The sequence below is a fragment of the Pelophylax lessonae genome (genome assembly GCF_965119305.1).
Source record: "Pelophylax lessonae genome assembly, chromosome: 3".
Taxonomy (NCBI): domain Eukaryota; kingdom Metazoa; phylum Chordata; class Amphibia; order Anura; family Ranidae; genus Pelophylax; species Pelophylax lessonae.
In genome coordinates, this window is record NC_138770.1 from 391452930 (window position 1) to 391931779 (window position 478850).

A 478850-nucleotide genomic window follows, 5' to 3' on the forward strand; every position below is an offset into this window, starting at 1 on the left:
AGGGTTTATTCCCACCAGTAACGTTACCTGGTGCAGTCCCAATGCAAGAACAAGGCCATTTACCTTATGCATTGGTGTGAACTGAGAAAAATTAGGACATGTTCCATTTTTGTGCAATGTGTTCCAACATGCTATAACGCATCACAATTCACTGTGGCACATAATAATAACATTATAGTTCAGACAAAAAAAAACCCACTGTATTGCATATTACCAAAGCATTGCAGTGCAGGGCACGTTAAACCGTGCACATTACAGCCCCTATCCTCCTTTTCAGAGGTGCTCCTGGCTCCTCCCCTGAGCTGAGTGCCCCCATAGGATGCCGCTTCCTATGGGGACGGGAGGCATTCGTTCATGCTCCATCCTGAGCCAGGCTGTTTGCACAGCTCGGCTCAGCCTTCCCTCTACCCCCCCCCCCCTGCTCCCTGCCCACAGGATTTGACTGACAGCAGCAGGAGACAATGGCTACTGTTGCGCTCAGCCAAGCCTGTGAGAGCTGCAAGAAAGGAAAAAGGAGCAGAATCTAGGCTCAGGTGTGTATTTAGGAGGGTCTGGGGGGGGGGGGGCTACTGTTAAAAGGTAATTAACTTTAAAGTGGTTGTAAAGGCTGAAGATTTTTTTTACCTTCATTCATTCTGTGCAGGAAGGTAAAAAACCTTCTGTGTGCAGCTCACCGTTCAACCTCCCTAATACTTACATAAGCCCAATCCCAGTGATGTGCATGAAACCCGAGGCTCCTGATTGACTGAGATGCCATTGGCTCCCACTGCTGTCAATCACAGCCAGTAAGGTGGGAGCAGGGGGGTGGGGCTAAACGTCTCTCTCTGTGTCTTATGAACACAAAGAGCCGGAGTCCTGCCGAAAACTCACACCTGCCGAAATCTCCAACCACGTTATTTCCGGTGAGTGTACACTGGGAATAATTGGAGATTTCGAGCACTTACAGCAGCCTATAGAGTACATGGTATGATTACTGCAGATTCTTATGGCCGCCTCATGGCCGCCTCCAAGGCGGCAACGACTACCGGACGGAGTAAGAATCTGCACTAATTATACCATGTACTCGGGTGTATAGGCTGCCGGTGTTGTGTGAAAACATCAGGTGCTCGAAATCTCCAATTGTTCCCAGTGTACACTCACTGGAAATAACGTGGTTGGAGATTTCGGCAGGTTGGAGTTTTCAGCAGCACACCGGCTCTGGAGTGAGCATGTATGAGTGCCCCCACAGCAAGCAGCTTCCTATGGGGCACTCAGCAAGGGGGAGGGGCCCAGAGTGCCAGCAGGAGACCTAAGAAGAGGAGGATCTGAACTGCTCTGTGCAAAACCACTGCACAGAGCAGGTAGGTTTAACATGTTTTGTTTTTGTTTTGTTTTTTAATACATTTTTTTTATTTAAAAATCAATTTAAAGCATAGAATGCATTGATAAAAAAACTTACCTTTACAACCACTTTAACCCATATGCACAACCAAATAAATCACTGGAAATGCACATCCGTGTATATTTTAATGTGCATGCCATTGACATATATTTTCATACATTTCTACTGATTTTAAAAAGCACATGCCTAAAAAGTGTAAATGTAGCCTAAGAACATATGAAGCACACCTTAAAAAACGAAATGGCTTGCCCTCAAATGTTCAATTCTCCAATTTACCCCTTCTCTGAATATGCTCTGGTTGGATTAGTGTAGCCAATCAGTGTGACAGCCAAGGCCCCAGTCTTTGTATAGGAAACACTGACAGTATCTCCTACAATTTATTGAATGATACGCATATTCATACAATGTAATCATTTTGTTACAAGCTGCAGTTGTCAGGACTCTGAGAAAGCAAATTACAATGTCACCACTTCATTACAGTACATCATAGTTAGTTGCAGCAAACCATGTAATTAAAATAAAGCTTTTTTTAAGTATTTCCACTTTAATTCCTACTGAACCTTACATACCCCAACACCCTTTTTTCCTTAAACATTTTATTTGTGCTCTTTTCTTATTATATGTTTACTTTTTTCTTTGTTTCCTTTCTCCTATTTGCAACATAATATATAAAAAAATACAAATTTAAACACATTTTTGTTTTATTTTTAAATAGCTTTGTATCAGAAACATAATTAATTTTATTTTAAAATAGCTTTGTATCAGAAACATAATTTTACTACTATGATAAAGAAGGCAAAACACTTTTCCTTACAGTATACTGATTGTTTTAAAACCATAATTTGTCACATTTACTTCTTTTTGCCTTGAAAACGTATAGAAAATTAGCAGAGGAGGCCATCAACACTCTTCTCAGGCTGCTCATTGCGGAGTTTGAGTTGCACAACTGAACTGCTGCTAAGGGTTTGTTTGCATTAGTCACATTGTCCAGCATTTTGTAATATGGGCAAAATGCAGGGTAACGTAAGAACAAAATAAATCAAAAAATGCATTGAATAAGAACATGTTCTCTCATATGCGAGCTGTATTGTGAAATATTTGTAGAAATATCTGAATTCACATTTGGATGTGTTAACCTTGAGATCCTATTCAAATCAATTAAATAGGGTCCTTTCAGAATGCAGATTAGCAAATTTGTACACATATGCAATGCAGACTAGTGTAATAAATCAATACTAATTCAATCTGTGCTGCCAAAACAAAAATTATTTAAAGTTGTAAACCTCTATGTTGCCAGCTATAACACTATATCACTATATTACCTCACCTCCAACCAAATTTTTATTATAATGCAATAAAATTTAGCACAACACTATAAAATTTAAACTCGTTCAAATACAATATGTATAAGTCCATATAAAATCGTGAACAACTATGAAAATAAAATATTCAAAATTAATAACACAGTCCTGCACCCAATAGTGCTCTATATGTGAATTATTCTTTCAAATCCTTCTTGTGAATAACACCAGTCTAGGCTTTAAAAGCGCTCTGGTGACTCGGCATCCGCCTACTGAGGAAGCCCAATTGGAGGACGCAACGTGTCTAGGAGGGAGGAGCCGAGACCGAGATGTCACGCAAATAAGTGTTTTTTTAAGTGGGGGAAAAATAAAGAAGTTTTATACGGAGAGCACTGTTGTTGCCCTTTTGTCCCATTTAATATATGGTGGATGCCAGGCAAGTGGAAGGAGAAGGTGTGTAATGTTCCGGTACCTTTGGTACCCTAAATTACACTTTCCACAAGTGTATGCGCCCCACCATTTACTTTTGGAAAGGTGCGCATACACCTTTAAGACTGGAGCTGTCATCACCCAGCGCCGGACTAGATGGCTATTTAAAGCGGCGGTTCTCACTCACATGTGTTCGTTCAAACACCCTTACCTGGATGCTAACCTTGCTTGAAGCTTCCATGCTTGCAAGCTAACTTCGCTGACGGAACCTCGCTGCGCTGATCCCTGTATCCCGCTACTGGATCATCCGCCTCTCCTGATCCACCCTTCGGCTGTATCGCTAATAGTGCTAAGTACCCCGCAGGGGAATTCTCTATAAACTTATACTAAGCTTACACTATCTAGCTCTGCATAGTAAAGACTGTTTATCACATCTGCATAACTAGATTGCTAGCTCTTGAGACTACTGCTACTTTTCTGCACTGGGTTGATCTCTTTTGTATGTCCACCTGCTATTCTATCATCTGCTATCATACAACATTGCTAAACCTTCCTGCATCCATCTGCTACTGTCTCACCTTCAAGTGTCTATCACCTACCACCTCCACTCAACCTATCCCTCAACCTTCATCATTGTGTTACCACATACATAAAGTCACTCTAGGAACCAGCTTGCTAATTGTGTGTATTTACTGGCTGAAATAAGACCTTCCACACATGATGAGTCATTGAGGTTGGGGATGGTATCTCAGCATATCTCTTACATGACTACTGACGTGAAACTATTTCTGCAGCTGAAAATCCACACCATATAAGAAACGCAGAAGCGTTACAGATTGAACGAACCAAAAAAATGGATTCAGCAGAAATAACCACTCAGGTGACACAATTAAAACAGCAAGTATCTGCGTTAATACACGCACTTGCTGAATTAAAAGAAGACAATCAGGCTCTGTCGCAGCAGGTAATTAGACTGACACAACTTACCTCTGCTCAGTCCCCTGAACCCAAGATAAATCCCCCTTTGGTATTTACAGGCGATCGCAAAAAATGTCACGAATTTAAAAACGCATGTGAGTTACTTTTTTTGCTAAAACCTCGTACCTACCTTACTGATCACATTAAGGTTTGTACTATTATTTCTTACCTATCAAGCGATCCTCGAGCCTGGGCAGATTCTCTTTTTGAGAAAAACGACCTATGCCTTGTTCCTGGCAGAGCTCACTAGCCTATATGATGACCCCAATAGGCAGAGTACTGCTGATCTTCAGTTAAGATCCTTGAAACAAGGAAGGAGGCCTGTAGAAGACTTTGTCGCAGAGTTCAAGAGATGGACCCTTGATTCAGAATGGAATGATGCATCTCTGAAAACCCAATTTAGGCTTGGCCTATCAGAAGCCGTTAAGGACGAGCTCGCCCGAGCGGATCTGCCAAAAACCCTGGATGCATTAATACAACTCAGTATTACCATAGATAGAAGACTACGAGAAAGAAAGGCTGAAAAGATGGGAATGCCATTATCCGTTTCCTCTCGGAGTCTGGCCGTTCCTATGGAGGTAGGAACCATACGCCCACCGCTATCAACTATGGAAAAAGCCAAAAGACGAAATGAAAATCTCTGCTTGAACTGTGCATCCCTGGATCACAAGATAAACGTCTGTCCCCTAGTCAACAAAAGGAAGGGTGAGTGTTCACATGTCTCCCTAGGAGGATTGACAACTTCATTCACTAACCCCTACATTTCTGTTTTTTTGACATTACAGTGGGACCAGAACAGGATTACTACTAAGGCCATGATTGACACAGGATCTTGTGGAAATTATATGGATATATGTTTTGCTGCTTTAAATAAAATTCCTATTATTTCTAAACTCAAACCTGTCTCAGTAAGTCTTATTACCGGTGTTCCGTTATCCTCTGGTCCGATCACCGATCAGACACAAGCACTTCTAGTCACTATTAACGAGTCTCATAGGGAGACTTCTACCTTCGATTTAATACCATCACCCCACTTTCCCATTGTGTTGGGACTTCCCTGGTTGCACACACACCAACCAACCATAGATTGGAAGAAACGGTCCTTGACCTTCCCTTCTTGTTATTGCGAGGAAACGTGTAACCTCCCGTTTTCCGGGAAGATTCTGTCTGTGGTGACAGATGAGATTGCACCACTATGTTATCAGGATCTTTCTGAGGTTTTTCTTGAGAAAAATGCTCAAGCATTACCTCCTCATCGAGACTATGATTGTAGCATTGATCTACTCCCAAATAGCAAATTGCCGTTCGGTCATGTTTATCCTCTTTCACAGGATGAACTTGCCCATCTCAAAACCTATTTGGATGAGAACTTGGAAAAAGGTTGTATTAGACCTTCCACTTCTTCTACAGCAGCAGGACTCTTTTTTGTTCGCAATAAAGATTCAACTCTCAGACCTATCATCGACTACAGGAAATTGAATGCTATCACAATAAAAGATCGTTATCCTCTACCGCTTATCCCTGAGCTCATTGAGCAGGTGCGTGGAGCTACCTATTTTTCAAAATTAGACCTGAAAGGAGCATACAATCTCATTCGAATCCGTGATGGACACGAGTGGAAGACTGCATTCAGAACTAGATACGGATTGTTCGAATATCTTGTGATGCCATTCGGCCTATGCAATGCCCCTGCAGTTTTCCAACGATTTATAAACGATATTTTTAAAGACTTACTAGATGTCTGTGTTGTGGTATATCTGGACGATATACTTATATATTCACGGACCCTGTCTGAACACATAAGACATGTAAGACTTGTATTATCGAGATTGCTTGCACATAATCTTTATGTGAAGCTGAAGAAATGCTTGTTCCATAAAGATGAGGTACTCTTTCTAGGCTACATCATATCCAAAACAGGAATCGAGATGGACATGAGTAAAATATCCTGCATTCAGGATTGGCCTACACCAACTACACGCAAGGCGCTACAGCGATTCTTGGGATTTTCAAATTTCTACAGGAAGTTCATAAAAAACTTTTCTGCTATTGTGAGACCCCTCACACAGCTCACTAGCATAAAAATACCATTTAAATGGTCAGAAGAAGCAAATAAGGCTTTCCACTTGTTAAAGACAAGGTTTACTTCCGCTCCCATATTACGCCATCCAGACCCATCCCTCCAATACATTCTGGAGGTAGATGCGTCAAACATGGCAGTAGGAGCAATACTCTCCCAACGACCTACCCACACTTCACCACTTCATCCAGTCGCTTTTTTTTCTAAATCCCTGAGCAGTCCCGAGATAAATTACCCCGTGGGTGAAAAGGAACTGCTTGCTATAAAATTGGCTCTGGAGAATTGGCGACATTTACTCGAAGGCACCCAACTACCAATAATTATATACACGGACCATAAAGACCTCCAATATCTTCAGACTAGCAAAACTCTCTCCCATCGACAGGTACGATGGTCACTATTCTTTCTAAGGTTTAACTTCCTAGTGACCTACACACCTGCAGATAAGAACAAAAAGGCGGATGCACTATCACGACTAACTGAAGAAAACTACTTTGAAATCCCTTCCGTTCCTATAATACCTCACAAACGCATTATTGGAGTTGTCCGTTCCTTGAAGGAAGAGGTTCTGCATGGTATAAGGTTGGATTCACCCCCACCACAACTAAATACCGATGCAGAAGGCTTCCTCTACTACAACGACAAACTTTACATACCACCTACCCTACGCACCAAGATCTTGGAATTATCGCATGATGTGCCTATGGCAGGACATATGGGTATGACAAAGACTTTCAATTTGATTTCTCGACAATTCTGGTGGCCTGACATGAAAACATCTATACAAAAATTTGTCTCTTCATGCAATGTCTGTGCCAGGTCCAAAATTGACACTACGAGACCATCCGGTCTACTATGCAGTCTACCAATACCCCAAACTCCATGGGAGGTTTTGTCATTGGACTTCATCGTAGAATTGCCTCCTTCCAAAGGATTTAATACCATCTTGGTGTCAGTGGACCATCTGACAAAGATGGCACATTTCATTGCTATTCGCAGACTACCTTCGTCCAAACAAACGGCAGAACTCCTGATGAAACATGTCTTCAGATTACATGGTATCCCAAAAACTCTTCTGTCTGACCGTGGATCCCAATTTATTTCTAAATTCTGGCAAGAACTATGTCACATACTACGGATTGAGCGGAAGCTCACTTCTCCTTACCATCCGCAGACCAACGGACAGACTGAAAGAGTCAACCAATGCATCGAGCAGTATTTACGTTGTTACACTTCTTACCAACAGGATGATTGGTTGGATCTTCTCCCCCTGGCAGAATTTGCCTACAACAACGCAACTCACAGTACAACCAAGCAGAGTCCGTTCTACTTGAACTATGGGTTCCATCCCTCTATTCTCCCTCCACGCATCCTTCCTTCAAATAACCCAGTAGCCTCAGACTATCTTACCCAAATAAAGGATTCTCTGGGTTTACTAAATACTACCATTGCACACGCTCACAGTCAACAAAAGAAGTACTATGATCTTCGTAGAAGACCTTCTCCACAGTATACTATCGGGGACCTCGTTTGGCTCTCAACAAAAAACTTGAGACTGAAGATCCCTAGCAAAAAGCTTGGACCTCTGTTCTTGGGACCTTTCCCAATCAAGAAACTTATTGGAAAAGCTGCAGTGCAGCTTACATTGCCAATGGACCTAAAAATCCATCCCATTTTCCATGTGTCGCTACTAAAACCCCATGTTCCGGACCAAGGAATAAGGCCTAATATTCCACCTCCCCCTCCTGTACAAGTTGAAGGTGGAGAAGAATACGAGATAAAAGAGATTCTGGATTCTCGTATCTACAGAAGAAGACTTCAGTACTTGGTTAGATGGAAGAACTATGGGCCCCAAGACGACACCTGGCTAAACACCTCTGACATACATGCCCCTAGATTAATCCGCAATTTTCATGCGAGATACCCAGACAAACCAGCTCCAGAGGCCTTCAGGAGCAGGCCTTAAGGGGGGGGGGTATTGTAATGTTCCGGTACCTTTGGTACCCTAAATTACACTTTCCACAAGTGTATGCGCCCCACCATTTACTTTTGGAAAGGTGCGCATACACCTTTAAGACTGGAGCTGTCATCACCCAGCGCCGGACTAGATGGTTATTTAAAGCGCCGGTTCTCACTCACATGTGTTCGTTCAAACACCCTTACCTGAATGCTAACCTTGCTTGAAGCTTCCATGCTTGCAAGCTTACTTCGCTGACGGAACCTCGCTGCGCTGATCCCTGTATCCCGCTACTGGATCATCCGCCTCTCCTGAACCACCCTTCGGCTGTATCGCTAATAGTGCTAAGTACCCCGCAGGGGAATTCTCTATAAACTTATACTAAGCTTACACTATCTAACTCTGCATAGTAAAGACTGATTATCACATCTGCATAACTAGATTGCTAGCTCTTGAGACTACTGCTACTTTTCTGCACTGGGTTGATCTCTTTTGTATGTCCACCTGCTATTCTATCATCTGCTATCATACAACATTGCTAAACCTTCCTGCATCCATCTGCTACTGTCTCACCTTCAAGTGTCTATCACCTACCACCTCCACTCAACCTATCCCTCAACCTTCATCATTGTGTTACCACATACATAAAGTCACTCTAGGAACCAGCTTGCTAATTGTGTGTATTTACTGGCTGAAATAAGACCTTCCACACATGATGAGTCATTGAGGTTGGGGATGGTATCTCAGCATATCTCTTACATGACTACTGACGTGGAACTATTTCTGCAGCTGAAAATCCACACCATATAAGAAACGCAGAAGCGTTACAAGGTGTTACCATTCAAAGTCTGAGGGGATCAAAGTGGAGGTCTATTATACTGGGTGATTAACAGCCAGTGGAGGACCCAGATGAGCCTATTATTTATTGTGTTGGAGGTGAGCAGGTTTTTCACCTGGTGGCGGATGAGCACTATTCACAAGAAGAATTTGAAAGAATAATTCACATCTAAAGCACTATTGGGTACAGGACTGTGTTATTAATTTTGAATATTTTATTTTTGTAGTTGTTCACTTTTTTATATGGACTTATACAGTACATAAAGTATTTGAGCTAGTTTAAAATTTGTAGTGTTGTGCCACACTTTATTGCATTATAATGCAGATTAGTGCAACATACATTAATGTATGTGGTAAATTGTGATTATACAGTATATGGGTTGGATTTGATCCATCTGTTGATAATCAGAAAGTGTATTTTGAATGATTGGTATTCTGACATTGTATTTTAAACCTGAGACCTCAGTTTACACCGGAGGTGTCTAACCATAACTATCTAGAGAAATGCTTTAGATCACTGGAGCTTTAACAGCACCTGAGCTTAAACCTGCTCCAGGCATGATTTCATAGAATTGGGAATAGGGAGTTTAAAGCTCCTTTTAAAAGGCACATGCTTAGAAATATAGAGTTAGGTTACCTACCATCTCTGTCACTGTTTCTCGGGGACAGTCCCAATTGTGGGAAATGGGCATTTCCTCACATTTCCTTCACACATTAGACTGCGCAAACGTAATTTAAAAATGGCGCCTGTAGAGTGCTCAACATGTGTTTGCCCATTCATGCTGCCACACATGCGCAGATCACTCTAGTAATGTTGTTTTGGACTGGTGCTTGCACACTATGATGAGTTAGAGCCTGTGGATTGTGAATCAGTCTACCTCGCTCCCTGGCTTGGTGCTGGGCCCTGGGAATGACAGACATAAGCTGTAATCTGTGAGTAACTCCATGATCCCCAAACTCCACAATCCTGACCACTGAAATCTCCCTAAAATTCAGTGGTCAGGATTAGGTAATGCACAGAGGTTAGGGATAATGATTGAGTAATGCAAAGAGATCAGGGCTTAGGATTAACGAACGCAGAGAGTTCCAGACCCCTGCACTGTATGCTTTACACTCTCTTGATGCATAGAAGCATAGGTTAAGTGTTTTTGTTTTCAGCATACTCTTTTTAGCTTTGCCCACTCCTAATGCAATGTGGTCACACCCACAATTCATTGCGGCATGCTACGCGCACCGCATAATTTCCCTTTTTGCGGTGCCCAAGGTATTTTGTTGGTATACCTCCAAAGAATGCCTCTTGCTCTGTGTTTCAGGGCTAGTTCAAAAATGGAAGGGGGGTGAATTGGTGGGTGTGGCTGCAAATGAAGGTGTTGTTTTGTGGGTGTGGTTAGTAGGGTGTCCCCAATTTCATTTTGACAAACTGGTAGCCCTAATACAGAGAATGTGATTGCTGATCAGCCTTTTTGGAAGTTCTAGCTGCTTGGCTGCCATGCTTTTCTAAGTTCTGACATAATTGTGACTTCACTGGCATAATACTTGCTCCAGGTCAGGGATTTAGAGAGGGAAATGCCATAGAGCATTACTCTGCTTGCTTTGGAGTCCCTACCTTTGTCAAGAACGTCCCAATTTTTCTGATATGTATAATGGTTATTTCATTTTGTGGCTGTCATACTTTGCAGAGCTCTGGATTGCCTTCCTCTTCACACAGTGACCTCAGTAAGTATAATACTTCGATTACTAACCTAATCACTGCCATCTATTAATTTCTTTAGTCTGTGGGTGTGGGAACAGAGGGACAAGCCATAGTCCTTCATCCTCTCTTGTTCATCAAGGCATGAAGAGGAGGTCAGGAACTTTAAACAGGCCAGGAAGGATCAGTGCTTATACGCTGTAGGTTCCTTGCCAGCCTGGTTTCCTCCCACACCAGGCTCTTCACCTAAAAGAACAGAAGGCATGTACTATACCCCTCCACAGAATGATACAAGTTGGCATTTTGTGAATTGAAAAGGGGAGAGGAGGGGTGAATAACATACACTAGAATGAGATGCAGCTCTCACAGCAACCGTAGGCTAGGAGAACAGTGATGTGTGTAATATCTGGCCTGAATGAAAGCATGAAGGGAACTCTTCAGAGCAACATTCTAGGATAAACATCAGCAGTGGTAACCTTTTTTTATTTACAAAGCAGATATGTTAAAAACATAGTTCTGCTTTAAAGCAAGCCATTGTGGCAATATTTTGTAGATAGCTTTTCCCCAAACTGTATAGTAGGCAGCCCCAGGTAGGTGTGCACAGAGCTTATGTTCATTTCTAAGGCTACTTAGGAGACTAAAACTGGCCATACAATATACATTTCTCTTGATCAGACCCTCAACCACCCCCAGCTTCCCCAGAAACTTTTCTTAAGAAGTGTGGAAACAAAGCCCTGAGTAAGTTCAAAGCCAACTTTTTGAATCTTCTACAGAGCTGAAAACTCCCTAGAACCTGAGCCTATTCCCTGTATACATTGCACACATATGCTGCAAGTAGCTAATCCCAAATGCACCTATGCTAGGATCCTGGAAACAATGATCAGCTGCTGTATGTTAACACAGAAAAGTATCTTAGCTCAATATATATATATATATATATATATATATATATATATATATATATATATATATATATATATATATATATATATATATATATACACATACAGTGCTATATGTTCAAACCATGTCATAAATCATGAATAACATTACAACTGTTAATACTAAAGTAACCATGCGTTTGTTACTCTAAAAAACAAAAACAAAAAAAACAGATACTGTTTCCTTAAAGCATGTTATACAGCACAGTACTTGTGCTGTGTCATTTGGCACCCCATATCACCTAAAAAACCTGGTTGATCCTGCCAGTTTCTATCCTCCTGTCTGTAAACTGACCACGGTATATCATGGCTGCTGGGCCCTAACCCCATGGTAAGTATACGTGTCTCCTTTTTCTGCAGCCCTGCTCCCTGTCTCCTGTGTCCTCCTCCCCCCTCCACTCCTGCTGCTCTCATATTTATTATAAAATTATCTCATCAACTCTGTAATATAACACTAAGTGCTCCTGTGCCTGTCTTATAGAAAAAATATGCGATCTGTACATATATCATAGCGTCTGCCAGTGTTCACGTGACCGCACGGCTCTCTCTCTCTCCTCTCTTCCCTTCCTCTCTGGCTGATGTCAGCTGCAGTGCTCGGCCTCACCCACTGGATCTGTCAGCCAGGCAGAGAAAAGAGCCAAGGGATCATCTGATCACTGGGAGCCAATCTGATGTAGATACAGATTGGCATATTTTTTCTATAACAGACACAGGGACACTTTGTGTTATATTACAGAGTGGATTTGATTATTTTATAGTAGTGGCTTAACAACCACTTTAATAAAAGTGTCCATGCTTAGTAAAAAGTCCATGCTTAAACGATATCCAGTACTCCTTAAAAAAAAGTGCTTGCTCTGTGCTATACAACTTCTTCAAACAATCACTGTTCTTGGTCTGTGCATTCCATACCCTTGTGATCATACACCTACACACTGGAAAATTCACTAGATTTCTATGACTCCCTAGCATCCAGTGAATCATTAAAAACTTGTTTCCCCCAGGGATTAAAATGCATCCAGGACCACCTCCACTTCATACCAGTTAGCTCATTCCAAAAGCACAATATGGAAGAAGAGAAAAGCCTCTATACTGTAAAACCTTTATTTAAAACGTATTTATTAAAACTATTTAAAATCACATAAGAAATACACCTCCTGAGGACATCATGATGACGAAACACATCAGGGCACAGCTACAGGAAGTGACATCATCCTGCACAGCACTCCTGGAAATTAGTGGTGTTGCTTGACTAAAGCAGGGTTTCTTAACTCCGGTCCTCAGGGCACACTAACAGGCCAGGTTTGCAAGATAACTGAAATACATCCCAGGTGATATCATTTGCTGCTCAGTGATTGCAGTATTCTAGTCTGCATCTCCCCAAGGTAATACTTAAAATCTGGCCTGTTAGTGTGCCCCGAGGACAGTGCACTAAAGAAATGGGCAGGAGCATACCTGAATCATGGGGGTTTTCTACCCCAAGGCTTCTGTTTAGTTTTTAATTTTGTATGAATGTGCAATTTGTGCATGGAGAGACTAAAGGTCCCATCTGCCACCATGGCAGAGAGATTTGTAGACCTCAATGGAGCACAAGGGCAACGACATCACTGTAAATACAGTCAGCTGTTTACTTCCTCTAACTACATAACTGAAGGTCTGTACCTCCGTATGCACCTGGGATAGAGGAAAAGTTTGATCCACTGATTGTAGTTGCAATGCTTTGCAGACTTCAATGTAAAAATGTAATAAATGTACATATTTGTTTTTTTTTATGTCAATATGGATCCATTTAATACATTTTTAGAAAAGGTGGAATTTGCCCTTAACTGCATAGGTAGTCCTACATAAAATTGCCCCAACACTGTCTACAGCACGTGGAAATAAATGTTAAAGGTGTAAAAATATGAATCAACAAAACAAACAAAAAAAGTTTAAATAATAATGGCTAATAAAATAGGAAAGAACAAAAAAAAAAAAATCAGCAGGAAAATAATAATTAAATGGAGATGGAGAATAAGGAGTTATTTAGCGCTCTTTAGTAAACTAAGGGTTAATAAGGAGCTAAACAGAGGAACATTTTATTGGAAAAAACTTTTTTACTTGTCAGGTTGCTTTAACTGACATCATCTGCAGATCTAAATTCATCACTTTGATCTGCAGATGAATGATACAAAAGTAACAATTTTTACATTGTATCTTTCTAAAGCGCCAAAAAAACATATGTGTTAACCAAGTCCATGCACAATAAAAATATTAAGAAAAAACATCAAACAGTGTCCAAACAAATTCCTCAAGAGTGAAATATATGGTATTGAAGAAAATTCCAGGAACCACAAGTCCCAGCAGGTGAGTTCAAATTTCCACAGCACCAGGAATATGGAAGAAGAAGACAGCACCCGTGCAAAAATCAGCAAGGAAGCAAAAATATAGCAGCTTACCAGAGCAAGTTGGTCACCCAAACTAATGGATAGACCACTGTAGGCTTAGCAGTATTGACCAAAAGGATCCACCAGATGTCACTTCACTAGTGACCAGCAACTCAAATCCGGTATCTGAGTTAGAATATAAAAAACGATAATGGGGACATAGTGTAACTCCATAAAAACAGCATATTTATTAAAAAAATAGTTATTACACTCACATTTCAGAAGACATCAATTCACTTAAAATGTGTGCAAGGATCCAGGATTAGCAGCGTCTTCATATGCACCATAAAAGTGGAAGCTGGCTGTTGGGGGCGTGGTCACGTCTGACTCCACCCGACCGGTTTCGTCATACGTTTGACGCCCCTGACGACGTTTTTAATAAATATGCTGTTTTTATGGAGTTACACTATGTCCCCATTATCGTTTTTTTATATGCTAAATCGAATACCGGATTTGAGTTGCTGGTCACTAGTGAAGTGACATCTGGTGGAACCTTTTGGTCAATACTGCTAAGCCTACAGTGGTCTATCCATTAGTTTGGGTGACCAACTTGCTCTGGTAAGCTGCTATATTTTTGCTTCCTTGCTGATTTTTGAAGGGACGCTGTCTTCTTCTTCCATATTCCTAGTGCTGTGGAAATTTGAACTCACCTGCTGGGACTTGTGGTTCCTGGAATTTTCTTCAATACCATATATTTCACTCTTGAGGAATTTGTTTGGACACTGATGTTTTTTCTTAATATTTTTATTGTGCATGGACTTGGTTCACACATGTTTTTTTGGCACTATATTCTGATCAATCTCTTCACGGATTAATTTCCGTTAATGATTATATCACCAATGTAATTAATTTTGTCAGATTATAAGTCATAATGTTTTGTTAGCGCTACACATATTGATATATTACTGTTTTTGGGGATTTTTTCTATGATTCCTTTGTGTGCTGCTTTCACTTTATTCAATCTACACATATATTTATGAGTTTAACCCACTAGCGCAGAAATTTTCCCTATTTATATATCTTTCTAAAGGGCCTGAGCAAGTGTTAAACTATAAATACTTTTTTTTTTTTTTTTTGACAGCAGAAGCTGCAGACCTTCTCTGTGTATACAACAATGCCGGCTTTAATTAATAAAAGCCGACAACTGTTGTTTGCTGGGAGAGGGGGGTCCTGGCAAACAGGGAGAGAGATTGGATGTGCTACAAAATGTACAATGATGACCTTTTTTGGGCTTTTATAACACGCCCAAAGTCTGCAACTAGTTAATTATTGTGTAATATTCAAAGCAAACTCACCTAGGCATCCATGTCTCCATGCTCTATCTTGTTGAGAAATCACTTTAAACCCTCACCCCCACCCCAGCATTTGTAGCCATGGCCATTTTGAGTGAAAGCGGAGGATTCATATAGCATTTACTTCCTGTAATCCATCTGTCCTTAGCTCATGCATGAGGGTGTGCATAGCTGAAAAAAAACCTCCTCTAGATGAAAGAAAAACAAAATACTCAAGAAGACTCATGAGATGTATGACATCATCCAAGGAGCAACTGCAGAAATGTAAAAAAAACAAAGTTCAAAAATATAATCTATCTGTTTACTAATGCTAATAATTAGCACGAGGGTTAAAAAAAATTTAATATTTTAGTTAATAATGTTGATTGAGAGAGTTTAGTTCCGCTTTAACCAGGATAGAATGTGTTTATCTTCAATTGTGAAAATAATGACATCTTCTCATGGTGCTTTGTTTTCAGAACCGTTGAAGGGAAATAACTGAGTTGAATAGATTGAATAGCAAATATGGATGGAAATCATCAGATAGAGCATACCTGAATAATTAATGTATGAAACAAACATGTTTAATAAATGCAGATTATCTACAGTCTTATTCTTTTACAACCTTTCTAAATTAAATACCCATGCAAACCCTTTTTTTTTTACTGTTAGGATAGATTATAAAAAGGGTTAGAACCTCTGTACGGTTTTTATGCTGTATTTGTCACTATAAGGGAGATGTCCTGTCTAAGAGACACAACAGAAAGTAAGAGGGAAATCTTCCCAAGTTTATGGGAAATTTCACCTTTGACAGGCCCCATCAGAACATTTCCTCTGTATTATTGGGGTTTTATGTATAAAACATTCACTGCGCAGATTGCTTAAAGCAAAACTAAACTCACTAATTTAGTTGTTTCCCAAAAACAGTTATATTCAAGGCATGTCTTCAGTGATAAATGTCACAGTTACTAGTTCGGTTCGCTGTCGCTCAACAGTCAAGCCATCAAATGGCTGGTGTCTTAGCTGAGCATATGTGCAGCACCATGGCAGCTGCGATCAAGCAATAGCAGCTACTTTGGCTGTAACGTTTATAAGGGTTCAGTTCTTCTTTAAGCATTCAGACAGGCACCAAGAATGTCTGCCGTATTGTTTGTAATTCAATTATCTTCTATGATCATCAGCTCTATCTAGTGGCCACAATGAGGTATCTTCCTGTGATACCTAACTTATAAAAAATGACCGCACTATGGCCACTAGATGGAGCTGACGATCATAGGTGATATTTATATTACAAAAAATATTGCAGACATTTGTAGTGCCCATACTAACAACATCTGCACAGAAAACATTTTATAAATAGACTCCTTTGAATATTCCATTGTTTTTTATTCCCAGGACAGCGGTCATTATGTTAAATGAGGATGGATGTCCTAACAAGTATGCAGAAAGCAATACAAACATGACAGAGGTTACATCTCTCCACCATTCTAATGAAAAGGTTTTGACTGGAAATACACTTCAACAGTAGTTTAACCTCAACTCCAGGCAAGCTGCTATATATACATATACAGTAATTGTTGTACCTGCTAAAAGGATATTGAATTCCGTGCAGTCAATTTTGTGATGCAGATATATACCCCCTACCAGGCAGCATTGACCAATGCTCAGCCTTCAATAAGCACACAGGGTCAAAGCAAATCCTCAGTTCTATGATTGAACAATGAAGCAATAGCAATGCACTAATGAGGGTAACCCTCTGCTCAGTCTGTTCTATTTTCTAGCAGCATGTACCCTATTATCACAGGTGTATACAGTCAATGTGGTACAGGCAACCACAGGAAACTGATTTTTTTTTTTTTTTAAATAATAATAATAATAATAATAATTCCCCAATTTTTATCAAGCTAAAATGTAAAAAGGTACATTTTCTGACTTGACTCATCCTTTATAAATAGGACTCTGCATCTACATGATCCCTCTAGTGCCTGCCACTGGCAGTCATTACAATGTTCATGGACACAATGGGTACTACCAATGGTACGTGTCCTGTACAGAATAGGAGCATTGAAAATTGACATCATATTACTGATATACAGGCATATATATTCTCTCTTGCAAAATCAGTCCTGACTAAGAACATGCAGACTTATCAGATTTTTATATCAATTCCATTTGATAACATGTTTTTCTGCTCATTTCTGCTATTTTCCCATGCCTTGCTACTCAGGTGACTGTAAAGACAGATCATAAAACTGCTGTTAACCCTGCAGGTATTTTATTCATTTTTATGCAAATGTAGACTGAACCATAGATAAGATACTTGTTTTCAAACAAATTCTCAATGTCGCCCAAAGCATATCTGATGCATCAAGAATATTTTAAAATATTAACTCACGTCAAAACTCTGTATATATTACAGTAATTAGTACCTTCAATAAAATCATTCTTTTAGCACCGTTCAAACAAAATTTCAAACAAATGTACTAATTTCAATGCAGATATGCTGTGATTATGAACAGTATCAGTACTACAGCCATGTGGAAAGTGACATTGGAACAATTCACATTTTGTGTGAATCATTTGTGGGCATTTTGATCTGAAATTAAAATGTATTCTGTAACTGAAAGTGATGTTACCTATTGTGAGGACCACCGCCGACACCCAATCACACAGCCTCTTACCATATATCATAGACCCTCACTACAAAGGTCTATAAAAGCGGGGCTATATTCAGGGCCGTCTTTAACGCAGGGCAAAAGGGGCAGCTGCCCCGAGCCCAGTCATTATGAGTGAGGCCCAAAGCAGCTGCCCCTTGAGCACACACTTCCCGCAAATAGCTGATAAGTGTATTTGGGGAGGGGGGGGGGCAAAAAAATGTTTTGCTCAGGGTCCAATAAGTATTAAAGACAGCCCTGGCTATATACATCAGTCAAAGGTGATGGAGGAATGCTCCAACACTTCTTTAGCGATCCTCCCCACAGGTATAACAAATCATGTGGAGATAAATGAAACACTCCTTGATTAGTGTGGTGATGCTTTCTCATTGACCAACAAGCATTCAGAGGGCAGGTCTGTGGCAAAGATGTGTTGCTTAACTGATCGCCGCTTAGTGCAGTCCTGAGCGGGAAATCAGTTAGGCAACACATCTCGGCCATAGACCTGCCCTCTGAATGCTTGTTGGTCAATGAGAAAGCATCACCACACTAATCAAGGAGTGTTTCATTTATCTCCACAGTCAAGTTCTTTCACCCCAAACTCGCTCATCCATGTCTTTATGGATCTTGCTTTGTGCACTGGTTCAAATCATTTGGTGGAGAGGGTTGTGGGGTTGTTTTTCAGGGGTTTGGCTTGACCCCTTAGTTCCAGTGATGAGAACTCCTAAGGATTCAGCATACCAAGACATTTTGGACAATTTCATGCTCCCAACTTTGTGGGAACAGTTTGGGGATGGCCCCTTCCTATTCCAACATGACTGCACACCACTGTACAATTCTAGGTCCATAAAGACATGGATGAGCGAGTTTGGGGTAGAAGAACTTGACTGGCCTGCACAGAGTCCTGAACTCAACCAGATAGCACACCTTTAGGATGAATTAGAGCAGAGACTGCAAGCCAGGCCTTTTCGCCCACATCAGTGCCTGACCTCACAAATGCGCTTCTAGAAGAATGGCCAATTATTCCCCATAGACACACCCCTAAACCTTGTGGACAGCTTTCACAGAAGAGGTAAAGGGGTGCTGAGTGGGCCAACTCAATATTGAACCCTACAGACTAAGACTTGGATGCCATTAAAGTTCATCTGCATGTAAAGGCAGGCATCCCAATACTTTTCGTAATATAGTGTATGTTTTTTTGTTTGTTTAGGGGTTAAAGTGGTATTAAACCCAAAAGCATATATTTATTATATTGCAGTCTACCAATTCTTTGAAATGATGGCTGCATTCATTTTTTTTTAGGCTTTCTTTCCTTTATCTTCATCTGATGATCCAGCCAGTAGTTCTGCTTTTCAACAGAACAAACTATCCTGCAGATGGAGCCATTACACTGTTAAGACAAACCATTTACCACAGACAGAGGTGCTTACTATGATCAGCTTTTATTTATTCATGTAAAACCTTTATCGCAAAAGAAAAAAAAAAAATGTTGCTGTAACTTCTTGTGTAACTGCAGTATGAGCTGGAGTTTAGCCTTAGTTTGATAAGTATATTTAAATCTGCTAGTACATCTAACACTCCCTTCACCCAAACTGGCAAAGCTGCTGTCCAAGGATGTCTCTGTGCTCCTTCATCCTGTATTACAGTGGGGACACTCTAATACAGGAGGTGTGCTACTGGACATATCAACAGGTGAAAACTAAAAGAAAAGCCTAAAAAAAGAAACCAATGCAGCCACCACATCTATTGATAGGTATGCTGCATATATATATATATATATATATATATATATATATATATATATATATATATATATACAGTGCCTTGTGAAAGTATTCGGCCCCCTTGAACTTTGTGACCTTTTGCCACATTTCAGGCTTCAAACATAAAGATATAAAACTGTAATTTTTTGTGAAGAATCAACAAGTGGGACACAATCATATTGGATATTTCAAACTTTTTTAACAAATAAAAAACTGAAAAATTGGGCGTGCAAAATTATTCAGCCCCCTTAAGTTAATACTTTGTAGCCCCACCTTTTGCTGTGATTACAGCTGTAAGTTGCTTGGGGTATGTCTCTATCAGTTTTGCACATCGAGAGACTGAAATTTTTGCCCATTCCTCCTTGCAAAACAGCTCGAGCTCAGTGAGGTTATATGGAGAGCGTTTGTGAACAGCAGTTTTCAGTTCTTTCCACAGATTCTCGATTGGATTCAGGTCTGGACTTTGACTTGGCCATTCTAACACCTAGATATGTTTATTTGTGAACCATTCCATTGTAGATTTTGCTTTATGTTTTGGATCATTGTCTTGTTGGAAGACAAATCTCCGTCCCAGTCTCAGGTCTTTTGCAGACTCCATCAGGTTTTCTTCCAGAATGGTCCTGTATTTGGCTCCATCCATCTTCCCATCAATTTTAACCATCTTCCCTGTCCCTGCTGCTTGTCCCCAGGCCCAAACCATGATGCTGCCACCACCATGTTTGACAGTGGGGATGGTGTGTTCAAGGTGATGAGCTGTGTTGCTTTTACGCCAAACATAACATTTTGCATTGTTGTCAAAAAGTTTGATTTTGGTTTCATCTGACCAGAGCACCTTCTTCCACGTGTTTGGTGTGTCTCCCAGGTGGCTTGTGGCAAACTTTAAACAACACTTTTTATGGATATCTTTAAGAAATGGCTTTCTTCTTGCCACTCTTCCATAAAGGCCAGATTTGTGCAGTATACGACTGATTGTTGTCCTATGGACGGAGTCTCCCACCTCAGCTGTAGATCTCTGCAGTTCATCCAGAGTGATCATGGGCCTCATCTCTGATCAGTATTCTCCTTGTATGAGCTGAAAGTTTAGAGGGACGGCCAGGTCTTGGTAGATTTGCAGTGGTCGGATACTCCTTCCATTTCAATATTATCGCTTGCACAGTGTTCCTTGGGATGTTTAAAGCTTGGGAAATCTTTTTGTATCCAAATCCGGCTTTAAACTTCTCCACAACAGTATCTCGGACCTGCCTGGTGTGTTCCTTGTTCTTCAGGATGCTCTCTGCGCTTTAAAACGGACCTCTGAGACTATCACAGTGCAGGTGCATTTATACGGAGACTTGATTTCACACAGGTGGATTCTATTTATCATCATAAGTCATTTAGGTCAACATTGGATCATTCAGAGATCCTCACTGAACTTCTGGAGAGAGTTTGCTGCACTGAAAGTAAAGGGGCTGAATAATTTTGCACGCCCAATTTTTCAGTTTTTTATTTGTTAAAAAAGTTTGAAATATCCAATAAATTTCGTTCCACTTCATGATTGTGTCCCACTTGTTGATTCTTCACAAAAAAATTACAGTTTTATATCTTTATGTTTGAAGCCTGAAATGTGGCAAAAGGTCGAAAAATTCAAGGGGGCCGAATACTTTCGCAAGGCACTGTATATATATATATATATATATATAATTTTTTTTCTTTAATTGGCATACATTAACACATTGTAATGTAAAAAAAAGAAAAAAAAAACAGACAAAAATGTAAGATACTTTTGTTTTTTATATGAACCAAGTTTAACATTGTATCTGTGCATAGTACATGGTAGAAGTCTCTGCTATCTGACCATGCTGATGTAAACATGCAGAGAGTGGAAATGGCTCTCTGTCAGGAATTTTCTGGTTCAGACAACAAGCCAGCACAAGTTGTGGCAATACTTCTTATAGTTCATGTTTTTGTCATTTTTGTACAGAGTGCCTATAGGGCACTATATTATTACTGTACACATTACTGAGTGACAAATCGCTTTTAAAAATTTTAAAATATGTTATTTTTTTTTACTTTAATGTCAATGATAAAGTATGGATGGATAATTGTTAACAAATTAAAAAGTGGAAAATGGTCTTATACCCTAAAATATATTTCCACTTTTGTAGCCAATTGAGTTTAACACTTACATTATATTGGTGACATAGTGAAACTTAAAGTGATTATAAAGGGAGAATTAAAAAAAAAAAAAAACATGTTATACTTACCTGCTCTGTGTTATGGTTTGGCACAGAGCAGCCCCAATCCTCTTCTTTTTGGGTCCCCTGATAATGGTCCTGCCCCCCCCCACCCTGCTGAATAACCCCAATAGCAAGCTTCTTGCTATGGGAGCACTCAAGCAGGCTGCCTCCCATGCCACTCTGTGTGTGTGCAGGGCCGGCGCTACCAGTAAGGCGACCTAGGCAGCCGCCTAGGGCGCAACTTAGCAGGGGGCACTGGCAGAGCCTGATTCAAGGTAAGTGACTTACCATAAGTCACTGAAGGGGTTTTAACCAGTGGCTACCAGCCCGTCCATTGGGGGTGCAGGGGCGTTGCCCCCCATCCATGCGTTTTGCCCCCTAATCTACAGGGCGCCGAATGCATTGATTCCAATTTTTGGGTTTTTTTTTTAAGCTAGAGGCTTTGAGGCTTTAATAGGCACTGCCCCCTGAGCTCACCCAGTTGTGTGACAATAGCAAATTCATATTTGCTATTGCCACACTGATTCTCCTCCCAGCCAATCAGGAAGCGGGTCCTGGGACCTGTTTCCCAATTGGCCAAATAAGAAGGCATCCTATTGGCGCAGGAGGAGGGAGGAGATGGCTTTTCGAGAGGGGACATGGGGGAGACTGAGGGGGAAGCCGTCGCCGTCCAAAGGAACAAGGTGAGTGAACTGGCGCCCGGGGGGATGGGGGGGATATGGTGTGGACTGGACTCTGGAGTGACGGGTGGGTCCGTGGCTAGGTCCATCTGCCACCACCCTGACCGATGGAGCACCAGCCACCACTGGTTTTAACCCCTTCAGCAACATGGGATGGGGGGTAGGAGAGCATATGGGGGGGGCGGCAATTTTTATTTTGCCTACGGTAGCAAAAATCCTTGCACCGGCACTGTGTGTGTGTCCATTCACACACACAGAGTGTGCTTCGGCCTCCACCCCTGCTCTCTACTCATTGACTGTGATTGACAGCAGCAGGAGCTAATGGCTCCTGCTGCTGTGCGAGCCAATGAGGAGAGAGAGACCTGGGAAAGCCGTCGGTAATGTGCACACTGCTGGATCAATATGGGGGGGGGGGCTGATGGGGGAGCTGCACCCAGAAGGTTTTTTTACCCTAATAAATAGAATGCATGAAGGTAAAAAGAGAAAAAAAAACCAGAGCCTTTATAACCACTTTAAATCCAAAATTAACTGTATCTGAGCACCACAAACTGATGTAGCCCTCTTTTGGGGGAGGTATGAGAAATGGCCCTCACCAAACAGGATACTGTGCTAAAACTGTATCCAGATAAGAGGACCAGAACCTTCAATAGGTGGAAGAGTGGGATTACTAATAAAGTTGTCAGTGCCCAAGACAGGGCCCCTGTGAACAGAGGGATTCCCTTCCTGGACCCTGCTATCACTATATCTGGTCTCCAACCATACACAGAACATGAAAATGCAATTATTTTAGTAAATATAAACTGCTAAATACCTTTTCTTACCAGCAGTATATAGCAGAATAACAAAAAAAGTAGGCATTTGGTTACTTGCTCATACCTCCCAACCGTCCCAGAATCCGCGGGACTGTCCCGCAATTTGGCGAGTCCAGCGGAGCCGGGCTGAAGTCCCGGAAAATCTGCCCGGCCATCTCTGCTCCTCCCTCCTCCTCCCAGCACCGCCCCCGTCTTCGGCTCCGGATCCTGCCTTTTCAGCGCCGGTTGTGTAGCATGAAGAAGGATTTGCCAGTAAGAGGTGGTTTGCCTGCCGCAAATGCGCATGCGCCAGATTTAGGCAGAACAAGCCGAGCGCCGATCCCGATACACCTGTGTAGCATTAACCCTTAGATGACGGACTCGGAGCTGCATGGATGGATGGCGGAGAGGAAGGAGAGCGAGCGGTGTGGAGTACGGGGAGATGATGGCTACAATAGAATTAACCCTTAGATGACGGAGCAGCATGGATGGATGGCTACAGCGGGTGGAGAGGAGTGGAATGTGAGCAGGTGTGGAGTACGGGGAGATGGACACTGGATCAGCATGCAGGGATATCTTACGGATACCACAAGACCCCCAACTCCCCAGACCCCCCCCATCAGTAATGAACCCCTGCCCTACTACTGACAGACCACCATCCAGCAACTAACTCCCACCCCACTACCAAACTGCCCCAATGCACACCCCACTGCAGCCCCCCCAACAGACCCCCAACTCCCCACTCATAGACCCCCCCCCACCAGTAATGAACCCCTGCCCCCTCCACTGACAGACCACCATCCAGCAACTAACTCCCACCCCACTACCAAAAAGCCCCAACGCACACCCCACTGCAGCCCCCCCCACAAGATCCCCAACTCCCCACTCATAGACCCCCCCACCAGTAATGAACCCCTGCCCCCTCCACTGACAGACCACCATCCAGCAACTAACTCCCACCCCACTACCAAACCGCCTCAACGCACACCCCACTGCAGCCCCCCCACGAGACCCCCAACTCCCCACTCCCAGACCCCCCACAAGACCCCCAACTCCCCACTCCCAGACCCCCCCCCCACCACCACCAGTAATAAACCCCTGCCCCACTACTGACAGAGCACCATCCAGCAACTAACTCCCATCCCACTATCAAACACCTGCTCACCTTCCTCTCCTCTCTGCCCTGCTGTAGCCATAAAGCTGTGTATCCCTGCATGCACCGGGATCGCTGCAGCGGGGAACAATCACAGGAACCTGTCAGGGAAAGATAACTCCGTGGCCACCTGACACAAACTATAGTTAAAAAGTGCTTTCAGCTGCTGGAGGGACATAGATACAGGGCATGGTTTTTGTAAGTGTTCCATGCTGCAGCAGGCTGTCCAATTCACTCCTGCACATTTTAACTACCGTCTGTGTCAGGCGGCCGCGGAGTTATCTTCCCCTGACATATTACATGAAGTGCCGAGAACAGGACCTGCAGCGGGACTCGGGAGTTGCCCTGGAAGAGCTGGATCTCCCTTTCCTCCTCCCAGGGAAAGTGTACTCCAGATTACCAATTCTCCTTCTGGCATTGGTGGGCTCTCTGAATCATCTTGCCCTCTTGCATGGGTCAGTGTACTTTTCAGATCTGCCTTCCCTCTTGAAGAGGTCTGTCTACTTTCTGGATCTCCCTTACTTCTTCCAGAGGTTAGTGTCCTTTTTGGAACTCCCTACCTCTTGCTGGGGTGTTAGCCGAGGGGGGGGGGTTTATGGAGCTGGGGTGGATTTAGCTGGGGGGGGGATGGATGGACCTGAGGGAGAGATTTAGCCGGGGGTTGTATGGAGCTGGGGTGGATGGACCTGGGGGGGATGGATGGACCTAGGGGATGGACCTGGGGGATGGATGGACCTGGGGGAGGGATTTAGCTGGGGGGGTGTATGGAGCTGGGGTGGATGTAGCTGGGGGGGTGTATGGAGCTGGGGGGGATGGATGGGCCTAGGGGATGGATGGACCTGGGGGAGGGATTTAGCCAGGGTGGTGTATGGAGCTTGGGTGGGCATTTGGGGTGGATGTAGCTGGGGGGGTGTTTGGAGCTGGGGGTGGATGGACCTGTGGGGGATGGATGGACCTGTGGGAGGGATTTAGCTGGGGGGTGTATGGAGCTGGGGTGAGCATTTGGGTTGGATGTAGCTGGGGGGTGGCTGGAGCTGGGGGAGAGGGTGTATGGAACTGGGGTGGGCATTTGGGGTGGATGGAGCTGGGGGTGTAGGGAGCTGGGGTGGGCATTTGGTGTGTATGGAGCTGGGGGGTAGATGGAGCTTTGTTGGGCATTTGGGGTATATGGAGCTGGGGTGGGTGTTTGGAATGGATAGAGCTGGGATGGGAGGCTGGGAAGGGGGTGAATGTAGCTGAGGGGGGGTGGAGCTGGGGGAGTGATGGAGCTAGGGGGGTGTATGGAGCTAGGGTGGGCATTTGGGGTGTATGGAGCTGGGGTGGGGGGTTATGGAGCTGGGGTGGGCATTTGGGGTATATAGAGCCGGTGAGGGGGTGGATGGAGCTGGGGTGGGCATTTGGGGTGTATAGAGCTGGGGGGTGGATGGAGCTGGGGTGGGCATTTGGGGTGCATAGAGCTGGTGGGGGGGGGTGAATGGAGCTGGGGTGAGCATTTGGGGTGAATAGAGCTGGCGGGGGGTGGATGGAGTTGGGATGGGCATTTGGGGTGTATAGAGCTGGGGGGGTGTATGGAGCTGGGATGGGCATTTGGGGTGTATAGAGCTGGGGGAGTGGATGGAGCTGGGATGGGCATTTGGGGTGTATAGAGCTGGGGGGGGTGGATGGAGCTGGGATGGCATTTGGGGTTTATAGAGCTGGGGGGGATGGATGGAGCTGGGGTGGGCATTTGGGGTGTATAGAGCTGGGGGGGTGGATGGAGCTGGGGTGGATAGAGCTGGGGGGTGGATGGTGCAGAGTCCGACCCCTGTATTCTGTACATTACACACTCCTGTCCCATGTACTCTGTACATTACATACTCCTGTCTCCTGCATTCTGTACATTACATACTCCTGTCTCCTGCATTCTGTACATTACATACTCCTGTCTCCTGCATTTTGTACATTACACTCTCCTGCACTATATACACAATACTGTACATTATATACTTCTAACCAAAGTCTTCATTGTCTCAACAGTTGCTGGTTGCTATGCAGTCTCTGACTATTTTAATGAAGTTCTTCTTTAAGGTAGGCTGAGCAATCAAAGCATATTTTATTAGTACTAGGAAGTCTGGGTTTTGTTTACCCTATCCCTTAAGCCCCTCCCACTGCTAAGCAATTGGCCACACCCACTGTTTGCCGCAGGTTTTGTTCCTCTTTCAGTGTCCCTCATTCGGAAGTTCAAATGTTGGGAGGTATGCAACTTGCTGTATATATTCAATGCCTCAATTTATACATCACCACAGAAGGAAAGAATTATAATCCTGTGCTCTTCAACCTAATTATCCATTAAATGGGTGAGGTTTACTAGGTACAGCTGCCTGGGCTGCAATCTGTAATGGAAGATAAGAAGGGAAGAAAACAAGGAAAGTGCTCCCTAGTGTAAAACCTCCTTTTATTTTTACACAATAAAAAAGATTATTTATAATGCACTCACGTGGTTTCCGGTGAAACAACATACCTGTCACAGTGTAAAAGAATGTCAAGTAGAAAAGCGAATCTCCTGCGCTCGAGGATGACGGAGGAAAAAGGGATACTTCAGACTCAAATAGGAAGAAGCCTGTGGTCTTGCTGCCCCCTCAGGATCAAGGGTGTCCAGAACAAACTGGGAAAAAGAAGACAAACGAAAAGGGGCGCACCGACCTAGTGCATCACCACTAAAACCATTTATTAAAATATTAAAAAGTATACAGTATACTCACAAGGCAGGTGTGATAATACACACATCAATATTGCACATAAAATCTCCAAGGTAGCCAAGGTCCCACACAAAGCTGAATGGCTTGCAGTGTGCTGCATGGGGCTGCTATGGCTAGGCTAACGCGTTTCAGGGGCGAGCCCCCTTCCTCAGAGCCAGAAAAGTTGCTGCTGCTGGGCAGAGACAGGACAGAGACACTCATGCACTGAAGTCTATGGCGGTGCAGTGAGGAACCCGGGGCCATTGTGCCAAGAAGGTCACAGGCGGGACGCAAGTCTGTGTACTCCAAATTGCTGTGGCATCCTAAAGTCTGAAGAAGGGGGCTACACCCTCAGAAACTAGTTGCAATATCCACAGCAATTGTGAGTACACGGACTTGTGTTCCGTGCAGGGCCGCTGATAGAGGGGGACCACCAGTCCTCCTGTAGGGGGTCCGGGCACACAGGGGGCCCCAACAACAAAGGCAATCGGTGCGGCTTGGCAGAGGGGCAATTACAGAAGGAAGCCCTGTGTGGCTATCTGCAGCAGCTGAAAGCCATTTTCTCCCCCCTCCTGCCAGCTTTCAGCTGCTGCAGGGAGAGATACAGACACAGGGCATAGTTCCTGTAATTACTTCTCTGACACCAATCCCCCCTCCCTGTTCTCCCTGCTTCTGATTCCCCCCCTCCCCCCATGTACCCCCCTTTCACTGTGCCAATCCCCCCCCCCCCCCCCACAGTGCTGCAGGCTTAGCAAATTGTAAAAAAAACATTATAATGAATAATTTAAAAAAAATGTAAAATAAAATAATTGTAAACATTTTTAACATTTAAAAAAAAAAAATTTTAAATGTAAAAAACAATTAAAAAGTGGTAATTCACACAGGTTCTCTGTTATGTTTGTGTCCACTAATAATGATTTTAGTGCATTTTTAGTAAAAATAATGTCTTCATATATTCGGGGGGGGGGGGCCTTGCGGCCCTCTAATTTCCAACAGCAGCCCTGGTTCCGTGACCCCCCGGGACATCAGTCCAGTGTTCACAGCCACCCCAGGTTCCTCACTGCCATAGACTTCAGTGACTGAGTGTCTCCTTCCCCACTCCTGCAGCAGCCATTGGCTCAGGCCCACAGGCTGCAGGCGAAAGCACATCATGGAGCAGCCATTCGGCTTGGTGGGTGGATTGGATCACTCTGGCTTTTTTTACACTGTGATAGTGTCACTGGAACCATGTGAGTGCATCCTAAATAATATTTTTTATTGTGTCAAAAGAAAGTTTTACACTAGGGGAGCACTTCCCTTGTTTTTTTCCCTTCTTATAATGCCTCGATTTATCACTATCCACAACCAATCAACACAATTTAGCTGTATTGCAACAAAGATTGGTCCATATATAAAGAAGCACTAAGGCTGGCCATACATTATATCATTTTCTCACAATTTTCTGTACAATTTTCTTTAGATTTACCTTCAACTATGTAGTACAAAGGCCTTACTTATAGGATACAATTGAAAGTGTTGTTTTGTTCTGACCTCATATTATATGGTTTTTGGTAAATCTAACAGAAAATTGTACAAGAAAATTGAACATGTATGGCAGCCTTAAGATGAAATGAAAAGTATGGAAAATTGCTAGAAGAAAGTCCCAATCCACCACTTAATCCACGGAGTGAGACTGTCTGTGATGACTATCTCTTCTTAGTAGGGTTAATAAGTGCTCTCTCCACACCCCGAGTGAAATGTGCACTTACCAGAAAAAATGTGGCTGACAAAGCAGCCTAAGCGCTGTATACAAAAATCCTCTATATTAGTCCGCTTTTCTCCAGCAAGATCCTCTAGTATCCCAGACTGGAAATCCCTGTCTCATACCCTCATGCCTGAAGTAAAAGAACCCAAGGAGTAGAGCTGAAAACGCGTTACACGCAAAATGCATAGAAGGTAAGCCGCAATGTCACACTTGGTTTAGCACCTGTCCAGCTTCCATCTATTTGGAATGCACGCTGGCTTGGTGGCCATAAGTGGCGGGGCAATTGCATTGGTTAAGCAGTGCTAAATGTGTTGGTGTCATCCACAGAATGTGAGTACATGATTTTATTATTACTTTGTCAACATTGTTTTATAAATTTACTACACAATGTTCTTCTCCTTGGGTTCTTTTACTTCACGCATGAATGTATGAGAGGTCGTATCACCAAGATTTCCAGTCTGGGATACTAGAGGATCTTGCTGGAGAATAGTGGACTAATATAAAGGATTTTTCTATACAGCGCTTAGGCTGCTTTGTCAGCCACTTATTTCTGGTAAGTGCACACTTTACCCAAGGTGTGGAGAGAGCACTTATTAACCTTGCTAAAAAGAGATAGTCATCACAGTCAAAAAGAGATAGTCATCACAGTCGAACACGGTGGTTTAGGTGGTGAATTGGGACTTTTTTCTGGTAATTTGCCATACTTTGCACGTCATCTTAGTGCTTCATTATACTGTATATAGACTGACCTTTATTGCAATACAGCACATCTAAATTGTGTTTATTGGTTATGGATAATGATAAATTGAGGCATTGCATATATACAGGGAGTAACCAAGCGCCTACTTTTTTGTTATTCTGGAATATAAGTGTCTGTACAATTTAAGGGAGCAGTTAGTTTTTCCACTTTTACATTTGATATTATTTAAAAGCATTCAAGGAAGCTTCCTTTTTTGTGTTTTGTCATAGCAGTATACAGCAGTCTTCTGACTTCTAACAGTGTCTGAGTAAAGCTTGTAGGAGGAGTTTTCATTCTACCGTGACTGTTCTATGAGGCTGCAGGACCCCTGACCCTCTGTGCCAATTGGCCCTGTGCTGATCACATGCATCCTCACAAGAAAAAAAAAAGAATCTCTGGCAATACACACCAAACTGAGCATGTGCAGAGTGACTCCAATGGCTCTGTTCTATCAGGAGATGGTTTGCAGACAGTGGAAGAAGGGGGGATCAGAAAAGACAGGAGCAAACAGCCTTTTTTTTACACAATGGGGATGATTAACCCCTTAGGTTCCACAATGAGTGTAACAAGCATTCTTTACTGCATATACAGACTGATTTTACTGTTTTGGGTTTAACAATGCTTTAATTAGTAATCTAGTTAGAGTAATTGGGAGCAGAGGAACTACTGCAACCAGCCTATAACATTAACTACACGTATACAATTTCACACCAATATGGAAATTATAAAAGTTTTATATAAGAAAAAATTAATACCAGGCACATATGTTCAATGTACAAACAGGCATTATCAGCAAGAGGCCCAATAGGAGTCCTGGTGGAATTGTGCACATATACTCTGGTATATACATAATAGCTATTATTAGAGATACCTCCATATAAATGTTGTAGTAAAGTTCAGTTCCAGGGGACTCGGAGGATGATCACAAAGCAGCATCCACCTTTGTGTTGGAGACCTGTAGACAAGATCAGCTGTGATGGAGAGATATTCCAACTGTTCTCTAACCAGTCTGGAACGCAGATTCTCACCAACAGGAACTGTGGTGTGGCACTGGAACTTAGAGTCAGCCTATCTACTCTACTGTGCTTTAATACCTAGTAATTTCTAATCTTTTATGCAACCAGACTTCTAACTACCAGAAGTAGCTGTCGGATGTCTAACCTGGTTCTAGCCTATGCTGGTTACTGAGCCCTATTCTAAAACTAGCTATAGAATTCCAGACCAGAAGGGAAAGGGTTAACTAAAATAGCAAGAGCTGCATTAAAACTCTATTACAGTAAACAGGTTCACCTACTAATAAACTGGAAGATGACCACAACATACAAACAGTAGCACAGACCTAGCTTTCTGTGCAAGTAAGATAATAATAAATAGGACAGAGATAAGTCCAGTCACAAGGATTTATATATACACTTAAGAAGCTATGGGCGGCTACAGTTAAAATATAATTAGAACATAGGAATATTTGCCTAATAGTCTCTGCTTCTGATCTGGGTAAAAACGCACAGTAGTAGCAACTCCTGTGTGTATAAGGCCATGTGGCTCAGTTCTTTGTCTGTTTTCACTTCCGCTTTCCTCAGTTTCAAAGCCAACCTTCCAGAGAGAGGAAGTGCTAATACAGGGCTCCAAATTAGCCAGGCCTTATCAATTACTCACCACCAGTTGCCCCACCCAATCCCTACCCTGCCCCACCTCTATATCCACCCCTAAACACGCCCTCATAATTTATCTCATGAAATGACACTGTTAAATGTTTTATGCAGAATATTAAATAAATATTAACAACAACAACTTTAACAATATTAACAAAAAGCATATTTCATTAATCTGACTGTGATAAATAAAATAAGAATATGATTAGCTACTATAGTTACTGAACACATCATTACTGCCTTGTTAAATAAAAAATGTAATGCTATAATAAATATAGCATTAAAAAAATGAAAACCAATGAATGGCACTTTCACTGATTTAGGATGCAGAGAGACTACAGTGGAGCACTGCACTGGACAGGTGAGCGGGAGTTGCCAAAGTTAACTTTTCCTATTAACAAGCTAATGATTGGTTGCTAGGCAGTCTGAGTAACCAATCAACAGCTTGTTAATAGGAAAAGAAAACTTTGGCAGCTCCCGTCAAAGTTTTTTTTACCTTCATGCATTCTATTTGTGCAGCTTCCCCCTCAGACCCTCAATAATTACCTGAGCCCCGAGCTTGATTCAGTGATGTTCACTGAGGTTCTCCCGGGTCTCTCCCTCTTCATTTGGGATAGATTTAGCAGCAGCAGCCATTTGCTCCCGCTGCTGTCAATCACAGCAAGTGAGGAGGGCAGGGCTCTTTGTGTTTTTTAGACACAGGGAGAGGGGCTCAAGAGCAAGCATGCACGAGTGCCCCCGTTTGACTTTGAGGCAATCTGCAAGGGGGAGGGGCCCACAGTGCTGGTGGGGGACCAGAGAAGAGGAGGATTGGGGCTTCACAGTTTAAGGCTACATTCACATGGGAGTTCGTGTGTGGATACTTTGCTGTTGTGGTGGGCTTGTACACATTGGTTCAGATCCAAGAACAAACATGCCCAAGCTCATCACTGCTAAATAAATAGTTGGCAAGAACTCCAACAGGTACATCTTAATGAAAAATGATTTCTTTAGTGTGGATTCAAGTTTTAAATTGTGGCCAGACATACATGTAAGACAGCAAATTCTTTAGTGGTGTCTTGTCTGACGCACAACTGTAAAGCTGGGAAGAAGCAACAATTTCTGGTGTGTCCCCAATATGTGCAGTGCACATAGACCTCAAGGAGGAGGGGGCCCAGTGTGCACTCCCTGCACATATATGCAGACCCACCCCATGTCCCAGAGCCAGGTGCTGGAACACTCTTTCTAGCATCCAGTGCCTGTAAAAGCCAGCTCTCTGACCACGTAAGGAATATACAGCAGACTTGGAAGTCTTCTAACCCTAATTCACATGACATTGTACTCACTTTCTCTGTCCAGCTGTCTGCAGTAGACCACCTGTACGCTGTGACTTTCTGTTTGGGGGGACATTCCCAGCCAGCAGGTCAGTTTCACCAAGTCCAGGTCAAAGCATATTTCAAAGGGTTCTAGCCAGAATTAACATACTGCTGTGTGTCTCTGCACTGGAAAATGTGTAGCGCCCTCCTCTAGTTTGGTTTTAAGAATAAATTTCGTTTTTTAGGACACCTCCAAGCTTCGCACTTCTTGATGGCAGGCTCTTGGCCTTCTATGCAGACTCTCATGAACCCATCAGGTACTTATAATTTGGACTTTTGGAGAGCTCTTCAACTACACTCCTTTCTCAGTTCACCCCCCCCCCCCCCTCCGAATAGCTTTCAACGTACATTAACCACCTTGGAAGACTACTGTTCAGACAAGGGTATGCTTCCTCGTGCGCTGTATATAATCTTTATTTATTTATATATTTATTTTTATTTCTGTCCTCCTGCTTTTTCTCATTTTCCATTTCTCTTCAATGTTCCCCCCCCCCTCCTCCCTGTTCCTCCCCTGTTCGCGTGTTTTCTATTCTTTTCTTTTCCTCCTCCTAGGCTACTCTCTACTGGGTTGGCCTTGCAGATATGTGAAAAAATGCTTAGTAGTTTCCCACATTACCTGTTGGATTTCAAAGGTCTTTCCTTAGCTGTCACTCCTTGAACTCCTGATCTTTGTGATGACCTAGTGTTACCACATTTATTCTATGTTCAATTCGTTATAAGTTGTAACCACCAGGAGGGTTCATTGTGTGCTTGATATTCTGCCATTATTGTATTTCCCTTACTGTTAAGTTCTACGTAAAAAAAAAAAATATTAGTTTTTGGCCACACTGTAGCCGGTGGAGCAGACATCTATTATGTTTATCTGGTGAGGGTTTTCTAGGCTGGGTGATTGATTTCTCCTACCTGCTTCCTTCCAGAATATAGGGCAGGGAGAGTCAGATATCAAGTAATGAATATTTATCATGCCTCAGCCAATTCCTGTAGGTATCAAGAAGGTGGCTGGGAAGATGATAAATATTTGAGAGGCTGTTCCAGAGTGTTCTTCCCCTGTTAGGAGGGTTCCAGTTTTCCTGGGGCTGCTGCTATACTAAGGCAAGAATTGCAGTTTGGGCCTCGGCAGGTGCTGAGCTGAGGCCCTGGAGAAGATTACTGATTGTTTTTTGCTTGAGGGCACTGTCCTGAAGTCCTGGTCTACAGAAGGTTTTTTTGTTTCTGTCACTGAGGATCTTCCTGTGGAAGCTGGGAGGTGGAACGCTCATAAGACATTGTGATGAAGACCTCTGCTTGGGATTTTCATGTGTGCCTGAAGCTATAAGGATTTGTGCTTCTAATGATCACTTTGGTGTATCCTGAACCTCTGAGCCCCTCTCCTGTTTCAAGTTACTTAGCAATAAATTCTAATAAGACATCCCCTGGACTGAGCCTATATTGTAAGTGTGCATAGAACTGTGCTTGTGACTGGCAGCTTCTGTACTAACAAGAGAGACCTGGGCATAACCTCAGCAGCCCCTTCTGGGGTGAGCACTACAAATGTGCTGCCCTTTTATGTCTGTTCAGAGTGGGTTGGCACATGCAGTACCCAATCACCTTGTCTGTACGTAGAGAAAATTTAATGAGTTGGGGGCCATAGAGAACTTTGCTAAGTAACCTCACGGATAAGCTTGTGTTGTACATGGGATATAGGTGGAGTTAATCCTATTTATGCTCTCACATGTTGTGCTTGCCTGAAAATGACAACACCAGTTAAGCCAGTTACCACCAGTAAAGCAGTTGGGCTTTACAGTATCAGACAGAGTTCAATTATACCCAGCAGTAAATTGGAAACAATTCTATAATTCTGACTGTGCAAATCTTGTGACAGATGCAGCCAGCTTGATTTGGGTTACTTTTTCTGCCTCATTTAAAGCAGTATTTAGACCAAAACAAAACAAAAATAGTATACTGCGGGTTACTGTAGGTTACCAATCATTAGATGAGGTGGTTGCATCAGTTTTCTTTTCTTTAGCCTTTTCTCCCATGTTTTCACCTGCTGATCAGGGCAGTAACACACCTCCTGTATTATTGGGACACAACTCAGGAGGAATGAGCAGAGGAAGCATAGCAGACAGTTGGCTAGATGTCACCGTACTACAAAACAATAATAACCTCATGCAGCTCAATACAACACAGAAAAATTACATGAAAGTAGGATAGAACAAATAGACAAAGCATTCCAATTTACAGCAACTTACCAGAAGTTATCTTTCATCCTGTAGATTCTCATCAAGCCCATCCCTACATTTATTTATAGGTGGAGAACTAAGGACTTTAGTCTTCAACTGTGGGTATATCAATGCCTACAAAAGGTTTGGACACTATCAAGTGGCCAATGGTTATACCAATGTAGTGGTGTGCCCCTTTATCCAGATTCAGGTGCAGGTCCCTTTAACTCAACTCCCCACAATCCTCTGGGCTCCCAGCATCCCCTGTGTTCCTGGACACGCCCAGAGAGTATAAATGCCAGCTCCGCCCAGCTTCCTTTGCTCAGAGAGATCCTGCCTGATGGGACAGCAGTGACTGGGCAAGTGAGCTGTCCCCAGGTGCTGGGTCCTCATTGGATCGGTCTGGTGTGTGGGCCACCAGCAGTGAGCACAAGAGCACGCAGCATCTATCCAAGCCCCAGTCACTGGAGAGGACTCTGTTACAGTCCATGTGGAGAAGTTGTCCAAGCAGTCGGTTGGTCCTATCTACGGCCCCCAGAGCCTCCTGACCAAAGTCAGCATCAGCAGTGCCTGTGTGAAGTCTGTGCCAGCAGGAAATTCCCTCAGATCACAGTCTGCTGAATGAACGATCAATCTCTGGGAACACGTGAGAATCTTCAGATCTTTATCCTATCTGTAAACTGAACTCAGAACACTCTGCTGCCATCTAGTGGCCATTACTAGAACTGCAATAGAATTGTTTTCACATGTTTTATGAATGTTTCTCCCTTCCTCATATTGCTGTTTTGTACTGCAAACCCCTGTTCACATGATCTCCTGTGTAATCTACGTTCCACATTGTTAAGTAAAGTAGAAATTGCACATCACCACTGGTCTGATCATTTGGCTGATACCGTTACATAACACTTGGCGTCACGAACAGGATCAGCCATGTCAGTCAGTGGTGAGGGAAGCAGCACAATGGCAGAGTCAGTCGGCAGCAGCACTGAGGGTGTCAAACAGTCTGCCATAGCTTCCCTATTGCTGGCAGGATTGCTACCACAACAACTGCCTAAGTACACAGGGCCAGATCAGGACTTGATTGGATTAGGAGGTTGCGGGGCTTGATCCGGTCATATGGGGTCCCACCTGCACAGCAGGCAGACCTGGCCATTAATGCCCTTGAAGGGGAAGCAAGAAAGTTAATTCTACACCTTCCAGCAGAGGACCAGGATTCCCTAGACAAGATAATCAGCCGCTTGGAAGCAGTGTACACCCAAACGGTTGCATTAGGGGATCTTAGGGCTCGCTTTATCAGTAGAAGACAGAGAGTGGGAGAATCCATTCCACAGTACGCTCTGGAACTGCAGGATATAGCAGCCGAGATCCGCCGCAATGAGAGGAGGCGAGCAGGACGTGCTGGCTGGAGTGATACAGACGGGTGGCTGACGGATCAGTTTGTGGATGGACTTCTATCTGACAAAGTCAGGGAAAAGTTACAGGAAAAGGACAGAAGTAACCCAAACTTAAAATTACACAAAATTTTAGAAGCAGCTGTCCTATATTCAGAGCCCAGACATGCCAGTGCGGACGTTCTCATGGCCAGCACAGGAGATAAACCATGTAAACCGCCACAAACTGAACAAACAGCTCCATGGGAAGTGGCCATCCGCAAGCTGACAGAAGGAATGGCCCAGCTCCAGACAGAACTTGCCACGCTAAGACGCGAGCAAGATAATCCAAGGGAGAACCCCCCTTCATGGAGAAACCAATCACCGCCCCGCAGACGACCAAGAAGGGAGAGGTCACCCTCCCCATGTAGGGGCTGTCGACAAAAGGGACATTGCTTGAGGGATTGTCCTGATCGAATACCGAGGGGGCCTTTAAACCCAGGGTGCCCAGCCGCTAGGAGTCAAGCAGTGGGGCGGCCCAGCAAAATGACTCCCCAGTCACACACTAAGGACGTGGTGGTTGATTGTCCTGTAGTACACGGGTACTTCGATGGCCAAGAGGTCGAGTGTCTTTTCGACACTGGGTCCCAAGTCACTATTCTACCAGAACCTTTGTTTCAGCGATACTTCCCAAAGAAGAAAATGAGTCAGGATACCCCATGGATTTCACTGACAGCTGCCAATGAACTTCCTATAGAAGTGGTCGGGATTACCTGGATGAAAGTAAAACTCTGGGGACAGGACCTTGGCCAAAAAGGTGTGGTGGTTACACGAGCATCCGGAAAAGGACAGCCGCAGGTGATATTGGGCATGAATATTATCCAGGGACTGAGGCCTGAGCTGTTGAAACAATGTCCTACACACCTGGGACCACCTAAAGAAGTCAGGAAACTGCTTCTTACCTTAGCAGCACTAAAGGACTCCGATGCAAGCATAGCAAACATTAAAGAAGAGGCTGGCATTGTGAGGGTTCCCTTTGGGACAGAAATTGTAATACCTCCCTGCAAAGAACTTGTACTTCCCATGAATGTCGGATCATGCCATCGACTGCAGGGCGTCCCAGTGCTAGTGGAACCCTTACCCTCAGATATGGCCCCATTTGTTGCAAGAACTCTCACAGTAGTTCGTCAAGGCACCGTACTAGTTAGGTTGCGGAACAGCAAGGCGATTCCACTTCACCTGCCTCCAGGGACACCAGTGGCAGAACTGGCCCTGATTACAGGTGTGGTTGCTCCTAAAGTGGACAACATTGAGCTCCAGAAATTTCATGGAAGACGCTATGTAGCTAAAGTGAATGTTGCCAAATGTTCAGCAGGAGCAGACCAAGCATGGGTAGGAGAACAGATACTTCCACTTCTACAGCTGTCCACTGAGGAACTTACACCCACTCAGGCAGAAGCAGTAACGCAATTAGTGGATAAGTGGTCAGAGGTGTTTTCACAGGGAGATTTCGGCCTGGGTTGTAGCAATGGAATTGAACATGAGATCTCAACAGGAGAAAATCCACCCATCCGGGATCGCTACCGAAGCATACCCCCTCACCTTTATCAGGAAGTCAAGCAGATGTTGGAACAGATGATGCAACAAGGCGTAATCGAAGACAGCAAGAGCCCATGGGCGGCTCCCATTGTATTAGTGCGGAAAAAGGACGGCACCCTCCGCTTCTGTGTAGATTATAGAAGATTGAATGCTGTCACTACAAGAGACGCCTATCCCCTACCACGGATTGAAGAGTCCCTTGCTGCCCTAGGGAAAGCCAAGTTCTTTTCCACACTTGATCTCGCCAGTGGGTATTGGCAGATCCCTGTTGCCAAAGCAGACCGTCCAAAAACTGCTTTCATCACCCCTATGGGGCTATGGCAGTTCAAGAGAATGCCTTTCGGGTTGAACAATGCACCTGCTACCTTCCAAAGGACAATGGAGCATTGTCTTGGAGATATGAACTTGGATAGCATCCTAATTTATCTTGATGATACAGTGGTGTTCTCTGCCACCTTTGAGGAACACCTCGCCCACCTAGATGCTGTTCTAGCCCGGCTACATCAGTATGGGCTGAAGCTTAAGCCAAAAAAAATGCCACCTGTTCAAACGTGAGATTGAATATTTGGGACATGTCATTTCAAAACAAGTTGTGCTCCCCAACCCAGAGAAAATCAAGGTAATACAAGAATGGAAGGTCCCATCGACCGTGACTGAGGTTAGAGCCTTCCTAGGATTAACAGGGCACTACCGACGGTTCATCAAGCACTATGCCCATCATGCTGCTCCAATCCAGAAACTACTACATGGAGCAGACCAGAAAGGAGGTCACAAGAGGGTGGAATGGGGACTGGAACAACAAGAGGCGTTTGATTTCTTGAAGCAAAAGTTAACGTCAGCCCCAGTATTGGCCTTTGCTGATTTCTCCCTTCCCTTCCGGTTACAAACTCATGCCAGTAACCAGGGCCTGGGGGCCGTGCTCTCACAAGTGCAAGATGGTGAGGAACGGGTTATTGCTTATGCCAGCCGCAGCCTTCATCCAACTGAGAGAAACCCTACAAATTACAGCTCCTTCAAGTTGGAACTGTTAGCGTTGGTGTGGGCTGTCACAGAACGTTTCGCAGAGTATCTCACAGGGTCTAAGTTCGAGGTCTGGACGGACAATATCCCCTTAGTACACCTCCAGACATCCAAACTTGGTGCTCTGGAACAAAGATGGGCAGCACGTCTGGCAAAGTTTGACTTCTCCCTGCATTACCACCCGGGAAAAGACAACCACGTGGCCGATGCCCTATCGCGGTACCCTTCAGTACAACCTCAGCGAGATGTGGATGAAGAGGCTGAAGAAAAAGAAATTCCATCCGTAATGGGGGCTAGACCTAAGAGTCGACCACGGCTGGACCTCATCCATGTATTGGAAGAGTATAACTGGGTGGAAACACAGAAGGATGACCCTGTGATTGCCCCAGTAATAGAGGCATTGCAGTTACGGCAATGGCCCAGTAGAAGAGAAAGATTGCAACTACTACCAGAAACACAAAAACTGTTCAGTGAATGGTCACGTCTCCTCTTGAGAGGGGGCATATTGTATCGCAGAATAATGTTCCCCCATGACTCTTCGGTAACCGAGCAGGTCGTACTGTCACGGGCCAGAGCCCGGCCAGTGGCAGAAAGGATCCATGTGGAAGGAGGACATTGGGATGTACACAAGACATTCGCCTGGTTCAAAAGGCAAGCCATGTTTGTAGGGCTGTTCCAGTTGATCGAACAGATATGTCGGCACTGTGTGGTATGTTCCGTGACAAAGGGGGCTGAGGCCCAGGTGCCTCCCATGACTTGGAACACGTCTGCCCCATTGGAAGTATTGACAGTTGATTTTCTCACCCTTGACATGTCGGAAGATGGATATCGCCATGTCCTTGTTATGGTGGACCACTTTACCAAGTTTGCAGTAACTGTGCCAACTCGTGACCAGACTGCAAAGACTGCAGCCCAAGCAGTGTGGAAGCATTTCTGTCTCCCTTATGGCTGCCCTCAGAAGATACATTCGGATCAAGGGCCCTGCTTTGAAAGTGAGTTCTTCCAGGAATGGTGTCGCTCCTTAGGTGTCAAAAAGACGCATACGACCCCATACCACCCACAGGGTAACGGAGCATGTGAGAGGTTTAATCGTACCCTGATACAACTGTTGAGAGGACTGGCCCGTGAGAAACAAACCAGATGGACCCTTTACTTGGCTGAAGTGGTTTGGAAGTATAACCATACTGTGCACTCAGCGACAGGTCGCTCTCCTTACCATGTGATGTTCGGCCGTACTCTTGGGGGACCCACAGATCTATGGGGTGTTGTCCCCACTGAAGAACTGGAGTATACTCCAGCATCCTGGATTCAAGAGTGGAGGCGACACCTGTCAGAAGTCCAACGGTTCGTAAAGGATCGAACCTGGGTGGAACAAGAAGAGTCAGGAGCGGAGGTCTATGACCTGAAACCTGGAGACAGGGTCCTGATCCGGCGCAAAGGTGCACATCAGCAGGGTAAGCTACAAACTCCATGGGAGGAAGTGCCTGGAATTGTGTTACGGCAACCCATCCCAGGAGTGCCAGTCTATGACATCCAGAAGCAAACTACTCAAGACAGGCCAAGACGGCTATACCGCAGGCTCCTTAAACCTATTGAAAGCTACAGGGAGATTCCTGGGAGCTCATGTAGAGAGCCGGAAGAACAGGTTTCAGAGCCACCAGTAGTAGCCCCAACAGAGAATCAGTGTTGGCTATTCCCTGTTCCCCCACTGCTACATCCAAGTCTCTCAAGAGAGATTATGGGTACAGACGATACTGTGCTGCTCAATGATTGCCCAGCTCAGATTCCTACTCCTGCTGTGGAGCCCTCTGACCCACTGTCTACGGAGAGGCCTGAAAGTGAGGATATACCTTTGCCTGCTCCTGGAGAAGAGCCCGAACCTCAACCCTTGAGATGCTCTCAAAGGCACAACTTTGGGAAACCACCTGAACGCTTTGCACAAGAGAACTTTGTATGGTCTGTGAACTCGCCTGGAATCGCAAGTTCTAGTGGGGTGGAGTGTAGTGGTGTGCCCCTTTATCCAGATTCAGGTGCAAGTCCCTTTAACTCAACTCCCCACAATCCTCTGGGCTCCCAGCATCCCCTGTGTTCCTGGACACGCCCAGAGAGTATAAATGCCAGCTCCTCCCAGCTTCCTGTGCTCAGAGAGATCCTGCCTGATGGGACAGCAGTGACTGGGCAAGTGAGCTGTCCCCAGGTGCTGTGTCCTCATTGGATCGGTCTGGTGTGTGGGCCACCAGCAGTGAGCACAAGAGCACGCAGCATCTATCCAAGCCCCAGTCACTGGAGAGGACTCTGTTACAGTCCATGTGGAGAAGTTGTCCAAGCAGTCGGTTGTTCCTATCTACGGCCCCCAGAGCCTCCTGACCAAAGTCAGCATCAGCAGTGCCTGTGTGAAGTCTGTGCCAGCAGGAAATTCCCTCAGATCACAGTCTGCTGAATGAACGATCAATCTCTGGGAACACGTGAGAATCTTCAGATCTTTATCCCATCTGTAAACTGAACTCAGAACACTCTGCTGCCATCTAGTGGCCATTACTAGAACTGCAATAGAATTGTTTTCACATGTTTTATGAATGTTTCTCCCTTCCTCATATTGCTGTTTTGTACTGCAAACCCCTGTTCACATGATCTCCTGTGTAATCTACGTTCCACATTGTTAAGTAAAGTAGAAATTGCACATCACCACTGGTCTGATCATTTGGCTGATACCGTTACATAACACCAATATATCTACTCCAGGGCTCAGTTTAGTGGAGTGTCCTAAAGGAGGTAGCACATCCCTCTTCAGTTCTGCTGGATACAGACTTAGTACTGAAGGATTCTAAGATACTGGGGAGTCTCTCCAGCCATCAACAGTCCGGGGGTCTTCCAAGATCTCCTCAAATTCAGTATTCCATTGCGATGCCCCTGCTTTACTGTCTAATTCTGTGGCCATTCCAGGTACTGTGATCAGCTTCATATAACTAACTGCATGTATGGTGTTGTGCTAGATACTGGGAATTCACCACAGTCAATATCTTCTGGTTCCAGGGCTAGACCAGGGTGTTGGATCAATCAGGCCTGAGATGGTTACAAGAAGCTCTTCTCACCTTTTATTTTTTTACATTCTGTGTTGATCCTTCGGACTTACTAGAAGCATTGCAAGAAGGAGTATAATTCCATGCCCAAGAGCCTTGGGTGTACCTGATATGCCCTGGTCTTTCTCCCCTACAATGGAATGGAAGATGTGTGAAAGCACCGGGATCATCTGTCTTTTTGACAGCCAGGTCAGTCTGTATTTTTCAGAAACACTGACAGTGTCCCTTGTTTTATAAAAGCCTGCGAACACAGGCCGATCAGCTCAAAGGCCGATCTATGCAATGACAAACCTCCCAGACCTAGTCTGTGCAAAAAGTATGGCCACTTGCTCACTTGGCAGAACTCACAGGTAGCTCATCCACCTCTGGCATTGCCTTGTACTGACCGACTTGTAACTGGTAAATACAGAAGCCAGTAGAGGACGTTTCTGCACTAATAGCCTCCTCCTTCCAGCTTCTGTGTTTACCAGTGACAGCGTGATTTTTCCACTAAAACTGTAACACATTAACACTAGTTGTTTTAAAACTAACACTAGTCAAAAGAAAATTCCTAAGCTGTAGGCCTATACAGTAGATGGAATATAAAAACGGCTATGGTCCATAAGGGTTATACAAGTGAAGGAGCTGAAGAGGTTATAGTTTTAAAGCCTGGCCCCTGCTAAATCTAACATCGGCCTAGCATGGGAATTGGGCCTTGTATGAACACAATATCTGGAGAATTACAGACTATTGCACACATTTTTTGCATTGCATTTGGAGAATACTTACTTCTGCAATTTAGACCGATCACTGTTTACACATTTGAAAGAATTTAAGTGTTCTGTACAATATGTTCAATACGGGATAATACAGGATTAGAAAGGGAATCTGGCTCCAGGTGTGGTTATATTTATGACAATCGGATTTTACAGTTATATTAGCGTGGTGTTTCTCATTTTCAATTAAAGTAGCTATCATATTTTAGAAGCCAATGTTTACTGAGTAATTCCTGGCGTGGCTATCATCTGTTAATTTCAAGTATCTGTTAATAATAGGCACATGTATTACCAGTACACCCTTTGCAGAAATTTTCCAAATAATCCATTATTTTTGTTTAAATAAATGAATGCTATTTATTTGAAAATTATTTATTATTTACTAAAATGCCAAATTTTTGTGATGAATTTAATTGAGGATACTTTGGGGCAGATTCACAAATGGTTATGGTCAGTGGTTGGTGCATGTAGCCAATATGTTATTTTGTTGCCATTTTGTATGTGTGTTCTTCTTTGTTCCTGTTGTCTTGTATTCTTCTATTTTTTTTTTAACTGTTTTATTGGGTTTTTCTTTGTAAAGAAAATGAAGAGGAACAAATTACATATTATACGCAATCCAGGATTATATAGTTAACACATTTTTGGTGTCTCTTATGTCTCCAAAGGGTCAATATATTGTACAAGAAAAAAGAAAAAAAAAAGAAAGAGGGATTTGCATATATTTTCCCAGCATATGAGAATCTCAGAAGTAGTACCGTTCTTAAAATAAGTAGACATAAAACAAGAAACAAACAAAATTCCGAAATTAGACACTGTTCATGTGTTTAAAAAAAAGGCAGGGTATACATTTTGGTGCATTAAGAATTCAGCACTATAGTCAGGTTCAAAACAAAGTCAAATGAACACTTCATCGAAAGATATCTTTAATTCTATCCTCTGTTGACATACCAATGCTATGTATTAAAGTTTTAGGCATTGCACGTGTCAAAGTGCTCTATCCATGATGCCCATTTTTTTTTCACATTTGTACATCACTATTGAATTTTATACGATTAAGCCCAACAGGGGTGAAATGCATCAGAGGGGGGTGTCCACAGGTGGGGACTTCCAGTAAGCCAGTCTGGTGGACTAAACATTAACAGAATGACGTCATCAGGTATCAGCCTTTATAGGATGAATGTAGTTTAGAATTGTAGAGTGTAGAGTGTATATTCTAAAGTAACATCTAATGAGCAAAACCGAGATGCTGGGCAACACAGCCATCACAGGACACCCACAGACCCCAAATTAAAGTGTAGTTTGGGCACATGGTGGGAGATTTACTCAAACTGGTGCACACAGAATCTGGTGCAGCTGTGCATTGCAACCAATCTGCTTCTAGCTTCAGCTTGTTCAATTGACAATAAAACCTGAAAGCTGATTGGTTACTTTTCACAGCTGAACCAGATTTTGTGTGTACCAGTTTTAGTTAATCTCCTCCAAGAAGCCCTGCTGCTCCCATTCATGTAAGTAACAAAGCTGTGCTGAGTATGCTGGAGCAATAATATTTATGTCCTGGCCTACCCTCCAATTAAGTATATCTACTTGCCACCTAATCATGTACCTGGTACATCATTTGATACCAACTTTTTTAAAAATGTGTTTTGAATGCTTTTAACGGCCCCGTCTCCGTGTGCTAGTGTGCAAAGGCGAATGCGTGCGTCGGTCCCGCACGCATGCAAACAGGGATCGATCGTTCCACACATGTGAGGTAATGCTGAGAAAGTTAAATCATTGGCAGTAAGTTTATTACCAGACCTCCTCTGTAAATCGAAATTGGTAATCTGTAAAGGCTTTTAAAGCGTCGCCTATGGCAGCCCTCAAACTTTCCACTCACCTGCTTGCATTTGGCGAGTGTAAAAAGATTGAGGGTGAGTGTGGGGCTACCTCGGAAGGGGGGGGGGCCCAGGCGGGGTTAAATGGCAGCTGTTCTCCCATTGATCAGCCAGGGTAAGAGAGAGGGCAGGAAGAGGACAGCCGGCCGGATCATCACACAAAGCGAATTGCCCTCTGTGACATGTTTGATTCAAATCGCCCGGTGTTCCTATCGCTTGCAGTCCCACAAAGTCCTGCCTCCTGGTTCGGCTCTAACGATAGACAGAGTACTGGTCCAATGCCGGGACGTGTGATGTCTTTCATAGAAGCTGATCCAGGAGGTGGGACTTTGTGTGACTGCAAGCGCCGGGAACATGGGTCGATTTAAATCAAACCTGTCACAGCAGGCAATCCCTGCTCTGTGTGATGACCTGGCAGGCTCTTCTCTTCCTGCCCTCTCTCTTCCCCTGCAATGGTGAGGCTGCGCTGATGGGCACTGGTGAGGCTGCATTGATGGGCATTTATGGGCACTAGTGAGGCTGCATTTATGGGTACTGATTAAACTGTGCTCATGGGCACTGGAGAGGCTGCATTGATGGGCACTGATCAGGCTTCATCGATGGGCATTTATGGGCACTGGTGAGGCTGCATTGATGGGCATTGATGGGCACTGGTGAGGCTGCATTGATGGGCACTGGTGAGTCTGTATTTATGGCAAGTAATCCTTAAGGCCTTGCTAGTAGCTCAGGACTTGAAATTTTGACCCTGGCCTATGGATAGTAAAATCTACATAGTTTGTCCTTGTTGCACGGGCATGTGCGATTTTAAATTGTGACATGCTTGGTATCTATTTCCTTGGCGTAACATCATTTTTTATACACAGCTCAAAAAAATGAAAGGAACACTTTGAAAACACATCAGATCTCGATGGGGAAAAATATTGTGATGAAAATCTATACTGATATGGACTGGGTAATGTGTTAGAAATGAAAGGATGCCATATCGTTTAGATGGAAATGAAAATTATCAACCTACAAAGGGCTGAATTCAAAGACTGAAAATCAAAGTTGAAAAATGATGCAGCAGGCTAGTCCCTTCTGCTGAAATTTAATTGCAGCAACTCAAAATAGTACTCAGTAGTTTGTATGGCCCCCACGTGCTTGTATGCAGGCCTGACAACTTCGGGACATGCTACTAATGAGAAAACAGATGGTGTCCTGGGGTATTTCCTCTCAGATGTGGACCAGGGCATCACTGAGCTCCTGAACACACTGAGGTGCAACCTGGCGGCGTCGGATGGACCGAAACATAATGTTCCAGAGGTGTTTTATTCAATTTAGGTCAGACGAGAGTGCAGGCCATTCAATGGTATCAATTCCTTCATCCTGCAGGAGCTGGCTGCATACTCTCACCACATGAGGCCAGTCATTGTCGTGCACCAGGAGGAACCCAGGACCCACTGCACCAGCAAAGGATCTGACCATAATTTTAAACGGTGCCTTGAGATTGTCCATAATTTTAAAGGGTGCCTCGACTGAAAAAAGGTTGAGAAACACTGGTGTAGTCCACCCTTTCCAACCCCAGAAAATAGGCAATACTGACCCCAGAAAATAGGCAATACTGACCCTAGGAAATAGGCAATACTGACCCTAGGAAATAGGCAATACTGACCCTAGGAAATAGGCAATACTGACCCCAGAAAATAGGCAATACTGACCCTAGGAAATAGGCAATACTGACCCTAGGAAATAGGCAATACTGACCCCAGAAAATAGGCAATACTGACCCCAGAAAATAGGCAATACTGACCCCAGAAAATAGGCAATACTGACCCCAGAAAATAGGCAATACTGACCCTAGGAAATAGGCAATACTGACCCTAGGAAATAGGCAATACTGACCCCAGAAAATAGGCAATACTGACCCCAGAAAATAGGCAATACTGACCCCAGAAAATAGGCAATACTGACCCTAGGAAATAGGCAATACTGACCCTAGGAAATAGGCAATACTGACCCCAGAAAATAGGCAATACTGACCCCAGAAAATAGGCAATACTGACCCTAGGAAATAGGCAATACTGAATGTGATTGCTGGCTATATTATTTGCTGACTGTGGCCCCTTACAGCAGTGTAGAGTAGTGAAAAGTGAGACCACGGTAAAAAGGAATGTAGAAAGGCAGCATATCTCTAGGAATCAGTAGGAAGATGTGGTACTACAATACCATATGTTAACAAGAATATGATATATGTACAGCCAGAATTCCCAGTGTCAGTTTTGAAGCTAGAAAGCCAGGACAATTGCCCCAAGCCCTGACAGTGTTCAGAGTAAAAATTGTTTGAACTTAAAAAAGAAAATGTGCTGAAACTTTTCACAGAATTGTTCCCCATATATTTTTTTTTTTTAGCAAAATGTGATACTTGACTTTCCCCACACACCCACACTGCCGTCTTCACCTGCTGGAGTGCTGGGTGCAGCCCCTGTGTTAGCTGCTCTATGTTTGCCTGTATTGAAGTTCCCATGTGGCTAATGACTGTTCCCTTCCTCCACATAACTGTGCTCAGGCATTGATATTGGCCACTCAGGCCTAATCAGTGCATCCACAGAGGAAGGGGAGAAGGTCGTGTTATTTTTAACAGACAATCGCATGTTCATACCTAAATAAAATTGATGTCCTTTTTTTTCCCACAATTAGAGCTTTCTTTGGGTGGTATTTGATCACCTGTGCGATTTTTGTTTTTTTGCGCTATAAACAAAAAAGAGCGACAATTCTGAAAAAAAACCCCAAAAACAATATTTTTCACATTCTGCTATATAACATTCCCAATAAAATAATAATTTTAAAATCAGATTTTTTCATCCTTCTAGGCCAATTTGTATATTTTTGGTTAAAAAAAAAAAAATTGCAATAGGCGTATTTTGATTGGTTTGCAAAATGTCATTTTTATTTTTCATTTTTTTTTTTTTACTAGTAATGGCGGCGATCTGCGATTTTTAGATCGGACCCCTAACTGACAATTTTGGACACTTTTGGGGGGGGCCAGTGACATTACTACAGTAATCAGTGCTAAAAATATTCACTGTTACAGTAATATTGACACTGGCAGCCAAGGGGTTAACCTAGGGGTGATTAAAAGGTTAAATGTGAGCCTAGGGGAGTGTTTTCTAACTGTGGGGGGGAGGGACTTGTGAAATAAACACAGAGACCTGTGATCCTATATAGGAGGAACACAGGAGCTCTGTGATTATTTCAGAGAGAACAACTGTCTGCTGTGTTTACAACAGCTAACCGATGTCAGCGATCGCGGGTGCCCGGCGGAAATCGCGCCCGCCAGTCCCGTAGATCAGCATCCCCGCTGTCTAGCGGCCCCCAGGATCGCTCCCGCGGATCGCCATACAGATATGGTGATTTGCGCAGCCGAGCCAGCCTGCCGCAGTATATATGCAGCGGGCGGTCGGCAAGTGGTTAAACCTCAATTAACTGAAAACAATTCTATTGCAGTTCTAGTCATGGCCACTAGATGGCAGCAGAGTGTTCTGAGTTCAGTTTACAGATAGGATAAAGATCTGAAGATTTCTCACGTGTTCCCAGAGATTGATCGTTCATTCAGCAGACTGGGAGCTGTGGGGATTTCTTGCTGGCACAGACTTCACACAGGCACTGCTGATGCTGACTTTGGTCAGGAGGCTCTGGGGGCCATAGATAGGACCAACCCACTGCTTGGACAGCTTCTCCACATGGACTGTAACAGAGTCCTCTCCAGTGACTGGGGCTTGGATAGATGCTGCATGCTCTTGTGCTCACTGCTGGTGGCCCACACACCAGACCGATCGAATGAGGACCCAGCACCTGGGGACAGCTGACTTGCCCAGTCACTACTGTCCCATCAGGCAGGATCTCTCTGAGCACAGGAAGCTGGGCGGAGCTGGCATTTATACTCCCTGGGCATGTCCTGGAACTCAGGGGATGCTGGGAGCCCAGAGGATTGTGGGGAATTGAGTTAAAGTGGAGTTCCACCCTATTTTTATACTTACCTCCATCTTCTCGCTCCGGGTCACCTGAAAAAGAAATGGATAATCGCATATTTTTTTTTTTTTTACTTACCTCGTAGCGAAGAAAATATACTTACCTTACTTCCTTCTTCCTCCTTCCTCGGCCGCGGCCCGTCGTCACTTCCTGGCTCTGCAATGATTCCTGGGAGCTGAACGTCATAGCTCCCAGGAATCATTGCGCCTGCACCGGCCCCGACGTCAGTTCCGGGTCGCGCGCGTCATCCCCTTCTAAACAGCTTCTGGGCATGCCCAGAAGCTGTAGAGGGATGACGCGCGCGACCCGGAAGTGACGTCGGGGCCGGCGCAGAGCATCGTGGGACCAAAGAAGGCGGAAGAAGACGCCGAAGGGGATCTCGCTGGCTTCAAGCTGCCCACATCTGAGATGGCGGCGCTGGACAAGACGTTTGCAAGGTAAGTATTTGTCCTAACAGGTAAGTGCAACCCGGGACAGATCAGAGGCTAGCCATTGTGGAATGCACTAGCCCTGACTGTCCCGGGGGTATTAAAAAAAAAAAAAAAAAATCCAGGGTGGAACTCCGCTTTAAAGGGACTTGCACCTGCATCTGGATAAAGGGGCACACCACTACAATACTATCTATATAAGAATAATATTAATAATATATAAATATATATATATATATATATACACACATATATACGTAACGCGTAGGGCTAGATTAGGGGCTGATGCAGACCGGAAGTGACGCGGTAGGACGCTCGGGAATTTTTCTTTCATTATCAATCTATGCATGATTTGAACTTTTTAAATGTGAGTGTATACTTATTAAATAAATGGATGCAAGTTTTTAACATACTACACTATGGGCGCTATGGCAGCCTGAATTCATGTGGAATTTAAAGGAGCCATACATACATCTTGCAGATCAAAGAAGAGTAATTTGGAGAGGGACACCTAAGGACAGGAGGAGAGAATGGCACCCATCCAAAAGGAAACATAAGGTGTACAAATTGATATAAGCGCTATTGACAGATTCTTGAGGTGAGAGTTCTGGGAGCCCACAAACAGCACGTGGTGTTCTGTATATACCTAATATGATTTAACTTATCGGTGGAGGGTGAAGAAACCAGGATGGGAATCACTACACAGAGCAGCGCACAGTCATTCATGTTAATGACAAATTGTACTCTGTCTGCACCTGGGCTGCGGCTTAAAAGACATCGGTGCAGGTTCATGCTTAGATGTCTATTGAAGTCGCCCCCGAAGTGGCCAAATGTAGTGCAGGGACTACTTTGGGAAATCGGTGTGGCGCCACAAAGTCAGCGTCGCACCGATTGGGACTCTCCCATTGCCGGCAATAGGCTGCAATTTGACATGCGATTTGACCTGTCAAATCGCATGTCAAATTGCGCACATGCGAATGGGGGCTGAAAACAAAACACAGGCAGGCAATTTGTATTACATGTGCTTAAAGTACTGTTCTTTGCTGCAGCAAATTTGGGTCCTCTGAGTTCTAGGCCACAGTCACAGTCTTCATAGACAGTGGTGGGATTCAGCCAGTTTGCACGGCTCCATAGAACCGGTTACTAAATTTCTGCAAGTTCGCAGAACCGGCTGTTCCCTCTAAGCTGCGCGCCTCTAAGCTACATATTTGGAACGCGCAGCCGCAGACGTGGCGGCCAGGGAGCAGAGCAGTGCCCCCCGAGCCCGCCCATTCTGTGACAATAGCGAATGAAAATTCGCTATTGTCACACGAATCCTCCTCCTGACCAATCAGGGAGCGGGTCCTCCCGCTTCCTGATTGGCCAAAAGGCAAACCCCGTGCCATTGGCCGAGGAGGCGGGAGGACTGAGGAGACGCGGGGAGCCGGGGACGGAAAAGAAGCTGCCGTGACCATCCCTGACATCCCCGCGCAAGTGACCGGCGGCTCCGATGTCCGCTGGCCACTCGCAATCTCCCGCTGGAGAGGGAGAAAGGCAGAAGGCTGATGTAAAAACAGCCGTCTGTCATTCTCTCTGATGTAACTGCAGAGACTATACGATCCTGCTATGTAGGGTCGTATGTCTCTGTGGTTACATCACAAGCCACGCCCCACCCCCCCCCCCCCACAGTTAGAATCACGCCCCTAGGGATACACTTAACCCACTGATCACCAATAAAGTTAACCCCTTCCCTGCCAGTGTCATTTTTACAGTAACAGTGCATATGTATAGCACTGATTACTGTAGTAATGTCACTGGTACCCCCAAAAGTGTCAAAAATGTCAGTCAAGAGTCTGATCTGTCCGCCGCAATGTCGCAATCCAGCAAAAAAAAAAAAAAAAAAATCGCAGATTGCCACCATTACTAGTAAAAAAAATGACATAAATCTTTCCCGTAGTTAGTAAACGCAATAACTTTTGCGCAAACCAATCAAAATACGCTTATTGCAATTTTTTTTACCAAAAATATGTAGCAGAAAACAAATTGGCCCAAAATGTTAAAAAATTTTGATTTTTACATTTTTTTGGTGGGAATTTCTTATAAAAAAATGTGAAAAATATTGTTATTTTTTCAAAATTGTCGCTTTTTTTGTTTATAGTGCAAAAAGTAAAAATCGCACAGGTGATCAAATACCACCAAAAGAAAGCTCTGTTTGTGGGAAAAAAAGAATGTCAATTTAATTTGGGTACAGCATCGAACGACCGTGCAATTGTCCGTTAAAGTCACGCAGTGCCGAATCGCAAAATAGGCCCTGGTCTTTGAGCAGCCAAATCCTCCGGGGCTTATGTGGTTAATGTCCGTTGCACCTAAAGTCCCATGAAGTTCTCTAGATGAATTTAAAGAAGAACTCCTGGGAAAGTTAATATCCCCTCTTGCAGTGAGGCCGCCTCTAGGTCTTGGGGAAAGAAAAAACTGTTTTACTCACCCGATCCTCCGCTCCCACGGGCTCCCTCCATGCTATAAGTACGTCCCAACAGCATCTTCTCCCCTATGCTCTGGTGGTTGCAGGCACTTTGACGTCATCAAACTTGGAAGACATATGTAATCTGTGAGAGTAGCACTTTGAAATTGTGCGACTTCCCCTGAAATCACACGATTTCAGAACTGCAGGTTAGTGTGACTTGGATGACATCTGTAATCTGTGAGAGTAGCACTTTGAAATTGTACGACTTGACCTGAAATCAAACGATTTCAAAGCCGCATATCAGTGCGACTTCGGCTGCAACTTGGAAGACATCTGTAATCTCTGAGAGTAGCACTTTGAAATTGTGCAACTTCCCCAGAGAGTAACATGTACTAGGGTACAAGAAAATTGTATAATGTGTAGCCAGCAAGCTAGTTTACACTGATGTGATGCGGTAAACGCATAAGATTCGCTGCATTTCCCCCCATTGCACTGCTCAGAAATTGCATGGTGTCCATAACACCTGCTGCGAGTGTCAAGGTTAAATTAACCACTTCAGCCCCGGAAGGTTTTACCCCTTTCCTGACCAGACCCTATTTTGCGATTCGGCACTGCGTTAATTTAAGGGACAATTGCGCGGTTGTGCGACGCTGTACCCAAACAAAATTGATGTCCTTTTTTTTTACCCCAAATAGAGCTTTCTTTTGATGGTATTTGATCACCTCTGCGATTTTAATTTTATAAAACAAAAAAAGAGTGACAATTGTGAAAAAAAAAAACATATTTTTCACATTCTGCTATATGACATTCCCCCCAAAAAATGTAAAAATCAAAATTTTTTTACATTTTAGTGCCGGTTCACATTTATGTGATGCGGGAATGCTGCGAATATACAGCGTGTTCTTGCATCGCATCCGCAGCACAAGCAGTTCACACTGCCATATGCGATACTTTGGGGTGTCAATTCAAAGTTAACAACACCCCCAGGTCAGATCGCATATCGCAGTGCGATCTGAGAGTCTGCACAGAATCAGATCGCACTAGTGTGAACCACCTTGCGATCCGATTCTGCTGCGAACCAAAAAAAGGATCCTGTGCATGTTTAGTGCGATTGCGTTGCAAATTCAGTCATACAAACTGTATGGCTGAATTTACACCGCACAGACATTGCATGTAATTTTAGGAGCAGTGCGCTCCGAATTACATGCGATCTCTGTGATCGCAGAAATGTGAACCGGCACTTAGGCCAATTTGTTTTCTGCTACTACATATTTTTGTTAAAAAAAATTGCAATAAGCGCATTTTGATTGGTTTGCGCAAAAGTTATTGCATCTACTAACTACGGGAAAGATTAATGTCATTTTTGTTTTTTATTTTTTACTAGTAATGGCGGCGATCTGCGATTTTTAGCGGGACTGCGGACAGATCGGACCCCTAACTGACATTTTTTTACACTTTTAGGGGGACCAGTGACATTACTACTGTAATCAGTGCTAAAAATATGCACTGTTAGTGCCGGTTCACATTAGGTCGCTCCGACTTAGGGGGGCGACCTGTTAAGTCGCGTGCAGCGCGACTTTGGCGCGACTTGCACGGACTTCATAAAATTAATGTCTATGCAAGTCGCCTCCAGGTCGCCCCGAAGTAGTACAGGACCCTTTTTCTAAGTCGGAGCGACTTGTGTCGCTCCTATTAGAACGGCTCCTGTACCGCGCAATGGGAGCGTGACGGGCCGCGACTTGTCAGGCTGGCCAAGTCGCGGTCCAAGTCGGACTAGTGTGAATGCGGTCTTACTGTAATAATGACACTGGCAGCAGGGAAGGGATTAACCCTGCGGTGATCAAAGGGGTTAATGTATGCCTAAAAGCTTGCTAAATGTGGGGGGGGGGGTTCTGACCGATCGCAGTTTCAGCTTTGCTGATCTGTCCCTGCCTGTCTCACAGAAGACCTTCTCTCCGTTTCCCGGATGATCGGGGGACGAAGGCGGCAATCGCAGCCTCTCCTCCCGCTGTCTAAACACAGCGGGAGTGCGCCGCGGCGCCGTGATCACATGCACTCCAGTCATGTAGTACTACGTGACTGGACGCAGCAGAGCCGCTCTGCCACAGTAATATCGCCGTGGGCAGTCGGCAAGCGGTTAATGATACCCAAAACAGATTGCAAAATGCAGTGCGATTGCTAAAATTGCATCGCATAGGTGATTCAAGTGCGCATACTTGCCAACTGTCCCTTTTTTCCTGGGACAGTCCCTGCAAATAGGAGCCTGTCCCAGGTAATTTATATTGTCCCTGGAAGCGCCTGTTAATCAGGCTGCCTATAAATGTTACGCAGAAGTAGTGCAACTGAATAGGAGAATTATTCCAACTCTGCTAATGTGGCCTTAAGTTTAAAATTCCCTTTTTAATTTCCTGTAATTCTCTCTATATTAGAGTAGACTCTATAATCTGATAAATAGGCGAGATAAATTATGCAGAGAGGGCGGAGCTTCAGGGAAGTGGGTGTGGTAATTGATAGCTGTGCTGCAAAGTGTCCCTGGAAATTTTTTTTAAATGTTGGCAACTATGGGGGGGGGGGGGGAGGGTCCTGCACCATTTTGGCACTGATGCAATGCGATTTGAGCCACACAAAATGTATGGTTCAAATCGCCCCGCACAGATGTCGCATGTGACATGCACAAGAATGCAGTGCGATTCCTATGCGAATCACATGCGGTGTTTTGCACGCATCAGTGTAAACCTGAGCTAAATGCCAAATGTGATGAGAAAACAAATAAAAGTTAATCACACTTTGTAAACATTAAGCCCCGGTTCACACTTCTGCGAGTGCCGGGTTCGCATGTAATGTCGGAGCGCACTGCTCCGACATTACATGCGATCAGCTGTGCGGTGCGAGTTTAGCCATACAGTTTGTATGGCTAAATTCGCATCGCACCCGGAGCAAACACGCACAGGAGGCATTTTTGCAGCCGCATCAGGATCGGATCGCACAGCGGTTCACACTTGTGCGATCCGATCCTGTGCGAACTGCACCATCGCACTGCGATATGCGATCAAACTGGGGGTGTCGTTAAGATTACATTGACACCCCCAGCGTATCGCATATGGCAGTGTGAACTGCCGGGGGTGCGTTTGCGATGCGGGAACAGGCTGCGGATTCGCAGCCTTCCCGCATCGCATAAATGTGAACCGAGCCTCAAGATTGATGCCGCCCCCCAAATCCTGCTGCTCTAGTGTCCCTGATAGGCGACCTCCAGAATGTGCAGAATAAATCCACCTGCACAATATTCAGTGTTGTGTCCCTCCTGAATGAGCTGTCCTTCAGTGTGCCTGCATCTATGTCATATCACCACTCAGGGGCTCTCTAAGCACAGTCACACACTTCCCAAATAAGTGCAAGTCATTCCTAAATTCCTGCATGGTGTCAGTGCCAATAATAGTGGTCCAGGCAGTGTGATCAGGAGATCCTCCTATCCCATTGTGGAGAAGGCAGGGAACCTGGGTAACCTGAGCCTGCTGGGTGACTCCTCCTCTGTTCTCAGCAGCTGATCACTCATGCTTTGTCTGTCTCCTCCAGCAGTCCCAGCATAAACACCTATGTATAGAAACATAACCTAGCAGAGCGGCTGCAGGCTTCAGCCTAGCACCCCCCTCATTTAGCTCCTGTCACCGGCTCCCAGGAATGGATCCTTAGAAGAGGTGGGGGGGTTGCACTTTATTTCACTTTCATTAAAGGGACAGCGGCTCAGGCATCTGGCACCTTCCTGACACTTTGACTGCAGCATCTGCACACATGTTGCTGGCTCTCTGTGGCTTGTTCTGAATTGGGACCATGTGTCACAGGTAAAGGTCTTTGCTTATGTCGCTTACTGGGTTAATGCCGGTGAACCAGCCAGCAGTTTCTTTCCTGTTTGCTACAGCCTCCTTTATTGCTTTGGAATAATTCCAGATCGGTTGTTTTTCCTTTAAAATTCTGCTGCCTGCTGGAGTACGTTGTTTTTTTGGATTAGAGAACCAAAGGAGTTTCTATGGAGAAGAAGGGCAACAGTTTTCGAAGGCTGGGGAGGTTCTTCAAGAGCCGTTCCAATGAGACGGAGAAAGGGGGCAATGAGGTACCACCACAAAATATAAGCCCACCTGGGGTGGAAAATGCTGGACCTGGTGATGGAGCCATTCCTAAGGAGCTTTCTGGATCTAAGGAGCAAGCATCACCAATGCAGACTCCCTCCGAGGTCAAGAAGAAACCATTTGGAAGTTGGAGAAACAGACGAAAAATTCTGAGCGACGCATCCATCTCCCCTCCTTCGTCCCCTGGTCCCAGTGACAAGTAAGTGGTCATTTTATTACGGGAAAAGGTATTTAACATGGTTATGTAATCCATATTAATGTATCAGAAATCACTGAGGTGCACCAATTAAAGTTGAGTAATGAGTGGTTGCTATGGGTTACCAATTGTTCTATGTCATCATTAAGTTTTGTACTTAATCCTGCTTGTGTGCCAGCGAACAACTTGTTCACACTTAGAACAACAACAGACCAGAAAGGACACCTAGGCCGTGACCTAGATGTAGAGTGACCAAAACTGGCCATACACTGTAAGATTTCACTCTTTCAGTCCTATTTATTTTATTTCAGGTACTTATATAGCGCTGTCAATTTACACAGTGCTTTTACATATACATTGCACATTCACATCAGTCCCTGCCCTCAAGGAGCTTTCAATCTAAGGTCCCTAACTCACATACATACACAGTAGGGCCGATTTTTTTTATACAGGATCAAATTAACCTACCAGCATGTCTTTGTAATGTGGGAGGAAACCGGAGTGCCCAGAGGAAGCCCACGCAGGCACAGGGAGAACATGCAAACTCCAGGCAGGTAGTGTTGTGGTTGGGATTTGAACCAGTGACCCTCTTGCTGCTAGATGAAAGTGCTAACCACTACACCACTGTGCCGCCCACATCAATTCCTCCATTAATTCCCCAAAATGGCGTGGGTGGAGGACTCTCCCCTCCTGGCTATTGTATTTTGACAGCCAGCACCCCTGGTTGACGGAATATCCCAACAGCGGCTGCATCTGATTGGATGCAAACACGTCTCAGCTGAAAATTTTCTGTCTGTCTCCTTTGATTATCGGATCAAAGGAGACAGGGGGGTGCCAAGAGTGCCATTGACCAGGAACCAGCCAAATTCCCTTTGAGTATGGAAATACTATTTATTTTAATACATTTAATTCATTTCATACTTAAAGAGGAGCTCCAGGCATCTTCAGAAAAAATTAAAAGTCAGCAGCTATAAATACTGTAGCTGCTGACTTTTAATATTAGGACACTTACCTGTCCAGGGATCCAGCAGTGTCTTCACCCCAGCCGATTTTTCAGTTCGCTATCGGGTGTTGCCACCCTCATTTCCACTAAGGCAGGGCTGTCAAACTCCATTTCATCGCGGGCTGCATCAGCATTATGGTTGCCCTCAAAGGGCCGGTTATATCTGTAGGATTAGATGTCCAGAGCACCCCATGTCCTGGGGGGGGGGCAAAGAGGAGCCTTTCTACAGCTGCACAGAGGAGTGCAGGATCTGGCAAAGGAGTTCTGTCCTCTCTGCTGTTGACTACAGAGACAAGGTGGGGGAAGAGACAAGGGGGGTGCCGCAGGTGCAGTAGAAGGCCTCGTGAAATGGCCTGGGGGGCCGCATTCGGCCCACGGGCCTTGTGTTTGACACCTGTGCACTAAGGGAAAGCGGCAGTGAAGCCTTGCGGTTCCCCTTACTGCGCTCTGTAAATGGGCCGGCTACGGGGGCGACCGAACCTCTGGCTGAGCTCGCCGTTGCAGACTCAGCCAGAAGAGGGAGCAGGTACCTGTCAAAACTAGGTACTGCCCCCCCCCCACCCCCCCGCTGACACATTTGGCACCTTTTTTTTGGGGGGGGGGGCAGTACCTAGTTTTGACAGGTACCTGCTCCCTCTTCTGGCGGATTTTGCCACGGCGAGCTCAGCCAGAGGTTCGGCCGCCCCCGAGGAGGAAGACAAGTGGAGCTTTCCCTTTTGGGCGGAGCGCTGCTTTTAGGGCCAGTTCACACCATAGAAAGGCAGTCAGGATGCTTTTCTGCATGCGTGTTTTCGATGCGTTCCAGTGCGCTTTTGATGAGTTTTTGGTACAGTTCAGTGCATTTTTTTCCATAACCTTAAATAAGGACATGAGTGTTTCAGTACAGTTCACTGCAGGAAAAATGCAGCATGTTCTACTTTTTTGTTGTGGAACTGGAACGCACTGGAACTGCAAGCACTGGTGTGAACTTTACCGTTGGAAACAATCTAACCTACTTTCCATGCATTTTTTGATGCAGAAAAAAAAAAAAAAAACGCACTGGACTGCATGTGGTGTGAACTGGCCTTTAAGCATGTTTTAGATTGTAAGCTGTAACGCACAAGGCCCTCTGGTTCCTCCTTTACTCTCACGCTGTAAAGCGTTGCACAAACTGTTGGTGCTATACAAATCCTGTATAATAGTAAACATGTATAAATAACAGGAACATTTCCTGTTTTATATCCACTATATACTGAATGGTGCAGATCACTTAGTATATTGCATGCTGTAGTTTTAGGCTTAAAGCGGTAGTATCCCGCTTTTTTACACTTTTACCTACAGGTAAGCCTATAATAAGGCTTACCTGTAGGTACAAATAATCTCTCCTAAACCGGCATGGTTTAGGAGATATTTACAGTGCATGCAGCCGCTCTCGCGAGCGGCGCATGCGCTCTGAAGGTCCGAGGGGACCTTCAATTAACTTGCCGGGAGCTTGCCGGAAAATCACTCCTGCGCGCATGCGCGGGAGTGACGTCATCGCGGCTCCGGCCAATCACCGCGCCGGAGCCGCCGAACCCGGAAGAGACGGCGAGGGATCATGGCAGCGCCCGCAGCGATGTCCGGGGGTCCGTGTCGGGGCTTCTTTCTAAGGTAAGTTACACATAATGGGCTAGTATGCGATGCATACTAGCCCATTATGCCTTTGTCTTGCAGGTTTTTTTTTTTTTTTCCCAAGGGTTTACAACCGCTTTAAGGCTTGAATCCTCCCCCTTTCTATCCACTCATCTTTCCTTTAGGCCCCTTTCACACATGGGAGTCCGGCGAACTCCATTTTTCTCAGCGGGGGATCAATCCGCCGATCCCCCACTGAGCAGGCGGATGGCAGCTCTGTCTCTGCGCTGTGTGCGGAGACGGAGCTGTCAGGTCCCCGCTGTTCTCTATGGGGGAATCGGATGAGAATGGACCGCCTGTCCGTTCTCATCCGATCCCATCCGCTGGGCGGATAGAAAATAGGGTTTCCATCTGTCCGGATTTGACGGACCGGATCAGATCGGATGTCAGCGGACATGTCTCCGCTGACATCCGATGCCCCATAGAGATGCATGGGGCATCCGTTCAGATCCGCCTGAAAAACTGACAGGTGGATCTGAACGGTCCGCTAGTGTGAAAGGGGCCTTACTCTCTTCTGCTCTGTTCAGCTGCTGGGAACAAGAAATGCCGTGTAATGCTGGCCATACACTATACGAAAAATCGTTCTAACTCATTTTCGAAAAAACGAACACTAGGCCGTGAGAGCAAACGATCGTGCCATCATGTAATGACCAAATTTTAATCGACAAATCATTCAATGGACATAATCTGTTTTTTGTTCATTTTGTCACATATGCCTAGTGCTAACAGTTCGGGCGAGAAACACAATTAACCTTTCAATTTATGGTTCATTCAGCAGAATTGTCGAAACTGTTCCTTCGATTTTTCAGCTCTGAAAAGTTTAAAACCGGATGAAAAACAAACGGACCAAATGACAGATTTCTGGCTATTGTATGGCCAGCTCTAAAATCAAACAAATGATGGGCTGAAGACTGCCCACTGTTCCCCATGGGGTTTATTAACTTTTGCTGGAAAATCAGGCTCACTTCTGCATAGAAACCAATCAGCTTCCAGGTTTTATTGCCAAAGATTAATTGAACAGATTAGAAGCTGATTGGTTTGTATGCAGAAGTGTGACCAATTTTGCACTCTCCAGCTTTAGTAAATAAACCCCCATGTGATGGCACTGGGCCAAGCACCAGCGCTGTTGCGTGAGAGTAAAGCTTGTGAGCCACATGTGCCTCCATACTTAAAAGTACGGGGTATTTTCTTCATTCCCAGTAGCTATTTCAGCACGATTCAAAGCTGCACATCAGTGCGTTTTGCACTGCCAATTTCATTGCGGCTTCATACAACATAAATCTTTGCAAGTCGCAATGAAATCGGCAGAAAATAGCACAGGAACCTATTTCAACGTGGCTGGGACATGGGTCACGGTAATTTGAATGGTTCCAATGGGGTGCGGCTTGTCAAGCGATTTGAAACCGTCAAATTGCACCAGCTTGAACGGGGCTAAAGAAGAGATGAGTATGTGTTGCTGAGGAAGATGGCAATAAAGTGAACCTGTCGCTTTGCCCTGCATTGGCAAAGCACATTTGATTTAATTTACCAGTCCAACTGACCTTAGCAGTGTTCATTTGAGTATATCAAAAGAATATCCAAAATGAACTGCAAACTGACATTCATTAACACGGTAAAAACATTACACTTTATGTAAATGTAGGCTTGCAGAAACAGATGACACACCCCCTTCAACTTATAACGATCACTTGAAATGTAATTAAGCAAGTTGATTGCTTAAGGTCACACTCAATCAGTTCACTTGTCTGTGCAGCTAGCACTCTACACCAAAATCATGTGCTCACATTTAGGCTTCTTTCACACGGTCCGCCTCCGCAGGCGGATCCGTGTTGCTCAGCGGGGATCGATCCGCGATCCCCGCTGAGCCTGGCGGATGACAGCTCCGTCTCCGCTTGCAGAGCGGAGAGGGAGGTGTCTCAGCACCCGCTGCCCTCTATGGGGGATCGGAGGAGAGCGGACCGCTTGTCCGCTCTCATCAGATCCGCTCCGCTCCGATTACTGAACGGATGGAAAAATAGGGTTTCCATCCGTCCAGATTTCAGCACAGGATCGGATGCGGATGGCAGCGGGTGTCAGCGGAGGTGACCTCCGCTGACACCCGCTGCCCCATAGAGCTGCATGGAGGATCCGATCAGATCCGCCTAAAAAACTGACAGGCGGATCTGATCGGACCGCCCATGTGAAAGAGCCCTTACAGGTGAATATTCATAGATTTGTGTCATTTTTGTTATGTTCTGTGAATACTGTTTTCAACAATATAAGCTTTGAACCCATTATGTAATCCATGTACGATTTGATAAAAACGATTGTATTGGCAAACAATTATTCAGGTATACCTTTCCTTCTAATCAACTTAGGCTGGCCATAGATGGGTCGAAATGTATTTAGTGCAGCAGGGACTAGCTGAATTTCAGTCCATCTATGGTTGTTCCAACTCGACAGACGTTGATCCAATGATTGACTACCATCGAGCGGGAGTGTTGGAAAAATTTCATTCGATCAGCATCTACATCTTTAGCCAGCATATTCTAACAGGAGAGGAGTCCGAATAGAATAGCACAATGGGGAGGATTCCACTAGTCACCTCACTGCTGTGGATGGGGGAATCTGTTCGTATTTTTCAATCAGCACGCTGGCTGATGGCAAAAAAAAATCATCCATGGCCAGCCTAGGGGTCCTTTCACACGGGTGTTCCGCCTGGCTGACTCCATTTTGCTCAGTGGGGGATCGATCCGCTGAGCAGGCAGATGACCGGTCCGTCTCCGCTCACTGTGCTGAGATGGACCTGTCAGAGTCCCGCTCTCCTCTATGGGAGATCGGATTAAAACAGACCACCTGTCCATTTTCATCCCATCTGATCCCCCAGATGGATGGAAAATAAGGTTATCATCCATCTGGATTTCATGGACAGGATTGGATTGGATAGCAATGGGTGTGAGCGGACATGTCACCACTGACATCCGCTGCCCCATAGGGGTGAATGGAGCGTCCAGTCAGGTTCACCAGAAAAACGGACAGGCAGACCTGATCGGGAAGCCCGTGTGAAAGGGGCCTTAAGCTCAATTGTGTCAAAAATGGTGGTGCACTAATTGGCAGCACTGAGTTTTGGTGATGAATTTGATCATATTTGTATCGATCTGATTATGAGACTGCATAGTGAAAACCAATGTGATTGATAACTCCCAAGCATATCTTCCAACTAACAATCGAAATCCATACGACTGTAGGTCAATGGGATGGATTGACCGGAAAGAAATTGATCAGTTGTTGAAGCGTATATGTATACAATAGGCACTGTATATTATGTATACATTATGTATACTTTAGGCACTGCTTAGACTTTATGTATTCCCTGCTGTCATTCACTGTGACATTGTCAAGCTTACAATTTATAGCAGCAAAGGGTTAACTCAGTAGTTCACTCCGCCATGACTCACAGTGCAAAATACACAAAAATGTGAATGAGCTGCCCTGCAAAACTGCTTTGTTGTTACCATCTACTAATTCACCTTAATTTCATATGACTAGCACTGTAACCTAAATCTACTGCGGCGCGGTGGTAAATATGTGTTCGGTGAGGTGTTATGTTATGGGTCAACACTCTGATGTGTTCTTTCTGCCTATTTCCCATGCTTGATCAGGGAGTGAGCATGAGATGTTTGTTTCCAAATGCCACCTCCCACTTGACACAATGCCACCATGGTAGGCAGGGGTGTCAGAAACCTTGTTTGATAAGGGCAGAGACTGGCAAAGGCAAACAGTGGTGGTTCAGAAGAAACAGCAGGTGAGGGAATGTGTATTCTGGAGGTGGTGTGACAGCTCTGCCTTCCATGGGTAACACAATCAGCCAGTAGCCCCTGGTACCAATTCTTGTATATATAGCAGCCTTGGCACTCGCCTTTGTTTCGGAAGTAAAGTTGCTTAGCTAACCTATTTAATTGGCATCCTATTAAAAGCATCTAGGTAAACACGGTGAGCCATGCGTTATATATGAAAATAGAGTTTGCTTTCTTAAAGCAGGCCCATTGTTTAGATTTTCTGATGAGCAGACAAAATGGCTTGTTGACCTTCTATTGTAAATTCCTTATACTGTAAAATAATTAATTAGATGAGTCAGTATTATTTTAGAATTAGTTGTCCATAATAATAACAGCTTCATGCAGTAGAACAGTCACGGTTGTTTGGGGTGGAACAAAAAAGGGGTTACAGTATGTAAGTGGCAGTACAAACCTGACCTACAGCATGTGTTGCCTGCCACTGGGGAAGATCTGAAGGACATGTTCAACGCCTTCAGATCTTCCCCAAAGGCAGGTAACACAGGCTGTAGGTCAGGCATGTTCAACGCCTTCAGATCTTCCCCAAAGGCAGGTAACACAGGCTGTAGGTCAGGCATGTTCAACGCCTTCAGATCTTCCCCATTGGCAGGCAATGTAGGCTGTAGGTCAGGCATGTTCAACGCCTTCAGATCTTCCCCATTGGCAGGCAACGCAGGCTGTAGGTCAGGCATGTTCAACGCCTTCAGATCTTCCCCAAAGGCAGGTAACACAGGCTGTAGGTCAGGTTCATACTGCCACTTACATGTTTTACTTCTTCTACTACATCAGGATATACTACACTGCTCAAAATATTTAAAGGAACACTTTTTAATCAGAGTATAGCATCAAGTCGATTAAACTCCTGGGATATTGATCTGGTCAGTTAAGTAGTGGAGAGGGTTGTTATTCAGTTTCAGCTGCTTTGGTGTTAATTAAATTAACAGGTGCACTAGATGGGCAACAATGAGATGACCCCCCAAAACAAGAATGGTTTTACAGGTGGAGGCCACTGACCTTTTTTCTCCCTACTCATTTTTTCTCACTGTTTTTCACTAGTTTGACTAGGGTCAGTGTCACTACTGATAGCATGAGGCTATACCTGGACCCTATAGAGGTTGCACAGGCAGTCTAACTACTCCAGGATGGCACATTAATACGTGCCTTTGCCAGAGAGCATGGAGGAGATTCCAGGAGACAGGCAGTTACTCTAAGAGAGCTGGACGGGGCCATAGAAGGTCCTTAACCCATTAGCAGGACTGGTATCTGCTCCTTTGTGCACGGAGGAACAGGGTGAGCACTGCCAGAGCCCTACAAAATGACCTCCAGCAGGTCACTGGTGTGAATGCCTCTGACCCAGCAATCAGAAACAGACTTCATGAGGGTGGCCTGAGGGCCCAACGTCCTCTAGTGGGCCTTGTGCTCACTACCCGGCACCTTGGAGCTTGATTGGCATTTGCCATTGAACACCAGAATTGGCAGGTCCGCTACTAGTGCCCTGTGCTTTTCACAGATGAGAGCAGGTTCACCCTGAGCACATGTCACAGACGTGAAAGGGTGTGGTGAAGCCGTGGAGAACCTTATGCTGCCTGTAACATCGTTCAGCGCGACTGGTTTGGTGGTGGGTCAGTGATGGTCTGTGGAGGCATATCCATGGAGGGACGCACAGACCTCTACAGGCAAGACAATAGCAGCTTGACTACCTTTTAGTAAGTGGGATAAAATCCTTGGACCTATTGTCAAACCCTACGCTGGTGCAGTCCTGGTCCTGGGTTCCTCGTGGTTCACAATGCCTGCTCTTATGTGGTGAGAGTATGCAGCCAGTTCCTGGAGAATGAAGGAATTGATACCATTGAATGGCCCTGCCGCTCACCTGACCTAAATCCAATAGAACACCTCTGGGACATTATGTTTCGGTGCAGCTGACGCCGCCAGGTTGCACTTCAGTCTGTGTAGCAGCTCAGTAATGCCCTGATCCAAATATGGGAGGAAATACCCCATCTGTCGTCTCATTTGTCAGGCATGCATACAAGCACGTTGGGGCCATACAAACTACTGAGTACCATTTTTAGTTGCTGCAATTACATTTCAGCAAAATGGACTAGCCTGCTGCATCATTTTTCATTACTTTGATTTTTGGGTGTCTTCGAATTTTCACACGGTTGTTCTGCCTGGCGGACTAATTTTTTATTTCCATCAAATGATGTGGCATCCTTTTTATTTCTAACACATTACCCAGTCCATATCAGTATAGATATCCAGCATGAAATCTGATGTGTTTTCAAAGTGTTCCTTTAATTTTTTTTTTGAGCAGTGTATATAAAGCCATCTCTTCGGGGTGTGCATTGTTGTCATTACACAGCAGCTGTTATTTGATGTACAACCCAGGCACGTGGCACTGAAGATAAGCCTGTGATAACTGTTATGGGTCCTAAACGTGATCAGATAACCATGCGAAAAAAATTGCTTTTGAATTGATCGCACGATAATCTGATCGTTGGTACACGGCTTTCGACAGCCAATCACAAAATCTTGTCCAACAAAATCCGAAGGGACAAACACGAAAACTTTTGTCGTACAATAGCCTAGCGAACGACAATCGTTTAATCAGTACAGTATGCGTTAGCTAAAAATCGATAGACAAAGACCACGCATGATCAGAAACATGAAAATAACCCGAAAAAGGCCTGGTTGCCATTGTTTTTGTAGCTACGTAACCAGGAACCTTTTCCAGAATCATACAAAAAAATCCTACATTTAGTACACATTGTTGAATTGGATACGAATGTCATGCAACAAAATGCGAACCATAAGTCGATTTTGTGATCGTGTGCACGAGGCATTAGGCTGGGTTCACACATGTGCGGTGCAGTATTTGTTCAGCGTTTCAGGTCACTTTATGATCAGCATCAGGTCAAGTTTACATCAGGATCAGGTCAGGATTTTATCCTATTCATAACTGAACGACATGTGCAATTCAGAAGTGTTCCTATAAAAATCAATGGGCCTGAATTCGCACTGCTCAGAAAACTGACTAACTTTTGCGCAAACCAATCAAAATATGCTTTTTGCAATTTTTTTTTTTTGTTAACCAAACCTATTAGCATAAAACAAATTGGCCGAAAATGTTAAAAAATTTTGATTTTTACTTTTTTTTTTTTTTTTTTTGGAAAATTTCATATAAAAAAAATGTGAAGAATATTGCTATTTTTGCAAAATTGACGCTCTTTTTTTTGTTTATAGCGCATGATCAAAAAATCCCACAGGTGATCAAATACCACCAAAAGAAAGCTCTGTTTGTGGGAAAAAAAGGACATCAAATTTGTTTAGGTACAGTGTCGCACGACCGCGCAATTGTCCGTTAAAGTCACGCAGTGCCGAATCGCAAAATAGGCCCTGGTCATGAAGGGGGTAAAATCTTCCGTGGCTTAAGTGGTTAAGAGGTTCTAAATGTTAGGAGGCGAAGGCGGGCTATCCAATCATGTGACTGCTGTGATTGGCAGTCACATGATCGGAAAGCTCCCGATTGCAAGTATGCATTGGGAGCTTTTTGGTACCTGCTGGTTATTGTGCTGGGTGAGTGCAGGGAGTGCGCATTTAGCACAGTAATGTGTTTACATAGGGCCTCATATATGCAAACTCTCTGTGTTAAAGTCCACCCGCCGGGAGGCTGCATATATGCAAGGTTTAAAAGTATTGGTAAAGTGTAATATATAAAATTTTTGTTTTTGAGGTTAATGCCACTTTAATAATATGGACTACAGAGGAGCAAACCTATTCATGAATTAGAAAAGTCTTGCAAATGAGGTGGATCTTATCTTTTTTAGAAAATCACACAAACCATATAGGCATAACTGTTTGGCCTATCTGTGTAAAATCTACTCGCCATTGGTTCAATGCTAAATGCAAAGTTCTATATTATAAATGTTTTCTCTACTTTCCTGATGCTCATCCTGTCTAAAGCAGAGATCACAAATATTGGTGCATATCAGCTCTAAGCCCCCACAAGAATCTGATTTTAGGATTTCTCTGGAACACCAATACATGTGCTTCCTAATCCAGACCTGGCAATCAAGAGCCACCAAATAAATCCAGTAAATTTAGAATCACAAATTTAGCACTTGAACTATAAATATATAGACTTGTTACTGACGTGTACTGTATTTGGACCAGAAAAGATAAATGCACCTGCTTGAATCATTTATCGTCATTGCCAGCAGTCTTAAAATGACAATTTCAATATAGCACATGCTTCTAGCTAGAGCGTGTCAGAGAAAAAATACATAAAAGGATCAACCATAGAGGACACCCTGAAAGTGATAATAAAGGCAGACTTTGTTTTCTTAAACAAAAAATAAAAATAACAAACATGCTATACTTACCTGCTCTGTGCAGTGGTTTTGCACAGAGCAACCCAGATCCTCCTCTTCTCTGTTAGAGTTGCCACCTCATCCTTTTAAACCCCAGCACATATGAAATACACAGGTTCTGGGGCTAATTTATTGCATATAAGGCAACCACAGATATTACCACCTTAATCAGACACAGAACTTGTGTAATGAATATGTGTTCGGTTTTAAAGGGATGAGGTGGCAACCCTATTCTCAGGTCCAGGGATCAGGTTCACAGCAAGTTGAAACCGAGGATGGAGCTAATGTATGAAAATTCTCATATGACAGGCTTTTTTTTTTATTTTTTTGTTCATTGCTTCTGATCATAAGATGTGTATTGCTTCTGATCATAAGATGTGTATTGCTTCTGATCATAAGATGTGTATTGCTTCTGATCATGAGCAGTCTTGTATCTGATTTTTCTCATTTGAAAACCATACACATTAGTTCTGTTCACGTACGAGAACAATTTTTGTTTGCAAGTCTGAACCGGTTGTCGAAAGTTGTGTACACAAATGAAAATCGTGTGCTCGTGCCTCGTACAGATTTTTTTTTTTCCTAATTTTCTTTTAGTGTGTACCCTACTTTAGGAAGCATGGACATCTAAAGAGATGCCTCATTTGCTGTATCTTCTTACACACATTTCCTGGAGATTCTGCTAAAGCCTTGTACACACGCAACGAATTTCCGCCGACCGGTCGTCCGTCTTTTGTCCAGAGTGGTGTCTGTTGGTTGGAATGTGCCTAGACTGCACACGAATTTTCCCGTACGACAGAATTCTACTTCAGAAGTGATGTCATGTGTTGGATTGCTTTCTATGTGTTCTTTCATATCAGAGCATGCCTAGTCTTGCTCATAAGATTTTTCCCCATCGAAATCTGTACTAATGAGACGAAAATCGGAAGTGTTTTGACGGAGGACAAAAATTTTAATGGCTGCACACCAGGATTTTGTCAGCCGAAAAGTCGGAGTCGGCTGTCGAAAGCACCATACTAACAAGCCAAAAATCGGCAGATCGGACGAATTTTCCCGGCAGAATTTCTTCTCGTGTGTACGGGGCTTAAGACACATACAGGCTTCAAGTAAGCAAAAGATAACCTATATTGGCTAAACCCTTGGTAATCCACTGCCACCATTGGCACTGGGATTGAAAGTGACAGAAGATCACAAAATGTTGAGTTGTCACCAGAACAGGAAAGATCTGGAAATCTTCCAATGGGGTACCTGTTCCAGTGAAAAGTATCTAAGGGGAAATTTTCATTCGCTTTGGAGAGCTTTCCACTTACTTCCTCCTGTGTCTACAGGATAGAAAGTGAAGGAAAATCTCCCAAATCTGACACAGATGACTAACAAAAGACTGGCAGGAGTTTTAACAATTCTATTTTCAAATAATGTTTTGGCCTTAGATATACATTATTTTTTTAAACCACCTACGTTGTTCTTTCTTCGTGGAAATAAAATCAAGTTAAAAATCTTAAGGCTAAATTCTCTCTAGAGAACAAAGCAGTTGTCTGGCTTGTCTCCAATTGTCCCTGCGCTGTACTTTGTGTCCATCAATCATCTGCCTGAAGCAACTACCTGTATTGAAAACACCTTTCAGCCTGCTTTGCTTTTCATGGCTATCACTCATAATGGTCTACAAAAATGATTTTCAACTTTTGAACCAACCTACTTTCATGCGAGAATAGGAGGTCAAATAATTATTTTTTTACAGAGGCACTTCTAAAGCTGCTAACGCCGCTTATTTTCCTTTATCATGTTGTTATTAAAAAAATGTTTGTATTGTTCCACAGCAGCCAATTTAATTCACACCTTAGTTGGTTAAATGCTGTGGGACAATAGATAAACACCAAGGAATTAACTAACCATTATAATGGTGCAGGAAGCTAGTGCAAGTAAAGCACGCCACAATAACCAAGCTGATAGACCTGTATCAGGTCTATTTGTGCCACCCATGCCAATTTCTATTTCAGTGTGAAATAGAAACTGGTGCGTGTTCTGCGCCTAATTAACTAAGTGATTGTGACACTTATTTTCAGCATAGAAAACTGCCACTGATCCCCACCAGGTCGCACCTGGAGTCTGCGTGTGTAGTGTTTACACTCATGCAGTGAATACACTACTCGAATGGGAAGGGGATGGGCAGAGGGATCCGAGCATGCAGCTTCAGCTGTACTGTTCTGCACTGTGTCTGTTGCAGACAAAGCATAGAACAGGTAGCAGATCAGCCCTTTTTAACAATTGAAGCTTTCTTCCCCTTTGTTAATAAGGAGCAGAAGCTAATAATGAGAGCGTGTGTTGTGCCTAATGCCCTTAGTGGTGTCAGTAAAAGAATTGCGTTGTAAGGTGCAAACAAAGTCAAAAGTCTTCCTCTTTAGTGCCGGTTCATGTTTCTGCGATCACAGAGATCGCATGTAATTCGGAGTGCACTGCTCCTAAAATTACATGCGATCTCTGTGCGGTGCAAATTCAGCCATACAGTTTGTATGGCTGAATTCACACCGCAGTCGCACCCAACACGCACAGGACCCTTTTTTTGATCCGCAGCAGAATCGGATCGCATGGTGGTTCCGATTCCGTGCGAACTTTCAGATCGCACTGCGATATGCGATCTGATCTGGGGGTGTCGTTAACTTTTAATTAACAACCCCAGTGTATCGCATATGGCAGTGTGAACTGCCAGGGGTGTGGATGCGATGTGGGAACACGCTGTATATTCGCAGTGTTCCCGCATCGCAGAAATGTGAACCGGGACTTTGGGTCTTTGGTAAATAGTAAGTGGGTCATATATAAAAAAATCGAAAAAAAAAAAAGAAGAAAAAAAAAAAAAGAAAAAAAAAAAAATCGATATCATAAAATCAAACACTAGTTCCTAGGTAAACTCTTATACAGTGATTATAAATGTGAAACACAAATGTGTACTGAAAAAAAAAAATAGCTTTGTTTAAGAGCCGGTTCACACTGAGGTGACACGACTCCTTACTACTTTGGGGGCGACTTGTGCATTACACCACGACTTCGGAGAGACTTGCAGGGACTTCACATAATGGAAGTCTATGTAAGTCGCTCCAAGGTCGCCCCGAAATAGTACAGGACCCTTTTTAAGTCGGAGCGACTTGTGTCGCTCCTATTAGAACAGGTCCTGTAGCGGTCAATGAACCGCGAGGGAGCACGACTTATCAGGCTGACAAGTCGCCTGACAAGCCGCGCTAATGTGAACTGGCTTTTTAAACTTAAATGTAAGTTACTACTTTTAAATAAACACCTACTTTGAAATGGCTAAACCATGAGGACCCCTTTTTTTGCATGAATGTTTAGTTTATATGGAGGAAAAGGGGAAAATGTGGTTCTAAAGGGCCACACGCCCCACTAGGTAAGGGTATCTGGATACACAGTGGAACAAATGAGGAGGAGGGGGGCGCAGGACACCGTGCATACCCCAGCACATGGGGAAGGCGGAATTTGACCAAGTAAGAGGGGTCAAACATAGAGGTAAGCGCATCAGTTGAGAAGTGGTGTGAATCACCGAAGCACCAGCACTTTTCTGATTACGGATTATTATGGACTCACTTATGAATTGTATATACATGTCGCACTTTTAAGGACTTTTTCAGTTTATGCGATTACACTGCGATATTGTGATTTTGATTTCAAACCAGCATTTGAATTCATGATATCTATTTATATTTGTTTATTCACCAATATTATTTATAAAGGACACTGAGGAAAGTTTCAGGCTTTGGTTGCACTTGTTTTTGGTAATATAATGCATTCACTTATAAATTGCATATACATGTTGCATTTTAAGGATTTATTTTGTTTATGGGATTATATTGCTGTATTGTGATTTTGCAATCACACCATTTGGTTGCGTTTTTTTTTTTTTTCAGTACATACAGTCAGGGCCGCTGATAGGGGGGGACCACCAGCCCTCTTGTAGGGGGCCCGAGCACACAGGGGGGCCCACACAGAGAGGGGGATTAGTGATGGACAACAAATACAGAAATCTTCCTCCAGCACCTGAATCTGATCTGTCCCTCTCCCTGCTATCAGATTTTATCTGCTGAGGAAGAGACAGTCGTCCCTCACTAATCCCCCTCCCTTGTGTGCCCCCCCTCCCAGCACTGGCTCTAATGTTAGCTCTGCTCCTGAGCATATCTGTAACTTTGTTTCTCTCTCTCTGTCTCTCTGATCACTGAGCTCCAACTGCCCAGCCTGTATATTTTTCTCATCTCATCTTCTTTTTTATTTATTAACATAGTTTTTTCTTTTAGATTTAGCAGGAATTATGCAAGTTGTGTTATATTTGGGTCTGATAATAGTGATTTTGTTGTAATTTTAGCTAAATATACCTTTAATATTTTCTTGGCGGGGCCCTGCCAGGTAGTCTGTACGGGGCCCCGCGATTTCTAACAGCAGCCCTGAATACAGTATTTGTGTTTCACATTTATAATCACTGTTAGGGCTCTTCCAGACGGCCGCTCCGCTGTTCTTGTCCGCTGCGGGACTTTTTTTTTTTTTTTCACGGAGCGGATGACACGTGTGTCATCCGCTCCGTATGCCCGCATATCATCCCATCCATTTGCGGATGATATGCGGACATAATGTAAGTCTATGGGCATTGCGGATGTCAGCGGATGACACCGCTGACATCCGATTTTCCTTCCTTTCCGTTTTTTGAACTGAACAAAAATAGGGTTCTGTTCCGTTCCAAAAAACGGAACAGAACTGAAAGGAAGAAAATCGGATGTCAGCGGATGGTATTCCGCTGACATCCGCAATGCCATAGACTTACATTATGTCCGCAAATCATCCGCAAAAAAATAGGATGATTTGCGGACAAGCGGAGCGGCCGTGTGAAAGAGCCCTTAGAGTTTACCTAGGAACCAGTGTTTGATTTTATGATATCAATGTTTATATATGACCCACTTACTATTTACCAAGGACCCTAAGAAGGAAGACTTTAGACTTTGCACCTTACAACACAATACTTTTACTGACACCACTAAGGGCATTAGGTGCAACGGCATACACTCTCATTATTTGATTCACATTGTGGGAACACAATTAGGTTGTATGCAGCCACACATTGTAAGACAAGCCATTTATCATTACCTATAAGGTAGCACAGAATATCCCTTATTTTTTTGTCACCAGGAGCAGAAGCTGCTTGATTTCCTAAGCTTAGAAGAGTGGTGGAAGAACACAGCCTGAACCACTCTCTGTTAATTCCCTCCACAATCTTTACCTAAAAAAAATCAAATAAATTAGGCAAGAACTGATCTCATAGAACTCAAGGCAAATTGCAATGTCTATGCCTTAGAACTGCATTGGGCAAGGCCACACAGTGTAGCCAGACACATATGGTGTGAATTGGCCTTAAATGTTTTCTTCTAGATATTCTTAGTTTGCTTATGCCTTATTTTTCTTTCAACTTCATTAATGCATTTGAGACAGACATACTGTATATCATATTACCAGAATTACAATGAGACATATGCAGCATGGTCCCAAATATGTTAGCAAGCAGAACTCCAGACAAAAGGATAAAAAATGAATAGCCCAATAAAAGATAAAATAACAAAACAAGCTTTTGCTGCAACATTTTGCTTCAGTATAGGGATCTCCCCAACATGACTTACTTGTGCTTCCAGGTGTCCTTAGTCTGCTGGCCAGCATCATTCAACCCATGTCCTCTGAGCCCAGGTTGACCCACCCCATCCACTGAACAGTGAGGCTACATTCACACCTGAGCGTAGCGTTTTCGCACGTTTTTACCGCGATTTTACCGCGATTTACAGGCGTTTTTTTGTGCAGGCGTTTTTAGATTGAATAGAAACCAATGGAAAACGCCTGTAATCTGCCAAAAAGAAGCTCATGTACTTTGTTGAGCGTTGGGCGTTTTGCTTATAGCGTCAAAATGCTCAGATGTGAACAGGGGCCATTGAAATGAATAGGATTTGTCTTGTTGGGCGTTTTGAGAGCTGATCCTAGAGCAGAAAAACTCCCCAAAAACGCCCCAAAACGCCTACATGTGAACGGAGCCTGAAAGAAGTACTACAGTGATGAGCTCATCTCTCTGTCACTCTGCATTTGTGTGTCTTTTATATGTTCTTATAGTTCCTCTTCAAAAATCAAATCATATTCTATACTTTTTTATTAAGGGGTTGAAGAGGTTTCAACTTCTTGTCAGGGTTATATTATTGTACATATCCACTTTGGGGTGATTTTCCCTCCCTTTGATAAGGACAGAACTAGCAACAAAAACACATTTATTGGGTGGAAAGGGGAAGAGATAATATTTATTTTATTGCTGTCTGTGTTTGTTTTCCTGTATCAGTAACACCCTCACTCTTTCATTTCTTGTCCTGGTATCATCAGGACGATACATAAAGGGAAATCTCCCTATTGAGGATGTAGACAGCAATAAAAAACTTTACAAGGAAGTATATGAAAAAGGTGCTTAAAAGCTAACACAGAAGTTACTTAAAAAGATACACTTTGTGTAATCATCTAAAAGGGTTTGCATAACACATCAATACCTCTACCTGATGATTATAAGCCACAATTAGTGGAAATATGTTTGCAACAGAAGCTTTAGCAATGATATGATATACAGTGCGCAGCATAAATTCCGAGTACACACCTTTTGGAAAGTAAGATTTTAATCAATCCATCTCAAACACAAGAACAATTTTAAAAATTTTGCCAAAACTTAATTTTATAGAACATTTGTTTAGCTCATTACATGAAAGTGAAAGGTTAATATTATAACTTATATTACAAAATTTTCAGTTTTACTCAAATTAGTTGATGTAAAAATGAATACACCCCACAACAAAAACTACTACATCTATTATTTTGTATGACCTCCATGATGTGTGAGGACAGATTTGTCCAAAAAACCTTTACTTTCCTTTCAGAATCAACACTTTCTATGGGACACTATACTACAAAATACTCCCACAAATGTGGGCCGTTGTCTCTTCAGAATTCCCCATAGGTGTTAGATTTGGTTCAATTTAGGAGACATACTTGGCCACTGAATCACTTTCACCTTGTTCTTCAGAAATGCAACAGTAGCCTTAGATGTGTGTTTTGGATCATTGTCCTGTTGGAAAAGTAAGCTGTAAGCACCATGCATTTTAATTTGTGCTCCTCACCTTTGCAACACCATACAATTTTGAGGCCATCAGTTCCAAAAAATGTATCTTGGTCTCATCATTCCAGAGTGCAGAGTCCCATTAGTCTTCTGCTTTTTCGGCATGGGCAAACTCTAGATGGGCTTTTTTGTACATGGGCTTTAGGAGAGGCTTGTTTCATGGACGACACCTATGCATTCCTTTCCTCTGCAGTGTATACAATCACTCCAGTTTGGATTTCTACTTCTTTAGCTACAGTAACTGCAATGAACTTGCGTGCCTATTTTCTTCAACCCTTCTGTTTGCAGTTCCATCTTTGTTAAATTTTTGTATCACTTTTGCTACAGTATGCTACAGTATTCTGACTGATAAGTAAAAGCTTTTTTGATCTTGTAATCTTCACCTTTCTTGTGTAAAGAAATTATTTTCTTTCTCAGGCCTTGTGACATTTCTCATCCATGTGGTGCCATTGACAGCATGAAATTGGAAGGGGTTTTCTTTAAGTAATGCTCTTTTATAACCCTCTGTCTGCTGGACACCTGTTTAATGAATAATTAGACTCGCCTGTTGTTAAATTCTTGTTAATTAGTATTTTGTTGTCTAAAATTTAGCTTTGCACTTAAGAATTTAGTTGGGGTATATTCATTTTTGCAACATTGTCTTAAATTAAATTTGTTAGGAAAAAATACTTTTTTGGTTTGTGCAAATTAACAAATCTTGGTTGCAATCAATGGCCCACATTTTTGGGAGTATTTTGTAGTATAGTGTCCAATAGAAAGTGTTGATTCTGAAAGGAAAATAAAGGGTTTTTGGACAAATCTGTTGGGGTGTACTCATTTATGCTGAGCACTGTACATCTGCATATAAGGTTCACGATCAGTGCAATAATTAGATGGATTTTGACCTGTATATGGTATATCCTCAGGTGATGCTGTCAAAAGGATTATTGTCAATTCTTCTTTCAAAGTAAGCATGCAATTAAGATGGCACAGTCATATTGTACTCCAACTTAACTTACATTCAAACGAAACTGGATTGATCAGCAACATGATGCTGATAATTATCAGTAAGGACATATTTCCACTAGTGGAGAAATACTCATACATAACTGACTCTTCCAAACAATGCTGGTGATCATTTACTTCCTAGAAGTAGTTGGCTCCCGAATGGCAGTAATTATAACATACATGAAAGATGCCATCTAAGCATTTATACATAGGTGTGTCTTTTCAAGCTTATTTCGATACACAAATCAAGATTTTAGTTAATATTTTATAAAAATTTTGCAAATAAATATATGAAAAAGGTGCTTGAAAGCTGTTGCCAACACAGAAAAGACTTAAATCTTGACACTCAATTTAACCATCTAAAAGGATCTAGTTATGTTTGAAAATATATGTAACAATGCACCCAGCATCTGTAGGGTGACCACGTGTTCCCGGATTGCCCACGACAGTCCCACATCTTGCAGGTCTGTTCCGGATCGCGGACATCTTCGTTCCGGGATGATACAGTTTCTCAGAATACAGTGGGTATCTGAGCTGTCACAGGAGATGAGGCCACCGCTGTGTGTCAGCCCACGGTGGAACTGTAACTGACACCGAACAGCCTCGCCCAGGACATGCCCTCTGCTCACACCCCCCCTCTCCAGCTGTAGCAGAGCCGCTGTACCACTGTATGGCACCAGTCAGAGCTCGCCGCTCTCATCCCCGACACGCCAGGCACTAGTGCTGTCCACCCTGGTGTGTAGTTGCAGCACAGCTGAGACCTCTGTTTTCACGGGGCTTTTTGGAACGGGCAGAGAATCCAAGGGGGCGGCTTCCATGTGCACATTGCAGGGGATGTAGGGCTCAGAAGTGAGTTTTACAGAGGGTGTAATGCTAAGGAGTGCATTTTGCAGGGAGTGTAGCACTCAGGAGTGCGTTTTGCAGGGGGTGTAGTGCTCAGCAGTGCATGTTGATCAGGGGTTCATGTCATTCAGGCTGTGGGACTGAGGCGTGCGCGTTGCACAGGGCTAAGAAATGCATATCGCATGGAGGATTGATATTATTCATATTTATAGCAGCATCACCTGATTATTTACAATCTGCTGTGTATTTCATGAATGTATCTAATTATTGTACTGATTGCAAACAATATTTGTAGATGTACAGTATACCTTATACTTCCACCTCCTTCTTTTTGTAGTAATAAAAACTTTTCAGAAGTTGCCACTCTGCCACCCTATCAAAGCCTAAAAATAATTTGTCTTTGTTTGGGCTTTGAAGATTTGCAGCCTGCTAACACCAGAACTATGGACATCTGAATGAGATGAGATTAAGGCCTCTTGCACTCTGCAGCTTGAAAAAGCTCAGTACAGCTTTTTTTTTTTTTTTTTACTGAACTAAAATACACCCCGTTAGTTGTAATGTGCCTATGCACACAGGCACGTAAACGCCTTGCATTCTTCAGTAAAAACAAAATAGAAAAATCTGCTTTTTTGGTCAGTAATTTACACGTCATACGCACCAATGGGAACAAATATGTGCGATTGCGCACATGTGTGCAAATGTCCATTTACATATAATGTGCTGAAACAGAACACGAGAAAAAGTTTTCGCGCATTTGCGTGGAAATATGCGCAAATACATACAACAAAAAACGTCTGAAAAAGTAGATGCTCAAACAGGCGTATTGTGTGCAAGAGGCCTAAGGCCTCATGCACACTGGACATTTTTACAGCTGAATTTTTAATGGCTATCTGGTAAGCGCATTTCCTAAAGAGACTGTGGAGTTACTCTTTGTTTCCAACGTCGTTCAACTTGATATTTGGGACACTCATTTGTTTGGACATTCATTTGTTTACCCACATCACGCAGCGCGACTTATTTTTCTATATACTATTTTTACAGCTGCTGTTTTTTGCCGCAGACATTTTTTTCCTGCAGCCAGTAAATTCCCCAGCATGTTATCCTATGTGTCCATGCACACATAGGCTGTTATCAGCAGTTTTTTGCAGGGGCGTTTTCTGGCTGTAAAACAAACACAGAATTAGTGGGTTTTGAGAAGAGTTTTTCAGCTGTAAAAATGCTATAACTCTGATAAAAGCTGAAAAACATGGCTATTCTGCATTTATCAATGTTTTTGAGCCATAATCTTTGTGGGAGTATAGTTTTGCTAAAAAAGAAAAAACTAAAAAACGCTACTGCAAAAAAGCTGAATAAGCCCCGGTTCACATTTGTGCAATTGCGGAGATCGCATGTAATTCAGAGCGCATTGCTCCTAAATTACATGCGATCTCATGTGCGGTGCGAATATCAGCCATACACTTTGTATGGCTGAATTCGCACCGCATCCGCACTAAACTCGCACGTGAGGCTTTTTTTTATTCGTAGCAGAATCGGATCGCATGGTGGTTCACACTAGTGCTATCCGATTCTGTGCGAACTTGCAGATCGCACTGCGAGGTGCGATCGCAACTGGGGGTGTTGTTAACTTTCAATTGACACCCCCTGCGTATTGCATATGGCAGTGTGAACTGCCAGAGGTGCGGATGCGATGCGGGATCACGCTGCATATTCGCAGCGTTCCCGCATTGCACAAATGTGAACCGGCACTTACTCTATAGCTACAGCTTTCTACTGGCGTTTTGATAACATCCAGTGTGCATGTGGTCTGTAGAACGAATGGTCAAACACCATGCTGAAAAAAACTCCCAGCACTACCCCTTTAAATCCTCAGTGTCAACACACAGAGGATTTAAAAGGGTAGCGCTTTTGAATTTTTTCAGCATACTATTTTGAAGCAATTATGCCTTTGTAACAGCAGCAAACCCATTTCAACATTTTTATTATTTTTTTATTTGCATTTACTATTTCTTATTTTCATTTGCATTTATTTTAGCACGTTTTCACCATTCAATTTTCATTTTTTTTTTTTTTTTTTATGCATTTTTTGGCTTGTAAATTTAGAGGACTTTGTTACGATCCTAGCACGGGTAACCAAAAATAGATTAAATGGTCAAACACTTTTTTTTTTATTCTTAGCGAGAGATTGCTTATTGTGCCTCTGCCATGACTTGTGTTCTAAATTCTTGATGATTTGTTTGTACATATACATGTGCTACATACCTATACAGTATATCAGAGTACTATTCTTATGATATATCTCCACCCACATTTTATTCTGTTGTTGCCTAAAGCAGTGTCTTCCGTTTTAAAGGTTATGTAGAACAATTACAATGACTCTTAACCAGTATTTATTTTAAATGATAGTTCTGAATGAGAAAGAATACAGATAATAAAGATAAATAACCTTAAAATTACGTTTTATGTTCTGTTTAATGCTGCCCAAACACTGTCCTGATAGAAATATGAGAGCTGCATTCATTTTTATGTCAGGCATTTTTCCTTTGTTTTTACTTGTTAATCCTGCAAGTAACACACTTTCTATAAAGTGTTATTAAAGCCTTGTTTTTTTTTTTTTCCAATTAAAACAACAGACATGTCTATGCTTAGCTGCTCTGTGCAGTGGTTTTGCACAGAGCAGCCCTGATCCTCTTCTTCTGCGGACCTCTGCAAGCGCTCCTAGCTGTCACGGGGCTTACCTTTGTTGGAGTCTGTAACGCAGAGATGTACGCTCACCCTTGCAGAGATCCACAGTCCAAGGTGACCAGGTAAGAAAGCCACCTGGGCTGTGAATCTGTGCACGGGGGCTTGGCGGGGAAGGTGCTCCAATATAAGCAGGACCGGCAGGAATACAATGGGAAGGGAAGTCCAGGAATAACAGTAGTCACTGGATGACACGAGTCCGGATAAGATCAGGAGATGGGAGGAAGACAAGGTCGCAGGAACAACAAGGAGCGAAGGTTAGGATGGAAGCCGGAGTCAGTCTGGAACACACGCTCAGGAAACAGGAACAAAGTCTGTCAAACAGGAACAAAGATCAGCAATGAACTGACACTGCTCTAAGCGAGAGGCATTGTTTTATAGCTTGCTTAATTGAGCAATCGGCTTCAGGTGGACAATGAGAGACAGGAGTATACTCAGGTGAAGTCCAGCCCCCTAGTGCTGCAGGCAATACCAGATAAACAAGAGTGGATCCATATGAGCTGGAGTGTGGCTCAGAGGTAGGATAACAGGACAGAATGTCAAAGTACACAGGTTCAAATCCCATGTCAGGTACTTAACGGCGGCCATGCCTGGCCGTCTGTAATACACGGCGAGAACCGTGACACTAGCCCCTCCTCTTCAGCGGGTACCCCAACGGAAAGCCATCTATGGGAACACCCATGCGTGCTTGCTCCCAAGTCCTGCTGCTGCATCCATTGACACAGACAGAGGACTCAGCCCCCCCCCCCCACTCCTGTGTCACAGTTTTTGATTGACAGCCAATGGCTCCCACTGCTATCATTCTGTCTAACAAGGTGGTAGACAGCGGTGGTAGCCTCTGCTCTCATGCATGTTGCTGGATCACGTCAGACTCTGGTCTATGGTGAGCTGCAGCACAAAAAAATTTTCACCTTAATGCAAATAATGCATTAAGGTAAAAAACTTAAAGGGCCAGTTCACACCATAGAAACACAATCTAGCGGTCACATCCCCAAAAAGTGAAGGACCACTAACCCCTCCTGCAGTTACCAGCTCCCTCATGATGACACTTTCAGGACATACTGTATCAATCTGGCCAGCGCTCAGCCTTACCTTTTACACATTAGTTAATTTCTTCCTTTAGAGCATGCTGGACAGTGGTGGAGAGCACTAGGCACGGAGGAGAAGGAAGGTAAATCCTCCTGTGCTTTGAATGCTGGGCAGAGATTCGCAGCCATGATGTCCCTGGTTGCTAGACACCAGGCCGCTTTAGTTCTAGCAGCCAGTGGCCAGCGGACTCTCAGGTGGAGGTGGAGGCAGAAACAGCGCTAATGCTGGTTTTTTGTAAGCTGTGCCACAGTGGCCTATTTTCGGGGCATTTTCCCCTTCCCTGTGCATTCTGGACTACTCGCCTATGTCCCTTCTGCCGCTAATGTCCCTTCCTCATGAAAGATATGCCCTTGGCTGTGGCAGTTTCATTTCAGAACACTATTGTCCCAGGAATAAAGGTGCCCAGGACCCTGGACAAACCTGCAAAATGAGGGACTGTCCGGGGCAATCCGGGACACGTGGTCACCCTGCTGTATAGCCATGTGAGAGCCGTGTTTGCCTGCATGGGAGGTACAGGTGTTCCGTGCAAGCAGTCCTATTCATCTCAGTTGGGATGCAGCGGTTGCACAGACGCAGCTGCTGCCCCAGATTTCACAGTTTTACATCTATGAGGGATGCGTGACCCTGAATGTGTGTTTGGGACACACACCCACATGCATGTCAAATTGAGAGCAGCGACTGTGTTCGTGCTGCCACTGCATCCCAACTGACATGAATCTGACTGCTTGCACGCAAATACATGGAACACCTGTGCATCCGGTGTATGCTTAAAGTGTTACTAAACCCACAACAGTACAAATTAATTCTGCGCATTGTGTAAAAAGGCTGTTTGATCCTGTCATCTCTGATCCTGATTTTTCTTCCCCACTGGATCCTATCAGGAGTTTGCATACGGACTTCTGCTTCTTATTGCTGGATGACTGTTATGGTGTCATGAGGGGTCTGGGTCAAGTAACAGGAAGGACGGGTATGTTTGCTAATTATACTGCAAGTCTGACATTGTATATCTACGAGTTCAATTTAGGCTGAAGACAAATGACTCCCTAAAGATTTTCTATGCTAACAGGAACATTTAACATTTACTTGTGCCTATGTACTGTTGTACACTGGAAATTTATCAGTGTACTTCTTGGTATTTGATGGTTCCTTGGCACTCCTGTACCTACAGCCTTATAACTGTATATCAGCAGCGTGAGATCCCAGGCACTGCAGCCTCTGAATGCTAGTCTCAGGAGATTTGATTATGAGATTTGATAATGTCATCTGGAGATTTAATGATGTTATTACATTGCTGCTCACTGTTTTCCTTGCTGGAGGCTCTTCCATGAGCAAGCATAGGGACTGTCAGGGATAGATCTCCTGCTGTTTAGGGTAGGGATAGTAGAATAAGTGTAGGGTCAGTTTCAGCTGCCTTCTCTGTCAGATGCTGTCAGGTGTTTACAGTGTGCACCGTTAATCCTTGCCTAAGTGTCCGGCCCTGTGTGGCCGTGTCTGCTGAGTTTTCTGCATCAACCAGTATCCATGTGAGTTCTCTTCCTCTGCGGGCAGTGAGCCTGGCCACATCTACATTTGGCATAAGTCAGCAGGTTTAATCAATTTAGCGGCTGGTATGGATGGGGGAGTAGTGGCCACCAAGGCACCAATGGGAAGAGCTTTGGCTCTAGTGCCCAAATTCAGCGAGTCTAACCTCTACCTATCAAACTGGGAGGAGAGGCTGGAGAGCGCACTGCTTCTCTGTCAACTACCCACCAGGCTGATTGCAGAACTGGCAATTAACTCCTTAGAGGATGATGCCCGCTAAGCAGTAATGGTAATACCGGAAGATAAATGCGCCAGCCTAGAGCTAATTGTGGCATGGCTAGAGGGCCTGTTTGGGTAAAACCCTAAATGAGTGGAGACCTAGGTTCTTCATCAGCAGACAAAAGGAGGATGAGAGCCTCACACACTTTGCTGTAGAAATTATGAAAGCAATTGGAGAAAAAAGACTTTCAAGGGTGTGTCCCGACATAGGTGACCCAAACAAACTTCTATGAGATCAGTTTATTGGAGGATTAAGTATAGGACTTATCTGGCATGCCCTGCAGGAATGGGTGATGTCTCAACTCTCTCACTTTTAATGATGCAGTAGTGGAGGCAGTGGCCTGGGGACAAGAGGACGTGGAAACCACTTTGGCCATGACAAAGAAAAGTGAACCTCGGTTTGTTAGATAGGAGGCCATGGCCCCTTTTCTATTGTTGGCCTTACAGACCACCATCGGAACGGTAAGCCACAATATGGCATTCATGCGGCAAGAAATTACTGCAATTAAACAGGAACTGACTCCTCTGTTTAAGGGTAAAAACCTGTTGCAGAAGGATCCAGATGAGGACCAGAGATGCTAGCGGTGTAGTAATTTTGAGCACCTGGCCAGGAGCTGTGGCCGCTCAGAGAATAAGGGTACCCCTCGCCAGCAGTTAAACTAGAGGTTCCCAGGGTAGAGGGATGACCTTTGGGAACTGCGCCCCAAGATTCCACAAGACAAGTGGTCATGGCGGGCCCAAGCCCTGTAGTGACTGCCTTAGTGTCAATGGAAAATTGGTCCCTTTTTTGATCGACACCGGATCTGAAGTCCCTATCATGAAATACGACTTTTACATACAGTGTTCTGGGACTCAAAACCAGCTAGACCCATCCTGGTTGTCCCTGAAAGCAGCTAACAACTTACCCATTAGGGTGGAAGGGATCACCTGGGTAAAGATCCAAGTGGTGGAGGGAGTTGGAGTAGTGGTCGTTCACAGCCTCATTGGCCTCCTTGTATAATGACCAGTATCAGCAGTTGCTGGACCCACTAGCCATCCCATTCCAGGACTATCCATTAACCCAGCAACATCTCCTCCTTGAACTGTTGGAGAAACACTTCTTAGTCAACCAGTCCTGAAGATTATCAGTGCATCAACACCATAGACCACCTGGTTTACACGGGAAGGACTGCTCCCATTCAGGAGAGGTATTGGCATATACCACCGACTTTGTCAAGAAGTCAAGGACTTGAACTGCAGTATGTTGCAAAGTGGGATGATCAAGGACAAACGTAGCCCTTGAGCCACCCCCATTACCCTGGTACTCAAAAAAAAATGTAAGTTTACAATTCTGTGTGGACTATCAAAAGCTCAATGCCTATACCCACTGGGATGTCTACCCACTGCCTCCAGTAGAGGAATTACTAATTGCATTGGGCCAGGCCTGTAATTTTCCACCTTGTTATTGGCAGGTCCCAGTGAGTGAGCAGGACCAGGAAAAGACAGCCTTCATCACCCCGCTAGAGCTGTACAAGTTCAATCTTTACTCCCTCTGTTGGATGCACCGTTACTCCTTTCCTGGTTTATTGTAAGTGTCCGTTACAATGTGGCCGTGTCTGCAGAGTTTACTGTTCTGTCAACATTACTGGTTTAATATAAAATGCTGCATCAACCAGTCTCCGTGTGAGTTCTCTTCCCCTGCGGGCTGTGAGCCCAGCCACACCTACATGCAGGTAACTCACTGATACCTATCTAAAATTGATTTCTTGTCCTAACAAAGGACCAGGTTTTTGTGCTTTTTTTTTTTCATGTTGAATTTTGGCAGACAGAATAGATCTCAAAATCCACAGAGGTGGGTAAGCTTTGTATTGGAATGTGAGTAAACAGGAAAATTGAAGTTCATACAAAATAACTGATCAGTTAAACAAAGCCACTTATCAAAGTAGTACTCACTTAGACAAGTAGTACTTAGAGAACAATGGGTGTAACAGTGTGAACACTTTATTGTTTGGTAAGGTAGATTTAGAGAAGACGTGTGGCAGTGGTGTTTTCCATGGAAACTTTTTTATATTCTTAAGGCATAACAAAGTGTAAATGGACTCAAAGATATACAGTGAACAAATCCAGTTAATTTAGTGTTTGTATGTGTATCTGTTGACTTAAGCCGGCCATCGATGGAGTGATTTTCTTTCCTGCAACTACAGCCAGGAAGCCATTGTGCAGGAGGGTGGTGGCAGCCGTCCTCGCCAGGAGGAGAGGTGATTACTGGAAGTGGCTATGCAGGTGCAGCTCATAAAATTAGAATATCATTAAAAAGTTAATTTATTTCAGTAATTTCAAAAAAAGCTTTCTTTTAGTTTTAAAGATTTCGGCTTACAGCTAGTGAAAAGCCAAAATATTGTATTTTAGAAAATTTGCATGAATTACTGCATCATTGCGGAGTGGCATGGAGGCGATCAGCCTGTGGCACTGCTGAGGTGTTATGGAAGCCCAGGTTTCTTTGATAATGGCCTTCAGCTTATTTGCATTGTTGGGTCTGGTGTCTCTCATCTTCCTCTTGACAATACCCCACAGATTATCTATGGGGTTTAGGTCAGGTGAGTTTGTTGGCCAATCAAGCACAGTGATACCACGGGTATTGGTACTTTTGGCAGTGTGTGCAGGTGCCAAGTCCTGCTGAAAAATTAAATCAGCATCTCCATAAAGCTGGTCAGCAGAGAGAAGCATGAAGCGCTCTAGAATTTCCTGGTAGAGGATGCGCTGACTTTGGACTTGATAAAACACAGTGGACCAACACCAGCAGATTACATCGCTCCCCAAATCATCACTGACTGTGGAAACTTCATACTGTACTGCATGCAACTTGGATTCTGTGCCTCTCCACTCTTCCTTCAGGCCCTGGGACCTTGATTTCCAAAGGAAATGCAACATTCTACACAGTCTGTGATGATTTGGGGAGCCATGTCATCTGCTGGTGTTGGTTCACTGTTTTATCAAGTCCAAAGTAAAATGTGACAAAAATACTTTTGGTGCTTGATCCACACAGTGCATATGGTGCCCCACATGAAATTGAACTCGCCAAACATTTTTGACCAGCTATCTCTAGTTTGGGCAAACTCGCTTGTGATGCATGTCCCCTACCCTTTAAGTATGCTGTTTAACCGCTTGCCGACCGCCGCAAGTAGATATACTGCGGCAGTCAGCCCCGTGCAGGAAAAGTGACGTACCCGTACGTCACTCGCCTGCGAGCCAATAGGGGGCTAGCGTGCGCCGACGGGGGCGCGCTACCGCCCCCGCTCGCTTACTGGGATCCCCGCGCGTGTGACGGTCACTAGCGATCGTCAGTTACAGAGGGAGAAAGGCAGGCGGCTAATGTAAACAAAGCCGCCTGTCATTCTCCCTTGTGTAACAGCAGAGATCATACGGTCCCGCTATGTAGGATCGTAGATCTCGGCTGTTACATGAAAAGCCACATCCCTGCACAGTAAGAATCACGCCCGTAGGGACACACTTAACCCTTCCTTCTCCAATAAAGTTAACCCCTTCCCTGCCAGTGTCATTTTTACAGTAACAGTGCATATGTATAGCACTGATTACTGTAGTAATGTCACTGGTAACCCCAAAAGTGTCAAAAATGTCAGTCAAGGGTCCGATCTGTCCGCCGCAATGTCACAGTCCCGCAAAAAAAATCGCAGATCGCTGCCATTACTCGTTAAAAAAACAATAAAAATGACAAAAATCTTTCCCTTAGTTAGTAAACGCAAAAACTTATGCGCAAACCAATCAAAATACGCTTATTGGGATTTTTTTTACCAAACATATGTAGCAGAAAACAAATTGCACTGTCTGCACAACACAGGCGGCCATTTCAAATGAAGCCATGAGGAGATGTGAAGGACATCTTTGAAAGACCTTCCTACAGAAGTCATCATCCCTGCATCGTGATTGTGGTGTTGGTTTTTAATGCATTATCCTTGATCGCCTAAACGTCTACTTTTGTGAAGATATAATCTCGAAGCTCCTCTTTCGCCAACAGGCCAATATGGTCTGATGGTGGATGTTGCTAATCCTATATGCTGGTATACTGTCTGAGCCTGGGAGGAATAGTGGAGAGCTGCCCCTGGAGCATCCATAGTGGTCTATGATTGATATCTTTTGGCTTGTACATATTTAGATCTGGTAAGCAGTACATACTACTGGTGGTGGTCACTGCACATATTGGTGGATATTGATACTCTTCATTCACGGCTCTTGGGAACTTCTGGATCAATTGAGAGACTCATTTTTCACTTTATGATTTATTATTTTGGACACTCATATTTACATATTTATTTTCACCTCTTTGGGTGATATTTTTGACACTTCTTTTTATAGCGCAGCTTGCTTACTTTATTTTTGATTTGGGTGTTGTCACACTTGAAGCTGCAGCTCGCATTGCACTTTGCGCGGTTATAATTTTTATGCAGCATGTTATATGCCCTGGTGGATTAGCCATTAGGCTTGTATACAGCTAAGGAAAACCTGTTGTGTGTGTATAACCAGGTAAATGAAAATGGCCAGCAGCTCAACCAGTATATAATAATAATAATAAAGAAAGTTGTGTGTTGTAGGGAGTTTTCAGAGGAAGTGCACGATAAAAGAAAATCCCCATCAGCCCTGCCCTATGAAACACAGAAAATTTAGAAAAAGACAGTTCTAAACCTGGTGTGGAGGACTAGTATCATTCAGCAGGGACGGTTGTATTTTAAAAAAGAAAACTGACAGGAAAAATCAACTTAAATTAGACCAGTAGAGTGGATGTTTAAAGCCTATGTCCAGGGTAAAGAGTTTCTCCTGTGCAGTGCTCATATAGGTTTAAGGCAGCCTTTTTCAACCAGGTTGCCCAGGCACCCTAGTGTGCCTTGAGGTTTCCTCAGGGGTGCCTCAGCAAAATGCCCTAAAAATTTCCTAAAAAATTGTATACAAGTCAGTGGGTGTATGAAGCCAGACTTTTTATTTACTTAAAGTCATAGGTTTTCATTGTGCACCATTATCACCCTCGTGCTGCCGACCTGCTAACGACGAATTACATCATCAGTTGATAAGGAGGATGTCAGTTGCCTGTGTAACATGCTTGTTTGACCCTCCCCTGCTTCTCTCCATAAGTTTTGGGGTCACATTAGCTGAGCGATAGAAAAAAACTGGGGGAAAATAGAAACATTGGAATACTAGTCAGTATCAACTTGTACCTCTAACATTGGGCGTCCAACATGTGTGTATGTTGCTGCATTATGTAACACTTTTAGAATATTTTTTACATTTTAGGATGGGGTGCCTCAAGACTGTCCATAATTTTAAAGGATGCCTCGAGACTGTCCATAATTTGGGGGTGTGCCTTGACTGAAAAAAGGTTGAGAAACACTGGTTTAGGTCCGGTTCACACTGATGCGATGCGGGAAGGCTGCGAACTCGCAGCCTGTTCCCGCATCGCACACGCACCCCCGGCAGTTCACACTGCTATATGCGATCCGCTGGGGGTGTCAATGTAATCTTAACGACACCCCCAGTTTGATCGCATATCGCAGTGCGATCGTGCAGTTCGCACAGGATCGGATCGCACAAGTGTGAACCGCTGTGCGATCCGATCCTGATGCGGCAGCAAAAATGCCTCCTGTGCGTGTTTGCTGCGGGTGCGATGCGAATTTAGCCATACAAACTGTATGGCTAAACTCGCACCGCACAGCTGATCGCATGCAATGTCGGAGCAGTGCGCTCCGACATTACATGCGAACCCCGCACACGCACAAGTGTGAACCGGGGCTAAGGGTACCAGAAAAAGCAGCTTGACTTACCTGAGTCCTTGGCAGCTGGCACTCTCCTTTATGCCCCTATGCTTTGGTGGTGGACTGACCTCCACGTCCAAACATCTAATGCAAGTCTATGGGCCCTGTATTGTACTGAATGACATCAAAGGACATGCCACCACTGGAGCATAGGGTAGAAGAGGCTGTGGAGTTTTTTTTTTTGTTTTGTTTTTTTTGTTACCCTAGACCTAAATGAGCATTTAGCCCCTGAGAATTTACACCCAAAACTTTTTTTTTTTTTTTTCTACTTTTGCATAGAATTGGGAAAGGGTTAGAATCCTTGTCAGATTTTATTGCTATCCAGGACTGTTGGAGTGATTTCCCCTCACTTTTTGTTCTGAGGACAAACCTTTACTTGACAGAAATGGAAATAAATTGTGCAATTGACAAAGCATTTTGCTTCTTTATGTGTAGTTAGAGAAATCACCCCTTATTTCCTTTCCTGGGGACAGCCTTAAAGTGGCACTTCACTCCCCCAATCAACATTGATTATTTTTAATCCTCATAATGCTTTCATTAGTAAATAGATAGGAAAGTATATCATATTTACTTGTTTTAGACTTTTTTTTTTTTACGTTTTGTTCCGATACTTCCTGTTTTTTTGCCTAGGCAAATTATGTCATACATCCCAGAAATATTCAGGAGAGTCAATAACTGAGTTACTTTTTAAGTAACCAAGGAGTCTTCGGGGGGGGGGGGGGGGGGGGGAAGAGGAGAAGCTGTTTTCTCAGCTAAGCACACTCTCCTGCATGCATGCTTGAACTATGGGCAGATGGATTTCAGGAAGTAAATGCTACAGAATCATTTGCCATTACTCAAGATGGCCAATGCCAGAAATGCTAGGGCAGGGTTTCTCAACCAGGGTTCCTCCTGAGGTTGCTAGGGGTTCCTTGAACAATAGACAATTTCTGCCTCTCCGATAAGTTCCCAATGACACCATTGCTTCTTTTAGCTATCTGCAAGGGGGTAATTCTTCCCAACGATGACAACTGTAAGGAGCATTCTTCCCACTGACTGTCACACTAATGTGTCATGAGTTGTTGTTTTTTTAATTTTTAGCAGGGGTTCCCCGAGACCAGAAATGTTTTTATTTCAAAGGTTCTTCTGTGTTGAAAATGTTGAGTAAGGCTGTGCTAGGGGGTTGTTTTTTAAAGTGATTTCTTAATAAAATAAAGCATAGAGACATGGATGGATGGATGGAGAAGATTGCTTTGAATATTAAAAATGACAGAAATTGTGTTTTTAGTTTGTGGTGCTCAGATGAAGATCCGCTTTAAGTTGCTTTTAAACATTTCTGCAGTGCTTTTTGCGTTTTTTTTTTACCGCAATATGCTTTTTTATGCTTTCTTTTGGCAAATTTGTTGTTAGGCAAATTAAAAAAACACAAAACACAAATTGTGGCAAAATCATGGTAAAAAAACGCACTACATGCTTTTCTGCAGCTTCTCCATTGAAGGCTATTGAACCAAAAAAACAATAAAAGCACTGTTTTGTCCCTGACCCTTTCCAAAAATGCAGAGGCACAAAAATGCATTAACATACATTTTTTTCCATAGGAACCCATGTCAAAAATAATGTCCTGTGTTTCTGCAAAAACCATGAAAAAATGCATTAATGTGAATGGAGCCTGATACCAGACAGGAAGTGAAGGAATTTTTCAAAACCTGACAGGAGTTCTAACCTTTCCCCTTTCTATCCAAAGCTAAACAAAAATAATTTTACTTAATTTTACTTTACCTAAATGCAGACTTTGTACAGCAAAGCTCAAACTGGGTGTAGGAGGAGCAGCACAAGCAGGGCTGCCGATTATGGGGTTACCACCTGTTTCCTTGTACCGGCTCAGGCAGCAGGGGGAATGGGATGTGGACAGGACAGGGAGTATGATCGGTATTGTGGCAATTATAGGGATGATGCCGTGTGTGGCTCTCTGCAGCAGCTGAAAGCCGGTTTGTCTCCCTCTCCCTCCCACTGGCTGTCAGCTGCTGAAGGGAGAGACACACACAGTGCTGTATCTTGGCCTAGGCCAACAAGGCCCAGGCCTAGGGCAGCACTTTGCAGGGGGGCAGCAAAAAAGCTGATGGGCTTCACTGATATGCTGCCCTGATGGGCACTGATATGTTGAACTGATGGGCACTAATAGACTACACTGATGGCCACTGATGAGGCAGGACTGATAAGCTGCACTGATAACTCAGCACTGAAGGGCAATGATATGATGCACTGATAGGCTGCCTTAATGGGCACTGAGAGGCTGCACTGGTGGCCACTGATGGGGCTGTACTGATGGCCACTGATGAGCCCGCACTGATATGCTGCACTGATGGGCAGTAATGAGGTTGCACTGATGAGCACTGATGGGCACTGAGAAAGCTGAACTTATGGGAACTACTGAGGCTGCACTGATGGGTACTGATAGACTGTGGTTTTGGTCTGTGGTTTACAGATGATAGGGCGGGTCATAAACAGGAAAGGTTGTGGCCTTTACAGGAAGGGGTGGGTCATATTTAAATTAGGGGTGCCCAAGTTTAGTCAGGCCTAGGGCAGCACAAAACCTAAATATACCACTGGACACACAGGGCATCATTTCTGTAATTCCCCCCGCAGTACCAAACTTTCTTCCTGTCCTGCCCACATCTGATTCCTCCTGCAGGCTATTTTTGTGGCCCCCTCCACAGCGCTTCCGGCTTTCCTCTCCTGACAGCTGCTGCGGGCACATGGGGATGTTCAGGATGGAGAGTGGGGGAAAGAGCCAGGAAGTGTGTCATTTACCAGGCCCTTTCTTTAGTGAATAAACAAAGTGAGCGATCAATCACTCACTGTGGTAATTCATGCCTGAAGCATAGTAAACTGTTTACTATGCTTTTGTTTATGAATGAACAGGAGCCTCTCTCCTGTTCATTCATCTGCATCTGCATTGCAGCTGAGGTGGCAGAGAAAGGAATTGAAGAACCTGCGATCCTTTCTCTGTCTCAAAAGTGAGATTTTAGATCCCAGATATTTCACCCAAGCCCCCTCCCCAAAAAAAATGTAAAAAATAATACATTTGTAAATAATAATTTTAAAAATTGTAAAGAAAAATCATTTTAAAAAAAATGGAAAAAAATATTTTTAAAAATTGGAAAACAATAATGTAAAAAATTAAGAGTATGAATGAGCAGTTTGTGCTAGTGGAGCCGCCTGTCAGGCTATGAGGATATAGCAGCTGTAAGAACACAGCCGCAGGTCCTAATTTGAGAAGTGTGCATTTGTGGGTGAATGGCCCTAAATACACACTCTGTGTTTGTGGCTGTACACCTGCACCCACACACCTGTCAAATTAGGTCCTGCGGCTCTATTCACACAGATACTGCATCCCCAGAGTGTAACATAGGCTGCCTGCACACAGCAATAGCCACATTAAAAAAAAAATGATTCACACTATACAGGCGACAGCAGAGCTTTATTTATTAACTCAATACAGTTTTATCTGTTAGATTTATCAGGAATTTTGTAAGTCAAGTTATGTTCGTGTCCATTAATAATGAATTTACTGTATTTGTAGTGAAAATATTGTTTTGATATTTCCAGGGGGGGGGGGGGGCCTGAGCACAAGGTGTCAGCTAATAGGAGGAGAGTACAGAGTGACATGATGAGCAGTGTACTGCTTTTACATTCACTGTCTAGTCACAAGTTAGGGAAGGGGCAAGACCTATAAGTGCTACTAAACTGCATCCGAGCAAAATCAGGTCTGCTTCCCTGCCAGACAGGGGTGGGGTTGTGTGGCAGACCTGTGTAAATCGCAGGACTGGATGGACAGATGTATAAATCCGTTGGCAGGAGAGCAGCTCTTGTATACTGAAAGTATTTATTTTAATTAAAATTCAATTTGACAAATTAGTCCAACAATGAGATGGTTACATCATTGTATAACGTAAGTGAAAGTCCAGATGAAGGGATGAATCAAGACTGTTGCATAGCTTCCAAATTCAGTATAACGTAATAACTAAAGTCCTTTAGTCCTTGGTGGAGAAAGCTTGAAGTTCCGGACTGTAGTGCGTGATGGACTAAAACAAAGACACCCAAGTAAGATATTGAAGAACACAAAGCATTTAAACTTCTAGACAGTGAATGTCTATATAGATGAGTATAGGTTATACCGGTAAGAGGATGCGATCCCTGCAACCATCCTCACCAAAACCACCCCCAGCAGTCTGATGGGCAATAAAAGTAATTATACATGAAAGGAAAAGAACTAGAGCGAATGCTGGTCAATAGAAGGAAAAGGGAGAGGAAAGGAGCCACAAAAAGAAGAGGAGTCCTATGGGGTGTGCAACAAAAAATCACTTAAGGTGATTGTAAAGTCTCGTTTTTTTTTTTTTTTTCTTTTTTTTTAAATAACAAACATGTATACTTGCCTCCTCTGTGCAGTGGTTTTGCACACATCAGCCTGGATCCTCCTCTTCTCAGGTCCCTCTTCACTGCTCCTGGTCCCTCCCTCCTGTCCAGTGCCCCCACAGCAAGCAGCTTGCTATGGGGGCACCTGAACTGAGCTGCAGCTCCCTGTGTCCATTCAGACATGGAGCTGCCGTTCAGCCCTGCCCCTCACTCTCCTGATTGGCTAATTGACTTTAATTGACAGCTGTGGGAGCCCATGGCGCTGCCGTTCGGCCTGTCCTGCTCTCTCTCCTGATTGGCTAATTATCGTAAATTGACAGCCGCGGGAGCCAGTGGTGCCACAGCTGTGTTTCAGCCAATCAGGAGAGAGAGAGTCCTGGACATCTGAGGGACTCGTGGACATCACTGGACGGAGAGAGGGCACAGGTAAGTATTGGGGGGGGGGGGGGGCTGCTATACACAGAAGGCTTTTTATCTTAATGCATAGAATTCATTAAGATGAAAAAAACCTTCTGCCTTTACAACCACTTAAATCTAGAAGGTGAGATATATGTTATCCACGGTTGCCAGACCCTGAGAAATGTATAAGTGTCCGAAGCAAAAGCCGTCAGTTTCTCATTTACCATGATATCTTTCATACGGTTCTTAACTGCTTCAAAGATAAGCACAGGGGTTTTCCAAGCCTTCGCACATACTGTATGTATTTCAAGTTCGCCATGATCATGCGTTAGACCAGGCATGTCCAACCTGCGGCCCGGAAACCCCAGGCAATGCGGCCCACTGGCCCCTGACAATTTATTTTTTGCTGGGGAGGAAGGAAGTGGGGTCGGGGCATGGCCACAGCGGCTTCCAACTAACGGTAGGCAGAGGCTGCCTCGGAGGGGAGGGGAGTGAGCACGCGCGGTGTTTCAAATCAATACAGTAGTCATGGTGGTTAGAGTGTTCCTTTAATATCTTTCAGAAGAAGTAAACCTCAATATACTGATTCCATTTCATTTCATCATCCACTAGTTGCGTTAAAGTAGTGCAGGGGGTGCGGCCGCGTGGGAAGGGCGCAGCGGCATCTTATTACTTATATACCTTAACTATAGTATATATTTTATATGCGGCCCGAGAAAATTTCTCTACACTCAATGTGGCCCAGAGAAGCCAAAAGGTTGGACACCCATGCGTTAGACTGACACTTGCTAGGGATGACCTCTCTAACTAGGTAAATGTGTGACAACGTCTAAATTCTGTAGAACAGGCTGGGCTCTACAGCCATCAAGTTTTCATTTTCTAGATACCTGTGCACACTAGCACTTTGAACAAATTCCTCACTTTCTACACATTCTTCACAAAGTGAAAAGCGACCTGCCAAGGATGCTTTGCATTCTCTGAATATACTCAAACTACCCCATGTAGTATTTGTCACTGCAGACCTGCACTTCCTATGAGGTGAGAGTGCATAGGAAATATGCTTGTATGAACTATCTTTTTTATAATGTTTATTTAGTTGTGTAACAGAATTGCACAAATGTGAATGTCCTGTCACTGGTTGCCCAATATGGATCGTCTATTTGCAGTGTTAAATAAAGCAATGTTCTACAACAACAAAAGTCAAAAGCAGAAACATAAAAAAGAAGCCGTTCTATGACATAGCCGCGTCTGTGCTTTATGTAAACAACTCTTCATTATAGTGTACACAGATACTGAGTACTGGTATTTAACCCTCATTGTAGGCGCTTCAAGGGGTCACATTAACCACTTCAATACTGGGCACTTTCACCCCCTTTACTGCCAAGGCCAATTTTCAGCTTTCAGCGCTGTCACACATTGAATGGCAGTTGCACGGTCATGCAATGCTGTACCCAAATTACATTTTTATCATCTTTTTTCACACAAATAGAGCTTTCTTTTGGGGGTATTTAACCACATACCACCGGAGGATTTTGCTGTCTTACGTCCAGGCCACTTTTTGCGATTCGGCACTGTGCGACTTTAACTGACAATTGCGCGGTCATGCAACGCCGTACCCAAACGAAATTTACATCCTTTCTTTTGGTGGTATTTGATCACCTCTGCGCTTTTTTTTTTTTTTGCGAGATTAATAATGAAATGCGAAAATTTTGAAAAAATAACAATATTTTTCTATTTTGACAGTTAAAAAATATCCAATATATTCAATTTTTGTCATATATTTAGGCCAAAATTTATTTAGCTACATGTCTTTGACAAAAAAATTCTCAATGAGCGTATTTTTAACCGCTTTAAGACCGGAAGATTTTACCCCATTCCTGACCAGGCTATATTTTGCGATTCGGCACTGCGTTACTTTAACGGGCAATTGCGCGGTCGTTGATGCTGTACCCAAATTAAATGTATGTCCTTTTTTTCCCCACAGATAGAGCTTTCTTTTGGTGGTATTTGATCACCTGTGTGATTTTTACTTTTTGCGCTATAAACAAAAAAAGAGCGACAATTTTGAAAAAATAAAAATGTTTTCACATTTTTTAATATGAAACCCCCCCCCCCCCCAAAAAAAAATGTAAAAATCAAAATTTTTTAACATTTTAGGCCACTTTGTTTTCTGCTACATATTTTTGGTAAAAAAAATTGCATTAAGCGTATTTTGATTGGTTTGCGCAAAAGTTATCGTAGCTACTAACTACGGGAAATTTATGTCATTATTATTGTTTTTTTTTTAACTATTAATGGCGGCGATCTGCGATTTTTTTTTTTTTTTTTTTTTTTTTTTTTTTTTTTTTGCGGGACTGCGACATTGCGGCGGACAGATCAGACCCCTGACTGACATTGACACTTTTGGGGGTACCAGTGACATTACTACAGTAATCAGTGCTATAAATATGCACCGTTACTGTAAAAATGACACTGGCAGGGAAGGGGTTAATTTTTATTTGAGAGGGAGGGGTTAATGTATGCCTGGTGCTTACTGACGTGTGTGGGGGGAGGTGACTGAGTGACACAGGGACAGATCGCAGGTTCAGCTATGCTGAATCCTGTAATCTGTCCCTGCCTGTCACTTATCAGATCCGCCCGCTTTGTTTACACAAGCGGGCGGATTTCCACACAAGATCCCCGACGATCGGGGAAGAGCGGCGGTGATCACCACCTCTCTTCCCCTGGCCCGACTCCCGCTGTGACTGAAAACAGCGGGAGCGAGCCTACGGCGGCGCGCGTGCACCGCCCAAAAGGGGAGGAGTCCAGCGACGTAGGTCTACGTCGCTGGACGATATCGAGCCACTTTGCCACAGTACGGTCAACGTGACCGGTCGGCAAGTGGTTAATCACTGCGGGGTTTTTTATTTTCTACAAAAAAAAAGAACAAAAAAAGAGAAAAGTTTGAAAAAATATATTGTTTTTAAATTTCTGTCAGTAAATTTTGTAAATAAGTAATTTTTCTCCTTCACTGATGTGCGCTTATGAGGCGCCACTGATGGGCATTGACAGGCTGCACTGATGAGGAGGCACTTATATCTTGCACTGATAGGTGGCACTGATGAGCGGCACTGAGGGGCCGCACTAATGGAAACTGACAGGCAGCAGTGATGGGTGGCACTGATGGGCAGCAGAGATGAGCAGGCACTGATGGGCACTGATTGGTGTCACTGGTGAGCACTGATTGGTGTCACTGGTGAGCACTGATTGGTTTCACTGGTGGGCACTGATTTGGTGTCACTGGTGGGCACTGATTTGGTGTCACTGATGGGCATTTATTGGTGTCCCTGATGTGCACTGTTTTTTCTTTGCTGTAATCAGGGCAGTGATGATCCCACTGATTACCTGTCCTGGACTCCTCCCTTGAGGAGGAGCGGCTGATCGGCTCTGTTTTTGCCACACACTCTGACAGTGTGAGGAGAGGAGCGCTGATAAACGGCACTTCCTCATTTACATGTGACTGGCTGTGATTGGAAACAGTCGATCACATGGGTAAAGAGCCACGTCCTTGGCTCTTTACCAAGATCGGGGTCACGCCGTGACCTTGGAAAATAGTGCGGCCTGCGATTGACGTACGCTTGTTCTGGGGCGCCGTCACAAGACGTTCTCCCAGAACGAGAGCCGCACCACTCCGCCGTCATTTGACGGTGGGCGGGCGGCATGTAGTTGAAAAAGTAATTACGTAGAAGATCGATTGAAAATCGCCTTTAATAATCTAGTTATGGATAGAATTCTGGGTTGAATTAATTTACTGTTGATCTACTGTTGTCACATCTTTCTCTAACGTGTACATTATGGAATTCTGCGTCCTTATTGTGATTGGGCTATTTTTCAGTCTTCGGTTTCCTCGTGTTGTGTATAAATGTCAGAAATTGTGGATCCACATTACTGACCCATATGTGTTGGCTGTACTTGTTGTATTCATTGGTAGAAAAATTCAATAAACTTGATTTCTGATTTAAAAAAAAAGAAAATCAACTTTAATAAAAGATAAGCGCACAACAAATATTTTTTGTGCAAGTAGGTTTGCAAATATTACTTCTATCTTTTCCTTCTTTTCATGCTCCTGTAAGATTTGTTATGAAGGGTCAGGCCAAATTGAGCCCTGGTTCACACTGCACATCACATATGATTCGCACAGGAATCACACCGCATCCCTGTGCAAATCCTATGCGATTCTGTGTGGTGCCATTTGAGCCATTCATTTTGAATGGCTCAAATCTTACAGCATCTGCATGAAAAACCCAGCTCACACTTTCTAAGCAGTTACGGTAACAATTTGTTCCTTTTGGGATGAAGGTTTTACACAAATAACTAAAAGCTGACCGCTGTAAGCACCCCTGTCAGTGTTAAATAGTTTTTCTCTACCCTCTAACTACTACATCTGCAGGACAGCTTGTTCTGTTGAAAAAACACAGATTTACTGGCTAAAAAAGAAAACGAATGCAGCCATCACATCTAAGAATTGGTAAGGTGCAATATAATGTTTGCTTTTGGGTTTAATACCATTTTAAGTTAACCGATGCATCCCAGCCCTGATAAACTAGGTCTAAGCTTCAAAAAAACAACAACACCAAAGGGTTAAAAAGCCTGTTTCATTTTATGCGCTACCTGTTGCTCTCCATCTTTCTCCCTGGGCTCATGCATATGGGTGTACAATATGCTGCATTAAGAGCTGTAATTTATTCAGTATTGAATGCTATGGGTCCGTTCACACAGCTCCGTTTTGGTCTGCAGTTTTTAGTCGCATAATTTAAAACAAGAAAAATTCTGCATCTACCGTCTGCTTTTGAATGTATTTTATTCTGTACATGCATAAACGTTTTTGCATACAGCCTAAATAGACCATATAAGCCATCACCGCTGCCATGGATGGAACAAACAATGTGTAGCCAGCGGCAGTGGCTGAAGGCTGAGGTCATCCTGCACATGTGCCACCGCTGCTGATTACCAATTGTTGATGTTTACATCTAGCCCTGAATGAGTAATTTATTAATCTGTGTATGCCATGCTGCTGCATGAGGGATTTATACAGGGCTAGATGTAAACATCAACCATATGTAGCACCCTTATCCTAAACAGGGCTGCTCATAAATTTAGCTGTGCTAGGTGGAAGCTAGCCTGGCTAATTTGTAGTCGTTGTGATCATTTGGGTTTTCTCTTAAGCCTGGTTTAGCTGTGGTTTCTCTCTTCTGTCAATAGGTGGCATTGTTACCTTTGGCAATAGTAGGATGACTTACAGTGAATCTAGGTTATGAATATGCATACTTCTCTCAGCCAATCAGTAGGAGGTTCTCTGGCCACTGAGGATGGTGGGAGAGAGTACATATTTGGAGGAAGTCAGGTGATCTGGGTCCCTCCACCCAGACTGCGGTCTGGTGAGGCTGAGTAAGGAGCAGTTGCTGCTGGGGAGGCCTGAAGCTTGAGGCCTAGCAATGTGCCAGGGGGCTCTGTCGGAGAGAGCCTGGTTGCTGCCTAGGAGGATGGGAGAAAATCTGCCAGAGAGCAAGAATCTCTTTTTGCTTAGGGGCATACTGAGAAGGATGAAGTTCTGAGATGAAGTACCAGAGGAGACGCGTCATAAGTTGGGGACTGTGAAGAGTCTAGGAAAACATCAAGGGGAACTAATCCAAGAAAATTCCTGCTATGGAAGACCGCTGTGGCTACGTAGATACAGAACATTGGGTGTAGGCCTAAGGCCCTGGTTCTGTATTGCTGCCTACCTGTGCGGTTATTTTTGGAGTCTGCTGATCTTTTCTGCATATGGGTCTGGAGTGTCCTGTGCCCTAACCCTCTCTCCCACATTTTTCCTCTGTTGTGAGTGTAGCACTGTTCCTGTAGGGCTGGCTTGCTGTGTGATGACTTCTTGGGTCTCCCTCTGATTACCTGCAGACAGTCACTAGAGGATCTTTCATACCTCCATCCTTACTCCCATTTTCTTGCTACTCAATAAACAGTCCAGAGTATTTGGTTTTTGTATTTATTTCTTAACTTGGATGTTCTTTGTATTTATTGTGGAACTTGGATGGGAGAAGGGAATAGTGGGATACTCCAACTAAACTATTCACAGTAGAGAAGGACAACTCTCACTTGGCCTCACCGGATTACTTGTGGAAGCAGACAGACCATACTGCCACTTGTATGGAGGAATTAGGTCTTCTTGCTCTCTATAGCAGCAGACTTGATGCAATTACTCTATCTTTATATCTTCAGGACACTCTCTAGCATCCCCTTGACTTGCACCCATCCACTGACTCTTCCACTGAAGAGATGGCCCTCACAGGACAGACCCCATGACACCAATCTGTACTCACTGTAGGCAGAATCCGATTCTTTCCAGTGTCTCCCTTCCAGTCAGCTCTGCAGGACATCTGGGCTCCACTCCTATCTGACTCATAGGACCTCAGGTCAACGACCCATGGCAGCTTCTACAGAGGAGGGGCAGCTGCCCCCTCCCTTCAGGACCTATCTGACTCTTAGGAGCTCAGGTCAACGACCCATGGCAGCTTCTACAGAGGAGGGGCAGCTGCCCCCTCCCTTCAGGACCCTGCTCTGCAGCCGAAGACCCCACGCACATGTGCCCTTGGTATTTATATAGTTCACTCCGCATGCACCGAGGCACTCTCCTCTGCCAATCACCAAGGCTGTAACAATGCCTGTACCCTCACCTGTCAGGTTTCCTCCAACTGTTCAATATGCCTCCCTATTGGACCAGTGTGAAACATTCGGACAAGCTAAGCTGCACCTGAGAACCATGAGCACACCCTATTAATGGCTCCTGCTCTCTGGTAGGTAGAGGGCCCCTTAAATTTCCTGGCAATCTTCCTGGTAAGCAGAAAGACCCAAAAACTATACTCTCTTCTAGCATCTACCTTGGAGGGTGCTACACGAGCGATAAACTCATTTTTGCATTCTTAAAGCAACTGGCACCTGTCTTTTCTACAACTGTCCACACCCACCATGTCTAAGAACCAGCACCCTGAGGGGAAATGTCAGCCCTCCCTGATGCCAGGGGTCAGTGGGGCACTACACCTATACAGGCTCCAGCAGTGCACATACAGAATGTAGTACACATCTCAACTTATCCCATCACAAGCGTGTGTATGTCCGAATGAACTGAAATGCAGTACAGACAACTTTTTAGGTGGAATGTTGCTGCCAGCAAGATCCTATGTAAATATAGTTTGTTGAGAGCTATGAACATAAGGCCTTTATCAAAATCAGTGGTCATATTACACTGGTGCCCCAAACAACATTCTAGTTGAATTTCATAACAGTAACTGATTCTAACCAGTGAAGACTATACTAACCCAGTTTATGAATTCTTTTTTTTTGCTAGAATGTGTGCCATAAAGCAGTGTTTCCTAAGGGACGATTCACACCAAGAATTGCAAAGGAATGTGCTGTGCATTCCTGTGCGATTCTCATGCAGTTCTGTGAAGTGCGATTTTGCACTGCACCAAAAGTAGTTGGAAATTCCCTGCAACCGAATCACATGGTACTTCTGTATCACGCTGCGTTTGTGACCTGCATTTACGGTACCATTAACTTTATATTTACACCTGCTGCAATGTGGGAAACGTGCATGGAATGTGGATTTCCTGCACCACATTCTGGTGTGAACTGGCCCTAAACCATTGTACCCTCATGAGTAAAATGCTGTCATCTGGTGTGCATTCCTGACACTTTCACTATCTGATGAATTAAGACAACATACAGTACATGGCTTTAAAGGAAATAAGTCATCAGAGAAACCTAGGGGCTACTATAATTGAGTTCTTCTGAAAATACTAATTGCCTGCCTGTCATATTGACCTTCATGCTTGCAAATTTAGATCTTACTCGCATGGGCACTGTAGCCTGTATGAGGCGCTCAATCATGCTGTACAAGACATACTCCCATGTGAATGAGCCTTTAGAGTCATCGACCTAAACCCATTATGCACTCAACGGTTTTATTCTGACCATCCTGATTTGAATGTTTTATTCTGAGTCGGTTGCTGAAACAATACAAACTAATAACTTAATAGCCAGGAAGCCCATTCTCTAAGGCAGTGGTCTCCAAAGTGGGGCCATTTCTTTCTTTTATCCAGCCCTTAAGGCATTATTCCTACCACTGACACCAACAATGGAGCATACTTCCTTCCACTAACACCAACAATGGGGCCCTATTCCTTCGACTGACACCAACAATGGGGCAGAATTCCTTCTACTAACAACAAAAATGGGGCACTATTCCCCCCACTGACACCAGCTTTTGCTCCCCCTAAAGATCAAGCATAGTTTACTCCCACTGGACACAGTCCAGCCTCCAGGGGCGTAACTACAGGGGTTGCAGGGGGTGCAATTGCAACCGGGCCCCATGCTCCAGGGGGCCTGCGCAGCTCCCCTGTACACCTGGATAGGAGGGGCAGCATGTAGAGAAATCACTGTCCTCCTTTTTCATCCTGTAGCTGCAGGAGGAAAATGAAGGAGAGTGGTTCTTCTGTATGCTGCCCCCACCACTCCTCCGATCCAGTTCACTTGTGTTCTGCTGTCTTTGCAGAACTTGTGAAAGGGTCCTGCTGCGGGACCGTAATAAAGGGCCCTGCAACGAGAGTAAAGGGTCCAAAGATCAGTGGGAAGAGCCCCAGGCTTGAAGGGAAGGGCCCCGGCCATGGGTCAAGGGGGGCCCTTCATGGTTTCTTGCACTGGGGCCCTGAAGGTTCTAGTTACGCCTCTGCCGGCCTCCCTAAAGTCTGAAGGACAGTAAACTGGCCCTTTCCTTAGAAGGTTTGGAGACCCCTGCTCTAAGGGAAGGCTTGCTTTAAGTACAGTTACTGTGCGCTGTGTATGCTGCATTGTATAACCACATATTACCACCAGCTGTCAAATCTCCAAGTCAGTTAGTTTAATGTCAAGGGGTGCCATTCTAAATAGTACTGAAGCAAACCTTATTGGAAACCAATTTTGGATCTTCTAGTGTTCACTACAGAGAACATTATCTGTGGCCCATGTTCAAAAATACAGGAAATTTAGAACATTTGACCAAAAGGAACAAAATAGGGAAATCTGAATCTAGTATTCACTATATTTGCATGGAAAAACAGATTTCCTAGAGAAATTTGATTTCTTTACTCCTCAAAATATCATGCAGCAGTGAAGGTAGATTACAGTGTTTCTGGGTTCACTTTTTTTTTTTTTTTGCTGTGGTCTCATAACTTCCCTAACTTTTTTTCAGTCTCTATTTTTGCTCAAAGATAATGGAAAGGGACAATGCTGTTGATTTACTAAAACTGGAGAGTGAAAAATCTGGTGCAACTGTGCACAGAAACCATTCAACTTCCAAGTGTTATTGTCCAAGCCTAATTCAGTGATGGTGAATCTTTGCACCCCAGATGTTATGGAACTATATTTCCCATGATGCTCAACTGCACTGCAGAGTGCATGAGCTTCATGTGAAATGTAGGTCCAAAACGTCTAGGGTGCCAACAAGGTTTGCCACAGCTGGCCTAATTGAACAAACTGATGTTAGAAGCACTCTCCAGTTTTAGTAAACCAACCTCAATGTATCATTGCTAGTTCTTGAATATCATATTGTCACCTGCGTTTCAAAGACCAGTACTTTTTTTTTTTGACAGCCTAACAGTTCTTAGTCGCAATACAGTGTCTGCAGTTGCGAGCAAAATGCTAGGCTCGCACACTGAACGCATTGGGGGTATCATTTTTCATGTGTAGAACCGCATCTGGCTGCCCTCAAAGCCCAAGAAAGGCAGTTGGGTGGTAAAACAGTTTATTTTTACTGCCCAAATTCCAAACCCTAAGCTGGGGCAGTAAGAAGTAAGGTTAAGTGGGATTGTAGGAGGGCAGGCTAAGTTAGACAGTTTCTGCCAAGAGGCGTTTGTCTTTATCCAAGTATAGGAAGCTAATCCAATAATGACAGGTCTTTCTATATTTGTCAGATTTACTTTTGAGGGAAAAGGTCATATTTTTTTTCCATCTGCTTTCTTCTACTTTGCTTATGCACATGTTGATGGATTGGGAGAGAAACTTCCTTCTAGTGCAAGAGAATACAGGAGATGTTTAGGAGGTGTTTAAAGTATAACTAAAGGCAAAACTTTTTTTTAATGCTGACTGTGTCCCAGTTAGGGAGATTCCCCCTCTCTATTTGTCTTGTTTACCATTGTCAATGAAAGTAAATGTAAAAGAAAATCCCAAATTTTGAGTTGTCCCCAGAAAAGTAATGGGGGGGGGGGGAATCTTCCAACCAGGATACTTGTTCCAGTAACCTGGGGGTCTCGCAGACATACCCTTACTTTGCAGGGATTTCCTCTCACTTCCTGTTTGGCTATGGGACAGACAATGAAGGCTAATCTCTTCAATGGGACACAGATTGTGAAAAAAAATCTGACAGGGGTTATAGCCCTCCTTTGCTCTATCCAAAATTGAAACTAAAAGTTTTGCCTATAGTTTTACTTTAAAGACACATTTTTGGTAAGTTTAGATGGGTATGGAGTTAATGTGTAGAAGAAAGAAAGCGGTGTCTGAAGAAATAGAGTAGTCTGTAAATTGTGATGAAATTCTTCAAACATTGAAACAAAAATCTTAAAAAAAGGGTAGGACCATAAAATATGTGAACTCTGCCCCGTCCTGCTCTTCCACCCCCCTCATTTCTTTTACTGCCTGCCAGTTTTGTAAAAAGTGTTGAAATATAAAGTGATCCTATATGTGTATTCAAAAGACGGAAACAGATATTTGTATTTTTCTGTTGGGTGATAAAAAGTGCAAAGCAAATGTGTAGAGTGCAGAAACCCATAGTAAGCAATCAGATTTTGGGTTATTGCAATTTTTTTTTTTTTTTTTTTTCACTTTGACTTATGAGTAATCCTGTAGGTGTGACACAGCCAATGTTCATTTATTTGTTTTATACATAATATATACATTTTTCATTACCTCTATACAGTATTGCTAGTTAAACAGCTTGGAAAAGTCTTCCGCAGTTTTCCCTTCTCTTGCATAGACATGTATAGCTTTCCCAGCTGCTTACGCCATTATTTACAATGTCAAGTGTGACATAGATAACAGATCATATTGCTTACCTTTTTTTTTTTCCCTGCAACTGCTCAACTAGGTTCTATATATATATATATATATATATATATATATATATATATATATATATATATATATATATATGTATATATATATATGGAAAGAATTCCAGCAAGGGCATAGGCCTGTCCCTATGGAAGGGTCAAGACTACGTCCCTACAAGAAGAAAAGGGGGGTTTAAATGTGCCTCTACAAACAGTCAAAGTATGCACATGTTCTTGTAACATAACAACGGTACACAGTTGTTTTTTTAAAAAATACATAAATCTTTATTAATACATAGTAAAACCAAAAAGTATATCACTCTAATAGATAGAACAGTCAATACATAGTGACAGGATTAATACAAATACAAATAGAAAATGCTGGAGCTACGCGTTTCGCATTATGCGCTTCCTCAGGGTCCAGCAAAGGAAAGTATGTAAACAGAGATTCAGTCTTTAATAATCTAAAGGTACATAAAACAGTTATTAGATTTGTGAATATACACATATGTCTCATAACATTTTTTTTTTTATTCTCAGTTTGTTATTTGCAGCTATCAATTGTATGTTACTTACACTATTATCTTAACCTTGAACACATCAATTTTACTCTAATTATTTAACAATTATATAAGTAGATCAAAAGATAGATTTTCCATAAATATAGCTGGTTAGTATATTGGTTCCTATATTATAGATTCCTTTAGATAGAAAGGAGGGAGAGAAAAACCATTTCTGTTTAACAAACTCTTTTATGCTTTGCTTATCAGAGGGACAAGAAACTAAATCCCACATACTGAACAGGAAGAGTAGAAAAGGGTGGGAAAGAGGAAAAAGAAAAAAGGGATGAATATGAGAGAACAATGATCGAAAAGGGGGGGAGGGGAATGCTGTAGAGTGTGAATTACCACGTAGCCCACAGGGGGGGCAGTGATAAGGATAGGCTAGTTCACCCGAGTATAGTGGCTCAGGGGACAGTCCATCCATAGAGGAGGTATGGAGGAGACCAAAAAAGATAAATGGTATATATAGAGAGGTATATTCACTTTATTATATACTAAAAATATGACATACTAAGGCATTAAATTGTCTTACCCCAATTTAGACGTCACAATGAATAGAGTTGAATATACTTGTTTAATTTAAAATCATGTTGTATGAAAGGGGGAGCCAGAAGCCCCTAAAATCAGCAGAAAGAAAAAAATGAATTTATATGTATGTATGGTTACTCCTTATTAGATTATTTTAATAAGGGGGATGGTGATTTGTAAGAATAGGTACTTACCAGGGACTCATTCTCTAAAATTTATGTGTTAGGTGGTGTAAACGTCAAGCAAGACGTGCATCTATTTAAGTAGAGAGGGGGTTAAACATTGGAATCCCCTACAAAGGTGTGCACCAGTATTAAGTGAGAAAGGGTTAAATAGAGAGTCCCCTTTAAAACTTGGGGATCAATGTGGTGCCAGAAAAAACTAAGTATGAGAGAGTAACTGGATGCTTTAGACAAATTGGATCCAGCCCCGAATCTGAAAAGATATATAAAAATAATGGACCGTTGGTAAAGTGCTGAGCCTGACAAAAAGGAAAAGTGAGGAGCTGAGTCTATAATTAGAACACTTACCATCTGAAGCAATTCAGAAAAACCCACGGGGAGTATGACACTCAGCCTAGGCAGCCTGTAAGTGTGAGCTTACTAAGCTGTCCGGTATATATACTAACCAATCTGTATCTGGTCTCCTCCTCCTCCCGGTCTCACGCCCCCCACATCCGCCCGCCATAGCGTCCACGTGTAGACGCCGCGGGAGGATGTTCCCGCATACCGGAAGTGAGCATCACTTCCGGTTCCGGGACCGGAAGTGACGATCTGCCGTAACGTAATCCACCATTCAGACAAATAAAAGCCAATAGAAGTTGATTGACACTGTCAAAAATGGTAATATTATACGTGCAGGAAAAGCAGGAAAATATCTTAACATTCAATATAGCATGTATGAAAAACATCTGAATATAACTATTTATTCCCTATTTGAATCAATTCAAACCTGCATTTAAGCCATATAAGGGGAGAAATTATCCATAAATGTACCAGCAAACAGTTTTACTCAGAAATGGCATTAGCAAATCTGCTTATATGGTCTGGTCATGTGGAGCAGTGAATAATTGAGATTTGTAAAAAGAAGAAGAAAAAGAATATATAATTTGGCAGCCGATATGTAGGACAATGGACCACGCGGTAAACAGACCTACAGCAATGAAAAAAAAAAAAAAAAAAAAAAAAAAAAAAAAAAAAGGGGGGGGGGAAAAAAGGATAAGGGGGGGAAAAAGAGAAAAAAAAAAAAAAAAAAATTTTTTTTTAAAATTATTTTTATTTAACTTGAAAATTATATAAAAAAGTAAATCTAAATGAGTTAATCTCTTCAATATCATATTGGAGAGTCTAAGAGGGTATTAGTCTGCCAAAAAGGGGGCAAAGCTCAGATGTTCATTCAGTCCTGGGAGGGTGCAGGCATTTAAAGAAAAAATCCAACGTGCTTCCCTTTGTAGAATTAAGTTGTCAAAAGGTCCCCCTCTGGGTCCAGGATGGATCCTATCTAGGGCGAAAAATTTGAATTTTGGACATTTATATCTATGCGTTTGAGCTATGTGTCTTGCTATGGGACTTTCTAAGTCTCCACCCCTTATGTATGATACATGGTCCTTGATTCTCTCCCAGAAATGTCGTTTGGTTTTGCCCACATAAAAAGCGGGACATTCACATTTCCAAATATAGACAATACCTATAGTTTGGCATGTCACAAAATGTTTGAGAACAAATGGGCGTCCATTTGGCAACGTTTGTTGAGGCTTGCTAGCAATGAATTTACAATAACCACATAGTCCACAGGGAAAAGTGCCTTGGGGTAGTTTGATACAGGGGTCTGCCCTTTTGTCTCTCTGGTAGTGACTGGCAGTCACCATATCTCGAATAGATTTATTTCTCCTAAAAATCACACTCGGTCTAGTATCCACAAAGTTACTGAGGATTTTATCCTCTGCCAAGAGATGCCAATGTTTGGCTATAATACTTTTTAGTTGGTTGGATTGAGAACAATATCTCGTGATCATTTTAGTTGAGTTTTGAGAGTTTTGACATTCTCCTTGAAAAAGGAGAAGGTCTCTAGGGCTGTCTTTTGCTTTTTTGTATGCTTTTTTAGTGCTTTTCCTACTATATCCCCTCTGTAGGAATCTTTTTTGTAATTCTAAAGCTTCTTTTTCAAATTCAGTCACTTCCGAACAGTTTCTACGAATCCTATAATACTGTCCTATTGGTATTCCTTGAATTATATGTCTTGGGTGACTACTATCTGCATGTAATAACGCATTTGTTGCAGTTGGTTTTCTATAGAGTGTGGTTGAAAGTGTATTATCCATGCTTCTATAGATCTCGAGATCTAAAAAAGGAATCCTAGATCTATCAAAAACATAGGTGAAATGCAAGTTGAAGTCATTTACATTCAGGATGTCTATGAATTCCTTTAGGGTGTCGAGAGGACCCGACCATAGGATGAATATGTCGTCGATATATCTTTTCCAGATCTCTATATATGCCAGATATACTGATATAGATTCTTGGGCAAAGAGCCATCGTTCCCACCCCCCCAGGTACAGGTTGGCATAAGATGGGGCACATTTGGTCCCCATCGCCACCCCCTGTACCTGGAGGTAGTGGGAACCATCAAACACAAAAACGTTATGTGTCAAGATAAAAAATAATAAGTCAGAAACAAACTTATTTAACCTTCTATGGTCAAGTCCTCTCTCATCCAAAAAGGATTCAATAACTTCCACACCTCGAGAGTGTGGAATATTTGAGTATAGGGACTCAACATCTATAGATACCAGATAGGTCTCCTCTTCGATCTGTATATTTTCAATCGTTAATAGCATATGCATAGTATCTTTTAGATACGAGGGTAACGACTCTACATGTGGGCGAAGGTATGCATCTACATACGAACTAGCATTCTGTGTAAGACTATTGATGCCCGAGACTATGGGACGGCCGGGGGGATTGGTGTGATTTTTATGCATTTTTGGAAGTGCATAAAATGTGGGCGTTGTGGGTTCTTTAATAATCAAAAATTCCATCAAATCCTTGGTTATAATTCCCCACTGATGGTATTGATCTAGAAGTTTTAGAAATTCTCTTTGATTTTTAAGTAACTGTAAACTGCTTACTCTTGAATACCAGGCTCTATTATCAAGAATATTGTTGCACATTTCTGTGTATTGTACTTGATTTAGAATAACAACATTTCCGCCTTTGTCCGCAGACTTAATCACAATATCTTTGCGTTCTTGTAAGTTACATAGAGCCTGGTATTCAATTTCGGACAGGTTACTAGAGTTTTTTCGTATGTTCATTTGTTTAATATCCTTTGTCACCATATGGATAAAAAGATCAACTTTAGGATTGGTTTGACTCGGGAAACGTTTAGACTTTTTTTTAAAAGTTTGTACTGATTGTTGTGTTGTTCCTACCGAGGTCGAGGGTGGGCTGGGTCCAGGTGTAGTCGGACCCGACTCATCCTCAAGCTCGGTCAGGATTTTAAGCATCTTATAATCCTTTTTGGACCAATCACGCCAGGTTTGAAGAAGACCACCCATGGGGGCTTCTTTTTGTTTGATTTTAGGGCCCTCAATTAGGGACCTAAAATTAAGCTTTCGTGCAAAAAGATTAACATCTTTTATAAATTCAAAACGATCTATGTCTTTTGCCGGACAGAAATTAAGCCCTAGACCAAGTATTTTAATTTCCTCTTCATTTAATTGAACACCAGAGATGTTAATAACTTGTAGAGAATTTGTTTCTTGGTTTAGTTTTTCTCTTCTGTTGTGGATATTTTTAGAGGACCTAGAAGTCCTAGTGTCATTTGTTCTAAAAAAGCATTGTCCTGAGTATTAGGGGAATTTCTTTTTGGGATAGTTCCACAGTGTGTTCCTTGGGCATTTGCTGATGATGTGCTGGATCCACTTGCCATTGGGTTTGATGGTGATTGATTTTGAGTTTTAGGTCCAAGTTTTAAAGCCTTGGCTGTTTGTGTAGTCTGAAAATTATGCTGTGTTCCCATAGGGGTATCCCTTTCATCATCTTTCCTTTTTTCCTGTCTAATTCTATTAGATCTCTCTTGGCGAGCATTCCAAAAGTTGGAAGATGTGGAGGATGCAGCTGATGAGTCAGACCAGTTGCCATCCTCTCTATTCTGTTCATTTTGTGGTCTAGACCTATATGTTTTATTAGTATTCCTTTCCCATTTATAGGCTCTTCCTGTCCTAAATGCCATTTGGTCACGATTCATTTTTTTGTCTTTTCTTTTAATAATTTCTCCACTAAATTTTTCCACTGCATGTTTAATTTCAAGATTTTTTTCCTTGAAAATGGGTTTATTTTGGAATGCCGCTAGTTGGTTTACAATTTCTACTATTTCTTTGTCTAAAATGAGTGCTTCTGCCTCGTAATAGCTTTTTAGAATCTTCATCATTTCAATTGAGCATTGTGTGAGATTATCTTCCCATTTATTTTTTAATTCTGTTGAAACTGAATGAATTGTTGGAAATATTTGTATACGTAACCCAATGGGTATAATTTTGGTGTCTATATATTGTTGGAAATAAGTGGCATGCCAGAAAAAAGTTGTCTTACGTATTAGAAGTTGTCTTAAACGAGTTGTGATTTGCGAGATTTCGGAGTCCTCCTTATTTGAGCCGCGAATTTCAGTCTGTATTTGTAACATGTAATTGGACCAGAGATTTCCCAGATAGTCAGCCATTTCAGTCACTGTCAAAGAGACAAAAGGACAGACCCAGACACACAAAAAAAAAAAAAAAAAAAAAAAAAAAAAAAAAAGGGGAAAAGGGGGGGAGGAAGGGAAAAGAGGGGGGAGGTTAGGGGATGTGAGATGGAGGGAGGAGAAGAAGTGTTGTGGGATTCAAATTCAGTAGATATTCTTTAACAAACACTATTGTAATATCTAGTTCAGTATATCATACATATTACTTTTATGCGAATTATATTCTCAAAAGTATTACATTAAACATATGCATAGATTTGGCTTGTTAATTATTAATTTAATATATTTAATTAAATAGAGCGACCCTTAAATAGATCCCCCTTCCAGAGGAGTTGGGGATTTGACTCCCCTCAAAGAACAACAGACAGTATGGATGGAAGGGGGAATTGGGGTCTTTTTAATCAGAGATTATAATGGCACCTGCCCCCATATGCAAGCAATGGAAAGAATTCACAAATCTAATAACTGTTTTATGTACCTTTAGATTATTAAAGACTGAATCTCTGTTTACATACTTTCCTTTGCTGGACCCTGAGGAAGCGCATAATGCGAAACGCGTAGCTCCAGCATTTTCTATTTGTATTTGTATTAATCCTGTCACTATGTATTGACTGTTCTATCTATTAGAGTGATATACTTTTTGGTTTTACTATGTATTAATAAAGATTTATGTATTTTTTAAAAAAACAACTGTGTACCGTTGTTATGTTACAAGAACATGTGCATACTTTGACTGTTTGTATAGGCACATTTAAACCCCCCTTTTCTTCTTGTAGGGACGTAGTCTTGACCCTTCCATAGGGACAGGCCTATGCCCTTGCTGGAATTCTTTCCATTGCTTGCATATGGGGGCAGGTGCCATTATAATCTCTGATTAAAAAGACCCCAATTCCCCCTTCCATCCATACTGTCTGTTGTTCTTTGAGGGGAGTCAAATCCCCAACTCCTCTGGAAGGGGGATCTATTTAAGGGTCGCTCTATTTAATTAAATATATTAAATTAATAATTAACAAGCCAAATCTATGCATATGTTTAATGTAATACTTTTGAGAATATAATTCGCATAAAAGTAATATGTATGATATACTGAACTAGATATTACAATAGTGTTTGTTAAAGAATATCTACTGAATTTGAATCCCACAACACTTCTTCTCCTCCCTCCATCTCACATCCCCTAACCTCCCCCCTCTTTTCCCTTCCTCCCCCCCTTTTCCCCTTTTTTTTTTTTTTTTTTTTTTTTTTTTTTTTATTATTTGTGTGTCTGGGTCTGTCCTTTTGTCTCTTTGACAGTGACTGAAATGGCTGACTATCTGGGAAATCTCTGGTCCAATTACATGTTACAAATACAGACTGAAATTCGCGGCTCAAATAAGGAGGACTCCGAAATCTCGCAAATCACAACTCGTTTAAGACAACTTCTAATACGTAAGACAACTTTTTTCTGGCATGCCACTTATTTCCAACAATATATAGACACCAAAATTATACCCATTGGGTTACGTATACAAATATTTCCAACAATTCATTCAGTTTCAACAGAATTAAAAAATAAATGGGAAGATAATCTCACACAATGCTCAATTGAAATGATGAAGATTCTAAAAAGCTATTACGAGGCAGAAGCACTCATTTTAGACAAAGAAATAGTAGAAATTGTAAACCAACTAGCGGCATTCCAAAATAAACCCATTTTCAAGGAAAAAAATCTTGAAATTAAACATGCAGTGGAAAAATTTAGTGGAGAAATTATTAAAAGAAAAGACAAAAAAATGAATCGTGACCAAATGGCATTTAGGACAGGAAGAGCCTATAAATGGGAAAGGAATACTAATAAAACATATAGGTCTAGACCACAAAATGAACAGAATAGAGAGGATGGCAACTGGTCTGACTCATCAGCTGCATCCTCCACATCTTCCAACTTTTGGAATGCTCGCCAAGAGAGATCTAATAGAATTAGACAGGAAAAAAGGAAAGATGATGAAAGGGATACCCCTATGGGAACACAGCATAATTTTCAGACTACACAAACAGCCAAGGCTTTAAAACTTGGACCTAAAACTCAAAATCAATCACCATCAAACCCAATGGCAAGTGGATCCAGCACATCATCAGCAAATGCCCAAGGAACACACTGTGGAACTATCCCAAAAAGAAATTCCCCTAATACTCAGGACAATGCTTTTTTAGAACAAATGACACTAGGACTTCTAGGTCCTCTAAAAATATCCACAACAGAAGAGAAAAACTAAACCAAGAAACAAATTCTCTACAAGTTATTAACATCTCTGGTGTTCAATTAAATGAAGAGGAAATTAAAATACTTGGTCTAGGGCTTAATTTCTGTCCGGCAAAAGACATAGATCGTTTTGAATTTATAAAAGATGTTAATCTTTTTGCACGAAAGCTTAATTTTAGGTCCCTAATTGAGGGCCCTAAAATCAAACAAAAAGAAGCCCCCATGGGTGGTCTTCTTCAAACCTGGCGTGATTGGTCCAAAAAGGATTATAAGATGCTTAAAATCCTGACCGAGCTTGAGGATGAGTCGGGTCCAACTACACCTGGACCCAGCCCACCCTCGACCTCGGTAGGAACAACACAACAATCAGTACAAACTTTTAAAAAAAAAGTCTAAACGTTTCCCGAGTCAAACCAATCCTAAAGTTGATCTTTTTATCCATATGGTGACAAAGGATATTAAACAAATGAACATACGAAAAAACTCTAGTAACCTGTCCGAAATTGAATACCAGGCTCTATGTAACTTACAAGAACGCAAAGATATTGTGATTAAGTCTGCGGACAAAGGCGGAAATGTTGTTATTCTAAATCAAGTACAATACACAGAAATGTGCAACAATATTCTTGATAATAGAGCCTGGTATTCAAGAGTAAGCAGTTTACAGTTACTTAAAAATCAAAGAGAATTTCTAAAACTTCTAGATCAATACCATCAGTGGGGAATTATAACCAAGGATTTGATGGAATTTTTGATTATTAAAGAACCCACAACGCCCACATTTTATGCACTTCCAAAAATGCATAAAAATCACACCAATCCCCCCGGCCGTCCCATAGTCTCGGGCATCAATAGTCTTACACAGAATGCTAGTTCGTATGTAGATGCATACCTTCGCCCACATGTAGAGTCGTTACCCTCGTATCTAAAAGATACTATGCATATGCTATTAACGATTGAAAATATACAGATCGAAGAGGAGACCTATCTGGTATCTATAGATGTTGAGTCCCTATACTCAAATATTCCACACTCTCGAGGTGTGGAAGTTATTGAATCCTTTTTGGATGAGAGAGGACTTGACCATAGAAGGTTAAATAAGTTTGTTTCTGACTTATTATTTTTTATCTTGACACATAACGTTTTTGTGTTTGATGGTTCCCACTACCTCCAGGTACAGGGGGTGGCGATGGGGACCAAATGTGCCCCATCTTATGCCAACCTGTACCTGGGGGGGTGGGAACGATGGCTCTTTGCCCAAGAATCTATATCAGTATATCTGGCATATATAGAGATCTGGAAAAGATATATCGACGACATATTCATCCTATGGTCGGGTCCTCTCGACACCCTAAAGGAATTCATAGACATCCTGAATGTAAATGACTTCAACTTGCATTTCACCTATGTTTTTGATAGATCTAGGATTCCTTTTTTAGATCTCGAGATCTATAGAAGCATGGATAATACACTTTCAACCACACTCTATAGAAAACCAACTGCAACAAATGCGTTATTACATGCAGATAGTAGTCACCCAAGACATATAATTCAAGGAATACCAATAGGACAGTATTATAGGATTCGTAGAAACTGTTCGGAAGTGACTGAATTTGAAAAAGAAGCTTTAGAATTACAAAAAAGATTCCTACAGAGGGGATATAGTAGGAAAAGCACTAAAAAAGCATACAAAAAAGCAAAAGACAGCCCTAGAGACCTTCTCCTTTTTCAAGGAGAATGTCAAAACTCTCAAAACTCAACTAAAATGATCACGAGATATTGTTCTCAATCCAACCAACTAAAAAGTATTATAGCCAAACATTGGCATCTCTTGGCAGAGGATAAAATCCTCAGTAACTTTGTGGATACTAGACCGAGTGTGATTTTTAGGAGAAATAAATCTATTCGAGATATGGTGACTGCCAGTCACTACCAGAGAGACAAAAGGGCAGACCCCTGTATCAAACTACCCCAAGGCACTTTTCCCTGTGGACTATGTGGTTATTGTAAATTCATTGCTAGCAAGCCTCAACAAACGTTGCCAAATGGACGCCCATTTGTTCTCAAACATTTTGTGACATGCCAAACTATAGGTATTGTCTATATTTGGAAATGTGAATGTCCCGCTTTTTATGTGGGCAAAACCAAACGACATTTCTGGGAGAGAATCAAGGACCATGTATCATACATAAGGGGTGGAGACTTAGAAAGTCCCATAGCAAGACACATAGCTCAAACGCATAGATATAAATGTCCAAAATTCAAATTTTTCGCCCTAGATAGGATCCATCCTGGACCCAGAGGGGGACCTTTTGACAACTTAATTCTACAAAGGGAAGCACGTTGGATTTTTTCTTTAAATGCCTGCACCCTCCCAGGACTGAATGAACATCTGAGCTTTGCCCCCTTTTTGGCAGACTAATACCCTCTTAGACTCTCCAATATGATATTGAAGAGATTAACTCATTTAGATTTACTTTTTTATATAATTTTCAAGTTAAATAAAAATAATTTAAAAAAAAATTTTTTTTTTTTTTTTTTTTTTTTCTCTTTTTTTCTCTTTTTCCCCCCCTTATCCTTTTTTCCCCCCCCCCTTTTTTTTTTTTTTTTTTTTTTTTTTTTTCATTGCTGTAGGTCTGTTTACCGCGTGGTCCATTGTCCTACATATCGGCTGCCAAATTATATATTCTTTTTCTTCTTCTTTTTACAAATCTCAATTATTCACTGCTCCACATGACCAGACCATATAAGCAGATTTGCTAATGCCATTTCTGAGTAAAACTGTTTGCTGGTACATTTATGGATAATTTCTCCCCTTATATGGCTTAAATGCAGGTTTGAATTGATTCAAATAGGGAATAAATAGTTATATTCAGATGTTTTTCATACATGCTATATTGAATGTTAAGATATTTTCCTGCTTTTCCTGCACGTATAATATTACCATTTTTGACAGTGTCAATCAACTTCTATTGGCTTTTATTTGTCTGAATGGTGGATTACGTTACGGCAGATCGTCACTTCCGGTCCCGGAACCGGAAGTGATGCTCACTTCCGGTATGCGGGAACATCCTCCCGCGGCGTCTACACGTGGACGCTATGGCGGGCGGATGTGGGGGGCGTGAGACCGGGAGGAGGAGGAGACCAGATACAGATTGGTTAGTATATATACCGGACAGCTTAGTAAGCTCACACTTACAGGCTGCCTAGGCTGAGTGTCATACTCCCCGTGGGTTTTTCTGAATTGCTTCAGATGGTAAGTGTTCTAATTATAGACTCAGCTCCTCACTTTTCCTTTTTGTCAGGCTCAGCACTTTACCAACGGTCCATTATTTTTATATATCTTTTCAGATTCGGGGCTGGATCCAATTTGTCTAAAGCATCCAGTTACTCTCTCATACTTAGTTTTTTCTGGCACCACATTGATCCCCAAGTTTTAAAGGGGACTCTCTATTTAACCCTTTCTCACTTAATACTGGTGCACACCTTTGTAGGGGATTCCAATGTTTAACCCCCTCTCTACTTAAATAGATGCACGTCTTGCTTGACGTTTACACCACCTAACACATAAATTTTAGAGAATGAGTCCCTGGTAAGTACCTATTCTTACAAATCACCATCCCCCTTATTAAAATAATCTAATAAGGAGTAACCATACATACATATAAATTCATTTTTTTCTTTCTGCTGATTTTAGGGGCTTCTGGCTCCCCCTTTCATACAACATGATTTTAAATTAAACAAGTATATTCAACTCTATTCATTGTGACGTCTAAATTGGGGTAAGACAATTTAATGCCTTAGTATGTCATATTTTTAGTATATAATAAAGTGAATATACCTCTCTATATATACCATTTATCTTTTTTGGTCTCCTCCATACCTCCTCTATGGATGGACTGTCCCCTGAGCCACTATACTCGGGTGAACTAGCCTATCCTTATCACTGCCCCCCCTGTGGGCTACGTGGTAATTCACACTCTACAGCATTCCCCTCCCCCCCTTTTCGATCATTGTTCTCTCATATTCATCCCTTTTTTCTTTTTCCTCTTTCCCACCCTTTTCTACTCTTCCTGTTCAGTATGTGGGATTTAGTTTCTTGTCCCTCTGATAAGCAAAGCATAAAAGAGTTTGTTAAACAGAAATGGTTTTTCTCTCCCTCCTTTCTATCTAAAGGAATCTATAATATAGGAACCAATATACTAACCAGCTATATTTATGGAAAATCTATCTTTTGATCTACTTATATAATTGTTAAATAATTAGAGTAAAATTGATGTGTTCAAGGTTAAGATAATAGTGTAAGTAACATACAATTGATAGCTGCAAATAACAAACTGAGAATAAAAAAAAAAAAAAAATGTTATGAGACATATGTGTATATTCACAAATCTAATAACTGTTTTATGTACCTTTAGATTATTAAAGACTGAATCTCTGTTTACATACTTTCCTTTGCTGGACCCTGAGGAAGCGCATAATGCGAAACGCGTAGCTCCAGCATTTTCTATTTGTATTTGTATTAATCCTGTCACTATGTATTGACTGTTCTATCTATTAGAGTGATATACTTTTTGGTTTTACTATGTATTAATAAAGATTTATGTATTTTTTAAAAAAACAACTGTGTACCGTTGTTATGTTACAAGAACATGTGCATACTTTGACTGTTTGTATAGGCACATTTAAACCCCCCTTTTCTTCTTGTAGGGACGTAGTCTTGACCCTTCCATAGGGACAGGCCTATGCCCTTGCTGGAATTCTTTCCATTGCTTGCATATGGGGGCAGGTGCCATTATAATCTCTGATTAAAAAGACCCCAATTCCCCCTTCCATCCATACTGTCTGTTATATATATATATATATATATATATACTGTGTGTGTGTATGTGTGTGTGTGTATATATATATATATATATATATATATATATATATACTGTTATACTGTATGTATGTATGTATATATATATATATATATATATATATATATATATACAGTAAAACCTTGGATTGCGAGCATAATTCGTTCCAGAAGCATGCTTGTAATCCAAAGCACTCTTATATCAAAGCAAATTTCCCCATAAGAAATAATGGAAACTCAGATGATTCGTTCCACAACCATTTATTCATAAGTCCTTCAGTTTATAGTCCATATAAAAAGATTATAGCATTGCGATAGGTTGCATAAAATGTCCATCCACAAATAGCCGCTTCCATAAGGGCATTAGAAGCAAAATCCAGCAGGAGCTACAGAGTATCAAATAGAAGAGAGGCGCCTCTAAGTGTAGCAATATGGTTCCATTTAATGAAGGTTCAACATTTAGCAACTCACATGGTTGATGAATAAAACAGGCACATCTAAGTATGCAGGCATCCGGGTTAAAGCTGCCATCTTCTGCACCGCCAGCTGCCAGTCTGTAATCCTGACCGGGAAGACCACCCTGCAGTAAAGCGATCTGAAAGTGAGGGGCAGCATGGAAGGGATGATGTAGATGGCGGTGCGGAGGATGGTCTATGTGGACAGCTTTACCTCAGATGCCTGCATCCTTAGATGTGCCTGTTCCAATCATCAACCATGTGAGTTGCTAAATGTTGTCCCTTTATTAAATTTAACCATATTGCTACACTTAGAAGCGCCTCTCTTCTCTTTTATACTTAGCTGTGACTTGAGGCTACTTGTATATCAAGACATCGCTTGTATATCAAGTCAAAATTTATTTGAAAATTTTGCTTGTCTTGCAAAGCGCTCTTAAACCAAGTTACTCTCAAACCAAGGTTTTACTGTATATATATATATATATATATATATATATATATATATATATATATATATATATATGTGTGTGTGTGTGTGTGTGTGTACTTTTAACCATCTTACTTGGATCTGAATTGCTCAAGAATTGTTATTATTACGATGAACTACTGCATGGAAAATGCGGGACTACAGTATATATCTATTAGTCATCTCAGTACCCAGAATCCTCAGCCGAGGAGCAGATGCCCTGAGCAGTGTATTTTTGTGGCAAAGCTGGTTTCAGAACCTGTTAGGTAAATGCAAATATGCAATAAATATTCCTTTTTGCCGGTGTCTTTTTCATTCAAACATTACTACATTTAGAGAACAGTTGCTCATTTAATTGGTGAACACCCAAAAATAAACTAAGGCAAGTATAGTTTTGCCTGAAAAAAACAGGCACATTAGTTCCAGCAGCTTCATGGTTATGGTAGAAGGATACACAAAGAAAACTCAAACAAGTACAATCTAGCCATTCAAGGACTGAAAAATAATATAAGTAAAAGCTGGAATACTTCAAAGTACTTTTTATATTGTCCCTAAGCTTTTATGAGAACGTTAATTACACAACACAACCCACTGTTTGAAATAAACCAGTCATTCTGTTTTTTATTTAAAGTAGTTTAATCTACTTTTGTATTTTGCCTACCCTGTTTTCCTTCTTTACCCCTTCATCAGCATGCTAGTGAAAATTTTAAAGCGTTAAAGTGTATCTAAAACCAAGAACAAGATTTTACTGCAACTTGCCAGTCCTTAGATGTGGTGGCTGCATTCGTTTTTTTTTTTTTTATGCTGCCAGTAATATACTTCCTGTTCTTGGATTCAATTACTGTACTGTATATGGAGGAGCAGTGTTGTCACTGTGGGACAGGCGTACAGAACACTTCTCTGTAGGCAGGTTTAGGCTGGGTTCACACTGATTTAAATGACCAGAAAACAAACAATGGTAATGGCGCCAAGGAAGAACAGTTGGAACCAACTGGTTCTGCTAAAAACAGTTAAAAAGGACACAATCTCTATATGCTATGTGAAGGGTCCATGAAAATGTCCATTAGAGAATGTCCATAATATAAGATAGGCCTGAAGAAGGAGCGCATGCTCCGCAAACGCGTTGCCTAGGGCATCCCATCACGTCCGTTTAGTGACGTCAGGAGGAGGCGTCTGTGCGTTCCATGGCCAGAGGAAGAGCCGACTACCACCGGCAGCGTCCCTAGGAGCCACAACCACAAGAGGCCATCCTGATCTCCCACTCCATGGACAGGGATGATTATTAACAGCGCTTATAATGTTTCTTTGCCCCTGATGCTTACATTGTTTGTGAGTACCTATACATGTATTTTTATCGAATAAAGCCCTATATGCTGCACTTAGTTTGCCTGTGCTCTCTTCCCACACTGATGCAAATTGGATGCAGGTTCCCCCGCATCCAATTCGCATCACAGGAAACTGTGACTGGCTCTCAATGGAGCCGGTTCACACATTTCCAAGGCGGCCATGAAGCGCATTTCACAAGGGTCCTGTGCCTCTTTGGCTCCATTTTAGGTCCAAATTTAAGTGAAAATCCTGGCCTGATTCATCCCTGGAAACAGGGACACACGGACCCCTGCTGTGAGCTGCATTCATACAGTGTGACACCTAGCCTCAAAGTTCCCCTGTAATGGTTGCTCCTCCTAGTGATGGAGTTGTGCCACAGGGTAAACTTTTATAAGGTGGAAGAAACTTGGGTTTTCTGGGTAAGATTCAAGCTAAGGAAAGGGGTCTTCAGAGGGTTGCATGTGCTCTCCCCTTTGAGGTAAGAGCGGTTCTTACCTTTAAGAGAGTACCAATTGAGGGAATGTTTGGAGCAGTATGTGCTGTACGAGTACCACTATTCTCTGGACAATTTCTTGATCTTGAACAAGTTTATTTGCCAAAATTTAAAAGCAATGTAGCCAGAGATTGGAATGCAACGTTTCCATTACTTAAAGCAAGGGACTGGGACTACTTGAACAGCAAAGAGCCTCTGAGTAATATTCTACAGGGGTGATGTGATAAGTACAGCCAAAGTCTGGGGAGACGAGTTGTTTTATTGGTACAAGCCTGGTTGGCCCTGGAATGGTTGGTGATGGAGGAAAAGAAGTCCCTCTCCTGACAGTGAGAGCGAACCCCCTCATGTTACATGCGTCAGATGACCTGGGCACTGTGTCTCATGGGCCACGGGTGCCTCGTTGGATTTCTGGAGCTTCTATCTAGACCACATGTCAAACGTAGGCCTGTGTTTGTGTACTCTAGGCAGAAAGGAGTTAAAGGTGAAGTAACCAGGAGGATGTGGATATGATTTCTTGGACTGACATCTGTGCATGTGACAGTAGTTGGTTTGGGCTGAACCCTAGTGTGACTCCTTGCAATGCTGTATGTACAGGTCCAGCCCAACTGCACATGTCAGCCACACAGAAGAAAGCTGGGCCCCCTATATCCCCATCTTCGCTTCTCCATAACCTAGGGGGAATGTATTCTGCAGTCCACAGAGAAGAACTGAGCATGGCTGAGAACACTGTTTGGAATTTCAATGCAGGACAAAAATTATAAACTAACTGGATATCTGGTAGGATCAGCAGGTATTATTCTAACTGTATAAATTAAGGACCAACAAAACAAATAATTTAATTTCCCAAGCGCTTAATACAACAATGATCATTTAAAAATATTTTTATTCATTTTTTTTTCTAAATATATTGCATTTCAGCATGTATGTGTACTAATTCGACTAATTTATTAAATAATTATATTTAACAAGCCTGCTTTTGTTTGATACAGCTAATCAGGTTCAACGTTAATATAAAGTGTTTGTGGATGCACAAGGTTTTTACCTTCATCCATTCTATGCATGAAGTTAAAAAACCTTCTGCATGCAGTAGCCTCCCCAGCCCTCCCTAATAATCATCTGAGCCTCATTTCGATCTAGCGATGTGCACGAGAGAAGCAGCTCACCGGGTCTCTTCCTTCTCATTAGCCGAGACAGCAGTGGGAGCCATTGGTTCACACTACTGTCAATCACAGCCAGTGAGCAAATAAGGAGAGAGCAGGGGCTGAGCCTGTGTAAATAGACAGGGCAGCGTCTCAGTAGTGAGCCTGCTTTGGTGCCCCCAAAACAAGCTGCTTCCTATGGGGGCACTTGGGAGGAGGAAGAGGCCAGGAGCACTGGCAGGGGACCTGAGAAGAGGAGGATCGGGGCTGCTGTGTGCAAAACCACTGCAACAGAGCAGGTAAGTATAATATCATTGTTATTTTTAAAAATCTGCCTTTTAATATCACTTTAAATAATTCTATCTATGAGAACTATATAGTCCATAGTCTATATAAAAAGATACAATTAACCACTTTAGGACCGGAGGATTTTCCTGCTTAATGACCAGGCCACTTTTTGCAACTTGACACTGCGCGACTTTAACTGACAATTGCGCGGTCAGGCAACTCAAATGAAATTTACGTCCTTTTTTTCCCACAAACAGAGCTTTTTTTGGTGGTATTTGATCACGTCTGCGCTTTTCATTTTTTGCGATATTAATAAAAAAGAGCGAAAATTAAAAGAAAATATCCAATATATTAAATTTTTGTCATATATTTAAGCCAAAATGTATTTAGCTACATGTCTTTGACAAAAGAAATTCTCAATGAGCATATTTTTAACCACTATAAGACCGGAAGATTTTACCCCATTCCTGACCAGGCTATATTTTGCGATTCGGCACTGTGTTATTTTAACGGACAATTGCGCGGTCGTGCGACACTGTACTGGACTGTAAATTAAATTTATGTCCTTTTTTTTCCCTCACAAATAGAGCTTTCTTTTGGTGGTATTTGATCACCTGTGCGATTTTTAATTTTTGAAAAAAAGAGCGACAGTTTTGAAAAAAACAATATTTTTTACATTCTGATATATAACATTCCCCAGAAAAAATGTATAAATCACATTTTTTTAACATTTTAGGCCAATTTGTTTTCTGCTACATATTTTTGGTAAAAAAAAAAAAATCACAATAAGCATATTTTGATTGGTTTGCGCAAAAGTTATTGCGTTTACTAACTACGGGAAAGATTTGTCATTTTTATTGTTTATATTGTTTATTTGTTTTTTACTAGTAATGGCGGGGATCTGCAATTTTTTTTTTTTTGCGGGACTGCGACATTGCGGCGGACAGATCTGACCCCTAACTGACATTTTTGACACTTTTGGGGGGACCAGTGACATTACTACAGTAATCAGTGCTATAAATATGCACTGTTACTGTAAAAATGCCATTGGCCGGGAAGGGGTTAACTTTATTGGTGATCAAGGGGTTAATGTGTGCCTCATGCTTACTGACGTGTGTGGGGAGAGGGGACTGTGTGACACAGACACAGATCGCAGGTTCAGCTATGCTGAATCCTGTAATCTGTCACAGAGGGGATCCACCCGCTTTGTTTACACAAGCGAGCGGATTTCCTCGGTCTGTCCCCAATGATCGGGGAAGAGCGGCGGTGATCGCCGCCTCTCCTCCCCTGGCCCGACTCTTGCTGTGTCTGGATACAGCGGGAGCGAGCCTCGGCGCCGCAGAGTGGGGGCGGTATCCAGCGACGTAGGTCTAAGTTGCTGGACCCAGGAGAGCCACTTTGCCGCAGTAGGTTCAATGTGAGCGGTCGGCAAGTGATTAAAGATTTAAAGGCAGTCCCCGCGTTACAAACAAGATAGCTGTTTTGTTCTTAAATCAAATTTGTTTGTAAGTCAGAACAGGTACATTTTTTAAGTGTAGCTCCAGACAAAATAATAATTTTTAAGTTTTTTGTATAGCATAGGGAAGGGTTAACACTTAACACCCCTGTATCATTTGTTCCCCTGTTCAGATTTCACCCCACTTTCTGTCCCTATGACAACTGGATTTTGAAAATTATGGGTTGTTGTGGAAACAAGGATTGGTGATAAAGCTTCAGTGGGGCACCATTTTCCCATGGGAACTCTTACAGGAGTGAATTTCCCTTCCTAGGGGTAGATTTGCTCTCACTTCCTGTTGTCTCCCTCCGTTTGTAAATAGGAGTCATTTTTAAGTCGGATGTTTGTAACCCAGGGACCACCTGTAGTTCAGTGAACAATTATTATTTGGAATAAAATATCAGAAAATATACTATGCATTTTAGGGGTTTAGAAATTCCCCCTTCAGTTTGTGCTCTATTCTATTCTCATTTTCTGATAAGGGTTTGACCCCTTTCATCAGCCCATGTCTTTGTATATGGCTGTAGAAAGAACAATAACGTATAGTGATAATGCTTTTTGATGATGGGGTATGCTTCATGGGGTGCAGTTCCTGTGATGGAGACTCTTGGCAGGAAATCTCCAGTAGTAGGCCCAATGCCTCCATGTTGATCTGTGAGATTAGGCGTATCTGAAGACAATTGATATTGTTCAATCCTGCAGTTATCCATTGAAACACAGTGCGGTATTCCAACACAAAATACAGTAAAAGACTACATTTGACTTGCTTTGCCTGCAATGCAAACACATCTAAATATGACCTGCTGCGTTCAAAGGAATGCAAAGCAAGTGAAATGCAGCCCCAGAACTGTCATCCTCACTACACCTTTGAAGTCAATGCTTCAAAAGCAGGAACAATATTAAACATGTTTTGGTTTAACTGGTTCTACAAATTTGTGGGAAATGTATGATGTATTTTTGATTTTACCCAATTTATGCAATTTTCCTGTAATAGAATCACTGCGTTTTACTTATAGCCAATATATACTATATACTGGTATCAATGGCAGTATAGAGATTGAAATATCTGTTATCTGCTCTGTAATTATTTATGAACTGTGCAAGGTCTTTAGACAAGTTAGAAAATGAAGGTCACCCATTAATATTTCAGTCCCTGCCTATCCCAGCTTATGTAAACATGTATTTTTTTGCTATTGTAGTCATCATATTAGAACTGCATTTATGATCCTCATTCATTACGGGGACATTTACAGTGGCATTCATACTAATTTGAGTCAAAATCTCAGCTTCTTGGTGCAGTAATTGTTTACAGCTTATACAAAACCATTAGATTCATTTTGGAGTTCTGTTAACAACTGCCTTTTTAAATTACGGTCATCAAATTTTCCAGCTCTGGGTATTTCTTTAACTAGCTTTGTTGTATTTAAAGCGGAGTTCCGGCCTCAAAATGAATTTGGGCCATCCGCTTGCTGACATTAACCTGATAAATAAATGGATAGTCCCGATTTTTTTTTTTTTTTTGTTTACTTACCTTGTTTTTGAAGAAAGTATACTTACGTTCCTTCTACTTCTTCCTCCCTCTGTCACTTCCTGCTTGCGATGACTCCTGGGAGCTGAACGTCATCGCTCCCAGGAGTCAATGCACCTGCATCGACCCCGCTCGTCGGTTCCGGTGCAGGCGCATCATTCCCTGCTAAACAGCTTCTGGGCATGTCCAGAAGCTGTGCAGGGATGACACGCCTGCCCCGGAAGTGACGGCGGGGCCGGTGCAGGGCATTCTGGGATGAAGAAGACATGGAAGAGGACACCGAAGAGGATGCCCTGGCTTCAGCTGCCCACACCTGAGATGGCAGTGCTGGACAAGAAATTTTCAAGGTAAGTATTTCTTCTAAAAGGTAAGTGCGTCCTGGGACAGTACAGAGGCTATCCATTGTGGAATGCACTAGCTCTGACTGTCCCGGGGGTATTTTTTTCTAAAAAACTTTTCCGAGGCCGTAATCCCGCTTTAAGAGGCAATCAGGTTCCAACCTTAAGGCATACATTCCTTGTCTCAGTGTGAGCACTGAGACAAGGAACAGTCCAGTATCTTTTGTTTTTTTTTGTATTTTTTTTTAACTTGGATGGGAGAAGGGATGAGTGGGATGCGCCTCTGGCTCAACTCTACACAATATGAGTGGGACAACTGAAAAACGCCCGTTGGCGCAGACTTGACACTGGCTAGATGCCGGTCAACGCCGGTTGATGCTGGTTAACACTGACTTGCTGTCTGTTAACGCTGAACTGACTTCTGACACTTTCATGTGGCACAAAGTCCTAATTAAAGTTTCCTTGACCCCTCTTCACTGAGGTAGTTACTTGTAAGACTGCTGCATTGCTTAACATTTCAGGGCCCGCACCGACACCCTCTTTCACACCCAATTATCTTCAGGTCTTTATCACAGGCACCCCCTTTCCAAGCCCTCTCTACTGGTTAGCTGGCTCCTGGATCCCTCTGACCTTCTGGAGTGGTCCCCTATCCTAGGCAGACCCCTGGGCAGTTTACAGTACTCATGACACTGCTTTCCTGGAAACTTCTGCCCCAGCAGCTCCACTCGGTCCTCAGCACACTGAATCCCTCGCTGCAGCTCAGCTCAACCTTCTGTCCTTCAGGCCGACCACCAAAGACCCCTTCTCTAGCGCTGACAGGAGAAGAGGCAGCCGTCACCCTCCTCCTGGGACTCTGCTTCCCACAAAAGACACCCTGTCATGTGCTCCCCTCACACTTATACCCCATCCCAGGATGCATTGCAGTAAATTCTGCCCTCTGGGATAGATACAAGCCCTGGTGTGCTATTGGTCAGGCTTCCTCCACTGCCCAATGCAAGCCTTCGTTGGACACAGTGGGGAGACTCCCCAAGCTCAACAGACACACCTAGGAACACATGACAGCCTAGCTGAATGATCGGATCCCCCTGATAAGCAGGCAGGGCCCCCCTTATGGATTTTCCTAGCACCTACCTAGGGTGCTACATACTGTTTGGTTTTAGTAGTTCCTTGGATGTTCCTTATTAAAATGTTAAAGTAGAGGGTTATAACCCCTGTCGGATTCTTTTTTTTTTTTTTTTTTTGTATTGCCATCTGTGTCCCATTGTGGAGATTTCCCTTCACTTCCTGTCCCATAGTCAAACAGGAAGTGAGAGGAAATCCCTGCAAATAAAGGGAATTCCTTGGGGACCCCTAAGTCACAAGAACTAGTGTTCCCATTAGAATATTTTCCTTCTATTACTTTTCTGAGGACAACCCAAATTTGGGGATTTTCTTTTATATTCACTTTCAATGATAATGGTAAACAAGACAGGCGGAGAGGGTGAATCTCCTCAATGGGGGTGCACAATGAAAACTGACAAGCGTTCTCTATCCAAAACTAAAAAAAAAAAAAAAAAAAAAAATGTTTTGCCTTTAGTTATACTTTAATATTAAAAAAGATACTGTCCTTTTTTTCTTTTTTTTTTTTTTTTTGATTGAGTATAAGCACATGGAACTGTTGTAACAACAATAAATTGGTAAACTTGTGTTTTTTTCCTATGCACAGTAAAGCACAGGTTCACTTTAAAGGGTAACTCCTTTCGTGGGGGGAAAAAAAGTAGCAAATAAAGAAAAAAACATTATAGCGTATACAATTGTGGCACAAATCATATTGTAATTGAATGTTATTAAAATTACATTTCCTTTTAATTCTGCAGCTGTTGTAATTTTCTTAAATTGCAATGCAATATGGCCACCAGAATGTGTACTGACTACACCCCAGAAACATAATTTCCTGCTTGTGTGATTGGCTCACCAATTTTCCCAGAAGTCTACACTAGGATACAAGTCCGATTTCAGGCATCCCCTGCAACAAAAATGTAATTTTTGGTGAAATATTACCAATAGGAACACGTCTAAAGGGATGCAGGCTCAGCAGATTTGCTCATTAGTGCCCTACAGCTGCAACAGCTGATAGATAATTATGAAACCACTCCCATTAGACCCACTCAGCACAGAGGAACAAACAGTGATTTCTTCAGAATAACAAAAGGTTAGGAATCTGCAAGAAGGTTTGTTAAAATCTTGGTAATGTACATTAATCACCCAGAGGGGACTGGTTTTTGCTCAACAAAAGTGGAGTTATGCTTTAATGTCCCCGTTCTTATCATTGCCCCAGTAGCACACACTGTACTCACTTTTATTTCACTCCCTCACTGTTTGATTTAGCTGCCAGAAGTGAGGAAAGGAAAAATCCAGGCCAGCCGTAGATGGAGCAATTTTCTTTCTTGCAGGAAAGAAATTTGCTTGATTTCCCCCATCAACACAGACCGTATTGACAGGGTAATCCCTCCCACTGAGCCATTGTGTTCTCCTGGAGGAGGGGTAGGAGAAGCCGTCCCTGCTGGGAGAACACAGTGATTATCGCTAGCGGCTATAACAGACACTAGCGATGATCACATTCGGCAGGTTGGTTGTACCCAAGTTGATTGATCGATCAAATTGGGTATATTCAGTCTGTCCATACACACCGTTCAAATTCTTGCTGAACTGGCTGAGATTGGAACAGTCTATGGCTGGCTTTATGGCTGTTACTCTAGTTGGAGCTTACACAGAGTAGAGGATTCTACCCTCACCCCACTTGGACAGTGTTGGGCCAATCACCAAGTATCAGTATTATAACATGGGAAGGAGGGTAGTAGGTTATATGCTCCTCCATGCCTGTTAGTACTGTTAGTATTATTTTTTTACCACTGATGGCTGAGCAGACTGGTAGGGAAATAAGAAAAAAATCTAGCATAAGTGTACCTAATTCCCTTCTGTTGGAAAAGCAGAACTAAATGACATGCTTACCTTTTGCCAAAAATTCCCCCAGCCCCTCCTAGACCACCAATACACACAGATGTGCACAGCATACTTGCATATTATGGCACACTTACCTGCCAAAGTGCCACACAATATCTGTGATCTGTGCTTTTGCCATATTTGCCTGATCTTCTGCTTTTGGTGTATTTGACCATCTTGATTGGCTGGCCCGGGATGATGTATAAATGGGCACTTGTGCACAGGAATTACCATGCCGAAAAACAATGCCGTGCAGTAATAACCTGTGCTCAAACCATTCTACAATGTATCCAAATCAATAAATTATTAATAACATGAAAAATGCAATGAAAAATATTTTATATTAAACTAATAAATGTTGTCACTATACCATATATCTGTGTCAAGTGTCCTTTTTATACACTATATTACCAAAAGTATTGTGACGCCTGCCTTGACACGCACAAGAACTTTATTAGCATCCCAATCTTAGTCCATAGGGTTCACTATTGGGTTTGCCCACCCTTTGCAGCTATAACAGCTTCAACTCTTCTGGGAAGGCTGTCCACAAGGTTTAGGAGTGTCTATGGGAATGTTTACCATTCTTCCAGAAGCGCATTTGTGGGGTCAGGCACTGATGTTGAACAAGAAGGCCTGGCTCACAGTCTCCACTCTAATTCATTTCAAAGGTGTTCTATCGGGTTGAGGTCAGGACTCTGTGCAGGCCAGTCAGGTTCCCCCACCCCAAACTCGCTCATCCATGTCTTTATGGACCTTGTTTGTGCACCTCACCCTGATAGAACACCTTTGTGATGAATTAGTGGAGACTGCGAGCCAGGCCTTCTCGTCCACCTTAGTGCCTGACCTCATAAATGCGCTCTTGGAACCATAGTCAAACATTCCCATAGACACACTCCTAAACCTTGTGGACACCCTTCCCAGAAGAGTTGAAGCTGTTATAGCTGAAAAGGGTGGGCCAACTCAATATTGAACCCTACGGACTAAAGGGCCATACACACTATAAGATTTTCTGAAGACTTTTTCCTTCAGATTTACCTTTTTCTATGTAGTGCAAGGGCCTGCCAGATTGCATACAAATTGAAAGTGTTTGGGTTTGACCTCATATTATATGGTTTTGGTAAGTCTAAAGGAAAAAGTCTTCAGAAAATCTTATAGTGTGTATGGCCCATAAGACTGGGATGCCATTAAAGTTTATATGCATGTAAAGGCAGGCATCCCAATACTTTTGATAATATAGTGTATATCCACACTCCTCTATGGTGTGAATCCCACAGTGTGTTATTATCTCTCCCAATTTTTATCATGCAGCCAATTTCACATATGGTGTTATCCCGAAACCAACTATCAAATGCCCTCACCTTCTTAATATGACCTAAGCATATAAGGTCTAATGGGCCTTCCCCTTTAATCCAGGGTCAGTATAGCCACGACTAGGATCCCCCTCTGTGGGTTTTCAGATTCTCAATCCACATACATCCTCATCACTCCTTAAAAGAAATGATGTGAGCCAAAGTGACTATCTTAGGAGCAGTGGCGGCTGGTGCTCAAAATTTTTGGGGGGGCGCAAAAAGAAAAATGTAATAGGTATTGCTTCGCGTCAAAAAACGCAGTAAAAAATTGCTTGACTTTGAAGTCATGGTACAGGCATGGCACAGGTGATGGTATAGGCATGGCATAGGTGATGGTACAGGCATGGCACAGGTGATGGTATAGGCATGGCATAGGTGATGGTACAGGCATGGCACAGGTGATGGTATAGGCATGGCATAGGTGATGGTACAGGCATGGCACAGGTGATGGTATAGGCATGGCACAGATATGGTATAGGCATGTCACAGGTCATGGTACAGGAGATGGTATATGCCCCCTTTCAATGCAGTGACCAGCGTACATGCCCCCTTTCAATGCAGAGACCAGTGTACATGCCCCCTTCAATGCAGAGTTCAGCGTGCGTGCCCCCTTCAATGCAATGAACATTGTGCTGTGCCCCCTTCAATGCAATAAACACTGTGCTATGCCCCCTTCAATGCAATAAACACTGTGCTGTGCCCCCACAATGCAGAGTTCAGCGTGCATGCCCCCTTCAATGCAACTGTGCTGTGCCCCCTTCAATGCAATGAACAATGTGCTGTGCCCCCTTCAATGCAATAAACACTGTGCTGTGCCCCCTTCAATGCAATAAACACTGTGCTATGCCCCCTTCAATGCAATGAACACTGTGCTGTGCCCCAACAATGCAGAGTTCAGCGTGCATGCCCCCTTCAATGCAACACTGTGCTGTGCCCCCTTCAATGCAATAAACACTGTGCTGTGCCCCCTTCAATGCAATAAACACTGTGCTGTGCCCCCTTCAATGCAATGAATACTGTGCTGTGCCCCCACAATGCAATGAACACTGTGCTGTGCCCCCTTCAATGCAATAAACACTGTGCTGTGCCCCCTTCAATGCAATAAACACTGTGCTGTACCCCCTTCAATGCAATAAACACTGTGCTGTGCCCCCTTCAATGCAATAAACACTGTGCCCCCTTCAATGCAATGAACTCTGTGCTGTGCCCCAACAATGCAGAGTTCAGCGTGCATGCCCCCTTCAATGCAACTGTGCTGTGCCCCCTTCAATGCAATGAACACTGTGCTGTGCCCCCACAATGCAGAGTTCAGCGTGCATGCCCCCTTCAATGCAACTGTGCTGTGCCCCCTTCAATGCAATAAACACTGTGCAGAGTTCAGCGTGCGTGCCCCCTTCAATGCAACTGTTCTGTGCCCCCATCAATGCAGAGTTCAGCGTGCGAGCCCCTTTCAATGCAGAGCGCCACAGCATTGTCCCCAATCACTGCAGAGAGCCACAGCATTGTCCCCAATGATTGCAGAGTGCCACAGCATTGTCCCCAATGATTGCAGAGTGCCACAGCATTGTACCCCAGTGATTGCAGAGCGCCACCGCATTGTACCCCGGTGATTGCAGAGCGCCACAGCATTGTCCCCCAATGATTGCAGAGCGCCACAGCATTGTCCCCCAATGATTGCAGAGCGCCACAGCATTGTCCCCCAATGATTGCAGAGCGCCACAGCATTGTCCCCCAATGATTGCAGAGCGCCACAGCATTGTCCCCCAATGATTGCAGAGTGCCAGCATTGTCCCCCAATGATTGCAGAGCGCCACAGCTTTGTCCCCCAATTATTGCAGAGTGCCACAGCATTGTCCCCCAATGATTGCAGAGTGCCACAGCATTGTCCCCCAATGATTGCAGAGTGGCCACAGCATTGTCCCCCAATGATTGCAGAGCGCCACAGCATTGTCCCCCAATGATTGCAGAGTGCCACAGCATTGTCCCCCAATGATTGCAGAGCGCCACAGCATTGTCCCCCAATGATTGCAGAGCGCCACAGCATTGTCCCCCAATGATTGCAGAGCGCCACAGCATTGTCCCCCAATGATTGCAGAGCGCCACAGCTTTGTCCCCCAATGATTGCAGAGTGCCAGCATTGCCCCCCAATGATTGCAGAGCGCCAGCATTGTCCCCCAATGATTGCAGAGCGCCACAGCATTGTCCCCCAATGATTGCAGAGCGCCAGCATTGTCCCCCAATGATTGCAGAGTGCCAGCATTGTCCCCCAATGATTGCAGAGTGCCAGCATTGTCCCCCAATGATTGCAGAGTGCCAGCATTGTCCCCCAATGATAGCAGAGTGCCAGCATTGTCCCCCAATGATAGCAGAGTGCCAGCATTGTCCCCCAATGATAGCAGAGTGCCAGCATTGTCCCCCAATGATAGCAGAGTGCCAGCATTGTCCCCCAATGATTGCAGAGTGCCAGCTTTGTCCCCCAATGATTGCAGAGCGCCACAGCATTGTCCCCCAATGATTGCAGAGCGCCACAGCATTGTCCCCCAATGATTGCAGAGCACCACAGCATTGTCCCCCAATGATTGCAGAGCGCCACAGCTTTGTCCCCCAATGATTGCAGAGTGCCAGCATTGCCCCCCAATGATTGCAGAGTGCCAGCATTGCCCCCCAATGATTGCAGAGCGCCACAGCATTGTCCCCCAATGATTGCAGAGCGCCACAGCATTGTCCCCCAATGATTGCAGAGTGCCAGCATTGTCCCCCAATGATTGCAGAGTGCCAGCATTGTCCCCCAATGATTGCAGAGTGCCAGCATTGTCCCCCAATGATTGCAGAGTGCCAGCTTTGTCCCCCAATGATTGCAGAGCGCCACAGCATTGTCCCCCAATGATTGCAGAGCGCCACAGCATTGTCCCCCAATGATTGCAGAGCGCCACAGCATTGTCCCCCAATGATTGCAGAGCGCCACAGCTTTGTCCCCCAATGATTGCAGAGTGCCAGCATTGCCCCCCAATGATTGCAGAGTGCCAGCATTGCCCCCCAATGATTGCAGAGCGCCACAGCATTGTCCCCCAATGATTGCAGAGTGCCAGCATTGTCCCCCAATGATTGCAGAGTGCCAGCATTGTCCCCCAATGATTGCAGAGTGCCAGCATTGTCCCCCAATGATTGCAGAGCGCCAGCATTGTCCCCCAATGATTGCAGAGCGCCAGCATTTTCCCCCAATGATTGCAGAGTGCCAGCATTGTCCCCCAATGATTGCAGAGCGCCAGCATTGTCCCCCAATGATTGCAGAGCGCCAGCATTGTCCCCCAATGATTGCAGAGCGCCAGCATTGTCCCCCAATGATTGCAGAGTGCCAGCATTTTCCCCCAATGATTGCAGAGTTCCAGCATTGTCCCCCAATGATTGCAGAGCGCCAGCATTGTCCCCCAATGATTGCAGAGTGCCAGCGTGCGTACTCCCTTCAAACTTACCTGGCGGCGGGGCGGCTCAGCTTCTTCCTCTTCTGCGGCGGGTCCTTCTCCCTCGTCTCGGCGGCGGGAACCGGCGGGCAGCCTGCTCCCTTCAAACTTACCTGGCGGCGGCGCGGCTCAGCTTCTTCCTCCTCTTCTGCGGCGGGTCCTTCTCCCTCGTCTCGGCGGCGGGAACCGGCGGGCGGCCTCTCCTTTTCTCTGAGCGGCGGTGACGGTGAGTGACTGACGCACGCACCGGCACCGCCCCCATTGCGACGTCAGCGATATCCTGGATGATGATTGGTCCAGGCTGTAGACTCAATCACAGCCAGGATATCAGAAAGTGGGGGTGTCCAACCGCAAAGACTTGCGCCCAGGATACCCCCCTACCCCCCAGAAGGCAGCCAATCGGCGCCTCTTCTGGGACGTAACCCCACCCCCCCCCCCCCAGCCACCAGTTCCTTCAGGCAAGGCCAACTTTATTTGTTCGTTTTTGTTTTTTTTTTTTTTCTTTTTTTTTAGGGGTAGGGGGGGCGGCGCCCTGGCGCCCCCTATGCACGGGCCGCCACTGCTTAGGAGGAAACAAAGGCTCTTTATTTGAAGTGCACTAGAACAGTGCACAATTCTATGTAAGTAGATTTCTAATTAGTTTAAATAAAATATTTGTGGGAAAATGGAGAGCACTATGGCTTTGTTTATTCTTTTTGAGCTTTTGGGGGTATTTTTCTTATAGAGTGATGAGGATGAATGTGGATTAAGAATCTGAAAGCCCACAGATGGGGAGACCAGTTGTGGCTATACTGACCCCTGTAAGGTACATATTAAGAAGCTGAGGGCATTTGATAGTTTGTGTCGGAATTTCACTATATGTGGTGAAGCTGGCTGCATGATTAAAGCCAGCCATAGATGGTTAGAATCACAGCTGTTTCAGCAGGGACCGGCCGATATAGGCTGATTGTACCCAAGTCGATCCATCAATCGACTTGGGTACAGCCAGCATGTCAGATTTTTCATGTGACTATTGCCAGCGGCAGTACACTTTAGGATGAAATAGGATCCTGCAGTACTGTATATATAATATATATTTGCAAGCAAGCAAAAAAAATAAAAGGAAAGAACTGGAATAGAAGTTGTGAAATAGGTAAATAACTTCTGTCTTTGCAGCGTATATTTATTCTTGTAATAGGATACTATGATAGGAAATAATGAAACTTATTACACATTCATACAGGTACATAAAAAAACAAGAAGTAAATAAATACACAGTGCAACTTATTTTTTACTGGGAGCAATAATCTTTTATTTCGCTTAGTGGAGCATGCCTCACCCTGCGGTGTAGCTTTGGTGTATATGTGGAAATATACAGAGTAATATTTACTGAAGCAATAAAACTGGTGCCCTTTCTGATCACAGCATATAGTGCCCATGTTTGCAGAGAGTTAAACATACAAGTACAGAAGTTCATGTCTGCTTTGAGGTTGTCTACACCCAGTTTTTGGTCCTTCCTTCATATGCTTTATTTCTACATTAAGGTGTGCCCTGGCTATAGTGCAAACTTGAACTGAAAACAATCAGCAACACATGTGGTGACTAAATTATTCAGTTCTAGTCAATTATTTATCCGATTGTAAGCTTATTTATGTAATATAACAGTATGTGCGACCGTCCTTACATTGCATATGTGCTTAGGAGATGATTAACTGAGCAAGATATTTATACATTGCCTTTTCAAATACCAATTCATCATCAGTGGAAATAGTTTTCTTCTACTTGATCTAATGGACATTTGACATGACATGATACCAGTGTAAAAATAACTTTCATAACTGAGAGAAAAACTTTTAGTCTTTGTGTCTTCTAAAATGGAACTCCAGCCAAAACTCTTTATTGCTCTTTGTGTTTCTGTTGAGCAGATCCCTATCCAATTTCTGTCTTGGTTATAACATAGGAAATTAGTGGACAAGTGTACTGGAAAAGTAAAAAAAAATGAAGGGCTCTTTCACACCAACGACCTGATCAGATGCGCCTGTCAGTTTTTTAGGCGGATCTGATCGGATCCCTGTGGGGCAGCGGATGTCAGCGGTGACATGTCTGCTGACACTCGCCATCCGCATCTGATCCTGTCCGTGAAATCCGGACGGATGGAAACCCTATTTTCCATCTGTCCAGGGGATCGGATCGGATGAGAGCGGACAGACGGTCCGCTCTCATCCGATTCACCCATAGAGAGCAGCGGGGCTCTGACACCTCCCTCTCCTCACACAGTGCGGAGACGGAGCTGTCATCCGCCTGCTTATCGGGGATTGAGCAGAGCACGGTAGAGAACGGTCCACACCGGACAGCGGACCATGTGAAAGGAGCCTTAGTGTGTTCAAAAAATAAATAATAAATAAATATATATATATATATATATATATATATATATGTATATATATATATAATATATATATACACACAACACAACAATATAAGTATTGAAGACGTCACCATTTTTCTAGGTAAATATTTTCTAATGGTGCTATTGACATTAATTTTCATCAAGTCAGTAACAACCCATGCAATCTTTAAATACAAAGAAACCAAACCAAATAAGTTCAGAAATTAGGTTGTGTGTAATAAAATAGAATGACACCAGAAAAAAAGTATTTTACACGTTAACTGAAATTTATTTAATGCTTCGTACAAAGTCCATTGTTGACCGCTTTAAGATGCCTTCTGTATGAAGAAACTAGTCGCATGCATTGCTCCGGTGTGATTTCGACCCATTCTTCCACACAAACAATCTTCAAATCTTGAAGGTTCAGTGAGCATCTGATATGAACTCTGATCTTTAGTTCTTTCCATAGATGTTCTATTGGATTCAAGTCAAGTGATTGGCTGGACCGTTCCAGCAGCTTTATTTTCTTTCTTTGCAACCAATTGAGAGTTTTCTTGGGTTTGTGTTTGGGATCATTGTCTTGCTGAAATATTCACCCTCGTTTCATCTTAATCATCCTGGTAGATGGCAGCAGAAATGTATCAAGAATGTCTTGGTACATGTTTTCATTCATCCTTCAATGAAATGAGGTTTGCCAGTACGGTATGCTGAAAAGCAGGCTCATGCCATGATGTTCCCACTTCCAAACTTTACTATTAGTATGGTGTTTTTGTGGTGATGTGCAGTGCCATTTGACCTCCAAACATGGTGTGTATTATGGCATTCAAAGACTTCAATTTTGGCCTCATCTGACCAGACTATATTCTCCCAGTATTTCACAGGCTTGTCTAAATGTTGTGCATCAAACTTTAAATGAGGTTCAACATGCTTTTTTTTTAACAATTGAATTTTGCATGATGAGCATGCATACAGGCCATGACAGTTGAGTGCATTACCTATTGTTTCTTTGAAACAATTGTACCTGCTAATTCCAGATCTTTCCGAAGCTCTCCACAAGTGGCCCTTGGCTCTTGGACAACTCTTCTGCTAATTAGTTTCACTCCTTACAAATCCTGTGAGGAGCATCTAGTCGTAGCCAGTTTATGGTGAAATGATGTTCTCTCCACTTCCAGATCATGGCCTCAACAGTGCTCACTGGAATAATCTTTTTTTTTTTTTTTTTAAAACATACTCTTTATTGAGCAGTTTGAGTTTAAGGTACACAACAAAGCCTATTGGGCATACCCAGGCTTAAGGTAAACTGAAAAAAAAATGACAAACTATCCTCCTGGCAACCAAGATGGCAGATTTGGGTAAAGCCCAATGGCAAAGTCATCACCAAAAATGATACTACCTAATCAGCCTCTACCCTGCAGATGCTCTCATTAAGTCAGTGGATCGAAATCAGGGAGAGGTAACAGATCCTATAAACATATCCCTAGAAGGGTTTGTTTCTACTGAGGTAGCCAGGATCTCCCATGTTTTGGTGAATTTGCCAGGACAACCCCTACACTTATAAGTGAATATATACAGCGGTATTGCGGAGTTGATCAAAGTTTTCCAAAAATCAAGTGTAGGTGCCATTGAAGACTTCCATTTAAGCAGTATGGCCTTGTGGGCATAAAATAATAAAAACCCTATCAGTGTTCTCATTGTTCTGGACATGGCTAATAAGTGGACCAGACCAAGTATACAAACATCCACTGTCAATAGTACAGGGATCAGGGTACACTTTCTAATACACTCAGTAACCTCCTTCCAAAAATACTGAACCATTGGAAACAGCCAGATTACATGCATAAACTGTGCTGGGTCTTCTGCGCGAATCGCCAGCATTTAGCAGAAATGTTTGTGTAAATCCTATGCAATTTTTGTGGGGTAATATATACCTTGTGAAGTATTTTTTTAAATTGGATCAATCTGTCTTTTGCTGAAACTAACTGTTGCATAGGATATTCCCAGACATCCCCCCAGTCCTCTGAACCCATATTCAGGGCCTCCACGCTCCATCTAGCCAGCAATTTATCAAGGCCAACATGAATAGATGGAAGGAGAGCTTTATATATTGTGGATAAAGGTTTTCTCAAAGCCTCATCCCGCAGCAAGCTCTCCAAGCCAACATTCAGAAATTTAGAAATCCTTCTGAAACCAATGTCATCAGTATGTTTTGCAACAATAAGGTTGCGGAGGTCTTGAGAGAGCTCTTTGCTTTTACCTATCAACTATCAGGCCATCAGTTGAGACTTAAGCAGCTGATATTAACTTGCACTGACAAGGGGCATTGATTGCTTAACTTATTGATAGATTTCAGGCTGATGTCTTGGCTTTCCATGCTCTTTTGAACCTCAAATAATTCCTTCAATAATTTTCCCCTGTGTCATTCCATTTTATTACACATAACTAGATTTCTGAAATTATTTGTTTTGGTTTATTTGTATGTATGGATTGCATGAGTTGTTCGACATGACGTGACATTTTCATGTCAATAGCACCTTTAGAAATATAGAAAAATGGTGATGTGTCTGTGTTCAACACCTATTTTACCCGCTGTATAAACAGTGTGTGTGTGTGTGTGTGTGTATATGTATATATATATATATATATATATATATATATATATATATATATATATATATATATAGAACACTTTTTAATCAGAGAATAGCATCAAGTCAATTAAATTCCTGGGATATTGGGATTGTGGATGATGGGGGATGGCGTGTGCTTGTGTGAATGTGTGTATGTCGGATGCGTGTGACTGGTAGGTTGTCTTTCGTCTTTTTCATCTTTGGAACCCTGTTGAAGCCCTGATAGACTTTATCCTATGGACTGCCATGTTGGGCTCTGGGGTGGGCCCCTCTGTAGAGGGGCCCCTCCCTCCCTTCTCCTGTTGGCCACGGTTGACCCAACACTGAGTTTGGTACTGTGTTAATTTGTTTTCTATTTCCTGCACTGTATTCACCTTGACAATGTTTGCTGTCTTGGTTGTGCTGTATTTGTTATGTGTTTTACTGCAAATTTCAAAAATAAACACCTTTCAAAAAAATTCCTGGGATGTTGATCTGGCCAGTTAGGTAGCAGAGGGGGTTTGTTAATCAGTTTCACCTGCTTTGGGTAATGAAATTAACAGGTACACTAGATAGGCAAAAATGAGACGACCTTCAAAACAGGGATTACTTTACAGGTGGAGGCCACTGACATTTTTTTCCCTACTCATCTTTTCTGACTGTTTTTCACTAGTTTTGCATTTAGTTAGGGTCCATGCCACTACTGGTAGCATGAGGCGATACCTGGACCCTATAGAGGTTGCACAGGCAGTCCAACTCCTCCAGGATGGAGAGACTGGTTTAGGCGCTCAGAGGTCAAAGGTCAAAGAGTTCATATAGATATAAGCTGAAACAATGGCAGTAAAAGTGTTGATGTACACAGGTGGGGCAAAAACAGGGGGGGATTAAGAGTCCATGTGCAAATTTATGACAGTTCTTAGAGGCAATCCATGGGTGATCCGCAGCTCAGGGTCAGCTCATTCAAACAGAGTGAAGTCAACTCTAAATGATAAAGGAGGAGGGAAGAGCGCCACTTGAGTGCAAGATTATGATTTATTATGACATAAATACGTAGTAACTTACATTAAAGTAAGGATAAAAGGGTCTGTCAGGTCCAAAACGGTTCCACGATGGTGAGAGGGGTCCACACAATCCAGGGTGCCTCAGGTACAGAGCGCCAGACCAGCTGGCTGTGTGCATCCGGGCGATCAGAAAGATGCGGCCGTGGAAGGAACCGGAAGGAGTCTGACGTCAGCAGCAGGAAACTGGCAAGATGGCGGAGGGAGCTTCAAGATGCGTTTCGGAGTCTGCACGAGGGCTCGGGCAGGGCATGCGCACTCCTTCTTCAGTTGAAGTGAATAACTTAGGGAGAGAGAGTGTCTTTTATATGCAAATGCTGGGGGCGTGTCCCGGACAATTAAACAGGGCAACAAGTACTTAAAAGGGCAACACTGTGGGCTGATTAATACAGACACTGGGAATGTTGTGAGGAAATAGAAGTAATAAGGGGTCACTTAGAAAAGGTCAATAGGCAGATATGGCCACAATGCATGGAAATATGTGACTAGACACACCATGGTAAATATATGAATTAAGCTAGTGCGACCCTATACAAAATGAATGTATAGTACAGTACAACATGTTCGAGGGTATACAGTACTGGTCATGGTGGATATAAACAGATCCTAACCATACCAGAAAGAACAACAAAAATAAACAAAAAAAAGGCATATATAACAAAAAAAGAACTGAAACGATAAATGGTAACATTAGAGGAGAAGTATACAAGGGATAAATAAGGCTGTTATATAATGGTATTGACGTCTAATTCTTCATTCAACCCATTAGAGCTAAGGGAATCTAAGGTGTAAATCCAAAATGTTTCCCGTTCACAAAGCAATGTGAAACGTTCAGCTGCAGGTAGGTTATTGGGTATAGATTCAAACACCCAGACCCGTAGGTCCGAGGTGGAACGTTGACAAAATTCTAAAAAATGGCGGGGCACACTATGCTTATCGCTGCCTGTCTCTATAAAATGTCTATGTCGATAGAAGCGTTGTCTCAAGGGGCAAATGGTTCGCCCTACATACAAAAGATGGCAGGGGCAGGTGAGACAGTAAATGACGTGGTCGGTGGAGCAGTTGTGGAAATTGTCGAACTGGTAAGTTTTCCCTTTATGTGTAAAGGACTTTTGTCCATGCTGGACAAATTTGCACGTTTTACAGCGAGGTTTTTTACACTGAAACATGCCTATGAGGGGTATGAGGCAGAGAGGGTTGGACTTGGGGGGCTTGAGTTGACTAGGAGTCCAACCCTCTCTGCCTCATACCCCTCATAGGCATGTTTCAATGTAAAAAACCTCGCTGGGTATCTTTGGGCGGGAAGCCAAGTCCCAGAAGTAGGGTGATGGCTGTCTCCTCTTCTGAAGCTGTGGAAGGTGGTCAGAGGCAGTTGGCCTAGTGAACCAGACAGTGTGGCTGAACCTAGAGGTCCAGTGGAAGCTGACTAGTGGAGTTGGAGGCAACGGTGGTTCTGGTAAAACAGTGTCCGTGACTGCAGAACAACTTGCCCAGGGGTCTGCCAGGAAGGGGACCACTCCAGAGGCTAGAGTCAGCGGACGGGTGTCAACACACAGGCAGTGAGAGTAAAGGGGGTGCCAAGTTAGAACCCTGAAGAGAATAACCAAGCAGGAACCTTTAAAGTATCTTCACTTCAGTGGCAAGGTGAAGCAGTGGCCTTGCCGCATTCTATAGTTAGCTGTCCTCAAGACTGTGAATAGTTAATAGTTGGAGTATCCCACTCATCCATTCTCCTATCAAAATTCCAAATAAAAACACAAAAACAACATCCCCTGGATTGATTGACTGAGCCAAGGACTTTCATTGCTGTTTATCTGCTATCAGTTGCTAAGGGTAACCCAGGGGAATCCAGAAAGTGTAATTCTCAGCAGTCCTCTAGGGGGCAATGCTACATTTACATAAAAAAATGTGGCATCCTTTCATTCCTAACACATTACCCAGTCCATATCAGTATAGATATCCAACATGATATTTTTCCCCATTGAGATCTAATGTGTTTTCAAAGTGTTCCTTTAATTTTTTTGAGCAGTGTATACACACACATACACTTTTCTAAGGACATTAATCCAATGAGCAGAATGAGCTTTAACCACTTGCCGACCGCTGCACGACTATTTACTGTGGCGGTCGGGCTACGTCGCTAGCCTGTGAGGCTCTGGGGAGCGAGCGTGTGCCGCCGGAGGCGGACCCGCGATCGTCGGTTACACCGGGAGAAAGGCAGGCGGCTAATGTAAACAAAGCCGCCTATCATTCTCCTCTGTGTAAGAATGGAGATCACACGGTACTGCTATGTAGGACCGTTGATCTCTGTTCTTACACCAGTAGCCACATCCAATCACAGTTAGAATCACGCCCCTAGGGACACACTTAACCCCTCCCTCTAAAAAAAGTTAACCCCTTCACTGCCAGTGTCATTTGTACAGTAACAGTGCATATGTATAGCACTGATTACTGTAGTAATGTCACTGGTAACCCCAAAAGTGTCAAAAATGTCAGTCAAGGGTCCGATCTGTCCGCCGCAATGTCGCAGTCCCGCAAAAAAAACGCAGATCGCCGCCATTACTCGTTAAAAAAAACAACAAAAATGACAAAAATTTAATATATAAAAATGTGAAAAATATTGTTATTTTTGCAAAATTGACGCTCTTTTTTTGTTTATAGCGCATGATCAAAAAATCGCACAGGTGATCAAATACCACCAAAAGAAAGCTCTGTTTTTGGGAAAAAAGGATGTTTAGGTACAGCGTCGCACGACCGCGCAATTGTTCGTTAAAGTCACGCAGTCCCGAATCGCAAAATAGGCCCTGGTCAGGAAGGGGGTAAAAATCTTCCGGGGCTTAAGTGGTTAAGCCTGGTACACATTATGAGTTTTTTTTTTTTGTTCAACCCGCCAAGGAGAGCAGCATCTTTAGGAATACCTTAACCATCAGACTGAGCGCTGAGGCTTGACTGTGTTTGGAGTATCTGCCCTATTCTCAGCCTCTCAGCTTGTCTGGTTCCTTCAGTCACCAGACTGGTCCCCCAGTCTGCTCACATACAGACTACCATTTACAGACCTTATTTGGCTAAGAAATGCCGATCTGTTCAGACAATGTCCAACTCCCAGATATCAGGATGGTTCTGCTTCCTCCCACTCACTCCCCACCATCACAATATATATAAAAACCCATAAATAACCACATTATAGTTATATTTTAGGAATCTGTAAAGATCAATGTAGAATATCATGCCAGACAATATTTGCTTTGGTCAATTTGATGCCTATAATTCCCAGATGGTATTTGTAATCCAACAAGAAAAGTTCAACTGACAACTGTACTTCTAATTTAACAAAGTTATGAAGAATAAGGAGCACCGAGAGAGCACAGTGAGACACAGTTGCACAGGACTTGACCTTCAGGACATTTATTGAGGATATTTGGAGCACAGTACAGTGGGAAGGACTGAATGAAGGAGGCAGATATAACAAGTAGTAGTTAAATGTCTTAACATCCTAAACAAACCTACAGTATTAGCCCATTTGTAACTATCGAGTACTCCCACACCAAAAGATATCCATTGATCCAAAATAAAAGCGTTTGGGGGGGCACCATCCAGTAACCAAACACCAGCAGATAATCAACTATTTAGCAACACAGACTATTGCAGGACTCTGCACACAGCACCCTTTTGGTGTAGCACTACAAGTCCAAGCTTTCTAATAGCATCACACAGCATGTACCGAGCTACAAGTCTCAGTTTTCCAATAGCAGCACACTGCAGGTATTAGGCAGCATTCTACTGGAGTCTTCCAGAGGTGACACAAGGTTTCAATGCTGTCAGAAGTATAGTTGATTCCAAAAGCTGTAGACACTAGCCTCCCTTAGCTCATCTCTGTCACTAAGCCTGTGTTTACACCCGTGTGATTTGTCATGCGATTTTATAGTTCCAAATCGCATAACAACAAGTTGCGACCAATTCTTGGCAATAGAACCATTCAAATTGCCACGACTCATGTCGAAGTGACTTTGAACAAGGTTCCTGCACTACTTTTTGCAGATTTCATTGCAACTTGACTTCTGTTAAACTAAGTCGCAAGCCGCAATGAAACGGAGGTGCGAATCGCACTGATCTGCAGCTTTGAAATCACGCTGAAGTAGCACGATTTCAAAGCGGCACCAATGTGAACCCAGGCTAACAGGCAAAAGTCTGCATTTAGTGAGACTCTGCCACAGTGCATTGTGCCCGCACACCACCACAATGCAGCTGTGTGAACCTGGTACACAGGAGACAAGGCATTTTGTCTTGTTGTGGTGGGTCTGCGCTGGAATAACTGCCCAGCACAGTCCCACTGCATCTGGTGTGAATGGACCCTTAGGCCCTATTCACACCTGAGCAATTTTCAGCTCTGAAAACGCTCCTCTCTGAAGTTCCAAAATACCCAACAAGCAAAATCCTATTCATTTCAATGCCCCCTGTTCACATGAGCGTTGTTTTCGCCTGAAGCAAAATGCGTCAACCTCAAAAAAGTACATGATCTTCTTTTTTGGTCAGATGTCAATGTCTGCCCCCAAACACCTGCAGAAAATGCCTAAAAAACGCCCGAATACGATACACTCAGGTGTGAATGAAGCCTTAAGGATTGGTAAACTGCAATATATTAAACTTTTTGTTTTAGTTTTTAATACTGCTTTAAATGAGATGTACAGCCAAAGCTTGTTTGAATGTACATCTCCTATGGATCACAGGAGTGCAATCCGTTCTGCACTTCTGTGACCCGTATTCAGCAGAGAGGGGGCTGAAGATGGCTGTTTGCTGAGGTCATAGGTGTCTGTCCAGGCACTGCGTCATCACAACCACGCAGTCGGGATCCCCCAGCTGTCAGAACCGAGCGATCGGCAGTGTTCGATGGCTTGGTGCTCAGTGTAGAGGCGCCAGGGGACAGATGCAGCATCGAACCGATGCTGCATCCACCTAGGTAAGTATATATGGAAGATAAAAAAGAATCCTTCACTTCTCTTTTAATTGAAGGTTTGCTACTGCTTAGTACAGTGTAACAAAACTGATACATTGTAATTGCTTAAAAATGTTTCCATCAGTGATCAGTGTAACAAGGTCATAGAAACCGTAGGCTGTAAGAGCCGGTTCACATACAGGCGACCCGACTTCCCGGGGCGACCTGTGAAGTCTGCGGAGCTGTGCACCGCGACCTCGGAGCGGCATGCACGGACTTCATATCATTGAAGTCAATGCAGGTCGCCCCAAAGTAGTACAGGACCCTTTTTCTAAGTTGGAGCGACTTGTGTCGCTCCTATTAGAACGGGTCCTGTGCTACTCTATGGCAGACGACCCACGGCGACTTGTCAGGTGACCAGGTCGCCTGACAAGTCGCTCCAGTGTGAACGGGGTCTAAAAGGTATGCCCTTTGGGTTAACTGTGCCTGAACACACAGACATAAAATTGTGGCCTAAGCTGGTTGAAAATGACCCTCTACAGTAGGTACAACACACTATGCTCCTCATCATTTTTCTTTCCGATTACACTCATCTGACATTTATTACCCAATAACACTATTGTGTTGCAATGAAATGTGCATTATAAAGTGCATTATTTTAATACATGATACCACAGCCGTATTTTAGTGCACCACAACACACAAATGTGAACACTTTGTGCATTGTGATTTACTGTTTTGCAAAAAAAAGCGTCGATGCTTGTTGCCGGTTTTGTGGTTCAATTCAAATACAATCAAAATAACTGCCTTAATGCAATGCTGCAAAACTGACAGGCGGATCTGATCGGAGCGCTCGTGTGAAAGGACACTTACTGGCCCTTCCTTTTCTGTATAACAGAGTCCTTCAGAATAAAATGAAGTAACATGTATGCCAGGAGCAATTAATGGAAATGCAGATCAACACAGAGCACACACCATGATGGATTGGGGGTTATCACAAGGCATAGGTGTGAAGTCAACCTCCAGATTTTTTAGTGTAAGTTGCTTGTTTACAGTTATGTGCATTTGGCTTGTCTCCATTTTGCAAAAAAAAAGGCACATTTTAAAATATACAAATAATTATTTATTACTTTAGAACAATTTTTAGTTTTATATTTAGTTGGATTTATGTAAATTATTCTGTGTTTGTGTGCACTAATAACAATTTTAGTGAATTTTTATAGAAAATATTGTTTTGATAAACATTTGCACAACTATCATAGGATGTAATAAATCAGCAACACCATTATTTTAATACGGGTCTAGTGCTTTCAGAAAATGTATGGTTAGGGGGATATTTTACAAACTATTAATGCTGTAAGCAAATAAGTACTAAAAAATAGCAAAAAATTGTAAAGAAAGGAAAAATAAAAACGCAGAAATGGTCTGGCTACTGGAGGTTAAAAGAAGAGACATGGCCTGGCAGTGAAAGGGTTAGTTGTATGGCTGAAAACTGCAGAGGACCTTGGATTGAGTGTTCTTTCTTACCAACCAGTTTCAAGACACCCAGGCAACAGTGGGATCTTATCCAAATATATCTTGGCCTCATCTCTTTTTGTGTTTCTGTTTACAGGGAAGTTAATCATTCTCATGGGCACCTATTGTTTACTTCCCATCTCTATTTCATTCAAGAAACAAACATACAAGTTTATTTAAAGCTTAACTCCAGGCAATGTAACAAAATGAAAAAAGATGTCCTTTATCATCTATTAACCACTTAAGCCCCGGAAGATTTTACCCCCTTCCTGACCAGGGCCTATTTTGCGATTCGGCACTGCGTGATTTTAACAGACAATTGCGCGGTCGTGCGACGCTGTACCTAAACAAATTTGGCATCCTTTTTTTCCCACAAACAGAACTTTCTTTTGGTGGTATTTGATCACCTGTGCGATTTTTTTTTTTTTTGATCATGCGCTATAAACAAAAAAAGAGCGTAAATTTTGCAAAAATAACAATATTTTTCACATTTTTTTAATATGAAATTCCCCCCAAAGAAAATGTAAAAATCAAAATTTTTTAACATTTTAGGCCAATTTTTTTTTTACCATATGTTTGGTAAAAAAAAATCGCAAAAAGCGTATTTTGATTGGTTTGCACAAAAGTTATTGCGTTTAATAACAAAGGTAAAGATTTCTGTCATTTTTGTTGTTTTTTTTTTAACGCGTAATGGCAGTGATCTGCAAATTTTTTTTTTTTGGCGGGACTGCGACATTGGGGCGGACAGATTAGACCCTTGACTGACATTTTTGACACTTTTGGGGTTACCAGTGACATTACTACAGTAATCAGTGCTATAAATATGCACTGTTACTGTAAAAATGACACTGGCAGTGAAGGAGTTAACTGTATTGGAGAGGGAGGGGTTAAGTGTGTCCTAGGGGCGTGTTTCTAACTGTGATTGGCTGTGGCTTGTTGTGTAAGAACAATGATCAACGGTCCTACATAGTAGAACCATTTGATCACCATTCTTACACAGGGAGAACTGACAGGCGGCTTTGTTTACACAAGCCTCCTTCCTTTCTCCCGCTGTCATGGACGATCGCGAGTGCCCAGCGGACATTGGGTCCGCCGGGCACACGCGCGGGGGGTTCCGTGACCGAGCAGGAGCGCGCATCCGGCGGCGCGCGCTCGCTCCCAAAACCCTTACAGGCTAGCGACATAGCCCTACGTCGCTCTGCCTGTGAGGGGCTGACTGCCGACGTAAATAGTCGTGAGGCAGTCGGCAAGTGGTTAAGAGACACAGTAATGTAACAATTCTCGCACCTTTAAATAATCTGCCTTCAGTAGGTTGGAACAATTGGGAAACAAAAAAAGTTAACTCAGCCTCCAACAATGACCCCACCTCCAACAACTATGCCTCCATTTTATGCTCGTGTCCTAGGAGGTTGGATGCTTTTTCCTCAGTTCTGATGAGAAAAACTCTGTTTTTTCCTGCCATTCAACCAAGAGTAGGGATCCTCAAGCTATGGCCCTCCAGCTGTTGCAGAACCACACATCCCATGAGGCATTGTAAAACTCTGACATTCACAGACCTGACTAGGCATGATGGGAATTCTAGTTTCTGAACAACTGGAGGCAGGGCCGGCCTTAGGTGTTCAGGCGCCCTGTGCGAGCTAATCCTGTGGCGCCCCACCCCACAGTGCCCTGCACAATTTCTTGCACTTTTTATGCACTTCATTTGACTTTTCTTTTTTATGATCACTTATAACTTAGCCCCTCTTACATTAGAGACCCCCCCCTTACATCAGAGACCCCCACGGAGCCCCCCCTTACACCATAGAGCCTCCTTACATCAGAGAACCTCACAGAGGCCCCCTTTACATCATAGACCCCCCACACAGAGCCCCCTTAGATCAGAGACCCCCCACACAGTGCCCCCTTTCATCAGAGTCCCCCCACACAGAGCCCCCTTACATCAAAGACCCCCCACACAGTGCCCCCTTACATCAAAGCCCCCCACACAGCGCCCCCTTACATCAGAGACCCCCCAAACAGAGCCCCCTTACATCAAAGACCCCCCACACAGCGCCCCCTTACATCAGAGACCCCCCACACAGAGCCCCCTTACATCAAAGACCCCCCACACAGCACCCCCTTACATCAAAGACCCCCCACACAGTGCCCCCTTACATCAGAGACCCCCCAAACAGAGCCCCCTTACATCAAAGACCCCCACACAAAGCCCCCTTACATCAAAGACCCCAAACACAGCGCCCCCTTACATCAGAGACTCCCCCACGGAGCCCCCCTACATCAGAAACCCCCCACAGAGGCCCCCCTTACATCAGAGACCCCCCACGGAGCCCCCCTTACATTTAAGACCCCCTTACATCAGAGACCCCCCACGGAGCCCCCCTTACATCAGAGACCCTCACAGAGGCCCCCTTATATCATAGACCCCCACACACAGAGCCCCCTTACATCAGAGACCCCCCACACAGAGCCCCCTTTACATCAAAGACCCCCCCACACAGCACCCCCTTACATCAGAGACCCCCCACACAGAGCCCCCTTACATCAGAGACCCCCACACAGCGCCCCCTTACATCAGAGACCCTCACAGAGGCCCCCTTATATCATAGACCCCCACACACAGAGCCCCTTACATCAGAGACCCCCCACACAGAGCCCCCTTTACATCAAAGACCCCCCACACAGCACCCCCTTACATCAGAGACCCCCCACACAGAGCCCCCTTACATCAGAGACCCCCACACAGCGCCCCCTTACATCAGAGACCCCCCCACACAGAGCCCCCTTACATCAAAGACCCCAAACACAGCGCCCCCTTACATCAGAGACCTCCACACAGAGACCCCCTTACATCAGAGACCTCCTTACATCAGAGACCCTCAAAGAGCCCCCTTACATCAGAGACCCCCCCCACAAAGTCCCCCTTACGTCAGAGACCCCCCACACACAAAGCCCCGCTTACATCAGAGACCCCCCACACAGAGCCCCTCTTACATCAGAGACCCCCCAGACAAAGCCCCCCTTACATAAGAGACCCCCCACACAGAGCCCCCCTTACATAAGAGACCCCTCACACAGAGCCCCCCCCCTTACATGAGAGACCCCCCACACAGAGCCCCCTTACATGAGACCCCCCTTCACAGAGCCCCCCTTACATAAGAGAGCCCCCCCTTACATGAGACCCCCCCACAGAGCCCCCCTTACATGAGAGACCCCCACACACAGAGCCCCCCTTACACGAGACCCCCCACACAGAGCCCCCCCCTTACATGAGACCCCCCACACAGAGCCCCCCGCCTTACATTTGATGCAGGAGAGATCTTACTTACCTTAGTATGGAGGCTCACCACGAGGAGAAGGGCGGGAGGAGGAGGAGGAGAAGGGGCGGGAGGAGGAGGAGCTGATGATCTCTCCTCTGGCGTCCCTGGAGAGGAGGAATCTGTCATGGGCGGTGGATCGGAGGGCAGATGAGCTGTGTGTTATACACAGCTCAGACTGCAGCTATAGAAGACACAGGCACAGCGGCACAGCCGCACACCCGCACAGCGGGAGGTAAGTGGTGGCTGCGGCCTGTGTTAACCCTCTCCAGGCCGCGGTCGCCGCTTACCTCCCGCTGTGCGGCCTGATCATGTGCGAGCTGTGATGGCCACACTGCGCCCCTGTTGCCCATGGCGCCCCGTGCGGCCGCACAGCTCGCACACCCCAAAGGCCGGCCCTGACTGGAGGACCATAGTTTGAAGACCCCTGACCAAGAAGAAGCACCATGCCTCTGCTGCGCCTACTTCTGAAGCACCGTATGGATCATCCAGTCTCCGGTCTAGTTACACTACCCACCTTGAGTCACTCAGATTTGAAACCCCATGTCACTGTGCATCAAATCCCCTAAGGGAGGCATTTCCATCTCATACTTTGTAAGCACTTGACTGATATTCAGTGTCCTCCAGTTGTTCTGGATGCTACCCTTAGTGACCTGTTGTACTGGCATCCCTATTGCAATACGCTCAGGAGACCTTCGCTAGAGAGAGGCAGTGCCCTAGTTACTTGCACTTCATGTAAAAATTAATTGTTTACACCTATTGTTCTTAATCTTCTAGGAATTTATAGAATTGTTCGGAAATTCCATTTTACATAATCCCTCTCCTTGAGTTATCCCTTGATTTCACCTTTTGAGTTAGAGAATCTGGAATTTAGACAGGCACCAATCTGATATTTCAAATCAAGAAGTCTCTTCTTGATCACATAGTTTATTTTTCCTGGAGTCAAGCTATTGGCTTCCAAATCCCCTCTTCTGATGTTTCCCACCTTGAATAGAGATTATTTTTGCAAGGAAATATCCATTGCTAATAAATCATGTACTTCCCCGAAGGGCCAGCAGCCAGGAAACTCCATTACTTTGCTGCAGAATTGCCCTAAGCGTGACTTTGTAGGTCTTGGCTACTGGAAAAATAGATAATTTTCTATAACTAATCGAAAGTTTTCTGGGACAGTCTTTTTACATTCCTTCCTGATTCTATTTTGTGTAAACTAGTGTTCCTAGTTTTTGTACTAGGATTTTTACCTCCAATTCCTCGAGGAGAGCTGTTGGATGTGTATATTTTATAGTTTGTTAACCAGGTTTACTTTGCAGATATCACACCCCCGAAACACCTACAGGTGTGATTTTGAAGGACCTTTTCTTATGCTTTCTATGCTTCTGTAACCTTGTATGCTAGTTTCATTGCTTTATATCTTCAGGTACAAAGTTCAAATTTTGTTCTGTGATGTGTCCCTTTTAGGCCTCATGCACACTGAGAACCGGTTCACATTTGTGCGATCACAGAGATCGCATGTAATTCGGAGTGCACTGCTCCTAAAATTACATGCGATCTCTGTGCGGTGCAAATTCAGCCATACAGTTTGTATGGCTGAATTCGCACTTAACTCGCACAGGACCCTTTTTTTGGTCCACAGCAGAATCACATTGCATGGTGGTTCACACTAGTGCAATCTGATTCTGTGCGAACTTTCAGATCGCACTGCGATATGCGATCTGATCTGGGGTATCGTTAACCTTTAATTGACACCCCCAGCGTATCGCATTTGGCAGTGTGAACTGCCAGGGGTGCGGATGCGATGCGGGAACACGCTGTATATTCGCAGCGTTCCCGCATCGCAGAAATGTGAACCGGCACTCACTGTTTTTTTTACATCCACTGTTTGTGGCATCAGACATTTTTTTCTGCAGCCAGTAAACTCCCCAGCATGTTATCCTGTGCCTCTATGCACACTTAAGCCCCGTACACACGCATCGATTATTGGCCGGGAATTTTCGGCCAACGCCCGATCTGCCGATTTTCGGCTTGTTAGTATGATGCTTCTGACAACCGAACTCCGACTTTTCTGGCGAAAAAAATCTGGTGTGCAGGCTATAAAATTTTTGTTGGCCGTCAACACAACGGCCGATTTTCCGTCAGTCAGTACAGATTTCGGCAGACAAAAATCTGATGAGCAAGACTGGGCATGCTCAGAGAAGAAAAAACACACGGAAAGTAAACCAGCACATGACATCACTTCTGAAGTAGATTTTTGTTTGCAGTCTAGGCACATTCCAACCAACAAAACACCACTCTGGACAAAAGTCGGACAATCGGCCGATAATTGTTGCGTGTGTACGAGGCATTAGACTGTTAGCAGTTTTTAGCAAGGGTGTTTTCTGGCTGGAAAAAAAAAAACATAACTAGTGGGTTTTTGAGTTTTTTAGCTGTAAAAACGCTCTAACTCTGATAAAAGCTGAAAAACGCCAAACATTTTTTTTTTTTTTGCAGGGTTCCTGGAAGAGTCATTTAGTACATCTGCATATAAAGGGAGAATCATAGTACTTTTGTAACAATACCATTACTACAGTTACAAATGATAGTGTTATTAATAAAGCCTGCAACCATTGTTTGCAGGATTCACTCATACAAGTGTTGGTGTTTAGCATTCCTTAGACATAAAGCAGGACCTACTGTAGATGTGAAGCCAAATGCTAAATCTGGTGATTTTAGTGAACAGCGTGGTTGTGATGGGAGAAGGAAGGCCTGGGCTTACGAAAGGTATACAATTGTTTCTTTAGGGTATCTCATATGCTTAAGGTCTTCAACTGGTTGATATAGTTAGGTATGCATTAGAAAGGTAACTAGTATAAGTACCTCCTAAATTTCTTGATATCAGCTTCCAGTAATCACTTGTACAGCATCAAACTGGGAGAGGAATAGCTAGCTGTAGGAACCAGTTACCATGTTGCCTGGAGAAGTGAGTAGAGGGATGAGCAGATGACCTATCCAAATATACCTTCCTAAGTAAAGGGATTACTAATTTCAATTTGTTTTATATAAAACCCAACTGCATTTTACAAAACTCACTATTGCAGTGGGCTCTATCACTCACCTGTCTTCCCACTCCAGCCTGCTCAGGGGCTCACCTCCTTTATCTAAAGCTACAGTCTGTGGTTAGAACCTTGGCATCATCAAATACAATACAAAGACATTTTTTATATATTGCGAAGGCTGGACCACAACCGTGGCCGGACCCAGCTTAAAGGACCAGGGGACCAGTCACAGCGCTGAAGGGCTTTTTTTTTTTTATTTTTACCAGGGAGCCATCATTTTGGTTATGGCAAGTCTGTAATAACATTTTTGTACATGTCAGGTCTAGGTCATGTATGTTCGCTTGCAAGTTCAGTGCAATCAAGGTACACTGATGTCCTATGGACAGATATAAAAGCAAGCATGAATGAGTGGTTGGAAAAGGAGAAAGTGTGTTTACATTTGGCCTCTTTCCTCTTAATTTTCTACAGACACTGCACATGTGCAATTTCCTTGTTCTGCCAGTAACTGTAATAGGACGTGCACTGGAAAATAATTGGCAAACACATAAGTGTTCACTTTCTAACTGCAGATGTGATCCTACCTGTACCATGTACCATCTATAATTATTGTATTAGGGATGCTGTTTAAGAAAGATATTCTCATTTTGTTGTATGGGCATGTCTAAATGATGTATACAGTGGCCTGATATGACTTCAGCTACATGTTGCTTTGGTAAACCACAAATGACAGTGTTTGTATACCACTTAATTAAAACGTATTAATGTACATGGATCTCTTTAACCGCTTCCATACCGGGCAAATTCCCGGCATTCCTCTCCTACATGTAAAAATCATAATTTTTTTGCTGAAAAATTACTCATAACATAATATTTGCACAGCAATTTTTCAAATGCAATTTTTATTTGGAAAGAAAACCCTTTCATGAATTAAAAAAAAAAGCCCAATTTTTTTGTATAATGTGAAGGATGATGTTACGCTGAGTAAATAGATACCTAACATGTAACACTTTAAAATTGCGCACACTCGTGGAATGGCGACAGACTTTAGTACCTAAAAATCTCAGTAGGCTACACTTTAAAATGTGTTACAGGTTACATGTTTACAGTTACAGACGAGGTCTCATGCTAGAATTATTTCTGTCACTCTAATGATCGCATGGATACCTCACATGTGTTGTTTGAATGTTGTTTACGTATGCGGTCGTGACCAATGTGTGTGTTCGCTTCTGCGTACGAGCACGAGGGGCCAGGGGTGCTTTTAATTTTTTTTTTTCATTGTTTGTTTATTTTAAGTTTTTTTTATTTTTACACTTAACCTTTTAATTTTTTTTTTAATCAATTTTTATTCCTATTCCAAGGAATGTAAAGATCCCTTGAAATAGTAATAGAGCATTACCGCTCCTCTTTATAAAGAGATCTGGGTTCTATATTCTCGTAGGCTGGAAAGTCTGAGATAAAAAAGCAAAAAAACGATCAAAGACCTTTCAGCCAAACACACGGCAGTGTTTACAACTGCCAGGGCTGGACATGACGTCATAACATCATGCCCAGCCTTTCAGTCATAGAGATGACCGGGGACCATCCATTGCTTTGTCAGCTCTATGGTAAAATTTAGCCGCTGGCAGAATCCTTTTCCGGTTTGCCAATCGCATAGGCGAGTCAGTAGAAGGACTGGAGGGCGGCAGGAGTGGGGGGACGGGGGGGGGACGTCCCCTCCTGCCGCTTGTAAAAACAATCAAGCGGCTGAACTGCTGGTATGATTGTTTTTACTGTGCAGGGGATCGCTGGCAGAAATAAAAGACATCTGAATGATGCCTGTAGCTGCAGGCATCATTAAGATATCTCCACTGAAAGCCCAGGACGTCATGTAGTGGTCAGCGGTGTGGAAGTGGTGTGAATCTGCCAGAATAGGAATATGGAATCTGTCACTGCAGACTTACTGTATGTCTAAAAGTTCAGGCTTTGAGGCTGCTACACTACTTGTCCAGTCAATGACTTGGAGCAATTATGTGCATATCCGTTATCCTGACACTTTATTGGCTGAATGATTGTTTAGTCATCCTCCAGGTACCGGAGCAAGGGTAAGGATGACAGCTATGGAGTTTTTAATTGCATTTGCAGTGCCATATTTCTTTCCTGCCAGGTTCATATTATAACATTTTCTTTCTTTCCTTACAGTCTAAATAATGGTCTTCACTTTCCTATAAATTAAGTCCTATAATTTACTATAAATTAAGTCCAATAAACTAATAAACTACAAGTCCAGAATAAAATGGTAACGAGAATCAAACAATTCTGAATTACATTACACTGTACTGTATAAGGGAACAGGACTATATATTAGATTTGCTTGTTTCTAATGATAAAATCCTACGAATGGGAGCTGATAAATTTCAGCAGGCCCTATTATATTGCATTGAATGGGAATATGCTTTCAAAGTCATCATATTTTTAAGAGTTATCATTCCAGTACTACTCGGTTTGACTTTAAATTGTCTGGTTAGTATAATGTCGTGTTTCCCAAATTTTGCTCAGTTGTATACCATTGTCAGAGACTTTGCAGTGTCATGTTCCTACCTGTACTAAAAAACTGATGTACTGTAATATTTGCAATGCAGTATGCAGGAGTAACACACAAGAGAAACAGTGCTACTACGCATACTCAAAAATGTCAGCAGAGCTTATGGGTGCTTGATCCACAGTCGTTTGTCTGGAAGAAGTAATCCATTAAGATGATCTGCACAACCAGTTGGTGCTCTTAAAAATCTTCATGTTTATTGAAATACCACTGTGTACAAATGCAGATAAAACCAGTTGACAAATTTTAGCCTACAAGGCCTTAGTCATTACATTTAGTTATGACTAAGGCCTTATAGGCTAAAACACGTCAACTGTTTTTTTATCTGCATTTGTACACTGTGGTTTTTCGAAAAACATGAATATTTTTAAGAGCAGAAACTTGTTGTGCGGATCATCTAAATGTAGTATCCAGGAGTAACCAGACTTTAGTTTGCTGTGGTCACAATGTACACAGTCATGGGCTCTTATTGTTGAATGGGCTTTGAATACTGGCTGGTTTACCTGTGCACAGAGAGAAGAAGGGTGAGGAACACAGCCAAGGCCAGTAGTGGTGAACCTTGGCACCCAAGATGTTTTGGAACTACAATTCCCACGATGTTCATTCACTCTGCAGTCTGGTTGAGAATCATGGGAAAGGTAGTTCCAAAACATCTGGGGTGCCAAGGTTCGCTATCACTGGCCTTAGTAATAGACTTTTCTCTTGTTCTGAGGTTATCAGCTTCAATAGTTTGTAACTTTATTTATTGTCAAACAAAGTGAAATGTTATCTGTCAAACTATTAGCCTTTAAGGCTGGTTATACATATACAAAATTAGGCCAGATTTGGTCATAGATACATTTAGTTAGGTTTTGGAACTTGCACCAAACCTGATTGGGCATGATTAAATCAAAGAAATCCTAGTAGCATAGCATGCGTGCACCTTTGGAGTCTTTGTATTACTACATCAACCATCCATTTGATAGCTGTGTGGATATCTTTTGGCCTTAAAAGTCAGCCATCCACATTACATGGCTGAGGTACCAATGGATTAAAGCTGAACTCCAGGAATTCGATTACATCTACCTTTGCAGTCAGCACCCCCACCCCCAGTGAAATTCAAGGCTAACATGTTCATTTAGTCCAGGGGCTCAAGGATAATGTTTAACACCTACCTTATTCCTGACTCTGATGGGCTCCCACCATCCTTGCAACTGCTCTGACACAACATCCTCTTTTTTTTTTCCAACGAAACGGAAGTGCTTTATTTTCAGATTAGCAAGACAGTATAACTAAATACAAACTTAAATCCAGTACAGTGTTAGATAAAGGAGCATATATGCATAGCATATTTATGACAAGCCAGCAAAGCCATCATGAAGTCAGTACACAACAGAACATAGTGCAGTATGGTAAACAGGACTACATTACACACCACAGTACAGAGAAGAAATGCCTCCTCCATTGAAAGAGAGGTCTTACAGTGCCCAGGAACACTACAAAATTGAGTTGGGGGGTTGTAAATAAGAAAAATGTAAAGGAGAGGGGGGGGATGGTTGATAAGTAGAAACATAAGATGGGAGGACAGCAGGGAGGGAGAAGGGAGTGGTAAAAGAAAATTGGCATACCTATCCAGCACCAGAAACCAGACACCTTACAATCATCATAATGGAAATTTCTCAGGTCAGGGTACTTTTTAAAATTTCCTGGGTCACCCCCCTATTTAAATAAGTCATTTTATATAGGGGGAGAGCTGCATTCCCCATAGCCTCCTAGGAGGTCACATCAGGATGGACCGAAGAGGACCATTTATCAGAATTTCTTTTTTGGCATAATAAAGGAGAGATGATATGAGAAGCTTGGAATGGTGAGCGCACTGCTCATTGTCTGGAATCCCCAATAGGGCTAGGAAGGAGTGGGCAACAAGGTAAGCTGTAACCTAAGGTGTATTTAATCAAAAATGGCCTTCCAGTAGGACACAACAGAAGGGCACTTCCAAAACATATGCAGGTGAGAGCCCAGGATGGAGTTTACGGGGACAGAGGGGGGTCTCGCTCAGGGAAAATTTATGAAGCCATGAGGGAGTATAATACACCCGGTGAAGAAATGTAACTTGAATTTATCTCTAGAGGAAATTACAAGCTTGGGGCCTTGCTCCAGACAGTCGTCTCAGGCCTACCTATCCAGAGAGGAAATGTCCTCCTTCCAATACTCCCATCATTTTTTGTCTTGGGTGAATCGACACAAAGGAGAGCCCTATAGAGCGTCAAGACGGAATCCTCTTTAAGGGCCTTCAGGCCCCATTCATAATAGCACCTCCTCATATAAAGTTCGATGCAGGTTGAGTAACCGTGCACTGAACATGATGAGGCTGAGTGACTGACCACGGCTTTAAGAATCAGACAAAAGAGAATAACACTGGAGCAAGCAGTAAGGTAAGTAATGCACCTTATTCCTGCAACCAAAGACTAAATGAGCGGCAAATGTTTGCAGTGCAAGGGTAGGGTGGCTGGAAACCTCAGACATGAAATCTGAGCAAAGCACATATTTCTATAGTGTTTACTTGCCTCTCTTCAGTGTGTCAGTTCTCTCTGCTGTCTCATTCCTCTATTATCTGCACAAGTTTTCTTCTGACAAATTTTCCTGACACCAAAAGAAAAAAGGTCCTGTGATTGACAGACTCTGCTCCTGTGTGTTACTTGAAGGAGTGTATGTCCCTTCCCTCCAATCTGCTCTCACAGCTCTTGTACAGTGTGTTACTGCAGCTTCCCGCACCAAAGATTTACAGGACAAATGACTGCAAATAAACAGGTACAACTTATGTAGGAGGATGTGTTTGATCTCTGTGTATCACCTGAGGATAGACACTTCACTGGTAATAGGTAAGAGCCCATTCACATTAGCACAGGACCCGTTCTAATAGGAGCGACACAAGTGGCTCCGATTTAGAAAAAGGGTCCTGTACTACTTTGGGGTGACCTCGGAGCGACTTGCATAGACTTCCATTATGTGAAGTCTCTGCAAGTTGCGCCAAAGTCGCGGTGCACGCGACTTCACAGGTCGCCCCCCCAAAGTCGTGTCGCGCTAGTCTGAATGGGCTCTAAAGGTTTACAACCACTTTAAGCTTGAACAACAATATCGGTTTTATAATCACCATATTTATGGGCAAGTATTTATAGTGTTTCACTTGCTTCCCGTAAACCATTAACTTCATTTTTTTTTTTTATCAAATTCTGCCTGTCAGATAAAATTGTGTGTGCATTTTTCCTGCACATGGTAAGGCTCCATGCACACTGAGCTTAAAAAAAGTTCCCTTGGCAGAAAAAAATGCTCATATATATATTTTTTTTGTACATAGTTTAGGATAGCTTTGCTTTTTTCTGCCAGAAAGCTCCAATCAGAAACGCAAACCAGAATGTTTTTTTTGCCCGCCTCTAAGCCCCCTGGCTCACATTGATGCTACTTTGAAATCGTGCTATCTTCACTTGAAGCAGGTTAGCGCGATTTCAGGTGCTAGTTGGCTGACATCTGTGCCACTTCATTCACAGATGTCCATGCCAGTTGCACCTGAAAAATAGTGTAGGAACCTTTTTTTCAAATTGGTGCGCACCGCAAAGTCGGAGTGTCACCGATTGGAACGGTTCCATTGTCTACAATAGGGTGCGACTTGTCATGCGATTTGGAACTGTCAAATCACATGACAAGTCGCATCGGTGTGAACGGGGGCCAAGACTCAGTTCATACCTATGCAGTTTGTGTTTGATTGTTTCTGCAGTGCTTTTTGCGCATTTGTAATAGTGATTTGCATTTTGTGTTTTTTTTTATGCTTCTTCTTTTTAAATTTGTTGGGCAGATTAAAAAACGCAAAATGCAAACCACGGCAAAATCGCTCTGAAAAAACCCACTGCATGCTTTTCTGCAACTTCTTTGTTGATGTCTATTGTACCAAAAAGGGGGAAAAAGCACTGTTTTGCATTTTAAAAAGTCCCCGACCCTTTCCAAAAATGCAGAGGCACAAAAATGTGATGTGAAATGGGTTCCATAGGGACCCATGTTAAAAAAATGTCCTGCGTTTCTGCAAAAAGCAAAGGCATTGGTGTGAATGGAGCCTAAACATTGAATTTAAAGCGTAACTCCGCTTTTGTTGAGAAAAAAACATTCCCCTCTGGGTGATCTCTGTACATTGCAGCGATTGTAACAAACTTTGTTGCAGATTCCTACCTTTTTGTTATTCTGAAGAAATCATTGTTCCTCTGTGCCCCTGTGCTGAGTGGGCCAAATGGGAGTGGTTTCATAATTATCTATCAGCTGTGCAGCTGCAGAGCTCTAATGACGAAAGCTGCTGGGCCTGCATCCCTTTAGACATGTTCCTATTGGGAGTATCTCACCAAAAATTAAATTTTTGTTGCAGGGGATGTCAGAAATCTGACTTGTATCTTAGTGCAGACTTCTGGGAAAATTGGTGAGCCAATCACACAAGCAGGAAATGATGTTTCTGGGGTGTGGTCAGTATATATTCTGTGTACAGAACAACTCCAGGCAGCCATATTGTATTGCATTTTCAGAAAATTACAACAGCTGCAGATTGAAAAGGAAAGGTCATTTTTAATAACATTCAATTACAATATGATTTGTGTCACAATTGCATACGCTATATTGTCATTTCTTTATTTTCTATTTTTTTTTCCTCCACGAATGCAGAGTTACCCTTTAAAGCTAAGTTCCACCCAAAAGTGGAACTTCTGCTTTAGGTGCTCCTGACCCGCTTACATGCCACATGTGTCATGTCATTCTTTTTTTTTTTTTTTGGGGGGGGGGGAGTGAATACCTAGTTTTGACAGGTACCCGCTCTCACTTTCACTCGGCCAGCCTAGGCAGCTTGAGCGGAAGTTCTCCTCTCCCCCTCCCATGGGACATGTCCCAGAAGATTGCCTGGCCACTTAGGAAGCGCAGTGCAACTTGCACATGAACAATGCGCACCCGGCTGTGAAGACTCAAGCTGGGTGCCCACACTTGTGACACCAGTGCCGCGGGGAGAAGAGGGAGAGAACTGAGGCTCCTGCCGGCTGCATCGCTGGACCGTGGGACAGGTGAGTGGCTGTTTATTAAAAGTTAGCTCCGGAAGGTTTTACCCCCTTAATGACCAGGCCATTTTTTGCGATTCGGCACTGCATTACTTTAAGGAAAAATGGCACGGTCGTGCCACGCTGTATCCAAATACAATTGATGTCCTTTTTTTCCCCACAAATAGAGCTTTCTTTTGGTGGTATTTGATCACCTCCTGTGTTTTTTAGATTTTGCGCTATAAACAAAAAAAAGAGCGACGATTTTGAAAAAAATGCCATATTTTCTACTTTCTGCTATAAAACATTCCCAATAAAAAAAAAAAAAAAAAAATCATCAGTTTAGGCCAATTTGTATTCTGCTACATATTTTTGGTAAAAAAAAAAAAAAAAAAAAAAAAAAGCGTATTTTAATTGGTTTCTGCAAAAGTTATAGCGTTAAACTACGGGATAGATTTTTGGATTTTTTTGTTATGTTTTGTTTTTATTAGTAATGGCGGTGATCAGCATTTTTTAGCGGGACTGCGACATTGCGGCAGACAGATCGGGCCTCTAACTGACATTTTTTAAACTTTTTGGGGACCAGTGACATTAATGCAGTAATCAGTGCTAAATATTATGCACTGTTACTGTATAAATGACACTGGCAGGGAAGGGGTTAACACTGGGGGTGATCAAAGGGGTTAATGTATGCCTAAATATGCTTGCTGACTGTGTGGGGGAAGGGTTCTGTGACAGGCACAGAGAGATCGGGGGTTTCAGCTTAGCTGAAACTCCTGATCTCTCTCTACCTGTGTGACAGAAGACTCGCTTGCTTTGTTTACATAAGCAGGCGGGTCTTCTGTCAGTTTATCTGACGATTGCGGGAGGCTGGCGGCGATCGCTGCCGCTCCTCCCGCAGCCTGACTCCCGCTGATTTTGCGCAGCCAAGCCGCCCTGCTGCAGTAATACTACGGTGGGCGATCGGCAAGAGGTTAATAAACACACAAACGGGTGGAACTCTGCTTTAAAAAGTGCTTGTAATCGTCCCAATGTGAATAGACACAAAGGATAACATTGAGCTGCTTCTACATGCAGAACACAAAACTCCTGTAGAAGCAGCGATTTGTAAACCAGTGTGCATGGATTATCCATGCTTATACAATATCTTGTATTTGTAAGTGTGCATGGCGTGTTCCATTGTGTGAGTTTGAGTACACAGAGATTAAAGAAAGGAAAAGACATCAATCACAACAAACTGACAACTGCTATCCACCACCTGCTATTTGTATAACCTGTCATCTTCCTTTTTGTGTCAGTTTACCCTTTGTGTCCCATCAGCAGCCTACTGAAGAATAGTATGTTTTTAAAGTCTTTAAAAATAACAAACTTTAGCACAATAGCAGTGTTAGATGTTACAGGTAAGTGAGAAGTCCTTTGCAGGATCTGCCAAAACTACACTACACTGCTAGCTGACTCATTGGGCATATTTACCAAATAAATCATTCCTTAGGCTCCATTCACACCTGTGCATTTTTGAGTGTTTTTCAGCTCCAAAAACGCTCAAAAAAATGTTCCAAAACGCCCAACAAATAAAACCCCATTCATTTGGGGCCCCTGTTCACATCTGAGCGTTTTGCAAAATGCCTGTAGCTGAAAAAAGTACATGAGCTTCTTTTTGGGCTGATTACCAGCGTTTTTGATAGATGTCAATGCCTGCCTCCAAAAACGCCTGAAAAAAACGCCTGAAAATCGCGGTAAAATCACGGTAAAAATGCGGTAAAACGCTATGCTCAAGTGTGAATGCAGCCTTAGATTTATAGGTCCAGGTTTTTATTTGTGCCATTAATTTAATCAAAATTCCCAAAAAATTGACAACAAATGTTGAATAATGATGCAAAATAAAGATTATATGCCAGCTACTGTTTCTAAAGGCTCCGCTCACTTCTAGGCGTTCCCCAGAATTGCCGCGATTCTGCCTGCGATCCCGAATCATGGCAAATCGTGGGACACCCCTGCGATCCCCATCACTTCCACCCTAATTGTAGCGCGATTTTGCCACGATTTTCGCCTGACGAATTGCGTTAAAATCACACAAACAGAATCACGGGACGCCTGTCGCCCAAAACGAAGTACAAGAACTTCTTTTGGGCGACAGGCGTACTGTGTATCTGTTTGCGCAGTTTTACTGCCATTAATTGTGGCAAAAGCTGCGATTCAGGATCATGGGCAGAATCGTGGTGATTTTGCCCACGATCCGGGATGCCTGGATGTGAACGGAGCCTTAGTGTTCACAACTTCACATCTTGATTCTGAGGCCGCTTTCACGCGGGCGTTGAGTCTAGATCCGTCTGTCAAATTTTCAGAGGGATCCAGACTGAACCACAATGTATGTCTATGGGTGGGGGAGGATGTAAACAGATGACCATCCGTTTACATCTGCCTAAATGTCCTTTCAAGTCCATTTTTTTAACGGAACAGCCAACATCCAGATCCGTTAAAACGGAACAGATGTGAACAGATGCCATCTGTTTACATCTGTTCTATATTTTTAGGCAAGAAACATTTTTTGTTTATACAATTGTCACCACAACATGTAAGAAAAAACAGATGTAGACTGATGTAAACTGAACTGTATATATAAAGTATCTCACAAAAGTGAGTACACCCCTCACATTTTTGTAAATATTTTATTATTTATTATATCACATGAAAATATATAATAAAATATTTACCACAATGTTTGGGGTGTACTCACTTTTGTGAGATACTGTACATGATCTTGCACTTCCAGGTATCAGGTGCAAGTGCACGCCACTGGCGGCTAGCTCCCTTTGTGATTCTACACAGAGGGAGTTGATCAGCAGGTCCCGCAGACCTGATGTCCACCGCCACCCGCTGATTGTTGTATGTAAACAAGGCAGATTGCCATACTGTCCGCACAGAAGGCATGGATCCTGTGATCATGTGAAGCAGAAACACCGATCCGTGCCTTCAACTAGTAAAAGCACCTACCCCAATACACTGAAACATTACTAGGCACACAGTTAACCCTTTGATCGTCCCTGATGTTAAACTCTTCCCAGTCAGTGTCATTAGTACAGTGACCGTGCATAATATTAGCACTAATCACTGTATTAGTGTCACTGGTTCCCAAAAAAGTGTCAATTAGTGTCCAATTTGTTCACCACAAAATTGCTGTCCAGCTATAAGTCGCTGATCACCGCCATTAAAAAAGAACAAATTCCATAAATACATCCCATAGTTTGTAGACGCTTTTGCGCAAACCAATCAGTATATGCTTATTGGGATTTTTTTTTACCAAAAATATGTAGCAGAATACAAAATTGGCCTAAATTGATGAAGAAATTTGATTTTTTTTTTTTTTTTTTTACAATTTTTTTATTGGATAGCTTTTATAGCAGAAAGTAAAAACTACTGTTTGTTTTTGTTTTTTTCTTTAAATTGTCATTTTTTTTTATAGCGCAAAGAATAAGAACCACAGAGGTAATCAAATACCACCAAAATAAATCTTTATTTGTGGGGAAAAAAGAGCATACATATTATTTGGATACAGCGTTGCACAACCGTGTAATTGTCATTTAAGGTATCGCAGTGCCGTATCGCAAACAATGGCCTGGTCAGGAAGGGGGGGGGGGGGGTAAATCTTCCGGTGGTTATAGTGACACCAAAAAGCTAAGGCCACCAAAAAGCTAAGTCAAAAACAATCCCTGTGTCCTGATTATCTATGTGAGCTGTGACAATCTCATATTGAACAGCTAAGATTATATGTGGAGTTGTGAGATTCATTGATCTTTCTATGTACCCCAGACTGTGACATTCATCTTGAATGGGCACATATTTAATGGACAAGGCCATGCACATTTACAAATTAACAATGTTGAGGAAGCTCTGCTTCTAAACCAAATGTCAGATTGTGTTGTTATAAAAAAAAATATATCAGATCACAACTAGCCTAATATACACAGCCATAATACAATATATACTGTATCTACTACGTTGTTCGGTCTACAAAGTAATTTTTAATCAATAGATAAATATTGACTTATTAGCTTTAAAGGTGTATGTAAACCCTAACACTTATCTTCTATTATTTGCGCCTATTTGGTCTGGTAATATAATTGAAAGCATTTTGTTATATCTGTTTGATGAGTGCAAAAATACCAATTAATTAGGTCAGAAATTCAGGACTGTCTTGTTCACATTTCCTGTGTTATCTCAAGAAGTCTAAAAGGCCCTTTCAGTTCTTATCTTGGTTGTACAGAATGATTCATGTCAATGAGGTGTAGAATAGTATAGGGGGACAATATCGTTAGTTTAGCAAAAGAAAATTGGGCAGGGCTAATAACACTCAGTCCACAAAAATGCTTTGTGTTGTCAGCTCAGGACTTAGTGGCTGAGTGCATCTTTGGCATATTAACAGCTATTTTTCTCTACCTGCAGAGTCTTTAAAAGATAAAGTATAGGAAATATGCTTAAGTTATCATGCACAAAACAGTATTAGCAACATAACCCCTGAGCCTAGTTCTTAACCTCAAGTTAACCCAGAATCTTAGCCAAAATGTAAAGCGAAATTAAACCCAACAACAAAAATGTATTATTTTGCTGCTTACCAATCCGTAGATGCAGTGGCTGTATTAGTTTTCTTTTTTAGGTTTTTTTTTTTGCTTTGTTTTAACCTGGTGATCAAGCCAATAGGTCTGTGATTTTTACACTTCCATTAACACACCAAGCTGTCTTTCAAAAGTGACAGTTGGGTTGAGAAAAAAACATTTAACACTGACAAAGGTGCTTACAATAATCATCTTTTATTAATTTATTTAAAAGCTTTATCCCGAAAGTAAAAAACTGTTGCTGTAACTGCTTAAAAGCTGTTAGCTGGCGTTCAGCTTTAATTTATTAGTCAATTCTATTTAAATCTGCTAGTCTGTGTAACACTATTCTCTCTCCAGACTGACAATACTGCTGTCCAAAGATGTCTCTGTTGTACTTCCATCCAGAGTGGAGATACCCTGTAACCGTGCATTGCTGGCTTGATCACTTGATAAAAATAAAGAAATAAAAATACAGAAAAAAAAAAAAAAATGCAGCCACCACATTTAAAGATGTATAACGCTTTTGAGTTTGATACTACTGAAAACTGAATTTCAGGTATGGCAAGTTTTTACATACACTATATTACCAAAAGTATTGGGACAGCTAAACAACCCAAGTGCTCACTCTATCGGGAATTGTAGGTGTGCTGCTCTCCCCAGATGGGGAAACTCCAAAAACTAAAAACACAAAAGAAAGGAGGCACAAACTCCTAGTGCATTACCCTTCAACATCTTCTGAAAATGTATATGTAATGCCAAAAACATACTCCCAAACATGAAGAGTAAAAATCGCATAAAACAAGTCCAGCTCAATGTGGAAAAGGACATGTCCCTGTGCTAGGACCGCTGACGTGTTTTGGGAAACACGCTCCCTTCTTCAGAGCCCTGAGCTCTGAGGAAGGGAGCGTGTCTCCAAAACACGTCAGCGGTCCTAGCACAGGGACATGTTCTTTCCACGTTTAGGTGGACTTGTTTTATGCAATTTTACTCTTCATGTTTGTGAGTATGTTTTTGGCATTACACATACATTTGCAGAAGGTGGCGAAGGGTAATGCACTAGGTGTTTGAGCCTCCTTTCTTTTTTTGTTAAAAGTATTGGGATGCCTGCCTTTTACACGCACATGAACTTTAATGGCATCCCAGTCTTAGTCCGTAGGGTTCAATATTGAGTTGGCCCACCCTTTGCAGCTATAACAGCTTCAACTTTTCTGGGAAGGCTGTCCACAAGGTTTATGAGTGTCTGTCACGATTGCTAGGTCAGGCTCAGAGTCCAGTCGCAGGAAGCAGCAGCACAACCGTGGTCAACAAGCAGGGTCTGGTACACAAGAGATCAGCCGGAGTGAGGGAGCAAGCAGAAGAGTAGTCTTAGTCTAGTCGAAGATCGGTACACAAGCAGTGAAGAGCAAAATGGCAGCAGGCAGAGACGTAGTCCAGGAACGTAGCTGGAGGTCGGTACACAAGTAGAAGATTCGGGAGGATGAAGCACACAAAGCTAGATTTTGGCAAAAGCACAATAATCTGGCATCAGGAAGTTCCCAGATCAGGCTTCAATAGGAAGTTCAAAGGAGTGGCCAAAGGTTCAGAGTTCACAGGAGGCTGGGCAAGGAACTAGGCAGGAAACTGGGACAAGGTCTAGATTACCATATAGATTTAGAATGCATAGATATTAGCTGCTGGATAGCTCAGCAAGAAGAAGCGCTGCTAGAAGCAACCACGGACCTGGGTTCGAATCTGGGCCCTGACAGTATGCCCCTCCTTCACTCATCCATGTCTTTATGGACCTTTTTTGTGCACTGGTGCACAGTCATTTTGGAACAGGAAGGGGACATCCGCAACCTGTTTCCACAAAGTTGGGAGCATGCAATTTTCCAAAATGTCTTGGTATGGTATTCTGATGCCTTACGAGTTCCTTTCACAGAGTTCCAAGCCCAACCCCTGAAAAACAACCCCACATTATAATCCCCCCTCACCATATGATTTGGACCAGTGTACAAAGCAAGGTCCATAAAGACATGGATGAGCGAATTTGGGGTGGAGGAACTTGTCTGGCCTGCACAAAGTCCTGACCTCAACCCCATAGAAAACCTTTAATTCTTGGCCTCAAAGTGACTGCAGCCACTGAGATGCAATCACTGTTTGAGTAGTCTGACAGCGTCTGTTAAAAAACAATAGCTGACAGATTCCTCCATCCACACTGTTCAGCGTGAATAGAGAAATACATTGATTGCTCTTATTTAGCCCAGCAGCTCTCTAACATGTACTGTATAGCTAGCCTTAAACAGACCATTCAAAATATTGGGCTACCTTAAGGCAACATACAGTCAGGTCCATAAATATTGGGACATTGACACAATTCTAATCTTTTTGGCTCTATACACCACCACAATGGATTTGACATGAAACAAACAAGATATGCTTTAACTGCAGACTTTCTACTTTAATTTGAGGGTACTTACATCCAAATCAGGTGAAAGGTGTAGGAATTACAACAGTTTGTATATGTGCCTCCCACTTTTTAAGGGACCAAAAGTAATGGGACAGATTAACAATCATAAATCAAACTTTCACTTTTTAATACGTGGTTGCAAATCCTTTGCAATCAATTACAGCCTGAAGTCTGGAACGCATAGATATCACCAGACGCTGGGTTTCATCCCTGGTGATGCTCTGCCAGGCCTCTACTGCAACTGTCTTCAGTTCCTGCTTGTTCTTGGGGCATTTTCATTTCAGTTTTGTCTTCAGCAAGTGAAATGCATGTAAAGATGGTACAGCGCCACTAAATGGAACAACTAACTAACTAAAGAAAAAAGAGGTGAACCAAAGTCCAAAAGTCCATGTAGAGGAAAGATTCAAATGCTGAAAAAGTGGCCACAAATCCAACAATAATCTTGAAAATTGAGTTTCTGGCAGAGATCACACAAACAATAAAGGGTGTACCCTTACCGGACAGTTGGACCCCCTGTTACAGAAGGTCAAACAGGCGTGCGAAGTCAGTCACCAGAGACAAGTAAACGTCCAAATTCCTCTCCGAACAGCCACAGAACATCCGGGTAGGACCATGGAACCGGCAGACCTCAATGGACCCCAGGTGTACATAAGGGATGACCTCATGTTAAAATAGTCAAGAAAGCTTTTAAGACATCCTCAAATAGCCGAGACTGAATCCAGGTAATGGGGGAGGACCGTCAGAAAGCCGTCTCTACCACACGGATCGTGTGTCCAGGGACCGCAACGTCACTTCTGGTGAGACGTCTAGCTTGTGTAATCCCTTTGCGTTGCCTACTACCTAACATGTTTTGTCATTGCGACTTGCTCATGGGATGAATGAATCTTTACATAATTTTTTGGTTTGATATACTTTGTACAAGCAGCCTTTTTAGCATACTGTTCTTTGTGCGCAGCTTTCTTCCCATCATTGTATCAAGTGAAATGCATGCTCATTCGGATTCAGGTCAGGGGATTGACTTGGCCATTGCATAACATTCCAAGTCTTTCCCTTAAATACTCTTTGGTTGCTTTCGCAGTATGCTTCGGGTCATTGTCCATCTGCACTGTGAAGCGCCATCCAATGATTTCTGAAGCATTTGGCTGAATATGAGCAGATAATATTGGCCGGAACACTTCTGAATTCATCCTGCTGCTTTTGTCAGCAATCACATCATCAATAAATACAAGAGAACCAGTTCCATTGGCAGCCATACATGCCCACGCCATGACACTACCACCACCATGCTTCACTGATGAGGTGGTATGCTTTGGATCATGAGCAATTCCTTTCCTTCTCCATACTCTTCTCTCCCCATCACTCTGGTACAAGTTGATCTTGGTTTCATCTGTCCATAGGATGTTTTTAGATGTTGTTTGGCAAACTCTAATCTGGCCTTCCTGTTTTTGAGGCTCACCAATGGTTTACATCTTGTGGTGAACCCTCTGTATTCACTCTGGTAAAGTCTTCTCTTGATTGTTGACTTTGACACACACACACACCTACCTCCTGGGGAGTGTTCTTGATCTGGCCATCTGTTGTGAAGGGTGTTTTCTTCACCAGGGAAAGAATTCTTCGGTCATCCACCACAGTTGTTTTCTGTGGTCTTCTGGGTATTTTGGTGTTGCTGAGCTCACCGGTGCGTTCTTTCTTTATAAGGATGTTCCAAAAAGTTGATTTGGCCACACCTAATGTTTTTGCTATCTCTCTGATGGGTTTGTTTTGCTTTTTTCAGCCTAATAATGGCTTGCTTCACTGATAGTGACAGCTCTTTGGATCTCAATTTGAGAGTTGACAGCAACAGATTCCAAATGCAAATAGCACACTTGAAATGAACTCTGGACCTTTTTATCTGCTCCTTGTACATGGTATAAAAAGGGAATAACACACACCTGGCCATGGAACAGCGGAGCAGCCAATTGTCCCATTACTTTTGGTCCCTTAAAAGGTGGGAGGCACATATACAAACTGCTGTAATTCCTACACCTTTCATCTAATTTGGATGTAAATACAGTCAAATTAAAGCTGAAAGTCAGTCTGCAGGTAAAGCACATCTTGTTTGTTTCATTTCAAATCCATTGTGGTGGTGTATAGAGCCAAAAAGATTAGAATTGTGTCGATGTTCCAATATTTATGGACCTGACTGTATAATTCATGTGCATTAAACACACTGCAGCAGGACTAATTAGAGTGAATGGGTCCTTGCTGTAGTCCTCAGACCAGCATTTCTCAACCTTTTCAACACAAAGGAACCCTTGAAATAAATTTCTGGTCTCGGCGAACCCCTGCTAAAAATCAAAAATCTACAACTCATGACACATAATGCCCCATACACACGTGCAGATTATCTGCAGACTTTTGTCTTCAGATTTACCTTTTCTATGTAGTGCAAGGGCCTGCCGGATTGCATACAAATTGAAAGTGTTTAGGTTTGACTTCATATTATATGGTTTTGGTAAGTCTGCAGACAAAAGTCTTCAGATAATCTGCACGTGTGTATGGGGCATTAGTGTGACAGTCAGTGGGAAGAATGCTCCTTACTCTTACTCTAATCATTGGGAAGAATTACCCCCTTACAAATAGCTAAAAGGAACAATGGTGTCATTGGAAACTTATCTGAAAATCTTAAAAACTGCCCATTGCTCATGGAACCCCTAGCAACCTCAGGAGGAACCCTAGGGTTCCACGGAACCCTGCCTCAGACAAAGGTATAGGATTACAGCAATGAGTACTCTGCTATCATTGAGATAAATACCAAATATCAAGGTGATACTGATAATAAAAAGAGCATCTCGTCAAAAATAAGTGGTAAAAGTTTTGACCGCTACTTAAAATATGCTAATTTATTACTCATGAAACTTAACCTAGTAGCAACACCACTATCGCATATTAAAATTGCTTTACGGACATCAGCGATGACCAGACTTGTGGCTGACTCCTCATCAGCACGTCATTTTGTAGCATCCACTACTGTTTTTATTCTTGTAAAATCAATTCCCAACTGTGAAATTGGTGGGCAGTATCCTACATCTTTGAAGAGCCTTATGCCTCGTACACATGATGAGATAATCGGACGACTTATCATTCGCATTTTGTTGCATGATACTAGTATCGAGATCAACAATGCGTACTAAACGTATGATTTTTTTTTTCCGTACGATTCTGGAAAAGCTTCCTGGTTACGTAGCTACGTATCGGATAGTGCAAAAAAAAAAAAACAATGGCAGCCAGGCGTTTTCCGGGTTATTTTCGGGTTTCTGATCATGCGTGGTCTTTGTCTATCGATTTTTAGCGAACGCATACTGTACTGATTAAACGATTGCCGTTCGCTAAACTATCGTATGACAAAAGTTTTCGTGTTTGTCCCTGTTGGATGAAATGTCCTGATCGGCTTTCAAAAGCTGTGTACTAACGACCAGATTATCGTGCGATCAATTCGAAAGCGATTTTTTTCATCCGATTATCTAATCCTGTGTACGAGGCATTAGACATTAATCATATGTTTGCAAAAATCTAATTACAATGCCAGAAGATTTAAAAAACAATTCAATGGCCTTGCATATTGTATGTAGTTGTGTAACTGTTATTGAAATTTACATTTTTTAGTTGAAAATGGTTAAAAATTCAAGTTCCAATCCATTTTTTTTTTTTTTTAATTTTGCTTTCTTGTAAAGATTGCTTTAACAAAAACAAGATGTTAACAAAACTAATTTCTTAAGAATGCTGTCATATATCTGGTGGTGGCTTAACACAACACATTAAAAACAACTTTCAATGTTAGGCCACACAAGCTCTATGTTTTATTTCTAAACAAGTGATTGCTTTTCCTAATATTTACTGTGTTACTATTATGTTATACACACGAGAGGAATTTGAAAAGGTTGAGGGTTTGAAATTTTTGTACAATGAAAGCTTTAGTAATAGCACTAAATCCTGAACTAACCTAGTAAGTACACCAAGCAAGAGCGAATGTATTCCTTAAAGGCCTGTACACACGATAGGATTGGAAGAAAAATTTAGTACGACGAACAATCGGCTGATTATCTGATCAATAGTATACTGCTTTCAACAACTGATTCTGACTTTTCGGCCGACAAAAAACTGAAGGTGCAGGCTACAAACTTTTTATTGTAAGTAAACACAACATTCGAACGCAATTTTCATTTAGATAGTAGAGCTTTCGTCTGAAAAAAATCAGAAGAGCAAGACTACGCATGCACAGAAACTAAAGAATACATTACAATACAATACAACACATTACATCACTTCTGAAGTTGTATTCTGTCATATGAGAATTTTCAGAAGTTTAGTAACCTCCTCATTTTCCATATGAGACTAGCATGCAACAAATAATCTATGATCATTTGTCCGATATTCTCCTTGCGTGTATGAGGCTTTAATGATAACACAATAATCTTTCCTTAAATGTGCTGATAAGACAAGGGTAGGGAGTATTCACTATGGCATAATAAACATATTCTAGGCACAAAAGGCAGAATATGTTGAGTGGAGTCTGCAGGGCTTAAACCCTGTCTGGTTTCCCCTGGTCACTAGAAGCTAAGATTGTAGATCTTCCTCCCACCATTCTACATCTGTGGCCATGTGGAGTTAGCAAACAACCTTCTGAGCTAGGTTCATAGCAAATCACAACTGCTCCTATGTGAGTAGGAAGCGCTAGATAGAACATCAATCTCTATTCCACTCCTATTAGTCTGTAAGACTTTGCAAGATAAATGTATTCCTAGAATCAGTGTTAATTTTGGCAGCAAATTTCAATTTAGTTTTAGTCTTAGTCTTAGGACTAAAATGGCATTTTAGTTTTAGTCCTATTTTAGTCTTCTGCAAGTGTTTTAGTTTTAGTCGTATTTAGTCGACTAAAACTCCAGTATATTTTAGTCGACTAAAACGCCCTACATTTTAGTCGACTAAAACTCATTTTAGTCATCTATAATCAAATGGGTGTAGTTCAATTGTAATTTGTAATGCATTATTTAAGCATTTCTCTACAATTTCCAAACTCATTATATACTACTGCTGGTCCTGGAGTGAAAAATCTAATATGTTATTATTTATGCTTTGAGCATGCACCAGTGTTAATTTTTGGCAGCAAATTTCGATTTAGTTTTAGTTATAGTCTTTTGACTAAAATGCCATTTTAGTTTTAGTCGTATTTTAGTCTTAAGACTAAAATGCCATTTTAGTTTTAGTCGTATTTTAGTCATCTGAATTGTGTTAGTCGACGAAAACGTTTTAGTCGGTTTTAGTCGACGAAATTAACACTGCCTAGAATGTCTAGTTGTAGTCCAGCATACCAAAACTACCTTGCAAATGATAATCTTGGGAGCAGTATCTCATTGCTAATTTAATAGTGTCAATGGCAGACTGGTGCACTTGACTTGTCATTTGCTGCAAAATGCCCAGTTTTTTAGCAAAATGTCCAGTGAGCAGCAGAGCTTCTTTTGAGGTAATTTTATTTATTAATGACCTGTGGTGAAGTATTCCTGATTCTGCCCAATCGCTTGGTACATTGCCATGAAACCTTCATCCTCCAAGATCCTGCGCTCTCCCCCTGATCTCTCCAGTGGCTTTCCCTTCAAGCACTCTCCATGGGTCCATTTTATCCACAGCTTCACCCCCTCCAAACACTTTATTACACGCTTAACTCTCCAAATGCCACCCCTCCATCCATTTTTTCCTTTGGACCCATTTTTCTGGTTGTACAGTCTCCTTAATGTTTGCTACAGGGGTGGACGAATTAATATGGAGTTCAATAACCAGTCTGTGCAATCCAGGGGCTAGCGAGATTATTTTTTTTTTTTCAGGAGCCAGCTCCCTTGGCTTTAAATGGGAAAACCTCAAAAGTTAAGCTGTACTTTTTAAGGAGTATTGGCCATCTGGCTCCTGAGATTTGTTCTGCTTTGGCTGCCTTATCTCCTCTGCTGTTGGTCAGGGGGCCTAGAATCTCCACTGTCACTGAGCTACAGGAGTGGAAATCCTGCCCATTAGCAATCCTCAGCAACAGCTGTTGGTTGAGGGTTTTAGAAACCAGGTAAAAGGTAAACTTAGATGACACTGACTTTAATACAGTATTACCTAAATGGAAAAAGTATGAAAATAACATTCTGTTTAAAGTGGATCTGAGCACCAAAAACACTATTTTAGGTAATTTTTAATATTCAAAGAAAACTTCCCCATTCATCCATGTCTCCACGCTTTATTTTGCTGAGAAATCACTTTGAAAAAACAGCCCCCAGCATTTCTGGCTGCGGCCATCTTGAGTAAGGGCAAATGATTTATGTAGCATTTTCTTCCTGGAATCTATCTGCACATGTATGCATGCAGGAGCGTGTGCTTAGCTGAGAAAACCCCTACTCCTCTCCTTACCTCCTGAAGACATTGACATTATTGTGTATAACATTATTTGCCTCGGCAAGAAACCAGGAATTAAGTGAAAAAATGTAAAAAACAAAAAATATTTAAAATATAAATATGATATATTTCTTATCTATTTATTAACCACTTTACGACCGGCGCACGACGATCTACGTCGGCACTCAGCCCCGGCCAGGCAAACTGACGTAGGCCTACGTCAGCACAATTTGCCGGCCCTGTGCGCGCTCCCGCGCGTCCCCGCCGCCGATGATGACTCGATTGGGTTCAGAACCGATCAGTCATCAGGTCCAGGCCAATCATTTTTGGTCTGGACCTGTTGATCGGTCCTGCCCAATCAGATCATCCTCTAAGCCTGTGAAATGTAAACACAGGCTTAGAGGAGATGTGCCCTCCCCCCACAACGGTCTTTTTGGATCCAGCGTGAGAGGAGAGCACATCTTACTGTGAGTACTGCACCAAGCACACCCACACACAGTTAGATAGGCACATTTCACCCCCGATCGCCCCCCCAATTAACCCCTACAGCACCTGACACAACACACACTATATACAGCATATAGCATATACCTATATACCTGTATAAGTGTGATTTGTGAACAGGTGTAGCCCTTGCGACCCCCCCTTTTCCACTCAAATTACCCCCCACCCCCCCCTAATAAAGATTTAACCCACTGATCTCCCCTGACCCCCCCCTGATCACCGCCGTTAACCCCTACACCCTCTGTCACATCAGCACTAATACAAACGCAATATACGGTGTTATTGTATTTTTGTATTAGTGTCATTGTGATCAGAATTAGCGCAGGCGACTAAGTTTCTGTCCCAAGAAGGTTTAGGGTCCCCGCCACCCGCCCAATAAAGATTTAAGCCCCTGACCCCCCCCTGATCACCCCTACACCCCCTGCCATAACACACACCGTATACAGTATATAGCATTTTGCTATATACCCGTATAAGTGTGATTTGTGGTCAGGTCTAGCGCTTGCGACCCCCCTTTTTCCACTTGAATTACCCGCCACCCCCCCCTAATAAAGATTTAAGCCCCTGATCCCACCTGATCACCGCTAGTTAACCCCTACACCCTCTGTCACATCAGCACTAATACAAACGTAATATACTGTGTTTTTGTATTTTTGTATTAGTGTGATTGTGATCAGAATTAGCGCAGGCGACTAAGTTTGTGTCCCAAGGAGGTTTAGGGTCCCCGCCACCCGCCCAATAAAGATTTAATCCCCTGATCCCCTCCTGATCACCCCTACACCCCCTGCCACAACGCACACTGTATACAGTATATAGCATTTTCTATATACCCGTATAAGTGTGACTTGTGACCAGGTTTAGCGCTTGCCACCGTTCCTTTTATCCTTAGGATACCCGCCAGTCCCTTCCAATAAAGATTTAAACCCCTGATCCCCCCCTGATCACATCCCGTTAACCCCTACACCCTCTGTCACATTAGCACTAATACACACATAATATACTGTTTTTACTGTATTTTGTATTGGTGTCATTGTGACTTGAGGTTGCGCTAGCTAGCTAGTTTCTTTCCCAAAGGAGGTTTAGGGTCCCCGCCACCCCCCCCAGATCCCCAGCGCATAGTTTAGAAGTAACCCCTTGATTGCCACACGCACGCAGGCACGCACGCACGCACGCACGCACCTACACTTCCATTTCTAGTATAGTGTTTGAACAGATCAATATCTGATCTGATCAGAACTATACTAGCGCCCCCATAGTTTAGGGTTCCCAAAACGCGGTGTTTGCACGATCAGTACTGATTCCGGCCAGCACCTGCGTTTAACCCTTTCACCCAGGCAAGTGTAGTAATCAATAGATTACTGTCACTTGCAAAAAAACACAAGACACAAAACCGCTGTGTTAGCAGAGTCAGGCCTGATCCCTGCTAGCATTAGCAGTTTTTTTTGTAGCGCTTGAAATAATCTTCGACAACCAGGTGCTTTTATTACCTGTGAGTCGCATCACTGTACGAGTAAATTTAGTTACCAAAATGACCAAACGTTCGTACAGGGATGAAGAGCTTCTCAGTTATATGCTGACCGAGTCATCTGATAGCGAAGGGGAAGCTACAATGACCGAATTAGTGTCAGTATATGAACCTGATGACGGCAGCGGCTCCCTGACAGATAGCTCCGACGACAGATGGGTCCCTGTTAGACCCAGGCGTACCCGACCCCATTCTGAAGTTGTTGTGATGCAGGAATCGCAGGGTGCTCGTATGGAGCAGAGTGTGGGTACTAGTGCCGCTCATCCTTCTGGCGACCTGGCAAGCGCCAGCGGCCTAGTACAACCTGGACCTAGTACAACCAGCACTGCAGTAAGACCTGGTGACGTGGCGAGTCCCCTAAGTGCAGTTGAAGCTGGTGCGGTGGCTAGCACAAGTAGTGGCCCGCGGCCACCGCGTATTCGAAGACAGGCCCGTAGAGCCCATAGTGCCCTCCCTGATGCGCTGGCATTTCCTAATTGGCAACCCACTGATACTACAGCGCCAGTACTTCCCCCATTCACTGCCCAACCTGGAATCCACGTGGAGACAGCTGGTTTTACGCCCCTGAACTTTTTTGAGCTGTTCTTCACGGAAGATCTTTACAGATCTATTGTGGATCAATCAAATTTATATGCACAACAGTTCATCGCCGCCAACCCAAATTCACACCTTGCCAGACAATTCGGCTGGAAACCTATAACGGTTTCCGAATTTAAGATCTTTCTGGGCCTTTCCCTTCACATGGGCATAACTAAACAGAGTGAATTGCGGCTATATTGGTCCACTAGCCCAGTTCACCATATGCGCATGTACTCTGCCTCTATGTCCAGGACGAGATACGAGCAAATTCTGCGATTTATGCATTTCAGCGACAATGAACTCTGTCGTCCTCGGGGAGACCCTGCATACGATCGGCTCCACAAAATTCGGCCCCTCATAGACCACTTCAATCAGCGGTTTGCAGCCTTGTTTACCCCCGAACAAGTTGTCTGCGTTGACGAGTACCTGATTAAATTTACTGGCCGCCTTGCTATGAAACAGTACCTCCCCAGCAAGCGTGCCAAGTACGGGGTCAAACTGTATAAATTGTGTGACAGGGCCACAGGCTATACAGTTAGTTTCCGGGTCTATGAGGGAAAAGATAGCTGTGTGGAGCCCCCCAACTGCCCAGACTACATAGGGAGCAGCGGTAAGATCGTTTGGGACTTGGTGTCACCCTTATCCGGAAAGGGGTACCATTTGTACGTGGACAACTTTTATACAAGCGTGCCACTATTTAGTCACCTTCTCGATTTACAAATTGGCGCATGTGGCACCGTGCGACCTAATCGCCGGGGCTTCCCCCAACGGCTTGTAGATTCCCGTCTTAGTCGGGGGGCGAGAGCCTGCTTGAAAACGGACAAATTACTTGCGGTGAAGTGGAAGGATACACGGGATGTTTATGTTCTGTCCTCCCTTCACCCAGACACGACGATCCAAATTCCTACGGCAACTGGCGTTATGGAGAAACCCCTCTGTGTCCACGAATATAACCTTAACATGGGAGGGGTGGACCTTAACGACCAGCTTTTGGCGCCGTATTTAGTTGCCCGGAAAGGCAGACGCTGGTACAAAAAAGTGTCTGTTTACCTATACCAATTGGCTATGCTGAACGCCTTTGTCCTATACAGGGCGTCAGGACGAACTGGATCTTTCCGGGAATTCCAGGAAGAGATCATCCTTGCCTACCTGTACCCAGGAGGCATGCCTGCCCAACTTCCCCTTCCAGATGCAGTGAGCCGGCTGCATGAGAGGCATTTTTCACATGTCCTCCCGAGTACCCCTACCCAAAGATGGCCCCAAAGAAGATGTCGTGTCTGTAGCAAGCGCGGATTTAGGCGTGACACCCGTTATTATTGTCCCAAATGTCCTGACCAACCTGGTCTCTGCATCGGGGAATGTTTCGAGCGCTACCATACACTAGTGGATTATTAGCGTAGGGTACAGCACGACACAGTGTAGGGCACATAAACACAGGGTCTCGAAGGATGTTGGATGTCCATCGACATTTTGAGAGACCCAAGCTGGAAGAGAAGATCGCAGATGATCGCAGTCCCTCCCAAATCAAGAAGTAAAGGAACAGTTAGAAAGAAAAATAAAAGGATCCAAAAACTGTTGTGGTGTCAGTAATTTTATATGTCCTTCTACTCCTTCCTACTATACTTTTTTTCAATGTCCTTTGTTTGTTTTTTCATTCTTTTGTGACCTGTTTCTCTTGCAGGTCCCTCGTCAGCTACCACGCATTGATTTTATATATTCTGACACAAACAGCGTTTGCGCTCAGCATATATGGATACCTTTGCTGATAGCAGCTGTGGTGATTTTCTGATTTCAGCACTGCAGTTAAAATCCTATTTTGGTATACGTGGATAGCGCCGTGTATACCCATCATTAAATTCAGTGGGTGGTTGTTTGGGCGGTTAATGATGAAGATCCAAAAACTGTTGTTGTCAGTCATTTTATATGTCCTTCTACTCCTTCCTACTATACTTTTTTTCAATGTCCTTTGTTTGTTTTTTCATTCTTTTGTGACCTGTTTCTCTTGCAGGTCCCTCGTCGGCTACCACGCATTGATTTTATATATTCTGACACAAACAGCGTTTGCGCTCAGCATATATGGATACCTTTGCTGATAGCAGCTGTGGTGATTTTCTGATTTCAGCACTGCAGTTAAAATCCTATTTTGGTATACGTGGATAGCGCCGTGTATACCCATCATTAAATTCAGTGGGTGGTTGTTTGGGCGGTTAATGATGAAGATCCAAAAACTGTTTTTGTCAGTCATTTTATATGTCCTTCTACTCCTTCCTACTATACTTTTTTTCAATGTCCTTTGTTTGTTTTTTCATTCTTTTGTGACCTGTTTCTCTTGCAGGTCCCTCGTCGGCTACCACGCATTGATTTTATATATTCTGACACAAACAGCGTTTGCGCTCAGCATATATGGATACCTTTGCTGATAGCAGCTGTGGTGATTTTCTGATTTCAGCACTGCAGTTAAAATCCTATTTTGGTATACGTGGATAGTGTCGTGTATACCCATCATTAAATTCAGTGGGTGGTTGTTTGGGCGGTTAATGATGAGTAATACTACGCATTATTCCTGTGCTGATTTCTGATAGGTTCTCTTTTTTTCCGTTCAGCCCACAGGCTGCATGAAGAAAAAAAAAACCTATATGCCAAACAAGGACCAGCAATGTACTGGTACGTTGCTGGACTTTGAGTGGTTATACCAGGATGATGCCTGCAGATTTAGGCATCATCTTGGTATCGTTTTTTACAGCCAGCGGTCGGCTTACATGTAAAAGCAATTCTAGCAGGTAATTGGCCGCTAGACTGCTTTTACATGCAGTGGGAGGGGCCTCCCCCCCCCCCCACCGCCGCCTTCCGCAGCCTTCCATGGTTTTTCTCGGGCTCTCCTGTCCCACCGGTTAACCCGAGAGTGCAGCCGGTGGTTCAATTATCTAACCATAGAGCTAATTGGAGATGAGAATGGCTCCAATCATCTCTATGGCCTAAGATGCCGGAGGCTACGAGCATTTTATGACTTCTGTTTCGCCAGAAATAAACAGGGCCATTGGGAAATTGGGAAAGTATTTTATCACACCAATTTTGGTGTGGTCAGATGCGTTAAGGTCAGAGGAGAGATCTAGAGTCTAAAAGACCCCAATTTTTTTAAAAAAGAGTACCTGTCACTACAGATTGCTATCATAGGGGATATTTAAATTCACTATGATAACAATAAAAATGATTTAAAAAAAAAAAATTAAAGGAAAGGTGTCAAAATAACATAAAAAAGCAAAAGAAAAAAGAAAAAAAAAAAAAAAAAAATTGAGCCCCCCCCCTTACCCCCGGTGCTTGCGCGCAATGGCGCACGCAAGCGGTGGTCTAGTGTCATATGTAAACCACAATTGCAGCATGCATGTGAGGTATCGCCGCGATCGCCAGATCGAGTGCAGTAATTCTTGCAGTAGACCTCCTCTGTAAGTCTAAAGTGGTAACCTGTAGAGACTTTTAAAGGTTTTCAAAATTGTACATACGTTTTTGTCGCTGCGCAGGCATGCGCAATTTTTAAAGCATGTCATGTTAGGTGTCTATGAACTCGGCATAAGATCATCTTTTAAATTTTACCAAAAAAATTGGAATTATATAGTGTATTTGTGCAATAAATTAAAAAAAAATGTATTTTTTTCGCAAAAATTGCGTTTGGAAAATCTGTGCGCAAATACCGTGTGACAAAAAAATTTGCAACATCCACCATTTTATTCTATAGGGCCTCTGCTTTAAAAAAATATATAATGTTTGGGGGTTCAAAGTAATTTTCTAGTAAAAAAAAAATATTTTTTCATGTAAACAAAAAGGCACAGAAAAGGCTTGGTTTTCAAGTGGTTAGAAGAGTGGGTGATGTGTGGATAAGATTGAGTATAAAATGCCGGAACTGTTCAAACACCCCCCTAATGACCCCTTTTTGAAAAGTAGACACCCAAAGCTTTTTTCTGAGAGGCATGGTGAGTCCATGGAGTATTTTATATTTTGCCACAAGTTTCGGGGAAAATTATTATTTTTTTTTTTTTTGTTGTTTTTTTACAGAAAGTTGTCACTAAATGATATATTGCTCATGCATGCCATGGGAATATGTGAAATGACACCCCAAAATACATTCTTTTGCTTCTCCTGAGTACAGGGATACCACATGTGTGAGACTTTTTGGGAGCCTAGCTGTGTACGCGCCCCCGAAAACCAATCCACATCTTCAGGTTTTCTAATGGCGTAAATTGCTGATTTTACCCCTGACTACCTGTCACAGTTTCAGAGGCCCTGAAATTTCAAGATGGCACAAAACCCCCCCAAATGACCCCATTTTGCAAAGTAGACACTCCAAGCTACTGGCTGAGAAGTATGGTGAGTCCATGGAATAGTTTATATTTTGCCACAAGTTTCGAGGAAAAAAATTTTTTTTATTTTTTTTTATTTTTTTACACAAAGTTGTCAGTAAATGATATATTGCTCACACAGGCCATGGGTATATGTGAAATGACACCCCAAAATACATTCTGCTGCTTCTCCTGAGTACAATGATACCCCATGTGTGAGACTTTTTGCCAGTCTAGCCGCGTACAGGACCCGGAAAACCAATGCGCACCTTTAGGCTTTCTAAGGGCGTAAATTGTTGATCTCACTCCTTACTACCTATCACAGTTTTGAAGTCCATAAAAAGCCAAGATTGCACAAACCCCCCCCAAATGACCCCATTTTGCAAAGTAGACACTCCAATCTATTTGCTGAGAGGCATGGTGAGTATTTTGCAGCTCTAATTTTTTTTGGAAAATGAAGAAAAAACAGGAAAATGCATTTTTTTTCCTCTTTTTTCAATTTCCAAAACTTTGTGACAAAAAGTGAGATCTGCAAAACACTCAACATGCCTCTCTGCAAATAGCTCAGGGTGTCTACTTTCCGAAAAGGGGTCATTTGGGGGGGGTTGTGCTGTCTTGGCATTTCATGGCCTCCAAAACTGTGATAGGTAGTCAGGAGTGAAATCAACAATTTACGCCCTTGGAAAGCCTGAAGGCGATGATTGGTTTTCGGGGTCCTGTACTCGGCTAGACTGCAAAAAAGTCTCACACATGGGGTATCCCTATACTCAGGAGAAGCAGCAGAATGTATTTTGGGGTGTCAGTTCACATATACCCATGGCATGTGTGAGCAATATATCATTTACTGACAACTTTGTGTAAAAAAAAAAAAATATATATATATATATATATATATATATTTCCCGGAACTTGTGGCAAAATATAAAATATTCCATGGACTCACCATGCCTCTCAGCAAATAGCTTGGGGTGTCTACTTTCCAAAATGGGGTCATTTGGGGGGGTTTTGTGCTATCTTGGAATTTTAGGGCCTCCGAAACTGTGATAGGTAGTCAGGAGTGAAATCAACAATTTACGCCCTTGGAAAGCCTGAAAGTGGGGACTGGTTTTCGGGGACCTGTACTCGGCTAGACTGCAAAAAAGTCTCACACATGGGGTATCCCTGTACTCAGGAGAAGCAGCAGAATGTATTTTGGGGTGTCATTTCACATATACCCATGGCATGTGTGAGCAATATTTCATTTACTGACAACTTTGTGAAAAAAAAAAAAAATATATATATATATATATATTTCCCGGAACTTGTGGCAAAATATAAAATATTCCATGGACTCGCCATGCCTCTCAGCAAATAGCTTGGGGTGTCTACTTTCCAAAATGGGGTCATTTGGGGGGGTTTTGTGCTATCTTGGAATTTTAGGGCCTCTGAAACTGTGATAGGTAGTCAGGAGTGAAATCAACAATTTACGCCCTTGGAAAGCCTGAAAGCGGGGACTGGTTTTCGGGGACCTGTACTCGGCTAGACTGCAAAAAAGTCTCACACATGGGGTATCCCTGTACTCAGGAGAAGCAGCAGAATGTATTTTGGGGTGTCATTTCACATATACCCATGGCATGTGTGAGCAATATTTCATTTACTGACAACTTTGTGAAAAAAAAAAAAAATATATATATATATATATGTATTTCCCGGAACTTGTGGCAGAATATAAAATATTCCATGGACTCACCATGCCTCTCAGCAAATAGCTTGGGGTGTCTACTTTCCAAAATGGGGTCATTTGGGGGGGGTTTGTGCTATCTTGGAATTTTAGGGCCTCCGAAACTGTGACAGGTAGTGCAGAGGTGACATGCACAATTTACGCCATTAGAAAACCTGGGAGTGTTGATTGGTTTTCGCGGTCCTGTACACAGCTAGGCTCCCAAAAAGTCTCACACATGGGGCATCCCCATACTCAGGAGAAGTGGCAGAATGTATTTTGGGGTGTAATTCCACATATACCCATGTCATGTGTGAGAATTTTATCTTTTAGTGACAACGTTGTGTAAAAAAAAAAAAAAAATAGTAATATTCCCAAAACTTGTGGTAAAATATAAAATATTCCATGGACTCACCATGCCTCTTAGCAAACAGCTTGGGGTGTCTACTTTCCAAAATGGGGTCATTTGGGGGGGTTTTGTGGTATCTTGACATTTCAGGGCCTCCTAAACCGTTAGAGGTAGTGAGAAAATGCAATGAAAAATGTACGCCCTTTGAAATTCTGATGGTGGGGATTTGTTTTTGTGGTCCCGTACACAGCTAGGCTCCCAAAAAGTCCCACATATGTGGTATCCCTGTACTCAGGAGAAGCAGCAGAATATATTTTGGGGTGTAATTACACATATACCCATGGCATGTGTGAGCAATATATCATTTCAATGACAACTTTGTGTAAAAAAAAAAAAAAAAAAAAAATTTTTAGTCATTTTTCAAACACCTGTGACAAAAAAATGAAATATTCAATGAGCTCAACATGCCTCTCAGAACATTCCTTAGGATGTCTACTTTCCAAAAAGTGGTAGTTTGGGGGGGTTTTGTACTGCCCTGCCATTTTAGCACTTCATGAAATGAGATAGGCAGTCAAAAATTAAAGCTGCGTAAATTTCTGTATTTACACCATAGTTTGTAGACGCTATAACTTTTGCGCAAACCAATAAAAATACGCTCATTGAATTTTTTTTTGTCAAAGACATGTAGCTAAATATATTTTGGCCAAAAAAAAAATACATAAATTGAGTATATTGGATATTTTTTAAAAGACAAAGTTGAAAATGTCATTTTTTTGCAAAATTTTCGCTCTTTTTTTATTAATATCGCAAAAAATAAAAAGCGCAGAGGTGATCAAATACCACCAAAAGAAAGCTCTGTTTGTGGGAAAAAAAGGACGTAAATTTCGTTTGGGTACCACATTGCATGACCGCACAATTGTCAGTTAAAGTCACGCAGTGCCGAGTCGTAAAATACCCCCTGGTCGGAATGGGGGTAAAATCTTCCGGGGCTTAAGTGGTTAATGCTAGCAGCATGAGAATTAAAAAAAATCAATGTTGATTGGGAGAGTGAAGCTCTACTGTAACATACAGTAGTACTTTTATATAGGAATTTGTACTTTCAGAGTGAAAATGGGAAACCCCCTCCTACAACAGAGGAAGACTATATATATAGGACATTTGAATTCAAGACTTGGCCTTTATTTTCTTTTAGGAGAAAGCTAACACAGCACTTGGAACAGAAACCCATTGTTCTTTTTTATGGCAGATTCCATGTCAGTGTTCATTTGTCACTGAGAAAGTCAACCAGAGCTGATTGTTCTGCCTGAAATGCTATTTATTTATTACAAGAGCGAGAGTGACCTCCCTCCCATCCAGCTAAGGGGCAAAAGTTTTTTTCACTCCGTGAAATGCCTTTTTTTAATATTGACCAATGAGTAAAACAAAGCAAGCTAGTTGTAGGGTTTATTGCAATACGTTCTAGCTGTTGGATTATATCAGAATGGCAAGGGAAGCTATACTTTTACAGCTTTGACTTCTAATCCCTTTCCACCCAAAACTCTTGAGTGGGTTAATTACAGGTTAACATTTAAGACCAGTAGCAGCAAGAATTATTCAACCATATTTACATACCTGTGATGTGAATCAGTCATTTTGTAAAACTCTGGCTTTCCAGATTGAATAGTGATAAACCAGTCACCCAGTTCATATACAGGTCAAGGCTTATTTGAGATTAAAAAAAGATAATTATGTGATTACTTGTTCATCGCACTTTCTCATAACTTTATATTTAGATGCTTTGAATAAGTACTTTTGCTTGTACTGATTGTTGAGATAAATGTCAGGTGTTTTAATGTCTACACAAAAAAAACTGATTTCCTGTACCTTCAGAGTTTTGGCTTTGGTTCCAAACGGCCTATTTCTGTTTTTTCGCATGTTTATGTTCGTTCCACCAGGTGCTCTTGTTTCCTAACACAAGATGGATATTCAGGTTGATTAGTTGGCTACTACATGAATTGGTTCTAAAGTGTTCTTGTGCTTCTGACCGTAGGCATATTAGATTGTCAGGGAGTGACTGACATAACTGGTTTAGCATTCTCTGTAACGTTGGCAATGAGCAGCATATATTTGAAAATGTAGAACACACATGCAAGAACAGATTACATTTCTCAGTTCATCGCTAATTTTAAAAGCAAATTTATGCCTAAATGACATACTAGAAAGTTTCTGGCTGACACCATATAATATATTTCTGTTGCCCCGACATGCTCATTACCAGTCATTTGTTACCCCTGCACTAAACCGATGAACATAACAATCACTTTTCTTGTCGGGTAGAAGAGAATTTGGCATGCTTTTAATCACAAAAATACAACAGAGTTTATCTGCACTATGCAAATATTATCATGTCTTTACTTAGGACTAAAAAAGTATTTGTTAATGCGGGGATTATTATCATGTGTAAGCCCAGGCTTATGGAAAGGCAACCTAGGCAACTACATGAAGCAGAACACTGGCCCTTGTCTTTCTTTTTTAAAGCGTAACTCCACTGTTACATTGAGAAAAAAACACTCCCCTCTGGGTGATCTCTGTGCATTGCAAGGATTATAACAAACTTTGTTGCAGATTCCTACATTTTTGTTATTCTTAAGAGATCCCCGTTTGTTCCTCTGTGCTCCTGTTTTGAGTGGGTCTAATGGGAGTGGTTTCATAATTATCAATCAGCTGCTGCGCCTGCAGAGCACTAATAAGCAAAGCTGCTGGGCCTGCATCCTTTTAGATGTGTTCCTATTGGGAATATCTCACCAATTAAATTACATTAAATCTTAGGCAGACTTCTGGGAAATTCTGTGAGCCAATCACACAAGCAGGAAATGATGTTTCTGGGGTGTGGTCAGTACACATTCTGGGTACAGAACAGCTCCAGGTAGCCATATTGCATTGCATTTTCAGAAAATTACAGCTGCTGCAGATTGAAAAGGAAAGGGATTTTTTAATAACATTCAATTACAATAGGACTTGTGTCACAATTGTATACTCTATACCAGGGGTCCTCAAACTTTTTAAACAGGGGGCCAGTTCACGGTCCCTCAGACACTGTTGGGGGCCGGGCTATAGTTGAAAAAAAATATGAACAAATTCCAATGCACATATTTTATTTGCAGTGCACAAAAAAAAAAACAATACAATATTTGTTTTATTTATACAGTAAAACCTTGGTTTAAGAGCGCTTTGCAAGACAAGCAAAATTTTCAAATAAATTTTGACTTGATATACAAGCGATGTCTTGATATACAAGTAGCCTCAAGTCACAGCTGAGTATAAAAGAGAAGAGAGGCGCCTCTAAGTGTAGCAATATGGTTAAATTTAATGAAGATACAACATTTAGCAACTCACATGGTTGATGATTGGAACAGTCACATCTAAGGATGCAGGCATCAGGGGTAAAGCTGTCCACATAGACCATCCTCCACCCCGCCATCTACATCAACCCTTCCATGCTGGCCCTCGCTTTCAGATCGCTTTACTCCAGGGTGGTCTTCCCGGTCAGGATTACAGACTGGCAGCCGGCGGTGCAGAAGATAGTCTATGTGGACAGCTTTACCCCGGAAGCCTGCATAAATGTTGTACCTTCATTAAATGGAACCATATTGCTACACTTAGAGGCGCCTCTCTTCTCTTTGATACTCTGTAGCTCCTGCTGGATTTTGCTTCTAATCCCCTTATGGAAGCGGCTATTTGTGGATGGACATTTTATGGTTACACAACCTATCGCAATGCTATAATCTTTTTATATGGACTATAAACTGAAGGACTTATGAAGAAATGGTTGTGGAACGAATCATCTGAGTTTCCATTATTTCTTATGGGAAAATTTGCTTTGATATAAGAGTGCTTTGGATTACAAGCATGTTTCCGGAACGAATTATGCTCGCAATCCAAGGTTTTACTGTATATATATATGACCACAGCGTGCCCCCCTTTCAATGCCAGAGTGACCACAGCGTGCCCCCCTTTCAGTGCCAGAGTGACCACAGCGTGCCCCCCTTTCAGTGCCAGAGTGACCACAGCATGCCCTCTTTCAGTGCCAGAGTGACCACAGCGTGCCCCCTTTCAGTGCCAGAGTGACCACAGCGTGCCCCCTTTCAATGCCAGAGTGACCACAGCGTGCCCCCTTTCAATGCCAGAGTGACCACAGCGTGCCCCCTTTCAGTGCCAGAGTGACCACAGCGTGCCCCCTTTCAATGCCAGAGTGACCACAGCGTGCCCCCTTTCAATGCCAGAGTGACCACAGCGTGCCCCCTTTCAATGCCAGAGTGACCACAGCGTGCCCCCTTTCAATGCCAGAGTGACCACAGCGTGCCCCCTTTCAATGCCAGAGAGACCACAGCGTGCCCCCTTTCAATGCCAGAGAGACCACAGCGTGTCCCCTTTCAATGCAAAGTGACCAGTGTGCAGAGACTGCCAGAGAGACCAGTGCACTTACCTGCAGTGGCAGGCGGCTTCTCCTCAGTCCCCCGCGTCTCCTCGAGGCCTCCTCCTCCTCGGCCAATGGCATGGGTTCGCCTTTTGGCCAATCTGATTGGCCAGGAGGAGGATCCATGTGACAATAGCAAAATTTTCATTCGCTATTGTCACACAAATGGGTGGGCTAGGGCGTAGTGCTCTGCACCCTGGGTCCACCCTTTTCTGAAGCATATTACAGCTTCAGTGAGTGATCGACAGTCAGCCCTATGCCGATCCAGGCTGGCGGGCCGGGTTCAGGACCCTGGCGGGCCGCATGCGGCCCGCGGGCCGTAGTTTGAGGACCCCTGCTCTATACTCTATATTCTTTTTTTCTTTATTTGCTATTTTTTTCCCCATGAAAGTGGAGATAACCTTTAATAATTTAATGCGAAAAATAATAGGGAAATACCATTTTAGTACATGTAGTTATGGAGGAGGGGGGGAGGTAGCACAATAATATGGGTCTGGGGGATGCATCATTGTCACCCAGTATTGATCAGGTCAGTTATGTCATCTGTATTATACTATATTGTCAAAAGTATTGGGACGCCTGCCTTTACACGCACATGAACTTTAATGGCATCCCAGTCTTAGTCTCTAGGGTTTAATATTGAGTTGACCCACCCTTTTCAGCTATAACAGCTTCAACTCTTCTGGGAAGGCTGTCCACAATGTTTAGGAGTGTGTCTATGGGAATGTTAACCATTCTTCCAGAAGCGCATTTGTGGGGTCAGGCACTGATGTTGGATGAGAAGGCCTGGCTTGCAGTCTCCGCTCTAATTCATCCCAAAGGTGTTCTATGGGGTTGAGGTCAGGACTCTGTGCAGGCCAGTCAAGTTCCTGCACCCCAAACTCGCTCATCCATATCTTTATGGACCTTGCTTTGTGCACTGGTTCCCACTGTTCAATAACTGTTCCTACAAAGTTGGGAGCATGAAATTGTCGAAAATGTCATGGTATGATGGCGCCTTAAGAGTTCCCTTCACTTGAACTAAGGGGCCAAGCCCAACCCCTGAAAAACAACCCCACACCATAATCCCCCTTCCACCAAATGATTTGGACCAGTGTACAAAGCACAGTCCATAAAGACATTGATGAGCAAGTTTGGGATGGAGGAACTTGACTGGTCTGTTTAACAGTGCAGTCCCAACAATGCCCACCAGTGCTGCCAGTCTGTGCCTCCTCATCAGTGTCTCCTATCAGTGTCCATCAGTGCCACCCAGTGCTGAGACAAGGTCATCCGGGCCCAGGGCGAAGATGGCAAACTGCGACCCCCCAGGTATAAATAAATACTTAAAACAATACAAATTAAATTATTTTTAATTCAAAAGAAACCGAGTTTACTTACACATTTTAAAAATATGTATTTTATTAGAGGTAATTAAAATGCTTTGAAATGATTACATAGGCAGAGGTCTGTCCTGTGTGTCTTTCCAACGATCTGTGGGTGTCGAGGGTCATCCATTGGCCGGCACCCACTGATCGGCATCTGCTGCCGGTGCGCGCGTGTGCCCCCTTACCTGGGAGTCCTGGATTACGTACCTAGTACGTGATCAAGTGCAGCAGACCCGCCGTACATGTGATATGGTCGGTAACGACCACCAGCATTAGTCCCAGTTTCTGCAATTATATCCCCCAGCATTGGTGCCAGTTTGGAAAATAAAAACTCTTCGTATAAATGACAGTCTCCATAATAATAACCGCCAACATCAGTGCCAATTTACGAAATACCAATCCACAGCTTTGGTGTCAGCAGCAGCAATACTAACCCCCAGCATCAGTACCAGTTTCTACAATTTGATCCCCGGCATTAGTGCCAGTTTAAGAAACAGCAGCCAATTTACGCAGTATTAACCCACAGCATTCGAGTCAGTTTCTGCAACAATAATCCCCAGCAATAGTGCTATCTTATGTAATAACCCCCAGCATTGATGGCCATGTCTGTGATGCCCATGTGAACTGGCTGGTGTGGTTAACTCTTTTGGGGGGGGGAGGGGGTTGATTAACTACTTGAGCTCTGGATGATTTTACCCCCTTCATGACCAGTCCATTTTAGAACTGCTCTACTTTAACTGGTAAGTGCACGGTTTTACAACGCTGTACACAAACAAGTATTCATTTTTTTTCACACATATAGAGCTTTCTTTCAGCGGTATTTGCACACCACTACGTTTATTATAGAAATGAAAAAAGCCAAAAAAAAGAAAAAAAGAAAAAAAAAACAATATTTTTTACTTTCTGCTATAAAACATATCCAAAAAAAACTACTTAAAAAAAAAACAAAAAGAAATTCTTCATGAATTTAGACCAAAAAGTGTTCTGTCTTTTGTTAAAAAAAAAAAAAAAAAAAAAAAGTGTATATTTTTCTTATACATTATACCAGCCATGGGGGAGATCAGTGACCAATAGTGGGACTGTGATAGTAGCACTAACTGACACTTTGTGGGAACTGACTAACTGCCACTGACGTCACCAGTGACACTAATACAGTAATCAGTGCTAATACTATACACTGTCACTGTACTAGTAATGACACTGGCTGGGGAGTGGTTAACATCTAGGGTCAATCAAGGGGTTAATTGTATGCCTAGTAATGTGTGTACTGTGTGCTGATTTTTAACACTGATTGATTTGTTTATTTTCCCTGCTTTCTGGGGAGAGAAAACAAAGCAATCATTCCCTCTGTACAGAGCCCTCTCTGGGCTGTGATTGGACACAGTCAATCAGCAGGTCACGGCTGTGAATCATAGGCTGGGATCTGCTGACAGATTATTGCTGTGTCAACTCCTCTGTGATTTGACGAGTGAGGGCATGCGCCCGAAACAAGCAGTATGGGTGCGCTGCGGTGCCTGTAGCTGCAGCTCTGTCACAGTATATGTACTGTGGCAGGTTGGCAAATGGGTAATTACCAATAATATTTGTAATATGCAGCATGTAGGGGGTTCATGTATTGCCACTAATCACTTGATTAACCCCTTTGTGCTGCATAAGTGGGAGTGGTGTCAGTTTTTTTTTTTTAAACCATTTTATGCTGCAGCATTAAGGGGTGTTTGAACACTGATACTGGTGCCACTAATGCAGCACAAAGGAGTTAATGAAATGACACTGGTCACTAATGCATTAGTGACCAGTGGCAATACATTAACCCCCAACATGCTGCATATTACAAATACCATTGGTAATTATATAATCTTACCTCCCCCCCCCGGGTTAGCCGATTCATCTGTAGATGCCCATCTGCTTACTTTTTTTATGCACTGCCTGGTTGGTTCCTTCTCTAGGCCCCACTCACTGCACTGCCTGTGAGCTCTCTGTGGTCCTCTCCTATCCCGCCTCCCAGCTGGCGGCCTCTCAGTGACTTCACCCCCGCCGTGACTCGAAAGCGCCTGACGGGCGGAGATTACTCTGCGGCTCCGCCTGACAGGGAAGTGAAGGCCATGTCCTAGGATTGTGCCGGGTGCAGGAGTGCACTTAGCACATTGTTGCAGGCAGCTCTACAGTAAGGTAGCGCGGCCGGCGGTAGTTAGTCACAGTATACTTGTTGCTGAGAAGGATTTTAGCAGCATACTGCACCCCCTTCCTACAGTAAATTGTTCCATGCAGGGCATCCGCCCCTTTCCGCCCCCTCCCCCCCTTGTACCAGCCCTGGTGCCACCTATCAGTGCAGCCTCATCAGTGCCCACCAGTGCCGCCTCATCGGTGCCCATCAGTACAGCCTCATCAGCGCACAATAGTGGAGGAGAAAAATTCCCTGTTTGCAAAATTTTATAATGAATGAACTATGAAAAAAGTTTTTTTTTTTTTTTTTCGTCTTTATTTGTTTATTCAGCAAAAAAAACAAAAAACAAAAGAAAGCTCTATTTGTGTGAAAAAAAGAAACATGATAAAAATTTTGTTTGGGTACAGTGATGCATGACTGCTCAACTGTCATTCAAAGTGCGACAGCGCTTAAAACTGAAAATTGGCCTGCACAGTAGGCAAGTGGTTAAATTCTTGAACAAAATAACAAAGGCCAACTTCTGAATAAAAAGATTGGTAAATAAGGTGCCTCTCTTAATCCAGATGGATTTATGATACGTATAAATGCTACTTTTGGTGTCATACTGTAGATCAAGGCCTTTTGTGAGTCATCTCTTTTAAAAAGATTTAGTATGGCAGCATGAATTCAGATGATAGGATAATCCTGTTTATAGTGTATAATCGCTTCTTTAAGATAGTATAATCACTATGCCAAGCTAACTTAGAACAGAGTTCTGTACCACTGGACTGGGATTACCTCATGAATCCACAAATTCAGCAACAAAAAAGTGCATATAAGCATTAACTGCAATATGAATAATAATACTATAACTAGTCAAGAGTGCACTCTAGAAGAAAGGCTAGGGTTTCCTGCAATGTACCCTGAGAGGTACCTCTTAGCATAAGCAATAGGTAAAGGTCTCTGTCTAGCAGCTGTAAAGGGACAGTCTTCAGTCCAAACTCTTTGGGCGGCTAGTGTTGGGGCCCAGTTGTACCCTTGGTGCATATGAGAAATGTCCCAATCAAGACAGCAGGCAGCAATAAGGATACTAGACTTCCTTAAGTGCCCAGTGTCTCTATCAGAAGATAATAAACCCCTACAGCAGCAGCACATCAGTCCCAGTGATGTACAGCCTGAGAAAATGCTCCCCCCCCCCTCCTCCTGGCAATCTCCATTTGGGAAATGCAGTTCAAAAGCTCTTGATTACAGTAGAGTCACTCTCCTCTGGACTACAGTTCCCACAGTGCAGTGTTGCCTGACTTGGTCTATTAAACTCTTTCTGCTTAGAAGTTCCCTCCTCCTGCTGATCTAGCTGTTAACCAGTTCAGCACCACAGGGCAGCAGATACAGAGAGCAGGTGCAGCCAGTGTTTCACTCTCCCTTTCTAGCCAAGCACCTGGCTACATACAATAGGGTTATATTTGTTAACCCATATAGTAGGTATAGTGCTGGCAAAGAAAGAGTGTCTGTGTGCCCAGAAAAGGTCTTTAAAGCGGTATTAAACCCAAAAACGAAAATGTATTATATTGCAGCTTACCAATCGTTAGATGTGGTGGATGCCTCAGATTTATCCTCAAGATGTATTTTCTTTGGCTTTCTTCTCTCCGTTTTCACCTGGTGATCTGGCCAGTAACACACCTCCTGTATTCGTTATACACAACTCTAGAGGAATGAGAACAGTAGGCACATCAGACAGCAGCATTGTCGGTTTCAAGGGGGAAAGTAGTGTTGAATGTAGGACCAGGGCCTTTCTAACCCCCTTGTATTGAATTGTATTGTTGCTGTATTGTCTCCCTTTTTATTGTTGGTGCTACAAAATCCTGTATAAAAATAATAACAATGTATGAGCAGATTTAAATACACTAAACAAATTTAAGCCAAACTTCAGCTCACACTTTATAATCAGTTATAGCAGGGGTCCCCAGTTTACTGTCCTTCAGGCTTTAGGGGGGCCAGACTGTGGCCAGTGGAAGTAGAAAATGCCCCATCACTAGTGTCAGTGGGAGGAATAGCGCCCCATTTTTGGTGTCAGTGGGAGGAATAGTGCCTGATCATTGGTATCAGTGGGAAGAATCGTGCCCAATCATTAGTGTCAGTGGGAGGAATCGTGCCCCATCATTGGGCAGAAATAGTGGGAGGAATAGTGCCTCATCATTAGTGTCAGTGGGAGGAATCGTGCCACATCATAAGCCAGAAATAGTGGGAGGAATAGTGCCTCATCATTAGTGTCAGTGGGAGGAATAGTGCTTCATCGTTGGTGTCAGTTGGAGGAAAAGTGTCTCAAGGGCCAGATAAAGGCAAGCAAAGAGCCGCATTTGGCCGCTGGAAATTGGAGACCACCAAGTTACAGGAAAGTTTTTTTCCCTTTGGCATAAGTTTTGCATTAATAAAAGCTGACCATTTTAATCACCCCTGCCAGTGTTGAGTAGTTTGTCTCATCCATGTACAGTAAATTGGCACATTCTGCTAGAGAGCTTGAGTTTCTGAAAAACAGGCTTAGGGCTCTTTCACACGGTCCGCTCCGTAGGCGGATCCGTGTTGCTCAGCGGGGATCAATCCGCGATTCCCGATGAGCCGGGCGGATGACAGCTCCGTCTCCGCTTGCAGAGCGGAGAGGGAGGTGTCTCAGCCCCTGCTGCCCTCTATGGGGGATCGGATGAGAGCAGACCGCTTGTCCGCTCTCATCAGATCCGATCCGCTCCGATTACTGAACGGATGGAAAAATAGGGTTTCCATCCGTCCAGATTTCAAGCACAGGATCGGATGCGGATGGCAGCGGGTGTCAGCGGAGGTATCTCCGCTGACACCCGCTGCCCCATAGAGCTGCATGGAGGATCCGATCAGATCGGATCGCCCGTGTGAAAGAGCCCTTACTGGCTGGATCACCAAATGAAACTAGAAGAAAGAAGGTCTAAACACGGAAACTAATACAGCCATCACATCTAAGAAATGGTAAGCTGCAATATAATTATTATTATTATATAGCGCCGACAGTTTACGCATTGCTTTACAACTTGAGGGTAGACAGTACAAATACAATACACTTTAATACAGTAGGAATCAGAGGGATTTGCTCGTTAGAGCTTACAATCTAAGAATAAATGTTTGCTTTTGGGTTTAATACAGCTTTAAAGAGATTATAAAATTTCCAACCTGCACCTTGTGTTCTTCCCCTGCAGATGTGCATTAATCATGTAATTTCCTGGTGTCATTTGTTGCTCTTAATGCACAGCCTGTACTGGATTAAATCTTTATATTTCTGTTTGTATTTAAAGTGGTTGTACACTCTCTATTCTGACTTTAGCTCATTTTATTCCAAAATCCTAAAGCTACTGATTGCTGCCTGTGTAATTCTCCTTACTTGTTTCTTCTTCTTGTATTCTGTCTTGCAATGTTTCATGACTTAACCGGCGCATGCTCTTTCTGTCCCTCGATTCATGGCACACTCTGTGTGCCGTTTCCCCTTCAACATCATGCCATGGCCGAGTGTTCCTCTCTCTGCGGCACAGCTGAGAGGAAATGCGGGACTTGGCAGACGACCATTCCTAGCTTCCTTGCTCTCCCCTTCGTAAGCACACGATCACGTATGCGCGAGACTTTGGCAAGGGAACCCAAGGAAGGGGGGAAATCACATCTGCAGGGGACTCGCCAAACAATACCTAAGATAATGCTTCTGATTCCCGGAAGAGGCTTTATTTAAAAAAGATTAAAAAAAAAACAGTAAGTAACAAGCATTTGTACATCCTTTACACTGGGCAATGGTTGTAAATACTGTACCATATAATATAGCTTGAAAAAGCAATTTAAAATGCAGATTTTACTTCCTCTTTAAGTATGAGGCATGCAACTACATAGGTTAATGCACGACCTCTGTCCATGTTCAAAAACTGACATTTCTTTTGAAGAAACTATATATCCCATAATCCCTACGTCTCTCAGCCTAGTGTTCTACAGGTGAAAACTAGTATTTGATTTGAAACCAGCACAAGTAGGCAGATCAGTGATGACAAGAGATGTGTTTGCATCACATTAGCACTTCCACATTTGTGATTAAATACAGACAAATGGCAAGGTATTGACTGGATGCTATGTGACCAGGAATAGGAAGTTACCTGTGCCTTTAACAAAAAGGGACAAGTTAGGTGAATGAATATATGAACACAGGGGAATGGATCAGCCCTGATACTACAAACGGCAGCCACAAAACCTGAGCCCATCATTACAAGGTAAGGAAAACAAACAAAACAGGGAACACAAACTAATACCTGTGACGGTGGCGGATATCAAACCCCTGGCCTTCTCATCCAACTCGTGACTAAAGACCAGGCAATCTCACACCCTGCCGTCACTTGCATAACAGATTGTCCAGCTTGCGGGACCACAATCTAGATGCCAGCAGGCTGAGAGCGATTGTCACCGGGCTAATTAAGCAATTAACTCTTTCTCTGCCACCACCTCTACGTTATGATGAGCCCAGAGGACGCTCGTAATTTTAGAAATACCAATTATGACTTTAGAATAATCATCTGTAACACGCGCTGTCACAGCAAACAGGAGTGTCCAGAGGATTTATTCTACACAGTAGCGCTCTTTCAAGAGGCAGGTTCTTTGGTTAGCTTGCGTTAAGAGCTTAGAGACAAAATGAACACTTTTCAAAATAAGGTTTAATTATAAAAAAGGTTAAAATTGGTGCAAATAAAAATATTTACAGAAAAATGGGTTACAAAGAAATAGAGACACAATTCAGCAATTTAGAAAAATAGATAAAGAATTAGAAATGAAAATAATTGCAGCCAATGTCCTTGTATTATCAGAGTTCCAGAAGCTGAGCATGTGTGATCGGTTCTTCCCTTGAGCGATGTTACTGCTTGATGTTAAAATGAGAACTGAGAAACTCATTAGCTTCTCTCTTTTTCTCTGAACCGCAGGGGGTGTCACCAGAGGTCCTTGACCAATAAACACTGGGGCCATGGGCGGCCCTGAGGCTCAGCAAATGCCATGGAACCTCCCTTTTAGACAGATTTAGAACATAATTCATATCTTCCAATGTCTACCAGTTGCCTTCTTGAAACTGATATATTCTTGTGCAGTATTGAATTCTATTTTCATAGACACCAAACACAGGTTATCTCCTAATAACCCCTGACCCGTAAGGCATCTGACAGCTAGCTTGTCTTCCATAGGAGCGAACGTGATCATGTATGATCTTAATTAGATCGGTATTTTATTTCTCATCCAAATATATACTTTCTAGAGACATATCTGGGCTGTGTTTACAATTATGAATTTGTGTGTGAATGTGTTACAGTTCTAATGACCCGCTGGGCTGTGTGGTATTTACGACCCAGCCTGGTCAGTCTTAATGGCTTGCTCGTTTATGACCCGGCCTGTACATCTGCCAGGCTTCCTGTCTACTGAGATAACAGCTCTATTGAAGCTCGCATACTAATGTTAAGTGACCCAGGGAGTTAATTAGCTGGAGGAGAGAGAGGGGGAGGGGAAATACACCTTTGCTTGCTATACTGGGTTTCTGAACAACATAGATGCCAGTGGTGACAAAATGGTTGCTTGACAAAATGGTGTCCCAGCGCACGATACCATTACAATACCTAGTTAAAACAACAAAATCATTTGAAAGTGTACAATGACTTTAACAAAAACTAGTTAGGTTTGCCCTATAAGTTGTAGAGCCTGGGAATAGGCAGTGGAACAAGTGAACGCTCTGTGGGTAGGTGTTCAGACTAGGTCTGTTGTGTCAGCCCCTGCTGTGAAGGCATGGGGTTCAAGGAGACCTCTTTTGTGACCAGGCCTTGGGCCCGACCACCCAAGTCAGAAAGCTGTGTGTGATATGTTCCCCCTTCTCCTGGCTGGGGAGCCCTGTTTTTGTTGGACAGTGCTGGAAAAAAAGCTGTTAATTGCTTGTGCTTAAGAAAAGCTCTTTGTATGTAAAATCATTACTATTGTTTCTGCTGTTGATTAAAAAGGGATTCTATGTTAGAGGTTTCCCGTGCCCTATATGCTTGTTGTGATCCTGAATCCCCATGAATATCACGCCTAGAATTGGTTCAAAACAAGAATACCAGATTTTACATGTGCAGCCAGTTCACAAAACAATGGTCTGGAAATGCACATTCTATCAAATGCTGCATCCAGGACGATTCCAATGTAGCTTGGAAGAATCTGAGCAGAGCTCCTGGTTGGAGCCCTCTACCCAGGGCCGTTGCTTCCACTAGGCAAACTAGGCAGCCGCCTAGGGCGCATTGCCACCTAGGGGCACAGCCAGGAGTCGGCACTCTCTCTCCATTATGAATGATTATTGTGAGCTTAGGGGAGGAAGAAGGGACAGAGAAAGATGCCAGGTGTCTTGGGCAGTGGCGGAACTATCAGGCCCTTGCTTTCTACCACTGTTGGAGGGGCCCCAAGAGGCAGGAATGGAGCCCACCAGAGTGCTGCCTGGTATGATGATCCTCTTCAGCTGGAGCTGAACGGCCTTAACCCCAGGCAGGAAGTGACTCTCTGCGCTGAGCTGGTAGGCAGCTGTTCATTTCCCTGGGTAGGTATTAAGCAGGGAGCGGAGGAGAGCTGAACCTGAGCCGGAGCTCGGCACTGGAGGGCGGAACCTTTACTGGGGCAGAAGCGATGAGGCACTGGAATAGTCTGAGGAGGTTGGTGATGAAGGGCATGAGGAGCTCTCTGACTGGTGCTTTTCCCTCCACCAGGAGCCGGTTGGAGCTGTGGTGAGCACTGTGGTCCAGGAGAGAAGCGTCCTGGGAGAAGGAATCAGCAGGATCACTGTGAAGGAGGGCAGAGTGGAGGCCACTCTCTTCATACCGCCCAGTTAGTGTCCCCAGAACAGGGGATCGGGGTCCCTGGGTGTTACATGGTACATCCCTGGTATGAAAGGGAATCGGGGTCACCAGGTGTGCCATGAGGAATTGGGGTCCCTGGGTGTGCCATGGGGAATTGGGGTCCCCAAGTGTGACACGGAGGAACATCAGGGTCCCCAGGTGTGACATGGAGGAACATCAGGGTCCCCAACTGTGACAAGGAAAAACATCAGGGTCTGACATAGAGGAACATTGGGGTGACTGAGTATGACAGCATGACATGGAGGAACACGGGGGTCCCTGGGTGTGACATGGAGGAACATCAGGGTCAGTGGGTATGACAGCATGACATGGAGGAATCCAAGGGTGTGACATGGAAAACATCAAAGTCCCTGGCTGTGACAAAGGGGGACATTAGGGTCCCCGGGTGTGACATGGAGGAATATGGGGGGTCACTGGGTATAAAAGCATAACATGGAGGAACCATCAGATCAGGGTCACTGGGTATAACACAGAGGAGTTTTTAACCCCTTTCCTTTTTTTTGGGGGGGGGATGCAAGTAGCTGGTCATGCCTAGGGCGTAAAATAGTCTAGCACCGGCCCTGCCTCTACCGCTTCAGGGTGCTTAAAGCAATAGTAAACCGGTAAAAAAAAAAACCCCAAAAAACAAAAACCTGCAAGACAATGGCATAATGAGCTAGTATGCACCCGGCGTTTCTTCCTGGTTCACTGGCTTTGGGGGTTGTGAGTGGCCGGAGCCGCGATGACGTCACTCCTGCGCATGTGCACGGGAGCCCTCTGTTCCGGTAAGAAGCTCTGAAGTTCCGGTATGATATGCCGGACCTTTAGAGTGCATGCGTCTCTGACAGCAGCTGCATGCAGGGTAAATATCTCCTAAACCGTGCAGGTTTAGGAAATATTAATTTAACTTACGGGTAAATCTTATTATAGGCTTACCTGTAGGTAAAAATCACCAAGTGGGGTATACAACCGCTTTAATAAAGTAGGTTTTAATTTATTCCTAAAACCTCCACTACAATGATGACAGGGTTACTTAAATGAAAAAGATGTGCTCTTTAGTAAACCGGTACACCAGTATATATAGTATAATTATCGAATAAATACTTCAGCTCAGCTGACTAATCTAAGCTGTTCCATCATTTGGATGCAAGTCGAAAATTTCCAAGTACATGTCAGAGGAGTAATTACATAAATATTCTCTTGATGTCTATGTTACTGCAACTTTTTTTTGCATCATCGGTAAGCTACTTTGAAATTACACTTTTATATCAAATTGCCTGTACTAGATTGATTTCATATTTTACACATTACTGCTACAGTTGAAAAGTTAAAGCTCATTTCCATGCTTCCTGTAACTTTAAAATGTTACTAAACCCACAACATTAAAATCAGTCTGTATATGCAATATAGCATGCTTATTATACTCATTGTGGAACCTAAGGGGTTAATCCTCCACATTGTGTAAAAAGGCTGTTTGATCCTGTCTTCTCTGATCCTCCCCTTCTTCCACTGTCCCTGATCCATCTACTAAAAGTACAGAGCCTTTGGGGCACTCTGACAATGCTCAGTTTGGTGTATATTGATAGAAAGTTTTTTTTTTTCTTGGGTGGGTGCATGTGATCAGCACAGGGCCGATCAGCACAGGGCCAATCAGCAATATCCAGACAGAGGGTCAGGAGTCATGTGGCTTTACATGAAAGTCAGAGTAGAATGAAAACTCCTCTTACAAGCTTTAACCTGACACTGATAGAAGTCACAAGGCTGCTATATACTGCTGATGAGAAAAGGTATTTAGCAGTTTATATTTACTAAAATAATTGCATTTCCATGTTCTGTGTACTGTGGGAGACCAAATATAGTGAATGCAGGGTCCTGGGTTTAGTAACTCTTTAAATAGTTTTCCTGGACCAAGCTGATCCAAACAAATTGCTTCCTTCACTAAGTGCTGCACTGCCTCTAAGTGCTGTATGTACTGCATGTAGCTTCAGCTACATACAGTACACAGTGCTGGGTTCCGGCTGTGAGACAGAGACTTCCTGTCTTCTACCTGGAACAATGTAGAGACGATCTGAGCGGTGCTCAGCCATTCATAGGCAGCTTTGCATTCTGAGAATGAATACAGAGCTTCCTCCAATTGGCTGTCAGAATGGCGAGCTGATGACCTCACACTCTCTGACTCCATGTGTGTCCATTGACACACACAGCGCAGCTCGGCATTCCCTTTTTTCTCCTCACAGGCTATGATTGACAGCAGCAGGAGCCAATGGCTGCTGCCTCCATGTCTAGTGAGGAGAGAGAGAATGGAGCTACTACTCTCAGGCACAGTGCTGGTTTGATACTGGGCTCAGGTGAGTAATTAGGAAAGGCTGGTGGGGATGCTGAACACAGAAGTTTTTTTTTTACCCTAATGCAGAGATTGCAGATATAAAACAAAAAACAAATTTGAAATTTATAATAACAATACAAACAATAGTTCTTTTTGAATATCAAGCATAAGTTTACTTGAAAAATGGCATGCTGTGAGTTCTGCCTGGCTGCTGGCCATACGTTTCCTGAACATCCTGGATTCCCTGCATGTTCTAAAGTTTCTTCTCTGCTGTTTAACCACTTAAGCCCCGGAGGATTTTCCTGCTCAAAGACCAGGGCCTATTTTGCAATTCGGCACTGCGTGATTTTAACGGACAATTACGCGGTCGTGCGACACTGTACCCAAATGAAATTGATGTCCTTTTTTTCCCACAAACAGAGCTTTCTTTTGGTGGCATTATGGGTTTTACAAAACAAAAGTGGAGTTGCGCTTTAAATAAATTCTCCCCGGACTCTCTGAGACCCTGAGTTTCAAACGCCCTGGATCTGCCATGAACCCATGGTAGCAGCAAACCCAAACCTCATCCCTAGTTCTCATGCACTGTGGTATGCTGCAACACAGGTTTCCTTGGGAAGCTATTCAGAATGAGTGGCACCCTAGCACACCAATGAGCTGCCACGCATTACTGTAACGCATGAGTGTGAATCTAGCCTTACAGACCATGCAGGCTTCATACTCCGTTTACATTGTGTGCTCAGAAAAGCAGACTAAACCAAAAGTCAGATAGGTCAATTATAGAATCTATAGTACTATCTACCTTTTTGACTGTCTATTGCAACCCAATTATTTGTGTGACTGCTTTCCAAAAGAAGAATGTACTTTTGTTGCTGGCTCTGCCCCTATTGAAAAGATTTCCCATTAGTTCTTGTCCTTGTAATACTGTAATACTTCTGTTATCAGGACAGGAAATTAGGGATTATTTCTGCACCGGGAACACAGAGAGCATTAAAAAACACTTCTCATTTCTATCCAAAAAAAAGTTCTGGCTATCTATCTGTGCTTTCACTGTATTTAGTTCTTTTTTTTATCAATAATAATATTAATATTACAATTGTATATTAATGTTGTCTTCTGACCTCTGCACTTATACCTAGTCCAACATCGTGCTGAAACTTGTGTCTGCATGGTTGTCCTAACAGGCTGCTGATTCATATCTGTTAAGTGAACCAGTCCTGCTGGTTCATCCATATACAATACTTGGAGCAATGCTGTAGGCCATTGTAAAATACTTATACTTACATTGTGGAATAGTTTTATTTCCCACGTCAATATCGCTGAGCAAATTATTAATGTGATAGAGATAACGGTCTATTTTATTTGCAGACACCAGCTGCCTTTCTTTAGGGTTTGTATGACTCCTCTATATTTAAATGTCTATACTCCCTCCAGCTTATTACATAATAATGTGTTTGACTAATACTATAATTTTCCTATTATAAATGTAATTTATTATTATTTCCTATTATTATTATTATTATTAATAATAATAAATATTATTGTGAAAGTAAAATATTATTTTACCTATTACTTTAAGGCGTACCTCATCCCATATGTAAAAATGTAAAATATTGAAGTTTGCTAGTCCTTAGATGTAGTGGCTGAATTTTTTCTGGCTTTTTCCTAGGTAATTCTGCAAATAACACACTTCCTGCCCAAGGGTGGCTCTTACTCCCCTGTATCTCTAAAGGAAGCCATTTGGGCTTGTTAAACCAGGATAGGACTGCAAAAACATTTTCTTCTTTTAACCACTAGACCTCAGGAATGTTTTAACCCCTTCATTACCAGGTGATTTTTTCGCTATTCAGCACTGTGCTACTTTAACTGGCAATGAACACAGTCATGCAGCACTGTACCCAAATTACAATTATATATTTTTTTCCCTAAGGGCTCTTTCACACGGCCGCTCCGCTTGTCCGCAAATCATCCTATTTTTTTGCGGATGATTTGTGGACATAATGTAAGTCAATGGCATTGCGGATGTCAGCGGAATACCATCTGCTGACATCTGATTTTCTTCCTTTCAGTTCTGTTCCGTTTTTTGGAACGGAACAGAACCCTATTTTTCCTCTGTGTAAAAAACGGAAAGGAAGGAAAATCGGATGTCAGCTGTGTCATCCGCTGACATCCGCAATGCCCATAGACTTACATTATGTCCGCATATCATCCGCAAACGGATGGGATGATATGCGGACACACGGAGCGGATGACACAAGTGTCATGCGCTCCGTGAAAAAAAAAAAAAAGTCCCGCAGCGGATAAGAACAGCGGAGCGGCCGTGTGAAAGAGCCCAAAGATCTTTCTTGTGGTAGTATTTGATCACTACTTTTTTTTTTTTTTAGCTATTGTAGCGCTACCCTTTCAGAAGCCAATGGAATATTTTGGGTTCTTTGTTCATCACTGAGCCCTAGGCAGGGCACAATTCTTCCTGACACCACAAAAGTACCTTGGCCAGGTATTTCCCTGGTTGTCGCACAAAGAAAAGTATGCATACACTGGTAAAATAAGGCTGGGTTCAAACGTATGCAAATTAAATGCAGGTTTCCCAGCATCCAATTTGCATGACAGGAGATTGTGACCAGCTCTCAATGGAGACAGTTCAAATATCTCCAGGGTGTTCGTGGAGCACATTGCACAGGAGTCCTGTGCGTCTTTAGCTCCGTTAAACCTACGAATTCAGGCAAAAATGTGGGTCCGATTTGTCCCTGAAACGGAGAACAGGGACCCACTGGACCCCTGCTGTGAGTCATTTTGGTATTAGGTGTGAACCCAGCCTAAATGTTTAGTTTGTATTAAGATTAAAGAATTAAAGTATGGCAGGCAAAGAACCATTAACCGAAACTATCAATAAATAAGGTCATACAGCAAAGGGACAATGCAACACCGTACATTACCACTTTAAGAAATGCACATCCATCCTGCAGGACTGAAGATTTTACCCAAGTGAGCAAAGAGGGGTAACAAAAAAAAGAGGCTAACTCACTCGGAGACCCTCAGTCAGGAGAGACTAGTTTAGGCTTCAGGAGGTTTGTCAAAGCTACCTCCCACAACTAAACTAAATGTCTACTCACTCAGGCTGTCAGAACGGAGCCAAAACTATACAGGAAGCATCGGCTCCATGCTGAGAGACACAGACTCAGCTGCACGGGGGGCAGGACCAAATGACTTGGAGGGCCGCATACGGCCCCCCGGCCGTAGGTTCCCCACCCCTGCTATAAATAACGTGGTTAGCAGAGTTCCCCTTTTAGTGTGCAGTTGGAGGAGAAGATCACTTTAACCACTTACGGATCTCGCCCACCATGTATTAACGTCGGTACTTTAACGTTAAATACCGGGGTTATGGTAGCAAATAGCTGCCATAACCCTGGTATTTTTTTAAACACCGGGCGGTCCGATTTAATATAAGGATGGTCCCAGCGGTGGATTTGCCGCGGGATCATCTTTATGGGCGGTGAGAGAGATTCCCCCCCCCGCAGATGCCACCAGAGATGCTTCCCGGTTGTTTTCCCAGCTTAGCTTACCGAAGCCTTCAGTAGCGGGGATAAAAAACTATCCGGTCCACTCTCCTCTCAGGCAGGAAGTCGAGTGAGGGCAAGATGGCCCCCACTCGACTCTATGGCCTTGTAGGACCGGAGCAACGTCATAAGTCGCTTCCTAGCAACGGCTCTTTTTGACCCCAGATCTCAAATTAAAGAGATCCTGTCATGCTTATTTCTATTACAAGGGATGTTTACATTTCTTGTAATAGGAATTAAAGTGATCAAAAAAATGTTTTTTTAAAGGACAGTGTAAAAATAAGATAAAATAAATAGGAAAAAAAAAAAATTAAAGCGCCCCGTCAGCTTGCGTGCAGGAGCAAACGTATACGCAAGTCGTTCCCACATATGTAAATGGTGTTCAAACCACACATGTGCGGTATTACCGCGATCGTTAGAGCGAGAGCAATAATTTGAGCCCTGGACCTCCTCTGTAACTCTAAAATGGTAACCTATAAACATTTTTAAAATGTCGCCTATGGGGATTTTTACCCACTTCAGCTCCGGAAGGTTTTATCCCCTTAATGACCAGGCCATTTTTTGCGATTCGGCGCTGTTATTTTAACGAAAAATTGCGTGGTCATGTGACGCTGTATCCAAATACAATTGATATCCTTTCTTTCCCACAAATAGAGCTTTCTTTTGGTGGTATTTGATCACCTCTGCGGTTTTTCGATTTTGTGCTATAAACAAAAAAAGCGTCAATTTTGAAAAAAACGCCATATTTTTTACTTTCTGCTGTAAAACATTCCCAATAAAAAATTTAAAAAATCTAATTTTTTTTATCAGTTTAGGCCAATTTGTATTCTGCTACATATTTTTGGTAAAAAAAAATCCCAAAAAGCGTATTTTAATTGGTTTGCGCAAAAGTTATAGCGTTAACAAACTACGGGATAGATTTTTGGAATTTTTTGTTTTGTTTTTATTAGTAATGGCGGCGATCAGCATTTTTTAGCGGGACTGCGACATTGTGGCGGACAGATCAGACCCCTAACTGACATCTGTGACACTTTTTGGAGACCAGTGACATTAACCTCCTTGGCGGTATTCCCAAGTGTGGCTCGAGGTGGAATTTCAGTCCCATTAGCGGTAACCCCGAGCCACACTCGGGGTACCGCCAGGGAAAAGTTGCTGGATCCTGGAAGAGGTTACTTACCTTGTCCCCAGGATCCCGCGATGTATTCTGGCAGCCGGATCTTCGGTCTGATGCTCTGAGCCCCGGCTTCCGTCTCCTGCGAGCGTTGCGTCGCAGGGGGGTGGAACTGTTGGCAAATTCAAATAGTAAAACACACAAACACACTGATATATTGTAATCCTATTGGATTACATTACTAAAAAAAAAAAAAAAATTACATTAGTTTGCCCCCCAGTGCCCTTGCCTGCAGTTTTACTGTAATATATATATATATATATATATATACATAAATATATACACGTGTATGTGTGTGTGTATATGTATATGTGTATGTGTATATATATATATATATATATATATATATATATATATATATATATATATATATATATATACTTTAACTTATTTATAGTTATTTATTATATTATAATTTATGATTTTGTGTTTCAAACTTTATCATACCTGAGATGTTATAAAGAACGCACAGTAAAAAAAAATCATATGTAAATAGTTGGTTTGGGCTGCTCATCCTTAAGAATTACATGCAAAATAATGGTACCACTTTCAGCACCTAAAATCGGAAACAATCATACCGCCAGGGAGGTTAATACAGTAATCAGTGCTAAATAATATGCACTGTTACTGCATAAATTACACTGGCAGGGAAGGGGTTAACACTGGAGGTGATCAAAGGGGTTAATGTATGCCTACTGTGTTGGGGAAGGACTCTGTGACAGGCACAGAGAGATCGGGGTTTCAGCTTAGCTGAAACTCCTGATCTCTCTCTGCCTGTGTGACAGAAGACTCGCATGCTTTGTTTACATAAGCAGGCGGGTCTTCTGTCATTTTCACTGATTATTGCGGGAGGCCGGCGGCAATCTCCGCCGCTCCTGCTACGCGCGCCGCCGAGACCTCGTGAACAAAATCACATAGATCTACGTGGTTTTGCGCAGCCAAGCCGCCCCGCCGCAGTGTATCTGCGATGGGCCGTCGGCAAGAGGTTAAGTACCAATGTTTGTCGGCATTCCACGAGCATGCGCAATTTTTAAGCAGGACATGTTGGGTATCTATTTACTCAGTGTAACATTATCTTTCACATTATCGAAAAAAAATTGGGCTAACTTTACTGTTTTCTTATTTTTTAATTTAAAAATGTGTATTTTTTCCAACAAAATTGTGTTTGTAAGACCGCTGCGCAATTACGGTGTGATAAAAATATTTAAACGATCTCCATTTTATTCTCTAGGGTCTCTTCTAAAAAAACAGAAAAATATAATGTTTGGGGGTTCAAAGTAATTTTCTAGCAATAAAACTGATTTTAACTTGTATACAACAAGTGTCAAAATAGGCCTAGTCCTTAAAGCGGAGTTCCGGGCACAGATCTCATTTTTTCATGAACATACCCCCGGGACAGTCAGGGCTAGCACATTCCACAATGGCTAGCCTCTGATCTGTCCCGGTTCGCACTTACCTTTTAGAAGAAATACTTACTTTGAAAATTTCTTCCACAGCGTTTCCATCTCTCTTGTGGGCAGCTGAAGCCGGCGCGGTCCTCTTCGGTGTCTTCTTCCGCATCTTCTTCTCCCAGAATGCGCCGCACCGGCCCCTCTCGTCACTTCCGGTGCGGCGCCGCATTCCTAAACAGCTTCTGGGCATGCCCAGAAGCTGTTTAGCAGGGGAATGCGGCGTCGCCCGGAAGTGACGTGCGGGGCTGGTGCCGTCGCATTGATTCCTGGGAGCGATGACGTTCAGCTCCCAGGAATCATCGCGAGGCAGGAAGTGACGGGGTGAGCCGCGGCGCTGGAGGAGGAAGTACCCTGAGGTGAGTATTTACGATCTTCGATTACAAGGTGAGTGTACAAAAAAAAAAAATAACTATCCAATTCCTTTTCAGGTTATGTGTAGCTAGCGGAGGGGCACAAAAAAAAAATACCGATTTTGTGCCCGGAACTCCGCTTTAAGTGATTAAGAATATTAAATAGTAAGAAAAAGTCACTTTAGTAGAGGTGGTGGGGGATATAAATTATTATATGTACGTCCCTTTAAATGGAGAAGCCACTTGAACTTGAGTGGCTAATTCCTTGAATGGCCTGAACTTGAATTGGAGTAAATGCAGAGTTCTGCCTAGCAGGGGGTGAAAGGGTTAACTCAGATACCCTGCAGGCAGTATTTGTAGAAATAGTTAGGAGTTGTAGACTGCAGCAATAGATGGCCTCTCGCACATGTGCTGATTGCATAAGAATGGCAGACTGTAGCAATGGATGGGCCCTGGGACATATGCTGATTGCATAAGCCTGTACTGTGCAGTGTCCCTAAACTTAAAAATAACTTGAACAGCAAACACACTTAAATAAAGGTAGTGTTAAATGGTTTAGGAACCCTTTTACCTGGTCCTTATGTAAAGAAGAGCAAAGAAATTAGCATTCTGCTGGTGCCCCCCTTTGTTCTTTGAAGAAGTGGCTGTAATGATGACTTCCCAATCCAGCAGCAAAGATATCCCCACCAGTCTGCCTCCTCAGGATATCCACCTTTCCAGTGACACTCTTGACTTTCTGGCCCCACCCAGCCCAGGCCCACATGGCTTCACACAGCTCTCCCACACACATGCTTCCAGCAGCAAAGCTTCTCTCTATCTCCCCCTCATGTTCCCAGACTTTCCCTTTTATGTGCCCCCTAGCGAATGCTCCCCGGCTGTGTAGTTTGGTCTCAGCTAAACTGTAGGAGAAGTTTTGCTTCCAGCATACAAGTTCCAGCAGCCTCTCCACTCCTGTATTGGAACTTATGATGAACAGAGTGTCTGAACACTGCCATCTTGTGGTCAAAATAAAGATCTGCATTACAGTAACAATGCACAGTGTTACACTATGTAAACAAAAAATTACCAAAAAATTTTGAAAAACAAAACCATATTTTCTGTTATAAAACATATCCAATAAAATAAAAATTTTTTCATAAATTTCAGCTGAAATGTATTCTTCAACAAGTCTTTGGTAAATAAAAAAAATCTAATTTCGTGTATATTAATTGGTTTGCATTAGGGTTGCACCAATACCTTTTTGTTATTGACAAGTACGAGTAACGATACTTTTGGTCAAGTACTCGCCGATAACGAGTACCGATAGTTTATGGTGCGATTTGCTTCAATACGAAAAAAAATTGGGGCAAATTGCGCTGCAAAGAATCGCATGCGGTGCGATTCCTGTCTGAATTGCATTGCGATTTTCCCCACTGCTCCTGTGTGTGTATAGAAAGGGAAAGCGCCATCTAGTGAGCAGTTTATTAAAAATGTTAGAACTCACATTAAGTACATATATTGCCAAATGGAAAATGTGTGTAGATATCCCAGTTACGGCAATCATAGCAAATCATTGCCACTGGAGGTGCTCACAGGGCTGGAGGAGAAGTTTGGGGACCCCATGGGTATAGTGAGTAAGTAATGTCAGCTTGGGGGTAGGCCACTTCCACATCTCCTTAAGCCCTGTGAGCACCTCCAGCAGCCGTGATTTACTATCATCAGCGGGACCGGGACACCTTTGCAAATTTTGCATTTGGCCAGATATGTACTGTGAGTTCTAACATTTTTAATAAATCACCCACTAGATGGCACTTTTCCCTTTCTACACACACACTCACAGCAGCCGGGGAAATTGTATGCCATTCGCACATGAATCTCTCTGCATTCCTGCTCAAATTGCATGCAATTCTTTGCAGTGAAATTTGTAGCCATTCATTTTGTATTGATGCAAATCGCACTGCAAAGTATCAGTTTCGGTATTGGGAGCGTTTGCACGAGTATCAGTTCTCGCACAAATGCTTGGTATCGGTGCATCCCTAGTTTGTATGAAAGTTATAAAGTCTACAAAGTATGGTATTTATATTTGAAAATTGATCAATCCTGACGTACTGAGGGCCTATCTCATTTCTTGACGCCCTTAAAATGCCAGGACAGTACAAATACCCTCCAAATTACCCCTTTTTGGAAAGTAAACAGTTTAAAGGGAATTTAGTAAGAGACATGGCGAGTTTTTTTAAGTTTAAATTTTTTGCCACAATTTTTTTCAAAAATTAAATTAAATAAAATTTGTATTTTTTTTCACAGTTTGTTTTTACTAGTGTAGTACAGCATTATCATATGACTGGTGTGATGGTGATCAGAGATACTGACTGATAACAATGGGCTCCATTCATCCAGCAGTATCATACTGCTTCTGAGTATGCGATAAGATACCACACAGCGTTTTTCAAAAAGTTTTTTGCCATTCACTAAAAAACGCTACTAAAATGGTTATTTAATGAAATCTGCAATATTTTAGTAGTGAAAACATGTGGTAATTTAAAGCCTGGTGGTAGCCAGCGTATTTATTAACATAATAATTAGGCATTGTTAAGGAGCTGGCTCCCCCCCCCCCCCTTCTGAACTATACCAGGCCACATGCCCTCAACATGGAGGAGTGCTTTGGGGCAGAGGGGCTCTGCCACCCCCCTCCAAAGCACCTTGTCCCCATGTTGATGGGGACAATGGTCTCTTCCCCACAACCCTGGTTGTGGAGGGTCTACAGATAGGGGGCCTATCAGAATCTGGAAGCCCCCTTGAACAAGTGGGTCCTCAGATCCCAGGCGTTATTCACCCCCCCCCCCCCCAAATGTGTAGTGTAAAAAAAGACATTAGACCGTTGTTGACAAGTCTTTTATTTAAAAAATAAAAATAAATGTCCCCTCGGTCTAGATCCATCGTCAATCACAACGCCTGCTGCCACCGCCGACCCGAAAAAAGGAAAAAAATAAAATAAAAAATGATCCGCTCGGGCAGAAGGCTCTCGCCGTCTACCAGCTCTGTTGTCTGACATGTTGAGGGCATGTGGCCTGGTATGGTTCGGGGGGGGGTGCTCGCTTGTCCCCTCCCTTTCCTGACATTCCCGCTTCTTAGCAACCAGCACACATTCCACACGACTGGATCACTTCCTATTTATCGCATACATTTATTTATTTCCTTCTGTGGATTGAGTTTAGCGTCTGTTCATGCTGTATTTACCGAGTGTTTTCATCGCTTTGCAGTAAATAAAGCAGAACGGTATAGTGAATTTACAGTTACAGGATTGCATACGATAATTAGGCAAAATGTGTCTGGACAACTAAATATGGAACGCAAGTTCCTTTTGTGAATGGAGTGTGTGTATGTGTATGTTATAAATGTTATAATGTGTATGTTATAAATGTTATTAATGTGTATGTTAAAAAAAAAAGTTAAAATAATTTTTTATTCAATTTTTTAAACTTTATTTAAACATTTTCTTTTCTTTTATAATTTTTAAATAATTTTACTATTTTTTTACATACATTCATCAGAGTAGTGAACAAGCACGCTGTGTGAAATGCGTCTACATTCTCCTGTTTTGTAACTTTAATCCTTGACATGTGTCAATAATAAGGATTTACTTAATTTAAGCTCTGCTATGGTGTGTGGCCATTTTTCACTTCTTGATCATTCATCAGAGTAGTTGATGGGGGAACAGGGATTGATTTATTTATTTATTTATTTTTTTATACACTGTGATTGCTGTTACAGTGATGATCACTTTAACAGCAATGTTTTGAACTGTCACGAATGGGTTACATTCATAACAGCTGTGATTTCCTATTGTGTGTTGTGATTGGCTCACCGCTACCCATGCTACAGGGTGCTGTGATTGGACCAGGTACCATGTGATAGCTGTGGGCCAATGACAGCATCACTATAGGAAGCACGACTGTTATGGGAGGGACCCAAGAAGAGGAGGATCTAGGCACACAGCAGGTAAGTATAACATGTTTGTTATTAAAAAATTAAAAAAAAGATACTTTACAATCACTTAAAATTCTAGATAAAATGGAGAAAAAAATCATTTTTTTGGCAAAATATCCAGATTTGACTGCATGTTTATACCCTTCATTAGCCAGAGAGAGGAGGCTGGAAACAAAAGCACTGAGAAAGAAGCAATGTATCTTAATTCTGATTGGATGTTAGGAGATGTGTAATTAGTACAAAAACTAAGCCACTGATGGACTGTATTTCAAAGGTTGCAAAAGAACATCCTTTCAATCATGTGTGATATTATTTTACAAGACTCTAGATCAGGTAACCCCTGTTATATTTATATCTACTGCAAGGACAACTGGCTACATATTTTACTGCTTAGCCTTATGACATATAGTACTTTCAGATGGATTCTGGGGATACCAAATTTTACATGTGCTATGATGCATGAAAGAAGTAAAAATAAGGGCAGTCAGCCTTTTCTGCTGCATAAATCAAATAAAAGTGATTAAGGAATCTGAGTTTAATTGGCAGGGCCGGGGTGGATATTAATTAGTAAAACTTCTTTTGTTAATGTGTAAAGCCTTATCTAAGCTTAGCTAATTCAGTCAACGCACAAATTAAAAGTCATTGAGCATTACTAAGTAGTTCAGCCAACGAATGCATTTAGTTAAAAGAAAAGCTTAGGTATGTGTGCCTCCATTTTCAATAATACAATAAAAAGAGACATCATTGCTGGGCTTTAAAGTGAATTAACCACTTGACCCCAGGAAGATTTTCCCCTCTTCAAGACCAGGCCACTTTTTACGATACGGCACTATATTACTATAACTGACAATTGCACGGTCATGCAACGATGTACCCAAATAAATGTTGTAATTTTTTTTCTCCGACAAATAGAGCCTTCTTTTGGTGGTATTTGATGCCCACTGCGTTTTTTTTATTTTTTGTGCTATAAACAAAAAAAGAATGACAATTTAAAAAAAAATAAACAATATTTTTTACTTTCTGCTATAAAACATATCCAATAAAAATTTAAAAAAAATCAAATTTATTCATAAATTTAGGCCAATTCTGCTACATGTTTTTGGTAAAAAAAAAGACCTGATAAGCGTATATTGATTGGTTTATGCAAATATTATAGCATCTACAAACTATGGTATTTACTGTATGTATTCATGCAAAGCCTTTATCCCAAAGTGGAAAAAAACAGTTTGCTGTGTGAGCTGGTGTTCGGCTTCAATTTGTTAGAGTATCTTTCTGCTAGTTCATCTACCACTCCCCTCCTCCCAGACTGACGATGCTGCTGTTTGCTGTGTCCCCTGTGCTGATTCATCCAGAGTGGGGGCACTCTAATACAGGGGGTATGTTACTGGCGGGATCACCAGGTGAAAACAAAGGGGGAAAAGCCGTCAAGTGTCTTGTCTTGTGCATACGCCACATGTCAATGCATTCATCTGTTTAAAACAAAAAAAAAAATCTTTCTCACAAGATCTCAGAGAATTCCTTTTTTTCTTTTCCAATAGTTTTTATTGAGATTTTTAACAAGACGTAAAAAAAAACAGGTACATCAACATCCAATATTTATTCATAAATTCTGTATCAGGTTACATGACTCAATATACTTTCCTTTAGGACCATTTACTTAACATGAAGGAACATAAAACCAAAGTTGTGGTCCCCAAGAAAATACCCTCTTCTGCCCCATTACATCTCACCCCTCAACTTAAATCGCATGGGGGGGTTACAGGGATGCCGCTGCAGTGTTAGTGACGTCACCATTAGTGAAAATACTGCACGATCTTGCAGCTTAGATACAGGATCTCCCTGAAGGCACTAGTGATGAAACCTTCCCAGGGGGCATCTGGGCAGCCGGAGCTACGTCACTAGTGCCATCAGGGGAACAAGGAAGTGAGCACAAAAAAGGAAAGTCAACATTTTTCTTTTTTTAAAGTGTGTTAGGTGATTTTACATCAGCATACAGAGATGCACGCTGATGGGAATTTTAATAAAAGGGGGGAAAGATCTGCTTTAAAGCATTATAAACTGTGCAAGTAGATATTGTCTAATACTTTTTTGGAAGGTATTTATTAATGTGTTCTTTAATGAAATTAAAAAGGCTGAAGCTGGTGAAACATATAACAATATATGATCTGCTGCTATTGCTAATTGCTATTCCTAAAAATAGAGGTCATATGTTGTAATAGATATGACTAGACAATAATTTCTGCAATTGGAGTTGGTCATACTTATGTAATTCATATTTCTAACATGTGACAGAATTACAATAATGTATTTTGAGAAATCACTTTGTGGAATTTAAATTCTGCACAAGCTGTCGCCCCTTAGTAAAAAATAAAAAAGAAACTCAACAGCAAATGACAGCTGATAACAACTAAGTGTGGTGTATTAAGCAGATTGTGGCCGAGTTTTGTAATGCATGCAAAACACAGCCACCAAATTATTCTTATACAGACATGTATGTCCACATAACGTAAACGTGCATGTTTATGTATAGGGCGGGCAGGGTGAGTACTGCGGTGTGAACCTCCATCTTGGCTAGTCAATTTCCCCTAAAGTAGACTTAGCCAGACAGCTTCAGTTAAGATCATGGAGGTGCTTAGAGACAGGACTGCTGTTAGAAACCACAGGGCCCCATACAGACAACCAGACACGGGGCCCCATACAGCCAATGTTTCAGTTATGAGTGAACACAGTGGGTGATCGGTAACAATCACTCATTGTGTTCACTCAAGAAGGGAAGGAGCTGGTAAATATGACATATTTACTGAACCCTTCCCTCACTCTCCATCTTGAACGGACCTGTTGTGTGCTTGCAGCTGCTGGCAGCAAGAAGAGGAGGGAAGCTGGCATCACTGCAGGGTTCGGGGGCACACAAGGGGGGGCTGGGCAGTAGGGGGAAACAGAAGGTGCACAGGGAGGGTAATTGATGTGGCTGAGTGCTGCAGAGAGAGCCATATAAGATTGGTTCCAGTCATTTTCCCCCCCATGCCGATCACCCTCCCTGCCCACATCCAATTCACCCTGCTGCTAGGGCTCCCTTTCTGGTCTAGGCCCCATACAGGAGGACCAGTGGTAACCCCTTATCCATGGCCCTGCTTATAGACATTAGAAAATGTTCAGCCTGAACCAGCCACTTACAGTCTGACTAAGGAACATCCTGAGCATGCCTGCTCAGGGTTTAGTGGATTGTCAGGATGTAGTTTCCCAGCCCATCACTACGGTTTCCTCCAAGACAGGTCACCTCTGCATTAATACTTTATGCCTCTTCAATTCTCACAAACATGCTTACATTGGGCTAGTCTGGCTCCATGTAAGTATGTATTTTCTGAAAGCAGACCGCCTACAGAATAAAATGGTAGTTCCAATTTGTTGTGTTACGCAATACTAACAGTTTATGAAACTCCAAATTTCTGTAAAAAATACACTAAAGTAAATTTTTGGGCACATAAATGCAATTTATTACCTAATTGTGTGGTAAAATATAATAAGTGAGCCTGAGCCAAGTAAATAGATACCCAGCATGTCAAACCATAAAATTGTGTGCGCCCATGAAACTGCAAAAAACTATAGTACCCTATATTTTTTCATAGGCAAAGTTTTAAAAGCCCCTAGAGGTCATCAGCTTAGAGTTACGCAGAAGCTTTCATGCTAAAATGATTGCCCTCACTCCACCATGCGTGGTGATATATAACATGTGTAGGGCAATCGCTGTTTTTCTACGTATGCATTTTTGTATGTGTGTGGGAGGGATGTTAATGTTAAAAAAAAAAACTTTTTTTAATCTATTTATTTTTATTTTACATAACTTTATTGCTATCACATAGGGGACCAATAGTCCCCTATGTGATGGCATATGTGACAGGTTCTCTTTATGAGACATCCTGGGTCTATTTAGACCCTGGATGTCTCCTCTGTACACCACTGCAGCTGATAGAATACAATCTGTGTGCTATCAGCCGCATTACTGGGCACAAATCCTGGTGAATGACAGGTCAGGACCAGGAAGTGACATCATACACGTCATGTCCTGGTCTGTGTACAGGAAAGAGGCTTAATGGATGAAGGTCCATTGAGCTCTTGCCGCCCTTCCAAGCGTACCCGCCATTACCGCATCGGGCCCGCAGGTGGGACAGCGGAGCCCGGTGAAAATGGGGGGGGGGGGTCAGTTGCACATTGCACCAGTTGTGGAAGTGATCAGCAGCTCCTTGTATCACTTCCACATTAAAAGACGACAGTGAGCTTTAGAAAAGTACACACATGCCCTGGGTTAAAAGCACACGCCTGCAGCAGGTAAAAATCTGAATCCCCAGCAAGTGGCCGGGATTCTGATTTCATTCAGATTGTGCTGTGTTGAAATACACATATTGGACTAGGTGGGACTTTAAATGAGACCCAAGCTGGTGTTGCCCGGCGTCTCCATCCCTATAACAAGAAATAAAATGAGGTTGAAGGATTGTAAGAGGTGCATGAAAGTCAGCCAGCCCCCAGTCTGATGTACTCACCCTCCAGTCTGTCACCAACCAAATAAACCTGTCTCTTTGTACAAAGAACAGGGGTTTAGTTGACACACATTTGCAAACGCATGTGAAAGCTGCAGAGCCACTTCACGGCACCCTGTTAAATCTGCAGTCCTAACACTCTTAATTTAGTGTCCTCACACTGGAGGCACATGGCCGCTAATGGATGGATGGGGGAACAGGTGAGAGGGAGACAGCCCAACCTCCCCCAACCCACCCTCATCCACGACTGGCTGTTGTCTCAAAGACTCAAATAATTAGGTTATAACCATGGTGCAAACTGGAAAAGACCAGCTGAAAAGCATTACACCTCCATCCCCTTGGTGGATGCAGTGTATAGATAGGAAGGGATTTTATGTATGGGGCATGGCCTGTAAAGCAACACTGCCTTTGAAATCCCTACTTTCCTATTTGGGACTTTATGTGAGACAAGCAGGTCATGCTATTGGTCTCCATCCCTGTATACGGAAAACACTAAGGTCAAATCAAAACTGCATCCACCAAAAACGCATGAAAATCGCACGGTGGGACTTTATATGAGGCACCAAGCTGTAAGCAAGGCGTCTCCATCCCTGGTTGCTTAAACATATTGGACTAGGTTGGACATTAGCGGCCATGTGCCTCCAGTGTGAGGACACAAAATTAAGAGTGTTAGGACTGTAGATTTAACAGGGTGCCGTGAAGTGGCTCTGCAGCTTTCACATGCGTTTGCAAATGTGTGTCAACTAAACCCCTGTTCTTTGTACCAAGAGACAGGTTTATTTGGTTGGTGACAGACTGGAGGGTGAGTACATCAGACTGGGGGCTGGCTGACTTTCATGCACCTCTTACAATCCTTCAACCTCATTTTGTTTCGTGTTGAAATACACATCCATCTGCAAAGTGCATTGGGGTGCCATTTATCGCACACATGTTAATGCAACACTAAAGTGTGAATTGCCCCCTTATATAAACAATAAAAAGTATCACTTTGACAATATTTTTGCTTTTCTACCAATTTTCCTTAGGATTAATTTTGAATGTGTTCCACAAAGAAATGTAAAATGAAGTCAATCATTTAAAGACGAACTCCGGCTGACCTCCCCATTTTTTTTTTTTTGCACCGCTTACCTGAAGGTAGTATCTGCACATTTCAGATACTCACTCATCCAGCAGATCCAGTGTTGTCCCACTAAGATGCTGTCATGCCCGGCCACAGCTTTGTCCCAAGCTGCCATGTTCTCTCTGACGTCATTGAGAGGCCTACTTGCTCTTCTGGGTTCAGTGGACGAGCCTCTCGATGATGTGCTACCTCCTCCTTTCCTTTAATGAAAGGCTTTGTCTCCTGGGATATGTGAGGTACATATCCCAGAAGGCACAGCGGGCAGTGTGAGTGTCATTCACCTAGGGCAAGTGCCATGCATGGGGAGGCGGGGTGGACTTTAAAATAAAAAAAGACAATAAAAAAAAAAAACCCTATTCCTGCAGAGGAGAGGTGGGATCAGCCGCGGGAAGTCCGCTTGAATATGACCCAGTTTACATGATAGTTGAGGACTCTGGAGCTGATCAGAGGACAGAAGAAATTTACAGAATTTTGACAAGCTACAAGAGTTGTATAATGAAATTCTTCTGATTCCACAATAGGTTTCAGGGTAAAAGAAGAATGTGAGCACATACTGAACAAGCTGCTCATCCGCAAAGATGTTCGATATGATTTACACACGAATACTTGTATTCTGACTGTATTCCTAAAGGGAAAATGAAGCACACATTTTGAGTCAGCATATTTTGCATGAAAGTCATTTTTCTGTCACAATTTTTACTTTTCATTTCCTTTCCATGTTACATATTTTTAGGGCTTGTAGAGTGTAACTCTAGTGATATTATTTATGACAGATGCTTCAGTCATTGAGCTTTCTGAAAGACTGCAGAGATAAAACATATACATATGTATTGTTTTCAGTCAGTCTGAACAAACTGATACCATGGGATATGTAGAAATCAAAACTAAACCAAAGGAATAAGCAGAGGAAAAGCTACAAATCATGCAAGGAATCCAATAAGTTGATGATAGAGATGGTCAGCAGACAGGCAGTACTCACAACATGAAAGAGAGGTTTTTTCAAGAAAGCTTATATTGGATTGTCAAAGGGAACTGTTGTTTGTATTGCTATGACAACGCTGAAGTAATAAAATGAAAGTGTGTGCTGTGACTATAGAACTCCCCTGACCAACCAACCTAATTAGTGCCAATGCAAACTCTTTTTTTCTGGAGTACATGTGAAGTAGACACTTTGTCACTTCCCAAGGAGGCCAACCCTACATCTGAATTATTAGGTGTCAGGACTGGGCCCACCTCCTGGAAAGACTCCTTTGAGGGCACTTGGAGGGAGGGCATTTACTACTTACCCATTGCTGCGAAAAAGCATGTTCTCTCTGTGACACAAAACCTTTCCTAATGGATGTTGGGGAGTCCAAGAATGAGGACGGGCTTGGAGCACCTGAGGTTGGCAGTGGAGGACCAAAGGATGCAACAGCTAAATTTACAGCTGTCCTATGCCATTGCAAAGGGTCAGCGGCCACCACTCAGACAACAGCAGCTGCTCAATCCGTGTCCAGGTAGTCCTCAGCAAAAAGTATAGAAAGGGACGAGTGCAAAACAGTCCTAAAAGACCGAAAACAACAAAGGATGGGGTCCCCAGTGGGACTCCAGGCAGTGAGACTGCTAAAGAAGCCCTTTCCGTGCTCAGATGTCCCCAAGCCATTATGGCTGTCACACAGGCCACCACCAGGGGCTCCTCCCTAGTCCCCATAAGAGCAGTAGAAGCAAAATGTTCCCTAAAGCTGGCCGTACTCAAATAGATTCAACTGTCCACACACAGTCCCTGTCCACAGAGTTGGATGCAGGAATCACCCCTGTTGGGACATTTTAATCTGACAGCAGGTACTGCCACTGTCAAAATACACAGATCAGCAACTATAGCCAATTGGCCACAGCCGCTGATTTAGAAAAACTTTCAGCATATTCCTTCAACAGAAGTCGCTCAAATGATTGATTTCTGTCAAGTGGAGACTGCCATAAGCACACTGATCAAAATCTAGCTGGCAGCAGTCTAATGAACATGAATAGTAGGCATAGCTTTTACCACACTGTTTCCATCCCAAAGTGAAGAAGCACGGCACACGTGATACTTAATAAGGGAAGAGGGGGAAAAAAATGGAGAGAGACCCCCTGCTTACCATACTGCCCCAGGTCAGGATTACGAGGGTTCGCCAGGAGATGGTGCAGGATGTCACCCACCAAGCTAGTTGGGCTCTTCATCTAAGAGGGACATTTTAACTGGACCTCACATACGTGTCACAAATGCCACAGTCTGCCCTTGCCACAGCTGTCACAGCCAAACCTGCATGGGGGTATGCACAGTGGTTGGAAATTGGGAGACTACCAGGATCTATATTATCCGATCTGTCACCCAGACAGCAAATTGCTTGAAGCAAAACCAAAAGAACTAAGATTTCCAGGAGGAAATGTCTAAGGCCCCTTTCTTCAGGGGTGCCTTGTAGTCTCTTCAGGGGTGCCTTGGCAAAATTACTAAAATCTGCCCAAATTGCCTAAAAATTTTCCCCAAGCCAGCAAATGGATTAAGCCTGCCTTTTTTAATGCAAAGCTACACATTTTTATTGCACAGCATTACAACCAGCTGCTGGTATCCTAACAACAGATGACATCACTGGTTGATAAGGAGCAGGTTGAGGGCTTCTTGTTTGTCCCTCTCTGTCAGCACTGGGGTCACAGCTGGGTGGGGGAGAGAAACACTGGAATTCAAGTCAGTACCAGTGTGCAAAGGTGTATTCACTTTGTAAGAATAAATCACCTCCTAATGTTGGGTGTCCTACGTTTGTTGATTGTGCTGCATTATGTACATCTGTTTATTTTTTTTACATTTTCGAACAGGGTGTCTTGAGATTGTGCATAATTTTAAAGGGTTCCTTGACTGAAAAACACTGAAACTAAAAAGCAGTGTTTTATGTGACTTGTATATACAAGTATTACCCACTAGGTGGCATTGCTGGATTGCTGAATATTGTTACATAAACTGCTTCTAAGCTTTCTGCTTGATACAGCTTTCATACGACACTAAAATAGTAATAATAATAATGTTTCAGTGCATTGATTGTGTTTCCTGTCATTTCAGTAAACCAACTTGGATTTAGATTAAGGAGAAACACATAGGTCAGCTCACTTACCACTGGGTACAGGGTGGAAATAATGTTTTCTTAAAGAGGATCTCCAGGCACCTGTCAAAAAATAAGTCAGCAGCTACAAAATATCCCACGGTCCAGCGGTAAGCTCACCCCAGCCGTCTTCATCCTCCGCCCCCCCCCCCCTCGGCGCCGCTGGCATCTTCACTTTGGGCACCCGGCTGTGACAGCTTGCGGCTTCACAGCTGGGTGGCCACTGCGCATGAATTGGTAGATGCAATCTGTGTCCGAGAAGACTGCAAGGGGGAGGGAGGAAAACTTTTGTTGCCGAGTGCCACGGCGCTCAGAACAGAAGTGGGAGCAGGTACCCCCCCACTTCTCAAAAGTGGCAATTGTGCAAGAGGAGCGGGGGACGAGTCCTTAAAGCGGAACTTCCCCTTTTGGGTGGAGTTCCGCTTTAAGGCCCCTTCACACCAGCCGACCCGATTCAGGTCCACCTGTCCACTTTCAGGCGGACTCAATCAGACCACCCATTGATCTCTATGGGGCAGCAGATGTCCGCTTACACCCACAGCATCCTATCTGGGGCACACTAAAAAAAGACCTATGGTGATACGTTCGCCATCTGTTCAGCAGATCATATTAGATGAAAATTAACATGCAGTCTGTTTCCATCTAACCGTCCCATAGAGGAGAGCGGGCTGTGTCCATGTCTGCTCTACATAGCTAAGCTGACACGGACCTGTCATCTGCCTGCTCAGCGGGGATCAGCAAACAGATTCCCCCCAAACCAGGTGGATCCGTTTGAACAGATTTGCTCTGTCTAAAAACGGCTTAATAGTTTGAGTTTGGACTTCATAACAATTACACAGTTGTGAACAGATAATGGGAAAAAGCTGCGCTAAGTGACATAGACCATAGATGATATGATCAAAAATTATAAAAAGTCCCAGAAAAATACACAAAAGTCCCAAAATTATTCAAATGATGAATAAACAGCTGAAGTCCAGTCCACCAAAGCCCGAATAAATTCAGTGTGTATAGGTACTGCTTACCGGATGTAGCAGCAAGATGAGCATTAATATACACAGAAGCCAGGCCAAATGGAATTCTGCAGGGGACTCTTCACAGATGGTATCCACTCAAGGATGTAGATCCGTGAATAATGTAATAAAACATAAGACAAACATAGCGTGATACTGTATAGATATTAAATCTCCCGAGTGTGTCAAGGGAATAATAAGTGTGCAACACCACCACCACAAGCTGCTTACCAGAGGTAAGACAGAGTGAGCATAACAGGTCTTATTGAACAAGTAGAAATTAAAGAACCACCTCCGTGCTCCCAATTAATTACCAGAAATCTGTAGGTAAATCGTGCGATATTGATCACTCAAATAAAACACGGCCACCACCAGGAATTCCTGCTTACCAGATGTCAGCAACCAAATTGCATGTAGTAATCAGGGTGCAGCTGATGTATGGCAATCCACCAGACAATAGAATGAAATCTCCCTTAATACTGAGGATGGTCCACAAAGGTACTCCGATATCACATAGAATAAATGATAAGGGGAGAGCCCATAGCGTAAAACCATTTATTAAAATAAGATAAAACAAAGAAATGCAAGAAATGCAAGAGTGATATAGAAAAGTGCTGAATTGGAGCCGCCGGCCAGTCGGCTTCAAACACCCGCCTGAGTATCGTCTCGTAGTGTTGTGAAGTCAGGAATACCAGTCTCTTCACAAATGTGACATGACCTCTTTTTTGGTGCAATTGAGAGGATGGAGAGCATAATTATCCATAAGTATTGTGATCCCCATTCATGAAGGTGCACATTGGTAGAATTAGAAGGCGTAGTTATGATGTTGTAAATAAACCATGTGATCTTCACGTGAATGTGTTTGCTTTTTAAATGTAGCTATACCTAAAGCTGACCATACACTATACAATCTGATTGTACAGTCTCCTTTAGATCCCCCATCAACTATGTAGTGCAGGGGCCTGCCTCATATGATCCTATTTAAATAAATTTTTTAAGGTTTGTGCTCATTTTCCATAGTTTTGGTATATCTAAAGGAGATTGTACAATCAGATTGTATAGCATATGGGCATCCTAAAGCTGGTTATACACACTAAGTTTTTCTTCCTGAACGGGAAAGCAAATATTAAAAGTAATAAAATAATCCAGTTTTGAAAGCATTTATATGTCATTAAATGCAAGCAAGATAAGTACCCAAATTTACCTTGGATTTTGCCTTTTGCAGTCTACTCTACTGCATGCTGCTAGGAGAAGACAGCAGAGTTATATAGTTGATATGCTCATCGGGGTGCTGATTCACCTTCCATGAGCCAGTCATTTGGTGGCATTGTAAAGGGTACCTGGCTGTAAGGGAAAAAGAAACGGCAGCAGAGACGGTTCAAGTCCCTTCCTCTGGTAGACTGTTCTTTGCTGTTTGGCAAGGCTGTGTAAATCTCAGGACTGAATGGACAGTAACACAAATACTTTGGCAGGTAAAATAGCTCTCATATATGTATTTAATTTGTGTATCTAGCTGTTCTTGCCTGAAGTTCAACTTTAAACTGAAAGGCAGGTGTAACACAAGGGGCAGCTAAAGTGTTTAAAAGCACAACTGCTAACTGCTATTTTTTTGTTGCAGATCATTTGACACATCTGATGTTGATCAAGATTTTAGGCCACATTCAGTGGCTTTAACTCTCGTCGAGGATAAAGAGACCACCGTTTCCAGTGAGAAAGACTCCCATGCTGCTGTCCAGGAAGATCTGGATAAGGTAGAATTAAAATGACTAAATACTTTATTCAGTACATTTTCGCCTAATTGTTACTTTTGTTTTAGCTTTAAAATTTATTTTACTATTCTTAAAGAGTTATTAAACCAAATTCTTAGATGTGATGGCTGCATTCGTTTTATTACATTTGGGGGGCTTTTTTCCTTTATTTTCATCTAGTGATTCAGCCTGTATGTCTGTTATTTTTCAACTTACTTTAAACACTTGTCTACTGGGCACTTATACCCCCTTCCTGCCCAGGCCAATTTTCAGCTTCCAGCGCTGTCACATTTTGAATGACAATTGCACAGTCATGCGACACTGTACCTAAAGAAAGTTTTCACACAAATAGAGCTTTCTTTTGGGGTATCTGGTCACCACTGGGTTTTTTCTTGCTAAGCAAACTAAAACCTTTTGAAAGGTTTTTTTTTTTTCTTTTATAGTTTGTTATAAAATTGTGCAAACAGGTATATTTTCTCCTTTACTGATGGGTGCTGATAAGCTGCACTGATGGCCACTGATGAGGAGGCACTGAAAGATGGCACTAATGGGCACTGAAAGGCAGTACTGATGGGCACTGAAAGGTGGTACTGATGGGCACTGATAAGGTGACACTGATGAGGCGGCGATGATTGACAGCCCTGGTGGGCACTGGTGGGACTGCACTAATAATCAGGACTATGATTATCAGTGCCGATGTCCCTTTAACATAAGCCAGTTATTGACTTCCTTCTTTTCTCCTCACACTGACAGCATGAACAGAAAAAAGCTGATAACCAGCTTTTGTTGACATCCGTGATCAGCTGTCATTGGACACAGCTGATCACGTAGGAAAGGGGCGCTGTGATTGGCCCTTTACCCTGATCTGTGATCAGCTGAGTCCTTCAGGAAGTGGGAGGAGATCAATAGGAAGCCCGCGCTGTAGCCGTCATTTGGCTAAAGCGTAGGTGGGAACAGGTTAACAGGTTAACAGACCAAGCTGTCCAGATAAAGTAGCAGTTAGGGCTCCTTAACACTAGCTGTTGGGGGGCAGTTAAACCCTGGGGTTGAGCCGTGCCATCTTCCCACTCAATAGCTAGCCATTTAGCTTCAGAGGCAGCAACCAGGGGTGTACACACACTACAGCAGGAATTATACCCCCTTTTTCTTTTGGCAGCATAGCGCCTGCTGATTGTGGCCTATTCAAGTTCATGGAACCAAAGCGCCCTGCAACTGTATGCAATGCATGCAGTTGTGGCGAGCTAGTGTGGGATTCAAGGGGTTACAGCAGGTGGTGAGGAGGCGATACAACGCCTCCTCATCACCTGTCAAATGCTCTTTGAAGAAAGATTATAGATTTATGTAAAATCTGTATCACAAAAGGAATAAAACTGTTTACTGTAGAGTGTAAGCTGGCGTTCAGCTTTAATTTGTTAGTCAAGTCCTTCCAAATCTGCTAGTCTAACACTACCCTCCTGTGACAATGCTGGTGCCCAATGGTGTCTTTGTTGCTCCTTCATCCAATGTGGAGATACCCTAGGAGATGAAGTGTGTTACTCACTGGATCACCAGGTGAAATAACGTAAAAAAAAAAAAACCCTAAAAAAATAAAAACAAATGCAGCTACCACATCTAAGGATTGGTAAGCTGCAATATAAATAAACCAAAATTTCACAATGTCAAGAACAAAAAGGTTGTAATTTGGTTATATTTTGTATAAAGAGACTGCCACATTTGTGTAAAACCCACCTCCCAACCACTGTATACTTACCTCTAAGCTCCTTCTTCTGTGGCTTCCAGGTATGGTGGGGCATAAGACATCCTACCATGTTGCAGTGCTTGGTCCTAGCGACCAATCGCTCAACACAATCACTGCCAAATAATTTACGAGTGACTTTACCGCTTTCTCTGAGCACTGACAGCAGCTGGCATCAGGTATTTTGGTGGCGTCTGTGACAAAAAATAGGAGCGGTGGAGAACAGCTGGAGAGGTGAGTTTAGAGTGAACAGTATAGGCTTTACATAGACACTGTTTCTCAGGAATGATTAAAGTAACAGTGTGTCTTTAAGATGCAAACATTAATTAAAATGATGTATTAAAATAATGAAACCGAGATCCATTTTTCATTACTGGTAGCTTTTGTAATTAATTTTATTAGAATTCCTGCAATCACATATTTTCTAAAAACTGTTCTCAATTTAAGCAAATGAAAATTAACTAAAATTTCAAATAATTAAAATATATGATATATATACGTAAATTTCACAAAAAGAAATTTGATTGTAGTTTGCTACTTAGAAGAGAGTAAGTCACGTGAGTTGAATTCAGTTTAATGGTCGACTATTTGTCCAATTGTAGAATTTACTACACTCCAAATATTATAAAAGCTAAAAAAAGCAAACTGGAAGGCCAGTAGGTATTGCTATAGAAGTCACTAAACAAAGCTTTAAGGTGATCTTTAACTACTTAACCGGTTGCCGACCGCCGAATGACTATATACTGCGGCGGTCAGCCCCGGCCAGGCAGAGTGACGTATCGGTACGTCACTTGCCTGTCACTTCCTTGTGAGCCACAGGCTCGTTCACAGGGAAGTTAGTGCGTGTGACTGGCGGACCCGATGTCCGCCGGTCACTCGCCGATCGTCGGTACAGAGGGAGAAAGTCAGGCGGCTGATGTAAACAAGCCGCCTGTCATTCTCCCCTGTGTAGAAACAGTGTTCAGACGGTTCTACTATGTAGGACCGTTGATCACTGTTCCTACACTAGTAGCCACAGCCAATCGCAGTAGAAAGCACACCCCTAGAGACACACTTAACCCCTCCCTCCCCAATAAAGTTAACCCCTTCCCTGCCAGTGTCATTTTGCAGTAACAGTGCATATGTATAGCACTGATTACTGCAGTAATGTCACTGGTAACCCCAAAAGTGTCAAAAATGTCAGTCAAGGGTCCGATCTGTCTGCCGCAATGTCGCAGTACCGCAAAAAAAAATCGCAGATCGCCGCCATTACGCGTTAAAAAAAAAACACCAAAAATCACAGAAATCTTTCCCTTAGTTAGTAAACGCAATAACTTTTGCGCAAACCAATCAAAATACGCTTTTTGCGATTTTTTTTTTACCAAACATAGGTAGCAGAAAACAAATTGGCCAAGAATGTTAAAAAATTTTGATTTTTACATTTTTTTTGGGAGAATTTCATATAAAAAAATGTGAAAAATATTGTTATTTTTGCAAAATTTACGCTCTATTTTTTTGTTTATAGCGCAAAAAGTAAAAATCGCACAGGTGATCAAATACCACCAAAAGAAAGCTCTGTTTGTGGGAAAAAAAGGACGTCAAATTCGTTTAGGTACAGCGTTGCACGACCGCGCAATTGTCCGTTAAATTCACGCAGTAAAAAATCGCAAAAAAAACCCTGGTCTTTAAGCAGCCAAATCCTCCGGGGCTTAAGTGGTTAAGGACCAGGCCTATTTCTGACACGTGTTTATAAGTTAAAATCAGTATTTTTTGCTAGAAAATTACTTGAACCCCCAAACATTTTTTTTTTCAGCAGAGACCCTAGAGAATAAAATGGAGATTGCTGCAATACTTTGTCACACCGTATTTGTGCAGCGGTCTTACAAAGCAATTTTTTTGGGGAAAAAATACACTTTTTTAAATGAAAAAATAGGAAAACAGTAATGTTAGTCCAACTTTTTTTTTTATAATGTGAAAGATAATGTTACGCCGAGTAAAATAATACCTAACATTGAAGGCTTCAAAATTGCGCACGCTCTTGGAATGGGGACAGACATTGGTACTTAAACTCCATAGGCGACTCTTTAAAAATTACTACAGGTTACCAATTTAGAGTTACAGAGGAGGTCTAGGGCTAAAATGATTGCTCTCACTTTAACGATCACAGCGATACCTCACATTTGTGGTTTGCACACCGTTCACATCTGTAGGCGTGACTTGCGTATGCTTTCGCTTCTGCACGCTAGCTTCAGGGACAGGGCACTTTATTTTTATTTTTTTCTTATTTATTTTACCTTTTATTTTTTTATTTTTACACTGCCCCTTTTAAAACAAAAATGTTAATCACTTTTATTTCTAATATATACTTAGAATATCTGTCAGTTTATTGCTGTCTATGCCCCTGTTAGGGAGATTCACCGTCTCTATTCTTCCTGTTTACCATTATCATTAAAAGTGAAAGTAAAAGAAAATGCCAAATTTTGGGTTGTCCCCAGAAAAGTAATAGAGGGGAAATCTTCCAATGGGGACACTAGTTCATGTGACATGGGGGTCCCCAAGAAATTCCCTTAAAGTGGTTGTAAACCCACTTAGTAAAAATCACGCAATCCTCTGGCTTTCATAATACGAAGTGTCCTGTATGTGTGCTTTATTTAAAAAAAGTCATTCTATACCCGATTTAATAGCGCCGACAAGACGCTCACATGGCCGGGTGGCTCTCCTCTCTCCCGATCTGACAGATACAGTGGGAGGGGCCGATATTCCCCCCACTGACGTCAATCAGGAAGAGGAGAGAAGAGAAGGAGAAAGCCGGACGGTCAAGTGAGCGGTCAAGTGAGCACCGAGTGTCACTATTAAATCAGGTATTCTTTTTTTTTAAATAAAGCACACATATAGGACACTTCGTATTATGAAAGCCAGGGGATTGCGTAACTTGTACATACATAGTTATTACAGCATCAGGAGTAGGGGGCAGCGGGCCCTGACATGGAGCTGACAGGCAGGGAGGGGGGGGGGGCAGAGGGAGACACAGGGGAGCTACAGATAGCAACCGCTGACAGAGGCACGTAAACTGACCACAGTGTCAGGACTCATCAGCCATTATCTACCGTGGTCAGTTTACAGGGGGGAGGGCAGAAACTGGCAGGATCAGCCAGGCTTTTTAGGTGATACAGGGGGGCCAAATTACACAGCACAAGCCCTGTGCTGTATAACATGCTTTAAAGGAGCAGGGTTAACAAACACTTAAATTTGCAGGGATTTCTTTTCGCTTCCTGTTTGGCTATGGGACAGGAGGTGAAGGGAAATCTCCCCAGTGGGACACAAATGGCAAAAATAAATCTAACAGGGATTAAGACCCTTCCATGCTCCATCCAAAATGAAAAAAGTTTTGCCTATAGTTCTTTAAGTAGCAATCAGGCAGCAAATAGGGTTGACTTCACATGCATATGTAATAACAAGCTATGCACAGGGACACATTTTTAAAAAAAACGAATGCCCAATATTACAATTTGTAAGTCTACATATCTAAAGGTCAATTAAAAAGACTATAACTGATAATATTCTCAGATATCCAGATGAAACTAGAGAAATGTAAAAAAATTGGAATAGAGAACTAGTAAAATGTAAAAATGACTTAAAATTCTCTTCTAAATAAATATTACAATAAAAGATGTTCCTCCTGAGCATATACTTTAGTTTAGTTAGTTTAGTTATTGTTTAAACTTGAAAAATATACCTTGCTGTGAGGGTGCGGGCGCTCGTTTAGCTCTAGGGAGAATGGAAATGTAGATTTACTTACCCAATCTTCTCCTCCTCCACTTTGCTAGATTGGTCCTGGAACGGGACAGAAATGTCTTGCTCTATTACTTGAACACAATGCAGTACAGTCAATACAGCACTCCCAGCGGGTGCATGTGTTAGTGAAGTCAGGAAAATCTGTGTACATACACTATATTACTAAAAGAATTGGGACGCCTGCCTTTACACACACATAAACTTTAATGGCATCCAAGTCTTAGTTCATAAGGATCAATATTGAGTTGGCCCACCCTTTGCAGCTGTAACAGCTTCAACTCTTTTGGGAAGGCTGTCCACAAGGTTTAGGAGTGTGTCTATGGGAATGTTTGACCATTCTTCCAGAAGCGCATTTGTGAGGTCACGCACTAATGTTGGAGAAGAAGGCCTGGCTTGCAGTTTCCACTCAAATTCATCCCAAAGGTGTTCTATCGGGTTGAGGTCAGGACTCTGTGCAGGCCAGTCAAGTTTCTTCACCCCAAACTTGCTCATCCATGTCTTTATGAATCTAGCTTTGTGCACTGGTGTGCAGTCATGTTGGAACAGGAAGGGACCATCCCCAAACTGTTACCACAAAGTTTAGAGCATAAAATTGTCCAAAATGTCTTAATATGCTGATGCCTTAAGGGTTCCCTTCACTAAAGGACCAAGCCCAACCCATGAAAAACAATCCCATACTATAATCCCCTCCTCCACAAAATGATTTGGACCAGTGCACAAAGCATGGTACTAATGAATTGTGCTGGTTTGAACTAAAGCAAATGAACATAAAGTGAACTGTCTTGTCTATCTGTTGGGACTGCATTGGGCAATGCAGCCCAATGGGTTTGGTGTGAATGAACCCAAGGCCCTAGTACCTGAACTAGCAACTAACACTCTTCTGTTTATAAAGAACATGTAGTAATTAACTTGAATATATACAGGAAGTGACTCTCTGTTTTATGTAAATGTATAGATTTGTCAGTTACTAAATCATGCCGCCAGTGATGTCTCCTGTGTAAGCATTTATTCACCTATCCCTAGTAATTAAAACTTTGGTGTGTGAGAACTTAGAATATGCAATATAACATTGGGTGTGTCCTCGCTATTATCAAAAACTAAATGTACAAACATTTTAACGTAATTAATTATGCCATTTACGTCTGGGTAGAATATTAAAGGTATAGTAATATAGGTAAATATCAGCTGTCCCTAAAGTGGTATATAGCTGAAATGAGCACATTACTCATGTCAAGATATGTATGGGATCTAGCATTGTTCTCCTACTGAGGAGGAAAATATTGGATCCGTCTAAAGGGTTGCCACCTTTTTTGCAAGGCAAACTGGAACACTTAGGCGGCGCATGGTATTTTTATTTAAATTTTTATTTTTTTACAGGGGAATGCTATGGACTTTGTGCTGTGGTGTAAAGGGGAACTTTGATGTAAGGTGTAAGCCCCACTTACATTAGAATCCCCCTTACCTTTAAGCAGCTCATAGATGATTTGATTTTCATTTCTTCCACCACTGGTGGGAAAGAAAATCACTCAGTTTCCTCATCAACACAGTCAAAGTTAATGGGGAAATGCCTCTTGCAGCGCCTCCTGTGTTCTACTGTTGTATTCTGCCGGCAAAGGGGGTGGGGGTGTGCGAGGTGAACACAATGAGTACTGCTAGTGGTTATAGCCTCTGGTAGTAATCACATGTAACATAAAATCTGACAGGCTGGTTGTACCAAAGTCGATCAGCCTGCCTATACATGGATCGAATCTTGCCCAGTCCCTGCTAAATCAGCCAAATTTTGATCCATGTATGGCAGACCTTAGTGTACTCACTCTCTCAGAGCCAGGGGAGAGAAGGGAGACCTTAGCGATGGTGGATAGTGAACTCACTCACTGGAGGATGGAGGCTCAGGCATCAGTACCTTTTATCCACGATGTATCTCCCGGCTGCTGAGAACACACTGGAAATTGGACTGTGAGTGGGCAAGCACAGAGAGGTAGGGGCGGGAAGAAAGCAGCTAAAGCCCTCTCTTCTCTTCCGTCTGTGCAAGGGAGGGGGGATGAGGGGGTCTGCGCTGGCTCTAGGCAGTGTCAGAGAGTAACTTGGCTTAGAAAATGGCAGCCAACTCTTCGGACAGTTGCAACCCTGGGTGTGCCGAAATTCATTCTTAGGGTTTTTTTTTTTTTTTAATAATCTTTATTTTATTTTTCACAGAAGCAAATAACATAGGTTACAGAAAATAGAAAACATAAGACTCAGTCAGAACAGACAAGTAGGCTGGGCCGGAAGGGTAGGATAAAGGCCTACCCACCAGGGCACTCAAGGCACTAATCATTGTTATAACATTAGGAACAGAAGGAGGCCATTGTATATAAACATATGCAGAAAAGGTACAGAAGGAGTGCAGTGGCCCCCCTAGGGGAACCACCTGCCTAGGTACAACTTGGCCATTCTTAGGGTTTAACTAACGCATAAGGTTGGGAGGCGGTAAAAACGCCATGGTTGATCTGTGCTTTTACTACTCACCAACTGCTACCCCCTTTAGCAACAGAGGCAGTGGCTAAGGGTATACATAATGCACAGCTGCGATGCTATGCTTTGCAGCCATGACAGAAATGATACCCCTATCAAACAAGACCCATTCAATTGAAAAGCGCTACTCTCCAAGTGTGCTAGTGCAAAGTTAAAGCAGGCGGTGAGGATGCAATGTACCTCCTCATCACCTGTCAAAGGCTTTCTGAAGAGTGATCCAAATACTGACTGCTCTTCAGAGAGCAAAGCACATGTGAAGGAGCCTTTCATTTTTCTTTAATTATTTTTTAGAATTCTGTTTACTTTTTTAGAATTTTATTTTTTATGTAACTTTTTTAAATAGCCCTGTTGGGAGGCTTTGGTGAAATATTAGAGGTCTAAACAGACCCCCTAATGTCTGAGAATGGAAATAAGGATATGCATTTCTCAATTCCTTTCTCTGCAGCCTCAGCTGCACTGGACAGTGAATAAATGGGAAGCATTCTGTGCTGAGAGGCTTCTGGTTCATTCAAAAGCTGAAGCATAGTGAACACAGTTTGGTACCAATTACACACTGTGTTTATTCAGGAAAGGAAGGGCCAGTTTAGGAAATATTTACCAGCCCCCACTCTCTATCCTGAAACTGTGTGCCTGCAGCAGCTCATGGCAGGAGAGGACAAAAGGAAGCCGGCAGCATTGGGGGGGGGGGGGGGCACACAGGGGGACCTGGACAGCAAGGTTGTGGGGGCACAGATACATGAATGGATTGCCCTACAGCGCAACTGGAGGGAGGGAAAGGAGGAGAAGCCAGCAGCGCTGCAGAAGGAACTGCAAAAGGTGCAATAAGGCAGTACAACCGTCCCTCCTGTTCAGCAGGTGCCTTTCCCCCCCTTTTGAACTGATGAGGCCTGGTACAGGTGGGCAGACCTGGTTATGGTAGTCAGTTACTCGGGAAGCCATTCAGACAGGACTGAATAATGTGTCTGGGTTTTCAGGCAGTCTGAAACTTGGGCACATGATTCGAAACCTGGACTGTCTGGGTAAAGGCCAGAAAGGTGACAACTCTAGTATCCTATCTGGGGGATTGTTTGAAAGGAAGGACTTTTGCAGTGCTCACCCTTTACAAAACTCATAGTGCTCTGGGAATCCTATGCCATGGGTGTCCCGTGCAATAAAGGTTTATATACGTTACTTTAGGGGTTCTTTCACATGGACATGGTCGGCATCAATCAATCAGAGCCAAAAAAGATGGATGTCAGTTTTTTTTTTTTATCCATGCCCATTCAAATCGTGCCCGACAGACACAGGCCTATAACCTGAACCAACAACTAACTCTCTCCTACTTGTACAAAATATGTAGTTAGCTAGTAAATGTACAGAAAGTGACTTCCTGTTTATGTAAATACGTAGATTTGTCAGCAAGCAGAGGAGACTTTTAGTGGGCTGCATGTTTGACATGCCTGGTGTTGACTTTAAAGTTAAATACCGATTGGATGTTTGGATTGATACTAATTGGCGCCAAATCCTAGGCTACTAGAATTTTTTAAAGAAATAGAAAAATGATGGGATTTTCTAGGTGATAAATATCTCTGAATGTGCAAGTACAACTACAAATACTGCTAAAAACATGCACTTTAGTACCAAAATTTCTTGCACAATGAGCAATTAAAAGCAAAGATAAGAATTACAATGCCAGCACTTTATTTGTTAATACATCATAAGTACTGCTAATGACCAGCCCCTAAGTGTACAATATCCAGGTAAATCGCAATACGTTAGTACATAGATATCTGTATATCATGGGCATAGGCTCTCTACGTACTTCACATCTAGCTTCATCAGGAGAATAAAGGTGCTGTTAAAAAGGTAAAAAAGCTCCAAATTACATATACATGTAGCATAAATACACATGTAATCCTGTACACCTTAGATCAGGAGTTCCCAAACTGTGGGTCGGGACCCACTGGTTGGTCCCGAGCTGCGTTTTGAGTGGGTCGCGCTGAGCGGGCCTGCTTAAATTGTGCTGTACAAGCCCACGCAAATTACAGAGAGCCAGAGCAGTCAAATCACGGTGGATTCAGGACCCCGCCCACGCACTTTACAAAGGCTGGTCTGCATTTCCCGCGAGGAGGATACTTGCATCAGTGAGTACGTATGTGGGCTGTTATGTAGGATATGTTCATGGGGTGCAGAGCCAGCTCCTTGGTCCCGCTGGCGGCAGCGGTGGTGGCTAGACTGGCTGGGGGATTCTCTCAGCTATAGCGGGCACAGACGGCAGCCTCTGTGTCATACCAGGTGGCCCGGCAGTGTCAGGAGTTCATGGCAGTTTCTGTGACCCCAGTAGAGGATTTGAAGGAGAAGAGCCAGGATACCAAGACCAGCATCAAGCTCCTCCTCATGGAAACTCTGGGTGAGGTGTGCTGGGCCCTGGAGAGGGCAAACAGGGGCTTCACCTTCACTGTGGACCGCTGGGAGAGGAAGGAGGGTGAGTGCCATATAGCCTGCTAATCACTGTCCTGAGGTGGTTGATTTCTGTCCTGTGCCTGCCTTATACTGTCTATGATTGTGCTGATTACTTACAACTCCGCTTATATGCCACACATGCCACAGGTTTCTGACCCCTCACTTTGAATATCTGGCAAGTGTATTCAATGATAAATTGAAAAGTAGTAAATTGATATTTTTATTTTAACATCCCCCTCCCTTTAAAATATGCATTCTTATTATTGTTTGCATTTTTATAGAGCTAACCAATTCTGTAGCACTTTACAATATTCAATTACAAGCAAGTGGCTCCTGAAAAATAACTGTATTCAGAAGTGGGTCTCGGCCCAAAAATATTTGGGAAGCCCTGCCTTAGATATTAACATACCTTATGTCCTAAGGTGGCAGTGTTCACTCACTCCACAGTTTTAATGGAAGCAGGAGTGTTGTCACCTTGGGCTACTTTTCTAATTTGGACTACAAACCCATCCTCCTGTCTTCATCACTATTACACGGGGGCAAGGAAACTGGTAGTTAACAGATGATGGCTTGCAAGATAGATAATGTCTTATATTTCAAAAAAAGTTGCAAGGACATTGCATTTCTGCAAAGATAATAAGGTATCTTCTGTACGTGCCTAAAAAAAAAAAAAGAAAACAAATGCAACCACCATATCTAGGGGCTGAAGAAATGTAATATTTTTCTTGGATTTAGGTATCCTTAGGGCAACACAGTGGCTAAATGGTTAGCATTTCTGCCTGGCAGCTCTAGGGTCATCAGTTAAAATCCTCACTACCTGCCAGGAGTTTGCATGTTCTCTCTGTGCCTGTGTGGGTTCTTCTGGATATTCTGGTTTCCTCCCATGCTCCAAACACATGCTGATAGGTTACCTGGCTCCTGTCTAAATTGGCCCTATTATATGTACTGTAAATATATAAATTTGAGTTAGGGACCTTAGATTGTAAGCTCCTTGAGGGCAAGGACTGATGTGAATGTACAATATATATTGTAATGTTTGGGGGGATCAGCTGGATCGCAGGACACAGGCGTTGCAACCAAAGAAATGTTTATTAACTTAAACAGGCTTCATAGCAGCAAAAGAAACACAACAAGGAAAAGACAGTCTCACCGACTTGAAGAGTTCAGAGCTGCTTTTGCAGTCAAACAGTCCCAACTTTTGAAGAGGGTAGCTTCTCCTGGCAATAGGCTCCCAGTCAGCAAACTGACATGCACCTTCTCGGCTGTACAAAAGTCCACATTCACCATCCACAGTCTCCTCTATGCTCCACCACCCAATCTACAACTTCCTGTCCTTCTTAAACCCACTTCCTCTGATCAATGAGTTAACCCCTTTTGCTCCCTTAAAGGGCCCAGAGCCCAAACAGAGGGGAAATATAGCGTCCTTCAAGGACCCACCCTCTACGACCTGTACAATATATATATATATATATATATATATACAAACCCGATTCCAAAAAAGTTGGGACACTGTACAAATTGTGAATAAAAACAGAATGCAATGATGTGAAAGTTTAAAATTTCAATATTTTATTCAGAATACAACATAGATGACATATCAAATGTTTAAACTGAGAAAATGTATAATTTTAAGGGAAAAATAAGTTGATTTTAAATTTCATGGCTTCAACACATCTCAAAAAAGTTGAGACAAGGCCATGTTTACCACTGTGTGGCATTCCCTCTTCTTTTTATAACAGTCTGAAAACGTCTGGGGACTGAGGAGACAAGTTGCTGAAGTTTAGGAACAGGAATGTTGTACCATTCTTGTCTAATACAGGCTTCTAGTTGCTCAACTGTCTTAGGTCTTCTTTGTTGCATCTTCCTCTTTATGATGCGTCAAATGTTTTCTATATGGACTGCAGGCTGGCCATTTCAGTACCCGGATCCTTCTTCTACGCAGCCATGATGTTGTAATTGATGCAGTATGTGGTCTGGCATTGTCATGTTGGAAAATGCAAGGTCTTCCCTGAACAAGATGACGTCTGGATGGGAGCATATGTTCTAGAACTTGGATATACCTTTCAGCATTGATGGTGTCTTTCCAGATGTGTAAGCTGTCAATGCCACACGCACTCATGCAACCTCATACCATCAGAGATGCAGGCTTCTGTACTGAGAGCTGATAACAACGTGGGTTGTCCTTGTCCTCTTTAGTCCTTATGACATGGCGTCCCAGTTTTCCAAAAATAACTTCAAATTTTGATTCTTCTGACCACAGAACAGTTTTCCACTTTGTCACAGTCCATTATAAATGAGCCTTGGCCCAGAGAAAACACCTGCACTTCTGGATCATGTATAGATATGGGTTCTTTTTTTCCTATAGAGTTTTAGCCGGCAATGGTGAATGGCACGGTGGATTGTGTTGTGTTGTGACAATGTTTTCTGGCAGTATTCCTGAGCCCATGTTGTGATTTCCATTACAGTAGCATTCCTGTATGTGATGCAGTGCCGTCTAAGGGCCCGAAGATCATGGGCATTCAGTATGGTTTTCCGGCTTTGACCCTTACGCACAGAGATTGTTCCAGATTCTCTGAATCTTTGGATGATATTATGCACTGTAAATGATGATAACTTCAAACTCTTTGCAATTTTTCTCTGAGAAACTCCTTTCTGATATTGCTCCACTATTTTTAGCCGCAGCATTGGGGAAATTGGTGATCCTCTGCCTATCTTGACTTCTGAGAGGCTCTTTTTATACCCAGTCATGTTGCCAATTGATCTAATAAGTTGCAAATTGGTCCTCCAGCTGTTCCTTTTATGGACATTTAACTTTTCTGGCCTCTTATTGCTACCTGTCCCAACTTTTTTGGAATGTGTAGCTCTCATGAAATATATATATGTAGAGCGCTCTGTAAATTGACAGCGCTATATAGGTACCTGTAATAAATAAAAAAATTAAATCAACAAAATCCTTAATCTCCCTTTATCTAAGCCCGGGGTAGCTGTCACTCCAGATTTTCTTTCTCTGTGGTTTTTTTTTTTGCATGTGCAAGTAAAACCTCTTTTTAAATTCTTATAAATAAGGATTAGATCCAGCATTATTTGCTAGAGATACTGCTGCATGCTTGAGAATCTCATTGGTTGAACATATTGAATGTAGGAATGGAGGCAAAAGATACCATGCATTGCAGGATTCCTTAAAGAGGAACTTCACCCAAAAGAGGAAGTTCCACTTATTGGGGGGGGGGGGGGGGGAGAGTGAGTACCTCGTTTTGGCATGTACCCGCTCCCACATCCGGTTAGATATATTAAGTCACCCCAGCTACAGCATTTGTAGCAGCTACCTTCAAATTTATTTGGGGGGGAGCCTGGAGCTTTTCTTTAAGTATCTTAAGTAATCAGTTGCTATAGCTGTTACGTTTGCCTAGTATGAAGCCTATATGTGTATGGAAACTAGGTGATCTTAGCAGAGACACTCGAGAGTGGCAAGATGAGAAAAAATTATGCAGGTAAAAGTGTAAAGACTTGCACAACTTCCACATTGCCAGTTCTTGCAGTCGTCACAGTGAGGTATCCCTGTGTCACTTATGTAACATTGGGTGCAGTTCAACTTATTTATTATGTAAAATATTACTACATTTACTTTATTTTCCTTTGCCTAAAACAATTATATAAATGCTTAGTTGGCAAAATATGTTTATATAAAGTCACATACTTTGTCAGGATTTTATAGACTCAAACACTGACTTCTATTTTTTCAGTGTGATTTTGGGATTGCAGTAGGTTGGTGAGAATGATGAGAATGCTTTGTGAATACTGTGTAATGCATTCACCTTTTATTAAATGTTTGAAAAAAAAAAAAAAATGTTTTTCTATGTGACCTGTTCACATCATTCATGTGTGGTGTTGTGCAGAAAAATTCAGCTCTATGAGCATGGTGTAAATTCTTGGGGTGAGTTCTAAGAGCTTTCATGGTTACGTAGTTACATATAGTATATCTTGATGCAGTAAATGGCTGGAAATATATTTTGATCACCTTCAGTGTTTTTTTTTTTTTAATTTGAAATAGATTGGCTGTTAGACTACAATTTTGTCATTTTGAACTGATATTTTACATTGCAGAAATAAATATCACGAGCAAGCATAAGCTTGAAGCATGCAATAATTGGCCATGTAAAGCATTCAGGAATGTAAAGTATTCATTTAAGGTCAATGTCTACAAGTTGACCTTGCACCTATTTTGTACATAACAGATTTTCCATGCATGAAACCTGGAGTATATAAATTATTATTTTATATAATCGAATTGTTTACAGCACCATCCAAACATAATAATACAGCTATAATTATCAGGAACTGCATGGAAAACAAGTTGACGGGTCTTCATGTGCACTAGAATGGTCTTTAAAAGCTGGTGTAGCCTCTGAAGAACTGTGTTCATTTAAAAGTGAATGCAGCAGTTATAGCTATAGCAAGCACCCTAATCCCAGGAGCACCCTAATCCCAGGAGTTATCTGGTCTCCTAGCTTGCTGTAGGAATATAGTATTAGCCCTGTCCCACAGTTGGGAAACTCATATGGTTCAGAGTTAAAGTAGAATTCCAGGAAAAACCACACTACTCTTAAAAATGCTCCCTCCCCCTCGTAACACCTATTTTGAATAACCTGTGTAATAAAGATCTGTATACACACCTATTTTTATTTATTTTTTTGCTTCCCCAGTCCAGTCATGTGAACACCCCTGTGTCAGCTAAAGGCATCTGCAGGGGAGAGGTGAGAGTGGTCAACAATGGCTGTCAATGCCTGGGAGCGGTGACATCATTCATAGTCATCCTATGGCCCATCTGTTGCCAGTGCTCCCTCCTCCTACAACTGGTGATGGTGGACAGAGGGGAGCTGAATCATGTAACTGGACCTGACACAGCAGAGTGGCTTTTACATATATTTACAATGTATGCAACCAAAATCTTGGTTTTTAACCTGAATAGTTTTAGCTGGCTAGCTTGACAGTGTGCTGGGAAACCCTTTTATACTGGTTTCAGGATTCTGACTGGTTAACCATGGCTGCTAAGCAGAAATGCGTGGAGCCACAGCGCAATACGCAAACAACCTAGGGGAATCACTTTTTATGAACAGCTACTTACAAGAGTGATGTTATTATATTGCCTTAGTAGAGTGGGGTGTGTAGTAGGGCCCTAATTGAAGGATGGGGGGTCCATGCCAAATATCAGAAGGTCACTTTTGTGGCATGGTGTTTGACAAGTTAACAATTAACAGTTCAGTAACTTTGTATACAGTTTTGTCCTCTGGACTACAGAAGATGCTATCATCATGCACTTAGCCTTCAGTTCCTGGTAGTTCTACTTTGCCTGCAGAGGAAAGACTACTAGGATCTCCGAGATCACCTGAGCACCATTTTAAAGAAGATTTACAGGGACATAGAAGGGAAAAATGTAATTAAACATGGAATGCAGCAACATATGACACTGTGTAATTTTGTGGCAGGCAGTGGCATGGTATATGATAAATTGAAACTGTGCAACGTGACACGTCGGTATGTGACCAAAGGGTAACATTTCACATATAAATTACAGTCCTGTCAAGTCACCTAAAGAACACAAGCAATACAAAGTTTTTTTATCCCCCATTCCCAAATTTCCCAACTGAATATAAAGGTTTCACAGAAAACCTCTCTTTAATGAGCCTAACATCTCTTGGTTGTCTTAGCATCAGCACATGCACAGAATACCCATTCTTCCTTTTTCTTCTTCTCCCCGTATGTGCCCTGTAAAGGTGAAGCATAGTTGAATAGCAGGGTGTGTCAGTGTCCAATAAACTCTTTGGCACCATCATGACCTAATCATTACCTCCACATCTGTAAGGTTTCCGTGAAGTTGACTAATAATATGCACTGTGCCTACTTTGCTTGTCTTTCTTGTAGGGTAAGGAACCCTATTATTCTGTCATATATTTATATTCATAAATATTTATTACCCGTGTAGCCTTACCCCCTCAGGAGCCGCTGAAGTAAAACGGGTCCCTTGCTCTGCCTTTCAACCCCCAAGATCAAGCTCAACCCCTCTGGCACACCTGCTGATTTTCTGGGTGTATGCGCCTTTAAGAAAACACTTTGACACAATGAAGCACCAGTTTAACCATTTAGTGGATAATTAAAGTGTAGCAGTTACAAATCAACACGACAGGAATTAAAGATAAAGAGAACCAAATGAAAATCCTGAATCCTTAACCCAGAGTTGCATAGGATTCAGCACTGAGGATCTGATAAAGCAAACACCAATGCACATACAGTGGGGATCGAACGTTTGGGCACCCCAGGTTAAAATTTGTATTAATGTGCATAAATAAGCCAAGGAGAGATGGAAAAATCTTCAAAAGGCATCAAATTACAGATTAGACATTCTTACAATATGTCAACAAAAGTTAGATTTTATTTCCATCATTTACACTTTCAAAATAACAGAAAACAAAAAAATGGCATCTGCAAAAGTTTGGGCACCCTGCAGAGTTAATATCTTGTACTGCCCCCTTTGGCAAGTATCACAACTTGTAAACGCTTTTTGTAGCCAGCCAAGAGTCTTTCAATTCTTGTTTGAGGTATCTTTGCCCATTCTTCCTTACAAAAGTCTTCCAGCTCTGGAGATTTCTGGGCTGTCTGTCACGCACTGCTCTTTTAAGGTCTATCCATAGATTTTCAATTATGTTGAGGTGAGGAGATTGTGAAGGCCTAGGCAAAACCTTTAGTTTACGCCTCTTGATGTAATCCCCTGTGGATTTCGAGGTGTGTTTAGGATCATTATCCATTTGTATAAGCCATCCTCTCTTTAACTTCAGCTTTTTCACAGATGGCATCAAGTTACCATCCAAAATTTGCTGAAATTTTATTGAATCGATTTTTCCTTCTACTCGTGAGATGTTCCCTGTGCCACTGGCTGCAATACAACCCCAAAGCATGATTGATCCACCCCATGCTTAACAGTTGGACAGAGGTTCTTTTCATTAAATTCTGTGCCCCTTCTTCTCCAAACGTACCTTTGCTCATTCCGGCCAAAAAGTTAAATTTTAACCTCCTCGGTCCACAGAGCTTGTTTCCAAAATGCATCAGGCTTGTCTATATGTTCATTTGCAAAGTTCAAACGCTGATTTTTGTGGTGAGGACATAGTTTCTTCAGAAGACTCTTCCATGAAGACCATATTTGTACAAGTATCTCTTCATAGTGGAATAGTGTACCACAACTCCAGTGTCTGCCAGATCTTTCTGGAGGGATCGTGCAGTCAAACGTGAGTTTTGAATTGTTTCTCTTACAATCCTGCGAGCTGTTCTGTCTGATATTTTTCTTGGTCTTCCAGATCTTGCTTTAACCACTTTACCACCGGAGGATTTTGCTGTCTTACGTCCAGGCCACTTTTTGCGATTCGGCGCTGTGCAAATTTAACTGACAATTGCGCGGTCGTGCGAAGCCGTACCCAAACTAAACTTACGTCCTTTTTTTCCCACAAATAGAGCTTTCTTTTGGTGGTATTTGATCACCTGTGCGATTTTTACTTTTTGCGCTATAAACAAAAAAATAAGAGCGTTTATTTTGAAAAAATAACAATATTTTCCACATTTTTTTATATGAAATTCCCCCCCAAAAAAATGTAAAAATCAAAATTTTTTTTAATTTTTGGCCAATTTGTTTTCTGCTACCTATGTTTGGTAAAAAAAATCACAATAAGCGTATTTTGATTGGTTTGCGCAAAAGTTATTGCGTTTACTAACTAAGGGAAAGATTTCTGTCATTTTTGGTGGGTTTTTTTTTACGCGTAATGGCGGCGATCTGCGATTTTTTTTTTTTGCGGGACTGCGACATTGCGGCGGACAGATCGGACCCTTGACTGACATTTTTGACACTTTTGGGGGTACCAGTGACATTACTGCAGTAATCAGTGCTATATATATGCACTGTTACTATAAAAATGACACTGGCAGGGAAGGGGTTAATTTTATTGGAGAGGGAGGGGTTAATGTATTCCTGGTGCTTACTAACGTGTGGGGGGGGATGTGACTAAGTGACACAAGGACAGATCGCATGTTCAGCTATGCTGAACCCTGCAATCTGTCACTCCTTGTCACTTAGGAGATCCGCCCGCTCTGTTTACACAAGCGGCCGGATCTCCAAACTAGATTCCCCGACGATCGGGGAAGAGCAGCGGCGATCGCCGCCTCTCCTCCCCTGGCCCGACTCCCGCTGTGACTGAAAACAGCGGGAGCAAGCCTCCGGCAGCGAGCCTCCCACAAGGGGCGGAGTCCAGGGACGTAGGTCTACGTCGCTGGACGATAACGAGCCACATTGCTGCAGTAGCAGCAATGTGAGCAGTGCTAAAGTGGTTAACTTCCACTGTTCCTGATGACTGCCATTTCTTCATTACATTCCGAACAGAGGATATTGACATTTGAAAATGCTTTGCTATCTTCTTATAGCCTTCTCCAGCTTTGTGAGTGTAAACTATTTTCTGTTTCAGTTTTCTAGACCAGTGGTTCCCAACTCCGGTCCTCGGGACCCACCAACAGGCCAGGTTTGCAAGATAACTAAATTACATCACAGGTGATCTCATTTGCTGCTCAGTGATTGCAGTATTCTAGTCTGCATCCCTCAAGGTAATACTTAAAATCAGTCCTGTTAGTGGGTCCCGAGGACCGGAATTGAGAACCACTGTTCTAGACAACTGCTTAGAAGATCCCATGGTGCTGATTGTTGGGGCAAGGTCAGATGAATCTGGGCATTTAAAACCTTTGAGATTGACATCACCTGGTCTTCCCAGACGATGATTGAGAACAATCCATGACACTGGCAGGTCTCAGCCTTGCAAAGGGGGCAGTGCATGCTATAAATTTTGCAGGGTGCCCAAACTTTTGCAGATGCCATTTTTTTGTTTTCTGTAATTTTTAAAGTGTCAATGATGGAAATAAAATCTAACTTTTGTTGACATATTATAAGAATGTCTAATCTGTAATTTGATGCCTTTTGGAGATTTTTCCATCTTTCCTTGGCTTCTTTATCCACATTAATACAAATTTTTACCTGGGGTGCCCAAACTTTTGATCCCCACTGTATATGTTATGCTATTATAATTGAGGACTGATGTATCAATAATCTGTCAATAAATCATCCCTCAAATGGATTGTGAGAGTGACCACAGAAGTAGTGTTTTTAACTGTGGTAAAGAATAGCACTGCAATTTATGTAACTTATATCAGTGACTCTATTAACCTAAAGCTAGGCTATCTGTCAGAGTGCACTCTGTATCCTATGGGGGCCCCCTTTACTTTAGATTGCAAGAGTCTCTTGAATGAGCAAGGCCTTGCTAGTCTTCGTAGGCAAAGGGATCCTCAGTCACCCAAGGAATAGTATTTGTAATCCATTGTAAAGGTAACGATCACTTGTAATCCACTGTAGAGGTAACAATCAATTGCAATCCTCTGTAAGGTAAATGGGCTTTTGTACTCAGTTAAATGATATACGATCTAGGAAAACTGAAGATATGAGGTGAGGCCTTATAATCTGCCACGCACTAATCAGCACTACAGTGCCCTGTGGCAACCGTTCTATGACCAGTGCAGTTCTCTGTCCAAGCCAAATTGTGTCACAGGCCTTTCCTTGCTCGGTTAGCGTGAATAAAACCAGATGACTAACATTTTAATGAACCTGAGCTCAAACTCAAACAGCTGCTTTTATGACACAAAGTCGACAGAGGAACCTCCCACCGATTGTCATGGGAAGAGAGGTTGTCCTGCCTACAGGTCGCTTTAATTGGGTTGACCCAACCAGATGTGCCAGGGATGACTCACGGTTGCCCTTCACCAAATTTGCGGTGAATGAATGAGGCAGGTCAAGAGCCCCTTGAGTGGTGAGGATAACTTCTTCGGAGCTCTTATCCAACACATCTCAGATCGGTCTCTTGAATTGAGGAATAACTCTTCTCTTCCTCAATTTCTCTTCCTCAATTCACCTGGTTCAGGCATTGTAGGCTCACTAGCCCCATCTTCCCGCTTGACTGTTTCTGCCTCCTTTAGATACATGACATCTGCGAATAACTGCGGGTGTCAATGCAAAGTTAATGACACCCCCAGATCGGCTCGCAGATTGCAGTACGAACTGCCAAAAGGTGAAGGAATCGGATCACATGGGTGTGAACACTCATGCGATCCGATTCCAGTGCAGACCAAAAAAAGGGCTCTGCACCATTCTGGTGCAAATGCGATTTGAATTCAGCCATAAAAAAACTGTATAGCTGAATTTGCATCCCACAGACATTGCATGTGATCTGCACAGGCATGCGGTGCGAATCCCATATGATGTCTACCATCCCACCAGTGTGAACCCAGTCTAAACGTGTAATATGATGTGGAAATCAAACAGTTAATAGTGTAGATGTACTGCCAAAAGATTTGAAGCTTCCCACGCATATTCTCCTAGGGAAAACAGGCACACCTGAACTGTGGGGACTGTTCCAGAGCAGAAATATAATAATTATAGACATCATAAAGCGGGAAACCTCATCATAAAAGATTTAAAAAGTACATTTTTCTTTTTTTGAACGGTTTTATATTTGCTTATGTAAAACATGACAAACGGTGCATCCAAAAATTATATACAAACAATGGTTATCATCTAAAGGCTTGTACACACTATACAAAAATCAGCTGAGGATTTTTTCCCAAAGAATTTTCGTACGATTTTCATAGTGTCTACACAACTTTCTACAGCTGATTATGATTTTTCGTATGCAAATTCCCGAAGGGACAAGCTCCAAAATTTTTCTCGTATGAGAACAGAATGAACGGTTTCATTTAATGTGTACCATTTTCGTACAAAAAAAAATCAAAAAAGAAAGACTGCGCATGATCAGAAACAATAAACAAAAAAAAAAAACTTTGTCGTTCAAAAATTTTCGTACAAATTTTCGATTAGCTGTGAAACAATAAGGAAAATCGGACGATCGTTCGCCCGAATTTTCGTATAGTGTGTACCCCCCTTTATACCATCAGTTTCCTCTACTGCAAACTATAACTTGGAGGATATGAGATTTTACAAAATATTTTATTTTGTCTGGTTTTTCATATACATATTTTGTTTAATCTGAAGGAAAGTACAACCTTTTATATGGACCATGAGAAGAAGGCATTTGTTAGCACCTAATTTTCTCTCATTGTCCTCTAATGTGTATCAGTACCTGAACTTCAAATGTATCCTATTTAACTATCCACCCATCTGTATTTATTCATTTGCAGATCCTAATATGGCCATAGCCTGGCAAATGACACCTTATATAACCCCGATTGTACATGTGTTTATTTTTTTTATTTTTGCATACGCAAAAGAAAATAGGGCATGAAATTACAGGCTTGTTACCCACAAACCTGTAGTGTGACATAAAGGTTTAGCATTATATATGTGGGTTGTAAAATATCAACACACCTTTTTATTACATATGTATTTGCATTGTACCTATTCGTGTAAATAGACAACAAGCTAAAAATATACTAGTAAGACTGAGCATGATTCTCTGGAAGCCTTGTCAAAATAACTTCTAAAAGTACTAATAAGGCGTCAAATGTATGTTAAATTGCATCTAAACCCTAAAACAAAATAGAAAAACACTATATTGTCAAAAGTATTGGGACACCTGCCTTTACACGTACATGAACTTTAATGGTAGTCTGTAGGGTTCAATATTGAGTTGGCCCACCCTTTGCAGCTATAACAGCTTCAACTCTTCTGGGAAAGCTGTCCACAAGGTTTAGGAGTGTGGATGCCTGACTCGCAGTCTGTTTTAATTCATCCCAAAGATGTTCTATTGGGTTGAGGTCAGGACTCTGTTCCTCCACCCCAAACTCACTCATCCATGTCTTTATGGACCTTGCTTTGTGCACTGATCCAAATCATTTGGTGGAGGGGGAATTATGGTGCTGTTTTTTCAGGGGTTGGGCTTGGCCTCTTAGTTCCAGTGAAGGGAACTCTTAAGGCGTCAGCATACCAAGACATATTGGACAATTTCATGCTCCTAACTTTGTGGGAACAGTTTGGGGATGGCCCCTTCCTGTTCCAACATGACTGCGCACCAGGGCACAAAGCAAGGTCCATAAAGACATGGATGAGTGAGATTTGGGTAAAGGAACTTGACTGGCCTGCACAGAGTGCTGACCTCAACCTGATAGAACAACTCTGGGATGAATTAGAGTGGACACTGCGAGCCAGGCCTTCTTGTCCAACATCAGTGCCTGACCTCACAAATGCGCTCCTGGAAGAATGGTCAAACATTCCCATAGACACACTCCTAAACCTTGTGGACAGCCTTCCCAGAAGAGATGAAGCTGTTATAGCTGCAAAGGATGGGCTAACTCAACATTGAACCCTATGGACTAAGACTGGGAAAGTTCATGTGGGTGTAAAGGCAGGCCTCCCAATACTTTAGACAATATAGTGTATATTGCAGCTTACTAGTTATATTGTGATGGCTACATTACTTTTGTTTTTCCAGGCTTGTTTCCTTTATTTTTAGTTGGTAAACGGGAATGATACTTCCTGGGTGGCTACACTAACTTCTCCACTGTAGCTATGGAGGGATGGGGCCATCTAGTCTGGACTCATGTTGCCTTTGCTGATATTCCTTACATAGGGGTGTGGAGATTAAAATTACCATTTTACTATAATTTTCCTTTCCTGGCGCCTCTCCAGGGGCTGATGCTTTAATTAGCTCTGCCATGGTAAGGCACCAGGAATAGCAGTTTTCAGAGTAAAGATAACATTGCTTTATGCTTCCAGGCCATATCAACAGGTATTTTATGCATTTGCTGAAAAAAAAGATGTTTGTAACCTAAAAATAAGAACTAATGCAGCCACTTTATTTAAAGGGTAACTCCACCTTCATCTAGAAAAAATTAGCAAGTAAAGAAAAAACAATATAGCCTATACAATTGCGACACAAATCATATTGTAATTGAATGTTATTAAAAAAAACAACCTTTCCTTTTCAATCTTCAGCTATTGTATTTTCTGAAATTGCAATGCAATGTGGCTACCTGGAGCTGTTCTGTACACAGAATGTGTACTGACCACACCCCAGAAACATAATTACCTGCTTGTGTGATTGGCTTACCAATTTTCTCAGAAGTCTGCTTAACCACTTTGCCGCTGCTCACTAGAGCTCTACTGCGGCAAAGTGGCTCTTGTTTTTTTTTTTTTTTTTTTTTTGTTTTTTTTTTTAAGCCCGTAGCGTGTGCAACACACTCAAAAGACTCCATAAAGTGGCTCTTGTAGGTCTGACGACGTAGACCTACGTCGGCAGACACTCCCTCTTCTCGGCGGCGCGCGGCGCCGGAGGCTCGCTCCCGCTGTTTTCAGTCACAGCGGGAGTCGGGCCAGGGGAGGAGCAGCGGCGATCGCCGCTGCTCTTCCCCGATCGTCGGGGAATCGAGTCTGGAGATCCGCCCGCTTGTGTAAACAGAGCGGGCGGATCTCCGAAGTGACAGGCAGTGACAGATTGCAGGGTTCAGCATAGCTGAACCTGAGATCTGTCCCTGTGTCACACAGTCACCTCCCCCCACACACGTTAGTAAGCACCAGGCATACATTAACCCCTCCCTCTCCAATAAAATTAACCCCTTCCCTGCCAGTGTCATTTTTACAGTAACAGTGCATATTTACAGCACTGATTACTGTAGAAATGTCACTGGTACCCCCAAAAGTGTCAAAAATGTCAGTCAAGGGTCCGATCTGTCCCAATGTCCGCAATGTCGCAGTCCCGCAAAAAAAATTGCAGATCGCCGGCATTACTCGTTAAAAAAAAAAACACCAAAAACAACAGAAATCTTTCCCTTAGTTAGTAAACGCAATAACTTTTGCGCAAACCAATCAAAATACGCTTATTGCGATTTTTTTTTACCAAACATATGTAGCAGAAAACAAATTGGCCTAAAATGATAAAAAATTTTGATTTTTACATTTTTTGGGGGGGAATTTCATATGAAAAAATGTGAAAAATATTGTTATTTTTTCAAAATTGTCGCTCTTTTTTTGTTTATAGCGCAAAAAAGTAAAAATCGCACAGGTGATGAAATACCACCAAAAGAAAGCTCTGTTTGTGGGGAAAAAAGGACGTAAATTTCGTTTGGGTACAGCGGCGCAATTGTCAGTTAAATTTGCACAGTGCCGAATCGCAAAAAGTGGCCCAGACGTAAGACAGCAAAATCCTCCGGTGGTAAAGTGGTTAAGATGCAAGTTAGATTTCTGGCATCCCCTGCAACAAAAATGTCAGTTTTGGTGAGATACTCCCAATAGGAATTACGTCTAAATGGATGCAGGCCCAGCAGATTTCTTCATTAGAGCCCTGCAGCTGCCACAGCTGATAGATAATTTACTCAGCACAGAGGCACAAACATGGATTTCGTCAGAATAACAAAAGATAGGAATCTGCAACAACATTTGTTAAAATCCTTTTGATGTGCAGAGATCACCCAGAGGGGAATGTTTTTTCTTAACAAAAGTGGAGTTACGCTTTAAGGACTGGTCAGCTGTAATACATGTTTTTTTTGTTTGTTTTTGGGTTTAGTTAGTTTAGTGGTGGTAAAGCCTAACATAACTATTTTTAAAAATGCTCCCTCCCCCTCCTACTACCTATCCTGCATACTCTGTATAAAAAGGATCTGTGTAATTAACTTTTTTTATCCGGTCTGGTCATGTGATCTTAAAGTTCAGACTCCTTTGTGTAAGAGAACGCTCTACAACGGCTGTGAATTTCAGGAGACATGATGTCACCCATGGGCTCCCTTTGCCTTTTCGTTGTCGGAATTCCCTCCGTTGTCGGAATTCCCTCGGAATTCCACTTTCTTGGCTCATTCACATGGATGTCTAAAACACTGAATTTAGATGCTTACAGCATATATAGTTTTGTTTTCCTCTAAACACAGCACTATAGGAATCAATGAGCCCATACACACAGCTACACCTACAAACAAAAATGTAAACCATGTTTAGCGCGTCCAAGCCATACATTTGCAGTTTTTATGTGTACACACGTGTAAACATATGTAAATATATACAACCACGCGTAAAGTCATTAGAAGAATGATATGTGTCTAAACCTGAGTACTTTAGGCATATATTTTATGCAGAATCATTGCCAGAAAGAACCTGCGTTCCCTGCAGAAAATATGCATATTCCCCTGTGAATGAAGGCTTAACCATTTCAGCTCTCAAACCTGTACATCCCCTATGGACCAGAGCAATTTTCACATTTCTGCTATGGGCCTGTTTAGTGGCTATAACATAGTAGTATGTGTAATATTTATTTATGACAAACAAGGCTTTCTTTTGGAGATATTGTACTGCAATGCAAACATGATTTGATTGTATGCACTCCATAGACAAAAAAAGTTATAAAAAACTACAAAAAGTGATTTTTTTTTCTGCTTTGATTAGTGTTAGTTTGAAGCAAAATATTGTAAATGCAGATAAAAAGTATAACTTTTATTTCACAATTTGTCCTGTTTACACCTTTCCAATTGTCAAACACATATGTGTGGTTGCACATATGTGTCACTGGGCCACCATGTTTATGTGCTGAGAGCACAGCTCTTTGTCCCAGGTAAAGATTTTTTTTTCTTTCAATTTTAGTTTTACTCTTTTAATTTTAAGGTGACAAAAAATATTATCAAACAAAACATATATAAATAAAAAAAAAAGTTTAAATATTAATGGTTAGACAAAACACAAAAGTAAGCTAAAAATCAATAGGAAAATTATAGTTATGGGGAGGTGATTAAGAAGTTCATTGGGGCTGATTATGGTACATTAAAGTGGTTGTAAACCTCAAACATGAAATATGAACAAAGCATATCCCATTGCAGTGTGTGTCTTTTTTTAATAAGAGCACTAAGTGTCATTTATGTCTGTTGCCTCGTTCCTCTGCTATCAGCATGAATCACTTCTGACACTTCTGAAGTTTTTCTGACACAAAGAGAAAAAGGTTGATGAAGGAGGGACCTCCAGCAGATTTCTGTGTGCTGTGTGGAGGGGGTGTCCCTTCCCTCCAATCAACTCTGAGAGCTCTCCATACTGAGCTCTGCAGAGTGTCATTTCTGCTTTTTGCCCCCTTTTTTTCAGACAGCTCAGACAGGCTTTATAAATTCTAGACTTTTAACTGATCTAGAGAAGAGAAGACTGCCAATAAACAGGTACAAATTATGTAGTAGGGTTTGTTTTATCTCATTGTATCACCTCAGGCTAGCCACTTCACTGGGTATATATAAGGGTTTAAAAGCTCTTTAAGGGTTAATAAGCATTAAATAGCAAATATTATTGAGGAGACAAATTATTTTTTACTTGTTAGGTTGCTTTACCTAACATTATAGGCATTGAAGCTTTGCCCTTTGATCTGCAGATTAATGAAACAGAGTAGATACAGAAGTATCAATCTTACTTTATATCTTTCTACCATATCTCATTTGAACAGTTTGTCAGAAGGTCCATTTTTGACAGCAGCAGCTTCTACAGCTGATGTATTTGTACAACCTCCTGGTATCATTTAGACCAGTGGTTTTTAACCTTTTTTGAGTCACTGACCCCTTCATGAATCTGATTAAATCTATGGGCCCCCTACCCAGAATTCACATTACCACTAATTTTCATGCACTGAATGTGTGTACTTTTATTAAAATGTGATCGCCCCATACATGTATGACATACAAAAAGTCTGAAAAAAGTAAATCTTAACAAAAAACACACTCATTTTCATGCAAAAAGTAATGTCCACTCATTACAAAAATGAAATACAATCATCTTGTGCAAATTAAACTACTACTGCTACTAAAAAAGGAGAATTAGCACCTGCTTTTATAGAGTGGCACAGGATGGCGGTTCTGCAGAGAATGATGATACAAATTTAAATAGTAAACATGAACAAACAATGAGTCAAGAGCCGCTTAACAGTTGGTGCTATAAGCAGTGGCAGGGTGCATTTTCTTTCATTTCTTTTAATGGGAAACCATTGATTGGGACAAGGGGGAGAGCTGTATGTTGAATGTAAATGTTATTTTCTATTTGACCCTCATGGACCTCTCTGAAACCCATCCATAGATCACTTAGGGGTCCATGGACCCCAGGTGAAGGACACCTGATTAAGACAACTAGAAATGGCTGTCAAGTGTGAGGAAAGGGAGGCGGCAGCAGGGCAGAAGGACAAGACATGCTACACATGCCCTGTATAATTCAGACCATGTTTTTTTTTTTTTGGAAACCTGGGAACCACCACATCTGTTTATTGCTTGTGCATCTATATAAGAGGACCTGAAGGGAGACTAAACAATATCCTTATTCTTCAAAAAATAATCCATACACATCCACTACTTTTTGGCCCTGTAATCTATTTTTCATTAAACATTTTTTTTTTTCTGCCTCCATGTAAGATCTTTCTGTGAGTTCCAAAACCTCTCCCTTTCACCTCTCACTTCTGTTAGTTGCAGTCATGTGCACTGCTCTATATACACTGCAAATCCCATTATCCATAGTCCCTAGACCCTAGTCCATCTTGGCAGCAAGCAAGAGAGGATGGCTATGTTCCTACATACATTGGGACCATGAAGCACGAAAGTAGCCACCCTCTATCATGAAGTCAGGTCACAGTTGCAAAAAAAAAAAAATGGAATTTGGAGGCTTGGAAGAGGCTAAGAGCAATAAAAGGTACTTTTTTGAGTTATGGATATATACTTGAAAATATTTTTTTTAAAACAGAGTTTATTATCAATTTAAAAAGTATCTTGTACTTTACATCTCCAGTAAACTTGCCCAAACAGCTCAGTGGAACATTCCAAATCCCACAATCCCATGGATATCTCTATTACCCCCATATTATCTCCCAAACCTATTATGGACCCAAACCTATTATGGACTAGTGGAAATGACCTCAGTCATATTTCCTCATACAATAATATTGTATTAAATTCTATCAAATTATGGAACAAATGTAAAAAATAATTGTCATTGTTTTCTAACCCCCCCCCCCCCCCACATTGGGCATAATTTCTGGGAGATCCTAGACTAAAGGAAGCCCTTAGATCCCCAAACTTGTTTAGATGGTAGATTGAAGGTAAAGGTAAAAGGGTTTCAGACCTATATGATGGGGGGACTTTTTTCCTCCTTTGACGCACTCCTTGTCTCCAGGAATATTCCCATCACTGAAGAATCAAACTATAACCTAATCAATCATTTTTTTTTTTTTTTTAATTATTCTATTCTATCGGTTCTCCTTTAACTATTTTGAACACATTTGTACCACAAACCCAAGAGGAAAAGGTTTAATATCAATCATATACAACAATATTAGCTCCCTAGTCCCTGAGATAGAACTTCTCTATATGCAGAAATGGAAAGCAAAATTGAATATCCATATATGGTTGACTGGTCCACAATGTGGTTAAATTTACGAAAATGCACTAAATCATTGTCAGCAAGGGAGACCGCGGTAAAACTTTTTACCAGATGGTATTATACACCTACTCATCTAAACAGGATTTTCCCTGAGGTGTCTCCAAATTGCTTTAGAGGTTGTGCCCTCAGTGGCACCTTTTTACATATCTTCTGGGAATGTAACAGACTCACCCATGTGTGGGCTGAAGTCCTTGACATTATTCTCTAACAAACAAATACCAAACAAATCCTTTCCCAATTTCTATCTTGGTTCTTTTTTTATTTCCTGTCTATTCTCTCTAGTTCTTAATAAAATGTGTTTTTCTCTTACGTCCTCTGACAGTCGCCACCCGTACAGTTAGCCTTCACTAGTGGGTAATGGCGCCCTCTGCAGGAGCAGGCTAGGCAGTAAAAGGTTAACAAACAAAAGCCTTTACACATAACACACCTCTAGGGGGCTGTTCCACAGCTATTACCCATCAGCCACTAGGAGCTGCTCTTCTGTTGTCCCAGAAAGTTGCTTTTCTGGTGGCTGTCACCTCTGTCTGAGTTGGTAGCTCTGTCTTACCGCTCACCTTATCTGGTTGTTCATAGGGACAAAGTGGTCTTGAGACCCTATCCCTCTTTTCTTCCCAAGGTGGTATCTGCTTTCCACCTCTACGAAGATGTTGTCTTGCCTTCACTTTGTGCGAAACTCAGGCATCCCAAGGAAATTGCCTTACCTTCCTTGGATGTGGTTAGGGCGGTCAGGGTTTACCTGTCCACCACAGAGTCTTTTAGGAAGTTTGACTCCCTGTTTGCCCTTCCTGAGGGTCCTCGGAAGGGTGCGGCCGTGTCCACGGCAACCATTTCTAAATGGATCAGACAGACGATTTTTCAGGCCTATTCAATCAAGGGTCAGGTTCCTCCGTTCCCTGTAAAGGCACATTCTACTTGAGCTGTCAGTGCCTCCTGGGCTTTTCGCCATCAGGCTTCTGTGGCTCAGGTGTGCAAAGCGGCGACCTGGTTGTCTGTGCACACTTTCACAAAATTCTACAAAATTGATGTGATGGCATCCTCGGATGCTTCCTTTGGTCACAAGGTTTTGAGTGCGGCTGTTGTTTGAAGAGACGTGTTTTTTTCCGTCTCTTCCTGGGGGGTGTTTTGTTGTTCTGGGTTAGCTCCTGTTTGAGCTTTGTTTCCCTGTTGGCTCAGTTTTTTCTTCTGGCCTGGTTGATACGTGACCTTTTCGGTAGGTTGCGTCTTCCCACCCCTCACACCTGCACTAACTGAACGGGCGGCGACTGTCAGAGGACGTAAGAGAAAAAAATGTTTTAGCAAAAAATATGAATGAGAAGCACAAATATCTTTATGACAGTATAAAGAAAGGTATTTTAGTGAGACACAAGTCTCATCTTATATTATGAACAACATTTCTACAATATAGGAGTATATAAAATAATATAATTTTTGTAAGAACTTACCGTAGGATTCTTTTCTCTGAGTCCTCTGACAGTCGCCGCCTGTTCAGTTAGCCTTCACTAGTGGGTATTGGCGCCCTCTGCAGCAGCAGGCTAAGCAGTAAAAGGTTAACAAACAAAAGCCTTTACACATAACACACCTCTAGGGGGCTGTTCCTCAGCTATTACCCATCAGCGACTAGGAGCTGCTCTTCAGTTTTGTAGCAAGGAGTACATGAAGACTATCAACCCCAAAAAGAAGAGGGACGGGGGTGGCGACTGTCAGAGGACTCAGTGAAAATAATTTTACAGTAAGTTCTTACAAAAATTCTATATCTTTTGTGTATATGTATTGAAAAAATGTTTTCAGTAATCGTTTGCTAAAAAAAAAAAAAGTATCTTGTACTGATGTACTGAATATGTAGATTGCTTTTTCTGACTTTCTCCTCACAATGCTAGGTTCTTGGCTGTCTTGGTGATCCAGTAACTTCAGTTGTTGCAGTCAGCGACCTAACAAAAACTATGCAGATAAGGAATTGGCAGTGGCAGCCTACACCACTCTTTCTATAGTGGTTTCCTTTAAAGTCTTTTGAGCCCAGTTTTAGAAAAAGTAAATCTTAGGAAGATGGTGTAACATCCGTATTGATATACTAGTAACTTAGTGATGCACAGTGACACTTAAAGGGTGAGCTGAGGATTAGGGAGTCATCAGCAGAGGAATGGTATTGGAATTAATGGGAGGTTATCAAATAACCAAGGGAGGAGATGTTGATGGGCCAGGGCGAAGAAGAAAGGAGGGGAAATAGTTGTAGGGACACTGCCTTAGCTTACTAAATGTTACTCTCCCCCCAGAATACCAGTATCATCTTTGTTTAGGCCATATCCATGGTCACTGTGTATCCTCTGGAGACAGCCCTGTAAAGGTAGATGCCTATGTAGTAGGCTTTGTTTTCTAGGATGGTGTGTGTACACATGATGTCTCATACAAAATACTCCCTGCCTTTTACAAAGTTATTTTGCAGTCAGAATGATTACTGGGGTATAAAGTAAATGCATCTTCTTGCTTGAAACACACTGACATATTTCTCTTAGATTGCACCTCTCAGTCTATGCACAGGTAATAGATATGGCATGTTTGGGGACTGACCTAAAAAGGGCAAAATCAAAAAGGTTATGTTCCTGTAGGTATAGCTAACTATATAGCTGAGCCCTCTGCCACCAATACAAGAAAAACCCACTCAATTTTCTCATCTGTACCTTTTTACTAATGGTATTACAGGTAGTGTGGCGATTTACTTTTTTTTTCTGCACCAGGAATGGCAAACAAAAGAAAATCAGCCAAATATTTCAAACCCAGCTAAAAAGACTGTCATTATAAATCAATATTACCATTTGCATCCTACTGACTCCAAGTTATGCCTAGTACACACGATGAGAAAATCGGACGAAAACTACAGCTTTCGAAGCTACAGTACAATAATCAAATTATTCTTACACAGCTTTGGGGAGCAAATCACGACAGTTCATATGAAATTACCTGAAGGGACAAGCACAAAAGTTTTTCTCATGTGAGAACAAATGATTTCCGTTTAATCTGTACATTATTCACCTGAAATGTGGGCCAAAGTGTGGCTTAGTGTCTCAATGGACACACAGAGCTGTGGCTCAGCTCGGGTGCCCCCATAGGAATCTGCTTGCTGTGGGAGCATTTAACAGAATGGAGGGGCCAGGAGCACCGAAGAGGGATTCAAGAAGAGGAGGATCTGGGCTGCTTTGTGCAAAACCACAGATAAGTGTTACATGTTTGATATTTTTAAAGAAAAAAAACGAGACTTTACAACAATCACTTTAAGTCTCTTAGAGCATTTGTTCAGCTCTTGTGCTAAACCTTGGGTCCATTGCCCCCCTGGATTAACACAGTCTGCCAGAAAGCATAAAGGTAATTCTGGGTCTTTCTTCTTAGAAATTCTGGCATGCTTCATGTATAAACCCTGTTATGAATGTTTCCAAAATAAGGATTTTATATGAATAATAAATCAAAAAACATTAATTTAGAAATTTGTAAACTTTTCAAAAAAGGTTTTGCTATAATTGGTAGGAAACTATTACAGTCTCTTTGAAATGCATACTTTGAAAATGTTCTGCTTTTTCAGTGAAAAAAGGCCTAAAGCAACGGACATCACCGCCATTGTGTTGTAACCTGCAGTTGTCTAAAAAAAAAAAGTATGAATGACAGCACTGGAATTGCAACTTGTTATTGACCATAACTAACTATAAGAGTCAGAAATTATTTCAGCAGCTGACGATCATACAATAGTCTTTATGACGTATATACTGTACAAATACTAGGGTAATAAAGCGCCAGTATAGCTAAACCTATTGTACTCTGTATTTTAATGCATACAATGGTAGCTTGCTATATATGAACTCCTTTTTTTTTTTTTTCCACATGCCTTATTTATATTTTTCTCCACATTTACATACAGAACAAACTGTAAGGCCTCATGGGTGTACACCATCTTGAGCCGCAGGCTAATCGATCAACTTGGGTACATTCAGCCTGCCCATACATGGTTCAAATCTCGGGCGGTTCTTGTGGAACTGGTCAAGATTCGGACCATCTGTAGCCGGCTTAACACTCAACTTTATTCTCAATGTTCACATTTTATTTATTTGCTGCTGCATTTGCTCATACATCATTGGCTGTGATATACAATGCAGAAAAAAAAAGAGGAATACTTTAAAAACACATCAGATCTCAATGTGGAAAAATATCATGCTGGATATCTATACTGATATGGACTGGGTAATGTGTTAAGGAACAAAAGGATGCCACATTGTTTGATGGAAATAGAAATGATCAACCCACAGGGGGCTAAATTCAAAGACCCGAAAATAAAAGTGAAAAAATGATGCAGCAGGCTATTCCATTTTGCTGGAATTTCAATGCAACTTAAAATGGTACTCAGTAGTTTGTATGGCCCCCACGTGCTTGTATGCATGCCTGACAACGTCGGGGCATGCTCCTAATGAGATGATGTATTGTGTCTTGGGGGTATTTCCTCCCAGATCTGGAACAGGGCATCACTGAGTTCCTGAACAGACTGAGGTGCAACTTGGCAACGTCGGCTGGACCAAAACATAACATCCCAGAGGTGTTCTATTGGATTTAGGTCAGGTGAGCATGGGGGCCATTCAGTGGTATCAATTCCTTCATCCTTCAGGAATTGGCTGGATACTCTCGCCACATAAGGGCTGGCCATTGTCGTGCACCAGGAAGAACCCAGGACCCACTTCATCAGCGTAGGGACTGACAATGGGTCCTAGGATTTCACCCCGATACCTAATGGCAGTCAGGGTGCCATTGTCTAGCCTTTAGAGGTCTGTGTGTCCCTCCATGGATATGCCTCCCCAGACCATCACTGACCCACCACCAAACCGGTCATGCTGAACGATGTTACAGGCAGCATAACATTCTCCATGGCTTCTCCAGACCCTTTCATGTCTGTCATATGTGCTCAGGGTGAACCTGCTCTCATCTGTGAAAAGCATGGCACCAGTAGTGGACGTTAAATGGCAAATGCCAATCGAGCTCCACGGTGCCAGGCAGTGAGCACAGAGCCCACTAGAGGACCCTCAGGCCACCCTTATGAAGTCTGTTTCTGATAGTTTGGTCAGAGACATTCACACCAGTGGCCTGCTGGAGGTCATTTTGTAGGGATCTAGCAGTGTTCATCCTGTTCCTCCTTGCACAAAGGAGCACATACCGGCCCTGTCCAGCCCTCCTAGAATACCTGCCTATCTCCTGGTATCTCCTCTATGCTCTTGAGACTGTGCTGGGAGATGCAGCAAACCACCTGGCAATGGCACGTATTGATGTGCCATCCTGGAGGAGTTGGAGTGCCTGTGCAACCTCTATAAGGTCCAGATATCACCTTATGCTACCAGTAGTGACACTGACCCTAGCCAAATGCAAAACTAGTGAAAAACAGTCAGAAAAGAGGAGTAGGAAAAAAAATGTCAGTGGCCTCCACCTGTAAAACCATTCCTGTTTTGGAGGTTGTCTCATTGTTGCCCATCTAGTGCACCTTTTGTTAATTTCATTACCACCAAAGCAGCTGAAATGGATTAACAACCCCCTCTGCTACTTAACTGACCATATCAATATCCCAGAAGTTTAATTGACTTGATGCTGTGTAGTTTGTCCTAACTGCTGCTTTTCTCACTTTTGCTGGACAGCTTGGTATGCATGTAAATGTGGAGAGCAATATAAAGAAAGTATGTAGGATAAAAAAAGCAATTCTATCATTACATGTATTGCCCAGTTACACTTATCTTAATACAATTTTTTTCCCCTTTAAGAAGAAGTTGCCTAACTTGTCAGTGGCCTCTGTTAACAGTATTACAACAACCACCTGACTAATATCCTACCAATAAAACCGGCTTCCTTGTACATTTAACCTTAGTGAAAACAATGACACAATATTTACTCAAGCCTCATTGATATTCTTTGATTTAATCAGCTGATGAGACATTCTTTATCTATCAGTGTCAGATCAAATAAAGTTGGCCATAGATAGGGAAATTTGATCATACAGCACTGCGTAATTAGACCTTTGGAGCAGAGCTACTGCCAATGCATGTAGGGGATATTCCCTGTAATAGGCCTCATGCACACTTGACGTTATAAAAACGCCAGTAGTGTTCGCTGTAGAAAGCTGTAGCTGTAGAAGGAGTTTTTCAGCGTTTTTGCAGCGTTTTAAGCTTTTTTTTTTTTTTAGCAATGCTATACTCCCACAAAGCTTATGGCTCAAAAAAGCTGATAAACGCTGAATAGCCACGTTTTTCATCTTTTATCAAGAGTTAGAGCGTTTTTACAGCTGAAAAACTCCTCTCAAAACCCACTAATTCTGTTTTTTTTTCCCAACAAGAAAACGCCCCTGTCAAAAACTGATGATAACAGCCTGTGTATGCATGGACACATAGGATAACATGCTGGGGAGTTTACTGGCTACAGAAAAAACATATGATGCCAAAAACAGCAGCTGTAAAAACGTCCAGTGTGCATGATGCTTACAAGTGTGTAATCAGGTATAAGGTATATATATGTTTATCTCCGCATTATCAGTAGAGATAAAGGGCCCATTCACACTTGTGTGTTGAAACATTACTTAGTAAAATGCGTGCATTACTGCACTTCAACATGCCTGCTCTATGTGTCCTTCATAATGAATAATGCCATTATTTTGGCATAAAGCTTCTAACTTCATACACACCACCAGAAATGTGTCACAAATGCGTAATTGAGTCAGCCCCATAGTATCACAATTTGTAACCCTCAGTGATATAGATTATTTATAGGAAGTACCATGTGCACGTGTTTTTCATACAAGTAGTGATAATGCAGGGATATCACTGACATCAGCACTTCCAGTGGAGTTCCACTTCTTCTATAAATGAAGTCATTTCATTTTTTCGATAGCTCCACTCCGAACCCAGTAATTAGGTTAGGCACATTCTGCATCTTCTGCCAAATGACGACTCTGTACTTGTCCAAGAAGCTTTGTCAGGAAGTTTGTTGGCACACCCACCTTGCTCACACCTAGTTAACCCTTGTCACTCACCGACACACAGGTACACAACCAGCAAGGACATGAAAACTTGAAGCTAGCTCTTCGCTGTGTCATCCGACTCCTTTGCGTGCTAAACTAGGCTTTGTGAAGAAAGGAGGAAAATTCATTTGTTTACCAGTAGATAGAAGAAAAGGATTGTTTTAGTGCTGGGAATAGCCTTAGAGGAAGAAAATAATTTTCAGTCCCTCAGATCTTTTTTTACTACATCTGGTGGCTGTCTGAATGCTTTCCATTATTTGATGTCCAATCTACTCTTCATTCGAAGATACAGCTGCACAGTTTGCCATGGTAAGTATGAAATCTATCAATGTGTCCATAATGGTTTTTGCTCGAGGTCCATCTCTCAGTAAAAGGAGGCTGGACTGTGATGAGGGATTATAGGAAGACCTTGTGGTTTTTGTAAACAGAGGATGTCGTTTTGTGTCTTGTTGCTATATGTTGAAAACAGATAGCTCTTTGTTTCTGGTGCAGCTTGTCCTACTGGTATCTATTTGCCTAGAGTGAGGAGTGCTATTTAGGAGGAAAATGTGAAATCTGCTCTTTATGGGAACTGTTCCCAAAACATTAAAAACACAGTCTGTGAAATTCATCAAGAGGGTTGTAGATACTCATTAGAAAATATGGCTTGCGGCACAGCGACAATTGGTGCAACTTGCAACAGATTAATCTCTGTACCGGTAAAGTTAATATGAATCGGATGCAGAATAGTCTCACAGATGCAACACCATACTAACATTTACTCCAACATGGAAGAGGTCTTATTTACCACCACTTTCTTCATCACTGATGTTGTTCCCTTATGAATGTGTCGCAACAATTGCAACAGGCAGTAAAAGTGTTGCAAAGAAGAACTACAATAATTTGTCGCTTGTGTTGGTACTAAGAATGAAAATATTGCCCGGGTTTAATGAATTTTGTCCAAATCTTCCAACTACATGTACATACACACCACCAGAAACATGTCACAAACGTGTTCCTGCTCATGCACAGGCCACATTCCCCTTGTAAAGCATAAACACATTGGTGTATTTTGGTGCCCTTGGTGCTGCGTACAAACGCCCATAGACATGAATGGGTGTAAGAGGCTGGCACATACGTAAAGACGTAAGGTCCAGAATGCTGTTTGTCTGCATTTGGAGACTCACATCTGTATGCATGTTGCACTTTATTCAAATAGTTACGCATACCTGCATACAGCTGCCTGGACCTATTCAAGTCTATGGGCATCTATCCCCAGCACTAGGTGCTCCCAGGCACTAAAATACACCGGCATGTTTGCACTGTATAGAGGAATGTGCCAGTTTGCATGAGCCCCTATTGAATTGCCCCCAGTATGACAAAATGTTGGACAATTTAACTGGAAATGATTCCACAATATCACTACTAAGTGCATTCATGTTTATTCCAAGGTCCCACAAAACCCTTCGTTTAAAGCAGATTTACCACCTTTTGTTTTGCACGATATTTATGCAACAGGCGTGCATTGTTACAGAAATAGATAATGATAGAGCGGAGTCTCTACTCCCTAAGAAAGTCTCCCTTAGTTTTATTGCTTGTTTAATATGCAGTACACCCTATGTAAAAGTACCTATTTTATCAAGTGCACGTGGGTTTTATTAAACTTTAAATTTCAGTACAACGAAAACTGTACGAAGATAAGAAAAACACAATGAACTAAATAATAGTATACAAGGCAATGGTTTGCTGTAATTCACAATACCTAAATGCAAATGCCTATATGCATTTAATTGGGCTGTTGTGTGAATGGTGAAGCTGATTGGTGTATTGTGATATTACGCACTAGCGTACTGCGTGTAGCGATGGCAAATCTGTAAACAAGGGAGGGCTAAAATTGACACTTTGTCATGTTCACACCTGTAATCCTGTCTGCACTTTGGTTCCAGACATGAAGCAACATTTTTTTTATAGATATTTTCCCAAGATCACAGTATAGAATTAACTGCACATAAGAGGTATGACAATTTAATTCCTGGAATGCCCACAGTGTAGCACTATGATGGTGATCCATTCTCACACGAGCGTGTTCTGATGCGTGTTTTAACTTGCACTCGCCTGGGTCACAGACCAGTTGCCTCAATCCTTACAGAGTGGTAGAAGAAATAACACGTGTGTGTAGCGCTGTTGTTGGAAAATGAGCGACAGTAGTCTGGAGCAGCGGATTAACATCAAATTTTGCACGAAGATTGGAAAAAGTGCGAGTGAAACTTTAGCTCTGTTACAACAGGCTTATGGTGAACATTCTATGAAGAAATCAAGTGTTTTTGAATGGCATAGGCGGTTTGAGGGGTGGGAAGGTGACCATGATGATGCAAGCGAGCAGCCAAAAATGCAAAGGACGGATGCAAATGTGGACAGAGTGCGAATTCTTGTATGTTCAGATCGAAGACTGAGTGTGCGAATGATGGCAGAAGAATTGAACATGAACAGGGAAACTGTTCGGCAGATTTTAACGGAGGATTTGGGAATGAGAAAGATTTCCACAACGATGGTGCCTCGAATCTTGACAGAAGATCACAAAGAACGTCGTCTTCAAATTTCATCCAATCTTTTGAAGAATGCAGAGGTGTTTGACAATTTTTTTTACAGTCCATTCTGGGAATTACATTATCACACCTTGTATACCTCCTAGGTATTTTAGATATGGCTCATATCTAGGACAACTATATTTGCTTCATGATACAAGTACCTTTTTCTTACAGCTGAAGTTTAGCCATTGTTTTTCAGGGGATTGGCAATATAGCATCAAACTGATTAGTTAGCTGTTATGTATTCCATATCCTGCAGGATGCTGGTTCATGTAAAAAAAATAATTCCGGATACTGCTTATAGTGGCAATCTTCCAGTGGTGCATGGGTTAACAGTTGCAAATGTGAAGGTCTTGTAGCACTTGCCTATCGTTGTGTTCTGTAAATGGGCAGGGGAGATCCTGTCATTTATCCACTCCTCTTGCATTCACAGAACATGTTGCATTTTGGGAAAATAATACTTCAATTGTGAAAATGGCATAGTGGGCAGGAAGAAGCAGACAAGCAGTACAAAGTCTCACACTGACAGTTGCTGCTGTTACCCCTGCAGCATTGGAAGATCATTGTTCTGGGCAGTATCTGGCAGCAAGAGGGATTTTTACATGAAGCAGCAGCCTGAGGGACATGATGAGATACTCATCAACTAATGTGTTTGGTGTTGTATACCGAAAAGAAAAAATAAATGTACTAACCGTCAGCCTGAAAGAGTACACATTTAACTAAACAGACATTAGACACATACATGGTCATGATAAAAGTAGCTTATTTAGGCTTGTTTAGGTTTATCTTACTGAAATCCAAACCAAGGTGGACCATTAGATATTCACGAGAGTTGTGCAGGAAATGGTCAGGCCTGCCCTTGTGGCTAGCTTTATAGCTATTGTCAAGTTGAGGAGTTCCTGCTGAACCGGCTGAGATTCAAACCGTGTATGGGCAAGTTGGATATACCAAGTTAAATGGTCGATCAACTTGGGTATAACCAGCATGCCAGATCTTACCTGCGATTATCGCTAGCAGCTGCTATAGCCGCTAGTAATAATCACTGTCTTCTCCCGCCGGGAAAAGACAATGGCCCAGCAGGAGGGATTCCAGCAATAACACTGTCTGTGTTGATGGGGGAATCCCAGCAAATTTTTTTTCTGCAACCCGTGGTTTACTTCCGTGAAGGGCCAGCCTTGGAATCCACTCTACTCTATGCTTTTCTGAATTAACTTATCTGATATCCTAGAAAATCTTTCACAAATACCTAATGACCAAGCTCAGATAAGTATCATCGATAATGTGTAGCAGTGTTTGTACCTACTGGAATGGGCCACGTCGTAGGATCAGCAGTAGATTGCTTGCTTTCGTCTAGTGCCTAGCAGTTGAACAAAAAGTAGCCACAAGTGAGGAGTTTTGCTGAGTAGTTATACGGACCAGTATGATTTATGTGGCCTAGTTACTGCTTTTTTTCCCCAGTAGCTTTTATATTTTTTGTGGCATGCTAAAACTAACATCTATACAAACACATCGCATAAATTGTACATAATGGCAGCTTGAACAGAGTTTTTGTACATTTGTGTGTTAAAGTATATCCAAAAGGAAAAACATTTTTTTTTTTAGTTTTGGAGAGTAATGCCCCATACACACGTGCAGATTATCTGCAGACTTTTGTCTGCAGATTTACCTTTTCTATGTAGTGCAAGGGCCTGCCGGATTGCATACAAATTGAAAGTGTTTAGGTTTGACCTCATATTATATGGTTTTGGTAAGTCTGCAGACAAAAGTCTGCAGATAATCTGCACGTGTGTATGGGGCATAAGGAAGGTTTAAAGAACCCCTGTCAGGTGCGGTTTGTGTCTCTGTTTGGGGGATTCAATCACTCTATTTGTCCTGTTGATCATTGACCTCAAACAAAACGTGTGGGAAAATATAAAATTTTGAGTTGCGACCAGGACAGGAATAGAGGGGGAATCTTCCACTGTGTACACTTGTTCTAGTGACGAAAATAATTTTACCCCATTCTACAGGGTGGGAACTAAAAAAAGGAATTCTCTTAAATGGCATACAGATGGCACAAATCCTGGAAGTAGGGGTGCTCTGTAAACAAAAACCCATGTTTAATGCATTGGCTTTTCCAGAGGTCCCTTTTTAGAGCACATAAACACCGTCATTGGTGAATATGGTTGCACAGCTCTATTTTTTTTTTTTAGTCAAGTCTTTGTTTATAAGAAAAAAGTACCAGGGTACAAAGGGTATATATGGTATCAACCACTCAAGAAAATAAAATCACATCTTTTCAAGTTTACTGAACAAATCTTACAAAAGCCAGTAGCGGGTATACGTCTAATGCCCCATACACACATGCAGATTATCTGCAGACTTTTGTCTGCAGACTTACCTTTTCTATGTAGTGCAAGGGCCTGCCGGATTGCATACAAATTGAAAGTGTTTAGGTTTGACCTCATATTATATGGTTTTGGTAAGTCTGCAGACAAAAGTCTGCAGATAATCTGCACGTGTGTATGGGGCATTACGTAGAAAAGTGCTGCACTTGTATCAGCAACATAGCTTTCCATGGCCAGATGGCCTTCATAAGAAAAAATGGTAAAAAGAAATCAATTGGGGGGAGGAAAAGGAACAAGAAAAAAAAAAAAAAGGAAGAAAGGGAGGGGTTGCCCATTCCTCTCCCTATTGAGTCTCCTCAAAACAGTCATGTCCGCACCTGTGCAGCTAAGGTAGTCTCTTCCAGCAGGGTCATAGATGCGGATGCATAGGCAAAGCCATGCCAGTTTTTTTTTTTTAAATTTGTCCACTCAGCTCAATTTTTAATTATACACTCTCATGGTGTGCGCCAATCTGTGTGTTTTACTGAAGGCTAAGTGTAACAGGACTTACGTCTGGGATGACAAGTAATGATTATGTTCCAATGTTCACAAGTATTAATAAAAATAATCATGTACATCTTATTAGGATCTTGCTAAACATTGATAAATTAATGCAGACACATTATTTGTGAAGATCATATTCTAGTCAGACAGATTTGTTTAAAGTCACATGTTTGAGTCTTCTTTAAAGAAAACTTGTTACCAGATTCAGTTCTTAGGCCCTGTTCATACCTGAGATATTTGAAGCTTCGCTAGAAGTTCTTCAACGCTCGACACTAGGATTTCTAATATATTTAGTGGTGCTATTCACACCTGATTATAGTGTCGCTTGAAGTATGTAAGCTTGTTTTGGGAGACAAACTGGCCCTAGTTCAATGGGATTTCCTGAAAAATTGGCATTGATTTGCCTAGTAACTAGCTTTCCATTAAATAGCAATAATAATAAAAATATAATAAAAAAAAAAAAAAAACTCACACTCCTGGAATGCAGGCAACACAAAAAAGACCTGCACAAAGATGCTCAGCGTGGGTGGGATCTTAAATCCTTGTAGCAGTAGAATATGATTATTGACAACAGTATTCCTATATTGCGCATTCTTTTATTTTTTTAATGAAGTTTTATTAAATTCAGGTTTACCAGGAATATGACCCTTTCAGGAGTCTTAGGGCATGTTCACACTATGGAAAAATGTAGGTAACTGCAATGACACACAAAAAACAATAATTTGTTTACACCAAAATACTTTGTATCTCTGCATTCCAGAGCTGTGTGATTTTTATTCAACACAAAGAAATGTATGCAATTGTGCACAAACACACCTCTGATCCACAGCAATTAGGTCAGAGGAAACATGCCTTGAAAAAAAAAAAAAAGACCCATGCAGAATAAAACACACATAAAAATGCATGGAAATGCGCAGAAGACCATGCGGAAACGCAATTGACTGCAGACACGTTTTTAGATGTGTTGCAGTGTGAATGAGCCCTTAGGTCCCAGTCTGTGCAGGCTCCCTACGGCTGTTCTTCCTCTTTACCCATGTCATCAGGTTCCCAGCACAATCTTCCACAGAAGCTAAGTGCAGGAGCATGTATGCAGACCAGGCAGCAACTGCAGCGGGTGCTTTTCTTCACCAGTATTGACCATCAGCAAAATCAGTTTCCATATTGCTATCATCAAAGGTACACTTTAGGACACCTGCAGGCACATGCAGGATGCACGGAACTATGTGAAAATAATCTATAAAATCTTAGTATTTCTAAAGGGGTTGTAAAGGTTCAGATTTTTTAAATAATTATAACAAACATGTTATACTTACCTGCTCTGTGCAAGTGACACTCCTTTCTCCTCCTCTTCATTGGGTGCCCCCACAGAAAGCCGCTTTCCATGGGGGCACCCATGCTGGCACGTTCCCAAGTCCTGCTGTTGCATCCATTGACACAGACAGCGGGACTCGGCCCTGCCTCCCGCTCCCGTGTCACTGGATTTGATTGACAACAGCGGGGAGCCGATGGCTCCTGCTGCTATCAATCTGTCCAATGAGATGAGAGCCAGTGGCTGGAGCCGCTGGCTTCGTACACGGAGCTGGAATGAATGGGCTCAGGGAAGAAAAAGTGTGGGGGGGGGGGGGGGCGGGGGATTCGGGGAGGTGCTGCAGCAAAGAAGGTTTTTCACCTTAATGCATGGAATGCATTAAGGTGAAAAACTTTGAGACGTTACAATCCCTTTAATCTAACTCATGATTGGCTTGTAAGGATCCGCGGAGGTATGTTTACCCAACATGATACTAGTAATGCCTTCATTATCCACTTTTTTATCACCTAACTGCATTTATTTTTCTACATGGTTTCTGATGGTCAACTGAAGGTATATGCTGTGCAGTGATCTTAATTTTATGGCTCTTTGCATTGAACTAGCCAAACATAAAAAACAGCTTAACCTTCATTTTTCTGTTTTTTATAACAAAGCTACACTTATTTAATCTTTAGCAGATTATATGTGCCAACTTTGATATCAAACATAATCAACATTCTGATATGGGTGTTTTTAGGCTGCATTCATACCTGAGCATAGCGATTTACTGGCGTTTTTATTTGAGAGTTTTTAGAAGAGTATTCTAAGCATTTTACAGCTTCAGGCATTTTTGTTTAGCCAATAGAAAGCACTAGGTTGAGGAGAGGGAGAGGAAATTAGGGGTGGAGAGCTGCTGTTTGAGCAGAAAATGCTTAACAAAACACTTGGAAAATGCTCAAATCAGGTGTTTCTTTTGAAGTCTATGGGGCCAAAAATGCTTGTAATCTGCCAAGTTTATGTACTTTTTTGAGCGACCGGCATTTTGCTTCATTGGACAGAACGCACAGATGTGAACAGGGGCCATTGAAAATAATGAGATTTGGCTTGTTAAGCATTTTAGAGCTATAAGCTTCAAGCAGAAAAGCGCTCAGGTGTGAATGGGGCTTTGGTGAACTTGTTGCACTGCTGTCATTGTCATCTTATCAGGTGGATATATATCTAAAAGCATACAAGTCAAAAACAATCTGTCCTGCTCCACAGCATGTAATGGAAAAACTTCTCCATATGCATAAAATATTGAATATGTCAGTCTAAAGAAGAGAATCACTTGACGCATTATTATTATTATACAGGATTTATATAACGCCAACTGTTTGCACAGTGTTTTACAACATAAAGGCAGACACTCAGTACAGTTACAATGTAATTCAATACAGGAAGAATTGGAGGGCCCTGTTTATTAGAGCTTACAATCTAGGAGGGAAGGTCAAGACATACAAAAGTTAATAAGATATATTCATTTTGTCTGTTAAGGCTCAGAAACCCCCTGATGCATGGCTGTTTTAAAGGAATCAAAATACATTTCTATAATTTCACAAACGCCTGTAAATATTTTGTAGAGCTTTGTATGTTCCACTGCTTTGGCATTTGTAGCTGGGTGACAATTGTATCTTTGATTTGCAGCTATGGAGAACTTACTGTGTCTTCACTGAATGAAGGAATTTGAGATATTTATGACGAATAGGTAAAAATAGGTATTTGGTGCAATAAAGTATTTGCTCAAACTCTTGTAGATAATATGTCTGGGGAACTAAGACAGCATGATTAGGGGGATGGGCTCTGAGTAGAATTTCCAGGGCTAATCATAAGCAAAGACTTTCACAAGAATTTCACAAGAATTTCTTAACCTTTGCGTTGCATGATTCTATTGTATTACAGTACATAAATTTAAACAGGTAGGCTGAGATCCCTTTGTTACAGCAAGAAAGCATAAATCTGTCAGATTGGGGACCAGGGTTGGGAGCTCTTGCAGACAATCCCACCTGAGGGGTTTAGAGCCAGTAAGTACTTAAGTCCATTACAGCCTACCCAATTCTGAAATATTAATTTTGGATAGAATGAGTCTTTGAGATGTCCAGTGAGATTAGGTAGTTCCAAAAACATATTTATAGTAAAGCTTGTTACGTCCGTTGGTGCCCCACAGTGCTGATCATTTTTAAGGGCACTTCCACAAGACTCAAGGATGTACCACAATCTGTTGTGTAACCAAAGTGCAGCAAGTACTATAATAAATCCGTTGTGATGGATTTTGCATAGGCTGCCTTAAAGGAGTTGTAAGGCAGAAGGTTTTTTTTTATTTTTTTATCTTAATGCATTCTAGATTTTCCTGGCAGAGGGCTGCGTCCCAATACTTTTGTCAATATATCGTATACAGTATCTCACAAAAGGGAGTACACCCCTCACATTTTTGTAAATATTTTATTATATATCTTTTCATGTGACAACACTGAAGAAATGACACTTTGCTACAATGTTAAGTAGTGAGTGTACTGCATGTATAACAGTGTAAATTTGCTGTCCCCTCAAAATAACTCAACACACAGCCATAAATGTCTAAACCGCTGGCAAAGTGAGTACTCCTTTAAGTGTACATGTCCAAGTTGGGCCCAATGAGCCATTTTCCCTCCCCAGTGTCATGTGACTCCTTAGTGTTACAAGGTCTCAGGTGTGAATGGGCAGCAGGTGTGTTAAATTTGGTGTTATCACTCTCACTCTATCATACTGGTCACTGGAAGTTAAACATGGCACCTCATGGCAAAGAACTTGCTGAGGATTTATAAAAAAGAATTGTTGCTTTACATAAAGATGACCTAGGAAGCTTGCCAAGACCCTGAAACTGAGCTGCAGCACGGTGGCCAAGACCATACAGCGGTTTAACAGGACAGGTTCCACTCAGAACAGGCCTTGCCATGGTCGACCAAAGAAGTGGAGTGCACATGCTCAGCGTCATATCTAGAGGTTGTCTTCAGAAAATAGACATATGAGTGCTGCCAACATTGCTGCAGAGGTTTAAGGGGGTGGGGGTCAGCCTGTCAGTGCTCAGACCATACGCCGCACACTGCATCAAATTGGTCTGCATGGCTGTCGTCCCAGAAGGAAGCCTCTTGTAAAGATGATGCACAAGAAGGCCCGCAAACAGTTTGCTTAAGACAAGCAGACTAAGGACATGGATTACTGGAACCATGTCCTGTGGTCTGATGAGACCAAGATAAACTTATTTGGTTCATTAGTGTCAAGTGTGTGTGGCGAAAACTAGGTGAGGAGTACAAAGACAAGTGTGTCTTGCCTACAGTCAAGCACAGTGGTGGGAGTGTCATGGTCTGGGGCTGCATGAGTGCTGCCGTCACTGGGGAGCTACAGTTCATTGAGGGAACCATGAGTGCAAACATGTACTGTGACATACTGAAGCAGAGCATGATCCCCTCCCTTTGGAGACTGGGCCACAGGGCAGTATTCCAACATAATGACCCCAAATACACCTCCAAGACAAACACTGCCTTGCTAAAGAAGCTGAGGGTAAAGGTGATGGACTGGCCAAGCATGTCTCCAGACCTAAACCTTATCGAGCATCTGTGGGGCATCCTCAAACGGAAGGTGGAGGAGCGCAAGGTCTCTAACATCCATCAGCTCCGTGATGTCGTCATGAAGGAGTGGAGGAGGACTCCAGTGGCAACCCATGAAGCTCTGGTGAACTCCATGCCCATGAGGGTTAAGGCAGTGCTGGAAAATAATAGGGGCCACACAAAATATTGACACTTTGTGCCCAATTTGGACATTTTCACTTGGGGGTGTACTCACTTTTGTTGCCAGTGGTTTAGACATTAATGGCTGTGTGAGTTTTTTTGAGGGGACAGCAAATTTACACTGTTATACAAGCTCACTACTTTACATTGTAGGAAAGTGTCATTTCTTCAGTGTTGTCACATGAAAAGATATAATAAAGTATTTACAAAAATGTGAGGGGTGTACCCACTTTTGTGAGATACTGTATATACATACATACAGTTTGTATGTGTATATATGTATGTGTATATATATATATATATATATATATATATATATACTGTATATACATACATTTATACACCTCCCTGAATGCCAGATCCTTCTCCTTGTTGTAGATGTGTGAAGTTATTGTCCTCACTACTGTCTCATCCTGCTAGAGTCACCGGGTTTAAACTATTTCATGCACAGTGAATTTAATTTAAATGTAGTTACACTCAGAAAATGCCTAGCAACCAAATAAAAGGCATTAGGTATTCTGTCAGTAGCATGGTGATTTAACTAAAAATCTTTTGGCTTGAGTGAACATCTTTGTTTACATATAAAATCATAAAGATTATATAGGATTATATTGTCTTTGCTTCAAATGCAATGTGTATTAGTCATTAGCTATATAAAATTTGGCATGCACAAGCTTTTTAACCCATTATCAAAATGTTTGAGTTGTAATCTATAGTGGGTATGGCAACTAATTGTAACTTATAGAGGATTTGGCCATACATTTTATTCTAGAGAACATTGCTACAATTGTAACCTATAGAGGAGATAACTACAATGGGAACATTTTTAGTACCTGGTGTTACACTGCGCTATATTCACATTCGTTACATAATTATTTGCCTTTTTTTTTTTTTTTAATCAGATCCTGAATTTTAATAATGAATACATTGTTTTTATTATTTATAACAAAGCAAAAAGTTTGTTGTTGACTTTGGATAGATTAGGAAATCTTCCAAATCCCTTTCAGGGGTTTTCTTCATGTCTTTTTTTTTGGGGGGGGGGGGGGATTCCCATCATATCTTGGTGATAAAGAAATGACAGTAAATGACTTCAAACTGAGGGGAAATCCCCTGTTACAGTTTTTGCTAGAAAAGGTGTCCCCACTGGAAGACTTCAAACTCATGTTCCAGTAACTGCTGTAAAATTTTGGATTTACCCTCACTTTCTGTTTTGGACATAGTGGTCACCAGGACAAATAGGGAGGGTGGACCTCACTAATGGAGACACTGATAAGGACATTATGCATTTACTTTGCAGGGAAAAAAAAATGGAGAGTTTACTTTCTCTTTAAGGGGCAAATCCTTCCGGTCCAGAAGTGGTTAAGAACATCTTTTTCTCAAGACTCTTGCAAGGAAAGCATATAAAACACACCCATATATGGTATCAGTTGCTGAAAGGGCCAACAAAATTACTTCCATAGGAGCATATGGAATACCCCTCTCTGCTATACTGTAGCACTGTACACCTCTGATCTGATTTTCTGTGTGTATAGAACTGGAGAGATTCATTAACAAAAGGACATTACTGTAAATATTAAAAGTTTTTTTTTTAATCTACATAAACCCACTTCCACCCTTTCAAGGCCCTTAAGTAGAGGGGGCAACACACCTAAAAAATAAGAAACAGTACCTGCAGCTGCACCAACATCATTTTCAGCATAACAGTGCACCACACACACGGTGTTAAGGTTGCAGTGCCATTTAAAATAAATTGCACACAGGACTGCTCATTAATGCACATTCCAGTAAAACAGCTACTAAAATACCAATGTTAAAGGAGAAATCCAGGCCTTTTCCTGTTTACCAGTATTGTAGAAGACACTTAGAAAAACTAATCATTTTTAATGAAATGCTAGCCATACACGCATAGATTTATTCTTCAGCCTGCAAAAGATTATTAGAATTGTTAGATTCCTCCATCCTTTGTGAAACAGTGAAGGTAGAGGAATATTCCCTGCCAGGCACTGTATTCAGACAGCTGCAGCACCCTTGACTGTCTAACTACCCAAACACTAACTACATATTGTTAGATACATTCACTGTTCTATCAACAGTTTTACACTTTGCTTCTTTAAGTTTTCAATAAAACAGCTTGAATCTTAGCCGATTTAGCAGCAATCAGCAATTTGAGCCATGTTCGACAGGCAGGGCCATCACTACCACTAGGCGAACTAGGCAGCCACCTAGAGCGCAGACACGGTTGCTGGTTTCCCTATGTTTCCCTGTGCACACCTCCGAGACTTGTACTTGCATATGTGATTTGTTCCTATTGAAGCCGTGCCCCGATCTAATAGCAGCCTCCTCCCCGGGCCGTGATCTCACTCTCTAGGCAGTGCCCTGTGCATGCCCCCGGCGGTGCCCTGTAACCATAGTGGTAGTAAGGGTGGCTCTGGAAGGAGAGGATGGAGTAGAGATCATTACCACAGTGTGAAGGATGTGGCGTGCGGGTGGGCGAGCAGGACTCTCCTGATCTCTTGCTGAGGGGATGGGTTGTTCCTGCTGGGGACAGGTGAAAGGGCCCGAAGCATTGGGGCAGGAGTGGGGAAAGAAGGGAGCTCAGATGAGCTTGTTGGGGAAGCCGCTGTCTTATAATAGCAGTCAGAGCTGCCGAAAGGAACGTCAAGTACAGCAGACTCCAAAATTATCTCTACAACGTGCTGGAGGGACCCAGGGGCTGAGCTTTTGTCTATCATGTCTTCGTATGGGTACATCCATTTCACTGCTTGTTGACTGGCAGGGGAGCCCAGCTTTTGATAGGTCCATCACTGATGGCATGGCACATAAGGGCCATCATTTCTGAATTTGGAGATCAAAAGTGCAAAGTATTGGTTTCTACATTGCATTTTGGATGTTTACTGAATTCTATCAGATCAACATTGTTTTGTGTTGTCCTTTCTAAAGAAACAGCTGAGTTCTGTCTGTGATACTTTTTTAAAGTCCTAATCCTGGGAAAGATAAATGCGACAACAGCAATGGTCCATAGTGCATTGTGTCTTGGCAGGGTACCAGGTAGTCACACGCCGATGTCAGGGCTCCGCATTCAGGACATAAAGAGTTTCTTTGATTCCAGTGCGGTACACGGTCCCACCCCTTCTGAGCACGACACAAATTCCAGAGAAACATCACAGATATCAGGAGATATAAAGGGGTACTGTGTCACCTGAGCGTCAGGCTGTTTTCATACTTTCTACTGGTTTTAAAAAATGTGAAAGTTTTTTTTTTTTTTGTTTGCAAGTAGCTGGCCTTGCCTGGGATGCAAAATAGTCTAGCACCGGCCCTGTTGGCAGGCTTAAGGCATTCACTAGTTACTGAATTGTCAAAAAACTTGCAAGCACAGTTACCTTTAGGCCCCTTTCACACATGCTGTCCGTTTGTCCGTTTTTCATCCATCCGTTGACGGATGAAAAACTGACAACAGTGTATCTCTATGTAAAAACGGACGAGAATGGATGATCATCAGTTAACATCCCTTTTCAACTGCTTCCGTCAAGGTCCGTTTTTTTGAACGGATGAATGCCCTATTTTTCATCCGTCAAAAAAACGGATAGGACGAAAAACGGATGTCAACGGATGAAAACGGACGACAACGGATGAAAAACGGATAACAACTGATGAAAAACGGATGGAAAACTGATACATTTGACGTGACTGAACTGATGAACTGAACGGACGGTATGTGTGAAAGGGGCCTTACTGTTCTCAAAGATTTCCTGTGCACCTCACCATAGCAGTATGCTATCTACAATACAGCGTGATACCAAGCCATCTGGATTGGTTGTTTTCTAATGCTGGAACTGCACTAGGCTGGGAATAACAACACAAATCTGAGCCCTTGGTCAACATTAGGATTCTCTAAATCCATGCTAAAAATATTTTTCTCTTATGCTCTCCAGTGAAAGGGTCTTCAGTTTTCTGTATGAGAGTGTAAACTTCCTTTAAGAAAAAAAAAAGTTGCACTTTATCGTGTGCAAGCTTTCAAATATGATAAGTAATAAGATGATGTTATTACTGCTTTTTAATACGGTGTGGGTTGATCTACTAAAACTGTAGAGCGCAAAATCTAGTGCATTTGTGCATGGTAGCCAATGGGCTTTTAACTTTAGCTTGTTCAAATAAGCTTTGACAGTAATCTGGAAGCTGATTGGTTTCTATGCAGAGCTGCACCAGATTTTGTACTCTCCAGTTTTAGTAAATCTACCCCAATAGGTTTCTCTGTTTTGACTGTCACATAATTGTGAAAGGTGCTTCATATATTTCACACATGTTCCATGTCTTAGAATAACTTTAAACCTGTTCATGAAAAATGTATTTATTTATTTAATTTCAGGTACTTGTATAGCGCTGTCAATTTACGCAGCGCTTTACATATACGTTGCAAATTCACATCAGTCCCTGCCCTCAAGGAGCTTTCAATCTAAGGTCCCTAACTCACATTCATACACAGTAGGGCCAATTTTTTATACAGGATCCAATTAACCTACCAGCAGGTCTTTGGAGTGTGGGAGGAAACCGGAGTACCTGGAGGAAACCCACGCAGGCACAGGGAGAACATGCAAACTCCAGGCAGGTAGTGTCGTGGTTGGGATTCGAACCAGCGACCCTCTTGCTGCTAGGTGAATGTGCTAAAATTATTTTTTTCCAGTTGGAGCTTCAAATAGTTGTAATTTTTATTTGACTTGCTAAGGGAAATTATTTATCTCACCTGAAAATACATGGTGGCCATTCCTCTATAAAAAAACAAAGTACAGTATGTAAAAGAACTTGACTTAAGCATTAAAAGGTATATATGATGGAAGTCAGATAGATGGGATCTAACAGAAAATATGCGAGGGTCTTCAAAAAGTTTCCGCACTTTTTTATATTTAATAGAATTTATAAAAAGTGAGGAAATGTTTTGAAGAACTCTGGTATTATTTCAAAGAGAATGCAGTAGAAAAGCAGGCTTTTGGTGCAGAGTACAAATGAACTTCAAAAATGAAAGTATGAAAGTGACCCAAGGCAGTTTTTTGCTACACTGGATACTCTGGTTTGTGTAGGACAGCAGTTCCGTGCCTGAAGGACAAACAGTCTGAGGAATTCAAAGTGCATGTTGTAGACACCCTTTAGAATCCGGTCACAAAGCAGCACCAAAAAGACCGGTACTAGCGCCAATTTATGTTCCTGTCACAGACAGGTACATGAACCTGTCCGTGTCTGCCCTGAAGTCAGAGCGTCCACAGTGGACTCTTTCTCAGCTCGCCTACTCCTACTCTCTCTCCTTAGCCACTGAGCCCATCATGCTGACAGGTGCATGGCTGAGGAGTCGTGAACTAGAGGTGGGCAGAGCCTGATGGGAAACTAGTCTTTCAGTCTACCAGTAGGCCCGCTTTACTTTTGATTGAAAGCGCATAACAGTGGGTGGTTCAATAGTTACTATTCATTCCAATAGTGGCTTTGAAACCTGCCCACTGCCATGTACTGTCAATCACAGGCAAGGTGGATTTATGGACCTGATGGGGAACTCAGAGTTCCCCATAAGGCTCCACCCATCCAACAAGTGCAACGGCTGTGAATTTGAGTTAAGTGGGCAGAGCCTGATGGGGAATTCTGAGACTAGTTCCCCATCAGAGCTACTTTGCCTGTGATTGACAGTGGATGGGAGTGGAAGGATTCCAGAGCCTCTATTGTACTAAATAGCAGCTATGGAATCTTCCCACTGCCATCCGATGTCAATCACTGGCAAGGTGAACCTGATGGAGAACTAGTTTCCCAGAATTACCCTCAGGCTCCGTCCACTGTCACTTCAGTGTGACTTGCCTCATTAATTGTTAGGACGCAGGCGGCCCGTGTCCTAGCAACCAATGAAGTAAATGTAAAACACATTCAAACATATGAATACAGTTATAAACACACAACACCCCTTCCCTTGTACACCAACTTTGAGTAGATCTTAAAGTGATTCTAAAGGTTGTGATTAAAAAAAAAAAAAAAACATGTTATACTTACCTGCTCTGTGGAATGGTTTTGCACAGAGCAGCCCAATCCACTTCTCTTGGGTCCCCTGCCAAAGGCCCTGGCTCCTCCCCCCCCTGCTAAGTGCCCCCAATAGCAAGCCTCTTGCTATGGGTCACTCGAGCAGGCTTGCTCCCAAGCCACGCTCCTGTGAATGGACATAGTCCATTTACCACACAGAGTGTGGCTCGGCCCTGCCCCTGCCCGCTCCTCATTGGCTCACTGGCTGTGGTTGACAGCAGCTGGAGCCAGTGGCTCCCAATGCTGTGTGAGCCAATCAGGAGAGAGAGAGAGAGATTGGGAGAGCTACTGCTGTCAAGAACATAGCTGAATTGAGATGGGGCTCAAGTAAGTTTAGGGGAAAGGGGGGGAGGGGTGGAACGCTGCACCCTGAAGGTTTTTCACCTTAATCCATAGAATGCATTAAGGACAAATACCTTCTTGCCTTTAGAACCACTTTAATACCACCAGTTTGCTTATCTGCAAACTAGTTTTAATTATTTTAGAATATGTTGGAGCCGTAGTAACCGATTCTAAAAGTGGTGGTAGGTAAGGAAAACCTGAGCCTGCAACACATGGCAGTATTTGTACATGGCACTAGGCTTTTATTAAATTAGGTGCAGGCCATGTTAAGAGGGCCATACTGCCAATTTTGTGACAGTATTGACAATTATTACATTATTTCTATAATAAATTCCCTGCATATGGTATCCTACACTATGTACATAAGGCCCTTCCCATGCTTTAACCACTTGCTGAACAGCCACCGCCTTTATACGGCGGCAGTTTCCATTCGCCAGCGGGGAGGCTGATTCACGGGGTCGGCGGCCGAGATTGCCGCCAGGCACCCGCGATCTCTCCCCATGGAAAGAGGACAACGGTCTGCTGTTGTAAACACGGCAGACCCTTGTTCTCTCTGGAATGAACACAGAGCGCCTGTGATCCTCCTATTTAGAAAAAATAAATAAATAAAAATGACAAAAATATTTCATCTAGTTTGTGGACGCGATAACTTTTGCGCAAACCAATCAAAATACGCTTATTGGGATTTTTTTTTTACCAAAAATATGTATCAGAATACAAATCGCCCTAAAATAATGAAAAATCTGATTTAAATTTTTTTTCATTGGGAACGTTCTATAGCAGAATGTCAAAAATATTGTTTTCTTTTTTTTGTTTTTTTTTCAAAATTGTTGATTTTTTTGTTTATAGCGCGAAAAATAAAAATTGCAGAGGTGATCAAATACCACCAAAAAGTTGCTCTTTTTTTGTTTATAGTGCGAAAAATAAAAATTGCAGAGCTGATCAAATACCATCAAAAGAAAGCTCTATTTGTGGGGAAAAAAGTACATCAATTGTATTTGGGTACACATCGCACAACCGCACAATTGTCAGTTAAAGTAACGCAATGCCGAATCGCAAAAAAAAATGGCCTGGTCATTAAGGGGGCAAATCCTTCCAGGCCAGAAGTGGTTAATGCTTCCCCCTTGTTCACATAAGGCCTTATGCACACAGGGCAATTGATTTTCTCATAAATAAAGTCCCATACACCAACAAGGTTTAGTGCTGTCTCTAAAGGATGATTCTTCCACATGTAATCAAATCTTCATTCCCTTTACCACATGGACACCCAATGTGTGGAAATGCTTACCAGAAGGCACCGACCCCTTGATTATAGGGGGTCAATGCAAGCAGAATAGTAATCAGAATCCAGAGCCCTCCTGAAGGATCCACCTTACAATGGCCAGTGTACAGAAAAAACTCTGCACTCTTTTGCCAACTCCACGCTCCTCAGCGGTATAAAATAAAGGAATGGCCAAAATAGTGAAGTACGCTCAAGCAATTTAATAGAAGTAAGGTAGATACACTTACATTTAAAAGGTAAAGACGGGCATTCAGTCAAACAAAGTCCGGGGATGATACAAACAGGTGTCGCTTCCGCATAGCTCAAAGCGTGTCATCCAAACCCGGAAATGGCATAGCAGTGTGATTGCGCTGGAGTTGGCAAAAGAGTGCAGAGTTTTTTCTGTACACTGGCGATTGTAAGGTGGATCCTTCAGGAGGGCTCAGACTCACTCTGGATTCTGATTACTATTCTGCTTGCATTGACCCCCTATAATCAAGGGGTCGTGCCTTCTGGTAAGCATTTCCACACATTGGGTGTCCGTGTGGTGAAGGGAATGAAGATTTGATTACATGTGGAAGAATCATCCTTTAAGCCTCGTACACACGCAACGAATTTCCGCCGACCGGTCGTCTGTCTTTTGTCCAGAGTGGCGTCTGTTGGTCGGAATGTGCTCTAGACTGCACACGAATTTTCCCGCACAACAGAATTCTACTTCAGAAGTGATATCATGTGTTGGATTGCATTCTATTGTGTTCTTTCATCTCTGAGCATGCCTAGTCTTGCTCATAAGATTTTTCCCCATCGAAATCTGTACTAATGAGATGAAAATCGGTCGAGTTTTGACGGTCGACAAAAATTATATAGCCTGCACACCAGGATTTTTTTGGCCGAAAAGAGTCGGTTGTCGGAAGCACCATACTAACAAGCCGAAAATCGGCAGATCGGTCGTCGGACAAAATTTCCCGGCCGAATTTCTACTCGTGTGTACGGGGCTTTAGAGACAGCACTAAACCTTGTTGGTGTATGGGACTTTATTTATGATTCACCCACCCATTGCTGATGCACTTTATATTTGTATATGCACTTTATATGGGTTTTTTTACTATTGCTGATGCACTTTATATTTATATTCATTAATGTTTTATACATTTTTTTATTTTTATTAATCACATCGTGCACTTTAGATGAGCGCGGCTTTGTACACTTTTAGGTGTAGTTATATCATTTATACGTTTTCACGATTCAGCTGCAGCCCTTTTATATGGTTCACACCAATATATTGCACTTTGTGGATTTGTCCTACACATTTATTTAGATAGGATTTACACTTTTATATATTTTTGCCATTTTGCGCAGGTACTGTTGGCGATTAACGCCAATTTATTTTTATCAATTGATTTTCTCCTCTGAATGACTTTTTCCTAGCAGGAAAAAGCAGCTTTAAAAAAAGGCACCTAAAGCCATGTATTGCATATGCATTTAGATGCGTTTAGCCACATCAAGCGTATAAGCGTATTAATTTATTCTGCCCATTGGAATGCATGATCGCTCAAACTCTCCATCATGTGTCTAGTGTTTAGACATGTTTACGCACGTTTAGGTATGTCAAGTGTTTTTTCTGCTCAAAAGCTCCTTTCCTGAATGAGCTGGTGATGTTTTTTTCCAGCCTGTAAACACTCCTTTTCTAATATACCTGTAAACGCCTATATGTGCAAGAACACATAGGCTAACATGGAGGTGCCTTTACAGGCTGAAAATAAAAACATCAAGTGAAAGCAGCATTTTTTAAGCCCTATGTGCATGAGGCTTAAACATAAGTATCCAGCTCATGTGATATGGGGAGATTTACTAACACTGGTGCACACAGAATCTGGAGCAGCTGTGCATAGTGACCAATCAGCTTCAAACTAGCTTGTTCAATTAAGCTTTTACAATAAAACCTGGAAGCTGATAGGTTACTATGCACAGGTGCACTACATTTTGTGTGCTCCAGTTTTAGTAAATCTCCCCTAAGGTTGCCACACTGCTGCTGCCTGTCCCAGAGAGTTTTTTGGGAGTTCTGCTCCGATGGAAGTTATTTTTGTGTGTACTGAAGCCTAGTACTTTATGCTACATCAAACGACTACAATTGTCAGCTTTGCTACAAAGCCACAGAGCAGTAACTATTGTTCCAACCACCTGTTAAAGTTTCTTTGTAGCAGTTGCAAACAAAATAAAGTGCAGCTCAGTGTCTACTTGAGTAGAAATGGCTAAATTGTTTTCACTTGTGCATCCAAATTATGTATAATGCCTACCTTTTTTTTGTTAGATGTTCCAATTGCTATAACATAATTAAAAAAAAAAAAAGTTGCTGCTTAACTTTTTAAGTGTGTTTTTTAAATGCAACTGGGGATACATTTTTGCAGCTGCACATTAATGCAAGCACACAGTCTATTTCCCTTTAGTAAATGAACCCCTGTCTGTCCTAACAAAAGGGTTAACATTTTAGAAGCTGGCCTCCTGCATTGCATGTTAATGAAAGATAGCTCAGTGTGTCCCTACTCTATGTGGGGACAGAGACGGTGTGAAACTGTTCAGAAACGCTTGCAATTTGCCTTGATACCTTCTCCTCTGAAGCATCTAAAAAGGTAAAATATATTTGAAAATATTTTTTTCTGTGTGAATGGCAACAAATGACAGGCAAATATTGTGGAGTTTTCTCATAGTTGACTGCAAAAATGGAAATACAGTACGCTTTAATTCGTGTATGTGACTGCAGGACAAGAATACCCCTTTGGGCAAGAGCACTCAGCTAAAGCTCCTTTGTGTCACCAGTGCAGCTAGTGGGATCTGACAAAAGCTAAACAGTGAAGCAAATCCCACCTTTATCAAGATGCTGAATTATTAATATAATTGCAGCTTATGAAAGCCTTTGCTAACTGTATGTTGTTTTCTGTATTCCATCCCCACTCTATCTGCCATTTATGTATGTTTCATAAATATTACTAGACATCAACAATGGCATATACTTCTTTGTTTTTTTTGCTACCCAGACACCCTAGTGTTGTTTTGCCCATTGAACTACTAGGGTAAAAAAAATGTAGGCCTTTCTCAAACTTTTGGATATATATTACATTATATACAGGTTTCCTGGCTTTCAAGAGGTAGAGTAGAACTAGTTTTATTGTATTTGTTTGTAACAAGTGTCCTGTCCATCAAATCTAAGCAGTGCCACTTGCCTAAGGGCCAATTCACACTGCAATCCCTCTGCATTGCAGGCTGGCTAGGGGGCAGTGTGGGGCATGATTCAGCGCACCACACTGTCCCTTTTTGTTTTGTACCAGCTTTGATTGAAGTGTACAAAACATACACTTCATTCACTGCAATGTCAGCTGGTATAATACGCTGAGCTGCCTGACATCGCAGTTTAAACCAGGCCAGTGCGCTGCGATAGAATGTAGCGTGTCTGAATTTTATCGCTGCAGCACAGCGCTAGGCTGTGTTGCAGTGTGAATGGGATGCATAGGAAACAATGGTTTCCTGTGTGTCCCTGCGGTGACAGGCGTTTTACCATATGGTAAAACGTCTGTCGACGCACATACCAAGAACTGGCCCTAAACCAGCATTGCCATGAGTCCACCTGTCAGGTTTCTTTTAAGTTAAAGTGTTTGTAACCCTAAAAAAAAAAATGGATTCCGTTCCTTTAAAGCATGTTATACAGCACAGTGCTTGTGCTGTGTAATTTGGCCCCCCCCATATCACCTGAAATACATGGTGGATACTGCCTGGTTCTGCCCTCTCCCCTGTAAACTGACCACAGTTTATCATAGCTGTTGAGCCCTGACATCATGGTCCGTTTACGTGCCTCCATCATCCGCAGCTCTCCTCTGACCTCTCTCCCTCCTCCCTCCCGCTCCAATCTGCTCCTTTATTTTAAAAAAGCCAATTTCTACATGATTTCAGAGCGCCTCCCAGCGCTCATGTGACCGTCCGCCTCTATCTTCCTCTCCTTCCAGCTGATGTCAGCGGGAGTACTCGGCCTCTCCCGCTGTAGCTCTCAGACTGGGAGAGGAGAGAGGTCACGTGAAGCGCTCTAAAATAAGCTAGAAATCTGCTTTTTTTTAATAAAGGACATACAGTGGGACATGTATTGTTACCTAACAGATTGGATTGTAGGGACATGACAAGTGGCTTTACATCCACTTTAAATACTCTGTCATAAAAATCCATATGCTCTGATATGCAGACACCGCACTGGTTCACACTGCCATATGCGATACGCTGGGAGTGTCAATGTAATCTTAACGACACCCCCAGTTTGATCGCATATCGCAGTGCGATCTTGCAGTTCGCACAGGATCGGACCGCACAAGTGTGAACCGCTGTGCAATCCGATCCTGATGCGGCTGCCAAAAAGGGTCCTGTGCGAGTTTGCTGCGGGTGCGGGTGCGAATTTAGCCATACAAAGTGTATTGCTAAACTCGCACCGCACAGCCGATCGCATGTAATGAAGGAGCAGTGCGCTCCGACATTACATGCAAACCCCGCACTCGCACAAGTGTGAACCGGGGCTAAAGCCTCACTGTTGGCCGATCAGTCTAGTATAGTACTTAGTTAACAGTGAGATTTTAGAGGTAGAGGTGGACCAGATGCTTGGCCTGTCGATCCACTATGAAATGTGCTTGACAACCCTGGAACAGTTAGGTCTTTTTTACTTAATGTTCACTTTAAGTACGCTGATGAGTACCAGTCCTTAGGTAAAAACATTTTTTCTTTTTATCACGTTATGCACAAACAAAGGGATTCTACAGTGCCATTGACCTCAAATGGTAAGAGGTTAGTTTGAACTGATCATGAATTGTTCCTGTTGCTTAGGTATTAGTGCAATATGCTTTGCACTTTGCCTCATGTATTATTGTGCTTGATTCCATTTGTAAAATGTGTGCCATGTCATTAACATTGGCAGCTGGCCGTTTATGTTCATCACATGTTCAGGTTTAGTACATTCTACAGTTACTGCTGCTCTAGGGTTTGCAGAACATTGAACAACAATGAATTAATAATTAACTCCCAGTTTAACATTTTGTAATCCTTTTTAAATTAATCTACATTGACTGTATATTTATTGTAAATGGCAAGAGGTCACTGTAAAATAACATATTTCTCTGTTTACAGTAATCTTACCTAAACTCTGTAATTTTCAAAGTGTAGTTGGGAAAAAAAGGCTTAGGCTCCATGTACACGGGACGTTGTTAAAAGTCCCTTTGAATGCTGGAATTTTTAGGACGTTTGAAACGTCCGTTCAGTCGCGTTTGTACCCGCGTTTAGCGGGCGTTTAGGGGCGTTTGCGTTTAGAAGCGTTCCTAGAGGTCAAAAAATTATTCCCCTTTAAAATGGAAAAACGCGAACGCTAAACGCGGGTCATCGCGTTTGGACGCGTTCGGGCGCGTTCCGACATGTTCGGACGCGTTTGTGCGTTTGAAACGCCGGGAAACACACGTTCGAACGCAAATAATTGCGTTCTAAAAAAAGTCCCTGAACGCAACTGCCTGCAAATGACTGTAAACGACATGGTGTACATGGACAGATAAGATAAAATGTAGATGGGTTCAGGGGCTTCTGAAAAAAACGCCCAACTGCTCCTAAACGGCCATTTCCAGCGTCCCGTGTACATGGAGCCTTAAAGTGGTTGTAAATCTCAGACATGAAATTTGAACAAAGCCTATCCCTCTCCCTCTATAGTGTGCACTTGTCTCAATTGAGAGCATTAAGTGTCATTTCTGTCTGCTGCCTTGTTTCTCTGCTATCTGCATGAGTCACTTCTGATCGCTTTTTCTGGACACCAAAAGAAAAAAGACAGGGGAGGGAGTACCAGTACACAGCCTGTGATTGGCAGCCTCAGCCCTGTTCCTGTGTGCTGTCTGCAGGGGGGTGTGTCCCTTTGTTCCAATCAGCTCTCAGAGATCTCCTCACTGAGCTTAGCAGAGTGTAACTTAAGCTCCCAGCCCCCTGCTTTCTGACAGCTCATACAAGCTTGATAAAATCTGGACTTTGAACAGATGTAGAGAAGAAAATACTGCTGATCAACAGGTACTTATGGTATGTAGGAGGATTTGTTTTATCTCTTTGTATCACCTGAGGCCAGTCACTTCCCTGGGTATATGTAAGGGTTTGCAACCCCTTTAACCAGTTACAGACTGCCCCATGTAGATATACAGTGGTGGGGCAGCCCCTCTGCATCGGATCATGTACATGATCCGGCATTTCCGGGCCAGGGGCGCACACGATCGCCATCCCATCTGTACTGTGATTCGGTACGGCACAAGTCGGTCAGCAGGTCCCAGGTAGCAGGTTAGCGAATCACAGTACAGCTCTGTGTACTGTACATGGAGCAGCGACGTGGATGTTTTTTCTCTCTACAAAGCAGTGAGAAAATAAAAAACAGATTAATTAGTAAAAGCAGCAGAGTACACACATTACACATTGTTAGGCATACAGTTAACCCTTTGATTGCCCTTAGATGTTAACCCCTTTCCAGCCAATATCATTAGTATAGTGATAGTGTATAGTATTAGCGCTAATCACTGTATTAATGTTACTGATGTCAGTTTTTTTTTTTGGGTAAGGAAAGGTTTTCACTTGTATCAGGTAATTTGTTGCCGTTTGTGTCCCGATGGGAAATTTCCCTTCACTTTTTGCCCTTAAAACGCAATGGGAAATTTAATATACTTTTCAATCCAATACGGCAAAAGACAGGAAATCCCATCACTTTGTGGAGATTTGCTGTCTTTTCCACTATTGAAATGAATATAAATAAAATATAAAGTGTTGCATTCATTAATAGCACTATAAAAATGCCCATATTAAATACGTTGTTATATTAGAAGTATGGATGATCTATCCTCAACTCTAGCTATGGTGAAAATGATAACCTTTTATATTTCCCCTAACTTTCTGTCTTATTGACAATGGTCACCACAAAAAAAGGTTAAATCCCCCCAGTGATGACACAGACTGCAATACAAACTTGTCAAAGCTAACCCTTCCCCGCTTTATCCAAAAAAAAAGTTTTGCCTTGTAAATTTTAAGTGACCCTGTCACCAGACTATCCATTTCAACAAAAATCTTCCTATAATATATGCATTTAATGTATTTGATAGTTACCTGTAAAGACCTCCAAAAGTTCAGAGATTGCTGCTGGATGCTGCCATTTTGGATGTGATGTTTGCAGCCCAAGCAGACCCAGTTTTTTTAATATCTCTATCACTCCTCCACTAGATGCTATGTGTTTTGTAGGGAGGTGAGGGAGTGGAGGAGGCGCTGGGGCTGTACACACAGTATTTAGACACTCCCAGAAGATTAGGCTATGAAGTGCAACAAGGAAGGGGTCTGTGCTAGAGAATTGACTCTTCTGTAGTAGTAAAGTTTTGTTAGCAAGTTTAGTAGCATATTGCAAGTCAATGGATGACTGTTTATGAAACAAAAAAAAGTTTTGGAAAGGTCAGGAGTGATGAAAGATTTTGGGAGGAGAATGCTGAGCACACACCACAGGAGATCACTGTGCACCAGGGGAGAAGCGCTATAATAGAAAAACATTAATGCTGGTGGGAGGGAGATACCAGCCGTGGAGTGTTTCTTCGGAGTAGCAGGAGGATGTCTGACATATACATTCTTTAGTGCAAGTGATACCCCCGGAAAATGTGAGTGCAATGTTTTTTTGTCATTTTGGTTTTTAATAGTTTTACCAATATTATAAATGTGTTTTCTTGTGCATTGCTTAAAGTAAGGAGTGAAAGTAATATGATAATACATGAAAGTCAAAATCGTAGTTTGGTAGTCTACCAGCTCTAGTGAATTCACCACAGCACAGGTGTAGGGCCCAGCAGGGAGTGTTTTTTTTCACGGAGGTGGAAAAAATTAAGACCTATGTGTTGTACATTACCCTTCCCACCTGCCCCTGCTGCAGCCCTTTAACTTAAGGGAGTATTAAGGTAGAAGTAGGGATGAGCTCAGGCATGTTCAGATTCTAGTCCCAACCCATCTGAGCAATCCCGCCAGGAAGCCATCACTGCACACCGCCAATCATAAGCAGCCGATTCATTCCTTGGCCCGCATCCATATAAATACAAGAGGGCGTGTGTATGTGCAGCTGCGGGCAGAGAAATGCCTCAGTCACTTATGATTGGCGGTGTGCAGTGATGGCTTCCTGGCGGCAGGGCAGCCATCTGAAGTTTTGGGGCCCCTTACACAACTTTAGACCAGGGCCCCTCCGGGCCTGACCACCAACATTCTGCAGAGCCCGCCCTCTGGCCGCCCCACCGAATTCGCCCACTGGCCATCCCACCAAGTCCTTCAGTGCCCCCGCTTCTATTTTAACACTCTTACAACTTAATATATGAAATAGAATCCAATCCATCAAAGAGACATCCCCATATATTCAGCAAAGACACATCCCAAACCAGTAAAGAGACTGCCTCATATATTCAGCAAAGAGACATCCTAATCCATCAAAGAGACATCCCCATATATTCAGCAAAGACACATCCCAAACCAGTAAAGAGACTGCCTCATATATTCAGCAAAGAGACATCCTAATCCAACAAAGAGACATCCTCATATATTCAGCAAAGAGACATCCCAAACCAGTAAAGAGACTGCCTCATATATTCAGCAAAGAGACATTCTAATCCAACAAAGAGACGACCTCATATATTGAGCAAAGAGACATCCCAATCCGGTAAAGAAACGGCCTCATATATTCAGCTAAGACACATACAAATCCAGTAAAATGACAGCCTCATATATTCAGCAAACATATATCCAAATCCAGCAAAGAGACAGCCTCATATTTTCAGCAAAGAGACATCCCTTCAGCTGCATTGGCTTATTCTGCAGCCGCTCTGCTTTAGCAATTGCTAGTTACTACAGCAGCAACAACTCAGTCTCGTTGGTTGGGGCCTGGGAGATGGGGCCCCTCGGAATGCCCGGGCCCCTTACATGTGTATGGGCTATCCCCCCCTGATGGCTGCCCTGCCTGGCGGGATTACTCAGGCGGGTTGGTACTAGAATCCGAACATCCTGGAGCTCATCCCTAGGTGGAAGGGGTGGTGAAGTGGGACAGTTTTCCCGATGATGTGACCCTTGTGATTGACTGTCACAAGATCAGGAGCTGGTGGCATGGGCTCCCAATCATGGCCAGAATCTAGAAACAAGAAAGCAGCGCCTACTGAGTGTAGCATTCAAAGTTTAATAGTGGTTAAAAGAAATTATGCACTCACAAAGGTAAATGGTATGCCAGCATGGTGAATGTAATAAAAAGAAATATTCAGCGCTGGACTCTTGTACACACCACTAATAAATGGACCAGCAGCTAAGCACTCAAGGGCAATATCTCCAAAACAACTTCTGAATACATAATAGAAAAATAGTGCAGCGCAATCCTAGTGGTAAAATTATAAAATCATGCAGAGTCCCAGTGTTAATAGGTGTCCATATAAACAGATAAAAGTCTCCAGTGTAAAGTGGTCCTAGGGCAATTCCATAAGGTGCTTGTCTCCACGAGTGCTCATGCAATCCCACCACCTGTTCACACTGCCGCTCACCTTAACAAAGAGACCCTACAGGGTCAACCAGCATTTCATCTCAAAATCAAAGCATCCTCACACTTTCTTCCTTAAGCGTAGTAAATGATTACACCTCCGATGCACTGTCAGCTCCTCAAACAATGTTACCAATATGTGTAGGAGACAAGAAAAAACGATCTAATGCTCTCTGTATGCAATCAAGCACTCTTTAATCCATATAAGAAAACAACTCACATTTTTGAAGAATATTGATGATATTTTTATGGTATGGGAAGGAGACATGGCAGATCTGCAAACATTTATGGATAGGTTGAATAGTAACACCAAAAATATCACTTTAACATGGAATTTGGAGAAGGAAAAGATTGCCTTTCTCGATCTTGAGATTTATAAACACGAAGGCGCCTTGAGAACAAGGAATTTTTTCAAACCTACTGATAGGAATGCATTTATCCCCTTGGATAGTTGTCACCACCAGATGTGGCTTTGCAACATTCCAAGAAGACAATTCACTAGATTAAGACGCAATTGCGCTTCGGATAGTGACTATCAAGTACAATCAAAGGTTTTGGAAAAGCGTTTTCTTGAGAAAGGATACAAAAAGGACCCCATTAGAAAAGAATTGGAGGATGTGGGAAGGAGTAACCGCGATACTCTCCTGAATGGAGACAAAATTAATCCAGTGGATCCAGGTTACAGAATAATTTTTGATTACAATATACACTACAAAAAAGTAGAACGTATTGTTAAAAAGTATTGGCCTATCCTTAAAGAGGACAAAATTCTAGGACCCCATCTGACAGAATTCCCTAAGTTTATCTACCGGAAGGCCCCTTCACTGCGAGATAAAATCGCGCCTGGGGTTGTTGACCCACCTCGTATCAGGGAGAATCATATTTTTTCTTTTCTTTCTGGCACCTATACATGTGGGAAATGTGCTACCTGTAAGAGCTGCAAGAAGAACCTAAAGAAACGAAAAGAATTTGTAGCTACTGCTACTAATAAATCATATAACATCAAAAATCTGATCACCTGTAAAACGCAAGGGGTGGTGTACATGTTACAGTGTGAATGCCGCCTTCAGTACATAGGACGTACCTCTCGTGCTTTACACGTCAGGGTGGGCGAGCATATCACTAATATCCGTAAAGGTTTAGAAACGCATAGTGTCTCAAGACATTTTAAAAAATTCCATCAAAAAAATCCCAGTGGGTTGCAATTCTGGGGAATAGAGAGAGTCCACCCACACTGGAGAGGTGGGAATTTTATTAGACAGTTGAGTCAACGGGAGTCTTATTGGATTTTTGAATGTAAAGTTTTAACGCCATTAGGACTCAATGTTGAGTTTGATCTCAACTGTTTTATTTCTGACCGATGAGATATTTTTTGCCTTTTTAATGTTCCCATATTCTTATATTTTATATTTTATAGGGAATATATTTATTGCTTTGTTCTTTGTCTTTTATAGTATTCACATTGCGGTTTATATTTTGTAATTTTAATAATTTTATGTGCATTATTGTGTATATGTCACTTATTGTTCACATTTATGATTAGGCAATGCTCAGATACGCCATCTAGTGGAGAGTTGAGATTTAGCCGGAGTCACAATGACGATTACCACCCATTGAATCCTTTGGATTATGGGAAGATGTATTATTTTAAATTTGGGCATAGTATATTTATTAAATTGTATTTAATGTATTTCCACAAGCTGGTTCTTGTGGAAAGTTTTTAAATTGCCCGTACACACTGCATATAAGAATACAGGCTGGTCCTGGCTTAAGGGTCATGCAGTGTTTACTTCCTGCCCTTAGTTTACATCACTTCCTGTGTACATCACTTCCTGTGTACATCACTTCCTGTGTACATCACTTCCTGTGTACATCACTTCCTGTTTCCTGTTTCCATTTGGAATCATACTGATTAGTTAATTGAAGACAGGAGGTGGGCAGATCATATTGTCATAAAAGACGGGTCCGCAGTATGGTACGTGACCCTTGCTGAAGAAGTCCCGCTTATTTTCACGGACGTAACGCGTACGAGGGATGTCACGTGACCCGCGGCCGCCTCTCACTCTTCCGGGTTGGTGGACCTGATGCACGCCTGCTTGCAAACTCTGCAGATATGCGCTGTTATTTTCTTCAAAAATGTGAGTTGTTTTCTTATATGGATTAAAGAGTGCTTGATTGCATACAGAGAGCATTAGATCGTTTTTTCTTGTCTCCTACACATATTGGTAACATTGTTTGAGGAGCTGACAGTGCATCGGAGGTGTAATCATTTACTACGCTTAAGGAAGAAAGTGTGAGGATGCTTTGATTTTGAGATGAAATGCTGGTTGACCCTGTAGGGTCTCTTTGTTAAGGTGAGCGGCAGTGTGAACAGGTGGTGGGATTGCATGAGCACTCGTGGAGACAAGCACCTTATGGAATTGCCCTAGGACCACTTTACACTGGAGACTTTTATCTGTTTATATGGACACCTATTAACACTGGGACTCTGCATGATTTTATAATTTTACCACTAGGATTGCGCTGCACTATTTTTCTATTAAGCATGGTGAATGTGATGGGGCATCAGCAGAGTCTCTAGTAATGGATGGATGCTGCTGAGGCAAGTAGGCTGATGGCTGTCAGCATCTATCAGTCTGCATAGCTGCTTCTGTGCAGAGGCGCGGGTAATGTCATATCCAGCAGCTGAGAAGGCATGAGAAGTGCGCGTTCGGAGCATGCAAGCTCCTTCATCAAGTCCATATAGTGAACTTGGTGTTGAATTATTCACTTTAAAGTCTTGTTAAAAAAAAAATAAAAAAAAATAATAACAAACATGTTACACTTACCTCTGTGCAGTTGCTTTGGAAGAGGGCAGCCTGGATCCTCCTCTTCTCAGGTCCCTGTTTGCAGCTTCTAGCCCCCCCCCCCCCCCTCCTATCAGGTGCCCCCACAGCAAGCAGCTTGCTATGGGGGCACCCGAGCTGAGCTTCAGCTCTATGTGTCCATTCAGACTAAATTACTTGACAGCTGCAGGAGCCAGTGGCGCCGCAGCATTGTCTCAGCCAATCAGGAGGGAGAGTCCCGGATGGCCAAGGGACTCGTGGACATAGCTGGACAGAGATGGGGCACAGGTAAGTATAAGGGGGTGCTGGGGAGGCTGCTATACACAGAAGGCTTTTTATCTTAATGCATAGTATGCATTAACTCCTTTAAGGTTATCACAGAGGACAAGGTGGCACTCATTTAGTCTAGAGGAAAAGAGATTTTGTCTCCAAATGCTGAAAGGTTTCTTCACAGTAAGAGCTGTGAAAATGTGGAATGGTCTCCCTCCAGAGGTGGTTCTGGTCAGCTCAGTATATTGCTTTAAAAAAGCCCTGGATTATTTGCTAAATAAACAGAATATAACTAGGTACTCACATTTATAGGTAAAGTGGATCCAGGGAATATCCGATTGCTGGAGCAAATTGGATCATGCTTTGCTGGGGTTTTTCATCTTCCTCTGGATCAACTGTGGGTTTGGGATTGTGTATATGGGATTGTATGGTTGTGTTTTTTTTCCACCTGGCTAACTATGTAACATGTGCATTACACGACGATCTCCATAGTGGCAGCAGCTACTACAATGATAGGTTAGGTGTGACATATAAATACTTACATTGGTCAAAGCTGATCCAGTGTAATTATGCAATAAAAACCATACCTGGATTTCAGCTCTAAGGCTAAATTTACACTTGCATTTTGGGATGGTAAAAAAACAGGCAGTTGAACTGTGTATTTACTGCCTCCACATAAGCTGCAAAGGCAGCCTGACAGGGCTGTGTGCCTGCTGTCGCCACTATGCTTTGTTGCGTGGCAACAGTTACATCCCCTGTCGCATGTGTGGGGCAGTACCACTTGCCGAATGTGACCCATTTAAGTGAGGGGGGGCCATGGCACAACCGCCCTCCAACTACGGGTAATGCATGTGGCTGCGTAATAGTGGTGTGGTGTTTTAGGGGTTAAAACAGAGAAGGTGATCAAATGCCCTCTGAAAAGTGACCCACTGTGGATTGTACCTTAAGGGCAATGCTAATGTAAATCAGCCCTAAGAAAGTCACTAAAATTTCACAGCTGCTGTCAAAATGTGTTCATCTGACAGATGAGATAAGAACTTTATCAGGCATTGGATTGCAGACAGATGTGCCAGCACATCTGTTCACAAATTTTTATGTTTAGAGTGGGTGAAGATGCAGGTTTGTGTCTATGGCGCAGACATCTCTAAGCCAGCTTATTGTGGGGGAGTCCAAGCCTCAGTTGGAGGGGATACTGGCAATGGGGAGTGCATAAAGATGTGTATGGCCAGCTTAAACATCCCTGGCATCCTTCTCAGCTTTGTAAAAACTGCTAGTTTTAGGGGTCGTTTCCATTGGTGCTACAAATTTAATGCTTGTGAATGCTTTTGAAAATCACCTTGCCTTTTTTTTTTTTTAGCATTATTGCGCATTTTAATAAAATCAATGTCGCCTCCCTCGAGTTGGCAATTTTTAAAGTTTGTTAAATGTATTTGCGTTTCTGTTCTTAAACACTGCTCTGTCCTTTTTTTTGATGCATCACAATGCTGCATCTTCTGTATTTACTGTACCGTACATTGTCATCATCACAGCCAAGCTAGGCAATTGTTGGACATTTAAGGGGCTGAAAAACAAGTGAAGTAGGCTCTTTTAGACCTTTTTAAGTCACATGATTTTTGTAAGCATGATCAACTTTCTTTAAGCCAGTGTTACGCATATATGCAGCTACAGGGCAGGTGGGCCCTAATGACCAGCAGCTGCATATATGCATTGCTGTCTTGTTCTGGGGTGCCCTCCATTGTTGCCTGCACAACCATGATCAAGTTGTTACTGACAGTTCCTGGTTAGCTCCTGACAATCGGCAGCTGGTATGTGGGGCTCTTGATGATGTCAGTACTATTCAGCCAGTCACAGACAAGACTGAGTTCCCTTCCCTACCTACTGACCCTGGTCATCACAGTCCATTTATAGCACTGGCTTTGGTCAGCAAAGAGGGGTTAACCTACTGCAAAACGCTCTGGTAGCTTAGACCTGTTAGAGTACAAATAAATCTCACTTTTTGCTTATTGGAGTGTTCACTGCTTATCGGTTGTTGCAATATTTACTTTCAATCTAGAGCTCTTCCCCGCAGTACTTCTTTTTGGTCACTTAATCTTTGGGCAGCATCAACCCACTTCCTCTGAGCCCAGGTCATCTTAAGACTCTTTCAGTCTGTGACTGGACAGTGAAAGGAGAAGCAGCACAGTGATGAGGTCAAGTGTCTGTCTGTCAGCCTGCTCTCACCTCTTAACAGCATGCTCATTGCCAGCACAAAAAAAATGATTGGATTCTTTTGCTGCTTCACTTAATCACCCTCAAGCCCTGCTTCACAGGGAATGCAAGAGGCTGATAATCATTAACATTCAGATACTTGGCTCGCATTAAAGAAGAATTCCAGGTATGGATATTTTATAGTTACATTTGTCCGTAACTGGCTGATTACCCTGGAAACTGTAACTAAATAAAGTAGATACAGCTACTCCAGTCATCACTATTTGTTTCCAGGTCTTTTGCCAGGTAGCTGCCCTGCCGCATTGTGAACACAGGAGGTCAGCCCCATTCAGGGAATGGTTGTTGTGCCCCCCACCCCACTGCAGGAGTCAAATATTTGCTAGGTTTAGCGGTAGAGGAAAAGGTGTAATACTTACCTTATTCTTTGCTGTAGCAGACTTCGGTGCTTTTCTCCCCATCCTTTCCTGAAGTAATAATATAAAGCATTTTCCACTATCTCTGTACTAGTAGTGAAGTATTGCAGGTCATAGTTTGGCACAGTACTCCTATAAACAAAGCAGATATTGTACTTTACTGGCAATTTCTTCCTGCACTGTTTACAGATGCATTGAAGCATGTTGTGTGAAACAAACTAAGTGTCAGAAGTTTGGCTCTATGATTGCATGCCATTGTGGTCAGCCTGTTGTGTATGGAATAACGTTTTGCTATGTACTATCTCAGCTAACACTGGCAGGAAGTCAGGTTCACTCAGCAGTATATTGACATTACAAGGCACACCTATGTTGGAGAAGCTGTCTGCGAGGGAGCTTTATTGTGGAATGGGGAGGAGGGCACCTCTGGAATGAGCCCCAGGCAGCTTTACTCCTCCCTTATTAATCCACCACGCTAAATGAATGTTTCCAGACAGCGGAGGCCAACCTGTGCAAAGCATGTTTATTGGAGAGAGAAAACAGGGCAAAAGACATGTTTGTGAAGTTTATGGTGTCATAATACACACAACACTTTCATGTTTATATGCTCTTCTCACTTCTTTCATGTAGGTTGCTTTATTTGGAGTGCCAGAGCCAGTGATCACTATATGCCAGCAGTCCTTATTATCCTGAGTTATGTACGAATGTGTAAATTTATTGCTCTAATGAAAGTAGACCTAACATTAGATACTGTAAACTATTCATGCTAAGTAATGTGAAAGTACAGTGCAGTTTTCAGCAAAGGGGTTGTAAAGTCAGAAGGTTTTTTATTTTAATGCATTCTATGCATTAAGATAAAAAGCCTTCTGTGTGCAGCAGCCCCCCTAATACTTACCTGAGCCCCCTCTCTATCCAGTGATGTCCACAAGTGCCTCAGCCATCCAGGACTCTCTCTCTCCTGATTGGCTGAGAAACAGCGGCGCCATTGGCTCCTATTGCGGTCAATCCAACTCAGCCAATCAGGAGAGAGACAGGGCAGGGCCTAATGGCAGCTTCATGTCTGAAATGATACACTGAGCTGCAGCCCGGCTCGGGTGCCCCCATAGCAAGCTGCTTGCTGTGGGGGTGTTCTGCCGAAAAACTCCAACTTGCCAAGATCTCCAACCAAGTCACTTCCGTTGACTCTCCAGCAGCAATAATTGGAGATTTCTACCAGTTGGTATTTTCACAGAACAGCGGCAGCGTACACACTATGGATCATGACGAGTTGCCTATTTTGACAGAACACCGGGTAAGTAGGAGAAAAGTTGTCGCCGCTTTGGCGTAGTGTATATGCTGACGCCTGTTCTGTGAAAACACCAAGTGGTGGAAATCTCAGATTATTGCTGCTGTAGGGTCACCAGAAGTGACATGGTTGGAGATTTAGGCAAGTTGGAGTTTTCGGCAGAACACCGGCACTCAACAGGAGGGGACCAGGAGCTCCAGACCTGAAAAGAGGCGGATTGGGGCTGCCCTGTGCAATACCATTACACAGGGCTAGTAAGTATAAGATTGTAAGCTCTAACGAGCGGGGCCTTCTAAGTCCTCCTGTATTAAATTGTCTTGTAACTGTATTGTCTTCCCTCATATTGTAAAGCGCCGCACAAACTGTTGGCGCTATATAAATCCTGTATAATAATAATAATATGTTATTTTATTGGAAAAAAACAAAACAGACTTTACAACCACTTTAAGAATTAACAGAACCCCCTATGCTGCTGCTAAAGAATGGCTTGTTTTGCCTGCATTTCGGGGGAATGTGTGTGATTTACACCCGATCCCAGATCCGCTACATTATGAACCTAGCCTCAGCCAAGGCAAAGTCACTGGACTGCTTTTTAACCGCTTGCCGACCGCCACACAACTATTTACTGTCACGGCAGTCAGCCCCCTACAGGCAAACCGACGCAGGGCTACGTCGCTCGCCTACGAGCCTCTAGGGGGTGAGCGCGCGCCGCCGGAGGCGTGCTCCCGCCCCCGCTCGTTTACTAACATCCCCGCGTGAGTGACCGACGACTCCAATGTCCGCCGGTCACTCGCGATCTCCCACTGGAGAGGGAGAAAAGCAGGCGGCTAATGTAAACAAAGCCGCCTGTCATTCTCCCTGGTGTAACAGCAGAGATCATACGATCCTGCTATGTAGGATTGTATGTCTCTGTGGTTACCTCACAAGCCACGCCCCCCCACAGTTAGAATTACGCCCCTAGGGATACATTTAACCCACTGATCACCAATAAAGTTAACCCCTTCCCTGCCAGTGACATTATTACAGTAACAGTGCATATGTATAGCACTGATTACTGTAGTAATGTCACTGGTACCCCCCAAAAGTGTCAAAAATGTCAGTCAAGGGTCCGATCCAGTGGCGTACCAATAGGGGGGGCGGTCCGCCCCGGGTGCCACACATTAGGGGGGTGTCAGGGAAGACCAGGGTGACACCCGGGTCCGGCCGCCAGACTGCTTCCGCCGTGGAGGAGGAGGAACTGTTTAAAGCAGAGGATGTGAGAGAGACTCACTGTCACTCCCGAGCCCTGAATACACAGCGATCAGCGGGCGCTGCCGGAGTTAATTGTGCTGGTTAATGAGAATGCGATTGGTTGCTAGGACCGCCTATCAACCAATCACTGCTCATTAACTAGCACAGTAACTTCTGCAGTTCCCGCCGAGGCGCCGACCGCTGTGTATTCAGGGCTCGGGAGTGCGGGGTACGGGGGCTGTGTAATGTAAATGTGTCCAGGGGTACGGGGGCTGTGTAATGTAAAGGGGTATGGGGGCTGTGTAATGTAAAGGGGTCCAGGGGGGGGCTGTGTAATGTAAAGGGGTCCCGGGGAATGGGGGCTGTGTAATGTAAAAGGGGGTCTCCATACATTTTACACGTGACACATCAATGGGCAGTTCGTCGCCTGGGGGGGGGGGGTGCCAGATATAGGATCCGCCCCGGGTGCCAAATGCTCTAGGTACGCCCCTGGTCCGATCTGTCCGCCGCAATGTCGCAGTCCCGCAAAAAAAAAAAAAATCGCAGATCGCCGCCATTACTAGTTAAAAAAAAAAAAAAAAACAATAAAAAATGACATAAATCTTTCCCGTAGTTAGTAGACGCAATAACCTTTGAGCAAACCAATCAAAATACGCTTATTGCGATTTTTTTTTTTTTTACCAAAAATATGTAGCAGAAAACAAATTGGCCTAAAATGTTAAAAAATGTTGATTTTTACATTTTTTTGGGGGAATTTCATATAAAAAATTTGAAAAATATTATTTTTTCAAAAGTGTCGCTCTTTTTTTGTTTATAGCGCAAAAAAGTAAAAATCGCACAGGTGATCAAATACCACCAAAAGAAAGCTCTGTTTGTGGGGAAAAAAAGAACGTCAATTTCATTTGGGTACAGCGTCGCACGACCGCGCAATTGTCCGTTAAAGTCACGCAGTGCCAAATCACAAAATAGGCCCTGGTCTTTGAGCAGCCAAATCCTCCGGGGCTTAAGTGGTTAATGATAGAACATGGTAAGTACTGTTGTGACTTGTCAGAAATATTTTCATATAAACTTGTAACGTTATTGAAAGGTGTTCTTTAATTAGCATTAGGTAGAGTTCAATAGGTCCTATATTGATAATTCAGAATAGGATTAGAGGAAACCATTAATTACATCAGTAAAAGATTTTCAGATAATTTACAATGAAGAAGGTTTCTACAGCTTAATTTGTGTAATGGCTTTAATGTCTTACTAAAAGTAAATTGCTTGTGTTCCGATTCCAATGCTATTTTATGCATTGACATACCTGCTTGGATGCAGCTGACTTGCCATTTGTCCCTATAGAACTTCTAGTTGTACCTCCGCACTGTAACCTTTACACAGGGTTTTTTTTTTGCACAGTCCCAGTGAGAAAAAAAAGCATCTGGAATACATTCGGAAAATGGAACGCGTAAAAAATGCGTTAAATGCGCTTGCAGGAATGCATCCAGAACAGGTCTGGAGTGTGTTTGTGGTGCGAACCAGCCCTTAGACTTAACTTGCTGCACATTTTCACTGGCAAGTCGTACACTTGCAGGGCACTTGAAACACAAGTTTTCTCCTCCGACAGTCGCCGCCCCTTCATATTCGTCACTAATGGGTTATTGACCTTTGCTCCGTAGGAGTGGCTAGACAACAGAATATGTTAATATCAAAGCTTTTAGCATACCCCACCCCCAGGGGGTGGTCCCCTCAGTCAATACCCTCCTGCTTCCTGCATTCCAACCTCAGTTTCATTTGTCTAGCTCAGGAGTAGGTTAGACGTTTCCTGTGCTGGGGCTTTTCAGCCTCAGCTTCTTCTCTCTTTTTGATTTTATTTGGAGTTTTTTTTCTCTTTCTTTACTTAGCTGTTTATTTTCAGCTCTAGTCAGGTCTTCTGATGAAGATGATCGTGCGGTGCTGGGTCTCGGGCTGGCCTCCCTGGTTATCCGGGGTTCAGGGCCAGTGGCTTCCCAGCCTGCCATTGAGCGTTCAGCTAGGTTTCCCTGGCAAATATGAACGACCCATCCCTGTCCGCTGCAGGGATGCTGCGGTGAGGTGGCTACCTCACTGGACGCCATGCGGTTTCGCACCTCAATTCCACTGCGTCCTGGCTGCGACTCTCCCTGTCCCAGTGCAGCGGTTTGATCGCTTGTGCAGGTTCCCCACGCCATCCGGATGGTAAGTATATTTCTGTGTGGGGACCTGTCTGTCTTGGGTGTCAGTCTGGGACTGTGGGACCCTGCATGTCTGTGCATAATGTTGAGCTCCCTGTCAGTATAGCTGCTCTCTGTGGGCTGCAAGGGGGGGGGGGCTCTCATGCTCTGCTCTGTGTAACAGGCTGTGTGACATGCTGTGTGCTGTGAAGGACATGCTTGTGTAAGACATGTTGTGGGCATACTGTGCGGCGGCCGCTACTGCGGTCCGCCATCTTTTTGTGACGATTTTGTGGTGACCGACCCTGTGTGGTGAGAGCGCCGTTTTGGCGCCAAACGCCGCCATTTTGGCGGCGATCGCGCGGGCCACATGTCAGTGTTTCTGCCTCTATAGCCTCGGCCGGAGGCCATGTTTGTGTAGCCTTACATAGGCTTTATGAGGGCGGTCAGTCTCGCATCACTTCCTTTTGCTCTGAGGACAGCGATCGATGAAGCAGCAACCTGTGTGACCTCTCCAGGTTTTACCTTCCATTCCTGTATTCCTTGCCTTTTGTATTCCTAGCCCGGTGGGTCAGTGTGTTTCTATGAGTGCGGTGAGCGATCGCCGCGGCCTTAAAGGGGCAGTACTTCTTTTTTTCCTAAGACTGGGGCATGGATTCTCAGGAAAGCAAGTTTCCTCCCTCCTTGGTAGGGGGCCAGGGGGCTGCTGCTGCTTCCCCTGAGGGGGCTGATCTGGCTGCTATTGTGGCTAACCTTGCTGCTCAGGTGCAGATGCTGGTGGCTGATCGTTCCACGAAAAGGCCCACGGTGTCCATTTCCTCTGATTCGGAGGGCGATGGGGATGCTATGGCTGGTGTGCCCTTCTCAGGGTCTCGTTCTTCTTTAGACCTTGCGGGGTCTGAAGGGGAGGCTGAGGTGGAAGGGGTTGATAATTCTCCCCCTGGCTCGTCCGAAGAGCTTGCAATCATGGATGAGTTGGTTGCTTCTATCAAACAAACGCTGCATTTGGAGGATGAACCATGTCCTCCTGCTTTGATGTCCTCTTATGGGACACAGAGAAAGCGCAAAATGTCGCAGGTTTTTCCTTGTTCTACGGAATTTCAGCGCGCTGTTGAGGAGCAATGGCGCAACATAAAGAAACCTTTTGCTGTGCCGAGTAGGTTCAAGCTGCGTTATCCTTTTACACCGGCTGCTGATGAGCGTTGGTGTGTGCTGCCTCAGGTGGATCACGCGGTGGCGATTTTGAATAAATCCACTGCGATTCCTGCTGAGGATACCTCGGTGTTCCGGGACCCTACGGACAGGAGATTGGAGTCTCTGGCCCATCACTCTTATACGGTTGCGGGCTCTATGCTGAAGCCTATTTTTGCTTCCATTATGGCAGCCCAGGCTATTGCCGATTGGACGCAGGTACTCAGGCACACTCTGGTGGCTGACTCTGCTTCGCCGTCGACATTGGCTATGGTGGATCAGATTCACCAGGGTGTCATGTAATTGTGTGATGGTCCCTTTGGCTGCGCGTCTGCAGAGTGTGGCGGTGTTGAACCGCCGCCTGATCTGGCTGAAATGTTGGTCTGTTGACCAATCTTCTCGCAAGACTTTGGCTAATTTGCCTTACGCGGGCTCTCGCCTTTTTGGCGAATCCTTGGATACTCTGATCAAGGGTGTTTCTGGGGGTAAGAGTACTCTTTTGCCCCAGTCTCACAAGTCTAAGTTTGTTCGCGGTAAGAAGAATGCTTCGTTTAGGCCCTCTCAGGGGTCCTTTCGGTCACAATACAAGGGCAAGCCCTTCAAGGGACAAGGCTCCCAGAAGAAGCCGTGGACAGGTAAGCAGAAGTCCGGCCAGTCCGGGTCCGCTGCCCATAACAATGCGGCCTGAAGGGGCGCCCTCACCCAGTTCTGGGGTGGGGGGACGTTTGCTCGGTATTCTTCAACCCTGGCTGGCCCGCGTTCGGGACAGGTGGGTTCAGGAAATCGTTCGATCTGGATACAAGATCGAGTTTCTCTCTCGGCCGGCGGGCAGATTTTTTCCCTCAAATCTTCAGCTGTCTCCGGAGCGCTTGCGGGATCTGCGCTTGGCGGTGCGGGACCTGCGGGCTCAGGGAGTGGTGATTCCGGTGCCTCATCGGGACAGATTTCGGGGGTTCTATTCAAATCTGTTCACTGTGCCCAGAAAGGAGGGCAAGGTACATCCGATTCTGGACTTGAAAGCTCTGAACCGCTTTGTGCGGGTTCGCAAGTTCCGCATGGAATCCCTGCGCTCGGTGGTGGCTGCCCTGGTTCCGGGGGAATTCATGGCCTCCATCGACTTGAAGGATGCTTATCTTCACATTCCCATTTTCGAGGGTCACCAGCAGTACCTTCGATTCGCCATTGCGGAGGATCACTTCCAGTTCGTGGCGTTGCCCTTTGGTCTCGCCTCGGCTCCGCGGGTTTTCACCAAGGTGCTTGCGCCGGTTCTGGCTTTGTTGAGAGCCCAGGGCATCTCGATCCTGGGGTATCTGGACGACATTCTGGTTCGGTCTGCGACCAGTCAGGGCCTGGTGAACGACCTGGCCGTCACGATGTAGACTCTGCAAGAGTTCGGTTGGACGATAAATTTTCCAAAGTCGACGCTGTGTCCGTCGGTTCGTCTCCCTTACCTGGGAATGATCCTGGACTCTGTTCAGGCGAAGGTCTTCCTGCCGGAAGACAAGCTCCGAAAGCTTCAAGAAGAAGTCGGGTCCCTCAGGGACGTTCAGTGTTCGTCCCTCCGGACGTGCATGAGGTGTCTGGGACTGATGGTCTTGGCTTTCGAGGCGATGCCTTTTGCCCAGTTTCACACGCGGGGTCTCCAATGGGAGATTCTGGCCAGGTGGGACGGACGACCGCAATCTCTGGATCTCCAGATTTCGTTGAGTCATCACACCAGAAGGGACCTTCTGTGGTGGCTCCAGTCCCCGGCGGTGTCGGGGGGCAAGTCCTTTCGCCCTTGCTCGTGGACTGTGATCACCACGGATGCCAGCCTGTCGGGCTGGGGTGGTGTTCTGGGCGTTCTGTCTGCCCAGGGAACTTGGTCGGAGGAGGAGTCCTCCCTTCCGATCAACATTCTGGAATTGCGAGCAATAAATCTCTGCCTTCGGTGTTGGTCGGACAGGCTGCAGGGCCGTCCGGTTCGGGTGCAGACGGACAATGCCACAGCGGTGGCCTACATCAACCATCAAGGGGGCACCAGGAGTGCCCGAGTGGCTTGGGAAGTAGCCGACATTCTGTCTTGGGCCGAGACGCACGTCCCGGCGATATCTGCTGTTCACATTCCGGGGGTGGAAAACTGGCAGGCGGATTATCTGAGCCGCCAGACCCTGGACCAGGGAGAATGGTCCCTTCACCCGGATGTCTTTCGGATGTTGTGCGAGAAGTGGGGGTCCCCAGATGTGGACCTGTTCGCGTCTCGTCTGAACAACAAGGTGGAAAGGTTCGTGGCAAGAACGCGCGATCCTCGGGCAGACGCCTCAGACGCGTTGGTGGCGCCCTGGCATCAGTATCGCCTGATGTATGCCTTTCCACCGATTCAGCTGCTGTCCAGGTTCCTTCGCAGGTTGGCCTCGGAACCGAAAACGGTGATTCTGGTGGCACCAGACTGGCCTCGCCGGTCTTGGTACGCAGACCTCATGAATGTGGCGGTCGACGCTCCGTGGCGTCTGCCTCTTCGAGACGATCTACTGTCTCAAGGGCCGATATTTCATCCTGCTTTACAGTCGCTGGCTTTGACGGCCTGGCTGTTGAAACCCCGGATCCTGAAGGATAGGGGTCTATCACCTGAGGTCATTCACACCTTGATTAAGGCTAGAAAGTCCTCTTCGGGGAAGGTTTACTACCGTACTTGGAAGGCCTATTTTGCCTGGTGTGAGTCCAGGGGGTATTCCCCTCGTTCATACTCGGTATCAAGGGTGTTGGCTTTTCTTCAAACGGGCGTGGACCAGCGTTTGGCGTTGGCCACGATTAAGGGTCAGATTTCTGCTCTGGCCGTTCTCTTTTAGCGCCCTGTGGCGTCTAATTCTTTAGTTGGCACCTTTGTTCAAGGGGTGCGGTATCTGGTCCCTCCTAGGAGGGAGCCTTTGCCTTCATGGGACTTGAATCTTGTTCTGTCCGTGTTGCAACATGCTCCCTTTGAAAATATCAGGGAGATCTCGTTGTCTATGTTGTCCAAGAAGGTGGCAATCACCTCGGCTCGTAGGGTGTCGGAGCTGGCTGCCTTGTCCTGCAGATCTCCGTATTTGGTGGTTCATTTGGATAAGGTGGTCTTGCGTCCTAACCCGTCTTTCCTTCCGAAGAGGATCTCGGAATTTCACCTCAATGAGGACATTGTTCTGCCTTCGCTTTGCGCAAAGCCTAAACATCCAAAGGAAGTGGCTTTGCATTCCTTGGATGTTGTTCGGGCGATCAGGGTTTACCTGTCATCGACTGAATCCTTTCGCAAGACGGATTCTCTATTTGTCCTTCCAGAGGGACCTCGGAAGGGCATGGCGGCGTCGGCTTCTACCATCGCCAAATGGATCACACAGACCATTGAGCAGGCCTATGCTTTGAAGGGGAAAGTTCCTCCCATGCCTGTGAAGGCGCACTCTACAAGATCTCTGAGTGCGTCTTGGGCCTGTCATCATCGGGCTTCTGTGGCCCAGGTGTGTAAGGCGGCGACTTGGTCGTCCGTTCACACCTTTTCAAAATTCTACAAGGTGGATGTTCAGGCATCGGCAGATGCTTGCTTTGGCCGCAAAGTTCTTAGTGCGGCAGTGCCTTAGGGTCCCTGGTTTGGGTCCTTGGCTGTTGGGGTATTTTTACCCCTGGGTTACTTGTTCTTTCCTGGGTTGTTGCTCCTGTTGAGCAAGTTTTTTTCATGTTGCCCAGTTGGTTTCCTTCCTTTGGTAAGGTTCCTTTCTCTGATGTGGGTATTGCGTTGCCTTAAGCGCGGCTGCTTTTTTTCCCACCCCTCATGTCTACACTGCTTTGGGACGTCCCATTGGTGACGAATATGGGGCGGCGACTGTCGGAGGACGTAAGAGAAAACGGAATTTTTGTAAAATCTTACCTGTAAAATTCCTTTCTCTGAGTCCTCCGACAGTCGCCGCCCCCGCCCCTCTTTGGGGTTTTGTTTATGTACTCTTCTGCTATGCTACTGAAACTGAGGTTGGAATGCAGGAAGCAGGAGGGTATTGACTGAGGGGACGACCCCCTGGGGGTGGGGTATGCTAAAAGCTTTGATATTAACATATTCTGTTGTCTAGCCACTCCTACGGAGCAAAGGTCAATAACCCATTGGTGAGGAATATGAAGGGGCGGCGACTGTCGGAGGACTCAGAGAAAGGAATTTTACAGGTAAGATTTTACAAAAATTCCGTTTTAGCTGACACTTTGTGGCAAGGCTCTAGCAAAGTTGCAGTGGTGTGTCTACAGCATGACAATTCAGCCACAGTGACCCCTGTGGTGGGATGACTATTGCACAAGATAACTGAACTAGAACTCGCAGCAAGCAGACTTGCAGAATGGGGTTCCCCCTTATAACAGGATTCTCCCTTACATCAGTTTCACCCATATAACAGAATTCTCTTTAGAGTCCCCATTGAGGTTCCCCCCTTTTTATTGGGATTCCCTTTAGAGTCCACATCAGGGTTCCCCCTTACATCAGAGTCCCCCCATATAACAGGATTCTATTTAGAGTCCTTATCAGGATTCGACTTTACATCAAAGTCCCCCTTTACATTGGGATTCCCTTAAGAGTCCCCTCTTACATCAGAGTTCCCCCTAGTATAAAGACTCTCTTAAAGTAGGTTGACCAGATGTCCCCAGACTGAGGACAATGGCCAATCCTGACCTGAGCGGGCAGTTTCCTGGTGGGCAGGGGCCGCTTTGGCTGTCAGTCACAGTGCACAGAGCTGGAACTGACACCTCTCACACTCTGAGACTGTGTGATGCTTGTGGAATGTAACGCTTTAGCCACCACTCCTACTTTGCATTTGTCCCCAGGCGTGATCCCGCCTGGGGACAGTGACATGACCATCCTCTCCTCCTAGCATCCTGCCCCTCTATTCCTACATCTGCTTCTTCCTCCCATCTCTCTCGGTACAGCGGCAGTACAAAGGGGAGAGAACAGAGCAGAGTGTTCCTCTCTCCTGGATGATGTACTGCAGGGCATTATGGACAATGTAGTCCAGAAGGGTGGGATTGCCTTTAATCACTTTATCCCCGGAGGATTTTCCTGCTTAACGTCCAGGCCACTTTTTTTCAACTTGGCACTGCGCGAATTTAACTTACAATTGCGCGGTCATGCAACGCCGTACCCAAACGAAATTTACGTCCTTTTTTTCCCACAAACAGAGCTTTCTTTTGGTGGTATTTGATCACCTGTGCGCTTTTCATTTTTTGCAATATTAATAAAAAAAAAAAGCGGAAATTTTGCAAAAAAATTGACATTTTCTACTTTGACAGTTAAAAAATATCCAATATATTCAATTTTTGTCATAGGCCAAAATGTATTTAGCTGCATGTCTTTGACAAAAAAATTCTCAATGAGCGTATTTTTACCCACTTAAGTCCCGGTTCACATTTGTGCGATGCGGGAAGGCTGCGAATTCGCAGCCTGTTCCCGCATCGCAAACGCACCCCTGGCAGTTCACACTGCCATATGCGATACGCAGGGGGTGTCAATTAAATGTTAACGACACCCCAGTTTGATCGCATATCGCAGTGCGATCTGACAGTTCGCACAGGATCGGATCGCACAAGTGTGAACCGCTGTGCGATCCGATCCTGATGCGGCTGGAAAAAAGGGTCCTGTGCGTCTTATGTGCTGGTGCAGTGCGAATTTCAGCCATACAAAGTGTATGGCTGAATTTGCATGCGCACATCCGATCGCATGTAATGAAGGAACAGTGCGCTCCGATATTACATGCGATCGCCGCACTCGCAATAATGTGAACCGGCCCTTAAGACCGGAAGATTTTACCCCCTTCCTGACCAGGCTATATTTTGCGATTCGCCACTGTGTTACTTTAACGGACAAGTGCAACGCTGTACCCAAATTAAATGTATTCCTTTGTTTTCCCCACAAATAGAGCTTTGTTTTGGTGGTATTTGATCACCTGTGCGATTTTAAATATTTGAAAAAAAGAATGACAATTTTGAAAAAAACAAACAATATTTTTCACATTCTGACATATAACATTCCCCCCCCAAAAAAATTACAAATCAAAATTTTTTAACATTTTAGGCCAATTTGTTTTCTGCTACATATTTTTGGTAAAAAAAAAATCACAATAAGTGTATTTTGATTGGTTTGCGCAAAAGTTATCACGTTTACTAACTAAGGGAAAGATTTGTCATTTTTGTTTATTTTATTTTTTTTACTAGTAACGGCAGCGAACTTTTTTGCGATTTTTTTTTTTTTTTTTCAGGACTGTGAGACATTGTGGTGGACAGATCGGACCCCTGACTGACATTTTGACGGGACCAGTGACATTAATACAGTAATCAGTGCTATAAATATGCACTGTTACTGTAATAATGACACTGGCAGGGAAGGGGTTAACACTGTTGGTGATCAAGGGGTTAAATGTATGCCTCATGCTTACTGACGTGTGTGGGGGAGGGGGTTGTGTGACACAGACACAGATCGCAGGTTCAGCTATGCTGAATCCTGTGATCTGTCCCTGCCTGTCACAGAGGAGATCCGCCCTCTTTGTTTACGGATTTCCTCACTCTTTCCCCAACGATCGGGGAAGAGCGGCGGTGATCACCGCCTCTCCTCCCCTGGCCCGACTCCCGCTGTGTCTGAATTCAGTGGGTGCAAACCTCCGGTGGCGCGCGCGCGCGCGCCGCTGAGAGAGGGAGAAATCCAGCGACATAGGTCTACATCACTGGACCCAGCCGAGCTGCTCTGCTGCAGTAGCAGCAAAGTGAGCGGTTGGCTAGTGGTTAATGAATTGAGCTACAGACTGGGTGTAATGGCCACATGCCAGGAGGAGGCGAGTTTCTGATTTTAAATATTGCAAAAAGGTAATTTTTCTCCATGGATGGGCACTGATAGGAACTGATAGGCTGCACTGACAGGCACTGATGGGCTGGCAATGATAGGCTGCACTGATTAGGTGACACTGATAGGTTGCACCGATTGGCATATATAATGCCATATAAAGAAAAAAATGTCCCAGGATTTCCTTTTGAAAATCTGGTCACCTTATCTTAACTACTTGCCGACTGCCGCAAGTACATATATTGCGGCGGTCAGCCCCTCACAGGCAAAGTGATGTATGGGTACGTCACTAGCCTGTGAGACTCTGGGGAGCGAGTGCGCGCCGCCGGAGGTGCGCTCCCCCTCGTTCACGGACCCCCCCGCGCGTGTGCCCGGTGGACCCGATGTCCGCCGGGCACTCACGATCGTCCGTTAGAGCGGGAGAAAGGCAGGCAGCTAATGTAAACAAACTGCCTGTCATTCTCCCCTGTGTAAGAATGGAGATCATACGGTTCTACTATGTAGGACCGTTGATCACTGTTCATACACCTCAAGCCACAGCCAATCACAGTTAGAATCACGCCCCTAGGGACACACACCACCCCTCCCTCTCAAAAAAAAGTTAACCCCTTCACTGCCAGTGTCATTTTACAGTAACAGTGCATATGTATAGCACTGATTACTGCAGTAATGTCACTGTTAACCCCAAAAGTGTCAAAAATGTCAGTCAAGGGTCCGATCTGTCCGCCGCAATGTCGCAGTCCCGCAAAAAAAAAATCGCAGATCGCCGCCATTACTCGTTAAAAAAAAAACAACAAAAATGACAAAAATCTTTCCCTTAGTAAATGCAATAACTTTTGCACAAACCAATCAAAATACGCTTTTTGCGATTTTTTTTTTACCAAACATATGTAGCATAAAACAAATTGGCCCAAAATGTTAAAAAATTTTGATTTTTACATTTTTTTTGGGGAATTTCATATAAAAAATGTGAAAAATATTGTTATTTTTGCAAAATTGTCGCTCTTTTTTTGTTTATAGCGCATGATCAAAAAATCGCACAGGTGATCAAATACCACCAAAAGAAAGCTCTGTTTGTGGGAAAAAAAGGACATCAAATTCGTTTAGGTGCAGCATCGCATGATCGCGCAATTGTCCGTTAAAGTCACGCAGTGCCGAATCGCAAAATACCCCCTGGTCAGGAAGGGGGTAAAATCTTCCGGGGCTTAAGTGGTTAAAGGTCCATCAGTGTTTCCCCTGACATCAGAGTCCCCCTTGATATTGGGATTTTCTTTAGAGCCCCCCCCCCCACATATCTGGATTTCCTTTCAGCCCCCCCCCCCATCAGAGGCCCCACTTATATTGATATTCTCTTTAGAATCCCTATCAGGGTCCTCCCTTAGATCAAGATTCCTATGAGAGTCCCCCCTTCCATCAGATGAGCAGATAAGTAGTTCCAGTGGTTGTGGTTTGGAGAATGGCCCCTGTATGTGGAGAGGTGACAGATGTGTATGATGAGTGGTATGGAGCAGGGAGTGATTTCCCAGCAGGCAGGGTAGTGTGTGATGATCCTGGTGTAGTAATAGAGGAAGGAGGAGGAGGAGGAGGAGTGCTCAGTGACCGGTGTGTGGAGGTGTCTGGGTCAGTGACAGGACTGGCAGTGTAGAAGTCGGTGGACTTTGTATCCTCCCCTCCCCTCAGACATTCCTGGGATAAGTGTCGCTGTGTAAGGTAGGAGCTGGGTGTCTGTACTCTTGTGTATGATAGGTGTACTCCCTGCCCGTATAATATTATTATAATGGAGTGTGTGTGGTAATGTCTCTCACCTGTCCTCTGCCTGCACTCTTACCATTACCGCACTGTACTTACTATGTCAGCGTGCAGTGTGTCCTGCTTTAGTCACTATAAGGACGGTTTATTTCTCGGGCTCCAGGAACTTTGTTTGTTCTATAATTTTCCTGCACGTGTCCATAAAGGGAAAAACCACAAAACTCGTCTTCCCGCCACATTCCAACCGAATACTTGTCTGTCTGGGTTTAATGACACCGTGCTGTGCCTGCGGCTATCCACCAGATGGCGCGCTGTGCCTGCGGCTATCTACCAGAGGGCGCGCTGTGCCTGCGGCTATCCACCAGAGGGCGCGCTGTGCCCGGAGTATTCACCAGTCACTGTCATAGAGCAAACGGCTTCGCAGAGAGCTGCACTGCTGTTCTTGTCTAATGACTTTATTAACGATACGAAAATCGGACGACTGATCGTCCGTTTTTTTTTTTTTTTTTTGCTGCATGCTAGTCGCATATTGAACATGAAGAGTTTACTAAAGTTACGAAAATTCTTGTACAATATCTTAAAAATTTGGAAGTTCAGTAGTGTATTTGGATTGCATTTTCCAACAACAAATGTATTGATTAACCACTTGCCGACCACCAGCAGTACATATACTGCGGCAAGTTGGCTCTATTGCACAAAACGACGTACCTGTACCTCATTTCATGCAATAGTCAGTGGTGGCACATGCACTGATTGGCCAGAGGGGGAGCCAATCAGCGGGTCTGGTGGACTCGATAAAGACAGAACGACGGTCTGCCAATGTAAACAAGGCAGACCACTGTTCTGTCATAGATAAACAAAGGGATCTTATGTTCCTGCTATTCAGTAACGCAGATCTCTGTGTCATCTAGAGAGTCCATCCCCCGCACAGTTAGAAAAACACCCCCTAGGGACACACTTAACCCTTTGTTTGCCCCTGGTGTTAACTCCTTTCCTGCCAGTGTCAATACAATAACAGTACATATTTTTAGCACTGATTAATGTAGTAATGTCACTGATTCCCCTCAAAAGTGTTAGGTGTGCGATCTGTCCACCGCAATGTCGCAGTCCCGCTATTGTGTTATGCAGTTTGTTCCTTTGCCATATGCTTTGCTGTGCATGTTGTGCTTTTCATGCGTTTTGCATGCATTTTTATGTTGGCCAATATAACAGTTTTGCAGGGCAGCATGGGTAGCCTGTTTTCAGTGGGAGGTGCTTGCAGTAAAGCATGGTCAAAAACATGCATGGGCCGCAAAACGCAGCAGAAACGCAGAACACATGTGGCACTTGCGTTTTGGATGCAGGCTCTTTGAAGTCTATTGGACCAAAAATGCTAAAAGCTGCAGGGAAAAGAAGTTCCAGACCCTTTCTAAAAAAAAGTCATGTTAGATGGCTTGCACTGTGTTTCTGCAAAACGCAAGCCGCACTAGAAAATGTGAGTGAACCTAGCCTAAGAGCTGACCATCTGATGGCTCACTGACTATAACTAGGAGGAGTTTGGGAAGAAGACAGGTAAGGCCCCTTTCATACAGGTGGTGCGCCCGACGGACTCCCGTTTTGCTCAGCAGGGATCGATCCACCAATCCCCGCTGAGCAGGCGGATGACAGCTCCATCTTCGCTTTGTGTGCGGAGATGGAGCTGTCAGATTCCCGCTGTTCTCTATGGGAGATTGTATGAGAATGGCCTGTCCGTTTTTATCCGATCCTTTTCGATCCAATCCGATCCTCCAGACGGATGGAAAATAGGGTTTCCATCCATCCGGATTTCACGGACAGGATCGGATATATATAAAATGACAACATTGTATATAGATTTTATTACACTAATCATTTCTGAAGGAACAGAGTTCCACAGAGTTTGAATGTTTTATGTCCAGGCTCCCTTTGACTGCTTCTTCCCACAATCCCACAACGTAAATTGGATTTTGGCCCCTTTCACACGGGCTTTCCAATGCGGTCCGCCTGTCAGTTTTTCAGGCGGACCTGATCAGATGCTCCATGCATCCCTATGGAGCAGTGGATGTCAGTGGAGACATCTCTGCTGACCCCGCTGCTATCCGATCTGATCCTGTCCGTGAAATCCAGACGGATGGTAACCTTATTTTCCATCCGTCTGGAGGATCAGATTGGATAGGATCGGATGTAAATGGACAGGTGGTCCGTTTTCATCTGTTCTCCCATAGAGGAGAGCCGGGATCTGACAGATCTGTCTCTGCAAAGTAAGTGGAGACAGACCACCAATCCCTGCTGAGCAGGCGGATGACAGGATCGATCCCCGCTGAGCAAGACTATGTCTGCTGGGGGGAAAGCCCGTGTAAAAGGACCCTAAAGGTTCATTCACACTGGCGTACTAATCCGTACACCTGTGCAAAGAGCTGTCTTCACTTGCACAGGATTATCTGTCTGTCTGTGTCCTGATACTTGCATCAGACCCACACAGATATAGACTCTGGGATACACAAGGAGATCTGTGCAGGTCCTTGCACCTTGCCATCTGTCATCGATTTTAAAAGGCTTCTTGCACGGAACATCTGTGCATCCCACACAGGTGAGGATAGCACACCCATGTAAATAAATCCTTATATAGACTATCAGATTAACCACTTCCGGACCGCACACTGTGTAGTTGTATGACTACAGGGCGGCTCCCCCTACACTGTATCACGTACATGTACGTGATCCTGTACTTCCAGGTAGGGGGCGTGTGCCCACTGCTCTAGCTATGCTGTCATTCGTTACAGTACAAGCCGATCAGCAGGTCCCGGCCAATGATTTATGGCCAGAACCCACTGAGCGAATGACAGAAGAGAGCCCTGTGTTAGTAAACAACACAGAGCTCTGTACAGACAGCAGTGACATGCTGTTTTTTTTTTTTTCTTCCTGCAAATCAGGGAATAAAAACGGGCACATTGCTTAGTGAAAACACCACGCAGTGAATATTGTTAAGCGCGCACACAGTTAACCCTTTCATTGTCCCTAAATGATAACCCATTCCCAGCCAGTGTCATTAGTACATAGTGTATAGAATTAGCACTGATCACTGTATTAATGTCAATGGTGATGTCAGTGTCAGTTAGTTCCCACAAAGTGTCAGATAGCCCATCGCATAGTATAAAAAAATAAATGAAAATTCCAGTATATATCTCAATATTTGAACACGTAACTTTCACGCAAACCCATCAATCTACACTTATTGGGATTTTTTCAAAGACCTGTAGCAGGATACATTTTGGCCTAAATTTATGAAGAAATTAGATTTTTTACATTTTTTTTCCTATAATTGGATAGGTTTTATAGCAGAAAGTAAAAAATATTTTTCCATAATTTTCGGCCTTTTTTTGTTTATATCGCAATCATTTAAAAACCCAGTGGTGATCAAATACCACCAAAAGAAAGATCTATTTGTACCCAAATTAAATTTATATTTATAATAATTTTTTCATACAGTGTTGTATGATTGAGCAAATAACAGTTAAAGGGAAACTCCAGTCAAAAATGAAATTTTTCCTATTAATAGTATGTTAAATATCTTTATCTTTTGATATTATTCATTTTCTGGCTAGCTGCTTGTGTAGCTTAGAAAGTCTTATCTAAACTAGACAAACAGCTTCTTCCTGTTCTTCACCAACAACGCTATTTCCCTTTATCTGAATTTGCTAAGCTGTATTTCGCTTCCTAAAAAGGTTGTCAGCCTTTCTTAGACAGACATGTCTAGACCTGCCCAGCCCCTCTCCCATCCCTTCTATCAGGGGCGGGGCCCGTCCATTGAGGGCGCAGGGCGAATTAATATTCCCTATTGTCACACCTACTCTCCTCCCAGCCAATCAGGAAGATTGGTTTGCTGCCCACCCCCACCCAAATTACCGAGCACCAGCCGCCACTGCCTTCTGTAATTCACCATGACCTCCTCCTGTCTTCATAGCCTCGTTTTAGGATGGCAGGTTCTCCTTCGAGAGAGGGGGGGTCACGTGACTGGCGCAATATATGAAATAAATAAGGTACAAAGGAACATTTTGAAAGTTTAGAAGGATACAGATCGATGTGTATTGCTCATTACATGTGAGTAATGAGTTTTAGGCTCAGTTTCCACTAGTGCGACTTTGGACACATAAAATCGCATGACAAGTCACAGCCCATTGGTTTCAATGGCACCCATTCCCCACTATGCCACTTTGAAAATTAGCGACTTTGAAAAGATGCCTGCACTTTTTTGATGTGACTCAAAGTCACACTCTAAATCGTACAACTTAAAGTGGAGTTCTGGGCAAAAAAACATTTTTAAGCTAAAAATACCCCCGGAACAGTCAGGGCTAGTGCATTTAACCACTTTAATACAGGGCACTTCCCTCCCTTCCTGCCCAGGCCAATTTTCCCCTTTTAGCGCTGTTGCATTTTGAATGACATTTGCGCGGTCATGCAACACTGTACCTACACTAAATTTATGTCATTTTCCCCCCACAAATAGAGATTTCTTTTGGTGGTATTTGATCACATGTGGGTTTTTTCCTTTTTGCTAAACAAATAAAAAAAGACCGAAAATTTGAAAAAAAAAAAAAAAAGTTTTTTCCTGCACTGATGAGACTGCACTGATGAGACTGCACTGATGAGACTGCACTGATGAGGAGGCACTGATGAGGAGGCACTGATGAGGAGGCACTGATGGGGTGGCACTGATGAGGCGGCACTGATAGGCACTGATATGTGGCACTGATAGGTAGCACAGATATGCAGCATTGGTGGGCACTGATAGGCGGCACTGCTGGGCACTTATAGGCGGCATTGATGGACACTGATAGGTGGCACTGACGGGCACTAATGAGCACTGATAGGCGGCACTGATGGACACTGATGGAGCGGCACTCATCGGCACTGACGGGCGGCACTGATGGGCACTGATAGGTGGCACTGGTGGGCAATAATGGGCACTGGTGGGCGACACTAAAGGATGGCAATGATGGGCACTTGTGGGCAGCACTGATAGGGAGGACACTGGCGGGCAGCACTGATGGGGAGGGCAATGGGGGGCTCCCTGAGCCCTGATTGCCATCCCTGGTGGCCGTAGTGGGCATCCCTGGGGTCATGGTGGGCATCCCTGGGGTCATGGTGGGCATCCCTGGTGGACCTAGTGGCACCCCCCCCCCCCCCCGAGGGTCTGCACTGGTAATCAATGATCTGATTACCAGTGCCGACCCCCCCCCCCCCTGTCAGGGGAGCCGCCGATCGGCGCTCCTTTACTCGTGCCTGTCAGGCACGAACTAAGGAAAGCCGATCAACGGCTGTTCCTGTTTTACTATGTGACCAGCCGTGATTGGACACGGCTGATCACATGGTAAAGAGCCTCCGTTAGAGGCTCTTTACCGAGATCGGAGATGCAGGGTGTCAGACTGACACCTCGCATCACCGATCGCCGCTCTGCGCGCCCCCGGGGGGCGACCAGAGCTGTGTTATCCTGCCGCCGTCATATGACGTCCGGTCAGGATAACACAACCACATTCCCGCCGTCATTCTGTAATAGGGCGGGCGGGAAGTGGTTAAGCAATGATAGCCTCTGAACTGTCCCAGGTTTTACTTACCTGTAAGAAGAAATACTTACCTTGAAAATGTCTTGTCCAGCGCTACCATCTCAGGTGTGGGCAGCTGAAGCTGGAGCGTCCCTCTTCATGTCCTCTTCGGTGACGTCGGAGTCCCAGAATGCCTTGCTCCAGTGTTAATTTTGGCAGCAAATTTCAATTTAGTTTTAGTCTTAGTCTTAGGACTAAAATGGCATTTTAGTTTTAGTCCTATTTTAGTCTTCTGCAAGTGTTTTAGTTTTAGTCGTATTTAGTCGACTAAAACTCCAGTATATTTTAGTCGACTAAAACGCCCTACATTTTAGTCGACTAAAACTCATTTTAGTCATCTATAATCAAATGGGTGTAGTTCAATTGTAATTTGTAATGCATTATTTAAGCATTTCTCTACAATTTCCAAACTCATTATATACTACTGCTGGTCCTGGAGTGAAAAATCTAATATGTTATTATTTATGCTTTGAGCATGCACCAGTGTTAATTTTTGGCAGCAAATTTCGATTTAGTTTTAGTTATAGTCTTTTGACTAAAATGCCATTTTAGTTTTAGTCGTATTTTAGTCTTAAGACTAAAATGCCATTTTAGTTTTAGTCGTATTTTAGTCATCTGAATTGTGTTAGTCGACGAAAACGTTTTAGTCGGTTTTAGTCGACGAAATTAACACTGCCTTGCTCGTCACTTCCGGTGCAGACACGTCATCCCTGAACAGCTTCTGGGCATGCCCAGAAGCTGTTCAGCAGGGAATGATGCGTCTACACTGGAAGTGCGAGCAGGGCCGGTGCAGGCACATTGACTCCTGGAATCGATGACGTTCATCACCCAGGAGTCAGTGCAAGGAGGAAGTGATGTTGTGCGCCGTGTCCGCAGAGGGAGGAAGAGGAAGGAAGGTAAGTATATTTTCATTAAAACAAGGTAAGCGAAGCAAAAAAAAATTTTAATTATCCAATTCATTTTCAGGTGTTTTTAAGCAAGCGGACGGTGCAAACTTCATTTTTAGGGTGGAACTCCGCTTTAAGTGTAGCACTAGTGGAAACGTAGCCACTAGGCTAGAGTGCGACTTTGAGTGCAGCCTTGATCCAATTTTACGCTCTCTGGATCCAAGTCTCATCAAAAGTTGAAATCAATGGGCTATGACTTGTTATGCAACTTTGTGTGTCCAGGGGCGCATGACAAGTCACACTAGTGGAAATGGTGCTTTAGTCTATGTTTCTACTATTGCGATTTAGAGTGCAACTTTGATCCAACTCGCACAGATGGGAACGTGTGCCTTTGAATAAATCAATGGGCTGGGACTTGTCATGTGACTTTGAGTGTTTAAAGTCGCATGACAAGTCACACTAGTGGAGCTCTAGTCTACGTTTCCACTATTGCGATTTAGAGTACGACTTTGATGCGAATTTGATCCAACGTTACACTCTCTGGATCAAAGTCGCATCAAAAGTTGCATCAAAGTAGTAAAGGTACCCTTTCAAGGGCGCTGATTTTTAAAGTTGCATAGATGGGAGTGAGTGCCATTGACTAGTCGCACTAGTGGAAATGTAGACTTATGCCCCGTACACACGTGCAGATTATCTGAAGACTTTTGTCTGCAGATTTACCAAAACCATATAATATGAGGTCAAACCTAAACACTTTCAATTTGTATGCAATCCGGCAGGCCCTTGCACTACATAGAAAAGGTAAGTCTGCAGACAAAAGTCTTCAGATAATCTGCACGTGTGTATGGGGCATAAGTGTAGTTGCCTGTATTCTGATCATTGTAGACTGTGAGCTGAGTCCCCAGAGCACTTCCAGCTATACTGACAGTCCAGCTGCCTTCTCCTATGGTAGTCTTCATTCAAAGCCCAGCACAGTTATACTGTATATGTGCAAAACAGGGATTTTTATTTTTTTTTTCCCATTTTTGACACATAAGGCTGAACTCCGCTCAGATTAATGATTGCAGAGGAGAATTTAAGGTATTAGGCTGTACTTCTGCTTTAAAGTAGCGCAGTGCCGAATAGCAAAAAATGGCCTGGTCATAGAGGCGTAAGTGGTTAAGATGGGCTTGTCTAACAAAATAAAATCAATATCCTCTCACTGCCTTTTGTGTCTGAGACCAGAAGTGTAAAGAAATCTCCCCAATGGGGACAAACAGCAATAAAAAAAGATCATGATCATTCCTCATGTTACCCAAAAGGGATTTCCCAGAGAGTTGTATGTTGTATATCTGCTTCAGCTGTCTGCTGCATGATCCAGGAGTTTTGCACAGTGGCCACACACATCAATGCTAAATCTTTATACAGCGGTCAGTTGGGTTAGAAGTTCACATTTCTGTGCACCATAGATTATTTATACATTATGTATACAGTGGTGTAAGCAATGTTCATATTTGTCGTATGTGTGAGACCTTTATCCTTCTAATAAACACGTCTGTGAAGAATGCAGATCCGGTTTGACAGACCTTTCTGTTCCTCTCTCTGATGGATTGTTATTAAAGTGTATAGTAACGATAAATCATTCTTGTTTGTTCCCTTTGCCATGTTAAATATACAATTGAAAGCTTTTCATTATATCTGCATAAAAAAAATAAAAAATACATATTAATTGTGTGAAAAATCAGATGAGCTTGTAATTTCCTGTGCATTCTACCTCTGCTGCACTGAAATCTCAAACAGTGTTATCAGTCCCGGCCAGTTTACTTCTATGAACTGCAGAACACATCCCACTATAATATGGGGTAAGTAGTGGGGGAGGTGTTTTGTAGTATAAATATACTTCAAACAAATATCTTTCCATACTAGGGCAGCATATACCCCCCCCCCCCCAAAAAAAAAAGGCCTACCCTGAAAAAAAGGCCTTGCGTTATTTTTGGGGATGGGTGCAATATAAGCCCTACACTGAAAATAAGCCCTAGGTAAAGTCGTCGTAAAAACATGAAATCTGTTTTGTAAAAAGATTATATAATGTGCAGTGTGTTTCCTTTTGTAAATTTCTTGTGGAAAATATCTTATTTATAGTGCCGCTGGGCGCTCACGTGACCCGCTGGAGATCTTCTCCTCTCCTACCGGCTGATGTCAGAGGTACCCTCCCTCTGCAGTGCTCAGAGCAGGGAAGGTTTTTTAGTACATAGAGAGGGGTAAACATCACAGCACAAGCACTGTGCTGTCTATGATGCTTTAAATGATCAGGATTTTTTTATGGTTTTTTTTTTTAGGGTTACAACCAATTTAGGATTGTGATGATGACATGACTGTATTTGAATGAATGTAGATTATTATACATACCGTAAATAAATAAAACTTCCCTTGAAAATAAGCCCTAGTGTGTTTTTTTGCAGCCAAAATGAATAAAGGACCCATCTTATTTTCGGGGAAACATGGTACAAATGACTGAGCTAGTATGGAATGTTTACTGATAAAATACATAAGGAATTGACCTGAATCACACTGGTGTTTGTGTGAACAAAATGCTTACTTTTTACAAGGATTTTTTTTTTTTTTAATTCTGATAAATAAAATCTTTATTGATGATGATGAGTCCTATTACTTAGTTATGTTTATCATTTATGATTTTATTATTTTTATTTTATTTCAGGTACTTGTATAGCGCTGTTAATTTACGCAGTGCTTTACATATACATTGCACATTCACATCAGTCCCTGCCCTCAAGGAGCTTACAATCTAAGGTCCCTAACTCGCATACATACACAGTAGGCTCACACGATACTAAACTCACATTTCAGTGTGAGTTCGGGGGGGGGGGGGGTGATTTGAAAGACATCTGTGCAGGTTCATGCACAGATGTTTATTGAAATCGCCCCCCGAAAAGTAGTGCAGGAACTACTTTCGGAAATCAGTGTGGTGTTGCAAAGTCAGTTTTGCATTGATTGCGACAGTGCCGTTGCCGGCAGTAGGCTGCGATTTGGCATGCGATTTGACATGTCAATTTGCACCGATGTGAAAGGGGGCTCATTGGTATTTGTTACCAGCTCGGCTTGTTTAGCTAGATTAAAGTCTGGTAAAATCAAGCAGTTGTACACAGTTAGTCTGATTGATTTACAAAAGGCTATTAAATAGATTGTTCTCTTTGCAAGGGATGTTGCACTTTGCAAGGAAATTTCTCTCCTTATAAGGTGAAGCTCTGCTAATTTTCATCATCCAATCATGTGCATGCAGAAATTATTATTTTTTTTTCTTTGTGCATGAAATTACATTTATTCCTTAGGCTCACGGGCAAATTCCCTTGCAAAGTGCAACGTCCCTTGTAACGTGAACAGCTTACTTGCCTTTAGTAAATTAACTCTATTGCTTATCATAAAACTTGTCCAGTTTGTGCTGATTCTATGATAAATAAGATCATTCACAAGTGTAATTATATGCAGGCATCCCATATAACCTCTTCCTTGAGCTTTTCTATGAAAGGCTCCTTTTACATGATCCGCTGTCCGGTGCGGACCGTTCTCTGCTCAGCGGGGATCGATCCGCAGATCCCCGGTGAGCAGGCGGATGACAGCTCCGTCTCCACTGTGTGTGCGGAGACGGAGGTGTCAGAGCCCCGCTGGTCTCTATGGGGAATCAGATGAGAGCGGACCACCTGTCCGCTCTCATCCGATCCCATCCAATCCGATCCCCTGGATGGATAGAAAATAGGGTTTTCATCCGTCCGGATTTCACGGACAGGATCTAATCGGATGGCAGCGGGTGTCAGCGTAAATGTCTCCGCTGACATCCACTGCCCCATAGGGATGCAGGGAGGATCCAATAAGATCCGCCCTAAAAAACTGACAGGCGGCTCTGATCGGATCGTTCATGTGAAATGACCCTAAGGCTGCTGTTGTAGTCAAGTTAGGAGGCAATTCTTACTAGGGCACCTGTGAATGGAGCAGCTGGGCAGAAAAGGGCAAGATAAGGCCCCTTTCACAAATACGGACCGTTTATTTCATCAGTCCAGTCACATCAAAAAGGGTCAGTTTTTCATCCGTTTTCTGTCCATTTTTCGTCCATTTTTTTACATCCACTATCAATGCATAAACGGACCGTTAGCCAGTTTACATCCATTTTTTGTCCGATCGTTTTTTTTTTTTTTTAACGAAAGAAAAATAGGGCTTTCATCTGTTAAAAAAAACGGATATTGACTGAAGCAGATGAAAACGGATGATCATCCGTTGTCATCCATTTTTCCATAGAATGCATTGATGTCCGTTTTTCATCCGTCAACAGAGGGATTAAAAATGGACAAACGGGTCCGTATGTGTGAAAGGGGCCTAAGGCCTCATGCACACTGGACGTTATCAAAACGTCAGAAGAAAGCTGGAGCTATAGAAGTTTTTCAGCTATAGCGTTTTTTAGCAAAACTATACTCCCACAAAAGCTTATGGCTCAAAAACGTTGATAAACGCCAAATAGCTGCCTTTTGCATTATTTTTTGGCATTTTTAAGAGTTTTTAAGCTTTTATCAGAGTTAGAGCGTTTTACAGCTGAAAAACTCCTCTACTAGTTCTGGGTTTTTTTTTTTTTTTTTAGCCAGAAAACGTCCCTGCAAAAAACTGCTGTTAACAGCCTATGTGTGCATGCTGGAGAGTTTACTGGCTGCAAAAAAAAAACGTCTGATGCCAAAACAGCAGCTGAAAAAACGTCCAGTGTGCGTGAGGCCTAACAAGGCACACTTGATCAGTGCCTGTCACAGCCCCTCTATTAACCTCTTTTTCACCGGTGGGGGCATCAGTGGAGTAAGACTTCGACAAAAGGAGGACATAGTAGCACAAGGGACACATCTCACTGGAGGTAAGTAATGTCCCTTATGCTGATTTTTTTTATTGTATCGTTGTTGTTATTTAGGGATTCATTACTGGGAGGGAAGAATTCTATTTTTCTCTTACGTCCTCCGACAGTCGCCACCTCCTCTAAGTCATCACAATTGGGTATTGTCCACCTATCCGTAGGAATAGCTAGGCATATAGACTTAGTCAAAAGACAAAAGGCATTAGCATGTACACACCCACGGGGGCTGTCCCATCTGGTCAATACCCCCCCCTGCATCACCACTCCCAACTTAGTTTTAGTTTGCCTAGCATCAGGAATAGTTCAGGCTCCCTTGTGCTGGGGCTTCAGTCTCAGCCTTCCTAAATCTTTTATTTGTTTTTCTTTTAAATGTCAGTTTTTTTCTCTCACTTTACTAGCTGTTTATTTTTGTCAGCTTTAGTGTTAGTTTATTCTTCGGATGAAGATGGATCATGCGGTGCTGGGATTCGGACTGGCCGCCCTGGTTCTCCAGGGCACAGAGGGTCAGATGGACCCCCAGCCCGCCATCGAGCATTCAGCTATGGTTCGCCCTGGCATTAAGAACGACCCATCCCTGTTCGCTGCAGGGATGCAGCCGTGAGGTGGCTACCTCACAGGACTCGTCTGCGATACTGCAGCGCCATGTCCCTGGCTCACGGCACTCCCTGTCAGATGAGGACAGAGGTTTATCCGTGCATAGAGGCTCCCCCACGCCATCGGGTACAGGTAAGTACTTTTCCATGTGGGGCCTCTGGCTGGGGTGGCAGTCTGTGTTGCTGTGTGTCCCCATGTCTGTGCCTCTGTGACTCCCTGTGCGATCCCTGCGGGGTTCGCTTTGTGCAGATCTGTATGTTTTTGCTGGGGGTCCCTGTCCCTGTGTCACCTTAGGTGCATGTTTGGGGGTACAGACTTGAGTGTTGTGCGGCGACCGCTGCGGGGGTATGTTTGCGCGGTCCGCCATGCTTTTTACTGCACATGGATATGGCCCCTCTGGGGCGAGTATACAGATCGTTTTGGCGCCCTCCGCCGCCATTTTGTGGGCTGTAGAACAATCGGTTCGGCCGCATGTCGGCGGCCATCTTAGTGTAGCCTCCAATGCATTTCCTATGGGCAGCCATTTTCCCTGAGGTCTGGCTTGTAGCCAGCCCCTTCCAGCAGCATTTCCTTTTCCTCTCAGGCAGCAAGGACACAGGTAGCAACGCTCTGCGGGCTCTGCAGTGTATCTCTCTGTCTTCTTCTGTATACTGCTTCTGGCTCAGTTTTCTTTCTCCTTTTGAGAGTCTTCATAACTGTGACAGTAGCGGTGGGCTGCGCACTCCGCAGCGCTATTTAAGGGGACAGTACACTATTTTTATGCACTGTAATTTTTTCTTATCTTGAGCCATGGATTCTCAGGAAAGCAAGTTTCCTCCAGCTTTAGTGGGGGGCCCCAGTTCTCCTGTGGCTCCGCTGCGACCTGATCTGGCTGCTGTGGTTGCGACTTTAGTGGCAAATATGGAAATGCTGATGTCTGAACGGGCTGCGAGAAAACAGCCAAGGCTGTCTCTCTCTTCTGATTCAGATGGGGATATGGCTGCTGCTGCTGCTGCGGGCGTGCCTTTTTCAGAGTCCCGCTCATCCCTGGACCCCCCGGGGTCTGAGGGGGAGGCTGAAATTGAGGGTGTTGACACATCCTCCCCAGGGTCACCTGAAGAACGGGCGACCATGGATGAGTTGATTGTTTCTGTGAAGGAAACCTTGCATTTAGAGGATGAGCCCACTCCTCCGGGCGTTGTGTCCTCTTTTGGGACGCACAGGACCCGCAAGTCTGCGCAGGGTTTTCCCTGCCAGCTGAATTTCATTACACTGTTAATGAAATGTGGCGCACGTTAAAACGTCCATTCGTGGTGCCTAGTCGGTTCAAATTGCTTTATCCTTTTGCGCCGGCTACGGAATCGCGATGGTGTGTGCCTCCACAGGTAGATCACACTGTGGCCGTGCTGAACAAGGCTACCTTGGTTCCTACTGAGGATACTGCGGTTTTCCAGGATCCCACGGACCGGCGGTTGGAGTCTCTAGCTCGCCATTCCTATACGGTGGCGGGTTCGTTGCTCAAACCCGTTTTCGCGTCCGTTATGGTGGCTCAGGCGGTAGCTGATTGGATCAAGGTGCTTCGAAGCACCCTAGTGTCTGATGACGTGCCGCCTGCACGACTGGAAATGGTGGACCAGATCCACCAGGGAGTCATGTATTTGTGTGATGCAGCCTTAAATGAGGCCCCCTTGGTGGCTCGCCTCTCGAGTGTCGCGGTGCTGAACCGGCGACTGATATGGCTGAAGAGCTGGTCGGCCGCCCAGTCCTCACGGAAAACAGTTGCTGATTTTCCCTATGCTGGCTCTCGCCTTTTTGGCGAGGCGTAGGATACCCTGGTGAAAGGCGTCACGGGGGGCAAGAGCACTATGCTGCCCCAGAACCCGAAGAATAAGTCTTTCCGAGGCAAGCGGGGTTCTGCGCCTAGATCCAATCAGGGGTCCTTTCGTGCCTTTCGGAACCAATCCAAGGGCAAGCCCTTCAAAGGCCCAGAGCAACCAGAAGAAGCCCTGGGCGGGTAAGCAGAAGGCCGGCAATGCCGGCTCGGCGGGACAATCCGCCTCTGCCTGAAGGGGCGCCCTCACCCATTTCAGGGGTGGGGGGACGTTTGCGCGGTTTCCTCCAACCTTGGCTGCTCCAGATATCGGACAGGTGGGTCCAGGAAATCGTTCGATCAGGATACAAGATCGAATTCCTTTCCAGGCAGGCGGACAGATTCTTTCCCTCCAATCTCCATCTGCTTCCGGGGCGTCTGCAGGATTTGCATCGGGCGGTGCAGGACCTGCTTGCTCAGGGAGTGATTGTCCCGGTGCCTCATCGGGACAGGTTTCGGGGGTTTTATTCGAATCTGTTCACTGTGCCCAGGAAGGAGGGCAAAGTGCGTCCTATTCTGGACCTGAAATCGCTGAACCGCTTTGTGCGTGTTCGAAAGTTTCGAATGGAGTCTGTCCGTTCGGTTGTGGCCTCCTTGAGTCCGGGAGAATTCCTGGCTTCGATAGATCTAAAGGATGCGTACCTGCACATCCCCATTTTCGAGGGTCATCAGCGGTACCTTCGGTTTGCTATCGCAGAGGACCACTACCAGTTTGTGGGTTACCTTTTGGTCTCGCTTCGGCACCAAGGGTGTTTACCAAGGTGTTGACACCGGTCCTGGGCCTGCTTCGGGCCCAGGGCATTGCGGTCTTGGGGTACCTGGACGATCTGCTTCTGAGATCGAGGGCCAGCCAGGACCATCAACGTTCAGAAATCAGCGTTGTCTCCGTCACTTCGCCTTCCCTACCTGGGAATGGTTCTGGACTCTGCTCAGGCAAAGGTGTTCTTGCCGGAGGACAAGCTCCGGACTTTGCGGGACGAACTCAGGTCCCTCAGGGACAATCCGTCCTCGTCACTCAGGACCTGCATGCGGGGCCTGGGACTGATGGTGTCGGCCTTCGAGGCGATTCCCTTTGCCCAGTTCCACACGCGGGCTCTCCAGACGGAGATCCTGGCCAGGTGGGACAGACTTCCTCAGTCCTTGGATCTGGATGTCTCCTTGAGTCGCCAGACCAGATTGGCTCTTCTGTGGTGGATTCAGTCCCCGGCGGTGGCAGAAGGCAAGTCCTTCCGCCCGGTGGTGTGGACAGTGGTTACCACGGACGCCAGCCTGTCGGGCTGGGGTGGAGTCCTGGGCAACCTGTCTGCCCAGGGCACTTGGTCGGAGGAGGAATCCTCCCTCCCGATAAATGTGCTGGAACTACGAGCGATAAAACTCTGTCTCTTCCAGTGGTCGGACCGTCTCCAGGGCCTGCCTGTTCGCGTACAGATGGACAATGCTACCGCGGTGGCTTACATCAACCACCAGGGGGGCACCGGGAGTGCTCGAGCGGCCCGGGAGGTGACCGATATTCTGTCTTGGGCCGAGACTCATGTCCCGGCGATCTCGGCAGTTCACATTCCAGGTGTGGACAATTGGCAGGCCGACTATCTGAGCCGCCAGACCCTGGACCAGGGGGAATGGTCCCTTCACCCGGAGGTTTTTCAGATGCTGTGTGCAAAATGGGGATCTCCAGATGTGGATCTGTTCGCATCCCGGCTAAACCGAAAGGTGGAAAGCTTCGTGGCAAGAACGCGCGATCCGTTGGCGGACGCCTCGGATGCGTTGGTGGCCCCTTGGCATCAGTATCGTCTGATGTACGCCTTTCCTCCGATTCAGTTGCTATCCCGGTTCCTTCGCAGATTGGCCTCGGAACCGCACATGGTGATTCTGGTGGCACCGGACTGACCTCGCCGGTCCTGGTACACCAACGTTGTTCATCTGGCAGTGGCGCCTTCGTGGCGTCTGCCTCTGCGGGAAGATCTTCTGTCTCAAGGTCCGATTTTCCATCCTGCTTTACAGTCCCTGGCTTTAACGGCCTGGCTGTTGAGACCCAGGTCTTGAAGGACAAGGGTCTATCCTCTGAGGTTATCCCTACCTTGATCAAGGCTAGTAAATCTTCCTCTGGTAAGATCTATTACCGTACCTGGAAAGCCTACTTCACCTGGTGTGAGTCCAGGGGGTTTTCCCCTCGTTCTTACTCGGTGTCGAGAATCTTGGCTTTCCTCCAGTCTGGAGTGGATCAGCGCCTGGCGCTGGCCACAATAAAGGGCCAGGTGTCAGCACTGGCGGTCCTTTTCCAAAACCCTGTGGCGTCTCATTCTTTGGTGCGCACATTCATTCAAGGTGTGCGACATTTGGCTCCTCCCAGGAAGGAGCCTTTACCTCCATGGGACTTGAACTTGGTTCTGTCCGCATTACAGCGTGCTCCCTTTGAAAATATCAGGGAGATATCGTTGCCTCTGCTGTCGAAGAAGGTTGCTTTTCTTGTGGCGATCACTTCGGCTCGCAGAGTGTCGGAGCTGGCGGCGTTGTCTTGCTGCTCCCCTTACTTGATAATTCACAGGGATAAGGTGGTTTTGCGACCACCCCCATCCTTCCTTCCCAAGATGATCTCTGATTATCACCTTAATGAGGACATTGTCCTGCCTTCGCTTTGTACGAAGCCTAAACATCCAAAGGAGATTGCCTTGCATTCCTTGGATGTTGTCAGGGCGATCAGGGTTTACCTGTCGTCTACGGAGTCCTTTCGGAAGACGGATTCCCTCTTTGTCCTTCCTGAGGGACCTCGTAAGGGAATGGCTGCGTCCGCAGCGACTATTGCCAAATGGATCAGACAGACCATTGAACAGGCTTACGCCTTGAAGGAACGGGTTCCGCCCTTCCCTGTTAAGGCGCACTCTACCAGGTCTTTGAGTACTTCCTGGGCCTATTAGCATCGGGCCTCGTGGCCCAGGTGTGCAGGGCGGCGACTTGGTCGTCGGTGCACACCTTTACCAAGTTCTACAAAGTAGATGTTCTGGCATCAGCTGATGCTTCTTTTGGCCGCAAAGTTCTCAGTGCGGCTGTGCCATGATGGACCCTTGATTTTTTTCTCTGGGTCCCTGGCTGTGGGCATTTGCTTTCCTGGGCTGTTGCTCCTGTTGAGCTTTGTTTTTTTGCTGTTGCCCAGTTGGTTCTTACAGTGCATGTAAGATTCCTTTCTCTGATGTGGGTCCTGCGTTGCCTTTTCTACGGTTGTGTCTCCCACCCCTCATGTCTATACTGCTTTGGGACATCCCAATTGTGATGACTTAGAGGAGGCGGCGACTGTCGGAGGACGTAAGAGAAAACTGAATTTTTGTAAAATCTTACCTGTAAAATTCCTTTCTCTGAGTCCTCCGACAGTCGCCGCCCCCGCCCCTCTTTTTGGGGTACTTATTACCTACTGCTATGCTACCAAACTGAGTTGGGAGTGATTATGCAGGGGGGGTATTGACCAGATGGGACAGCCCCCGTGGGTGTGTACATGCTAATGTCTTTTGACTAAGTCTATATGCCTAGCTATTCCTACGGATAGGTGGACAATACCCAATTGTGATGACTTAGAGGAGGCGGCGACTGTCGGAGGACTCAGAGAAAGGAATTTTACAGGTAAGATTTTACAAAAATTCCGTTATTTTTATGAAAGGTTTTATATACTGTATATCTATATATAAACATATAATCTTTTTTTTTTTGTAACCTTTATATTGCACTTTTCTTGATGGGGGGGCCTTAAACTGAGCAGTGGAAACCCGATCCAGACTCCCCCATGCAGCTGTCAGCCTGCAATAGATCACTATAGCAGTAATGGCCAACAGCTGCAACAGCTCTGCCTAATGCTGGCCATACATTATATGAAAAATCGGCCAAAATTCGGTCATTTGGATAGTTCTTCTGTATTTCAGCCAGTTAATGGGCACAAATCGGTAATCGGTTGTGACGTTTTTAAACTGAAAAAACGAAGGACAAATTTGGAAATTTTCTGCCAAACGAACGATAAATTGAAAGCTTAATGTGTTTCTTGTCCAAATTGTTTGCACTAGGTATATGTTAAAAAAAAAGAACAAAAAAACCTGATTCTTTTATGTCTATTGAACGATTTATCGGTCATCACATGATGGCACGATCGTTTGCTCTCACGGCCGAGTGTTTGTTTTTCGAAAATGAGTTTGAATGGTTTTTCGTATAGTGTATGGCCAGCATTAGTCTCTGTACTAACAGGAAGTGCCGTGTTGTCAATACACTCACCACTCAACTCAGTGTTACCCTAAAAGAGGTGGATTGTGACTCGTTGCAACATTGTTGCACTAAGGTGGCTAAGCGCTTCTTGATGTTCCATTTCTCCTAGAAGTCGTACCTCTTGAATGACCTACAGTGCACACTATACCTGTGTAGCACCCTCCAAGGTAGGTGCTAGAAAAACACATTTGGTGGCTCTGTTCTGGTTATCAGGAGAGCCAGATTTGTTAGTTTAGCCAGTCACATGTTTCCAGGTGTGATTTATTGGGTCTAAGGGAATCTCCCCACTGTATCCAATAAGGGAGCTTGTTGGACAGTGGAGGAAACCTAACCAATAGTGCACAAGGGTTTATGGCTGTCCCAGTGGGTGGGCATTGCTGCAGTGCATCCTGGCATTGGTTATAAATCTGGAGGGAACATGTGACAGGGTGTCTTTTGGTGGAAACAAAGTCCTGGACAGCTGTCACTCCTCCTGCTGATGTGAGGAAGGTGGTTCAGGCAGTCGGCCTATGGAACCAGGTGTGGAGCTGGGCTGCAGAGGATCCAGTGTGCTGACCAGTGGAGCTGTTGGGCAGAAGACTTTGGGAAAAACAGTATTGTGAGTACTAAGGGATCTGCTCAAGGGTCTGCCTAGGAAAGGAGACCACTCCAGAGAAGTCAGGGGATCAAGGAGCCAGCTCACACAGATTGTTACAGGAAATGGGGTGCCAATTACTTAACCCTGAAGATTAGGGACAAAGGGGGTGCCAGGAAGGGCCCTGAAGTTGTTCAGCAGTACAGTCTACCTCAGAGTACAGCTTAACTCAGGATACAGTTTACCTCAGGAAGCTTTATCACTTCATTCACAGCCAAGGGCAAAGTGAAGAAACGGCCTATCCGTGACTAGATCTATTCAGTGTTACTCAGCGTCATACAGCGTTAATCAGCGTAATTCAGCTCTATTCAAGTTGTCCCAGCCTATTGTGCATAGTTCTTTAAGTTGGAGTATCCCACTCATTCCCTTCTCCTATCAAAGTTCCAAATAAAACCTAAAAACCAAAGATACTGGACTGCTTCTTGTCTGAGGTAAACCACTTGGGAAAATGCCAGACTGTTCTGTTGTTGCTAATGGTAACCCAGGGGAACCCACACACAGCAGCTCCCATGGGAGTAGTGCTACACTTGCTTCTAAACTACAGGCAGTTATTAAAAATAACAGTCAAAGTAGTATATAGGCAAAAACATTTTTTTTTTCCATTCTTGGATAGAGTAAGGGAGGGTTATAAACCTGGTCAGATTTATTTTCACCATTTGTGTCCCGTTGCGGAGAATTCCCTACACTTCCTGTCCCATAGCCAAACAGGAAGTAAAGGGAAATCCCTGCAAAAATAGGGGACCCCCAGATCACCAGGACTAGTGTCCCCATTGGAAGATTTCCTCTTATTACTTTTCTGGGGACAACCCCACATTTGGGATCTTCTTTTACTTTCATTTTCAATGATCATGGTAAATAGGACAAATAGAGAGGGAATCTCCCTAATGGAGACACAGACAGCAATAAAAACCTGTCAGATGTTCTAATCCTTCTCTACTCTATCCCAAAAAAAAGTTTTGCCTTTAGTTATACTTTAACGCAGGTATGCATTTGTTTTACATAGGGAATGGTTAAAACCCATGCCAGTTTGGGAGATAATTTCTGTACTTCCCGTCTCTAGGAAAAACAGAAGAAATCGATCAAATAGTGAAAGTTCTCTCTTAGTTGCCATCGGAATATACCCCTTTATTTTGGTTCCATTGACCACTCAACATTTTTGATTTTCCGACACTTTCAGTCCAGAGACACATCAGTAAAAATTGAACAGGAAAACTAACCCCCGACCACCTATAAACTAAAACCAGAAAAAAAAAAGAAACACTTTAATGCTGAACTTCAGGCATCGTATTCTCATCACTGCCTCCGACCCTCTAACCCGTCCTTCCAGGAGTATATTTTTTATTACCTGGTAAAGTCAGTTATACCCACCTGAGTCGCTGCCTACAGGTCCTTTTGCCAATGCCAATTTCGCCTTCAGGTACCGCTAGTGCATCACAGCACCTTAAGCTTCTCTGGCCAGTCCCCTTTTTTCCCCTTGGTCTGACATCCATCCTTTTCTGTATTCTGAGAGCACTCCTACACTGGCCAGCAAATGGGAATTATCCATGTCACATGACCGTGACATGGACACCCGGAAGAAGGACCATTCCAGGGAAAAAAAAGAGGATGCAGCGCTGGATTATCATCAGTTTAAGGTAAGTGAAAAAGAGGATTTAGATCTGGTTTTGGGTAACTTTGATAAAGTCCGGAGGGATGGAATGTGTCCGGTGGGCAGGGCTATGACATCATCATGCCAGGCAGATCTTTGCTGTCACTCAAGTGCTTCCTGGAAGCTAACATCACTACAGACTGAGAGATATGACCAGCTATTCATACTGATGTAAATGTGGGTGAAATATTTGATTGTTTTTAATAAAGAATAAGCAGTTTTCACTATGAAATTTCTTCTTGTCTGTGCATACACTTTTTGAAACTGGAGGCAAGTCAAGACCTGTGAACGTTTACTTAAAGTGACTGTAGACTTGAGTGGAAAGATATGTTTTGGACTTGATGTTAAATACATTGTATTACATGACTTTTGTACACGCATGATTTGAAGCGCTCTTTATTTTTAACACATGGCCCGGTGCACTTTATTATAGGAAGGTATTGCAGAATTTTTTTTATATAATATTTATATTGTTTCAGGTATTCACTATTAATACGGGAATTTGTTATTCTGGGAGTCCTGAAAGTTGGAGTCTTCACTAATTTGCATTCTGTCATACTTCTGTTTTAACAAGACTGTATGTTAACAAAGGGAAACATGCAAAAGTGGGAATACGTGAGAGGAGGGACTGGAGAGGACACATACACTATATTGTCAAAAGTATTGGATTGCCTGCCTTCACACACACATGAAATGGCATCCCAGTCTCAGTCTGTAGGGTTCAATATTGAGTTGGCCCAACCTTTGCAGCTGTAACAGCTTCAACTCTTCTGAGAAGGCTGTCTGGAAGGTTTACCAGTGTGTCTGTGGGAATGTTTGGCCACTCCTGCAGGAGCGCATTTATGAGGTCAGGCACTGATGTGGACAAGAAGGCCTGGCTCGCAGTCTCCACTCTAATTCATCCCAAAGGTGTTCTATCGGGTTGAGGTTGAGGTCAAGACTAAGTGCAGGCCAGTGAAGTTCCACCACCCGAAACTCGCCCATCCATGTCTTTATGGACCATGCTTTGTGCACTGGTCTGCAGTCATGTTGGAACAGGAAGGGGCCATCCCGAAACTGTTCCCACGAAGTTGGGAGCATGAAATTGTCCAAAATGTCTTGGCGTGCTGACACCCTAAGAGTTTCCTTCACTGGAACTTAGGAGCCAAGCCCAACCCCTGAAAAACAACCCCACACCATAATCCCCCCTCCACCAAATGATTTGGACCAGTGCACAAAGCAAGGTCCATAAAGACATGGAAGAGCGAGTTCGGGGTGAAGGAAGTTGACTGGCCTGCATATCGTCCTGACCTTAACCTGAAAGGACACCTTTGAGATGAATTAGAGCGGAGACTACAAGTCAGGCCTTCTTGTCAACATCCGTGCCGGACCTCACAAATGCGCTTCTGGAAGAATGGTCAAACAGTCCCATAGACACACTCTTAAACCTTGCTGACAGCTTTTCCAGAAGAGTTGAAGCTGTTATAGCTACAAAGGGTTGGCCAACTCAATATTGAACCCTGCGGACTACAGATGGATACCCACTATACAATTGTCTTTAGATTTTTTCCTTTAGATTTACCAAAACCATATAATATGAGGTCAGACATAAACACTTTCAGTTTGTATGCAATCAGACAGGCCCTTGCACTATATAGTTGAAGGTAAATCTAAAGGAAATCTAACAACAAAAGTTGGATAGTGTGTACTGTGATGCCCTTAAAAATCATATGCGTGTAAAGGCAGATGTCCCAATACTTTTGGTAATATAGTTTATGTAGAGAGGGAGGTTAGCTAGGGATATGCAACTGTCTCAAGAATTAGGCATAATGAACTGTTAAACATGCTGGCACAACAATAAAGCAAAGATTTGATAGAGATAAATGTAAAAATAAGTTTAAAATGGCTATAGTAGTAATATCCGGCTCAGAAAAAGTATTAGCTCTTTGTCTATATTCTGTGTGCAGAAAAGTATATGTAATGTGTTAACTTTTAAAAAAGATCCTTTGCATGGGAGACTGTAATTTAGGGGTAATTTTGTGGGTATAAAAATTGTGGAATGTGTGCACAGTGTATACAGCAATGCAGCTTAGTTTCCATTTAAGCCACTCTACTCTTAGGCTGCATTCATAGTTGAGCGTAGCGTCTTTGAGCATTTTGGCATTTTTTTTTGCGCCTATTTATGCACGATTTTGGCATGTTTTATGTGCTACTTGTGTGTTTTTTATACAGCGTTTTTGTTTTGAGCTTTGGCGTTTTTTTTTTTCTTATTAGCCAATAGAGAAAACTTTCATCTGTTGCATCAATTTTTTTTTTAGGTTTTTTTTTCAGTTGGGATAAAGTTTTAGAATTAAGGTTAGGTTAGGAATATTTATTTATATATTATATTTGTTAGGGTGTTAATACTACTAATAATAATAATAAATGTAAAATAAATACATAAATAATACATTTAATAAATGAATGCTAGATAATAATGTATAAATAATTAACCCCTAACCTTAAGGCTACATTCACACCTGAGCGTAGCGTTTTTCGCGCGTTTTTTACCGCGATTTTACCGCGATTTTTGCGGCGTTTTTTACCGCGATTTTTACCGCGATTTTTGTGCAGGCGTTTTTAGATTCAATAGAGATCAATGGAAAACGCCTGTAATCTGCCCAAAAAGAAGCTCATGTACTTTTTTGAGCGTTGGGCGTTTTGTATACAGCTTCAAAACGCTCAGATGTGAACAGGGGCCATTGAAATGAATAGGATTTGTCTTGTTGGGCGTTTTGAGAGCTGATCCTAGAGCAGAAAAACGCCCCAAAAACGCCCCAAAACGCCTACATGTGAACGGAGCCTAACCCTTAAAAAAAAACATAATAATAATTTTTCAAATAAATTAAACACCCTAACACTAAATAAATGAATAATTAGTAGTAGTAGTAGTGATTTTTTTTTTTTTTTAGTTCCAGTTTGGGTGTTTATTTTATTATTAAAAATGATAAAAATAATTGATTTAATATTTTTTAAGGTTAGGGGTTAATTAATATTAAAATTAAGATTTACCCCATTCCTGACCAGGCACTATTTTGCGATTCTGCACTGCGTCACTTTAACGGACAATTGCGCGGTCGTGCAATGCTGTACCCAAACAAAATTTACGTTGCTTTTTCTCCCACAAATAGAGCTTTCTTTTGGTTATATTTGATCACCGGTGCGATTTTTTTTTTTTTTTTTTTTTTTAAAACAAAAAAATAGCAACAATTTTGAAAAAAAAAATATATTTTTTACATTCTGCTGTATGACATTCCCAAAAAGAAAAAAGAAAATCAAAATTTTTCAAAATTTTAGGCCAATTTGTTTTCTGCTACATATTTTTGGTAAGAAAAAAAAAAATAAGCGTATTTTGATTGGTTTGCGCAAAGGTTATCGCTTCTACTAACTTTTATGTCATTTTATTGTTTGTTTTTTTTTTACTAGTAATGGCAGCGATCGGACAGATCGGACTCCTTACTGACATTTTTGACACTTTTGGGGGTACCAGTGACATTATTACAGTAATCAGTGCTTAAAATATGCACTTTTACTGTAATAGTGCCATTGGCAGTGAATGGGGTTAACCCTGTGAGTGATCAAGGGGTTAAATGTGAGCCTAGGAGAGTGATTCTAACTGTAGGGGGCGTGGCTTCTCAAGATGACCATAGAGACATGTGATCCTATATAGTAGGATATAGCTCTGTGATCATCCCAGGGAGGAAGTTCGGCTGTGTTTACAACAGTTGACCGTTCTTCTCTCTCATTGGGGAGCGATCGCGGGTGTCAGGCAGCAATCGGAGCCACCTGACACACGCATCGGCTTCCCCGCGCGTGTGCGCCCCCTGGACTCCTGAGAGCGAGTGCCGTACATCTGCGGCGGGCGGTTGTATACTGGTTAATGTAATGTTTGGGGTTGTATAGCTCAAGTGTAGCACCCGCTAGTGAGTACAGTCCACACCAGAAATTATCATTTAAGGGCTTTTTGGCCCACTTTAATTAAATATAATTCCATGAAACAAAATCAAAGGCTTTCCCTCACAGCGGGTTTTCACCATCCACACAAAGTAATGGTAAATTCAGCCTCCTTGACATCACAGCCCCTCCCTCCCCCCCCCCCCCCCCCCTTATATCACAGTCCCGTTCTTCCATCAGTGTTCTCAGTCCCCCTCACATCACAGTCCCTTGCTTCATTTCACAGTTTTTCCTTTAGAGTGTTCTCAGGCCCCCTTCACATCACCCCCACCCTCTTCACAGCAGTGTACTGAATCCCCTTTACATAATACACCCCATTTATTCACTGCCCCTCTTTCAAATCATCACACACACAGCACTGCCTCCTTCACATCATAAATCTCCCTGCCCACAGTAGTGTGCTCTGCCATTTCACATCACCTCCCCCCAAAGCACTGCCCTCTCAAATCACTGCCCCCCTTACATCATCTGCCTCCCCAGCACTGCCCCCCCCTCCACATCACCCTCTTCCCCTTCACTCACACACACACAGCACAGCCCCCCTCCCCCACGGTAGTGTGATTTGCCCTCTTCACCTGCATCCCCTTCACATTACCTTTTCCCCCACAGCACTGCCCCCTTTACATCACAAATCCCCTGTCCCCCAGAAGTGTGCTCTGCACCATCTCGCATCATAACCCTGCCTCTTCACAGCTCTGCCCTCTGGACACCTGGTCTCCTTTCACACCACCCCCTCCTCCCTCCCCGTAGTGTCCTCTGCCCTTCACTATCCTACCTTAAACTGAGCGAAGGGTGGGAGGCAGGATGGTAATAAGCCAGGTGTGGGAGGCACAGCTCTGCATTGGGGAGAAGGGGCGGGTAATAAGCTGAGGTCAGGAGGCACCGCTCTGCATTGGGGGGAAGGGGCGGGTAATAAGCTGAGGTCAGGAGGCACCGCTCTGCATTGGGGAGAAGGGGCGGGTAATAAGCTGAGTTCAGGAGGCACCGCTCTGCATTGGGGAGAAGGGGCGGGTAATAAGCTGAGTTCAGGAGGCACCGCTCTGCATTGGGGGGGAAGGGGCGGGTAATAAGTTGAGGTCAGGAGGCACCACTCTGCATTGGACGGGAGCGGTAGCTGGCAGCTATTAACTTTCCAGCTTAAACAGCAGGTGATTGGTGGCTAGAATGCAGGGTGGTCCTAGCCACCAATCACTTGCTGATTACTATGAAATGTTAACAGCTGGTAACTCCCGCTCCTGTCCAATGCAGAGCTGTGCCTCCTGAACTCAGCTTATTACTTGAACTCAGCTTATTACCCCCCCCCCCCCCCCCAATGCAGAGCTGTGCATCCTGCACCTGGCTTATTACCATCCTGCTTTCCGACATGCAGAGAATGACAGCGGTCAAATCTGGGGAATAGAAGCGGCTTCTAAATTGCACGGGTCCAGATGGAACAGTGGCTTGGTGTGGATCTGGACCGCAGTCTGCCAATTAATGAGGGCTGCTGTAGGTGTGTGTGTGTGTATGTATGTATGTATGTGTATATATATATATATATATATATATATATATATATATATATATATATATATATATATATATATATATATATATATATATATATATATATATATATATATAAATAAATAATATATACACACACAGGCACACACATTTTATTTTGGATGTTTTTCTGTTAAGAGACACACACCCAGAGTAAAAATTTCTTTACTAGCATGCCAAAACTTAAATTTTTCTAGTAAGTTTGAAATAATGCATGCACAAGGTAGTTTTCCAGCATTCCTCATATAAATAATCCGGCTGTAATTTCTTTAGTATATGTACTGCATATCTCTATTTTTGTATCTGTCATGCGATGCAATAACCTGTTTTCCCAGTCTGTACAATTTAACACTATGCAGACAGATAATGGCATATAATGACAGGTTTCATTAGCTTTATTAGCCTAGCTTGACCATAGTACACTAATGCTATCTCTCCTCTTCATACCTTTTCTGTTGCTCCACATTTTGTAGGTATCTAAGTAGGCTACGATAGCATTGGAAGAAAGTCTGGGCTCAAATCCAAGCAGAATATATAGGGAAATAGAGGGGTGTAACCACATGTTAAAATTCATATTAAAATAATGTTCTCAGCTAACCCTGCACACATTTATACGCCCTTACTCACCTCCACCTATACAAAAAAAGTTTGTATTAAAAATTGCATTCATTAGCTTGTCTGAGTGTTCAGAAAAACGGGGCAGAGAGCTGAATTTACACTCTGCAGAGCTCAGTGAGGAGAGCTCTGAGACCTGATTGGAGGGAAGAAGGACACACCCCTTCACACAGCTCACAGGAACAGAGCTGAGGCTGTCAATCAGCTGAAGATCTCTCCCCTAACACCATTTTTTCTCCTGGTGTCAGGAAAATATGTCAGAAGTGATTCATGCTGATAGCAGAGGAATGAAACAGCGGACAGAAATGACACTTAGTGCTTTTAATTGAGACAAGCACACACTATAGAAGGATATGCTTAGTTCATATTTCATGTCTGTGGTTTATAACCCATGTAACCACTTGCCGACCAGCCTCCGTAGTTTTATTGCGGCAGGCCAGCTCTGTCCCACAAAACGCGAACGTGCCCGTTGGCCACAGAGGGAGGCAATCAGTGGGTACGGCACCCACGATCGCTCCCCATGGAGACAGAACGGTGGTTTGGCAATGTAAACACGGCAGATGGCTATTCTGTCAGTGATGAACACAGGGATCCTGTGTTCCTACTATTTAGGAACACAGGTCTCTGTGTTGATCCAGAAAGTCCATCCCCCACACAGTTAGAAAGCATCCCCTAGGGACAACCTTAACCCCTTGATCGCCCCTGGTGTTAACCCCTTCCCTGCCAGTGTCATTAGTACAGTAACAGGGCATATTTTTAGCACTTAATACTGTAGTAATGTCACTTGTCCCCCCACAAGTCTCAGATGTCCAATTTGTCCGCTGCAATGTTGCAGTCCCGCTAAAAATTCGCTGATCGCTGCCATTACTAGTATAAAAAAAAAGACAAATCTTTCCTCTAGTTTTTAGACGCAATCACTTTTGCGCAAACCAATCATTATACACTTATTGGGAATACATATTGGCTTAAAATGATGAAAAAGTTTGATTTTTTTAAATCTTTTTTTATTGGGAATGTTCTATAGCAGAAAGTTAAAAATATTGTTTTTTTTTTAGATTTTCAGTCTTTTTTTGTTTATAGCGCAAAAAATAAAAATTGCAGAGGTGATCAATTAACACCAAAAGAAAGCTCTATTTGTGGGAATAAAGGACATCAATTTTATTTGGGTATAGCGTCCCACGACCGCGCAACTGTCAATTAAAATAATCCAGTGCTATATCGCAAAAAATGGCCTGGTCATTAAGGGGGAAAAACCTTCCGGTCCTTAAGTGATTAAACTGGGTACACACAGAGTTATTTTTTCACTCAACTAGTTCAACAGAAGCAATAGTGATGCAGGGATCTCTTCCACTGAGACATTGTATTGTGACAGCAGGGGCTCCCCCTCACCAGAATACACTGATCAGCACTTACCTTGGCTGCAAGTGCTGACTGGTTTTCCAGCATGCCCATTTAGGCCCCTTTCACACAGGCGGACCGTTCAGATCCGCCTGTTCGTTTTTTGGCGGATCTGAACGGTCCCCCATGCATTCCTATGGGGCATCGGATGTCAGCGGAGACATGTCCGCTGACATCCGACCCAATCCGATCCGTCAAATCTGGACGGATGGAAACCCTATTTTCCATCTGTCCAGCGGTCCGTTCCCATCCGATTTCCCCCATAGAGATGCATGGGGAACTGACAGCTGTGTCTCCGCACACAGCGCGGAGACACAGCTGCCATCCTTCTGCTCAGCGGGGGATCGGCGGATCGATCCCCCGCTGAGAAAAGCGGAGTCCGTTTGATGGACACTGTGTGAAAGAGCCCTTACAAAAAAAATTTGAAGTCAAACAAACTAAAAAACTTTTAATTGTATCCAATTAGTGAGGCTCTTGCATTACATAGTTCAAGGTAAATCTAAAGGAAATCAAACAACAAAAGTTGTATGTGTATAGTGTGTATCCAGCTTAAGACTCCATGTCAGAATACAATATCTCAGAGGGGGACATCCCTGCACCAATATCACCTGTGTTGATGCGGGGATCTCTCAGTTTTTTTTTCATTGAATCTGCTGGTTGTGTGTGTATACCCAGTTTAATTCTAACAGAAAAAATGCCCAGAACCTAATATGTACAGGCACTTACATAGACATACTGTATGTATATTGCCAATATTCATCTCATGTACTTGAGAGCTGTAATATACCGCTTTTTGTGACTTTTAACTACAGGTAAGCCTATAATAAGGCTTACCTGTAGGTACAATTAATATCTCCTAAACCTGCAGGGGGGACCTTCAGAGTTCCTTGCCGGGAAGTGCCGGAAAATGACTCCCGCGTCTTGCGCAGGAGTGACGTCATCGCGGCTCCGGCCACTCACGGCGCTGGAGCCGCCGAACCCGGAAGAGACGCCGAGGGATCATGTCAGCTTCCACAGCGGTGTCCGGGGGTCCGTGTCGGGGCTTCGTTCTAAGGTAAGTATTTCATAATGAGCTAGTATGCAATGCATACTAGCTCATTATGCCTTTGTCTTGCAGGGTTTTTTTTTTTTTTTTTTAGTATACTACCGCTTTAAAGAGGAGTTCCAGGCTCCTTCAGAAAAAAATTTAAAGTCAGCAGCTACAAATACTGAAGCTGCTGTCTTTTTTAATATTAGGGCACCGTCCTATCCAGATTTTTCAGTCAGTGCTTGCGCCACCATCTTGACTAAGGGAAACCAGCTGTGAAGCCTTGTGGCTTCACAGCCTGTTTCCTGATGCGTGCTGCGATTTGTGAATGGGCCGCCTGTGGAAGAAAGAGGAGGGGGCCCAACTTCCGGCTCAGTTCGCTGCTGCAAACTGAACCGGAAGTTGGAGCAGGTATTTGCATCATTTAATTTACAGAACATGCCCACAACTTTGAAGATGTTTTTTTTTCTATTGTGAAGCAAACAACAAATAGGACAAAATAACAGAAAAAGTCAATGTGCATAACTATTAACCCCCCAAAGTCAATACTTTGTAGAGCCACCTTTTGTAGCAATCACAGCTCCAAGTCACTTTGGATAAGTCTCTATGAGCTTGCCACATCTTACCACTGGAATTTGTGCCCATTCCTCCTTGCAAAACTGCTCCAGCTCCTTCAAGTTGGATGGTTTGCGCTTGTGAACAGCAATCTTTAAGTCTGACCACAGATTTTCTATTGGATTGAGGTCTGGGCTTTGAGTAGGCTATTCCCCTTAAACCACTCATGTTTCCCCTTAAACCACTCAAGTGTTGCTTTAGCAGTGTGTTTGGGGTCATTGTCCTCCTCCTTTAAGGTGAACCTCTGTCCTAGTCTCAAATCACGCACAGAGTGGTACAGGTTTTGCTCAAGAATATCTCTATATTTAGCACCATCCATCTTTCCCTCAACTCTGACCAGTTTCCCAGTCCCAGCTGCTGAAAAACATCCCCACAGCATGATGCTGCCACCACCATGTTTCCCTGTGGGGATGGTGTTCTTTGGGTGATGTGATGTAATGTGTTGGGTTTGCCACAGACATTGCGTTTTTCTTTGATGGCCGAAAAGTTCAATTTTAGTCTCATCAGACCAGAGCACCTTTCTCCCACATGCCTTTCTGCAAACTAAAAACGTGCCATTTTGTTTTTTACTAAAAGTAATGGCTGTCTTCTGGCCACTCTGCCATAATGCCCTACTTTATGGAGTGCACGGCTTATTGTTATCCTATGTACAGATACTCCAGTCTCTGCTGTGGAACTCTGCAGCTCCTCCAGGGTTGCCTTAGGTCTCTGTGCTGCCTCTCTGATTAATGCCCTCCTTGCCTGGTCCATGAGTTTTGGTTGGCGGCCATCTCTTGGCAGGTTTGCTGTTGGGCCATGTTCTTTCCATTTGGTTATGATAGATTTGATGGTGCTCCTGGGGATCATCAAAGATTTTGATATTTTTTATAACCTAACCATGACTTGTACTTCTCAACAACATTGTCCCTTACTTGTTTGGAGAGTTCCTTGGTCTTCATGGCAGGGTTTGGTTAATGATGCCACTTGCTGGTGTTGCAGCCTCTGGGGCCTTTCATAAAAGGTGTGTATATGTAATGACAGATCATGTGACACATAGATTGCACACAGGTGGACATCATTTCACAAATTATGTGACTTCTGAAGGTAATTGGTTGCACCAGAGCTTTTTATGGGCTTCGTGACAAAGGGGGTGAATATATACGCACATGCCAATTTTCTGTTTTCTATTTCTAAAAAATAGTTTTATGTATATATTTTTCTCATTTCACTTTACCAACTTAGACTATTGTGTTCTGATCCATCACATAAAATCCAGATTAACAAAACATTGAACTTAAGGCCGTAATGTAACAAAATAGGTAAAAAGTCAAGGGGGGGGTGAATACTGTCAAAACCAGGTACCTGCTCCCCCCCTGCAAAAGGTGCCAAATGTTGCAGTGGAGGGGAAGGGGAGGAGGCAGTCAAGCCAAGCTTCCAGTTTGGGCGGAGCTCCGTTTTAAATGTACAGTGCCTTGGGAAAGTATTCGGCCCCCTCGAACTTTTTGACCTTTTTCCACATTTCAGGCTTCAAACATAAAGATATACAACTGTATTTTTTTGTGAAGAATCAACAACAAGTGGGACACAATCGTTAAGTGGAACAAAATTTATTGGATATTTCAAACTATTTTAACAAATAAAATACTGAAAAATTGGGTGTGCGAAATTATTCAGCCCCCTTAAGTTAATACTTTGTAGCACCACCTTTTGCTGCGATTACAGCTGTAAGTCGCTTGGGGTATGTCTCTATCAGTTTTGCACATCGAGAGACTGACATTTTTGCCTATTCCTCCTTGCAAAACAGCTCGAGCTCAGTGAGGTTGGATGGAGAGTGTTTGTGAAAAGCAGTTTTCAGTTCTTTCCACAGATTCTCGATTGGATTCAGGTCTGGACTTTGACTTTCTAACACCTGGATATGTTTATTTGTGAACCATTCCATTGTAGATTTTGCTTTATGTTTTGGATCATTGTCTTGTTGGAAGACAAATCTCCATCCCAGTCTCAGGTCTTTTGCAGACTCCATCAGGTTTTCTTCCAGAATGGTCCTGTATTTGGCTCCATCCATCTTCCCATCAATTTTAACCATCTTCCCTGTCCCTGCTGAAGAAAAGCAGGCCCAAACCATGATGCTGCCACCACCATGTTTGACAGTGGGGATGGTGTGTTCAGGGTGATGAGCTGTGTTGCTTTTACGCCAAATATAACGTTTTGCATTGTTGCCAAAAGGTTCGATTTTGGTTTCATCTGCCAGAGCACCTTCTTCCACATGTTTGGTGTGTCTCCCAGGTGGCTTGTGGCAAACTTTAAACAACGCTTTTTATGGATATCTTTAAGAAATGGCTTTCTTCTTGCCACTCTTCCATAAAGGCCAGATTTGTGCAGTATACGACTGATTGTTGTCCTATGGACAGAGTCTCCCACCTCAGCTGTAGATCTCTGCAGTTCATCCAGAGTGATCATGGGCCTCTTGGCTGCATCTCTGATCAGTCTTCTCCTTGTATGAGCTGAAAGTTTAGAGGGACGGCCAGGTCTTCCTAGATTTTCAGTGGTCTGATACTCCTTCCATTTCAATATTATCGCTTGCACAGTGATCCTTGGGATGTTTAAAGCTTGGGAAATCTTTTTGTATCCAAATCCGGCTTTAAACTTCTCCACAACAGTATCTCGGACCTGCCTGGTGTGTTCCTTGTTCTTCATGATGCTCTCTGCGCTTTAAACGGACCTCTGAGTCTATCACAGTGCAGGTGCATTTATACGGAGACTTGATTACACACAGGTGGATTCTATTTATCATCATTAGTCATTTAGGTCAACATTGGATCATTCAGAGATCCTCACTGAACTTCTGGAGAGAGTTTGCTGCACTGAAAGTAAAGGGGCTGAATAATTTTGCACGCCCAATTTTTCAGTTTTTTATTTGTTAACAAAGTTTGAAATATCCAATAAATTTCGTTCCACTTCATGATTGTGTCCCAATTGTTGATTCTTCACAAAAAATTTCAGTTTTATATCTTTATGTTTGAAGCCTAAAATGTGGCAAAAGGTCGCAAAGTTTAAGGGGGGCCGAATACTTTCGCAAGGCACTGTATACTCTTGATTTGAACACAGATATTTTCGCACTTGCATTGTGCAGATAAACCTGGCTCTGTAGCTCCTCTTTAGCTGCATCAGTCTTCCCAAATATTAGCAGTTGAAAAATTCCCTCTGTGTATGCAAATATTTGGCATTGTGCTGTTATAGTAGGCACTGACCAGATAGAGAGCACTGCGACTCAGTAAGCCAGCCTGAACATGTATTGAAACATGAATCTCTTTTTATACAAAATATGTTAGTATGTAATGAGGATGTACGGCACTGTACAGGGGGGTGGGGGTAATTGAGAACATTAAAGAGACTGTCGTCAGGAAAACCTTTTCAGGCTGTTTACATATATAAAATGTTTGAAACTAATACTTTCTGATGCTACTCTTGCTATTGCAATTTATTATGCTTTTTGTCAATAGTAACCCTGTAGTTTTCTTCACACTCCAAAATGCTTAGAGCTAAAAGCAAACCTGGATACAGGATGACATCATTACCAAAATATGGCAATGACCACATATGGACAATGATGTAATGATAGTAACGATTAACCACTTTCCGACCAACCACCAGCCGCAGATATAATGCGGCAGGCTGGCTCGGCTGCATGAACCACTGTGCCCGCTCCCATTAGGCAGCGGGGAAGCCGATCCACGGGATCAGCGGCCATGATTGCCGCTGGGCACCCACGATCGCTCCCTGCTGAGAGACAGTCTACTGTTGTAAACACAGCTGACCGTTGTTCTCTCTGAAATTAACACAGAGAGCCTGTGATCCTTCTATTTAGGATCACAGGTATCTGTGTTGATTCCACAAGTCCCTCCCCCATACAGTTATAAAACACTTAACCCTTTGATCAACCCTGGGTTATCCCCTTCCCTGCCAGTGTCATTATTACAGTAACAGTGCATATTTTTTATCACTGATTACTGTAGTAATGTCACTGGTCCCCCCAAAAGTGTCAAAAATGTCAGTTAGGGGTTCCGATCTGTCCACCGCAATGTCGCAGTCCCAAAAAAAATCGCAGATCATCGCCATAACTAGTAAAAAAAATGTAATAAATAGAAATTACATAAATCATTCCCCTAATTTGTAGATGTGATGACTTTTGTGCAAACCAATCAAAATACGCACATTGGGATTTTTTTTACCAAAAATATGTAGCAGAATACAAATTGGCCTAAAAGAATGAAAAAATTAGATTTTTTTATTTTGTTTGGGTATGTTATGTAGCAGAAAGTGAAAAATATTGGGCTCCTTTTTTTTTTCAGAATTGTGGCGTTATTTTTGTTTATAGCGCAAAAAATAAAAATCGCACAGGTGATAAAATACCACCAAAAGAAAGCTCTATTTGTGGGGGAAAAAAGCACATACATTTTTTAGGGTACAGCATCGCACGACCACGCAATTGTTGGTTAAAATGGCCTGGTCATTAACCTTCTTAGCGGTATTCCCGAGCGTGGCTCGGGGTTAAATTTCAGAGCCAAAAGCGGTAACCCCGAGCCACACTCGGGGTACCGCCAGAAGTATTGCTGGATCCTGGTAGAGATGTTACTTACCTTGTCACCGGGATCCAGCGATGTATCCCGGCGGTGTCTAGCGGCGGATCTTCCTCCCGATCCTCTCCGTGCCCTGGCTTCCGTCTCCTGCGACGCAATGTTTGCAGGGGGGTGGAACCGGCGGCAAATTCAAATGTAAAACACACCAAACACACTGATACCATTCAAAATAAAAAAAAAAATCACATTAGTTTGCCCCCCAGTGCCCTTTCCTGCAGTTTTACTGTACTTTTTATGTATATATACATATATATATATATATATATATATGTGTGTGTGTGTATATATATGTGTGTGTGTGTGTGTATATATATATATATATATATATATATATATATATATATGGGTGCTGATAAATAATCAATAAAAAAAAAGAAAAGCCTAATAAAAACACAAATAGTGGCAAAAGCATGGTAAAGTTAAAACTGTGGTCCCCGCGCTTATGGACTGAGTGTTAAATTATGTGCTAATAAATAAATTCATTAAAAAATAGGTGTTGGGTAAAAGCTGCTGGCTGCAGTGAAAAGTGCTGGTGCTCTTTAAAAATGAAGAATGTGATTGCAGCGCTGCTTTAAATTAGTGAATATTACTTAGACATTACTAATAGACATAGATTCATCCCCGGTGTCCTCAGAAAAGAAAACTATACATAGTGAAGATCGTTTTCACATTTCATTTATTGGGGTAACACAGCGGGGTTTATACTCACAAAACATGATTAAAAAGCATGCAAGATTCTAAAGAACGGCTCGGCGGTGCGCTGCTCTCGCAACATACAGTCCCCCCGGCCTGGAATCACGTGGTACTCGCTCGACCAACCGCTATATTATTATTATTATTATTATTATATTAATAATAAATGAAATGTGAAAACGATCTTCACTATGTATAGTTTTCTTTTCTGAGGACACCGGGGATGAATCTATGTCTTCCAGCAACAAGCCTTTCTAATAACCGGAGAAGCTGTTTGCAAAGTCCTTTTTTTTCCATGCCTGTTATATTCTACTTGATGGTAAGTAGATACCCAAAGGGGGAGACCCCGCATACAAGCACAGATTGAACAGTCAAGCACTTCTTGAATGGTTTGGAAGAATTTAATATCCCGAAAGGATGATTAATGGACACTTTACTTGAAGCACTAATTTATATTATCACCATTTAGCACAAGCACTATTTATGGAGATTGGATGATATTTTTTAATTGTTTATAAGCACTATTTATTTATATTGGATGTAATTTACGATATTTTGTAAATTAATTGTCTACATTATCATTTTAAACATTCATAACCAAGTAATATTCACTAATTTAAAGCAGCGCTGCAATCACATTCTTCAAAAGCATGGTAAAACCGCAGAAAGCACAGCAAAAAAGCACTGCAGAAACGCTCAAAAGCAACATGCATAGATGTGAATCGAGCCTTGAGCCTACTACACACAATCAGATTATCGGATTAATTTTTGTAAGTTTTTTGTTCTATGCTAGTCTCATATAGAAAGTGAAGAGGTTACTTTCATATGAAAATTCCCGTATGACAGAATTCTACTTCAGAAGTTATGTAATGTGTTGAATTGTTTTGTATGTATTCTTTCTTTTTCGAGCATGCGTAGCCTTGCTCTTACGATTTGTTTTTCGGACGAAAACTGTACTAATTAAACGAAAATCGGACATTGTGTTCAGGTACGATAAAAATTTTATAGCCTGCACATCCAGTTTTTGTCGTCCCAAAATTAGTAATCAGCTGTAGAAACCATCATACTAACGATACTAACGAGATTCGGCAGATCGTTCGTCGGACGAAATTTTACTTCCGATTTTCTTATCGTGTGTACGGGCCTCATCAAGCGAGCCCAACCTGCCATTCATAGAAGCCGTACTACAGCTTTATAAATGAAAACCAGGTCTATGAATGGAGGGAGTAGAGCTATCAATCATTTGCCATCCTCCATTTCTAGATCGTGTTTCATTCATAAAATCTGTAGTGCAATTTTATCTGGTATTCAAAGTGAAGACCGGTTCATAAAATCTCACTTTTGATTTTTAGTAAAGGAGTAGAGAGCGTTCACTTAGCATAGGGAATGTTCCCTGAACATAGTAAATCTAGTAAAGCTGTGTTATTTTCATGTACCATATCACGTGCATGAGAACATCCCATGTTTCTTTTTCTTGCACATAACTGGGTAGCCCTTGGTAAACGAACCCCATTGTGTGTGGGTGAAGGAGAGGCTAAAAGAGATCTTTCTGTAGTGTAATCATTCACTAGGGAATAATTACCACCTTATGTACATAAAGCTGGCCATACATGGAGCGATTGTTGGCCAGTTCCTGATGAACCTCCTGCCCTATATCCCTCAACTAAAAGAACAAAGGAGCCAGGTGGAAAAATGTCAGCCAAACAGTGCATGCAACCAATCCGATACAGACATTGTTCAGGTACTTTGATAACTGGCAGGAACGGCCATCAAAATACAAAAGCCGCAGTGGGAGACCCATCCATCTATGGTGTGTAGTGTGGATAGAGGAAATGTGTTAAATAAAAAAATGTGTATGGCCATTTAAGATGGCCAAAGACTGTGATCCAGTGATAATTAGGAAATGGGTCCATAAAATGTTAAATACAATAATAATGATAAAACAATAAGCTCAAAGGCTGATAAAGGTTGTCTGAAAAACTCTGTATAATCCATTCATTAAAACAATGCTAGAAAAAAAATCATTGGAATTTGATCTTGTATTTCTAACATGGCAAGATCAGGCAGGCTGGATCTTTTATCAGATCTGATGAAAGGTTTTATGACTGTCAGGATTTCCTGTAGCTGAATCTTTTTGTTTGTTCCCAGGTTTGCACACATTCTGCAGCTCTAGATGTTAGTCTTCCTGCTGGAGATTTCAATGTGTTTTATATGATAGAGATTGTTATATGAGTAGGTATATCCATTTAGGCTAGGTTCACTGCGATCCGATTTTGATACAGTTTTTAGTGTGATTATGTTGTATAACCTGAATGTGGTTTGCTTAAGTGGGGTACACACTAGTAGAAAATCTGCCGAAAAATTCTCGTCCAAGGTAAAATCGTACGATTTTTGGCTAGTGTGTACACAACTTTCAGCAGCTGATGCCGACATTTTCAACGAAAAAAAACGGAGGGACAAACACCAAAATTTTTATCGTCCGTCCCCAGACGACCAATTTTCATTTGATGTGTATGCAGAACGTTCGTGAAAAATCGGATACGAAAGACCGCTCATGATCTGAAGTTGCTGACGACCCGGAAGTCTAGGAACAAATGTCCCAAAAAACTCGGACTAAAAATTTCATGAACATTTATGCACTGTCAACTAAAAACGGTTATGAACGCGCTGAGCAAGAGAGAGAAAAATCGGAGGATATTTCATCCGATTTCCATCAAGTGTGTACGGGCCTTTATTCTATGGGACCAAAATCATGCTGGAATTGCACCAAAGTAGTACAGGAAGCTTTTTCCAAAATTGCACCGTGCTGAGTTGCATTGATGTGAATGGGTACCATTGAAAACAATGTGGTTTCCATTGTCATGCAATTCTGTGTGACTCAAGTCACATCTGAAATTGCACTATTGTGAACAGAGCCATAGTAGAAGGATAGAAATTCTGGTGGGACAGGCATCACTGAGTGTGATGCTGGTCTATGCTAACCACCCATAGCTGTAAGTCAGTGAGTGAATTACTCCACCAAACTCTTTAGAGTGGTTCTAAAGGCTGAAGGTTTTTACTCTAATGCATTCTCTGCATTTACCCTAATGCATTCTCTGCATTAAGTTAAGAAACCTTCTAAGTGCAGCTCCCCCCCCCCAGCAGTCCCCCCTGATCTTGATCCAGTGCTATGCATGAGAGCAGAGGCTCTCTCATCCCTCTACCTCCGCATAGGCCATTGGCTTCCGCTGCTGTCAATCACAAATTGTGTGGAGGGATTGTATGTAGGGGCCAAGCCGCGCTCTGTGGGTCTGATAGGTATGATATGTTTGTTATTTTATAAAAAAATGTGGGTTTACAATAACTGTAAACTGTTATCAACATTATCAGCTAATAAGTGCCAGCACTGCTATTTAATGTTGTTTTTTACTAATACAGATATAACGGAGTAACAAGTCCACAGGTAATAAAATTGTACTCATTAACTGCACAGATGTTACCCATAAACCTCTATTATGGTGAATCCAGTCAACACTTTCAACTTTAACCTAGCAATCAAGTGCATCTCACCAGCTCTTTCTTTTTGAAACAAGTGGGCAGGGTAAAGAACATATATATTTTTTTCTTAGATTCTTGTAAAAACAATACACTAGTGTAAAGGTACTAAAGGCAGAAGCTCTAAACTATGTTTTCAGGGCAAACTTGCTCCCTCTCTGTTTAATTCCTTCCCCGAGGCTGGGATTCCAAACCATGTGTAAGCTTTGTGTTGGCTGGATACCAGAGCTTGCACAGGGTTAATGATGTTATCTTCCTCACTTTACCACGTTCAGACGTGGTGACCAGACACTCAGGTTTGAGCACTTCAAGCTGGGGAAAGTGGTATGTTCCTCAATCCCTGGAAGTACAAGGTATTTACATAGTCTCATACAAAGTAATAGATTGGTGGGGGGTCACAACAAAGTTGAATATGAGTAGGTCGAGGAGTTTTCTTACAAAGGATCCTCCTAAAGAGGTTCTCTTTAAAGTTTATTTCCAGTTAAATTCTAACTAAGCTTAAATCTACTCCCACTACCTATTCTGAAGCCACTCTGGTCTGGTCACATGATCATGTCCCAGAGCCGGCTTTAGTGTAGAGGAGAGCCAGTGGTAATGGCTGAAGTGCCTGGGCGGTGATGCCACCCAAAAGCTTACTTTGGGGCATCTGTTGTCGGCTTTCCCTCCTCTACACTGAAGCCAGCACTGGAAAAACCATCATGTGACTGGACCAGAGTACCCTCAGCAAAGGGGAAGTATCAGCATCTTTTTCTTTACATGGGCAGCACAGTGGCTAAGTGGTTAACACTTCCGCCAAATTGCCAAATTGAGCCCAAAAGTGTCAATATTTTGTGTGGCCACCATTATTTTCCAGCACTGCCTTAACCCTCTTGGGCACAGAGTTCACCAGAGCTTCAAAGGTTGCCACTGGAGTCCTCTTCCACTCCTCCATGACGAAATCACGCTCCTCCACTTTCCATTTGAGGATGCCCCACAGATGCTCAGTGGGGTTAAGTCTGGAGACATGCTTGGCCAGTCCATCACCTTTACCCTCAGCTTCTTTAGCAAGGCAGTGGTTGTCTTGGAGTTGTGTTTGGGGTTGTTATCATGTTGGAATACTGTCCTGTGGCCCCCGTCTCCGAAGGGAGGGGATAATGCTCTGCTTCAGTATTTCACAGTACGTGTTGGCATTTATGGTTCCCTCAATGAACTGTAGCTCCCCAGTGGCAGCAGCACTCATGCAGCCCCAGACCATGACACTCCCACCACCATGCTTGGCTGTAGGCAAGACACACTTGTCTTTGTACTCCTCACTTGGTTGCCACCACACACGCTTGACACCATCTGAACCAAACAAATTAATCTTGGTCTCATCAGACCACAGGACATGGTTCCAGCAATCCATGTCCTTAATCTGCTTGTCTTCAGCAAACTGTTTGTGGGCTTACTTGTGCATCATCTTTAGAAGAGGCTTCCTTCTGGGACGAAAGGCATGCAGACCAATTTGATGCAGTGTGCCGCGTATGGTCTAAGCACTGACAGGCTGACCCCCCCACCCCTTCAACCTCTGCAGCGATGCTGGCAGCGCTCATACAACTATTTCCCAAAGACAACCTCTGGATATGACGCTAAGCAGATGCACTCAACCTCTTTGGTCGACCATGGCTAAGCCTGTTCTGAGTGCAAACTGTCCTGTTAAACCACTGTATGGTCTTGGCCACTGTGCTGCAGTTCAGTTTCAGGGTCTTGGCAATCTTCTTATAGTCTAGGCCATATTTATGTAGAGCAACAATTATTTTTTTCAGATCCTCAGAGAGTTCTTTGCCATGAGGTGCCATGTTGAACTTCTAGTGACCAGTATGAGAGAGTGAGAGAATAACACCAAATTTACCACACCTGCTCCCCATTCACACCTGAAACCTTGTAACACTGATGGGTCACATGACATCAGGGAGAGAAAATGGCTAATTGGGCCCAATTTTTACATTTTCACTTAGCGGTGTACTCACTTTTGTTGCCAGGGGTTTAGATATTAATGCCTGTGTGTTGAGTTATTTTGAGGGGACATAAAATTTACACTGTTATACAAAGCTGTACACTCACTACTTTACATTGTAGCAAAGTGTCATTTCTTCAGTGTTGTCACATGAAAAGATAGAATAAAATATTTACAAAAATGTGAGGGGTGTACTTACTTTAGTGAGATACTGTGTATATGGTATGTGTATATATGTATGTGTATGTGTGTGTATATATATATATATAGCTCTGCTTAAATTGACGACGCCATATAGGTACCTATAATAAATACAGGGTAGATAGAATAGGCTTGGAATAGTGCCAATAAACCGATATATTAAAATTTTATTATGCATTTTTCTTATGTGGTGCCCTGCCCATTTCACTTATTTAAATATAAATGTAAATAATAAAGTAGAACTATGGGCAAAACTTTTTTATTTTTTTTATTTTAGATAGAGTAATGGGGGGTTATGCCATCTGTTTCCTATTGTAGAAATTTCCCTTCAGTTCCTGCCAAAACAAGAAATGAGAGGATATTCCTCCAAAGTGAGGGAATTTCTCATTGTCCCCAGGGTCACCAGAACTAGTGCCCCTATTTGAAACTGTCTTCCTTATTCCTGTTTTGGAGACAACACCATATTTGGGATTTTCTTTTACTTTAACTTTCAGGGAAAATGGTAAACAGGACATAAAAGGAGGGTGAATCTTCCAAACGGGGGTACAGAACAGATAGTAGTACAAATCTGACAGATTCTCTAATCTATCTCCACTCTATCCAAAATTGAAAAATTTCAAAATACAGTGCATTTTGACAGCCGATTTATTTGAATGGGCTGCAAGTTTCTCTCAACTGCGGAAAAAGTAATGCCCACACTACTTTTATAAACGCACTGCATCATACCGCTTGGTACTGTGGCAATATGTGATTTGGTACCAAAAAGACACTGCCTTTGCGTGCGGTCTGCAATACATTGGCATCTGCATGCAGCTTGCAAGGGCACTGCATTTGCCTTAAGATGGATAGCTTTTTTTTTATTTTTTTATTCTTGGCACTGTATGGGTAGTAAAGTTACATTTTACAGCAATAAATGAATGAATGCAAAGTAATATAGATTAGTATAACATGGCAAGGTGCTGTATGTAGAATATCACAACGTACTTTAATTTCCTAAGACGTCCTAGTCATTTTTTATTAACAGCTGTTCTTACATGTACATTATCTGGTCACTGTTTACCCTGTGTGTATTTATTATGGGAGTTTTAGCAATATCCATAAAAATTAACTGCACTGAGACTCATAGCTTTATTCCAATTAGTATGCTAGTAAGCCATATGTAAAGGATTGTCCTGTGATATAAAAAGCTAAGTAAATAATGATTATCTATCAGTGGTATGTTGGGAGGAGGTCTACACCCTCTCTGTAAATGGAAACTTTGTCTTCCATTTATATGTATAGCTGTGTTTTTCCTCTGTATCAGACAAGATTTTTACCCTACTTTATTTATTTTTTTCTTTTTCAGTCTAAAGCATCACCTACAGAGTCGCCCAAGAAAGATGTGACAAGGAAGCCCGTCTTAGGAAAATTTGGAAACCTTTTTAACACCAGTAAAAAAAAACAAGGCAAAGGTGCCGCTGAGTCTCCAACAAGCCCTACTGAGAGGTCAGTGACTACTTTTAAATCAGAAAAAGAGGTTGTAAAAGAACGGAAGAAAGTGATCTTAGTAGCCTCCACTTCTAAAGTACAAACACATGCACGCAGCTCATTTCGTGTTGAACCTGCATCAGATCAGGTCACCCAGCACATCTCAAAGGACTCTGCACTCCCTGTAGATCAATGTGAAAAGGAGACTACAAATGGTAATGGTAATATTGCACTTACAGATAAGAATACAGAGAGCACACCGGTAAAAGAACTTCAGCAATCGACTCCTGAAATACCTGCTGTTCACAGCGATGCCCTTTTAAACAGCAGTGCCATATCTACACAGAACTCAATACCTGAGACTGACACCCAGGACAGTACTGCACCACTGGTAAAAGAAATAGAGCAAACTAGTAGTAAAATTGCTACTGATGTAGTCTCAGATACTAGTCCTAAATCTGTAGAGAACGTGACACCTAAAGTCAAGCGCCAGAACAGTAATGGGAAAAGCACGCAGAACTTAACGCAATCTCCTGGAAGAAGAAGCTCTACAGACGGAGAAACCACTAAGTTCAGTGTGAGGAGACTACAAGAAACAAACCCTACTAAAGAGGAGTCCCCCAAAATAATGCCAAGGAAGAGTTCAAGGTTCTCTGGCAAAGTAACAGACTCAAAATATAAAATATCAGATAAACCTCTTCAGAAAGTAGGAAGCACAGAGAAAATAAACTCTACAAAGTTACACTTCCAGGTTACATTGCCAGGGGCTTCACAAGACCAAGGGTCAACACCAGCTGAACAGAGTCTATCACCAGACAGTGCAGGTGGCAGGAGTAATTTAAGGAGACAAGCAAGTGGTGGTGACCTCTCACCAGCTGTCAGCCCTTCAGAAGGTGACATATTTACAGGATCTCTACAGGACAAACCAAGAAATCACAGTGCTAATGGACAATCAAATAATGGAAAAGTTTTTGGGTTTGATATCTACTTAAGTAAAACTGGAACAAATTCTCCCACGACCATACGACGCTCTAGCAGTGGAGATACAATGGAGAGAAACAGTCCCAATAGCAGAAAAACAAACAGGAGGCGGCGATCATTTAAATCCCAGAGCAGTCAGAATGATGAGAAGAAAACAGAAAACATTGTACCCCAGGATGATGTTTTTGATGAAAGTAGCTTTAAAGGTACTCAGGAAAAATTAGTCATGCCTGATAGTAACATAAAACCTGCTCCTCTGTCACCTGAGTCTAACGGCACTGTATCAGCCAACCAAGAAATAAAGGCGGGGGCTAATCCCAAACTCTCGCCCAAGGGTGATTCAGACAAAGATAAACAGCAACACCCAGCCTCCAGCCCTCTGAAGAAAAAAAATCCGGCTGCCTGGGCTCCCTCTTCTCCAACTGTTCGCAAAGCACAGAGTAGAGATTCCGTGTTTAGAAATCAGACTGGAGCAGCTGCTGCCAAAGTATCTGAGTTTAACCAGCCTGCCCTTGTTTCTACAACAAAAGACGCCTACGTGGAAAAGGCATATGTGCCTGGATCCTTAACTGGAAGTGGAGGGGAGGATTTAAATGATACTGTACGGGACATAAGTCCAACAGCAGCAGGTGTTCTCCCACAGGACAGGAAGAAAAAACAAGAGAGCATCCAGGGAGTGCAGGCTCAGAGCAAGACCGAATTAGACAATCCTAAAAGGTCTCCTCATTCAGAGGCAGTAAAAGCTAATGTTTCTTTGAATGACAGCAATAAATCTACAGTAACATCTAAACTCAATATGTAAGTACATATTCCTTTTATATAATATATGTAATATCACTAAATACAGTATATTCATGGATGTTTCATGTATAGACAAAATAGTAAGAGGATTGTAAAACTGCAGCTGAATGCCAAGATTGGGTTAATATTTCTGATTCACAAAGCTGCCCATAGATTCTAGTGCTTGTCTCGGTTACCTTGAACCTTACACATAGCCAGCTATATCTTACATGTAATGAGAGGCTCACAAGGTACACATTTAGGTAGATTGCTTGAGAGCACATGGTTCATCTCATAATACAGACAGACATGAGTACATAAGAATGGATGCCTGACAGGGATCATTTCATTGATGTGGTTGCTACACAGATTATTGCTTCAGGATATAAAGTTTATAAATGTTGTTGGATTATCGATTAGGACACAGTAGCTCTAGCAACAGCATAGCATTAATAATTCAGATGATTGCTTAAATAAACAGCAGCTTTGCACTGGTATAAAAGTCTTAATAGCAGAATTCTAGGGTGTGCCTACTATTTTATATCTGACATGGTAAAGGAAGCAGTATTTTTATCCTTCCTATTACAATTCATCCGACTATAGTAAAGCTTTCTATGCTCATTTACCACTTTATTAGAAATAAAACTAGGCATGGGAGTCTGCTGCTTTAGCCTACCTTCTTTGAGGATTGGCATGCTGGATATTCAGTTACATTTCTGCACAGCACCGTTGTAAAGAATAGTTATTTTAACAATTGTGAATTTCCCATCAGCTAGAAGCTTTTGTGAATCAGTATTGCTGGGACCTTGAAGAAGGGGACGTACCCCAAAAGCTTATCCTGAAAAATTGTATGTTCGTGCAAATAACAAAAGTATCACAGACAGTACTCAATTGTTTCTGCCATCAGCTGGAACAAATTTAGCCGTTCTCTTTGACCTCTCACATTTAAAAAGGCTGTTGCCAATAAATCTGTGGTTAAATGTCTTTTGCTTTTTTTCTGGAATTGTTGGAGCTTGTAATGTATGGACATACTGAGAGGTTAGCAGTTTCTGGGATGATGCAACAAAAATCTGACATCATTAGGGTCCTTTCACACGGTGCGCCGTCCGACGAGGTTCGCTCTCTGCTCAGCGGGGGATCGATCTGTCAATCCCCGCTGAGCAGGCGGTTGACAGCTCCGTCTCCGCTCTGTGTGCGGAGACGGAGCTGTCCGATCCCCGCTGTCCTCTATGGGGAGATCGGATGAGAACGGACCGCCTGGAAATAGGGTTTCCATCCATCCAGATTTCACTAGCAGGATCGGAATCAGATAGCAGCGGGTGTCAACGGAGATGTCTCCGCTGACATCCTCTGCCCAATAGGGATGCATGGAGCATCCGATCCAGTCCGCCTGAAAAACCAACAGGCGGATTGGATCGCCCGTGTGAAAGGGGCCTTAATCATTTCACAGTCGATGGGGTTGATTTACTAAAACTGAAGAGTGCAAAATCTGGTGCAGCTGTACATGGTAGACAATCAGCTTGTTCAATTCAGCTTTGAGAAAAAAAGCTGAAAGTTGATTGGGCTCTATGCACAGCTGAACCATACTTTGCACTCTGGTTTTAGTAAATCAACCCCAATGTTAAGTAAATTACCCATAGGCATAAAATGACATTTGGGAGAGAACCTAATGTTTTTGTGGGGCACTGCATCAATATTCCAACTAACTCTTCAGGTGATAGATACAATTGAGTAAGTCAAAAAATCTTGCTATATTTGCTATTTTTATAAACCAGGTAATAATTGTTTTCCTGGTCTGTTCTCTATTGTGCATTGAGATAAACAGGTACACTTGTGTGACTACACAAACCAAATCTAAAGGCGTTGTGAAGTGATCAGAGGTTAGTCATATCATTTGTAGGACCAAAGTTCATGGGCACCTTTATATCATTGATCGTCCCACTCAAATGTTATGGCAGTGTACTTCCTGTGCCCACTTCCTCAAAGCTGTATATCTTTAGTGTGAGATCTAAGGTAATGTTGCCTTTTACTGATAGTCTCAGGAGATTTGGAGTAAGATCTTGTGATGTCACTACTGTCCTGCTAACTGTTCTCTTTGCTGGAGGCTCTGACATAGGAAGGCAGCGTCCTTCCTGTACCAAGATGGCCACCACACAAAGACACCGTGCAGGAAAAGCCATGGGAAGTCAGTAAAAGGGGACCAGTGGTAATACCGGTGACTAGTACTTTGCCCTATACCTGCTTTTCAGGACATACTGTAGCTGCAAGTTCATTTCCTCTGTATTGTTTTTCAGGAAACATTACTAGAATCGACTCTGTTTACTTTAATTCTATGTTTTATCTAGCCCAATCTAGACAGTTACAGAGTAGTGCCCCCAAAATTGAGGAACTGTAAAACTAGAATAGGGTTTCTGCTGTGAAATTTGCAGTCTTATCGTAATAAATAGCAGGCCATAGCATAGTTTGATTTTATTTAATTGATTTGGGTATTACCAGCAGAGAGTAACCCAGTTGTGTTAAACATGATTCTATCCATGAAAAAATATTCTCATCGGCCCATCACTATGATGGGTGCTTCTTGGCCAAAAAGAATGTGTATAAGTTGGGAGGGGACAGGCAAGCTCCATCAATACAGGGAAGTTTTTGGAGTTTTGCCTACTCAGTACAGCAGGCTTTCAACACAAGTGAATGCAGCTCTTCTTGAAGTGTCTTTAAAAAATGTAAGCTGGTCATAGACTGTGGGTTATCGTACATGCACAGCTCCAGCTTGAAAAAAGTAGATCCCTTGCTTACCGAGTCTCCGACCTAGAACAAATTTAGCAATAATACATTTTTGAACTTTTCTGATGCTCATTCACAGCATGCTTTTTCCGGGTTGGTGATTCCAAACCATTAAAGCTGAAAGTAGCTGGGAAACTAGTAACATCAAAAGAGGACCAGCAGTGGGAGCCCCTACATTTTTTGTCATGACAGAGAGCAAGTTAGGGCCCTTTGACACAAGCTTTCCGATTAGGTCCGCCTGTCAGTTTTTCAGGTGGACCTGGTCGGATGCTCCATGCACCTCTATGGAGCAGCAGATGTCAGCGGTGACATGTCTGCTGACACCCGCTCTGATCCGATCCTGTCATTGAAATCCAAACGGGTGCAAACCCTATTTTCCATCCGTCTGGAGGATTGGATCGAATGAAAATGGACAAGCGGTCCGTTTTTATCGGATCTCTCCATAGAGGAGAGCGGGGATCCAACAGGTCTGTCTCTGCATGGAGAGGGAGACTGACTTGTCACCCGCCTGCTCAGCAGGGATCGGCGGATCGGTGCCCGCTGAGCAAACAGACTCCGCCGGGTGGAAACCCCGTGTGAAAGGACCCTAAGTGGTAAGTGCTCTGAGGCCTGTAGAGCTGCAGACGCCTGTAGAAAAAGGTCACAGCTGAACACTGTTTTAGGTCTTTTCAGTTTTGCCTGTAAAATCGAGAACCCCTTTGAAGACATTTCATTTTTTTGTAACTGAAGGGAAGGGGGCAGCTGTAAATTTCATATCTTGGGTTTGTTTGTGCATGTAGCAGACTCCCAACTTTATGGCCGTCATGGAAAACCTCTAAACTTATATTCTATATTCGTTGAACTGACATAGAACATGTATATACAGATTTTTTTTTTTTTTTAACAGAAAAGTTTTATTAGTGAACAAAGCAGTATAAAATCCATTCACAAAACAATGAGGTATATTTTACATAGAGATAGCATATAAACATACTGTCACATGTACCTTTATGGAAATAAAAAAAGAAAAAAAACATGACATGAGAATTAAATGTCGGAATACTTTCAACCATTATCTAGAAGTCTTTTAGCGAGGAGCTGAGAAAGTATATAAACCTATCTAAAACAATATTTGCTGGTCAGAGTAGTCACCAGTTCTGAGAGACATGGAATCTTGCCAAAGTAGACTTACTGGATATTCCCCCATGGTGTTATAAAGAGAAGAAGGTTGGAGCACGGAGACATTCAAAGGAATATGATGACATCAAGAGCAAAGAAAATAAAAAAAAGGGGAGGGGAAAAAAAAGAGGGGGGTTATAGAATTATATGGGGGAGGAGGGGACAATTGCTAATAAGGGGGAAGGTACATAGAGGGGTCAAAATAAAGAGGGGAGGGGGCTGAGAGGGGTCCACTCCTGACAATAGCGGCTATATTTATACAACCAATATTTTGGGGTCTACGTCCCGCTCCATCTTCTACAGGAGTTTACCCATCCCAAATGCTAGGAGTTAGGACTCAGCAGCTAAAAAAAACCTCTAGGCCTTCCACCAATGACAGGAGGTTAAAGTGATCTAGCCGTAACCCATGCATTTCAATTTTTCCCAAACTTCCAGCGTCATTTACGACCCATGTAGGTTAGCTTATATAAAGGAAGTACAGAGTCCACTAACAGGCCCCACTGGGCAACCGTAGGGGGAGCAGCTAGCTTCCTATTTTGTAGAAGTACCTTTTTAGCATAAAAGCACAAATAAAATAATAGCTTTGTGTGCGTAGACTGAGTCATTGATACCCAAAAGGAGCACTTTGGGTTTCAACATCACAGAGTGATCGGTGACCACATTAATGTCCATCACTACTGCCTTCGGACAATCCCAGATAACATGAAAATATGTCCCCACCGCCTGCTGACATTTAGGACATGTCTCAGGGGGTGAGTATATATTTCCGGGATTGACGTTGAGGGGTGTATTATGCTCTATGGATGAATTTAAGCTGAACAAATCTATCTCTGGAAGAGTTAACCATAGGTATATACTGCTGTATTCCCAGGTCCCATTCCTCCTCTGAAAGGGCAGGAAAATGTTGCTTCCAGGAGCGGAATAGGAGAGGATCTCTATCTGTTTCTCCACATGTGATGCGGAGATATATTGAGGATTTTGAGTCTGCATTATGGGTGGTAAGAAACCTCTCCACCACATGAGGCGTTCTAGTGACCGGCCTAGGGAACTGCGCCTGTGCTGCATGTTTTAGCTGCAAGTAGCGAAATGGCATCCACAAATGGAGGTAAAATATTGCCTGCAAAGTAGAGAAGGGGAGCAAAGATCTGGCTGGAATTATCTGTTGTATCTTCACAATTCCATATCTGGCCCACACACTGGGATCAGGGATGGATCTAAAATGTGGTAGTTTAGGGTTACCCAATAGCAGAGTGTGGGACAATACAGTGTTGTCCACTTCAATAGCTGCTGTTACCTGCTCCCATACTCATACCGTGGTTTGCAGTGGAGTCGTCGCCTGCGGGACACCCTACATCGCTCTATAGACCATATTTGTCAGGGCAGAATAGGATCCGAAGATGGCAGCTTCCAAGTTAACGCTTGGGTTAGACCTAGGTTAGGCAAACCACCAGCGCCCAATAGCATTTTTGAAAGCAAGGCAATGCTAGTCCACCAGAGGACAGAGGGAGCTGTAATTTATGTTTAGCTATCCTAGGAACTGCCCCAGCCCAGATGGAAGGATGTAATAACCCCATCCAGCCTGTGAAAAATACAGCTAGAATAGGGATTAGGGTATTTCTAAAAATATAAAAGAATTTTGGAAGAAATATTATCTTTAGTGGATGTACGTGTCCAACTGGGGTCAAAGGGAGTGTTTTCCATATCTGGCATTTAACCACTTGCCGACCGCCGGTGGAGAGGGAGAAAGGCAGGCGGCTAGTGTAAACAAGCCGCCTGTCATTCTCCTCTGTGTAGTAACAGTGATCATACGGTTCTACTATGTAGGACCGTTGATCACTGTTCCTACAGCTCAAGCCACAGCCAATCACAGTTAGAATCACGCCCCTAGGGACACACACCACCCCTCCCTCTCAAATAAAGTTAACCCCTTCACTACCAGTGTCATTTTACAGTAACAGTGCATATGTATAGCACTGATTACTGTAGAAATGTCACTGGTAACCCCAAAAGTGTCAAAAATGTCAGTCAAGGGTCCGATCTGTCCGCCCCAATGTCGCAGTCCCGCAAAAATAAATCGCAGATCGCCGCCATTACGCGTTAAAAAAAAAAAAAAAAAAATGACAAAAATCTTTCCCTTTGTTAGTAAACGCGATAACATTTGCGCAAACCAATCAAAATACGCTTTTTGCGATTTTTTTTTTTTTTTACCAAACATATGTAGCATAAAACAAATTGGCCGAAAATGTTAAAAAATTTAGATTTTTACTTTTTTGGGAATTTCATATAAAAAAATGTGAAAATATTGTTATTTTTGCAAAATTGTCGCATGATCAAGAAATCGCACAGGTGATCAAATACCACCAAAAGAAAGCTCTGTTTGTGGGAAAAAAAGGACGTCAAATTTGTTTAGGTAAAGCGTCGCACGACCGCACAATTGTCAAAGTCACGCAGTGCCGAATCGCAAAATACCCCCTGGTCAGGAAGGGGGTAAAATCTTCGGGGCTTAAGTGGTTAAGTATCAGCTTCTGCAACACAGGGTATAAATTGTCTGCCAGATAGTAAGAGAAGTCATTACGTATTACAATGCCAAGATATGGAAACTGGAATATCCATTGTAGGGGGATGGATTGGAAGAGGGGGTAGGTGAACCAGTTAGAGGAAATATATTAGACTTCAATCAATTTTTACCCCGGAGAAGTTACCGTATCTGTCTATAACCAGCAGAGCCGCTACAAGAGAGTCGGAGGCATAATTTAGGTACAGAGTATATAGCGACTTTAATCATAATAAAAATGCTAATTCACTAAATTTCATTTAGGCACTACTCACACGTGAGTTTAACCACTTCAATACTGGGCACTTTCACCCCCTTCCTGCCCTGGTCAGTTTTTAGGATTTCAGTGCTGTTGCACTTTGACAATTGTGCAGTAATGCAACACTGTACCCAAATTACATTTTTAGCATTTTTAACACAAATAGAGCTTTCTTCTTTTTGCTAACTAAAAAAGACCAACAATTTTGAAAATAAATAGTTTCCCTTAGTTTCTATTCTAAAATTATGCAATTACGTCATTTTTCAGCTTCACTAATGGGCACTGATAGGCAACACTGATGAGAAGGCACTAATAGGCTGCACAGATGGACACTGCCACTGTTGGGGCTGCACTGATAATGGGGACACTTGCCGGTTACCGGTGTAACGTGAGAATTACCTACCCCGTGAGAAAAACCTACCCCTCGTCACTTCCGGCCAGGAACAGCTGAGCAGCGCAGCAGTGCGCATGCTCACAGCCCCGGATACCTAATGGAAGAGCTGAGGATCAGACTAGTGCGCATGCGCACTAGTCTGAAACGATCTCGGTGTCCGTTAAAAAACCTACCAACGCGGCGGTGACATAAAATAGCTGTGCTGCACTATGAGTCATCTCCGCTCCTGTCCCGGTCACTTCCCTGATCTTGGCTAGTAAATATAAAAGCGGCTGGCGGCTCCGTGATTTATCTTTTCATACAGCCGCCGCCGCTTTTATATTTAGTAGCTGAGAGCAGGGAAGTGCCCGGGACAGGAGCGGAGATGACTCATAGTGGAGCACAGCTGTTTTAATGTAACTGCTCGCGTTACACAGACTGCCGTGAACCGGAAGTGACGGGGGTAGGTTTTTCTCACGGGTAGGTAATTCTCACGGAACACCGGCTCTCCTCTCCCCGCGCTGTGACAGCACGCAAGGAAAGAAATGCAGATAACCAGCAAGTTTGTTTACATGTGATCAGCTGTGATTGGACATATAATTGTATATTGAATATTTTGTATCACTATTGGCTTTGTTTTTGTATGTACGCCCAGGACACTATTATAATTTTATTTTTATTTATGGTTTTATTGATTCTATGCTATTGTGATCACTTTAAATGTTTTTAATGTGAGGTATATATCACTGCACTGTATTATATGAGGTATTATAGACTTCTTTTATTTTGTATTTTTGCTGTTCTAACCACTTCAGTACTGGGCATTTTTACCCCCTTCCTGCCCATGCCAATTTTCAGCTTTCAGCGCTGTCACACTTGGAATGAATTGCACAGATGGGGGGGGAACTGCACTCAGAAGGTTTTTTTATCTTAGTGCAAACAATATAGAATATATATCTCAACAATTGTTCCTCATTCTGGAAATTGAGTCCTGCTGTGCTCATATATATATATATATATATATATATATATATATATATATATATATATATATATATATATATATATTCTTTCCATGCTCTTATATATATCTTTTCCATGCTCTTATATATATATCACATCACCAAAAGCACTCCTTCCCTGTGTTCCACTCCAGTTATGCTCTAACCTTCCTAAAGCGGATCTTCACCCTCTGAAACATGATCCCTCCTCTCCACCCCTACTATGGTCCTGCGCTCCTTTTTTTTTTTTAAATAAACCCATATTTTGGGTTATCCCCAGAAAAGTATTAGCAAGGACATCTTCTGGTTCTGGTGACCCTGGGGTCCCCAAGGAATTCCTTCATTTACAGAGATATCCTGTCACTTCTGTTTGGCTTTGGGACAGGAAGTGAAGGGAAATCTCCACAATGAGACACAGATGGCAGAAAAAAAACCGAGAGAGGTTATAACCTTCCCTTACTCATTCCAAAATGAAAAAAAAAAAAAAGTTTTTACCTATAGTTCTACTTTAACTTTACTGCTATCACATCAACATCCCTTGTGACAGCATAGGCCCTGACAGGTCCTCTTTATGGACAGATCTGGTGTCTATTAGACCCCAAATCTCTCCTCTAGCCTTCAATGCAGCCGATCAGACACAAATCAGTCTGATCGGCTGCTTTCCTGGTTACTAACAGCCAGGTAAACAAAGAGGCGGACCTGGAAGTGATAATCTCCCAGTTTCTGGGGTCACAGAGAGAGAGAGGAACGTCTTCAGTTCCTCTCTCTCTGTTCCGTGTAGCCACCGCCGCCAGTTGCATTGCTCCCGGGCTCTGCCGTTTTGATCTCTGGAAAGGCGGCAGCGGGATGGGGGATGGGACCCCCTTCCGCCACCCATAGAAGTGATTTAGTGACTATTTAGACACTCAAGTTACTTCTGCTAAAAGTAGAATCACTGGCTGAAAAATTTCATCATTCCAGTATAATTACTTCAACCCGAGGATGTCCATGGTCCAGGAAGTAGTTAACAACAGAATAGGGGGAGTTAAAATCCGCTTTAAAAAAACATTATAGAGGTCAAGACAATCCCCTCTGTAGTACCATCTGTCTTTTTTTTTTTAACTTGTCCCCAACTTGTATGTTGCAAAGCAAAAAGAGAACCCATAGTGCTTTCCATGTAAAATAATACTATTTATTAAAAATTTAAAATATACAGTCACATAATGTTGTGCACTAATCCCAGGTAAAACCAGCCACGTGCTGTAATATTGTTACCATATCTGTAATATTGTTACCATATACTTCTGTTAATTCCTAACAACCAGTTACTTCCTGGTTGTGCGTGATGACGTTACCCAGCTCTGATGACTTCATCCAAATTGGAAGTAACTGGTAAATTCTCACGAGGTGGGGAACAGCCATGGATGGATCACAATTCGTCTGATTCTTACTGAACGGGCCAATTTTTGATCCATCTGTGGCCAGCTTAAACCTATGTGGAGACAGTTGACACTGGTCATGTTGCTAAATGAATTTGCAGAGTAGCATTATTGTCTCATATGCCCTTTATATACGTCAGAAATATTTATTACTAGAGGTGTAAGCAAGTTTTTTCCTACAGAAGCTGGGCATGTGTCAGATGTCTACAAATAATGTACCTTGAACATAATTTACTAAGGCTGGAGCAGGCAAAATCTGGAGTAGCTGTGCATGGCAACCGGTCATCTTTAGCTTTCATTTTCTTGTTCAAACAATTTTATTAAGGAATACAAGTGAGGTAAAACGTCCAAATACAAGGAACAATGAGTGAAATACAGCAACAAGTACAATAACATGGTGTAACAAAAGATGTAATAGCAAATAAAGCTGGTGAGTATAGGGGATAACCGCATGAGTGCAGTGTCTCTACTGGGTTATCTTGCTGTGCCTGCGTGGGGTGGCACAACCACCCGCCAACCTTCTCATGGAGAGAATTGTCACCAAGGGTCATTCAGACAGTTCGAATAATATAGAGGAAAAATGGTGAGGTTGAGAACCATGTTAACATAAACAAGGGGTTACGGTTGGGGATAGGAAGAAGGAATATGGATTCTATTGCATTCAAAGTCGTAACCATGCCAGCAGTGATCTATCTGATCGGGGACGTGTTAGTTACTATACTATGAGTACATACGGGGGGAGGAGAAAAGTAGGAAGAAAGGAACTCAAGAAAGGGGAGAGGAGAAAGGAAGGAGAGGGGAGAGGGATGTCGCCGGGGGGCTGGTCCTCTAAAATTGGCTAGAGGAGGCATAAGGAGGTGCATCATGGCAACAGGAGAGAGTTGTCAAAATTAGGTGGAAGAAAGTGATCTACTCATGGTTACCAGATTCTATCAAATTTCTCAACTTCAATTTTGGCATGAATCATTGCTATGTCTAGCTTTCATTTTCAAAGCTTAAAGTGGTTCTTAAGGCATAAGGATTTTTTACCTTCATGCATTCTATGCATGAAGGTAAACAATCTTTTGGGTGCAGCTCCCTCCTCAGCCCCCCTTTTTACTTACCTGAGCCCCATCTTGAATCAGCGATGTGCATGAGTGCAGTGTCTCTACTGGGTCTCTCTTTCCTCATTCGCTCACACAGCAGTGAGAGCTATTGGCTCCTGCTGCTGTCAATAACAGCCAGTGAACAAATTAAGAGAGGGCAGTGGGTGGGTGGGGCTGATGTCCAATGTCCATTCACAAGAGACCGGCTCGGGAGCAAGCCTATTCGAGTACCCCCATAGCAAGAGGCTTGCTATTGGGGGCACTCCACAGGGGGGAGGAGCCAGGAATGCTAGGGGGAACCCAAAAAAGAAGATTGGGGCTTTCTGTTCAAAACCATTACACAGAGCAGGTAAGTATAATGTGTTTTTTTCTTTTTTTACAACCAAATCACTTATACCTGAACAAGATGAAGAGAGAAGCTGATTGGTTACTATGCACAGCTGCTTTAGATTCCTGCTTTAGTGTACCTTCATATTGGAGGCGGGTTTAAAATCGTGCAAGTTCAGCTAAACCCTCATTTCATTGCAAGTTCGGGGGTGATTTGAAAGACATCTGTGTGGGTTCATGCACATGCCTATTGAAATCGCCCCCTAAAGTCACTAGAAGTAGTGCAGGAACTACTGATGGAAATTGGTGCGGCTCCGCAAAGTTGCCTGCAATAGGCTGTGATTTGACATGCGATTTGACATGTCAGATTGCCCCGATGTAAACTGGGGCTTAGTTTTAGTAAAATTCCCTACGCTGTCCTCCTGTTTGTAGCTCACTATAATTATTTCTCCCAAGGTGCTGGAAAACGGGATATAAAAGAAGATTTTAGCTGTTCACACAATGGTCATATAGGTCATATATTTTTTTTCTTTGTACATTACATGAGACAAACTTGCCTTTTTTTCTGTTTATCCATTTACTTATATTGTATGAAATAATCAGGTTTTCTGTAAGTCATAAATAAACTCCAGATGGAATTTCTGAGTTAAATCTTAACCAGCAGGCCATGCCCAGGTTGCCTACCTATATCTGTTAGCACAGCTGACATTCTTTTTTTCATAGTTCCTCCATATATGTCACTTCACAGTGCATACAGCTAAATTTAGATCACTTCTGTTTCTTTACAAAAGAGGGATTGGTTAATGTAATGCTGACAGGTGAATTCTTTTACATGAAGAATTTGGTTAGGAGCTGCTGTGTGCTACTGTATGCTGCATACACGGACCTGTGCACAAGCAGTTAAAGTGACATTAAGCCATATCCTTTTTTTTCCAAAAGCAATCTGTATACAACCATTACTTAATGTGATTGTAATTCTTTTTTCATTTTAAATAACATGTCATACTTGCTGGCTCTGTGCAATAGTTTTGCACAGAGCAGCCCTGATCCTCCTTTTCTAGGGTCCCCTGCTGGCACTCTTGGGTCCTTCCCCCTGCCAAATATCCCTATAGAAACTTCTTGCTATGTTGGCACTCATGTGGGCTTTATCCTGAGCCACGTTCTGTGTCCATTGGCTAATGGCTCCCCTTCTGCCTCCATGTCCAGTGAGGAGAGAGAGACCAGAGAAAGTCGCTGCTCTTGAGCACAGTGCTGGATTGAGATCAGGCGTTCTGTCAGAATACTGCTACCCATCAGAAAATGCAACGGAAGTGACATTGTAAACATAATTGCTTATTACGCATGCGCTATACGTTCCAACATGGCCGCTATGCATTTCAATAGGTTTCCTAATCACGACAGAACACAAAGGCAGCAGCGGCGGACATATTCTTACATCCAAGCAAGTCTTCAATTTCACACTTATTTTAGCAGTTAACTTGCCTTATATACTAAAATAGACTATTTCACCGCCTCCAAGTGAAATAGTCTGTTTCACTATATAATCAGTTTGGCACTGAGCAGTGCAGGGTGTACCAAGATGGCCGTGGCTACCTTCTGCCTGTAGGCTTGTCACTGTATTTACTACAATACTAATAATACTATAATAATAAAAATGTAATACTGTATTTCAGTATATAAGGTGAGTTTAACGGTAAAATAAGTGTGACTTGCCTGGGTGTAAGAAAATGTCCACCAGTGGCAGCCGGTGTATTGAGGGCGCAGGGGCGCTGCCCCCCCCCCCCATCCATGCGCCCGGCCCCCTAATCTGCATGCAGGGGCATGGAGCTTAATGGGTTTTTTTTTTTAATCACCTGATTAACCACTTGCCGACCGCCGCAAGTAGATTTACTGCGGCGGTCACGGACCCCCCCGCGCGTGTGACCGGCGGACCCGATGTCCGCCGCTCACTCTGCGATCGTCGGGAGAGAGGGAGAAAGGCAGGCGGCTAGTGTAAACAAGCTGCCTGTCATTCTCCCCTGTGTAGAAAAACCGATCATACGGTTCTACTATGTAGAACCGTTGATCAGTGTAACTACAGCTCAACAGACAGCCAATCACAGTTAGAGTCACGCTCCTAGGGACACACACAGCCCCTCCCTCTCAAAGTTAACCCCTTCACTGCCAGTGTATTTTTACAGTAACAGTGCATATATATAGCACTGATTACTGTAGAAATGTCACTGGTAACCCCAAAAATGTCAGTCAAGGGTCCGATCTGTCCGCCGCAATGTCGCAGTACCGCAAAAAAATCGCAGATCGCCGCCATTACGCGTTAAAAACAAAAACAACAAAAATGACAAAAATCTTTCCCTTTGTTAGTAAACGCAATAACTTTTGCGCAAACCAATCAAAATACGCTTTTTGCGATTTTTTTTTTTTACCAAACCTATGTAGCATAAAACAAATTGGCCGAAAATGTTAAAAAATTTTGATTTTTACTTTTTTTTTGGGGGGAATTTCATATAAAAAAAAATGTGAAAAATATTGTTATTTTTGCAAAATTGACGCTCTTTTTTTTGTTTATAGCGCATGATCAAAAAATGGCACAGGTGATCAAATACCACCAAAAGAAAGCTCTGTGGGAAAAAAAGGACGTCAAATTCGTTTAGGTACAGCGTCGCACGACCGCGCAGTTGTCCGTTAAAATCACGCAGTGCCGAATCGCAAAATACCCCCTGGTCAGGAAGGGGGTAAAATCTTCCGGGGCTTAAGTGGTTAAAGCCAGAGGCTCTAATAGGGTGATGCAAAGGGTGGAGCAGTGCGCCCCGAGCCCACCCATTGTGTGACAATAGCGAATGAAAATTTGCTATTGTCACACCGATCCTCCTCCTGGCCAATCAGGAAGCACGATCCGATACGCGCTTCCTGATTGGCCGCAAGGCAAACCCCATGCCATTGGCCGAGGAGAGGAGGAGGCGGGAGGACTGGAGGAGATGCACCGCTAGGACTGAGGAGAAGCCGCCCGCCGCTGCTGATGTCCACTGCTGTTTTTGTGTTCTTTCAGATTAGGAAACCTATTGGAATGCATAGCAGCCAAGTTGGAACGCATGGCGCATGCGCACTAAGCATGTTTTGCTCAGAACGTCACTTCTGTTACATTTTCTGATAGGTAGTGGAATTTTGACAGGACACCGGCTCAAGTAAGTATGTAGGGGGGCTGGGGGGAGCATCCTGTGCTCAGAAGGTTTTTTACCTTAATGTAGAGAATGCATTAGAGTAAAAAAAACTTTCTACCTTTACAATCAATTTATTGGTCGTGTAATCTATTCTTCATTAAATCATTTTGGCCTTCCTAAAGAGGAGGTCCAGCCCCCCCTTACGCAAAAAATATAAGGTCAGCAGCGACAAATGCTGTAGCTGCTGACTTTTAATATTAGGGCACTTACCTGTCCTTGAATCCAGTGATGTCGGCACCCCAGCCGATGTTTCCATCGGCTCTCGGGCGCTGCTGTCGCTATTGCCTGTAAGGAAAACAGGAAAGTGGAGGAGGGGGGCCGAACTTTTGGGGGACCTCACTCGCAGCCAGGTCTCCCAGAAGTGGAGTAGGGTACCTGGTAAAAACAGGTACCCTTCCCCCGCAAAGGTGCCAAATGTGGCAACAGAGGGGGGGGGGGGGAGCAGATAAGCGGAGCTTCCACTTTTGGGTGGAACACCACTTTAACATCCTCTGTAAGCTCCTGCACATCTCCTCCTCTGCCCCCTTACTTCTGTTTGTTTGGAACAAGCTGTGCATATTAGTTGCAGGAATGTGTACTGCCCCATGCACACTACAAATCTCACAGTTCATCTCGGGGTGAGCAAGAGAGGGTGGCCTTGTTCCTAAATACATTTGGACTATGGAGAACGAACACAGTCTTCCTCTAACAGGAAGTCCGATCACGGAAAAAAAAAAAAAAGAGATTTGGAGGAGGCTGGGAGTAATAAAAAGGTACTTTTCTAAGTTACAAATATATACTTGAATAGGGAAAGTAAGAGAATTTTTTTTCTATACCTAAATGTATTTCTTTAAAGCAGAGATTAGTGTCACTTTAATTAATTAATCTTAGGCAAGTTAATAGCCAAGCCCTTTAAACATGTAAGACCGTAAACCTACACTATATTATTATCACCAACGCAGGTTATGATGTAGCTATTATCTAAAAGAACAAGACCGACTTGTTGTTCTTGTAATATTTGATCTGTGAATGATGCATCTGTAAATAAGATGTAGAGGGGGGTAACTCAGCGCGCTCCCAGCACAGTAAACCCTAGTACACACGATCATATTATCAAACGAGTTTTTGTCCATTTTTTGTTGCATGCTAGTCTCATATAGAAAATGAAGAGGTTACTAAACTTACAAAAATTCTCGAACTACAGAATTTAACTTCAGAAGTGATGTCATGTGTTGAATTATTTTGTATGTGTTCTTTCATTTCTGAGCATGCGTAGTCTTGCTGTTATGTTTTTCGGATGAAAACTGTACTAATTAACCACTTGCCGACTGATATACTGTGGCAGGTTAGCTTGGCTGCGCAAACCACATGTAGCGCTCCTGGGGGCGAGCCTCACCGCCCCCACTAGGCAGCGGGGATGCCGATCCACAGGTCCGGCGGCCGCGATTGCCGCCAGGTGCCCGCGAACGCTCCCTGCTAAGAGAGAATGATGGTCAGCTGTTGTAAACACAGCAGACCATTGTTCTCTCTGAAATTTTCACAGAGCGCCTGTGATCCTCCTATTTAGGATCACAGGTCTCTGTGTTCATTTCACAAGTCCCTCCCCCATACAGTTAGAAAAAACCCTAGGCTCACACTTTACCCTTTGATCAACCCTGGGTTAACCCCTTCCCTGCCAGTGTCATTATTACAGAAATAGTGGATATTATTTAGCACTGATTACTGTAGTAATGTCACTGGTCCCCCCAAAGGTGTCAAAAATGTCAGTTAGGGGTACGATCTGCCCACCACAATGTCGCAGTCCCGCTAAAAATTGCAGATCGCCGCCATTACTAGTGAAAAAAAAAAAATTACACAAAGCTTTCCCCTAGTTTGTAGGAAATCAATATACACATATTGGGAATTTTTTTTACCAAAAATGTGTAATACAAATTGGCCTAAAAGGATGAAAAAATTGATTTTTATTTTTTTTTTTTCTTGGGAATGTTTTATAGCAGAAAGTGAAAAATATTGTTTATATTTTTCAGAATTGTATTTGTTTTGTTTATTGTGCAAAAAAAAAAATATAAAATCGCACAGGTGATAAAATACCACCAAAAGAAAGCTCTATTTGTGGGAAAAAAAGGACATTAGTTTTATTAGGGTACAGCGTCGCACAATGACGCAATTGTCTGTTAAAGTAACGCAGTGCCGAATCACAAAAAATGGCCTGGTCATTAGGGGGAAAATCCTTCCGGTCCAGAAGTGGTTAAATGAAAACCGGACGTTGTGGTCACATACGATAAAAATTTCATAGCCTGCACATTCAGTTTTTGTCATCCGAAAATTCAGAATTCGCTGTCGAAAGCACCCTACTAATGATCAGAAAATTGGCAGAGCGGACTGAATTTTACTTCGGATTTTCTTATCGTGTGTATCGGCCTTTACTGAAGTGTCACAGAAAGCTCCTGATACATACTTGTGATAATGTGACAGCCAATCACAGCAGTCACATGATCAGGATGCCCGCCTCCGACTTTTGGCATTTTGATCCACTTAAAGGGCTGGGAGAAAGGGATTAAACAACTCTGGTTACTCCCTGTGTAAGTTTGGAAACCCAGTGACTTAATGGTTAGTACCTCTACCTCCCAGCACTGGGCTCTTTGATTTGAAACCCAGCAAGTAGACTTTCTGCCTGCAGCTGCCATGTTCTCCCTTTGCTAGTGTGAGTTCCCTCCACCTTTCTCTTACAGTCCAAAGACATGCTGGTAGGCTCATTGTCTCCTGTCCAAATTGTCTTTACTTTTCTGTGCTTGTATGCATTCATACATAGTTTCTAAGATCCTTGAGAGGAAAAACTGATGGGCATATACAGTATGTAAAATGCTGTATGTGTGTAAATTGTTAGCGCTATATAAATACCTATGATAAATGAACTTTAAAACCTGGGTAGAGCCTTATGCAAATCCTACAGGCAACACAAATAGGGAATAGTTTATGATGCAATGATGACTTGCAATATACTAGGACTGATTATCACAAAATGAACTCATTGTTATATAAATGTATGCATGATTTCAGCTGCTTAATTCAGGACAGCGGAGTCCCTTTAGCCCCTGTTCACATGGAGGCGATCTGACATGTCACAGCCTATTGCCAGCAACAGCACCGTCCAAATCGCTGCGGCGCTGCAGCGATTTCCAAAAGTAGTTCCTGCACTACTTTTGGCGACTTCAGGGGCAATTTTATTAGACATCTGTGCAGGTTGAAACCGCACAGATGTCTTTCAAATCGCCCCTGAACTCGTTATGAAATGCAGGTTTGAAATAATGCACGTTCACATTGGAGGCAGGTTTGAAATTGCGCGAGTTCAGCTGAACTTGCACGATTTCAAACCCGCCTCCAATGTGAATAAGCGCTCACTCCCAGCTGTCCATCAAGCAGAGTTGGTTCTGTCCGTGTCCACTCTGCAGAAACTGAGCAGACATGGACCTGTCATTCACCCCCTCTGCTCTTAAACAGATTTTCTGCTGATCAAAACGAGTGCCCGTGCAACGTGCAAAAGTGGCTTGTGCCTTTTTTAGATTTGGATAGAGTGGAGAGGGACACAGAACACCTATGAAATATTTGTCACGGTCTGCGTCCCCGTCGTGGAGATCCATCCTTTTTTTGTTTTTTTTGTTCTGTTTACTGTTATCACCAAGAATAAAACAAAAAAGAAATAGAGACATTTTCCAATGGGAACACTAGTTCTGGGGACAATCAAAGATCTCTTCACTTTGAAGGGTCACTTCCTGTTTCGTCTATGTGGCAGAATATGAAGGGGAATCTCCCCAATGGGACACAGATGGCAACCTGCAAGGCACTATAACACTACTACTTTATCTGTATTAAAAAAAAAAATTGCCTTACATTCTACTTAAAGTATAAAGTTTTCATGACGTTGCTTAAGATCATTTTCTTTTCAGGGAATGTGGCACTAGGGGTGGCAAGGACCTCCCAGTAACAGAAAAGGCATAGACTGCTGTCTGCACTTGCAAAGGTCTCCTTTATATGTTTCTTCCTGCATCAATAAGGTTTCGTTTACAGTAGATTATTGCTTGTGCTAGTAGTTAAGCTTTTGAATGCATGGTTGTCACCCAGCACTCCTTGGTGATTGGTGGTGACCACCATACGGTGTGGCATGAGTACAGCAGGAGGAGACACTTCTTCCTCCCAATATGCTGCCATTATTGTATTGTGGTGACCCAGAGGAGGGTTAAAGTAGTGGGGGGAAATTATGTGAGGTACCACCTGTTCTTAAAGTTGGTGGTTATGGTAGGACTGTGACAGAAATGTAACAAAGCTTTAGAAGAAGTAGAAAGGAGCTGGGGTAAAAGAAATATGTGGGGGGCTGTGTACTAACCTTGCATAACGGCAGAGGTCGCTGCTTATGCCTGCTAAACGATAAGCTGCCAAAGTGTACACATGTATGGAAACCCCTCGAAGTAGTAAAACAATACAATAGAAGCCACAAAAGCAACAATCCTGGAGGTATGGGCTGATACTAATTAATCTACTGCCAACACAGCTGGCTAAAAGCAAGACTACCTGCTTGAACAGGCTGGGAACCCGGGCGCTGCAAAAGAGAAAGAGAGAGAGGCGCCAAGCCGCCACTGGTGCAGTAGAATTTTATTAAATATATAATGATAAAAACAAATTGTTGTTTTCTGTGTAATTGCTCCATGTGGTTTCTGTACTTACCGCATGGTGCTTTTGAAATAAAGTATTTTTAAAAAAATTGTTATGCACTCACAAGCATCTCAGAGTGGTAGGCATTGAAACAGCTTAGTCAGGGGAAAGTCCCCCTCTTTGAGTCTCCTGTGGCTTTCTGGATTCCTGTATTGGCTCCTCTCTCGCTTCTGCGATCATAGCGGTTCCTGCCAGGACTGGACTTTCCCCTATCGGCTTCAGACTCCGATGTTTCAATGCCTACCACTCTGAGATGCTTGTGAGTGCATAACAATTTGTTTTTAACATTATATATTTTATAAAATTCTACTGCACCAGTGGAAGCTTGGCGCCTCTCTCTCCCCTTCTTTTTTTTTTTTTTATATAAATATTTCAGAGTGTCTCACAGAAAAGGAGCTGAGGTATACTTGTAACACTGCAGATCTTGCTGCCTCTGCCCAGTTTCACACCCCTTGAATGTTAAAAGCTGCTCTGACATTTCCCAGGAACACATTACATTGTCTCAACATTTGTGCAGTGAAATGAATATGAATCGAAAACCAAAAACTTATGTTGAGTTTTGATAGAGGAGGGAATGAATAAAGTTTTTGGATAGAGTAGGGAATGATTAGAGATTTTGGATAGAGTGGGAAATGATTAGAGATTTTGGATAGAATGTAAGGAAAAAGGGGTTTGAATAAGCCCCTTTTTACAGATGGGATGGTGACAGGCCAGTTTAAGTTTTAACAAGGCAGTTAGAGGACAGTCTATAGTTTTAAACTGTTGCTAGGTCAGATTAAGAATTCAGGTGTTTGTTTGGTCAGATAACCCCCAATCATATTAAGAGATATGTGTAGCTAGGGAGTTTAGGTTTAATTCTGGTTTTAACCTGTTTTTATCCCGCCTATAGAGCCTGCCTATGGTTATAAAAGGGGGCTCATTCACACAAGTCTTCAATCACCTCAGAAGAGATCGCCGTGTCAAGTTCAAGTTTTGTCTTCCTCCCCCCCACCCCTTTTCTTCCTTTTGTCGCGGTCAGTTTATGCCTGTTTTGGTCACCTGTGTGTAATGCAAAGGTGGACGATGCTTGTGTATGTTTTAATATTGAAATTTTGATGCGGATAATTTCTAAAAAGTTAAGTTGGATTTGTTTGACCCGGATTTTGGTAATCAGGTCAATTCTGATTTATGAATTTGTTAATGATAATTTTAACAAGCATTAAACGGCCGCGGCCTTTAAATTCCAGAGCTGTGTAAGGTCTCATTATTTAATTAGTATTAAGTTAAGCTAATAACAAGTCCTGTCTGCCATCCCATGGGAAATGATTAGAGATTTTGGATAGAGTGGGAAATGATTAGAGATTTTGGATAGAGTGGGAAATGATTAGAGATTTTGGATAGAGTGGGAAATGATTAGAGATTTTGGATAGAGTGGGAAATGATTAGAGATTTTGGATAGAGTGGGAAATGATTAGAGATTTTGGATAGAGTGGGAAATGATTAGAGATTTTGGATAGAGTGGGAAATGATTAGAGATTTTGGATAGAGTGGGAAATGATTAGAGATTTTGGATAGAGTGGGAAATGATTAGAGATTTTGGATAGAGTGGGAAATGATTAGAGATTTTGGATAGAGTGGGAAATGATTAGAGATTTTGGATAGAGTTGGGAATGATTCAAATTTTTAGACAGAGTAGGCAATGAATAAAGTTTTTGGATATAGTAGGGAATGATTAGAGATTTTGGATTGAGTAGGACAGTGTTTCTCATCTCCCATTCTCAGGGCACACTAACAGGCCAGGTTTGCAAGAAAACTAAAATACATCCCAGGTGATATAATTTGCTGCTCAGTGATTGCAGTATTCTAGTCTGCATCTCCCCAAGGTAATACTTAAAATCTGACCTGTTAGTATGCCCTGAGGATCAGCGTTGAGAAACATTGGAGTAGGACATGATTAGAGATTTTGGATTGAGTAGGACATGATTAGAGTTTTGGATAGAGTAAGGAATGATTCGACTTGTTGGATAGAGTAGGGAATGATCAGAGATTTTGGATAGAGTAGGGAATGATTAGAGATTTTGGATAGAGTAGGGAATGATTAGAGATTTTGGATTGAGTAGGACATGATTAGAGTTTTCGATAGAGTAAGGAATGATTAGACTTGTTGGATAGAGTAAGGAATGATTAGACTTGTTGGATAGAGTAAGGAATGATTAGAGTTTTGGATAGAGTAGGGAACGATTAGACTTTTTGAATAGAGTAGGGAGTAATTCAAGATTATGGATAGAGTAGGGAATGATTAGAGATTTTGGATAGAGTAGGGAATGATTAGAGATTTTGGATAGAGTAGGGAATGATTAGAGATTTTGGATAGAGTAAGGAATGATAAGAGATTTTGGATTGAGTAGGACATGATTAGAGTTTTGGATAGGGTAAAGAATGATTTGACTTGTTGAATAGAGTAAGGAATGATTAGAGATTTTGGATTGAGTAGGGAAAGATTAGACTTTTTGAATAGAGTAGGGAGTAATTCGAGATTATGGATAGAGTAGGGAATGATTAGATGCTTTGCTAGCTTTTTGATGGTATGTCCCAACAGACAAGATTCATCTTCACTATAGGTCCTGGTAGCCTTTGACAGCAGGATTGGAAATGTGTTGGGAAATCCAGTTTGACTTTTTCCTGGAAATCTACCAACAGGAAAACTTATTTCGGTGACAGCGGTCCAATGGGGTATTTCCTTTATTTTGCAGAGATTTCCCTTCAACCTCCTGTTATATCTATGTGACATTAAGTGAAGGTAATTCTTCCTAATAGGAAACAGGTGAAAAAAACCTGACAGTGGTGTTAGCCATTCCCTAATCGATCCAAGGACATTTTGGCTTTGGATAAAGTATACATTTTTGTTTTCTTTGGTGAAAAATTAACAAAAGCAACATTCAGACCCTGATATTTTCCAGTATGCCATAAGCTCACATAAACTAACATTACGTTCTTTTATTTCTTGTGAAAGATATGTGGTTTTAATAACCTTCACTACTCGCAATGCTGGTATCTCTCTTGTCGCTGGAGTTAACTGGGTCATGTACAGCCAGCTTAAGTTCCATGCAAATTCTGGCACCCTTTGTAATGGGTGGATTCTTTGGCTAATAATGCAGCATTGACTATGCTAATTATAACCCACGTGTTGACTCAACTGGCTGACTCCTTCTGTGCTTAATAATTGTTCAGCTGATGTAGAGCAAATCAATAATTGAAACCACATAACAACTGGGACACAGTAAATGGTAACCTGAACTAGAAATTGATCCCAAACAGTCATGCTGATGTCTATGTAGTTAATGACAACAATACTTAACACCATCAACAAAAGTTTTTATGCTAAGTCTGTGAGACTGAGCGTGCAGCATAAGTAATGGTAAAGATGGCTGCTTTGTGCATGGTTTTACTACTACAGAAATATCTCACACAGTTTATTGGCTGTGCAGGAAAAAAGCACAGCCGTAGTAGTGAATGAGCTAAACTATACATTCACTGCATCCTTTTTGCTTTGATATAAGAATATACTATATTATATAGATTGAATCTGATGCAGCTGTGCATAGTAACTAGCGACTGATGTTGTTTTTTTCAGGGTCGATACTGATTTTCCGGCCACCCTTCAGGCCGTTAGCCAATATTAGGTGCCGATATTCTGCACATTTAAAGTTTTTATTTTTATACTGTCCTTTTTTAAAACTTTTTTTTTTTATCACTTTTAGGCTCCATTTACACATGAGCATATTGTTTTTAGGCGTTTTTTGGGGGGCTTTTTGCTTTTTTTCAGGCGATTTATGCAGGTGTTTTGAGGCAGGCATTGATATCTAACAAAAACGCTTGTAATCTGCCAAAAAAGAAGCTCATGTACTTTTTGGAGCTTCAGGCGTTTTGCTTCAGGTGACAAAACGCTCATATGTGAACAGGGGGCCATTGACATGAATAGGATCTTGCTTGTTGAGCGTTTTGAGACTTTAGAGATGAGCATTTTACGAGCTGAAAAACGCTCAGGTGTGAGCAGCGCCTTATTGCTGTTACAAGGAATGTAAACATCCCTTGTGACAGTAATAGACAGTGACTGGTACTCTTTAGGGAAGGGCCTGGGGTCTAAAAGACCCCAAAGCCCTCCTCTGCACTTAAAAACATTTAGGGGGGAAGCCGCATCGGTTGTCATCACAAGAAAAGTGACCGTCAGCTCTAAAAAACGGTTCCCGGGGTGATGTCTGTAGCTGCAGGCATCACTCCTGTACAACCACTTGAAGCAACATCGGTCATATCGGCAAGTTTGTGGCCGATACTTAAAAAAAAAAAAAGAATATCGGCCCCCAATAATTGGCCCCACCGATAACCTCTTGATCCCTAATAGTAACCAATCGGTAACATCAGCTTGTAGAAAATTGCTGCTACAATACTTTAATTACAACTTTGACAATAATCCCCCGTTTACATTGGCGCAGTTTGACAAGTCAAATTGCATGTCAATCTAAGCCTATTGCTGGCAATAGGAGCATCTCAATCAGTTCGACGCTGAGTTTTCGGCATCGCACCAATTACCAAAAGTAGTTTCTGCACTACTTTTCGTGACTTCTGGGGGCGATTTCAATAGACATCTGTGAATGAACCCACACAGATGTCTTTCAAGTGGCCCCCAAAGTCGGACTGAAATGTGGCTTTGAAGTCTGAACTCGCACGATTTCAAAGCTGTGCTCAGTATGAATGAGGGCTAAAACCTGAAAGCTGATTGGTTACAATGCACACCTGTACCAGATTCTGTGTGCACCAGTTTTAGTAAATACCCCTTATAGTGTGTGTGTGTGTGTCAAATTAGAGAAATTTCCCCTCAATTAGGAAGGTAAAGGGTAAATAGAAAAAATTAGCGGTCACTGGAACTGTTAACCTCTGACTACCCAGGATGTATAAGATATGTCACGATTATTCCCCTTTTTTAGGCTGGGTTCACACTATTGCGATGTGGGAACCAGTGCAATTCCAGTGCGTGTTCCCACATTGAATGTCTCCCGCAGGCAGTTCACACTGCCCTATGCGAACGGCTGTGGATGTCAATATAAAGTTAGTGACACCCCAGATCAGTTTGCAGATCGCAGTGTGAACTGCCAAATGGTTCAGGTATCGGATCTCATGGGTGTGTGAACACCCATCTGATCCGATTCCAGTGTGGACCAAAAAAAGGGTCCTGCAGCATTTTGGTGCGAACGCTATATTCACATCGCACAAACATTACATGTGATTCGCACAGCGGTGCGGTGCGAATCACATGCGATGTCTAAAAATAGGCTATATAAGTGTTTTTTGGGCTTTTTTCAGAGTCAGAGCGTTTTTACAGCTGTAAAACTCTTCTCAAACCCCACTAGTTCTGGGTTTTTTTGTCCAGCCAGAAAACGCCCCTGCCAAAAACAGGCTATGTTTGCATGGAGACATAGGATAACATGCTGAGGAGTTTATTAGCTGTAGAAAAAACATCTGACCCCAGGAACAGCAGTTGTAAAAACGTCCAGTGTGCATGAGGCCTAAAAGGCAATCCACCATGGGTTGCTTTTCAGAGAGCACTGAAAGTGTAAAGGAGGCCTAAAGAAACTAATATTGCATGCCAGTGAGGATTTCAGTGTTTTTTTTTTTTATCTAGAATATTGTTTTGATAACTATTTGTGCATTTACCACGGGAAGCACAAAATCATCTTTTACTTCTGTAGATTCTGCTCTTTCAGGAAATACTGTATATACATTTTTGAGGTCTTTTACTAACTTTCATGGCTGTAATGTATATGTGAAAAATGACAAAATTTTTTCAGCCTCAAACCTTTTACTAAATAAGTGAATTCCAAGTTTACGCTGGAGGGAAAAATAGGTAAGTGCTCTGTGCTGACAGATCAGATCCTGCTATACATTCTTTCTGCCCACAGGTTCTGTGCCAGGCTGTGGCAAATACAGAAGTTGTAAACAAGCCACTTTGGAAATAGTGGTCATTTTTTTCATGATTTGTTTGCTATATTTTGTGCAGTGCTAGAGCTACATATCATAGTCAGAAGAGGTTTGGTTCAACAACATGTAAAAGAAAGTCCTTCAAAAATTATCAGATTTAGTGTACGAGTTATTTAACCACTTTACCACCGGAGGATTTTGCTGTCTTCCGTCCAGGCCACTTTTTGCGATTCGGTGCTGTGCGACTTCAACTGACAATTGCGCGGTCGTGCGACGCCGTACCCAAACGAAATTTACATCCTTTTTTTCCCACAAACAGAGCTTTCTTTTAGTGGTATTTGATCACCTGTGCGATTTTTACTTTTTGCGTTATAAACAAAAAAGGAGCGTTTATTTTGAAAAAATAACAATATTTTTAACATTTTTTTATATGAAATTCCCCCCCAAAAAGATGTAAAAACCAATTTTTTTAAAAATTTTTGGCCAATTTGTTTTCTGCTACCTATGTTTGGTAAAAAAAATCGCAATAAGCGTATTTTGATTGGTTTGCGCAAAAGTTATTGCGTTTACTAACAAAGGGAAAGATTTCTGTCATTTTTGGTGTTTTTTTTTTTAACGCGTAATGGCGGCGATCTGCGATTTTTTTTTTTTTGCGGGACTGCGACATTGCGGCGGACAGATCGGACCCAGGACTGACATTTTTGACACTTTTGGGGGTACCAGTGACATTACTGCAGTAATCAGTGCTATATATATGCACTGTTACTGTAAAAATGACACTGGCAGGGAAGGGGTTAATTTTATTGGAGAGGGAGGGGTTAATGTATGCCTGGTGCTTACTGACGTGTAGGGGGGGAGGTGACTGAGTGAGTCATGGACAGATCGGATGTCCAGCTATGCTGAACACTCCGATCTGTCACTCCCTGTCACTATGGAGATCCGCCCGCTTGTGTTTACACAGGCGGGCGGATCTCCACACTAGATCCCCGGCGATCGGGGCAGAGCAGCGGCGATCGCCGCTGCTCCTCCCCTGGCCCGACTCCCGCTGTGAATGAAAACAGCGGGAGCGAGCCTCCGGCGGCGCGCAAGCGCCGCCCAGAAGGGGGAGTGTCTGACGACGTAGTACTACGTCGTCAGACGATAACGAGCCACTCTGCCGCAGTAATATTACTGTGGGCGGTGGTAAAGCGGTTAAAAATCGACAAAAAGCCCCCCCCCCAAATAGAACCCTCAAATTTTTCAGTGACCGATCTGCTTTTTTTTTTCTCTTTGCATTTGCACCATCACTAACCCCATTTGCTTGTTTTCTACTGACCCAGGTAGAGCTCCATGTAATTAAAGGATTGTAGCAGCAATTTTCTACAATAATCTTGTAAATTGTGGCTGGCCCAACAAGTGAAAGCAAAGATAACCCCAGAAGTGTGAGGGATTTCTACACATATTCAACCTTTTCTAGTCTATGGGTGTGATAACTTGGTGTATTGTCATCCTGTTCAATGGAATGCTGAACTACAAGTTCCAGATAATTTGTGTAAACAAAAAAGCTCCTTCACAAAGTCGAGTTCACAGACCGATGGTATATTTAAGTATTGATTTTTCACTTTAAAGTAATTTGTTTTTACATGTTTTACATTGCTGTAACATTAATACCCTAGCGGAAGCTTATAATGTAGCTTTACCGATTTACAGGTTTAAAAAAAAACAAGACTGTAATAAAGGTTTCCTCTGTAGGAGTGTAGTCTTTCCTGCTATGATAAGATCATTTGGACACACTTATTGTTTTAAGGCAGTTTTATCAGACAAGTGTAGGCTGGCCATACACAGAGCAAATTTTGTTCCTGCAACCACAGGATACAGGAAAGAAATTAGCTTAATTACCCCATTAACACTGATAGTGTTGATGCGGGAATCCCTCCTGCTAGGCCATTGTCTTCTCCTGGGGGGGGGGGGGAGGGTGGGGTAAGCCATCAACGTCGAGTGAAGACCGTAATTAGTAGTAGTGGCTATAGCAGCCGTTGGCAATAATCGCAAGTAAAACCCGCCATGCTGGTTGTACCCAAGTTAATCGATAAACTTGGTACATTCAGCCTGCCCATACATGGTGTGAACTGTGTATAGCCTACCTTAAGCCCCGTACACACACGGGCCGAATGTCGGGCGGCAAAGGCCAGTTTCTACTGAACATTCAGCCTGTGTGTACTGCAGTGTTACTGCAGTGTACACTGGAGTGTTCTTGCGGGGGGCCGTCCCCCCTGTGTCAGAACACAAAAGAACAGCAGGGGAGATTGCTGTACTAACATGTGATTGTTAGTACATTGGCTCCGACCTGAGCTGTTAGCAGTGGTGGCTGGTGCTCCATGTGCCGGGGAGGGCGGCAGATGGACCACACCACACCCCCCCTCCCCCGGACCACACCAGCCCGCACACCATACCCCCCGGTAGCTGGCTCACTCACCGTAAACATGTGTTGGGCAGGCAGCGGCGGCAGCTTCTCCTCAGTCTCATGCGTTTTCTCCCTCCTCCTCCTCCTTGGCCAATGGCATGGCTTCTTTTTTCGGCCAATCGGGAAACGGGTCTCAGGACCCGCTTCCTGATTGGCCAGGAGGAGGATCCGTGTGACAATAGCGAATAATCATTCGCTATTGTCACCCAGCTGCGTGGGCTCAGGGCGCAGTGCTCTGTGCCCCGAGCCCACCCTTTTTTGAAGCCTATTAGGGCCTCTGGCACTAATCACGTGCTTCAAGAAAAAAACCCCATTGGAATCCATGCGTCCGGCGCCATGCCTGTAGATTAGGGGGCCAGACGCATGGATAGGGGGGCGGCGCCCCTGCGCCCCCAATGGATGGGCCGCCACTGGCTGCACTCCTTGAAGGGTTTAGAATTTTGCCTGCAGAAGCAGCTCAATGTTCTCCTATGTATCCGTGCACATTAGGACGTTCAGAGGCAAAAAAAAAAAAAAAACCCTTCTGGTTTGCATTTTTGAGAGCAGTTTTCTGACTGAACGCTCCCACGCTAGTTCAAAAACGCTTTTTTTTCTTCTGCCAAGAGAACTGGCATTATTTTTAAGCCAGTGTGCATGGACCCTTAGTTTGTAGCAATACCAACAGGAAGCAAAGCCTGCGTATGCAATGAGCAAATATGAAGTACCGATGTATGGAAAGTCGCAAACTATGAGGTGTGCATAAAAAACATAGCAAACTGATGCTTTATGGCCATAAGTATGTGGATACCCCTCCAAAATACTGAGTTCAGGTTAAAAAGTTTAAAGGTTTATATATATCTTAAAAAAAAAGAAAAAAAAAAACAAAAAACCTTTACATTTTAGTCACTTTAAACTTTTATTTTCTATAACTATGCTGTGTGTAGAAAGTGGCTTTGTGTGGGCTATATGATCTTATAACCATTGCCTGTGACACTTTCAACAATAATGTTTGAAGAGCTAAATCATTTTTTTTTTTTTTTTTTTTTATATTTGTCTTTTGTGACACTTTGAGTATGTTAAATCTACAGTACTATTGTGCTATAGCTATTGTGTTTTGTTTCTTTTGCATTAGAGATTTAATATTTATTATGTTATTCATTCTCATTGATGTGCTGCTTGACATGCCAACATTTTATGAGGTAATTGTCAGAACTTTCCACACCCATTTGGTATGACTAAAAGACATTTATTCCACATAAATTTTTATTCGTCATTTATGATGAAGACTGATTGCCTTAGGCTGGGATCACACTATTGTGAATTGGATGCGGGTTTCCCTGCATCCAATTCTCATGTCAGGAGATTGTGACTGTCTCTCCATGGAGCAGGTTCACGTATCCCTGGAGCGGGTCCACTGCGAGTTGCACTGTGCATCTTCTGGTCCATTTCAGGTCCGAATTCAACCAAAAATTCAGACTGAAATCGGACCTGAAATGGTGAACAGGGATGCACCGGAGCACTGATATAAGCCGCTCCGTGCTGCAGGGTGAACTCAGCCTTCGATATCACATTTTGTGGCTTTTTTGGATCATGGTTTGCTCTTCAGAAGGGGTTGTAACACTATGGCACTTAAAGGGTTTGTAACCCCTAACAGTAAACATTTCTTATTTGGTCCCTTTTAATTTGGTTAACATATCATTATACCTGTTCAATATGAGCAAAAATACCTTCTAATTTTTGCCAAAAATGTTGTCAGCTGATTACATGTCTACCTATGTAGCACTTTTATCAGTTACACTGTTTTTTTCCAGCTTACACTGGGGACTATGGAACCTCTCCCCCTCTGTGTTACGGTGAAGAGGAGATGGGGAGGTTACTGTAGCCCTTTTCCAGGAAGATGAAGCTGGTTCCGCATAGATAACAGTACACAGTACAGTGAACGTTACCCTAGGGCACAAAGTGTGTTACTGGCAAGATCTGCTTCAAATGAAATTAGGCAAAAACTCCTAAAAAAAAAAAAAAAGCAGTCCATCATAAGGACCGTCGGCTTAAGTGCCGGTACACACTTATGCAATGCGGGAAGGCAGCCTGTTCCCGCATCGCAAACGCACCCCTGGCAGTTCACACTGCCATACGCGATATGCTGGGGGTGTCAATGAAATGTTAACGACACCCCCAGTTTGATCGCATAGCGCAATGCGATCTTACAGTTCGCACAGGATCGGATCGCACAAGTGTGAACCACTGTGCGATCCGATCCTGATGCGGCTGCAAAAAAGGGTCCTGTGCGTCTTGGCTGCGGGTGCAGTGCGAATTTAGCCATACAAAGTGTATGGCTGAACTCGCACCGCACAGCCGATCGCATGTAATTAAGGAGCAGTGCGCTCCGATATTACATGCGATCGCCGCAGCCGCACATATGTGAACCGGCACTTAATATATTTCATTTTTGTTTCTTGAGTTTGAAAATGAGGAGACCTTGTCCGCCACCACCCTTTTCACTTTCAATAAATCTTTATTGAAGTTTTGTAAGATACATCGTATGACTCGTACAAATGTTCAAATGTAACAAATATATGAAAAAATTTCAGAGTGCGTCTGTAAGTCATTGAAAACAATACAGAATATAATAATAAAGATCAGTAAGAATGGCATATTACAAGCTAGGTTTGCAGCAAGGATACACATATCATGAACTACAAAAGGATAGAAAGAAAAGGGGAGGTGGGAGGGGATGGAAGACAAATGTGTATTAACTGTTAGGCCCCTTTAACACTATCCGTCTGTCGGACGGATTCATTCAGTTTTTCTCAGCGGGGGATCGAGCCGCCGATCCCCCGCTGAGCAGCAGGAGGACAGCTGTGTCTCCGCGCTGTGTGCGGAGACACAGCTGTCAGTTCCCCATGCATCTCTATGGGGGAAATAGGATGGGAACGGACCGTTGGTCCGTTCTCATCCGATCCCATGCGATCTGATCCGCTGGACGGGTGGAAAAAAGGGTTTCCATCCGTCCAGATTTATCAGATCGGGTCGGATGTCAGCATGTCTCCGCTGCCATCCGATGCCCCATAGAAATGCATGGGGGGACCGTTCAGATCCGCCAACAAAAACGGACAGGCGGATCTGAACGGTCCGCCTGTGTGAAAGGGGCCTAAACCGGGGCACAGTCTTGAATTAAATTTGAAAGTCCGTTCCTGCACTGAAGATAGTAAAAAAAATATAGTAGCCAAGGCAAACTGGGATGAGAGGAGAAGAAAAGAAAAGGAAAGGGCACAGAAAAAAGAAGAGGGGAACAATAGAAGGATTTTTGTTCCCCTCTTTTTTTGTTGTTGTTTCCTAGTTTGGTTTCGGATACCCTTGATCCTGAAGGGGCAGCAAGACCACAAGCTTGTCCACTCAAGTTTGAAGTATCTCTCTTCCCTCCGGTCTATGTTATACTCGAGCGCAGGAGAATTGTTCTACTACTTTCAATGCCTATAGCAGTGTCTAGCTTTGGGGGGAATGGAGGGGTGAGCGTATTGTATCCATGAGGCCCAGGTTTTTAGGAATTTGTGTATCTAGGAGCCCCACCACTCTTTTCATCCCTACTCTATAAAACTTTATACCTGAAAAAGGGGGAAATAATGTATCATACTTATTTGCTGTGACTTTCTTTATTTTATATAGTTTTATGCTGCCTGGGTCCCCATTCCTTCATCGCCATTTTTAAAATGTCCAGGATACTGCACAAGCATGGGTTGACGTGCATGATGTCAGGTGCTTCATCTCGCGTATGCCCCGCACAACACTAGAGATATGTGTAGGGAGGGGGCTACCCAAGATCTCACAGAGAGGCATGCTGATGTGATATTCAGGGAGGGGGTCTGATTAGATGTAAAACACAAAAGTAGTGTGTAATGTTTTTGTGCAATTCCTCTGCAGTTTTCCAGTCTGTGTTAACTTTCCTTTCTCATTTTAGCCCACCAAAACCAAAGAATGTGGAACTGCCAATCAAGCCCAGAGCTGTTGATACTGTAGATGAACCTTCATTTGAAGTGCAAATACCCAAGGGGAACATTGCTAGCAAGGTTTCTTTATTTGAGAGCAAGAAAACAAGCCACAGGCAAGTTGACTTTTATGCAACAAAGAACATTTCTCAGCCAAAGAAGTTTGTGGAAAGAGCCAAACTGAACTTTGGAAAACAGGTCAAAGGGAATGCTTTCAAAGACAGCAGCTCAACTGTTAAATCAGCCAGTGAACCTAATTCTTTCAGTAACAAAAACACTGAAAATGGCCATGGTGTAGTAAAGGCAGATGCTAAGGACAAGGCTGCCAACCATAAGGTGGATTGGAAACAAAGTGAAGACATTTCTCAGGCTCAGGGAAATCCGATGCCGATGGAAGACAGTAGAAATGGTCTGGAAACGTCACCAGAAACCATAAACCCTCCACAAGAAAGTATTTTGCCTTCAGCAGAAAATGAACAACACAAGGACCAGCCTACTGAGTTAGCCAATAGTGCTGTCCCTTTAACTCAAAGTATAGAACACAGCAATGATTTAGAGTATACAGTTAATGCAGAGGAGTCATTGCTACATTCTTCACAAGCTTCTGATGATAGTTTAGACGGCAATACAGCTGTGCTGAAAAGTAGTAGCGATTCAAGCTTAGACTCTGGGCATATAGAAATGGGAAATAAACAAAATTCATTAAAACAACAGCCTACTGATGCTGGTACAGAAGAAGACCCCAACAGCTACCTTACTAAAGTTTCCACAACATTACCTTCTGACCATGTTGATTCTGCTGTGTCTGTTACACTACCATCAAGTACAGACGAGCTCCAGATCGACCATAGTAAAGAGGTAAATGATACAGAAAGACCACCTGAAGAGCTTACACTAGAAGATGATAAAACCAAGCCAACTGAAACAAAAATAAGCAAGGAAACAATTCATTCAGAAGACATCATATATAACAATGTCAATGTGGATATGCCAAATAGAGATGTGCAACTGCCAACATATATAGATGATTGCAAATCTGATGACAATTTTGTGGTACCTGAAGAGTTGCCACAGAGTGAAATCACAAACGAAGACAATCAAGAAAAAACAAAGCAATTAAAATCCGAGGAAGTGCAATTTAGAGAAGAAACTGTAAATGACCTATCTTTAGTGCAAGATGATCTAGAAAGCAAACCCAGTTCTTTAGTTTGTGAAGAAGAACGTTTACAAACTGCTTGTGCCACGGTCCCAGATGAAGATGTTACAGCTCAAGATCAAAAGGAATCCATAACAGAAGTAACTCAGAATTCCATATTATGCTCAGATGAAACCAGTAATGGATTTGAGGGAGTAAATTTAGTAGCTGAGGCTATCCCTTTTCAAGCAGATGAAAATAACCTACAGAGTTTTGCTAGTAGTCAGAAAGACAGCAAATCTTCAGATGTAAGTAGCCAATTTGTAGAAAACAACCTATCTGCCAGTGCTGCCCAAATTGAAGATGACCAAGCTATTCGGAGTAGCATTGTTGCACCACAGGACCAGATTAATAGTAGTGATGCCATACAGGACCAGAACAGTAGCAGTGTTGCGTCACAGGAGCCGGACAATTGCAGTGCTGCATCACAGGACCAGATCATCACTGTGGTGAAGGATAATGCAGTTAATGGCATTGCCACCTGTTCAGATGTCACAAAGGAAGCAGAGTCTTGGCACACTAGTGATAAACATGAATTGCCAACACCTGCTCTTGTACCAAAAGATGATCATTCACAAAATACAATAGAACTTCCAAATATAAAAGATCCAAGCATCAGTGAGCTAGATTTTGCTGTGGACCAAATACCAGAAAACTCAGAAAATATTGAGAGTGCCCATTTGAACACATTAAACAATGCTGATGAGAAAAAAGAAGGAAGCTTTAGCACAACATTCAATAACGGTGTTGCTAGTGTGAATGAGCATGTCTCTGTAGTCAATACAGCTAGTACATTACAAAATGGCTGCCTTGATGATTCATATACTACCATCCTCACTAACAAAAAAACACAGCATGCAGAAGATGTGCAGAATTTCCCAGATGTACAGAAAAGTCCAGAATCCAGTTTTATTGCCTCAGTAGGAGAGGACAGTGTTCTAGATTCTTCTTCGGACATGGAAATTTTTGCTGAAACGATTCGAAAGTTGGACAGCCCAGTCACTTTGCCTCAGAAAAGGAAAAAGCCCAGAGCTCCTAAGTCACCAGGTGTGTATTGTGGCCTCCCCCCTATCCATGAGGATTACTTGGAAAAGATATTGGACAATGACGCATTCTCCTTTGGCCTGGGAAAGAAAAATAGGCCTAGAGAGTTGGCGCCTATGGCATTGTTTAAAATGCAGAGCAAAGAGACTGCAGAGAAACTAAAGCCTAAAAGGGCATCAGCTGAACAAAGCATGCTTTTGAAATCTCTGAGGTTGCAAAAAGAACCACTTTCAGTGCCACAGGAAACATGTGACAAGGAAAATGCAGATGTTTCTGATGTAGCAGTCAAGAGATCTCGTATAGAATCGTTTTACTCTGGCCTGAAATCACCATTTGCAGCAAGGGAAGAGAATGTGTTCTCTCCAACTGTCACCACAGTCAGCACAATGACTACCTCCTTCGACACACCCAGGAAGGAGTCTACTCCCCTAGGCAAAACCTGTGATCTGAAAACTACAGACTGTGCAAAGACAGCTCATACAGCCGTGAAGGAGGATTTACTAGTGCCGTCCTCAGATTTCCCACAAAGTACTCCTGCAGAGCACTTACTGTCTACGGCTGTATGCAGCATGGACAACCACCTGGAGTCCAAAGACCATGCACTTGCTGACTTGGCCAAATCACTGCCTGATATTAACGGCCACCAGGAGGAAAATCACTGTACGACTGATGGAAAAGCAGCATTGCTGACTCTAAAAAGCACTTCAAATATTGACAGACTGGACAACGATGTCACTGACATATTTTATTTTAAGGGTCAGGATCAACAATCCTTAGTGCCAAGCCTCCGTTCAGAGGTGAGTGCTACTTCCTTAGTTACAACCCTTTTTTTCCTCTTTATATTTACACATACTCTGATAAGTGTGGTAGAGTTCTTTGCTTAGAGGGTGTATGACGTGCTGAGACGTTGTAATGGTAAATTGAGTTGTTAATGTTAAGAGAACCAGCTTTAGAATGCAAAAACCAACAGTCTGAATTGTATTTGATCTTCTGTCCCACCTACTTACTTCTCATTTTAGTTTCCTGTGCTCCAGGTTCAGTCCCGAGTATCCTTATTGCTTCGTGTTTGGATTATACTGTTTTATTACAACCTGGTGTAAAACACAGTAACTGTCATGGCTTATAGAGATACTGTATGTTATTAAATGATTATGAAATGATTGATTTGGCCACATAAAGTTACTTGAAAAATGATTGAGCCAGTTTGGAATATGCTGGTTACCTAAAGAGTGCTATCCGTAATTGCCTACGAACATACAGCACCAGCGATAATAAAATGAACAAATAAAATGATAATATAATTAAATAGAATATAATTAAAAATATTAATATAATTAAAAATATTAAAAATAATTAAAATATACTGCACTGGATCATATTCTTCTTCTTATTCTTCTTCTTCTGAAAGAGCTAGCAGCTTAGAATTTTCAGGAGGCCAGCAAAGGCAGCGTACATATATCTATATTAAAGGAATCCTGTAGTGATAACAAGTGTCTAAGGCAAGTTGGAGGCACTAGTTGTCATATGATGTGATAATCCTACCTGTTGGATAATCTCTGTGAGCATTAGAAGTTCTGCTCGTAAATCACTGTCGCTATCGAGCGAGTGTTTCAGTACATTTAGGCCCTGGAACGGGCAGTTTTCTGATGTACTCTCTGTGAGCATTAGAAGTACTGCTCGTAAATCACTGTCGCTATCGAGCGAGTGTTTCAGTACATTTAGGCCCTGGAACAGGCAGTTTTCTGATGTACTCTCTGTGAGCATTAGAAGTACTGCTCGTAAATCACTGTCGCTATCGAGCGAGTGTTTCTGCACATTTAGGCCCTGGAACGGGCAGTTTTCTGATGTACTCTCTGTGAGCATTAGAAGTTCTGCTCGTAAATCACTGTCGCTATCGAGCGAGTGTTTCAGTACATTTAGGCCCTGGAACGGGCAGTTTTCTGATGTACTCTCTGTGAGCATTAGAAGTACTGCTCGTAAATCACTGTCGCTATCGAGCGAGTGTTTCTGCACATTTAGGCCCTGGAACGGGCAGTTTTCTGATGTACTCTCTGTGAGCATTAGAAGTTCTGCTCGTAAATCACTGTCGCTATCGAGCGAGTGTTTCAGCACATTTAGGCCCTGGAACGGGCAGTTTTCAGATGTACTCTCTGTGAGCATTAGAAGTACTGCTCGTAAATCACTGTCGCTATCGAGCGAGTGTTTTAGCACATTTAGGCCCTGGAATGGGCAGTTTTCTGATGTGAACATAGGCAGCAAAAATCAGGGATTGTAATTAAGACTTAGTAGACAAGGTCTGTTACGGCACAAAAGACGCTAGTGAGTGCCTTGTATATTGTCCAGCATGCAGGAAATGTTTTGATAGATTAATAATTGGACCTTTTGCCACACCTTTTGCCACACAGTGTTAAACTGCAATGGTGACATAAAATAGCTGTTGTAGTCTCAGATACACAACAGTTGTTGCAAGTATGGTGAGATCTGCAAAGTTTTGTTGCAGTGTATGGCTACATTTATTGTGTTTTTCATACATTTTCGACTGTTTTTTTTTTTTTTTGAAAAATGTTAAAACATATAATGCTGTTCACACTAAACAAGATTGTTTGATCAAGATAATTTGATGACTAAGGATTTTTCAGCACCTTAGAACACCTCTAACTGCAAGTCCTAACACATACACATTTGCACATTTTTTTTTTTTTTTTTCAAATGCATACATGAGCACCTGTCTCAGCACAGAGAAAGAAATGGCTTTTCTTAGACCTTGCAAGTGTCTTTCCCAAAGGTATGATTGACTGAAATGCCCAAACTGATTTTACCAAGCCCGTTCATTGCTAATTATAGCATGAAATTTTTTTTCCAACTAGTCCTAAATTGTGTAATAAAATCCCTTCTATATTATTCCTCCTTAAATCTTTAGACAGAAGGCATCAACTGAAAGTATACCATTGTAGCCAAACAGCTTGTGCATTTTGTTTACCTATGTGCCCTAGAAAATGAATTGGCGAATCAGATTGACTGGTATAACCAGCAATGTTCGATCCTTATGTAGCTCTGTTTATATAGTTCTAGATAGAAAGAATGAAGTAATACTAGTCTGCTTTCGAAAATTACAGCACGTACTGGCAGTTCATTTTCACCCCCCTTTCTTGAAAAACCTTGTGACATGTTTTTAGCATGCATTTGTCAAACAACTACTTGTGCATTGATCAGTGTACACAGTACTCGCACTGAGTGTCTTTAGAAAGTTTTTAACACTGAGGCTTCAACCTGGGAGAACAGAAATCCTGTCCGTTCACAACATTAAAGTGGTTGTAAACCCTCACATATACCCAGTGAAGTGCCCCAGGTGATACACAGAGATTAAACAAATCCTCCTACATCAATTGTACCTAATTATCTGCAGCCATTGTACCTGTTTATCTGCAGCCATCTTTCCACTACATTCGTTCAAAGTGCATTATATACACAGGATCTCTCAGCTATGAAAGCCGGGGGTGGAGAGCGGAAGTTACATCCATGAGGAGAGCTCTGAGAGCTGATTGGGGGGAAAGGACACTCCCCTTTTACCTAGCTCACAGGAACAGAGCTGAGGCTTTCAATTAACTGGAGGTCGCTCCCCTGTCACCATTTTTCTCTTGGTGTCAGGAAAACTTGTTAGAAGTGACTCATGCTAACAGCAGAGGAACAAGGCAGTGGACAAATATGACACTTAGTGCTCTGGATTGAGACAAGCACATGCTATAGAGGGATATGCTTTGTTCAGATTTCCTGTCTGAGGTTTACAACCACTTTAAAATCAGGGATTTTTCTTAGTTAAAGTGGTTGCAAACCCTTACATATACTCAGTGAAGTGAACAGCCTCAATAATACACAGAGATTAAACAAATCCTCCTACATAGGTATTACTTGTTTATCTGCAGTTTTCTCCTCTTTCCCCTTTTTCAAAAGTGCAGATCCTGTTAAAAATCCTTCATCTGCCAGCAGCACAGAGGAAGGGGAAGACAGACTGCAGTTACAGTGTGTGAAAGCTGATTGGAGGAAAGGAACAGCAGAAGAACTGTGTTGTGAATAGACAAGCTCTGTACTGAGATCTTCCTCCCCTTCCCTACCGACACAAATTTATGTCATTATTATATAGGATTTATATAGCGCCAACAGTTTACGCAGCGCGTTACAACTTGAGGGTAGACAGTACAAAATACAATACACTTTTTAATACAGTAGGAATCACAGGGCCCTGCTCATTAGAGCTTACAATCTAAGAGATCTCATGTGTAGGAACACTTCTCAGAAGGGACTCATGCTGATAACAGAGGAATGAAGTACCAGAGAGAAATGACACTTAGAGCTTTGGAGAGAGATAAGTAAACACTATGTTACTTATGTGCTTCGTTCAAATTCCATTACTGAGGTTTTACAACCATTTTAAGACAATCCCAGGCTTCCTTTGGAAGACATTTCAGTATATGTTTTCAATAATTGCAATTGTTAATGTTAACCACTCGCCGTCCGCTGCATGACTATATACTACGGCAGTCTGGCGCTCCTGGGCAAAGCGGCATACTGGTACGTCGCTCGCCCAAGAGCCTCTAGGGGACGCGCGCGCTCCCTCCCCCGCTTGTTTCCTGACATCCCCGCGCGAGTGACCGGCTGCTCCGATGTCCGCCGGCCACTCGCAATCTCCAGCTGGAGAGGGAGAAAGGCAGGCGGCTGATGTAAACAAAGCCGCCTGTCATTCTCCCTGGTGTAACTGCAGAGACTATACGATCCTGCTATGTAGGATCGTATATCTCTGTGGTTATATCACAAGCCATGCCCCTTGACAGTTAGAATCACGCCCCTATGGACACACTTAACCCCTTGATCACTAATAAAGTTAACCCCTTCCCTGCCAGTGTCATTTTTACAGTAACAGTGCATATTTATAACACTGATTACTGTAGTAATGTCACTGGTACCCCCGAAAGTGTCAAAAATGTCAGTCAGGGGTCCGCTCTTTCTCCGCAATGTCGCAGTCCCGCAAAAAAATCGCAGATCGCAGCCATTACTAGTTTAAAAAAAACAATAAAAATGACATAAATCTTTCCTGTAGTTAGTAAACGCGATAACTTTTGCGCAGACCAATCAAAATCCGCTTATTGCGATTTTTTTTTTTTTTTTTTTTACCAAAAATATGTAGCAGAAAACAAATTGGCCTAAAATGTTAAAAAATTTAGATTTTTACATTTTTTTGGGGAATTTCATATTAAAAAAATTTGAAAAATATTGTTATTTTTTCAAAATTGTCGCTCTTTTTTTGTTTATAGCGCAAACAGTAAAAATCGCACAGGTGATCAAATACCACCAAAAGAAAGCTCTGTTTGTGGAAAAAAAAATAACGTCAATTTCATTTGGCTACAGCGTCGCACAACCGCGCAATTGTCTGTTAAAAATCACGCAGTGCCGAATTGCAAAATAGGCCCTGGTCTTTGAGCAGCCAAATCCTCCGGGGCTTAAGTGGTTAATTCTTTATAATTAATGCTCAGCAAGACTATTACATACAGTCTAGCTACAAAATATTCGGAATACTTTGGGCAATTAAATTACCTGTAGCCAATGAGGAGCTGATTAATGAATCAATAAATGTAAAGTTTTAAAACCAACCACAGAAAGAAAATTCATAGCAAAGTATGGTCCAAAACACTTTAAGTGACTCCATCTGTATAATAAATGTGCCAAAATAAGTCTCTTGTGCCAAAATGTTCACCCTTTTTTTTTTTTTTAAACATTTTCAAACAACAACAAAAGTCTAGTAAACATTACATTTTAGAAAATGCACAATGTGAATGTTTCATCCCACATCAAAGACAATTCTATATACTTTTATCTACAATGGCATTTGATTGACATCTCGATAAAGTAGGGGCAGATGTAAGGAAAACAGCTCATTAAACATTAAGGAGGTGATAACCTTATACATGGGAAGCTTTTTATTCATGTTGTCAGGATCAGCCCACTATTTATTTTTTTTTACAGTAAGGCGTGATGCCTTTTAATTGATCTGACAGACTGGTTTAATCATTCCTGTCATTCATTTAGATTATCTTTATGGAACTTTCTAGCCTTTCATCCAACAATGCTGTGTGAAAACAGTGACACTTATAGGTTAGAAGACTGCACTACACAGCAGTAGATAAAATTGGTCATCATTTTTCATTGAAATTATGTAAATTGGGGTAGATATATAAGAAGCAAACTGAGTTGACCGTCTCATCTGGTAAGACACCCACTGGGAGACTGATGCATTTTAAAGCCAATTTTCCAATGGGTACACCTGGCCGAGAATCTTTTACTGGAAGATTGAAGCATTTATAAAGCCTATTTGCCAACTGGATCACCTTGATGAGTAGAAGATACAGATACTGAAGATACCCATCTTTTACTCGTTTCTATAGTACCTGGATCTTCTACTCAACAATGATAAATTATTGGCTTGCCTATTGTAACATGGGGGATCTTTAGCTCTAGTGGTAGATGCATTTTCAAGTGATTCACATCAGTCAGGAACTATATTTTAAGGGCCTGGCAAAGTCCAACATATAATGTCTCCCCCATATAGGGGTTCTTCTTCAGTAAAAATGCACATGAAAATACAAGCCCACCTAGCTCTCTCTTTAGCAGTACCTCTGCTGTTTTCACTGGTCATACAGACCACAGGTTCTTCATTGTGGATGGCATCACAATAATGCACACAGCTCCTCTAGTTTACAGCTCCCCTAGTGTGGACGGATGCACACTAATGTACACAGCTCCTCTGGCCTCAGTCCTCAGGCCATTTATTGTCTCTTGAAGACACACAGGCTTTGGCTGCCACATGCATCCTCTCTGTCTCCTGGAGACCTCCTGTCTCCCTTGGCCGGAGCAGCCTCCAACTAGAAGCCTCGAGGTATTCCTATACCTCCATTATAAGGGCACCTAAGTACACACCCTGCTGGTCCTCCACAAATACCGGACACTGGGTTGGAGATTTTGTCCCACCCAAGACACTATGGAATCTCCAAACTACAGAGCCTCATCCAGGAATACCAAAACCTGGGGAAAGCTGCAAAAGCAGTTTTCTCCACATCTATGATCTGTAGTCCTGCACTGAGCCAATGTGCACACCCTATGTCCTTTAACTGACCAATTTCATAGTGACAGAGTCTCATACTGTCACACATCCCCCCCCCCCCCCCTTTTGACCCAGTAGGGGGGCGGAACACACCAGCCTGAATTCTTGATTGGAGCACCTCTGGGCCAGCTCTCAGCTACGTAAGCCCAATCTTTTTTTTTCAGGTGTTTCCAGGCACACCCTAGCCTGAATCGCAATGGGGTGCTACAGTTCTGTATCCTCAGCCTTCTCATTCTATCCTTGGGGATCCTGAGCTCACATTTCTTTTCTGGGGGCCCTCTGCCTTCCCTGCTACTTCCTTTTAACTCACTTTCCGGGTTCTGTAGGGAACCTGCTCCTGACACTACGCCTGATGATTAGGAACCACCTTTTCCTATACTGGTAACCATCACAGTAGGTCTATTAGGCCTACCTAATTTTTTTTGCAGTTACCTTGACAACCAAATCCCAGAGGATCAACCACTGTTTATCACGCTCTTTTACCAATAAATTATTAATCTCCATATCATCAATGCCATAATTTACAGTAACATTCAGTAATAAATCACCTTTTCCACAATTACCAATACAGTCAGTGCTTTCTTTCTCAGTGTTTGTTAGGGCCAGGCCCAAGAAGGGACAACACACAAGTGAGAAGCTATCCCCAATGGAACCTTCGCAAGGCTTCACTTCACCTGTTGTCCAAATCTCTGTGGGAAGTTGTCCGAACAACATACACTAATCAAAACATAACCCTTTGCTTAATGTCTTACTTCCTACTGGTTTATTCATTACAACCTCCCAGTCACGAAAACCATTGTTAGCAGTACTAATCCTTAAAAGCTCACATTTTTCCATGTCACAATTTCTCATACCCTCAGTACTATATTTCAGGGTGTCTCCGGGTACTTCAACTTGTACCTCTTTGCGAGTGACAGACCGATTCTTTGCTTTTGCCACATCCATGTCAGGCTCTTCATTCTTATAGCGGGTGAGGCAGTATATTTTACTTACCATGCTCAGCCGCACCTCAGACGTGTCCACCGCAACAGGCAGAGAGACCTCTGATGTCTCTAACAGCTCTCCAGAGTGCCTTCCATACCATCCAGTCACTGGAAGCACCCTCATAGGGAACTGTGAGAACATTGCAACACTATTAAAAAGCAATACACCATTTTGGCAAGCTTGCCCTTTTGGAGCTACCAACACACTCAGTGGTGTACTTTCAACCCCTCACCATCTGGGTCACATATAGGTCAAGTGGATTGCTCCCACACACTCTCACATTATGGTGCAGACTCCCACTGTTCCACCAGAGCAGTATCAGTGCTGTCTTCGACAATCTTTGGCTAAAAAACATGGAGACCCCCGGAGATTTCTAACCCTGTGGCTTGGGCTCTGGTTGCCAAGGGAGATAACCCCTTCATCATTTCAATAATGATTTCATGAATCATTCACCCCTTCAGACATTTACCAAAAGTAACACATTCATCAGTATGATCCTCAGCATTCATAGACCTATCAACAGTGTTTTAAGTTTTAGCTGGCTGTTTTTGGTCATTACCCAGTGCAACCTGTGTGCCACTCAGCACACCACCCTTCCTCTCCAAAGGAATTCTCTTGCCTAGTGCAGGTCCACAGTTGTCCTGGGAAACCATGTGCCTCACCACTGCGGGCTCCTGGGAGGTTTCCCTGGGCATCTCTGCAGCACATGTCACTAGGGAACCTGGCACAAAGACTGTTTTGGTCACCCCTACGTTAACACTCCCAGCACTCTGCTGGACTACGCCAGGCACATACAGAGTCTTCCCTTTTGAGTCCTTAACATTGGTGCATGTTGAGCTCCAACCTGTGTCTCCACACTACACAGATCCCCACTGAGCAGGCAAGTGACGTCTCCCTCTCCGCTCTGTGTGCGGAGAGGGAGGTGTCAGAGCCCCATGCATCTCTATGGGGGAATCGGATGAGAGCGGACCGCCTGTCCGATCACATCCGATCCCCTGGACGGATGGAAAATAGGGTTTCCATCCGTCCGGATTTCACGGACAGGATCGGATGCAGATGGCAGCGGGTGTCAGCGGACATGTCTCCACTGACATCCGCTGCCCCATAGGGATGCATGGGGGATCCTATCAGATCCGTCTAAAAAACTGACAAGCGGATCTGATCAGATTGCTTGTGTAAAAGGACCCTTACTATATCCTGTAGCCAGTAACTTATTTGAGTTTGCAGTCTCTCAGCTGCATCCTCCCAGATTACCGCCTCTTTGTGGCCACAGGGCGACACTGCAGCCTTTCCAGACTCTTCAGTGGTGTTCCAGAACCTGGGGTAAGTAAACATCCCATGCTACACTTGACCACACTCCAAGCATGGTACTGGACGCTGAACCTCAACTCCTTGGCATTGAGGACAATGACTGGCTCTCTCTCCTTGCCACAGGATACCACTCTTGAGTAAGGACAGATAATTCATGTAGCATTTACTTCCTGGAATCCATCTGCCCTTAGTTCATGCACGAAGGAGGGTGTACTTAGCTGAGAGAGCCCCTCCTCCAGATGAAAGATAAAAATGCCCATGAACACTCCTGGGATGTATGACATCATTTTGGCCTTGGAAGGAAGCGACTGAAGAAATGGAAAAGAAAAAAAAAGGTTTAAAACAAGGAAATATAAATTACTTTCCTACCTGTTTATTAATGCTAGCAGCATAAGGATTAAAAATAGTTAACGTTAGTTGAGAGAGTGAAGTTCCACTTTAAATACCCCACCAAATGTAAAACCAATCTCACCAAATAGTGACATCATCACTAAAGTTAACACTTTAAAACAGTTAGGTCAGAAGTATATACAATATGTATATATGCTTTCTGAAACCCTAATTAACAGAAAATCATTGACATTTCTGTGATTCTTCATTAATTCCTGTGGAGGGACCCATTGTGCTCAGTTCTGGAATGCTCTTCAGCATACACTTTTACCACTCTAAAGATGTGCACGGTGCCTTGATTCAGCATCTTTTTATAGACATTTCTTATAATATGAATCTGCTATATTTTCATGCATGTTGATTTAACAATATTTGATTTAGCTTTAACAAAACTTTGTTTAGATAGTGCTGCCTCTTGTCTTTTTTATGAAATTGCGTAATATTTCAAAATGATATTGTTTTAGGTTCAGCCTCTGCAAGGTGCTGAAAAGATCAACCCTAGGCCAGGAAAGGTAAGCAAAAATGTTTGTTAATATTTTTTTCCTACGGTGTATCTATGTGAAAACACAATTAAAAGGTTGTCGGAATGTGTTTGTTTCAGTTGGTGATTCTCTCAGAAGCTGAGTATGGAGGTGCTGTATTTGAAGTGTTTGCTGACATAGCAGATTGTACTTCCTGGGAACTTTCTCCAACTATTTTCATCAAAACAATAAGAGGGTGGTAAGTTATGATTTATTCTTGAGATTGGGCTCTACATTATAACATCCAACTGACATGGCCTTTGAAACACTGTAATGAGCAATGTAAAATAGCCAGCATTTGCTGTCTTAGAATGGCCAAATACAGTGGGAAAATGTGATCCCCTGCAGATTTTGTAAGTTTGCCCACCTACAAAGAAATGAAGGGTCTATCATTTTTATCATAGGTGTATTTTAAATGATAGCGACAGAATATCAACCACAAATCCAGAAAAAATACATGATACAGATGTTATAAACTGAGTTGCAGTTCAGTGCGTAAAATAAGAATTTGATCCCCAAGTAAAACATGACTAAGTACTTGGTGGAGAAACCCTTATTGGCAAGCACAGAGGTAAGACATTTTTTGTGGTTGGGTATCTTGTGTTTGGTTACCAGGTTTGCACACATCTCAGGAGGGACTTTGGTCCACTCTTCCTTACAGATCTTCTCTAAATCCTTGGCTGATTTCTTGGCTGTCTCTTGCCAACTTGAGGTTTCGGCTCCCGCCATAAATTTTCAATAGGATTAAAGTCTGGAGATTGGCTAGGCCACTCCATGACCTTAATATGATTCTTCTTGAGCCACTCCTTTATTTCCTTGGCAGTGTTTTCGGTCATTGTCATGCTGGCAGACCCATCCACGACCCATCTTCCGTGTTCTGGCTGAAGAAAGAAGGTTCTCATCCAAGAGTTTACAATACACGACCCTGTCTATTGGCCCCTCAATGCGGCAAAGTTGGCCTGTACCTTTAGCAGAGAAACCGCTAAAAAGCATAATATTTCCACCTTCATGCTTGACTGTAGGGATGGTGCATTTTTCTTCCTCCAAAGCGAGTCAAGTTAATGCTAAAGAGCTCAATTTTGGTCTCATCTGACCACAGCACTTTCTCCCAATCCGTCTCTAAATCATTTAAATGTTCATTGACAAACTTCAGATGTGCCTGTACATGTTCCTTTTTGAGGAGGGGGTCCTTGCGGGCACTGCAGGATTTCAATCCATGGCGGCGTTGTGTGTTACCAATGGTTGGTTTGGTGCTTGTCGTCCCAACTGCCTTGAGATCATTCACAAGCTCTTCTCGTGTAGTTCTGGACTCATCCCTCGCTTTTCATGATCATTCTTACCCCATGAGGGGAAATCTTGCATGGAGCTCCAGACTGAGGGCGATTGATGGTTATTTTGTATTTTTTCCATTTGCAAATAATCCATTGTCTCCTTCTCACCAAGCTTCTTGCTGATGGTCTTGTAGCCCATTCCAGCCTTGTGCAGGTCTACAATCTTGTCCCTGATGTCCTTTGACAGCTCTTTGGTCTTGCCCATGATAGTGAGGTTTAAATGGAAGAAAAAGATTCTGTGAACAGGTGTCTTTTATACACATAATGAGTTGTCGTTTGGAGCACCTTCTTGAATTGACAGGACTAATCTGGGTACCACATGAGCACCTACTGTAGCCAGACTGTGGGAGCCAGAATTATTGTTGGTTTGGTAAGGGATCAAATACTTTTTTTACTCACTGAAATGCAACTTAATTTATAACATTTGTATCATGTGTTTTTTCTGGATTTTTGATTGATATTTTGTCTTTATCATTTAAAACACCTATGATAAAAATTCTAGACCCTGTATTCCTTTGTAAGTGGGCAAACTTACAAAATCTGCAGGGGATCAAAAATTATTTTTCCCACTGTATATAAAGGTTTTCTCTGATTTACTTTGTGGATCTCCATACAAGGAATGAAGCGTGCATTTACCATGGTTTTGTCTTTTTGTCACCTACCATGGTTTGACTTTTACATACCTGTTAAATTGCTGACTAGCTTTGTTTCTGATATTGCTATCCTAATATGTAATAGAACTCTCAGAATACTCTGCAAAACTATTACCAGTATACACATTACAGTCTGTTGAATCACAACAGGTGACTGGTTACATCTGAATGTGCAACCTAAACAGTGTCAACTTGCTTGCCTACCAGCATACTGAGTTATTGTTTGTGAAAAAAAAACAAAATCCTTGTCATGATATTTGGAGGATTTTTTACTTTTGATTTTGTATTAGTGTTCCACAAAGAGAAAGAAATGGTTATTTGCAGAAATCTTACTGGCTGGTCTTGTAGAGTACTGTAGAAATGTGTCAGCGTGTAATATATGGTAATTGCAGTCTGTAGTGCACATGTAGTGACGGTCATTGGAGCCGTACATCACAAAATGCATAGATCTGAGTCCCTGTGCACATAAGAGAGGCACTGACCTGAGCCACATACTGTATGCTTGTGTTTGCCATTGACATATGTAGGCCTAAAGCATTGCCTTGTGTCTGTAAAGGCACATCTGTCTTCCCATGTCCATTAGCCCTTATGTTTAATATCTTTTAACACTATCCCCTTGTATGATTTTCATATTCTTTTAAATAATAGCATTTTTATTTTTATGTAGCCTGAAGGCTATTACTCTGCAGTATAAAATGCTGGTTAGTCAGAAGTAGTCTTCAGGGTATGTTCTTTTGTGCAATGATCATGGAGGGCAGGATCCAGCAGACGTGGCAGGCTGCCATGACATAACCTGAGTCAGTCCTGGTACACAAACTCTGCACATGTAGCTGTAATGATGTAGAAAAGGATGCCATGGAAAACTCAAACTGACAAATACTGTGTTAATCCGTTACCTATTCAGGGGTTGGACAGCTGAAACTGGAAAATAGCTTTAAATCCATAGCAAGACACAAGGGATCTATTCATATTTCTGTCTTGGTTAGACCTCAATGAGTCATGTCATCCTCTGGTTTTACAGAGGAACTGTAGTCTTTTTGATGTTTTTTAGATATTAATCTAAATAGTCTGAGCCATATTAGAGCTTTTTTCCTGTGCATAGTTTTTTAATGATATAGTAGGATATATACTATATCTAATATAATAATTATGGGCTAGCTGCAATAGTTGTGCCCCTCTGATCCACGTCTTTCAGGCAAGGTCTTTGTGAAAACAGTAGACACTCTGCGGTCTCTAATCACAAAAATGGTGTTTCTGGTGTCCAGGGTAATCTTAGGCTTTAATAGGCTCTTCTGGAGCAGTTGTGCAAGCAGCCCATAGATTAAACAATTTATCTGCTGGCGGCTATAGACTCCGGCAGTGATCACATAAAAAAAAAAAAAACAATAAATAATCAGACAGGCTGGTTGTACTGAAGTCGATTGAGGGACAACCAGCCTGCCCATAGATGGATCGAATCTCGGCCAGTCACTGTTGAACTGGGCGAGATTCAATCGGTCTATGGCTGGCTTTATTATTCATAGAGAGGAAGTATTTTTTGACTCCAAAATTAGGATGATTGGGTTATGCTGACTGGTATCCTACCTAATTCATGCAAGGTTTGAATGGTAATGATAGGCCCACTTTAAACGAATTTAGCAGATGAAATGTTTTGATTCTTTACTCAGAATACGGCTTGTTTCATTTTGTATTAATGCATGTGTTGATTTATGAAACCTCTTTCTATAGTTGGATCATTTATGAACATCCTAATTTCGAGGGAAGAACCATTCCTATAGAAGAAGGTGACATTGAAGTTACTAATCCTTGGGGTGAAGAGCAGCAAGAAGAAAATTCTCCTAAACCTGTGGTGATTGGTTCATTAAGACACGTGATCAAGGTAAATAATACAATTCAGTATAGAAAGCCAGGCCCTTGTCTGTAATCAAAATGCTATACGATCTTCAAATGGTGTTATAATGATAGTTATTGTGTATTGCTGAAGTCCAGCTCCATTAAAAGCAGATTTCTGGATACAGTAGGGCAGAGATTGTTTCCAAACTAGATTTTTACTGCTGTCAATGACATTGGTCTACCATTCTAGCCAGCCTAAACCCTGGCACACACTTTTTTAACAAAAAAAATAAAAAAAACCTGTCAGCTCCAGTCGGAGCCGCTGTACTAACTATGCAAAGTTAGTATAGAGATCTCCCCTGCAGAACTAATTTTTTCTGACACGAAAATGCCCCCCCCCCCCTCCCCTCCAAAACACTCCGCCATCAGCTGCTGGGTTTCCAGCATGCTCAACCCATAGAAGCTGGCCAAACAGCCGGCTTCTGTCGGACCGGGTTTTCTTGAACCGGCCGATGTTTCCTGGCATTCGGCCCGTGTGTACGGGGCTTAAAGGTGTGCTCCATGTATTCCTGTGGAGTATCTGCTGGAGGAAATCGGCTACTTTTGTTATCTGTGTTCTCTAGTGCAGTGGTCCTCAACTCTGGTCCTCGGGGCCCACTAACAGGCCAGGTTTGCAAGATAACTAAATTACATCACAGGTGATCTCATTTGCTGCTCAGTGATTGCAGTATTCTAGTCTGCATCTCCCCAAGGTAATACTTACAATCTGGCCTATTAGTGGGCCCCGAGGACCGGAGTTGAGGACCACTGCACTAGTGAATTGTTCAAAGGAACATTAGGAAAGCTTATTTAAAGAGTATCCAAAGCCAAAATGTTTGTTGGAGTAATGTAAGGTTGGAACGTTTTGTCACTTTTTTTTTCTTTTTACTGTCCGTGTTCCCACTTAGGAGATTCATTCTCCCTATTTGTACTGCTGACAATTGCCAGTGTTAAATTAAAGTTATAGAAAATCCAATTTACAGTTGTCTGTCAAAGTGATTCTAATGGCATAACGTTTTTTAATCTAATGCATTCACTACATTAAGGTAAAAAACCTTCCGCTGTCAGCTTCCCCTCTATATACTTACCTGGCTCCTCTTTCAACCCAGTTATGTGCCCAAGAGCAGTATCGCTGCTCTCTCTCTTGCTTCTCACAGGACACAGAGGCAGCAGTGGCAGCCATTGGCTCCTGCTGCTGTCAATCAAATCATGTAAGGGGGTGGCAAGGCTGAGCCATGTTGTGTGTGTGTGTGTGTGTGTCTATGGACACACATAGCCCGGCTTGGGAGTGAGTCTGCATGTCTGCCCACATAGGAAGCGACTTGCAATGGGAGCAGACACAGAAGAGGAGGAACCAAGTACACCAGCAGGGGACCCCAGAAAAGCAGGTTTGGGGCCGCTCTGTGCAACGCTATTGCACAGAGAAGGTAAATACAACATGTTTATTATATTAATTTAAAAAAAAAAGCTGAGCCTTTACAATCACTCTAAACAGGAAGTGAAAGTAAATTTTCCAGTGGGACACCTGTTCCTATTTAAGCGTGGTTTCCCCTTACTTTGAGGAGATTTCTTTCACCTCCTGTTTTGTCTCTGGGGTGGAAAGGGAAGGAAGATTTCCCCAATGGGAGAAAAACCGCAAAAAATAAATAATAAACTTTTTGATTGAGTTGTACTTCATTGTGAAGAGAAGGCAGATCTGAGGATGAATTCCTCTGCCAAAGTCCACACTAAGGTAGCGGCTTATGGATCCTGCACCACTCTGTTATGTCTAAGTATGTGCAGCTGTAGGTGTTTGCTGTCCCTTAATGATAGGGTTCAGAACTTCAATAAGAAGACTTGGGGATTCAAACCCAATCTCATCCAAAATGCAGACATCTAAATGGCTGAAGTGAAAAGCTAAGTTGATTATCGGACACTGTTAGAAATAATATGGGATGGTAATCAAGCAACCAATCAAAAGACTTTCACTGACTGGACATCAGTAAATTGAATTCTGCTTGCTACTCTTTACGCAGTCCCTTAGTCATATTAAGGAGGAGAGCATATTTAAAAGAAGAAAAACTACCACAAGAGGACACAGTTTTAAATTAGAGGGGCAAAGGTTTAAAAGTAATATGAGGAAGTATTACTTTACTGAGAGAGTAGTGGATGCATGGAATAACCTTCCTGCAGAAGTGGTAGCTGCAAATACAGTGAAGGAGTTTAAGCATGCATGGGATAGGCATAAGGCTATCCTTCATGTAAGATAGGGCCAGGGACTATTCATAGGATTCAGATATATTGGGCAGACTAGATGGGCCAAATGGTTCTTATCTGCCGACACATTCTATGTTTCTATATTGCTTTATATTTTTTACAAATAAGATTAGTGTGTTTTATTTATAGCACCTCCAAAGACCCCTCCAGGTTATCTCAAACTTAATTCTAAAGACTTATGAAAGTGAGATATACAGTATCCCACAAAAGTGAGTACACCCCTCACATTTCTGTAAATATTTTATTATATCTTTTCATGTGACAACACTGAAGAAATTACGCTTTGCTTCAATGTAAAGTAGTGAATGTATAGCTTGTATAACAGTGTAAATTTGCTGTCCCCTCAAAATAACTCAACACACAGCCATTCATTTCTAAACCACTGGCAACAAAAGTGAGTACACCCCTAAGTGAACATGTCCAAATTGGGCCCTAAGTGTCAATATTTTGTGTGGCCACCATTATTTTCCAGCACTGCCTTAACCATCTTGGGCATGGAGCTCTCCGGAGTCCTCTTCCACTCCTCCATGATGACATCACGGAGCTGGTGGATGTTACAGACCTTGCGCTCCTCCACCTTCGGTTTGACGATGCCCTACAGATGCTCAATGGGGTTTAGGTCTGGAGACCTGCTTGGCTAGTCCATCACCTTTACCCTCAGCTTCTTTAGCAAGACAGTGGTTGTCTTGGAGGTGTGTTTGGGGTCATTATCATGTTGAAATACTGCCCTGCTGCCCAGTCTCTGAAGGGAGGGAGGGGGTCATGCTCTTCTTCAGTGGGTCACAGTACATGTTGCATTCATGGTTTCCTCAATGAACTGTAACTCCCCAGTGGCGGCAGCACTCATGCAGACCATGATACTCCCACCACCATGCCTGATTGTAGGCAAGACACACTTGTCTTTGTACTCCTCACCTTTTTGCCGCCACACACACTTGACACCATCTGAACCAAATAAGTTTATCTTGGTCTCAGACCACAGGACATGGTTCCAGTAATCCATGTCCTTAGTCTGCTTGTCTTCAGCAAACTGTTAGTGGGCTTTCTTGTGCATCATCTTTAGAAGAGGCTTCCTTCTGGGACGACAGCAATGCAGACCAGTTTGATGCAGTGTGCGGCATATGGTCTGAGCACTGACAGGCTGACCCCCCCACCCCTTCAACCTTTGCAGCAATGCTGGCAGCACTCATACGTCTATTTCCCAAAGACAACCTTTGGATATGATGCTGAGCATGTGCACTCAACTCCTTTGGTCGACCATGGCAAGGCCTGTTCTGAGTGGAACCTGTCCTGTTAAACCACTGTATGGTCTTGGCCACCGTGCTGCAGCTCAGTTTCAGGGTTTTGGCAATCTTCTTATAGCCTAGGCCATCTTTATATATAAAATTCTTTTTTTTGGGGGGCCTAATTGGACATTTTCACTTAGGGGTGTACTCACTTTTGTTGCTAGCGGTTTAGAGATTAATGGCCATGTGTTGAGTTATTTAGAGGGGACAATACATTTACACTGTTATACAAGCTGTACACTCACTACTTTACATTGTAGCAAAGTGTAATTTCTTCAGTGTTGTCACAAGAAAAGATCTAATAAAATATTTACAAAAATGTGAGGGCTATACTCACTTTTGTGAGATACTGTAAGTACTTGTGAATCTACTGTTTGGCATTAAAGCTCTTTAAATGCCACAGAATGATACACTAGATTCCTACTGCAACAGGTTTTTATAGCTAAACTATAGAAGCGTATCTGAGGCAGATTTTTTTTTAATGCTGGGTACTGTGGGTCAGAACAGCTTTATACTACATTATAGTAGGCTATATTGATTTATTCATGTCTATTCTTGTGGTTTTATGAGTCACTCAACCTTCTATGAGTCACTCATCCGTATTAGTCATTTGAAGGAACTCGAATTTCCTTTTTATGTCTTCCTGCAAAATTTGTATGTTTTTTATTTTTGGTTACCAAAACACTAATTGTAACTTGAAAACCAGGAACACTGAAAACGACTTATTCGTATTTGAGTTTGTATGTACAGTGTGTGTGTATATATATATGTGTGTGTGTGTGTGTGTGTGTATATATATATATATATATATATATATATACACACACACACAGTGGATATAAAAAGTCTACACATCCCTGTTAAAATGTCAGGTTTCTGTGATGTAAAAAATGAGAAAATGAGACAAAGATAAATAATTTCAGAACTTTTTCCACCTTTAATATGACCTATAAACTGTATAACTAAGTTGAACAACAAACTGAAATCATTTACGTGGAGGATGCAACCACGTTATTTTAGTTTTTTATTTTTCACCCCCTCCCCCCCCCCCCCCCTAAAGGTTTCTTTTTTAATTGAGTTGTACAGTTTATAGGTTACATTAAGCCTAGGTTCACACATATGCAATGCGCGAACCATCACGATTCTAGTGCGGGTTCCCACATCACATATCCTTGCAGACAGTTCACACAGCCCTCTGCAAACTGCTGTGGGTGTCAATACAAAGTTAATGACACCTCGAGATCGGTTCGCAGATCACAGTAAGAACTGTAAATTCGGACAGGAATCGGATCACATGGGTGTTAACCCCCTTGTGATTTGAATCAATTGCAGGGAAAAAAAAGGTTCCTGCACCTTTTTTGTGCAAATCCAATGCGAGTTCAGCCATACAACTGTATAGCTGAATTTGCATTTGCACAGACATCGCATATGTGTGAACCCAGGCTAAAGGTGGGAAAAGTTCTGAAATGATTTATCTTTGTCTCATTTTTTTTACATCACAGAAACCTGACATTTTAACAGGGATGTGTAGACATTTTATTATCCACTGTGTGTGTGTGTGTGTATGTATATACAACCTCTGCAGCAATGCTGGCAGCACTCATACGTCTATTTCCCAAGGACAACCTCTGGATATGGCGCTGAGCAAGTGCACTCAACTTCTTTGGTCGACCATGGAGAGGCCTGTTCTGAGTGGAACCTGTCCTGCTAAACCGTATTGGCCACCGTGCTGAAGCTCAGTTTTAGTGTTTTGGCAATCTTCCTATAGCCTAGGCCACATGTGTCAGCCACAGAACCCTGCTCGTATCCACGTCCCCTGGTCTTAGCATTCAGCAGGCTCAGGCAGATGAATCCTGCCCTCCTCTGGTCCTCCTCCAGAGCCAAGCTTTTTGCTTCCCAGCTCCTACCCCAGCTTCTTCCAGGCAGAAGGTTAGTGGGTTCCACTGTGATGTAAGGGAGGTTTGAGGACTCTTGACTTCTGATAGTGGGTGGGCTTTTGACATCTGATTTAAGGAGGGGGTGGGGTGCTCTGGACATCACGTCTTTCAGATACAACCGGCCCTTTCAGGGCAACCATATTGATGATGTGGCCCACAATGAAATTGAGCTTGACACCCTGAAGGCCCTAGGCCAGTGATGGTGAACTTTGGCACCTCCGATGTTTTGGAACTATATTTCCCATGATGCTAATGCACTCTGCAGTGTAGTTGAGCTTCATTGGAAATGTAGTTCCAAAACATCTGGGGTGCCAAGGTTCGCCATCACTGCCCTAGGCCATTGTTCTGTAGAGCAACAATTCTTTTTTTTCCGATCCTCAGAGAGTTCTTTACCATGAGGTGCCATGTTGATCTTCCAGTGACCAGTATGGGAGAGTGAGAGCGATATCACCAAATTGAACACATCTACTCCCCATTCACACCTGAGATCTTGTAACACCTAACAAGTCACATGACACTGTGGAGGGAAAATGGCTAATTGGGCCCAATTTGGACATTTTCACTTTTGTTGCCAGCAGTTTAGACCTTAATGGCTGTGTGTTTAGTGATTTAGATGGGACTGCAAATTTACACTGGTATACAAGGTGTACACTCGCTACTTTCCATTGTAGCAAAGTGTCATTTCTTCAGCGTTGTCATATGAAAAGATATAATAAAATATTTACAAAAATGTGAGGGGTGTACTCACTTTTGTGAGATACTGTATCTATCTATCTATCTATCTATCTATCTATCTATCTATCTATCTATCTATCTATCTATCTATCTATCTATCTATCTATCTATCTATCTATCTATCTATCTATCTATCTATCTATATTAGACCAAATACCAGGGGTTTACAGCACAGTGAGCATAACTTGCTCCAATAAAGAATAATTAATTCAGCAACTTCAGGCATCAAGTGCAATTTTAATAATTTTAAGCCCTGATGGGGTTGTTGTTTTGGCCTCCGAAATGCATTTGATTTTGGAATAAAGCTGTCATGCAAGCGTGGGGGGGGTCAGTGGAGACCCCCTTGCATGGAGAGGCAGCCTGTTTTTGAACCAGATACCACAACCAGACTACCATTTTTATCTTTTCATCAAAAGGACGATTCTAAGGCCCCTGAGCTATCCCCCTATATTCTACTGTTGCATGTAGGGATCTTTCCATTCCTTTTTTTGGATTTTGGAATAAAGCTGTATCTGGATATGTGAATTTTTGGTTTGACAGTTAAGTGTTGATTCCCTACATGTGTGTAGAAAACGTGGGAATGCACAGGTTATGGCCTTAGCCAGTACTGCTACACTTGCCATGCCCTCTTATGGGTTTTGCCCCACCCACTGGGGCTTTGGCAATGAGGTGGGAAGCTAGAGTAGGACTAGAGCATTTATCCATCATCAACCGTAAAGGAAAGAGGGTGAACAGGTGTGTGTGATTAAAATGAGAAAAAAGAAGAAAAAAGAAAAAAAAAAAGGGGGGGGGGGCAATGAGAGAAGAAAATGGGAAGTGAGAAGTAAAAATGGAAAAAAAAAAAAAAGACTGAATAGTAAGAATAGGGAAAATTGAAGATAAAAATATAAAGAAAGAAAAAGATTATGCTAGTAATAATAAAAAATAACAACATAGGTAAAAGGTAAAAAGAAAATGAATGAAGATGAAAAAAATAGAAAATAAAAATGAAAAATAATAAAACCAATAATAGATGAAAAAATGGGAAATACAAAATTAAAAGAAGGCATAAAATAACTATTTAGGGTCCTTTCACGCGGGCTTTTCGCCCGGCGGACTCGGTTTTGCTCAGCGGGGATCAATCCGCCGATCCCCGCTGAGCAGGCAGATGCTGCTTCTCCTTCCCCAGGCTCTTATGCAGCTGAGAACAGAGAGAATGTGATCACTTATAAAAAAGGAAAAAGGGTATTTATAATGTATTTTTATATTTATATAAAAATGTTTTGCCTTTCATTTCTATTTTAAAATGAATGAGTTGTTTTACAAGGTGATTATTTTACAATCACTTTAAGTATATAAAGATATGAAAAGATACATATGAAACATACATATGGTGTTTATTGGACTCTATATGTACAATAGAGTGAGGTTCAAGAAATTAGATAACAGCGTAAAAACGACGTTTGATCATCCTTTTCAAATACATCACAAAGGATGGCAGAGGTATTTCCTACATGCGCAAGCACACCTGATGCTCAGAAATGTTAATTATTAGCTGACATAATTTATTAGTCCTTGATGGCCATGCTAAAATGGTTAATTTATGTTCATGGAACGTTTATCCTTCGAAATTTGATCGTTCCATGATGGTAGTATCTTTTGCCATTCTGATAAATCGTTTTTATAAAACTCGCACAGCCGATTTTTCTGCTAGTGTATGGCCACTTTAAAGCTACATATAAACTAGAAGAATTTTGTTCAAAATGTTTTGTATTAAGAACGTTAGTTCAATTCTCTAATCTTTTGTGGGTTCAAGTTGTCATTAGTATTCAACCACGATGGGTGGTGCATACGAAACCCATGTAAAACGCATTTAAAAAGCAATGCGCGTATAACGCATCACACCGTAATCGTAAGATCCACTGCATTTATTATAAGATAATTTACAAAAAGATTCTTGCAAAATGAGTATTTAAAATCTAAAAACGATTTCCTTACTAAACCTCTCCCCCATGTGCTCATAATAGCTGACACTAGACAATCTTTTTGCTTTCACTCACCACTCGAGAATCTCTACTCCACACCCTAACTCAAAAATGATAAGTATTTACAGTACATAGAAATGTAAGGATGCATAGCACAGATTTCTCAGTGGATTTAAAAAATGACTCACAGTAAGCGCTATTCTGTGTATCTTTGGAATGCAAGTACATTATATCTGTTTTAATAACAAAGACCCTAATGTGGAAAATTGCGTTTTCTTGTAGGATTACAGAGTTTGCCAGATCGACCTGTTCACAGATCCAGGAGGTTTAGGAATCATGACCTCATATGTTGATGATACAGAAGAGCTGCAAGTGTATGGCAGGCTGCAGAGAACATGTTCCGTTAAAGTGCATTGTGGAGTGTAAGTAACAGAATTTATCAGAACACCTAAATAAGTTGTTTTTTTTTTAACATGGCATTGCATTTGAAAACATTGGGGGTGATTTGGTAAAGGCAAATAGACTGTTTGCAATGTAAGTTGCACTTTGCAAGGGGATTTTCCCTAGAGATTGGTGAATAAGATGAAGCTCTGCTGACTTCTATCATCCAACTATGTTCTAGAAAAAAATGCATTTTTTTTTTTTTTTACATTTTCTTGCACGTGATTGGCTATTTTTTGCAAAGCGAACTGCATTCTCTTGGGAAAATTAGTTCACAAAAGGAAACCTTCCTTTCAAAGTGAATACCCTATTTGCCTTTAGTAAATCAACCCAATTAACTTAAAGTCACGTGGAAAGCAGTAGTTAAATTGTATAGCATTATAGCAGCGTTTTCTCAGCGGTGATTGAAATATGGGTTCACTTTATATTTGTATTTTGTTTGCTGTCAACAAATTTTCTGGTTAACAGGCTTCAAATTGCCCAGATTCACAGTTACATTAGTGATTTCAATGGTGATGAGATTTACGAACGCTGTTCTTAGTCCTGGTTCACAGTGGTGCGGTGACAGACATCGCATGTGATTCGCAGAGCTATACTGTCTGCAAGAGCTTAAGGTGCAAATTCATGTAGAGGCAAATTGTTTGCGCCCCATTTTGAAGATTTTTTTCTTTTTTCAGGCAACAGTAAATGAGAGGAAATCATTAAAAAGTGTGAAAAATTCCCTGCTCAAATAGCTGTCCTCCCGTTCTCCTGGGACAATTTGGGCAAATTGCTTTTACTTCTTGATCTGCTGACCGCTTTAAAGTTTTAACTTTTCCATCACTTTCTGTCCCAGTAACAATGGTCACCAGGACAAATTGAGAGACGGAATCTACCAGCAGGGTCAGCAATAGAAACATTCCCTACCCTATCCAAACATAAAAAGAGTTTTGGTTCTACATAAACTTTTAGCATATGGAGGCACCAAGACAGCTGTGTTGACTGTATGTACAGTAACTGCTGCACTGTTTTGTATGGCTTATACAAAGTAGTACTTTACTTTGTAACTATATAGTTACTTGCTTTGACATTTACCATAATGATGGTCTATGCTTACTTGCTGTTGTAGTACAGCTTTTCTTGAATAAGATCAATAATGTAGAATGTGTCATTTGTTTAAATAACCATGTTCCTTTGTTAGATTAATCAATGTTTGGTGAGACGGCTGGTTTAGCTTTGTATAAATCACAGTAATGTACAGCACTTGTGGCAATTCCCTCACAGTTATAGAACTGCATTAACTGTTGAAACATACATTCCCTGCATTTGTTTTTAACTGAAGTACTGAAGCAAATAGTGAAGTGGAACTTGTGCCCTGAACAGATTAACATTACTCCCCTAAGAGATGAATAGGGGAAGAGTTTGTTCAAAAGAGTATTGTTCTGCAGAAAAGATGCTGCTGTCTTTTTTTTTTTTTTCTTTTTTTTCCATTTTCCCCAAGGCGATTTCCCGACTTTGTGTATTTGGTCATATTAAAGCCTCTTTTTAAAATGCTGATTGATTTGCTGTACAGACTGACCTAATTAATTCAGTACCAGTCTTCAAATATGTACCAGTCTGCATACAGTACCTTCCAACTTTAGAATTTGAGAATGAGGGACACCTTAAAGAGATAGTGACCTGTGGCACGCTATGGGAGCCGCAGCAAAAGTAGGTGTAGCCAAACTGTTAATCGTGGGTGTGGCTAAAGATGCACAGTTAAACAAAACCGAGCCTTCATTGTACCTACAAAATATGCTTTGATTGCTGTGCCACAAGACACATACCCCCCCCCCCCCCCACTCCTAGTTTACACCAGACCCCCTATACCCCCTGTACTCCTAGATAACACCTGAACTCCTCCTGTATCACACACTCCTAGATAACCGCAGACCCCACTATACCCCCTGTACTCCTAGATAACACCAGACCGCTCTGCCCCTCACCAGACCCCCTATACTCCTAAATAGTATTTAGCTCCTTGTACTCCTGAAGGTAGTATGAGTTCACCTTCTGTCCCAGTCACCTCCAGCCCAGCACAGAGCCCCCTTGTCTGTTTCATTTCCCCATTCCCAGAGTCAGAGCCCCCAATTATCAGAATCAGATCCCCCTATAGTTGATGTCAGACCCCTCTTATTAGTGGAGTCAGTGGCCCATGTCTCATCTGTCCTTTGTGAGTAATGACAGGAGGGAGGAGGCAGCAACTGAGCTAGTCTCACCAGTTCCAGGACTGGGGTGGAGGAGGCGGTAGAATGTGTGTGAGAGCCATAAAGGTAACTGCTGTCCTCTGCTCCCCACCTGTCATCACCAACCCACCCCACTGACAGCATACATTCCACATTGTTTTCTATAGATTAACAGGAGGCTTTCTGTCACTGAGACAGCTCCCAACCAAAACTTAAAAAGGGTTAGAACCCCTGTGTGCTATTAGGAAAGTTTACTGCAAACCTGGCAGACATTGTTTATTCCTTCCCATGCTTAACTGGTTTTCCGTCAAATGTATTTATGAAAGACAAGATGACCTCATCGGGCACAAGATGTCAATTGCTAAAGGTTTCAGTACTGTGTCACATGCGGTCTTATATATCCCTGCCCCTAAAATATATTTGTGTTTCCAAATGTAATAAGAGTTGTGTCCCAAATAAAGAATGAAACAATACACTATTTGTAATTGGGGGGGGGGGGGGGGTAGAGAGACCCCAATAATTGCAAAGCAGTTTGAGGGAGGGGCAGATGCTCCACTGACCCGGAATTCTCACTGGGTACAGTGTGTTAGAGCACACATTGCACCCACTGATGATACTTCCACTGAGTGGAGCCCATTGCCGGGACACGTTTCTTGGCTTCAGAACTCCAGCCAAGATCTGCAGGACCCCAGGAATTACTTGAAATTTTGGGATGGTCCAGTGGAATCCGGTATGGTTGGGAGTTATGCTAGTCTGTACCGAGTTTGTTTATTTTTGCTAGCACTTATCATTTCTCACATGACCTCTCCACCCTGCCTGCATAATATTGTAGTACACCCTAATTCTTGCTACCAGCATTGTTCATCCTAAAATGACCTTCATCTGAATAACCTCAATTCACCATTCACAACTAACCTCTCTGCCATGGTTCGAGGTCAAAGACCAATGGGCACTTATCGACATAAAATGTTAAGGGGGGACTTAACTGTACCAAGGACAGGGCCTCTATTTAAGTCCCCCTGGTGACCGTTAAACTTCAAGGGCACACTTTGGTTATTGTAAGAAGGGCTTGGAAAGGAAATTTTTGGGAGGATCTATCAGTAAATTATTATGCAGATGAAGAAGGGAACGAAAGAGCTGCTTGGGAGCATTGATACTGGTAGTGGAAATAAGGTAAAATTTCCACCTAAAGATAAATGTTTTGGATACTTTTATTAAGCCTCTATTTTAGCATATGGGCACTGGTAAATATTTATTTTTCTTTTGTTCAATGACGGAGATAGCACCATAGGATTCTTGACCATTGGTTTATACTGCCCCCTACAGGAGTAGGACACGAGGCAGAAAAAAGAACTTTGCTATGCCTATGGTCAGTCCCAGGTGGTATACTGCCCCTCTCTGCTATAGGTCCTCAGTTTTTTATTTTCTGCCTAATCATGGCATTTTTTTTCCTATTTAAAGCGGAATTCCAGCCTCAAAAACAACTTTGGCCCATCCGCTTGCTAAAAATCACCCAAAAAAGAATTGGATAATCCTGTTTTTTTCATTTGCTTACCTTGTTTTTGAAGAAAATATACTTACCTTCCTTCCATATCCTCCCTCCGCGGCCCGTGCGTCTCTTCATGCTTGCATTGACTCCTGGGAGCTGAACGTCATCGATCCCAGGAGTCAATGCGCCTGCACCGGCCCCGCTTGTCACTTCCGGTGCAGGCGCATCATTCCCTGCTAAACCGCTTCTGGGCATGCCCAGAAGCTGTGCAGGGATAACGCGCCTGCCCCGGAAGTGACGAGCGGGCTGGTGCAAGGCATTCTGGGACCGAAGAGGACACCGAAGAGGACGCCGTGGCTTCAGCTGCCAAAACTTGAGATGGCAGTGCTGGACAAGAAATTTTCAAGGTAAGTATTTCTTCTAAAAGGTAAGTGAAACCTGGGAAAGTTCAGAGGCTATCATTGCTGCAATGCACTAGCCCTGACTGTCCCGGGGGTATTTTTATCTAAAAAAAAAATTTTGAGGCCAGAACTCCGCTTCAAATGGCTTTTTTTTCCTTTTGTTTTTTTCCTGCGAGATCTACAATCAACTGCCGGACTGGGCTACGGGCTGGATAATCTAGATCCAGTGGTCACCACCGCTCCGCACTAGGTCGGCCCCAACATAGCCCCACTGGACGGGGGCTGGCCTGCGAGTTAAATGCCTCGTGAGGTCGCCTACGACCAGGTCTCGGCCCGAGTCACAGCGTTCCTCCTGGCCAACAGCCCCCCCATTTAGAGGTTCTGTCTGGAGCGCCTGCTTCCCAGTATGGTAAGTAGCTTTCCCCCTTCTCCCCCTGGAGGGATTTGGGGTGGATGTGGGCTCCTCCCTGGGATGGTCGGACCCTTAGGTTCCCCTCCTTCCCATTAGACCCCCCTGTATTCTAGTGGTCCTTGGGTCAACTGGCCCCCTATCCATCCCCCCCCCATCTGGGGTAGCGGGGTGGTCTGGGATAAATCTGGGGCTGGGTATGGTGCTGTATTGGTGGTGGGGGCACGGGGGGGTACGCCCCCGGCAACTGGGCTACCAGCTGGGGGCAGGGACTGTACCTGTGTGGGGGCCCTGTGCCCAGTTCCCCCCTTCCCTCAAGTTTCGGGCCTTAGCCCCAGGGATCCCTCCTGGGTCCCTGGGACCCTCGTGAATCTGCGGCTGGTGGCCATTTTGTTATAGCCTGTTCTAGTCTATGGCAGGCGGATATGTTTGTGTAGTCTGGTGGCCATTTTTAGTTGGTCCTGGGCTGGCATACATACAGAGCAGCGGCATTTACAGAGGAGCCTCTGGGTGGCGATTTCGGCTGTGGGGGGCCCTCCTTTTCCCCTGGTGCTGAATCCTGGGTCCTTCCTTACCCTGGAAGCTGCATGTAGAGCAAGTGCTATCCTGGTGCAGCCAGTGCCTTTCTGGTGGGGTGGTGAGTTTGGTGGGGTCCTCCCACTCTCTCCTGCAGGATTGTGGGTTGCTCTGTTGCTGGCGACCTGGTGGTGCTACCAGCGCGGTGGGGGTGTCCCTTGGCAGTGTTAAACACGTTTTGTGGGGGTCTCCCTCTTTCCTAATGGAGTCCTTGTAGCATGTTTCCCCACCGGACCATTGATGTATTGACAGCAGTCCTGGAGTCCTTTGTGTCCTGGGTGGAGGTGGCTTTTGGTTGGCGGGCTAGCAAAAAGCAAACCCCCCCCGCCTTCCCCTGCCTCATCTGTCTCCTCCGATCCTGAATCTGATTCGGCCGCCGCGGACTTGGCCCATCCTCCGCGGTCTGTGGCCACAAGCCCTAACTTCTCTGATAGTGAGGATGACTTCTCCACACCTGTAGCTGTGCACGAAAAGGGGCTGGAGGGAACACTGATTGTGTCTGTGCATGAAACTTTAAAAATGGAGGATGCAGCTGAAGCGGCTGTCCCCTTTGACACTCACAAGCCGTCTAGAGCAGCAAAGGTGTTTCCTTTTCCCTCCAATTTTGACAGATTTGTCGCAAAAGAGTTGGCGGTTCCAAAATGCTTTGTAATGAGGTACCCCCTTGATGAGTCCCCCCTTAAAAAGTGAACTGTTCCAACGGTGGTGGATTCCCCCGGTTTACAGGTTGAATAGGGCGATAATGATTCCGGTTGAGGAATCGCCAACTTTTAAGGATCTGGCTGACAGAAAAGCGGTAGCTGTGGCCCGCAATATGTTCACTGTTGCAGATGCGGCTCTTAGGCCGGTCTTCACCATTGCCCTGGTGTCACAAACTCTTACCGAGTGGGCGCCGTGACCTGGAGGCTAAAAACTTTCCCCCTGCCTTTGCTGAACTGGCAGACCAGTTGGTCCAAGGGCTGCAGTTTATCTGTGATGCGATGCCTCTTTGAAAGCAGCTCCCCTGGTTTCTAGGCTGTCTGTTTCGGCATTGGTACTTAAGCACGTATTGCGGCTTAAGTGTTGTTCTGCGGACCAGACCTCTAAAAAGGCTTTGACTGATTTACCTTTTCAGGGAGATCGCCTGTTTGGGGCTATTCTAGATGACCTCATTAAGAGTCTCACAGGGGGAAAAAGTACTTTTCTTCCGCAGGCTGGTAAGGGTAAGAAACCTCATCGCAGACGTGGCCCGTCCTTCTTAGCTCACAAGAAGTTTTTTCCGTCCCTCAGGGTCCTCCGATAAGGGTTCAAAACCTTTCAAGTCCTCCTCGGGAGGTTCCAAGCAGCCCTTGTCTGGCAAGCTAAGAGCGGGATTTTCTAGGCCCGTGGACAAGGCTCCTTCAGCATGAAGGTGTGCCCTCACCTGTGCCTGGAGTGGGGGTAAGTCTTCACTGGTTTCCGGGCCCATGGACCTCCTCAGTACAAGAAAAATGGGTCCACAAAGTGATACGGTCTGGCTACAAGATCGAGTTTCATTCTTAACCTTGGTTTCTTCGTTCCTTGGTTTCATGGATTCTTTCCCTGGACCGATTGCAAGCTCTCTTTACGGCAGGACAAGACCTGCTGCTTCAGGGTGGGATTGTCCCTGTTCAGGCCTCGGAACAGTTAAAAGGTTTTTATGCACACCGGTTTACGGTCCCAAAGAAAGAGGGCAAGGTACGTCCGATTCAAGATCTCAAGTCCCTGAACTGCATTGTGCGGGTACAGAAAAGGAGTCCATTCGGACAGTTGTGGCGTCCCTATATCAGGAGGACTTTCTTGCCTCTATCAACATCAAGGATGCTTGCTTGCACATTCCAATCTGTGTCCACCACCAGCGCTTCCTCCACATTGCTGTGGGAGAGGAGCATTATCAGTTTGTGGCTTCACCATTTGGTCTCGCCTCAGCCCCTCGGGTCTTCACAAAAGTGTTGGCTCCGGTTCTAGCATTGCTACGTCAGTGGGGGAATTGCAGTACTGGTTTACTGGAAGATCTCTTGTGAGCAGAGTCCTCTTCGGTTCTGATGAACGACATGGAGATCACTATACAGACCTTGAAGGAGTACGGTTGGCTGCTGAATTGCCAGAAGTATGCTTTGATTCTGTCCAGAAAATTGGATTATCTGGGTCTGACTCTGGACTCCACTCTAGCCCGAGTGTTTCTTCCTCTGGACAAATTTCAGAAGTTGCATGCTGCGATTCATCTCCTGCTGTCCAGCAGATGGTTATCCCTCCAGACTTGCATGTGGGTGTTGGGCCTGATGGTGTCTACTAGGGCTGCTGAATATAATCGCCGAATCGATGCATCGCGATGCGACCCTTCACGATTCTGCATCGATTCGGGGTGGTTGAATAATCGATTACCTAATGACGTCACTTCCGGGGGCGGGGACAGAAGTGACATGGCGGCGCTGGCCGGGCTTGTGGGATATGGAGCTCCTCCTCGCGGCATGGGAGAGGAGGAGAGCGGAGCTATCAGTGCTCTCTCTGGCCCCGGGATACACACGGAACGCCCACTTAGCACGCTGCTGCCCGACCGCCCGCTCTGATAGCCCGGCTGCCCGAAGTCGCGGCCTTCCCAGCTCGGTACACTTCTGTTAGCGGTGCGGTTCTCGGCAGACAGCCTGAGTTGACCGCAGGGGAGTGAGGAGGCCCTGCTTTCCGCCTGTACCGTGCACTGCACTAGTCCGAGCTCCAAATTCCCGACATGAGGCTCATCACCCAGGACCTGTCCGAGCCCTACTCATACACCTACCGCTACTTCATCCACAACTGGCTGCAGCTCTGCTTCCTGGTAAGTCGGGGCACTACAGGGCCCAGCATTCCTCCTTACCAGGGCCTGCTATAATACAACTAGGGGCACTACAGAGCCAAGCATTCCTCCTTACCAGAGCCTGTTCTACTACAACTAGGGGGACTACTTCAGACTCTGTAGTCCCCCTAGTTGTTGTATAACAGGCCCTGGTAAGGAGCAATGCCCTGGATGTAGTTTGGGTGTACCTGGCAGCTACGGAGTCTTTTCGGAGGTCAGACTCACTGTTTGTGCTCACAGATGGGCCAAGAAAAGTCCGCTTCTTCTTCAACCATTTCCAGATGGATCAGATAGACTGAGTAGATTTGTTTGCATCTGCGGATGCTTCCTTTGGTTGCAAGGTTTTGCAGGCTGCTGTTTAGAGGGTCTAGGCCCTCTTTAGGGTGTATTGTTCAGGTGGGCTCCAGTTGTTTTTTGTTGAGCTCCTGTTATCTGGTTTGCTACTCTTTAGCCTTGAGATTTGGTACGTCCCAATAGTCAAGAGTTCTATGGGGCTATGTCCGTCAATGAATGAAAGTAAAATGTGATTTTTGACTTAATCGTAAAATCCATTGCTCTGCGTTCATTGACAGACACCACACCCACCCCGCTTTGAAGCTGTAATACTTCTGACACTAATTGTAACAAAACTGAGGACTTATAGCAAAGATGGGGAGTATACCACCTAGGACTGCCCATAGTTCTACATAGTCAAGTTCTTTTTTCTGCCTAGCGTCCTACTCCTGTAGGGGACAGTATAACCCAATGGTCAAGAATCCTATAGAGCTGTGTCAGTCAATGAACGCAGAGAAATGCATTTTAAGGTAAGTCACAAATCCCAATTTTCTGACTAAACCTCTCTTTTTATATATAGATGGCTAATCTATGAGGAACCTGCATTTCAAGGGATACCCTTTATACTGGAGCCTGGAGAATACCCTGACCTGTCATTTTGGAATACTCAAGAGGCTTACATTGGATCACTGAGGCCTTTAAAAATGGTGAGATCCTTGTATTAATTGTTTTAGCTCAGTTGCTATAGATATTGAAACCAAAACCGTTAAAGTAAAGCAAAATTATCATTTTTTTTTTTTTTTTTAGTTTTGGATAGAGTGAAAAGGGGTTTGGAATGCTTGTAAGTTTTTTTACCTTGAGGCTGTCTCTGCCCCCCGTTAAGGAGATTCACACTCTCTATTTGTTCTATTTACCATTATCATTGAAAGTGAAAGTAAAAGAAAATGCCAAATTTTGGGTTGTCACCAGAAAAGTAATAGAGGGAAATCTTCCAATGGGGACACTAGTTCTGGTGACCTGAGGATCCCCAGGAATTCCCTGAATTTGCAGTGATTTCCTCTCACTTCCTGGCTATAGGACAGGAAGTGAAGGGAAATCCCTGAAATGAGACACAGATGGCAAAAAAAATTTGACAGAGATTATAACTCTCCCTTACTCTATCTAAAATGAAAAAAAAACTTTTGCCTTTAGTTCTACTTTAAATTAATTGTGATAGTAAACCTTTTGCATGTTTAATTCCTAATACTTGGCTAATGAAAGCAAGCAAGCAAAAATGTTACTCTCTGTATCCTCTTGAGCATTGTCACTGGGACTAAAAGAGAGAAGGGTGGATAAAAATCAATGATTTTTTTTTTTATCTTTATCAAATTTATTTTATTAAAATGCTTTTGGAGAAAAAGCTATCTAAAGATAGTTTTCTTTTAAAGATTAATTAATAATTCAGTTTATTCAGCATGAAATGAGCTTAGTTATGTAGCATGAGGCTGTATGCAATATTCTGCAATATTCACATTTTTAGAAAACAAATTCAATAAATCCAAGCTCTGCAAGCTAAGATAGCATGCACTGCATTGATGCATTAACGCAATTTCACAGTAACCATGAGATAAAACAAAGTTCAGGAATTTTCCTTTATCCTATTGTTTTGCAAATCTATGTACACTACAAACTGTATGATTGAATCTGTTCTGATAATGCTGTTTTACTTACATGACCGCTTATTATTCTGAATAAGAGACCTTAATTTTGTTTTCAAATAATAAAGATTCTAACTACCAGCAAGAATAAGTCCATACGTTTAAAGGGCACCCGCATTTCAGATCCATCTTCGCAGTGCCTGTTAGCAGGTATCCACTCACCTGCTGCCGCCACGTCCCTCACCTTGTTGTGTCACTGCCACATCATCAGCCGTCCCAAATTAATGGGACTGTCGGTGAGTCAACAGCGAGTCAGAGGAGAAGCCGCTGCGGGACAGAGATGACAGTTGCTCTTTAAAAATTATGATTTAAATTGAGTTGATTTAAATCAAGTCTTTTTACTAGTGATTTAAAACATTATTTAAATCGTGATTTAAATTAATGTAACTTGATTTAAATCAAATTCACCTTGAGAGAGAAAGTCCAACATTTTTGGAACAGGAAAAAAGGGTATATTTTCCAGTATGGACTCTTGTTCTTTTAACAATTTTCTATGAGAGAAATTCCCTGTTCAGGACAGGAATGGAAGGGAAATCTCACCAACTGGATGTACACAGCAGAAAATAATCTCACATGTTTTAATCCTTCCTTACACTGTCTTTATACAGTGCATTGAAAGAGTATTCATACCCCTTGAAATTTTCCACATTTTGTCATGTTACAACCAAAAATGTAAATGTATTTTATTGGAATTTTATGTGATAGACCAACACAAATTGGCACATAATTGTGAAGTGGAAGGAAAATGATAAATGTGTTTTTTTTATTTTATTTTTTACCAATAAATATCTGAAATGTGTGGAGTGCATTTGTAATCAGTCCCTTTTACTCTGATATCCCTAACTAAAATCTAGTCACCCAATTAGTAAATAGAGTCTACCTGTGTGTAATTTAATATCAGTATAAATACAGCTGTTCTGTGAAACCCTCAGAGGTTTTAGAGTACCTTAGTGAACAAACAGCATCATGAAGGCCAAGGACCACACCAGATAGGTCAGGGATAAAATTGTGGAGAAACTTCAAGCAGGGTTAGGTTATATAAAAAAATATAAGCTTTGAACATCTCACAGAGCACTGTTCAATCCATCATCCGAAAATGAAAAGAGTATGACACAACTGCAAACCTACTATTGTCATAGAAGACATGTTCGTCCACCTAAACTGATGGTACCTCTGAAGGAGCTGTAGAGATCCACAGCTCAGGTGGGAGAATCCTTCCACAGGACAACTATTCGTCACGCACTCCACATATCTGCCCTTTATGGAAGAGTGGCATGAAGAATGCCAGAGTTGAAAGAAAGCCATAAGAAGTCCCATTTGCAGTTTGCGAGAAGCCATGTGGGGGACACAGCAAACATGTGGAAGAGGGTGCTCTGGTCAGATAAGACCACATATTAACTTTTTGGCCTAAAAGCAAAATGCTATGTGCGTCGGAAAACTAACACTGCACATCACCCTGAACGCACCATCCCCACCATAAGACATGGTGGTGGCAGCATCATGTTGTGGGGATCCTTTTCTTCAGCAGGGACAGGAAGCTGGTCAGATTTGATGGGAAGATGGATGGAGCCAAATACAGGGCAATCTTATAATAAAACCTGTTAGAGTCTGCAAAAGACTTGGATGGAGGTTCACCTTCCAGCATAAAAAACAACCCTAAACATACACCCAGAGCTAAAATGGAATGGTTTAGATCAAAGCATATTCATGTGTTAGAATGTCCCAGTCAAAGTCCAGACCTAAATCCAATTACGAATCTGTGGCAAGACTTGAAAATTGCTGTTCACAGATGCTCTCCATCCAATCTGACACAGCTTGAGCTATTTTGCAAAGAAGAATGGGCAAAAATGTCACTTTCTAGGTGTGCAAAGCTGGTAGAGGCAAACCAAAAAAGACTTGCAGCTGTAATCGCAGCGAAAGGTGGTTCTACAAAGTATTGACTCAGGGAAGCTGAATACAAATGCACTGAAGGGAGAAAACGCTGCTCCAGGTGTGTGATGGTAGCTTAGAGGTGGAATATCCCATAGAGTGCTAGCCCCGGCCCGCCTCCGTGGAAAACTTGTAAGAAAAGAAACGGCCGCACATCCAGGAATTCCAATTGCCTTTAATTTCCAAAGTGATGACAAAGTGATGACACCAAAGACACCAACATAGGGTCACGTAGATGCGTTTCACACATGCATCTTGTGCTTAATCAAGTAAGGATTAAGCACAAGATGTATGTGTGAAAAGCATCTACGTGACCTTATGTTGGTGTCTTTGGTGTCATCACTTTGCCATCACTTTGGAAATTAAAGGCAATTGGAATTCCTGGATGTGCGGCCGTTTCTTTTCTTACATGAATACAAATGCACGCTGCTCTCTTCAGATATTTATTTGTAAAAAAGTTCGAAAACCACTTATCATTTTCCTTCAACTTCACAATTATGTGCCACTTTGCGTTGGTCTATCACATATAATCCCAATGAAATACATTTACGTTTTTGGTTGTAACATGACAAAATGTGGAAAATTTCAGGGGATATGAATACTTTTTCAAGGTACTGTACAAACTAAACCTACACTTTAAACAGTAGTTAGTTATGAGATTATAGTCATGACTACAAGTCAATAAAGTGTATCTTTTTTGTTTTGGGTAGAGTAGGGAATGGTTAGAACTCCTGTTAGGTTCCTACTATTTTCAGTGTTCCTACTGAGGAGATTTACTCTGTGTGTCTTTGTCATAGGAACAGAAAGTAGGAGGATATTCAAAAGGGTAATATTTTTTGGTTCTAACCATTCCCTATTTAAAACTTAAATTTCATTTTTTTTTTCATATTTGAATAATAAATATGTTTAAACACATCCTAACACATCTGGTAAACTTGCATGCTCGTGCCTGGAGAGAGGGAGGCCACTTCATGCCTAAGCTGTCTTAGGATAAAACAGGCAGAATACTTCATCTTGGTCATCAAATGCCCTCCCTGGGCAAGGGGCATCAGAGAGGGTCTACAGACATACTTATGTTCCCCGATGCAGTTGTAAATGACTGAATTGGACAAATACCTCACCAGCAGGGTGAGCCCACCTTTAATGTTGAAGAACTTTAGTCTGCACAGTTACAGTTAAAGAAATGCCACTATTTAAAGACAGAGTTGGTTACGGACTGATTATTTATTATAGGGTCTCTCTACTTTTGCACATTATTATTTTTTGCACTTAAACAATTTTGTGTATAAAACCTAGGCTGGTAAAGCGCCAGGCCCCGTGAAAACCTTTATTTTATTGTGTATATGCTATTTACTAAAGTATTTTTTTTTTTTCTACAGGGAAGTCGCAAAGTTGAAATCCCCTATGAACCAAAGGTAAGAGAACTGTTACTGTAAAGTAAAATGTGCAAATAATCAGGCATGGAAAGTAACCATTACCATGCATATCGGGGCAAAAATAACAGAAACGTATTCAGTACATCTTTCCAAGGCATACACAACTCTCCGTGTTTAATAACTTTAAAAAGACTGCAAGTACAGAAACATACCTGTTGATTGCCAGAAATCCAGTTTGCTCCTAACTTACTTTTTGGGCTGATAGCACAATACCTTTACTGCACTGAGTTCCAACCATCATTGTCTGTGCTGCCTCCTTTTCTACAGAACATTCCTGATCTTACCCCTCTCTTTCCCTCTTCATTTGCATAGGGTTCCTTATTTCCCAGCAAAGCTGTAATGCTGCCTTGACTCTTGAGAGCTTGCCCACACACTGAGGCTGATTTACTTGATTTAACCAGTTAGGTGAAAAGAAAATTTCTGTTTACTCATTTAATTTGCACATGACTGGGTATATTAGGTGAACAGGAATTTTCTTTTTGAATGATTGGATATTAGAAGGTAAATACTCATAAAATGTATTATCTGGGGATTTTAATCTCCTTTAGTGATTTAGTTGAAATGTGTATAGGAAAAGGGCGCTTGGAAGATGTAGTTCTGGAGGCATGACAAGATCAGTAGTCTTTCTTGCAGCTGCTGGAAGTGATGATGTCACAGGGAGTAGTAAACCCTGTTTCTTAGTACAGTAAGATGTCGAAAGAGCTAATGCCGAGACATGTTCTAGAGCAGGGGTACCAAGTTCAATTTCATTGCGGGCCGCACTTTCACACCACTTTCACCCCCTTCCTGCCCAGGCCAATTTTCAGCTTTTATGCTGTCGCAGTTTGAATAACAATTGTACGGTCGTGCAACGCTGTACCCATATGAAACTTATCATTTTTTTCCCCCCACAAATAGAGCTTTCTTTTGGTGGTATTTGATCACCACCGTTTTTTTTTTTTGATAAGCAAATAAGACTGAAAATTTAGAAAAAAAAATTGTTCATTTCTGTTATAAAATTTTGTAAATAAGTACGTTTTCTCCTTCACTGACGGGCACTGATGGGGCAGCACTGATGGGCACTGATATGCAGCACTGATGGGCACTGATATGCGGCACTGATATGCAGCACTGATGGGCACTGATAGGCAGCACTGATGAGGAGGCACTGCAGGCATTACTAATGGGCACTCATTGACATCCCTAATGGGCACTGATTGGTATCCCTGATAGGCACTGATTGGCATCCCTGGTGGGAACGGGTTGGTACTTTAGGTGGGCACTTGTGGGCATCCTTAATGGGTTTGCACTGATAATTGATGCACTAATTATCAGTGCAGACCCCCCCTCCCTGTCAGGAGAGCCACTGATTGGCTCTCCTCTACCCATTTCTTATCAGCGTGAATAGATGAAAAGCTAAAAAACAGCACTTCCTGGTTAAGATATGACCAGCTGTGATTGGACACAGCTGATCACATGGTAAAGAGCCTACATCATAGGCTCTTTACCGAGATTGGAGATGCGGTGTGTCAGAGCGACATACCACACTACTGATCTTCTCATTGTGCGCCCTCGGGCCGCATGCAATCGGCTTATCCTACTGGACATCATATGACGCCCAGTCAGGATAACTGATCCCCCGCCCGGCCGTCATTCTGCCAAAGGCCGGGCGTGATGTGGGTAAAGGGCTAGTTGTATCTGTAAAGTCGGGCATAGATGATTTAAATCTCGGCTGGTTCAGCAGGGACATGCTGAGATTCAAACTATGGGCAGGCTGATTGTACTCAAGTCCATCCATCGACTTGGGTACAGTCCTGGTATTTATTGCCCCTTTAAAATCCTTCCACTGTTGGAATTTCAATTTGGCCACACCCGCCTTTCGATGTGGCTGGGTGGAGGGGAGAAGTAGTTGAGTTCCTGCACTTATTCTCTGAGAAAAAAAGCTCTGGATAATTTTCTGTAGTTTTAAGCAGGCCATAGTTGCAGGTAGAAAATCACTTCATTTTCCCTTCAACACAGTCAATGTTGATGAGCTATTGTGTTCTCCCGGCTGGGGGGAGCAGGGAGCTGTCCTGGCCTGGAGAAAACCGTGATTATTACTAGTGGCTATAGCTGCTGGCAATAATCACATCCTAAAAATCCAACATGCTAGTGGTCCCTAAATTGATCGATGGATGGACTTGGGTACAATCAGCCTGTTCATACATGTTTCGAATCTTGGCTAATCCCTACTGAACTGGCCGAGATTTGACGCTTCCATGCTGGCCTAAGACTGGCCTATGATTTGTGTATATTATATTATGTACAGAAGGGGAACATTGCACCATATACTGTAAAACAAATATCATATCCCCTATTCCTTTCATTGGACTAAAAATTTTCATTTTCATGTATTAGATAATTATTTTTGAGAAACCCATGTTTGAAGGAAGACAAGTGGAGCTGGACAAAGAAACAATGACGTTTGAGAACCTTGAAATACCAGAAGGATCAGGAGAGGATGTAGGGATTCCCTTTTCTACAGTTGGATCTATGAGAGTTATTAGTGGATTGTGAGTATTTGCCTCTGTTATAGAACAAGCCTACTTGGTGCAAATCTAGAGCACTTTGTTTATATGTGATATTGTTTCGAGCAGTGTGATGATGTATCCTGTACTGGTTTATTTTGTTTAATCTAGGTGGGTTGGCTATGAGAAGCGTGGATTTGAAGGTCACCAGTATTTGCTGGAGGAAGGTGATTATGAAGAGTGGTGTAACTGGGGAGGCTACAATGGATTACTGCAGTCATTACGTCCAGTTTTATCTGTAAGTTGTTCCTCGTGCATCATGTTTAACCCATAAGCACTTTTACTAAGAGTACTTGCAGTACATTCATTCCTGGCCAGAGATTTTTCTTTCAAGCTCAGGCCAAGTTTAGCAGCGCTGCTATGCCTAATTTAACTTGACAATAACTTAATGGCTATTTTTTTCAGTTTGACACACGGGTTGATTTACTAAAATTAGAGAGTGCAAAATCTGGAGCAGCTGTGCATGGTAGCCATTTAGCTTCTAACTTCGGCTAGTTCCATTAAAGTGGAAGTTCACCCTAATAATAAAATCTATAAATCTACTGGCATCCACAATCTAAGACTAACCTATCCAGTAAAGAATAAATCGCTATACATACCTTTTCTGAAGCTGCTCTGGTCCGGTCTCCAGCGGTGGAAGCTCTGCAGAAGAGACAGCCGACAACGGCTGGGAAGTGATGGCACCCATTGAGTTACTATGGGGCTTCCATTGTCGGCTGCCTCCTCTGCATCAGCTTCCACAGTAAAGCCACCGCTGACAGCTCAGCGTAGGACCGGGCCAGAGCGGCTTCAGAAAAGGTATGTATAGCGATTTCTTCTTTACAGGGCTAGATAGGTTAGTCTTAGATTGTGGATGCAAGTAGATTTATAAATTTTAGAGTGAACTTCTACTTTAACCACTTAACCCCCGGAAGATTTTACCCCCTTCCTGACCAGGGGGTATTTTGCGATTCGGCACTGCGTGACTTTAACGGACAATTGCGCAGTCGTGCGACGCCATACCTAAACAAATTTGACGTCCTTTTTTTCCCACAAACAGTGCTTTATTTTGGTGGTATTTGATCACCTGTGTGATTTTTTGATCATGCGCTATAAACAAAAAAAGAGCGTCAATTTTGCAAAAATAACAATATTTTTCACATTTTTTTTATATGAAATCCCCCCCCAAAAAAATTTAAAAATCAAAATTTAACATTTTCTGCCAATTTGTTTTATGCTACATATGTTTGGTAAAAAAAAATCGCAAAAAGCGTATTTTGATTGGTTTGCGCAAAAGTTATCGCGTTTACTAACTAAGGGAAAGATTTTTGTAATTTTTGTTGTTTTTTTTACGCGTAATGGCGGCGATCTGCGATTTTTTTTTTTTTTTTGCGGTACTGCGACATTGCGGCGGACAGATCAGACCCTTGACTGACATTTTTTACACTTTTGGGGTTACCAGTGACATTACTGCAGTAATCAGTGCTATACATATGCACTGTTACTGTAAAAATACACTGGTAGTGAAGGGGTTAACTTTATTTGAGAGGGAGGGGCTGTGTGTGTCCCTAGGGGCGTGATTCTAACTGTGATTGGCTGTGGCTTGAGCTGTAGGAACAATGATCAACGGTCCTACATAGTAGAACCGTATGATCAGTGTTTCTACACAGGGGAGAATTCTCCCTCTGCAGCGACGATCGCAGAGTGACCGGCGGACATCGGGTCCTCCGGTCACACGCGCGGGGGGTCTGTGACCGCGTGGGAGCGGGAGCGCGCTGGCTCCCCAGAGCCTCACAGGCTAGTGACGTACCCATACGTCACTTTGCCTGTGAGGGGCTGACCACCGCAGTATATCTACTTGCGGCGGTCAGCAAGTGGTTAAGCTTTGACAAAAAAACTCGGAAGCTAATTGGTTTCTATGCAGAGCTGCACCAGATTTTGCACTCTTAAGTTTTAGTAAATCAACCCCACAGTTGCACATTCCTAGTTCTATGCTGCAAGGGCAATTAACGTTCTCATGGTAAGAGGCATTTTACATTTGGACTACAAAATTTATATTGCAATCACAAATGGATTTCAAAAAAGAAATCGCATAAAAGAATTTCAGCCTTAATTAAGGGAAACTAACCTGCATCACACACATATTATTAGTTATTCCTAATAATCTAGCAATCAACTTCTGTTGAACAGGAATGTTAGAAATGTTTTCTTGATCACTGGCTGCGGCCGCTGATCATTGTATTCTGACAGCAGAGAGTTCCCGCTGTCAGAATACAATTTCTCAGGGGGGAGGATTCCTCTATCCATCTCACTTGTGGGGATGGGTGAATCTACTTTTTTTTCTTTTTTCCGATAAGCCTGCTTGCTGATTGAAAAAAAAAAACAAGTAATCTATGTTGATCCTTAGTGTGTCAGTCAGCTCTTATGTACTTTTATAAATAATTGTGAAACTATTTTATTATTTCCCTCTCAGGACTTTTCAACTCCCCACATGATAATGTACAGTGAGAAAGACTTTGATGAAAAGGCAGCAAATATCAATGTCCTGGGGATTATAGCAAATATGGAAGATACGGGTTTTGGAACAAAGATACAATCTATTAATATATTAAGTGGAGTGTACGTATCATTTTTATCTTCCTAATGTTACATATTTTAGTTTACATTGTAAATTACTTTGTTCTCAATCACTGCAAAATTTTAAAATCTGAATATAGAACATACACAGTTAATACCAATATACCGCACCACAATGAACAAATGTGAATTTGTTGTAAGAAATAAAGGTGTGCTTTTGGTGGAAAGTTAACAGCTCATTGAAAATGAATAGGTTGCCTAACTTAACCACTTCAATACAGGGCACTTTCACCCCCTTCCTGCCCAGGCCAATTTTTAGCTTTTAACGCTTTTGCATTTTGAATGACAATTGCGCGGTCATGCATCACTGTACCTAAACCAAATTGATGTAATTTTTTTCCCACAAATAGAGCTTTCCTTTGGTGGTATTTGATCACTGCAAGGTTTTTTCTTTTTTGCTACACAAATAAAAAAATAAACGAAAAGTTAAAAAAAAAAAAAAATTTTTGTTTGTTATAAAATTTTGTTAATAGATACGTTTTTTCCTGCACTGATGAGCACCGATGAGGCCGCACTGACAGGCACTGATGGGATGGCACTGATGATGAGGCACTAATATGCAGAACTGATGGGGTGGCACTGATGATGAGGCACTAATATGCAGCACTGATAGGTGGCACTGATATGCAGCACTGATGGGCACGTATATGTGGCACTGATAGGTAGCACTGATATGTAGCATTGGTTGGCACTGATAGGCGGCACTGATAGGCGGCACTGATGGGCAATAATGGACACTGGTGGGCGGCACTAATAGATGCATTGGTGGGCGACACAGATAGATGGCAATCATGGGCAGCTCTGATGAGGAGGGCACTGAAAGGGTCCCTGAGCCTTGGTGTCCATGGGTGGGCATCCCTGGTGGCCATGGGTGGGCATCCCTGGTGGCCATGGGTGGGCAATCCCTGCTGGCCATGGGTGGGCAATCCCTGGTGGCTCTAGTGGCATCCCCCCCAAGGGTCTGCACTGGTAATCAATGCTCTGATTACCAGCACAGAAACCCCCCCCCCCCCTCCGTCAGGAGAGCCGCCGATCTGCTCTCCTCTACTAGTGCCTGTCAGGCACAAACTTATGAAAGCCGATCAACGGCACTTCCTATTTACTATGTGACCAGCTGTGATTGGACGTCATTAGGCTCTTTACCGGGATCGGAGATGCGGTGTGTCAGAGTCACACACAGCGGTCTATCCTGCTGGACGTCATATGACGGCCAGTCAGGATAGAGCAACCACTTCCCAGCTGTCATTTTGCTATATGGCGGGCGGGAAGTGGTAAAAGCATCTCAACATACAAATAAATGCGGCTCTAATAGTTGATGCGGCAGACTGTGCGTAAAGTTATATTGAAAGCTAAGCAGATAAATGTAATGCAAATATAAATGTAATGTAAGTAATTGAAATTTGCTGTCAGTCTAAGGCAGCCGAATATTATACAACTTTCTTTCCTTCAAACAGGGGTTGAAGGAAAGAAAATTTCTCTGTTTCCCCCATCAACACAGTCATTGTTTATGAGGGATTCCCTCCCGCTGCGCTATTGTATTCTGACAGCAGGAGGTTTCCCAGTCATCAGAATACAATGATCATTGCTGGCAGCTATAGTCGCCAGCAGTAACTGAATGAAAAAAAAAACCTCAGGCTGGTTGTACTGAAGTCGATTGATAGACTTCAGTACAACCAGTCTGCCCATAGATTGATCAAAATTCTGCCAGTTCCTGCTGAAGTGGCTGAATTTTGATCTGTCTATGGTTGGCTTAATGCTGGGAGTTTGCTGAAAGGTGGAATAAGCAGAGTGATTAGCTCATCATTAAATATGACCTTTCTTAGTCAGGAAGTGGCAAATATACAAATGAAGCTAATCCTGATTAACAATACAGTATCTGATCACTTCTCATTTAAGAATTTCACAGCAAATGCTAATTTGGTTACTGGAAAACCACATGCTCTAAATTGGAACTGTTGAAGCAGGTTCATTAAGCAGACTGGTCTGAACATCCTTTGTTATGACATGCTTGCATACATTCCTGGGTCACACCTAATATAATAACAGACTTGTCAGAAGATGTCTCCTGTCAGCATGGCAATGATTTGTAATTTCCTGTGTGCCCTCGGCAGTATAAAAAATCCTGTAAACACTGTGTTCTGGATATGTTTAGTTATTATTTAGAAAAGAGTTACCATTAAAAAGACAAAAGGATGGCAAAACAGTAGGAGAATTCTTATATAGAAAAACACTTGAAATGTGTTGTTCGTTGATTGGTCTGGTGAAAGATGTGACATCTAGTATTTCATTGACTAAAAATAGCCATTGTTAGAAACATTTCTATAGACACACTTGGCCTGACTCAATGCTGGGAGTTGATTTATTAAATGTAAGTAGGCTGTATACTTCTTTATGTGTTCCTGCTTATAAAATTACCCTCACTTCCCGTTTTAGTTATAGTGGAAGCAGACAAAAATAAGCATCTAATTCAGGTTTTAAACCTTTGGTCCAAAGCTAAAAAAAGTTTTGGCTACAGTTAAACTTTAACAAACTTAAGTCAAACTGAACTAAAAAAAAAACAATAGTCCATGAAAATATAAAGTACTTTTTCTGCAATGCTCACCTCCATTCTAGAGCTTCTCCTCATAGTACTTCTATTCCACTAGAAGTCCTCATTCTTTTAGTATAAATGAAAAAGAAAGAATATAACTGCGCTAACTAATAGAAAACAGCAGCAACTTAAATTGTGACAAGCAAAGGTAAAAATGTAAAGGGCTAAGTTGCGCTAATATGTACTGAATCGACAAATGATCATCAGATAAAGCACAATAATTGATAAATAGTCCACAATGATAACAAATCTGTATCCAAATGGTAGACACAGTCCAAATTCCAAAATTCCAGTGTCAGATGAATAAACCAATGTTCATATCTCCTTACCAGAAAGCGGTTAGTATAAATGACAGACAGCATCATTTAACCCACTTGTTCTGAGCCCAGGCTCTTGTGAACCTGCTCCAAGCCCGTGACTGGACAATGAAGGAAAAGCAGAACAATCATAAACTCAGCTCTCTGTCAGTTTGCTTCTATCAGAATGCTTCTTGTCAACACATGAACTTATTGGCTTTTTCTGCTGCTGTTGCTTCTTCCTCTTCCATCCTGAGCTCTGCTGTACAGAGACTGCAGCAGGCTCAAAACCAGTCAAATTCACGTAACTGGTAATATTTTAAGAAAATATAACTCATGACGTTTTAATAACTTGCAGAAGCGCATCAATTTTTATATTTGCTTTTGGTTTAGATTTAATCTAATGGTAAGGCTCTGCACTATTATCTTGCATAACGTTTCATACTTTTTTACTGTTGTATTCAACCAAGTGGTCAACTGACACTGTAGGCAAACGTGGTTATGAATGTAAGCCCCGGTTCACATTTGTGCGATTGCGGAGATCGCATGTAATTCGGAGCGCACTGCTCCTAAATTACATGCGATCTCATGTGCGGTGCGAATTTCAGCCATACACTTTGTATGGCTGAATTTGCACCGCATCCACACTAAACTCGCACATGAGGCTTTTTTTTATTCGCAGCAGAATCAGATCGCATAGTGGTTCACACTAGTGCGATCCGATTCTGTGCGAACTTGCAGATCGCACTGCGATATGCGATCGCAACTGGGGGTGTCGTTAACTTTTAATTGCCACCCCCTGCGTATCGCATATGGCAGTGTGAACTGCCAGAGGTGCAGATGCGAAGCGGGATCACGCTGCATATTCGCAGCGTTCCCTCATCGCATAAATGTGAACCGGCACTAAAGGCTGTTTTAGTTAAAGCATATTTGAATATTTGGATTACATCAAAACAGTCGATAGTTTAAGGGTGCCAACAAACTGGATTTAATGATGATGATTTATTTTATCATTAATTAGATTGCGCTATTTCTAGATAAGGAGATTGTGGTTTACAAAAACACTTGCTGTTAATGTGTATTGACAATTCTGTTTTACTTTTCAGATGGGTGGCTTACGAATATCCTGACTTTACTGGGGAACAATACATACTGGAGAAAGGAATGTACTCTAACTTTGGTGACTGGGGAGCGAAGAGCTCCAAAATCTCTTCTGTACAGCCAATTCTTATGGTATGTCAGGGATCATAGGATAGATTCTTCATACATGTACTGTGTTATTTCAAACTACAAATCTGTTACATGAATTACAATGGCCACATAGCTCCAAAGATGCAGATTGAATCCTTCCTATAATTTGTTTTCAGTTCCACTGTACAGTTTGTTAAAAAAGTAAAAAAAATTGGACACTATGTGGGGTAGATTTAGTAGTGGTGTACATTTTATGCTAGCTCTACAGATATTTAAACATCCAGTCATATGCTGGAGAGTTTTTAAACCCTTTATGACCGACTAACCCCTTTAAGCGTGCTCCCAAAATCGAGACCAAGCAGTTCTCAGTCCAGATTAATTATTGGTAGCAGTTGCTGTATTTTCTCCATATTTGTCCTATATGGATACCCCTGAGGATCTTTGTAAGGGTTAATACTTTATTTAGGGACTTGATCTGGAGGAGGAAGTCACTAGGGATAAAATTGGATTTTTTACAATATCCTATTGATGCAGAAAGTTTATTAGTCCCCAATCCATGGATCTACTTCTTAGCGGCTCAGTTACAACATCTAGCAGGGTGGAACTCTAAGATGTCCTCTAAATCTACCTACAGCCTATGCTCGTTTGAGTCAAGGTCACCAACCTTTATATACTTTGGTTATGCCAGCTCAATGGGCTTTGCAGGTATCATTCCCTACTCTTTTCCTAATGTGCAAAATATGGGATGCGACAAAAAAAAAAACTGGAAATTTTCTCCTTTCCTAAATTTAACCCCATTTGGGATAGTCCCCTTTTTCCTGAAATTTGTAGGCTCCAGGGATTTCAAAGATGGGAAAAAGCAGGAATATGTACCCTTGAACATCTCTGATAGGGGTACTTTAATATCTTTTGCACAATTAGTGGCAACCTGTGGTTGCAGGAAATACATATGCACCGTGTATGGCCAGCCTTAGGCACACTATTCAAGCTCAGTCTAAGTTAAAATCAGTTTCTTTTTCATCCATGCCTCGCATTAACACTATTGTTAATGCGTCATCAACTAAGGGATTGATTTCGGACACCTACCATGGATTATTAGATCAATTCCTCTTGAGGTTTCCTTTGGTAGGTGTCGATGGGAGAGAGATATAGGCTCTATTCCTAATGATAGCTGGGGGGATATTCTACAATCCCTTCAGAGTGTTTCATTATCTCCCTTTCATAGACCCTACGCACATATTTTTTTTACATAGAGTTTAAAGAACTCCTGACTTTTTATTTAACATTAGCCTGAAAGATGACCCTGTGCTGTGCTAGATGTGGATATGGATATTGGTCCCTTATTTATTATCTTCTATGGCGTTGTCCCACATTAGGAAGATACTAGGCTGAGGTGGTAGGTACTCTTAGCTGGCTTTTTGTGGTTAATTTGTTGGTTGACCCTCTTACTTGTTTACTTGGTCACGTGGATTTATATTTAATCAATCAGACTAATTGTACTCAAGTGAACTTCCCCTTGGCTTCTTCTCTTTCTGAATGAATAACAGATATATTCTCTTTGAAAAACATACTACCTTAGGAACTCTATGTGAAAGTTTGATGCAATATGGTGCAAGTGGATAGAGTGCACGCATCCTCATTTTTCATAGAGACCATTTGTTAATCATTATATTATGATAATTGCGCTCCTAATCCTAATTTTTTTGTGTGTCATTGGATTCTTTGTTCTGCCCTGCAAGTTGGGTAGTTTTGTTTTTGTATTTTTGTCTGTAAAGTGGAAAACGTTTTTTTATAAACAAATCGGAATTTAAATAAAAAAAAAAAATGATTGGTAGCTGGCAGAACCGGTTTTAGATCATGTGCCAATTTTGAAAGCCAATCACAGTGGTCACAGGATCTACCGATCCTTTGAACCCCCCACAAGGTGTTAAGAACTGTTTTAAGGGATGCCAGGGCGCATTGGAAGGGGTCAAATAAAAGTTCTTTTGCACATGCTTGGAAGATTTCAATGAACACAGATTTATCAGGCCATTGTAAAAATGATTTGTTTAGTAAGCTTCCCCTGAATACAGTATTTGAAGAATGTTATCCTTTCCATGTAAATATTTGTCCTTTTTTTTTTTCATTAGGAAACCCTTGATAGTCCATGGGGACATTTTAAGGTATGAATGGTGACTTTACTCAATTTGGTTTTATATGTCTCTTTATTGTTGAAACATAGCAGTTTTACTAAGCGTTATCAAAAATCGTCTATATAAGAAACTCAGCGTCTTGTATAAAACTATGGCAGAAGATCTAAGACATATTTCTTCCTAGCTTGTAACTTAAAGTAAGTCTTGATAACCACACTTTAAAAATGAATAGAGGGGGGCGTGGCCTGGAGCGTGATGAGATTAGTCGCTGGTGGTGAGAGCTCTGTCTACCTAATCTCTGGTACATCTATCCTGAGGCCGTGACTCCTGCTAAATCTACTCTCACCTGTTCCCCACTATCCGCTGACCCTCCAGGACTGATGCGCCGCCCAAGAAAGCCACTGAAGCCAACTCTCAGCTTGCAAAGTTCCACCATCTGGATAAGGACGTGCAGGCCGAAGACAGCGCCGCCTCCTCCACTGAGACAGAGCGCACAGTGGCCGATACGGCCAAAGTACTGGAGGCTATATCGCTGTGCCAGAGTACACTTACCACCAATATAGAGGAGGTCATAATTGATATTTCCCTCATCGGACAAGATATGTCTAAGCTCCGTGATTGTGTTACCGTGGCTGAGCCCCGCATCAGTACTGCTGAGGATATCCTGCATCCCCCGCAGCACTCCACAGAGGACATCAAGCGCCAATTACAAAAATGAATAGAACTTATAAATAGTGAACTGTAGAGGTCATGTAGGTAAATAGTACTAATTAAAAAACACTCTTATAAATGTTCTCTTTTTACTGATATGCCTAGCCCTCACTGGCTTGTCCTGATAGAAACTGTAACAATTAAAACAAGCAATACATTTCACTTTCTGTTCTAATCTGTTAGTATTTTTTATTATGACATTTTTGTTTTCATTTGATTTTTTTTAAGGTTGAAGTATTTTCAGAACCTGAATTCCGAGGTCAAAATCAAATCTATGAAGGAGATGCGAATACCTTAGACGAGTCTTTTAAAATAAAGTCTTGCAAAGTTTCTTCAGGCAGGTAGGAGACAAATACATAATAGAAATTGAAGCAACTAGGAACTGAAAACGTGTAGCAATTATTATGTTGAATTGTACTGCCAATTTCCAGCAACCGCAAATACATAATAGTGACAGGGCAGGCAAAGTAAAGATGACATACTGCTATTTTGATGAGCTGGGACCTGCATTTGGTCCCTCTTTCTGTCCTGCACCTCCTAAAAATACCTTTGTGGTTTATACATGCAAATAATGTATGTAGATGTGTACTGTGTGAAAGCAACAGTTCCTTCTATTACCTATAATAATAATAATAAATGCATGTACAATCTGCACAAGATTCACTTTTTGAACAGTAAGCATTATAACATACAATAAAAATGCTGACACCTCTTAATGAGGTGATCTTAAGTGAAAATTCTCTTTGCACAAAAATGCAAAATCATGTTCAATGAAACTTTAAAAAAAAAAAAAGAAATTCTCACATGTGATTGGCAATCCCACTCAACTCAGTTGCACCTCATTCACAGTGAGTTTTCACTTTGCAAAAGTAATTTCCAGGACCCTGCATTCACTACTGGTCTCCCACGGTACACAGAACATGGAAATGCAATTATTTTAGTAAATATAAACTGTTAAATACCTTTTCTCATCAGCAGTAAGTAGCAGTCTTGTGACTTCTATCAGTGTCTGGCTGAGCACTGGTTTAAGCTTGTAGGAGAGACAGGTTGCTCTCAGCGAGGATTCTGATATAGGTGCCACATCCCTTAATTATTGAGAAAAAAAGATTTTTCCCCTTGTGGTGGGACTTTAGAGGCACTCATAAAAGTCATAAACATAGTATATAGCAAAAATAGATTTTTATTTAAACAAAGATTTGACAAAAAATGAAGGTATTAAAATATGCAAACAGTATATTACATAGTATACATAGTGCAAGTGTTAGTCAGCTTGTACGGCGAAACATACTCAATGCATTTCGAAGTCAGAGAACATCTTCCTCAGGGGTAGTTCTTACATCTGTGTCTAGACTTATCCATTGCACACTATATCGTTTCCACTGTTTGCCAGTTAAAAACAAATGGTTTCAAAATGAGCCTGCCTGGTTCGTCACATTTAAACCGATACCATATAAAAATGATGTTCCAGTGGATGTCCGTCAAAGGTATGCGCTCCCCAGTATGGGCATTGTGGACAACTGGAGCCCAAAGGAAAAGGAAGCCCTTAATGTTGAAGGGAGGATGGGCAAGCCCATGACCAGTGCTGTGAGCACTTGGACTTTTTTCACTTTTGATCACTAGTTGGTGGCTCAGCTCCACCTTTTGGACATTTTCACTGGTTTAGGCACTATATGTGCCACTTATTAGCTCTGCGCACACACTTTATTCAGTATAGTATAACAAGCATGCTTTACTGCATATACAGACTGATTTTTATTGTTGTGGGTTTAGTAATACTTTAACTTTGTAAATGAGGTGGTGGATACGGGAGGTCAGTGTCACTATTCCCTTCTATAAATTGCTTTACAAACACAGAGGGTGTCCCACCAAGTTTGATAAGATATGGGACAGATGGGTGCAGTGCCCGGATACGAGTGTATAGACATATTGCAGTTGTCCCTACTCCCTGTACCAATACCACATTGCTGTACTTTGTACTTGCTGGCTGTAACTTGTATACATATACCATGTTGTAAATGAGGTGAAGCTCTGCTGACATCAATCATTCATTCATATGCAACGAAAAATTATGTTTATTTAAACTACCTCATTGACTAAGTTACATGCTCTATCCTATAAGTCAGTGCCGGTTCACACTTCTGCGATGCGGGAACCCTGCAAATCCACTGCAGGTTCCCGCATTGCATTAAACTCACATGGCAGTTCACACTGCCATATGCGAATCGCTGGGGGTGTCAATACAAAGTTAACGACATCCCCCAGATCAGCTCGTATATCGCAGTGCGAACTGACAGTTCGCACATGAATGGTATCGCACTGGTGTGAACCACCATGCGATCCGATTCTGCTACGGACCAAAAAAAGGGTCCTGTGCGTGTTCAGTGCGATTCAGATGCAAATTCAGCCATACAATCTGTATGACTGAATTCGCATCGCACAGACATTGCATGTGATTTTAGGAGCAGTGCGCTCTGAATCACATGTGATGTCTGTCATCGCAGAAGTGTGAACCGGCCCTAAATCAACCCTTTTGCGTCCCATCAGGTATTGCTGACTAAACTTTAAATATCCGGTAAAAAAAAAAAAAAAAAAGGTATCTTAGTTGGTATGCTATTTTTTTTTTGCGGGGGGGGGGGGGGGGCAGGGTAATAATTATTTTGTGCATGATATAGTAATAGTTTTGCTGCTGTGGCTTAGGTTAAGGTGGCTAAGGTTTTAAAACTGAAAGTTTGTCACATCCATGTCTTCTCAAACCTCAAAATAATGTTTCTCACAGTTTAATATCAGTTGAAACATAAATCAGCCGTAATTGATCCAAGTTTAATTTTTTTTTACGGCATGTCTGGAGTCTTGGAACTTCCAAAATTTATTTTATTTTTTCAATATTTTGTATTGTTGAACTATTTATTTTCTTAGATTTCCAATTTCAGTCATGTGTTGTTTTCTAGGTGGGCTTTGTATGACCAAACAGACTTCTCAGGCAATCTCTGGGTATTAGAAGAAGGCATCTTTCCCAATTTATGTGCTATGGGATGCCCGCACGATGCAAGTTTTAGGTCTTTAAAGATGATAAGCTATGTAAGTACAGTATTCACTCTTTTTTATGTTGCAAGCTGTTCTTCTTGCTAGCTATGTATTGTCTTGTGTTCTGGTTCATTTCATTTGAACACATCTGCTTGTAGACATTGATACAGATGACATAACCTAGACCAGTAGTATGGAGTGGAATACATTTATTATTCTCTCATGCTGTGCAGAGGTTGTAGTGGGCCTTGTGTCCAGCTGCTCCCCTTATGGCTGTAGGACCTACTGATAATAAAGATGTAAGCAATTTCAAATGACCCGTGCAGTTTAGATTCAAGCTGCTTGGTTTACATTTTGGTTCTTGTCACTGTGTAATTAGTGGCAGCAGGGTATTCTAATGTTTTAGCCATTGATAAAAGCAGAAACGTTTGGAGTTGTATTGATGAATTTGATAGGTTAACCAAAGGCTTTGAAGATGCACGTTTGTTTTTTTCTCCTCTTATATAATTCTGCATTTAAAGTGGAACTTCCGTTTTAAGGCCTCCTGACCCACTGACATTCCACATTTGGCATGCCATTTTTTTTGGGGGGGGGGGGGGGGCGCGAGTACCTAGGTTCGACAGGTACCCGCTCTCACTTCTGGTCGAGCAGAAGTTCTCCTATCCCCCCTCCCTCCCAGGTCCCAAGTCCCAGAAGATTGCCTGTCCACTCAGGATGCGCAAGCCCGACTCATGCATTCGCAGTGCACACCTGACTGTGAAGCCACGAGCTGTCACAGCCAGGTGCCCACAGTAGTGATGCCAGCACCACGGGGAGAAGAGGAAGAAAACCGAGGCTCCCACTCGCCGCATGGCTTGATCATGAGACAGGTGAGTGTGTGTTTAATAAAAGTCAGCAGCTACACTTTTTGTAGCTGCTGACTTTTAATAAATACAAAAACGCCTGGAACTTAGCTTTAAAAATAACATTCAGAACTAAACTGTTGGTGCTCTTTCAGACAGATGTCAATTGTCTACCATTCTTGGAGCAGGAGCTGCCAGGTGTTCAGGCAATCCTGCTGCTTTTTTCTTTTACTTTTATATACCCAAAGGGTTTCTGAGCTGGGCTGTCTAATGTTTGTCACAGGAAAAACGCACCAAGAAAAGGTGCGCCCAATTCACAAAGCTGTGTGAATGGAGCATTACAGTGAAACTGGTGTGTTTAGACCCTCCCACTCCCTGAGCGGGACCTGGATTACAAGAACAATGACAGTTGAATGTCTCCCTCACATGTACTTCTAGAAAGCTGGCCATACACTATGCAATCTGATTGTACAATGTCCTTTAGATTTACTAAAACTGTGGAATAGGAGGACCCACCTGAACAATCCATTCAATTTGCATTAAAACAGGCAGGGAAGAAATGGGAAAGTGAGTGGAAATAAAAAAGAGGTGATATAGTAATGAGGGAGGTGTTGTCCAGAGTTGTAAACACGCCATATTCTGTGATACAGCAAGGCAGTGAATGATGGGATAAGAAGCTCCTGGAGGGTCACATAATGATATAGAAAGTCTCTCAGAAAGCATTTTTTTTTTTTTAAATTTTGAACTGAGAAGTTAAAATTCTAAGGTTCCGTGGGCTAGGTAAGTGAGAAATAAGCCCATTGGGATGGCTTGGGCAGAAAAGGCATTAGAGAAGGATTCTATTTATTATGAAATGTGAGGTATCAGACAATGAGCTCTAACCATCCTCTTCAGCAGAGATCACCTTACTGAATGGCTAAGGTGAGCCATAGATAATGCAATTTTCCTTCCTGCAACCACAGATGGTAGGAAAGAAAATCGCTCATTTTCCCTATCAACACAGTCAGTGGGCACATTCAGTCCATTTATTGCCAGCTTAAGACCACGAAAAATGGCTGGATCAGGTGATTTCATCTCACGTCTATGGGCAGCTACACAGGTAACATTTGAAATCATTTTGTACTGAGAATGATCTTTATTCCAACAGGAATTTTCGGAGCCTAATGCAGTACTTTTTGGAAAGGAAAACTTCAAAGGTAGAAGAGTAAAAGTTAGCAAAGAATCAACAGACCTGCAGGCAATGGGCTACTCCCCCGATTTAATGTCCCTTGAGGTCCTTGGAGGAATGTGAGTATGATCTTACTTTGCAAGGTTTTCTAACCAATAAAAAAAAGGGCTCTATTTCATTGCTTCGGAATTTTAAAAAGCAGACAGCCCTTTTTTAGATTCTTCATGTACTGTATTTTATAGTATTTTATAGTATGGTTTATTGCCAAGCTACACGTGCAGCAGCAGAATAGAGCTGCTTTAGCTCTGGGAGATTATTATGCCTGATTTGCAGAGGCTTTGAAAACACTGGGGTACATTGGGGTTGATTTACTAAAGGCAAATAAGCTCTGCACTTTACTAGTACAGTTTCAATCTGTAGGGGGAGTTGCTTCAGATCTTAGTAAATGAGGTAAAGCTTCACTTTGCAAATAATACCCAATCACATGCAAGGAAAATAATTGGATGATGGAAGTCAGCAGCGCTTCCTATCTTTTACTAAGCTCTAGAGTACATGTGTGTAACACAAGCCCATCCAGGCTATTTAATGTGGCCCTTGCACTTTACCTTTAGCTGCGCCACTCTCACCCCATCTCCGTCCCTAGCCTTTCTTAGCAGTTGGCAGCAGAGAAGAGGACAGAATTCCTCCAGATCCTGTACTTCTGTGTGCAGCTGAGTAGAGGCTTGTCTCTGCCCCCCCATCCCCATCTCAGCTGTCAGGACTGGAGAGGAGGGCAGAACTACTCACCTCTGTGTAGCTGCAGAACCCCTTTGTCTCCACCTCCTCTGGCCTCAGCATTTAGCAGACTCCAGTAAGTTACTCCAGCCCTCTTCTGGTCCTCCTCCAGACCCTGTACTTTCTGCTTCCCAGCTCCGCCTCAGCTTCTTCCTGACTCTTGACCTATGATGGTGGGGGGAGGGGGGCTCTTGACATCTGATGTAAGGGGAGGGTGGGGTGCTCTGGACATATGCTTATAATTGTTATGAGAGTAATACAGTTCTATGCCAGTTGAAATGGAGGGTGGCACATCACTGGTATCATTCACAAGAAACGTCATTGGAGACTGCTCAGACAGAACACAATGGTAGAACCATGTTCTGTCAGCAAATTCTCCAATAAAGTTCCTTGTGGATAATAGCAGCAGTGTACGACCCTCCCTTTAAGACTTGCATCACCTTCTACAGAAGTGGGAGTGGATGCCATGCCTTAATTTGCTACAAAAAACAGTAATAATCAAATGCAGAGGCAATTATTTATTATTATAAAGAGTAGATACATTTATATAGTCTTGAGCCTAGTACACACGATCAGATTATCAGATTCATTTTCATCCCTTTTTTGTTACATGTTAGTCTCATATAGAAAGTGAAGAGGTTACCTTCATATGAAAATTCTCGTATGACAGAATTCAACTTCAGAAGTGATGTGTTGAATTGTTTTGTATGTATTCTTTCATTTCTGAGCATGCGTAGTCTGACTGTTATGATTTTTTTCAGATAAAAAATGTACTAGTTAAACAAAAATCAGATGTGTTCACATACGATAAAAATTTTATAGCCTGCACATCCAGTTTTTGTCGTACAAAAATTCGTAATCAGCTGTCGAAAGCACCATACTAACGATCCGAAAGTCGGCAGATCGTTAGTCGGACGAAATTATACTTCCAATTTTCTTATTGTGTGTACGGGTCTTTACGGATACAACAGGCTCTTTGAAGACAACTAAAATGCTGATGCGGCCCACCATAAAGATGAGTTTGACACCCCTGATCTAGAGCAACTGCACTTAGCAAAGTGCACAGTCTTTTATGCCTCTAATAAATCAACCCCATTGTTTGCACCCATTGGCAATTACTTTAAACTGAAGCCTTCAATTTAGATGGACTTGAGTTGTTCCCCCACAGTTTTTCTTTCCTTGAAGCATCTATGTATGTATGTATGTTTGTGTGTAAGGTAGAATATAATTAAATATTTGACTTTACATATGGTGAAAGTATTTAACTGTGCATTCATTTCATAGTCATTCCTTTTGCTCTGTGTGGATCATCCATTTAAAACAGTAAACATATAACATTAGTAGTTTTGCCCTTTATGAGTGTGATTGCAATTGGCAGTGGTTTATGTTAACTTAGTGCTCTTTTAATTAATGATTGATGAGAAAAATGAATTCATGATAGCAATGCCATTGCATCAATAATGGAAACTGTAAAACTTAGTTTTCAGTAATGATACATTGGCCTTGTTATCATTGAAACAGAAGAATTAGAACTTAACCACTTTCAGATGCCCCCCGCAGAAATACTGCGGCAGGCTGGCCCTCCTGCGCAAACCACCGTAGGTATACGTTAGTCGCGCGCCTGCAGCTAGGGGGCGAGCGCGTACCGACGGCGGCGCGCTCCTACCCCCACTCGTCAGCAGGGACTCTGATGCACAGGGCAGGCGGCTCCGATTGCCGCCTGACACCCACGATCGCTCCCTGCTGGGAGAGAAGGACGGTCGGCTGTTGTAAACACAGCTGACCGTTCTTCTCTCTGGAATGATCACAGAGCTCCTGTGATCCTTCTATATAGGATCGCATGTCTCTGTGATCATTTCACAAGCCCCGCCCCCATACACTTAGAAACACGCCCCTAGGTACACATTTAACCCTTTGATCGCCCCTGGGTTAACTCCTTTCCTGCCAATGTCATTATTACAGTAACAGTACATATTTTTAGCACTGACTACTGTATTAATGTCACTGGTCCCCCCAAAAGTGTCAAAAATGTCAGTTAGGGGTCTAATCTGTCCGCCACAATGTCACAGTCCTGCTAAAAATCGCAGTTTGCCACCATTACTAGTAAAAAAAACAATAAAAATGACATAAATCTATACCCGTAGTTAGTAAACGTGATAACTTTTGCGCAAACCAAACAAAATACACTTATTGCCATTTTTTTTTTTTTTTTTTTTTTACCAAAAATATGTAGCAGACAACAAATTGGCCTTACATTTTAAAAAATTAGATTTTTATTTATTTTTTTTGGAATGTTATATAGTAGAATGTGAAAAATATTGTTTTTTTTTTTTCAGAATTTTCGCTTTTTTTGTTTATAGCGCAAAAAAATTTAAATCGCAGAGGTGATCAAATACCACCAAAAGAAAGCTCTATTTGTGGGGAAAAAAGAAGGACATCAATTTTATTTAGGTACAGAGTTGCACGACCGCGCAATTGTCCGTTAAAATAATGCAGTGCCGAATCGCAAAATATGGCCTGGTCATTAAGGGGGCGAATCCTTCCGGTCCAGAAGTGGTTAATTATTTAGGAAAATACTTGCATTATGAATGATTTTGGATGTGTATTTTATGTCAGTTTCCCTAATGCCTTGTCATAATGTAGACATTTCTCCTTACAGATGGGTGTTTTATGAATACGCTAATTACAGAGGTCGACAACTGTTAATTTCACCAAGCAGGATCGCACAGTGGCATCAGTTTAGTGGCTGGAATAGAATCGGATCACTACGCCCCCTACGACAGGTATTTACAGACAACTGAAGAAGCCTAAAGGTTTCACTTTCTGCCTGATAATTCAAATGATAATTCAAGTATTTTTTAGATTGTAAGCTCTAACTAGCAGGTCCCTCTGATTCCTTCTGTATTGAATTGTATTGTAACTGTACTGTCTGCCCTAACATTGTAAAGCGCTGCGCAAACTGTTAGCGCTTTATATATCCTTTATTATAATAATAGCTAAATGCCGACTGGATTATTTACTATGTTCTTGGATTGATACAGTATTTCAGTAAACACGTTCATCAAATAAATATCAGAAGTACTACTTGACTGAGGGGGGGAGATATAAAGAAACATCCAATTAAAGTATTTCCATCAATTGAATTCATGTTTGTATAAATTGGTTGATCAGTTATTTCAGGAGAGCGTAAAGAAGAATGTCAGATACCATTTTTAAAAAAATAAATAAAAACTGTAGCTTTTGGCTTTGGCTTAGCTGGATGTTGTCTTTGCCAAGCAGGGGGATCACAGTTCAGGCAAAGCATCTGGGAAAATCATGCTTTATCAGAGATCATGTGATCAAAGTATATGTAAACCCAATCACTAAAATCTCATACAAACTTTAACATGTTAAAGACATTTTCAGTATATTTAAATTTGCAGCTTTCATTGAAATATTCCCGGGCAATCCTGCCATGAAGGCCTTCGTTTAGGCTCTTCAAGTTGTGTTTCTGCATTATTATCTAAAATACAATGCAGCCATTGCTGGAGTGCATTTATATATAAAGGGTGCGGCTGCATGATATGGTGAAAAAGTGAAAACAAGTATTTTGTTTTAGAAAAAGAACACAGTGCTAAAAAAAAAAAAATGTAATTCAGGAAGGGTTTACATCTGCTTTATTGCATTGGTCACATGAGTGGCTAGTGAGCAGAGCCAAGCTCAATGGTTTCTTTGCAGATAGCATTTAGATTCTCCTATACCCAGTTCCAGTATTAGCTGCTTTAAAATTGAAGTGATACTAAAGACTTCTTTAATAATAACAAACGTGTTATACTTACCTGCCCTGTGGTTTTGCCCAGAGCAGCCTGGATCTTCCTCTTCGAGGCTCCTGGCCCCTCCTTCCTGTTGAGTGTCCCCTCAACAAGCAGCTTGCTATGGAGGTAACTGAGCCGAGCCATTCAGGCGTGTCCATGCAGACACAGAGCCGTGGTTCGGCCCGGCCCCCTGAATGGCCGAGGCACTCCTGCAGCGCATCGCTGGAGGAAAATCGGTCTCAGGTAATTATAAGGGGAGGCTGCTACCCACAGAAGCCTTTTGATCTTAATGCATATAATGCATTAAGATAAAAAAAAACTTCTGACTTAACAACCACCTTAAGTTAACTAAGGCTTTAATGATATGTGTGCTGTAATTTTTTAGACATGAAATATGTATTATTCTCTTGGTAAGGTATGACTTGTTACAGTAACTTATAACATTGAATATTGCTTTTCCTTTCTTTGAACAGAAACGGTTGTACTTTAAGCTTCGAAATAAGGAAAGTGGATTGATGATGTCAACAAATGGAAACGTAGACGATGTCAAGCTTTTAAGGATACAGGTCATGGAGGACAACGCAGCTGAAGATCAGATATGGGTTTATCAAAAAGGAGTCATTAGATGTCGGGTGAGTCTTTTTACAATTTTTTTTTTTTATTCATGCACAATGTGTAAATAATAATAATCTATACTTGGATAGATATGGAGCTCCATTAACCACATGCCAACCACAATATGTATATATAAGTTTTGCAAGTGGTTTACCAGGGTTTTGGCTGAAGCTATCAGCCATAACCCCAGTAATTTTTTTTCAGCGGGTGGCTGGCTTTCTCATGACAGCGATCCGAGTGGCTCATTAGCCACTGGGTCGCTTTCTGAAGAGATGGGAGGGAACTTCCCCCTCCCGCTGCTCGCTGGTGTTTCTCAGGCTTACCGCTTCAATCGGTGCGAAAGAAAAATTATCCGACGGTGCACCTAGCTGGTTACGGAGGCAGTGTGACTAGATTGTCTCAAAGTGCTTTTATGGCCTTGGAGGACCAGAGCGACGGCATGATGTCACTTCCGGTCTAGGGCAAAAGTAAACAAACTTTTTTTTTTTTTTTTAAGGCAAACTGCCATGGTGATTGAGTATATTAATTATTGCTAATTCCAGGTTTTTCTGAAGCTCTCCACAAGTGGTCCTTGGCTCTTGGACAACTCTTCTGATAACTACTTTCACTCTGTCAGAAATCTTGTGATGAGCACCTGGTTGTGGCCAGTTTATGGTGAAATGATGTTCATTTCTGGATTATGGCCCCAACAGTGCTCACTGGAACATTCAGAAGTTTAGAAATCCTTTTGTAACCAATGCCATCAGTATGTTTTGCAACAATAAGGTTGCAAAGGTCTTGAGAGAGCTCTTTGCTTTTACCCATCATGAGCTGTTTCTTCACCTTGATAATGAGACACTTTTTTATAGGCCATCAGTTGAGACTGAACAAATCCTGCCCCTTGCACTGACAAGAGGCAGGATTGTTTAATATTTACTGATAGATTTCAGCTGGTGTCTTGGCTTTCCATGCCTTTTTGCATCTCCCTTTCTTCATGTGTTTAATACTTTTTCCCCTTGTCGTTCCATTTTATTACACATAACTTATTTCTAAACATATTTGTTTTGGTTTCTTTGTAAGTATGGATTGCATGAGTTGTTACAGACGTAATGAAAGCACCTTTAGAAGTAGATTTACCTATAAAAATGGTGAAGTGTTCAATATTTATTTTACCTGCTGTATATATCCTGTGTACATTGTTAAATACATTTCTTCTGGCTCATGTATGCAAAGAATTACCACGGTGTTATCAGAGGGTTAACATGTATGTAGAGGCACATATTTTTTTAGTTTTGGGAAAGTGGGGGATGGTTAGACCCCCTGCATTGCTAACTTTGTCTGTACTGGGGAGATTCACCTCCCTTGTTTATTCTGGTGATGATTATCACTAAGATAGAAAGAAAGTGGTTGGAAATCCAAAAATTTTGAGTTGTCCGTTTTTTAGCGATTTCCTCAGATTTCTTGTTGCATCTCCAGCACAGAAAGTAAAGGGAAATCCCCCCCATGCGGCATCAGGCATTAAAAATAATCAGATTAGGCTTTTACCCTTCCATATTCTATTTAAAATGTAAAAAACAAGTTGGCTTCACATACACTTTAACCCTTTCACTACCACTGGGTTTACTTTGGTGTCAGCAGAGGCTTTTAAACACACTCCTACTAAACCAGCTGGAAGTGTGTATTACTTTATAAACTGACTGATGGGTTTCTGTTATAGGTTATTTAGGGCACCTTATCACTTCCACAGGCATCAGAATATACCACTTCCCAATTATAAACACCCCCCCCCCCGCCCTCCCCATGTATCCCGGGCTCCACTGTGCCACCTGCAGGGTCGAGATTAGCATGATGGATGTCGCTGGGTAGATGTTTGCAATCCTCTCTTTGGGGAATGAACCAGGAAGCAATGTGAATTGCATCACTTCCCGGTTCAGAGCTGTCATTCCCCTGACAAACACACCAATAGTTCTAGGGCCAGTATTCACTTTTATCTCTAAATTGATGATCTTTAAGGGCTTTGAAAATATAGCCTATGGACAAATTTTGATATCGGTTTGCTGCCGTTTCACAGTATTGCTTAATTTTAAGGATGTTGTATTGGATATCTGTTTGCTTGACACAACTTCATCTTTATATTTCTATGATTGTTGTGTAATATATTGTGATTGTGAGTACTAAAAATAGTTTTAGTGTGTGTTTTATGGAAAATATGCATTGGATAGACCAATGTGCTGATATCATGTCACCTAAAAAATTGCAATTACAATAATTATATTCTCCAGGGCCCCTGCTTTTAGAAAATATATAATGTTTGGGGGTTTGAACTAATCTTCAGGCCTAAAATGTGCATTTAACACTTTTTTGTGCAAAGGGGTTAAATGCATTTGCTCTATGCAAATGATTTTCTGTAAGATGACTTTGGTATTGCATGTAATGTATTTTGCAATGTATGTCAATGAGTTGGCAGATTAAAAAATTAACTGTATTTCTGGAAATGCTGCAACTTGTAAAAGACTCCACTGTGTGCCATTAGATAACGTGGTTCCTGGCACAGGCACATCTTCTCTTTTTTTTAGCACAAGACACTATTAATATGCTGGTAAACAGATCTGTTGGCCATATTATTTATTTAGTGCATGTTCCCACAACTGTGACATTCTTCATCCCAGAAATCAGAAGCAAGTCACTGGCCCAAAACAGAACAAGCAGATAAAGATCACCCTAGATTACACGTTTTAGAATTCCTTGTTGACTACTGTAATCCTTTTAAATTTACTCATAAGCATTAGAAGTTCATAATCTGAGACCCGTGACTTCAACAGCTTTGACTTTTCCATGGGCTGTTTATGAGCCTTTCTTAGTTTTGTATTTATTTATTTATTACAGGTACCTTTTATAGTGTTGTCAGTTTACGCAGCGCTTTACATATATAGAGGGTTGAATGAAAAAAAAAAAAAAAAAGACGACAGATTGCCGTACCAGCACAAGCAATGTTAGTGCAGTGATCTCCCCTGTTGTGCTATTGTATTCTGACAGGGGAACTACCCAATTTCCTGCCAGAATACACTGAGCAGCGCTTGCAGCCATTGGCTGTTGGTGCTGATTTTCCTGGATGTTCCCCCGACAAAAGCTGGTCCTTACACTGCTGTACACACTGATCGAAAGTCAGCTGGTGCCTGCTGAAGAGCGTGTACCCAGCTCTACTCTACTTCTTTTCCCTTTAATCTGAATGCATCCTCCTCTCTTACCTCCCTTTCTTTGTGTGTGTTCAGGTCAAGTCATAACCTGCCTTGGTAATATTCAAGGATGTCAACGTGCGTGTTTGGGAGAGGACTATCTTCCCTAAGGGCTCATGCACACTGCAGCTCAAAGGAGCTCCAAGAAGCGGCTCCTATAGGCCTTTGAGCTTCATTTTATTCTGTCTGGAAACCCTCCCTCCATGTTAGCTAATACACACTGGCTTTTTCACGTGTCGTCAGGCACATGCGCTTACAGGCAGATAAAAAGCACGAAAACATTTATTCCAGCCTTTTGTTTTGTTTATACAGTGGTTAAGAAGATACTATATAGGAGGATTTGTGGGGAAAAAAAGGCTTATGCTCAAAAAAGCCCAAAAGAGCTGGAAGAAGCTCAATAAAAACATGCAAAGGAGCACAAAAAAAAGTAAAAGCTTCTTCAAGCTGAAATAAAAGCTCAAATGCCTGTAAAAGCAGCTTTTTTTTTGAGCTGCAGTGGGCATGAGCCCTATTTGTGTTTTTTTTTTTTTTTTTTTTTTTTTTTTTATTGTGGTTATAAAAACCCATCTCGAGGCAAGAAGTTCAGACTGGTTAGTCACTTTTTCCATTGATGCTTTAGTTTTTTTTTACCAATGATGTAATAGTTTGAATGTGAGCATTGCCTGTGTTCATCTATGGCTCTAACAATATTTCTATTTTAAGAAAGTGAGGTTTCAGAAATGTAATACATTGTCTGTTCTATGTTGCTGATAGTTTCAGTATATGGATTGAACTACTGTTTATCTCCATTATATGTAATGCCTTACTTAATTTAGTATTCAATAGTTTTTTTATTGATTTTAAACAACATATTGCAGTAGTACAAATGCCTTACTTAACCCCTTCCATACCGCGCCATAATAAAATGACGGCGGCAGGAAGTCTTTCTCGATCCGGGCGGCCGTCATATGACGTCCACAGCGATCGCGGACGAGGCTCGTCCCTCGGACAGAGCCCATCCCCGATCTAGGTAAAGAGCCAATGAAATTGGCTTTTTACCACGTGACCGGCTGTGTCTAATCACAGCCGGTCACAAATGTCAACAGAGAACACGGTAACTAGCTGTCACCGTGTTCTCCTCCTCACACACTGATCCTGTGTGAGGAGGAGATTGTGGTAACAGCTAGTTACCAATTACAGTGCACCCCAAACACACTGATTGCCCCCCCCCCCCCCAATAAAAAGCACCTGTCACTAGCCCATCAAAGTACCCGAGTACCTGTCACCAGCCCATCAGGTACTCTGATGACAGGTACTCGGGTACTCTGATGGGCTGATGACAGGTACTCGGGTACTCTGATGGACTGGTGACAGGTACTCGGGTACTCTGATTACGGGTACTCTGGTACTCTGATGACAGGTACTCGGGTACTCTGATGACAGATACTCGGGTACTCTGATGACAGGTACACGGGTACTTTGAGTACCCGTCACCGGAGTACCCGAGTACCCATCATCGGAGTACCCGAGTACCCATCATCGGAGTACCCGAGTACCTGTCACCTACCCATCAGAGTACCCGAGTACCTGTCACCTACCCATCAGAGTACCCGAGTACCTTCACCTGCTCATCAGAGTACCTGACACCTGAAGTACCTGAGTACTTGCCACCTGCTCATCAGTACCCATCACTACTCATCAGTACTCATCAGTACCTATCACCTATCAGTATCAGTACTTATCATCCGTACCCATCAGTACAGTATCAGTATCGCCTATCAGTATCAGTACTACTCATCAGTACCTATCACCTGCCTGTCACCTGCCCATAAGAGTACCCGAGTACCTGTCACCTGCCTATCGGAGTACTCGAGTACCTGTCACTTGCTCATCAGTACCAGAGTACCTGTCACCTGCCCAGCAAAGTACCCGAGTACCTGTCACCCTTCATACAGCCCCCATGTCTAAGTCCAAAAAGGTTTATATACGTCCTCCGTTTAAACCTAAATACTGGTGTTATGGCAACAGATAGCTGCCATAACCCTGGTATTTTTTTAAACGGTGGACGGTTGGCTTTCCGATAAGGGTGGTCCCAGCAGCGGATTCGCCGCGGGATCACCCTTCCGGGGTGGCGGAAGGGGTGCCCCCTCCCGCCGCATTCTGGTCCTTTTCCCCGCTTACCGGACCCGCCGGCAGCTGGCAAAACGATCCGGTCCCGGATCCTCACAGACAGGATGTCGAGTGAGGGCAAGCTTGCCCTCACTCGACTCTATGGTCTTGGAGGACCGGAGCGACGGCAAACATCGTTGCTTAGCAACCAGTTTAAAGGTCCCTTTTTTTTTTTTTCATTTTATTTTATTTTATTTTATTTTTTTCTATCTTTTAGTGTACTTGTGAGATCTGAGGACTTTTTGACCCCAGATCTCACAAAAAAGAGGTCCTGTCGTGCCTTTTTCTATTACAAGGAATGTTTACTTTCCTTGTAATAGAAATAAAAATGATCAATTTTTTTTTTTTTAAAAAAGTGTAAAAATAAAAAATAATAAATAAAATAAATAGTAAAAAAAAAAAAAAGAAATTAAAGCGCCCTGTCCCCGTGAGCTCGCGCGCAGAAGCGAACACATACGGAAACCCCGCCCACATATGTAAACAGTGTTCAAACTACACATGTGAGGTATCGCCGTGATCGTTAGAGCAATAGCAATAATTTGAGCCCTAGACCTCCTCTGTAACTCTAAGATAGCAACCTGTAGAAATTTTTAAAGTGTTGCCTATGGGGATTTTTAAGTACCAAAGTTTGTCACCATTCTGTGAGCGTGCGCAATTTTGAAGCATGACATGTTGGGTATCTATTTACTCGGCGTAACATTATCTTTCACATTATGGAAAACAATTGGGCTAACTTTACTGGTTTCTTATTTTAATTAAAAAAAGTAAGTTTTTTCCAAAAAAATTGCGTTTGGAAGACCGCTGCGCAAATACGGTGTGATAAAAAATATTGCAATAATCTCCATTTTATTCTCTAGGGTCTCTGCTAAAAAAAATATATAATGTTTGTGGGTTATAAGTAGTTTTCTAGCAAAAACAACTGATTTTAGCTTGTAAACACCAAATGTCAAAAATAGGCCTAGGCAAGTGGCTAGGATGCGTGATGGTGCTCCTTGGATGTTGGGCTAGGCTGTGAAAAAGTCTCACACATGTGGTATCGCCATACTCAGGAGGAGTGGCAGAATGTATTTTGGGGTGTCATTTTTGCTATGTACATGCTATGTGTTAGGAATATCCTATAAATTGACAACTTTGTGTTAAAAAAAAAAAAAGTTTTTATTTTTTTCCCACATTTTCCAAAAACTTGTGGAAAAAAATGTTCAAAGGACCCATAATGCCTCAGAGAAAATTCGTTGGGAGTGTTTGCTTTCCAAAATGGGGTCATTTTGTGGACTTTTCCATTGTATTGGTGCTCTAGGGCCTTGAAAAGTGTGATAGGTAGTAAGTTTTATGTTTATTTATGCTCCTAAAACGCCTTATGGTGCTACTTGGACGTGGAGTCTCTTTTTGTGGCCAGGCTGTGTAAAAGTCTCACACATGTGGTATCACCATACTCAGAAGGAGTAGCAGAATGAATTTTGGGGTGTCATTTTTGCTGTGTACATGCTATGTGTTAGAAATAGCTTATAAATTGACAACGTTTTGGGAAAAAAAAGAAAAAAATTTTATTTTCTTCATATTCCCAAGAATTGTGGGAAAAAATTATAACTTCAAAAAACTCACCATGCCTCTTACTAAATACCTTGGACTGTCTACTTTACAAAAAGGGGTCATTTGGGGGTTATTTGTACTGTCCTGACATTTCAGGGCCTCAAGAAAGGAGATAGGCAGTCAGTACATCTGGTGTGATCAATTTTCAGTAATTGGTACCATAGCTTCTAGACTCAATAACTTTCACACAGACTAAATAATATACACTAATTTGGGTTAATTTTACCAGAGATATGTAGCAGTATAAATTTTGGCCCAAATGTATGAAGAAAAATTAATTTTTTGCAACATTTTATAATAGAAACTAAAAAAAAAGTGTTTTTTTTTCAAAATTTTTGCTCTTTTTTTGCTTATATCACGAAAAAAAAAAAAAACCCAGTTGTGATCAAATACCACCAAAAGAAAGCTCTATTTGTGTGAAAAAAATGATAAAAATTTTGTTTGGTTACAGTGTAGCATGACTGAGCAATTGTCATTCAAAGTGTGAGAGTGCTGAAAGCTGAAAATTGGTCTGGGCAGGAAGGGTGTCTAACTGCTCTGTATGGAAGCGGTTAATTTAATTAAAATAAATGATATGAAAAAAAGTGAAAACATTTTTAAAACCCCCTACTTAGCCCCTGTACATATGAACGCTAATGTTCACAAAGAGCATATTTACTCGACTCGACTATTTTTTTTATACTTTACAATGAAAATGTATATATTTTATTGTGTTTGTGAGCACTACAATACATTTAGATATATTTTTTTACTAAAAAAATATAGATTTGAAAAACAGTTGTTCTAATATTGTACATAAGAGAAAAGTGCAAATACTACAATTTTATTCTGCGGGTCCCCTGCTTTTTATTTGAATATATAGGGGGGAATTCAATAAAGCTGCTTAATCCTGGTGTTAATGTGTTGCACCAAATGCATGAAGGATCTGCGACACTTTTGGTTCTGACAGCGACTTATGTGCCAAATTTAGCTAAAATTCGAGTTTCGATTCGATTTTCGATTTTTTTTTCAATGCACTTAAAAAATGACTGCAGACATCATTTCGCTATGGAGCCGGCTGCACTTCTCCCATTCTTCGCGATGTTTATTCCTCAGGTGCTGGAAAAGATTTGTTGTACTGCTGCTTCCAGTAGCAACAGCCTTGAAACATATTTTGCAGCAAGGCTTCGTCTGTGTTTTGTCTGCTGCATCAAAACCAAACCAGTTCCAAATTACGGAATTACCTGTGCCTTTCTTTGGAAGTAGTTCTCTGCTAGTACTACACGCTGCCATGTTGTTTTGACTGTGTTACGCGCTTCTTTTACTGTCTATGGTTACGTGGGGCGGGGGCTGGCTCATATCGCGCTATGGTAATGCACAAGGACTGTGTGGAATGAGGGGCGCTGAGCGGGGAGGGAAGGCTCACAGGAGGAGAGCTCACACCTGGTGGAGGACTGGGGAGAAGCGCTGTACAGGTGTGGCTAGTCTCTGTACCTATCACAGCCCCTGTACAGGTATAACCCCGCCTCCCCTCAGACGCACTGCCCGCTTCCTCTCCCGGCAGCTGACAGCACATTCAGGCCTGGCGATGGCCGCTGATTGGCCCGTTCCTCGTAGACTCTGAGCAGAGATGGCAGTGGCAGCGGTGGTGGTCCGATTACTGGGGAGTTCTCGGTGTGTTGTGGCCGGTTCCTGGGCCTGGCTGTGCGGTGTGCAGCGGACTAGGAGCTGGCTGGAGCCCAGGGCAGCCTGCCTGTACAGGTAAGTGTCCCGCATGCAGGCCATGGGGGCCCCTGAGTGACCTCTAGTGTGTGTGTACTGTCGGTTACGCGGGGCGGGGGCTGGCTCATATCGCGCTATGGTAACGCACAAGGACGAAATGAGGAAAAGTCAGAAAACACTATTGTGGCAAAAAATTCGAGTTTGCAAAATAAAAATTGTTTTACACTACAAAATCGATAAATCGATTTTTTGCCCAGCCCTAGGTTGATTTACTAAAGGCAAGTAGACTCTGCACTTCGCAAAGTGCAGTTGCTCCAAAGCTTAGTACATGAGGTAAGACTTCACTTTGCAAAGAGTACCCAATCACTTGCAAGGGGAAAAAAAATGTATTTTTGCTTGCACATGATTGGATGATGGAAGTCAGCAGAGTTTCTGTTCATTTACCAAACTCTGGAGCAACTGCTCTTTCAAAGTGCACAGTCTTTTTCCCTTTAATAAATCAACCCCTTTGTATCTTATGAACATGAAGGAAATTATGATCAACTCAACTCTATTTTGGTGTACAGTAAAGCTGGATACACACTATCCAACTTAGATTTACCTTCAACTATGTAGTGCAAGGGCCTGCCAGATTGCATACAAATTGAAAGTGTTTAGGTGTGACCTCATATTATACGGTTTTGGTAAATCTAAAGGAAAAAAATGTAAAGAAAATTGTATAGTGTGCATCCAGCTTAAGAGACCCTGGCATAGATTTTGTGAAGGTGTCACAGGTGCTAGACAGGTACATGTATTTGGTAAGTGTTGCACAACATGAGACACTTTTGTAAAATCTGTCTACATGAGTCTTTATGAATTCCAGGGTTAATGATTTAGTTTGTGTTTGGGATTTTGTGGGGCTTAAGGGATAAAAGAAAAAAAAACACATTTTATTTGTAAATATTTATTTGTGAGATAAATTGTGAAAAAGTGCAGAAATAGATTACTACTTTAAAGTTATTAATGCTAGTTGTTTTAAAAGTATCAGTGTTGTGTGGATGTCCTGTGACATGTTTCGGTGTTCGGGTGCCTTCGGGTCCTGGCTGGAATCACCTGTGTTGCCAGGTGCTGGGGGGGCAGTAGTGGGATTTATTTGACAACAATACTCCACTTTCTTTTTTCTGCTCCCAGATTGTCTTCTGTATCATTTGTGTACTTAAAAAAAAAAAATAGATACATTGCAATTAGCTGGTTTTGACATCTGCCACTAAGAGCCGGTTCACACTACTCCGACTTGTCAGGCGACTTGGTCGCCTGACAAGTAGCGGTCCATGCTGTCCAATGGAACCGTTCTAATCAGAGCGACTCAAGTCGCTCCAACTTAGAAAAAGGTTCCTGCACTACTTTTGGGCGAAGTCGGAGCGACTTGCATTGACTTCTATTATGAGAAGTCGTTTGCAAGCCGCAATGAAGTCGTGCTGCACGGGCGACTTCAAAGTCGGGGCGACTTTGAGTCGCCACAGTGTGAACCAACTCTGATACATTGTATTCATTTTTGTTTCCTTGCCAACAAGCACTTATGCTGAAACATCTCTCTTTAGCAGTAAAGGGCCACTGACAGCAGCTCTCCTTCACAGATTACAACTTTGACTGTCAAACTGACAACAGGTTCTGATAGCTATACCTGCAGGTATCCATCTGTAGGATGTATGAGGTTCATCCCAGGTCCATAACTGGCTAGGTAAAGTTTGTGGTGTTTACCTAGATATAATACCATCAGGAAAAAGCAGATCTGCTATACCAAACAGATGTAGAAATGCCAATAATGGTTAAAATCCAAAAGCTTTTCGTTAATTTGTGGTACATTAACCTGAACCTATATAATGTCTTTTAAAGTTGCTGGTCTACTACATGATGATCCACTATATGTTTTCTCTCCACTATCTTTGCGTTACATGCTTCTTTTGTTAGGAATACATTAGTATACATTATAGTAATTTCAATCATTTGCAACCAACAGATTGCTGAAGAATGCAGTATGGCCAGTGCAGGGAGCCTGATCACCGCTGGCAGTAAACTTGGCTTCAGCCTCGATGAACCTGGAGTATCTCCAGCTCTTTGGAATATCAGTCCGGAGGGCAGAATCCACAGCCGATCAAAGCCAAATCTAGTTTTAGATGTCAAAGGTAAGGTGTATTTTAAGGGTATACTTGAGCATAAAAGGAAATTGTTACTTTGAAATGGATAAAGGGATGCCAGGCACAACTGTGCTGGCCATGCCACTACCAGTCATTTTATTTTCTGGCAGCACAAATTATATAGTTATGTACCTATGCCATTCAGATATACCCAACCACTGTAGGCTCCTAAATAAAGAGAGGATGTTGCACAGCATGATCCAAGTGACCTGAGGCTGCTGTTCCGCTCAGAACACATGGGAGAATTCTGGCATCTAATGTTAATCTATTTGCGGGGTAATTGTGCCTTCAGTGTCAATTTGCTATTTGACCTTCCTCCGCTCTTGCATCATTATTTAAACCTTCAGTGTTAATTGGCTTTGTCTCTACTCTCCCAACAAACTCAAAATACAATACAGGAAGACCTCAGCTATTCTATTTGCCTGCAGCCTGTGCATGGGATGTTTGCCTCATATCTGACTGCTGTAGCTTGTACTCTGAATTTGCATGAATCACACACAGTCATACAGAGCTAGTTGACCGCTAGATTGGTACATCCTTCTAAGACAAATATTATTTCCTATGACCAAGCCTGACACTTGTGTATATATACATGCATTGCAGACCACGTCATCGAGAGGATATAAACATGTGTGGTAGGACATCAGTCACAGTCATCGGAAACCTGCTGTGTTTGCATAGAGTCTTGTCATCTATACTGGCAATCCCCTTGCTGTGCCTGTGTATTTCAGCTTTACCTATGGATTTTACATTTCAAGTAAACAAACTTTACCCCCATAGGGACACTTAAAGTAGATTTCCATGTTTGTTTGGGCCAAGCTGGTCCAAATTAACTATTTCGGTTAGAGTAAGATGTGGTTCCTGAGTATGCTGTAATAGAGCATTCGCTAAATAAAGTAAGTTTTAATGGGTTTCCCGGAAGCAGTAGGGGCAAGAGGCAGATGGATCACATCACAATGACCAACTTGGCCAATTAGAGGAAGGCTTGTATTCCTTAATAAAACTACAGCCCCAATTGCAAAAGTTGGCACACTGTGTAAAATCTACATAAAAACAACTCAATGATTTGCTAATCTCATTAACCCATATTTCATTCACAATATAAAATAGAAAAAAAGCATCAAATGTTTAAACTGAGAAAATGTCCTATTTTGGAAGAAATTAAGGTCATTTTGAAATTGATGGCAGCAACATATCTGAAAAAAAAAAAAAAAAAAATTTGAGACAGGGCCATGTTTTTATTTATTTCTAAATGGAGGATGGACTAAATCTAGAGATGACTGGTTACAAATCTGGTCTACAGTTGCTCCCTGCTCTGTAAACAAATTTAGCTGAATCTGTTTTTAAGATTGTTAGAAGAGTGTACATGGTCCCGTCTTGGCTAGAACACCTTTATCTATCTCATGGAGATGGTTGCTTTAGTGGCTGTGCTGACTTAGGGGATGTTTTACACATTTGGTAGACCTGCCTCATGCTCAGAAGGTTTTGGACCAAGGTTCTCAAGCCAGATGTGTAACTAGAACATTCAGGGTCCCAGTGCAAGAAACCATAAAGGGCCCTCCTGACCTCCATCCGGGGCCCTTTCCATAGTCCCAGGACCCTTTACTCCTGTTGGGGGGTTCTTTATTGTGGTCCCTCAGCGGGTCCCCTTCCTGACGTCTTGGGGCTTCCCACGGTGGCAGAATGCCAGGGCCCAGGCACAAGTGCCACCTTTGCGACCCTGGTAGTTCTGCCACTGCCTCACACTCTTACAAAAATGTTTCCACTATTTCATTCCGGGAGACTCTTGGTTTGATTTATTTCATCTGAAACATCCAGTCCTCTCTAAAACTCAATTTAAATTAGCAACCCATGTTTTATTAGCAGTAAAATGGACCATAGCAAAAGTCAGAAAAAAACAATTCACTAGTTTTGCAGAAGTCTGCCAGTGCATCAGTTTGTTCTTTATAAACAAAAAACTTTCCAGAGTCCTCCAAGGTACTCACAAGAAATTGGTTGTGGTAGGGTCTCCTTGGATACAATATGCCTATCCTTCAATGTCAGGAGAAAGTTACTCTTCCTTGTAGGGGAAGGACAGCCTCTGTATCCTTTACCCACTACTGGAACTTTCTCTTGCTACATTCTCCTTCTCTGAGGCCTTCGCTTTTGTCCCTCTCCCTTCAAGTATGCCCCCCATTTACATTCCTGGCTCAGTTCAGACCAATATATTTCCTGTTGGTCAAACTCTTTTCAAGGTACTTTACTAGACAATCCTGTATCTATGGCTTCATGTTCCATATACCTGCAAGCTTTTTCCAATGCCTGAACAGGATGTTATTCCATTGAGTCTCACTGTCCTGGCAGCTAACTGTGTAAACTCACAAATGCATACTTTCTGTACCTTGAAATTTTCAAATAAAAATTATTGAAATTAAAATAGTTAACCACTTAAGCCCCGGAAGATTTTACCCCCTTCCTGACCAGGGCCTATTTTGCGATTCGGCACTGTGTGACTTTAACGGACAATTGCGTGGTCGTGCGACGCTGTACCTAAACGAATTTGACGTCTTTTTTTTCCCCACAAACAGAGCTTTCTTTTGGTGGTATTTGATCACCTGTGTGATTTTTTGATCATGCGCTATAAACAAAAAAAGAGCGTAAATTTTGCAAAAATAACAATATTTTTCACATTTTTTTTATGAAATTCCCCAAAAAAAAAATTTAAAAATCAAAATCTTTTAACATTTTCGGCCAATTTGTTTTATGCTACATATGTTTGGTAAAAAAAAAATCGCAAAAAGCGTATTTTGATTGGTTTGCGCAAAAGTTATCGGTTTTACTAACAAAGGGAAAGATTTTTGTCATTTTTGTTGTTTTTTTTTTAACGCGTAATGGCGGCGATTTGCGATTTTTTTTTTTGCGGTACTGCGACATTGCGGCGGACAGATCGGACACTTAACTGACATTTTTGACACTTTTGGGGTTACCAGTGACATTTCTACAGTAATCAGTGCTATACATATGCACTGTTACTGTAAAATTACACTGGCAGTGAAGGGGTTAACTTTTTTTGAGAGGGAGGGGTTATGTGTGTCCCTAGGGGCATGATTCTAACTGTGATTGGCTGTGGCTTGAGGTGTATGAACAGTGATCAACGGTCCTACATAGTAGAACCGTATGATCACCATTCATACACAGGGGAGAATGACAGGCGGCTTGTTTACATTAGCCGCCTGCCTTTCTCCCTCTGCACCGACGATCGCCGAGTGACCGGCGGACATCGGGTCCGCCGGTCACACGCGCGGGGGGGTCCGTGACCGCGCGGGAGCGCGCCTCCAGGGGCGCGCGCTCGCTCCCTAGACCCTCACAGGCTAGCGACGTAGTACTATGTCGCTCTGCCTGTGAGGGGCTGACCGCCGCAGTAAATAGTCGTGCAGCGGTCGGCAAGCGGTTAATTACCATACAAATGAGGTAAATTGGCATTAAACATGGAGTTTTACTGGTTCTAAAGGCTGAAGGCTTTTTACCTTAAGAGCCCTTTCACACTGAGGCACTTCTAAACTGCCAATAAAATGCTGAGTGCTTTTGCTGTGCTTTTCAGGCATTTGTGGTGCGCTTTTTAAAGGACACGTGACTCAAAAACTGCTCCAAAAACCATTTTGAAGTGCTTTTTTTTAAGCTCTGCAAACATGCCCCAAAGATGCTGCATGCTGGATTTTTTCACTGCACTGGCAGCGCACTGCCCCAGTGTAAAAGCATTCATTAATTTTAATGGGAAACATTTTTCGTGAGCATTTCAGGCACTTTTTTCTTTTTTTAATGCTAAAAAGCGCTTGCAAGACTCCTCAGTGTGAAAGGGCTCTTATGCATTCTTTGCATTTAGGTAAAAAACCTTCTGAGTGCAGCTCCCCCAACCTCCCCTTATACTTACCTGAGCCTGATCTTAATCCATAATTTTTAATGAAAGCAGCAGCTATCCGCTCTCTCCCTCCTCAGAAACTCAGAGACAGCAGCGGGAACAAGTCTGCACAAGTGCACCCATAGCAAGCAACTTGCTATGGTGGCCACTTGGCGGGTGGGAGGAGCCAGAAGTGCCAGCGGGGGACCCGAGAAGAGAAGGTTCAGGCCTGCTCTGTGCAAAACCATTCCACAGAGCAGGTAAGTATAACATGTATGTTATTAAGAAAATGCATGTTTTATATAAATCCTGAGAGTAGAAGCTAAGCAGAATATACCCTGTTGCAGTGTAACCCTTGTAGTAATGACCAATAGTTAATTCAAATGTATTTTTCAGATGATATTTAACTAGTGGCACTGTTGTATAATGATAGCTGTTTAGTATATTTGGGAAACATGATTTCCAGTGTTTTTACTTCCACCTTGTGCTCTCCGAATTGCTACATTTAGACTATTTTTTAATGTACACATTTACATATATATTAATCACCTGCTAATACCATTAGTAAGAGTATATTGAATTAAAGCTGTACTCGTTTTGATGTGATCAGATACTTCTTATTGGTTAAATTGTGCACATTTTTCTTTCCCACAGGGGGCAATCAGTTTGATCAACAACACATTGTGCTGAACCCAGAAACAGAAGGCAAGCTCACCCAGCTGTGGGAAATATGCGTTTTATAAGCAGACACCGCTGTAAAGTGGATGTTCTGGTGACCCAAGGCACTCATTGTCCATTCTATGCGCTGGCTGCCTGCACTGCTGCTGGGAGACTTGTATCCTGAGAATTATGACTTTCAGAGGATATGTTTACATCACCAATGAGGATGTCATGGAGTCAACTGGTTTCATGTTCAATGGTTTTTTGTTTGCCTTCTATTAACTTTTGTTTGTAAAGCTTGAAGCTTGTGCAATATTCAAAGGAACTTCATTTGAACCTCTAGCACGGTCAAGGCAAAAAAAAAAAAAGCCTACCTTGTGAAACTTCGATGTGTTATAGTGACTCTTGTATATAGACTATCAAAAAGTGAGGCAACTCACAAACCTTCTAAAACACTTGATCCTGCATCTATATGTTGTCATCTCAAAGTGATACCTGCACTGTTTTACTGGTACCCACTCAGTTGTATGCCCCCTTTAAGGCTATTATCAAAAACCAAAAGTATTCAGAAGCACTGCTAAGCTACCTAGACTACAAACCAATTCACTGGATTCTCCTCATATGTACAAACTTCAGTTCTGTGACTTTTTTTCCTGTTTCCTAGCAGATTTCTATGTAGTTGTACACTATAACTGTCTTGTGCAAACCGCTCAGTTTTTTAAGTAGAAAAAGTCATATTTAGTTCAGCAATGTGTTTGTTGTGGACACACAAGGAAATTCCACCATTGTCATTAAACACACACAGGGTTTTTCAGAGGCACTCTTTGTAGCAATGTCTAATAAATTATGAAACAAGCATATGTAGGTCCTAAAAAATAAATCTTAGATCAAATCGGATATATTTGCCAAGCATGTGCGGCTTTTAGAAGACATCTTGGACATGCCACTGAGAGTCTCTTTCCAGCCCTGCTTTTTCCATGTGTTCCCCATCACCATCTTCATCAACTAATGCCTTTTGCTCCCCTGTCACTGATCCTTAAGGCTCGTACACACGCACTGATTGTTGGCCGTGAATTTTCGGCCAACGTCCGATCGGCCGATTGTCGGCTTGTTAGTATGATGCTTCCAACAACCGACTGCGACTTTTCGGCCAAACAAAATCTGGTGTGCATGCTATAAAATTTTTGTTGGCCATCAACAGAACGGCCGATTTTCCGTCAGTCAGTACAGATTTCGTCAGACAAAAATCAGATGAGCAAGACTGGGCATGCTCAGAGAAGAAAAAACACACGGAAAGTAGACCAGCACATGACATCACTTCTGAAGTTGGTTGTTGTTGGCCGACAAAATTCGTGTGCAGTCTAGAGCACATTTTAACCAACACAACAACACTGGACAAAAGACGGCCGATCGGTCGGCCAACAATCGGTGCGTGTGTACGAGGCATTAGTGTTTCCCATCCATTTGTTGTGCACAATCTCTCAATCTTGCTGCCTTTTCTCCAATCCCAGGTCCTTTCTCCATGTGTACAATATACATCATCCATTTTAAACAGGCATTCTCTTTACGTGTGGTCAGCAGCATGTTTTAAAGTAGCAAAGCACTATTTCTGACCATTAAAGGGGGAATTTCTATGAAACCAAATACTCCTGAATGATTGTTTTTATGTATTTGTTTTCATGCATCACTACAGAAAAAGGCACGATACCAGGAGCTGCTTAGTGTTTAAATGTTAGGGAAATGCATTACTCAGGTTTTTTTTTACTTTTGTTCTTGGAAACTTATATTATATGACCTAGTGGTACATTTGATAAATCCTTGCACATGGGTTTGCATGTATGTGTGGGTAGGATTACTGTAATACAGATGATTCATTGGTTGAGAGAAACTTGTGATAAGGACACTAAAAGAACTGTATAAGTAGCCATGAGCAAAGAATGTTGATGCCACCATTTAATGTAATTTCTCTGCTGATTGCATTTGCAAGCAAAAAGTTTGAGTAAGCTGGGTATACACATATTGAAGTTTGGCCTGGTTCAGCAGAACCTGGATGAATTTCGGTACGTGTGAAGCCCTGTTTGTACAACTAGTTCTTAAACCGCCTTCTGAAAACCAGCATTCTATCAGCCATTGCAGCCAATGGCTGCAAGGCTGATCTGTGTATTCTGGTGGGGGGAGTCCCCGCTGTCAGAACACAACAGCGTGGTGGGGGAGATCCCTGCATCCACATTGCTTGTGTGGAAAGAGGAATCTGTTGTTTTTTTTTTTTCTTCATTCAACCTGCTGGTTGAACAAAAAAAAAAAAAACCCGAGCCAGTTGATAAATGTTGAAAGAAACTAAAAATACCTTGTGCAAAACAGCATCCATGAATGTCCCTGTATAAACAGACGTTATCATTATCTTTGGAATCCTACAAACATACTACACAGAAAACGTGATTGTGGTGTGTACCCCATAAAAGACAAAGTCTAGTTTATTGTAGAGACAGCTCATGCATTCTCATAAGACGCAAATTGTTCTTATTTAATGAAAATGTTTACCTTGCTGAACGTTATCTTACTAGTGACACTCTTACAAAGCTGGCACGTTAAGTCATACCCATACTTTGCTTTCTCTTAAGGAATTTCAGGTAGAATACAAGACATGAAAACATTCAGAGAATTGATACAGCCAGGAAATGTATGGGTGCTGAATACCAATCTCTGAATATGTATGGGAAAGCTTATAAATCGAGACACAAGCAATAAAATATTGAGTATTTCTGACCACTGGATGCTAAAGCTTTATTTCAGGATATTTAAAAAAGATATATAATTATGGTTTTATTTAAAAAAAAATACCTTATGTGCCTTACATGTTTGTCATTAGGAGGTTTCCTCTTGTTTCTAGACTCCTTTGGTGGATATTTTTCTACAATCCTTTTTTTGGAATATAATAAAACAAATTTTACCTTTGAAACTATTGCCTTGGTCTGAATTATTTTAACAAGAGCATCGCATCCTGAAAACCACATATGTAAAGTAAGTGCAAACAGGGAGGCAATTGACTACCGGCCCATCCACTATAGTTAACACAGATCTGGGCAGGCCCTGAAGAAAACTACCTCTATATAGTACATATTTAGGCAGTGATCTGTAGCTGTACAGCAGTGTAGTAGATGTCAGGGGCTCTGCTGATTGCCACTTTCGCTACACTTATCTTCAGAAGAAAAATGTCCTATGCTATTGTTATGCTGCTTTGGTATACTACACGTAGATTTTTTTTTCTGTTTACCTCTGCAAATGACCACTTTGCATCTTCTACCCCCTGCATTCTTTCTGCAGTCTGACAATCTGTGACATGTTTGGCTGCTAGTCATACCTACACTATGGGGGAAGATTTACTAAAACTGGAGCAATAGGAATCTGGTGCAGCTGTGCATGGTAGCCAATCATCTGCTAACTTCAGCTTTTCAATTAAGCTTTGACAATAGAACCTGGAGACAAATTGGTTTCTACATACAGCAGCACCAGATTTTTCACGCTCCAGTTTTAGCCCACGTTCACACTGGGTGATTTGACATGTCAAATCGGAGCCTATTGCCGGCAATGGCACCGTCCCAATCAGTGCGATGCGGACTTTGCGGCGCTGCACCGATTCCCGAAAGTAGTTTTTGCACTACTATTGGCAACTTTAGGGAGCGTTTTCAATAGACCTCTGTGCAGGAACCCGCACAGATGTCTGTGAAATCGCCCTCGAAGTCGGACTGAAAATTCCGGTTTGAAAATGTACAAGTTCAGCTGAACTCACACGATTTCAAACCTGCCTCAGTGTGAACCTAGGTTTAGTAAATCACCCCCAATCTATTTTTGAACATCATAGTCTCTCCTATTCAGCTCTATTGTATGTTGGTCTTACTAATTCTCTTGTGCCTCCTAGTAATGGCCTCTTCTCCCTGCCACAAACCTTTAGCTATATCTTAGTTTTAGACTTTACTTATTTTTTCCCTTTTGTTTTATTCCCTTCATTGGCTGAAGGGGACAAGTAAAAGCAGTATGGTCATTTTACAGTTAATCTTAAAATGTCAATTCCATAATAAATACTTCACTTAAGTGCTGATTGAAAATACACTACATTCCCCGTTTTGATTTATGCTTTTAGAGAACTTACATGACTTTGCTAAAATAATCTAACCCTTTGAATTTGTACAGCAAAAGACAAGACCTGCAATGATAAAAAGCATCTCATTTGGTTGTATGTCTTACAGAAAATCTGTCTTTAATTAACTCTTGGCACAATTTTACAATAACATTTTTAGTAACAATGGAAAAAATGAAAAGTCAACTAAAACTCTACTAGCAGAAAAACATACTTTTGTGTGTTTTTAATTATGTAGTTAAAGTGTAAGCATAATGCCAACAAGTCTTACTGGAGGACACAGCATGGTATTACTGCCATCTGCAGGAGGTTAGGACACCACGCAGAAAAAAAGGGACAGCTCCCTCTAGTGGTCCTAGACCACTATACCTGCTTAGTTTAGCTTAGTGACTTAAGTTAAAATGTCACTTTCCAACTGCTGGATATATACTTTGTGTTGGAATTGTCTTAAATCAAACAGCTGCTGTCAGTTTCTTGCCATTCTTATAATCTTAAATAGTTTCCACCGTAGCCACACATGCCACAACTTCCTGGTAAAAGAGAAAAATTTGATACTTCATTTTGTAAGGCCTTCCTGAAAACAATTGTTTGTAGTGCATGGAACAGACTGCACCACAGTGCCATGCTACACCACCAAACCTGTGAAGTCACTGCTGTGCTTTTCTCCAAGTTATATAGAGCCCAATCAGACTTGTGATCACATGTTCTTGCAACAGTTAGTGGACTATTTTCATGCTTTTCTTGGGTCCCTGGGGACGTTTTTTACTTTTTACTACAGTGGAGCAGGCTTCTCTTTTCTCACATCTAAGACCTTGTTATGCACTGGCTCTCCTGAAACCATCTTCCCATGCCCCGCTTCACATCTGCCCTCACTTCAGATTCTCTTTCTGAAGACCAAATGATAACTTGTACTTAGATTTCCAAACTAGAACATCACTATAGCATTAAAAGCTCTGTGGTTTTATGATGACAGTTCTATTTTTGTACTTTACTTTTTACTTACAATGTCCTATTACTATTTGAAATCTTAATAAAAAAGATTGAGACAGAAAAACAAAAAACTCTGTGGTGTCAAAAATAGTCTTGCATCATCATAGGCAAAATACAGGGGCAGTCAACAACTAAGTATGAAATCATAACAGAACTGAAGGAGCACAGACCTTCAAACATGACTCAGAGGTCCTACCTGAGGATGATCGAACACTGGCATTCTTGTGGATCAGTAACAAACAGCAGAGTGCATGTTTGAGTACCATGGAGTTGCTAGGCAACATGTTTTCCTGGTGCCTCCATGGCAGCATACCAATGATAGAGCTCCGCCTCGACTCCTCCCTCAGGACTAGTGCATAGCATAAAAGACAAGAAGGTCCCTTCCCCCAGCATTCTCCTTTTTTTCCTTATACCTCTGGAACTGGTGAAGAGTTAGCAGTATGTCCCTACCTCTGCCTTACTTAGTTTGGCAGCTTCCGCTGGGTTCAGCCTCTCCCAGACGCAGTCCCTGCTCTTGGGTCGCTCATAGCACTAATAAGGTAGGGAACCCCTTCTGTGGATCTTTTGGGGTCAAAAGCAGAGTTTCCTCATAGGAACGCAGTCTGCAGTTTCTGAAAAATTATGGATGAGTCTTGACTTCAACAGCCGGGTCAGTGTTCCCCTTTATTTTATCTGTTTCATTTATATATTTCACTGGTTTCTTTAAGGCTACTGTACGTGTCATCAATGTCTTATTTTCCATTTCTCCCCTTTTTTCAGGTTACGGTCGCTAGATGATGTTATTAGTTAGGCATATTTTGTTATTTTTTTTTTTTTCTTCCTTATATTCTGGTAGTAATGTGTTTTTTTAGGGGTTTGTCCTTTTTCCCAAAAAGTTACCTCTTAAGCTGGGTACACACTGTGCAACTTTTGTTGTCAGATTTCCTTTAGATTTGCCTTTTCTGTGTGGTGCAGGGGCCTGCCTGATTGCATGCAGGTTGGGGGTGTTTAGGTTTGGCCTCATGTTATATGGTTTTGGTAGGTCTGGAGGAAAAAATCTAAAGAAAATTGTATAGTGTGTTAGTCGCCGGCCATGTTTGTTGGGGGAAAGCAGTGCTCGCTTTCCCTAAAGCAATCAAAGTAAACTATGAGCAGCAGTTTTGTCCATTAGGCTCTCCCTTTCCCTAATTAAAGATATATATGAGGAGGCATCTTGCTCATATGAGTGGGATCTGCCTCTGAGAAGACCTTCAAGTGCTCCTTTCCCTGCCCTTAGGTAAAGCACATTTTTATTTAAAATCTTTACAAGTATATCTGTGGGTATAGTTGTGCAGCTATGTGTATATATATATATATATATATATGTGCGTGTATGTATGGGTATCTGTCTTGTATAGGTCTGACAGTTTTATTCCCTCTCTCTTTTTTTCTTTTTCTTCATCCCTATTGTCTTTAAAAAAAAAATGGGGATTTTTTCTCTCTCTCTGTCTCTCTCTCTCTCTCCCCTGACCCTGCTGCTTGTAAGTCATCATGAGTCACTTATCTCGTGCACAAGATCCTCACACTTCTGATAGGTATGGGACCAACTTTACGTGAGTATTTAAAAAAAAAAAAAAAAAAAAGAGAGCATATGACTTTGAGTGATGGGAATTTCCCTCTCACCAGCCCCGCCCATTCCAAAAGGTCGGATAGATCTTCGAGACATCGAGATGACGAGAGTCCATATAGAATCCCGATCCTCACAACATAGATCTGGAAGATCAAGATCAAGGAGGCGGGACTATTCCCCATCTCCCCCTCATCATACTTCCAGAAAGAAGGGTTGGGCTTGTGGCGCAAACCCCCTCCCGGATAAATTAGTCTGCAAGGACTGCTTGAGAGATTATGCGGCCAATCGGGAGCAAGAAAGCAAACAAGTAGGAGACTTGATCAAACAGACAGTTAAGGATTCGATTTCAGAACTAGCATTGGCTCCGGCCCAATCTGTGTCCGAATCTTCTGCTCATGTTCCAGATACCGAAAGGCCAGGTCCCTCTGCAACTATTACTCCTGTGCATCCGGCAGAGCATCCAGCCAGGGAGTCAGACTCTGACGGATCTTCAGATGAGGGGGATCCATCTGGGTTCCAATATTCCTTGGTTCAGTCCCTCATTCAGGTGGTCAAAGAAGCTATTGCCTGGGAGGAAGTGGAAGATCCCACTCCTCAAAAATCCAAATCCTACTTTCCATTCCTTAAAAGGAAACAGATCTATTTCCCTTTAATGGGAGAAATTAAGGAGGTCATTGATAATGAATGGCGGAAAACAGATAAGAAATTTTCAGTGGGACGTATGAACAAGCTATACCCTTTGGCTGAACAGGATATGCATTCCTTAGCCTCTATGCCAGTTGTAGATGCAGCAGTGGTCCACCTAGCAAAGAACGTTACATTACCTTTGGAGGAAGGATTGACTCGGACCTACGAAAATCTTATCTGGCAGCAGGTGCAGCTTGCAGACCAGCAATTGCCCTCACCTCGGTTTCCACCGCTATTAGGTCTTGGACAGGAAACATCGAGACTGCCTTACGTCAGGATGTCCCAAAGGAGGACATAAAGCCCTGGAAGAGCTCAAGGTTTCGGCAGATTTTGGGGGAGAAGCAGCAATTGATACCATCTGCTGCTCAGCCAGAGCTATGCTCCATTCTGTGATGGCAAAAAGAGCTTTATGGCTTAAACCATGGATAGCCGATCTTGCATCCAAACAGAACTGGTGCAAGATTCCATTTGACGGGAAAAATTTGTTTGGGGAACAACTAAATACAGCCATCTCGAGAGTGTCGGGCGGAACATCGGGCATGCTTCCACAAGACAGAAGGGCTCGCAAGTCAAGGCCATTTACAGCAAGATTCCGTCCATCTAATGTGCGGGATTACAGACAGCCAAAACAGGCCAGAGAGGGCAGGAGACCCTGGAAAGGCACTCAAGCTTTCTTCCTGAATTCCAGAAAAAATAAAGTCCTTACCGCTCCCCAAGAGGCGCCAAAACCTTTTTGACGCCAACCTAGCCTTGTCCCTCCCAGTGGGGGCCAGGCTAAAACAATTTTTTCCAATCTGGGCAAGCCGCTGCCAGGATCCTTGGGTTCTATCGACTATTCGCTGGGGGCATTTTTGGAGTTTTTTTGGGTCATCCTCCTCAAGATTCGTTCCAACAGACAACGTGGCCGACCCATCAAAAGGCACAAGCACTGTCTCATTTCCTGACATCTCTCCAGCTTCAGAAAGCGTCAGTTCCTGTTCCCTCGGAAGAGCGCTTCAAGGGATTCTATTCTACCCTTTTTCTGGTCCCAAAGAAAAAAGGAGGTTGGAGACCTGTTATAGACCTAAAGAAGCTAAATCGACACATTCTTCTCAAAGTTCAAAATGGAGTCCCTGCAAACGATTATCCATGCCATCCAGTCAGGGGACTGGATGATCTCTATAGATTTGCAGGATGCGTATTTGCATGTCCCAATTCTCCCCTCTTTCCAAAAATACCTGAGAGTCGCAGTGGGACAATTGCACCTCCAATTCCAAGCCCTTCCCTTCGGCTTGTCCACCTTTCCGCGAGTTTTCACAAAGATACTGATCTCATCCTTGGCTCCACTTCGAGAAAGAGGTCTAAGAGTCTACCACTATTTAGACGATATCTAGCTTCTGGCCTCCAACCCAAACCAGCTCATAGTTCACAAGGAAATGTTAATGCAGGAATTAACGGAAATGGGATGGTTGATAAACCTACACAAGAGCCAGTTAATACCTACTCAAGAGATGATTTATCTGGGCGCCTTATTCAACACGAAACAAAGTTCAGTTTCGTTGCCTCCTCAGAAGAGGGAAGCCATTATTCAGAAAATGATCCGAGTTCGGCGGTGTTCTTTCCTGACAGCATCTCAATGCATGAGTCTAATAGGCACTATGTCTGCCTGCATCCCTTTAGTCCCCTGGTCTCATTGGCATCTGAGGCATTTCCAAGTAGCCTTTCTGGCACAGTGGAAGAGACTACATCTTTCCCAAAAGATCAGTCTGTCAGCGTCAACAATCAGAAGCCTACACTGGTGGACAGACGCAACAAATCTTTCCAAATCGCATCACCTCGGCTCTCCCTCATGGATCACAATTACGTCCGATGCCAGCGGACAGGGCTGGGGAGCCCATTGCGGGGAGACAAGGGTACAGGGAAGGTGGCCTTTCCCTACCAACGGGATTGTGTCAAGTATCCTAGAAATCAGAGCGGCTTTTCAAGCATTGTTAGCCTTGACTTCCATCATCAAGGGTCAAAGAGTGTTACTGCGTCTGGACAACAGAGCAGCAGTGTCTTATCTTCAGAGACAAGGGGGCACACACAGCAGATCCCTTCTCAGGGAAGTGGAGCCAATACTCTTATGGGCAGAGAAGAATCTCCTCGGCCTGAAAGCTGTGTATCTTCCAGGCACTTTGAATATGGAAGCAGATATGCTGTCCAGGAACTTCACGGACAGCAACGAGTGGTCTCTACACCCCCACATCTTCCAGCAGATAGTCAATCTCTGGGACTATCCTCAGGTAGATTTGTTTGCCTCTCCGAGCAACAACAAGTTGACCCGTTTCTTCTCCTGCTTTCCTCACCCATCGGCCGAAGCAGTGGATGCTCTGGTATGCCCATGGGTCTTCAAGACGGCTTATGCCTTTCCACCTCGCCCACTGATTGCGAGTTTTCTCTCAAGACTTCTGAAGGAAGAAGTCCAAGTTTTGGCAATTCTACCCTATTGGCCGAAGAGACCATGGTTCCCTCTAGCCATGTATCTCAGCCTGGAACCGCCGACGAGGATCCCCTCCTTTCCTCACCTGTTATCTCAAGGCAGGATGTTTCACCCGAATCCCCACAAGCTGGACCTTCGGGTTTGGAAGCTGAAAGGCAGAGGTTTGAAAACCTAGGCTGCTCCGCAGAGGTCATCTCTACCCTTCTAGGAGCGAGAAAGCCTTCCACAAACACAGTTTACAATAAAATCTGGAACAAGTTTCAAACCTTTGCTTCTGGAAAAGGATTCAACCCGATCTCTCCTTCTACGACTGACGTCCTCAGTTTTTTACAGACGGGTCTAGATTTGGGTCTTGGTCTGAGCTCCCTAAAGGTTCAGGTAGCAGCAATATCGGCCGCATCCAATAGAAGATGGGCAGAAGACCCCTTAGTAGTGACCTTTCTGAGAGGAGTATTAGAAATCTGCCCTCTGGCCAGGCGCTCCTTTCCAAAATGGGATCTTTCATTTGTTTTGGAGGTCCTCTCAGATTAGCCGTTTGCCCCAGTAGAGCAAATTCCACTTTGGAATCTTACATTAAAAACGGTCTTCCTCTTAGCCATAACATCTGGAAAGATAATTTTGGAACTCCACTCACTAGGAATTGGTGAGGAACACATTTCCTTTTTCCCGGATAGGGTGGAACTCCGTCCAATTCATGGCTTTGTCCCCAAAGTGGCGTCATCAGCTTTCCTAAGAGAACCCTGGGCATTGCCAGTTTTTACTGACATGGATTCCGATACTTGCCACGAATTATACATCGCCAGAGTGCTGAAAGCCTACTTGGCTGCCACCGAATCTTTTAGGATATCGGAAAGACTATTCATCATCCCTCACGGGAAAAATAGAGGGAAAGATGCCACTAGCAGAACTCTAGCCTCCTGGGTAGTGAAGCTAATAAAAAAAAACGTACATATCCAAGAAGTTGGTGCCTGCAACAAAGGTGACAGCTCATTCCACAAGGGCTGTAGCAGCATCTTGGGCAGCTAGGGCCACTAGGGCCAACGTCTCCTTGCAGACGGTATGCAGGGAAGCATCCTGGTCTTCTTGCCATACTTTCATCAGGCATTACAGAATTGATCCAGGATCCCTTTCAACTGTAAACTTTGGAAGGAAGGCACTAAGCTTGGCCATGTCCTCTGTCTGAATAAAATGTATTTTTTTGTGTGTGCATTATCCCACCCGTGTCAGCTATTTATTTATCATTGGTATGCTGCCATGGAGGCACCAGGAAAGCGGGAAATTGTATCATACTTACCGTAATTTCCCTTTCCTGGTGCCAATCCATGGCAGCATACGCTCCCACCCTCGGTATTCTAAATTACAGGAGAATGCTGGGGGAAGGGACCTTCTTGTCTTTTATGCTATGCACTAGTCCTGAGGGAGGAGTCGAGGCGGAGCTCTATCATTGGTATGCTGCCATGGATTGGCACCAGGAAAGGGAAATTGCGGTAAGTATGATACAATTTCCCGCTTTGGGTGTGCCTCCCCATTTTTAAGCACTCAGGGAGATCCTATGCTGTGTTGAAGACTGTGCTGATACCACTCTATCATGAAGCCATTCTGCTGGCCACACAGGGCGGGATTTGTTCTCCAAGGTTTATACATGTGGCAAATTTCCTGATACTTTTGAGTGCAATACTTTGTGATTTTATTAAAGCTTATTTGTTTTTAATGCACTGGGTCTGTCTGCCCTTTGTTCTGTCTGTATCACAAAAAAAAAAAAAAATCATACTTTTATTGGTCTAACTGCAGTTTTTTGATGAATGCTGGTGATTTTCTAGTGGACCAAGAAATCTCCATGTGTGGTACAACCGTACAAGTGCTTCCAAAAGCCTCCTAACAAGGTAACTGACAGCCCAGTTATCACAACTCAAATTGGGAGTATTGTCTATAATAGTCAGGCAGTCAATGGTCATAAATACTGTATTCAGTCCCTGTGTTTGATAGAACGAACATTGCATAACATTCAAAAGTTTTTTTCAGTAATCAGTACTCCTGCAAATTGCCTCTGGGTTAATATGCTTTTCAAACTGAAATGTCTAATCTGACATTTTATCAACTGTAGCTGCCAAACTACACCTGTGCTGATTAAAAGAGCTAACATGATTTATATACAGTTTTTGCCTTGAGGGTATTTTGCAGTGTAAATATTTCATGTTCTTGTCTTTCGAAACTCTCAGCTATACATATTTTTATTAAGAGCAGAGGTACCTTTTCTTCATTTGATTTATATTTACTATAGGAGCATATTAATAGAGCAAGGAGTGTGACATTCACCACCCTTGCAGTGCTTCCACCCCAAGGGTTAAATACTTGTTTGGTCTAGGGCAGTGGTATCCAAACTGCGGACCTTTGCTTGCTTTTATCCGCCTCGTGGGGCAATATTTTATCATCTGACAACAACATTGGGGCAGAATTCCCCCCACTGACACCAACAAAGGGGCACGGTACCCCCCAATGATGGGGCACAGTTTGTCCCAATGACGCCAACAATGGAGCACAATTCCTCTCACTGACACCAAAGAAGGGGCATTGTTTACTCCCACTAATGCTGGGAAATTTTCTACTTCCAATGGCCACAGTCCAGCCCCAGTAAAGTCTAAAGGACAGTAAACTGGCCCTTTGTTTAGAAAGTTTGGAGACCCCTGGTAAAGGGGATTGCAAAACAGGCTTTATCACTTACTTTACACCCCTGCCCCAGCGCGCTCTCTGTCTGAAGCCCCGGTCTATGGGCGGAGCCTTGGCATCATGGCATACAATACAGGGATATTAACCCAGTACTGTATGTTGAGGAGGCTGAAGTGTGTCCAGAGCCAGTTTTTTTTCATTTTCATGAAGTTAGGCAATAAACCACAAGAATCAGGAGGATTCAATTGTAATGAAGGTTTGGTGAATGTTACATACATACTGTATACCCTATGTGAATACTTTGTAAAGTATGTATTAGAAGCAAACTACTTTTTCATTGTTGAACCCTTTCTTCCTAATGTGGTACTACCTCCCAGACCAATATCCTCCCTAGTATACTCTTGAGAGTGATGGTACGTTGTCTAGTTGAGTGTCATATTGTGTAGTTACTGATTGGTGGTTTTATCAAAAAGTGACTACAACTGTCTGTTTTATGCACATTCAAGTGGTCTTGCATTCCGCACTGGCTTCAGGGAAAAAAGGTTGACTTAACATACACTATATTACGAAAAGTATTGGGATGCCTGCTTTTATACACACGCACACACACACTTTAATGGCATCCCAGTTTTAGTCCGTAGGATTTAATACTGAGTTGGCCCACCCTTTGCAGCTTTAACAGGTTCAACCCTTCTGGGAAGGCTGTCCAAAAGATTTAGAAGTGTGTCTACGGCAAAGTTTAACCATTCTTCCAGAAGCACATTTGTGAGGTCAGGCACTGATGTTGGAGAGAAGGCCTAGCTCGCAGTCTCTGCTCTAATTTATCCCAAAGGTGTTCTATTGAGGTCAGGACTCTGTGCAGGCCAGTCAGGTTCCTCCACCCCAAACTCGCTCATCCATGTCTTTATGGGCTTTGCTTTGTGCACTGATGCGTAGTCAATTTGGATTAGGAAGGGACCATCCCCAAACTGTTCCCACAAAGTTGGGAGCATAAAATTGTCCGAAATGTCTTGGTATGCTGATGCCTTAACAGTTCCCTTCATTGGAACTAAGGAGCCAAGCCCAACCCCTGAAAAACAACCCCACACAATAATCCCCCAAGTTTTGGACCAGTGCACAAAGCAAGGTCCATAAAGACATGGATGAGTGAGTTTGAGGTGGAGGAACTTGACTTTCCTGCACAGAGACCTGACCTCAACCAGATAGAACACCTTTGGGATGAATTAGAGTGCAGACTGAGAGCCAGGCTCTCTCCAACATCAGTGCTTGACCTCACAAATGCTCTTCTGGAAGAATGGTCAAACATTCCCATAGACACACTCCTAATCCTTGTGGACAGCCTTCCCAGAAGAGTTGAAGCTGTTATAGCTGCAAAGTGTGGGCCAACTCAATATTGAACCCTATGGACTAAGACTGGGATGCCATTAAAATTCATGTGCGTGAAAAGACAGGCGTCCCAATACTTTGGATAATATAGTGTATGTTAAGACAAAAAGAAAAAAAACATTTGGTACATCTGTACAATACACACTAATTTCCTATGTTTTATCCCTTTAACCACTTTGCCACTGAGTACCGTAGTACTACTGCGGCAAAGTGGCTCGTTATCGTCTGACGACGTAGACCTACGTCGTCAGACACTCCCCCTTGTGGGCGGCGCTGTGCGCCGCCGGAGGCTCGCTCCCGCTGTATTCAGTCACTGCGGGAGTCGGGCCAGGGGAGGAGCAGCGGCGATCGCCGCTGCTCTGCCCCGATGTGTGCCCCCGATGTGTAAACACAAGCGGGCGGATCTCCCAAGTGACAGGGAGTGACGGATCGGAGTGTTCAGCATAGCTGAACACTCCGATCTGTCCCTGGCTCACACAGTCACCTCCCCCCCCCCCACACGTCAGTAAGCACCAGGCATACATTAACCCCTCCCTCTGCAATAAAATTAACCCCTTCCCTGCCAGTGTCATTTTTACAGTAACAATGCATATATATAGCACTGATTACTGCAGTAATGTCACTGGTACCCCCAAAAGTGTCAAAAATGTCAGTCAAGGGTCCGATCTGTCCGCCGCAATGTCGCAGTCTCGCAAAAAAAAAAAAATCGCAGATCGCCGCCATTACGCGTTAAAAAAAAAAACACCAAACATGACAGAAATCTTTCCCTTTGTTAGTAAACGCAATAACTTTTGCGCAAACCAATCAAAATACGCTTATTGTGAATTTTTTTACCAAACATAGGTAGCAGAAAACAAATTGGCCAAAAATTTAAAAAAATTTTGATTTTTACATTTTTTGGGGGGGAATTTCATATAAAAAAATGTGAAAAATATTGTTGTTTTTTCAAAATTTACGCTCTTTTTTTGTTTATAGCGCAAAAAGTAAAAATCGCACAGGTGATCAAATACCACCAAAAGAAAGCTCTGTTTGTGGGAAAAAAAGGACGTATGAGTATGGCGTCGCACGACCGCGCAATTGTCAGTTAAAGTCGCACAGTGCTGAATCGCAAAAAGTGGCCCAGACGTAAGACAGCAAAATGCTCTAGTGGTAAAGTGGTTAAACATGCTGCAAATACAGAAAACTTACTGTCGATATGCCAAAAATATATGCTCCTACCTTCCTCTTTGCCATGACAACACAGTGAGCTAGATTTACTAAAACTGGAGCCCTCAGAGTCTGGTGCAGCTGTGCTTGGTAGCCAATCAGCTTCTAACTCCAGCTTGTTCAATTAGGCCCCTTTCACACAGGCGGACCGTTCAGATCCGCCTGTCAGTTTTTTTGGCGGATCTGAACGGTCACCTCATGCATCTCTATGGGGCATCGGATGTCAGCGGAGACATGTCCGCTGACATCTGATCCGTCAAATCTGGACGGATGGAAACCCTATTTTCCATCCGTCCAGCGGATGCGATGAGAACGGACAGACGGTCGGTTCCCATCCAATTCCCCTATAGAGATGCATGGGGACCTGAGAGCTGTGTCTCCGCACATAGCCCGGAGACACAGCTGTCATCCTCCTACTCAGCGGGGGATCAGGGGATCGATCCCCCGCTGAGAAAAACGGAGTCCGTCTGACGGACTCTTTGTGTGAAAGGGCCCTAAAGTGTTAACAATAAAAACCTGAAAGCTGATTGGTTTCTATACAGAATTGCACCAGATTGTGTACACTGCAGTTTTAATAATTTTCCCCCAGTGAAATTTTGGCTCTGAATCTATGTGCCATCCCCACCTACTACATTTATGATGGATTACAGAGAACACAGACCTCTCCTTATCCCCCCTATCCTCCTTCATCACCATAACCCCTCCTTGTGCACAGGAAGAGAGCGGAAACAAGTTATCAGCTCATAAGATTTCGGACAGAATCAACAGATATTTTTTTACACCTACTAAACAGGTATTCAAAAATATCAATGATATATTTAGCAGACCAAAAGACAGCAATTAGGAAACATTAGTTATTAGAGTTTACACTTTAAAGACACTAGTTTTGCAAAGTTGCAAGTTTATACTAATTAAGCAATACTGCCATCTTGTGTCCAATATTTAAACATCTGTAGAAACCGATTACAATGCCATCTTTTGTTCAGTATCACAATAGAGCTAGATTAAGTTGTCATCAGAGAGAAGAGCAGGGTTTCCATAACCATAGCTGCCAACTGTCTAAATTCTGTGCAGATAGTCCTGTAACATGGCAAAAAATAGCACAGCTTTTACCAGATCTGCATTTTCAAGTTATTTGTATCTACCAGGTGCAAGACCTAATGCTATTCAACCCAAAATTAAACTGCAATTTATTGTTTCAAAACTATTTTTATTATCGAATATTTATATAGCACCAAAAGTTTGTGCAATTCTTTACAATAAAGGGAGATAATAAGGTCACAATACAATTAAAGCTAAGAGTATTTATCAGAAGTGCCCTGCTTGTAAGAGTTTACAAACTAGTAGGGAGAGTCAAGTGATACAGCAGATAATAACTGTGTGGGGATGAGTTGATAGAGCAAGTACAAGTTCAGTTGAAGAGGAGACAGCCCAAACAGACCACACCGCAAGCCTGGAAGGCCCCGCACGTTGCCTTCCAAGAGGTGAAGTCATGCATGACCATTTTGATGCTCCATGAGCAGATATCCAGTATTGTGAATGACTCACACTCTAAAATTTCTCAAGGTCTGGGAACCATGGATCTCCTATGAGTTTCCCTTACTCCAATCAGCTTGTTCGGGCCTTGTCTGCTTCCAGCAAAACTTCCGAGTTTAGATGATCTCCTTCTCTTTCCTTTTTTCTAGACTTTAATCTTCCCTTAATCCCCTCTACAATCTTTTCTGTATCCTCTTTCTTCTTGTTTATACAGTTGCCATCCTCTGGGGTTGGTTGCAGGAGATTGGCCACCCCTGGGTGACTGAGTAGGCTGTGGAATATGGCCCTTATTTTTTGCATTTATTACCTTTATTATTATTATTTACCTTTATTACCTTTTTTGCATTTATTACCCCTTGCTTTAGGGATAAAGTTGTTTAACTTTGGTTACCGTAATCGTAACCCTTGCAGGTTATTCTGTAATACCTGATAATTCTTTAGCGCCTGTGTGGGCAATTTATATGCTTGCTTTTGATTTCCTACGCTGCTTTATAAAACCAATAAATAAACTTAAACAGAAAAGGAGACAACCAAACAAACGGACATAGATATTTCTAAAGGATGGGAGGGGCTCTGAAGAAGTCTGAAGAAGAGCATGGGAGGAGATAAGAAAGCAGGAGGTTCTGGGAAGATTATAGAGGATGGTTTGGGTGATATTTTTAGTCAATGTTGGTGATATCATTTGGGGCAGAGTTGTGCATAGCTTTGTATGTAGTTACAATTTTGAATTTTCTTTCTTTGGCTACATGGAAACCAGTGGAGGTCTTTAAAGAGGGATGGCGGAGGCTAAGCAGTTGGTAACATGGATGAGCCTGCCAAAAGCATTCATAAAAGAAGTCCGAGGTGATGCTCTGTCTAGACTCTAGAAGTAGGTCAATGAAGGTGAGTTGCAATAATCAAGACAAAAATAATGAGGGAATAAATTAATAGCATGGTGGTGTCACGGGTTGAGAAAGGTTGTATTTTGGAAATGTTATGGAGGTGAAGGCGGCAAGATTTAGACAGTGCCTGGGCGGGTGAAAGCAGAAAGAATCCAAGGTTACATTTTGGTACCCTGGTATGGGGGGGGGGGGGGGGGAATGATAGTTTGTTATTGAACTTGATGGAAAAGTCAGGGAAGGGAACACGGTGGGAGGAAATATATTGAGCTTAGTTTTAGGAAGATTTAGCTTTAGCCACAAAGTGGTAGGACATCCATAATGCTGTCAGTAAGTTAGTGATGCACAAACAACTGAGGGCGGTGAGAAGTAGAGGTATAGATGTGGGTGTCATGAGCATAGAGATAGTATTGGAAGCCGTGGTAGGGTATTATGTAGATAAAAAGTAGAAGGGGTCTGAGAACAGAGCCTTGAGGAACCCCTACAGAAAAGAGAGTAAGATGGGGTAGTAGGTGACATTAAAGGAGCACTTGAATATAGTAGGAGAGAACCAGGAAGGAGCGCTTTTGGAGAGCAAAGTTTTTTTGAGGGGGGGGGGGGGGCGTCAACTGTATAAAATACAACAATAAGGTCTAATAGTAAGAGCAGAGAGTTGTAGCCAGTAGTTTCAGCAGTTTAGAATAAATAGAAGCAAATAATTGGGTCTTAAGTTGTTCAGACTAATGGAGTCCAGCAAAGGATTTTTTTAACTAGTTCAAATACTTTGGATGTGCATGGCCAAAAAAGCACCATCATAGTGGACAGGACGTGTGAAGCACGTTCAGTCCTTTTGCTGGGACCCCCCACTTCCCAGCAATTCCCAGTTCTGATTAATCCAATGCCAGAAATGCTGTGCACACAAAGCAGTCTGGGCAGATGTTGCGGTCTTCATCAACAACACTGTTCAGATGGGAAATTAGAGGGATACAAAATAACATTGTTATAGTTGTACAAGCCCAATTCAAAAAAAGTTGGGACGCTCTGTGAAATCTACATAAAAACAGAATGCAATGATTGGTAAATCTCATAAACCTGTAGTTTATTCACAATAGAAAACATATCAAATGTTTAAACTAAGAAAATGTATCATTCTAAGAAACAAAATAAGGTCATTTTGAAACTGATGGCAGGAACATGTCTCAAACATTTTGGAACAGGGCAACACAAAGCTGGCAACGTAAGTGGTACTAACAGGAATAAGCTGGAAGAATATTTTGCAACTAATTGGCAACAAGTCAGAACATGATTGGGTATAAAAAATCTTAGAGTCAGAGTGTTTCTGAAGTAAAGATGGGCAGAGGTTCACCAATCTATGGAAATTTCAGAAAAATGTTCCTTAACTTAAAATTGCAAAGACTTTAAATATACCATCATCTACAGTACATAATATAAATCAAAAGATTCCAAGAATCTCTGTGCACAAGGGGCAAGGCCGAAACCCAATATTGCTTTACCATTGCACAGAGTAGGTAAGTACAAATCTCTTTTTTTTTTTTTTCCCCAAAAAAAAAAAAAAATGCCTTTATAAATGCTTCAACCTCTTGCCGACCGCCCACCGTAGTATTACTGCGGCAGGGTGGCTCGGCTGCGCAAAATCACGTAGTACTACATGATTTCGTGCACAAGGTTTCGGCGGGCGCACCGCCGGAGCCACGCCCCCACTGTGTTTAGACACCTTAGCCACCTTTCTCCCATGATAGTCAGATAAACTGACAGAAGACCCGCCTGCTTATGTAAAAAAAGCAGGCGAGTCTTCTGCGAGACAAGCAGGGAGAGAAGATCAGGAGTTTCAGCTAAGCTTAAACCCCCTGATCTCTCTGTGCCTGTCACAGAGCCATTCCCATACACAGTGAGTGAGCACATTTAGGTACAAATTAACCCCTTTGATCACCCCCAGTGTTAACCCCTTCACTGCCAGTGCCATTTATACAGTAGCAGTGCATAATATTTAGAAAGGATTACTGTATTGTCACTGGTCCCCCAAGTGTCAAAAATGTCAGTTAGGGGCCTGATCTGTCCACTGCAATGATCGCCGCCAATACTAATAAAAACAAGAAAAAATTAATAAAAATTCCTAAAATCTATCCCGTAGTATGTAAATGCTATAACTTTTGTGCAAACCAATTAAAATACTCTTTTTGGGATTTTTTTTTTACCAAAACATATGTAGCAGAATACAAATTGGCCTAAACTGAAAAGAATTTGATTTTTATTTTTTTTTATTGGGAATGTTTTATAGCAGAAAGTAAAAAATATGGAGTTTTTTTAAAATTGTGGCTCTTTTTTTGTTTATAGCGCAAAATCTAAAAACCGCAGAGGTGATCAAATACCACCAAAAGAAAGCTCTATGTATGGGAAAAAAAAGGACATCAATCGTATTTCGGTACAGCGTCGCACGACCGCGCAATTGTTCCTTAAAGTAACGCAGTGCCCAATCGCAAAAAATGGCCTGGTCATTAAGGGGGGTAAAACCTTCCGGAGCTGAAGTGGTTAATTTGTTAGTCAAGTCAATCTACACCCTAGGATAGTAAGTGTGTTACTGGCCAGATCAGCAGGTAAAAAGAAAGGGAAAAGCCTTAAAAAATGTAAACGAATTAAGTCACCATATTCTATCATTCCGAAATAAAATCGAGTGTCATCGCTGCACATGGATCGCAAACTGTGTGAGCTGGGGTTTGGCTTAAATTTGTGAGTGGTTCTAAGTCTGCTAATACATTTAACACTACAATCTGGCCCACCTCCCAGACTGAACATGAGAGTGCCCAGAGGTGGACAAGAATGCCTTTTCTTTTGGGTTAAGTCTAAATTTCAAATGGCTGTGAAAAATTTTGCTTAATTGTGAACCTGAAGCCATTGATGCTTAAAGGAAGGGATACTGGTAGCATTTATTACTAGGTAACATTCATCCTTATAATTGACATATGTCCAGACCAGGAGGAGAATTTAGGGTTTTTCTATCTGCGCAAATCAGACACTGAGTGTATGGGTCTGAAAATTACAGTATGTTTTTAAAGATCAGAATAGTGAGTGGTCAGATTAATACCTAGATACTTTAAAGGGTAACTCCACGTTCGTGGGGAAAGAAAATAGCAAATAAAGAAAAAAAATAATACAATTGCGACACAAGTCATGTTGTATATGTAATTTTCTGAAAATGCAATACATTATGGTTACCTCGAGTTGTTCTGTACACAGAATGTGTACTGACCACACCCCAGAGACATAATTTCCTGCTTGTGTGATTGGCTCACGATGTTTCCTAGAAGTCTGCCTAAGATACAAGTCAGAATTCTTGCATCCCCTGCAACAAAAATGTTATTTTTGGTGAGATACTCCCAATAGGAACATGTCTAAAGGGATGCTGGCCCAGCAGATTTCCTCAGTGTCCTGCAGCTGCACAGCTAATAGATCATTTTGAAACCACTCCTATTAGAATGTGTCAGATTTGGCTTTCTGTTTTTCCACTTTTTTGTGTCATACCAATACAAACAAAAGAAATAAACAAGAGAAACCTAAACATTTGTAATTGCAACAATTTCCCTGGGCGAAGTGGTGCATTATCTGACAGAAAAGATGCAGGGGGTGCCAATATTTTTGGCCATGACTGTACAGACACACACACACACACCCGGTAAAAGAATATGGTGTTGGACTGCCTTTGGCATCCAAGATGGCCTGAATTCTCCTGGGAATTGACAAATAGAAGTCTTGGATGGTGGATTATAGAATTGGATACCACTCTTTATGCAAAAATCGTTCCAGTTCTCGCAGAGATGCCGGAGGCGGAAAACAAACTCAAGCCTTGTTCTCCAAAATTGACCATAATGGCTCTATGACCCTGAGGTCCGGCGACTGTGGCACCCCCAGAAAGATGCGAGACTTTGTCTCCATGCTCGTCAAACCACGATAGCTGTGTGAATCGGAGCATTACCATCTTGGTAAATGGCGTTGTCTTCGGGAAACATTTTTGCACCATGAGGGGCAAATGGTTGGCCAAAATTTGTTCATGGTTGCTGGCACTGACTCCACCTTCCAAGGTGATGATAGGGCCGGCAGAATACCAAGATAGAGCGGTCTAAACCATGATTGCGCCACTACCATACTTTACCATTGGCACAAGACAGTCCTGGTCGTAAGCTTGGGATGGTGTTTGCCACACGTTAATATGTCTGGTGGTTTTGAAGTTCAAATCATTGTATCATTTGACAGTTTTTCATTGATTGATATTCCATGATAGTCCACGATTTATAGGTGTTGCACCACTCTCGCCTCTTCGGAGTATTAATATCAGTCACCAGCAGTTTGGCAATTGAAGCTCACCCAGGAATGTTTTGCTTATGGAGTTCAAAAGAATGTGGGGGGTAGCCTATTTTAAGGCCCCCCTTTCCCTCATTGGATGCTGGCAGTAGGAGTTTCAAGCTCTCCACTGACTGATTTCATTAGGGGATTTTGTGATAGTTCAAAAAAGGTCAGCTTATTGGGAAAGGTCTGGGGGGTCCTCTAGGATAAGTCATTTAAGGTCACCTGACACCCCAGAAATTCCCAGGACCCCTATTTAAGCAGGAGGCTGAGGGGAGCCTTTGCCAGTCAGCAGAGCGATATTTGAAGAGCGCCCCACTGATTTTGGGTGGTTTTGTCTACAGTTTAAAAGTATTTATTGGATTAAAGAGTTATGGTGAATGGTTTAGATTTGTGAAAACCAGTAAACAAGGCCACAGCCATTATTAATCCAGTTTAATGTGTCTAGTGTTCTTTGTATGTCTGGAATTTATGCCACCTACCGTCCCATGTTACATCACTTCTGCTTTCAATGAGAAACATGTCGTCTCTTTTACACCTGCAAATTATGTAGTGTTTCCATTTTTTTATCCAACCCCTGCACATATATATATATATATATATATATATATATATATATATATATATATATATATACATACATACATACATACATACATACATACATACATACATACATACACACACTAGAAGGGTGTAACTAAATCAATTGCATGCTCACAGACTAGTGCCTGCTGTACCCACATGGTCATACTTCTGGAATCAATGTAATGCCAATAAAATTGGAGGAGAGGAGGCAGTGAAGATCCTGGGATAAAGGCAGTAGATTGACAGAAAGAAAGCATGAGCAATGCAGGAACAGGGTAGGAGAGAATGCAGCAGGACTCATAGTCACTGGCACACATTTATGTACATATGTTCTCTTAACACTTTTGCCTTGGACAAAAAACTAAATAAAAATTTAGTTTAGTAATAGAAGTGTTTTAACGGGTTTGGATTTTTCACTGCTCTGCCTCCCAATATTCATCGGAAAAGGATTGCTGAGCCCAGGTATCATCTGGCCATCTAAATCTTTCTTACCATGGGTTTTCAAATAAAAATATTCACTCATCTCACCTACACATATCCGAGTTTCCATGTTTATGTGGCTGGAGGAGGGAAAAGGTAGCCTTGGCCGAGATCTCTGTTCCTGGTTTACCAAAAGAACATTGTCCAAAGCAACATACTGCCTCTGCCAGCTTCTTTCCATACTGCTTTCTGGTGACATGTCTTCCACAGGTAAGCAATACACATGCACCCCAAAAAACCAGGCCACCTTTTTCAATTGCACTATGGTCTGGTTCTGATGCTCACTCGCTCAATGTAGGTGGTTTTAGCTGGGGGCACAGGTCAGCATGGGCACCCTGCCTGGTTTGCAGTCCCATACACAACACACTGATACCCATTTTTTTTCTGCTTTCAAAAAATTAACTTCATGAGCAACATGTTTACTTGCTGCTAATATAGCACACTGACTTTCAGATGCCATTGATAACAAATGTTATCCACTTTACCCATTAGTGATCTTGATGTTATGGCTGATGTGTATATATTGCATACTCAATAACTAATCAAAAGAATTCCCACACATTCTGCATTTTTGTAGATGAAATTGTAACACTGATACAATCAAATGATCAGATAGAGGATCCCCAGATTGTAAGCTCCTTTGAGCAGGACCCTAACTCATACAAGTCTTTATTGTTTCCTTACTGTAATTTTATTGTGTCTGGTCTATAGTATTTTGTCCCATATATAATTCCATATGTACAGTACAATCAAAAACCATGGAACTTTAAAATAAAGACAACAAATAAAATGTTTAGGGAATTCAAAATTTAGACATATTTAATTATTTTCCTTAACATCAGTTGGACACGGATATCTGTTTGAGACCACAAAACATGATATGGTTACTGGATAAGGTTTTAATCTTGTCATGCCTCCTGCCAGTTTAACATAATTCTCACCATCCTTTCAGTTATCAATTCAATATACAGTGAATACATAATGTCTGTTACTTTCCTTTCTATCTGTAATAATAAGCAACTCATGTGGTTTCTCAAGATACAGACAATATGACATTAGTTATTATTCCTTAAAGGTATAAATCAGCTTTATTCATTATTCTTGCAGACAAAAAGAAGGTAGGAGGTATAATAGTTGAGATAATTCCCTAGTGAACTTAAAACGATGACAAATTCTCCAGTTCACTAAACATTTTTTTAGAGCGCTGATGATGTTCTCTTGGGCAATGCAACTTAAAATACTATTTAAAACCACTTGACCTCTGAAAGGTTTACCCCCCTTCCTGACCATGGCATTTTTTTTGCGATATTAGTTTAACTGACAATTGAGGGGTTATGCGACACTGTACCCAAATAAAAAATGAATGTCCTTTTTTTCCCCCCCACAAATAGAGCTTTCTTTTGGTGGCTTTTGATCACCTGTACTTTTTTTTTTTTTTTTTTGCACTGGAATCTATAAACAACCGTAAATTTAAAAAAAACAAAAACATGATTTTTTTTTACTTTCTGCTCTAAAACACATCCAACAAAAAAAAGGAAACAAAAAAAAATCAAATTTCTTCATCAATTTAGGCCAATATGTATCCTGCTACATATTTTTTTTTTTTTTATTTACTAGTAATGGTGGCAATCAGCAACTTATAGCGTGACTGAGATTTTGCAGCAGACAAATCGGACACTTGACACT

General features: G+C 42.6%; 2 protein-coding genes across 4 annotated transcripts; both read left to right on the top strand.

The window, feature by feature from the left end:
• The first annotated feature begins 55210 nt into the window (after positions 1-55210).
• On the top strand, positions 55211-454566 carry CRYBG1 (crystallin beta-gamma domain containing 1). 3 transcript variants are annotated; one of them, XM_082249793.1, is made up of 22 exons: positions 55211-55853; positions 219242-219374; positions 345129-347029; positions 378210-381273; positions 390779-390826; positions 390916-391034; positions 394548-394698; positions 403152-403291; positions 412073-412199; positions 416498-416533; positions 418931-419085; positions 419212-419338; positions 421553-421698; positions 425709-425835; positions 427923-427955; positions 428865-428977; positions 431585-431714; positions 433650-433789; positions 437104-437227; positions 438712-438870; positions 449507-449672; positions 454216-454566. In XM_082249793.1, the coding sequence occupies exons 1-22, from the start codon at positions 55555-55557 to the stop codon at positions 454302-454304; spliced, it is 7527 nt and encodes a 2508-aa protein (XP_082105919.1). In that variant the 5' UTR covers positions 55211-55554; the 3' UTR covers positions 454305-454566. The 3 variants fall into 3 exon arrangements, with proteins under 3 accessions (XP_082105919.1, XP_082105921.1, XP_082105920.1); XM_082249795.1 differs by having other exon boundaries at positions 55213-55853; positions 345129-345268; XM_082249794.1 differs by lacking the exons at positions 55211-55853; positions 219242-219374 and adding an exon at positions 255353-255644.
• Positions 257509-258006, top strand: LOC309549486 (protein GVQW3-like; the record flags this gene model as incomplete). Its single annotated transcript, XM_082249797.1, has 1 exon — positions 257509-258006. One exon carries the CDS (start codon positions 257509-257511, stop codon positions 258004-258006), a length of 498 nt encoding a protein of 165 aa, XP_082105923.1.
• Positions 454567-478850: the final 24284 nt, after the last annotated feature.

What these genes read in the sequence shown, in the direction of transcription:
- CRYBG1 (XM_082249793.1), top strand. Translation starts at nt 55,555, where the DNA reads ATGGAGAAGAAGGGCAACAGTTTTCGAAGGCTGGGGAGGTTCTTCAAG. An exon ending in AAATCCCCTATGAACCAAAG is followed by an intron (nt 416,534 to 418,930) that starts GTAAGAGAACTG and finishes TTCATGTATTAG; the next exon opens with ATAATTATTTTTGAGAAACC. An exon ending in CTTGAGGTCCTTGGAGGAAT is followed by an intron (nt 433,790 to 437,103) that starts GTGAGTATGATC and finishes TTCTCCTTACAG; the next exon opens with ATGGGTGTTTTATGAATACG.